The sequence below is a fragment of the Mustela erminea genome, chromosome 6, assembly GCF_009829155.1.
Source record: "Mustela erminea isolate mMusErm1 chromosome 6, mMusErm1.Pri, whole genome shotgun sequence".
NCBI lineage: Eukaryota > Metazoa > Chordata > Mammalia > Carnivora > Mustelidae > Mustela > Mustela erminea.
Window position 1 is genome coordinate 50,902,665 of NC_045619.1, and position 490,643 is coordinate 51,393,307.

At 39.0% G+C, this 490,643-nt stretch overlaps 3 protein-coding genes, 2 long non-coding RNA genes and 1 pseudogene across 18 annotated transcripts; 1 reads left to right on the plus strand and 5 right to left on the minus strand.

Moving 5' to 3' along the window:
- Window positions 1-180,339: 180,339 nt before the first annotated feature.
- MSRB3 (methionine sulfoxide reductase B3) lies at window positions 180,340-343,678 on the minus strand. 3 transcript variants are annotated; one of them, XM_032347146.1, is made up of 7 exons: window positions 343,501-343,607; window positions 312,298-312,424; window positions 293,542-293,650; window positions 291,832-291,909; window positions 261,933-261,961; window positions 191,132-191,229; window positions 180,340-182,888 (listed from the first exon to the last, which is right to left on the minus strand). In XM_032347146.1, exons 2-7 carry the CDS (start codon window positions 312,371-312,373, stop codon window positions 182,718-182,720), a joined length of 561 nt encoding a protein of 186 aa, XP_032203037.1. In that variant the 5' UTR covers window positions 312,374-312,424; window positions 343,501-343,607; the 3' UTR covers window positions 180,340-182,717. The 3 variants fall into 3 exon arrangements, with proteins under 3 accessions (XP_032203037.1, XP_032203036.1, XP_032203038.1); XM_032347145.1 differs by lacking the exon at window positions 312,298-312,424 and having other exon boundaries at window positions 343,501-343,678; XM_032347147.1 differs by lacking the exons at window positions 312,298-312,424; window positions 343,501-343,607 and adding an exon at window positions 295,737-295,825.
- LOC116593208 lies at window positions 251,774-252,219 on the minus strand. The gene is made up of 2 exons (XR_004286829.1): window positions 252,133-252,219; window positions 251,774-251,919 (listed from the first exon to the last, which is right to left on the minus strand). It is a non-coding gene; the product is annotated as an uncharacterized LOC116593208 (long non-coding RNA).
- A 24-nt stretch (window positions 343,679-343,702) lies between the features above and the next one.
- On the plus strand, window positions 343,703-375,855 carry LOC116593205 (myb-related transcription factor, partner of profilin-like). 12 transcript variants are annotated; one of them, XR_004286823.1, is made up of 4 exons: window positions 343,908-344,177; window positions 348,850-348,904; window positions 350,230-350,308; window positions 353,955-355,752. XR_004286823.1 is itself a non-coding variant. In XM_032347148.1 (2 exons), exon 1 carries the CDS (start codon window positions 343,726-343,728, stop codon window positions 344,098-344,100), a length of 375 nt encoding a protein of 124 aa, XP_032203039.1. In that variant the 5' UTR covers window positions 343,703-343,725; the 3' UTR covers window positions 344,101-344,129; window positions 372,183-372,284. The 12 variants fall into 12 exon arrangements, 1 of the variants encoding a protein (XP_032203039.1); XR_004286822.1 differs by lacking the exons at window positions 348,850-348,904; window positions 353,955-355,752 and adding an exon at window positions 359,379-360,627; XR_004286820.1 differs by having other exon boundaries at window positions 348,850-350,308.
- Window positions 355,844-371,374, minus strand: LOC116593207. The gene is made up of 3 exons (XR_004286828.1): window positions 370,776-371,374; window positions 358,434-358,580; window positions 355,844-356,095 (listed from the first exon to the last, which is right to left on the minus strand). It is a non-coding gene; the product is annotated as an uncharacterized LOC116593207 (long non-coding RNA).
- On the minus strand, window positions 373,216-434,854 carry LEMD3 (LEM domain containing 3). Its single transcript, XM_032347144.1, has 13 exons — window positions 433,269-434,854; window positions 406,417-406,454; window positions 402,825-402,891; window positions 400,345-400,412; window positions 385,123-385,202; window positions 384,891-385,036; window positions 383,858-383,959; window positions 383,648-383,750; window positions 382,800-382,978; window positions 376,725-376,806; window positions 374,733-374,838; window positions 374,554-374,632; window positions 373,216-374,326 (listed from the first exon to the last, which is right to left on the minus strand). The coding sequence occupies exons 1-13, from the start codon at window positions 434,806-434,808 to the stop codon at window positions 374,163-374,165; spliced, it is 2,754 nt and encodes a 917-aa protein (XP_032203035.1). The 5' UTR covers window positions 434,809-434,854; the 3' UTR covers window positions 373,216-374,162.
- On the minus strand, window positions 398,363-398,494 carry LOC116594529 (annotated as a pseudogene).
- Window positions 434,855-490,643: the final 55,789 nt, after the last annotated feature.

The window sequence follows — 490,643 nt, forward strand, 5'->3', positions numbered from 1 at the left end:
CCCCTGGCTAGCAGGTGTCAAGTCCCAGCCAACCTGCAGATTAGTCAAACAAGCCAATCATATCCTCCTGCAGGCACCCTCCCCTTTTGATACCACAAAGTGTGACTTTTACAGCCCCTTCTTGTTTACTCTGTTCCCAAATGCAAGCTCTGTGTGTCTCTGAATGGCACACAGTGAGTGTACATGACTAACAAAAGTGCCTTTGATTTTATCTGGCCAGTATTGGATGTCCATCTGCCCAGAACCCTAGGGCAGGGAATCTCTCCCTTAATGAATGAGGCAAACAGAAGGTTATTCAAACAGATTCATGTACAGCTTCCAATAGACCACTCACTATCTTTATGACTTCAGGAAAATACAAAGGATAGGAGAATCGTTTTAAAACTTAACAAACTATGAGTACTACCACATCATCTGAGTTTTTTTAAAAAAGCCTTCAAAGGACCTGTTTTGGACTTCAATGCCCTGGAAATCTGTTGGGGTAGCATTATCATGGAATGGTCAACACTTCAGGCTCTGAGTTTGAACTGTGGCTCTACCACCTACTAGCTGTGTGACCTTGGTCTGCTTTCTTAGTCTTCCTAAGTTTTGGTTTCCTCAAGCACTGGGGCATTGATAATAGAGACTCAAAGTGTTGTTGTATTAACAACATAAAATAGAAATGAGATGGCCCATGTAAAAGCATTTATACAGTTCCTAGCATGAGCACACAGTAAATATTAACTTTTATTAGTAGTCACATAATAGCCAGGACAATAGATAGAGTTGGCTCTGCTACTGAGATCACGTTGAGTCTCAAACCAGGAAGTTTTCAAAGGCTCCTAGAGCCCTTGATCCTTTGGTTTCATGCCTGACATTCTACATGTGTTGTCTTAATGGGAATAAAAGTAACTTTTCTAAGACTCCTATCATATAGACTACAGGCTTCAGGCTACCCAGTGTAGAGGAGCACCCTGTTTGTTGAGGCCTTACCTTTTATTCTTTTTGGTGATAGAGGAAAAGACTATCTCTAGGTTAATCCTGAAGATCCCTACATGAGCATTCTAGCCCCTTACTGAGGACGTCACCATGTTAGCATGGTGACATTACGGGGAAGAAGGGCAGCTTACATTCACATAGCGTATGTCTTTCTCCCGTGTGATTTTCTCCCATTTAGGGATCAGAAAGGAGACATATTTATATATTAGTTAGATTTCTTGTATATTGTATTTTGTCAAGTGTCAGCTACTTTAGATAAATGAGATTATATTCCATGTTACATCATTTCAAATTAAACAACTTCAATGCTGAGTTTCCAGAATGTGTCTCAGAATGCTGTCCAGTTATACATGTTCTTGTTTCTTTTTGGTCTCTGGGTGTAGTTGCATCAATCTTGATTTTCAGTTAGTCTTTCCACAGGATTCCATTACTGTTCCCAGAAGCACTGGGGTTTGCCACAGCCTCTGTCTTAACCTCGCCTTATAGCCTACAATAAATAAAACTCAGGAGACAAGTATAAAGATGGCTGGTATCTTCTGTTCATAATGGAGGAGATTAGACTGAGATTCTATTTCAGATCTTAGTGTGGCTAGTGATTTGTTCAGTGAAAGAAGAAGACACTTTGGGTTTTTTGAACTTTTTATTCTGACTTTATAAAGCCCTCCATGGCATTTCTGTCTTCCTCTCTTTCCCTGTCCTCCATAAAAAAATCGTAAAGACTCAGATAGGGGGTGACCCGGGTATTGTGTTGGTGGGTGTCAGCCATGTTGGGGGCAGGAGGGGGCAGAAAGGGAAGAACAGTGGTGTCAGGATGAAGGATGATATAATGGGGGCAATGGTCCCGCTCCTGTCTTTCTTCACTGTAATCTTAATCCCTGGCTAGGGATTAATATGGATCTGGTGAGTTGATGTTTATACTTCTTATAGTCTCTTTAACTGAGCTGTGGAGCATCATTAACAAGTGGAAAATGTGGATAATATACATACCTTCTTCTCGACAACTGACAATATAGTTCTCAGGCCTACTTCATTTGAAGACAGAAAGAGTGGGAGCAAAATTCCACACTCATAGCAACCTGACCCCTGGGCAAACAGGAACAAACAAAACAAAATATGCAGTAAGTCAGAGCTACAGAGCCGGCTGGCAGTGTTCACACCACAGAAGGCCTTACTGTCTGGCTCCGGGGCCTTTGTGAGAGAATTCTCACACGGGAATATTTGCATAACCCACCAGAAAGAGAGCTATCACCAAGTAATTTCAAGAAACACAGAATCCTAACCTGGGGACTGGGCTTGACATGAAGCCAATGTTTTGGCGTCAAGCACAGCTCCTCCCAGCTGTGCGTGATGATGTACTGAGGACATCTGGTGTTTTTGTCTGCCTAGAATCCAGCTTGCCTCCTTCTGCTAAAAGCACCTCCATTTCCATTTGGGTAATCACCCGGCCATCGTCACATGCAGGATTGGGTGGGACCCATCCTTGATGAGCTAAAGAGTGGGAACAAGACCTAAACTGGGACTCTCCTGTTTTTCCTCTTGGGAATGTGACCATCAAGTGGATTGACACAATGAAGGGGAAGGGTCAGAGTTCATTCATCCCAACTTTGGTGTTCTGACAGATGGTGTATTAATGCATGTTACCTAAGTACTAACCACTCTAATGCCTGTCCTTCCTAAAGCCTGGGAGAGTGGATGTCCCCTTAATTCCAGGAATAATTCCTTCATTCCTTAAATTAAACAGAGTCAGTTTTCTTAGCTTATAGCTGAAGGATCTGAGCTTGAAACTAGTGTCATCACAGGACCAAAGGAGGAGGAATGGACCAGGGGTCCAGAGACTGGATTCTGAACTCAGCTCTGTCCTAAAGTAGTCTATGAACTCAAAGACATCCCTTAGTGTTTCTGAGCCTCGGTGTCTTCATCAGTAGATTAAATAATTGGATTAGACTAAGAGCAAAAAAGCAAGTTAAGAGGGAACAGTTAGGACCATTGGACAGTGATTTGGGGATCTGGGGTCATGATTTCACAGTAGGTCTCATTGGCGGGAATCTTATCCATCAACATGGAGCACGGGTTCATGAGCAGAGATGTAGGGGAGCTGGGTTTGTCAGGTTGTTTTGTTGTTGTTGTTTTGCTCTGTTTTGCCTTATTTTAACCAGAAGAGTGTGATGGTGGAGAGAGAACAAAGGGAGTCGAGGGTGTTTGCAATGACACACAGTGGAACCTAAACTGAGTGAAAATGGGAGGTGAAGACATGAAGGGTCGTGACTAGAGCAACAACTGATGGATAAACAAGCAGTGAAAAGGAGGTGGGATCCTGGGAGTGGAGGACCGCAGTCGTGGGAGGCGTCAGAATAAGTGAGCTGGAAGGGTAGGAGGCCGGCTTTGGGGAATGGGCTTTTCAAAATCAAGAGTTTGGAGGAGCCATGTTGGGTCACTGGACTTGTGTTGGGGGTTGGACTGGAACACACAAGCAATAAAAAAGCATCGCAGAGAGACAGGGAGGCTGACCATTCCCTCTTTTACTCATTGCGCATCTAGTGCTAATTGATTCATAGATCCAGTGAGGTTTAGGCCTACTTTCTAAAACTAAAGAGGTCAGTTTAAATCTTATCTGATTACATTGAGGCAGGGTGTGTTCAGATAGGAACGGACTTTGCTGTCAGTAGTCAAAAATTCAACCTCCAGTGGCTGAAACAATGAGAAGATTATCTTGCTAATACAATTAGAAGTTTGGAGAGAAGTGGCTACTGGCTTTGGCTTAGTGCCTCTACAGTGTAAAGGTCAGGTTGGGATCTGTGGTTCTTTTGACATTTTCCTCCTGATTGCAAAGTGGCTGCTTTCTCTTCCCATATCATAACGCCAGGGTCTGTTCTCTGCTGAGACTAGGTAGAATCATTTCAGTAAGAGGATGGGGGAGTAGAGTCTAACTGGGTAATCACCAGGGTCTACAACTATTATTAATATCTGGAACTGTTGTATACGTACAAATGAGTATAAAACTAAAAATATTTTCAATCTGTCATCAATAACCCTCTCTCTCCCCAGAAGATCTGTATATAAGCATACACACTGGATTCAACAGAAACCTGTAATTTGGCTATCTTCAGGCAAAGAAACTGCTATGGGTTTATTATTAAGATTCTAGATATAAATGTAGAACTACAGACAGACAAAGAAATATGGGCTTCACCTACAGGGATTTTCCGGCCATTTCTGAAACCTCACTTTAGGCAATCCTCTCCCACCACCCATAAATCCTAAAGAATATCAAGTTTCTTATTGGAAGCAGATGGGATGTTTACAGGAGTTGCCACCTCTATGTCAATGACTTAAATCTTAAGTGCCTGGGCATCTGTGGAATTCTAAATGGATGAATGGGCTGGTGAACGGAAACTAAGTAAAATACCACATATATAAAATAGTTAACCACCCACTTCAGAAAGATTATTTAGCCATTTTCAATTTTTCTAATCTTGCTTATCTAAGTAAAAATCATACCTAGATATCCTTTCTCTATTTTAATATGTTTGATCATAGAGATTTACTATTTTAGACATATTTGACTTTATTAAATTATTTAGAAATATCTTGTCATGTTTCTTAATTCCTATTTGCTTTATGACTTCATTAAAGTCCATTGTAAGTATTTCTTATTGCTGAATTTAACACTCACATTAAGAAGGTGTATGCCTTCAGCTGAAAAGATGGCATCTATGTACCCACATGTCTTCTGTTAGTAATTACTACATAGAAAATCTGTTCTGTGCAGAATTAAAGTGCACACACACACACACACACACACACTCACACACAGGAGCCAGAAAATCATATCCTTGGGAAAGGTCAGGATAGCAAGGTTTATTTCAGTACTGGAGTTTGAACAACTATTAATTTCCAGTTTCACTAAAGTGAATTTCAGTGGCTGTATACTTTTGGGCCTGATGCTGTTTTGATCTGGCCATCTTGTTATTGTTACTCTAGGAAGTGCTATTAATGTCAGTTGCCTTCCTAACTTAACTATATCCCCACTTTCTATTCCAGGAAAAGAAGAAGAAGAAGAAGGAGAAGGAGAAGGAGAAGGAGAAGGAGAAGAAGAAGAAGAAGAAGAAGAAGAAGAAGAAGAAGAAGAAGAAGAAGAAGAAGAAAGAGGAGGAGGAGGAGGAGGGGGAGGGGGAGGGGGAGGAAGAAGAAGAAGAAGGGGGAGGGGGAGGGAAGGGGGAGGGGAGGGGGAGGGAGGGAGAAGAGGGAGGGGGAGAAAAAGACGGAGGGGGAGAAGAAGAAGAAGAAGAAGAAGAAGAAGAAGAAGAAGAAGAAGAAGGAGAAGAAGAAGAAGAAGGAGAAGAAAGAGGAGGAGGAGGAGGAGGAGGAGGGGGAGGGGGAGGGGGAGGAAGAAGAAGAAGAAGGAGAAGGAGAAGGAGAAGGAGAAGGAGAAGAAGAAGAAGAAGAAGAAGAAGAAGAAGAAGAAGAAGAAGAAAGAGGAGGAGGAGGAGGAGGGGGAGGGGGAGGGGGAGGAAGAAGAAGAAGAAGGGGGAGGGGGAGGGAAGGGGGAGGGGAGGGGGAGGGAGGGAGAAGAGGGAGGGGGAGAAAAAGACGGAGGGGGAGAAGAAGAAGAAGAAGAAGAAGAAGAAGAAGAAGAAGAAGAAGAAGAAGAAGAAGAAGAAGGAGAAGAAGAAGAAGAAGAAGAAGAAGAAGAAGAAGGAGAAGAAGAAGAAGAAAAAGAAGAAGAAGAAGAAGAAAAAGAAGAAGAAGAAAAAGGAGAAGGAGAAGAAGGAGGAGGAGAAGAAGGAGGAGGGGGAGGAGGAAGGAAAGAGAGCCATAAAAACAATGGACAAGTTAAATATACATTCAGTTTTGACCTTAATGTTGACCAATGAAGACTCTAATTATTTTCTTATACCTTAAGGGAAAGGGGAGGCTCCTCTGATTTACAATGTCCTTGACTGAGTAACACTGCTATCTGAAAGTACTATAGATCAGCACACCATCAGTATTGTCATTGTCATAAATAATGACAAAAATCTTCTGAAATTACTGAAATATATGTCTGTAATTTCACTTTGATCTCTTTTTCTTTAAGACATGAATGACAGCGTCTACTTTACGTACCATCATTCAAAAGGAAAATAAGACTTCCAGGAGCTTATAATGGAATGACCCACCATGTGGGCAGGATTTATAAGCTCACATGGAAATTCTCCATAAGGATCCAGAAAGATTCATGTTCCTATTCATTGGTGTGTGTCTGGTTTTATGATGTTGAAATAAATTTAAATTTCCCTTACATCCAAAGTTACAATGGACAATTTCACACTGTGGACATCTCCCTCTCTTGTCGTTATCTTTACTTCAGACTACGAGGACTGACTGCATGGCTCAGGACTTTGTTGAGAGATGGGAGATTGAGATTTGGGGCTAGAGCAAAGATGTGAATGGTGGTTCAGAAATCAAGAAAGTGGATATTGATATAGAGCTGAATAAAAGTTACCGAACACCTATTTTAAGCTAGGAACCATCTAAACACAGGTGATACCACACAAGACAAACTCTTCTTGAATTCTTAGAGCTCATCACCTCTTGGGGACTTTCTCCAGGCTGGGAGAAATAAAGGGGCAGCAAGGAAGAGAGGAGAGTAGTACCTAATGAAGGAAAAAAGAATTCTGATGTTGCTTCTCTTATCTTTTGACTAAAAGAATTCAAAGGTTACCACACTGTAGATCATCAACAATATGACACTTTTTAAGTACTAATGGGTCTATATAGGATGCAGGCGTCTTTTAACCAAGTCTTTCAACTGCTAGAAACAGTTATCACCCTAGAAGACTAACAGGTCCAGCTTTGTTGACAAACCGTTAGAACTATTACCAGGTGTTTAGTGCTGTCTTTGAGTAGAGCAGTTCAAAACCTAGCAGACTCAGGGAAGTGTTAATAGCTCTCTTCCCACGCTTGGTTAGCATGCCAGATTGGGAGGTGAAAGACTCCTAGCTTTTCCATTCATATTAGTTCAATTCAGTAATGTTCAATTCACTTAAAATGAATTTAGACACGACTTTGCTCTAGGTGTTTGGAAACTACTTCATAGCCAGTGTACCCACTAAATCTTGGTCTAGCTGACTTCCTACTGGGTTTTTCCACATCACAATGTCACAGGCACTCAACATGTTCTACGTTTGTTCCCAAACACATTCCTCTGTGTTTACTATTCTGTGTTCCCTATTTCAGAGAGTAGAGCGCTGTCATCTCAGATGGGCAGACCTGAGAAACAAGCATCTCCTTCTCCTTCAACCCTTCATCCAATCTATGCAATCTATCCATCCATCCATGCATCCAGCCTCTGGACTGCAGCAGTGTATCAGACAAAATTCCCATCCTCAAGGAGCTTGTATCCGAGTTGGGAGCTGACAATAAACACAATAACTAATGTAAGAAAGTGGTAAGAATGAGGGAGAAAATAAAGTATAGTAGGGTGGATTGACTTCAAAAAAAAAGTTTGCACATCTCGCCAAGTGGCTTTGAGAAAAGATTTGAAGGTAGGAAGGAATAAAACCACGTGAATGTCTGAGGAAGAGCATTCCACAGAGAGGCCCTGGTGGGGCTGAAGACCTGAGCATGTGGGAAATGTTGGAGGAATAGTCAAGAGACCAGACAGGATCTGTGAGCAGGACGAGATGAGACCAGAGAGGACCTGGAGACAGACGACGCCGGGCCCCGGAGACCACCGCAGGGACTTTGGCTCTCGCTGTGAGTGAAGTGGGGAGTCGCGGGGGACACTGAGTAGAGAAATGGAACGGGATCTGATACGCATTTCAAACATATCATTTTGTGGTAATTGATCGTAACACAAGAAATTAAAAAGAATCTGAAAGTCCGCTGTGAAAATCAGTAGAAAAAAGAGGAGGAGGAGAAGGGGGAGGCTACGGAGGACAAGGAGGAAGAAGAGAAAAAAGAGGAGAAGGCAGAAGGAGGGAGAAGTGCCAAAAGGTGGTGGCGGAGTGGGGGGGTGGAGAAAGAAGGAGGAAAGAAAAAATAGGGAAGCATTTTTTTACTAAACTACCTGCTAAAAAGGTAAAGAAATGGGAGTAATTTTATTTATTTATTTTTTATTTATTTATTTATTTATTTTTATTTATTTATTTGACAGAGAGAGATCACAAGTAGGCAAAGAGGCAGGCAGAGAGAGAGAGGAGGAAGCAGGCTCCCTGCCGAGCAGAGAGGATGCGGGGCTCGATCCCAGGACCCTGGGACCACGACCGAGCCAAAGGCAGAGGCTTTAACCCACTGAGCCATCCAGGTGCCCCAGAAATGGGAGTAATTTTAAAATCACCACGATGCAGGGGTTCCTGGGTGGCTCAGTGGGTTGAGTCTCTGCCTTCAGCTCAGGTCATGATCTCAGGGTCCTGGGATCGAGCCCTGCATCGGGCTCCCTGCTCAGCGTGGAGCCTGCTTCTCCCTCCCCCTCTGCCTGCCTCTCTGCCTAACTTGTGATCTCTCTCTCTCTCTGTCAAACAAAGAAATAAAATCTTAAAAAAAAAATCACCATTTTGCAACATCCCGTACATAATACAGGAAGGGTTATAAATAGAGGCTAAAACCATCGGGTAAAAAAGTGGTTGTGAATTAGGTATTTGGAGGGTACCGGAATATCACCCCATCATTTTTTATTAATTGCAAAGAGGGAAATTCATCTTCACAAAGGAGAACTCTGGTGGGTCACCACATTAACGGAGTGATGAAACAGCATCACTAATATTAGGACAACCTGACATTATGTGCCCCTTGATGTGATGCAATACATGACATCATCTGTGAGGAAACTGATAAATGCAGAATGTGTGGGACAATCTACATGAACAAGTGGATGTCATTTCTTTCAAAAGCTGGGGGATTACTCTCGATTGAGACAGACTAAAAAGATATACAAATGAATGCATCAACCTTGATTGGATCCTGGGTCAGAAAAATAAAAAGCTGTGAAAGACATTTTTTGTTGTACTACTCTTTCAGCTTTTGAAAAGTTTCAGAGAAAACATCGACAGTGTGGAGCTCACTCATCCTGGCTGCTATATAGAGAAGAGACTGCAGGGAGCATGGGAAAAAAGCAAGGAGGTAGGTTAGGAAGCTATTTTAAGAAACCAGGACTTAAATGATGATAGCTTAGAACAGTGTGGTGGCAATGGAGGTGCTGGGAGGTGGTCGGACTCTGCAAATTTTGAAGTTCGAGCCCCAGAGATGAGCTCATGCACTGAACGTGGACAGTCTAAATAAAAGAGGAGTCAACAATTCCATCAAAGTTTTGGACCCGAGCAACTGAAAGTGATATTGCTATTATCAAAAATAGAGAAGACTACAAGTAGAAGAGGTTTCGGGACTGGCCTTTTGTCGAGATTGGAGCATGGGAAGCTTAATATCCCTATTAGACATCCAAGTGGAGATGTTGCACAGGCCATTGAATTTTCAAGTCTAGAGTTCAGGGTGGCGTGAGCTGGAGGTACAAATTTGGGTAGCATCACAGATTGGTTGAGATTGCCAAGGGAGTGAGTATATCTAGAAAAAAAAAACTCAAGAATTGTGCTCTGGGGTTGGAATAGGGGGTTGGGCTCCAATATTAAGGGTCTGACCACCAGGACTCTGAACCAAAACCCAGAGTCAATAACCTGGTCGTATGACCTCTACTTCCTTCCCCTGTTGTCTGTTCCCACTGACCTTGCTTTCATTCAGACTCTATACCACTTTCCCCATGGATTATTATGATAGACTTCTAGCTGCTCTGCCCACCTACATCTAATCTTCCTTTAATACTTCTGCAAATTGTCTCATTGAACCCCCCTGCTAACAACTTCTGGGACTCTTTCAAGATCTTGGCAGAAAGCCATATGACTTTTGAGTTTCTAGCTGCTGACTTGCTTTTCTGGTCTGGCCCCTCACACTTTCCATAGTAATGTCCATAATCTGTGCTTCACCTCTACTGAAATGAGCTTTCATCAGCGGTCTTCTCTCCTGAATTCCTGGATTTAGACATGCCTTTTCTCGGTGATAGCACTTACCCATTTTGTGCACCTGGGAATACCTCTATCATGGTACTTGCCGCATTTAATTGTGTCTTTCCCCCACCATACTCTAAGCTGCTTGACTGCAGGGGACTTGCTTTAATTCATCTCTGCCTATCTCAAGTAGGGCACACTTAGTCATCCAATGAATATTTGTTGAATAAAGGAGTAAAAAAATATTTGCTTTCGGGAAGGCTGAAGTTGAGGTGGCATGTCCTTAATCTGGAAAAAACACAATTTTTTTAAAAAGATTTAATCTACTCATTTGAGAGAGAGGGAGAGCACAATAGGAGAGTGAGAGGGAGAAGCAGACTCCCCACCGAGCAGGGAGCTTCATGTGGACCCTATCCCAGGACCCTGAGATCATGACCTGAGCCAAAGGCAGACACCTAATTGACTGAGCCACCCAGGCACCCAAAACACAAATGTTTTTTTGTGTACCTACTACTACAGTCTGCATGTTTTGCCTCTCCAAATTCTTATGTTAAAATTTGAATGAGAATGTGATGGTATCTGGAGGTGAGACCTTTGGGAGGTGATTAGGTCATGAGAGAGGAGTCCTCATGAATGATATTAGTGCTTTTATTTTTTTAATTTTTATTTATTTATTTTTTTAAAGATTTTATTCATTTACTTGACAGGCAGGGATCACAAGTAGGCAGAGAGGCAGGCAGAGAGGCAGGGGAAGCAGGCTCCCTGCTGAGCAGATAGTCCGATGCGGGGCTCAGTCCCAGGATCCTGGGATCATGACCTGAGCCGAGGGCAGAGGCTTTAACCCACTGAGCCACCCAGGCGCCCCATGATATTAGTGCTTTTATAAGAGAGGTCCAAGAGAGCACCCTTACTCCTTCCACCGTGTGTGGACGCAGGAAGAGGTTGGCTGCCCATGAACAAGGAAGTCAGCCTTGGACTTGCCAGCCTCCAGAACTGTTAGAAAGAAAATTTTGGTAAGCCATCCAATCCGTGGTATTTTGTTCTAGCACTTCAGACTCAGACACCTACTTTACTTAGACTAAAAAGGGGGCATGGGAGGCCTTTTAAAATAAGAATCACAAACCAGTCTAGACCTGTTTGATTATAATCCTGCCAAATGCTGTGAAGAGGTGACCTCGGAAAGGTCCATTTCAAAGCAATGATCCCATGTTTCAAAGCAATGATCCCATGTTTCTGGTGTTTCCCCCTCCATATTAAAACTGAGAGCAGCAGGGTGCCACATTACTGAATTCTAAAAGCTATACTTTGGCTGTCCATAGCAAGAGTCTATGAGTCAGGTGATGATCCATTCATCAGTCATAGGAAACATGAGGCACTGAAAATTTAGTACAAAACCCCAAACCCACAAAAACTGGCCACAGTTTCCTATCACGGGGGATGTGACTCATATCTCAGCAGGGGTACACATACCTTATTATAGTCACAAAAGAAATTGTTTCTCAAACAAACTTTTTCCCCCCAACATCATTTACACAGAGCAGTAATTTGGTGAAAATCTTTTGAAACTTACAAAGTAATTTTTTTTTTTTTTTTTTTGTGGTTGGCCCACATTGCTACCCTTGGTTCTTACCACAATGACTCTTAATTTAGGGAACAAAATGATGGGCAATTAATCCTTTAACTATATTCAGCTGAATCCAGAGTCAAATTGAGGATGGATGGAAAGAAAAAGCCCTTGGCTGACCTAACGTCTGGACCTCCCAGAAATTGCTCCCACACTCTAGGGATGCCCCCACCTACACCCATGAGGAGCTCCTAAACTGGCCATTTCATTCCTGCGTGGATTCCTATAAACACACTACTTTTCTGGATTGTGGATAAGGTTAGTGGTGCAAAGGAGGATGGTGTTGTTGAGAGAGACAGAAATACCACAAAATACATGTTTAGGACTGATTTGAATACAGCTCTTACGGCAAAGCACTTTTTCTTAAATACATCTTTAAAGTTGCAGAGCAGATTTGATGATTTTGTTCATAAATAAAGAAGTAATTCCACTTATCGAGTGGGTAACATGGAGACCTCCCTTATACATCTACTCAGTAATTCGACATTCATTCATTACATGTCTCTTGTGTGCCAGGGCTTTAATAGCAAAAAGACTAAAACACACGCCATGCCCAACAAGAAGCCAGTAAGATAGCCATGCAGACAAGAAACTATAGAGTATATATATATATATATATATATATATATATATATGTATATGTATATATATAATATATCTGTATTCTATAGATAGAATATTCTTAAAAGGTCCCTCAGGAAATATAAAGGGTAAAAGTATCTAATTCTACCTGGAGGAAGGACCAGTCTGGAAATGAGCTTTGTAAGGTGAGCCTTGCAGGAAAAGTCTTGAGGTTCTCCTAGAGTATGAAAACAGAGTAGGAACTTCCAGACAGAGGGAACAAAATACACAGAAGCTGGGAGGTGAAGAGCTTCGCTCAACTTCTACATAACAAATTGAGGCATCACAGAATATGTCTGATTCTCATTGCTTTGACCCTGAGGAAGTTTTGAGGCTGAGATTATGAAAATAAGTCCTTTCAATGGAAATGGTAACAGCCCTAATGCATTTTTGTCAAAAAGGCATTTTCTGCGTAGTTTTCCTTAAATCTTGATTAATTCCCTGATCAGTTAAACCATTTACAGTTTTTTTTTTTTCCATTTTAAACTTTACTTAAATTTTCAAAGGATCAATTCTTTCTTCTCTGGGCAAATACTTACAAAATTTGATCCATCCATCAGCTTTTTTATCCTAATGATTCCGTAGTTTCCAGTTTTTGCTAGTATGCGAGAGAGAGGGAGCGAGAGTGGCAATTACTTTCATAAAAGCAGTATCTCTGGGACAAACTTTGTAAATCTAAATTTTCCTGAGTATCATCGTACTTGATTTGTGTTGATTATTCCTTTTAACAAAATTCATTAGAGGAATTCCTCGGTGGTTCAGTCTGGTAAGTGTCAGCCTTCAGCTCAGGTCCTCAGTACCAGCTCAGGTACTCAGGGTCCTGGTACCTAGCCCCGGGTGGAGGTCCTTTCTCAGCAGGGAGTCTGCTTCTCCCTCTTTCTTAGTCCCTCCTCCCTGAGCATGCTCTCTCTCACTCTCTATCAAATAAATAAAATCTTTTTAAAAAAACTTAAAAAAACAGTATTCATTAGAAATTGAATAAAAGAGTGATACCTGTTTCTTAGTCAACCAAAAAAATTTCACAGTTTCCTTTAAATAGTCTGGAATTGCTCTATTATATCGGTCTTCTGATTTTTTAATAAACCATGTGAACACAAGGAGTCTGTGCTACTTCAGATCTAACAACAAACAGTACATGTTGAAGATAAAATTTCTGCTTCAGATAGAGCCCATGGAGGACATGTCATCTCCCTGCTTCTTCTCCCTCCCAGATTAACATACAGGTCAGCTATGGAATGCCAGATGCCTTTTGGGAATATTGTAATCCTCTAGACCATAATCACTCAACTGAAGAGCATATGGCACCGGCAAAAGGGTTCTGTAAGACCATACCAATCACAAGTCAGTCTTAAATTACACATTCCATTCTTCCTTGGTTCTCTGAATTCTTCCTGGAAGCTCCAGGTGCCATTTAAATCAAGACTGTCTTGTGTGAAACCTACTTGGTTCAAGTCCAACAGTTCTTTATCATCTGCTTTGTTCAGGCTGTTTAAGTTCATTCATTCCTTGGGCTTCCACCTCTATAGCTATTGCTATCTTTTTTATAGAAGTGACACTCTTCAGAAGTTACATAGAACTTATGATTCTTAAAAACTGAGATAGCTATTTTTTTTACTTTCATCTTTTCAAAGATGATCACCTTCCTATATGATTTAATCTTCATAGATAGAATCTCCTAACATTGACTTTTATTAGTTATTCAATCATTAGGAAAGGCTTCGGTGAAGTGAAGTCCTTCCCTGAGGTGAATCAGGAGTTCCTAAAATGGTGGCTCGAGATGTCAGGGGTTCACAGATGTATTTGTAGTTGTTTTTACTAGAAAATCAGATCTAATGTCTGAAGCCCTATTAATTACATTGTTGCTTAGACTTCTTGACCTAAAGATACTCTCAGATGTCCATGTGGGTGCCATAGGAGGAGGAAAACACCATCAGAAGTCACTAGAATTTTTGTCCTTATTGCATGTAAATTGCAGCCACCTCTTATTCTCTCAGATATTGCTGCTTTCCTACACAACCCGCACAAAGTGCCAAATGTCTTAGGACTGGTGGTAGCTGTTGCAGAAAGAGCTTGGGGCTTACTGCTACCTAGTGGGACAAAAAATACCTCATATAATTTCCTTTTCCTAAAGTCTCCTTGTAAAAAACAACAGCAAAAAATTCAAACTTTCATCATCAAAGGGCTGCTAGACTCTATTTAAATGCACTCGAAATCCTTAGAAAGAAAAAGGGAGAAAAGAAATGAGTTGATAATTCTCCAAATAATACTGCATGGTTATATCTACTTTCTTTTCCAGGCATTTCTTAATGAAAAAGCTAGAGGATATCTTATATCTGTACATGAATTAGAAATCTAAATTTTGGGATCCTTCAACATATCCTATCTTCCAGTTTGAATGGACACCAGAATTTTCAATGCTGTGTGTTCCCCTTGTGGTGCAGGGGCCATTCTTGCTGATGGCTCTCCTGGGAGCACAGGTGGGAGAGCTTCTGCAATGGTGATCTATGAGTACGTGGTTCTGGAGAAATAGGAAAATCCTTCCGTCTAAAATCAGTTTAGTCAAGTTGAGTGCATGGACACAGGCTCCCCACATTTAACAGCAGAAACTTCTGAACAAGGATGTTTTTCGAAAGGGAAAAGGAGCCAGCTCTGTTTATCTGGCTCAAGCAAAGATCAACTAAAAAAAAAAAAAAAAGTTTAGGGGCATCTGGGTGCCTCAATCAGTGAAACATCTGATTCTTGATTTCAGCTCAGATTATGATCTCAGGGTCCTGGGGTCCAGCCCTTGTCAGGCTCAGCAGGGAGTCTGCTTGAGATTCTCTCTCCCTCTCCCTCTGCCTCTTGCCCTGCTCATGTGCTTTCTCTCTCTAAAATAAATAAATAAGTTGTTTAAAAAATGTTTAGCTTTAGAATAATTTTAGATTTATAGAAAAATTGTGAAGATGATAGATAGAGTTCATAAATACCTCACTCCCAATTTCCTGTTACATGTCTCTCTATTAATTAACTAATTCTTATGCACCACTATTGATTAAGGCCCACATTTTAGTCAACATTCCTTAGTTTTTATTAATGTCCCTCTTCTTTTTCAGGATCTCATCTAGTGTACTACATTATATTTAGTTATCATGTCTCCTTAGGCTTCTCTGTGCTATGAGAGTCTCTCAGACTTCCCTTACTTTTGATGACCTTAACAATTTTGAGGAATACTGGTCGTGTATTTTATAGAACATCCTCAGTTACATTTGGCAAATGTTGTTTTGTTTATGATTAGGCTGGAGATACAGGGTTTGGGGAGGGAAACCATAGAGACAGAGTGCCATTTTCATTATGCTCTATCAAAGGTACATACTATCAATTTGTATCTTATCACTGTTGATGTTAACCTTGACCACCCAGATAAGGTAGCATTTTTCAGTTTCTCCACTGCAAAGTTTCTCTCCCCCTCCCCCATGCCTCCTCCTGAACTCTACTCTTTGGAAGGAGTTAACCATGTGCCCACATTTCAGGGCTGGGGAGTATTGCTTCACAAAGGCCAGTTTTTACATGGCAGATTATAGAAGTTGACATTTCTCTCCAAAACTTGTTCTACATTAAGTGTATACCTTGTAAATTCTATAGGTTGGTATCCCATAGCTATTTACACTCCTTCTCTTGTTAACAGAACCCTAATTTGCTTCAGGTATTAGATGGCCAAGGACTAAGACTGCCACATGTTACCCTTTCCTCGTAGGCACAGGGCTAAACTACATTTCCCAGGTTTCCCTATTTCTGACCAGTAGAATGTGACCAAAAGAGATGTATGCCAGCAGAAACCTCCCAAGCAGCCCAGCTTCCCCTTAGGTTCTCCACCAGGAGAGCAAATGATGATACCATATTGCAATCATTCTAAGCTATACATATTTTTAAGAATTTCAGCTTCTCTGACATCAGTGGCACCTTAGATTTGTCAGAATGTAGTTGCTTAAGCCAAAGTGGAAATTCCATTTTCCCCACCAGTGATTGGTTCTGGCCAATGAGATGGCAAGGGAGGCTTTCGGGGGCCCTTGACAGATGTTCTCTCAGTCTTAAAAAGGAACATAATACTGGGATTTTTTTCCCCTCCTCTGACTTAAAAGCTTTTTGTGAAGTGCTATTACTATCTTGTGACATAACAGGAATCAAAGTTGACATGCTGAAAATGGCAGAGTGGAAATATGGAAGGAATCTGAGTTTTTATTGATGCTGTTGATCTCTTTTGCAGATAGTGGAATCAGACTTTGTCCAGACTTCTTGATATATGAACGATAAATCTCTCTCTTTTTTTAAAAAGAATTTATTTATTTATTTGACAGAGAGAGATCACAAGTAGGCAGAAAGGCAGGCAGAGAGAGGAGGAAGCAGGCTCCCCACTGAGCAGAGAGCCTGATGCGGGACTCGATCCCAGGACCCTGGGATCATGACCTGAGCCGAAAGCAGATGGTTAATGAGTGAGCCACCCAGGTGCCCCATTCATGGAAGTTCTTAACACTTGTAACACTTAGACATACATATCAATATTACAGGAGAGTAATCTTATAGGATATTATACTTCTTGTTATAAATAAAAATACTCTTTTCTTGTTCTTGGCAAAGAATAAAAAAGTAAATTAGGTGTCATCTTGGAACTGGAGTTTTCAGAGAGTCTTTCGACTTGTATTAATCAAGGCACATACCTGCCACTCTTTTAGTGTGCCAGGAGCCAACTGGAGATGTTCACTCTGGTGTCTGGGATGGAACCTGGGATTTTGTATTTCCAGCAAGTTGCTGGTATAGCAAAGCTAGTCCATATAAATTCTTGGGACACAAGAGGTTTTCTGCACCCCCAGTCCCAGCCTTTAAACATCTGATGTCTGTTGGTGGAGAGATGGCTTTTCCAGAGAGGCTGAGCTGATAGTTTAGAAGTGGCTGGTCCCTTTCTCACCCTGTGCTCCCCTAAAAGACCCACCTCAAGAGTCCCATTTCAGCCTTTCTTCTTGACAATTTAGTTCTAGATTCCTCAGCTTTCAGTTTGGGGTAGGCCTTGTTGTGATACTTGCATAATTTGGTTTGAAAATCTAAACTTCCAAACAGTTTATGATTAAAGGACAAAACACTCTGCTATAGAAACTAAATTCAAGTTCTCTGGTGACTGTTTGCCTTTTACACAGATCCAAATGATCTTAGTTTTTCACTGGCTTAGTTCAAGCATGTACATGAAGCCCTCTTTGCCCTCCCATGGCCATCTCCGCTCGTCATTCCTGTTCTTATCACCTCATCCTTGTAGTCCAAGGATGCTGCTGTTAATACTGTTTCCAGAGGATTAAGTAGCAGGATTTCTCAAGCAGCTATGTTTCTATAGTTTAAGACTGCCCTTGATTTTCTATCAAATTCTTACTTCCTCACTCAATGACTCGTTTGGCTCCCTAGTGCCACCACATCCCATCTTTACACCTCTGTCTGCATTTCAAAGCAATAATTTCTGGTGGCTTGACATCTAGCACATTATGGATTTTTATAAGTGTCTTTTCTAATAGAGACCATGACCCGCATTATCAAACTAGAGATAATGGAGCCAGTGGCCAACAGAGCTCAGTGTTTCTCTTGAGCTAAAAACTACATAATTTAAGAGAAGGAATCAATGGGCATTCTTGATCATAGAACCGTAGCTAGCTACATTTTCCTGAAATATCCTTGACTATTTTGTACTAATAAGCAACAGGCCAAATTCTTTCATCAGTTTCCTTGAGTGGAAATGTTCTACTTCAGTCTCACAAGGATGCATCTCTGAACTTGTAATAAATGAGTGGGAGTCACACAAAGGCAAATAAAACTCTGGTACATCCGATCTTGTGATTGGTAACATCTACGGATATTCAGGTCAGCACTGGATTCCACTTCATGCTGAATCACTTCAGGAAATCCAAAGCAGTCTCATTACACATGGGTGAGTGTGTTTCCTCTAGGAGGTACAGTACTTGGCATCTCCTGGATGAGTGTGAATCACCACTTCGTCTGGCTGCCATACAAGAACGTATTGTTTTCCTGAATAAGAGGGTAAAAAGTCACATAAAACGTGCATGCTGCACATGGCCAGGGAGTAATCTGACTTGCCTTGGTGCAATTTAATTTACACATTGGACTTCTGGAAAAAAATAAAAGCAACCATTCCAAAAATACAGTTTAGCCTGAGCACATGAACCCTGAATGGTTTTGATTATTATTTTTTTGTAGAATTCCCTTTGCCACTTTATTTGGATTATAACATTTTAAGATAAAACTACTTGAAGGCAAGGAAAAAATTAAATAGAATGAATTTAGGATCAGAGGCAAAACAGAAAAGGAAGGTGAAGAGCATAGATTTTTCTCAGATTTCCACAATGCTGCCCTTTATCCCCAACCCTATGGAATAAAATAGATTTCCTTCTTTGCAGGGCTGACATTCCGCCCTCCCAAACTTCTGATGTGTAACCATTTTTAATGTTTGACATATTGTCTTCAGAAAGAAAATATAATGGACTTGTTTCTCAAGCTCAGACCACATCCAGGGGACATCGCTTTAAATAGAAGGATCATGCTGATTTTACAAATCATGCTTGTTCTCTACAATGTCAACATCTCTGGGGTTTTGTATACATGAGGTTGTTTAGATAAACACCATACCCAGAGATCCTGGCTTAAGCATTTGTATTAGTAAAGGGAAAAATCAGACTATAACTTAGAATATTCTCTGGATGTTTCTGTACATGAACGTGACACGCATTTGTCCTGAAATACTCAGTTAAGTAATGTTAGAGTGTCTTCTGAGGGGACGATGTTGGAGTTATTTGAAACATTTACAATAGTGGATACAGTTATACATAGATCTAGTCTAAATTTGTTTCTATACAGGATCTGAATTAAGGAAAAGGACAGTCACAAAAATGTGTTCTGGATCTCTTCTTGACCGTCTACCCCTCTGAAGCTATAGAGTCTTGTCACACCGAGTTCCGCTATTGAGCAGAATTGTAGATAGGAACTTCACTCCTTGTCTTGATCTCTCATACACTTTAAACCTCGTTTTCAGTATTTCAATGCACTTTTTAACTTATATATATATCAACTAATTGTAACCTTTAGGTCATAATTTCTGTCCTTTCTGGAAGGTCATTTAATAGCAAACTGGGATTTTGCTGTAGTTTCATATAGTGTTATATTTTCTCTGGGTTGTAGATTATTCTACCTCATATTGTCCCATCAGGTTGGTTCTCCTGCACCATGCTGAGAGTAGAGCAATCTTGGGTGAGCACCAGGCCTTGGATCCAGCTCCCCCTGGGTCATCTCATGGCCATTTTCCTTCATCTCTAACCATGTCCTCAAGGAGATGCTAGGCGAGAAGGTAGATCCATTTTCCTTCCCTAACTATGAAAATATCTTCTCAGTCTGGCCAAAATCTCCCTTTCCTGAAACTCTCTCTCCTTGCATGTGCCTGACTTTTGGAAATAAATCTGGGGAGTCCTGTCTCAGGCATAAAGGCTGTCCCGGAGTCTTCTACCTGCTTGAATGCAGGAAGAGAAGATGAAGGCCACATGTGGTGAATTAAAATCAAATGAACCCGAGTTCCTGAATACTTCATTTCATGGCCCACCATACTGACCCAGAACCTCCATGCTCCTTCCTGATAACACGTTCCTTAAGAAACCATTCTCCAATCTCATGTTCCTTCCTCTGTATTCACAACCATGTTGAACGGTTAGCTAGTCTCAAGTTCATCATACAGTTCCTGGTTTCTGTGCCCGCAAATTTCTTCTTCTGAAGACCCCCTTTGAGAAGACTACTCATTCACAGCCAGGCAAATTTGGTAACTCTTTCCTTTTGCAATCATTATACATCTGCCCAACGTACTACTCCCTATCACTGTCCATGTTTTATTTACCTATTTGTTCCACATGATAGACAGTGAACTCCTTCAGGTCACGACTAGGTTTTTTTCATCGTTGTATCTCCAGTGCCAACATATAATTGGATCCCGAAGAATAATTATTGAATGAATGAACAGTTGAATAAAATTCTCTAAGCTTTCATTTCCTCATCTATCAAATGATAGTAAGAATTGCCATCCTATAGATTTTTTTTGAGAATTACAAGAGATGAGAAATGAGAAATTTCTTTGTTAACTACAATGCATTATCAAGAAAACGAAGATATTGTAGGTTTATAAAAAATTTCTATTACCTGGTCAAGTCACCTTGCACAAAAATACTTTCTGTAGAATCCAAGACTATTGAACTTCTTTTAAATCTATAGAATGTGGAAACAAAGGATGGATAGGAAAGAGGGCACACTTCTGAACTTAGCAATGGAAAATTAGCAATGGAACCGAAGGTTAAGGTCAATTTAATTTCAATTGCTAGCTAGTTAAATGTATTTGAGTTCAGCTTTCTTACAAACTTTTAGTTCCAGGTAAACTCTTCACTATGAGACAAACATAGTTCAGTGAAAAAACAGTTGTACTTCAATTAAAACAAAAATAATACATGTCGGATAACCTCGTCTTGCTGAGTTCATTTGTAGAACACAGAATAGGGAGTAAGAGCCAGGAGCTCAGGATGTTCACTGTTCCCTGTCAGCTGCTTTAAGACAAGATGGGACGGTCAGAGCTGGAGCCAGAGCAGAGGCAGAATACACTCTGGTTTCTACCATATGAACCTAAGCTGTTAGGGAACTCTGGAAAACCTTTGGAGAAAATGGACCCTATTGTCTGATCGGTCTGTTCAGCTTATACTCAATTCTTTCTTGAGACTTGTATTCTAAGCTCTGCATCATCATGAGGTCATTCCCCAAAGCTACTGTGTGATTCTGATTCTGCTACAGTTCTTCAACTATCTGCTGGCCCCAGATCCTTGTTTTGGTTCCCTAAGACTTTCCAGCACCTAGATCTCATGTCAGGGAGTCTGAAAGCCCGTTTTTACAGCAATTAGTTTGCTCCCATTACGTCCATGAAATCCAGGCTTGTTTTGCCTATATTTTCTTGTCTGGGGGGTGGGGAGAGTCAGGAGAGGTAGATTTAATGTCACCTCTTATATTATGAATCAATGACACAGGCTTTTAAGGCCAAAAGTATTTGTAAGATCTCCTTTTAAAAATATAGAAGATTTAACTACCTTCACTCTTGCATTTAAACTGATTTCAGGAGGAAATGTAGAGTTCAAAGTGAAGTTGGGGCTCTTCTCCTCTGTATATTTGCAAATGCACAAAGCTGGGTCTGTTATGTCCTGTCTGAAAGGCTATCTATTTGTACAGCTTTATGCATCTCTTCACAGAACACCCATGAAGTCACAGCTCATATTTCTGCTTTAAATATTCGATCTTTTGGCTTTAAACACCCATAAGGGTTATTTGTCAAAACGAATCTTAAACCTCTTCCCGCAGCTCTGCAGCAGATCTTTAAAGTAGTGCCGTAGGGGTGGGAAGGAAAGGGTTGGGGGGCGACGGGAGAAGTCAGCCGTTCAGCAAGCATTTATTGACTGCCAAGTACGTGCAGAGCATATGGGATCTAGTAATAGGTGCTGCGAGGGGCATAAAAAAGAAACGGAATACGTGTTCTTGCCTTGGAGATGAGGAAACAGAACACATGCACTGTCCGTTTGTTCGATCCTTGATCCAGACATTTTAACACTGTTTTCCAAAGATTGTTGAAGAGCAGAAGCCAGCAACCTGGGGCATGGGCGAACATTTTAGCAGCAGTCATGTATACATGCGTGTGTGCAGAGATGAGAGACAGTATAGGAGAGAGACAGAGAGGGAGGAGAAAAAATGTATGTAGGTATAGGGATGGAACTGGGGTGGACAAAGAGTCATGTCTTTTGTGGAAGGTCCTTCCTGGATATGCTTTCTCAATCATCTTCTGACCCAACACACTCTGGTGTAGTTTTCTGAGACCCCAACAGCAATCCCCCAAGCTCTCTCTCTCTCTCTTTTTTTAAGATTTTATTTATTTATTTGGCAGACAGAGATCACAAGTAAGCAGAGAGACAGGCAGAGAGAGAGGGAAGGCGGGCTCCCTGCTGAGCCCAGAACCCGATGCAGGGCTCGATCCCATGACCCTGAGATCATGTCCTGAGCAGAAGGCAGAGGTTTTAACCCACTGAGCCACCCAGGCATCACCACCCTCCCCAAGCTCTCTTTACAGCAGTGCGTTCGTTCCTACATGTTCCTGATCCTTGGGATTCAGGTTCTTTGGTTTTTGAGATTTGTGTTTGTTTCGGTCTTTTATGAAGATGAAGTTTTCTTGCTTCTCTTGATCATTAATTTCTAACCTGAGTCTCAGGTTCTATGGTTGCGGTCTTGGAAGGAACTCCTGTTGTGCAGGGGCTGCATGGACCCTGAGGGGCTGTCTCTGTGTGCTCAAGCAGCTGTGTCCCCTCTTAGTCTGCCCACAGGGGGCCTGACCACTCTGGCCCTTGAGCTCTGAGTAAAGACTTAGATCCACTGCAAGGGACTGGTGAGTCCCTAGGGAGGTGTGCAGGATAATGAAGAGGCAAGCAGGCTTTGGATTTGAATCCTATTTCCACTGTTAACTATCTTAGAAACAAATGAAACCATGCTGGGCCTCAGTTTCCCCATCTTTCCAATGGAAATTCTTCCACAGCATTACTGTGATGGTTACACAAATTAATACATGCCAAAGTTGCCAGCATGTAGTGGGCACTTGATAAAGTTTTAGCTAGTATTATAATATTAATATGGTTTTCATTAATATTCATGCATTTGCCTTGAGACTTTTCTTGGAGGACTAAAATACATTTGTTCTGTCCTACAAAGTATGGCTAAGAAAAACAGGAAATGTGACTTACTCCATTCATTAAGCAACTTTTTTAAAAGTGCTGACTGCCTTGCCAAGTACCATACTGGATCCCTCCCTCCTGCTGCCCTTCCTTCATCCTTCCACAGACATTTATTGTGTTTCTGTGAGGTGCCAGGCATTGCATTAGATTTTCAGGAAAAGAGCAATGAGACAGACATGTGTTTCCTTCCATCACAGAGATTATGATCCAGAGAGAAAGATATATATTGCACAAGTACACCCGGGTGGAGAACAAGAGATAAGTTCTAGGTGCTACAATAGCACTCATAGAATAAGGGGGAGGTTATCAGATCTGCCAGGTCAGCAAGACCATCGTGATATGCATTCCCATTGATGAAGCCAGTTCTCAAAAGGGTAAGTGACTTGACTTCCATTAGGTCAGTGGTGTTTTCATTATGTTTCCCTAGACAAGACTGGTGTTTTCTAACGGGATATAATGAAATCCATGAATTTCCAACAAATGATGTAATGGCTCTTCATTGGAAGACTTGAACGTAATCTTTATTGGAAAAGGGACATATAAAGTATCAAGATTGAAAATAATAAATTCATAGGTGTAGCCTGGTGTGTGTTTTACTAATACTCAATGTACTGTCTTTTTATTAATAGTTCTAATCTGAACATAGCCATTCAGGCCAGATTTTAAAATATTTCTTTGTCATCTTCCATTGATTAACACAAAAGCCAGATTGTGAATATGGTTCTAAACCTTCTGAAATCATATCTGTAGCTAACAGCTTCAAAGCCATTGTAAGGAGGGCAAAGGGATTGGGAATGTAGGTTTATTGATTACCAATTATGTGTGAGTGCTAAATGTTATCTCATTTAATTCTCACAAGAATCCTGAAAATAAGTCTTATTTCTACCTCCTTTTACATATTAGGAAACTAAGGTTCAGAGAAGTAAGGAAGTTTATCCAAATTTGCACACAGGGCCAGTATCCAAAGCCAAGACTACCTGATTCCAAAAGGTGCTCTCAATTCAGACATGAACGATCTAACCATTCATGGAAAGTCACCCAAAAGAAACTAATTCCACCCATATACAGTACATTTTAGTTGATATAACCATTGCAAGGCTGAACACACAATAATCACAGTTCAACTTACAAAAATTTTAGTTTGTGGTCCTTGTATCACAAATTGTATACGATTTATTCTTGGCTCTGGGACTCCCTTCGCTTTTTTGCTCTAAATCTCTACTTGTTTGAAATTCCTTTCATACATTATAGTTTAAATTAAGAGGACAATAAATGCCATTCAAGATGCTACAAACAGGAAAATGATAATGTGTGTATCACTCTCTTTAAGATTATAATGTCACTTTCCTACGCTCATTAAAATTGTCTTGGCAGGGGCACCTGGGTGGCTCAGTGGGCTAAAGCCTCTGCCTTCAGCTCAGGTCATGATCTCAGGGTCCTGGGATCGAGCCCCACATCGGGCTCTCTGCTCAGAAGGGAGCCTGCTTCCCCCTCTCTCTGTCTGCCTCTCTGCCTACTTGTGATCTCTCTCTCTCTCTGTCAAATAAATAAATAAAATCTTTAAAAAAAAATTGTCTTGGCAGCATAGCAAACTTACAGGATTTGCCCTTATTGTATGTGCCTAAAGTGAAACCAATAATCTTCCTTCAGGATTGGATTAATCTTCCCACTTTCCTATTGCTTCCACTGAGCGAATGTGTTTCTCCAGCTTCTGCAGTAAAATCCTCACAGCCATCTTGAGCTTCCCAAGCTTCTCACTCACCCACACCCACACCCACACAAGCATCATTTATAATGACAACAGCTCCTATACCAAGTGGCAAAAAAACACAAGCCCTTTCATTTGACCCAGTCTTTAGAGCAGCCCCCTACTGTAACTGTTATTGATTCTATGTAACCAATGAGGAAATGAGCTTGAGAGCAGTCAGCAGTTGATCATTAGTGAAGCAAAGATTTTAACCCAAGTCTCATGGACTACAAAATACCATCCATTCTTCATCATTGATCTTCTGCTCTTCGACCTCCTTTCATTTTCCATGAACTCACCTTGAGCCAGACCTGCATTTCTTCATGCTCAAATTCATGCTGAAGTACCCTAACTGTACTTTCCTCAATGTCAATCCAAATTCTGTGCCCCACACCAGATATATCTTAGCCCAAATTAATCTTTTGCCATTGTCATTATAATGCAGGAGTTCTGAATCTATCAAAGTTACTTAAAATCAAATAGTAATCCTGTTTTACCCACTTATGGAAAAAGAAAATGTTTGTTTCTTCAAATAAACATTCACAATTTTGTAATTAGATTCTCTCTCCCTTAAGTTTTCTTCTTGAACTTTTACCCTGATCATCAGTAATAGAGTATATATAGTTATTACCTATTGCTTACAAATGCTTTCTAGGGACTCTGTTCTATGTCCATTTGAGAATCACAGCCCTAGACAGTAAGTGCTAAAATGATGCTCAAGACCTTCTTAGCTCTGGCTCCAGGTCACATTTCTACCACTCTTCAATTCAAAACACTTCCTTGTCTGTGGCATGTTGAAGCTCCCAGCATCCAGGGACACTGCATTTAACTCATTTAGGCTTCCCAGTTCCTTACGAGGTAGGTATTAGCAAGATCTCATTGTGGGACTCAGTTTCTGAACTTGTAAAATAAAGACTAAAATAATACCTACCTAATAGGATTTTTGTGTGGCTTGGGTTAATACATGAAGTTCATAAGACATGGTAGGCACTTAGTAAATATTAGTCATTATTATTATGATGCCACTTTCTAATTGTGGAAATTTAAAATTCACATTGATTAACGACTCACTAATAGCCAGTACAGTCAAGATTTGGACTTGGCCATGTCTCTGAGGTCTGAACTCTCGAACATTGGGTTCTACTATCTTCCTTGCTCTTGTTTCCTACTTAAATATTCCACTCCCTCTGGAAAGCCTTGGTACTCATCTGTGTTCCTAATATCTCCTTTGAATATATCATGATATGTAGCACAGTGCTACACTCATATAAGACCTTAAATATATGAAATAACTTCTATCTTTGTTTCAGTTGTATTAACCATTAGAGACAGACCTACATTGAGGACAGAATTTTACCATTTTTTGCTTATGCTGGGGGTCTCCCAGACCTCTCCCAGTTTCACTGATTTGCAAGGATGACTCACAGGACTTGGCAAACAGTCATAGGCATGACTAAGATTTATTATAGCAAAAGGATACAAAACAAAATCAGCAAAGGGAAAAGATACATGGGGGCAAACTCTGGAAGAAAACAGGCATAAGCTTCCAGGAGTCCTCTCTCTGTGGACTCACACAGGATGTGCTTAATTCTGCCAGCAGTGAGTTTTGACAACACGTGTGAGGTACAGTCTACCAGGGAAGCTCATTAGATACATGGTGCCCGGGTTTGTTACTGGAGACCAATCGCATAGGCATGCTCTGCCTAGCACGTAGTAAAATTCCAGACTGGGAATTCCTTTCTTCATTCTTTCTGAGAATAATGAAAGCAGCTGTTCGGCATGAACCACATTGCTTGTGCAAATAGTTTAGGGATAGTGAGTCACTCTTATCAGTTTTGGCAACGGTGGGAACCTTCCTAGGATGCTTAACTTTATGTGTCAACTTGGAGGGTGTTTTTAAATGGGAATAACACTTAAATCAGCAAATTCTGAGTAAGCAAATTGCCTTCTATAATATGGGTGGGCCTCATCTAACCAGTTGAACACCTGAACAGAACAAAAACCTGGCATCCCCAGAAAGAAGGAATTCTCAAGCAGACTGCCTTTGGACTTCAGATCAGTCCTCCTGGGTCTCCAGGCTGCTGGCCTTCCAGCTGGAGCCACACCATTGGCTTTCCTGGGCCTCAAGCCCAACAGCCACATGACAGATTCTAGACTCGCCAGTCTCCCTAATCACTTGGGCAAATTGCTTATAAAGAATTTCTTTCTACATATACACACACACATCCTTTGGGTTCTGACACTCTGGAGAAACTTAATACACCTCCCCAAATCCAAGTTTCCCAGATGTCAGTCAAGGTCAACCTTGCAAGCAAGTCTTCCTAAGGATACTGGTAGGTCTCAGACCAGTTGTACTAACCTTTTCTGTACACCACTAACATTTACAGCAGCTGAAGCTACCAGGCAGTAATACCACGGAACAGAGCAGCCCATGAATAATAAGAAACTATGAGTGGAGAGAAAGTGAGCAGAGAGAAGTTGGTTGCCGGTAGCAGAGAAGTGGAAGCAGCAGACATGGAGTCCCAGAGGAGAGGCCTCACTGCCAAGTGGAACGTCAGGATAGGAAACAAAAGGTGTCTGAAACTGAGAGAACATAATGATCAGGTGACAAGATGCTCTTTTATCTGACAAGATCTGCCTACCTAACTGTGGTTTGTGGCAGATTCGAGATGGCCAAAAATTCTTCCGCCACTCTCTACATGGAGCTGTAGAATCGGTTTCCCCTCTCGTTGACCCTGGGCTGGCCTGTGATTTGCTTTCACCAAGAGAACACCGCAGAATGACATTGTGGCTCTTCTAGGCATAAACCTTGAGAAGGTCTGGCAGCTTCTGCTTTTGTGCTCTTGGGAGCCGTGAGTCACCCTGTCATGAAGTTTGGCTATTCTGCCGGAGAAACCACTTGAAGAGAAAAAGAGAGGGAGAAAACAGAGAGAGAGAGAAAGAGAGAGAAAGATCAGGCCACCCCCCAGCTGTTCCACCTATCCCAGCAGAGACCCATGACTCTTCTGGATGTTCCAGCCCCTTTGAGACTCCTGTGTGAATGACCCCAGGCAAGGCCAGTGAAAGGATAGCCCAGCTGAGCCCCACTCAAATTACAGAATAATGAATGAATAATAAAATGTTGTAAGCTTAAACCACTCACTTTGAGGATGGCTCCTTTGAAAGGCACAGATAACCAACACAGCCAAGCAGCGAACCGGTCTGAGGCAGTGCTTCGTTGAAACAGGGGGGCACCAGGGGACAAAGCACAAGCTGTCTGTGGCGGGGCCAGCGGGATGACTCTCTGGGAATTGACACAAGGTCCTCTTTTCCAGTTCCCGCTGTTTCACAACCCTGACATGTGTCACTTCACAAGGGAAACAGTCTGTACCCTTCCGAACAGAGCTGTACCCTAGAATCTTTTCCAGACCTTCCCAACCCTCAAACCGAAGTTTGTGAACAGTTGATTGTGATCCCAAGCACAGTGAGTCATGTTTGTCTTCTGAATGCCTGCTGCCTTAGTGGAGATCTTAGATCATCATGAGTCCCATGACTTGAAGCTCGTGTCTTCACTCGGGGAGCCAAAATACAACATAGCGCCTCGTCTTCAGCAAAGACTCTCAACATGTTAATGAGGGCATACGTGCAGGAAGCCAAATCTGGGAGTCCAAAAATAATCACAGTTACCCTCCAGACCAGTCTGACTGATGTTATTGACAGAATGGATGGGTCATTTAGTTGTAGCAGAAACTAGACCTATGACTGATAGTTGCAAATTTTCTCATCTCTCTTCTATGGATGAAGATACCAAGGTGAGAGAGAGAGAGAGAGAGAGAGAGAGATCGTAGAAATTACCAGAGCTGGTCAACAAGTCAAAATTGAACACAGGGACATAATCCAGGGCTCCCAAGCCTCCTTCCAGGCTTTCTCCGTTATTGGCAGCCTTAGTTTTCATTCATAGGTTTCTGTATTTCTCTGCTGGAGAGGGCATAGGGACAGCCCAGAGTTTTGTTATTAACATATGCAATACATACATCCTTTTGTGATATCACTGTTTTACCTTGCACACTTTATTAGTTTTTTTTTATGGGCAGTCTCAACTATCTCTTGGAAAAAAGAAAAAAAGAAAGAAAGGTCTAATAAGAAATAAATTCCCAAAGGACCATGTGTTGAGAAAGAATGCATCAGCCCAGCCAGCGGGGGAGAGTGTGGAGAGGCTCTCCCTGCTGATAATTTTGGGAGAAATAATTGCCTGACTTAGAAATATGACATTTTTCTAGGCCACCTCATCTCATCTGATAAAAAATGACCACTTCCCAATATGTTTGTATTAAAGAAAATGAATGAAAATATAGCTAGGAGGTACTGTAGAGCGGTAAATCAGAGTGAGTAACATCTCCATGTGCATAGGCAGTCAGTAGATGGTCTGTTTTATTTAGAGATTATGGAGAATTCATCTGTCCATCCATTTGTCCATCCATCCATCCACTCTAGAAAACTTGACTGAACACCTACCACGTACAAAGCCACACTAGATAGAGGCCATACTTCCTGCTCTCCCGAGACTGCATTTACAGTCTCATAAAGGAGATACGACAAGATGTGGACACAAAGAACTACGATCGAGGTAATAAGTGAGTAAATACCACAGGAGAGAAAAATAAGGTGAGATGAAGGTTCAGGAAAGGGAGACATCACTTCTGGCCAAAGGAAATAGAGAGTAGAATGATTTCTTAAAAGTATAATCTATCACCCTCCAAGTCCTGGTTTAAAGTCTCACACAGTTATTAGCTCTGTGACCTTGGGCAAATCATAAATTTCCTGTGTCTTACTTTTCTTATCTTTTAAAAGGAAGGGTTGGACTAAATGATCTTGAAGGTCTTTTCCGCTCGAAAGTACTGGGATACATAATTTTTCATGAGGAGCCCCAGCTAAATATGTGACAATCTATTCTTTATACAACTAGAGTAACTCTTTAAACCTAAATAGGATCATGTTACCCATGGCTTTAAACCCTTTCATGGCTGCATTTCAAAGAAAACCTATACTCCTTCTGATGGGTGTACCAGGTCCTGCAGCATCTGGAGGGCTCCCTGCAGCGTCTGGAGGGCTCGCTCCAGCCCCATCTCCCAGGCTCCTCTTCCCTCACCCACTCCCCACCAGTCACAGGGACCTCTTCTGCCACCCAATAGCACCAGTCAGCACCTTTACATATGCTGTTCCTTCTCTCTGGAATGCCTTTCCTCTTCTCTTAAAAAAAAAAAGAAGAAGAAGAATATGTATATGTATATGTATATGTATCATTTTTATGAAAAAAAGAAATTACACAATTTAAAAGAGTCAAATGATATTATGATATTATAATATCCCACATGATATTATGGGATTATAACCCAAACCCAGAGGGCCAGGAGGCTGGGAGAACTAGAAATGAGGTTCCAATATATAGACTTGTGTTTCTACCCTTGTTTCTATGCACCTCTTCCCCACTGCCTTTGGGCCTGGGATCCATGGAGCCCCTCAACTTTTCCATGTGATATCAAGCCCGTGGTGTCCTGGAGGACTGAGGAAAGGACAGTTGTCGAGACTGGTGGGAAGGAGGATAGAACTGGGGTATCTCAGTGACCTTTATACTTTCAAACTGTTTCAAACTGTTCTCTGAATTTCCTTCCCACACTTCCATTCCTGCCCGCCACAAGTCAGGTATCTTCGATTCCAGAAACTTTTCTGGAGAACTCAGTGCTGTGACATGGCATCCTGTTTGTAAGCATTTGGTATTCAGCATTCGTGATTTTATTAAGTCCTCCTTCTACTCTTTATTTTCTAAAAATGTTTTCAACTCTTGCAACCACAGTTATCACTCTCCTCACTCATGCTCTTTGTCTTCTGGGATTCTTTCTCATTCATTATTTTTATACTCAATGTTAGTAGGACAGGAGAAGAGGTAAGGATGAAAAATGTCTTCTATCTGCCATTTTAACTAGAATAGGTCTTCCCTTATCTCATTTTTAGACTTTTCATCCTTTAGATATCAGTTTCAGAATAAGAGGTGGACTTCCCTGAGCATAGGTCTAAATAGATCCTACCAGGATTATCTATTAGAATACCCTATTTGCTTCCACTGTAACATTTAATATTATTTCAAACTGTGTCCTTATTTATTAACCTATAAACTTTAAATACATCTATTGCTTCGTTTGAGGTTTTTTTGATCCTACTAGAAGTGAAATCAGGGAGGGCAGAGACACATCTATTTTCTTCAATCAATTTATACTGAGTTTTTAGCTCCGGGCCTCACATTAGCAGATGCTCAAGAATTCTTATTGATGAATGTTGTCAAACTTGAAGATCAAATGTCAGCTTCACTGAAAGAGCACCACCAGGCAGGAACAGGAGAGGGAAAAAAGACAAAGACAAAGACAAAGATGTAACAAATTCCAGAGGAGTCAAACTTCCTGTATTCGAATCCTGGAACAATCATTTTGCTCTGCAAGCTTGTCAATAATTTGCATTAAAATGCAGATAAAAGCAGCACTCCTACCTCATGAGACTTTTGTAAAGATTAAAATAAGTCAACATAGCTAGATGTCCTAGAACAATGTCTAGCACACAGTCAGCACTACATTGGTATTGGCTTAGGAAGGCCTTGCCTGGGTAAGGATTAAGGTTGTGTTCTGAAAACTTAAGGCTAAACTTCTGTAGAAGATAAACAAGTTGGCATTGCATGTCTGGAACATTCAGAAACCAATTTGAACTCTGAGTTTTACTTTTTAAGTTTTCATTGTGTCCCCACTTATGTCCAGTACTTTGTAAAGCAGGGCCCCTTAGGGTATCCCCAAACACAAGACTCCTTCTTTGGGACAAAGTGTGGTAGGAAGGATGGGATGAAGGGTTATAAGAAGGGAGTAACTTGACAGGCTTCAAAGAATGGAAGGTTCGAAAGGACTGGGGTGTGATGGTGGAAAGCTAGTGCTACCACGACAAGCTGTATGATCTTGAGCCATTTGCTATAATTCTTGGTGCCTTGGTTTCCTCAGTTATGGCAAATACAACAGAAGATGGTGTACGTAGAAAACTTAGGCTGGTACTGATGGAGAGGAAAATCTTTTTTGAACTTTAGTCATTATCATTTTTATTATTACTACTGATTTTATTTTATTTTTTTATTATTTTATTTTATTTATAGTATTTTATTTTATTTTATTTATAGTATTATTTTATTTTATTTATAGTATTTTATGATTACTCCTATTACTAGTCAGGAGACCTGGGTTCTAACCCTACTGACTGGTAATGTGGCCTTTGAGGATTTATTTCCTTTTCTATGTTCAAGAGATGCTCTACAAAATCAAGTCACACTTTATATTTCTTTGTAGCTAATGAGCCAGATTTCTGCCCATGGTTGCTGGAGACCCCCCACTCCCACCCCCTTTACACATGCATACACATTCCTGAGATCTTGGGCCTTCTCTGACTTTTTTCAGGACAGTATTTCCAAACTTTGCTTTGCCGCTGTACAAAATTAGCCTATATTACAAGGTGGATGGTCAGTGGAAGCCAGCTCCGGCAAAGGTCCTTGATCCCCTCTTCCTGGTATTCATACTCTTATGCAGTTGGCTCCTCTAGGAAATACAACTGACTGATAATCTATTTAATCTGACTGATAATCTATCTGAAAAATAGAATTTTTCAGAAATGTCAAAGGGTAGCTTATTTTTTTTTTTATTTTAATTTAAACTGAACACCTGGGTGGCTCAGTTGGTTAAGTGCCTGCCTTCAGCTTAGGTCATGATCCCCGGGTCCTGGGATTGAGCCCCATGGGGGGGGTTCTCTGCTCAGTGGGGAGTCTGCTTCTCCCTCTCCCTCTGCCTGTTGCTCTGCCTACTTGTACTCTCTATCTCTGTGTCAAATAAATAAAACCTTTAAAAAAATGTTTTTAAATTTCAGTGTAGATGACATACAGCATTATATTAGTTTTAGGTGTAAATACAGTGATTCAACACTTCCATCTATGACTCAGCTCTCATCAAGATGAGTGCCCTTTTAATCCTCTTCACCTACTTCCCCTATCCCTGTACTCACCTCCCCTCCGGTGACCATCAGTTTATTCTCTATAGTTGAGTCTGTTTTTCGGTCTGTCTTTCTCTTTTTTCTCCCCTTTGTTCACTTGTTTTGTTTCTTAAATTCCACACATGAGTGAAATCATATGGTATTCCTCTTTCTCTGACTGGCGTATTTCACTTAGCATTATACTCTCTAGATCCATCCATGTTGTTGCAAATGGCAAGATTTCATTCTTTTTAAGGATGATCAATATTCTTGTGTGTGTGTGTGTGTGTGTGTGTGTATTCCCCATCTTTATCCATTCACCTATCGATGGACACTTGAGCTGCTTGCACAGCTTGGCTATTGTAAATGATGTTGCAATAAACATAGGGCTGCATATATCCCTTCAAAATAAGTTTTTTTCATATTCTTTGGGTAAATACCAAAGTAATGTGATTATTAGATTGTAGGGTAGTTCTTTTTTTAACTTTCTGAAGAATCCCCATACGGTTTTCCACAGTGGCTGCACCAGTTTGCATTACTACCAGCGATGCACGAGGTTCCTTTCTCTCCACTTCCTCACCAGCACTTGGTGATTTTAGCCATTCTGACAGGTGTGAGGTGAGTCGTGGTTTTGATTTGCATTTCCCTGATGAGGAGCTTCTTTTCATGTGTCTGTTGACCATCTGTATGTCTTCCTTGGCAACATGTCTGCTCATCAGAGTGTAACTTCTGAGATCAGGTAATGAAAGACATTGAGGCTTTACCTTTACTTCTTGCATTTCTCGCTGGGGAGGAAACTAGCCATCACATCATAAAGGCACTCAAGCAGTCCTGTGGAAAGGACCTTGTGGTGAGGAACTCAGAACTCCTGCTAACAACCAGTCTTAACATGCCAGGCCTGCAAGTGGCAGGATTCTCCAGCCTCAACTGAACCTTCAGGTGATGAGTCCCAGCCAACATCATGACCACAACCTCACAGAAGACCCTGCACCAGAGCCATGTAACTAAGCATTACCAAATACCTAACCCTGGGAAACTGTGTGAGAATACAATGTCGTTTCAAGTCTCTGAGTTCTGGAGTACTTTGTTATGTAGCAATTGATAACTTATACAGGGTCCCTGGGGACATGTTACGTACACATGAATCAGTCACAAGTGCAGAGGCTGGAGCTAATCTGGGCACTGGCTAAAACCCTATGTACCTTTCCAAAATCTCACTTATTCCTCTTCCTCTTAAAGTAGCAGACTCTTTCCCAGATCTTAACATGCTGGATTATAGTTCTTTTTGTTTTCCTGAGTGGTTTTTGCACATTGGGGCACTACTCTGAGGTTTCTTGACTACTCCAGGCCTACTCCAGGGTCTGACAAGTTTCAAAGTCCTTCTGTTGCACAGTTATCCGTTAAGGTCCTAAGTTAAGCCCTAAGTGGGCTCCATGTAATGTGCCTACCTGGTCCTACAGCTAATAAAATCTGTGAAAGAACAAGAGTTGATTACAGTTGATTAATGCCACCATCTCTTTCTACATCAGCTTTCACTCTGTCCTACTTGTCCTCATGTTCAGTGGTGTTAGAGTGACCAGAGGTATCTTTGGCATCCAGCTAAGCAAACACTGAGTATAATTTGGATTTAGTAGGACATGTTTTTGTGGTTCACAGACAATTCTGTGTAGAGGTAAACAATTTCTTGTCTTCTCAGGCTTAGAAGCTTCCAAGCATTACTCCCAAAGGTACTGCTCTGCTGACCCAACAGGGCATGATGGTAAAAAGATACCCTACACCAGGCCATATGGGTGCCAAAAAGACCTGTGAGACTCTGGAGGAGGAATAAGGGGTGAAACACACAGAGCCAGATGCTAATCTGGGAACAGTTTTTCTGATCTTTAGATGGATAAGATTATAAGCCAAAGGTTGATTAGGTTGACATTCAGTCAAAACTATCCCACTAAATTAATTAAAATAATCATTCATGACAGAATAAAGACTAAATTATTTTCCTGTTCACTCTTTAGAGAATGAATGATACCACAAAGTAATTTTTATATAAAGAATGAATAACCAAAAAGAAAAATGCCACCAAAAAATAAAAATTAGGAAAACAAGCATGAAAGTGTTTATCAGTTACCAGTTTCTCTTTGTAAATAAAAACTCACTTTCCAACCTTATTTCATAATCACAGTTGTTTTGTTCTTCTTCAAGGGAGCCCTCAAAATTGTATTTGCTTCGGTCTCCACAAAACCAGGCTTTGTTTCTGTACCTTCCCACTCAGCTCCAGACCCCAGCAGAGAGAGTTGCTTCCTTACCGGGCCCCACCTCGGCTTTGATCTGCGCTCCTCTCCACTCTTCTCAATTGTTCTCAGTGGCTCTCAGATTTTTGGAGGAGAATCTGTCCTTTTCTGAGCTCATGATTGTGTAGGTACTAGTGAGTATGGACTTCTCTCGCCTGAAAGTCCAGTTTCTTGCTGAAGACCTCGTGTTCCTTTTCATTGACAGGAGCCCCCGACACCCTCAACTCCCTCCCCCTAACACCATCTCAAAGAATACTCTTCCAGGTCTCCGGTATTTCCATTTGTTTCTTGGCCTCTATTATTACCCTGTCAGCATCCTGGGGGCAGGAAAAATGGCTGAATCACTCATTCGTACTTAGGGCAAGTGAGGTCACAGTGAAGTTTGCTGAAGAAATAACAAACAAGGAATTATGTATCTATTGGTATAAAAGTGAATATTTATATGGCCAACCTTCCTTTACAGTTCAAAATCTCCTAGCTCCAACAAGGCAAAAATCCATGAACTTGGGGAAGGGGGGAAATAAAATGTTTTCATTGTAGGGATATTCTCTTTGCTTTTCCATTGTTGAGACTTCCTTCCTAAGTTTTCTTGTCCTTTTTTTCACCTTTTCCCTATCCTCTCACATTCACCTAACATACACATGTGTACGTACATGTGCGCACGCACGCACACACACACATTTTTACTTGTAGAAACACATTTATATTTGATAGGAAATTACCCAAGGCTTATGGTTAGAGTTATCTTATTTAATGCTGAAATTTGTTGTCCAAGTTGCCTTGAAATCTGGAGAAGGGGAAAGAGAGGAAACCTCGTGGTCAGGAAGCAGCAGTGCCCTGACGGAGGTAGGAGAGGCTCTGTTCCAGCTAACAGTTTGCAGAAGATGAGAGACACTGATCTTAAAATGGGCCTCAGGAGAGAAAAATGTATGTCTAGGAATACATCTCTGTTCATTTCTCGTAGGTCAACAGGAAAGATGCCTTATTTTCCAAGCAATAATATGTTTCCTTCATTGAGATAAGTGACCTCTAGTTTTATTTCCTTGCAAACTAGATTGTGACCCTCTAAAATGAAACACCTCACCCTCTGGTACTTTCATGGAATGGAGCGGACAGCTGTTATATTTGCCTGTCCCGGATCCATTCCCTGTTATTCTGATAACAGTCCACTGGGTTTCTGATGGCGGGGCTCACTCCATGCCTGCATGCAGGAGTAGGTTTTGGACTGAAGCTGTGTCAGACACTCTTACCCCAGGAAGTGAAACCTGAATAAAGTGCCAAAAAAAAAAAAAAAAAGAAAGAAAGAAAGAAAGAAAATTGTTGCAATCCTTTTATCTCAACCTCAGTGTACTGAAAAAAGGTCCATTTATTCCTGGTCTCAGATCCTCAAAGTTGTTCTTGCACAAAGACCTGGTTTTGTTATTTTCACTTCCAGCTTATGAGCTACTCTTTAACCTGTCAATTTTTTCCTTTCTTCCTTCCTTCTTCTCTCTCTCTCCCTCCCTTCCTTCCTTCCTGTGTTTTCCTGTCTTCCTTCCTTCCCTTGTCTTTCTTTTGGTTGCAGTGTAGGTTTTCCTAGATTGTAGTCAAAGAACCTAGCAATTACAGATAGAGGAAGGAGATCTGAGATGTCAAGAAGACCAAAGTCTAGGGCCAGACCCAGTTATAATCGCACAGCAGGAAAAACTTGTTTTCCTAACTTCCCATTTCTTTTCCATTTTCACCTTGCTGTGAAGCTACAAATCCCTATTCTCACACCACCACTTCCACAACACTCAGTGCTATGGTGCCTTTTCCAATTTCTTCCTAACAATACTCATCTCTGAAAAGGCATGAAATCAGTCATTGTTAATTTGGTCAATACTTTTCGAATACCTGCTATGTGTCAGACACTGCTCTGGGTGCTTGGGTTCTATCAGCAAAATCTCTGCGGTGGTGGGGGCTTTAATTCTTGTGGTGGAGAAGACAATCAAGTAAACAAATAAATCAACAATGTAATTGGACACAGTGATAAGTATTATGAAGGCTGACACGTTAGAGAATGACTGGGTAGTTTGGGAGGGCTTCCTTGAAGAGGAGACATTTGAGCTAGGATGAGGATCAGTTGTGGGAACCAGTCACATGAAAATTTGATGTGTGGGGAAGGAGGCAAAGCCATCTGGGCAACTAAAACAGCAGGTGCAAAGGCCCTGAGGTGGGGACCAGTATGGTGTGTTACAGTGATATATACAGAAGAAGGAGGTACAAAAGGTCACCGACACATGCAGGGACCAGATCCTGCTGGGGTTTGTAGATGATGGTAAAAGGTTTGTGTTTTATTTACATTATCATGGAAAGCATCAGAGGGTGATGGCACAATATGACTTACTGACTTTTAAAAGATAACCCAACTATAATATGGCTAATCAATTACAGAGCAGGGAAACCAGCTGGGAGGCCATAACTGTAGTCATTGCAAGATATAATGGGACTGAAACGACGGAAATGAAGGGAAGTAGGCAGGTATAAGACCTACTTGGGAGTAGAGCTGCAGTTGCCAGAAAGAGACAAGGGTTAGTGCATTTGCTGAGACCAAGACAGTGAAGAAGGCAGAGGAGTGGTGGGGACTGGGAAGCAGAGGAAGGTGAAGACTGGTCATGTTCAGTTTGAGACCTTCCATTAGAGCTACCCAGGTGGAACCGTCTGAAGTCTAGTGAAGGAACCAGAGTCAATATAAAGTTGAGACATTAGGATATGGATGGTATTTAAGGCCACAGGACTAGAGGAAAAATCCAAGAGGAAAAGAGTGAGAGATGAGAACAGAAGGAGTAGTTGACTATCACAAAATTGAACTGTCATTAATATTTATGATTAATCAACTTCTCACAGTTCTTATTCAAGATCTTCAACGAGATATTTGACTCTGATGAGTTTACAATCTAACACAGTGTTTTAAAACATCTGTGATTTTTTTTTTTTTGATGACAAGGTATTCCCCAAAAGGAATCTATCACTAAGTCTACATTTAGATTTGGAAGCGCTCTGGTTGTTCCTGGGGAGAGGTGGGGGCATATCCAAAGCCCTCCACTCATATGGTTGCCCCCAAGCATGACCCCCCCAACACTCACACTCAAACCCCTTACCTCCTTCAAGTCTCTGGGCATATGTCACCTTTGCTGTAAGACTTACCATTTACCACTCTACAGAAAAATTATAGACCGTCCCCCACACCTGGGGTCTTAATACCTTTACATATCAAATGCTAACATATTACAGGCTTTACTCATTATTTGTGTTTTATTTTAAATTGTTTGTCTCTCCCTGCTTGAACATAGGCTCCAAAAGTGCAAAAGGGCAGCATTTTGTTTTTTGTTTTTTGTTTGTTTGTTTGTTTTTCCTTCCTGTACACTGATGTATCCTACACACTTACAAAGAGTGCCCAGCACACAGTGGCACAAAATAAATACTCCTGGACCGAATAAATCCATGAATGAACTAAAGTGGACATGGAATTTTTTTAGTTCCTCAAAAATTCATTGACTAGCTAGATAATCAACCCTGTGCTCAATAATACAGGAAAAATAAAGGCATTTCAAAAATGACATTTTAAATGAGCTTTTGCCTTATTCTAGTCATCCCCGAGGACTCAGTAGTATAATTTCTGATTCTAGAGAAAAAGTGGTATTTCCTTTCTCTTTTGAATTATCACACTGCTGGATTGGAATGTTCACTTGGTTTTCCACCCCACCCTAGAATAGTTTTCTATGTCCGCACCTCTCACCATATTACTTGGCAATGCCTCTTAGAAGAGCAAGTGGGCTTGCATCCCTGACTTTGAGCTTTGCCATGTGACTTGCTTTGACCAGAGCAACACGAGCAACTGTGTTTTGAGCAGAGGTTTTTGTTGGGTTCACATGGCCAGGCTGTCCTGGGCTTTGACCATCTGCATGAGATGAGCAAGTCTCCACCAGCTTCCTGTCCCAGAATGAGAGAAACGTAGAGCAAACTTGAACCCAACCTGCAGCCTGAAATTGATCTCTTGCAGGCCGGGGAACAAAAAGTCCATGTGTGTTGCTATAAGCCACTGAGTTTTGGGGCTTGTTTGTTACCCAGAACTAGTTTATTACAAACCAGGGTAATAGAGTTACAAATAAACATAATGACTTTAAAAATAGTGGCTCTCCTCTCTGGAATTTAAAAATGGAAAGAAAATTTCCACCTTCCACTAAATCAGAATTGGAAGGCAATTTGTGGTTTTTCTGAAATTTCTTTGAAGGTGAGCACCCTGAAAAACCTAAAGGGAGGCATATTTCCTGGGGGAAACATGATTTAAGGCGTTGCTCTAACGAAGGCAAAAGGACCTTGCAGTAAAGAACACAAGGGTAGAAACAGAGAGGTGAGTCCTAGCCAGGGTATGTCCCCTCCTTCCCTGAGTGAGTTTTGGGCCATCTGTTAATCCTGGGAATTCCTGCCTCCAGAAAATGGGACAACGAAGTAAGGGGTTGCTAAAGTAGCTTGTCCTTCTAACATCAGATGAAACAATCCTAGGTAGAAGCAGGAAAAAGTTGTTATGTAGCAAGAGAAGTAAAATACTAATGGATGGAAACAATTAAGCATTTTTTAAAGAATAAAAGAAATACTCCATGCATTTGAATGACGCTGCCAACATTAATAGAATTTAAAAAGCAAATGGAAAGCAAAAGGGCAGTGTCAGACCACACCACTTTAAAAGGACAAAACTAAAGGCTTGTGGATATTCTTTTCTGGTAAGAAACTCAGCATAAGAGCAGGTATCATTTTTGTTTGTAAGCAAAAACTTTAAAAAAAAAAAAGTAACTAACAAGGAGCTAGAAAGGAAACCTATTGAAGTTTTTTCTTGTCTGACTTTGAGATAGCGAATGCACAGGTCAAGTGTCGGGTGCCTCTCAAGGAGGCTGCTCAATGTTCTTAGAACCACTTTGGTAGAATTGAACAACTAGCCTCGCCAAGCTTCCCCCCAATTTCTGTCCAACAGGCTGGGGGCAGAGGCAGAGCTCAGAGAAGTGGTTGCCCTTTGAAAGCCGAACTTTACAGGAGGAATTCCTTTTTAGCTGTCTTTTTTTCCCCCAACTCCTCTTCAAGAAGGATTATCTGTCTCAGTAAAATGTCTCGTCTTTTCCTGATCACTTTTTGCAGTCTGCCCTCACCCAGCAATCTGCTTTGTTCCGTCAGGGAGCCCTGTCATCTCTCAAGGCAGGGAGAATCATCAATGGCATCTCACTTCAACAAATTAGCCACAGTGTTTATACTGCAAGTCCTGGGAGCTGAGCTTTCTTGCAACTCAAGAAATTCCCAGGATTCTAATGTTTTTGCAAGTGGGAGGATTTCGATTCAATGCATTTAACTTATTTAGTTTAGCATACATTATTTTATATGATCCTACTGAATGCTTTGAGCTGAACTCTTGGAAATATTCACACACACACACACACACACACACACACACAGCCCTATAGATACATATAAAGAAGCCAGTCTGGTGCAGGGGGAAGAAACTGATCTGTAAGTTAGGACACCTACAGACTTACATTATGGGTCTGGTTTGGGTCAGCCAATCACTCAGTGTGACTTTAGCCAAATCACTTCTCCCCAAGATTCTCTTTCCTCCACTGTAAAAGGAAGAATGTAGGGAATGGGCTAGATTATTCCTAACAGTTCCTCCAGATCTAACACGCCAAAACTTTAGACTTCTAATTAGTAGCTAGGTAGGGATGAACTTTCTTAATGCAAGATGGTAGGAAAGCAGCATGAACTCTTTCAAGGGTCAGCTTTCTTCTTGCACAGGAAACATCACACGATGCAGGCAGGCTAAAAAGAGGCTGGAGAGAGCGACAAATAGCTACAGAAGCTTGTTATTAGAAGCCCTTTCCTATCGATGCCGCCATTGTATGTTATTGTATTGGTCCTCATGCAGAACCCGAAGGATGTGGTCTCAGCATTTGAAGAGCTCACATTGTGGGGCCAAGGGTAAGAGAACCACATAGAAAAACACCACAGTCAAGGGCAACCTCTGTAACTTCCTGAGGTTCCTTTTAGGCCTGTGAGTCGGTGCAAAAGAAGAACAAACTTATTAATCAAAAAAATGTGGACCTGCTCAATGTCTAATTATACCTGTCACTTCTGTAGCCCACACCCCAGCCTGACATGGTTTCTTTCTCTGAAGTCACAAAGCCATATTCGCAGACCGGTTCTTAGCTGATCTGTGTATTTTCTGTGTCACACGTCTCTTCCATATGACAGTTCAAAATTGTCCAGAGAAACACTGAAACCTCTCTGTAGAACAACCCGGCAACCCAGACCACACAAACCCTCTCTCTTCTCTTCTTTGTCTGAGCCTCTTGTTAAATTCCCAGCCATCTCTCAAGGCCAAGCTTAAATCCTTCCTCCTCCAAGAAGCCTTTCTTGATCCCCTCCCCATCAGACTTAATCCCCCCCATTTCTTAGACTCCCCAAGCACTTTGTACCTTTATTATTTTAGCACTTACTTACCTGAGTCTGTCTTATATTAGAGTTATTTTATGCATCTGTCTTTCTTATGACATTTTGAGCTTCTAGAGGGCAGAAATAAGTCCTATTTTTCTTTCTATTATCTACAGCATCCAAGAAAATGCTTTGCACATCATAGGCACTTAAAATTGTTCTATGAAGTGTGAAGGTAGAACATGAGTGTGAAGCAGGAAGCATGTCTTATCCATTCTTTTATTTTCAAACATGAAATGATTTTTATGGAGTGAATTCTTAAAATTGTTGGATCACTTGTAAATGCATAAAATAATGCAAAACCACTACGGTAGAAAACGAATTAGCCTTGTAATTTGTTCGTATTGCACATTAAAATAAATTCAGTCTATTTAATCAATGTCAAGAATGAAATTTGCCAGTAATATTCATTTAGAAGTAAATGCTCCTTTCATTCACCCAATGAATTTATTTATAACGAGTCCCTACACGCTTTAATTTGGAAGGAATGCATACTTTTAATGAAACACTCAGAGTATTTAATTAATCATTTACAACAAGCCATAAAAGACATGAAAAACCATCTTTCCACTTAAATGACTACTTCCTAGTATAACAAACTTTTCCACTCCTATTCAAGGCAACCTACGGTAATTTCTGTTACAGTACTTTATGTTTGTCAATTTCACCATCTCCTCATTCTTTTTCTACCTTATGTGTATATATGTGTTCAATCAATTAAACTAAATCAAAGGCTGGTAAAATGATCTTGGTCTATCTCAGCCTCCCTCTGCTCCTTCTCCCACTTTACCTAATGTCATAACATCCTTCACATACACTTTCTTAAACTTCTCCAAAGTAGTCTCTTAAGTTTGAGCTTGAGAGACTTGACGAAATTTTCAATATCTTGCTTAATTACCATGTTTCACGCCTCTTTTCTCTTTTGGGTTCTGTGCAGTTCACTAAAATCCAACTCTCTTTTAATGACGGGTGTTCTTTGAGCAAAGTTAAGCAAGAAAATGTACTCAGTGTCTACGACAATTACGTTTTGTCCCTCCGCATGACCGGGCTATTATAAAATATTAAATGTAGTTTGGTATAACTCAATGCTCAAACTACCACATATAGAACATTTCTGCTGGAGGAGGGTTCTGTTTTGTTTCCAACCAAAGACAGAAATACACTTCCCATTTCTGACAATGCCCATTAAATCAACAAATAGTTGTTCGCTCTTCATTGAGCATCTGTTCTGAGATATGTGCTATTATGAAGGAGCTTATAATCTTGTTGGGGAGAGAGACTATTATCAAATTTTTCAATACATTGCAGTCAACGCCAAAATAAAAGCACAAGCTAGAATTTCCCACAGGGAAACAGAGACAAAAGTTAAAATAATCTCTGGAATGTGAGCAAGAAACTGCGCAGGTTTTGCGGACAATCCATGCAAAGATAAATCAGATCTCAAAGAGTTGAGGGCACATGGGAGAGTGAGGGCCTGTGCTCGCAGAGCAATGATGTAGTAGAGAGCCGATTACGTATCAGAAGAAAGAGTCCTGCTAGAGAGACTGCTTTTAGATGGAGAGGTAAGAGCAGTCTTCAAGGACCTTGGAGCTTGCCTTGCAACGAGACTACAATCAGGTGCATCTGGATGGAGAAGGAAAGAGGAAATGGTAAGGTGAGGGTTGAGAGTAAGACCACACATGACCTTGTTCTGCTCTGTACCTTTCCAAGCAGACACAAGATACTGTAACATTGCCTTTTGCTCCTTAAAGTTGCTTTGCCACCAACTATACATGACCTAATCAGTCTCCGGTCTCTCCTCATTGACCTTCTCATCTGCTACAAATTGTGAGAAATTTTCAGTGGACATAGAGCTTTATTGTAATCGTCTTCATAAATGCAGAATGGCACCATGTGAGTGATTAGCTCATTTTCTTCCACAAACTCACATCTCACATTGTTTATCATAATCAGACAGCAAACGCACCAGGCAGGAACTCTGTTTTACAAAAGAATCCCACTATGTTCTTGGCCTTCTATTTAGAAGAAAGAGGGGAAGGAAGCTTAGCACAGTAGCCCAGAATATAGACTATAGCTGTTGGACCAATAATTGTAGCCACTAGGCAGATGTATGTGGCTACTACACTATTTTTTTTTTTTAGATTTATTTATTTATTTGGGGGTGGGGTGGGGAAGGGCAGAGGGAGAGAGACTCCCTGCTGGTCATGGAGCCCCATATGAGGCTCAATCCCAGGACCCTGATATTATGACCTGAGCCGAATCCAAGAGTCAGATGCTTAACGGACTGAGCCTCCCAGGAGCCCTCATATGTGGCTACTTATATTTAAGCTAATTAAAATTAAATAAATTAAAAATTAAAATAAAAAATTCAGTTCCTCAGACACATAAGCCACATTTCAAGCGCTCCATAGCTACATAGGACGAGTGACGATCCTGTTGGACAACGCAGAACACATCTGACATCAGAGAAAGTTCTGTTAGATGGTGTTGTTCTGGACCCTTATACTTGGTGACCTTGGACAAATGACTCTATGCCTCAGTTTCCTTATCTATAAATGGGATAATATTTAGTGCCTATTTCAAAGGATTCCTGTGAAGAATAAATGAGTTGACATTTGTAAAGAGCTTGGGAATATGCATCACATGTGGAAAGCCCTCTATAAGTACATATTAAACAAATAAAAGCACACATAATTTACATATCTGAACTATGGCAGTGGAGTGCAAGTAATATTCAACAGGAACAAAAGGGGATGGGGTGGAAAATCAGTTCCTATTGTTTCCCACCAGCTGAGGCTCTCGTCCCACCTCCTCTTCTGGCCTCTACTCCTGTTTATTTTGTTCATCTGGGAAGACCACCAAGCAGGAGCTGTTCTCTATTGCACAGTGAGTGCTTGATAAATATTTATACTAGAAATAATAATGATGTATATGGAAAAGAATCACTCCATCATCTTGGAATTGTAGTCACTGCCAAAATGTAGATGACTTCGAGCAACTCGGCTGTGCTCCATGGCAGATTAGGAGAGGAAGTGAAAAACTCAACTTGTTTGGGGATTTATGATGAGAAATAGTTCTGGTAACCAAAGACTCTTGGATCCAACCCAGACTGGTAATCCCCACTTGGATATATATTTGGGTGTTTTATCATAAATACAAAAAGAAAAAAAAAAAAGAGTCCCTTCGCCTGAGATACTCAAACTGTGTGTTGTTGAATGGAATTCTCCCTCACTCCCCAGCCCATGCAGATGATGGACAGACTATGAAGAGAGAAACTGACGTCATTGGAGTAAGTACCCAAACTACAGACATAAGTCTCTCCTTCCTAGGAAATGTCTTTGCCTGCGTAGAATAAAATATGTGCCCATGACAGGTCTAACCCACATTATTAGACAACAATTAGCCTTCTCTCATGTCATTCTCATACCAATTTGCCCTCTGTTCCACCTCTTACTACCCAAATTCTCTGCATTCTTCTAGGTCCTTGTAAAGTGTCCTTACCTCTAGGAGGCTTTTACTGACCATCCCAGCTGGGCAAACTCATGTCCTCTTTTGAAATCTTCCTATCATTAACACATTGCCACCATATATAATGTCAGTGTGCTTACATGTTTATTTTCCCTATTGATCTAATGTCCTTGTAGACTTTGTATCAAGCACTGCATTTTATCTCCATATCTAGCACTGTTGCTGTCTACTCTAATATTCTTTCTTCCCTTTTTATGTAGAAAGAGCACACTGATTTTTAGCCAAATTTCTCTTTTTAAGAATTTAATATAAATTGAATAGCTGGCAAGTTTGCCAGATTCCTTGATAGATGTGGCTATTTGTCTAAGAACCTGACTAATGAGATAGGAGCAGAAGTGTAAAATGGAACTTCCAGTATGTTTCTATGGAGGAAGCATGCCATTATTCTCCCTTTCTTCAATCTCTGACTCTTGGAACACAGATGTAATGGCCGGAGCTCTGGCAATCATATTAGACCACAGGAGAGTAGTTAACTGCTAAAGTGAGAGCCATCGGTCTACAGTCTCTGTGGTGTTACCATTCTAGCCCAGGACTACCAAATTGTATACCTATTTTACATGAGAGAAAAATATTATACCTTTCCTAAGTGACCATTTCATTATTTTTCTTGTTATGTAAGGCTAAACCTAATCCTAAAGCATTCATGAAATAATTATTTTATTAATTTATGTATGATTATGTGATTATACTTACTTTCTGTGTGGTAATGCTTTATTTTAAAATTTACTTATTTTTAATTACCAGGCTGTATTTTTAGAACAATTTTAAGTTCACAGCAGAATTGAGTGGGAAGTACAGAGTTTCCACATAACTCTTCTCCTTGCTCCTCCCCGCCTTGTATACATTCAGCCTGCCCCACCATCAACATCCCATACTCTGCTTTGCTATGATCAATGAAGTGACACTGGCACATCATTATCAACCAAAGTCCATAGTTATCATTATGGATCACTCTTTGGATGTCCATTGTTTACATTCTATGTATTTGGACAAATGTATAATGACATGTATCCATCCTTATAGAATCGTACATAATAGTTTCATTTCCTTAAAAATCCCCTGTGTTCCCCCCATTAATCTCTCCTTCCCTCCCCCAGGCCCCTAACAATCACTGATCTTTTTATTCTGTCCATAACATTGTTTATTTCAGAATATAATATAGTTGGTTCAAAAAAAAAAGATTTTTTAATAAAAGATATTGTTAAGATAAACTAGTTAAAAAATGTTAAAAGAGGAAAGAGAAAAAGTTAAAAAATTTTTAACATAAGAAAAATATAAAATTAAAAAAATTAATGAACTTTGCAAGACGAAAGAATCATGGGGAGAAAGCCATGAATTCCATGCTTTGCTTTCTCCTCCTCTGGAATTCGCTGTTCTCCTTGGTAAGTGACCTTGGTCTTGGCTGGGTTTCTTTCTGATCTTCTTGGGGAGGGGTCTGTTGTAGTGATTCTCAAGTGTCTTCGCCTGAGGTGGAATTGTACTGCCCTTACCAGGGGCCCAGCTATGTAATCTGCTAGGGTTCGCTTTCAGGAGCTTTTGTTCCTGAAGGCTTTCCGTGGAGTTCTGGAGGATGGGAATGAAAATGGCGGCCTCCCAATCTCTGGCCCAGAGGAACTGAGAGCTCAGGGCCCCACTCCTCAGTGCACCCTCTGAGAAAAGTGCTCAATCATTCCCGTCTCTCTGGCCTCCAGTCGCGCTCCAAGCTCACCCAGACTGTGCCCAAGCATCTCTGTCTCTGGCACACAGCCCCACCTCGAGTCTCCAAACCCAGCAGATCCCTGTGCTCTTCCAGGGGTGTCTCCCCAGGATCTTGTGGAGTCTTTGCTCACAGAGCAGTGGTCTGACTGTGCCACGGATCACAGTTTAAGGTAACCCCAAGTTGAGAGCTCACTCCTCAGCTCCGTCTCTGTAGCCGGCTTCCCTGCTCTAATACCTGTAAGCTCTGTGACACTCAGACACCCCTGATCCTTCTGTGACCGCACGGGACCGAGACCATGCTGTCCCCACATGAGCTTCACCCCGGTTTTGCCTCTGGAGTGATGTCCCTCAGTGGAGGAGACTTTTAAAAGTTCTGATTTTGTGCTCCGTTGCCCCTCCCCCCCGAGGTCTATCTTCCCATCACTTTGGATTCACTTCTCCGCAGGTCCAGCCTTTCAGAAAGTGGTCGATTTTTGGTTTCTAGAATTGCTGCTCTTCTTCTCTTCACTCTCCTGTTGGATTGTGGTGTTCAGAATGGTTTGATAAACTATCTAGCTGATCTCCTGCTACCTGATGTCATCTTAGCCTGCTACTTCTCCTCCTCCCAGAATGTAATATAGTTGGAATCATATAATATGTACCCTTTTCAGATTGGCTTCTTTCACTTACTGTTATGCCTTTAAGTTTCCTCCATGTCTTTTTAATGGCTTGATAGCTCATTTCTTTCTTTCTTTCTTTTTTTTAAAATTTTATTTATTTATATGACAGGCAGAGATCATAAGTCAGCAGAGAGGGAAGCAGAAAGAGAGAGGAGGAAACAGGCTTCCCGCTGAGCAGAGAGCCCGATGCGGGGCTCGATCCCAGGATTCCTGGGATCATGACCTGAGCCGAAGGCAGAGGCTTAACCCACTGAGTCACCCAGGCACCCCAGCTCATTTCTTTTTAATGTTGAATAATATTCCATTGTCTGGATAATAATACAGTTTGTTTATCCATTCACCCACTGAAGGACATCTTGGTTAGATCCAAGTTTTGGCAAGTACAAATAAAGCTACTATAAATATCCATGTGTGGGTTTTGTATAGACATAAGTTTTCAATTCCTTTGGGTAAATGACAAGGAGCATGAATGTTGGATGGTATAATAAGAATAGGTTTAGTTTTGTAAGAAACCATCAAACTGTCTTCCAAAATGGTTGTATCGTTCTGTATCCCCCCCAACAATGAATGAGAGGCTTCTGGCATCTTTTTATTTTTCATTGACATTGAGCATCTTTTTATTATTACTTTGAATAATCATTCCTTCCAGCAGCATTGTGAAGAAAACTTGCATTGTTATAACCTCTACTTGGCTACAGAGGAAACAGAAGCAGAAAACTTCCTGATTTGCACTCTTTCTCGGTAAGGTATGATAAATCATCATGAGACCTCTCACCCATCCAGCTAAATGGTGACTTCACTGCTGACCTTCCAAGGACTGCTCCTTTTGTTTGATGGGAACCAAGAGGCTTTCTCCACACCCTGAGAAATGGCTATGTTTGGCCATGCCTGTGTCATACAGAGGAAAGGTGACCTTTGGTAAAAACATCTCCAATGGAAGAGCAGTGCCTGCACGATTCACACTTGGTTGCTGGGCAGAGCCTGGCTTGTTTATTTTCAGGTAAAATTGTCTTTATTTTATCTGAAAAACAAAAGCACAAAAGCATTTAGACAAAACAAAACAAAAACAATCAACAGAGCTAAAACCACACAACACAAATCATACCAAGTCCCTTGCATGTGAAGCAGGCCTTCATAGCATTACAAACAGCATTTTCTGGTTGGCTTTTAATTCTTACACATTTCAGGTGCGACTGCTAAATTTTGGTCCTTCAGAAAACTGAATTTCCTGGGCATTACTTTTAGTACTGAACTTTAAATGCCTTGGTTGCTCATCAGTTCTGATTCTGTGCTGAGCTCAGGATGGTATTACTATTAATCAAAAATCTGACAGATGGAAGAGAAAAAAGTTGAAGGTCTTCAAATTACCTAAATTATAAAATACGGCACACATCATAATTCCTTGCTCACGTATAATGAAAATCAAACTCTTAACAGAAATGAGGACAAGAATTTCTGAAATAAACAAATTTTTAAAGTGGATATGTTCCCTAAAGCAGAATTTCTCCCAGACCTTTGAGTTGTATTATCTTCAATAATAATAGTTCTGGATTTTTAGTTTAGGATATGAAGAGTGGAAGATAGGCCAATCTGGGAAATCACTTAGTAGGACTAGAGGGTGTGAAATTTGGGCAATGATGGTATTGGGGAGAGGGGAATGTTGGATCCCTCTGAAGATTCACTAAATTTCTGCTTATTCAATAGAACATATCCTAACATTCCATACATACATTTTTGGCATCATTCTGAGTCAGTCAGCCAGCTTCTTTTTATTGCTTTACCAAAAGTAACATCAGAATTGACAAAATAAAAAGTAAAAGAAGTTCTCCGAAGTCAAAGTAAGAAACAAAGAAAAGCTAAAGAAACGTTGTGCAAAATGTGGAGTAGAATCTTCCTTTTCTTTCTCATATTGAATTGTAACATCCATGGTTGCTGATTTCTCAGCATTGATGAGGATGAGTGTTCCCCTGGCCTTGGGCTGGGCCAACATGAGTCAATGGATTCTCCCACCACAGTCAAGCAAGTCCTGGTTGTCTACTTTCTCCAGGAGGAATATGTTAATGTACATCTATGAATATCAGAGACTCAAGATGTCCAGAGGCCATGTGTTTCTTCAGGGTTCTACGCTCTATTGAAATTCATAGCCACCTTTTCACTGATGTCTTTAATTAGAAGGCTTTGGGCTATAATGGAATATCCACCTGAAAGTGGCTTCAACAAGAAACAAGGAGATGCATGGTCCCATGGTTTTAACAGTGGCTCAAGGACAACATCACAGCATCAAGATGTTTCTGCACTGTCACCTTGTCAGCCCTACAGTGGTGCCTTTAATCCTCAGGCTTATTATTTCATGGTCACAATTTTAAGCATCGTATTCTTTCAAGACTACATCAAAAAGAAGAAGTAGGGGTAGCAGGAGGAAAAAAATCCTTCTGCTCGTATCTCTCTCTTTTTATCAAAAAGAAAAATAATTCGTATGATCTCCCAAGCTAGAAATGGTCAGAACTGAGTCATGTATTCAATTGTAGGTGTAAGATAAACTTGGCAAATGGGATAACTATCTAAAATTTCAAGTTTTTATTATGGGAAGTGGGCTCTGCCAGGAAAGAAGAAGAAGGAGGGTGGAGTTTTCTGTCACTGCCATAGGTTCAGAAAGATTGCTGGGTATCAAGAGGAAAAATCCCTCCTGACACAAATGAAAATTTAGGGTTTTTATTGGGATGCAGGATTGTCACACATCCAAATCATTCAGACTTCAGGCAAAAGTCAACCAAGTTTCTGCAATGAAAAAAGCCCATCTTCCCCGACGTGACTGATTCTTTATCCTAGTCTTAATAGACAAAACCATAATGTCAACAAATGGACTCATATTAGCTAAAGGACTAAGCTTTTGTACCATGAGGCTGGCTTTGCTACTTCTTTTGTTGTATATCTCCCATAGTTCTGCCTCTTAATTTTTCTGGTCCCAGATAAGATTCACTCTATAAAACTTAGCTTTCATTAATTCCCTGGGGCCCAGATGTTTTTCACTGAACCACTGGAGTTGAATATTTTCACAAAATTTCCCAGAGAGAGATGGAGGGTGAGAACCCACCCAGCCCAATAAAATCTGCCATCTCCTCTTCCAGGGCCTTCAATCATCACCAAGCTCAGAATACCACAGCTCAAAAACACATTCATTTTTCTGCTTAAGATGAAAGAAGTGTTTTCAAATAGCCACCACTTCAAAATCGCACTCATCCTTGCTCAAGAGTCTCAGCTAATTAAGATGATCTTACCTTACCTTGCACAAACTCTCCAGTTCATTTTATTTGCTTGAACAATGTGTTGGTTGGGAATTTTAAATTCTTCCCATGCTAGGAATAAAAATATTCTTAGCTCTCATAAAATGATCTTCCCTTAATAAAAGAACAAAAAGATCACCCACTAAACAAAATACTTAGTCTGGGTTCAACTTGAAGAATTGAAAATATTTGTGTTATCTTGGTTTTCAATAGGAGTTGCCCTGTGGGATCAAATCGCTATTTGTCAGAGCTAATATCCCCACCTCCTGTTTAGCCAGAATCAGATGTACCAGAGAAAAGGAAAAGGAAAATAAAGAGGGAAAGTCAAGCCTATTGCACCTGGCACATTGTGTAATATCCCACGCTGGACTGCGGGGTGGGAATTCCTTCTTGCCCCTCCCTCTACATGTGATCAATTTACATCCTGGAACATGAGACTTCATTTCCTTGTATCTTTTTTGTTCTAGCTCACACAGCTTTAAATGTTAGTCACGCTCATAAAATTATCTAATCCTCCTCAAATCCTACTCTCCCCTGCCTCAGCAGCCCCCCACAGTAGTAAATGCCGCAGGTTGAGTATACCGGTTGTATTCAATAAGAGTTGGTTGATTTGCATCTCTTTTTCTCCTGCTTACTTATATTTTCTTTTTTTCCCAGTAACCATGATGTGCCCTGCTCTTATTTGGAATAAACTAATAATAATAATAATAATAATAATAATAAATGCCATTTTTAAAATCCCCCACAGGACCCCGTTGATCTTGGTTAAATGGGCTTATTTGAGAATTTTGCTGTCCCCAACACTAGCTGAGAAATACACTCTTAAAGGGAACAAACTAAAGTAGAAGTGGGGGGCAATGGAGAACTGAGAAAGTTATCTAGGACAATCTTTCTCAAAGTATATTTCAGCACCCACTATTCCTGATGACTTATGGTAAGAGAGTTCCATAGTCAAATGTAAGGGACAAGCTCATGCCACTCCCATCTGAGCTTCCCCCTCTTAAGTTAAAGGTTCTGAGAACTTGGCAGTAAGTAGAAAACTGCTGGTCACATTTGTTTAATCCAGTGTTCCCCGAACTCAGTTGTCCTTGGAACTCTATTTTTGGCAGTCGTATTTTAACTTCTTGTAGAAACATGCCTCAGAAATACCGTCGAAACAAGTTAGTCAAGACATTTTCTTTTGTATAAGTAATTCAGTCATTAGTCACTGCTCTGAACTTTGTAGTTCTAGAGGCAAAGAGTTGGCATGCAGTAGGGGAAGAGCACAGTATTTGGAGTCATAAAATCTTGGTTGGAGCTTAACTCAAAGGATGAAGTTCAGTTTCTTAAATCGTGACACAACAACGGATATATTACTACTCATCAAGATTTATAGCAGGTTGGGTAAAGCAAGGAAGCAAATGGTCTTGGAGAAAAGTAAAGTATTATTATATACTACTTTTTGTTTGACACTTAGAATATGTTATCTTGAATTCCTTACTATTTATATAATTTTATATTATTAGGGTAGAGTTACTGGAGGAATAAATAATCCTCAAATCTCAGTGCCTTTATGTAAGAGAAGACTTAACTTTAGAACACTGTTCATTTCAGAGGTTTCTGTTTAGGTAATTTTCTGGGGTGCTTCTTCTGAGAGACCCAGGCCCTTTCTATCTTGTGACTCTACCATGTTGTGGCTTCAAGGTCAAGCTGGCATCATATAGCCAGCAGGGAGACAGGAGATCATGGAGGAACATACACAATGACTCAGGGCCTGGAAGTGGCATATGCCACTTGTCCTTCCATTCTACTGGACAGAGCTAGTCATATGACCCTCCTCAATGCAAGGGGCCTTGAAAATGTGACATTTCTGTGCCCCTGGAGGAAATGAAAGTGCTGCATAAATACATAGCATTTTCTCAAGTACAAGGCCTGATTCCCAACTGGTAGGTAAGCCCCTTCATTTCTAACATTTGAGCCCTAGCTCCCAATAAATGTTAATGTTAATAATGAGCCAATTTAAGCAAGTTTTTTTTCCCTGAATTATTTACCACGACCTCATTCAGTTAAAATTTGGGACGAAGATCTTCCAAGTCACTATGCACAATTATAGAGAAAACACAGGGAAAACACTCTGGTGGAAATGTGGTCTGATGAGGGAGAGAGGACTCACGTAAATATATCTAAACACTGAGTACAGACTCTGTCAACTATTCAAAACCAACTACAGCTGTGCAGAGGAAATATAAATCTCTAAAGTAAGTCAAGACATTTTCTTTTGTATAAGTAAATGAGGTAGATAAGTTGGATGTCTGAATTAACCGGAGCCAGAAAGAGATCATCAGAGAAGACTAAACCATATATAGTACTTTTCAATAGCATATAATTTTCCTAACTATAAAAGGGATATGATTTAGAAATCATGAGTAAAGTACAAAATATTTTTTAAAATCATCTATAATCCCAATGCCAAGGCTCATTCCATACACATTATCTCTATGGAAATGCTTATAATTTACTTTTTGGTATAGGATTTTCTAATTTTTTTTCTTTTTCTAAGATTTATTTATTTATTTGAGAGAAAGAGAGCCACGTGTGTACAAGCTGGGGGAGGGGCAAGGGGAGAGAGACTCTCAAGCAGACTCCCCATTGAATTCAATGTGGGGCTCTATCCCATGATCCTGACATGATGACCTGAACCAAAATCAAGAGTCGGATGCTTAACCAACTGACGCAGCTGGGTGGCCCGTCCCATGTTTTCTTTCTAAGCAACATTTCTGCCTACTCCCCACTTCCCCCACCCCAGCCAATATCACACTCTACAGATTCTGTTGTTTATTTTTCAAATAGTCACCAGTATAGTCTGAACAGTTCCCAATGTTGGACTTATAACTGGTTGCAAAACTCAGCTATGGTTGGACATCCATTTCTTCTCATTTTTCATTCTTCCAGAGAATGGTGGGATGAACTTCACTTTGTACTCATCTCCGATTATTTTGTGCTCCAAAAATATTATAATAATGGGGACTAACAGTTATTCATGTTTATGACTGTTTACCCTGAATTAGTTCCTTACATGCAAGATCTCATTCGGTTCTCAGAACAGCTGTGAGGCTAGCACCATTAGTATAGTATTCATTTTGCTGGTGAGGAAACCGTGACATGGGTTCAATAGCTCAACATGGCACAGTAAGCACAGGGCAGAACTGGAATTTCAACGTGGACTGGCTGTCTGAGCCCAATCCACGGTGATACTACTCTGCCCCGGGAGCCCACTTAAATTCTCACTAGTAGATTAACCTCCATAGAAAGTTGACAGGGTAATGGATATGGCTTGAGAAGAGGCACATATAATCAGGAGGAATGGTTTATGTGATGGCTTAGAGAAGACAGAGGGTAAAGTTTTATGAGGGATAATAACTTTTGCCAGGTTGAAATAAAAAAATATGAGCTAGTATGTCCAGGGAGGAAAATTCGTTTCGAAGGAGGGTCTCCAAGCCAAAGTTCAGGAGTGTTTAAAAATTATTTGAAGAGACAATGGGAGTGCCTGTCCAGTCATACAAAGGGGAATAATGTCAAAACAATACTTGATAAAGATGTACTTTGTTTCATTCTTTGATTTAGGAAACTGGCTTTGGCTTATAGAATGAGACAAGATCCAAGTTTCAGAGGTCTTTTTGGAGACCTTTTGTCATAATTTTCTTCCAGCCTGACATGTTCTCTGTGGGAATGCAACTTTCTTCACAGTAGCTGTAGAATTTGAAGGAAGCCTGAAAGGCATGACCTTGGATGCCTCTTCCATTTCCAGTCTCCATTCACAGCCACTTCTCTGAAAGCATTCCAAATCCCAGATGGAATTGAGGCAGAAGAAATTGCTGACAAGAGACACGAGTGTTGACCAGAGAAATGTCAGCGCAGGGGATAGCATGATGGTTGTGAGCATGAGCTCTGCCCTCAGACTACCTGGGGTCAAATATTGACCCCCTTTCCATTTACTAGCCATATAATTTTGTGCCTAATTATTTATCTTCTCTATGCCTCAGTTTCCTCAACTGTGAAATGGAGTGATGATTCATTTCATGGAATAATTGTGAGGGTTAGACGAGTAAAAACAAGTAGTAAATGTTACCTATTATTATCTCCACAAAGTCAAGCATGATCACATGATATTTTCTGTAGTTGACCCTTTCTCCCCAGCTCTTAGAACACTAAGTCTTTAATAGATGTGTATGGATTCAAACTGGGAGTCCAACTCTTCCTAAATCAGGTAACTCTTGCCCCTGAGCAACAAACATCTCCTACTGAATATCCTAAGCATCAGTGCGTATGATCACAAAGGACTACCCCCTGATACTTTCCTTTTCCCTCTGTTATAAGGAGGCCCAAGGCCAGTCCTGGTTCTTTATGAACAACACATACCAATGTCCCTTCCCGTCCCTCCTTCCTCATCATTCAGGGCTTAGGGACTCTCTGTTCACATGCCCATGCCCAGGATTTAACCTCTCAGCTCCTTTCCTTCTCTTTCATTTCTTGTCCTGTTACCATGGTGGTGGCGGAAGTTGAAGTGGGACCCAAGACCTTTCTCTCTGCTTCCCCCTTTAATCGTAAGTGATCAGGTGGAATTAAACAACTAGAGAACTAGCATCATCTCTGTTTAGAGTCTTGAAAGTATCCCTCAAAAGCCTTCTACAGAAATTACTCAAAACTATCCATCTGCCATTGCGAAAACCTGGAATTGAAATTGGTCTTTCTAGAAGTTAGCATTTAAAATAACATACAAATTGATCAATTATATTGAAACCAATCAGGGAAGAATATTAAACTTCAAAGGATAATTTTAAAATGCACAGAAGTCTGCTACACTATGGGTTAAACAGAGCTTTAAGGGTAGTCTGGGAACTAAGTCCTATGGGTGACATTGTTTCTATGGGAAAATGCACTCTGAATTCCAGACAACCCATTTACCCACTAACTTTTGGGAAAGGACCCTTTAGTAAGTTGGAGACTGACTAAAAATACCAAATATTTTAATGTACTTTTATCAATGTATTAAAAACACATTTTTAGGGTTTATCTTAATAGGTTGAAGCAAATTCTAGACTCTTCCATGAGCTGCTTTCCTGACCTCTGAGGCACAATTAAAAGTAGGTTTGTGGATTTTCTGCAAAGAAAGGGCCTGGCTATTTTAATTAGCTTAATGTATGTAAAATCAATTATTTTGAGACAGTAGACAAACAAAATCATTCATATTGTTGGCAGGTTCGTACAAATGATTTCACAAGGATAAATCATTTTCAGGTTACATAGGACAGATGCAGGCAGTCCATGTAAGAATGTTTGGAAATATTTTGGACTCTTTTTTTTTTTTTCCCCAAAGGCACACATTATATCTGCAATCAACTGGGATCTGTTTCTTTACTACCCACAAAGTATTTTTTTCTTTATTTCTTTATTATCCACACAATAATGCTAGGTTCCTCTTCACGGGAGGGATGTGACATTATTATGCTATCGAGTTGTCTCTCTTTTGACCATTTTGTAAAGGATACAATATTTTCCCCTCACCATCAGAAGTTAGCTTCCCTGTGAGGTTTTACACAAGAGAATGAGTTGAGACAATGCCTTTATAAGTGCACGGTCTGTTTGAGACTCATTTTAGAATGTAGACATTTAGAAAATTTAGAAATTTAGAAACGTAGAATTTAGAATGTGGAAAAACTACAGCTCGTACATAGAAAGAAAAGGGCCCAGAACTGGTCAGAAGACCAGAGCTTTGGCCCTGACTCTTGAACTGAGTGGCTTTGAGCAAGTCACTTGTCTCAGAGCCTTTCTCTGTTCTGGCATCTGTGACTCAAAGTTCCTTTCCAGATGTTTTGTTTCTTGGGTAGGTAATAATTTAAGGATTTGGGAGCTGTAGTCTTACAAACCTTTGTCTTTCTACTCACATCACTTTGGTGGGGAGCAGAGAGAGGCTGTCAATAGCTTAGTAACTTTTTCTCAACTCAAACTAATTTTAAAATGTGTTTTAACAAATAAGCATGCTAGGTGTCTGTGAATAACAATCAATATTCTCCAAACTTTTGATTTCCTTTTTTCTCTTTCTTTCTGTCTTCCTTCCTTCCTTCCTTTCTTTCCTTCCTTCCTTCCTTTCTCTCTTTCTCTCTTTCTTTCAATTCCTCCCTTACTTCCTACCTTCCTTCCCCCCACCCCTCCTTCCTTCCTTCCTTTGCCTTTAAGAGGCAGACCAATGGCTTTGGCTTGGGATCAGCTCTGCAGGTCAGGATCTAACAAAGGGGAAACCCCTATGCGCTGGAAGCTTGCAGTTCTAGAGATGGGCCGTTTATGAAAGCTGAAGTACCGCTGGGTTGAGCCGAGAAGCCACTTGTGATTCCTGCCAGTTGTCCCCAGTCCAGACCATTCAGAGGGAAGGGCTCTCCCGCCTCCAGCTGTCCAAACCCAGGAGGTGCGGCACCTTCTGGGGAAAGCCATGATACCCGTGAAAATGGCTGCCGGGGAGGTCCCTCTTTCTCTTCTGCGTTATCAAAACTGCCCTTTTAAAAATTTTTACTATTCTTTCCCCAGACTTTGAAGATCTGACTATGGGGAAGGTTGCTTTCAGACATCTAGTCTCCCTCCTTTTCATGTCTGTTAAATTTTAAAACCCAGGATAAGGGGTGTTTAGGTGGCTTTGTTGCTTAAGCCTGTGCCTTCCGCTCAGGTCATGATCCCCTGGGACAGAGCACTGAGTCAGGCTCCTTGCTCAGCCGGGAGTCTGCTTCTCCCTCTCCCTCTGCCTTTCCCCCCTCATGTACTCTCTCTCAGTCTATCTCTCTCAAATAAAATCTTAAACACACACAGGATAAACGGGACAAGGTGGTGATGGGTGGGGAATGGGGCAGGGTGGGAGGATTGGGAGGGGAGCATGGAGGTGGGTGGTGGGGTAAGATGAAGCGTAGGCCATACTGGGAAGGGAAAGGGTGGCCATAGAGGATTGGACAGACAAATGACCAAATGTAAGAACTGCACGGAGCCCCAGTCAAATGAGCAAACAAGACAAAATATTTCGTGAGCGCCTACCCCCTGCTAGGTGTCTGTTGGGCACCAGGCATACGGCAGGGACCAACGCAGCCACATCTCAGCCCCCACAGAACAGACTATCCACAGAGGAAAGATATTAAACAAATAATTAAATCGGTTATTAGTTAGTAATCAAATGAAATGCTGTGACAGTTACAAGTGTGCTACGACTGCAGTGAAGAACTACAAGGCACAGCAACCTATTCCAAGAGGCGAGGAGGGTGGTGGTCAAGGAAAGTTGGGTATTTTCATACTATTTTCAACCAGAAATCTGAAAGTAAACTATATTGTAATATGATGTATGTTTTTTTCCAAATGAAACCCAAGCACACATCCTGTTCTGCCCCACCCTACACCCCCACACGGGAAGCTCCCACCCTCATCTCAGAATCAGCCTGGGTGTTCTGTGGTTTCACTACATTCTGAGAGCTCTTGCTGCCACACTCCTTCCCCCACCCCCATGAGTTCCTTGTGGGGCGCCACCTAGAGTTTGACGAACGCATTGCCCAAACGAGGATATTTTCTATTTTTTTTGAAAATCCAAAGAATAAATAAGTAATCCATTAAAAAAACAAATAAAAGAATGAGTGAGCCAAGTGGCAAGCAAATACACAAACAAGACAAAAACTTCCATTCACTGTCCTTGGCATCCAGAGTGAATTAAAAAGACTCCAAGTTTTCTAGGAAGAGAATGGCTTTCTCTTTGAGCTTTCCAAGATTTGTTTTGCAAGGCTGCCAAAGAGAATTATAGACAATGAATTGGAAGTAACAAGTCTCATGGTGACATCAAAGTGTTTTAAATCCAAACCTCAGAGCTAGACAGTTCCAAGAGGATGCCTACAGTTAAACCAGATTTGTCTTGTTTTTACTAATAACTGCCTGAGAATTTATTGAACAGTCTGTATTACAGAAATACCTGTGGCATTAAGACAGAACCAACGGTTGTGATTTATGGGGTGGGCTAATATCACAGCCCTTAAGGAAATGAAAAAAATGCACGAGATTTGTCATTTTTAAATCACCTTAAAGCAAGACATCTAGCTCTGCGTTACCACATTCCAAATAGCCTGATAAGAACAACCAAACACATTTCAAAAGTGTTATCACATAACATAAAGATAAAGATGGAACTTATCTTCCTTCCTTGTGCTAGATGTATCCTTTCTCTCTGGAAAATTGACCCAAAGGGAAAAAAAAAAAAATTCAGATAAGGAAAACTCACATTCATTCTCTCCATTTACTCATTTTATTTAAATATTTGTTGAGCACCTGCAGTGGTAATGTGGAGAGGAAGGAAGATTCTGCCCCAGGGTGCTTTTTGTCTGATTAGGTTGACAGGAGATGCCAAGAAAGCTGATAAGACAAGAGAGGGCTATTTCTAAATACTATCTGGAAATGAGAAGTGTAGGGTGTTGAGGACTGCTGAGGGGCTCCTGTTCACTTTGGAGAGGACAGAGAAGGCTTCTCCCATGTACCAACTTCTTGGAAGGTTAGGTTAAACTCAAACATATTTGCAAATCTGGAAAGATCAAAGTGTCACTCGCTGAGGACTTTCCCACCTGAGATGTAGAGACAAAAAAGAAAAGCATAATGGAAATGAATGTGACTAGGCTATAAATTCCAGAAATATAAAGACCATTTTGATCTTCATTCTGATCTCGTTCACTCCCATATAGCTCTGTTGCTTTTGTCATGTCGAGTATGTAATAAGCATTCACAAAGAATTTGTCAAAAGCAGGTGGGATGCAGAAAATCCTGTTACACATAGTAAGAAATCAGTAAGTATCTATTTCAGTGATTTATAGTTTAGTGCAAGTTGCTTTCTTAAAAGCCTTCATTGGCTTTACATTTTCTACTTCACCTACTTTCAATGCTCCTTCTTATTTTTCTTTTTGCCCCTATTTTTAAAAATAATTTGCCCACTTCAGTTAAATTTTTCCCTGTGTCTCCAAGTTATTTCCTCCTACTTTTCAGGACGCACTGCCTTTCCCATTCACACTGGTTTGTTTACAGCCCCACTAAGGTCTTGCGCATTCCCACTTGCAAACATTCACTGTTTTGGTTTCCCTCATCTGGATTCACTCTTTTCTCCTCTTTCCCTCCAATGCACTCCTTCCTCAGATCTGTGGAAATTCTTACCATTCCTCAAGAAGAACCATTTTAAATTTACCTTGCATTCCCTAACTGATCCATTTTCTTACTCTCTCTTTCTGTGTGTGTGTGTGTGTGTTGATTTTGAACTTGCATAAACCCTATGTCTATGTCACATTAATGAATCTTAATCATATAGCCCCTTACATCTTTCATTCTTGTGAGTATTAGTCTTACCTCCTCCGATAGACTCTAAACTCCTAACAGTTACTCTTTATGCCTTATTCTTCATCTATCTAAAATGGCCACATGACTGGCACCAAGATTCTAAATTAGGCAGTGGTGGAAGATAAGAATGCATTGAAAACTGGTCCAAATCATGGGAAATCTTCAATTCTAGGTTAAAAGACTGACTTTAATCTTTAAGAAGAAATAAGAGCATGTCTTCCATGTCAATCAAAGGAAAGGCAAACTTTTCTGAAAACAGCCCTTCTTCATTGATATTATGGAGATTAGATATCATAGATATCACCATTATTAGCCAACTAGTCACCCATCATTCTTTATGAAGAAAAGTCATGGGGAGGAAAAAATTTAGGTAATACCTTCTCTGGTTTTTAGCATCTTGATTTCCATGCTTCATCGAGTTTTCTGAAAATGATTATGTGTGTTAGGTGAGTGGTCAACCAAATATGCTGCCCTTAATTCCTCCTGTTTCTGTTATTGGAGAAGATTGAGTCTGGTGGTCTCTGTGAAGTTTCAAATAAGCTGTGTTCCAAACCAGGGTTTGGACAGTGCGGAAATGGCCGATGATAACTACTCTTGACTGAAACTGGGCAGAGCAGCTATCCAGAGGCATCTGGAAGAAATGATGAGAAGAATAAAAATGAAGATTGAGTATTCCACTTATAGAATATTCTGTGTAATTAACATTCTTTCAAGAGGCAGAAAGTTCATTAAGAACTTAATTTAAAAGAAATTTTAGAAACTTCAGAGGTAAGTGCTCTGATAAAACTCATCTTCTATGTGGAGCAATGCAGTAAACCACGAGTTGCATCTTTTGACCCACAGAACTTAAGCAAAAACTAAAGGAATGTATTTAGCAGTTATCTGGTTTTTGCGTTCAAACATGCTAATGAAATGGCAGTATTTAATTTTTCCTCTGAAATGTGGGATTTCTTTGCCTGAACTAGCTTAATAACTATGTCAGGAAGTAGTCGATCCACATTATTCATGGATTCTGTAATTACAAATTTGCCTACTCACTATAATTTATTTGTCACCCTAAAGTCAATACTCGTAGCTCTCTTGTAGTCGTTCACCAAGATGGACAAAATGGTGAAAAAATCTGAGATGTTGGGCATCTCAACACACCATTCCCAGCTAAGCCTAAACAAGATGAAACCCTGCCCTTTTGTTTCAGCTCCCATGCAGTAGAAAAATGTCTTTTTTGTGGTCTATTCAGTGCCATGTTTTTGCATTATTATGCTTTTTTTGGGCAATTTTGCTTTTCAAAATGCCCCTCCCCATATGGAGCACTGTCTAATGTTCCTAACTGCAAGAAGGCTGTGAAGTGCCTTACGAAGAAAATGCAGAGAAGTTTTATTCAGACGTAAGTTACGGTGCTTTTGGCCATGAGTTTGGTGTTCATGAACCAATAGCATATATTAAGTAAAAGATCTTTAAATAGAAATACATATAAGGCAAGATTATGTATTGATTGCTTGACAAAAAATTTTGTCATCAGAGACTTTCAGGAACCGAAGCATACATTTCTTCTAGGAGTAATCATTCAGTATTCGTTAATTCAGTGTTTATGGTGACTTTATACCTCACATTACTACTGCAAGTAACAAGAATTAACTGCACATGGATTAAAAAGCTCCATAACTCTTGATTCTCCATCATCAAGACTAAACATTTGACAAACTATTAGTCCACACAAACTGAGTGTTTGAAACTCAGCTTTGATGTCAGATGGGTTTGGGATTAAAATCTGATTGTCTGGGGTGCCTGGGTGGCTCAGTGGGTTAAGCCTCTGCCTTCAGCTCAGGTCATGATCTCAGGGTCCCGGGATCGAGTCCTGGTTTCGGGCTCTCTGCTCAGCAGGGGGCCTGCTCCCTGCCCCCCCGCCCCTGCCTGCCTCTCTGCCTACTTGCGGTCTTTGTCTGTCAGATAAATACATAAAATATTTTTTTTTAATCTGATTTTCTACTCATTAACTGAGTGATTTTACCCCATCACTTTGCCTTTCCAAGGCTACATTTCAAGGTTGTTGAATGAATTTAACAGAACAGTGTGCAGAGCCTAGCACAGTTTGCATATGATAAACCTTTGATATATTGTCCTTATCAGTCGTTCCACTTTATCTCCCAAGTAGCACAATCTCCATTTTAATGGCTTGTGAATGAATAAGGATGAAAATGACAATATGCTTCACTCAGCTCTGGGGCTCATGGAGTCCCATTTACATAGAATTGCTTGTGAAGAGGTGGACAGAAAGCTGGAAAACCAACTTACAAATGATCTGCTTTTAGTTTTAACCTGTTCTCAGGCAATTTTCTGTCAAAAATGTGGCCCTATAGTTATCACTTTTCACGTGCCAGGCACTGCTCTAAGCACTACAACTTGCCTCTGTGCTCTCTCCATAAGTGGGAAACATTAGTCTTGGGCTCCAAGGAAATCTACCCGGCATGCCCTTGAATATCAGGAGGCACTCCACCGAGACAATGTGTCTTTCAGATGGCCTCTGGCATCGCTACAGACAGTCGTGCATAGACGCGTCCAAGTCCATTTCTGGGTACAGGGCTGAAAATGGACTTCAGATTCTGCTGAAGAAGAGGCAGACATCCTTAAACGATGTTTTGGCCTGGAAATGAAGCATCTAAGACTTAATCATACCTTTTTCACTGAGAAAATTAGCCTCCAGTTAACATTTCTCCTTTACCTCCTCATTTGAAAAAAATGGATGACTTCTTCCTGGCCAAGAGTTCTATTTCCTAAGTGTCTCTTCTCTTACCTTACCTCTCTAGGAGTCATTGACAGGAACAGGAAGGAAAACTAATCCCACCTTACTTGCTTTTCTCAGAAAAAGTTGCCATATCTTCATTTTTAAAAACCTTGCATTCTTCTCTTTCACCTGCTACAATGAAGTCTCATCTCTTACTCGAAGGAAAAATAAAGAGATTAAGTAGACCCTGAAAATAAGGAGAAATAGCACTTACAATCTTAGAGTATTTACTGATTGAGCACTGCTGGGGATATTAATCATGAGGGCTTATTTTCCAAAGACCATCAGAGCACATCTGGAAATTAAATAAAAATAATAGGAGGGTTCAAATCAACTGACGTTTTCCAGAGAATTCCTCAATACAATTAACAAGATGCTGCCCATGGGGGCACAGAGAAACCTTGATTCTGTTCTGCCCAAACAAGCCTTTTTAAAAAAAAAAAAAAAGAGGTATCAAAAGTCACCTCACATAGTTTGGTTTTTATTAACTGCCCTCTCTTTAGTGGATCCACATATGAGACTGAAATCTGCTTTCTTTGTATTTGTTTCATTCGATTTGTTTTTGTCCAAACTGAGTGGAAGGGTACCTAGTTCTAAGTGGTCTTTTTGATACTACATAATTCAGACAGCCCAAGTGACTGGGAGCCCTAAGAATGGAGGTTCTTTGCTGTGGGAAATAAGGATGTGGACACCACATTACTCTTGAGAAATACTCTGATTAGGTGACTCTCGCCAAAGAGCCAAGTTCAAAATTAACTCTGGATTAGGCTCTCCCAGGACAAGAGGGAGGCATTGACTTGGAGAAGAGCTTTGTTAGCAAGATGGTTGTTAGACGGTACAAAGGAAGAGAAAGGAAGTGACTTCAACCTTTTCCTTATCTGTGAGAAGCAATGATTACTTCCTGTGGTTTGGTACAGCCAGCTTGTCAGGAATCATGGAATTGGGCCAAATGGAGACAAGAGTAGGGTAAGAGCCAAGTTTGGTCTTAGCAACCCCCTCCCCTCTCTTCCTCTTTCTTGCTGTCTTTTCTCCATCCTCCTACCCCTCCAACTACCTCTAACAAGTTGACAAAATGCCTTGGGTTCCCTAACTCTCTTTGAGTCATCTGACTGGAGTATGACAAGTTAAATTGTTAAAGTTCATAGGATGACATCCTAATCCCAAATACCTTGTAATGTGACTATCTTGGAGATGGGGACTTTATAGAGTTAATTAACTTAACGTGAGTTTTTTTTAGGGTAGTCCCTAGTACAAGATGCTAGTGTCCTTACAAAATAGGGAAATTTGAAGACAGACATGTGTACAGGCAGAATATCATGTGAATACAGAGATTACCATCAACAAGCCAAGGAGAGTGACCTAGAAAGATCTTTCCCTCACCACCTTCAGAGGGGATCAATCCTGCTGACACTCTGATTCAGACAGCCAGCCTCCAGAACTGTGAGACAACACATTTCTGTCATGTAAGCCACTCAGTCTGTGGTACTTTGCTATGGCCAGCCTAGCAAACTAATGAACTGGGCTACACAGGTCCACTTGCTGTATATTTGGTTCCCAAAGTCTGAACCTCCAATCTGAGGGAGCCTTGCATTTTTGGTCAGGATCTCGATTTATCTAGCCATTTGGGGGTTGATTTAAAGCCAAGTAAATATGCTTTGTGAAAAATACATATAGATTGCTCAGTGATTGTCCTTTGCATTTCTTTCTAGATTCGATGCCTATCACTTTCTACCTTTCCTCCTTTATTCTAGCTGCACCGATCTACTCATTTCCTAAAGGGAAATCTGTTTTCTCACCTCAGAACCTTTGTACATGTTGTTCTTCCATTGAAGAAACCATTGGAAACCATTGCTTGAATCAACTGCCCCTGATACTTCAGACTCAGCTGAGTTGCCCATCTTCAGGGAGATCTTCCCTGAGCTCTGCCAAAATTCAGTTAGCTGTCCTTCCTATGTGACCCCACAGCACCACACACTCACTTCTTTTCTCTCAGTAAACTGTCTTTGGTGATCATCTCTTCTCTTGGTTACCTCACTCACTACACTAGGGGAAGGGTCGTTTTATGTTCAATCTCCTATTCACAGCACCAGGCTCAGTGTATACCACAAAACCCATTTTTGCACATTACAATAATGCATCAAAACATTTTGTTTCTGTGAATTTTTTTAGTCAATAGATATGAAACTATTATATTAGAAATCCTCACTTTTTTTTTTTTAACATTGAAAAGTGGTCCTCAGTCTCATTAGTTTGGAAACCAGTGCTTGAATCCAGAGGTCCCCCAAAGGAGGCTCAAAGGCCTCAGCCAGCCAGTGGAGACCAGTTTGGCAAGCCCAGTGCTCCAGACATCTCCCAGATGTAGACAGCTTTCCCTGGCGGGTGTGTGCTTGTAGGCACCACAGGCTCCCCTTGCCCACCATGGGGGATTCATCTCTCTCCTCATTAGTGTCACCTATCTGGGCCCTGAGGCGTTGGTTCCTTGAAAACCTTCCTCCCCAATTTTCTTCATCAAACTTTACTTTCTTGATATTCTTCTCCTCAAATTATTAATTTAATTGAAAATAAAATTCAATAGGTTGCCTCTTTCAGAGAAAACTCGTATCTTATCCAGCACCAATGAGGAGAGTTATTTGGGGTCCACGAGCACAGAGGATTTTCCCCATAATCATAGAAAAGAAAACACTCAAAGGAAAGTTCATGGTTAGCCCTCCTAGAATTTCACCTTGTCTTATAGAAAGGATGCAAGACCTGAAACTAAATTAACTTTTTTCCTTTTTGGACACTGCCAGGGACACTAACAAGCAGAGGAACAGACAAATCAGAAGAAAAGTATGGAGGCGGACAGAATGGAAGCCTCCTCATGATCCTGTCAGAATGGTCAATCTCTAGGTGACACAATTTTGAATCACTAAAAGCAGGGGATAAAATGCTGTTTTATGGGGGCGCCTGGGTGGCTCAGTGGGTTAAGCCTCTGTCTTTGGCTCAAGTCATGATCTCAGAGTCCTGGGATCAAGCCCTGCATCAGGCTCTGCCTCTCTGCCTACTTGTGATCTCTGTCAGTCAAATAAATAAAATAAAAATCTTTTAAATAAATGCTGTTTTATGAACTCTCTTTCTTATCTCTTTAAACAACTTCAGAAAGGGAAAAAGCTAATTTCACCTTAGAGTATATCCACATTGCTCTGGGTTCATGCTATGCTAGGGCTTAAATCAAATAGAATTGCTTAGTGCATTTATTTTGAAGACTCTCAGGAAAAAAAAAAAAAAAGTGTTACCTCGCTGAGGTTGACCACCAGGATGTGATGGATAGTGCAGGGCCCTTCAGAGTGGCCAAGTCCCCACAAAAAGAACATCTGCTTTCAGTGCAATTCTCTCAGAGTTCTCCCATCCCCCAGTCCAACCCTCTTCCATATAAATGTCTCGGAGGGATACCTTCCGCGACCCCAGAAAGTGTCAGTTCATATGTCAGATGCAACTTCTCTTCTGATCCCACTTTCAAGGCTGACACATTTTTGTTCATAGTTACCCTTTCTTTCCTCCCGTTTTGCCAGTTTTTCGTCCAATATGCCAATTGTCCTACACTTCCATGACTTCAGTCCTCAAACATTTTAACCAACAGTAGAGAATTCTGTAGAGCCTTTTCTGAAAAACTCAGCCCATAATCTCCTCCCTTCCCCCAGCCAGTTCACTGGTGCAATGATTTCCTCAAAGAATTCCAACAAATTAGTTAGGCACGACTCCCCTTCCTGAAATGATGTTAGCTGTCTTTAATCAAGCTTGCTTTTCCAACTGTTCTCCATTTGATACCTTAAAGTAGTTACAGAATCCTTCTCCCTCAGTGAAACTAGACTGACTGGCTTATCTTCTTATTCCCGGCATCCCCACAAATACTGATAATGTTTCAGGGAGGGGTATGGGTGATGAAGAGGGAAAGGACTCATTAAATCTTGTAACTTATCCTAGTCTTTTCATAGACAGAGACTTTTTCTTTAAGCCCAAAGATAAACATTTAAAATCAGAATACCAGAGAGAGGCATCTCACAATCCGTCTTGGTGCTTTAAAGATGTTTGTACTTCCTCTACCCATTGAGAGAATGTTCAGAGTAAGACCATCTTAATTATTTGATGCCAATGGCCTGAATTTCCTCCACGAATCACGGCTGGTATTTACTTGGTATTGGCAGTGCCAAATCTTAACTTCTGAAGTCAAGAGGTTAAGTTATAAATACATGCTATTAGATAGTTGTAAAATATTTGCCTGAAGGCTTTGATAGTTTAAAGCTTTCCATTATTATATATACAGATATGTATATTCTTGTAGCTATGTATATTTTAAGATACATGTGTATCCCCACAACACCTCATGTGTGGTCATGATATCCATCACATAAACTTCTGCATTTTCCAAACCCTGGGATACAATTTCAAACCATATATAAACGGACTTTATACTGCACATATGCCCCACACTGGGCCCTACCACACGGATGGCATCATTATTTCCACACGGTCTGATTCATAGTCCAAAAGCCCAGGAGAGGGTCTCAGGGAAAAGACGTTTAGGACCAGGTTTCCAACTTGAAACTCTCCATGGGAATTTCTACAAAAACTCTGATACTTCAAGGAGAAAAAAGTGAAGGACTACAAACCAGGACCAAAACTAAACCAAAGGAGAAGCATTAAAAAGTTATGTGATGAAGTGGGATACTATAAAGGTTTTATTATGACTTGTTTGGAAAGAGCTTGTTTAACAAATGCAGTCATCCTCTATTCAAACGCAGAGCAATAAAAAATTTTACAGTTCACTATCACATGCCATAATGCATATGGAATGGTTAAGCCCAATCAGATTGTGGAAAAGAACATTTTGTTTGCTCTTTTAGGAAAGTCTGCCCTTTCATAGAGGAAAAAAAAAATGAAGAAGAAAGAAACTTCTACAAAATTTTGGGGATGGGGAATTTTCTGGAAATTATATCAACTAGGGAGTGGGTGAAGAAAGGGGAGCTATGTCTTTACCTGGAAAGAGAAAACTAGTGAGGGAAATGAGAATTGTCTCCACTTACTTTGAGGGCAGTCTTGTTAAGAGTTGCTCATTTTAGAATTCTGATGTGAAGTGACAAAGGACGGAACGAGATTGTGGTAGGGTGAAGGAAGGGAGGCAAATTTGACTCAAAATTTGACTCAAATGATAGCTTCTCCTAAAGGAACGTCTCCCTCAGGAATTTTTGAATCACCAGTTCTAGATCAAGCAGAGGCTCTGTTAGCATCAAATATGGGTGTCATACGTGTAAGGGGATTTCTGCAGCAGGTGGAGCCTGTACGAGTTGACTTGGAAGGTGCATTTCATATCTAAGTACTTGTGATTCTGAGATTTGCTTGAAATTCCAAATGCGTAATTGGAGACATATCACAACCTCTGCAAATCTGAGCACGCATCAGAATAGGGTTTTCGGGGGGCGCCTGGGTGGCTCAGTGGGTTAAGCCGCTGCCTTCGGCTCGGGTCATGATCTCGGGGTCCTGGGATCGAGTCCCGCGTCGGGTTCTCTGCTCAGCAGGGAGCCTGCTTCCCTCTCTCTCTCTCTCTGCCTGCCTCTCTGCCTCCTTGTGATCTCTGCCTGTCAAATAAATAAATAAAATCTTAAAAAAAAAAAAAAAGAATAGGGTTTTCAGGGCACCTTGGTGGCTCAGTGCGTTAAGCCTCTGCCTTTGGCCTCAGGTCATGATTTCAGAGTCCTGAGATGGAGCACCGCATTGGGCTCTCTGCTCAGCAGGGAACCTGCTTCCCTCTCTCTCTCTGCCTGCCTCTCTGCCTATTTGTGATCTTTCTCTCTCTCTCTGTCAAATAAATAAATAACATCTTAAAAAAAAAAAGAATGGGATTTTCACTACAAAAATTAAAAGGTATAAATTTGTTCTCATTGTTTAGTGTTCCCCAATGGTAAAAAAAAAAAAGGAGGGGGGCTTCTTTTTCTTTTTCTTTTTTTTTTAAGATTTATTTATTTATATGAGAGAGAAAGAGAGGATGAGCTGGGAGGAGGGACAGTCAGGGAGAAGCAGACTCCCTCCTAAGCAGGAGCCTAACCTGGGACTTGATCCAAGGACCCTGATCAGAACCTGAAGGCAGATGCTTAACCGCTTAACCGCTTAACTGACTGAGCCACCCAGAAGCTCCAAGGAGTTTCTTTTTTAAATTGAAAAGTGTCTGAATAAAGTCTTTTTTGATCTCCATTTGGAGCACAGAATTTTTCTATTGTTTATTCATCACCCTTTTGTCAACTGTTTTCAAGTTGGAAATCACAATATGTTGAAAGGCTGTGGGGAAACTCCAAAAGGTTTAAAGAAATCTGAGCCCGCAAATTCTGAACAGAAATTTGATGTCAAGTATATAAGTAGTTTCTTTTCCTTCTACATTATCACCCCCCAATCCCAGTTTCCCCAAATCATATATCCACCAAAGACACCCTTTGCTTTTGACAGTCCTTCCTTCATTGTTGCTTCCCGTGTCCTTCTACATTCTCCTCTGGCCTCCCACCGCATAGTTTCCGTCTGAGATGAAACAAAGGAAAGCTATTCCATAACTCTCTCCTTAATAGGAGAGACCAAACAAGCTCACTGAAGGGATAAAGGATAAGAAAGTTGGAGAATTGCTGAGCTAGTCTCATTATCTCCCTCCTTGTTTATCCTCAAACTTGCCAAAAATTGCCCAGGAACAGACTTCCTGCTCCATCATTTAAAATGCACTCTTTCTTCTACTTCATTGCCAAACTTATTTCATGATACAAGAGACTCTGAGACAGAAGAGGGCAAGGTAATAAGCCCAGGATGAATTTTATCCTTATTAAGTACCTTTCATTCCTCAGAATCCCCAAAGGCCTGACAATCTATATTTCATGCCCTTCCACCTCACCGCAGAACTCTGATGTCCATGCTATAAAGGCAACACATGATAAAAGCAGAAGTAAACTCTCTTCAGCTCTGACCATCACTTCCATTATGCATTAGCATTCCTATGACACACTATATTGGTCAATGTTATATGACTCAGTCTAGACAGGAGGGAAAGTGGGTCTTCCGGTAAATGGCATTTCCACACATTTTCCTCTCTTTACTCACCTTCCTTCTTGGGTTCCCTTTTTGGGTACTAAATTTTCCCTGTCACATAGAATTCGTATTTTAAGCCCATCAGAATCCATTTCAGGAAGAAGTTCTATGAGGACAGCACCTACTTCACAAAGCACAATATGAGAGGCACAAGCCCAAAGTTTTCCTTTTGAGTTTTTCATTAAGAAGAAACATGGTATGATGTAAAATGTGAAATGTAAATAGTGCACGACTCCCCACCTTAAAGGAAAAGATATCTCCTCCACCCAGCCAAGAGAAAAGAGACCTGTTAAATATGCCAGTCTACCACTATCCATGAAAACATTAAAATAGCTGGTGCATAAAGTATGAGCTTAGCAGGTATCACCTGTTTTACATTTAATATCTCATTTATTTCCCATAACAATGTTATGAGGCTGCATTATATTAGTTTCATCATGAAAGAGAAAAATGAAATTTAGTGAGATTAAGCAAGACATGTGTAAGGTCATGCCAATTCTGGAAGGAATATGAACCCACATTATTCTAGCTTCAGAGTCTACTCTCTGAACCACCATTTTCCATCCTAAATTGGGTATTTCTTCAAGGATAAACATGAGGACAGACACCCTTCCATTTTGAGTGGATCCTTCTTGTTGCTTCTGCCTCTCTTTGGGTTCGTGCAGTCTTTCTCCTACCTCTGCAGGGGGTCGATGCAGAGGCTGTGAGGGGTGAGCCCCCAAGCACTTGGGCTTCTGCATGACTGGCTAACTCCTGGCTGGTGGAGTCCTCATTGAGGTTTCATTCTTTTTCCACTGCTCTTTCCAGTTCATCCTTCTCTAAGGAGACCATGCTTGAACTTGGGCAGGGTGGGGGCCAGAGGGAGGCAGAGCGCAGTGCAGGCATTCCCTTCTCACTAAAAGGGCAGCTGTCCACTGAGTTCACACGGAAACTTGAGTAGGTGTGTTACTTAATACACCGCAAGAAAATGCCCACCCCGAGAGTCTAAAATTGTGGATTTCAGAGGCCTCCCTCTGCTGCTCGGCTGTCTTCCAGAGCCCTGCTGAATTGCTTCCTCTGCAAGCAGGACCTTCTGCCAGAGACTGGGGGAACTGTAGTTGTTGATCTGCGGCAAGAGGTGACAGGTGGCTGCTCTGCAACGGCGGGATGTTAAAATTGATATGAAAATATTTCTTTCCAAAGCGTGAATAGAGACTAGGTAAAGAAAGAAAGCCCTAATGTTCCTGCACCTCCAGAGAAGGTGTGCTGGCTCTCAACCAGCTTTCCACACTCAGAGACCTAAATCCTCTAAAGACCCATTCTGGGAAGATCTTGGCATGAGGATCCAGCGGCTATGCTCCAGCTGGGCCTTCGCAGAGGTTAGTTCCCCGGGACCCCTCACCCCACCATACCTCCTCACCAGCATCAAGGACACGTGGTTCTGTGAAGAGCGTGCTGACTGCTTCTGCAGAGGCCGCTGCCTTTCTTCTCTCTCCTCAAGATGAGCAAGGAAGTACTACAAATGGTCTACAACATGATAATTCAGGGTCAACAGGCCTTCACACTTTTGACCCAAGGCAGAGCAAACCTCACACTGGACTACGAGGAGCTCTTTACAACTCATCAAAGGAATTTGCCACCGGTGTGGCACAGTCAGAGGCAGCAAGTTCCTCAGGCCCTCAGAAGTGTTGCTTCATGACCCTAAGAGTCCAAACAGACTTCTGAGAGAAGTGGTCGCCTCCGAGAGACAGTAGAGGGGGCACTTTCAGAAACATTGTGTTTGGGAGGAGAGTGGGATGTTTTGATAGTCCAATTAAAACACAGATCATATGTTTTATATCAATGGCTAAGCTTTTGTTCCTTACTCAGGTTTCTGTTGTTTAAGCCTTCTTGGGAAAAGCTGCTCCTCAGGCCCAAACCGTGTCACTTTCTTCCTGTTGTGATATAATCAAGGTCTTCCGAGTAGCCTCTGCCAGTCTTCCCAAGGCCAGGAATTCATGGTGCAGACTTCCTTTCTCCAGGTTTCCACTGGAGGTGGCATCTGTTGGCACTACTCTGCCTCAGGAGACATTTGTCGTTCTTTTTCGTTGCCCACCTGAGCATTTTGGGTGGAAGGCCGTATGATTCACTAGCAGAGAATCTGAAGATGCTGCACATTCATTGCTTTCCCAGTTTCTTTACAGCTAGGAGCCAAGCCCATGAACCGGGCTCCCACAGTTGGATGCACCCGTTTCAAACTGAGAATCTGGGATTCCTGGTGCAGGGAGCGAGGATGGCAAGGGAGACGCTGGCTGTGGTGGCAGCTGGAGGCTAATCAAGACTAATCAAGGCTGACCAAGGCCTGGCGCCAGCAGAGGTGGCAACGCCAGAGGCAGCATCCAGGACACAGAGCTAGCAGCCTCAGGAGCACCAAGTCTAGAGGTTATAGGTAGCCTTGAGATCCTCACCAGAGCAGTCCTGCTGGTCATTCTGGGCATTATACCTGACTTGTAGAATTCAGCCAGTTCCCTGGCAATTCCAGGAGCTACTCAACAACATTTAATAAATTCTTCCCAGAGAATGGCTTTCTGTCTGGGGCTCACAACAAGAACTCCTGACTTAAAACAATAGAAATAAATTCAGAATCAGTAAGAGTTTCAATTTCTTAAAATAACAGAAATCATCTGGTCCAGCATGGTAGATAAGATGAGCTCTGCTGTTAGAATAACTGTGTTTGAATCCTGGCTCTGAGACTTCTCAGTTGGGTGACTAAACACATTGCTGGGACCCTCTGGCCTCACCAAGAAATTGTTGATGAGGCAGTTACCTCACAGAGCTTTCTGAGAATTAATGGATCCTATACATGTCAAGTACTCAAGATACTGCCTCTTACTTAATAAATGCTTACAGATATTAACAGGGTTTTGTTTTTTGTTTTTTTTTTGTTTATTTTATTTTATTTTTTTAATTTTAGCTAGGTAGAAGGAAGGAGTATGGATAAAAGCAGGTTTAGAGGTTTCATGGTGGGAAACTGAAGGAAACTCGGCATACCCCATGGAGGCTGCCTCTCATCACTTTCTCAGGGCTTCCACACAGTCTGGCAAATCCAGTTTGCCCCCTCACAGGATGAACAATCAGAGTCATTTTGCTAATGTTACTGTAAGAGCAGAAAGCTCAAAAGCCTAGTGCATCAAGTATCTCAGAGCCCTAACCTTGTCAGCAATCTCAAGAGAATTTAATGTGAATATGGAACACACCAGATATACAATTAGGAAATAGCCTTTGTGTTCTGGAAGATTCTGGCCCCTTTGCAGTAGTTTTTCGTTTCTTTCAGTCTTTAGATTTTATTGTATCGTTAGGGTGATCGCTCTGTTTCCTTAATGTGTGCAACTGCAGACATCCGCCCGTTGGGGCAGGCGAACTAACTTGTCAGTGGGTGATGGATGTTTTCCTATTGCTCTGCTGAAGAGCATTAAGTTAAACCTTCACTTCAGCTCCACAGATAGTTGAGACAACAGATGGCCTTTCTTGCAATTCTGGGGAATTGCTAGGATAGGAGTTTCAGAGAGTGGCTTCTATTTGTTGATGGCTTAAAATAGACGAGGCAAGTAAAGAACTATTATTGTTATGTATGGCAGGGAGTATAGTGGCTGGTGAAGGTGGAGTTGGAGGGAGGGAGGGGGGAAATCTTGGTCCAGTTGCCTTCTTGACCTTGCAGGATGCCGGAAATTTAAGCAACAGTGTAGACTAGGGAAGCCAGAGAAGTTCTGAAGAGGTCAAGTTCATTCTACGACATTGGAAGATGTTGACTATCCTTTGTGGGGACAAAATCACCATCTTAAACAAGCACAACGAGAAAACAGACAATGTCAATCCATTTTCAAGACTTACTGGTATGCAACTACAAATATTGGTTCCATCCATTAAAAAATACTTAAAATCAAACTCTGGAACTTGTGCATTTTTTTCAATGGCAGTTTGGAGACAGATGGACAAGCTTGATATCACTTATCCTGTTTTCTGAGATTTCTACGACAAAGGGAAGCCTTCAAACTCTCTTGAAGCAAACAAAATTATAGTACCTTCAATACACAGGTGCTTTGCTTCTGTCCATCTCCGGGATTCTAACATTCACCACAATAAGAAGTATTCTGTCACATAAGACTAGATAATTTGATGAATTCGGGCAGTTTTTAGCAGTGCCCTGACTAGCTGAAAATAGTCATTGTTTCAGAGCAATGAGGTCCACAAAAAAGAATCAACAGCCTGGTTGGAAGCTTGCTATTTATAATTCATGGCAAAAACCTTGTTGCCATCTTGACATTGCGATTTAGGGGCCTCACTGATGGCACGTCACAGAATGGCCTCAAGCAAAATACACCCTTTAAATTTGATGGGACTCGATATTTGTAATGTTCTCAGAAAAGACAATGTTGCTTACATGCATTAGAAATGAAAGAGGCAGCTTCTAACATAAATGTTCTCTACTACATGTGGGTAGAGCATTTTCTAATTCCAAGAGCAGAAAACGCAGACTCTATAATATCTGCATTTCATCCAGGCACACCACGCCTACTCAGGTGGCAGAGAATTATTCTACAATCTGCTTGCAGATCAAGGATGCAAAGTGTAAATGCTTTCAGCAGATGCTTTGAATCTTGAAGGCATATGTTGTTCATACTTCTTTAAAAGAAATCTCCAAAACTGCTGTAGTAGTTCAAATCATCTGACATTTGGGAAACTTGGTTACTTTTTTCTCATGAAAGCAAAACCAAGAGTTGGGTCATAAAAAGACAGTCCAGGACAAGGTGGTCAGCAGTTTATTCAACAGAACTTTAATTCGTTTAACATGAATGCTGGGGGTGGATAATGGTCTATGGATGCTAAGGAGGAATATCAGCTCCATTGGGCAGTATCTTAGCAGTTGGTGAAGTAACACTTAATGTTATTTTCCAACAAAGAATTTAGCCTTCACATTATAGCACCCCCACAGCAGCCTTGTTGCTAGAAGGTAATAGAAGATGTGTTCTTGGATTTTATACCTGGAATGTGGCAGGCATCCTGATAAACACTGGGGGATAAAAACAAACAAACAAACAAACAAAAAACAAAACTCATGGTGTCAAAGTCTCTCCCCCCAAAATTATTCCCATTATAATAGCCTGGATATAAGGAACTGCAATACACCCCCCCTTCTCCCAATCTCCAAAGAATTTAAGTTTCATAAGTGTAAACCATGGTCATTTCATTTAGATTCACCTGAAATCTTGAGATGCACCTTTTGCTCTAACAGAGGAAATGAAAAGGTTTGAATATCTAAATTAAACAAGGTATCCAGTTAAGGGTGGTTTTCGTTTGGTTGGTTGGTTGGTTACAATCAACAGGAAGACATTCCGGTTAACCTGAGCAGAGGAAGGAATTTAATGGAAAGATTTGGGGGAAGTTCAATGAATTGAAGAAAAATCTAAACCAAGACTCAGAAAGGACAAGTTCCAAGGAAGCTCCAGGGACCTCAATAGCAGAAATGAATGGAGCACAAGGGCAGGACACCTTCAGTAGAATTGATTTCATTGTTCAACAATCTAATATTTACTTGCAAAAAATGAAAGCCTATCCTTCAGGCTAATACTTCATTAATCATGGCTGGTATTCTGGTGCTGATGTGAATTGAGGGATGGGAGAGAACATTGTGTTCCGTTAACATTTGAATGGACCAAACATAAAAAACGGGGTTTTGGCCTTAATCTCTGTTGAAACATGAAATCAAGGCTAGAGCGTCTAAGAATGTCTACAATCAGAGCTATTTCTTTGCATCTGAGAGCTCCCTTGCCTCTGGGAAGTCTTCCTGTCTGGTTCATAACCTGCTTCCGTATAGGAGGACCCTTGGGAGCACTCCTTAGCTCTCCTTGGCCTCTGGAAGTCCAGGCCTATTGGGTCTTTGAGAGAATCCAATGGGTAATCTTCCCCACCAAGTCAAGGACCAGTTGAGAAATAAAAGTAGTCAGCAAATGAAGGCAAAAGCACTTCCTTGTTTAATGATAAAATTGATCTAAAAGACGGTGGCTTGAGTAAGAGGGCGGGGGTGAGCTCTTCTTAATACTGAACACCACAATCATAGACTTATCGGTCCCAGCTTCAGGCAGCATCTAATCTCATCAGGCTTCTCCATTATTTGGGGGAGGCAGACTGTCCCTGTGAAAATGACCTCAAGGAGGAACAGAGAGAATGCATGTCACCGAAAAGCAGCTTGTTCTAAAGAGAAAAGTAGGAGGGAGGGAGCTGTTTCTTCTTTCAACCATATCCATCAAAGAAGTCACTACACTTCTCAGAGGGAGAAGTTATGAAAAGGGTAGGGAATGACCTATTGTGGGCATGCCCAAGTAGGAACTAAATGTTGTCCCCTCCAACAAGACCCTAGAGCTCAGTCTAGAAAGAGAGAATCTTCTCCTGTCTGCCTGAAGCCTGACTTCAGCGTTCTAGTTTTCTTCTGGAGGACATACCTCTTGTGATGATAAATATGAGGAATGTTGACATTTTTCAAGACTATGGCTACTTGTAACAGTGTGCCTTTAATGTATAACTTTTGTTCTAGAGATGTTTAAACTAGACTAGAAATGGTGTCTTGCTTTGTTTTGTTGTTTTTGTATTTTTTCCTGTTGCAAGCGTATCTGGTAGACATATTTCCTACTTCACCCATTTTTCTCTTTTTACTCTGCTACCTTCATCCAGTTCCCAAGTTGACTGACACCATTACCTACCCATAAAGGATTCTTAAAAAAAAAAAAAAAGATTTTATTTATTTTTTTGAGAGAGAGAGAGAGAGAGAGCAAGCATGAGTGGGATGGGGCAGAGGGAAACAGAGACAAAGAATTTGAAGCAGACTCCATGCTGAACACAGAGCCCAATGCAGGGCTTGATCCCACCACCACAATATCATGACCTGAGCCAAAATCAAGAGTTGGATGCTGAACTGACTGAGCCATCCAAAAATTCTCCCCTCTCAAGGATTCTTTAAAATGTTTTATTTTATTGCCTTTTAAAAACAGCTTACTGAGATATAATTGACATAACAAACTGCACGTGTTTAAAGTGTACAATCAGATCAGTTCTGAAAAACCTATACACCTATGAAACCATCACCGCAATCATGATAGTGAGTATCAGTTGAAGGATACAAAACCAATATACCTTATGACACTTTGTAATTCCTCCCTCCTACCCTTCCTGCCCCCACTCTGGGCAATCATTGATCTGCTTTCTGTTGCTCTGGATATGTTGACATATTCTTTTGTTTAGCTTTTTTCCCTTAGCATAATTACTTTGAAATTTATCTGTGTTGTTGTGTGTACCAATAGTTCATCCTTTATGTTGCTGATTAGTATTCTTGGAATGAATAGACAGGTATCTCCTACTTTTCAAAAGTTCTCATTCTACCACTCACTTTTATGAAAGACATATATTTTGCCCATTTTTGCTAATGAAAAGAAATCTAATGAGAACTTCCGCTTTAATGAAAAAAAAAGAGAAAAGCAAAAATAGTATTTAGTATTTGTTTTGCAGCAAGCTTTTACAGAGGCAGCCCCACACCCTGGGCAGCCAGAAGGGCCCCACCAACATCCTTCCCCAGGACCTACACTCAGCATCTCAGCATCAAGCCACCACAGGTTGAACTGTGTCTGTGGGCATCCATGTTTTATTTTATTTTGCACATTCTTTAGCAAGATGTGTCCTAAGGTATCAGAAAAACTCAAAGGAAGTTACTTTGGGGTCTGGGAAAGCTCAAAAATATTTTCATACAAACGAATGGTAATTGCTTTTTCCCTTTACACCATTTTGACTTATGAACGGTTTCATGGGAATGCTGTACTTTTGGATAGCGGGAGAAACCGGGACCACAATTTATTTACCCATTTACCTGTTGAGAACGTTTTAGCTATCACAAATAAAGATGCTACAAACATTCAAAGGTTCTCATTCTACCACTCACTTCTATGAAAGACATATATTTTGCCCATTTTTGCTAATGAAAAGAAATCTAATCAGAACTTCCGCTTTAATGAAAAAAAGGAGAAAAGCAAAAATAGTATTTAGTATTTGTTTTGCAGCGAGATTTTACAGAGGCAGCCCCACACACATATGCTTTGTACACACATATGCTTTTCTTTCTCTTAAGTAAATGCCTAGGAATCGAATGTCTGGATCATATTGGTGGGTTTATCTTCAACTTTTTAAGAAACTGCCAAACTAGTTTCCTAAGTCGTTCTAACATTTTAAATTCTCATCAACAATGTATGAGAGTTCTAGTTCCTCCACATCTTTTTCAACACTTGATATATTCAGCTTTTTTAACTTTAGCCATTGTAATTTGTATATAAGGGTATCTCACGGTTTTGATTTGCATTTCCTAAGGAAAAGTGCCTATTTGCCATTCCTATGTCATCTGTTCACATCTTCTGTCCATTTTTTGGATTCTTAGTTAGGCTGTCTGTTCTTACTATTGTCTTGAGGGTTTTAAAAATATATTCTGGACACAAGCTCTTTATGAAATACAAATATTTCCTCTTGGTCTACAGTTTGTGATTTCATCTCCAAGCATTGTCTTTCAAAGAATAAAAGTTTTTAATGCTGAAATTTTAATGATTCATCACTCCCAAGTTTTCCTATTCTAGATACTGTATTAGGTGTTACATCTAAAATATCTTTGCCTATGGTTTATACTTTTATAGTTTCAGGTTTACATTGAAGTCTATAATCTATTTTGAGTTTATTTTTTATATGGTTCTAGATATAAATCTAAGTTGTTGCTGTTGGTGATTTTGTATGTGTCTTCCAGCATCATTCTTTGAAAAAATTATTCTTTCTACATTGAATTGCCTTTGTTGAATATTACTTATCCATATGTGCTCTGTCCAAATATCCATCAGTTGTTATATGTGTGATCTATTTTTGTACTTTCTATTCTGTTCCATTGCTCTATTTGTCTATATTTACATCAATGCCATGGTGTCCTGATTACTTTAGCATAAACTTATATAAAGACTTTACATTAAGTCTCTATAAAAAGGTGATGTAAACCCTCCAACACCATTCTTTTTCCAAAAACATTTTGGTTATTCTAGGTTATCTGCATTTCCATATGGACTTTAGAACTGATTTTCTAATTTCTATCCCTTCAAAAATGTGCTAGGACTTTAGTTGGCATTGCATTGAAATCTACACATTGCCATCTTAATACTATTGAACTTCAAGGCCCATGAAAAAGGTGTATCTCTCCATTCATTTAGGTCATACTTCATTTCCCTCGGGAATGTTTTGTAGTTTTCAGTGTAGGAGGCTTGCCAGTCTTTTGTCAGACTTAACCCAAGTATTTTATACTTAATGCTACTCCAAATATTTTTTATTTCAATTTCCAATTACTAGCTTATAGAAATACAATTGATTTTGTTATTGATTCTTTATCCTTCAAATTTGCTAAATGTGCTTATTCTAGGAGTTTTTTGTAGATGGCATCAGGTTTTCTGCATAACAATCATGCACTCTTCAAAAAATATTCTTGCTTCTTCTTTTCCAAGATAAATGCCATTTTTCTTGCCTTATTGCTCCGTCTAAATAGCCAGTACAAGGTTGAATAGGAGTAAGAAAAAACACATTTTTCTCTTCTGCGTGAACTTAAGTGGAAAACATTTGGTCTTTCATGTTAAGTACTGTGTTGGCTCCAGGTTTTTCTTAGATGCCCTTTATTACATTGAGCAGACATTATCTTCTATTCCTACTTTGCTGAGTTTCTATCAGGGATGGATGTTGGATTTTGTCAAATGCTATTTTTGCATATATTCAGATGAGAATATGGTTTTACTTTCTTTACTTTTATTTTTTTAATATGTTAGTGCAATCATTTACACTGATTGATTTGAGTGTCAAACTAAACCTGAATTCTTGGAATAAACCTCTCTTGGTCATAATGTATTATTCCTTTCATATATGCTTGGATTTGATTTTCTAAAATTTACTTTCAAAATGAAGTGATAAATCCTGTTCATGAGAAATACTGATCTGTGATTTTCTTATTTTGTAGTGTCTTTATTTGATTTTGGAATCAAGGTAATAGTGAGCTTACAGAATTAGATGGCAAGTATTTCGTTCCCTTGAATTTTCTGGAAGAGTTTGTGTAGAATTAGTATTATCTATTTCCTAAATATTCGGTGGAATTCATTTGTGATGTCACTGGTTTTTTTTTCTAAATTTTCTTTCTCTGTCTACAAGGTTTTTAACTATAAATTCAATTTTCAGTAGATACGTTGCAAAGTGGGTTCTATATTTCTTTTTTGGTGAGCTTCAGTAGTTTGCATCTTTAAAGGAATTTATCCATTTCATCTGTGTTGTTGAAATTCTTGGAATAGAGTTGTTGAAAAAGTTCCCATATTATCCAGATCTATAATACACTTTCATTTTTTGTCTTCCTAGCTTTTATGATATTGTTTTCATCCACTTTACCTATACATATGTCATAAAACCCATAATACATTGCTTTAATTTTCATTTAAATAGTGAAATTTTTTAAAAGAAATATAAATAATAACAAAACAAATCTTATGTATTTTTCCATAGTGTCTTCATTCTTTTGAGTAAATCCACATTTTCATCTGGTAACATTTTCCTTCTACTTGAAGGGTTTCCTTTAACATTTCTTACAAGGAGGTGCTGCTGATGATAAATTCTTTCAGCTTTTGTATGATTGAAAAAGTATTTCATTGAGTATAGATTTCTGGGTTGTTAGTCATTTTTCCTTCAGGATTTTAAGGATGTGGCCCCACTGTCTTCTTGTCTGCATAATTTCAGATGATGGATTCACTGTCTTATCTTTATTTTTCTGTATGTAACATGTGGCTTTTCTCTACCTGCTTGTAAGATTTTCTACTTATCACTGCTTTTGAGAAATTTGACTATTGCATGTCTTGGTATAGGTTTTGGTTTTTTTAAAGATTTATTTATTTATTTATTTGGAAGAGAGGCTGAGAGTAAGTAAGCAGGGGGAGGGGCAGAAAGAGACTCTCAAGAAGACTCCACACTGAGCGAGGAACTTGACTTGGGGTTCGATCCCAGGACCACAAGATCATGATCTGAGCCTACATCAAAAGTTGGACACTTAACTGACTGAGTCACCCATGCAACCCTGTCTTGGTATAGTTTTGTGTTTCTTGTGCTTGGAGTTCTTGGGGATTCTTGGGTGATTTTTGTGGGAAGATATTTTAAGACTGTGCCAATAACTGGTTCCTAATCAAACCTCTAAATACCAGCCTTGACATCCACAGATGGCTCATATCCCATAGAAGTTGGACTTAACACATAATGTGTTATGTTTTCCAAAGATATCCTGATGGAAGTTTAGTTGTTCTAGTGGTAACAGTCTTAATATCTAATGATGATCAATATCAGAAGAAAAACTGTATCTACTCATTTAACCATCCATCCAAACATCCATCCATACATACTCCATTCATCCAATAAATATTTATGGTACTTTTCTACATGATAGGCAACAGAGATACAAAAATCATAGGACAAAATGTTCACATCTAATAATGTCCTGGTTTTGGCAGGGGAAAACAATGTCAATAAATAATTGCAATTCAATGTGATTACAACAATCTATTATAATGCAGGTATGTATAAAATATATGGAGTACCAAAGGGACATAAAACTTACTATTGTATAAAAGGTTTCCTAGAGAGGTGATATTGGAGTTGGTTTCTTTAAGATGAGTAGAAGGTTGGGAGTTACATGATGAGAGTGAGAATAAGCAGAATGTTCCAGTTAGAAGCAGCAGCATGTGATAATGTAGGGTAAAAGGACACAGAAGTAGTTCATGGTCTACAGAGGGAGAGGGTAGGAAGCAGGGAAGGGAGACTGATGGTAGGGCAAGAAGAGGAAGAGACTGGAAAAACTGAGGTGAGACCAGGTTGGTGTGGAGGCAAATTGCTTGGATCATGCTAAAGAGTCTGGTTTTTTTTGTTCACCAGGGTTCCCTCTAAAAGTATACATTCCTGGGCCCTATCCCAAAGCTATTAAATTTGAAGAAGATCTGGGAATCTGTATTCTTAACAAACACCTGAAGTTTGGGAATCACGGCTCTAAGTCAAAGGTTACCACTTCATGCTTTAAAACAGAGTGAAGTAATCAGATTGGTGTCTCAGAGAGATCACAGCGCATGGGGGATGACTCCAAAGGCTGAGCAGGTGGACACAACCATGTGCCCCATCACAGCACTCACCAGGTATTTGGAATACACAGAGCGCCAAGCCCCAGCTTTCCTGGAGCTGATCCCAGCTGAGCTTCAGGAATTTGTGGAGAAGAGTGGATCCAAACCTCCAGCATTGTCTCTTGCCTCCGATTTCGTCAGGCTGAAAGGATGATCCAGACAAGAAGATGCTCCAGAGTGGACTGTTCAAAGGCACTGGCCAACAAGACTTGCCAAACTTTTCATTGTCAACTATGTGTATCACTCCATGTTTAATAGTAGGAGCTGGGGTCAATACTGGTGGATCGGCACCCAATGTCTCTTTACTTTCCTTCTGGTATTGTGACTTTTAAACATCTTTTCTAACTCAATCCACAGTAAGAAAACCATCTTACGAGCAATCCAGCATAAACAAATGTGTGTGTGTTGCACAAAACTGAGTTGATGCCCTCTGAAATGTCTTTTCTGTTCTATTTCACCTCTTCCAGTGCTTTCATGATTAGTGAATGATGGGTCCTGAGCCTCTGTGTAAAGACCATGGTCATAAAGAGGTTTCCTGTATCACAGAGGCTGTAAAGCAGAAAACATTTTCCTATTTACTGCAAGTAAAATTCCAGAAGTGTTTAGGTTCTACAAACCAAATGCTTCCCCATTGCTTTTGTTATTTCTGCTGGGCAAGCATGTCATGGGAAGTACCTGGTCCTTCTTGGCAATGCTGGCAGAGGTTTAGCCATAACCACAGTAACCTTTCATGGGTATCAGGAAGAAAAACAAGGAGGCCCATTTTTCTGGTGACATTTGTATCAGACACAGAATGGTTCTTGGGTCTGTAGCATTTATGCCTTCATAAACATGGTACTTTCTTAATCAAAACAGTTTCTAGGGGCGCCTGGGTGGCTCAGTGGGTTAAGCCGCTGCCTTCGGCTCAGGTCGTGATCTCAGGGTCCTGGGATCGAGTCCCACATCGGGCTCTCTGCTCAGCAGGGAGCCTGCTTCCTCCTCTCTCTCTCTCTCTGCCTGCCTCTCTGCCTACTTGTGATCTCTCTCTGTCAAAAAAAAAAAAAAAAAAAAAAAAAACCTGCAGTCAATCTCCACTTGTCTAAATTAGCTGCAGGGGATTCTAGTCTCTGCAATGTACCCTAGATGTGTAGTCATCAGTCCTACTGAAGTACTAAGTACTAGGACATGGGAGCCTAGGACTTGGCTAAATTTTCATCACCAAAACTTATCTGGGCCCAACCACACAATGAATGAAGGACAACTATATCTAACAACATGAGTCAATCTTAGAAACATAAGATTGAAAATAGCAAAACATGGCTCTGTTTATATAAACTTGAGAATACAGGCAAATCAAATCATATTGCTTACAGATCTATCTATACTTAGAGGATAGATAGTTAAAGAAAAGGTATTTACCATAAAAGTGGGGAGAGTGGACATGTGATTAGTAAGGATCACGAGAAGACTTCTGTTTTTTACCTAAATGGTGATTTTATAGGTGTTTGCTCTTTGTGCTTTCCTATATATGCATTATAGTTTACTTTCTCTCTCACACACATAGGGTGAAAAACTGAAACAATAAACAAAAATAAATAAATTCAGGATTTAGAAATAATTTATGATCATCCAGTCCATCTACTCTTCTGATGCTTGAAACCCTGTATGACCTTCTCTGTTCTCTGCTTGACCCTTTCTGAAAGGCTAGAGTTGAGTAGATGTCACTCATGACATGGTAACACAACCAGGCAAGGAGCAAGTGAGCCTCCTGACTTGATTATCACGTAACTGTTATTGCCTCCTTTTCCTTCAATTCCCAAGTGCCACCAGGTCATTGCAGATGGTCCTTAAAGAATGCAAAGTGATCAGCAAATCTAACACTGAATCTTGGCACTCTGGGGATGTAACTTCCCTCTCCCTCATCCTGAGGTAACATAACTTCTTTTATCTGGCAGGGGATATCCATTTGTTATTGTTGTTTTTGCTGACAAGAGACAAGTAAGACAGCAATTATCAATACCATTAAGGAAAAGGAGATACATAAAAAACGGGTTACCTGGAAGTATGAACTGCTTTCATTTTCAAATGTGCTGCTAAGTTTGAGAAGCGGTATGGAGAGAGCAGAAATGAGGACGAAGACAGAAAGAATACTCCACTCTGCCGGTAGTTCTCTTTTTTCTTGTAATATTTTATTTATTTATTTACAGACAGAGATCACAAGTAGGCAGAGAGGCAGGTGGGGGTGGGGGGGGGCAGGCTCCCCGCTGAGCAGAGAGCCCAGTGCCGGGCTCCATCCCAAGACCCTGAGATCATGACCTGAGCTGAAGGCAGAGGCTTCACCCACTGAGGCACCCAGGCGCCCCTGCCTGTAGTTCTCTTAATCTTCTGTTTTCAGATTCTACAGGATGACCTGGGAAATTGAGTAAGTAAAAGACAAGTGGCCTGGATCAAGAAGATCACCCAGTGGAGGAAAAGACACGAGAGGAAGGCTTCCACTTACCCAGTCTTCAAAGTGAGATGCAATTTATTTTGAGGGGACCAGTGTTGTCAGGATTAAATCTTAACGCCTGAAATCTTTTCAAGCAAAAGGTGCTATGTCAGCTTCAAATAATACACTTCTTTCACAAGTTCAACTTTTTCGTTTTTAAAGAAACAGAGCCTTTGCAGGAGAACTTTTCCAAAAGTTTGTCACCTTTTCCTCCTGCCTCATAGCACTCTAAAGATATTTCTGCTGATTACAGATTCCTGAAGAAATGGGCGTGATACAGAAGGATAATGTGTCTTTTGTTTGTCCAGTAAATATTTGCTAAATGAATCACAAGAACAAATGAAAAAATATTATAAAAGAATAAATAACCATTTGGAACTGGGTCGTTCTTTTTGACATATTCAAAAGTTACACATTTTCATGAGAGTGATTTCTGAGATTTACAGGTAATGATTCTATTACAACAAAAGACAATACTAAATCAGCAAGCTGCTTCTCTACTCTATGAAGACAAAAGAGAGTCAAAAAGTGAAGCAATTATCTGGATAATTCAGACAAAAAATCAACTATTGAGGGAAAGGAGGCCCTTTTTTCCTGGCCCAAATTAATTTGAGCCATCCAATAACATGACCCACCAGAGTGGAATTTGGCATTAAAGAGGCTTGTCTTGGCTCCTGTCCAGCAGGGTTTAGTTACTGAATTCCTTAAAGGACATTGTTCAAACATGGTCTCCCATGTAACTGGGTTCCAAAGCATGAGCTGCAAGAGCCTTGACATCACCAGGTGACTCTAGGGTATTACTCCACTGGATCGAATTATCCAGAAAACCACTCTCATTCCAGTTCACCTTTCTGGGTTAGACAAAAGCTAAGTGTATTGCCTAAGATTTCCTACACAATAATTACATGCAAAAGCTGTGCCTGCGAAGTGTGTTCATAAGTATGATCCCAATTCCTAGATCGCATAGATAGAAACCAATGGGCAGAAGGGGACAACTATTCACTATCCTCTCTCTCGCCACTTTGGTTTTCCACATTCTCTGTACCTCTAAATGCACATTTGATTCATGAATAATTGCATCAATTTAATGAATGATAGAAATCATAACTCTTGAACCACCCGCCATTCTAACTTGGCTTGCATGACTCTTAATTAGTTCCCTGAACACTTGTTCACCAACTGGAGGAAACACAGAGAGGTCTTGCAGAGAGTAACCAAGTTGCAGAAAGAGCAACTGTGGCCTCTTGCTTGCTTTCCTAGAGCTTCCACAGCTTTGCTGGCCACATCTGAGCAAGGTTTTTCTGTAAAATGACCTGGGGTTAGGCATTCTGCCCATGCACACACCTGGCAGATCGAATCCTCCCATCCTTGGGAACTCGGATCCATGCTGAGTTCCCATTTTCTTTGACTGCAGAACAGACAGGGGCCAGCTGGTTAGTGCTGACACGGCTCATGCTACTGGCGGGAATGCTTTTTCAGTGTTCTGGATTTGCTCATTATTTATCAATGGGGAGATATTTCTCCCGAGAAAAGCACGTCCTTTGTCTTCTGAGGGAAAGTCCATTCTTCCAATGGGAGATGACCTAGAAAGGAAAAAATTGATAATTCATTTCCCATGTGGAAGTTTTCATTTTAAAGGCTTGAATTCAAATAAAAGGAGTGAACTGTGGTAGAAATACCAGATACTGAACTTTTTTCTGTAACAATATGATTTTTAAGAGCTGAGCATGCCATCCCTCATAGAGCAGGTTGATTTTTATCACCAAGCACATATTGTTGTTAAAAGTACCATTAACTACTGGACTATAACTTCACACTGGACATAAGTTTTAATATCAGCAACCTCAAGCCATCACCTAAACACTGCTGTGTTTGGTGTGTTCGTGTAGACAAAGCACTTTCCCACATGACCCCATGGGCCTCACTTGAGCCCAGGGAATCTGGGGGATAGAACAGTGGAGAATCAAATGCTTAGTTAATAAAGTAGTAGAGAATCAGGGTTTTGATGCCTGTCCTGTCCTCCAAACTTCCACAGACTTTCCAACATTATGTGGGGTAACATTTTAAAAACGTAATAAAAAAGGACTTTCTAAGACTCTACCTGAAATTAAAAACTCCCAAGTTCTTATTCTTTCCTCTTCTTCTTTTTCTTCTCTCCCTTTCTTTCTTCTGTCTCCTTTTCTTCTTTTCTTTTCTTGTTCTTCTTAGTCTTGCTAGATCAAATATCAGGGTCCCTTTGCTCTTTGAATTATTCATGCTACTCTGATTAACATTGTATTCATATTCATCCAAAGAAGCTTCTTTGCACTTAAGTTTTCCAACCATGAAACTAATAGAGCATAATGGATATGTAACTGATACTTAGCTATTGTCCTGAAAATAGATCTCATTACAATTATATGTAAGAGATATTAAAAAAAAAAAAGCTTTAAAGCGGGAGGCATATTTATGCTCTTCTGAAGATGAAGAGACTTATTTATAGGTGGGGAGACATTCCATAAGATAAGCTAAAATTAATCATATTGCTGAAGTTTTCAAAGAGGTTAGAGTCCAAATTAAATATAGAAGGGCAAACCAGTTTCTTCCTCTTGTGTATTTTAATGAAGACTGGAGAGGCTGGAGAAATATTTATATTCTTTTATTCATATTTTCAGGATTGCCTCATGTCTCGATTCTTTTTCAAATCGCTCATTTAAGTGAGGGTACTTCAAAGTGAATATGGGTATTCTCAACTCCTCGTATCTTTAAAAAGGGGGGGGGGGGAGGGAAGAATTAATGGGGCTGGGAATTTAAAAACAACAGATGTACTAAAAATGTGATTACTGCCATGAGTAAAACATAACGGGGGAGTTCTACCACATTATGTAGCTTCGTTTGACGGCTGATTGTATCATAGAGAAACCGGAGCCCCAGAGCAGAGCTAAGACCATCTCGAGGAAACTGCTGATTTCCCTTGGAGTGCAACAGATAAGGAGCTGTTTCTTTCTAAACATAGTTATCTAACTGCTTTGTGGTTAACAAGAGACCCTGCGAGGAATTGTGGGTAATGCATTTACATCAAACCGTGCTGTGTGGTGAGGCAGGACCTTGCGCCCAAATACTTGCTATATCGCGCTGATGGAATTCGAGGGTCGAGGGGGACCGGGGCCCTCCTCTACGAGGCCTCCACTGAAGGGCCCACATGGAGAAGGGAGCTGCACTCCAGAACCCAAGGTCAGAAAGAGACACCCGGCAGCATCACTTGTGCCGAAGTGAGATCTCTTCCCTTCGGGCCCCAGATTTTTTTTTTTTTTTCCTCTCCGCAGAGCTACATAGTTCAGTCATGACGCCTTGAGCAAGAAAACAAGGTCTTCAGACAGTGGCTGAGATAAGAAAAACTAGGCGAAGCTGAGTCCCAGGCACAATGGTGTGCATGTTGATATCACTGAGTTATGAACTATTTCCTTTTAATCCAGTTTCAAAAGATGACTTCCTCCATATGCAATTAATTCCCCATATAACTACAAGGAACTGCATATTTTAGAACAGTTGTGTCATCAGGATGAATGTTTAAACAATCTCTGTGGTCTCTTTCCCACAAACTGATTTAACATGTATATAAAGAGGCTTTTGGAATGAGCACTTTACATTTGCTTCTCAAACTTCAGCGTCTGTTTTCAGTAAATATTGAAGATGAAACTTCCCTCATTCATGCCTGGAGGACTGGCCAATGGTAATTGAGGAATGCAGTTCTTGGGCTTCTCATGAATAAAATTCTTCAGTTGGGAAGAATGGACGTGGGAGAAACCACTCATGGCCATTGATTGAGCTAGCTGCAGGTTAATATCCTAATTAATACCAAAACAGTGAGAATCCCACAGACCTGGGGCTCAAGTCCTGACTTCATCACTTATAGATGAGGGGACCACAAATCCCTGTTGCTCATGGTGGTCCCAGTTCACTCTTACTGCTCTGATGTAATAAATAATGATGACCCTTTTGAAAGTATCCCAGTTTGGGCCAGAATATCTACCAATAGCAATACCCAGCTTAGATCTCTGCCTTCGCTTTTGATGGGTGCAGCTGTATGTGCTGGGGTTTTATTCCAAATACCTAATTCATAGGCCAAAATCATCAAAAAGGATCGTGAAAATAACCTATAGTGGACTAAAAGACAGCTATCTGTGTAACAATATAATTCATTGAACTATTAAGGTGTGGGTTTTCTCCCCGCGTATTTGCTTTCTCTTCTTTTACCATTTCCCTTTTCCCAAGTTAGGAACCAGTTCCTTTGTATTTCCTTCCTTTGCGGGGATTCTTGCAGGATGAAAGGTAGAACACCTGATGTCTTTGGCTTTTCCTGTTGTGCTTTTGTTTGTTAGGCTGTTTTTGTAAATAGCTACAGCCACTGAAAAAATAAGTGCCCCAAACTCTATGGAAGAGGGATGAATGGAGGCAGAGAGTCAGAGAGAAGCTCTTCTGGCCGGCGGAGTGGAGAAGGACTGCAGTCCCAGCTGAGAAAGTGAGCAGTGTGGGTAGTAATTAAGCAACAGGCAGGATCAGCTTTACCATTTGCAGGGCCCACTGTGAAATGAACCCATGGAGCCCCTTGCTCCAATTTCAAGATGACAACAGTAACGTTTAAAAAAAAAAAAAAAAAATCCAGGGTTCTCCTGAGCACAGGGCAATGTGAAACTATACAGGTCACATGACCATGCAGCTTGCCATGGCCAGAGAAGGTGGCTTCTTGGTGTGCCTAGTGGGAGGCACCCTCTGCACCCTAACTCTAAAGGGTGCCATCAAAATCCGGTGTACACCGTGGGCCTCATGGTGTTGATGTCGGTGGTACCTTGAAAGGCTGGAGATCCCTTCCTCAACTGTCCGCATTCTAAGGAAACCTTCAGGGTTCTGATGTGATTTGGGGAAAGAGAGGGAGGTGGTTCCCACAAGGATGAGGTTGATGTTCTTGCCATTTTAGAGGAAAGATGGAGGCTGAGAGTCAGAAAACTGAGCTGATTTAAAGAAATAAAGAAATTGATATGTTTTGCACAGTCTAGTTTGTGGACTAAAATTTATTCCACATATGCTTTTATAAATATTTAAGTATATAAAACCAAATGTTTAATATAAGATCCACATTGTAAATATTCCTTTGAGAGTATTTTTCTGCATGGACTGGAATGGCTGAGCTTCTTAAAATATAAGTTCATGAAGTGGAGGGGAAGATGCCTGCTTTCTTGGTAAACCTCCATGAAATACCCACAGGCTTTCTTCACTGCTGCAAGGGCTTTGATCTGTATTTAAAATTCAGATTGTTTGTCTCAAACATTTTCCTTATCCATTTCATGTGCAAAAAGCTCTGGGAGTCACCGAATGGTAGGTTCTGTGGGATAAGAAGTTCCTTGGTTTTGGTTAACTGTATATTTGAACATATTATTTATGACAGTAAATGTTTAAAAAAAAAAGAGTAAGAAAGAAAGGTGATTCTCGTGCAGTATTTCAGTAAGTTACTTAAACTGCTATAGGATTCTTATCTATGAAATAAGAATCATATCCACTTCTTGGGGTGTTGTCAGAGCTCAATAAGATGACGAAATACTAAAATGTTGTTAGGTCCTAGACATGACTCTACCATGTTAATCATACAAGAGTAACCAATTTCTAGTTCATATTTAGTTCATTTTAATTCAAAGGCTATTACCTCAAGCTTGCATGCTTGCTTTCTCTCTCTCTCTCTCTCTCTCTTTTTTAGTCATAAATGAGAGAGCCTCCAACCACCATAAAGTTCTGGGAATTTTTTGGTTTTTAACATGAAGATAATTGACTTTTCCCCAAAGGGACAAATTAGCACCAATTTCCTCAGATGCCCATGGACCACAGAACAGATTACTTCATGCTGCTGACAGCCACTCCAGACCTTGGACAGATATTGAGGATTAGAACAAAACAAACAGACAAAAAAATAGAGATCATGGTCTTTAGTGGAGATTTAGGGACTTCCAGAGAAGTCCCTACTGCACATGGTCCCAGACACCTCTTCTCTCTTTTGCCAGAGAAAACCCAACTGTATCTGTTTTATATATTGTCCATCAAAGTAAGATTTTGTTTAACCAAAGGGTGCAGCTAATAAATGAAATAAAAACATTTGAAAATCACTGATCTGGTCCAATCCCCACATATTAGAGTTGACAAAATTTCGAACTAGAAGATGAGGTGCCTAACCAACACCACATAGCTAGTTAGTAGCACAGGAAGGAGTAAATGGAGGTCAGCTCCAGCACCATGCAGTTTTCCTTCTAACAGGCTGCCTCTTCCAGAAAGATGAAGCTAAAGTCACAGATGTTCCAGGCTCAGGATTTATACCTTACAAATCAGATGTACAAAAACCGTAGCTTATCTGTTTTCTATCACTGATCTAATCTTGCTCTGAGACTCTCATTCCTACAGATGGCAGAAGTAAATGTGCTAAGTAACAGTCTCTTTCAGGGTGAAAAGAAAGGGGAGGGAGGATGCATTTTCTCATTCCGATGTTGAAATTCCCTATCAGAGCCAATTCTCCACCTTCTAAGGATCTCCCCTCCTCTCTTCTTCCCAAGATGGGGTCTGGATAATGGAGAGGTTTATGGATCCTCACGGAGCAGGAGGAGGGATGTGCAATTCGCAGATTGTCTTTCTCTGCAGGCTCCTGCTGCTCGACAGCTGAGGTATGCCTCCTCTCAGTCTTTGGGCACCGGCTTCTGTCCTCCCTACACGTGCTGTGTAAGTGTCTGCAGCTGGTGGACCATGCGGTCTACTCTCGCAGCATGGGCAGTCTATGGTGATAGCTCCCGGGGAGCAAGGCCATCTCTCCCTGGGAAAATTCTAACTAAGGTACCAGTGCCATAAGAAGGACATCTTCAGAGCAGAGCTGACTGCCATTCAGGAAAGCTCCTCTTTATCAGGCACTTAGCAAACTGAGAATTTTTAACGAAATTTTGTATACATTCTTCCCTTAACTTTCTCTTGAAGTACAAAATTAAAAGCAGACACACAATTATTTTTTAAAAGTACCTCTTCTTGTTAAAGGCAAGTGAGCAAAAAGTATTTATGCCATTCCTCTTCCTAAAACTCCAATGAAAACAACAAATGGAACAAAAATAGAAGGAAAAATCTCTCCATCATGAATGAAACAAGGAAACAGCTACAATCCCAAGCCACAAACTATGAAGAACACCTGCCAAATATTGTGGGCATGGATGGAAATGAGGGAGATGCTTAAGGCTGACAGATGCCTCCTTGGATCTCAAATGGGCTCTGTATTTCTCTACAGTTGAGTGAAATGGCCTTAAAAAGTCAAGCCACTGAGCCTTTGCTTAGAGAGGGGAGGTTGAAGTACATGAAGGAGACATGGGAGAAATAGGGACTTTCCTTAAAAGGTATCAAGTTTGGGATACTACAGATTTTTTACTTCTCTGCACTTTTCTGAGTTTGCTGAAATTTTTTATGAGTATTTTTGCCAAAACAATAGCCATTCTAAGTAAATAAGTAAAAGCTGAAAACAAGGGGGCACCTGGGTGGCTCAGTGGGTTAAAACCTCTGTCTTAGGCTCAGGTCATGGTCCCAGAGTCCTGGGATCGAGCCCCGAATCGGGCTCTCTGCTCAGCGGGGAGCCTGCTTCCCCCCCTTTCTCTCTGCCCGCCTCTCTGCCTGCTTGTGATTTCTGTCTGTTAAATAAATAAATTAAAAATCTTTAAAAAAAAAAAAAAAGGCTGAAAACAAAACTAAACAAAGAAAAAAACCCAAAGCAACTAATTTTCTGAACTGTATGTAACAGGACTAATGGACAATCAAAAACAACTTCAGAATTCTTCTTAGGGAGAAACAGTCTTTACTATATTACCGGCGTAGGTAACTGAGTATAAAAGACAAAGCAGATCCGGAGTCTGGAAGAAGAGGGAAGAATAGAGTGAAAGCCAAATTGTTCTGCATTCAAATTTGGCCGCAGTTAGTAGGGTTTGGCTGAAATTATGACTCCTGAAAGACAAGCAAGAAGAGAAGAGAAGGACCCAAGAGACAATGGGAAACAGTTGGTGGTGGTATTAGAACCTGTGTCAGTAGAGGTGGCCAAGAATCTTTCTAACCTTGAGAATGCTGAGATTTTTAAGTTATTTCATTACCATGACACAAAGACCTCCCCAGCTTCCTTCAATCTCCTGCTACACACGCAAAGCTCATGGTTTCGCTTGTTTATTTTGTTTATTTATTTATTTATTTCATGAGGTTGGGTAGAAATAAAGGGAACCAAAAGAATAAGATAGCACCTGTGGGTAGGAAAATGATCAGCAGAAGTATAAACCCTGATTCAGGGCTGATTTGGAAACGCCACAGTCTCCTCCCACTTCACCCCCAGCCCATTGATAGCCTACTCCAAACTACTTCTCCACAACTGCAAAGGGGTCTGAGCCACTTTCAGTGGTACCTCAGCTGACATCTAGACTGACCGTACCACAAGCTTTTGGTTGAGAAGGAGAAGGGTGGGGCCATTTTGATAAGAGTCCAGGTAGGAAGTCGTTATAAGGACATCTTATCGACACACCCACTTTAATTCTTTCTAGGCCACTTTTCCTCTCCCAGTTAATGAACCACATGTAAAAATAAGAAAAAAAAAATCCAACAGATGATTCTTCTTGGTATCTGGAAACTGTTCAAGATCTCTATCCTTGCTAAGATATCTGAAAAATATTTTATGTCCAGAACACATTCCTTCTCATTACAGTCTTTCTTCCTCTGAAGAATCTTCTATTTTGAATAGTAAGGGCTTCTAGTAATACTGATTTTTGAAACTATTGTTTACTGAAACCCCAAAGCTCTAAGACAAATCATCTCTCAACACATCCATTAGAAAATAGTGAAACAGGACAACCAAGATTTGTAAAACTTACAGGTTAAAAAACAGAAGTAGTCATTAAGGAATAGCAAATAACAAGTCCTGCTGAATAAGGATAACAATGACATCCAGCTCAGACATTTACTTGTTTGGTGATTCCAGAAGCTGCCCTCTGGCAGCTAATTATCCTATATGAATTCATCTGTTATGGGTAATAAACAACCTAGATTTCTTGGAGAATACACAACTTCCACACACTTCCTCGTGCTGGTGTAGATCTAGTGGCCTAGGATTTGTTTTAAGGATCAAATAATAAGCGGTTGCCAGGTAGGCTTTAGGTGTCTTTAACAATAGGTTTCCTTAAAAAACTTAGTTAGTTTCCCTTCTGTTTGCTTCCTGTCAACTGCATGTGCAGGCAGATAGGGCCAAAGAGTCTATGTGGACAGTCTATAAACGGGAAGATTCCCTCTCTTTACTTTGGCATTAGTGATCTGTCCTTTCCTAGTCCTTCAGTGCCCACTGCTTTGAGACAATTTGAAATAATAACTTCTCATGGTGAGACACCCCAGAACCTAGAATTTTCCAATGGGTCTGAACAAGGTATCTCACAGAGAACTCTTCTTTAAGAGTTTGGGGATAAAAGAGTTTGAGTTTTATGGGATAAAATCACAGGGCACTGCTAGCTAAGGCTACTACTTTGAAGTCACTGTTTCTAGGTGCTTCTTTGGGGAGTAAGAAGCAGTTGTCTTCATCAGCCTTTCGAAACTCCAGATCTTGGGGCTTTTCTCTACCTTAGGTTGTGGCCACAGAGAGTACCCACCTCCTCTAGGGAAGTAGTTTTGGCTAACATTAGTACTTGGTGCATAACAAAAGATACCTCACTTCTACTCAACTGCAAGCCTCGCCCCCAAATCCAATTCCACATTTCAGATTTACCCTACTTTCACTGACCAAATTTGTTTATTAGTTTTTTTCTTTTCTTTTTCCTTCCTTCTTTCTTTCTTTTTAAATTACAAACTATAAAATCCATTTATGCTGGTTTAAGCCGAATTTACGAGCTATTTATTAAGATTCATTGGGAGATCTGGATAAAAAGAAACTCAAGACTCAGCTCTGAGGAACTCAGCTCAGAACCTCACACAGAAGTGACCTGATGGGCCTGCGGCTGCCACCATCACTTACTGAATGCACAGTGTTCAGAACCCAATCTGTTCCCTCCTACTGCTGACTTCCAAGTCAGAGTTTCATATAGGTATGTTTAATTGATGGATCTTAGGTCACATGCCTACTCTCTGGCTGCAAGAGATGCTGGGAAATTCTTACCTGGGTAGTAAGACTCACAGTGTAGGAAACTAGAAACATGTCTACATTTGCAGGGACATAATGGAATGGCAGATATCTGTTAAAGAGAATTTTTTTTAATGAAAAATTTTTTCATAAGAGCCCCAGAAAGATTCAGGCCTTAGAATCACTGAGTACTGCAGAGAGAGAAGGTGAAGCATAAGGCTGAAACACATTTTTGTTGAAGATCTTTAGAAGGTAGACGTCCATGTTCCCTCATCCACCCCTATGCAGCCAGGCATTCATATTTCCACCCTTCCCATTCTCTCCCCTCTCCCCTGAGTAGACTAGATGTTTGCTCTTTGTTGAAGTTCTGGGCTCAGGGTTAACCAGGGCTGGAGGAAAGCAGGGCCAAGGTGCTCAACTGAAAACAAGGAGCTGAAGTTGAATTCTGCTTGGTAAGTGTGGAAACAATCTGCTGTCAAAACCTGAAATGATGCTTTCAGCTCCCTTTAGCTATACTCTTGCCACAGGCATTCTAGGAAACTCTGCTCCAATTCCAGGCATCTCTGTTGTGGGCTGGGGAAGGGGGATGGAGTAGGTTGTATTGATCATCAGCTTCCATTCTCAGAACACACAGGATGGTATTCTCATTCTCTTCTTCCAGGAGTTTATCCTGTTGTTCATCCCACAGGACCCGATGAGGCTCCCAAGACTGCCCCACACAAGTCCGTTTCCGGTTTAAGAAATGAGTGAAATGATGTCTGAGTTACATTTAGTTTGGTTTCCACCGCAGGTAAACTAGACATCTTAGAAAGACGGAGACAAATTAGCAAGCACAATATCTAATATCTGAAATAATCACGCTTTTATTCCTAACTAAAGTTCAGAATTTGTTGGTAGAGAAAAGATGGCTTTCCCAGGCTGTTTAGTGTCCACGAGCCTGACGCCGTCTGCCATCTGCTGGTCGGAAGCTGTATAGCTCCAGAGTAACTCCCACCGCGGGGAGGAAACAAAGGGAACCCTCACCTCTTTCAGGGGGGGAGGCTCCAATAGGTCCTCTGCTATAGGTTTTAGACATGAGCAAGTCCAGACCACTACCTTAAGAGGAATGAAGAAAATGAGGACTATCCCATTTTGGCACGTATCTCAAAATTGTCATCATTCACTTAAAGTTCATAACCACAACGACATTCCTACTTATTTTCTCAGGTGCTGTAAAGTTTTGACATGGGAATAAAATATCACTTCTAGAAACATAAATTAGACTTATTCGGAGTGCCCTGTTTTTTATACCAACACCTCTCGAAGCACATGGCATCTTCGTAAGGAATCATGTCTCAGATCCTACATCAGCCTAGGTGTTCCAAGACTGCGTCCTACCCAGTGCTCACCCTTGGATTCCAATCTTTGTACACTGCTATGGCTTTTTCAGTGGCTGACAGATATCAGAAGAGTGCAATATTCAAAAGGTGCAATCTACACCTTTTTAAATAGAACATATTACCAAACAGTCTTAATTAATGGATGCCAAGTCTACATTTTTCTCTGTTCCTTGTATGAAATCACCTTTGATCAAAGTTAGATACTTTGAACAAGGCAGTTCTGGCCAGTCTCAATGGTGTAAGGTCCCTGGAAAGACCTCATGTGGCAGCAACAGGTTTACTTTCAAGGTTTGCTGCCAACATTTTATAAACCCAAACACAAACAGAAGTTTTTCTCACAGGGTACACATTTATATTTGATCCAATAATCCAGTAAAATGAGTGGTGGAAAAATAACAGATATTCTTGTATATTAAAAAACATACTTACAGGGCACTTGGGTGGCTCAGTAGGTTGGGCATCTGACTCTTGATTTTGGTTCAGGTCCTGATCTCAGGGTCATGAGACTGAGTCTTACATAGGGTGCTACGCTCAGTGGGGCATCTGTTTCTCTCCCTCTCTCCCCTACTCTGCTGCCCACCCCCCACACACACACACAAAAACTCTGTGTGTCTCTCTCTCTAAAATAAATAGAATAAAAGTTTATCTACATACTTAAGTCTGATCATTGTTTATGAGTCATACCACCAAAATACACTATCAATGCCGAAAAGAAAAGAGAATGGTAAAAACAATGTTTTCATAGAGCCTATGGTCAACCTATGTATAAAAACTTAGAATTCCAGAAGCCAACACATCAGCCCAGAAGTGGAAAAACTTTTGGAGTCTTGCTCAATCAAGTCACACTCACTGGCTGGTATAAAACTAAAATTTCTAGTGGATTCTTTCCTTTACAATTTGTACGGTGAATACAATGAGCTGTGAATTGATAAAGCATCGGCTTGGCATCTACCCTGACCATTGCCCACAAGGACATACATGTCTGGAAAACATCACAAGAAGTTTCAATAGTTGGGGAAGAGGGGCAGTGGAGGGCAGGCGGTGGCACGTTTTCCAATCCTGCACAGACCACTGAACGAGTCTTCAATGGGCCAGCATCCTTGTTCCACTCTCAATATATGGCCACTGTAAAGGCCAGGATGCCGATTCCAAATTCTTGGGTCACTTTTGACATTGAAGTCTCCGGCTACAGAGAGAAATGGGTAGGCGGAGTTGAAGGGGTATTGAGATCTAGTCTGGATATTCTGAAAGCTGATCCCAGACCCAGTGTGTCCGTCAGCTAGCTGAGACCCCTTTCACAACAAGCTCATCTACCCTTCCAAGATTCAGTTTTCTCATCTTCCAATTCCTACTCTTACTCCCTCCTTACTTCCCTCTACCTGCTCCCTGCACGTTTTCGGGCTGGTGGAGAAGTGGAAGGTTCTGTGACTCCCTCCTCAAGGTGCTAGAGTAGTAGGCTCTAGTCCAACGGAGCAATTTTTTAGACACACATGCCTGGCCCTCCCCATCCCTGAATTCTGGCTGGCCCATTAACTGTCTCTTCCTCTTTGTAGCTGTTTTCCTTTCTCTCTTCCTTGTATTTTTTCCTGTCCTTCTCTGTCTACAACAATAGCCTCCTTTTCTGTTACCTAACTAATCCTTCCAATTCTTTTACACTTCATTGGCCTAAGATGCAAAGTTCCCATGGCTATGTGTTATGTCTTTTTAAAATTTAAAAATGCACTTGGGTAATTGAACTTACTGCAGAAATTTGAGACAATACAGAAAAGCACATAATAATGAGGATAATGATGATAGCCATGGTTTTATGGAACACTTGGCTCTTTGCCAGGCAGCATGGAAGGCATTTCACAGGTATTCATTCATTTAATACTGCGTGAGATAGGAGATAGGTACTGTTATCATCTTCATCTTGCAGGCAAGGAAACTGAGGCCAGAGAAGTTAAATAACATAAAAGAGAAAGTTAAAAATTCCCCACAAAATCATGCTGAGAATAACTATAACCAACACGAAATCCTTATTTCTGAATGAATGGGAGGCCCCGTGCTTGGTGCCCACATTTCTTCACTGAAAAACAATTTTGCCACAATTCGTAATGCGCTGGTGCCCACTGTGGATTTAAGGACCTTTCCTAATAATGCATTTGAGGTGTGGACTTTTGTCACGGAATGTAGCGGGGACGTCTGGCTGGTGGAAGGAATGAGTAGATTGAAATCCACTGCCATCCTCTATCCTTACTCCCACACCTGGTCATGCCAAAGACAAAAATCCAAATGAGAGCTCAAGGTCTTACCAGTTTTGGCAATGAGGGTATTAAAAATAACAATCAAAAAGTGTCCACTATGTCCACCCTGAAAGCAATCGCTTCAATGACAGACAGGTGTCCCAGAAAAGCAAGTGTCCTCTTACTTCCATTGATGGTAGCAACTCTAATAACACACTATGTGTGTTTGATGACATGGGGACGTGCTCCTGATATAATAGAGGAGAGAAGAGAGCCACTGAACAGAATGAGTGTGTGTACGTGTGTGTGTGCTCACACGTGCTGTGATGACAAACATTGTTAAATAAAGGGGGGAACACATATGCATTGAAAAAGTACTAGAAAAATTTTTTAAAAACAGAAAAATTAGTGATTTTGCCTTAAGAAAGGTGATAGGGGATTGTTCTTGCTTTTTTTTTCCTTTTCTCTTCTTTTCTTTCCACAAAGAACATGCATTACTTATATGCTCAAAAAAGGAATTAATAGTGTTATCTTAAAAAAAAAAACTATACAAGTTGATTAACAGTTGAGTTCAGTAGATTGTATTCAGGTGACATTCAGAGTTCCTATTTTGTAAAAGGGAAGAAAACTAATATTTATTGACTAAGCGTTTTCTCCTACTTACCTTATGCCAACTTTGTAAGGTTTTGTGAGGTCAGTATTCTGTTGCAGTGGGGACGTTAAGTAACAGTGACCAAGGTTAGTCACTGGAAAAGGACCGAATAGCCAGTTCCTGCTGACTCCCAAACTCAGATTCTGTTCTCCAAGCCAAGGGTGTTCCATTATTTTATCCTCTAACATGAGCATAATAGCCTCCTTTCCTCTATGGTTCTTTGAAGCAATGATAGAGAGAGAGTGAGGATGGGGAGTGGGGCAGGGGGGTACCTCTCAGAACTGGCCAAAGGCTCTCAGGTGATCAGGATCTGCTGACTCTCCTCCATCCCCCAAGGATGTGGTGGTCTCAGGGCACCCATCCAGGCAGGAATGTGATTTCCAAGACAGTGAGAGAGAGGGCTGTCAGTAAAATATTTCTCCAGAGATATCCTTTAGCTTAAGGTTCTTTGTGCCTTTGGCTAAAATGCACTGGCTGGTATAAAACCAAATTATCCAATGGATTTCTTTCTCTGAGCCTAAAAATGCCTTCAAACCCATCACTCTTAACAACAACAACAAAAAAAAAACAAAAAACAAAAAACGTTTGTCAACTTCTCTCCCAAGTGGACAAGAGGATGACTATGAACACTCCAAGGAAGACAGATACATGGAAGGCACGGAGGGCACTGAAAAGCCACTAGAATCTACATGCTCTTCTTCATAGTCCTGCCAATGGCTGGCCTTGATTATAATATTTAGGTTTCTGTGTTTATATCCTGTCAAGGGAAAGCAGAATATCACATTCTATCAAGTCACTTGAAAAGAACCACTGATTTACAACTCCCAGGCACTAACAGAGTGTTTGATTTAAAGGAGTGTATCTATGTAACTGAAATAAACACACCACACTCCAGAAAGCCTGCAGATAGCTTTTCTCTGAGTAAATGGCAAAGAAGAACTACGACTTGTTTATATTCCTTCCCTTCCCTAAGGGTTATCAGGGCCTTTTTCATCACCTTGGAGGGAAAACAAATGATCAAAAGATGGATGACCCCTCGTCTCTTCCATATCTCCTTCCCGGTATGTCAAAAGGCTTTCCAGCAAGGCAGGGCAAGCTAATTATTTTCTTCTAATCAATCAGCTATTTTAATGATGTGTGACACTCCTGATCTATCAGTGCCATTAAGATAATGTCTGCTCTGTTGGACTACAGCTAGTTTCCAGATAGTTCACTAGCCAGCCTGGACCCCCTAAAAATCCAAACTCATCTTCCTCCTCCAGAGGGAAAATCAGACCTGGAATCACTGTCTAGATGGAACTGACCTGAGGAAATATTGACATGGAAGTCCACCCCCCAAAGGCCCACCACAGAACCTGGAATTTCCACTTGTTCCTTTGAGGGTTTTTTAAAATTAACTAATTAATTGATTGATTGATTGATTGATTAATGGTATTCAAGAGAAGTCATTGTTAAAATATTGAAAAAAAAAAAAAGAAAATCCAAATATCTATTTCCACAGTACCTCAGAAATCATTGTCAGAGCAGCTGTCTTTAAAGGAGTGAAAAGACACAAAAAGAAAGATCTGGAATATAGTCTAGGTGTCCCAGCTCTGCTGTTGTGGGTGGGGGGAGGAGGAAATCAGTGGAAGTTGAGGACCCGTGAGGAAGGAGTAGAAGACATGTTAAGGGAAAGCGGGAAATCTTGGCAGGAACACAGACCTAAGCTACTGCACATAAGCTCAGCTTGGCTCCCCAGGTTCCCAGGAGCCTGCCCTTCGGCTCCCCTGTATGCTAAACCAAGAGTGACTCTTCATTTTCCCGGGCCTGCAGAAGCCTAATGGCGGCCACCAGGGAAGGAGAGTGGAGGGAGTGAGTGTGGCCATGCCACAGGCCTCGGCCTTCCTGACAGCCTTGCCCCAGTGCAGGTCACTCCTCCTTCTCCTCACTTTCTCTTCGGCTTTGATACCTCTAGCAGTCTCAGGAAATCAGATGGGAACTGGCTGGTCTCAGTCTCGCCAGCTGACAGTGGCCCCGACCAGATGTTTCGCCGGAAGCCTTCACACCCCTCTCCCATTAGGCAGTAATGGCACCCGGGCTGCAGGGGGAGGGGTGCTGGGCTGCTGGGCCACAGCTGGCAAGCAGCTTTTGTTCTGGATGACTTCAGCTTGAAAATCTGCCTTAAGAATGTACTCCTCTCAAAGGAAGGGAAAACCCTATCAAGGCATGGACACAGGCTGCTTTCACCTCAGAACAGGGCTGGTGTGGGGGGAGGGGTGCCAGCCTCCCTGCTCATAGACCGCTCTTTGTTACCGGGGAGGAAGGACTGGGGCACGACCACCAACCCTGCCACTTGGCCAAATTCACCAGGAGTGACCAGCTTTCCCTGCGTCCTGTCTTGCTCTGTGGTACGTGTCAAAATCTGTAGGCTCCCTCCGAGGGAGTCTCATGTAGAGGCCGAGTCTTAACTACACTGGAGCTGGAGAGGTAAAGAGGGGGTAAGTCAGCCTCCTGTCCTCAAGAGCGCTCCCCATGACGGGATGGGGGTACAGATATATGAACACGTGATTACAGGAGGTGTCATGGATGCTCATAGGGATCTAAACATTTAGTGTGGAACAAAAGGGAGATAAAAGAACGCTTCACAGAAGAAGGAAGTGTGGTGTGAGTCTCACAGCAGTAGAAGTAGAAGCTTGGAGATCAGGCAGGGGAACGGGCAGTCCAGAGAAGGAACTGCCTGTGCGAAGCCGTGGAGGCCAGGGGAAATGGTGGCCTATCCATCTGCTTTCTGTAAGAATTAAGGGGGAAGAAATTCAAACTTTTATTTGCTCCCTTGATAAATATTTCTTGGACACCATCTTATGTTTAAAGCACTAGGGTATGGTGAGTAAACCTAAATGAGTTTGGCCTTCCTAGAGCTTACAGTTTAGTTGTGGAGATGGACAATAAACAAATAAATAAGTACAGAGATTATAAACTCGGGCAGCTGCTTTGAAGGAGGTAGAGTAGCCCCCCCCATCCCCATCCACAGTTCACTTTCTGTGCTTGTAGTTATATGCTCAACTGTGGTCCAGACGCAGATGATCTTTTTTTTTTTTTTTTTTTTAAGATTTATTTATTTATTTGGGAGAGAGAGCACAAGTGGGGGGTAGGGGGGAGCAGACTCTCCCCTGAGCAGGAAGCTTAATGCAGGCTCCATCCCAGGCAGGGGCTCCATCCCAAGACCCTGGGTTCATAACCTGAGCTGAAGGCAGATGCTTCACTGACTGAGCCACCCAGGCGTCCCCAGACGATCTTCCTTTTGAAAGATTGTCAAGTCACTAATAGCTTAATGCTACATCACAATATCTGCATCATTCACCTCACTCCATCTCATCACATAGGCATTGAATCATCTCACATCACCCCAAGAAGGGTGAGTACAGAACAATAGGTATTTTTAGAGAAACTGCATTCACATAGCTTTTATTACAGTGTATTATTTTAATTGTTTTCTTTTTTTATTTGTTATTGTTGCTAGTCTCTTACCATGCCTAATTTATAAATTAAACTTTATCATACATATGTATGTATAGGAAAAATATAGCCCACCTAAGACTCCACAGTTTCAGGTATCCAGTGGAGAGTTTGCAACATATGCCCTGCAGATAAGGGAGGACTACTGTAATCAGAGTTCTGTAATAGAGAAAAAGAAAGCAGGGGAGGGTTTTGCTCTAGACAGGATACTAGGGAGGCCTCTTGGAGCTGAGGGGGATAATCAGCCAGGAAAGAGCCTTTCAGGTTGAGGAAACAGCCTATGCAAATGTCCTGAGGCAGAAAGAGGTTCGGAAAATTTGGGAAATCAGAAAAGTATGGATGGTGGCTAAGGAGAGAGGGAAAAGGTAGGAGATACCTTTGATTAATTCTTTAGGGCTCAATCATGCAGGGTCTTATAGTTCAAAGCAATGGGTTTGGGGCTTTTTTAAAACACAAGGAAAAAACACAGAATAATTCTAAACAAAAGAGAGACATAATTTGAATTTAGCTTGGGGATAAATGACTTTTGGGTGAAGAATATACTGAAGGAAGTCAAGAATAGAAATTGGAGCTTAAGGGGCACCTGAGTCGCTCAGGGGGTTAAAATAAATAAAATTAAAAAAAAAAAAAAGAAATTGGAGCTTAATAAAGAGGCCTGTGCTCATAGCCCAGTAGGAGCTGATGGTGGCAACAGTGGTAGCAGTGGATATGGGAGAAACACATGGATTTATGGTATTAATTTGTCATCCTGGTTCTCTTTCCTATCTCACAGTATTTTCTCTCTTTTGCATGTCATAATTTAAGCTCATCCAAGAATAATACACCATTTGTCTATATCCTTTCACTGTTACAAATACTTGAAATATGTCCTTGGTCTATAAGAAAAAAAAAAAAAGGAGGAGCCACAGAGAGCTGAGGTGTAGACTCCATCCCAATGACCTCTCATCAAAAGAGACTCTTGAAGCTTGTCTGGCCTTCTTTGGCCATTTGTCTCTCTGTCCAACTCTGTCTAGGTGCCCAGTTCAGGCTGACTTTAGAGAACTGGGCATGGAGAAGAGCAGCTGAAGCCAATTTCCAGTGTCCCAAACACAAAGTATTCATTAAAAGCCATTCCCTCTATAGTCTCTTCTTGCTTCCTGGGGCCTGGGTAGAAGACACTCACAAATATTTCTTCAGTGAGCACTCTTGGCACATTTCTGGGCTATGTTACATTGTCTTGTCTCCATCTTTGACCTTGAGGTCTGGCAGATTATCCATTTACTGCTCCTCCAGTTGTCCAAGGACATGTATACAGAAGAAGATCAGAAATCCTCAGATTAGTTTATAATTTATAACCTGCCTGCCTGTAAAGATTTTTGACAGAAGTCTCAGCCATTGTCAGGATCCTAATACAGTCTTCAGAAAGGCTCCACACAACTTTCTCTTTTGAGAAATATGAAGATTTATGTCATATTCTCTTTTACACCAAACTTCATCAATTCTTCAAGTATGCTTTGCAGTGACTAGAAGATGATTATACCAATGTGTGTGTGTGTAGTCTCCACTATATAACACATTAGAATTTATAAATCACTTCCCCATACATTTTCCTCTCTCACTACAACCCCATTTTACAGGTAAAAGAGAGTCTCAGAGAGGTAAGGTTATATAGTTAGAGGCATAAAATTTAAAAGTTCTAAGAAGCAGAGACTGCATCTGCATTTTTCTCCATTATATCTCTAAGGCCCGGCAGAGTGCCTAGCACATAGTAAATACTTGATAAATTTTTGATGAATTAATTAATAAATGAATTAATGATACCTTCACAGAGTTGGAATTAAAATCCTAAATTCTAATCTATCCACCATGTATTGATTCACTCCGATAAAAAGGTGGGATTATCTACAGAAATTAGAACAAATGAAACCACTTACTCAACTCAGCCTTGTAGCTTAGAAACGTTTTGGTATAACAGCATGTAGGTGGCTCAGTCAGTTAAGCATTTGACTCTTGATTTTGGCTCAGGTCGCGATCTGAGGGTTATGATATCAAACCCTGTGTTGGGCTCCACGCTGGGCATGGAGCCAGCTTAAGATATTCTCTGTCCTTCTGCCCCCACCCCTACCCTTATTCGCATGCGCTCTCTCTCTCTCTCTCTCTCTCTCAAAAAAAAAAAAAAAAATCTTCTGTGTAACAGATATCAAAGCTGTGCCATGTTTTAGCGACTACGCATTTGGTGTATTGCAGACTGAATGAGGCCATACAGAGATTCTCAGACCAAGGGCTTCTCACTGCATTGGCTCCATAGCCCTTTGTGCTGCTAAACACCACTCCCCACACCCCAGTTCCCAAAACATGCATGTGTTCACACATACAGTTTTCACACCGTTTTGTGGAGCACACAATCAAACTCCCTACCCAAGTTCAAGATTGTCTTTGGGGACCTTTTTGCCAAAATGGGCATTCAATGTACAGTAAATGCCTCTGATAAACTACATACCCCCGAAGTGTACCTGGCTCCTGCTGGGCTTCCAGGAGTAAAACAGGAAGGAGGGAGAGACTGAGCTGCTGACAAGTGGTGCTTTTTGTTGCATCTACAAGGGGACAGCAAGTCAGCTCACGAGGGTTTCCAAGTGACCTGGAAAGCTAAAGGATAGCAAAGGCTGGTGAAATGATTCTTTCAGACCCTCCTACTCAAGAAACCTCAGAGCAGCCTACTGTGTAGCTGACTAGTTTTTCATTTATTTCTGAGGAACGAGAGAAGGGTGATTGTACATGTAAATCCTTGCTGACCTTTGGTGAGGAGCTGAATAGTCCTGACACACTGCATCAAGTCTTGGTTATTTGTGTAAATACGATCTACTTAGTGACTGATTTATCCTCAGAGAGGTTTGAAACCCAGGCCATCTTTTTGCCCCTTTCCCTCCCTAATATTTTTGGTAAACACAAATAGAGTGGTTTTATAAACACTCTTTTAATAAACCCCAGAAATTGAGCCAAAACTAGCATCCACAATCCCACTTTCGGGAACAGGGCCCCTTCCCTCAGATCATTATTCCTTGTGAAAATACCACATTCAGTCAAACAGACTTGCTGGTGTGGTCAAATAAAATGGTAAAACGCAAAATAAAAAACCTTTTGTATGGAGGAATGAATGAAGTAAAATAATTCTCCTGCCAGCTCAAATACATCCAAACATTGCTGGAGTTCCATGACCTTCAAAATAAAGATGAATTTGTGAAGATTAGCAGTGACAGCCATGGGAAGTAGAGAAGGATAGCAGAGCCCAGCCGAGCTTTTAATGAGGAAAAAAGAATTCAACCATTGAGAAGTCAGGGGCCCCAAATCCTGTATATGGCAACTGAATATAATGTAAGCTTCCCCTATCCTGCTTGCTACCACTGTACCCTCACTTTAAAAAGGCCAAATTTTTCCAACAGAATGAAAATCTTATACTATCCATATATAGTATATATTTTTTAGAATAGCAAAGAAAATATACAAAGCAAACATATGCATAATGTGACAAAAAAGATATATTTGATAAAGTAATATATAATAAAAATGTTACTGTATAATGTGTTAACAAATATTAATATAATACTTAGGCAAGCTTGAAAGCAAGAAGTAATGATAGTATTTAATGCTTGCCATGTGCCAGGCATGGTTCTCAGTATTTCGCATGTATTTAGTCATTGTTTTTCACAACTCCATGAGTATACAATGATTATCCCCATTTCACAGTTGAGGAAGCTGAGGCACAGAGTGGTTAAGTAACTTGCCCAAGGTTATACAGCTAGTTAAGTGGCAGAGCTCTTTTAATTCCGAGTTGCTAGAATCTAGACTGTGCTTTCAGTCACTACTCTAAAAGAGAGCCTGAGGTCATGTTGAAGATGGAATTTCCTATGGGCCTGTTGGAGCTGGAATCCAGGGGCTGGGGTAGTATCATTTGTGTAGAACAGTTATTGAAACCACATACCCCATGTATAATGTAAAGCTGAACCCAAAATCCTACCTAAAGCCAGACCCTGGAACATTCTGTTTTGATGTAGCACCAGGAAAATTCTGTCCACAGGTTAGAGATGTGCACAGAAGAGGGGAAAGCCATTTGTGAACAACAGAAACCCAGAAGCCATTCTGTCCAGGAGTGGGTTCTGAATTCCCACTACCTGCATCACATGGGGATGAGAAATTAACAAGAAAACGGTTCCACAAGCACACTGTTGACCTTCCCCAAAGAGATGCCTCCCATGGAAAGCAAGTCTTTCTGAAGATGAGCTCAGAAGCACAAAAGAAACAAACTCCCAGGAAAGACAGTGAGCAAATACACAACAATAGGGACAACTATGCAGTCTGAAAGAGGTTTTTTTGTTTTTTTTTTAAAGATTTTATTTATTTATTTGACAGACAGAGATCACAAGTAGGCAGAGAGGCAGGCAGAGAGAGAGAGAGAGAGAGAGAGGAGGAAGCAGGCTCCCGCAGAGCAGAAAGCCCGATGTGGGGCTCGATCCCAGGACCCTGGGATCATGAACCGAGCCGAAGGCAGAGACTTTAACCCACTGAGCCTCCCAGGCGCCCCTGAAAGAGGTTTTAATTAGCATTTTTTAAATACTCAAGACAAAAAGAGAGAAATGGGAAAAAAGAAATTGGAGAAATAATGGGAGAATTTTAAAAAAGAGCACATATAAATTCTAGTTATGAAAAGTATCATCATTAAGAAATTTTGAAGCCTTAATATAAGAGTAAAACAGCAAAGTAGAACTGAGGAGAAAATTATTAAATTAGAGATGTGAGGAGATCAGTCAGAATGTAGTTCAAAGAGATAAAGAGCTGGGGTGCATAAGAGGGAAAGGGAAAGATGTGGAGGTAGAATGAGAAGTTTGACATGTGGAAGAGAGCTATTACCTGAGAAGACAAGGGTAAAAATGTTTTCAGACATAAAGAAAATTCTGAATTTTCCTCACATTGAAAGGAGGAAATCCTCACATTGAAAAAAGAACATGGAATCCAAATATCATAATTAAATAAAAATCCATACCGAAACACTTATTGCTAGAACTGCTTTACATAAAAAATAAAAAGGCCACCAGAGAGAAAAGACATATTACCTTAAAAAGAATGATAATCAAATTAAGAGCTGACTTCTTGTCATCTGTAATGGTTTCCAGAAGATAATGGAATAATATCTAAGTGCCAATGGGACACCATCATTAATTTAGGTTTTTATAACCTGCTAAGATACTACTTTTAAATGATAGCAAAATAAAGGTCTTTTCAGATTTCCAAAACCTGAAAGCCTTTACTAGTCAGACCACCATGGAAAGAATTACCAAAGGATATACATCAGCAGGAGCAAACTTTAATGCAGAGGAAAGAGTGAGATGTAAGAAGCAGCCTGAATAGAGAAGTAAGGAAAACAGGAAATTTACATAAACATTGACAGTGGAAATACAGCACTCTGACCGGTGATAATACAGAAGAGAAGGAGCCATTTTGGAATGAGGAGTTCTGAGGCACTTGCCTAATTCAGGAGAGGGAAAAAAGACACTGGTAAAGTGCACACTATGAAAAGTATGTCATAAATAAACAAAATAGAATATGCTAATCAAATGGGTGGCAGTTTCTATTTTCTAGGTCGTTAAACAATCATTTCCAAATTCCTTGAGATTTTTTTTTTTTTAACACATCTTTGCAGCCTTCTTGATGATTTTCTTTCAGTGTATCCAAAGGGAGCTTTCACTCCTGTGTTTTTATTTTTTAATTTTTTTTTAAGATTTTTTATTTTTATTTATTTGACAGACAGAGATCACAAGTAGGCAGAGAGACAGGCAGAGAGAGAGGAGGAAGCAGGCTCCCCGCCAAGCAGAGAGCCTGATGTGGGGCTCGATCCCAGGACCCTGGGATCATGACCTGAGCTGAAGACAGAGGCTTTAACCCGCTTAGCCACCCAGGCGCCCCACTCCTGTGTTTTTAATACACTCCTGTGTATTATACCCCCAGCTAATTTTCATGGGGGTATAATAGCTGTTACTAACTAGCCCAGTAGAACTTTTCCTCTAGGTTCTTTCTCCTTGGGTCTCCAAGATGGAGAGACAAAGAGGGAGCTGGAACCCTTTGAAAAACCCAGTGTGCCGTAAAAAAAATATTGGTGGGCTAGTGTCCTGAAATTTTAACGGGTCAAGTCTCTCTTTATTCTCTCTGATATGTAATGTTTTCCCAGGTGATTGGTTTGAGGAGATAATTTAGTAGATCCTGATGACTAGAAACAAATGGTTTGGAAATGATGATCAGACTGTGTATCAGTAAGAATTAAATATTCAGGCATGATGAGCATATGCATCAGAACATGGTTTTTGAGACGATGTAACAGTCGTCAGCATTCTGTACACAACCGCAGGGAGGTTACATGTTTGAAGTGATGAGCAGTACAGCTAATGAGAAAGTGCTCTTTAAAAATATGTAAACGTTATCAACTCCTTCTTTAGCCTGCGTGAAATGCATGAAAGCCCCGTGAAAATACAGTGGGGCGGCAACAAAAATAAGATGTCACTTACCAGATCCTTGAGTCCAGGTCCCACGGTCTAGTCCCAAAGAATATTTATCAGTGGGGCCCAGTTCCCCAAAGTCAGCAATAGATGCCCTGACCTGTGTATAAAAACCCAAAGTCTATGGAAATGCAAATTTACCTCTCCTTCTAACACCTGTTATACGGAATTTACAAGATGAAAAAAAAAAAAAGCCATGTGATGTATTGTGTTAAAGCCCTCCCCTTTTGTTTGAAAGCCCTAGGGTGGAGCACCTGGGTGGCTCAGTGGGTTAAGCCTCTGCCTTCGGCTCAGGTCATGATCTCTGGGTCCTGGGATGGAGCCCCTCAGCAGGGAGCCTGCTTCCTCCACCTCTCTGCCTGACTCTCTGCCTACTTGTGATCTCTCTATCAAAGAAATAAAATCTTTAAAAAATAAAATAAAATGAAAGCCTTGGAATATGGGAACAGTTAGAAGTTTGGAATCATGAGCTCTGCCTATAAAGTTGAACATATGCAGGGTTGAGTTAGAGGAGAATTATCCTGTGGTTCTTCCCATTAACAGCAACTTTTCTTTTCTTTTTTTTTTTTTTAAAGATTTTACTTACTTATTTGAGAGAGAGAGAGGGATGGAGGGGGCAAACACGAATGGGGGGGCAGGGCAGATGGAGAGGGAGAAGCAGACTCCCTGCTGAGCAGTGAGCCCAAAACAGACTTGATCCCAGGACCCTGGGGTCATGACCTGAGCTGAAGGCAGACACTTCACCAACCGAGCCCTGCAGGCGCCCCTCACAGCAACCCTTTTACAAGCGAGATCTGGTGGGCCCAGTCACAGCATATTGTCTTAGTCATCTGAGCCTGTTCTCTCTGTTAGACTATGAAAGCCTCAAGAGCGCAGGTTTGGTCTTATTCATCCGGGAATTTCCTGGTCTAGCCTTGCGCCTCGCACACAGTGAATACCCGGTATGTTTTTAGTTTTTGGTGAGTGAGAGAATGAATAAATAAAGTCTCCGAGGTCCATGTGCTTGCTCTCATCTCAGAAAAACATCTCCTCCCCTTTCCAATGACACTGCCCCATGTAACCTGGGCTAGTTCACCACTTGGTTCGTACTTTCCAATATGGTAGCAACATGTGGATATTTACATTTAAGTGAATTAAAATTGAAGAAAATTTCCATTCCTCAGTCCCACTAGCCACAATTTTAAGTGCTCTGTAGTTACATATGGCTAATGGCTATGATCTTAGCCCAGTTACAGAGTATTTCCAAGATTATAGAAAGTTCTATTGGACAGGGCTGGTATAGACGCAGGCTGGGACCCCTGGAGCTCTAGGCCCATCTCTGACTTTACCGGTTATTAATGCTGTGCGTGCTTTTCCTTCTGCCTAAAGAATGCCTCCTCGTGGAGTAGTCTAGTTAACTACTTCTTCCCTTCTGGGTCCCAGTTCACTGAATATCCCCAGCTGGGTCATAGCCTCTCATAGTACTTCATGCACTTCCTTGTCAAGGTGGACATTTTATATATTTTTATGTGGTTGCTTGATTCATACCTCTCTTAACAAGCTGGCAGCCTCAGGAGGACAGGGACATGTCTGGCTTTGTTCCATGCTCTACCCTCAGTGACCAACCAGCAAATGAGTGACATGTGGTGAACATGCAGAATTTGTTGAGCAAAACAATGAATGACCCATCAGTTTCAATGTCTGTGCCATTGCCATTGCAAGTGGTTGGTCCTCCATTAGACTGATACCCAGCTGAGACTCACGGGTAAGGCCATGTCTGCTGTTCATGGTTGCCATCCATCCCTTTGATTGCTAATGGTGTTTCCTCTGCTTCGTTGTTGCCCGTGCCAAATATTTTCAACATCGCCCCTGTGATTTGTCAGCACAATGAAGACTCTCAAGGTGGATAGACTGTTCGGCCCAATGAAGCATTCGCAAAGCAGGAGAAGAACACAGTATTTCATTTAGGCTTTGAGACAGGGACTATTAAGAGGCATCTCCTCAAACTCTCCATCGGCTCAGAAACCTGACACTGACACCCTGGACAGTTTTCTGAACTGTAATTGTCCCCTAGAAACTCCCCTCTCCAGAGTTCAGCATCCAGCCTAACTATTAGCATTATAGATGAGAAGTTAGAAAATATACATGTCAAGGCCTCCAAATTCTAGAGCCATTTCTCCCAAGGGCCTCAGAGGTTTGCAACTGTCGGACTCGCCTGAGCATCCTCATCCCAGGCCTCCTGTGACAGTGGAAACTTGACGAAGTGGGGGCAGTTCCAGCCCAGTGTCCCCAGAAGTGGTTTGGATCTGCACATCCCACAACCATTGAGGACAGGCAGACCAAAACAGCAACAAAAAAGGCCGCCCACTCGGGCTCCTGTGAGCCTTCATGTCTGAGTTCATGTGGCTCTCACTCAGAAACGGAAGTGGAAAACCAAATAAAGTCAACTCCATGGAGGTCCTGGGGACTTAACACTGAGCAGCCGCATGAATACCAGAGCCATGCCTCATGGTTCATGTTCTTACAATAAATGCCTAAGAAAGTAATAAGGATTTGGCACTTAGTATAAAGTCCTGGCAAGGCAGCTTGAAGTTTTCTGCCTGTTGTAAAGTAGCCTGGGACATTTTTTTCTCTCACTGAGCAATAGGCATCAGCAACGTTATCTATAGCAGCAAAGGAATTACTCAGAAAACTTTATTAAGTGATATCAAGACTTCCTTTTTAATGTCTGCTTCCGCTATGGGAGAGGCTTTCGAAAGGACGCTAAGTTGTTCTTCCCGATGTGTCTATACCAGTCGCGTATTTGAAGATGAAACACATACCTAGAGGATTAGCCCATCTCGAAATCACCTTTCCCAGAGTGATTCATTTTGGTAAAGAAGTGCTGAAAAGTTAAACAAGTACCCTCTTGATTTAATACTGTTCATATTTACGGAATAGATTCCGCAAAGGACAGAAACAAGTTAAGGCGAAGATCATTCGTATAGAGCAAACATTTAGAGAATAATGGAAAGGGGGAGGGAAAAAAGACCAAATGGTCCTTGAGGCCCTCACAAGTGTGCAGCTTCAAAGGAGAGGGACTTTTTCATTTAGAAGAATGAAATAAATGAACTTGTCTCTGTATGGTGGCTCAGCCCAGTATGTGGGCTGGCCTGCCAACACATCCGCCAGAGTCAACTTTAAGATGGACATGTCTTTTGCCGGCAAATCAATTGTATGATGAACTTTATTACAATAACAGTTTTCCAGATCAACATTCTCAAGCACCTTGAGTCAGCGGGGAGATCCAAGGGAAGTAGGACACATTTGCAGAGCAACATCTGACCACGACTGGAGAAGGCCTCCTGCCGTCTCTCCCCAGCCCCCAACTTCCTCGTGAGCTTTCTCACCTCTAGGCTTTGCACAGGTGGTTCCTTCTGCTTGGGGCCCTCTTCACCCCCAATTCCTCACTGACCATGCCTGGCTAACTCCCTCTTATTCTTGAAGCCATCCCTTCTGCCAAGAAGCCCTCCCCTAGACTTGGCAAGATTAGGTGTGGTGCTGCTTCTCTGGTTCTTTCCATTAGCGTGACCAACCAGCCCTGTTTGCCTGGGACCGAGGGGCTTCCTGGAATGTGGGACTTTTAGTGCTAAAATCAAAACTGTTCTAGATAAATCAGAGCAGTCCCCTGACCTCCCGTGCTCCCTGCACTCACTTTCCCCAGATGGAGTGTCTTCATTGGAACTGCCCACCGGAGACTTTCAGTTCCCTGAGGTCAGGGATGGAGTCATTCATTCATCTCCGTAGTCTCGCTGCACAGCTAGCACCCGTCTAGCAGGAGACAACCAAGCAAAAACCATCACTGGAATAGGTACTTCATGCTGAATGAATCACTATAAATTCAACATTCTTTTATAAATGGTTCTCTCATTTCTGTGTCCTGCAGCCTCCTTCGTTCATCCTTCCTGGAATCCAAGCATAGATCCTGAGATTTGCTAGGGTGGCTGCCCTCCCAGGACCCAGAGCAGCTTATGTCTGCCTAGCATGAGGATTAGCATACAGATTAGCGTACCCTTCTGTCCACTTCTGGCCACCAGGTCACCACGTACCATTAGTTCCTGCTGTGAAGAGACTGAGGACTAGGAAACATACTTTTGTGATTCTTGATTTTTTGGGCTATCATTAACCGAGAGTTTCCATGTCCAGCACTACGTGAGGCCCTTTCGTTCTCTTTCAGATTTAATGCTCAAAACACCCCTATGAGATATTTCTGCCACCATTTTCCCGACAAAGACCCTGAGGCTCAGCGAAGTTAAGTCACCAGCTGGAAGTCCACAGCTGGTTATAGGGGACCTGGGGCTAGAGTCCAGAGTGAAAGGTTTGCTCCAAAGCCCGTGCTTTAAGTCACTACACTGTACAGAGACTTTCCAGAAAGGGCTTTGCAGTCAAGTTCACAGCATGGCGAACTGAGGTGGGGGACACACTGGGCTGTTAGGTCCACACCCAATGTCCATCCTGAGCCTGGCCCCTTCTGACTGAAAGGAAGCCTGGTTCAGGTGAACCTAAATTTCAGGGAAGACTGACCTCAGGGTTCTGTGAGAGCTGAAAGGATAGCAGATAAAGCAGAAAGGCTCTCAAACTCTTTACATGATCAGTGAGAAGCCAGGATCAAGAGAGGGTTGTCCTCTTGCCCAAGGCAACACAGCCAGACTGTGGCAACACTAGCCTGAGACCCTAATCTCTCCACTTCCTGTCCACATTGGCTCCCCACTTCCTTCCCCCATTCTGTGTCTATTAAAAACACACAAGGCTCTCTTTACCACATTCCTTGGATTTTAAAGTGGCTGCTGCTGCTGTCCCCCCCCCCCCCCCGCCTCGCTCAAGCCTACTACATTTTTCTTTCCTTTTAACATCTGAGGAAGAAGGTGTTATGGTTAACAGCCTTCGAATTCCTCAATGTCACTGTAACATGTAATAAATAACTTTTTACTATTTAGGACCAGAATGCTTAGGGGCTGTAGAAGACGAAAGGCTCTTCTATTCTTCCTGATGCTGCTCTCACAGGTTTACTCTGGTTGTGGTCCTGGGCTGGTGAGGGGCGGGGGTGAGGAGGACTGCACCTCCCCTCCCCCCCACAATCCCCTCAGTGCCCCAGGCCAAGGCTTCGTGGTTATGCATTATGCCGGAGTTGTGTGCGACTGTAAGACTTGTGTTCAGCTCAGTCTTTGCAGTTCTGGAGAACGGCATGTTCTCAGAAACACCTATGCAGCTACCGAGGACCAGGTGAGTGGGAGAGTGGCTGGACGAGTCAGGAATAACCCCAGGATCCACACTAATAGGAGGATTCTGTCCCAGGATAAGGGCTGCAGAAAGCACTTTCGAAGCCCAGTTTGGCAAACTAACCCCGGGGAGACTTTTCGGACTTTTTTAAACCGTGGCTAAGAAGACCAGAAAGAGACTCTAAACCTTCCCCAGCCACCCCACCACGCTCCATACCCGCAACCCAGGAATTTTGCTTGCACTCAAAAGGCATCTTCCAGAAGGACCTATGAACCTAAAAACAAATGCTGTTTCATTTGCCGTTCATCAGGGGTGTATCTGGATTGATTTACTGCCCCCTTCCGACCCCTGGTCTTCGGAGCAGCATTCCTTCACGATTAAAAGGAAAGGATTCACGTGCGACTTTCAGGGATAAGCGTAGAAGGCACAAGACCTCAAATTGCTCCGTATCGGGTAACCCAAAGGAAACAATTCAGCATTGAAAGCGTCTGAGCCAGACAAGAGTTTGCAAGTGTTTTGACCCAGGCTTCCCAGAGAACTGTCCTAAGGGAGGAGGCCAGTGCAGACCACTATTATCCAGATTAGGGGCTTCTGAGTCCTTCCATGTTCAGGATATGCTGAGAATGCCTAGCCTAGCCGCATACAATTGATCACAGAAATCGCAATCCCTTTTGATCCCCAGGACATCAGCTCTTTCTGGTAACTCAGTTGGGGGGTTGTGCGCAGTGGGGAGAAAGAGAGTGAATGAGAGAAAGAAAGAGAAAACAAAGTAGGGCAAGGAGTGCACCAGAGAGAATCAATTTCTCCTGTCAGCTCAGCAGGCCCATGCATGTCAGAAAAGAAGAACACCCTCCACCCCATAAAGTGCTCAGAGCCAGGCAACAGCCATAGCCCCTTAGAAAGGAGATGGGCAGCCTCTCTGGTGAGTGGCACAAGTCTTGTGACAGCAATTATGAGAAAAGATAACAGTCCTTTTTTGCTCTTCATGGGTAAACAACAATTTGGGGACTTTAAGCCAAAGAGAATCGGTCCAGAGTTTAATTTTATCTACTCCTGCGGCTCCCCTGACTTTAACTGGCTTCCAGGAAAATTTCAAGGGCTGGGGCCTTTGTGGCCATGGGTTTAGTTATATACACTGATGCACCTGGAGCCCGGTGTGGGTTGGGGGGAGAAGCAGAGTGCTTTCCCCGGCTCCCAGCTCCCCAGAGCCCCCAGGCTACCTGTCCAGACTGGGAGGCCACAGGAGGAAAAGGGATTCAGGAGGAGGGTGCCCTGGGCTCTGGCTCTTCCTGTGAGTCCCTGCAAACCTAGTGCCCCCTGGAGCAGCCATCATTTGGTCTGACCTCCACTTCCTGTTCTCCTCTCCCCGTCTCTCTTCCTCCTACCCCAAAGTGGCCTGACTCGGGGAGATTTTCAAACCTCCTAATTTTGTGAAAACGTCCCGTGGAAGCCCGGTGGACAGAGAAGAAATACAGAGGAATCCGGGACAGTAGATCGACCTGCGAAGTGGTTCATGTTCTGGGGTTTGGGGGTTACTAGAAAGCCCTCCGATCTCGCCTTGTCACCCAGGGCTGACGTCCTACCGTCTGTGAGTGTCTAGCTTTCCTAAGGATTGCTGAGGGTTTATGAATGCGACTAAATAAGTGAATCCCTGGCTATTAACCATGGGAGCGCAGCAACCTGGAATTACGACTGTGAAAAGCAGCTTGATTGCAAATCAAGGCCTGACAATTCTCCAGAGGATGACTCTGTACCTCTCCCTGAAGGACTGGGTCTACCCTGGCTGTAAGTCAGATGATCCTAAACATAGCCTCTGAACACAGTGACAGTCCACCCAGCTATGTTCTCATGATGTAATAACAGGTCAACAGACAGAAACTTCCTTTTAGTGACAGGGATTCATTTCTTCGCTTTAAGAATTCTCTTAACTACTTTTTCAAACGCAAGTGGTTTTGCTCCCATATTCTGGTGTGCATGCGAAAGGAGGGGGTCTTTTCTCAAGATGAGGCTCCTAGGGGGAACATTCCTGGCTAGGAGCTGGGAGACCTGAGCCCTCCCACCAGTTCGGTGTCTGTTTGTCCGGAGGAACCAAGAAGCTGCTGCCCAGCGAGGCTGTCTCACTGTCTTATATACCTAGACCCAAGCTCTCCTGCCGCTCTGGTACACCTTTCATACTCAGTCTCTGCAGGAAGCACTCCCTCTCCCTCATGTCCTCACAAAACCTCCTCATTGGAGAGGGGCTAGAGCCACCCAGGAAAGCTCAGGGAGGCTGGCAGACAGCTTTCTGAATTGAGATGAAAGCTAAGTCAACACAGGCAGCTGGAAGGTTCCACAGGATGGGTGTTTGCACAAAACCACTTAACGAGAGCTACTGAAAGCCGGGGGCTGGGCCAGCAGCTCAGAAGAAGAAGAAATCAGAGGCCCAACAGTAACTATGAGTCACTTGTTATAAGCAAATTATGTTTATTTGGTGGCTTTTCCCTCCAGGCCATTCATGGACACCCTGGTGTCCCTGTTGCAGTCAGCGAATTCTGGCCTACCTACCAGCGATGGCCCAAGGTGGTGGTGGTTTGGGTAAGGGGAGCTGCAGGGTACGATTCTACATGTTCCTGACTGCCCCAGCCTAACCCCTCCCCATGATGCCTGCATTCCTTCCCCTCAAGGAAAGGTGTTACCCTCAAACTCAACTGCCATTCAAGCCCTCTTAGCTGATCATCTTTGCCTCATTTACTCTGCTTCATTCAAATGAGAAGTCTTCACATTTTTAGACACTCGGTGTCTCTTCTTCCAAGCGGCCCAGCACCCTGCCCTTGGAGAGGTCCTCAGCTTCACTCTGCCTTTGTAAATGGCGCTAATATACACCACAAGGGGGCCAGCAACCCTCACCGGGTTCTTGAGAGTTGACTAAATCTAATGCAATAGACATAACTACTGAAATAATGTGCGAAAAATGGTGAACACAAGTAAACCCTCCGTACATGGTAGCTATTAGAATCCACACAAACATGTACTCTACCCTGCCTTTTGTTTCCTCTGAAAGGAACCCCTTTGTGGGAAGATGCCAAAACCACGCCTGTTTCGAAAAACCATCCTTCTCCTTGAAAGTTACTGAGCAGGTCTGCCTCGATTTCTGTCAAGCACTACTGTCAGGAATCATAGCCAGAGACATTCCCTTGAGTTTCTAGCTGAGCAGTGGCATTCGCTTGGCACAAAGGGCAGCAAAGTAGACTCGGAGCAGCAGAAGGGAGCAGACTTCTGAAAGTTCTCCACCAAGTGGCAGGAAGAAAAAGAGGTGAAAATAATAGAAGAAAAGAAGCCAAAAATTGCAAACAAGTCTTAGAAATATGTGGGGAGCCAAAGGGATGTGGAGGGGACAGTGTATTTGGAGGGTAAGCACTCTTAGAAACCGTCTCCATAGCTGTTCTGTAAGATCGGCCCTGAGGGTCCCAGGTGAGAGTTCCGTGGCCAGGCGTGGAAGAGCCCATGGAAGGATTCTGTCTTGTAACCTGCTCTATAGGCTGGGGTGGAGCTGAGTTTGGTGACTCTGGAGCACATGATAAGCTTTTCATGCTAAATGAACCTGCACTTCATCGAGCAGAGGACTACTTAATACAGAGTGAAGGGACAAAGCTATTTAGTGTCAGGCTTTTGCCAGATCTTTTCATTTTGAAGAACAGATTTGAGCCAGGTCCAGAAAGAAAGAAGAGCTGTTGGGTGGGGATAGGTTTGGCGTGGGGAGAGCAGGAGCTTAGGTGTGATTCTTAGTCCTACTGATTCTCTGCAGGAAGGGGGCCTCTCCCAGTCTCGACGTCTGATAGCAAAGCTAGAGAGAAAAATTTTGAGCACTCGTTAAGTGCATGACCATCCCAAATGGTTTCGGACGATTTTTCTGGGAAAACAATGTATAATCAAAAATACCATGAGAGAATCATGGGAAAATGTATAAGTACACAAGACTGTCCACATCCCCAACACTGTATAATGTCATATCACATCATGGAGAAGAAAATAGAAAGAATAATGTGTCTCCAGAGGGTTTAACAACATCTCAAGCCTATGTGTCCCATGAATGCAAATGTTTACATTACTGAGCAGAAGGGCCATATTAGGAAACTGCTCTTCTGCGAGGTTTTCTCAACTGGGTTATGGACAAACAGATCCAAACTGAGAAGAAAAACAGTATTTCCGTGGTTCTCCAAAGCTTCCTTGTGACTGTCAGTCCCCAACCCCTTAATGCGCAAGCAGGATGGGGTGTCTGCATAATGCTTGCCCTTTATGGGAAAACGGCAGGAATGGCCACTGTGACTCTAGCAACATCGACGACAGGGTCTGGGCGTCACAGGTCCCGACCCCTCTGGAAGAAAGATCTGCTGGGAGGTACACCAGGGGGAAAGAGGCCTCTTGACACCGACCTAAATATGTTGTTTGGCAATGAACTGACAAATGTCCCGGGTCCCTGCTCATGGTAGCTCTACTCAGCATAGAGCCCTTTCCAGGGACCATCTCCATGACCAGCAATTAAAGAGAGAGTTCACTGGTCGGTGAAGGGACGGTCCCTGCAGCCCCTCCTTTGAATCTGACTCCGCCTCCCACAAGCAGCAGCTGCAGGATCTCTGGGGAGTTACTAGGCCTTGGATGAAGAGAGCGACACCTTGTAGAGTTGCTTTCAAGGTAAAGTGAGTTAATAAACATAAAGCACTGAAAGCTGTGGCTGACCCTTGTAACAGTGACTCACCCATCCACAATAAGCTCTCCATGAATGCTAATAGTGCTTATTACTGTTATCTTTACCCTGAAGATAAGTATTATTCTTACAAGAGCAGATGGGCTGGCTTTCCACAATATCCAAACATTTATGTTTAAAAACCTTAGTTGGGGTGAGTCCCATATGATTGTTAAGTAGGTGAAGGTGGTCTCTGGGTCCCCCTCCTTGTGGCCAAGTTCTATTTTCTGTTCACCAGCAGAAACCCTTGACCAGACTCCAGAATATCCGGAAACCTCTAAGGGCCCAGCATGCTCCCACCGCCCGCCCCCCGACAGCTTGCTCCCCCACCAACATCTACCCCGCACAAACGCCCCATGCTCACTGCCCGAGCCCGGGAGGCTGTGGGTTCCTTGCCACTCCTGGCCTGACTGACTTTGGGATACAAGGAACTAGAAAATGGGTCTGTACAAAACAGCCCACGCTACCGTGACCGGAGGCTTCTGCATGTACCAACATTTTCCACCTTTCTGACCTTAAGAAGACAGAGGGGAGAGACTGGCTCTTAGTCTCCCTCGCAGATCAGGCTCCTTGCTGGGTGTTCACGGTGGCTTTCCCTGCGGCCTGCTGTGTTCTCCTTTGCTCACAGAGAATGCTCGTGAGGGTTGGGGCCGAACCCCTCAGCATCACAAAATCCCCTGCAGTTAGACCCCTGCTAAATGGGTCCAGTTCATTCCCCAGCAGCCCTCCCCACAGACATGACTTGCTCTCAAGGCCTTGCACATGGTGCATCTCATTCCAGAAGGCTCTTCCTGGCAAACTCTATTTGAAAGCCGTATTCCCAGGTGACCCTTCCTAGACTTCCTTGGGTAGAATTAGATACTTGCTTTGCCCCCATAACACCTATGATTCGTCTGTGTGTCTGCCTTCCCAGCCAGACCCTTTCTTGCCACCCCACAGGTCCCACTAAGAACATAATAGGTGCTTGCCAAGGGTTAGTAACTTGTTACTGTTTTGTTTTGTTTTGAAATAGTTGTTCAGAATGTAGAATTCAGATCTTCATTTATTGACAGGATTATTATACATTTCCTAACCAGTCTTTCAGCTTCCAGTCCATTCTTGCCACCCAGACGTGTTACTTCTGTGTACAATAACTGTCAATGGGGGACGCCTGGGTGGCTCAGTTGGTTAAGCAGCTGCCTTCGGCTCAAGTCATGATTGCAACAGGGTTCTGGGATCGAGCCCCTCGTCGGGTTTCCTGCTTAGCAGGGAGCCTGCTTCCCCCTCCCTCTCTACCTGCCCCTCTGCCTACTTGTGATCTCTGCCTCTCGGTCAAATAAATAAATAAAATCTTTAAACAATACAAAAAAAATTTTTAAACTTTAAAAAAATGTCGACAGCCCCGCATTCTGCATAGATCAAGCCTGGACACTCCACAGCATGGTGTTCAGAGCTCCTCCTGTCTCGCTTCATCCTGTATCCCTCCCACACACCGCTCCCCAGTGGGCACCTTATGCGCATGCCATCTGTCATGCTCCAAAGTTTTTAACCCTGCTGACTATAATTCCTTCTTCCCCTTCTCTGCTGGATCACTTCCTATGCAGCTTTCAAAGCACCGAAGAAATGTCATCTCCTGGAGCCTTCTCGGAACTCTCTCAGCAGCAGCACCACCGGTTTCTTTCTCTGGGTTTCCATGACACTTGCCACACCCCTCGGTTGGGAAGCTCGTGATCTCCGTGAGCAGTGGCCACTGGAGCTGTGCAGTGCCCAGCCTGGGTGATCATCTGCAGAAACTCCTGGGAGGGGGAGGGGGGCTTCCTGGCACTTCCAAGTGCATCACACAGAAGGCATCTCTGCTTTCTGTAAGAGAGATCTCTGCTGTCAACACGCAGCTTGTACATAATGTCACTCTGACTTTTATTTTTTTTAAAGAATGGTTTGAGACAGACAACACGAGCAGGAGGAGCAGAGGAAGAGGGAGAGAGAATCTTAAGGCAACTCCATGCTAACCATGAAGCCCAGTGTGGGGTTCAGTCTTACAACCCTGAGATCACAATCTGAGCCGAAAACAAGAGTCGGCCTTTCAACCGACCATGCCACCCGGCTGCCCCGACACACTCTCACTTTCAAGGGAGATTACAGTTGAGTGACTATGGGCTAGAAATCGACTCAGCCAAATTAAGCTTCTCTTCTCCTGATAATTATTTCATTGAAAATTCTTCGACTTACCCCAAATGACTTTGTTCTCCGCAATTTCTACTTTTTGTGGGGAGAGGGAGAACTTTTCTTTTATAAAAGAATATGTACATTGATGATTCATTCACAAAGTGAGTTCAGTCAGATCTGGCAAATCTACTCCTACTTTAAGTTCATTCATTCATTTATTCGTTCAAAAAAGCCAATTTCCTCTGGGCAGGCACTGTGCTGGGGGCAGGAGCAAGACAGGCAGACATACCCTTGGCCTGAAGAAGCTCAATGCCTGTGGCTTTCCCTTGCCCGCCTTCAGTCCTTCCATCCCTTCAGGGCAGCTGGGCTGCCAGTTCCTGGACCTGGGAGGGAAACCCTTTCACACCAGCAGGAGACACCTCATTAGAAGGAGCACGGAGGAGTATGGCATTTTTACCTAAGACTGAGCCAGGGTCCTATTCGCAAGATCAGCACTGAGCTGAGGTCAAAAGCACCGTTTTTTCTTCTGGATAAGAGAATGCATGAGTTAGAGGACCAAAAATGGTAGGACAGTCTGGCTATGATTGAGCACAGCTTCTGGTCCGGGAGTCAACCTGGAAGGGCACAGCACTGACTCCTCTCAGAGAAACACTGACGGAGTTACTCCCGTGTGAAGCGCTCTGCTAGTATCGCCACCATGATTGCTGCTGAACAAATCACCCTGAAACTTAGTGGCTTAGAAACTGGTTTATTATTATCTCCCAAGGTCTGGCTCTGCTAGATGGTTCTCTTGGAGATACACTCATGTGGTTGCAGCTGCCAGGGCTGGTGGTCTCGAGGTTCGCTCAGTAACGTCTGAGACTGATGATGACTGTGGGTGACAGCTTGGTTGGGGTGTAGGTATCAGCTGAGCACCCATGCCTGGCCTTCCCAGGTGGTGTGGGCTTGTGCACAGAAGGGTAGAAGTTGTGTTACTTTTGATGACTTGGCCTCAGAAGTCACGAGACTCGCTGGTACCACATGCCAAGGTTTTTTCAGATTCAAGAGTGGGGCACGTAGACCAGCTTAATGGGAGCTCTCAAAGAATTTGTAGACCTCTTTAAACCACCACAGCGAAGCTGAGGAACTCGGTGGCTGTGACCAAATGAGGAATTACTGTATAATTGGTAAAATAAAACAAAAACACACACTTGGAACAAGAGTTTGGGGTTGTAATGGGTAATATCTGTTGGCATAAATCCTAGCAGGTGAAGGGGATGAGCCCTGGACTGGGAATCAGGGTTGTTCCAACTCTGCTATGTGCATTTCCTGTGAGCTGGACTCGGGCAGGTAATTTAAGAACTATTGTCTTTGATTTCTTCGTCTCTGTGAAAAGGATAATCACACTGTCTGTCTTTCACGGTTCACCGATATTTACAGGAAAGCAATGAAATAAAGAATGCAAAAGGACATGCAAAAGCTGTAATCACTAATTAATATAAGATATCATAGGAATTGTAGGATTGCAGGAATTTTATTGTTTTTCCCCTTCCCAAGCCTTGGATTTCTTATCTGTGGCAGTGAGGTGCTGGAATAGATTAGTTTCTCAAAGTTGGTGACCTAAGGACAAATTTTAAAGAGGAAAACAAATTCTTGTAGAAGCCTGAAAATATATTTGTGCCCCCCCCCCATCTCTATCGACCCCAGTTTGATGAACAGTGACTTAAGGGCCTAAAGCCTTGCTCCATGAATTCTCTTCTAATTATAGATTATTCGTGTGAACAAGAGGACTTTTTTTTTTCTTTTTAACCAGTAAAATGCATTTTAGATTATAATCAAAATGAAAACTAGAAAATACTGTGAGACCTCTGACGCTGAAGAATACATCCGGGAAGCTGGACCAGGTAGTCTGTAAGATGCTGTCCATCTCTCCTCTTGAGCCTGGGGTTTGTGGCCTGACTCACAGAGCCAGCTCCTGTGTTAAGTTGTATGCTCCAAGAGAAAAGGGGTGTGTCTGTGGCCCCTTTGGAACTTTCAGGACATATTGGGTGCAGGATGTACTCGGAACTTTTTGATCCGATGGCAGTATAGCTGGACACTGGTAGTGAACACAATAATAGGACAATAATTTACGTTTGAGTGCCATCTTTCTGCCAAACTCGTGCTTCATGATTGACCGCCTCACTCCACCCCATCAGTGGAGGATACCAGCAGCCTTGGCAGTGACAGGCCTTACTTCGAATTGTCTGTTTCAGGATCTAATTAGCTCAGTGCCTGATAGGTTCTTGCTTCTAGTCAAACTGACAATGATAGAAAGAGGTTTAAACAAAACCAATTGAAGAAGAATTGAAAACATAAAATCCTGCTCTGGGCCTTCAGAGCCTGCATTATCTGGGCTCTCCCTGTCTCTTGAGTCCCCTCTGAGCCACTTTTCCTCACCCTTAATGTTCCCTTTGTCTATAACACTGTTCCCTTCACTCTTTGCCCAGATTTCTCCTTTCTCTCCTGCAGGTCATGAGTGTCTCTTCCTGGGCGCCTGTCTGGGCCCTTCCCCCTAAGTCAAGCCTTCTGTTGAACTCCCTCCTAGCACCTGTGTCTTCCCTTTACAGCACCTATTTATACTAGTTTTCGAGTTTGTTCAGTTTCTGTCTGTTCCACTAGACTATAACCTTCAGGAGGGCAGGAACAACCTCTATTTTGTACACGATTGCTTCCCTGATACCCAGTATGATACCTGGCATCAAGCAGGCAACTTTATAAATAATAAATAAATAAATAAATAAAATGAACATTTGGCAAATACATCACGGAAACAAGCCAACGGATTTTTTTCTTAAGTATTTCATGTGCGTTCAGCCCTCTGTTAGCCTCAAGCCATTGGTAAGTTTCTCAGCCTGCTGAAGGAAAAAAGAAAAAAAAACAAAAAACACCTTTTCCTAAAACCAGGGTTTCTCTTTTAAAACCAGCAGCCCGGCCCCTGCAGCCTGTCAAACATGAGCCAGATTGACTCAAACCAGATCTAGTCCAGGAGCCTGTTTCACACCGTTTCCAATAGGATGTGAATCAGACAAGATACCATCAACCGAGCATTCGGTCAGGAAACAGGACCCTGGCAAAACTTCGAGGGTGACCTGTCTCACGCTGCCAGGACCCAGCCCTATGAACAGCATCTAGTATAATGTCGAGGAGCGGAACACACTTCAGCTCCACAAAATGTGCTTTGGAGCCAGGCGGTGGGTCCACCCTGGGAAGTGCATGAAGTGTGGAAATTCCCTTCCAGCTTTTCAAGCAGCTCAAAGCCATGAACGAAGGAGGGACTTCCAAATGCCAAAGAGAAATTCCACTTTCTTTTTCCTCTGCTCCGGTCTTTCCATTTCAAACATAGCCCTGCTGGCTGGAGCCACTTTATGAATGTGGGCTTGTTAGGGTCAGTCCAGAGACTCGGCATTATTTTTCTTAGGTTAAAAAACACAGGCACACACAATTTGACCTACACGTTCTCTTTCATTTGCCCTGAAGAAATCAATATCCCAGGCTGGGGTTACCAGCTGTGGTTCATCTACATCCTGAGGCAGAGTTGCTTTATTTTACAGCTGCTGATGTTCTTCTCTGGAGCCCCAAGCCCTCTCTCTGGTCCAAGCTCAAAGATGGACTTACCGTGTAGTCCGAGCTTCCATGAGGTCCTTCTTATCCCCAGTTGCAAGGATTTACCATAGGAACTGACCTCCTGCCTCCACTCACTTTTCTCTGTGTGCCCTGAAGCTATTTCTAAGAAGGCAGAATGCTGTTTGTTTTACAAACTTAAGGAAAGTCAATTTTAATGTGTTACTTGCTCTACCACTAGCTATGTGTTGAGGGGAAGTTCCTTTCCCTCAAAACCTTAATTTTCTCATCTGTAAAATGGAAACAATAATGGTATCTATTCATAGAGTTGCCATAGGAAAAAAAGATACTACAAGTACAACATTTAGCACACAGTCTACTCATAGCAGGGTCGCTTAAAGATGGCCACAATTTTTCTTGCTCTCCCTTCCACTGAGAGGTAGAGTCTGATTCCTCGCTCTCGGGATATGGGTTTTAGTGACTTGCTGGTTGAATAGAATGTTGTGGAATTGATTTTCTGAGAGTTCCAAGTTTAGGTCAGTAGAAATTCTGGTTTCTGTCTAGTCTCTTAGAAGGCTGATTCTGGGGGACACCAACTGCCATGTGGGAAGTCCAGTGATTCCAAGGCCACCGTGCTGTGAGGAAGCTCAAGCTAGTCACATGAAGCATCTATGTGGAGAAAGAAACATGCCAGGCCAGCCCCAACTTTTCCAGATAGTCCAGCCCCAACACCAGCATGTGAGGAAAGATGCTCATTTTAGGCCCAGAGGTATAACTTGGAGAAGAACCAAGGAACTCAGACAACTTCCAGAACCAAGTACCCAACAGACATTCCTAAGCAAGCCAACTAACTGTTCTCCAGCCACTGGAGCTGTCCATCTGATCCCTGCCACCCCAACCCTGCGTCAATGTGGAGCAGACACAACAGCCACGGAGCTTCCCAGCAACACCCTGCCCAAATCCCTGATTTGCAAAATTGTGCTCTTTCATACCACCAGGTTTTGGAGTGGTTTGTTTTACAACAACAGAAAATCAGAACACAGGATAAAATTCTAAAAGATGGTGATTGTTACTTGATAAAAACATTATTATCAGCATTTGGAGACCCATGTCACAATTGCTCCTTAAACTCTGAACCTTGCAATCTGCAGGACACATTCTTCTTGAGGGCATATGGCCCCAGAAGGATCGCAAAGCTACAGAAGAGAGGGTTCAGCATGGGGAGATAAAAACAGAAGACGGGGGCACCTGGGGGGCTCAGTGGGTTAAGCCACTGCTTTCGGCTCGGGTCATGATCTCAGGGTTCTGGGATCAAGTCCCACATCCGGCTCTCTGCTCAGCAGGGAGCCTGCTTCTCTTCCTCTCTCTCTGCCTGCCTCTCTGCCTACTTGTGATCTCTCTCTCTGTCAAATAAATAAATAAAATCTTTAAAAAAAGAACAACAACAAAAAAAAAACAAAAAACCAAGATGGGAATCCCCTTTCACCTTCCAGTGCCCTGCACAGTCCTTGGCACTCACAGGCATGCGACAAATGTTTCCTTCATGTATGAACAACAGACATCGTACATCTTTTTAGAATATCAGTTTTACTCCAAGATTATCTTTCCTATCTAACGGATTTTACAATGGGAATAGAATACAAAAGTCTTTGAAGTTTTAAAGATAAAAAATGAGACCTCCAAAAAATATTTACCTCGGGTTGGCCGTTCAGGTTCTGAAGCTACTCATCTGCTCTGAATGTCCCTTCTCTGCCACTAAGAGTAATTAAAAACCAATTTATTTGTTTAACAAATACATGAGTGGTTACTTTGTGTCAGGCACTGTTAAAGGCACTGGAGTTACAATAATGAACAAATGAAAGTTACCTCTGTCTCTTGCAGCTAATATTCTAGTTGGGGGAGACAGTGAACAAGAAGGTCAGGTGTGTGTTTTGAGTGTTATGGAGAAAAATAGAGCAAAGTGAGGGGGATAAGGAATGTTAAGAAGGGGTAAGAGTTGCTCTTGTTAAAAGGATAGAGAACAAAAACCTCACAGACAAAATGACATCGGAGCAGAGACCAGAGATAGTGCAGGAGTGAGTCACATGGGGACTTGAGGAAGAGGGTGCCAGGCAGAGGGTACAGCATGTGTACAGGCTTGTGTGAGGAAGTCAGTGAAGCAATGTGCCCAAAGTGAGGAGCATTTCAATGAGAATGCTAAGAGATGAGGTCAGAGAGGCGACTGGGAAGTGGGGGTGGTGGGGCAGACACTGAAACTCTTCATGGACCATTGCAAAGACTTGGGCTTTTATTCTGAGAGAAGTGGAGAACCACTAGAGAGTACTGAGCAAAGAAACAATGTGATTTGATTTTTCATTTTAAACGAAGTCCTCTGACTACTGGGTGGAGAATAAGTTGATGGAAATTGAGTAAGAACAGAAGCAAAGAGACCAGCTGGGATGGTGACTTGGTACAAAATTTGAGGAGCGGAGCTCTGGACATGAAGGACCCCAACTCTGACTCAGGGTTGGTGAAACCAAAGAGGGATTCCCCTTTGACCTTTCCACATGGCTTACACTTTTCATGGCCTAGTGTCTGGGTTTCTAAGAGAAGCATCCTAAGAGCAAGTAATCCAAGATGTAAGAAGTAGAAGCTACCACTCCTCTCAAGTCTGTGCTAGGCACAGAATTAGTACAATGTCACTTTTGCTATATTCTATTGGTCAACAAAATCACAAGTCAGCCCATATTTTAGCAGATGGAAAGCAGAGAAAGGGAAATGATAGCAGCCATCTTTGAAGACAAGCTATTATATGGAGTGTCTCTAGAAAAGTATCTTCTGGATTCGGGAGGAGCAACAGGACTCCCACTGAATGGACTAGAATTGATTGCCAGACAATTGAACAGTTATGAAGAAAAAAATAAATAGATAAGGTAATAGATTTAAATAAACCTATTCGTAAAAAAATACATCTTCACAGCCCCTCTGCCTACTCTCACCTTGCTCTCTACTCCCCACAGATACACCTGGAGGCTGGTTCAGAATTCTAGCAAACCAGCTGGTGAGGCTGAGCAGCAGAATAATGGGCTTATGTCATTGTCTTACCATTAAACTATTACCCAAGTTTGGTATGGTCTGGAAAATTACCTGTTACACCTAAGTAAAAATTCAGGCTCAAAGGACTAAGATTTGCCCATCATCAAGGCAATTCAAAAGAATATGCTGTAGGTTCGAAGACAATTTCCAGAGAGACATGCATTCTCAGGATATTTTCAGTAATGGCAAAATCATTAGAATAAGCGGTTGACCTCCTCCCTGGGGGACCATGCTCATTAAGATGTATGTGTTCACGACTGTTAAAATTCCAACTCATTACCTAATAGTTGCACCTTATGCACTTGGATACCTCTGAAAATGCTTCCAGCCTTTCCATTTCAGCCGTAACAGCCAACTGACAGTCTCCTATACCTTTGAGAGGCTTCAAGAGAATGTTGCTGGAGCAAACTTGAAAAGGAAAAAGAAAAAACTCAACAGAGAAGTACTATTGATATTCTCTCCATCCATTTTTCTTTGAATTAATCTAAAAGGTATGAGGAATGAATGCTTACCAGCTTTGGGGTCAGTGTCCAAACCTTCATTCATTCTTTCCTCTCATTAATTTCTACATCCCACCAGAGAAAAAGATAATCCAACTTAAGAACAATTCCATAGCCCAAGCCAACAGAATCTTGGAGGCAAAGTAAGAGAATCTTGGAGGTGATGTCAACCAACATTCACCGATTATTAACACTTGTCCTTCACTTCACTGTCCTTCAAGGAAGCATTCCTTCCACTGGAAGCTTCCTCTAATCCTTGCCCTGTGATCGTCATGTCATTCTCACCACCATGTTCCCCTCATTCCTCTATTAAAGCATTTGACTCATTTTTCCTCCTATAACCCTGTTTTTCCTCTTTCTCTCTTACTAAATTTAGAATAGCTTGATATAAAGGACAACACCACATTCATCTCCAGGTACCCAGTACCTAGCACAGTGCCTGACATTGTGGGAGGCACTCAGTCAATTTTTGTTGAATGAATAAATGTGATGGGTGGTTCTATGATCAGTTTGCCGATCAGATGCACTGAGAAACCAACAAGGTCAGTTTAACTATAACCACAATAAAAGAGGCCTCACCTTAAGGAGGTTGCCCTCAAGAACAAAAAAAGCACAATTTGTATGTAAACAATTGTCATCTTAGGCAGATTGGAATAAGGTATAGAGAAAGCATACTGGCTTGTGAAATTGGGTTCTAGAACAAACTCAGGGTCTAAGGAGCAATAGGACCTTTTCTTTGTCCATTTGACTATTTATTGACTGCTATGAACAATGTATATCCATCTTTCCTTCATTTGAGAACTTCAATTTGGTGCTAAAAACCCTGCCATGAAGTAAAAACTATTGAATGCAAAAACATTCCCATTAATATTAAGTTAAAGGGAAACATTATGACGTGATTCGCTTCTGAGATACCAAACCATTTTCACAGATATAAACACATAAAATTGAACAATAAAAAGAGGTATTGATGAATAATAAACTTTGAAAGGAAATAAATGCCATGTAATAGAAGAATGACATGATAGTTGGTGGTGGGAGGGACTCATTCTTTGAAGGCTACATTCTGCATCATTTTAGTCACCATTTTTTTAATTGGAGGGGGCTCATAGTTTCCTTCCACTCATACTATATTTATGGAGAAAGTTTTACACAGAAAAAGTATTTGGGGGACACAATTTAAAAATGCTTAAACATGAGAACCCTTCAAAGCTCATGGAACTGAGGCATGCCCACAACAACCTAAGGAGGTATAGATGGTACTCCATCTCTCTTGCTTGACTTACATTTAGAAAATAAAATGTCTGGGTTTATCCAAACATAGCATACAATTCAAATTTGTTCATATAATGTTCCCGAACTGGGGCTGTTGGGTTAAATGGGTTGTTGTGTTTCTCTTTATCCAAAATTGGAATGTTGAAAATCACTTCTTACGTTGTATTTACTGTAATCTTGGGCAAGAGAAAAAGGTATTATAACAATAGCAACCGTAAGAGAGCAATTGTAATGTATTATTTAAGGCCCCATAACAAATTATTTAATGCCCCATAACAAATTACCTTTGACAAATTAAAACTACATATAAACATTTTAAAATAAATAGCTACTATCTCACATACTTTCTGTGAGTCAGAAATTCAGAAGCAGTTTAGCAGAATAGTTCTAGCTTGGGGATCTCTCATGAGGCTGCAGTCAAGATGTTGGCTGGGGTTCCAGTCATCTGAAGGCTTGACTGGGGCTGGAGGGTCCATACTCACATGACTGCAGTCATACTTACATGACTGCAACTTAATGCTGACTGTTGACAGGGGGTGGTGGGGTCTCAGTTTCTTGCCACATGTCTTCATGTCTTCTTCATAGGGTTGCTGCTTGAGTGTCCTCACAGCATGGCAGCTGGCTTTCCCAAGAGTGAGTCACCCACAAAGACAAGACAGAAGTCATGACATCCTTTATGATCCAGAAGTTCATGCTTCGTCTTTCTTGAAATATCCTATTTGCCACATAAGTCATCTGTATTCATTGTGGGAATGGACTATGCATGAGTATGAATACCCATATGGAGAGAGAATCATTGTGGGTTATTTTGGAGGCTGAAACAACAGATGATATAATTTTTCCAGAGCCATTTTGGGCAAAGTTTGTTAGCTAAACAGGTGGAATTCCCACTTTTAAAGTTCTCGTATTCAAGAGGAGATGAGACAAAAAACAAAGAAACAAAAAAGTTAGGAATTTCATTCAGTATTTGATGTTGTGAAGAATATAAAGCAAAGTGAGATGAAGTGATGTAGAAAGGGTCCTATTTTCTAGAAGACAGTCAGGAAGGCCTCGCTGAGAAGACGACATGGGAACTGACATACAAATGAGGAGAGGGGGCTGTATCTGGTAAAGGGTGTCCCTGACAAGAAGAAGAAGAGTAAAGATCTTAAGACAGAAGCATGTATGATATATTCAAGGAATGGACAGAAAGAGCAAGGAAAGCAAGGAGGAAGGAAGTAGGAGATGAGGGCGGAGATGTAGTAGGGGTTAGAACACAGAGCTTTGTAGGACCAAGTCAAGAATTTGAATTTAATTCAAAGAGTGATGAAAAGCCATTGGAGAGTATTCAGCAGGTAAATGACACGATCTAATTCATATTTTCTATGAGCCACTTTATCAAGGAGCTTCTTTAAGAGTCATTTGCAATAATCCTGGCAAGATATTACTTACACTAAGATAATAACAGGGGTAATGGGAGGTTGGTACATCAGGATATGTTTTAGAAGGAAAAGCATTGCTGGATTGGATAAGGATGAGGGTGAAGAATCACTGATAAATCCATAGTTTTTAGTATGACACACAAAGAGAGTCATGCTACCATTTACAAAATGGGGAAGACTGGTGGATTAACAGGTTCTGAGGAGAAAAATCAAGAATTCTCCTTGGTTATGTTAATTTTAGGTGTGGATATGTTATGCAAGTGGGTAGGGAGGTCAATCACATAAGATGTTGGACAGATTTGTATGGAACACAGAGGACATAATATAAAGCTGGGATATATCTTCATGCACACAAGGTAAGATAAATTGTAGTTGTATGATTTCAGAAGAGGAAGAGTCTATATCTCACTGGGCATATTCTGGAGGATTCATGGAGGAAATGGTGGCATTTGGACTGCCCTTCCAAAGAAAATTTCACCAGTGGGGATAATGGAGGAAATTTTAAAGGACAGAGGAACACTCTGAAGGAAGACGGGAAGACCTGTTCAGGGACAGTTGCAGCGATGCGTCTGAGGGATAATGTGGAAGGGGCAGTGTCGGTGGTAGCTGGATGGGGAGGAAAGAGCATCTTCCACACACTTGGTGTAGGTAGTCAAAAATAACATGGGAATTAGCGGAGTAGGAGAAAGAGAGAGGAGTCAAAGGCAAGGGAATCTTTGACCCCACAAGTGAAGAATAGTGCTGTGTCAAGGAGCTGCTTTGGGGTTTTTGTCTGTTTATGGCAGGGAGAGGAGAAGAGACGGCTTTAGGAAAATCATGAGTCTAAAACATCGGCAAGATCAACCATTGCTATGCTCTAGAAAGAGGATTGGAAATATAAATTGGGGTTTCTACCACCTAATGATATCCTGAAGATAAGAGGAAAAGACCTGGTGAGGAAAAGGGAGAAACTAAGAAGAATGGGCTTTCCCCAGGTAGTTCCAGTGGGCAGGGACAGTCACTCAAATCCAGAGATGACAATTCACATTGAAAGGTTAATCCCTTTGGCTGTCCTTCCCTGAGCCTCATCCTCTTAGTTTCCAAAAACACATAATTCCTGAGTGGTGACTATCTCTTTAGGAGCTGCAGCTTGTCTCTGGGATTATCTCTTCTCAACTGTAGCTTCTACTGTTGCCCTTCTATAGATCTCAGGGGTGCCCTTTTCCTTCCTCTGAGGTAGAGCTCTATGTTCTAACCTCATCTCCTACTATCTGCTTTTCTCACTGCTGGTGTGGATTCTCTCTGAACCGCTTCCCTCAGCCTGGAATGGGCTTTATTTAAAATATTTCTTTGTTTAAAATATTTTATTTTATTTTATTATTTTTATTTTTAAATTTTTATTTATTTTTTATTATTTTATTTATTATTTATTTTATTTATTTATTTGAGAGCGAGAGAAAGAGAGCAAGCTAGCACATGAGTGGCAGGTCAGAAGAAGACAGAGTCTCAAGCAGACTCCACATTGAGCATAAAGCCCATCGATCTCATGACCCTGAGATCATGACCTGAGTCAAAATCAAGAGTGGGAAATTTAACCAACTGCCACCCAGGTGCCCCACTTATTGTGTAATTTAAACCCTAGTACTCTCCTCTCTTTCACTGTTTGCTTCTTGTTCTACCCTTACAAGCATGGAGCACTGGGGTCAGTGGGTGGGTGGAGCTCCACAAGTCAGGTTGAAAGAGACCTAAAGTCAAGTGAGGTACACTGGGCAACTTGGTCTCACCTCAGAGACATTAAAAAGAGGTGGATGCCTGTGTGGCTCAGTCAGTTAAGCATCAGACTCTTGATTTCTGCTCAGGTCATGATCTCTGGGTCCTGAGATCAAGCACCCCACAGGGCTGTGCTTTGACTGTGGAGCCTGCTTAAGATGCTCTCTCCTACTACCACCGCCCCCCTGCCCACCAATAGCACTTGTGTTCTCTCTCAAAAAAAAAAAAAAAGGCACATCCACTAAGAGTGTATGTTTGGGTGGGGAGAATTATCCTTAGTAACCCCACACATTTCTGTTGTTTACATAAAAATGAAAAAAAAAATGTTTTAGCAGGAAACTACACCTCACTATGTCAAAAAACACCAGGGTAGCTATGGCAATTTCATGAAATGTTTTACTTTAGGGAGATGATTTGGGCATTAAGATATTGCAGACCCTGCCTAGGGCACTGGTTAGCTCCCCAACGGACACAATTTGCTATAATGTAGTATCTGTCATAGTCTGACTTGATTTGCCCCCAGGAAAGTGACTGGATCGTCACATCACACCCTCACCCTCTAAGTTAAAACTCCTCACGTTTCTTGGTTCTGACCCAGGGCCAATGAAGCCTTCCTCTCCAGCAATGTCAGATGTGAGTTTGAGGTATCACCTGGCCTTTTCTCAGGAATTCCCATTTCGAGTTTCTCAGGGGCCAAAACAAAGGCTTCGTATGAGTTGGTATTTCAGTTCTAGTCCCCAGGCATGCCCCTCTTCTCTCCTCATTTTTCTTCCTTTTGGACCGCAGTGTGATCGATCTACCCTGACTCTTATCAGATGGCCCAGCTTTATTTTTGGTCCCATGAAATAATTTGTCTTGCTTTCCAATAGCATCAGTGCCTTCAAATCAAAGGGACAAAAGAGTATCTTTCCCATTTTCTGCCTTTGAGGCTTCTGGGACCAGTGTTCCTTGGTCAGTTCCTCCTCATTCTGCATGACCAAGTGCTCATTGTGGTAAGCCTGGCTTTCTGCTTTATCTCGGGCCTCACTTCCCCGGCTCTCCCTCCTGTGGTCAAAGGTTAATCCCCAGGTCTCTGGGATTCCCCAGTTACCACTCCATTAAGGCTGGGAACAGAATGGGGCCCAGAGTCTATCCCCAAGGAAGGGGAGAAAGAGGAGTCTTACAGTAGCCTGCCTGGGCTACTATACAAATCCCCTCAGTGTGTCTTCACTCTCCGCATGTCTCTCTACCCAAATTTCCTCTTTTCGTGATGACACAAGTCATGCTGAATCAGGGCCCACCTTAATGACTACTATAACTTGATTAACCCTCTTAAGACCCCAACTTCAAATATAGTCACATTCCGAGTTACTGGGGATTAGAACGTCAGCATATGAATTTTTGTAGGAGACACAATCCAGCCCACAACAGATCCCCATTTGCCTGTGGAAGCTGAATCTAGGGTCAGGTTGAGCCCCAAATGAGGTCCAGAAGCATCTCCATGCACATCTCATGTGCTTGCTGGGGCTCTAGGATGGCCTCTCAGACTAACTTACTTCTATGACAGTTGTCTTCCAACATGGACAAGTTCATGACATTTGTATTTCTTTCCATTTGGCAAGGTGGAGTATGTCTCAAATCTGTGGGATAATTGCTGGTCCTTACAGACATTGTAAGAGGCAGTGAAACAGAAGGGGGAAAATCCCTTCAGATGGTGTGATGTTACAGCTCTTCTGGGCTCCTGTTCTTCCTTTTAATTTATTGTTTGGGTCACATTGCAGATAGGAGGTGAGAGGGGGGAACGTGTATCTTTTTCCAGAATTCAATTATACTTCATTAATGAAGATTTCCTTGTCTAACTCCACTCCCCAACACTGGTAGAGTAAAACACTTCCTCTGGTGGATTCTTACATTCCTCCATTTGAATATTAACCATATTATTATGATTATTTGTGTGCCTCTTTATTTGTGTACCCCATCTTGCCAGCCCATCAATGAGAGTATCTAGTCCATTTAGGCTGCTATAACAAATTTCCTTATACTGGGTGGCTTATGAACAATAGAACTTTATTTCTCACAGTTCTTGGAGTTTGGGAAGTCCAAGATCATGGAGGTGGTTGGGAAGTCCAAGATCAAAGTGTTAGCAGATTCAGTGTCTGGTAAGGACCCACTTCCTGTTTCATAGGTGGCCGCCTTGTTACTGTGTCCTCAAATGGCAGAAGGAGCAAGGGAGCATCCTAAGGTCTCTTTTATAAGGGCATTAATTTCAGTCATGAGGGTTTCCACCCTCTCAATAGCATCACGTCGGGGATTAGGTTTCCGGAGAGAAATTTGGGAGGGTGAGTGGGGCACAAACATTCAATCCGTAAGGGAGAGGAAACATCTCTGTGTCTTCAGCATCAAATACTCATGGCATATCTAGTCAATGCTCTTATTCAAGGTTAAGTGACGAAGTAAAAGAGCCAACAAATGTCTGTGCATCAGAAAAGTTGTATTAGTACAACATAAAATGATGGAAAGCCTAATTATTACATGTGTTAGTTCAGGTCCCCTGAAGCAGGCACAAAAAGAGAGATGTAGACACACAGAGAAGGATTGTTGTTATTGAGGGGAGCATCTGTGTGAGAAAACAGGTTGGTGGGGGGGGGTAGGTGGGTGGTAAGCAGAAAAGCCAGGGGGAGAGCCCTCACGAGAGCCTCATGATTCTGACCCCTGTGAGGGATAGGAGATTCTTGGGCACCAGTTCCATTCCCAGAAACAGATCCACATTAAAATCCTTGAGCTAATGCTGACAGAGGAATCCCAGGTCTTCTCAAGAAGGAGCACATGTGGGCATCCCCGCCTGGATCTATCAGTGCCTTGCAGCCACCCTTGGGAAGTGTGGCCAAACATGATGCAAACATACGTTATCACAGCAGCTGGGGCCATGTACTGTGAACACACACACACACACACACACACACACACACACACACACACGGTTTGTTGGTTGATTGATTGATTGATTGGTCTACCCTCCTTCAGTTCCTCTTCCCCCCAGCTCCTGCCTCTGATAACCACAAATCCCATCTCTGCCTTTATTTCTTATTCTCTGTATATGATAATGTTTTGACATTTTGAAAAACCTTTTCTGGCCAGAGAGAGACTGCTCCTCTAGGGGCTAGCCAGTTCTGAGATAATGTGCCTGGGAGCCAGGAACATGTGTTTCTTTGAGATGCAAGCTAACCAATCCTGAGTGCAACTTTGTTTCTCTGGCCTGAGCTGCTCTGGAGGGAGGGAAGCAATAATCCTCTGCCTGAATGATCGAAGGACCAGGTACAGGCAACTAGGGGCCACTCTACAGCCCAGCATCCACCGAAATTATTCTTAAGAGCCAGTCTTAAACTGTCTTCTCTGCCCTGCCTTGCTTTACCCCGCAGAAATCCCAATAAATGTTATAGCCTAGACTTTCCCCTAGGATGGGCTTCTGTCACTTGCCTAGGACCTGACTCCTCCCCTGTGACTTTGTGTGGCACACAGTTCACCCACCTAGGTCCCTCGAGTACAATCAACTTCGTTTTCTTGTGCCATCCCCTGGGTCCCCTCTCGTGGCTGCACCTGACTGATGGTCGCTTTGCCAGAACACAGAGCAGTCCCTCAATTCATCACTGTTGCCACAGCAGGAGGTCTGAGTGGCACCGTGTGTCATGGCAGCCACAGTATAGAACAGTAATAACAATGAGCATGGGTCAGCCCTGCGGGACGCGTTTCCTGTGCTTCACTTCCGTACTGCTCACAGCAGTATGAGGTGGCCTCCGTCGACAGGAGGAAGCAGGCATTAGAATGTCTCCCTTCCCTGCAGCCTCTGTTCAGGGAGCTGGGCCAGAACCCACTTGGTGTCCATGAGTCACTTCCCTCTGGGACACCAGGAACAAAGAGGGTCCCTAAACACCTTGCCCCTGCCCCGCCAGCTGCATCGACCCTTCTGTGCCTGACACAAATTTGGGCTTCCTTGGGAATGTGCCTTTGGGGGTCCACCCGCAGGGAGGGGGAGTCGCTGCCTGAGCGAAGGCTCCTGAGCTTTCTGTGACAGGAAGACAGTCGGCCCCCGGGCCATGTGCTGCGGGCCCTGGAGTGTGGATGCTCTTTGTTAAGCTCCCAGGGTCTGGAAGGAAGCAGCTATGCTCTTGTTTAATTCCATATGAGCAGCTTTTTTATTTTTACAAATAGTCCTCTTGCTGTTAGGGAGTGAGTGAGCGACATAAATCATCATCATGTCTTTGGCAGCCGGGATTTTTCGGGCATGGTCCTCATTAAAGTCTTTAGTTGCAGGGTTCCTGGAGACCTTCCTTTGATACCTAAAAACATCAAACTGAAAAAGCCCTGGTTAGGAGGAGGAGGAGGAGGGGGAGGAGGAGGAGGTGGGGGGAGAAAGGGGGCGGAATCTCCTGAGGCCCCCAGAATCGCTGTTGGGACACAGCATGGCAAAACTAGGGATCCTAAGTCCCAACTTAAAAAAAAAAAAAAAAAAAAAAGGAAAGAAAAAAGAAAAGACAAAGCAGGAGCCAAGCAGCAGAAGCAGGAAGACTTCCCTGCTGAACAGAATCCAACAGGCCCCATACAAAGGAGACAGAAAGCGATGCAGGCGGGAAAGGAAACTTCTCAGAGGTGATTGAGGAGAAAGGCAAAGTCTCCAAGCCCTTTCCTCCCCAGACCTCAGCCCAGCAGGCTGTGGCAATCAATGAACTCACCTTTTCCTTGGGCCCTGTCTCCCTGCTGGGCGGGAATCCAATCCCCGGGCAAAGGTCACTGGGAATACCTTCGGCCCGCTGGCAGGGGCTGTTCATTCACAAAATGAGCTCCTTTGTGATAAAAGGAGGGAGAGCAGACCCAGGGCTTGTGCGCATTCCAAGCTGGTGGAGGGGAGCTGCCAACACGCTCGGTCAGTGGGAACCCAGCAGCACATGCATCTCAGTTTACACGATTGATGTGGCCTTGCAGAGCCCTGTACTTTGAATTCCTATAAATCAAGTCGCATTTTAAATGCTCTAGGGGAGCTGGCCATTTAAAGGCACCCCATGGTGAATCTTTTGGAAAAGTGAAAAATCACTGCTGAATTGATCTCTTTTGGCAGGAAGTAACAAATACTTATGAGCACTTATCATGGGCCAGGCAAAATGCTATAGGTGCCATGAGCATTTCTTTAAAATGAGGTGTTCCTGAGCTTGAGGAAAACACTTTGAGATGGTGGGATTTTTGTCTCTGGTTAAACCAGGATGAGCTGAGTACAGCAGCAGGAAGAGAGACTCCAGCTGGAGCCGTATCCTGTCGTTGCCACAGGACGTCCGCCAGTTGGACTCGCTCACAGGAACCAGGCAATAGTTCTCAATCATGGAGACAAGCGACGCTCAGTGCCTTTTACAGGCCTGAAGCAGGAGGTTACTCACAGGAGCTCGGGGAAACGACCAGCATCTTTTTATAACCTGAGTCAGCTTTCCAAATCAACACCCACCGTGGTGGTGATCATCTCTTTCTGTGGTTCTCTCCAGGTATCTCAAATGTCCAGCTCATTCATTCTAGGCTCTGGTATCTAGTGTGGTGTTAGGTAGGTTTGCATATCACTAGAGTCAGATCACATCACGAAGACATGTAGGTAAGCCCTAGGCTTCAACATTTGGGAAATATACTATGCCTGAAGACAGATCCTAGGGGATGGCTGGATGGTTCAGTCAGTAAGCATCTGCCTTCTGCTCAGGTCACGATCCCAGGGTCCCGGGGAGCCTGCTTCCTCCTCTCCCTTTGCCTTCCTCTCCCCCTGCTTGTGCGCACACGTGCTCTATCTCTCCCTGACAAATAAATAAATAAAATCTTATAAAAAAAGAAAGAAAGAAAGAAGAGAGAAAGAAAGAAAGGAAGAAAGAAAGAAAGGAAGGAAGGAAGGAAGGAAGGAAGAAAGGAAGAAAGAAAGAAAAGAGATCCTAAAACAGTTAAGGCTGTGGGGAAAACAAAACAAAACATACCACCATTTACGTGGATGCAGGTTTAGCCCGGCTCAGGGGTTAGCCAGTGCGTACCAATTGTCTACCACGTTGTTATGGGACCTTCGGCAAGCTATTTAACCTGCTTTCTGTCCTGGTTGCCTTACCTGTAAAATGGGGATAAGTAATAGAATGACCTCCTAAGCTATTTGTGAGGATTGACTCACGTGCTTTTACTTCTAAAGGCTGAGAATACCGGGGATAAAGTATGTACTCAGTACAATTAGTTATTATGAAACTGGAGTGCGTTTATAAAACAAAATCCTAGCTGTAGCTCGCAGGATTTAAGAAGTTCAGCTGTCTGTTGTTAGCTGATTGTCAGCTGGATGAAGCAGCATGAAGGGACAATGCATGCAGCAAAAAGTTGTACCACTGTTGGAAGCCTGTTCTGTGTCTCTAAGGGGAAAGGAAGTCTGGTAAGCCAGGTGTTATTACCTTTGCAGACACTATTCAGAGAAGCCGCTTTGGCATTTAGAATGGAAAAAAGATCTTGTAAAGGAATCCCTGGGTCCAACCTCTTACTTTGTAATGAGGGGGGAAAAAAAAACCTCAGATAAAGTTAGAGACTTAGCCAGGATATACGTCTTCTTGATTAAAAAAAAAAGAAGAAGAGAAAGACAAAAATTTGCATCTCTGATCTTCCAAACCAGGACACTATTTTTTTCCCAGTAAGAAAGGGATTTTTCTCAGCAGCTGGTGTGCTTCCTCAAACAGAGAAGATGGTTATCACCTTTCTTTTTGGTAAGGAGCTTGGCGGGGGGCGGGGGTGAATAATAATATATTGTCCAAATAGAAAAACAGGTAGCAGGTTTAGTGATCAGGTTCTTGTTTTGAGGGGTTAATGTTTGTTCCAAGGTTCTAAGGAAATCTTGAAGGTAACCCCACCCTCATGTGACAAGAACTTAGAGAACCAGGGGAAGCCTGGATATTGTGGACCCTGCAGCGGCATTTCTGGTGCCTGGAGGAAATTGATCCTCAGGCCAGCAGAGGTGATGCTCATGGCACCATCATGCCCAGCGGCTGACCACAGCATGGAGAAGACGTCCTCTGTGGAACCAACCTTCCACGGCCCAGCAGCCTCACTCCTGGGACCCAGCACAGAGGTGAGATCCTCACCACTCCACTTGAGCCTCGACCTACGAAGACAGAAGACTTAGTGGCAACAAAATCCTGTTGGCCAAGTGGTTGTGGATTTAGCCTAGGCAGAAAGAATTCTTTTTACCTACACCAGTTCCGTAGGCTGCACATGCTGCCCAGATGCTGTCTTCTTAAATGTTCTTTATTAAAATGGAATGTACTGAGATAACGTCTCTTGAAAACATCTCAGGCAGAGCGCCGATCCCAGGGAATTCCCAGAGACTTTCCCCTTGCATCTGGGGTAGAATCCATACTTCAGGGAGGGATCTCCCTTCCTCTCAAGTCTTCTCAAATCTGCCTTCTCCAGCTCTGAAGCAGAGACTTAAACTTGTTTGTAACCAGTGACAGGGTCATCTCTGTCCTGCGGCTCTTCTTCCAGAGCCTGGTCTGGGAGAACCACTGTAAAAGTACCCTGGCTTCCATTTAACCATGTTTGAAAGTCAAAGCCGCAGCATTCCAGATACCCACTGACGTGAACAATAAGTGAAAAGCTGTCTTGAGCCAAAATAGAAAAAAAATAAAATAAAATAAAATAAGACTTGTACATCCTGGCCCTGGAGTGAGATGAAATCAGAACACAGATGACCGCGTCAAGAACCGGACCACAAAATGACAGTGCAATTCAAACGTGTAAGTGATGAAGCCTCAAAGGCACTTGGAAATGCCATGGAAAGCAAAGGAGACAGCCGTGATCCTCTCCCCTGCTCATGGGGGCTGCTGGCGGCAGGGTGTGGGGGGCACCGGCATGAACAGCTGAGACAGAGAAACAGTCAGCTGCGTGGACCTCCCTCCATCTGCGAAATGATCCAGGTGCAGAAGCTGGGGAAGGGGTGACGGGTGGTGGGGTGCCACAGTGTCAGAGAAACTTCGGCAGTGATATGGGGCTGGGACGTTCTTCGGGTTGATGTTCAAAGAATGAAAACCATAGGCTAAGCGAGCTGTCCGTTCTGCCCTTGGTACTAATGGCAAGCAGGAAGGCAAAACCTGCTGAAGCACCCAGAGACGTTCACAGATGGAATTTAAAGCTCTACCCTCATGGAAAACCTGAGCAAGACTTGCACTGAAAGGCACACGGCAGTGCCCTCGGCTCTTGCCTGGTCTTCACCCTGCCTTCAGGAAAGGCAAGAAGGCCACCAACTGACCGGGTGATAAGGGACCCGGAGCCTCCTTGGAGAAGACAGTGACCCAGCTGAGAGAAACAAAGGACGGGGCTCTCAAGTCCTCAGAAGGAGCTTTGGCATCAGAGGGGATGGACTCAATGCAATGAAGAAAGAGAAATGAGGTCTTCTGGAAGCATCACGGGACTAGAAGCTTGTGAAAATTAGGGGTGATGTCATTCTCATTTTTTGTACGCCCCTGCGGGGCCTGGCTCAGAGTTGGTGCTTTGTGTGGGGCTGCTGAATCGAATGCAGTGGGAGGACACTGTGTGCGGGTCTTAGAGAGAGTTCAGGTAAGGTGCGGTCTCTCCTTGCAATGACCAGCCGATAGCCTTAGGCAAGCTTGTTTGGATCTCTGAGCCTCAACGGTCTCATCTCCAAACAACAACATCCACTGCCCAGAGCAGTGATGAGGTTGGCAGGTCAGGCCTCTAATCTATGGTCCTGGCACACAGCCTGGCACTTAGAAAACTCAGCCATCATCATCTTCATTTTCCTCATTGTCATCCTCTTCCAGTTCTCACTCAAGTCTGTCACTTCCAGGCAGTGCCTGGCATTTCCATGTCCCAAGGCGGCCTGGCAGTGTCTTCCTCCTATCCCCTAGGTAATAACTGCAGTAATCATTAAGTACTATCACTCTCGCCCCTGCTAAGCTCTAGAAGTAACTTCCTCTCCTCTTAGAAATATCCATCCCTTCTCCTGCCCTTGTTTTGCCCTCTCTTGGCCCCACACTGCACCTTGCCTGGGAGCTTCTGTGAGGAAAGTTCCCCTAAACAGCCTTGCATGCAGCCACTGGCCTTCATGTCTCTAGAACCCCACTACGATTCCTCAGGGAGCTTTTCTCCTTCCTTAGGGGGTCTAAGCAGAAAAGAGAAGTCAATAGGGTTAAAGAGGAAGGCTTCTTATAGCTTCTTTGTTTCATGTCTTTGGTAGAGGCACAAACTCTTACAAAACCAATTAAGGCTGGCTTCCATTTCTCCTCATTTCAGACTGGGGTGAGGTGATGTCGAGGATACCTACCTGTCTGAGGCAACAGGTAGGGGCAGTGTGAAGAGGAGCAGATGGTTCATTGCTTGTGACCCAGAGGAGAAAAAAGAGCAGAAGAAAAGCGCTGAGCTTGGCATCCGCTTCCACAGAATTCTCCTCATCCCTCCCCATCTACCACTGTCTTCACCACCATTGGAGTTCCCACCAGAAGCACTGAGATTCACCACTCATAGCTTCTGAGGCAACAGAGTCCCCATTCTCACTATCTAGTAAGATGTATCATGAGCAGGGAGGGAGGAGACTGATCCATCTCACTGACTGGGCCAAAGTTGGGAGGCCATGAGGGCAAAAAATATGTTCTTATTGTTTGGAATATATTTGTTATATTTGTTGACTTAAGAATATATCTGCCAAGGAAATATTGGGAATCATGGTAATTGGGCTCCATTACTGGGATCCCAAGATTCTGGAAAACCAAGCATGATAAAAATAGCATGTGCTCTGGAAAATTAAGAAAATCCAGGAATCCATGAGATGTCATATTTTCTATTCTCCTAATCACACGGAGAAGAGGACCAATCCACAGAGTTTTGGGAAAACAAAGACTGGAGGGGGGAATACTGCCTACAAAAGAATGTGGCAGGGCCACAGTCGTTACATTTAGGGATGTGTCCGAAGTAATGATCAGAAATGCACGAACACTGATATAACAGATCAAGAGAGCAAGCATTATTTTTAAGAGAGGAAACCTGGAAGCAACTTAAAATTTTATCAATGGGGGCATGATCAAATGAGTCTTGATATATCCAAACAGCAGGGTATTGTTGGGTCAGTCCTGTAGAAAAACTTTTGCTAGCTCAGAGAAATGTCCGGAAGGTGTTGATAAAGTATACAATGCTATATAATTAGTATGATTCCAATCAGGTAAATATATACACAGAAAGAAAGAGTGGAAAGAGAAAAAATGTTAACAGTGATTATCTTTAGGGCATGGGTTTGTACTAATTCTTTTTCACTTTTCTAATTCTTTTCCATTTTAAATGTCTCCTGTGACTAGCACATCTATTTTTCCCAACTGTGAATGCACTTTAATTTTTAATTAAATAAGTAATTGGAAAATAAAGATTGTTAAAAAGAAAAGCCCTCTCATCGATGACCAAACAGGGCTTGATTGCTTTCTTCCCTCAACTGCTAACCTGCCCAAAAAATAGGGGCAAATCATTTAACCCCTCTCTATAGAAATAAACAGCATTGTATGAATAGGGCTTTTTGTACCTTAATTATTTTTAAGGTCTGTATTTGAATTCTGCTACCACAAGAAAAATGCAAGATTTTCTCCAGAGAGGGAAGGCTATCACCCATGTCATTTCTAAACCTCCTTCATGGCATCAATTCCTTGATGGAAAACCCTAGTGCCAAGCCATTGTGCTAATCATGGTGGCACATCTGTTCTCTGTGTATTGCCTCCAGAGAAGACTGAAGAAAAGCTGACCCTCACCATTGGAGCTGTGGAGAGGTCCCAGGAGATGTCTACACGGGGTCTCCTGAGTTGCTCACACTTGAATTTTTAAAGATCCGGCTTCTGGATTTCACCCTTGTGAGTCTCAGAAACTCTCAGAAAGGATCCATCTTCACAGAGGGCAGGTGAAGATGGAGACAAGCAGGGGTAGGACAGGGGAGTTGAGGGGACAAGGCTTAGAAGGTTGTGGCCATTTTCAGATGACCTCTAATTATCCCTTCTCCCACCTTGACCTTCCTTCCGTCCCCATGCCTCCACCACGCTCCCCTTGAGCATGAGAAGATCCTGAGTCAATAACCAGCATGCCCATCAGAAAGCAAACAATTCCAGAACCCTGAGGGGCCACAGCGTTGAATAGCAAGAGCAGACACCTTCATCTATCTTTTTTCAATCTGAAAGAAAGAAAAAGAGAAAAATTTTTTTTAATTCCATTCCTCCTCTCTCTGCCCTGGACTTGCTTAGCCTTCCTTCCCCACCTCCCCCAGTGTAATGCTCATAAAGTATAGAAACCCAGTTAAATGTGAGTTTTAGATAAACAAAGAGTAATTTTTCATCTCAGCATACCCCAAATATTGCATGGGACATACTTACACTAAAAAATTATTCATTGTTCATCTGAAATATAAGTTTAGCTAGGCAGCCTATATTTTTATTTGCTACATCTGGAAACCCTAATCCCCCAGGTCATACCTATTTTGAGAATTCACAGAAATAAAAGATTTAATAAAAGATTTAAGATTAAAAAGCTTTAAGAATAAAAGATTTAAGCCAACCATTTGCCTAAGATGCAGAAAGAGAAGAAAAAATTTCCCTTTACTGGTCAGGAACCCCTGTGACTTGGGATTTTAAACTTTTGGCTTTGGGAAGAGGGAAACAGAAGTTCTAACATGGGCCCTTCCTGATCATGTTGAAGTTTGCATAATATCACTTTTAATTTAAGGGAAAAGATCTAGAATCATTGTTTGTAATAGCCTTAAAGTCGTGGTGTGGTTGAGTTGACACATTTTGGGCTGCTTTGAATTAATTCCTCTTTTTTTGGAGCAGAAGGCTGTAGGGCTGCTTCTCAGTCTGGAGTTTTGAAAATGCCAACTCTTGGGGCACCTGGGTGGCTCAGTGGGTTAAGCTTCCACTTCTTGGTTTCAGCTCAGGTCATGAAGCAGTGATCCTGGGATCGAGCCCAGCTTCCGGCTCAATGCTCAGCAAGGGGTCTGCTCCTCTGTGTCTCTCACCTTCTCTTTCTGTCCACTCCCCACCCCACCCCCTGCTCATGCATGCTCTCTCTCTCTCACTCAAATAACTAAATGTTAAAGAAGAAAAGAAAATACCAGTTTCTGCTCACCTGTGCTCCGGAGCTCTAATTACTAGTCATATGTATTCTGCCTCAGACCAACGTTAGCTGCCTCAGACCACTGATGGGTTCTCTTGGAAAACAGATAAAATTGTTTTGAAGAAATACTTTCATTGTTTTAATAAAGACACTTTATCCCTTCGCAAATGTAAAGTTGTAAGAAATAGTTCAGTTACTCGGTACCAAATACTCGGAGTTTTTAGTAAGACTTAGTTTTGGTCAAGGGACAGAACAATGTCACCTGGGCCTCCTGCTTCTGGATAGGACTGCATTTAGGTCATGCCTGCAGAGGTAGATTTTCTTTAAACCTTGTTTAAGTCGAAAAATTCAATTGTACTCCAGGTCACTGAAGCCACAGTAAAGTATTTCAGGGGAGCAAGGCAGGTGAATGGGGTCAGGTCCTGTCTTTGTCCAGCCCAGTTGTGACCTTGGGCAATTTAGTTACCCACTCTGTGCTTTGGTTTCCTCAGCAATAAAGTAAGAGTCTGGTGAAGATGAAATGAATTAATGTATGTAAAGTTCTTAGAACTGTGGTTGGCACAAAAGCAAACTCTACAAGGATTAGTGAAGATTCCTATTATTATTTCACACTAATGAGGGGGATGTCAATAAAAAATAATTTCCAGAAAATGACATGACAGTACTATCAAGAACTTTAGAGTTGTTCTTCCATTTGATACGATGATTCCTATTTCTAGAAATCCCGCCCTAGGAAAATAATTGGAGAGATAGGCACACACACAGATACCAAGAAATGTATTTTAGTATGAGTTATCCTAACCAGAGACCATTAGCAGCCAAACATCAGGTCCAACACCAGGGAACTTGTTAAATAAACAGAAGTATATCAATTTGATAGACTACATGTAAAGCTAGTAAATATCATGTTTTTAAAGAATACTTATTAAATGCCACAGGTAAGTATTATGTTTAACTAGAAAGAGGAAAAGCATAATAAAACATAGTTTTGTTTCATCACGTAATCTACAATGACAGACCCTAGTCATAGCTGAAAGGCAAGGGCTATTGTCTAACTCTTAGTGTTAAACTAACGGTCGGTAGGAGAGCCCTTCAAAATGACATATGTATGTATATTCAGTCCAATGGAGTAGACAGGAGAAGCGTAGATGACTACAAGCAAGGATCACACCAACATGCTCTTAAGTCCAAGAGATGGAACAAATAAAGGCTAGAGAGATATAAAGGCATGATGTCGGCAAAGTGACCGAGACTCTGGCCCAGCTCCTGGGAAAACATAGCGGGTCCATTAGTAAAGTCTGCCATGGATTCAGGAGGTTGTAGAGGCAGCGTGTGCCATATACATGTGTCATCCCTGACATGGGTGATGAGTGTGGTCAGGGAATCCAAGATCAGTGATTTTGTTCAAGAAAAATGTCAAGGAAGACTCTGAGTGAAATTGGCCTAGAACTTTTAACTCGTAAGCAGACAACATGTCATACCCAAACAGGGGCAGCCGGAAGTAAAGGATTGATTGGATAAGAAAGAAAAGCTGGGGAGCCAAGAGGTGGGACTGGAGATAGAAAGTGGAGATCACATGTTTCACTCCATTTGTTGGGAAGTTGTGAAAAACCAGGACCCAGGAGGGCATCTTTGGCTGGCACCAAGGAATCTAGTGGTACCCGGAGTCAAAACCAGGCTTGCCAAACACTTATCAAACATTGGGAACATTTCATCATGCCAACTCCCTTATATGGTCCCTATTGACCAATGAGGAAACGAAAACTCAAAGATTTTAGGGTCCCACAGCTAGAAATCTCAGAGCTCTCTCCAATCCCAGATTGTCAGATGCTAAGGACTAGTGGTGTACCAATGTCCCCAGCCCACTACCCTCTGACAGTGGGTGAGACCTGCTACCCCATGGATCGTGGGAGAATTTTGCCATAAGGTTCAGACCCAAGGAAGAAACCAGAGATTCCCAACTTGACTTATTTCCTGAATTTGCTCTCACACTGTATTCCTTACATTATCAGGGTTATCCGATTGGCCTGGATTAACGAATAATCAGTAATTTCAAATGGCCAAACACTGAGCTAGATAGTTCTCTCCCTGAATCTTTACACCCTTCCTAAGTAGTGGGTGATCTCATTCTGTCTATTTTGCAGAAGAGGAAAACGCTGCTTACAACAATCTTCTGTCAAATGCCTGGGGGTACAATGATGGTAAAGAACAACCCATGAGGGTTTTGTCCTTCAGGGCGGGGAGTGAAGTGTGTACTAAGCGTGTCAGAGAGAGAGAGCGCGCGCGCCCAGGATAGACCTGAGACCTGGCCCAGCTCCAACCTTTCCTCACCATGGACTCAGCAGCAGGGTCGACAAAGGCCAAATCCAATTCAGTAAACACAGACTTCTGGTAAGCAAGTGCCCGCACGTTTGCTCTGTGTCAGTCAGGGGTTGCGGAGGCCTCGAATACTAAAGAGTCCTGCCGAGAGGCCAAGTGCAGAAAGCGGGGCCTGCGCTTTTCTCCATTTACGAGAAGAATGACCATGTGGGGCACTCAGCCAAGGTCAACCTGGAACTGGAAGGCTGAACCCAAGCCCGGAGGAGCCAGAGCCAAGGTGGAAAGCTCCAGGCGCTAGGAGGGCAGGGACGGGGCGGCTGGAGTAAAAGGCCAAGTGTGGGAATGTTTATTGAAAAGAACGTGCCGGGGAGAACCCAGCCCTCACACCTCTGGGATCTGGAAGCTGGCTGTCTGCAGAACGCCAGCCCTGCCCGATGAGTGCAGCCATTTCCACTTTGTAAAGTTCTTGGTACACAAACGCAGGGCAAACCCAGGCGTGAATGTGATTTCTGAAAGGAGATTATTGAAAAGGTGGTTCTGCTTCTTTCCAATTTCTAGTCTGGTGGTCAGGAGGGGGGCAGTGGGAAGAAAAGCTCCTGGACGTTTGCAGATATCCCCGTGGCATTCCAGAAAACACTATGCCCTCACAGCGGGACAAGGGGGCGCCATATCTTCAAAGATTTCTCAAGAGGAGGCCGGAGCTGAAGGCGGGGCCAGAATGAACCCAGGAGTCTGGATCTGGTTGGCCGAAGAGAGTGGAAGGGTGGAGGGGAATAGAGGGGACAAATCGCGCGTCCGAGTCCTCATACAGTGACCCCAGAATAATATGACCCCAGATTGCCCTCTGACTGCTGGAACTTCAAGGCAAACAAGAGGCGGCTCGAGGAAGCGACACACTGATTACATATCTAATTTGCTGTCACTGTCCTCATGACATCACATATGTCACTGTGGTTTTCCGGATTACTGTCGACTCTGAACACATGAATCTGTTTTCCCTGATGAGTTGGTTTGAATTTTTCCTTGGCACCGGTTTTCTTTCCTTCCTTCCTGTCGGCGTCACTTCTTAGATCTTTGCCCGTGTTTCTGGTGTCTCCCGAACTCCCAAATGCACGGGAGCTTTTTCTAGACTGCTGACTCTTCTGGCCTTCCTCTCGCCTTATCACTCAAAATGATATCGAACCTCACGAAACTGTCTGGCCTCGCTCCTTTTGGAGAGATGCAGCCCAGCGTTTCCCCCTTGATGTTTTGCGCTGTGTTCTGGGCTGGGGTAAAGTGAAGTCATCACAACTGCTCTTTTAAGCTCAAGGAATTTGATAAATGAAGTTGTGTGGGGTCCTGGCAGGCAACGTGCTGGAGCCAAGTACAGTGACCATCTGTGGACCAGTCTCCTTACCCCTTTATTATAGGCCCATAGTCAAGTTCAAATTGCTTTGTTAAACTTTCTGTGTGTGTCTCTCTCTCTTTTTATATCTCAGCTTTATACAATTATTCCCAAATCTCCCAAACTGACAGTGGGGGAGAGGCATTTGAAAGGACTGCTCAGCTTAAGTCTTCTGAAGGTTTGCATCGGGACTACGTTTTTCTAATTTCCTAGCATCTACTATTCTCCTGGGCCTTTCAAAAACAATTATGAGTGCATGAATAAATATAATCACTCATTCCATCAATATTTGGGGGCCATCCTTTGGATGTCCTGTCTCCAGACATTTTAGACTTGAAATTCATTAGCATTAAGGGTGCCTGGATGGCTCATTTGGTTAAGCGTCGATTCTTGATTTCGGCTCAGCTGTTGATGGTGGGGTCGTGAGAAAGAGTCCTACATGGGGCTCCAAGCCAGGCATGGAACCTGTTTAGGATTCCCTCTTTCCCTCCCCCTCCCCCATGTTCTCTCGCTCTCCCAAATAAATAAATAAATCTTTTAAAAATAAAATAAACAAAATTCATTTAGCATCCATCAACATTTCCAGACCAAGGACATCTTGTACATGTTCAGGATCTCATGATCTCATTAAGGACAAGGAAGAAGTACCAATTTATACATTGTTTCTGAACACAGAGGGTAACATCTGGAGGAAAGAAGAAAGTGAGTACATTAATTATCCTTATGTTTCTATCAGAATTTATTTCCCCCACTATATCAGCTTGGGAAACAAAGCCATTCCTTTATAATTTTTCCCAATCAAATGTCCTATCTTCCTATCTAGAGAGCAACTTGTTTTGGGGGGTTTTGTTTGTTTGCCTTTTTCTCCTTCCTTGATATCCTTTCCCTTCTTGTAATAAATGCAAGATCTGCGGGCCAGTTCTGATCCTAAGAGCTCCAGTAAAATGTGGTTGAATCAGGGGACGGGCTTTGGGCTCCTGAACCACTGAAGGCATCCTCCAGCCTTCAGGCTTCACCGGCCACCTGCTGGGTTTGCTACAGGAGTGCCGAGGATGGGGTTATGATTTCTGGTACCAGCAGGGCTAGAGTGGGCTCCTTTGATGTGGCATCTCTGCCCTCACCCCCAAAAGATTTGGGGGTTCATGTGCTCCTTTTTTTTATAAGCCCAAACCTTTTCCCCTCTGCCAGGGAAAGCCAGAACTGCTCCTTGTTTTACTAGCATTCCACTGAACTGACAGGTGGATCTTCTCAATATTGAAGAACATGGGACTCTCCGTTTATTTGGGGTTTCTAGAATGGCCTTTAGTAAAACCCTCTCCTTTTCTTCATATAGGTCTTACCCTTTTATTGCTAGGCTTGTTCCTATGTCCTTTACAGTTTTTGTTGCTTCTATGAATAGGGTCTTTCTTCCCTTTAAATTTTCTAATTGAGCATTACAGTTCACCAGATCTCTCATATCTGACTACCTTGCTGGGCTGTTTTGTTAGTTCTAATGGTTATTTAACTTGAACTTCTTGGGTTGTCTATATAGATAGTGCTCTCTTTCTTTCCAGTCTTTACACTTTTTTTTCCCCTTTATTGCAATGGCCAGGGCCTTCCTCACTGAGACATACCAGCAGTGACAGCTGACATTGCTGTCTTATTTCTTCCTTTAGGGGTCTGCTTTAGTATTTCACCAGGAAACAGTGTTTGTTGTAGTTTTAGGGTAGATACTCTTTAGGCAGAGCAAAAAAAAAAAAAAAAAAGAGAGAGAGAGAAGGATTTTTCTGTCCCAAGTTAGCCAAGATTTCTCACCAGGAGAGAATTTCATCAAATACAAAAATCTCATGAAGCACAGGATTTCCATAACAATTATTGATAATTCAGAATAAGTTTATCTTATGACAACTTTTATGCTTTTGCAATCTTTCCAAAGTTATCAGTATCATAGTGAAATAACTATAAATGAATGCCCTTCTCAGGACAAGTGGGCCTTTTTAAAAAAACCACAGTGTGATCCCATTTTTAGAGCTGTTAGCAGAACATGATATATAGTGTAAATCATTGTTTTAAATAAGGTCCATGATTACAGAATACTGTTTTAAAAAATAATTCCAAACGTGAGCATTAAAAACCAAGTTATAGGTGTCATTTTCACACCGATGGAGAAGAAAACTTCAAATCCTACCTTTACAAATCAAATGCATTTTCTCACTCTGTATCTTTACATACCTCTGCCTTTCACAATATATCTTGTCCCCCTCAAACTCCTAATTTCCCAGTCCCAGTCTCAAAAAAGGCACAGCTAGAAAGAAAAATTTTATTTCTTCATACTTAGGCATCCTACTTCACTTAAAACAAACAACTGGTAAAAATCCAGACCCAGTGGGGATGAAACACTCAACAGCTTTGCCTTTCATGTGGAGGAGAGGGAAACAGGTTGTTCTAGAATGGGGACCAATATTAGCCCATGTCTGGAAAGGTCAAAACAATTAACATGAAATACTAAATTCGCATGAAATCCAGTGTCTGAATGGTGTAGCTCCCAGATGCCCCCCGTACCATGCAGCGCACCAGGATCGAGAAAACAGTCCCAAGTGTCAAACAATAGGACCCTCTTGCCTGCTGACCTTATGTGCTTCCCAAGGTCCTTGATTCTGCCACTTTCAGCATCCCTGTCTCTGTGGATTTATGACGTGTTGCCAATGTTATTACTTTCCCTGCTTCTACCCCTTCCAGCCCAAAGAGTTTCAGCATTGTAAGTAACACATTTTCACACAAGGGAGCCAAAAAGTCCAGAAGCAGAATTTCTCAGCAAGAGGAGCTGTAGGCAAAGGAGCTCCCCACCCCACCTTCGAAGCTGGCACCTAGGTGGCTCTGGACACGAGTCAGAAAGATGAAATGGGGGAGAATGAGGAGATCCCAAGGGAGGAAAAGGATGCTGAAGGGAGATTCATCCCATTTTCCCTCATGGTGAGTGCCAGGCCAGCTCTGGGAGCAGAGGGCTCCTCCAAATTTGTAGGGGCATCCTTGGTTCCCTTAGCAAGAACTGAAGGTCTCTTCCTTGGAACCTGTGGGATACTTGGTATGTGGAAAAGTTTTATTCCTAGATGTCATCACCGTAAGAACCTGTATATTGAGGAATCAGCCAGTGCTTATAGTCTACTATTGCTTCATGGCTTTTCATGACAAGTTTCTCCTGTCTCTTCTGGAACAGAACTGCTATTTATTGTCTTTGCTATGGTCTCTCTGATTATGTGACTGTGGGGCCCTTTTGTACCCTCTCTGTTTTAAATACATATGTGCTGACTGTTTCTCCCTTGTTGATGATACAAAGCAAAGGTAGGTCAAATAATGAGTGCTGAGGTCATACTCTCTCTTACCTGTTAGATAATTGCCGCTGGAAACCATTCCAATCCCTGCAACAAGTTCCAGTTCTTGGAGCGGATCCTAGGGTCTTAGGTCACCCCCCATCCTCCACACAACCATCCATTCCCTTCAGGACCAAGACTCCACCTCCCAGCTGCCAGGAGTTTTGGCTACCAGCTGAGTCTCTTCAGCACTTCCCTTCAGCTAAAGGAAGCTGCCTCACCCATGGTTAAATGCCTCTTTGAGGCCAACCCACATCCAATGGCTAGTCCATGGGTGGGCCCGAAGTTTGGCTCCCTCACATCCATGGGGACAAGTCGGAGGGCCACCCCAGCTTCAGGGCTTCCCATGGGATCCCCTGAGGTCTCTGGTGCAAGATACATTGCCATTCGACTTCTCCCTTTGCTCCATACCGATTCTGTTACTCTCTCACAGGCGCTGGTCCTCCAAACACTCCTGCCCATAAATATCCATCTCAGAATCTATGTCCCACAGAACTAAACATAAGCCTTCTTCCCCTGTTGGTTAGTTTCTAATTACTTCTTCATATAAGCAGATATCCCTATCTATATACCTCCGTGCCTATGTTAGGTGTGTCTGTCTTATATGGACATAGAGATCTTTTTGCATTTAGTCCATATCCAGTTCAATGACAGCTTATTTCCAAGGACAAAACTCAGATCTGAGATGGCATGAGTTCTACTGGCTCACAGAATGGAAAAGTCCAAGAGGAATCTGGCTCCAGGAACAGTTTGATTAGGGTTGAAATGACATCACCACGACCCTCATTTTTCTCTCATTCCATCTCTTAGCCCTGTCACTGCCATATAGGCTTCATGTTGAGAGAGGGCTGTATCTGTTAGCTCTTATCACAACGTGCTACTGACCCAGCAGCACAAAATATCAGAGGGTATTTCTTTCTCAACTATCTGCTGGTCAGCTGATGCCAACGGGACATATTCACCCCCTTTGGGGGGAGGGCGATCAAGTTAGATTCCAGGTGGCTCTGCTCCACATGGGGGGTCCAGTCAAACTTGGCCCCTCCACACAGGTGAGGGGCTCGTCCTGAGATTGGGCTGAGGGGGCACAACTAGCCTTGGGGAGTCTTCTTATGACTGCAGTAGAAGCCCCAAGCAGGGCCAAACGCACAAGCACACTTCATGTCCTGCTTGGATTACATCAGCTAACATCTCAGGGGCCAAAGCAAGTCACATGCTGGAGCCCAAACTTAAGGGCTGCACACTCCCAGGCAAGTCACATGGCCAAGCCTGCCACAGACACTGGGAAAAAGCATGTTCCTCTCAGAGAAGTGGCTTCAGGGAGGAGGGTCAATGAACGATAATCAAACCTAAACCAGAGGCCTTCCTCCATCTCTCAGTCCCAACAGAGATTCGATCTCTTTCGTATTTACTTCTTCCCGACTTCAAGGCAAAGGCGAAGGGTGCCAGCCTCAAGTCCCAGCAGCAGTTGCCTTGTCTTTCACCGGCCCTGGTGTTCCCTCACCCATCCCCTGTACCAGTTCCTGTGACAAATGGGACTACTTGTGCTCGCTAGAGCTAGCGGCAGGGCACCTTGCTCCAGGGGCATGGGGTAAATGCTACGCACAGAAACCAGGACACAGTTATAAGAATGAGAGTCGGGGCTTTTAGGTGGCTCAGTTAAGCGGCTGCCTTCTCTCAGGTCATGATCTCAGAGTCCCGGATGGAGCCCTCCCTCTCTCTTTCTCTGTCCCCTCCACTGCTCTCACACGCTCTCTCTCGCTCTCTCTCTAGCTCTCTCTCTCATAAATAAATAAAATCTTTTTTAAAAAAAGAGAGTCAAAGGATACTGAGCTGCAGAAAACCACCTATGTCCACTCTAGGGATCTCACACCTACCGCCCCCCCCCCCCATCCCCAACTCTCCTGCTCTTGCTCTTAGAGCTGGGGCTGTTTCTCCTGGGCTTGCATCCATTCCATGTCCTACTCTTCTCTCAGGTTCTGGACTCTGGAGCCCTGTGCCTCATCTCCTCCAGGCTCATCTGTCAGTGTGCGCTCTACAAATGCACTCGGAATTACCCCTCCCCGGAGGATCAGTCCCAAGACACCTACTTCTCTCTGGTTGCCCATCGTGGCTGCTGGCTCGGAGATCAGACATCTTGCTGGCATCACCCTTCTCTTCCCCTGGTTGCACTGCCACCCCCTCCCTCCTGCCCTACCCAGGGTCTGCAAACCAGCAGGCCACATATGGGCCACCCTGACGAACCACATTGCTGGAACTGATGGGGTCTCACACTGCTGGCCTGGGGCCTCTCTCAGGTCTCTTCTACAGGAGAGAGATTTATTTCCCTGAAGTTTTAGGGCAGGAAAAGACTCGCTTTCTGGAGGCATGCCAAGAAAGGAGGCAATCCACCCAGGAAACAAACAAGACCCTTTTCTCTATAGTCTTTCCTGTTTCCCCATGTCAGACCCTCCCGGCTCCCCCTGAGTGAAAGGAAAGCTGTCAGGATCAAAGCCCGGTATTTGTGAGGAATGGCTGCTGGCTCAACCGGCACAGGAAGGACTGTCAGCCTGTTAACTCCTTCTTACCCATGACGGGCTGGCTGCATTCACAAGGCTTCTGGAGGCACGTTTCAATAAACGCAACATCTTTTTACAACCAGAAGAGAGCCAAGCCAACTGGAAAGTTGGAAAGGATGACTAGGGACTGAAAAGACAACAAAATCTACCTTGGAGTCTTTTTTGATGGTTGCAGCAGCTTCATAATAGATGATCTGACCTATTTGCCCCAGGAGGGTGAGAAGACTAAAAACATGAGCCCTGGAGGGAAAGCACTTATATTACTCTCTTTTCCATCTCTCTCTAGCTAGGAGACCTTAAATAAGCTACTTAGCCTTTCTTCACCTCAGCATCCCCGTCTATAAAATGGAGAGAAGATTTACAGGAATCTCATGGTGTTGTTGGAGGGAATAAATAAGAGAATTCATATGGCGCATTTAACCTAGTGACTGGCATATAGTGCAAGGATCATTAACTTTCATGGTGCTCATCATTGTTATTATTTTTATTATTCCAGTGGAGGACAGGAGGCAGCACCCAGGCTTGCTGAAAGCCAAAGTCTTAAAATTACAAGACGCGCTCTGCATAATTGAAATTTACACAGCGTCAGAGTCTCTGGGCCTTCGGGTTCTGTTACATAAGCTTGCACAGATTCTTTGCCACACCTCCCAAGACGACAAAATGTGATCGTTTACAAACAAAAATGAGTTAGAGCCTAAGATTACTGAGCAGGACTGGGAGCAAGATTACATCACAGGCTAGCCCCAGACCTTTCATTTCCTAAACAGCTTCTACGGACCCTGGCTTCACGATACAACAGTGAGCAATAGTGGTTTGCAAACTGATGAGAGAAACAAAGGGATGCATTGCTACCTATCCATCTGTGGTGAGTGCGCAAAATAAAAAAGAAAAGAAAACACTGGAAGGATTTTGCAACTCTGCACGTCTTAACTCCACCCTTCCTTATGGAAGTCTTTATTGTGGAACTCATCTTAGATGACTTCTAACTCATGGCAAAGTTAAGACACTGAAAAAGCACCCAGTGCTTGTGAGCTTCTAGATTGTTCCACTGAATTATAAACAAGAACATGCTAGGACTTTGGTATTTGGCCCCAACAATTTCTAAGACACACTTCCTGTCAAATAAATTTTATGAATTTGCTGAAAGGGGCTTACAGCCATGAGACTTTCTATCGCCCACCTCTCTCCCCAAGCCTGGATCTGGAACCGTTGTAAACCATAACACCCCAAATGAGGACGATCACAATGCCTGAGGAAACCACAGTGAAAAAAATGTCGCTTGTGGTTTATTTTCATAGAGCCATAGTAAGGAAAAACAGGATGGTTTCAAGAAATAAACTATTAAATTTATAGATTCAAGAAAAATCTTAGTTATAATTATAGTCTAGACTGCCTCCCTTGGCAACCATCTCACGTAACACAGAGTAATTTGTGGAAATGTGGGGTCAGTAAGACAGCAAAAAATGAGGGGTAGCTTATCTGAGCATGATAGAGGAAACCCACTTCCTATCCACTTGCTGAACAAGCCAAGTAGATAGAAAATTAATGAAGGGTAAAATACTGAGATAAGACTCTTATCTAAAAATCCAGTAGACATAGCAATAGTGGTGTTTCCAGATTCTGTATTTATCCCTATGATATTTATGTGAGAGGAAGAACTTCTGTCATTACTGGACTTAAAATGCTGTTAACTGAAATAACATTCTTTGTTAATTATGAGGAAACCGCAGGGACAACTATATTTTAAAACCTTCCATTTCTCTTTTGTGCAAATGAATTTTAATGTGTTGGAGAATAAAAGGAGTTGATTTATTTAAAGAATTCTGGTAGAAAATCAGATTCAAAAATCTTTTTGACACCTTAGGTTTGGGCAAAGTAGTTATTGATGCAGAGGGAAGGTGGGGAGAGAAAAGTGAATGACACAATAATAGGGTACCAAGCGAAGGCTTTCCTTACTAAAATGGAGGTAGAGGAGCAGGAGGAGGAGTAAACGGAGAACAAGAAGAAAAAAGGAAGTTGGGGGGGGGGCCGAGGAGAAACAGAGAAAGGAAAACACATAGAGGGCTTCAGAGAGACTGGTAATAAAGTCACAAGGCCCCTTGTTTTAATCCATTTTATTCAGACTGCTGGTTTAAAAGAGGAAGGAGCTGATGAAAAGCATTGTGAAATCTTCCTCGTTAGAGAAGTCTCTAATGAATAAGAGACCTGTGATTTAGAGAGAGAGACAGATGAGCACTGACGTGTACAACACAAGGAAAACAACCATCTTTGATTTAATGCTGCCTGACAGCCAATCAGTGCCAACAGGCAAGAGAGGAGGCACCTGGGAAGAGCCAAAGCTCCTCACTGACTTTCGGGGCATAGAAGTGAGAGAAAACTGCTCAGAACTGCCTTTAACTTTTACTTTTACAGAGCCCAAAGCAAGAGTAGAAATAGTCTTATACCTATGTATAAATATTTTACACTTTTAAGTGAAGCTCACAGACTTCTAAATAATTTTTTTTCTATTTAAAAAATGTATTTCTTTTGATATTGTTTTATAACAACACAATTAAACAGGAGGTATAAATATAATAGAATTTATATGACTGAAAATCAGTAAAATAGCAAAAGACTAAATTTCTTTATTATTGCTCACGTTGGGTATTCTGTTGATGGCCAGTGATGTCCAAATGAATAATAATATAAAAATACACGTAATTTGGGGCACCTGGGTAGCTCAGTGGGTTAAGCCTCTGCTTTCCACTCAGGTCATGATCTCAGAGTCCTGGGATTAAGCCCGGCATCATCATCGGGCTCTCAGCTCAGCAAAGAGCCTGCTTCCCCCTCCCTCTGCCTGCCTCTCCCCCTGCTTGTGTTCTCCCATTCTCTCTGTCAAATAAAGAAACAAAACCTTTAATAAAATAAAATAAAATAAAACGATTTCCAGTTCTAGGTAATCCAGTGTGCATTAACTGTCATTGTAAAGAATTGGTACTTCATTTCGTGTATTTCAAGCCTAGAGGTGTGTGTGTGTACACAAATTCAACAGTGATGGGAGTTGTTCAATGTCACAAAATAGTCCTTGGCTATGTGCAATGCTTGTGAATACAAAGTAATTCATGAGTTCCTCTGGAACCACTTTTTAGAACACGAAATAAAGCAATTAAATGCACTTTCAGGATTTTTTTTTTTTTAAATGCACTATCTATTGCATTCATGCATAGAAAGGATTTGACGAGTTTGTAAAAAAAAAGTGTTCCTCTCTAACTGGGTGCTTCGGCCACTCCAATTCTTCCTGCACTCGGACATAGTGCCTGCCTCAATGTCAGCAGTAGAAAGAACCACAGACCTTCTCGGACTCTCACCCTTTGTCCCTACCTAAGGGCAAGAAAATATGGAGAATCGGTTCACTAGGTCGTCAGCATAGCAAGTCACGAGAAAGAGCTCAGTTTGGGGTAATAGGCTGTGCTGTGCAGGCACTCAGGGCCAGATTCCAAGAGGTCAAAGTGCACAGCTATTTGTGGCATGTGGGGACCTTCCAAAGACTCAAAGCAATACCCATTTCGCCTGGGTATAAGAAAGATGCTCCATCCTCAGGCAAAACAAAAGAATGTTAGGTTAGACTGTAAAATTGTAATTAATAATGCCAACGCACTATGTTGTTTTTTTCTTTCACAGTTCTTTCAACTTTGTTCTTACTTGTCTATTTTTCCCGACATATTTCTTACCGTGAATATTTAAGACATGAAATGATGGGCACCAGCATGGGACCTTGACCCAGTCATTTTCTCCCTGTTTTCTCGTCTATAAAGAGAAACAGATGGACTATATAATTTCTGCCTTAATACGCTGTAGTTCTCAAGTTCTCTTCTTGCTTAAGGAGAAGGAAGCATTAGTATAAGGAAAGAGCAAAGACTCTGGAGTCACTGAAACCTGGTTAGCTCTGTGATTTGGGTCAAGTTACTTAATCTCTCTGGGCCTCGGTTTCTTCATCTGTAACAATTACTAGTGTAGACAATTATGTCTACATATGTTTTATGTCTTCATATGGAGACAATTATGACTGCCCTATAGGATGGTATTTGGAATGAAAGGAATTAATGCATATTAAGTTCCCACTAGAGTACTTTACACACAGAAATGTACATTATGTGAGGTAAAACCCACATTTGGAAGAGAAAGCATAGGGAAACGTTTGTGTGTGCATACACACGCAAGCATATGTGTGTGCCTGCCTGTGCACATTTGTTGAAAAACTTTAGGATGGTAGCATGAGATCTGGGGTGGGTATGATGGGGAGTGGGTTGGAACTTGTGGACCCAGAAAAGAAACTGCTCATTTCTGAATTGCATTTGGTAGCTGGAGAAAATTAATTTCTCTAGATTTGAAAAACTAAGGGAAGAAGCCTCTACGTTTGAGAGTCGGCCTTTTCGTGTAACATACACGGAGAAAAGGTAATGATTCCTAAGCACCCAGCTCAAAGAACTTTCAGAGAGCACACACTCAGGGCTCCAGCATGTAATCAAGAAATAGAACGTTACAAGCACCCACACAAGCTCCCCTGTGATGCCTCCCACCCACTCACGAATCCCTGCCACACCCCCTTGCCAAGAGAAACTCTTGTCTGATTTCTAGCTCACGGATTCCTTGGCCTGTGTTTGAACTTTTTATATAAGTGGAATGTGTAATATGAACTCGTGGGTGTCTGGCTTGTTTCTCTGACTGTTATATTTGTGAGGTCCCACCGTGTTGCTGCATAAAGCTCTAGGGTGTTTGTCCTCAGTGCTGTCTAGTATTTCAGGGTATGACTCTGCCTCAGTGTATTTACTCATTGTGCTTTTGCTGCTAGGAAGGTTCTAGTGTATGTCTTTGGTGACTGCTTCTGCTGGGGGTGTAACTAAGAGGGCAACAGCTGGGTCACAGAGTATGCACATTTTCAGCTGCTGTAGATGTTACCAAGCAGGTTCCAGGAGAGGCTGTACCAACGGACACTCCCACCAGCATCTCAGTGTAAGACGAGGTCTCTACTGTGATTCACTAGGCCATGTAATGACCTGTTCACTCCAAACCTTCCCACACCCTCTCGCGCACTGCCTGTCACTGGGTGAATTGGACGGGGCCCTCTCCAACTTTCTTAAAATTGGAAGTCTTTTGGGTGACTGGTGCAAGCCAATGGTCCAAAGTGATGGTTATGGTCAAAACATAAATATGTGTACACAGAGTAGGAATGACCTTGTGCAACGCAAATCCTTAGGAGAGATTTGTTGAATAAGATATTTAAAGGACGGAGTCACACCAAGTACAATCTACTTCACCACAAGAGAGTGAATTTTTGGCCCCAAGTCTCCCCGTCTCCCCTTCCTCTGCCAGGGCATTGCCAGAACTGTCACCCCCCTTGAGCTCAGGTATGACCCCAAATCTGCTCCCTGTTGCTACGTGGGGAGAGTTGAAACAAGCTAGCCATCCCTCCCCCCTCAGAGCCATTCTAGAATGCTCCCGGAGAACGGGTGACGCCAAACCGTGAAGCTGACACTGTCTAATTGTCTCAGAGCAAGAAAGTCTGAATGACCCCATTTGAATCTCTCACTTTCATGTGGCAATGGGAAAAGCAGGCCGTTTGCACATGACGGATAGAGTGCAAGACTTGCTGTAAATGTTGTTTATATTGCCTGGGGCAGATCAAATGACTTGAAGGATTAACGTATCATAATAAAAAAAGACTCAGCTGCATGAGGAAAAGCCAGAAAACCCCACTCCCCTCAACACTGAGTCATTTTTTTGACAGATTCAACTTGGCAAAAAAAATTATGTTGGGCTGTAGTCCCTGCTCTGTTACAGGAGACTTTGTTTGGAAGCAAAATGTAAAAAGGCAACTGTTGCATGAAACCATTAGACCCTAGATCCAATTCTCTTTTTCTGTCCACTCTTTCAAGGATTTCCAAACCAGGGAGGCTTTGCAGACAGAGCCTGTGCCCAGTGCACAGCTATGGTATTTCCTTGGCCCTTTTTTTTTTTTTTACCTGACTTTCGCCAGGAGGTAGATACCCAGGGCTCGTACAAAGTCCAGCCAAGAATCAGCACATGTAGTGATGAGCCACTTACACATGCACAGACTACTGGGAGAAAGGGGGGATGGCCTGGCTGGGTCATTTCTGGAGAGCCATCCTTCATACACCATGCTTGTCTGCCATACCCCAGCAGTCAGTCCCAGGCCTGGTATTTATGTTCGCTTTCAAATCCCTGTGTCCTATTACAAGCAGCACTAAATTCCTGCTGCTGCCTTTTTGGGGTGGGGGTTAGAGTATTTTTCCAGCACTGTTTATTTTAAATTTCGAGTTATTATTGTTATTTCTTCTTGGTGGTTAAAAGTCCAGTTGGAAAGGTTTTCCACAAGACTGAAAATTCCCGAGAAACCCTGACAATATTCAGCATTCATGATTACCTAGACGGACATATTTTATGAAAATTGCATTGCCTTTGAATGACTTCCTATGAATGAGCTTGAATGTTAGGATTCTGTGAGATTGGATTTCAGAACATATTTAACATATTTCCATCTGGCAACCTTGGGATGTCTCTCAATGACAGTGATTATGAAAGGATTGTTATTTGGTATAAAAACATTGGCTCAGGATGGACAAGGCTTCCTGAAAAATGTTGTACATCTTTATGGTTGACGTTTTTGTTGTTTTGAATTAGGTGGGTTTGTTTTTTTTTTTAATTTTTAAATTTTAATTTATTTTTTATTTTATTTTATTTTTTTTTTTACCACCAGCTTGAAATATTTCACTATAAAACTCTCTCTATCCTACCTCCAACAAAGCTGGCAATTTTCCCTCAGAATTGTAAGAACTCAAATTAAATCACATCCATGAAAAAACTTTTATTAGTGGGGAGCCCGTTTCCCATATTTGTATAAATATAATGATGCTTATATAGTTTCTTATTTCTTAGGCTGGAAATCCAAAGAGCTGAAAACAGGAATACTCCTTAAAATTTAATTTTTTAATGATGGACTTCAAGTTTAAAGGTATTTAAGATTTCTTTTTTTTCAAGTCTTCAAAAGATTTCTTAAATAATTTGTGAGAGTTACAGCACTGAGAAATATCCAAATAAAATAACACTAAGGATCTAATCCCTTGTGCATAAGGGAGAGGCAGTGACACACAGAGGCAAAGTCAAGTACAAGGATGAGATAAGGATAAATGGCACACAATCCTGGAGAAAGAAATAGGAACTTATGGAAGGCATCAATATTTATAGGAAATATGAAAATATGACAGTCTGTATTCACAGCTCTCTCTAGAAATAAGAAAACAAAGTTCAGGAAGACAGTAATTATAGAATAACCCCATGGAAAAGAAAAAGACGTTTGTTTCCATTTCCCTCCTGATGGCTCTATGTCAGTGGGTCGCCTAGATGTGTCCAGTGTTGATCACCATTCTTAATGTTTAAAATCTCATCAATGAAATCCCAAACATGTCCTCTTACTTGACCAGCTATTCACCTCTCACTGGAAAGGACCTCAAAGTTAAAGAAATTACTCTTTGGGAATATGAATTACATGGAGGCTACTATAATTCTTTCAGCTATGTGAGCAATCAATTTTGGGGGACTTGTAAGTTAAAGCAGCAGTTTTTAAATGGCAGAGTAATGTGCTTTTCCTCTCTTTCTCCTCTCTAAAATTACCCTAAAAGAAAAAGAAGAATAAAAAACAGAAAAACAGATGCCACCTTTGATAAAACTAGAAGACATATGCAACCACAAACTGCATTATATGAAAACTGAAAGTAGATGCAGAAAGATTAAATGACATAGTAGAGTGAAAGAAAGCCAAACCTAAGGATTCTCAGAGGAGGTATTGACAAAAGTTGTCCTGAAAGAAAATACACAAGAATTGGAAGCTCTAGGTACTCCAGATGGTATTATTCTTACTCAGAGATGGGAATGAGGAAACAGGGGAATTGGTTCAAAGACCCGATAGGAAGAGACTTTTTGCTTCCAGCAGTGTGGCAGATTTGATATAATAAAAAGATACCTCCTGCTGAAATGCAATTAGAGCCTGGATAAACTATAACCAATATCTTAATGTATTTTGGGATTGCTATAAAGTAAGAGAAATCTTCAGTTTCCTTCCTTGCACCTCCTTCTGAGGAAGAAAAATATGAGGTAGCTGAAACTTGAGTATAGAACCACAATACTAAGTAAACTCCAGTAAGTAAATTCCTGAGATGGTTGCCCTGGGGTAGGTGAAGCAAAAGTGTCAACACCTCGGTTGAGGTTGACAGACTAATCATGGCCCCATGTGAAGGTGAGATGAAGATGAATGGATGGAGATAAATCCACAAATATAAGAAAAATAGTTATACTAAGCAGGATTTGCAAAAAAATCTAGTAGAATTGATGAATTCTAAGGAAAAAGACAATATTAAAAGCACTCATAGAGAGGAGAGATGCCTCCTATGAGACAATAAAAATTAAGACAGCTAAAAAAGAGAAAATAATATGTTCAGGTGCTAAGAGAAAATAACTATCATATTAAAATTATGTGTCAAGAGAAATCAGTTTTAAGAATGAGAGTAATAAAAGTTTTTTAGAAAAACAAGAAGAGATGGAATTTATTCTCAAAAGACATTAACCAAAGAAACTACTAAAGAATGAACTTTAGACATTAACCAAAGACACTACTAAAGAATGAACTTTAGAAATTAGAAGAAAGGTTGGGAAAGCAAAAGAGAACTGTGAGCAAAAAAATCAGTGAACATGGAGGCAAGCCATTGCTATCTCTATGTGTAGTCAGTATAAATAATAATACTTATTTTGTGAGCTGAACAAAGTGACAGAAGTATGTAACAAGAATATCTAAGTGGGGAAATGGGTGATCAACGTCAAGGTAGACTATGTTGTTGACTTATTCAGATGTTAAAAACTTAGATGTGGTAAGATTCAATATGCAGGTAAATCCAAGGGTAACATTTTTAAAAAAGAGGCTCTCATTAAGTAATAAAAAGATTCCCAAACTGATAAAAAAAAAAGTAAAAAATAAACAAAAATTAATTTAAACAGGAAAACAAAGAGCACAGCATAAGAAGGAAACACAGAAAATATAAATTAGGATGGCACAAACAAATCCAAATATGACAATAATTCATATATATGAATTATTATATTTAATACACACATACACACACACACACATATGCACTCACCAGTTAAAAGAGATTGTGAGACTCGATTTTAAAAAAGAAAAACTCCACTATATATTGTTTGAAAGAGTCCTACTAAAATATAAGGTAACAGGGCTCCTGGATGTCTCAGTCAGAAAAGCATGTGACTCTTGATTTTGGGGTCGTGAGTTTGAGCCCCATTTTGAGTGCAGAGATTATTTAAATAAATAAAACTTTAAAAAAATAAAATAAAGTTTAAGGTAACAGCAAAGTTGGATGTAAAAGTACATTCAAAAACATAGGTACTGAACAATAAATCCTGGAATTGTTATCTTTTTTACCAAACAAAATAGATACTAATCAAAACCATTTTTTGAGACAAAGAAGATCAGTATATACTGATAATGTTTCATTCACCTGGAAGAAATAATTATACTAAACATGTATCACCAAAAATTAGCCTCAAAATATACAGAGTTTAAAAAAAAATAGAACTACAGAGAGATACTGAAAATCTGTAATTACACTGGGAGATTTCAAACTATCTTTGTCAATTATTCCAGGTCAAGCAGACAAAGAAAAAAAAAACTTGTGAAAATAGAGAAGAATTGAATAATGCAGTTAATCACTATCACATAACAGAATTAGCAATTAGAATATACATTTTTTTTCAAGCACACAGGGAACATATAAAAATTAGCTATATTGTAAGCTATAAAATATACTCCAGCAAATTTTAAAGAATAAATGTCATACAAGCTTTGTCTTCTGGCCACAGTGAAATTAAAATAAAAATCAGAAATAAAAATATAAATGAGAAATCACACTCTTAAATAATTCATAAGCCAAAGAGACAATCACACTGGGATCTTTTTTTAAATTAGAAGTCAATGATAATGAACATATAAAAGCAAAAATTTATAGGATACAAAGATAATACTGTTTTAAGGGAGTTTGAGTATTAAATTCTTGTAGTAGAAAAGAAGAAAGAAATTAACAAGCATCCAGTTTAAGAAGTCAGAGAAAAGAACCCAAATAAAGTAGAATGAAAGGGAAAATACAAAATAAGAACAGGAACATACTAAGGAGAAAACAAAGATACAACAGAGAGGATTGCCAAAACCAAATCCTAGTTGTTTCAAAAACTAAAATATAATAGAAAAATCTTTGGTTATCTTAATCAAGAACAAATGAGTTGAAATTAAAATGTAATAAAAGTGAAAAGGGGCACTGAAATGTAGACATAGCAGATATTAAAAAGATTGAATATTATGAACAACTTGATGTCTTTAAATTTTAAAACAAAGACATGGTAAACAAATTCTTAGAAAAATTGAGCCTAATAAAAATGAAATCAAGAAGAAGTAGAAAGTCTGAAGAGTTTATAACCACTGGAGAAATAAAATCAGTAGTTAAAATAATCCCACAAAGAAAGCATTAGGCCCAAATGTTATTACAGGTGAACTCTACCAACTACCAAAGAACAAATCATTCTGATCTAATACAAACTCTTCTGGAGAATTGAAAAGAAGGCAAAATACCCCAACTAACAGTATAAAATCTGTATACTGTAATGGCAAGACCAGGTAAAGACAGAATGAATGAAAAGGAAAAACTATGTGAAACTCTTACTCATGAACCCAGATACCAAAATCTCACCCAAAAGACTGAGGAACCAACTGTACCAAGTGGTGTTTATCTTAGGGACAGAAGAATGGTTTAACATAGAAAACCCATACATGTAAATTGCCAAAATAACATATTAAGAACTTAAAATAATACTATAATTTAAGTAGATGCAGAAAAAACACTGAATAAAATTCAACACCAACTCATGATAAAAACTGTCACCAAACAAAGAGAGGGAAATATCCTTAAGTTGATCATCTCCCAAACCAAAACAATAACATTCTTAGAGGTGAAAAGTAAGAATCATTTTCCTTAAAATCAGGAACAAGACAAAGATCTTTGCTAACACTATAATGTCCAATTTTGTGTTGGGCATTCTTGCCAATATAATAAAATAAGGGAAAAAAGTGGTAACAATGGAAGAAAAAAATTGATAAATTTACCACATTGAAATTAAGAATAACTGTTGGCTGGAGACAAACTTTAACAGCCACCATAAAGAAAGTGGAAAGATAAGCAAAAAAACTAGGGAAAAGATTGCCCTCACATATAAAAGAAAGGATATTAATATCTCACATGCAAAAAGAATGCCTATAAGAAAGTTGTTTTTTAAAGATAGCCATAGAAAAATGGGGAGACAAACATCATGGATAAGCATTTTTCACAGAAGAATGAACACATAGGACAATCACCTAGGAAACAATGCTCTCCATCATTAGTATTGAGGGAACCTCTCATTAAGCCTGTGATGATGTACAGACACTGGATTGGCCAAAAGGAAGAAGTCCAATCAGATAAAGTATTGACAAGGATACAGAAATTTCTATACACTGCTAGTAGAAGTATAAATTGGTACAACCATTTTGAAAAACTGTTTTGTCATTTTCCTAAGTGCAACTGACATGTAAAAATACACATACACCAGGATGCAGCGACCTCATTCCTAGGGATCCACCTTAGAGAAATTCTTGCACATTGTGGTAGACAAAATAATGGTCCCACCCCAAAGATGATGGTGTCCTAATCCCCAGAACCTATGAATATACTCCCTTAAAAGGCAAAAGGGACTTTGCAGATGTGATTAAAGTTAAAGACCTGTGGATGAAGAAGTTATCCTGGATTATCTGGGTGAGCCCAGTATCATCACGGAGTACTTTAGAGCAGGGAACGTTTCCCAGAAGATGTGGTCAGAGAAATAGTAGTGTGAGAAAGTTCTGAGGCCGAGGTACTGTTTCTGAAATAAAGATGTACAGAGACAGAAAAGAGGGCTCTAGGAGTTGGAAAAGGCAAGAACATGGATTTTTCCCTAAAGCCTCCAGAAAGGAAAGCAGCCCTGCCAACATCTTGTTCTCGGCCCAATGAATCCCATGTTGGATTTCTGAACTACAGAACTAGAAGATAATAATTTCTGTTGTTTTAAGCCACTAGATTTATGGTAATTTGTTATGACAGCAAAGGAAAACTCTTCCACACGTGTATACCAGGAGATGTGCAAAAGAAAGTTTTACACAACATCGTGTCATAACAAGAAACTGAAAACAATCCAAATGTCCATTTACAGAAAAATCAATTTAAAATTTGTAATAATGAAAAAATGCTCCACATCACCTCCCAGTAGGGAAATACAAGTCAAAATCACAATGAGATACCACCTTACACCAGTCAGAATGGCTAAAAATAACAAGACAGGGAACCACAAATTTTGGTGAAGATATGGAGAAAGGAGAACCCTCTTATACTGTTAGTGGGAATGCAAGCTAGTACAGCCATACTGGAAAACAGTATGGAGGATCCTCGGGATGTTAAAAGTAGAGCTACCCAAGACTTAGCAATTGCTTTCCTTGGTATTTACCCCAAAGAAACAGATGTAGTGAAAAGAAGGGGCACATGGGCCCCAATGTTCATAGCAGCAATGTCCACAATAGCCAAACCATGGAAGGAGCCAACAAGATACCCTTCAGCTGATGAATGGATAAAGAAGATGTGGTTCATATATACAATGGAATATTACTCAGCCATCAGAAAGGAAGAATAGCTACCATTTACATCAACATGGATGGAACTGAAGGGGATTATGCTGTGAAATAAGTCGATCAGAGAAACACAATTATCGTATGGTTTCACTCGTATGTGGAACATAAGGAATAGTGCAGAGGACAATAGGAGAAGGGAGGGAAAACTGAATGAGAAGAAATCAGAGAGGGAGACAAACCATATGAGATTTTCGATTCACAAAACAAACTGAGGGTTGTGGAAAGGGGGGCGGATGGGATAACCAGGAGATGGGCATTAAAGAGGGTGCATGATATGATGAACACGGGGTGTTATACTCCACTAATGAATTATTGAACGTTACATCAAAAACTTATGATGTACTATACCTTGGCTAATTGAATTTAAATTAAAAATTTAAAAAGTAAATATAATAAAACTTGTATATCACACAAAGGAATAGTACACAGCACTACAATGAATGAAATATGGTTACAAACAAGAAGATAAAATGAATCAGTAGAAATACTGAGTGAAAAATGAAAAGTCACAGAGGATAACATACAGTTTGATACCATTTTTTAAGCATAAAATTTAGCAAAGCTAGACAATACATTGTTTATTGTTATTTATATATGTGATAACAACTGCTTTTTAAAATAAAATAAGATGAAAACAAGCACAAAATTTAGACCTGGAGTTACCACTTAAGCAAGAAAGGGTAAAGGTTAGGAGAAGAGCACATAGATAAAATGTAAAGGTATTAGTTTAGTTCTGACTCTATTTTTTCCTTTTTGTTCTGACTCTTAAATGGTGTGTGGGGTTAATAGGTATTCATCTTAATATTATAGTGCATATTACAAGCATATTACATTGTTTGTGTTAAGTAATACTTTATTAAATTATAATATATAGCTGTCTATCTAAGAAAAATTAGACTCCCCAGTTCTCCTCCCTCTACCTCCAGCTCTACCAATGTAGGCGAGAAGACAAGGAACATTCTAGAGCAACTGCACCAGACATTCCCTAGATTCAGAGACAACAAGCAATTGGGTGATCTTTCTCCAGAAAAATGACATCACCACAGACAGGGAAAAAATAAAACAGGTCTTCCTCAACTTATGACATAGTTGCATTCCAATAAACCATCATAAGTTGAAAATATGGTGTTGACAATGCATTTAATATATAGAATACCATAGCTTAGGTTAGTCCATCTTCAACGTGCTCAGAACACTTAGCCTACAGTTGGGCAAAATCACCTAACACAAAGCTCATTTTATAATATAGATATATTGAATATATCATGTAATTATTGAATACTGTACTGAAAGTATAAAAAAAAATGGTTGGATGGGCATCAGCTGTTTATCCTTGTGATCACTAGACAACTGGAAACCTCAGCTTTTGCTAGCCCAGGAAAAGATCAAAATTCAAAATGTAAAGCATGGTTTTACTGAATGCATATCACTTTTGCACCATTGTAAAGACAAAATCGCTGAGTCGAACCAGCGTAAGACACAGGTTGTCTGTACATCAGATTTTCCAAAGTTGTACCAATTTATACTCTGTCAAGTGAAAACAAGCAGACCTTTGAAGTCCCATAGGAAATAAAAAGAACAACCCTGTCCTTGGTGGTGGAGCAAATACCACTCAGGTGCAATTAGCAGTTCAGTGTCTCACTTGTAACTGGACCTGTTCAGCCAAGGATGAACCAGATCTTGAGACAAATCTCCTTGTAGAAGACAGAGGCCAAGACAAACAGAAGAGGAACTCAAAGAAACGCATGCAGAGGGTAGAAGTAAAGTATTTCGAAATTATTATTTACTTTTCTAGAGAAATAAGAAGATACTACTTTTTTTTTTTTTTACAAGAAAAGGATGCCTATAAAAACAGCAACCAGGGGATAAGAGCTCTTGGAAGTAGAGAAAATATATAGATAGGGGTGGTAGAAAAAAATTCACTAAAGTGGTTGTAAAGAAATATGAGAAAATGTCCTAGAAAAGAGAACAGAAGGATGCAGCCATAGAAAATAGAGGACAGATAAATTAATCAAATTGATCCAAGATGTGCAATATTTAAGTAATAAAAATTACACAGAGAAAGAACAAATAAAACAAAGTATGTAGGCAAATGATATTGAGGAAATTTCTCAAAATGGGAAGACACACATCTCTAGATTGAAAATACTTGCCAAGGGGTGCCCAGTTGGCTCAGGCAGTACGGTATGTGACTCTTGGTCTCCGGGTTGTGAGTTCAAGCCCCGAATTGGGTATAGAGCCCACTTAAACAATGACAAAAAAAGCCTCACCAAGTTCCCATCAAAACAAATGGCAGAAGACCTCCCTGTGGTATAAGATCATTTCCCAACTCTAGAGGCAGAGAAAGTTCACATCCAATGGATTGGAATCTCCACTGGATATCTCAACAGCAACTCTAGAAAAGAGAAGACAATAAAACAGTGCCTCCAGATTTGAAGGGAAAATAATTTTCACCTTGGAATTCTAGACTGCCAAAAGATTAATAACGTGTGAAAGCAGAATATTTTCAAGCATGCCACATCTCATACCTTGGGTATGCCCTTTCAACAGAAACTCAAAATCTGCCCTAATGAAATGAAGATGTAAATGAAGGGACCCAGTAACAATGGAACCAGCACAAGAAAAGGTAATGGGTAGCCTCAGGATGATGATGGAATTAAGGATCTAGGCATCAAGAGTGCAGAAGGTCTTGAGAGCAAGCCATCGCAACTGGAACAAGACGTTTTATTTTAGACTTGGTTGGGGGAGGGAGGTTGGCACAAGCACACTGGACTTCGTAATGGATACTACTAAGAATAAGATGTAGCTAATATATTATCTGATGCGTTTGAGAAAGTGGAAAATTGTTTTGAAAGTCATTTTACAAAGCTGATGGAAGATGTAGAAAGGCTTCATGAGAGAGTCAATGAAATAAATGAATGAATGAACAGGTGAAAACATGAGACGGTGATGAAATCCCAGGAAAATCAGAAGATGTACAGGAAAAAAATGTAATAATACTGTTCTAACTTGGCTGAACAGTAAATCATTAGAAGACCATAAATGTGGATATAACCTGAAATTGTAATATAGATTAATAGATGATATCTAAAATTAATGAATCTAGGGGCGCCTGGGTGGCTCAGCGGGTTAGGGCCTCTGCCTTCGGCTCAGGTTATGATCTCAGGGTCCTGGGATCGAGCCCCGCATCGGGATCTCTGTTCAGCAGGGAGCCTGCTTCCCTTCCTCTCTCTCTCTGCCTGCTTCTCTGCCTACTTGTGATCTCTGTCAAATAAATAAAATCTTTAAAAAATAATAATATTAAATAAATAAATAAATAAAATTAATGAATCAATAGATGGAAACATGTAATATTATTTCAAAATATGGATAAGATGTCAGCAGAGACAACAAGAAGGATAAAAAGTGACCATGCCTGGGGAATACAATAAAATGGGAAGGAGGGCTAAGATCTCTGTTTTAGTATGTCTTTTAGCACTATTGTACTTTTTAAATCAAATAATTGAGGTTCAGAGGTATTAAGGAACTTTCTTAAGATGGTGGCCAGGAAACAAGGATGGCCAGGACTTACAGTGCTCCCTATTGGACTTGACTGATTCCATTACTGGGTCTAATTATTCATATCTTTCTGTATCCATCCCTTCTAGCAGGGCTTGCCTACACTAGTTCCAGGTTTGGTCATGTAACCTGCTTAATGCCACAGGGACAGTAACAAATGAGACAAGCAGAGGTATGAAGAGTACTTGCGCACTCCGTCTCTCTCTCCTAATCACAGCATAAGGACGTGCACAGGCCAGCCAGGTGGAGGGGTGTGAGGGACATGGAGAGGAGAACCCAGTCGTCCCCACAGTGGCCATGTCAAAACAGCCCCCAGCTGTCCGTGGACAGTTGGCACAGGACTTTTGTCATCACCGTATAGAAAAAATGCTGAGTCTCAAACAATGAAAAGAAGGCAAGTGCTATTCAAACTACTTTTTTACAGAGAAACAAAACACTTTCATTCTCAATATTTATAGTGTTTTAAACTACACCACACTAAATAAGAGTTTTAGATTTTTTTTCTTCATTTCCCAATACATTTACAACAGGCTATAAGAGAGCTTTCAGTGGTTTAACCAAAATTTTTAAGAACACAGAACAACTGGAATTTTCCCAGTTGATTATAAAAGTCACTTTGAACGGTTTCAGCTTACATGGTAATTTTTATGTCTCACATGATCATGCAAAGTAAGGATTACTTGTGTCTAATCTACAGACTGACACTGGAACCCTTACTGGGTTCACGGGTCAGATGGTTACATGTCCCATGGGCAAAAGTGAGAGGTCCTCACCCCCAGTGTTGCCTAGAGACACCCGCATATGCGCCTGCTCAAGGTTCATGGGAAATGAATAGTTAAGGAGTTGAACCCTTAGAGTACCGAGAAGTGTCTAAAGATGATTTTCACAACTGAAGTGCAGACTGAGCTAATAAAAATGTAAGTCTAAATGAGTCACAAGTAAATGACACAGATGCCACTTCTAATTCAGGTGGCTTCTGATTAAAGTCACTTACGAGGTATAAGCAATGATCATTAAATCCATCCAAGAGTCGGTTAAAACTGTGAAGTCATTAGGCTGAGTACATGAAAACATCAGTGCACATCCACAGTTGTTAACAAAGCACCTACTCTAAGTGGACATTGTACCTTGAATTATTAGCAGGAGATCATGAGACTGTCATGGTGAGCTCCACATTTAGTTACCCAGTGCTCAGAATGTGAAAACAACCTTTCAATTTTTTAGCGATGTTTAGCATCCCATAACACCAATTTATCAACCTTCAATATACTTAGTGATTCACGTTTTGTAAACTATGAAAGACCACATGCCAATTGGTTTTCCTGCCATGATGCAAGTGTCTAAGGTAATACGAAAAGAAGACGGTAACAAACTAATGTATATTTACAGAAAGTCAATGCCACCAGGAGATGGAGAGAAAGCATGCTGGAGATGTGAAGAACCGAGGAATAGAACAAATTGCATCATGTAGAGATTTTCTCCTAAGTTGTATTAAAGCATAGATTTTTTTTTTTTAATCATGTCTTGGCTTATGGTATTTGCTAGATTTTCTTTCAACTATGAAGAACTACTTTTGTGTGTGTGAGCCCATAAAGGAAAGTTGAAAATAATTGATTCAATCAATGTGTTCTATGGCAAACCACACATGCCATGGCTGCTTTGGCAAAGGGTATTAGGGAAACGAATGGATTCCACAAGAAAGTTACAGAAGGACCTCCTGCAGGTGAAAGTCATCCCCTGGGGTGCCTGGGTGGCTCAGTGGGTTAAAGCCTCTGCCTTCAACTCAGGTCATGATCTCAGGTCATGTTCTCAGGGTCCTGGGATCAAGCCCAGCATCACATTAGGCTCTCTGTTCATCGGGGAGCCAGCTTCCCTGCTCCCCATCCCCTGCCTGCCTCTCTGTTTACTTGTGATTTCTGTCAAATAAATAAATAAGATTTTAAAAAAAAAAGAAAGAAAGAAAGAAAGAAAAAATTTCACCCCCTGCACTAATGTAGGCATGGACCAGCCCACTCACTAAGGGACTGAAGCCGGAAGTGCTCCAGGATGTCATTGGTGTGGTTAATTTTATAAAAATAAGACATGGAAATATGGTCAATCTTTAAAATACCTTGCAAGGAGATCAGTAATAGTTATGACAATATTTTATACTTGCTAGCTATTTCATTGAAGGATTATCAACCTTAAAGCTAAGGGTTTTTTTCTTAAGTTCCAACTTTTCCAACATTTTCTGTGATGACAAGCGTCTGTTAGAAGTACACTATCTAGCCACTGTCTTTAAAAAATATATTCAATCCCTTCCTTTCAGGCAAAAGTGACATTTCAACAAGGAATAACTAACTGCCTTTTAAAAGAAATTCAGGTTTGGGAGGGAGCATTTTGAAAATGGGTATTTGGAACTATTTCCATTTTTATGCAATATGTATTGACAAAAAGATGTCTTACCTTAAAGAATATCTTATATCGGATTGCTTTAAAATCTTGGGATCTGAATTTTAAAATCTGCTTTCAACACTGTTCAATGGACTTTTCACATTTGCTAAACAATTTTTAAAATATCTGAATAATTTGCAATAATACCTTCTTGACATCTGGGCATATGAAGATCTCCTAACCAAAATTCCATAACACCTTCCCAGTGGTTGGGATGTAAAAAATGAGTATCCTGATCCATCAGTGAGCCCATGTGGCTTTTCATAGGGTTGTCATTGTGGAATATAGTTTTCAGTGATGTCAACCACTGACGCAAGTATTTAAAATAAATTGAATTTAGATCCAGACCTTCAAACCCTGCTTCACCAAACTGTTAAACCTAAAATTTAAAAGATTAATGATGTATTCAAATCTCACCACTTTCACTAAAAATACTATACCTTTTAGTAAAAGCAAAAATATTTTTGGTACCGTGAATGTAACATTGAAACAATTTTTTATTTATGTTTTGAATTTTTTATCCCATTTTTAAAAATTTTCCATCTTTGTGTATATTTTAGAATGTGCATACTATATTACTATGGTGACAAATGTACATAATTTAAAAGTACATAATTTAAAAGTAAGTGCCCACACTAGATGTACCTGAATAAGAATTTCCTATTTTTGGAGATGCAGGACTGAAAAGTTTCCATTGAAATGCAAGGGCTTTGGAGTCAAATGGCCCTGTCTTTGCCCAATTTTTCCTAGATATGTTATCATGGTGAGGTTATTTAACCTATCTTATCTGTAAAATAAAAATAATACTATTGCCTGCCACAGGGGTCATCAACCAAACACCCATAGGACATACATAGTCATGTGTCCTCCAACCTTTATATGTTATTTTCCCATTTTGGTGGAGACAAGGACCCAATAATATTTGTCTAAGAAACAATAAAACAGCACCCATATGAAAATAAATGGTAGTCCATAGGAAACCATGAAGCTGGTAGCAAAGCCAGAATGTCATCACCTCATGTACTCAGCTGCTACGGCACCGTCGGCTAGCTACCCAGACTTGCCAGACCTCCCCTCTATCAAAAGAATCTGGAAATGGATTTTTATGTAGGCTCTCCTGATTTTTAAATACCGGTAAACAAATTTTTTTAAAAGGAGTAGGTAATGGGGCACCTGGATGGCTCAGTTGTTAAGCATCTGCCTTTGGCTTGGGTCATGATCCCAGGGTGCTGGGATTGAGCCCCATATCTGGCTCCCCGCTCAGCGGGAAGCCTGCTTCTTCCTCTCCCACTCCCCCTGCTTGTGCTCCCTCTCTTGTGGTCTCTCTGTCCAATAAATAAATAAAATCTTAAAAAAAAAAAAAAAAGAGTTGGATGCTAAAAGGAGTAGGCAAAAAGAAAACAAAACAAAAGCCCACCTTCAGCTTCCAGTCTGTGACTTCTCTCTTAACCCAGAAGATCAAATGAGATAATGAATTTTAAGAGTCTAGCCTCTACTAAACACTGGGGTAAGTAGGGGATAAGTCAGTCAGTCAGATTAAACTCCTAGAAGGATCATAAAGGGCAAAGAGGCTTGGGACATGGGCATTGCCCAGAAGACAGATCTAGGTGGGTGTTAGAAGAAGTGATGGGGCAGGACAGAGAAAATGAGAGAGGAGTGGAAATGAATTTCACCATTTGTTTTGTTTAGACTGATCTAGCTTTGTTCCATCTACTAAGATGAATTTTTTTCAAAGCATCTGTCCTCAAGAGGAACTCCCAATCTGGTGAAGGAAACAATTAATCAATGGGATGACCTCTAGAAGCAAGGCATAGACAAATGATAATGGAAGTCCATTTGTGCTAGGGGAGGAAAGGAAATTGGCAACGTACTTCACGCAAGCATCGGGTTTGAAGGATGACTCGAGTCCACCACTCGGAAGAGGCAGGAAGGACATTTCAGGCAGAAAGTATGTGCCCCTGGGAAATGTGGCAGAAGTCTGAATGGCTGGGGGTGGGGTAAGGAAGGGGAGGTGAGACAGGAGGCTGGGACAGGCGGGTGGCTGCCAGCCTGGGAAGGATCTCTGTAGTTCTACTGCAGAATTGTTTGGCCCGCATCCCAGAATGGAGGCAGCCAAGTGACCGTCCATTTCTCTAAACGATCTTATTTTCTCTTCCTCTTCGTAAAATGCCACAGACTCTTCAAAAAATACGTTCTGTCTCCTCTCTAAATGAAGCTTTCCCTGACTCTGCCTCCCTCTATATCCCCCTTTCCTGTGGCAAAGTGCATCCTTCTCCCAGCCGAGCTCTCATAATGCTCTGTCCGCACTCACGGGCGCCCTACGCCACACACTGGTACTCCGCGTAATCAGCTGCGTGTCTGTTTCCCAGGCTAACTGCAGGTACCCAGTCTTACTCCGTTTGTGGGGTCCCGTTCCTCGCCCAGGAAGGGCTCAAGAAATGTGCGTTGAATGGACGAACCCTGTCCAAGTGAGAGAAGCAGGAAACAGTCAAGTAGAAAATTTTTTTTTTGATGTTCTTACTTGGCAAGGTCAATTTTGTGATAGTACCTAGTGGGGAAAAGACTTGGCATTTGTGAAAGTTGACATGACCTGTAATACAGATCAGAATTGGGACTTGGTCCTGAGGAAAAAGCCAGTGATCTGAGGAGATCTTTAAGGTGTTTTTTTTTTTTTCCCTAAAGTCTCCTTGTCTTTTCCCTCAGGCCATAAATAGAAGCTTTGGGTGTAGAGAACCAGGGACCCCACTGGCCATGGTGGGGAAAAGGCCCCTCCTCTGTAATTGGATGTAAAAAAAAAAAAAAGAAAGAAAGAAAGAAAAAGAAAGAAATAAAGAAAAGAAAGAAAGAAAGAATTTCTTTTAGACAGGCACAGGATTTTGGCTGAAGTTCAGCCACATACCTATTCTAAGCTGAATTTGGGTATAACCCTAATAATTACAGTTACTCTTTAGAAAAAGAGCCCAAGAGGTTTACCTGGAGATTTTTTCCAGATGTAAGCAGGTATGTGAGAAGCACAGTAATGAAGATGTAAACCGGATGAGGCCATTTTGTGCCCCGTGGTCTTCCCTCCAACGCTCAAATGCTAGGAGATGTTCCCCAGCAATCATAAGGATGATGCAACACAGCCATCTAACAAACACCAGATGCCTGACTGGCCTTCCAAGCTGTAGTGTTAAAGGGAAGAGGGGGACGAAACACGGAGTTTGAATGCCTTTGCAGTTATCAATCTGTCATGAATCGTAATCAAGCAGAAACAAATCTCTTTATTCCGTCAGTTCCTGGGATAGGTCCATCATATGCCCTGCAGACCTGCTCTGGGTCTGGGTGTGGTGAGAGCCCTCAGGAATCTGTGCCCCCCTCGTTAGTCTCTGATTGCAGACTCTCCCGACTTAGCGACATCGGTAAGAACACCCCATTTCTACCCCCAGGGCTCTATGTCTTTCTAGATGAGAGGTTAACTGGATCTGCTGTGCCAGAAATGGGATGTTTTGATCAACGACATCTTTAGCATCACCTCTCTTCTTCTTTTTTTTCCATTTGGATCCAGAAGGTGGCTTAATGTGTGCGTGTGTGTGTGTGTGTGTGTGTGTGTGTGTGTGTGTGTGTCTATGTAGTAGTTAGAAACCATTAGGAATATTGTGAGCCCTTAGGAAGAAACTTAAGCTCTATCACTGAGGTATTAAGAAAAAAAAATCAAGGTGTGCGATGATTAAGCCCTGCCCGAAATAAAGCATTCATATTGCAGATTATATTTTGGAAGGGCAAATTGCAATTAATTTGAAATTAGAAATGATACAAACACATATTTCTGCCTCGGTAAAGCCTGCTGCTGAACAGTAGCCAATAGCCAGTCTTCTACCTGGGGGGCCACATAGTGCTAAGTAGGAAGTCTTTGAACAAACATGGATTTCAATCTGGCCATGTACCAGCTGTGTAACTTGGCTTAACAGGTCTGGCTTTAGCTCCACCATCCGTAAAATGGGGATAAGACTACCTACCTCTTATTAAAGAAAACAGACCAAGTGCCTGACTTACAGAGATGACTGAATACACAGTATTATCAAGGTCAAGAGAAATCCCATGGTGAGGCCGAGGGCCTGGGGAATAAAGCTTCAGGCAACCATAGCTTACCTCTCAACAACTATCTCCTGTGCTAATACAGACACTCTCCCTTCCTTTGCTTTCTAGCTGCCTCTATAGCTTTTGACACTCTTACCATGTCGGTACAATGCTGCAGTACGCACTTGGTCACTACGGGAGGACTTCCCTGCTGTTCACTGCTGAAAATCTGTCAGGTTCGTGCTGAGCCTGGATGGAAAACGTGGGAGTTCATTGGCAGGGAGTGGAGGTGGTGGATCCTGCAGGGAGGGAAAGTGCAAAGCCTGAAATAAGAACGAGGTTCCCAACATCGGTAATCCGACAAGTGAGTGTGCTTCCGCAGCCAGCCTGAAAATTGGGAAAGTCTCATGTGGGCCTGAGGATCTGATGTTGTTCCCGGATCTCAGGCCATTTGGGCCTTCACCGGTGACAGTTCTGTGAAAGCCTGCCACTCTCATGGCAGACTCTCAGGGGCTGCTTGGTCTGGAACCTCTGGTCATTATCTGGCCTTTCTCCAGGTTGGTCCAGGATGAGGCCAGCCTCTGGGAGCAAGTGGATAGGAAGTGGATTGCTAGAATATTCTGTGGCATGTGGTACTTTTTCAGATCCCCACTCAAAATGGTAACATTTCTGTCATTTCCATAGTGCACAAAAAACTATAATCAGAAGTCAGTACAGATACTTATAAACCTGTCCCCAAGGACAAGTTTTAATTCAACCTTTCTTGTATGCCAGCATCTCTTAGAATTCATTTCTTTGTTAAAATCTGGGTAATGAAAAAAAAAAAAAAAAGAAAGACAAAAAAAAAAAAAAGATCCGGGTAATGATAGCAGTTTTCTGACCAAATAATTCAACAATTCGGATACATGGCCGAAATCTCTTGACGGTTTAAAAAAAAACAAGCAAACCCATGTTGATAATGATGGAAGGTACAGGTACAAAGAAACAGAAGAGATGGGAAAGGTCATATGTCAATTTCTGCACTGAGACTATTCTCTAGTTCTTGGCTTTGCTGAGCTGAGGACCGCCATGGATATCCTACAGTTCTAGAGAGGCACAGGCGAGCACTACCGAGCAGCCCAGGTTCAACCCCGAAAGGCAAACCAGAGTGAAGGCCGTGTTGGTTGATGAGGACATGCTAGTGCTCCAGAACAAGTCAAATAAATGTGCAAGGAAGGATAAGAACCCCTGAGAGGCAGGAAGCCTGGGGACAACCATTTGTTTGTTCCCTCTCTGTCAAAAGACAACCATCGATGACAAAACAAGGCATTTTTGAGTCATTAAGAAATGCTTTTAAAATTCAGACTAATTGACCTTTCCTCACTAAAAGTTCCAAGGCGATGGTTCGCAAACTAGAACAAGCACCGTAATCCCACGGAGGGCTTGCTAAAACAAAACTAGCTCAGGCTCCATCCCAGAATTCCTATTGCAGTGAGTCTGGGAGGAGGCCTGAGAATGTGTATTGGTAGCAAGTTCCCAGGCACTACAGACCCTTCTGCCTGGGGACCACGCTTTGAGAAGCACTGTTCTTAGTACACCACGTGACATTGCTGGCTTGTGGATTCCAAGATCCCAGGATTATGACTTAAAGAATTGGCTGAAAAGCAAAGTCTTCACCACTCACTTTTCCTCCACACACACACAAAAATAAGTTAGTAGAACAAACCAAAACATTTAAATGAAAGATTTCAACAACCAATAATACCACGCTGAAACTCGTCCATACAGATGACTCTTAAAGGGGATTTCATCCGTGAGCGGCAGGGAATGCCTACCTTATTTCCCTGGAGACCAAACCTTGACAACCATAGAAGTTTCCCAGCACATTATTTAACAGAAGCCGAAGGACTCAGCATGGTATCATTCCTACATTTTTGTCCACAGAGCTATCATCACACTGGAGCTCCCCGAAGTCCGTATTTGAAGCCCCCAAACGTACAGAAGCTACTGAGGATTGTGCAGAGGGGAAAGCTGAGTAATGCCATTCCTCCAATCTTTCAGATCCTGGAGGCCTTTCCTGGGGCCTGGGCATTGGAGAATCCGACATGACCCTTTGATTACAGTCCCTCCATGCAAAGGCCACATCAGATAAAAAGCCCTTTATGCAAAATACACATATCAGCTGGGAGGAGCCCAACAGATCAGTCTATGGCAAACTCTGATGGATGGTCCATCTATCTGTGCTAAAAATAACCAGGAATCAGAGAAGAGAGCATTTTTATAAAGAAATTTTATTGCATAATTTCTGTATACAATAAACATAGGAAAAGGGTTCTTTCAATGAAAACCTCATACATTTTTCAAAAGTTTTGAATTGTTTGGAGAAAAATTAGTACAAAGCTATCTAAGACAAAAATATCTGACCTCAGAACAAGTGATAATCCCTTTCGTAACACTCCACATTTAAAACAAGGCATTTCAATTCGATTAACATGGAGAGGATTTTAGATTGCTATGTCATTTGCATTAAGTATTTAAATGCATCTAAGAAGTGAAGAGTTTAAACATATAGAAATGTTCTCTAATGTAATATATACTGCTGCTTTCTTCAGATCCATTCTGCATGATTATATGGATGTCCTTTTTACCCACCAGCAGAGACCTGCATCTCCTAATGGTATACAGTAAGGGCTGAGTGCAGAGAGGGAAAGTCCTGTGCATTTCCTATGTTAAATGGCACAACTCCCACAGATCACATACACCTTGCCATATTGACGCAGTTCATTGCGCTCCATATCCTGCAAAAATAAATCTAGTGCTCGACAGCTGACATTATTGCTCACCAACGTTTTAGTAATATATTTCTTTAACATAAGACAGAAATATACTGAAAGTTGATACCACTTAAACTCAAAAGCAATCTGGAATTAAACCACATGCATATACCCCACATTTTTTTGTTTTTTGGTTTTTCTTTTTTTTCAATGGATGTTGCATTTTCCCTAAAGTTGATGCTGGAAAACGCGGTAGGAGAAAAGCCGGTTTTCCTTGGAACAAAGATAAGGATTAGAAAAGGAGTTTTTAGAGGGTAATGTTAAGCCTGATAATAAAAACGAGAGAACAATGAGAGTCCAGAATCTCTGGGGAGGGGGAAGAAGCCCCCCATTTATCTTTCTTGTCTACCTCGATCGGGTGGCGCGTGTCCAGCAGAAACCTGGGGCAGGCTACTATATGTAGCTGGAGCAATGGGAGAAGTGCTATGTGGCCCAAGGGACAGATGTCCACTGTGGCAGGGAAGTCCAGGGAGACTCTCTTCTTTAGCCAATCCCACACGGGATCCTTGGGTCTCTGGGAAATGATGGGGCTCCTCTGTGAGGTTGGGACGGGCTGCTAGGATGGTCTGGCGGCTGTGGCTTCCACGGTCTTAAATCTTACATCTCAATTCAAGAAGGACGCCAGGACCTGAGGTGAAACAGCTGGGGGCTGAAGAAGGAAGAACATGACTCATCTGTCATGGTGAAGCTAGAGTATACGTGACAAGGAAGTCACCAGAGTATCAGGCAGGGCCTCGCCAGGGAGCATGTGTAGACACGTGGAAGAATGTGGCCATGACCACACTGCCACTTGGATTTGTCACTTTTCATTTTAACTTCTCATCGTTTCTCATTGTAAAACTGTCAAGTGTCCCTCTTTCTTATTTTTGCCTTGGTGCTTACAAGGTAGGATGTCAGTTTCCATAAGCTTTCAAAGATTTACAAAAGTAATATTCAAAAAAAAAACAAAAACTACATTGCAGGATTAGCGTCTGTGGCTACGAACACAGTATCTATCCATCATAAACTATACCCTCAAACCTGGCTATGGCAATATCATCTTAAATCATCACTGTTCATGCCTGTGGAAATCTTATCACGCACAACGACATCCATTCTGGTAAGCCTTACACAGCAACAGAGCAGAGCTTCTCAGAGTAAAACCAGCCATATTGCTACAAAGAAAAACTTCTGGCTCTTGGCCCGACTGTTTCCATACCAATCAGCTTGGCTAACCTCTCTCTGCTTCTTTCCATTTCAAATGCTTGGGCTTCAGCCTTTGAGGCAGTTAGAAACCAGATCAGTTTAATTTTACCACACCGATCTTAATGGTATAGCAATACAGTAAATTTGCCCTGAGAGTGTCAATTATTTTACAAATAATATTAAGTCCTGGTTTTTAAACAAAGAGTAGGCATGGAGAGGCTAAATGGCTTATCCCCTTGTCACACAGCAGGGTGGGACTTGAGCTCCTGGTTCTTTCCATTTTAACCCCCCCCCCCCCCCCCCCGCCCCACATTCTTCCAGAAGTCACCCAAGCTACTGTGCACAAGCTCCCCAGCTTTGGGCTCTGTTACTTGGAGTCTATTGTTGGCTTCTCCGCTCAGCCCTGGGTATTTCAATACCCAGGCCTTCTCTTTGGTCCTCTCCGCTCTCTCTCACTTCTGCTGCCTTGATGAGGTGTGTTGTCCCAGTATTTTATTTTACACAGTGGGATTTACCAAAATGCCCGCCCAGCTGCAGCTGGTGCTAGGTGTGGAGGGACGGACTTCAAAAAGGCCATGTTAGGTGCTCTCTGCGCGGCCTTGGGGCCAAAACGGGGCTCGGCCCTTTACCGTTGTCTTACATTCCAATGTTTTCAATGGAAAATAAAATAAAATAAAGGCCTCACCGTGAGGTAATGTTTACTTCTCCACCACAACACTCACTGTAACTCTCTGCCCCCGCCCCCCACCCTCAGATCTGGCAACAATTTAACATAAGGAAAGACTTTAGACCTTCACACCCTTTTAGTGAGAATAAACGACCTTAGCTCAAACTTTCCAGAGCTGAGCAGTCTCCTCAGGCATCCGTCTGCCCTGTCTCAGGTAGGCCTGCCCAAAGGCCGCGGGGCCACGTGTCTTGCAGGCCTGCGCCCCAAGCTGGGAGCTCTGCTCTCAGTGCCGCGGAGGGGATCTCTGGTGGAAACCCCGAGCACCCTCCGTCTCCTAAGCCAGGGGGGAGAAATCGCAAAAGCAGCTGTGTGCTCAAAGAAAACAATGCCAACTGGTACTCAGGGGGCCTGGGAAAGTGATCCACCACGCCCTCTCCACTCGCTGAAGGGATAAAGGGTTCCCGATCTAGTCAATAGCAAAATACATGGACGGCTGGGGCCTCTGTCTAAGCCAAAGAAGAAAAATATCGATAGCACAAAACTGCCCTTCTATTTCTTGAAAAAATAGATCTAAGATAGACAATTCGGAGTATTTGCTGTTTTTCACAAGCTGCGCGTTAAGTACACTTGTTTGCCTGGCTCTCCGGGACCCTACAGCTCGGCTCTGTCCCCCACGGGGAGTGGGGGGGTCGCTCCACTGTTGCCCTCGGTGCTGCTGCTGCCCTCGGCCGGCGTGAACGACAGGGAAGCCGAGTTTATGCAATATCTCTTGCCGGTGGGACGAGGTCCGTCGTCGAAAATGTGCCCGAGGTGAGCGCCGCACTGAAAGAGAAGAGCGAAAACATAAGGGCGGCGCGTACAAAGCCAGCTTTGAGACGGGCTCACGGTCAGCCGCCGAAATGGATGACCAGCCTATAGGGAAACGACGGAAACCATCATGGGTGATTTCTCGTCCGCCTGTCAATAGCTGCAGAGATGGTTTCTGGCAGGCTCCACACCACATGCTGAGAATACAAAAAAAAAGCTAGAACTGTGCATATCAGAAATCATTTAGAAGCCACTGTATTTTTTGATCTATGAAGTCTCTCAGCCAGCTGAAAAATGACCGCGGTAATTTTATGAATTGAGTTGACCCCTGATCTCCCCTTGTAAGAAACATGGCAGAAGAAAATCTCTCCCCCCTGGCATGACTTTTTGGCTGTGGATGGGTGGGTTTCAGATATGCACAAGTCCACCGTAAAAGATACTGTTTAACTGGCCATGACGGAGGTGCTGTTTGCGTTCATGGGCAGTAAAACTTAACATCAGACAAGCCCTGGATGTTCTCGGAGACCGGCAAAGCGATAGCAAGGCTCAACAGATGTGTGGCACGGTCACCAGGACTGCAGGTGGGACAAGAAGTGTCGCAAGCCCACAGCATCTTTTTATTCTGGCCTCCAGTAGGTGGAGCGCGGCTGGCTTCTCTATCCAAGTGAACTGCATTGCATGAGGGAAGGGATAAGCTTAAATCCACACTCCTCCAGATCCAAAACACTTGGGAAGGAGAAGAGGCCCCGAATCTGGGCAGAAGCAGAAGGAGGGATGGTTGGCTATGACGGTGTTCAAGAGAAATGCAGCCCAGAGATCGTTTCTCCAGGAAGGCTGGCTCAGGGCATAGAGCCCCATCCCGAGCCCTCCAAGGCTGGGTACGACTCCAGGAGACACCAGGGTATGTCACACTTAGCTATCTTGCCCCCTTTCTGAGCAGGGACAGGAGTTAGGGAGATGGAGACATTAGTGCATCGTATTCAAACAGGCTGCGAATCCACATCATTTGTCATGTCCCAGAGAAACCAAAGCCTGGAGCAAGGGACTTCCATTCATTCATTTACCAGGTATCTAAGGAGCACCTGCTACACACCAGGCTCTGTCTCGGGCTCTGGAGACGCAGGCAACAATCCTGGACTCATGGAGCTTACATTCTAGGGGGGAGAGGCAGATAACATGCAAAGACATCAACTGACTGTCCAGTATGGTAGATGGGAGAGGGGAAAAAAGAGGAAGAGATATGAAGTGTCAGGGTTTGGGGCTGATACTGCAGGTATGATGACGAGGGGCTCTTCTCCTGGGGTGACTGTGGAATAAGAAGCCAAAGGAAGTGAAGGAGTGGCTATCAGAGGAGCATTTCAAACAGACAGGAGAGTCAAGATTTAGGGAAGAACATGAGAGAAAATGCCTACAGATGGTTTATTAATTCTTCTCACTGTGCTTGCTTGGTGTCCCCTTAGAAATTATGGGTGAAGAGAGTAGGAACTGACATGGGAACTGGGCTAATGAACCAAATGGAGATGATCGTGCTTATTACAATGAAAAGAACTAGAATCTCAGTTTCTCTATCCTAAGTGCTACACTCAGTTCCCAGGGGTTCTCGTGTTATTAATAAACAGCACAAATAGCAACTCTGACTATATGGCACTTCCATGTTAAAAGTGCATTCTTATTTTACTGCCAACATACTGTGTCAGCTTATTAAAGAACTAAAAATGAACCCTGAACTGATTTGATCTATTGCCTGGAAAATATGAAACAGGCCTAAAAAACAAATCTTGCTCTATTTTACCACATTCTATGCAGGTTTAGGTAATATCAAGGCTGACAGCTCAGATTGCTTTTCCTTTCTATAAACAATTGAGGCCAAATTTCAGGCATCAGCAGCTAAGATGCACCAATAAAAAAACACATGCTTACTCAAAGGACACAGGAAAACACCTATTTCTTGCTGCCAAAACAGTCAGGGTGCAGGCCAACAGGAACCCAAGCTCTCGGTGACCGGTGTGTGTGCACAATTATCGATCTCACGTGCAGCTCTGGCGCTTCGCTCACTTGGCATCTGAGTGGTGGACTTTGCACATAAAAGCCTCAGATGGGTTTTCTGGTTTTGTGTTTTAATGAGAGAATACAGCTATCTGGACAAAATAAGTGACATTATCTTTCTTAATCATCTCCTGGGCATATCTAGAAAACAGTTCTGTGTCTACCTGACTCCAAAAATAAAATGCAATAAGGATACATTTGAAGCTACTTAGGAGTACTGATATGGTCTTCATTTCCCAGATCATCTTGAACAAATCCAACTTAGAGTTAATGTAAACTGTTGAACCGGGTTGCTTATTGGGCTGCAGTTTCATCTGTAAAATCTGGAACTGGTGTTTTGCTTACATGGAAAGAAAAACACAGATTCTAGATGTCCCTAATCTGAAAGGAAAAAGGAAGGGGGAGGAGGAAGAGGACACACAGAAAGACGCAACAGAAATCGTTGGCAGAACACCTTATGGGATGCGGATGAGGTAGAGAAATCCTCAGAAAAGGAGAGAGCCCCTACAAATGATAATGATAGCTTCATCGTGCTTGCCACAAGATGTTCTGGAAGATTCACCCCAGGCTCCGATAACTGAGGGAGGAGCAACATTGCAAAATGTAGCCAGGTGTGCGTTTCGGTCTGCACCACCACACACATGCTCACCCCGACGCCCGCAGAGCCGCAAAGCGGTTTGTCCACAGGAAGCCTAACCACGCAACGCCATTTCTGCTTCCCCGCCCGCACCCCTCCCCAGGTACACCCAGTCTCCCATAAACGACTATTATCCAGTTTCTTTGAAAAGTGCACAGGCTCTGAAGGTTCCTCCCGAGGGGAGCGCACATGGAGCCCATTCTTTCCAGCCTCTACCCCTGGCCGAAGGCTGGGATGATGAATGGAAGTTGTCAGTGATGCATTGTTTCTTTAGCCGCCTGCGAGCTCTGCCTCCCTGGCCCCGGCCAACTGGCAATGTGTTGGGCTCTCAGCACACCTGGTTGTAACTGAAACAAACTGGCTGCCCGATGAAGAAATCTCGGAGACCTGCTGTTAATGATTTATTTCAGGGTAAAATCTTTGGTGTGCCTTTTGAAAGTTGTTTGAAAATGGTTACGCATTTGTTGTATAGGAAGCTACAAGCGACAACTGGATATTCTAGCTCTCATTCCGAAAAAAGCATGAGATAATTGTTCAAAGGGACATTTTAGAGTTCCTAGAGGAATCCTTTATCATTGAAGCCTCCCACTCAGAAAATCTGGCAACTGGGGAACCTGCAGAGAACTACGAGAAAAGAGCCCCCCACCCCCGGGTTCCCAAAAAGTGACTGAACATCAAATTTAACATAATTCCTTAAAATCTGACTGCAGTTCTCAATCGTGTGCATAAGAAACACAAATAGTGCATTCAACGCAGTTACATATTTCTGCACTGATGTATTTCCAACTGTCCTAGACGGTTTTCTCCCAGCTATGTCTAGGATGTTTGGGGGCTTTATTATTGTCATTTTCTCTTAAGTGTTTGATCTACAAGATGAAGCAGTTTCAAAGCGAGGGCTTTTACACTTGGGCACATGGGGCAGGATGAGAAGGAGAAATGAGTTTAAGAAGAAAAGCAATTTACTTTGCCAGTAGTATCCTGTTTTCTCCCACCGTTATTGAAGACACTTGTGTGCAAGTAGGGCTCTTTTCCTCTGTGCTTGTGATATTAATCTTTTGCCAAGGAAATGATTGTGAAGTCACCAGTTTAGCATTATGATTTTACTGAAAGATCAAGAAAAAGAGAGATGGGCTGTGAGTCTGAACCCCTATTGTAACACATGGGTATCTTTAATCATCAGCAATATATCAGTTGTCATCTGCAAAAGATTAATAAGGTTTGAGGTTTTACCAAAATCTGCTTAACTTTTGAAAAATGCCGCGTATGGGTGGATATTTACCTTTCTGTTGATTTGGCTGCCATAGAACAAATTAATAATGATCTAAAACAACCTTAAGGGACTCTACTGTAGATTCCAGCTAGTAACAGCAACAGGCAAAAGTAGACTCCAACTTGCATAAACTCAGCAACTATCTGATGGTTTCCTTAAAGATGATTTCCAAAAGTTAAGTAATTTATTGGTCTCCCATTTGCTGCAGATGTAGAATTTTGATCTAAAGAAGGAAGAATTCCCCAAGTATTACCAGGAGGGACATAGTTCTCTGAACTACAGCTTAAACCATGCAACTCTTACCTCTTTACACTGAATTTAAACCCCTGACAAAGCACTGTTTAACAGGCTGGGCTTGGAGGATTAGGAAGAAGCTGTCAAACAACTATTCAGAGTAGTTCGTGAAACTGGGACAGACGCAACATTATTTTATCACTAGATGAAAAGCGTCAATAAAACTTAAAAAAAAAATCTTTGTAACTGCAAACTTAGAAAATTGCCACAGCTGGGGAGAAGATACTCAAGTGGACAGATTTAAGATAAAGACCCTCTTTTGAAGAGATAACTAGAATATAATTCCACAATTCAGCGCATAGAACAGGAAAAGCAAACAAATATGGTTGCAACAAAAATCAGAACGTAACAGGGCAGCCAATTCCCTCCACAAGTAGGAGTCCTAACAGAAGGCGTGGAAGCATCTCCACCACCCTTGCTGGTACTCTGTGCTGTTAACTTAAAGATCAGGCCGCGTGCTGGGATTCTCACCCAGCAATTCTTTTAGAAGGAGCTGACCGCACTCTTTCTCTGAAAAGTGATGACAATAGTGAATCAATCTTAACAATCTTAACTTTCTCAACAAAATCTTACTAAAGTATTATGACCTAAAGAAGTCACGGGACACATGGAAAAACTATAGGTTAGTATAAAGAGGTGGTAAGTTATAGCTCCCAATAAATTTTAATTCTCACCCAAATACGAGGTCTAATTAACCACATAATATGATCTGTATCACAATTAAAAAAGAAAAGAAGAAAGAAAGAAAAGGGGAAAAGGAAAGGAAAAGAAAGGAAAGGGCAGGAAAGGAAAGGAAAGAAAAAGAAGAATCCTAAATATCAGAGTAAAAATTCGGGTCCAACAGAAAAAAAAAAAAAAAAAGACCAGGCATGTAGGTTGAGCCTACTGGTTTTGTCCACAGAAGCTCAGCTCATTTGTAGAAGACGGCAGTAAGAGGGTCTTCATGTGTAGATGCGGCATCTTTACCACAAGGAAAGAAGTACTGCACATAAGGTGTCCAACTGACAATGTCTATGAGATATCTACAGCATCTAACAGATTCTTCATCAGACAAACCACATTGTTGCAATTCAGTCCAGAGAGAGGACAACCATCTGAATTCAAAATGGAAAAAAAAAAAAAAATTTAGAAAGATGAGAAGCGGATCAGAGTCAAGTTTCCTATACCACTTCCCCCCAAAATGATGGGAGAAGCTATGAATCAGAGGGAGACTACATAAACTGAAAGAATGGAAGGTTAAAATAAAAGACAAACTGATCATGAAAAGTAGCATTAAGAATGAGAAACTAGGAAACAAAATACAAGTGTTTACTCTGTATGGAAACCATTGAGTCAGTTATTTTTTTCCAGTTGATATAAAAAGGATGAGTGTGAAAATAGAAAAGAAAAAAAAAAACTCAAGAAAAATGTAGAACAAGAGGAAAATAAATGTGTGGATGAAACATGCAATAAAGAAAGAAAGGAAAGAAGGAAGGAAGGAAGGAAGGAAGGAAGGAAGGAAGGAAGGAAGGAAGGAACACCCAGCACACGTCAGTGAGTTATTACTGCTCTGGTGAGGCAGACATCCCCCACTCTGCCCACAGGGAAAAGAATCCAGGAAACACATCTTTCTTTAATGTTGGAATCTAACTCTTTTCTCCATGAAACTTACTTCACAGAGGATGTATTCTTACACATGCCTTAATAGAATAAATTTCCCTCCCTCTTCTCTTCAAATTTAAGACTTTTATTTAAGAGGGAGCCACACACTTTCCAAATCTGAGAAATGAAGGTGGTGGGGAAAGAAGCCAGAAGGGAGGGGTCAGTGTTGGTTCTTCCCCCAAAGGACATAAAGTTTAACAGTCACCTAGCCCTTTGACCAAAGGGCTGAGAGCTGTTCCTTGTTTAGCTTAATATCTTTTATTAATGTTGCCTGATTTGGGCAGCTTGTAGGTTTCGTTTCTCTTTGGCCACTGTAGAACAACTTCATCTTCATAATGGTCTTTTCTTGACCACTGCTAGTATTATCTCCGTGGCCGGCACAAGGGACCAAGTTTGTTCTGTGACTTTTAAGAAATAGTCACAGAGATGTCAGAGAATAGGGCATTAACGAAAGTTATTATCTTATACCCCACTTTTTCTGTGCCTTGTTTATTTGGTTCTCATGGGATTCAGTGTTTGAAAGTGGGTTCTGAAGAAAATGGAGAGTAGCAGTCATTAACAGCCTTTAAGGCAGCTTAAAACAAAACACAACTGTTAGTCTTAAAAGAGGTTTATTAAGTACTATGTGCCTAACTTATACATTGCTATGTACCATCCTACCAGGTTACTTTTTTGTTGAATATTTTAGATTCCTGGGGAGATAATCATAATTAGTTTTTGTGGCAGTTATAAGAATATCAATTAAAAGCAATTAAATTCAAATATGAATTGAATTAAACTAAGTCATAGGACTTTTTTGGTTTAATGTGACTCTTTATGGCTTGTCTGTCCATCTAAGCACCCTAGAGCTCTGGAGCTCAATGCCCAAGTTCGAGTCTCAGCTCGGCTGCTTGAATCAATGTAGCTTTATACAAATGTAATTGTCCTCTTTGTGTCTCCATTTTCTCAACTAAAAAATAAAAAAGAATGACAGTATATAGCTCACAAGTTTATTGTGAGCATTAACCAGGGCAGCTTTTAAAAACTGCTGGTGTTCAGGTCTTACACAGGCCAACTAAGTGAGAATCTCTGAGGGGGAGACCCAGGATTGGAAATTTCCAATGTCTCACTCAGAGACTCATATCTGAGAGACAAGAGTGGACCGAAAGTATGACCTAGCTAAAATATGAAGTCTGCGTTCCAAGGGAGAGAGTGGTACTCATGCTTAGAAGACAGTAAACTCACCTTTAGTGAAAGAAAGAGGAAAGGAAAGAAGGAAGGAAGGAAGGAAGGAAGGGAGGGAGGGAGGGAGGAAGGTAAGTTAGGAAAGGGAAAGAAAACACAAATTCATCAGATGGTTGGGTTCTAACCAATCTCCCTCCCTGCTTGGTAGTAAATATGCCACCTACTCCCTACAACTCTTGTGCCTGATGAAGGGGGTTAAAGGGCACGTAGAAGAATGTTGAGGGAGGCCCACGTGGCAATCACTTTGCTATTTCAGCTGCCTGATGTGTGCCCTTTACCTCTGATATGTACAACAGACATCCCCTGACAAACTACTCCATAGTATCAATGAATTTCAGTGCCCAATACTCAGACTTGACATTTCACTTTTGCAAAGCAGATCAGAACAGGACTACCTACTCTAGACTGGAGTGTGCGGTTGCTCTTATTCTGTGTACAGAAGGTTCTGGCTATGTCTTTGAGTTTAAATACAAAATACCCAACAGTTCAAGCCTCGACATCAGCATGACAGATTAACCATCTTTGCCTCCTCGACACATGCTCATTTTCTCCCTAGAGCCAGGCCTGATTCAGTTAGAGCAGAGTGACAGGAACTATTGGAACATCCGTGGAAACGAAACAGGTCCATATACTAGAAGGAGAGAAGGCATTACGTTACCGCATATTCACACTCCAAGCTCCTACAGCCTAATCTGAACCTCCTCTTCCCACTGCCCATTCTTCCTTCACACCCACATGGGGAAAGCCACCCCTGAGGACTTGACTAACCATGTTGGGATCATTACAGGTGAACAACACATGCACAGAGCCGCAGGAAGAGGGATATTCTCTAAAACATCAGATTATACACAGCCACAGAGTGAAATCTTCACATGCCCTAAGTCAACTGAAGATGATTTTCCTGACCATTCACTCTCTCTTTTTTTTAAATAGTTTTGAAGCCAATGACTGGCATTCAGTTGGACTTACTGAACATCTGAAGACTGAGATATCGTCTTCAGATACAGAGACTTCATTGTGCTCCTCCATCCCTTTTATGATCAGTCACTTGGCCTTAGTTGCTATATTTAGCACAACCAGGAGTCCAGAAAGTGTTTGCAATGCAAAGGGGGCATCCCAGTGGGTTTTCAGGTGGGGTTAACTGACCTGAGAGCAGCTCGTTTCCACCCGGTGCATCCCGTAGGAAAAGTCGTCCGTGAATGTGATCGCATCAGAACTGATCACATCGTGGAATGAAGGCCAACCTGGAGCAGAGCAGCACCAGAACAAAACAGACAGGAGAGACAGACAGCCTTGGGTTAGAATGTCATGTTAAAGAACTACTACGCAAAGAATGAAAATCTCTAGTATATGACTCGTGCTTAACTTCTCCAGCCTGAAAGGAAAAGGTACAAAGCTGAAGGATAATATATTTCCCAAGAATGCAACTCCTTTTTAAGAATAACTTCCTCCTCACTTCAGATCACAGTTGCATTGGGTGTTTATGTTTCCAGAAGCATTCTTAGACCACCCAGTAGTTTTCCAGAGCATCCCTGGATTTATAAAGCTCTCTCGCCACTTGGTCTTGCCTCTCTTCTTCAGAGTCACTGGGCACTCACTAGGAGTCTTAGAGGTGTGACATTTTGCAAAACACAATCCAATTGTTCTCTCTCTCTCTCTCTTTTTTTTTTTTTTTTTTAAGATTTGATTATTTATTTGAGAGAGAGAGCGTGCGGGCATGCACAGTTGGGGAGAGGGACAGACAGGGAAAGAGAAATCCTCACACAGACTCCTTGCTGAGCACGGACACTGACACAGGGATTGATCCCAGGACACCGAGATCATGACCTGAGCCAAAACCAAGAATCGACACTCAACCGACTGAGCTACTCAGGTGCCCCTCCCGTTTTTAAAGTTGTTTTTTTCTGCCTTTTTTTTTTTTTTTAAGGATTTATTTATTATAGTTGTTCTGGATGTTCACTTTTCAACTTTCCATGCTTCTTTAGGAAGAATGGTTTTTCAGCACTTAGTTTGTGTGGTTAAAATATTAAAAAAATGAGTATTCCATAGTTTCCATCATAATCTAATTTCTTGGGGCAGGGCAATCTGGAAAGCAGCTTCTATCTATTTTATGGGCAAGAGGCTTGCTCACTTCCTAGAAGAAAACCATAGAGCACTGTTCATCAGGCATCTCTAGGGAGCACCTTCTCTCAAACAGCATCTTGTTCCAATTTTCATTTATTCGAACGATTTTTTAAATATGCACACACAGCTTTAAGAAACTCAATGATAAGGACCATAAGATTGTACAAATGTTTATGAATGTACATAGTTTTAAGAAGCCAGGTTTTATGTTCAGTACTTCTAGGCATGTTTTTACATATTTCCAGAAATTTGGTCGTGAGTTCCTGAGCTGAAGCCCAAAATGACGGAAGAGGTGTGATGTTGCCGACCTGCTGGTACAATTTTTTTTTCCTCTTTCAGAAGCCAAATTTATTCCTGTAGAAAGGAGGAAGCCCTTTAAAAACATGGTGCTTTGTGTTAATACACCAACTGAAAGAAAACAGAATGCAGGCCTCAACAATATGATTTCCAGTTTCAAACAAAACATATTAGCTCAGGCCAAGTTTTTATAAGAAATTCTCCCAAGCTCCCCATCTCCCAGTATGCAACAGTATAGTTTTCACAGTTGGTGCTGGATTTAACACCCAGAGTTGAAACACTTTCCAATTCCCTGATTTGAGTTCAAGATTGCTGCAAATCACCAGGAAAACCTTAACTTCCTAGATATAATATTCCTCAAAAAACAATCACATCAAGACACACCAGCACTTTTAAGAAAACTTGTCTCTCCCTATTCTCTAAAATTTTAAAGAGAATCTAAATGTATTCTAGGCTAGAGTTTTTGGTTTATAATGACTACTTGGCACATTTAGGTATTCTTCTTTGTTCAACGGCAAAAGTGCCAGTGGCTAGAAAAGAGAGGTTTAAAGGTGATGTCTGAAGACATTGAAAACTAATTTAGTTATGAAAAGAAAGAGAACACTCTATATTTTTTAACATCCCATGTTTTGACTCATTTGATTGCTAATTATGGCAACCAATATTATGGAAGGACATATTTGATTCAGTAATAAACAGGTGAAGAGTTAGGAATATATTTTTTTTAATTTACCATAAAGCCACCCTCCAACACACACACATTTTCCTATTTATAGAATTAAAAATAGGTATGGAAAAATGTATATAAAATATATAGATAGATTATTCCCCTCCCATACTCCTTTTCCATGTTATATACACTTATCTTGTTCTACTTATCATACTGGATTTTCGACTTATTTGTTTTCAGGCTTTCCTCTCTGATTAGGTGGTGAGCACTTTGAAGGCAGAGTATGCATAAACAAGAAGACGGGGTGGACATTTATGACTCAGGGTCCCACAGGAGACAGAAAATACAATCATACTTCCTTTTTATAGACTAGATTAAGAAATTAGCAATGTTTTCACTAGAGTATCTAGCTTGGCTCAAACACCGTAATTAAGCTTCTCTTTATAGGTGGAGTTGGGTTATTATTTACTTAGGATGGTAAATCCATAAAGATCATCTAGGTCACTAACTTAACAGGATTTTTAGTGAGGAGGAGAGGGAGAGGGAGCACAAGGGTATGGTACTTGCCAGCATTACACAGGCAGTACGTGGCAGAGCCAAAGCTGGAATCTGTGTATTCCGACTTTAATCTAGTTGAATTTTTTCACATTCTACTTTCTTCCTCTGTACGAGGTCAAGACATCATTCATTTCAATACTGTAACCAGAAGGAGACTGTAGGTTTTAAGAAATATGTTTAGTGCCATGTCTGGATTGGTTGGTAGTTACATCATTGCATTTAGGAGCTTCCAGGTGGAAGTAGCTAATTCATGTAAACTCACCAATACTGATTCCCTCACTCTAACAACCAAACTTTCCAAAGAGACAGTCCAAGAGCAATCATATAAATGATATAATCTACTTCTGGGGCATGGATAATTTTTTATTCATTTATCTAAAATAACCACAAATACTTAGAAGCTTACCTTAGGTAATAATATTGAGAAAACTGACATTCTATTTGGGATTTCTTCATTCTAATTCTTTCCTAACAAATTCTAATTCTTTTAGAATTCCAAATTAGAATTACTAATTCTTTTAGAATTTCCTAATTAATTCTAATTCTTTCCTATTAAAATTTTTTTGGGGCGAGGGAAGGGAACTGCTTTCAAATGAGCTATTAAACTATACAGCTATACATTTTGTCTCCATGAATTAAATATTTATAGAATTTTCTAGAAGACTATATTCAAGAGTAGACAAAGATGAGGTGTAGTGACATGGAGTCAGGGCTCTTAAAAGACTTCTATGTTTCTGAGAAAACTGTTGACACTTGAATAATTTACTGGTTGTTTCCCATGGCATTGGTTAAATATCAGAAGAGACACTAAAAAACCAACCAACCAAACAAAAAAATTCTCCTTAAAACTCCCCAAAGTTCACAGTGTCTCTCTGCACAGAAGAAATGCAGTTTTCAAGATGGAATATTTGATACCTCATCCAAATCTTAATTAGTGGAGACTGACAAGGGCAACCGTGTTGAAGACCATAAGTAACCCTGTGTGATAAAACACATTTCAAAAGAGAATCATGGCCAACTTCAATAAGCTTGACACAGGAGAACGTTGAATTCTTTTTCTAGGTCTTCCAGAAAAAGCCGAAGGAGAATCCCTCAGAAAAGCAAGTCCTTATTGACAATTAAACTAAGAAGGATCTTCACCCAAGAATAAATTGTCTCATGGCGGAGAGGCCACAGAGATGACAGCACTTTGAAAGCGGAATTCCCTCATCATGTGAAAGTATTTAAAGGAGGAACTCTTCACTGCTGCAAAAATCCTCAAAGGAAACCCTGCCCCCACTCCTAATAATAAGGAAAGTGCTTCAAAGGGTGATAGGCAAGACTGAAGCAATCTGGGTCTTGTTGAGAAAATTATCTTGAGCAAAAGGGGGAAGGGGATGTGTTTATGTCAGTTTTGACATTAAAGAAAGATCATCCATCCTCCTTTCTCTAGGATTTCCCTTTTGGTCTTCTCATCTAACAAAACATTATTTGTTTTGGATGCATTCCATGCACTTTTTAAAAGAACAGTCATTCGAAAACCTGGATAAACAGAGTTGGCTCCCCCCACCCCCAAGACATCCCTTTGTTTCTATGTGATGAGCTCGGATCGGGGTGTATTATTGTTGTATTTCTAAAAATACAAGCTGTACTTTTTGGGTATTAGCCTGTTGCTATTGGGAATGTCTTGTATTCAATAAATAGATTCTTCTTTCTGCAGACAGCACAGAAATACAGGTAGCCAAGCGCAGCAGGCACGTTGGGCTGTTGGCAGTTCTGCTCCCTTATGAACCAACAACCACCAGGTTGTGACCTGTGCACCAGGTCACACTAATCTGGAGACGGCTCTTGCTGGTATTGGCATAATGGGCAGCAAACCCAGGATATGTTCATTTATGTCTCAGATATTAGAGGAAGTGGTTCAGTTTGTTAATGGTAGATCTTTGGCACTTGCTAACCATCTGCACTAGGGTGAATTTTTTTTTTCTTTTTTGAACTGCAGTAAAAAGAATTCTTCCTTTTCACTCAGAATGGGGTTTATTAAAGCTCCTCAGAGTCCCCTCGAACCCATCCCTGAACAGTGACACAGCTTTCCACAGGTGATGTTCTGCTAACAGACTTTAAATGTTTCACTCCAACTGCCTGCTGAGAAAAACTTGCTCATCCCTCTATCCTAACCTTTTCCTCCTTCCTTTTACGAATCTTTGAAACAAGTTGTTAAAACCAGCAACAGGTTATAAACAAGTTGAAGCCAATCCCATCTATACCATATGTAGAAAATGCGGCCCACTCTTACTTTAATAAGGATTTGCTCTACAGCTGCCATGTTCCCTGGATTGTCCCCCAACCCCAAACAGAAATTAGAAACCTCAGTAAGTTAGCTACATGACCCATCAGTAGTACACGGCAGAAACTACTCACGCCTTAGAGTTCATTAGGTTGAAGTGTAATTACAAATATTTTCATTTGCATTATATATATATATATATATATATATATATATATATGATATTATTGTCTTTGAATGCAAAATCAGTTTGAGCACAGTAAATCCCAGTTGGGCCTGGGGGATCATTTAATAATAATAAATATCTCAGCTTGGTTTCAGTGAGGCATGAGGGACATTTACACACCTGTGGTTTTCTGTATGTACCAATTCTCACCGCGCTATGATTCTAAGGCTGTATTTCAGAATTTGTAGCATTTAGTACCTCTGAAGCCAGGAACTGTTAACCTCACTGACCACTATTTACCTTATTAGCTACCTTAACCAAATAATACAACGCTTTATGAAGACCCCCACACTAACAAGAATTGTTTGAAGTGTGAGCTCTGATTCTTGCCCAGTTATTTGCTGCGATTGATACCCAAAAGTTTAAGTAGTAATCAACCAAACGTATGTATGTAATAGAAAGTCAAAGAGTGCAAGATGACCTATAGGGCAATGTTCTCTTTTCGTGCTTTCCATTCTGCAAACAACCACGTTTAACAGTTTTTAGGTTTAATTCTTAAAAATATGCTTATGCTGCTCCCTCTTGATTCCTTCATTTCAAATCTGCACTATCCAACACAGAAGCTACAAGCCACGTGCTGCCATTTAAATTTAAGTTAATTACAGTTAAATAGAATTTCAGTTCTTCAGTCATACCAGCCACACTTCAAGTTCTCAACAGTTACACATAGTGAATGGCTGCTATACTGAACAAGAGAGGCCCAGACGGAGGATATTTCTAACATCATTTCCGCAGATCTAGAAACTCCCACCATTGGACAGTGCTGGTTTTACACTGTGAATTGATTTCCTCCTGTCACGGATGAAGACTAAGCCTTCAGACTTCCACTAAATCTCCCTTCTCTTCCCTCTTGCAATTTTTGACAGTTAAATAATTTTTAATTCTTTTTGAAACTTCGTTTGGTACTATCTGCCTCTGGAACTAGAATGTAAGTCTAATAAGAGCAGAGAGTGTGTCAGTTTTGTCCACTGGAGTGTTGCCAATCACCCAAAGCAGAAATTGTCTGATGGATGAACATATGAATGCATGACTGATGACTATCTTATAGCTCAACATTTTTGGACCCTCAGTCTGCAAAATGGCCTCGGCACCCCATCCTCCTTCTACCTACCCTTTCCCCTGTTCCAATGCCCAACCTTAATGAAGTCTTCTATGCTTTTGTATAGGTTGATTCTAAGGCTTGAAAACTAGTCAACGGCATTATTATTATGGCTACATACATGTTGCAGGCAGCTAAAGTGTGTTGGGATTCTATCTCCTTCTCCAGCGGTCCAACTGGCATAACCTCAAGCTACCTGAAGTCAAACAGATCTTCCTTCTTTTACACTGCATCACTACAACAAGCAGGGCATGTCTTCTTTTATCTTTTGTTTGGACCATGACTTTCTTATACAATTGTACAAATTTGCTCTATAATTCAACATTTTAATTTTCAACAAATATTTCAACCATAAGTAAAAGTATGTAGAATACATAGGCATCCATGTTTTAACAAATACGAACGACCCAAGTTTAATAGACAATATTTGTTCCATATTTCCTTCAGATTTTTCTCTTATTCTAACAAAATAAAATGTTACAATTACAGCCAGATCTGCCTCCAGCCTTTTCCCCTACTCCTACACTTCCTGGTGCCCCAGAGACAATTGTTTATGTATCCTTCCCACACTTCTTTGGCTTCATTTCCTACATATGTCTATGTTCATAAGTAATATATGATGTTTTAAGTGTTAAAAATTCACATGAAAGACATTGCATCCTAGGTATCTTTTGGCCACCTCTTTTTTTTTTTTCACATTTTTCTTGATCTGTAAATTTTTTTGGCCTTTTTGACAGCGTCCTCTTCTTATTTTGTAAATGAAATACTTCAAATATCTCTGAGAATATGAACCAGGGAGTTGTTTGACTTTGGTTTTTCAATTATTCTCTAGAATAGCTCTGTTGCCTCTTGTGCAACTCTTCCTTTTTTCTTGCTTCTCGTCTTCCATGCTCTCCGTTTTCTTGCCTCAGCCATTTCTATTTAAGAGTAGAGGTCTGGGGTCCTTGTCCTGGGCAGGTGACAGGGGCTTCCTCTGCGATCAGCTACAGCGCGGGTTTGTGCCTCCCTAGGTCTCAACTCTCAACAGAGAAAGTGACCGGGAGCTCTGGGAAGGACCACTGTCATCGTTTGCTGCAGGACAAAGGTCTGTCCCAGCGTTCCCTGAAGTGCAACAGCTCGCTGGCAGCCCCAGTTCTCCCATACAGGCTGTTTAATATCTTTCGAGAGCAGTCTCCCAGGGTTGTTGGTTTTTTTTTTGCCCCATGGGTAATTGATGATCTGTCATTCTAAATATGAAAGTGAGGAACCTGCAAAACTGAACTAGCTGTTTTTTCAGTTAAACACCTTCTTGTCAACCCCCCATCTTGCTCTTGACAATTCTGCCCTCTGAGCCTCTTCATAATTGTGCTGGGCATCTTGGCAACAACTCCTGGACATAATTTGGGCTGATGCTTTCTTTAGTTGGTCATACCCAGTAATGCATTGCCAGCCATCTTTTCTTGGAAAAAATGCCCAACACCCCCCCACACACCAACACCCCCTCAGCAGCCCCTCTCCACTCCAATTCTCTTGGCAATGGGGTTCTTCTCCTTCTCTTCTGCCTCCTCCTCCTCCTCTTTCGTCTTCTTTTCCTTACTTTCACTTTAAAGGGTTCTCTTGGGAGAGAGGAAAACCAACATGTATGCTCAGTCTATCATGCTGAACAAGAAGCCGAGATTTCTTTTTAATAAACTGCAGATTTTAGTCTCTTCATCTAGTATTTTATGAAAAGAAGGAATGGATTTCAGGCATCATAATCTTTCTACTGACCACAATTATATTATTTTTTGCCTTACTGATAAGACCCAAATCAATGTAAGGTTTAGGAGTTTTAACTGGCTCAGATTTGACTCCATCTCAAAAGTGATTCTCTGCATGATAGTATGACATCTGCAAAGACCCCTGAGTTAGAACTGTGGCAGACCAGAGTAGCCTCCTCCCAGAACCGGCTCAGTGGGAAAAACTTCATAGATCTCTTTTCTTTTCTTTTTTTTCTTCTTTTCTTTCCTTTCTTTTCCTTTTCTTCTCCTCCCCTTTCTTTCTTTTCTCTCTTCTTTTCCTTTCTCTTTTACAAATTTTATTTATTTGTTTGAGAGAGTGAGATCACAAACAGGGGGAAAAGGTAGAGGGAGAAGAAGACTCCCCCCGGAGTAGGGAGCCCAGTGCAAGACTCGATCCCAGGAGCCTGGGACCATGACCTGATCCAAAGGTAGATGCTTAACCAACTGAGCCACCCAGGCACCCATAGACTACTTTTCTGTATTTGATCACTTGTTATCCAATCACTTCTGTGTTTGATATACCTTTTCTGTATTTGGTCACTTGTTATGGCATGAGGATGCACTATATTTCTGCCCTCTTGCCACCGCAAATGTAAGGACAAGTATCCCCCTCTGTGCTGATGATACGATTTCATTACTGCAAACAAGCAGCCAAGTCTCAAGAGGTAAACTATTCTAGCAAGAAAATGGTTTAACAGTAATGATGACACAAGGAAAACCATTGGTTTTGGCAGACATTCTCCCATGCTTTATTCAGCTTTCCTAAGCAGTACCTCAAATAAAAATCATATTTAAAATACTTATCTTGAAAATCAGGGAGTTTAAAAAAAAAGAAAGAAAAGCAGGGAGTTTAGAATACATAAAAAATAATCTAGACCCACAGACTCTAAAAATTCTTAAGAAAAAAAAATGCCGAAGGGCGATATATACTATTCAAGCATTGGTTTTATTTTGGTTACTAATTACCTTGTTGGGTTTGTTTGTTTGTTTTTGTCTTGTGAAGTAACCCCACAGTTTTAAGTGGCAGTGGCATTTTGAAGGCCAGGGACATGTTGAATGGCCTGATGACTAGGGGTGCCACAAGTAACATGATCAGATCAGTGCTTTGGGAAGATGGTTCTGGAAGCAGGCAAGAGGGTGGGGGATAAGAGGATGAAAACAGGCACATCCGATGAAGAATGGATGTGGAAAGAGAAGTGATGAAGCTCTACATGAAGGCATCTGCAATAGGGCTGGAGAGCAGGGGACCAATAAGAGAGAGACTGAGCACTCAGAATTCACTGATTGTGGTGGTACCTGTTGGGGAGTGAAGGAGAAGGGTAGGGTTGAATTACTACTAGGTTTCCAGCTTGTACCGACTAACTGGGTCATGCTAGTTAGACGTGTTTTTCAGGGAAAATATTAAAATCCATTTAGTGTGGAACTCTCTAGGAGCAGAGGGGTGTGGGGGTTCAGAAGTAAAACCCTGGCTAAAGATACAGATGTGAAAGTCATCAGAGCATAGAAAACAGTAAGGTTATGGAGGGGAATATATAGAAGGCAAATATAGGGGGAGTGGAGAACCAGACAGGTATTTAAAAGGTGAGCTGAGGAATAAGTCAGTGAAGGAAAATAAGAGCATTTCAATGTCAGATAATGGAAAAGTGTAAGGCTGGAGGACAGTCCGCAGTGACATAATCTACAGAAAGGACAAGTTAAATAAGAGAGGAGAGGAGACTGCTGAATTCAACAGCTGGGCAGCCTGGGGGAATTTAGGAGGAGCCCTTTCAGTGTTCTGCACAGAAGCTGAACTCTGTTGGGCTGAAAGGCATTTGTGGACTGGAGCAACTAAACCAGGACAGCTCCTTACCAAGCCTGGCAGGGAAGGAAGGTAGAGCAAGTTGAAGACTTGCAGGAGAGCACAATGGTATTTATGCAAACATACGGGGATCCTGGGGGTCCCTCCCACCAATTCCACCCTTCTCTGCTTTCCAAAGGGTTTAAAATTTTATGGTATTTCCTAACAGAACTTTCACAATCAAATGAGTAATATGAAAGTCTTTGGACATGCTAAAAATCTTGAGCATTGCTCAAATGCTCCTTAAGATAGTGAACAGAAGCTGTATTTGAAGAAAGACTAATACAGAACTCCATCCCTGGAATGTTTTCTTATCTTTAGTTTATTTTTAAGTTGTTCATTTTCCCTACTATTGTTCCTACTATCCCTTAATCTACCAAACTGAACTACGAGTGGTATATTTTTAAATAGCCATGGTAATCGGTTTTACCTTTTGGCACAAAGTAGGTGCTCAATAAATATTAAACAAAGGAGAATCCAGAGCTTTAACTCTAGGTCACAATCCCCTGTCAGACATGCTCACAGCACCCAATATTTTCTCTTCAGAGCATGTTTCACAGTTTGTATTATTTACATATACGGGTGTCACTTAGGCTAGATATGCCAATCACTAGGCCAATCAACGAAATTTTTAAAAGATAGGCAAAGTATCTCTACTACTTTGCTCTAGGCAATTTTTTACAAATATCAAATTTAATATTAGGTTTCTTTTCCTGCCTATCAAAAATAGTGCATTTCTTCAAGATGATTATTAGTAATTTCTTCTGTTCAAACCATGTCATCCCAAGACCCATAATCATTCCAGGCATTTGAATCTACCAAAGGACAATACGACCAGAGACCAAGAACACTGAGGTGTCCTCTGGGCAGTGTGAACATCTGGTATCTATTCTCCTTGGAGATTAATAATGGAGCTCCACTGCAACAGGCTTTACTAATTCCTTTGAGCCCTGCACAGCATTTTTAAGTGGTTCCAAACACACAAGATCTCTAATTGGCATGGATTTCATCCACAGTTTTCTTGGTGATCGCAAAATATCTCAGAAACTCTTAAGCAGGAATAGACAGGGGAAAGCTTCCCTGTTTCCCTTTGAGAAGGCAACTATTCATAATTTTTTTTCCAGTTCAATAAAATTACTGAACTCAAACCATCTCAACCAAAAAACTGAGGAAGGGGACTTTATTTTCCCTGGCCTGAACACTGTCTCTTGCTACTTTAAATCATAGTTAATGTTTTAGAAAGTATATCTTACACATAAGTCAGTTGTAGACTTTCAGCATCAAAGGATCTGAGCAACATCACATGTAACGACCTGACCTTTGGCTATAATTTCTAAGTGCCATTAAAAAATGTCTCTCAAACTGGTTTTAAATTTAGTGTTGACCTAGTAACCTTGATCCAAAAACATTCAACTTTAGATGATTATTTTATTTTGCTTCCAAAAGCTCTTCAGTCCAGTGAGGCATCCATTAGGAAGCTTCACAGAGAGTTGAGTTTGCTCAGAATTTATTAGCTACATCGAACAGGAAGATGGTGATTTGGGTTGCTTGCTGAGTGAAGATTATTTACTGTGCTTAACTGACCTTAGGAATACCAGGAGGGAAATTCAAAAAAATACAGATTCTATTCTCAGCGACATGCAGTCCAGACCAACAGTGAAATAATGTTCCATTCAACTGCAGTCCTGAATTAGGTCTATTCACCACATGGCATCACTGGGGACTGTAAAACTATTACTTATGTTCTTTAGTTGGGTGTGCCTATCAAAAATTTCAAATAATTTCTCTCTTAAATATAGATGCCTGATAAAAATGTAAGATTATTTCTTCTGAGGGAGTTGTTAAAGTTCTTTTACTCACCTAATTTTCCTCCTGATATTCTTCTCTAACTGAAATCTCTCCAAATTTCTGAGTAGACTTTAGGTTTTTATTCTGCTATATACTTTCAAATGCTACAATTCGAATAAAAACGTGTATTTTCATAAATGCATGATCATTCACTGGACTACATCACCTTTTTATGATGCATCAAAACTTAGTTCACCTACTACGATTTAAATTTCTGACAACCCATCTTGAAAAAATATTTTGAAACACATTACTCAGAAAAGCTTTTAAACACAAATATTTTAGAATAAAACAATAAAAGATGTTTTGCCCTTTTAGCAGACACATGGCAAAGTTGAAGCCACTTGTTAAACACTGTACATTCTGTAACATATTAAAATTTTTTAATAAATTACATCAAAACACATGAAGCAAACTACATCAAACCAAGGCATACTCTGATAACTATTTGCTCTTTACGAAGTCCTTTAGGAAAATCTTCTCTGACACTTAAACCCCATTACTCTGCTCTTCTTTTTCATATATTCAATCACATCCTAATACACTATAACTTACTGTTCCTAAATTTTCCTGTGTATTGTTTGTAGTCTCCCAACCAGAACTTAAGTTCCATCTGGGCAGAGATAATTCTTTTGTTCCTGATGCATTCAAAGCTCCCAGAAGGGTGCCTAGCATTTAATAAATTTTGGTTGAGTGAATATTCTATATACATTCTTGTTACTCTGGAAATCTAGGAATTCAAAATAATCCTTGTTTTTGTTTTAAAATATATAGTCACAGAAGTCTTTGTTATCGAATTATTTACAGGATCTCTAGGTCACTTACTAATATTTATTGAAGATTTTGGCACATGGCTGACAGTCTTCTCTCAACCCCCAATTCCTACCTACATTCTATGGACCTTCTACAGTAACCCACTTAATACCCCTCATATCAATAGCTCTTTGAGGTGAAACTAAGCAATTCTATAGAGCCAAGGTTCTGTATCAAGCAGGACCCATACAGGTACAAGTGGTCTTTGCAATACAGAAGTTTCGATGGCTTTGATTCTGACCACTGGCAAGTTTAATGCATTAAAAATTAGATGTCAGGGCATGAAGGAAGTTTAACTTCACATGGATGAAATTGGCTAAAGTAGAATGGTAGTGCACACATATTTTAATTTGGCCCTAAACAACCAGGACAAAAAACAAATCAGTAAAATACCATAAAAGTCAAAGCACATCCGCCGTATATACCATGGCGTATAGGCTATCATTCAGTTAGTTGTGCAGCAGTATTCAAGTCTTACCCCACCCACCCACCACCACTTGTAGAGAAAGCAAGCTGCAGGTACAAGACTTAGCTACTTAGTACTGAGTAGGCACTAAAAGTAAAAAATAAATAAATAAAAATGTTTGCTGAATAAGTGAACCACATTTGGGCTGAAGAGAGTATTAACAAAAATTCTGAAAATGATATCACAATAAATCAATGTCTCTGTTTCAGACATTTTTGACAAAGATCACCTCTCAAGTATTTATTACTCCTTCATCTCTACTGACCAGAGTACAGTATTCGATGGATTACTATCCCTTGGTAATATGTCATGGATACCTATGTGATGTCTTTGACGTTTTCTAATTTGAATAGAATAAAATTGTGGAAGGTGTGGTCAGCGTCCGTGAACATGAAGTACCCCAGCACTGTTGTAGCAGTGTAGAGTCTCCTTTTGTTCAGATATTTGTCCTCCTTTTAGTATAACCAAAAATTGTTAAGTCTCAATCATGTATTATTAAAATCATGGTCTTAAAAGCTAGGTGAAAATTCATTTTTAATTATATCTCCCATATTAGAAAACTCCCTTAGGAGTGATCACTTAGAGGGAATTTTGCCAAGGTCTCATGCTACATAAAAAATTTTTAAAATCCATGTACTTTGACTTAAGGTGTAAATCAAGAGCCAATATAACAGCTCTTTGATCTTTAACAGTATTTGTTTTTTATTTTTGTGTATTTTTATTTGTAATGTCTCTCCCACACAAATAATTTTTACCTCCCACTTGCTCTCAACTCCCATTTGTTCAGTTCCAGGTATTGCCCTGAGTTTCTGGCTTGCAAGACATCTTAATTACTCTTTTAATGCCTTGTTCCTTAACTACCATTGCTATTTAAAAATCTCACACACACATGTATTAACCATTGTAAATTCATAGACGTGAATGTACCATACATACCTTAAATGCAACTTTTCCCCTCCTTTCTTGGCCCTGTTCCTCACCTGTCAGAGAACCCTATGTTAACAACCTAATAAGGGTTCTGCCACGTCTTTGTCCATTTTCTTAGAGCCTTACAAAATCACGGGTATCCATACACACATAAATGTAAATGTTCTCCTAGCTGCGTAATATCCCACTGTGCAACCATCCCCCACTGACAAGAATGAGTTTGTTTCCAATTGTTCTCTTTATGAAACACACTGCTGTGACAACCTTGTACATATGCTCCTATCTCTGGTAGAACCTTTCTTCCCATGGGACAGATTCTTAGGAATCGGTTTACTAAGTCAAAGGATAAATGTATTTTTATGTTTAGTAAATATTTCTAATGGCTTTCCAAAACAAAGATGGTTGAATACCCTTTTCTCCAAACCTGTCAATAACAGGTATTGCAGCTTTTTAAAAACTTCCAGTAAACTACTGCCAGTAGCTGATTTCAGCAAAATTTGTATTTCATATTCATTGTATTTCATTACAAATACAAAATTTGTAAGATGGCCCACTTTTAATGTTTGTTGACTATTTGCTTTTCTGGGACTTGCAACTTCAGAATATGAAGTTCTTTGTTAATAAAGAATAAAGAATTCTTTGTTCTTTTTTCCATTGGATTATTTATTGTTGTTATTTTTCTTTGCAACTGGTAACAGTACTTTGTATATCACAGATGTTAATTAATGGCCTTTGCATTATAATTATCCTTTTATATCTGTTGTTTCTGTATTGGCTTTGTTTTTGATTTTTTAGCCCCTTCTTTTTGCACTTTCTGGGCTCCTGGCCTTGATTATTAAGAGCTCCCTGCCTCCAGCCTACACACATGGTATTCTGTATTTTGTTGAAGATTTTTGTCTTATTTTGCATGAGATCTCAATTCATCTGGAATTTCTTTCAGTATATGAAATAATATTTCAATTTTATTTCCTTCCAAATGGAAGAGCAGCTGGGCCATCAACAATATTTAAATTGTCCATTCTTGACTGAACTGAAATACTATGTTTAACTGATATTTATTTATATATTCTCCAGTCTGCTTCATTGATGTACTTATCTATTTCTGTATATCAACAATATTTAAATTGTCCATTCTTGACTGAACTGAAATACTATGTTTAACTGATATTTATTTATATATTCTCCAGTCTGCTTCATTGATGTACTTATCTATTTCTGTACAAAATCTTATTATTGTGGCTTCATAGCATGTTCTTATATCGGGAAAGGCAAACATTTACTTACTGGTTTTCTTTTTCATAAATATTTCTGCTTAGGCTTTTTTTTTTTTTTTCCTTAAGTGGGTTCATTGTAAGTTAATTTTTTTTGATCTTTCAAAGAATCATTTCTGAGTTCTCTGTTTCTTTCCACAATTATTTAATGTTTTCTATTTCATTAACTTGTGCTTTTATCTTTATTCCATCTCCCTAGTTTTTATTGTTCCTTTTATAAAGTTCCTTTATTTTTCATCTTTTTTATTCCTTTAATAATGAAGGTATTTAAGGCTATAAATTTTCTTCTTCTAAATATAATGTTCACTGTTTCCCATTGAGTTAGATATTTATTGCTAATTTCATTGGATTATTACAAAAATATGGCCTATAAAAATCTCTTATTTTATTTTCTTTATGGCCAAGTAAATGATCTACTTTCTAATGTTCCATGAAAATACAAAATTACATTTTTTATTTGAGGGGTTTTTTAGAAGATTTTATTTATTTATTTGAGAGAAAGAAGAGAGAGCTAGGGGGAGGGGGTAGAAGGAGAGGGAGAAGCAGACTCCCACTGAGCAGGGAGTCCAATGTGGGACTCAATTCCAGGAGCCTGGGATCCCGACTTGGCTTAACAAAATGAGCCACCCAGGAGCCCCTGTTCAAGGGATTATTTAAATTTGAAAGATACTTTATACATCTACTAAATCAAGTTTATTGATTGTATTATTTGGTTTTTCTATCTCCTTACTTAGTTTTGACTATTCCTATGTCTTAGTCTGAAAGAGATATAGTGAAATTACCCATGATAGCTCTGTATTTTGAAATTAAGTTTTCTTTCAAAGATTCTGATTCATACATTTCGTTGTTATGTTATTTTATACCTATAGGTTTATGACTGCTCTATACTCTTCATGAATCATGCCCTTTTATTATCACGTAATTTGCCTTTTTATCCTTTTGTGTTTTTAGCTTAAATTCTACTTCTTCTGGTGGTAATATGGCCATTTCTCCTTTCCTCTTTGTTTGCTTTGGCCTAATGTCTTTTTGACAATCCCTTTATTTCCAAGCTGCCTTTATATTTTGTTTTTGTAAGCAGCAAATAGCTAGATTTGAACTCAATTTCTGACTATTTTTGTCAGAAATTTTATTGGGAGAATATTTATTTTTAATGGGAGAATTAGTTCATTGATATTTAACAACACAATTATATGATTTCACTCATATGTAGAATTTAAGACACAGAACAGAGGATCATAGGGAAAGGGAGGGAAAAATAAAACAAGATGAAATCAGAGAGAGAGAGAGAGACAAACAATAAGAGGCTCTTAACTCTCGGGAACAAACTGAAGGTTGCTAGAGGGGAGGTGGGTGGAGGCATGAGGTAAGTGGGGGATGGGCATTAAGGAGGACATGGGATGTAATGAGCACTGGATGTTATATACAACTGAAGAATCACTGAACTCTACCTCTTAAAATAATAATATACTATGTTAATTAATTGAATTTAAATTAAATTAAAATTTTTTAAACATTCACATACCTATCTTCCTTTCATCTCACTTTGTATTTACTATTAATTTTTTGTGTGTTTTTTCCCTTTTTTCTACTGTTTGGACCAAATTCGTATGCGTTCCATTTCCTCCCCTCCTCCGTTATTATGTCATTTTGCCTTTTCTATGCTCACAAACACTGAATTATCTACAAAAGATTATATACAAGATACAATTTCCTCCATAAAGACCCATTGTTTTCCAGATCAAGATGCTATATCCCTCCTTTTCTGCTTCCCCTTCCTCCCACCCATGTGAGATCAAGCCTTTAGAAAACTCATTTTCCTTCACTCTGCCTTCTTCTCCCCATCTATACACATTCATCCTGCTATCTTCCAAATTCCACGGTGGCAATGAGAAATCTAATACTAACCTGACACTTCCACTGTGAATTTGGAAGCACATAGAATTTTCCCTTTATCCTTGAAGTGCAGGAAGATCATCAGGCTAGGTTCAGGTGCCTCTGCCTTCTTGTTAATCCTACGTAGAATGTGATGAACCTGTTCTAGCTGCAGGTACTGGGGTTCAGGACATGTCACCCCCAAATACAGCAGCTTGATATAAAGAATATTTTAACCTGAAGGAATTTGAGAAATGGCATGACCTTCCCCTGAAGCAGGTCATAAAACCTTCATGTGAGAGGTGCTATTCCTAAGCCCTGGAAAAAAGGAACATCCTTATCTCCAAGACTCAGAAAGGACTGAAAAGAAATTGGAACAAACAGGCCTTGCTATTTCCCCCAATTTACAATGCTTAGCTCATACCCTTTTTTATTCTATCACATTTTTTCATGAGTCTACATGCTTCATCAAACCTAGCAGGAAAACACTCAGATTCAACCACTTCTTTGGGTCTTTATCTCCTTATGAAGGCTTTTGTTTCATGTAAAACATATTAAACAAATTTGTTTGCTTTTCTCTTATTAATCTGTCTTTTGTTACAGGAGCTTTTCTTACAGTTGAGAGCTTAGAAGGGGAGAGGAAAATATATTTTTCTTCCCTTACACAGACTTGAGTCTTTCTTTAGATTAGGAAAAAAATATTTAACATCTATTATTTATATGTTAAGCCTCTCAGAGCAATTTTGCAAGTCTTTTCATTTTTCATTCATGATACAGACCTCTGTGTTTTACTATATGCTTTCAGATATTTCTTCCAATTGGGGTGTCAGCAGTGGCCTCCTTCAATTCACTTAGTCAATTGTTTAATTGCAAAATCATGATATTTTCAAGTCTGCACTTCTTGGAGAGGCTAGACATGAAGTCTTTTAATTGTATCAGACACTATATTCAACTGCAAGGAAGAGATGATGCAAATTAAAGTGGCTTAAAAATTAAGAAAATTATTAACTTACATAACAAGATGTCTACGTTTATGTGGTTCCCTGTTGGTCCAGTAAATGGCACAACTACCTCATAAAGGCCTATGTGTTCTCCTTTGTCTTCCTCACCATGTCAGTGATACCTCTCCTCATGGTCACAAAATGGATGCAGCAATTCCAGACACCACAGGCAGACAGGACAACATCCAGTGAAAATAGAAGCATTTCAACTAGTGTGTTTCTTTTTATTAGTGAGGGAACTTTTACCAGAAACCTCCAATTAGATGTTGCCTAGGATGCAATTGACCAGGGATGGGGCATCTGTCTAAGCTGAAACTAATCCCTGACAAGGGGAATAGAGCTTTATGATTAGCTTAGGTCAATTATTATTCACCTGAGGAGGGAGTTACTCTGCCCTGAACAAAAAAGGATGAATCTAATTCCATTAGGCAACCAGTGTCATCGCAGTTGGCTTTGTTTGGTTTAACTAGAAGTTCTATTTCATCAGATATGTGACTATTTGTTTTGATTGATCCTGTCTGAATGCTGGATTCCCTTAGATGTGTTGTTATTTTTCTTTGTTGGTTCATTTGGCTCAGGGCTCATTAACAATGTAATCCAAAAGCTGGTAGTCCTGCAGACATTAGAAATACAGACACTGAAGCTGCCAGATGTTGTCGAGGATGCGTGAAAGAGAAAGCTTCCTTGTATCCAAATTTCCTCTGAGGGCCAGATTCAGCCTAGATACTTAGTTTCTTCTTAGCCTCTTGGGAGCAAGAAGGCCAGGTACATTTATTAGTGGCTATGTTAATCTTTACTCCTAGAGTCCATAAATCCCAAACTCTTGCAATGATTTGCCACATTAAAACTCTCACCATCATGCTCTATGACACTGCTTTCTAGTCCCTCAGTACATAAGCCCAAAAGCTTTACCTAAGTTGTCTCTGCCAAGATTCCCATCGATATGTAGCTCATGAGATCCAGAGAGACTAGAATGGAGAGTATAAGGGTAGCGAGCCATATGCAAGTCCAGTGAACGTTATTATTATTTGTCAGATGCTGTGCTAACTGGTTTACAATTCTTTTCTTACATATACCTCACAGCAACCCTATTTATCCCCATTTTACAAGTGGAGAGACTAATAAGGTTTACAGATTATGTATCTTTCACAGGTCACTTCCTGTGGACAATTAAATGGTGAAGTTCACATGTAAAGAGGGCCAGTCTCCCAGTTTTTGTTCTTAGACACTACACCAAACCATCTCTGTGGCAGCCCAGAGAGCTGTCCGGTTGAGATAGTTTACAACAGAATGTAACTAATGATGAAAGAAATAAAATACAGTAAAGCTACAAACATTTCCTGAAAGCCAGAAAGTCCAAATTCTACCAGATGATTAATGATTTTTATAAATTCCCATTTCAGTAAGTAATATTATATATGTATGAATTCCTGAGCTGCATGTGCTATGTTCAACACACTAAAAAAATAAAAATAAAAACAAAACAAACAAACAAAAAAACCTTTGGAAATGATGAAATGATGACGACGTAATGCCCAAAGCAGGGGTTCTTAAATATTTTTTGTTCCATGGGCTTTCTGGAAATCTGGTGAAGCTTATGGACCCTGCAGGATGATGTTTTTAAATGAATGAGAGAAAATACATGGCATTACAAAGAAAAAACAATCATTAATGTTATCAAAATACTGGGGGGAAAAAATCTACAAATTTGTGACATAGTAATAAATGGACTTTTTTATTAACAAGTTTTAATGGTGGCTCTAATAATTGACATAATTTTAAAGTCGTTATGAGTATAAATGTTATTTTAAGATATCTATGACAACTGTAATATGATATGAAAATATCTATGATTTCTATTGGTGATAAAGTCACAAATACTACTGTGGTTGTTTTTTACATTTGGATTTCTTTTTCAACCAACTTCATGTATCCTCCAAATTCAATCCAAAGCCCCAGTTTAAGGATTCCTGATCTAAAGCCAACATATGCCTAAATAGTTCATGGACACTATTTTGAAACTTCTCAATCCTCCCTGGCTTTCCTATCATGAATTTTCCTAAAATACAACCATTTTTTACTACTCAGCTTTTCTAAGTAGTATGTATTAAGAGGAAAAGCATGGAATTTAAAGCTCAGTTTACACACACAGACACACAACTAGGTTCACATCTTAGCTCTGCAATTTGCTATCTATGAAATCTCTGACAAGTAATAACAACCTCACTGAACCTCAGTTTCTTCTTCTGTAATTTGAAATTTTAAAAAAGTATTTACTGGGATTACTGGAGATTATTGAAAAATGAATGAAATATCTGGAGCTCCTCTAGAAAAATATTAATCCAAAGACATATACCAAAACTCAGGAATTCACTGACCTTGGGTTACTAACTTGTCTGACTTATCTTTTACTGTGACTTTGATAAATTCCTTTCTGATTAGAAATGAATGTCCAGACCTTACCTTACATGGAAGGAGGAATGGTGCCTGGAAGTCCCTCAACACTTGCGAGAAACTTTCACAAAGTGTTATCAAAATCTTTCAAAGTGCTTCTTAGAAAACATGACAACCTGACCCTGGGTGATCACTGTAGTGTAATACTATTCTAGCATGAATAAACAGATGCACGGATTTTGAGAAACATGATGTGCCATTCTTTATTCAAAATCAATACTGCTCAAGCTGTAACTATGATGAAGTATTATGACCAAGTCTGAGTTAAACATCAAGAGAGATACGTGAAAACATGGAAGAGATTCAGAAGACAATCACAAATACAATAAAAGGGTTAAAAGAAAAGGCTTATACATGGGGCGCCTGGGTGGCTCGGTGGGTTAAAGCCTCTGCCTTTGGCTCAGGTCATGATCCCAGAGTCCTAGGATGGAGCCCTGCGTCGGGCTCCCTGCTTGGCAGGGAGCCTGCTTCCTCCTCTCTCTCTCTGCCTGCCTCTCTGCCTGCTTGTGATTTCTGTCTGTCAAATAAATAAATAAAATCTTTAAAAAAAAAAAAAAAGAAAGAAAAAAGAAAAGGCTTATACAAATGGTTAAATGAACTAGTTAAGTTAGATTATGTAGTCTGGCAGTAAGAAAGTTAACGAATAAACTCAAAATAATCTTGAAATTCCCAAAAAACGTTTTTAAATGTAGATTTGGTCTTGGCCAAAAGATGGAGAAACAATAACAAAATTTTAACAGGAAAGTGCAAAGAACCAGAAAGAGTTCTCCACCTTCTCTTATAAAACAAAAGTAGCTAGATTCAAAATCAGGGATTGACTTATGCATATTTTCCTTAATGATGGTATCAGCATTGTTTAGTTACCAATATTCAAAACTCGTCTGTTTTACTCCCATACCCACTTAGTCATTAACTACTATGATTACTACTACTTCTAATTTCCATCCCTTCTCCATTCCTTAGCTACCATCAAAATTTGGAGCCTCACTATTTTCCATCCAGACAGAAGATCCTCCCAGCCCAAATCACCTCCCCGTTCTACTATTTATTAGCTATGAACCTTCCAGCAGAATAATTAGGATTTGACTTCCTCATCTGTTACTTCATGAGGTTTTTATGAGGATCAAATGATACATAAGAGTACTTTTTAAATAGACAATCAACATACAAATGTAAGGAATTTATAGTGTGGTAGCTTTCAGATAGAAAAAAAACACAAAACCTTTTGGGGAAGAAAAAAACTTTAGTAGCCCCCTATTTCCTATCTTCTTTATGAAAAGAAGATGGGAGTATGCTAAGGAGTATCTTTATAGTTGCATCAATATACTCAAGTTCACTCCCATGTTCTTTCATGCTCTTTGATTTGACTGGAATTTTGCCTTCTCCAAATCTCAACCATTCATTAATAATACCTTGTAAAATCCCAAATGTTCCTGGAAGCTTTTCATAACTTTTCCCCACTACTTCTGATTGTCAATGACCCTACCGACTCTATTATACAACCTAGAACTTACTCAATGACACTTTAAATTACTATCTGTTCTTTTATTATATGTTAACCTTACATTCCCGACTAGATATTAAGCTATCTGCATACTGGGTGCTCTAAAGGATATACTAGAACAGAGTCAGAAAAGTGGATTGAAGCCAAATCCTAGAGGAGATACTAGAGTCAGGATAAAAAGATCGCAGTAGAAATCCCAACTGCAAAGAAGTAGGACCAAAGTGAGGTGATAGAGCCAAGAGCTTGAAGTCAGATGATGACATGGTTGTGTAGATCCAGCTCACAGGTCTAGGTACAAAGTAAACAATAAAAATCCACTTGCAAAAGAAACAAAGGGAGGAAGGAAGGAAGGTAGGAATGAAGGAAGGAAGGAAGGAAGGAAGGAAGGAAGGAAGGGTAGATACCACACAAGCTGTGAATAAGTAGCCTTTAAACCGAGGAAGATTCTACATAAGACAGTGACGAGGGTAATTTGAGCATACTTTGAAAAGTGAGTACCTCAAGAGCAAAGAGTCTCCATTACTAAAGCTTTTCAAAAGAATATGCCAGTCTTTGAAAAGAATCTGGGGACAAGATCAAGTTTCTCCCAGCATGTAGGGCAACTGGGAAGCCGAGAGGCTGCATCTAGCTAGGCAGCAGGACAGTTATAAGTCAAGTGGGTCATCTGTCATTGGGCTGCTTTGTATGTAGCAGAGAGTAACAGAGAGCAACAAAAGCAAAAACCAAGAAGCAGACTCTGCGAAGAGAAGTAGCCTAATTGCAAACCTGAAGATTTCAAATGAAATCAGTTTTTGAAAAAGCCAAGAATATTTTTTTTGGTCCTGAAACCTAGGAACATTATCAACATCAAACAACAACCTTTGAGAAGTGTTATCTGTGAAACAAAAATTCAGAAACAACCCAGGCAGCCCAGGGACGGTGCCCAGGTGTATGGGCCACTGTGGGAGAGTGGAAGCAGGCAGCCAGAGTCTCGTTCTGCACAGGACGGCTAAAGAAAACTCGGACTTCAGGACAATTACTGAAATTTGATATTAAACATTTCTGGTGAGGGGAAGTGGCAGTTGGAGGATGATTTGGAGGATGTTAATTGTCTTTGCTGACAAACAAGGGCAGGAGAGACCATGAATAAGAGGGAATCCCTCCACCCAAACATAAAAAACAATGGACCACTTTAAATATATCATTCCAGGCCTTTGGGGCCTCTGTATCAGAGCACCCAAAGGGTCCACTCTGAAGTGGGAGAACAGTTCAAACCTGGAAGGGTGTTCCCAGAGTCAGCAAGTGCTGAATATCAGGGCTTCTAGATGGAGAAGACCAAACAAACAGAGGACCCAGCACTGCTCCTCCTCCAATTCTCCTAAGCCACTAATGGGTTAATAGTCCATGTTCCTCGTGCCCCTGTGTGAAGGCAAACTACAGCCAAGCCCAGGAAAACGGGGAAGAGACTCAAGGAGAAGACACCTACCATCATTTTTGGACAAAAACTTTAGAACTGCCCTTCATAAATGAGTAAGCTAAAGAAGAAAGGAAAAAATTCTCCAATGAAAGAAGTCTAAGTACTCAAAACACAAACAATGTTCGGTTTGGGGGTTTTGTTTTCTGTTTTGTTTTGTTTTTCTTGGAAGTTTTATCCCAGAGAACAGAGAAAGAAATTAAACCACAAACAGTTAGTAACTCTCAAATAAATTTAAGAAAATATAAACTCCACGAGTTATTTTAAAAAGAGATAACTGGACAACAGATGGAAATGAAAAATCATTAGGAGAGTCAAGGAAAAAATTAAAAATCCCCATTATTCCAGAAATAGGAACTTCATTAGAAATATCAAAGAGCAGAACTGACAAGAAAATGGAATCTCTGACAAGAAGAAACAACTCAAGATAAGTGGATATGGAAGAAAATAGACAAATGAAAGCAACCATGTATGTATATTTGGAGAGCAAACAACAAAAGAAGGAAACCCTAAAACAGAAAGCAAAATGAATAAAAGACTAACATTTTCTCAGTTAAAACAGAGTGAATGTTTTCTAAAATGAAAAGCTAAATCTATTAGCTAATAGCATCCCTCTCTGGCCAGGCAGATCTATGCCAAAAACTATACATTATCCACCACCTGGAATCCAGAATCTTTTCTTTCTTCAGGTCCATGGTTCCAGCAGAGCCCAACTGAACACCAAGGATCCACTGCCCACCATCGCCTTCAGAGAGGAGGTTGAAGCTACTAAGAATCATGTTCTTGAGACCTTCTATCCCATATCTCCCACTACTGATCTTCAGCAATCCAATGTTTATGATGTAGAAGATAACATAGGATTCCAGAAGTTTTATCCTTACCCCTATCCCTACACCCTATATTTCCTGGAGATGGCCAATTTATGACTGCACCGCTTTCAACCAGATCAGCTGCAGGCCAGGACGATCCTGTTTGCCTTTGGCAACACTCTGGCTCAGGCCTCGTGCTTCTATAGGAACAACGCTAAGGCTTTGGAGCAGCCGGTGGCTGTGCAGAGTGTGGGCACCGAGGGACTAGTCTTCCAAGTTCCTAGTGTTGTCGCTAAATACCATAGGGATTCAAGATGTTTCAGCAAAAATTAATACAGGGGCCTGAGTGAGTCAGTTTAGCACCAGACTCTTGATTTCAACTCAGGTCATGATCTCAGAGTCATGAGACCAAGTCCCGTGTCAGGCTTTGCACTCAGCATGGAGTCTACTTGAGATTCTCTCTCCCTCTCTCCCTTTGCCCCTCCCCTACTTGTGCTCTCTCTCTCTCTCAAATAAATAAATTAAGTGAATGTTTAAAAAAAAAAATAAAAAGAGAAACTTGGATGGCTCAGTTGGTTAGGTATCTGCCTTTGGCTCAGGTCATGATCCTGGGTTCCTGGGATAGAGCTCCACATCAAGCTCTTTGCTCCGTGGGGAGCCTGCTTCTCCCTCTGTCTGCCCTGCCTGCAGCTCACCCTGCTTGTGCTCTCTCTCTCTGACAAATACAGAATTTTTAAAAAAAGATTTAAAAAAAAATTAATACAGGCCATCAAAACAGAATTATACTGGGGAAATTATTCAACATTCAATATATAAAGCCTCTAGGCAGAAAAATCAGTTGCCCACAAGAAAAAAACGTTGTGTAATTGTAGTTCTGCTTGCTTATTTCATTCAAAGGTCATTCAACTATGTCTAAAAAGTTGTTGGGATTTTTGCTTCCTTATGTTTTATTTCTGCTTTCCTATATTTTACTCAGATTATGATTTGTACAGTTGTTTGAACTGATTAGTCGTTTATACTCTAAGGCTTTCATATTTTCATAACTTTTCTTTCGATACTTGCAAATAAGTTGGTCATATCTTAATGTTATCCTAAGTTGATATATATCTACTTCAGCAACAATGTGAATTATGTAGCCAGAGCCCCATGTTTTATTTTTCCCAATTTGATCTATCAAGCATCAAGAGATGTTGACGCTACACTTGCATTTTAATTTCTTCTATCTCTAACTTTTTTAATGTATATTTTGAGGTTACATTATTGGCATATAAAGTTTCAAGATCATTACATATTCATCATGGATTGCAGCCTTAGCCAATTTTTTTTTAAACCTCTTTTAGGGGTGCCTGGGTGGCTCAGTGGGTTAAAGCCTCTGCCTTCGGCTCAGGTCATGATCTCTGGGTCCTGGTATCGAGTCCCACATCAGGCTCTCTGCTCAGCAGGGAGCTTGCTTCCTCCTCTCTCTCTGCCTGCTCTTTGCCTACTTGTGATCTTTCTCTATCAAATAAATAAATAAAATCTTTAAAAAAATAGAAAAATAAAACCTCTTTTAGAAATGTTTGGTGTTGCTTGCCTTTAATTTCATTTTAATAGTAAAATGTGACTCCTTTCATTTAGTTTGTTATATCTTTGTCATCTTTCTATTTTTAACATTTTAACTTTTTCTGTGTCATTTTGCTTTAAGCTTCCCTTTTAGATAGAGCACACTTTTTGGAAAGTTGGAGTCTTTAAACTAATCTTGAGGATTTTTGTCTCTTAAAAGGAAAGTTTATCCCCTTTACATTTATATAAAAACAAATATACTCTATCTCAAAATCTGTCATCCTTTTTTCTGATTTTATATGTCATATGATTTCCATTTTCTCTTTGACTTTTTCTCTAGTGGATCTGTAGACTTATGCAGTATTTATAGTTTTAGAATGCATTAAAACTTCCATTTTTCAAATATATTTTAAAATTCAGGTGTATTAATGACATACAAAGAAACTGCATCTGTTGAAAGCCTTCCCAGTATAGTTCAAAGTCTAACTTTTTCTTGTTTAATCTCTGTTTATGACGATTTGAAAAAATTCTTAGATAGGACTTTTAAAAACAACTACTATTCAATAAAAGCAAATGTAAATAACATTAGATAATATATATTTATATATGGTGATATTGTGATTTATAAGAAATAATTACATATTTTGTCTGCACTCCTGTTCTGACAAGATCTCTGATAGAAGCAATGCAAACAAAGGAATCCAAGTTTGAAGAAAAGGGGGGTAAACAGATAATTCCATTTGTAATAAGAAATACACATTTGGTCTTTGCCTCCTTCTTGGCACAGACTTCTAAAATCTTTGGAACTTCCTAAGTGATTGGCGGGACAAAGGTGTATTTTGTTATTCAAAACAAGCCCCTTTCAACCACACATGAGTTTATGTTAATGAGATGACTTTTGGAAAGCCCTTAGGTGACCTAAGGATGGGGGCTGGTTGCCCCAGGAATTAGCCATGTGATTAAAGTGTTGGAATTCCCCAACTTTCTTGGGGGAGTGCTCTGGGAGACTGAATTCAATCTCCATTAAAAACCCAAAAGGATGGGTTCACAGAGCTTCCTGGTTGATGAATATGTGGAAATGCTAGGAGAGTAGGGTTCCCATTGAGGGCATGGAAGCTCGGCACTAACTTTACATATAAATGCCCTATGCATCTCCTCCATCTGGCTCTCCCTGAGTTATATCCCTTTATAACAAAATGATCATCTCATAAGAAAACTTTTTCCTGAGTTCTGTGGGCCACTCTAGCAAATTAATTGAACCTGAAGAGGGGGTCATGAGAACCTTCAATTTATAGCCATAGGTCCATCAGCATCATAAGTAACCATAACTTGGCCTTGTATTTGACATCTGAAGGGGAGGTGGGGTGAGTCTTGGGGGTCTGAGCCTTTCACCAACATATGGGATGTGACATTATCTTCAGGCAGACAATGTTAGAATTGAGTCAAATTGTAAGACATCCAGATGGTGTCACAGAATTGCTTGATATATGGAAAGTCCACATATCTGAAGTGAAGTAGGATTGTAAGCAGAGTCTTGAGAATAGAGTAGACACACAGCCAAGCATAGTTTTTCCCATATAGTGGTAAAATAAACATAACATAAAATTCGCCATTTTAATCATTCTTAGGTATACAGTTCAGTGGCGCTAGGTACAGTCATACTGCTGGGCAACCATCACCACTCTCCATCTCCCAGAATTTTTTTATCTTCCCAAACTGAAACTTTGTATCCATTAGATAGTAACTCCCCACTCCACCCACTCCCAGTCCCTAGTAAGTAACTACCATTCTACTTCCATCCTTATGACTCAAAGTCTTTATGAATTTGACTACTCTAGGTACCTCATATAAATGGAATCATACAATGTTTGTTCTTTTGTGCCTAGCTTATTTCACATAGCATAATGTTTTCCAGATTCATCCATGTTGTGGCATATATCAGAATTTCATTCCTTTTTAAGGCTGAATAATATTCCATTTTAGGTCCCTGGCACATTTTGTTTATCCATTCATCCTTCAGTGGATGTTTGAATTGTCTCTACATTTTGGCTACCACGAATATCACTGCTGTGAACACTGGTATACAAATATCTGTTCATGTACCTATGTTCAATTCTTTTGAGCACACACCTAAAAGTGGACTTGCTATGTTTAATTTTTTGAAGAACTGCCATACAGTTTTCTATACCAGCTTTATACTATTTTACATTCTCACCAGTAATTTCTAATTTCTTCACATCCTCTCCAACACTCATTATTTTATTTTAAATAACAGCCATTCTAATGAGCTCGGAATATGTTTTTAATGAATCATTTTCATATGCACATATCTCCTTATCTCGAATTTATATAAGAAATGGTGTTTGGAGCAATATACGTATAGACTAACACCTTCTCATTGCATGAAAATACTCACACTAGCAATCAAACCTGGGGCCCTGGTATCACAAGAAATATTCTCACAACAGTTAAGCCAAAAGGCTCCAACCCCTGCATCACTGACGGATACAGATCTGCCCCTGTTAGGAAAAAGGACTGTTAAAGAAGGACTACATAAGGGGGTGAAGGAAGAGGCTGAGGAGAGGTTACATCGTCAGAAATCTTCGTTCCTGCCTTCACCTGCTCAGAAGGTAAGCCAGTTCATTTACCAGGATCAGAAGAGCTGGAGGAGAATACAGGTGAAGAAGGGAATTAACTGTTTTAAGTGTCAGCTGATGCTAACATATATATCTACAAACCCCATTTCAGCTCTCTTGTTTTACTGTGGAACCATCAAGCTTTAAGAGGATTTTTTAAATTTTGGAATCCATTCATCTTTCTTTACCACAAAACAGTCCCGTGCCAGAATCTGGTTCTTTTCTCATGGGTCTAACATTTCAGCTTGTTATAAACAGCATATGGATATAGATTATGCAATGATAATGTATGCTACATTCCAAGGACTTATATTTTCTGTATATATAAATAGCAAGTAATTATTGCATTGATTTTTCTCTACTCTAAAAATAAATGATATACTAATCAACCAAGTAAAACTCTAACCTGGGACATATATTCTTTTACTATTTATAAATAGAATCGCTTCCTTTACTTATTTCAAATTTTTAAAAATCCCTGTGCTGAAAAATGAGAAAGCAGCCATAAAAAAAGGATCATATAAGTACCTAGCTTTCAGATAAAATTCTAGATTTGTCCTTAAACACACCATACATACTGAAATCTAGTAGAAGGTTTTCTAGTAATCAACTTCTGAATAATTTGTTAGTGTTGATGTTCTACCAGACTTACATTTTTTGTGTGTCCCTTGTTAGATGAATCTTGCCAAATAGCATATCCAGACTCAGACGTCAGTTGTCTCTGTGCATGCTCAGCTGCCATTTATTATCAGAACACAGTTTGACATTATCTTTCCAAACACACAGAGACATGCACGTGCAGACGAAGCTTCTCACATAAGCAAAGTGTGGGTTAACAATAATCACCAAGAATTTCTGAAACTCACATATCAAAAAGTATCGTCTTCATTGTCCTGGATCTTTCAGATGAGAACACACAAGGCTCTGCCTTTCCACCATAACCTGACTTTCACCTTCTTCAAAAAGAGCTGAAGGGAGGAAGGAAGGAACAAAAGGAAGAAGGAAGGAAGGAAGGAGAGAACAAAAGGAAGAAGGAAAGGAAAGGGAAGGGAGGGGAGGGTGGAGAAGGGAGGGGAGGGGAGGAGGGGGAGGGAAGGGAAGGGAAAGGAAGAGGAGGGGAGGGGAGGGGAGAAGGGGAGGGGCGAGGGGAAGGGAGAGGGGAGGGGAGGGGAGGGGAGGGGAGGGGAGAGGGGAAGGGAAGGGAAGGGAAGGGAAAGGAAGAGGAGGGGAGGGGAGGAGGAGGGGAGGGGGGAGGGGAGGGGAGGGGAGGGGGGAAGGAAAGGAAAGGGAAAGGGAGAGGGGAAGGAAGGGGAGGGGGAGGGGAGGGGAGGGGAGGGGAGGAAAAGAAAGGAAAGGGAGGGGAAGGAGGAGAAGGGAGGGGAGGGGAGGAGGGGGAGGGAAGGGAAGGGAAAGAAAAGGGAAATGGAGGGGAGGGGAGGGGAGGGAAGGGGGGAGGGGGGAGGGGGGAGGGGAGGGAAGGAAAGGAAAGGAAGAAGAAAGAAGATATCCAACGGCATTTCTCATCAATTGCTAAATGACCCAATATATTTGTAACCCTATTTCTTTTTCCTTACACCAAGTGAGTGAAACCTAATGCGACAGGCAAGTAACCCACAAACATCGAGTCACTGGGGTGTTTTCACAGAAACAGACAAAAGCAAGCTTAAGGGGGCACAAAAAGATTAGCTTTGGGAACTGCAAAAGCAGCAAGTGAAAACATCTTCATCATGAAAGGAAGAGGTTAAAAATTTTAAGAAAATGTCTGAATACAGTTACTAAGACTAAGGCAATGAAAGCGATTAATTTTTCAATTTTGTGGAGAAGCAGGAGACAATCTGTGACCCGGCTCCCCAGGTATTACACACAGACCTCAAGAGCACAGTCATTTAGAGAGTAACTGCTTCAAGGAGTCCAGCTAAAACTACAAAGACAAGAAATTCCAGGCAGACACAGGAAATTCCCTGGGGAATAAAAGAATTTTATGACTCATAAGATTAAAATCTCCCCAATACTCACTAAAGTAATCTAATGAAGTATTGTCACCAGGAAAGGAGTTTGATAAATTTATGTATTGTTCAGGAAAATTTTAAGCAAAACAGGAAATTGGACTGACTTGAACCTCTATTCATTTGTAATTTTTCCCTTTCAGGGTAAAAGTAACTTCAAGGACACCAGAATTTTTTATATGGTGGGACATTCTGTAGGATGCCACATTTCTAACTACTGGGGTTTTAAGCAAAATTTCATATCCATATTAAAATTTTTAAAAAGATCAAGTCGACCCAGGATTCAAATGTCGGTCGTTTTGGAGGCTCTGAGGCTTCAAAGTTAATACAATTTGAAAGAAGTTATGAAAGTTAAAGGTAAAGGCATGGGCCAGATGCCAATGTAAAGAGAAGGAAAGAAGTCACACTATTCCTGGGGAGATCAACAACAACAAAAACTAGAGAGGGCATTGTTTTTCTTAACTTCAAACACTGTTTAAGCATCAAAGGAAATCAACATCAAGAAGGCCAGCCTTACTTTACAACATGTTCCTTTTTTTTTTTTTCTAATTTAATTCTAATTCAAAATTTTGCCTGTTCTGTATGAAATTCCCTTCTAGTAACAGGTTGTAAAAAATGAAGCAAACAAGGAAAGCCTCTGTTTCCTCTTTCTTGGGACAAACAGAGCCTGATGCTCAATACCTAACTATGACTTAGATTGCAAATTACTTCTGTTTAATTTGGTCCAGTGCTTAGTTTCACCTCTGAGGTATCAGCCTGCATCCTTCTATTTTGGTTTAATTCTATAGTCCACTTCAAACAGTAAATATTTACATTAAAAGGACAAGAGAATGTGCAATGCATTTTAACCGTCAAAAGTGTTGTGAACAGCAGCAGCCGGAAGAAGAATGTGTAGTCCACTCCACTGTTTTTCTGAAGCCTTTTAGATTCTTCAAATCAGAAGTTACATCCTTCAGGACTCATATATATGTATGTGTGTGTGTGTGTATATATATATATGTATATATATATATATGTGTATATACATATATATATATATTTTTTTAATCCAATTACCATCTTGGAAAAATGTAGTCACATTTCTAGAGTTCACTTGTGGTCTTTTCACTGGGTTCTGCCTTAACGTTCTGCTGGTGTAGGGAGTGAACTGGTCCCTGGACATGGAGCTTTTCTTTTCTTTTTTAGGTCACTGGTTCAGATGCAGACCAAAGCCAGGTGCAAAGGGAAGGAGTTCCATCCTGGGTGTTACCTAGAGATCTCCATGAAGTATACTTAGTGTAAGTTCCTCGGCAACCATCACTCACATCATCCTGAGTCCGTTACGACATGGCTCCTGTCAAACGCCTGCTTAGAACCAACTCTGAAAACAAGTTGATGCCCTTAATATTTCCAAATCTGGTGAAATTCTACCAATAAAACTAGGGAAATGTCTAACACTCCTGCTCTTATTGCCATGGGATCAGGTCCAGTGGGAACACAGCTGGGGAGAAGTGGAGCCCAAGGCTATGCAGCAGAATGAGGACAACCAATATGTGCATAATTAGATGACACATTTAATTCAACAAACAGTGAGTGCTGTGAAATGCGTAAGCCTGATGATTCACAGACCTGTACCCCTGGGGCAAATGATACATTATATGTTAATCAAAAAAAAAAAAATCCAAATCCTCCCTACCTATGGAAACACATCTCTAAACACTCTCCCCTTGTGCTCCACCCATGATTTATTTGTCAGAGAGCACAATATGCAGGCAGAGGGGGAAGCAGGCTCCCCACCGAGCAGGGAGCCCCTGTGGGGGCTCCATCCCAGGATTCTGGGATCATGACCTGAGCCAAAGGCAGATGCTTAACCGACTGAGCCACCCAGGCGTCCTCACACTAGTCTTCTTCCCATTCCTCTACCTGTCAGGTTCATTGCTATATTAGGGTCCACTGCATTTGCTTTCTCCTCTGCTTGCAACATTGCTCCAAACTCTTTGTTTAGATTCTCATACTGCAGACTTTAGCTCGAATACCATGTCCTTGGTGAGGCTTTTCCAGAAATCCCTATCTAAATTAGAGCTTCCTGCTACTGCCACCACCACCCTTCCCTATCACCTGATGCTTCCTATTTCCTCTACACCTCTTAGGAGATATCATCATGTTTGTTTACTTGCTTAGCGCCACACACTTCTACATATTAGAATGTAAACTCCTTACAAGGAGGAGCCCTGCCTGTCTGTTTAGCTCTGTTTCTACTGTTCTTAAAGCAGTAAATATTTAGTGAATGGGTGTGTATAATACTCTACTAGAGCTGAGGCTAAAACAGCACAGAAGGATACACACTCACCCCCAAAATGTTATAAAGAGAATGGAGACTGGCAAGGTAGCATAATATAATAATTGACTTGTAAGAGGCACGTAGGTCTAGTAGAAAGAGCTTCCATATATCTTAACAGGAAAGAAAAAAATGTCTATTTCAAGGGAGCTGACTGTGTGTGCAAAGGTGCAGAAATAGCCATAACAGCACAGTTCTGCTTTGCGGAATCAGTTTACGTTTTACACACTGTAAAATGCTAGGGGTGAGGTAGGGAGAGGAAGAACTAAACTGGAACAAAGAACAGGATCTAGGTCATGAGAGTCCTTCCTTGCCACTTACAAAGAGATAGGGATTTCATCTCATAGTCAATGGGAAGTCTCTGAAAAACTCTGCGCAGAGGAGTGATGGGATCAGACTTACATTTTAGAAAAATAATTGATAAAAGATTTAGGTAATTTAGAAAATCAATGACAGGTAGGTAGCAGAGGGACAGCCAACAATTTCACAATAAACAGGTATCACAGAGAGGAAAAAGGACTCAATACAGGAAAAGCTCAGAAAAATTTTGCTCAACATTCATCTTGTTTTCTTAGGCCATATGCTGTGGCATTCACCCCTGGTGCAGTCCTGACAGAGGGTCTAGATATAGGGCCTATTTTAAGAGGTATTATCTACAGGGGCTGAATTGGTCATTGGATAGGAAGCTTCCAAAGCCTAGGTATTTTATGGCCCTAGACATGCTCTGAATACAGATGGGATTTAAAAGAAGATTGCTGCCACTCAAAAGGGGATTCTGAGGGGAGGTGAACCATGAGAGACTATGGACATTGAAAAACAACCTGAGGGTTTTGAAGGGATGGGGGGTGGGAGGTTGGGGGAACCAGGGGATGGGTATTGGGGAGGGTACATATTGCATGGAGCACAAGGTGTGGTGCAAAAACAATGACTACTGTTACACTGAAAAGAAATTTTTTAAAAAGTGGGGGGGGGGGGATTCTGTTTCGTGGGTGTAGGGATATTTCTCCTCCCTCAGACCCAAATTCTCTAGGTTGTTGAGGCAACCTGAAAGACATCATTTTTGCAAGGCTGAGAAGTAGAGGTAAGAGGGTTGGAAGTCCTCCCAGGCCAAGCACAAGGAGACCACTGAAGGGCAGACAGAGCATGGCTATGGCTTCAGGCACTTGAGTTTGCAAAAACATAATGCTTATAGTCATTGGGCACCAGTCACAGAATTTCTGGGATTACAAGCACACTGCTGACAAAATGTGATAATGAGATCATCTCCAAGTTGGAGAAGAGCCCTGTGGATTCAGGACCTGTCATTGGTGATATCCACACGCACAGCCTTCCTCAACCAGAGTTCCCAGAGAAAACCAAGCTTGAAAGACCCGATGTAAGACCTAGCCTAAGACATCCCGTGTAGGTAACTAACTTTTCTTCTCAGCATCTAAAATTGCACTTGTTATGGATCATCCTTGGGAAAACTGAGAAAATAAATACTCAAATCATTTTCTGTGGCCTATGGGTCAGATGAGGAATCCAGGGTAAAAAAGCCAACAGGTGTTTTGCTACGTTCTCTTTTGCCTCAAGACCTGAACTTAGTTTCATTCCAGTGCTTGGGGCTATTCTCACCCAACCCACACTCTTGCCTGTACCCTTCTCTCCTACTCATCCTCCAGGTTTTAGCTGAAAGTCAGAGGTTTTCCTTGGCTGCTTATACAAGTATGCCTTGAACTTGGACAGGAAAGGTCCAGGTCATGAAACCCCCTCCATGCCATGCAAAAGGAGAGAAATTTCATCCTGTAGCCAATGCAAAGGCATCAGAAAATCTCTGGGCAGAGGGGTGACATGTTCAGATATGCTAGTTCCAAAAACCTCATACCTCCTCTGTGTAATTAAAAACTCATTCAAACTGTAAGATAAATAAGGTCTGAGGACCTAATGGATAACACGTTTGTATCAACGTATTTGATACTATTTATTTTATAATGGAAATTTGCTAAAACAATAGAACTTAATTATTCTCACTAAAAAAAAAGGTAAAAATATGTGAGGTGAGTGGCTATGTTAACTCAATGGGGGGATATTTCCACAATGTATACATATATCAATTCATGACGATGTACACTTTAAATATTTTAGTATTTTATTTGTCAATCATACTTCGATGATTGACACTTAAGTATGAAAAAAATCTGAAAAAAATCTGCCCAAAAAACTCTCAATTAAGGCAGGGCTTGAATCTATGGTGCATCATATATATTCAGTGTTCAACCCATCAGAACAAGTGTTGGTTGGTATTTAAAACAATGAAGAAGGAAGGAAGGGAGGAAAGAAGGAAGAAGGGGGGGAGGGGACCATCCAATATTTGAGCAAATGTGCCTTGATTGGAAGGTAAGAAAGACGGCATTTTAGCCTTTTAAAGAGGCACTGTTAGCATATGGGGAAATATCCAATGCTACTTAACCAGAACCAGCACTGAATACCTCCCAAGGAATGGGGAAAGACAGTTAGTATTATGCAGGGGTACATGATCAATGCAATTAAATAGAGCAAGCTGTACTTCTAACATGTTTAATGAAAAGGCACTGCCATTGAAACGTCATTTTCAGTGCCAACTATTAAGCCTATTCAGTTAATTATGATGATCTTGGGTTATTTGGAAACCTTTGAACATGGCACACGATTCCAAAGCCCACCATAGGCAGAGTGAAGGGCACAGGTAAAGGCAAAATAATCACTTATTCTTCTACTGGGACTCTGAGATAGGAATGCATATAGCATACTGCAGGTAAAAAAATAAAATTAAATAAAATAAAAAGGGTTTAAAATTGAGTGAAAATATTACTACAGTAATGGTATCAATAAACAACCCTGAATACTTGACTAGAATACTTCTCCCACATAAGGTCTTGGGCAATCCATGTGTTGTCACCTTTCTAAGCTTGTATCATTTGTAAACTAAGAACATTAGACCATATGAGCTTTAATGTTCATTTTTCTGTTCTTATAAAACTAAATCATGACAAATCACTTCCTGTTTTATATATGTATATATATCTAATGTATATTACATATATTTTTAGTATATACTAAATATAAATATGTAATCATATACTATAAATAATCTCATTTACAATGATTTCATCAATCGATTAGAGTAGCAAATCAACTATTTTTCTTTCTTCCCTCCATCAAGAAATTCAATAAGTTTTTCTTTGTCTTTCTAAAAGGCATGTATGATTGAATATCTGAAAACTAGAAGCAGTTTGTAAAAGGAATTTTGTGAGAATTTAAGCATTTTTCATTCTCATGGTAAAGAAGATTGGGTGATCATTACAAATTTTTCAAAGGTGAAAGAGTACAGACTTCATTCATTTGTACAGATGGGATTTTCAGAAGGAGATCTGAATATAATGGGTAGTGTATGCACAAAGGTTGCACCAGTGACCACAGAAAGGACATACTTTATTCAACCACAGAATATACAGATACGTAAAACTGATATAAAAAGAAAACTTATAAAAAGACTCCCCCATGGAAATCTCACATTCCTATTCCTCCTAGCATTTGAGAGAGGACAATGTCACAATAAAAAGAAATGAAGAAAGAAAGAAATGAAGAAAGAAAGAAAGAAAGAAAAAAAGAAAGGAAGAAAGAAAGTCTCCATAGCATATTCAGAGGTAGGAACACCTTTTTGTTCACTCAATACATCTTTTACCTGTACAACTGTCATTATGATGGAAGTAGGGAAAACAGACTTAATGAAGTATCCACTGTATCTGAAAACAGTACACTATTTGGGTGAGTTTTATTTATTTGAAAAATACACATAATGAAGTATCCACTGTACCTGAAAACAGTACACTATTTTGGTGAGCTTTATTTATTTGAAAACCTACATAATGAGTACCCAACAGATTCCCAAGTTGTTGAAACAAAATAAGAATGAGATTGCCTGTCAAACGTGCTACCTGATAAAAGGGAGGTTAAGTCCACTGGCAGCATTTCTGATGGTAGGACCCAAAGGCTACACTGTGAAAAGGTTTTCAGCAAGTTTCACCCGGGGAAAGGTTAATGGGAAGAAGCTGGACAGAGCAGCAAATGTAACTCATACACTCATTCATTCCACATCATTCTCTTTATCTCTGTTTAGCTCATCTGATAAAACGAACACAAATAGTAATAGCCAGAAATGATTGAATGTATACTAAATTATGACAGGTATTATGCTAAGCCTTTTAAGTCCTTTAATCTTCTCAACAATCCTCTGAAGTTAGCACTATTATTTTGTATCATTGTCAGAAGTTAACAGAGATTGGGGAATTTCCCAAGATTTTACACACTGAACAAATGGCTGAGCTGGGATTTGAATCCAGAGTCCAAGCTCTTAACTGTTTCACTAATGAAATCCCAATTAGTGTTCTGGTATCAACCAGAAAATAGCTTGAATAAACCTTGTGAAGTATCAACCAGATAAATTATTTGTAATATATGTGATGGATACCCTTAATATATAAAGAGAATTCACAAAGCAGTAAAATAAATAAATACCTCAATAGAAAAATAGGCAAATTACATAATCTGGTAATACAGAGAGAAAAAAAGTGTTTGATAATTATATTTAAAAATTTAAACTCATTAATAAAGAATGCAAATTAAAATGTTAATGAGGTATTAGGTTTCAAATATGACATGCATTATTAGGTACTAAATAGGATGAGAATATTCAGTAGAAGAAAGAGAGCATGGAGAAATGGACACACAAAATCCACATGGAAGTTACATCGGCACAACTTTTCTGGAAAGCAGTTTGGCAATAACCTTTAAAATTAGGGCTTTAGCAAAAGCCTTTAAAATGCCCATAACCAGACAAGGAAACTCTCAGAAAGTTTACCCTACCCGTCTTCTGGTTCTAAACATTTTGTTCTTTAAAAATTAGAAAACAGATGGGGCACCTGGGTGGCCCAGTCTTTAAACAACTGCCTTTGGTTCAGGTCATGACCCAGAGTTCTGGGATTGAACCCTGCATCGGGCTCCCTGTTAGGAAGAAAGCCAACTTCTCCCTCTCCCACTCCCTCTGCTTGTGTTCCCTCTCTCACTGTGTCTCTCTCTGTCAAATAAATAAACAAAATCTTAAAAAAAAAATTAGAGAATAGGGGCACCTGGGTGGCTCAGTCAGTTAAGTGTCTAAATCTTGGTTTTGGTTCAAGTCATGGTCTCAGTGTTGTGAGATTGAGCCCTTAGGCTCCGGATCAGAAGGGAGTCTGCTTGAGATTCTCTCTCCTCCCTCTCCCTCTGCCCCTCTTCCCACTCTAAAATAAATAGATGAATAAAATCTTTAAAAACAAAACAAAAATTAGAAATTAAAGCTCAAGAGGCGCCTGGGTGACTCAGTGGGTTAAAGCCTCTGCCTTCAGCTCAGGTCATGATCCCAGGGTCCTGGAATCGAGCCCCCCATTGGACTCTCTGCTCAGCAGGGAGCCTGCTTCCTACTCTCTCTCTGCCTACTTGTGATCTCTGTCTGTCAAAGAAATAAATAAAATCTTAAAAAAAAAAAAAAGAAAGAAAGAAAATAAAGCTCAAGTTAGGAGAAGACATACCATCTAAAAAAATAGTTGTGATAAAGAAAACTTGTAAGTTATTTTAATGTTAAATCTACATAATTGTTGATATGTTTTGAAGTATAATGCAACATATAAAAAGGATTTTATAAATGGATGAGACATTTTGTAAGAAAAAAATGACTAATAATCTGAAACACAGATTCCCAATTATTTCAATGAATCTATAAAGTTAGAAGTGAGAAAAAAAGCAAAAATTATATATATATATAGATAGATAGATAGATACATACATACATACATACATATATCTCCATTAGCAGGCACTTCCTATTTCCCCCCAATACCTTTGTCCTAAGCAACCACTATTTTATCTTCTGTCTATATAGATTTGTCTGTTCTGGACATTTGACATCAATGGAATTGTGTAATATATCCTCTTTTATTATTGACTTTTTTCACATAAGATAATGTTTCCAAGGTTCATCATATTGTAGCGTGCTTCAGGACTTCATTTGCTTTTCTGGCTGAGTAATATTCCATTAAATAAATATACCACATTTTATTTATCTACTTACTAGTTGATGGACATTTGGATTGTTTCCATCTTTGGGCTATCATGAACAATGCTACTATGAATATTTGTGTACAAGTTTTTATGTGGACATATGTTTTCAATTCTCTTGGTCTTATCCTAGGAGTGATATATGCCAGCAGGGTCATATGCTAACTCTATGTTTAATGTTTGAAGAACTGCCAAACTCTTTTCCAAAGAGGCTGTACCATTTTACATTCCCTCCAGCAATGCATGAGGGTTTCGATTTTTCTACATCCTTGCCAACATTTGTTACTGTCTGTCTTTTTTATTATAACCATCCTATTGGGTGGGAAGTGGTTTCTCATTGTGGTTTCACTTGCATTTTCCAAATGGCTAATGTTTTGTATTTCTTCAAAAGTGCATATTGCCCATTTGTATATCTTTTTTGAAGAAATATCTATTCAGATCCTTTGCCCATATTTTCTCTTCTGGTCAATAAATGAGGTTTATTTTTCTAAATTAATGAAAATCAGACTAAGTTTATACAATTTTTGAAGTTTTATTTAAATCTAAATTATTTATAAAAGCAGTATCTCAGGCAAGTGAAGAGCTAAGAGAAACTCTTTCTGAAATACACTTTCTGTATTATCCTTTTTAAAAAATCATAAGGATTTACTGAACCAGAACTAATAAGAAATTGGTACTAAAAAGAAATTCCTGAGCTATCAATATTAACACCAGTAGACACAAATCTGTTTTTTGACAAGTAAAATTGTATTTCTTTAAAGTGTACCTATGATAATTTGACACACACATACTTTGTGAAATGATTACCACAATCAGGTTATTTAACATATCCACCACCTTGCAGTTACCTTTTGTGTGTATGGGTTTGTGTGTGTGTGTGTGTGTGTGTGTGTGTGCAGTAAGAGCACTTAAGGCTCCCCTCTCTTAGTAAATTTCAAGTACAAACATAGCATTATTAACTATTGTCACCATATTGTACATTAGATCCCCAGAACTTACTCATTTTTAACTGAAGGCTTATGTGCTTTGACCAGCATCTCCCTGTCTTCCCCACCTCCCAGCCCTTGATACCACCATTCTACTTTCTCTCTTTTTTTTTTTTAATTTTATTTATTTATTTGACAGACAGAGATCACAAGCAGGCAGAGAGAGAGGAGGAAGCAGGCTCTCTGCTGAGCAGAGAGCCCAATGCGGGGCTCGATCCCAGGACCCTGGGACCATGACCTGAGCCGAAGGCAGAGGCTTTAACCCACTGAGCCACCCAGGCGCCCCCTACTTTCTCTTTCTATGAGTTCAACTTTTATTTTTAGACTTCATATATAAGTGAAATCATACAGTATTTGTTTTTCTCTGCCTAATTTCAGAGTTCTTTAGGTTCATCCATGTTGTTAGTAATGGCAGGATTTCCTTCTTCCTCATGGACAAAAAGTATTTATATACACCACAATCTTCTTTATCTATCAATAGGCATTTAGGTTGTTTCCATATCCTGGACTATTTTGAATAATGCTGCAATGAATATGGCAGTGCAGATATCTCATTTCCTTTGGATATATACCCAGAAGCAGGAGCGCTGGATCATACGGTAGTTCTATTTTTAATTCTTTTGAGGGACCACCATACTGTTTTCCATAGTGGCTGTACCAGTTTACATTCCCACCAATAGTGCACTAACATTCCATTTTCTCCACATCCTCATCAAAACTTTTGCCTCTCTTTTTTTAATCAAAGCCATTCTAACGGATGTGAGTTAATATGTCATTGTGGTTTTGATTTGCATTTCCCTGATGATTAGTGAGGCTGAGCATCTTTTCATATACCTGTTGGCCATGAGTATGTCTTTCTTAGAAAAACGTCTATCAAGTTCTTTGTCTGTTTTTTAATTTGATTTTTTGTTTTTGGCTATTGAGTTGCAGGAGTTCCTTATATGTTTTAGACATTAACCTCTGATCAGACATATGGTTTGCAAATATTTTCTCCCGTTCTGTAGGTTGCCTTTTCTTTTCCTCATTGTTTCTTTTGCTGTGAAGAAGGCTTTTAGTTTGATGTCATTCTATTTGTTATTTTTGCTTTCGTTGAATGCCCTTGTGGTGTCATATCCAAAATGGCCAACACCCATGTCAAGAAACTTTTCCCTTGGGACGCCTGGGTGGCTCAGTTGGTTGAGTGGCTGCCTTCGGCTCAGGTCATGATCCCCGTGTCCTGGGATCAAGTCCTGCATCGGGCTTCTTGCTTGGCAGGGAGCCTGCTTCTCCCTCTGCCTCTGCTGCCACTCTGCCTGCCTGTGCTCACTCACTTTCTCTCTCTGGCAAATAAATAAATAAAATCTTAAAAAAAAAAAAAAAAAAAGAAAGAAAGAAAGAAAGAAACTTTTCCCTTATGTTTTCTTCTAGTCATTTTATAGTGTCAGGTCTTACATTTTTATAGTATCAAGTCTTACAGTTAAGTCTTTAATCTAGTGCAAGTTAATTTTATGAGTGGTGTAAGATAAGGGCCCAATTTCATTATTTTGCATGTGAATATCTAGTTTTCCTAGCACTATTTTTTGAAGGGACTATCCTTTACCCACTGTGTATTCTTGGCGCACTTGTCAAGTATACACCCATATCAGAATAATTAACACAGAAAACAGCCCAAAGACTGGTAGAACAGACTTCCTGCAGTTAATCGTAGAGAGGAGGACACACTGGAAATGGTAGGAGGGCCAGAGATGTAGCCAAGAACTAAACTCCTGGCCAGACTAACCACAAATGGGAGGGACACTATAAGCAGAGAAGGGAAAGGAGCAGGCCTCACCCCAGAAATCCCAGGCACCGGGACCTGCACTGGGAAGACGAGTCTGTACAATATTTGGCTTTGAAAACCAGCTTTCAGTGAAGTTTTAAAAACTTCACAAATTTTTATAACCAGTGAGACTTAGCTCTGGATACTTTAAAAATCATGGGGCTTAGCTCTGGGAGAACCAGACCATCCCACCAAAATAAAGCACAGAAGCAGCAGTTTGAAAAGTGCTTGGGGCATATGTGAGGGTTTATTTGCTAATCTTGGAATATGTACTGGAGGGCCAGGACTCTTTAGGAGACTTCTCCGAGAACAAAAAAGCTGGCAGTCTCCATTTCTCTCTTACTCCCCAACTTGGATAGCCCCATCATGCTTGCCACACAGCTTGGTAAAACCACATGCCCCACATATATGTCCTTCTGCAGATCTGCCCCATCCAAACCACTTCAACCAGGAGGAGTTCCTCCAAAGCAGATCCTACAATGTTATATCCTACAAGCAGCCCCAGGAGGGACCAGTGCCTCTCCAAAGTGACTCCTGACCTGGGGAGAGGGGAAAATAACTACACACACAAGTACACTTGCAGCCCCAGCAGCCAAACCTTATAACTGGCAGTGCACAGAGTGCCCTGTCAATCAGTACATCTGAAGCCCCCAGCAGGCATCTGCCCTGACTGCTAGCCCTTTCCACCAACAGAAACTCTCAGGGGACAAGGCAGGGAGAGCATCCTGCAGGTTGGTGCTACTGCAACCCCAATGGACTAAATGAGGACAGATGTCTGGTTTGTCTGTAGGCTCCACCCACCAATTAAACCCTCTCAAGGAGATAAGATAGAGAGAGGACTCTGCAGACCAGTGCAGTAACAGTCCTGGAAAATGGGCTGAAGGCAGATGGCTGGTCTGACTGCTGACACAGCCCAACTATAAGCCCACAGCAGCCCTAAACTGGCCCCTTAACAGCACAGGGACCAAACCCTTCCCACAACAGGCAAATTCGGCCACTGCAGACAACTGGACTTAAGGCAAACGCACCTCAACCACAATAGTAGGGCACATACAAAACACATAGACGACATCCCTGAAATGCCCAGTTCCATGAACAAGGAGCATTGTGCTGCAGGGCACTACAGAATTCTTCTTCATAAGGTCACTGCTTTCAAGATCAAGTAACATAGCTGACTTTTCTAATACACAGAAACAAACACAGAGTTAGGCAAAATGAGGAGACAAAGGAATATGTCCTAAAAGGAAAAACAAGACAGAACCACTGAAAAAAAAGCTAAATATAAAATGAAAATAAGTAATATACCTGATAAATAATTCAAAGTAATTGTCATAAAGATACTTAATGGACTTGAGAAAAGAGTGGGGGATCTCAGTGAGACCTTCAACAAAGAAATAAAAAATATAAAAAAGAACCAATTACAGATGAAGAACTCAATAACTAAAATTCAAAATACACCAGAAATCAATAGTAGATTAAAGGAGGCAGAAAAATAAATCAGAGACCTGGAAGACAGGTAATGGAAAGCAAGCAAGCTGAACTGCAAAAAGCAAAAAGAATAATAAAAAGAGGAATATGTTAAGGGAACTCAGTGACATCATCAATTATAATAATATCCATGTTATAGGGATCCCAAAAGGAGAAGAGAGAGGAAAGGGGGCAGAAAATTGATTTGAAGGAATAATGGCTAAAAATCTCTCTAATCTGAAGAAGGAAACAAACATTCAGACCCAGGAGACACAGAGAAGCCCTAACAAAATCAACCCAAAAAGATCCACACCAAGACACAAAATAATTAGAGTGGTAAAAAGTAGTGATAAAGAGAATTTTATTTTATTTTATTTTATTTTATTTTATTTTATTTTATTTTTAAAGGGGGGGGGTGGAGTAAGGGCAGAAGGAGAAGGAGAAAGAGTCCTAAGCAGGTTCCATGCCCAGCATGGAGCCCAATGCAGGGCTCAATCTCAAGACCCTGAGATCCTGACCTGAGCCAAAACCAAGAGTTGGACACTTAACCAGGTGTGCCACCCAGGTGTCCCAGATTAGAGAATTTTAAAAGCAACAAGAGAAAATAGATACAAGTGAAACCCCATAAGGCTATCAACGGATTTTTCAGCAGAAACTTTGCAGGCCAGAATAGCATGGCATGATATACTCAAAGTATGGGAAGGAAAAAAACCTGAAACTAAGAGTATTCTACCTATCAAGGCTATCATTCAGAATAGAAGGAGAGGGAAAGAGTTTCCCAGAAAGCAAAGACTAAAGTTCATCATCACTAAACCTGCATTGTAAGAAATGTTACAGGGAATTCTTTGAGTGGAAGGAAAAGGCCATAATCAGAAGTAATAAAATTATGAAAGGAAAAAATTTCACAGGTAATTTATAAACATAATAAAAGTAGTAGGTTAATCACTTAAAAAACCAGTATAGAGGTTAAAGCACAAAAGCAGTAAAATCAATTATATCCATAAAAATCAGTAAAGAAATTCACAAAATAAACAGATGTAAAAAATGACATCATACACATAAAACATTGCAGGGGAGAAGGGGAGCAAAAGTGTGGTGCTTGTAGAATGGGTTCAAACTTAAGCAACCAGCAACTTACTATAGACTGCTATATGTATAAGTTGTTATGTATGAACCTACTGGCAACCACAAATCAAAAATTTGTAATAGATTGGGCGCCTGGGTGGCTCAGTGGGTTAAGCCGCTGCCTTCGGCTCAGGTCATGATCTCAGGGTCCTGGGATCGAGTCCCACATCGGGCTCTCTGCTCAGCAGGGAGCCTGCTTCCTCCTCTCTCTCTCTCTCTGCCTGCCTCTCTGCCTACTTGTGATGTCTCTCTGTCAAATAAATAAATAAAATCTTTAAAAAAAAAAATTTGTAATAGATATACAAAAAATAATAATAATTAAGAGAAAGGAATCCAAACATATCATTAAAGAGAGCCATTAAACCACAATGGAAGAGAGCAAGAGAAGAAAGGAACAAAGAAGATCTACAAAAACAACTATAAAACAAGTAACAAGGGGCACCTGGGTGGCTCAGTGGGTTAAAACCTCTGCCTTTGGCTCAGGTCATGATCCCAGAGTCCTGGGATGGAGCACGCATCGGGCTCTCCACTCAGCAGGGAGCCCGCTTCCCCGCCTGCCCCCCACCGCTGGCTGCTCTGTCAAATAAATAAATAAAATATTTTAAAAAAAGGTAACAAAATGGCAATAAGCACATATCTATCAGTAATTACTCTGAATAAATGGACTGAATGCTCCAATCAAAAGACACAGTTAACCAAATGGGTAAAAAACCAAGACTCATCTACACACTATGAGAGAACCACCTAAGATCTAAAGACCTATGAAAGTGAAGGGAAGGAAAAATATTTGCCATGCAAAGGAAAGTGGAAAAAAAAGCTGGGGTAACAATAGTTATGTTGGACAAAACATAGTTTAAAACAAAGACTGTAACAAGAGACAAGGAAGGAGTCCACATAATGATAAAGTGAACATGTTGGGTGAATAGATATTTACAATTTTAACAAGAGGTTATCTTGATACAAAATTGTGAATATATAGGTACCCAACATGGAAGAACCTAAATACATAGAGCAATTATTAACAGACATAAAGAAATTGACAGTAATACAGTATTAGTAGGGCATTTTAACACCCCCCTCACATCAATGAATAGATCTACTAGGCAGAAAGTCAACAAGAAACAATGGCTTTTACATGACACATTAAATCAGATGGACCTAACAGATATATTCAGAACATTCCATCCAAAAACAGTGGAATACACATTCTTTTCAAATGCACATGCAACATTCTTCAGAATAAAACACATTAGGCCACAAAACAAGTCTCAGTATATTCGAAAAGACTGAAATCATATCTTACACCTTTTCTGACCACAACGGTATGAAACTAGAAATTAAGGGAAAAAAACAAAACAAAACCTAGAAAGATAGACACATGAAGCTGAATAATATGCTACTAAATAATGAACAGATCGACCTCTTGGTCGACCAAAGAGGAAATCAGAAAATACATGGAGACATGAAAATAAAAACACAATGGTCTAAAATCTTTGGGTATAGCAAAATCTGTTCTAAGAGGAAAGATTATAGCAATACAGGCCTATCTCAAGAAGCAAGACAAATCTCAAATAAACAACCTAATCTTATACCTGAAGGAGCTAGACAAAGAACAATAACAAAGCTCAAAGCCAGTAGTATAACAAAGATCAGAGCAGACATAAATGAAATAGAGACTAAAAAGATAATAGAACAAGTTGATGAAGCCAGGAGGTGGTTCTTTAAAAAGAGCAATAAAAGTGATAAATATTTAGCTAGACTCATAAAATTTTAAAAATTAAAAAAAAATTTAAAAAGAAGGCTTAAATTAAAAAAATCAGAAATGAAGAAAGAGAAATAATAACTGACACCACAGAAATACAAAGGATTATAAGAGAATATTATGAAAAATTACACGCCAACAAATCTAGAAGAACTGGATAAATTCCTAGAATATATAAACTTCTCACACTGAATCAGGAACAGAGAATTTGAACAAACTGATTACTAGAAATGAAACTGAATTATTAATCCAAAACCTTCCAACAAACAAAAGTTCAGGACCAGATGGCTTCACTAGTGAGTTCTGCCAAACATTTAAAGAAACTATTCCAAAAAATAGAAGATGAAGGAAAGTTTCCAGATTCATTCTACAAGGCCAGCATTACCCTGAAACCAAAACTAGGTAGAGACACCACAAACCAAAAAAAAAAAAAAAAAAAAGGAAAAAGAAAACTATAGGTCAATATCTCTAATGAATATAGATGCAAAAATTCTCAATGTATTAACAATCCAAATCCAACAATACATTAAAAAAATATTTCGCTACAATCAAATGGGATTTATTCCAGGAATGCAAGATGATTCAATATTCACGAATTTGTCAACATGATACATCATATTAACAAATGAAAAGATAAAAACGACATGATCATTTCAATAGATACAGAAAAAGCATTTAACAAAGTACAACATTGATTCATGATAAAAGCTCTCAACAAAGTAGGTTTAGAGGCAATATACCTCAAGATACTAAAGGCCATACATGAAAAACCCACAGCTAACATCATCCTTAATGGGGAAAAACGGAGTTTTTCCCTACTAAGGTCAGGAATAAGACAAAGATGTCCACTCTCACCACTGCTATTCAACACAGTACTGAAAGGCCTAGCCACAGCAGTCTGACAACAAAATGAAATAAAAGGCATCCAAATTGGTAAAGAATAAGTAAAACTGTCACTATTTACAGATGACATGATACTATATACAAGAAATCCTAAAGACTCCAACAAAAAACTACTAGAACTGATAAATTAATTCAGTAAGGTCATTCTATAGACTAATAATCAAGTAGCAGAAAAAGAAATTAAGAAAGCACTCCATTTACAATTACACCAAAAAGAATAAAATACCTAGAAATAAATGTAACCAAGGAGATAAAAGACCTGTGCTCTGAAAGCTATCTAACACTGATGAAAAAAAAAGTGAAGATGACCCAAACAAATAAAAAGATATTCCATGCTCATGATTGGAAGAACCAATATTGGAGTGCCTGGCTGGCTTAGTTAGTAGAGCATGCAACTCTTGATCTCAGGGTTGTCAGTTCAAGCCTTACACTGGGTGTAGAGCTGACTTAAAAAAATAAATATATAAAAGATGAACCAATATTCTTAAAATGTCTATACTATCCAAAGTAATCTACAGATTTAATTCCTTATCAAAATATCAGCAGCATTTTTCACAAACTAGAGCAAAAAATCCTAAAATTCATATGGAACCACATAAGACCCTGAACTGCCAAAACAATCTGGTTAAAGATAAAAAAAGCTGGGCATTTCAAAATCTCAGATTTCAAGATATACCTCAAAGCCATAGTAATCAAAATAGTATGGTACCGGCACAAAAACAAGATACATAGATCAGTGGGATAGAATAGAGCCCAGAAATAATTTCACTTTTATGGTCAATAAATCTTCATCAAAGAAGACAAAAACATACAATGGAAAGACCTCCTCAATAAATTGTGTTGGGAAAACTGGACACTATGTGCAAAAGAATGAAACTGGATCACTTTTTTTATACCATATACAAAAATAAACTCAAAATCAATGAAAGACCTAAACGTGAGAAAGGAAATCATAAAATGCCTACAAGAAAACATAAGTAGTAATTTCTTTGACATTGGCCATAGATACAGTTTTCTAGATTTGTCTCCTCTGACAAAGGAAACAAAAGCAAAATTAAACTACTGGAACTACACTAAAATAAAAAGTTTCTACACAACAAAGGAAACCACCACAAAACAAAAAGGTAATTTAATGAATAGGAGAAGATGTTTGCAAATGATATATCTGGTAAGGAGCCTAATATCCAAATATATAAAGAATTTATATATCTCAACACAAAAACAAAACAAAAAATAATCCAATAAAAATCGGGCAGTGAACCTGAATAGACATTTTCCCGAAGAAGACATACAGATAGTTAGCAGACACATGAAAAGATACTCAACATCACTAATCATCAGTGAAATGCAAATTAAAACCACAATGAGCCATCACTTTACACCTGTCAGAATGAGTAAAATTGAAAACACAAGGAATAATACATGTTGGTGAGGATGTGGGGGAAAAAGGAACCCTTGTGCACTGTTGGTAGGAATGCAAACTGGTGTAGCCACTGTGGAAAACAGTATGGAGGTTTCTCAAAATATTAAAAACAGAACTACCATACAATGCAGTAATTCCACTACTGGGTATTTACCTAAAGAAAATGAAAACACTAATTTGAAAGCTACATGCACACCTAGGTTTATTGCAGCATTATTTACAATAGCCAAATTGTGGAAGCAACCCAAATGTCCATCAGTTGATGAATGGATAAAGAAGATAGAGTATAGATATATAATGGAATATTAATCAGTCATAAAAAAAAAAAAACCCCAAATCCCAGAATCTTCCCATTTGCAACAACGTGGATCAACCTAGGGGCCATAACATTAAGTGAAATAAGTAAGTCAGAGAAAGATAAACCCCATATGATTTCACTCACATGGAATTTAAGAAATAGCACAAAAGCAAAAAAGACAAACAGAAAAAAGAGTCTCTTAAATATAGAGAACAAACAGGTGGTTGCCAAGGGGAGGTGGGAGAAGGGATGGGTGAAATAAGAGTACAGTTATCTTCATGAGCACTGAGAAATGTGTAGAATTATTGAATCACTATATTGAGTACCTGAGACTAATATAATACTTCATGTTAACTATACTTGAATAAAAAAAATTAATTAAAAAAAATAAACATTCATTGTTTCTATCCCATGTAATTTACTTCTGACTCCACCCAGCAGTTCTCCACTCCAGATCCACATAGAATCAGCCAGAACAATTTTACAATACCAGCGCCTGGGCCCCAGCTGCGAGTTAATTGGTCTAGCATGGGCCCGGCACCTATATTTTTTAAAAAGTTCCTCAGATAACTCATTTGTGTGGCTAAACTGAGAAAAGCTGCTCTAAAGGGGATTATACCTGATAACCAGAGCTAGAGTTGAGCTTACAGTGAGTGTGAATAACCGCAGGTGTTGGTCACTAGACTACCGTGGTTAGAAAATCAGGCAGACTCTTTAGACCTTCATGGCTCAAGAAACTCCACTTTGGAAGTCTTCAATTATCCTCTTCTCTCCTCCATATCTAGATTCCTAGAATACTCTCCCGTTTTCTTCTAGCACCTGGCTCAAATTTTCTCTCTAATTCAACTTTTTAAGATCCTATATAATATCCAAAATCACACTGAGACTTCTTCCAGCACCCAGCTTCATGTTCTTCAATGTCCACAACCCCCCAAACATTCCTTTTCATTCCTCTGTTGTGGCTGATTAGCTTGGGCAAACCTTGTACCTAACCACCTGTAAAAACTGTTCAAAACTCCTATAGGAGCTTACAGCTAAGGAACATTTTTTTTTTTTTAAACTTACCATAAAATAAGGGAATAGGAAGTTTATTCTTGGCATCCCAACCTGAAATTTTGGATAAAATTTCTCACTGAAACTGTTATGTATCCTCAAGTACACTACAGACTAAGCATGTTTGATAAACCAGACTTGAAATCTAATTTTTCCATTATAATTCTTTCTTTAGTAAAAGCATTCTCTCTTCAAAACAACCAAACTGCAAACGAACTTTTAACAAACTATCTCTTCATCTCTTTGAAAATGATCTGCATATTTTATTCTGTTCAGTGTCTGATATGACAGTATCACTTGTATGAACAGGAATGAAGGACAGAGCCAGGGGAAACACACTTAATTTTAGTCTACATATGGAATGTCATGAATTAAAAGTCTCCAGCTAGAAGCATATATCCTGGACATTTCTATTTAAACAACAGCTGTTCCTAGCTTCAGAAGAGGAATATATTACTGTCACTAATCACTTTCACTCATTTTCTGGAGAAGGAGCCAACCCATCCTCATTTTCAACTAAATGATGTTTTAGTTGTCAGTCTTAATATTCAGTGAAATTACTAGGAGACAACCAACTCAACACGGACAAGCACCTACCACCTGTTAGCTTAAGATGACTTGGTTTCTCTGTTTCCAGTTGGTTCTCTTTCTTCTCCTTTAATGATTCCACACATCTTCTATTGATGAGTTCCTCTTCTCCCTTCTCCAACTTTCTGTACTAGTCAACATGTCCCTATCATTGTTCACCTGATGGGAAAGTCATGCTCCCCCTCCTTTCCATAATGTACTCCAACATTTCATGAAAGCAAACTAAGAAATAACTGGAACACACTGAAAGCTTATAGACATATTAACACCTTCCTACAAAAATCTTTATTCTTTGGCCAGAGGAAGAGATAGAGCAGGATGAGGGGTGTTAGGGGTTAATATATGTAATTTTTCTTAACCTTTTGTTTTCCCTGGTTACAAATTCAGTAGATGTTCTTATAAATTAAAGTAGGATTTTCAGGAAAGCATAAGGAAGATAATAAAATCACCTATAATCTTACCACTCTAAAGTAACTACCATTGCCATTTTGGTGTATTTACTTTTGGACTTTTCTCTATGTAGAAAGAGTATGGTGACCTCCTCTGTTACTGGACTTTAAGGCTGTGTCTCTTTCTCTCTCTCTCTCTCTCTCTCTCTCTTTTGCTACTACAAATATTGCTTCATGAATATTCTTTCACATTAATCCCTGAATATTTTCTTTATAACATTCCCTAAGGTGGAATTATTGGATTAAGCAATTACCAAATTATTTTTCAGGATGATTTCTGGATGATTGCATCATCTTATATTCCCATCAATACTATATTGCATATAGTAATATGCAAGAGCAAACCTCTCCCCCATAGTCTTGAAGCTCTATTATTTTTAGTAAACATTTTTGTAGTTGATATAACTTTTATTGATATAATTAATAATGAAGTTGAATTTTTGCAAATGCTTACTAGCCTTTAATAATTCTTCTCCTCATCTTTCTGTAGGGTGTTCCTCTGAACAGAAGAAAGTAGAAAGAGTAGTGTACTGAGAACCTTGATTCCAATGGAAAGATCCAACTGGTAAAAGAGTAAAGATTCCAATAGAAAGAGAAGAACAATGTTGAAGAAATTACACTTTGTTTGATGTGTGTGTGTGTGTGATGATTTGAGCTCATCTCCATGTTGAGGGGAAGAAATGAGCAGTATCAAAGACCTTTAATATTTAAAAATTAGGGTAAGTAAGTAATGGAATAACATTCTATAGGAGCAGAATTAATGGGATTACTAGAAGAAAGAGCCTATCTTCCTTCAATCCTGTAGGAAAGAAGGTAAGTGTGAGTAGAGATGCTTGCAGTTATACGAGGGAAAAGATGGAAAAACTCAAGCTTCATAGCCTCAGATTTCCCTGTGAAAGAAGAGGTAAGATTGTTGCTGAGACAGAAAAGGGTAGTAGAAAGGGGGTTTGAGAAAAGTGATAAGGACTCGGAAGGACTGCAGAACAGTGGCAAGAGGTGATCTGAAATTAAAGAGCATAAATCCCTAGGGGCGACTATCCCATAATTATATTCTTTCCTGTAGCAGAGCCATGCCACCCGGGTGAAAAAGCTACAACTGAAAACAGATGGTTGAGAATTTTCCGGGGAATGCAGCATAAAGAAAACAGACCCAGAACCCAGAGGGTACTGGTGAAAATGACAAAATGATTACCATAGAGTCCAAGATGGATGGGGAAAAAGTAAAACAATGAGAGGCATACTAGACTGGGAAGAAAAGGAAGGGGCTAGCACATGAAGCTGAAACTGGCTGTGGGCTGGACTCTCCACATGGTCTTTAAAATCACCCCTTGGGATGACAAGAATTAGAGTGGCAGACTAAAATCATCAGTAAATGAGTTACCAGGAGCTAACAGATCACGGCAGTGATGAAAGGCAAGAAGTGGCTGAGTAAGACAGCGGGCCTCAAAAGAGCAGGTCTTCCCTGAGCAAGGAAAGCTAAGATTTGGAAAAAGGCAATGAAAAGTTACCACTGACACTGGCCCTAGATACGAGGAAAAAGTGCAGTAGCAGGACAGACCTTGGGACAGAGACAAATCTCAAGGCCGGGAAACGAAGGAAGCATTCTGTCAAGAGACTGGAGGATAAAAAAAGGTGTTTACAATGGAATGAGAGCTCCAAGGAGCACAGTAAAAATGGCTGCAAGGCTAAGCAGAATCATGAATAAGAAGTTCTAGAGGAACACGGGGTAAGAGAGATGAGCATCTCAGGATGGCCAAGCACAGGTAGAAGGGGAGATTTCTGCAAAGCACGTTTTGCTGAAAACTCAACATCATACCTATCAATTTTCCCATAACAAGAAAAACATTCAAAAAGACATGGTCTCCGATGGGTCATTAACATCACTATTTACTAGGAGGAAGAAATCAACCCTTAAGAGCACATGAATTAAAACCCAGGGTAGACAAATGGAAGGCTGTGTGATCGGTGCCAGGGCACTCGGATTTTTTCTCTTCACAATATTCAAACAAAAAGGCTTTTCTTTTCTTTTATAAAAAGTACCTGTATAAAAGATTGCTCAATTCAGCAGAATTATGCAGGTGGATTTAGCTACATTAATCATTGATTTCTCAGAATTAATCTTATTTCAAAAGCCATTTTGTGATAACACTGAAACATGGGGCTACCTCATGACTCCATGTGATGTGAGCAATTCAAAAGGAAGCTGGTGGGATAGGCAAGTGGGAGCTAAACTCTAGTTCCCACTTCCCTCATTTCCAGGCCTTTGTGTTTGCTTTGACCCAGAAAAGTCATTGAGCTGCAGTGTGGGGGTAGGGGGGAAGGGAGGGGAGTTTCGCTAATTCTTTGGCTCAAGGACAGCCTCATTTTCTTTCTTTCTTTCTTTTTTTTTTCCAGCCTCATTTTCTAATGGACACAAAGGCACTGCATAAAATAGCAGAGGCCCTTCCTCAATATACAAATAATCCAGGAGAAGGTACTGCAGGAGACTTAAGGAATTTTTAAAAAAATAATAACCCATTAACTTATTAAATAATGTTTTCTAAATTAATTTGACAAGAGTCATATTAATATTTTCCCAAAGATATAAAAAATCATATTATTGGTATATTTCCTTAGTCTGAGTTACTAAAATTAGTAATTCTGTTTACAACTCAGTCACAATCAAAAATATTTCCATCATGTTTTTATAATATTGGGTGTGAAGAAAATTTTCTCAACATAATCCCAAAGTAAATATCATAAAACAGGCTGACATACGATCCTAACAAATTTTTTTAAATTTCTCTGAGAAAAAATATTTAAACATTAAGCAATAAATTAGGAAAAATATTCAACACATTATTATTTTTTAGCAGCAGCAGCATCACTGACCTGTACCAAGCACTTTGCTATGTGCTCCATTACATATCAATTTTTTTAGTCCTCACATTTGATCCTACCTCATATTGAGATAGGCATTATAAGTGTTCTTATTTTACAAATGAAGGCTCAGAGAGATTACTTGACTGCCCCAAAACACACAGGGCTTAAGAGATAAAGCCAGAATCCAAACGACAGTCTGTCTAAAGTAAGCTCTGTTCTTACTCCTAGCCTTAAAATATAGTAATAAGAGGGGCACCTGGCTGGCTCAGTTGGAAGAGCATGCAACTTTTGATCTTGGGGTTGTGAGTTCGAGTCCCACACTGGGTGTAGAGATAACTTAAAAATAAAATCTTCAAGAAGAATAATAATAAACTAAATAAATAAATAAGCAATTAACAAAAGAATTATATTCAGTAACACAAAGGGAAAATGTTCAATATTTCTAGTCATTAAAAACGCAAATTAAAACAATGAGAAACTACTTTTCACCTATCAGATCGGCAAAGAAAATAAGAGAATAGTAATACTCGGAGTAGGTTAGTGTGTCCACAGGAGGGAAAAATACTATATGTAGCTGAAGAGAGTATAAATTGGCACAATTTTTCTGGAAGGCTATTTCACAATAAAACTCCAAAGTCTTAAAATGTACAGACTCTTTACTCATTATTTTCATTTATTTTATTCGTATTTATTCAAATTGCCAAATTCTTCCTTTATTTCCCTTTGTTCACTGCCCTTCATTTTCAAACTGTATTCTTCGTTGCGTCAAACTAATCAACGCTGAATGCTTTTAAAATGAGATACTGATGTCCTACCGTAATCTTGTCATCCATTAGCTCTACAAGAGCCTTACCTAAATAAACCCAAAAGTTGAAATAATGAGATAAGACTGAGAAATATCAGAAAATATAATCTATATGAAAGGTACATATAGCTGCATAACAGACGATTCTATTCTTTCACTTACTACAAAACCGACATGAAAGATCTTTGCCACACTAATCTTTGTGAAGTAGAAAGACAAAGTGAAATCCTCTCATACCTTGAATTGCTCTAACATGTTGTTCATTTAGCTAAGTATCTGAACATGGATAATGACATGTAAAAGGTGGTACTACATGTACTCTAATTTTATCAAAGATAGTAATATATTTTTAAAATTTACCTTTTATATTTTGAATTTTAAAAGTCTTTAAAAAAACTCAAGAATTGTAAGATATAACATGAAAATGTAATCTATAATATTTTAAAAAAATATTTTAGTACAATTAACCAAAATTGTATTTATCATACTCCTCGATACTCGGTATTTGTTGCATAGAAAGAACACCTATTAAGTATTTGTTGAAATACATATTTTTAACTGAATGATACCTAAAAATTCATTTTTTTCCCTCCAAGAGGAAATTCTTAGCAAATGAATTATAAACTAAAATCATACTTGGAAAAAAAAGTTTAGCATTTAAAAGAGAAACAAAAAGTCTATCCAAAAAGTCTATCCAGACCCAAAGATCTTAGAACCATGTAAGTTCTATTTGCCAACTCCCATGCCTCAAGAATATATGTGCAATGGTGTGTTTTCTACCTTAAACACTTTTTGATATTAGAAGTGTGAATAAAGGGCGCCTGGGTGGCTCAGTGGGTTAAAGCCTCTGCCTTTGGCTCAGGTGAAGATCTTGGGGTTCTGGGATCGAGCCCCACATCAGGCTATCTGCTCTGCAGGCAGCCTGCTTCCTCCTCTCTCTCTCTCTCTCTCTGCCTACTTGTGATCTCTGTCTGTCAAATAAATAAATAAAATCTTAAAAAAAAAAAAGAAGTGTAAATAAATAATCCATATATAAAGCAACTCAAACAGTTTGCTATCTAGAAAGAATACCTAAAGAAGTACTGAAAGAATACCTAAAGAAGTACTACAGCAAAATGAAGAATAGATCTAAGAAAGGTCAGGATGCAAGAAATATTGATGAGTAAATATGTAAAATTCAATAGTTAAATCTAGATAGTAGTTCACGATGTAGCTTTAACACAATAGATTCTTGAGAAATGATTTTTAAGAAAGTAGAGGCAAGATGGGATTGGGAGGGAGACAAACCATAAGTGACTCTTAATCTCACAGAACAAACTGAGGGTTGCTGGGGGGAGGGGGGTTGGGAGAAGGCGGGGTGGGGTTATGGACTTTGAGGAGGGTATGTGCTTTGGTGAGTGCTGTGAAGTGTGTAAACCTGGCGATTCACAGACCTGTACCCCTGGGGATAAAAATACATGTTTATAAAAAATTTAAAAATTTAAAAAAAAAAAAGAAAGAAAGTAGAGGCATGATGAGAAGTGTCCCCAAAATTCCATACTGGAGTCAGGCTATGGGCATAGGGATGAGAAACAAATTAGAAATGCTAAAGTTCTTATATTGGGAGAAGGAGAAAGAAGTTATACATTTGAATTAATTCCCAACATGAACAGAGAAATACAAAGTCAAACATTTTCCTTAAAATTAAATTGAAGAGATAATAAAAATAGTATATTAATTATGACAAGAAGTTTTTTTTAAATGGTAAAAATGTAATCAATCCAACCAGAAGAAAAGAAAAAAGGAAAGAAAGGTGAACAAGGACCAGCACAATACAGAGAAAACAAGATGGGAAGAACAATACCAAAGTTGTTAGTTTTCATAATAAATGTTAAGTAAGCAAATGTAAGCAGTAAAAGGTTAATTCCTTTGGCATGAGCTTAATAAACATTTTTTCAGTCATCACTTGTGACCTAGTTGGGCTTAGTGCTGGGGATAAATACAGTAGAGGAATTAAAAGAGGGCTCTATCTCTAAAGAGTTCACAGTATAAAAGGTTAAATGAAGCTATTTTATTCCATTTCATGGGGCTTCAAAATTGAAAATAATTAAAATAAGGCAACATATTCCTTTTCTTAATGGAATTATAAATTCCTATACATGGCTTTCTAGAAAATTGTGTTCTAAGATATCTAAGAATTAGCTTCAGGATTCTGTCAGAAATCAATGCAAGTCTTCATAAAAATGGTATGCCGGTGATGGTGGAAACTAAGAAGCAATGAAACTGGGGGGGGAGCGGGGCGGGGAGTTCCAGCAGGGGTGTGAGTCCCTGAAGTAGACAGACACATATCAAAAATTTATCCAATTTTTAAAGAGGCTTAATACCGGTTGATATAATTTGTAACATATTTTTGCTTTAGTCTTACCCATCTTCCTCCCTCTCCCACCAAACAAAACTCGTATCACTATGCTTTCAAAGACAGATTGTGTTTGTTTAAGATGAATGGTATCTTTAGACAAAACAGACTTTCTTCCATTTGCCATTTCATGTAGTATTTACACATAACCTCAGTGAAGGAGAAATATGAGGGATTAAAAAGACTTCCTCTAGGTAAATATGACAGAGACTGAATATACATCATTATCTCTGGGTAAAAAAAGAACAACTAGAATCAGCGGGCAGAACTCCAACATTAATAGTTTTACTTGTCACCACTTATACACATAGAAAACAATTTTAGTTAAATTTACCAAAATGGCCTATTTCCAAATGATGAAGATCTGCCTAGTTGTAAAGATAAATTTTAAAAATTATATACTGACCGAACTGCTATTCTGCCTAATTGAAAACAATAATCTTAGCGCTTTTATGCTGAACCTAATAAATATTAACACTTCAATGAATGTATTTAAGAATAAATAGCACACAAGTTATATTTCAGTTAAAATTTGTTTTTAATTTATGCTGTTTTGGCTAAAAAGCAGGCTCAATTTGATAAAGTAAAACAGAACTTCAAGTGGCTTATAAATGATATATTTTTCCTGTAATATTTTACTAGTTATAAATTTTAGAGTAGAAACTTAAGATAACGGTCATTAAAAACAGAATGTGAAAATATTTTAATCTTCTTCAGTCATTAATCATGTCATTTTTACCAGATTGCTCAGCTAACTTATTTGAAACAGATTAAAACATTTTATAAACCATAGCTTTCCTGTTTCTGGTCGTCCTATGTAAAATCAACCTATTGACTCTCAGTGAGAAATGCAGATAACAGAGAAACGTTCTTTTTTCTATTACATAGACCCATGACTTGTGTGGTGATATAGTGTATCTATCAAAACTCATATGAATTGGGGAAAAAACCTTTTTGAAAATTCATGCCAAAATAGAAAGATTACTAAATCTAGCAATAAGAAGAAGAAAGTAGACAAGTAAGTTCCTATCAATCATCTTATAAAAGACATGGTGTCTTTTAGATTTCTAATGGACAAATTTGGTCTATTTGGAATGAAAGTAAGAAATTACTTTCTGGTTACAAGATAGAGATAAAAATTAACCTAATTACTTTTTAAACTGGGGAATTTCTAAAATACAATTTAAAAAATAATTACTAAAACATGATACACTTCAGATTTCTACAAAGCAAGTTCGAGTAAAATCATAAACCATAAAAGATCTTATCTTAAAAACTGGTTACAAAAAAGAGATTAGAATTAACCGTACATAAGAATATAATTGTCTTTAAACATTTCCCCTCAAATCTAGAGTCATGTTTATTAAGTAATAAAGTTGGTTAAAATTGAGCTGTATCTCTTTACATTTAAAATAATCTTAATAACAATGCATCTTAGTTCATTTATATAATGTTCTATTTTAGGAAAAAATAGAATTTATCATTACTTTATTGTCACCCATACTACCAAGAAGTTCACAAATACTAAAATATTGTGAGCCCTAACTAGCTGTTGAATCAACAATTAAATCAACTGCATAATTAAATTGACACTGAGATCTGTGATTATTTTCCCCTAGGTATGTGTAGGCACATAGCACAAAATAATCAAAAGCTTCCCCTGGCCTTGAGAACTTACAAACTAAAACAACAGAGAAGCGACTGTCTTTCATGCTAGTTGCCTCAATCATATGTGAATACCCTAACAACAGTACATTTCTATGCTGAGAGTTATATCTGTTTGATACTAAATTATTCTAAAATAGTTTACAGATAGCTTACTCCAGGTAAAGCTTTACCTTAGTGCACAATCAACAAATATTTGAACTGAACATGGTGATATTAAATTTCCAAACTGATGAAATGGTATTGACTTTGACATTAAAATTTCCTTTTATTCATTGTTCATTCATAAAATGTTATATCATTTTAACAAAACATCATAATGTTTTGTTCATATCTGTCTGATATGACTATATTTGCCAATTTATAAAATTACTAGGTTACCAAAAATGCATACTAGTTCTACACAAAAAAAAAACCTTGAGGAAAAAATTATATTTTATCATAAATGAATTTAATATGAATTTAAATCTAAACTTTGGGGGGAAATTTTTTATTTTTTATACATACTGGGAACTATAGGAAATTTTAAGTTCTAGTTATGTAGTATTTTTCAACAATCCTGAAATAAAAAGGTAAGATCATATAGCTACAAAAATAAATATACTGGTACCTTGCTTAGAATTTTAAAAAAACCAATGAATTTCCTAATAAATAAGTTGGCAAAAGCCACATATGTAGGCAACATTTTAAGGAATACTGGTAATTAAAAATCAGGTCATGATAAAAACTGTAAGTATAACTTAAAAGGCAAATATGGAAGAAATTAATATAAAGGAAGCCACAAAATGCAATAAATTTGAATAAAATCCAACTAGGAAAACCCTAAGGTATTACATTTGAATGAGTTTCAATGCCATTTTCATTCATACTCTAAAAGTACGGTTTATTGACTATTAGTATATAACAACATAAGGGAAATACTGAATTAATTTTAATACAGCATAGAAACAAATTTAAATCTAAAATGTTGAGAATAACATCCCAAACTCTATTTTTGATTGGCCAGGAAACCTGAGGTTTACCATTTTTGATAGGAAAAATACTATATTACTTCAATCTTCACATTACTGTTTTGTGTTGCTATGTTCTCCCATAAAATATTTTCATTGTTATAAAATTTTCTTGTCCTTTACATCTCTTGCCTTCTATATAATGGCCCTCAATCCACAATGTAAATGATTTGGATGTAAGGTAATGTATAAACACATTTTTTGAAGGAAAAGAAAACAATGTGGCAAATATTCTATATTATTTTGGAAATGGAAAAATACATTTCTTCTTAAAACTAACATCATTCCTATCAAAAAAAAAAAACCAACATCATTCCATTTTTATTCACTCCTCACTTAACACAATGAACACTACCACATGCTACTGTGTGAAAATATAATGTTGACTAAATATGTCTTTAATATGTATCAATTAAATGTCTTTAATTTCAACAAAAACAAAAAAAAGAACAACTAGAATAGAAGATTACTAATTTCACCACTTGAATATCATGTAAGGCACCTGTTTCTTAAGTATTTGAATCTCCAGAACATATTAAAAATCACTAAAAGATCTGTGGTCACCAGGCAAAAACTAAATTTTCTTCATCTTTGATTCCTATCCAGGGAACTGATGAAAAATCAAAGCAATCTCTTATAAAATGTTCTTTCCTATAGCATAGTTCTATAATACAAAAGATATAACCAAAAAATTATTGAGGCATAAAAAGAACTAAAATGTCATTGGCATTTTAAACTATTTTTAATAGAACATTTTGATTTAATAAGCAAATAATTGAGTTTGCTTACTGCATTTGTACTTGTTTCCTGAATAAAATATTTTCATACTGAAGCAGAATGTTAAAAATCTTAAGCCTGCAACAAAGTCATGTACTTAAAACAAAATTTTCTACCCTTTGTAGTTAAATGTATCTTATTTCTGCCCAGGAATGAGCAAGGTATGTCAATTTACATGAATGGACAAATAATCCATGTACTGTCCCCCAAGAAGGTTAACAATCACACCCATTCATTCCACTTGATGAAGATCTACCAATATGAGGTAAGCATTTTCACTTCCCACAGAAACTACAGTGAACTGTATTAACTGAATTCTATTAATTTTCAACTGTATTAAAAATAAGGTGTTGTCCAAAACAAAATGATTATCAATTCCCTAGAGACTGTTAATTCTTCATCAATTATATCTTTACAACAAATACCACATGAATATCTTTTTCAGCAGGCGATTTAATGCTGTGGGGATAATTTGCATTTAGAAATCAAAACTCTACCTCACCTCCAAAACCATTTCTCAAGAGACTACTGGATCTACTTTGTGGGGGGAGAAAATTTATATGAAGTTCAAGAACAGACTAATCAATGGTGATTAAAGTCAGAATAACAGTTGCCTCTGAGAACTGGGAATTAACTGAAGGAAAATATGAGAGAATATTTTAAGTAATGGAAATGTTCTATATCTAGATCTATATATTGACCTTCTTTTTTTTTTTTTAAGATTTTATTTATTTATTTGACAGAGAGAGATCACAAGTAGGCATAGAGGCAGGCAGAGAGAGAGAGAGGAGGAAGCAGGCTCCCTGCTGAGCAGAGAGCCCGATGCGGGACTCGATCCCAGGACCCTGAGATCATGACCTGAGCCGAAGGCAGCGGCTTAACCCACTGAGCCACCCAGGCGCCCATATATTGACCTTCTATATCTTAATTTTAGTATGCTGAAGTGGTATGTTAAATAATTAAAATTTTAATACGTGCTTCAATAGCTAAGAAATAATTAAACTGTAAATTTTAAGATCTCCAGTTTCCACACATGGTTTCCTGCTCCAAGAACTTGGAAACATGGGATGCCTGGGTGGCTCAGTGGGTTAAGCCCCTGCCTTCGGCTCAGGTCATGATCTCAGGGTCCTCGGATTGAGCCCCACATCGGGCTATCTGCTCAGCAGGGAGCCTGCTTCCCCCTCTCTATCTGTCTGCCTCTGCTTACTTGTGATCTCTGTCAAATAAATAAATAAAATCTTAAAAAAAAAAAAAAAAGAACTTGGAAACAGAGTCTTAGGTAATGGACTTGTATTATGTTTTCCAAGCCCAATTGCAAAGGAGTCTTGCATAAAGATGGTTGGATGTATTGGATAGATGAAGGCAAAGCCAATGGATGTTAAGTTATATAAAGTTTCACTGGCCAGGGCCATTCCTATTTTGAGATAGATAATTCATGTTAACATAAACTCATAAAGCTAAATATTTGATTTGTCTATTTCCCTTTTTTTCTTATTTTGTGCTTAACAGAGCAACTTTCTAGTTATGATCTGACTCCCCATGTAGGTCTGCCTTTAGGGTGCTAATATGCACCCTAAGGAAACTTCAGCCCCAATATGGATGATTTATTATGGCTAATTGATAAACTGAGTTCTTATTGTGATTTTGGGGTCACACAGCTTGACTATTTAAGAGAAAGAGGACACTGACCACACAATATAAGTGTATTCTGAACCATGTGAGAATTGTATTTCTCATCATAAACAAATACACTGGCATTCTAGCTTAGCCCATTAGTCTTGTGGGTTTATTACTATGAGTCAATCCCTGAAAGATACTAAAACATCCATGTTCCTGAGGTTGGAAGTTTAAGATCAGATACTGGAACACAGAAAATTCCCTGAGGCAATTAATGCTATCTTTTGAGGCTTCTTGGGAAACTGTCAGCAACATTTCAATGGCCTACTAAAAGCCATATTGAAGTCATACACTTTATATTTTCAAGACATGTTTATAATCATATAATTATTCTTGATTTGAGAAAAAATAAATTTTCTAATTTATAGTGTATAAGTTACTAAATATAGGAATTATAGAAAAATTAAAAGCTAATAATAACTTTTTTTTTAAATCACTCACGAAAAGAACTATCCCATAATCTAATTAAATGGGAAGAGTCATTGCAAGTTAGAGATCTGCCATGTAATCCCACCTTGGCCATTCACTGTTATATGACCTTAAATAAGTCACTTAACCTTTTTGCATCTCAGCTACTTCCCTGGTAAAAAATAGTCCTGCGTATCTTGCTGAGGTTTGTGACTCTCAAACTTGGTAAGATTTATTAAAAGTACTATTTAAGTGGTAAAGCATTATACAAATATTTTCATCTTACTATATCCATTACTATTATATCCAAAGTTAGGTTACAATAATGTGATTATAAAGAAGGAATTGGATCCACTTTAGAAATATAATATTTCTAATTCTATAAATACTTTTACCAAATAATTGATCTAAGTACATGATATTCTAATATAGTAGATTTCATTATTGGCTCTATTCTTCTCCCCTTCCTATCTCTACACCCTTTATCATGTGATTCAACAGTTCTTCCCACTAGAGGGAAGACAGAATACTTAACACACCTGCATGATCAGTGAGTAGAAAGGACAGAGTTCTTTCCCCTTCCTTAGCTTTCAGCTTGGGCATGTGACTTACTTGGCAATGGGAGGCTAACAGACCTGATGAAAACATAGGTTTGAAATGTGTTTGCATAGTGAGGTTTGCCCTCTTCTCTGTTATCACCAGTGACAAGACCCATGGAGCAGACTTGGACCGAACCTGTGACCAACCTATGTCAGCCAACTCCCAACCAATCCATAGACACTTGACCACAAATACGTTATTGTTTCAAGTCACTGCTTTTTTAAGGTGTCCTGTTACTAGGTATTATTGTGCCAATTGATAAGTGATGGGCTTGGTGACTATACAAAACACAGTATATTATATTTCTATTGTCCTTCATTTATAGGATCATCTTTGCGTTTGATATTATAGTCCCTAGCCATAAATTTTATCATTATCCAACAGTTATCAGTAAGTACCATCTATTTGCAGGAAGTATTCTAGGCACCAGGCTAATCAGGGTATATGACTCTAGCCTCCATAATAAACATGGCAAAATCTCAGTAGCTTATTACATGGAAAGTTTATTCCCCTCTACATAAAGGCCAATAAAGATGCTCTGGACTGAAGGGCTCTCCTGCGTGGATCTCTTCCAAGTAAGACTCAGAGATCCAGATTCCTTCATGTTCAACATGTACCTCTGACATAATTTCAGAAGAGAAAGGTGGAATACACTGGATATTTAATCCCTTTAACCCAGAAATGACACATACTCCATGGAAAGAATCGGTTGTATGTCCCCACACGAGTGGAGAGAGGTGGGAAATTGTCATCTCTGGCTGAGTAGCCACTTCCCAGCAACAGCTCTACAGTATGAACGGGGAGAGTAAATCTTTGGTAATTAGTTAAGCGCTTTGGTCAAAATTGCAAGAACAGAGCAGACAAAGATTCCCAACTTCATGGAACTTTTGCTTATTGACTATTTCATACCAGATACCAAGGTTATAAGGGAGTAAGACATGGTTCCTATCTTCAAAACACTCACAGACTGGGAGAGAAATAAAAGATTCACACAAATAATTATAGCAGATCATAAATGCTATAACAAATCCATTTAAAGACTCAGTGTTTGCACAGAGGAAGGAATGATTAACAGCTGGGAAGGTGTTAGGCTGAACCTTTAAAGATAATGTCTCAGAGCCTCTTTCATAACAAAGCTATGGGATGATGTTGGGCACAAAAAGGAAGGGGAAAGCACCGATATTTACAGGTGGTAAGACAACTTCTTGTTTCATGTACAAATTTGGGATAATGTAAGTTTCCTATCTAGAGGAGCCTTCATTTCCTCGGGCATTGCTTTGAAATAATGTCCTCTACGGGAGGACAAGTGCAACGCATGGCCCAAGCAAGACGGTTGGTGCCAGAAAACATAGAGGACAGAAGCTGACAATACAGGAGTGGCGAGATCTAAAGACACAGAATTCAATTAAAAAAAAAAAAAAAGTATCTCTCCTCTCAAAGTCCTCATCAGATAAAATAGAAACTAAATAAATAATGATATAAATCATGACTCAGACTGATCTAATAACTATGTACCAAACCTTTTCATTTCAGAGAATATAGTTTTTGAATCGCTCACAGAAGAGTTACAAAAATTAAACATATCTGGGGCGCCTGGGTGACTCAGTGGGTTAAAGCCTCTGCCTTCGGCTCAGGTCATGATCTCAGGGTCCTGGGATAGAGCCCCCACATTGGGCTCTCTGCTCAGCAGGGAGCCTGCTTCCCACTCTCTCTCTGCCTACTTGTGATCTCTCTGTCAAATAAATAAATAAAATCTTAAAAAGAAAATTAAACATATCTTAGGCCAAAAAATACAACTTTATTAAATACTGCATAACAGACTTACTGAAAAATAGTAAGGCTACATTCTTTGACCACCAAGCAATGAAACTAAAAATTACAAACAAAAGTGGAAAGTAGAACATATGGAAATGTAAAACACTTTCCCACGTAATCATTGTGTCCAAAAGAAAGCAAAAACTGCAGCTATTTAAAATACAATATTAGGGCGCCTGGGTGGCTCAGTGGGTTAAGCCTCTGCCTTCGGCTCAGGTCATGATCTCAGGGTCCTGGGATTAAGCCCACATCCGGCTCTCTGTTTGGTAGGGAGCCTGCTTCCCCCTCTCTCTCTGCCTGCCTCTCTGCCTACTTGTGATCTCTCTCTGTCAAATAAATAAATAAAATCTTTTAAAAAAATAAATAAAATACAATACAATATTTAAAAAGCTGAAGCTTTTTGAAGGAAGTTCACAGCTTTAAATGCTCTAATTCTAAATAAGAAGAAAAGAAAAACAAAATTTAAGTATGTAACATAATGATATTCATGAAATCTAAGAAAACCAACTGCACATTATTAGAAATAAACAGAGTCTACATTTAGATCTATCTGAACCCAAACCTCTGTACTTAGCTTCTATGCCTTGCTGCTTCCTAGTGTTACGTTTATAAAAGGAGATGAAAGGCTCTGTCCTTTCCACTTGCTTCCTCTACACAATTCAGTAAGATTGTTATAAAGAAGGCTGCCTGATTTTTCAGGCCAACCCTGATTAGGATCCAGTAAAAGAATAAATTAAAAATTAAAAAAAAGTGAAGAAGAGAACAATATTCGTTACCATTTGCCATTGTTCTCTTGCAAGTTAATCTCTTTTAATGATAATCAAATGTGAAATGTCAGTCCTTATTAAAAGCTAGAGAAAAACTACACACTAACCAGTAGCATTATTAGGCTGGTCTCTTAAAAGTCAAAGGGGAAACCAAAGTGATACGGTTTGAATAAAGTCAAGAAAGGTAAATTTGTCAAAACCTAAAATATATTAGCTTATGTTTAAACATCACGAGTTCTTCAATTCTGGATCTAAATTTAACCTTATTAGCCTTTCTCAGCCAAATATGCAAAGAAATCCATGTGAATTTGTATAATGGTCCAACTAGTTGTAAGATTCTAGGGGAGAATGAATGATATCCACCCTGTTTACAGCTATAAACGCAGCGTCTAGGTTTGGCACACAGTACGCCTGATAAACATAGGTTGAATGAATGATCAGATGAACAGACAATATCTTTCTCATTTCTACTAATGACTGATGCCCAGAGACAGATTTCAATACTCGTCTAGAGATTTATATTATATTTCCTTGCTCTTTGTTGTTACAAGCCCTTCAAAAATAAGAAATTAAAAATGAGAAAATCGATCTGAAGCAGCTGAGAAGTATTGTCAACACAACCTCCACATTGGTAAGATCTGAAAATGTTTCCCTTATTAATTTCTTGAGAAAGATTTACTATGTTAGGCAGACTGTCTCATTTGCTCACAAACTTTCAAAACTCTAGTTCTACTATATTCAAATTCCTCATTTCCCTTCAACTTAGTGACCACCATTAACAGTCCACCGTATTTTTCACTGCCCTTATGTTTTTGCCTCGAGCTTTAACTGATTATATTCTTTGATTTCCTTATCCTGGTGTAGAGCCCTTTTTATACAGATCTTAAAAGCGACACTAGCTGCTTTTTGTTCCTCGGGTTTTTTGTTGTTTTGGTTTTTTTTTTTCCCTTCAAGATAATTATATTCTGTTGTGCCTTTTATTATCGTGTCTTTTAGGATCTCCTAACCTTGTACACTCTTGGGCTTTATTTAAGAGTGAGCTCCCTCCTCAACTCTCCACACTAAAACATGCTCATTAGGTTTCTTAATCCTCCATAATTTGCTTTCATGAAATCTTATACCTTTGAGTTGCTGTGTTCTATGAGCCCATTTCCTTAGTAGAGCTACTCCAAGCAGCCCAGAATCAACAAGCACTAAACATAAGCTTATTCACTTTCTCAGCCAACATGACTCTACAGAAGAAAGAAAGAAAGAAAAAAAAAATTTATTTTGAATGTTTATGGACCATGAAACTATACCATTTTAACTTGATATTTCATTTTCTCATCCAAACATCGCCTGAGAAGGTTAAGAGCACAGAATTAGACTCCGGGAAGTCCTTAACATACAGTTATTAACTTCTAGGCTTCAGGTTCTTCTTGGTCAGAAAACTATTCTATGTTAATAGAACAGAAATAACAACATCCTGATGTTACGTAGTGACTGGTAAATCCCAACTACAGCTTTGCCTTATACCCAGTATTGAGGAGAAAAGGAAAACATCTTTTTTCAGTTATTCTGCAAGAGCTCTGCTTTTCCAAATGGGTTGTTTTTAAAAGACATGTGCGTGTTCCTGAAACATGACTGCCCCGTCAACTCTGCTCTTCTCAGCAGCTCATCCCCTGCGGTCTCTTCCATTCTTTCTACTCACCACGAGCACCTTTGTTAATGGACATGTACAAAAGGGCAAAGAGAGCATATATTTTATTTTTGATTGCTACTTCTTTTGGTTAAATTTAAAAACAAAACAAAACAAAAAAACCCCAAAAACAACAACAAAAAAAACTTGGTGCTGAATTGAAAGAGTTAATGACGTTTCCAGAGGTGCCTATAAGTTATTCAAGCGAAGTTTACACTTCAGCCCTGTCCAAGTTAACTTGTGATCCTCCCCATCCAGATGATAGAAAGCAAAGCCAGTAATTTCTTTATTTAATTGGTTTGCATCCACACACTGACCTCCAGGGCTCTGTTTACATAGCCTATCACGCAGTATGCTCCACAGTTCCCTGTCTCTTTCAAAAGCATGCTTCTCCTGAGATTTGATATATAGCTTTCATGTTTAATCACTACATTAAACTCAATGCTCTGCTTCCCCCAGCATCAACTAACTTCCCTTCTTGGGAGGTGGGGAGAAGAGCACAGATTCTTGCTACTTCTGAACATAAAAGGAAGTCTGTTTTACTCTATTAGTAAAGTCACCAACTACACACGATTGCAGGCAAGCAACATTAGTGCATCAGTGAGGAAACAATATTAAAATGGAAACCTTAAAACTCCTTGAGAAAGAAGGTAGGTTGATTGCTCTCAGTCAGCAAAGCCGAAAACTTGAGGTGATTGAGTTACAAATCAAAAGAAACAGAGTTTAATCGGTATATACCTGAGGACACAGAGGACACAGCTACAGTGTTAATCAAATTAACTTTGAGGACAGAACATTCTTGGGGTTCTTGGATCAGAATTAATTCAGTGCCACTACCTTCTGGTTGAAGGTTTTGTTAACCTCCACCACAAATAGAACTTTTGATGTCCCTTTAACTAAATGTGGACATAGTAATGCCATGATCCTTTCCATAAGAATCTGTATGTGACTCGAATTTCTGAGACAAATGAAAACCTCAAAAAAATAGTTGATTTCTTTCATTAAGTCAAGGTAATCTATAATCTTCAGGCTTTTAAAGTGACATGAAATGTATGTATTTTACTTTAAAATAGTTCAAGCAAAAAAAGAAAAGTGAAATCAGTATGGCAAATTATTAACAACTGTAAAATCTAGATGATGGATATGTGGATATTCATTACACCACACTCTATTTTTATATATAGTTGAAATATTTCATTATAAGATTTTTTGAAGCTTAAAAAAAAAACACACAAGCTGTTTGTGGGTTTGCTTTTATAGAAAAAAGTTGATACAGTTTTGAGAAAAAACTGAAATCACTCTCTAGGTTGATTGCTTGGGTATGTATTCAACAACTGACATTTTTCACCATGTGCTGACCATGAAAATTTTCCTTCCTTCCTCCTGAAGCTCACTCCACAGTCAGAAACTCATTTACACAAATTGTAAATGTGCAGTAAGTTCTGCATAAGCTGGGTTCCTTATTTGGGAGGGGAGATATATATATATAAAATGTTACTTTGAAATCTTTTCCTTTATGGCCAGTCATTAACCATACTATTTATTTTTTGAGTGTTTTTTTTCTTTTGCAAGATTGACATCTTCCTTCATTTAAAAATCTTACTTTGTCAGGAACACTGTTATAGCTGTATACAACATTAAGCAGAGCTAGTTTACTTTCTGTGTTTGATGAACAATAGAAAATCTGAACGTATTAAAGTCATACATTTAATTGTTCCAATATGCCATCTTATTTCTAACCAAATTTGCATGATATAGCATGCCAAAGAACACAGTTCTAGCTTCCTTTGTCATGATTCTCTCATTTGATACTAAGCTAAAAGAGCTTATAAGAAAACATAATTACCTGTTTCTTAATTTGAAACCATCTGAATTATTTCCACAATATTTAAATTTGAAATTAAAAGAATAAATAAACTTTTAATCAGTATTCCCCATAAGATTTTTCAGAGTACAGAACTTCATAGTTTCCAAAGACATGCAGATGTTGTCCATCATAAACTTTTTTTTTTTTTTTTTAAATTAGGACTTGGAGAAAATAAGAATCATGAACAAAAAAATGTTTGGTCACCAGAGTGAAAGACGTGTGTCTGTACAGATGTTATAACTATCACTACAGGAATTTAGCAGCATGCTTTCATTTGGATTTGCAAATTCAACATAAATTTTCTGACTTTGACAATCACTGCCTAATATTTCAATTCTGTACACTATTTCCAGGTTTTACTTTCAAAATGAACTTGTTGGACTTTTTCATTTTTAAGAGCTATGTACCAGATCCTTTACCCTAAAACCAGTTTCTGACCTCATGTTTAGGGAATTAAATCAGATCATAATGAAGTAGGATCTTAATAAATATTTAGTAATACTGGTAAAGATATAAAAAGATCCAACTTTTATGTAAAAAATTCATATGCCATCAATTTTCTCCATTTATTTTTTATTATACTTAGAGATTTTAATGTTTATGAAATGACAAAGACTTCTCACCCTATTTTGAGTCGCCTCTTATGAATCAATAAAAGGTCAAATCATTGATACAATGTCACCATACCTTTAGTCTCCATTTAGTCTCTACTGTAAACCAGAAATGTTTATCTTATGCTCTTACTGTCAGATGTGATTCAGAAGCCCAAACACACAGAATGGACAGATTTCTGGAACCGTGGTTCTCAAATGAGGTGAAATTGTTAACTCAAATGTACAGACCTCATATTTAAAGAGTCTCACCAAGGTGGAGACATTCATAAAGGTGTACAAAAAAAGAAAGATGAAGCTTTTAAAGGAGAAAAGCATGTTAGCACCTTAACGTCATGACCAAAAAGAATGTATATGGTCCCCAGGTCCTTTGCGAACATAATGAACAAAAACTTTTATTTAAACTTAAAACAGAATGGAACTCAAACCAGAGTAAGAATATTACTTTCAAATTCAGTAAATTATGTTTCTTTGCAAATTATTTTCTCCTGGAACTGAAAATCAATGTTTATTTATCTATGAACAATTCACTAAATGGTATGATTTCTTTGTATGAATATGAGACAATTTTTGTGTTTTAATTATAAACACCATTTGACACCCTGAAGCACATACATCTCAGCAAATGACATAAAGACACAGTCCAACCTAAGGATTATATGGCTACATTCAGGCTTAATGAAAAGAACATCTAAGGAGGTTGATATGCCATTGTTTCTGAAAATATAAATTTTTTCTTGATAGATGCAAAATAATGGCTTCAGGTGACCTTAGTTTTCCATCCCCCCCACAACAAAACAATTCTTTAAAAAAAACTAACAAATCGTAGACAAATTTCTATTTCTATTGGCTTAAACTCTTTTTAGTTTTCTAGATTAGTGCTTGCTTCAGCAGCACATAAACTATAGTTTGCTGGATTAAATGTATTTATTACCCACATTTGATGACAAGTTACTTGCACATAATCTTCAAATCATTCAGGATGCCTTATCTACTTAGAGAATAATATTCTATTTTGAGCAATAAGTATGTACAACTCTTACTTCTGCTTTTAAAATGAAACTTGGCAGATATAGGGCATTGAAGCCTTATTGTAGAACTATCAAGAATCCCAAAGTGAACATCTCCAGTTAGGATTCCAAGCAGCTGATAGCCTTGGGTGGGGTTCATGTTTTGAGAAGAGGCTGCCCAGTCTGTTTAAAATCAAAAAGGCTCTTGGTCTGATGAGTTACTCCTCAGAGAATAATGTAAATAAAATACACTCAGAATAACATTACTAATGTAAACATACCTGAACCGGAGTCGAACTTGCTTTCTGACCTGTAGAGAGAAAGAAATTTTTTACAATAAAAAAATTGCTTATTAAAGAGCAACTGTTACTTTGCGAGAGGGGAACCAATAGTTAGAGATTTCAGTACATTGGCCAACAAGGAAAATCGCTTTTAAAATGTAAATACCTCATCTATTTTAACTATTTTAGATGTATACATTATCCTAAGTCCCCTAAACATGCACATTACCTGTAGAGGCAGCACAGTATGAAAAAGATAGTTAACTTTTTAACTTGTTTTGAGAGGAGGATAAATTATAGATCCAAAAAAAAGGCAGATTAACTTGTTTCCATAATATAATAAAGCAATAAAAAACTCAAATTTAAATTTATCCTCTTTCTTATTATTAAAGATTTTCAATTATTCAACACCAAGTTAATTTTTCACTAAGTTCTTCGCCCAGTAAATGAACCTAGTCACTCCATACATTTAATAAGAAGGAGGAAAAAAAAAAAATCGGAGCTCTTGTGGGAACATTATGTTTCAGATATAGGTTAATACTGGTTGTAAATTCAGAAGCCTTTGAAGCTCTCAGTTCGGCTGTGGGAAAACTTCTGTTGGGTAATTATTCCCAAGATGCTGCTGATGTGCTGTCAAGCAGAATTAACCCTATGACTAGGCCTATCTACACAGGCTACTATAAGACAGCATTGTCTATATCTAGCTCTCAAACCAATTAGTGGCCATGCTCCAGTCGGATTTATATCACACATTAACAATCAATAGTATATATGTTCACAGCTGCCACAGCAAGATACAAGAACCCACCAGCAGGAGTCCTGTTAAGGGATGTTACATTGACAGAGAAGATTTTTTTTTTCCTGGGGAAATGTAGTTAACTAAGTGGGAAAGGAGAATTCTTTGAAATTATGCCAGGGTACCAAAGCACTTTTGGAAGCAGTGGCTTTCTTTACCTAAATGAGTTTCAAGAGAAGTCATCAAAGGGGAGAATGAGAAAGGAGAAGCGAGAAGCAGCTTCCTTTGTCATAAAAAGCCATTTTTCCTCAAGTATTCTCAAGTAAAGCTTCACCTGATACTTAAACTAAGTCAATAACTATTAAAAAAAAAAAAAAAGGTATTATGACCGCCGTGGTTATCAATAACCAGCGAGGTAAGCCAGGTGCACATTTCCCCCACGCCCTGGCTAGTCACAGTCCTCCTCTCAATCCTTCTCTGACCCATCCCTGACCACCATTTCAGCTGTAGACCATTTTTGGGTTTTGTTTTCTCTCCTGCTGTGCAAAGCCCTGCCCTGGGTCCTCTTCCTTGTTTCCAGCATCCCTGAGCCCAGTCTAAAGGACACTTGCCCCACGTCCTCCTGGTTTCCTTGCCTGGCTTCCCCCGTGGTCACAGCATGTACACAGTGGCCTGGTGCTCGAACAAAGCAACTGTCTGCTGAGGGGCACGTCTGCCTCCACACACAGCCTTCTCACCTGCATTGCAGGGGGTTCTTCCTTCTGTCTAAGCATCCCTCCACTTCTGTGCTAAAAGGCACTCTCATCCAGCCTGTGTGAGTGACTCCTCTTCTCTGCTGTCTCTTCGATCTCGGGTTTCTATAGGTTTCCCCTCCCTTCTTCAGAGAAGTGCTTGGGAATGAAATAAAGGTCCTCTTTCAAGTCGGTGCCCTACTTTCCTGCGCTTGCAATAAGTGTATGGAAGGGAGATGGAAGGGAGAAACTACATCCTCTGCCGTAAGTCTTCCTTTCTGTCGGGGACTGCCTCCGGCCGGGGACTGCCTCCGGCCGGGGAAGTCCCCGCCATTACAAGAAGGTGCTTGGCTCACTGCTAGCAAAGTATGCTGCAAGTATACAATGAACTTTCTGGTGAAGCCTGCCTAAAGGAGGACATAGTTATTGGCTGTATCAAATTTAATCAGCATAGTAACAGGACTCTCATTGGCTCTCCCCATTGCTTGACCCCTTATTGGTCACCCTGCTGTATATAAGCTAAGGAAGTTGATTAAATAAACGGAAATGAAGCATTAACACCATACCAGGCTCATTGCCGTCCTTGCAGGCCGAGGGCGACACCTTTCCTGACCTCCCAATAGATTCACTCTTTGAGCCACTACCATGTGTCCTTGCTAAAGTTGATCAGTGGCTTCCTATCGCTAAACCCAAAGGCCCTGTTACAGTCCTGACCTTACTAAACCTCTCTCCAACTAACAAGTGACATTACCTGAAGGTTGTCCTGGGACCTCAAAGGGTGTAGGTACTGAGCTCAATTCAATTTCTTTTCCCTCAAATATAATTCCCTGCAATATAGCACTGAAACTGGATATCATGACATTGATCCAGTTATCTTCTGCACCCCCCAAACCATACTGGTCACCAAGACCTGTTGATCCTACTACCTTTCCCTCTTCTCTGTTCTCAACTTTACCATCTTTGGGCCTATCATTGGCTCCGAATCTCGTAACTAGGATCATGCCCTCTCTTCCAGTCTATTATCCCATCAGCTGCCAGAAGTTTCCAAAACACTCATCTGATCACATTACTACCACCCCCCAAAACGAGTGCAGAGCTTTCCAAACATGGGTCACAAATGGACCCATTGGTGTATTATAAAATTCATTTAGTGGATTACAAGTAGTATTTTTTTTAAAAAACTGAATTAGAATAGAAAAGAAGACAAATGCACTTCACATAATAAGAGTATTAAGAGTATGTGCAATTCTGTGCAACTTGAGGGACATGTATGTGCATTTGTGAATGTGCATGATCGCACATGGGTGGTCTATGCAGGACCATCCTGACAAGTCAGCAAAAAGCCTCTGCTCAGGCCTTCCTCTGACTGTGTGCTCCCGTCCACCAGGCAAGGAGTCCCTTCTTGAAGCTCCCTTCCCTGAAGCTCCAAGTACCAGGGACCCCAGCATTGTCCAACCAAATGGCCCTTAGCTGGCTTCCTCAGCCTGGGTAGGCCCTTCCAGGCAGGTTGTGTTTCCAGTGTGTGTGTGCCTCCAGCTCGAGGGGTGGCCAGAAGCTGGAAGGAGGGAACCTGGACCTGAGGGCAGAGGGAAGGGTGAACAAAGAGGACAGGGGAGAATGCTTTCTCTCCTTTCCAAATTTCTGGTCAGAGAATTCTTAATTCAAACTCTTCCATGAGAGTGGGAAGCTGGAGCACCAAGGGGCCAGAGACTGTCCCTCAGACCAGACTGGCACGGTCTACATGGCCTTGGAACTCAGGTGCCCGGCTGCTAGGGATAGGGAAGGGGCAGGGACAGGACAGATGGGAGAGCTGCTCTGTCCCACAAAGGACAAAACAAAGGAGGTGTTCTCTGACAGATCCACAGCCACTGGAAGAGAATGCTGAGGGAACTTCTCTCCTCCACTTGGCCTGGTTGCCGTCACGCCTGCATTTCCCCAGGCTGAACGACAGTCTTTTAGTGGAAGTCTAAATTAACTTTAAATTTGTACTATTCTCAGTTATTTGGTATTTCACTGTTTTTGTTATAAGGTACATCTGTCAAAGTAGGTTGGTATATCCATTTGTAATAGCTTATTGCCTTGATTTATAACCTCTTAAATAATTAGCTATCTTGGATCCTCATTTGTCTTCTGGCCCAGGCCATGCAAGTGGCATATAGGACCAGGCTTGGTAATAAATCATTATGTAAAAAGGTACGTCTTCCTATGGGTCACAGACAAAAAAAGTTTCAAAGCCACTGACTGAGGGATACCAAGTTCACACTCCTCTGCAGTGTGTCTGAGGGGCCCTGATCCCAGGTCTCCCTCCCCAGCTGTAACCCACATTGTGTCCTCCACTCTCACCAAATGCAGCTGCTGCCATATTATCAGCCCGCATCCAGTGCCCTCGGCCGCCGGTGCCCTCCCCCCAGCTCCTTAGTGACAAGCTCTTAGGCAACTGTGAAGACCCACCTCAATCCCATCAGTACCCTACCTGGCCCCTTGCCTCCCAGAGCTCCGTGCTTGCCCCTCAGTTACTGCATGGTGTGGGGTCTGGCACAGAGACCCCTACACTGTGTTTCAGAGAGATGAAGGCTGGTCTAGTCCTGCTTCATATTCCCAGCACTCACTGCGGCATGTGGCACTGAAGAGTTATTAAAACATGTGTAGTAGGAATTAACACACGGACAAATGGATCTATGCGCTAACGGAAGGCTATAAATAGGTACGGTGGCCAAACATTCAATAAAATGCCTGCTTTGAGATGTGAAATATTGTGTCAAAAAACTCTTATTCCTCGGACCATCTTATCGTCTCTAGAGGTAGCCGGTCAATATGTAAAATGTATGTATAAAGTGCAGAGAAAACATCTTCACAAATGAGTTAATGATGTCCCGTATCAGTTGAAAAACAAGAATGTTTTTAGAATTCTCAGACACAGTACTGAACCTTCAAAAAACACACAACTACTCTATTATTAATTAAGACTTAATAGTAGAGTTAATACTATCTCTTTGGGGATTAAGGAAAGTCGGTCCTGTGGTAGAAGTTAATTCAGATTTCTCAGATTTTACACACACAAGACAAAAAGTAGGTCTCTACTGTGTTATGGACTATGATCATCTCTACTTCTAAATCCTCTTTTAATAAGTAAAGTATAGACAGGATCAAACAAATGGCAAGAGTGAAAAACAATTCACACATAATACAGATTATACTAGAAAGGCAAAAAGGGATGGTCCTTCATTTATTCCACACCATGTGTGATGTGCTTATTTTCAGTAGTATATTAAGCTAGATAGCAGGAATATAAAAATGCATGAACTAAGGTTATGTGGAGTATAAGATACATAAATAGAATTATGTCCACACAGACACCCATTTAACCCCTTGATTCCATACTCACATCTAAGCTTAACGCTACACAACTAGCTGCTTTGGCAATCGCCAAAAGTTGGAGAATATAGCACACACTGCTACGGTCTTCCATGTCCTTTCTCCACTTCTTTATTTTAGAAATAGATGCTCTGAGTTTTCGATGGGCACATAAGCTGCCTAAGTAAGACAACCTTTCCACAATATCTCCTAACTCCTTGTAGCTAGTTGTAATCATGTGACTAAGTTCTTGCCGAAAGGATGCAGGCAGAAGTGATGTGTATGGCATCTGAGTCGTGCCCTTCCACAGAGCTGCATCCCTTTCTTCTTCCCAAGGGCTGGAATGTAGATGTGATTTCAGGAGCTGAAGCAGCCTTACATCATGAGAGAGAAGCTAGTATCAGAGTATCAGCCTGTTACCAGCCCTTGTACTGAAGGTACATACACACTGGTAGCACCACACCAATCCTGTTACCATGTTTAAGCCACTATTATTTTGGGGCACTTGTAGCAATATTACCACACTAAAAAAGGCTTAAACCTAAACTCCAAATTTTTCAACCAGAATAGTTTTTATGAATTTGTAGTTGCTAGGAAAATTTAAATATCATTACTACTTTTTTCAATAATTTAAATATATAATGAATGCATTCTTTAGATAACGAAACTGTATTTTTTAAAAAAGGTGGCTTTAGTCTTTTTTATTTTTAAAAGAGGGTGGCTTTAGTCTTTCAGTAGAGTTCTACAGTTCTGCACAAATTTATAAAACTACTGTCCTCTATTTATAGGAAATAACCCAGAGTCCAGGAAAGTTCTGTGTATTGAAGTCAAAAGTTTTTATTTATTTTATCGTTTTTTAAAATTGTATTGTCTCTTATGAGGAACCCACAAAGTGTCAGAGAAACGGCTTTTGCTTAATGTCCAAATGAATTAAAAAATTTTTAATGAGAACCACGTTAAGTATGAGCTACATGAAGCTGAGGAACTCATTGTGCCAAAAGGTTTTAGGTAATGTGTGGAAAGGTGAGGGTGCTGTTCTTAGTGTTTTAAATTGATGTCAATCTAAGATTCTAGTTGCAGAAGTTATTAAAAGGAAGAAGAAGGAGTAACAGATGGATTTCTGCCTATAAGGTCATCATTATATATGACAACTCCTCTATACCCAGGATTTTCTAGAACAGTCCAGGTCAAATAACCTGTTCTGTTGTCCCCTTAAAAGATAGAAAAATTTCAGAAATTCCATTATTTCAGGAGCCTACTTATAAGCTTTAGAATTTCTTTTAATAATAGCGATGAGTATCTATGCCCCTTCTTCTGGCTACATAAATAGAATATGCTTCCTCTGCTTGGAACACTCCCTCCTCCGACCTCATTCTAGTATCCTAACCCTTTGTCTAACTTCTAAACTCTCCGCACAGATTAGTTTTCATCATTGCTTCTTTGAAAAGGAGTGGCCAGACGATGTTAAATCCCTTGAGTTTATACCCAAATAGCACCAGTTGTTCCTTCTTTGTGCTCATCAGATTTGAAATCCTACACCGGTTCATGTTATTTGACCATACTAAAAGTGTTCAACAACTGTGGCAGACACTGGTTGTTGCCTATCTAACCACCAGTCTTCTTCCCTGAAGACAGAATCCCAGTTTTGGAAGGGTGCTCAAGATGTGTTCCCCTTCAGTCCCCCAACAGGAATGGCTGGTTCCCAGATAGGCAGGTAACCCCATTCCAACAAGCAAGAGGTACCGGGAGGTCTGCTGGGACACTTCTTGGAAAGGTTTTTCTCCATGAAAAGGACAGAGGTGATTTAGGGAGAAGGCCCTTTTCCTACTTTCTCCCTCTCCCTGTTTCCTGCCTTTGAGGTTATTATTTAAGGCTGTGACACTTAGAACCGCTACGGCAATCTTGTAACATTGAAGGGAAGGCCAGGAGAATCACAGAAATGCCAACACAGAACTCTGATAGTGTTCCAGTTCCAGAAGAGTCTTTCTTTAGAGTTTCTGTGGAGGTAGTCAAGTCTGTCCCTGTTAAACCACTTTTACTAAGGTATTTCTGTTACTTTCAACACAGAATATTCTAATATTGTAACCAAAGTAGAACTAGGTTATGAGATACCTACTTATTGCATTTAAAACTTAGGCCTCTATGTTTTATTTTGATGATAAAGATGCTACAAAGGCAAAAGACAGGAAAATACACAAGAAAAAATAAATTTAAATGTTGAAAGACACATTAGTTACCACAACAAAAACTGAGAAAAAATGTACAAATAAAAAGTGTCCATTAATGGCATGCTCAATTTTTTTTTTAAACTGACAAAAATGAATCAAACAACCCATAAATTTAGAAATCAAAACAGTCAGCCAAAGAGGAGCAAACTTGAGGCGCCCTACTTGAAGAGGCCCCACAGGAGCCTGTTAATGAGAAACTGAGGTTCAGGGACTGCGAGGCACCCCAAGCACCTCTTCCTTTGACAGACTCTTCCCCTGGACACCGGATAGCACCCAAGTACCATGCCGTGTAAGCTCCCGCTCCCCACGGGCACACTCTACTTCTGCTGGTATTATGTGGTTTTTTTGTGTTTTCCTCGTAACCAGGCCATGGTCCTGTCACTGGGATCACTGCCACCCTGAGATGTTGGTCCAAGACTTTATGCAGCAGAAATGTAGAGTCTATGCGGCACTTAATATTGAGGCAGTAGGGGTGCCTGGGTGGCTCAGTGGGTTAAGCCTCTGCCTTTGGCTCAGGTCATGGTCCCAGGGTCCTGGGATCGAGCCCTACATCGGGCTCCCTGCTCGGCTGGGAGCTTGCTTCCCCCTCTCTCTCTGCCTGCCTCTCTGCCTACTTATGATCTCTCTCTCTGTCAAATAAATAAATAAAATCTTAAAAAAAAAATATTAAGGTGGTAATCATGGAAAAGCCAGCTGACTGAGACAGACAGACCAGAGCCCGGCTCAGGTCTACCCCATGCTACCCTAGGTGACTTTGGAGAAGATAATTACTGCTCTAAGTCTCAGCGGCGCTCTTTATAGAATGGAAGGAATTTATTTGCCTTTTACAGTTTATGTGTGTCCTACTATGAACTTCCCAGGTCAGGCTCTGGCATGTATTGTAAGTTGAGTAAAGATAGGTTTCTATCTAAGCAAAGATACTAACTAAAATTGACCTATAGCTACAAGTACATCTAGCAATATTTTGGCCACATATACATACATACATATAAACAGAATGTATTACTCTGCTTGTGATCTTAGTTGGGATACAATTTTAATAGGAGTGCCAAAATGATGTAGCAAAACACAAGAGAGAATAGCAGTAAAAATAACCAAAGAAACTGGAAATATTTAAGAGAGAAGGCCAATGCAAAATAATATAAATGATCTGTTTATACAACATAGAGAAGAAATCTTATTTGTCCTTAAAACACAAATGAAACATTCTCTAAAATAGCTGTATAATTCGGGGTGCCTGGCTGGCTCAGTTGGTGAAGTACCTGCCTTCGGCTCAGGTCATGATCCCAGGGTCCTGGGATGGAGCGCTCCCATCTTGCTCCCCCCACCCAGATCAGGCTCCCTGCTCATCAGGGAGCCTGCTTCTCCCTCCCCCTCTGTCCTAACCTACCCCCCCAAAATAAATAAGTAACCAAAAACCAAAATATAAAATAGTTGCACAATGCAGTCAACAGCATATAGCATTAAGAATCAAGAGACCTGGAATCAAGTTCAGAAACCAGGACAAGTCATTTAACTTGTGAAGCATTTGAAATAAATCAGTGCTTCTCCACACAAACTATTCCATGGAGAGGTAAGCTGTCTAAATTTTTCTGTAGTTCCCCAGAATAAAGAAAAGGAGAACAGGAAAGGAAAGAACAGAGAAAAAGTGAGTGTGAGGGGATAAAAATTTGCATCTGAACAACTCAAACCTACAGACGAGTAAGACTGAAAAAACAGCCAATTCTTTTTTTTTTTTTTTTTTTTTTTTTTTTAAGATTCTATCCATTCACTTGACAGAGATCACAGGTAGGCTGAGAGGCAGGCAGAGAGAGAGAGAGGAGGAAGCAGGCTCCCTGCTGAGCAGAGAGCCCGATGCGGGGCTCGATCCCAGGACTCTAGGACCATGACCCGAGCCGAAGGCAGAGGCTTCAACCACTGAGCCACCCAAGCGCCCCAAAACAGCCAATTCTTAAGGCCATTTTTGGCTCCCAAGTTCCACAGCTGTTCCCTAGGCCATATTGATAACTACCGTCTTTAAGTTCCAGTATCATGTCCTATCTGTATAATCTACAGCACTTAATAATGTGTTTCCTTTAAAATAATTTGCTTCTTGTGTATATTTATATCTCGAGGGAGAACAAAACCTCTAAAGATACTTTAGCCATTGAAAATAAACCCAAAGCACTAAAGAAACAGTGTTAAAGGGGATAGAGGACACCGTCCTGTTAAGAGCTGAAATGCGTCCTCCCCAAATTCTTATGTTGAAGTTCTAACCCCTAGTACTGTGACTGGGTTTGAAAATAGGGTGTTTTTTTTTTTTTTTTAAAGATTTTATTTATTTATTTGACAGAGAGAGATTACAAGTAGGCAGAGAGGCAGGCAGAGAGAGAGAGAGGAGGAAGCAGGCTCCCTGCTGAGCAGAGAGCCCGATGCGGGACTCGATCCCAGGACCCTGAGATCATGACCTGAGCCAAAGGCAGCGGCTTAACCCACTGAGCCACCCAGGCGTCCCGAAAATAGGGTTTTTAAAGAGGTAATTATGTTAACATGAAGTCATTCAAGTGGACCCTAATCCAACGTGACTGGTGTCCTTATGAGAAAAGGAAATCAGGACACAGACGGACCGGGAAGGAAGACCCTCTGAGGGTACAGGGAGAAGACAGTCACCCACAAGCTAAGAAGAGAGAGCTCAGAAGGGAGCAACCCTACTGACATCTTGGTCTGGGGCTTCTAGGCTCCAGAGCTGAGACACAGTAAAGCTCTGGTGTTCAAGCCTCCTGGTCCGTGGCCTTTTGTTATGGAAGCCCTCGTGTTTAAACCACTGCACTTTGTTTCTTCTTCAGCCAGATTTTTAGCAAACTCAAACCTCCAATAAAAGCCAAAAACCCAGAAATTAGCTGGAAATAAAAATGTCTACAGCTCTTATATACTTGCACCCATTTTCGGTACAATATAATTTGGATTTCTCTATTCTCCCTCACTATTTTTAACCAGATTTGGCCAAAGTGCTTTACCTGCATTTTGACCACAGGACAGCTGCTCCTGCAAATTACCAGAGACCACCAGTAGGCACACATGAGACTTGGATCAATGGGCTCTTTGTCTCGTCATACTGCTGTGGGAGAATGTTTCCAATGGTTTTGCCTGGTCCTTTAACACCGGTGTTGTGTACATACTTGGCATGTGCTCTCTGGGGGATGAGGCAGACTTGGGAGGTGGTAAAATTTATTGCCCTACATCAGTTTTACACATAATATTTGTTTTCTTATTTTCCCTGGAAATTTTCTTTTCTATTCTAGGTTGTAATCAGAAGGAGAACAATAGAAGTTGTGGCTAGCAGGTTAATGCTAGACACAATAAATAGAAGATCCTAAAATTTTAGAGAGACAACAAAAGAAATTCAAACAAGGGAAATCCAGAGTTGGTGACTGTAGAGGCAAAGATTCTACACACTTCAAAATCCTCTGAGGATGTCAATGGGAGATAGAAAGATAAGAGAATATCATCCTCCATACTTTACAGAACCCTAACTACCTCATTAAGGCATCACTGCCCAATTGTTTTATAACACAATTTAATAACTGTTAAATATTTAATATTAATAATGATAGCTAGAAGTCATGAAATCAATCATTTAATTATGCTATATAGTAAGACACAGAAGTATATTATTTAGACAGGATTTTATTTTTTAAATCATTAGTTAATAATTTTAGGGTTAAGAATCACGTTTTAGGGATGCCTGGGTGGCTCAGTTGGTTAAGCAGCTGCCTTCGGCTCAGGTCATGATCCCAGCGTCCTGGGATCGAGTCCCACATCGGACTCCTTGCTCGGCAGGGAGCCTGCTTCTCCCTCTGCCTCTGCCTGCCTCTCTGTCTGCCTGTGCTCGCTCTCTCTCCCTCTCTCTCTCTCTGATAAATAAACAAAAATCTTAAAAAAAAAAAAAAAGATACAGGTTTTAGTTGTCTAGAGAATATGTTTATCCAAAGCCCTTCATTTCCTAAATATCACTATACACAAACAGAAGAAGCAACACAAAATTAAGAAGAGAAAAGCATAAATTAAGAATAAAGAGACCACGGAGAAAAAAATCTAATTGTCAGTGTTAAGTGTGTGTACTCCTGTTTCTTCAAAGCACTAAAACAGTCATTTAGATCTTAAAAAATCAGTTGTGTTTTTCATTTGCAAAGATGATACATCTGCTACTCTATACAGTTTTTTTCCCCCAAGATTTATTCATTTGAGAGTGGAGGGGAGGGACAGAAGGAGAGAGAGAATTTCAGGCAGACTCCCCGATGAGCCAGAGCCCCCACACACACTCAATCTCACATCCCTGAGATCATAACCTGAGCTGAAACCAAGTGTCGGACTCTTAATTGACTGAGCTACCCAGGCGCCCCCAGATCTCAACTTTAAAAGCCATTATAAGGAGTTGTGATTTTTAAAGATACATCATCAGTTTTTCAAATTATAATCTGATTTAAGTCATTTAAAATTTCACTCTCTTATGTGAAAAATGAACTACAAAGAACAACAACAAAAAAAGAGAGTCTACCTGGTACCCACATCTTGGTTTTCTTGGTTTGTTAAGATTTTGTTTATTTATTTCTTTGAGGCAGGGGTGGGGGGCTGGGGAGGGTGGGATGGATGGTTAGGAGCAGAGGTTGAGGGACAAGCAGACTCTGTGCTGAGCAGGGAGCTAAATGCAGAGCTTAATCCCAGGACCCTGAGATCATGACCTGAGCCAAACTCAAAAGTCGGATGCTTAACCAACTGAGCCACCTAGGTGCCCCCGGATCTTGGTTTTTAATACCATTCTCTAATAAAAGGATCCAGGGCTTCTTGGAGAAATGGCTGATTCTAGAACTGGGGCAGGAAATACACAAGATAAAACTAAATTATCAAGTGGTGCTAGAAAACAAAGAAGGGCTCAAAAACAAAAACCCCACATTGAAGGGGGTATCTTAAAGGGATACAGGAGCCAACTGAAAAAGTTCCCAACAGCTAAAGCTGGAACATATGAACAACAAAATAAATAGCGTAGTATTAGATTATAACCCAAGGTATAAACTAAATATACATGAGTCCATATCTATATAGGTAAATGATTCATTAAATAAATGAGAGAAAAGGCATGCATTTCCCTTTGCAGAATTCCAAATAATTTATATAGCTACTCTGCCCCCAAGATAAAGAATATATCTCACCAGTCCTTAAGCGCGGGCCATTCATCGTGACTTCCTTCCAAAGAGCACAGTATGGAAAGGGGAAAACAGAGTAACTTTGCAGTGGAGACACCAAGTAAATACTACCTCAGCCAGGTGACCAAGGTCAATATTAAGAGTGATGTCACATGTTGATAGTATGTATCCTTGATGTGATGTGATTAAAATGGCACTTTATCTCTGTGATCTTCTATCCCAAAACCCATAACTTCTGTCTAACCGTAAGAAAAACCTCAGACAAATCTCAATAGAGGGGCATCATACAAAATACCTAACCAATATTCCTCAAAACTTTCAGGTCATCAAAAATAAGGAAAGTCTTAAGAAACTGTCAGAGTCAAGAGAAACTGAGGAAACATGATGACTAAGTGTAATGCAGTACCCTGGATAAGATCCTGGAACAGACAAAGGACATTAGGTAAAAACTCAGGAACTCTGGGGACACCTGGGCAGCTCCGTCAGTTAAGCATCTGACTCTTGATTTCAGCTCAGGTCATGATCTCAGGGTCATGAAATTAGCCCCATGGGGGACTACGTGCTCAGTGGGCAGTCTGCTTGAGATGATCTCTGCTTCCCACCCACCCTCACTCACTTGCGTCTGCTTTCTCCCTCTCACACATAAATCAATAAATCTTTGAAAAAAAAAAACGAAACCCTGAGGAAATCTGAATAAAGTATGGACTTTACGTAATAAAAATATATCAATATTATTTCATAAACTGTAACAAATATACTATAGAAATATAAGATATTAATAATAGGAGAAACAGGGTAAGGGAGTATATGAGATCTGTCTGCACAATCTCCAATTTTTCTGCAAATCTAAAACTTTTCAAAAAATTAAATCTATTAAGAGAAAAAAAAAAGCCAAAGCAGAAAGATCATCATAGTAGTTCAGGTGAAAGATGATGAAGATGATGGTGAAGCAGGGAATATAATGAGAACTCGGATTCAGAATGTATTTTGAAAGTGCCCAGTGCAAAATGAATTGGTAGGTTAGATATGAAGTGTGAGGGAAAGAGAATAATCAAGGAATTTTGCTCTAGTAACTAGGTAGATAATGATTATTAGTATTTGAGGGAAACAAGAGAAGACTAGGTTGTTTCTGAATCAGTTGCGACCTCTATTTGTTAAAAAAAATAAAGAATAAATTCCTGATTTATTCTTGTGACTTGGTAGGATCAATAAAGCTTCAAGCTGATGGTTCCTCACAGGATCTCAGATTACTGTAACTTTTTTAATCATAAAGATACTGAAAGCCTACTTTCTTTCTTTCTTACTTTTTTTTTTTTTTAAAGATTTTATTTATTTGACAGAGAGAGATCACAAGTAGAGAGAGGGAGAGGAGGAAGCAGGCTCCCTGCCTAGCAGAGAGCCCGATGTGGGACTTGATCCCCGGACCCTGAGATCATGACCTGAGCTGAAGGCAGAGGCTAACCCACTGAGCCACCCAGGCAGTCCCTGAAAGCCTACTTTCTAATAGAAAAGTATATAACTGCCTTGGAAGAGATGGTATAAAATGTTTCTTAACCTAACTGTGCAATAAAAATAAGTACTAAATCATTGGTTGCCTGGACCCAAATCAATGATTCTGGAAGACGTATGATTATCTGAACTACACTAAGCTTTCAAAAAGCACAGATTAAAGAGTTTGGAAATCTCTACTTCTAAGTTCTCCATCTGATCCAGATGATCCTACAAACCACTGACCCGGATGGCATTCCTTTAAAGCAAAGAAAACTTCAATCTAAAATAACAAAGCATCTCACATTCCTAATTATTTCAATTTGTTTATAACAGTAGTTCCCAAAGTAACTCTTTGCCCCAACAAGGAAGTTAAAGTTATTTCCCATTGCTTCATATAAACTTCCACATTCACAAGTTGTCACACATCACATTAAAAAGTTGTCTTTGTGGGAAGCACTGAACTAAGCACCAACCAAGTAAAAAATCTGTCAGAAAAGACCCAGTCCCCAGACAAAAAAATCATACACCTGCCCCTTTCTTGGTGAATTTACTAAAAATATTGATTTCAGGGGACATCTGGGTGCCTCAGTGGGTTAAGCCTCCTTGCCTTCAGCTCAGGTGATAATCCTGGGGTGCTGGGATCGATTCCCGCATCGGGCTCTCTGCTCAGCAGGGAGCCTGCTTCCTCCTCTCTCTCTGCCTTCCTCTCTCTCTGCTTTCCTCTCGGCCTACTTGTGATCTCTCTCTCTCTGTCAAATAAATAAATAAATAAATATTTTTTTAAAATATTGATTTTATAGCTATTTAGCTATTGTCTCTGCTCACATGAATCAAAGAATAAAACCTTAGATTCCATGAATTACTCAGACTGTGCCAGCAAATCACCTCAGAAGATTAATCACGAAACTGAGGTGTCTTATGTAAGTAAGTTTACACTCCACTGCACCCCCAAATAAAAATAATATGAAAGACCAACATCCAATACCAAAAAGCCTTCCCTCCCAGCTGGAGGTCATGAAAAGAAGTTGACTAGAAGATGTGAGCTTTCATTAAGTCATAGTCCGAAGCATTAATGGAGTGCTCACTATGTGCAAAGCACTTGATTTGAAAGGAAGGAGTCTTGTTTAAAGTAGCCGTAATTCAGCCCATAAAGCCCTTTATAGTTTAAGATCAACAGCGTGAACCTCCATCAGAAACAAACGGGTAGCTGGTTCACACTGGAGAGGCAGGTGTAATTTGGTCAGTGCTGCTCAGTTTCTGAAGTTGAGTGGGCCTGTGCAGTTTGTGTAAATTCCACTTCTGGGTGGTCTTCCAGAGCAATCTCCGCAAGGACCACAGAGCTACTGCAGTTAATTTATGCTTATGCAGACTGTGAGTCATGCAGCCGCCATTAACACTATAGACGTAACTCCTATAACACAGGAGTGAAATGTGCAAATCTTCAGCAGCATAAAGCCAACCTTCCTCAGAGCAGAAAAACTGCAACTAGAATGACCACTGAAAAAAATCAAGGCACAAACGAACAAGTGTAGCTTGTTCCAAGCACAGTGCAAGATAACAGGGGTCATAAATAAATAGCAGAAGGATTCATGGCTTATATCCAGCCATTCAGGATTATTAAATGATATCACGAATACAGTTATCTGCGTTGAGCTGAACGGATGCTCCTTTCTTTTGTCTACTTATTGGTGGTGTGACACAGTAAGACGTCCAGATGTAGGAGCACTAGTGATGGTGACAAGAGGGGTCACGAGCTGAACTCCTACTCTACCGCAAGCATACTTTAACACTTAGACATAAGTAAGACAACCTAGGTAACCCAAAACAAATGAAGATTAAAACTTCATCTCCCATGGGTGCCTGGGTGGCTCAGTGGGTTAAGCCTCTGCCTTCAGCACAGGTCATGATCTCAGGGCGCTGGAATCGAGCCCCACGTCAGGCTCTCTGCTCAGCGGGGAGCCTGCTTCCTTCTCTCTCTCTACCTGCCTCTCTGCCTACTTGTGAGCTCTCTCCCTGTCAAATAAGTAAATAAAATCTTTAAAAAAAAAAAAAAAAAAAAAACTTCATCTCCCAGATGGACAGTTACTAATCTAAAAAAATAATTCTCTTACCTATCCCAAAAGGAGAAAAATTAATCTTTTTTTTTCTTTTTAGAGGGAGAGAGTGAGTGTACCTGGGCCAGGCAGGGGGACTTTTGGCACAGAGGGAAAGGAAGAGAATCTTAAGCAGGCTTTAGGCCCAGCTTGGAGCCCCACATGGGGCCTCTGCCTCACACTCTGAGATCATGACCTGAGCTGAAATCAAGAGTCAGATGCTTAACTGACTGAGCCAGGGTGCCTGGTGTCTCATTGGGTTAAGTGTCTGCCTTTAGCTCAGGCTGTCATCCTGGGTCCTGGGATCAAGCCCTGTATCAGGCTCCTTGCTTAATAGGGGTCTGCTTCTCCCTCCCCCACTGCCTCTCTACATGCCCTTACCCCACTTGAGAACACTCTCTCTCTCTCAAAGAAGTAATCTTTAAAAAAATAAAAAACCGACTGAGCCACCAAGGTACCCCTATCTTCTGTCGTCAAGTTTACTCTACCTAGTCTTTAAATCTCTTTCCCTTATCTCTAATACCTTAAATATATCCCTCTTTATATCTGTCTTCAACTGATCAAAAACATAAAATAAAATTTTCCCTTGAGTTTGCTTTCCCTCCAGTAATAAGGGGTTAGCCTCACCATTCCTACCTTAACTAAATGATGTAACTACGATGACTATGTTTTCTGGAAGTATTCCAATCTCAAATATTTTACTTTATCTGCAATTCAGCTTGCAGTATGAAAACATGAGAGGATATCCTAAAATCTGCACACTCTTACTTTCACTACTACTTCTATCAAAATTGTTTTCTCGCCATTGCCAACCCCTGTGGCTGGTTCTTATTCTTCTGAGTCTCTGCAGCACTTCCTAGCCTTGCTCATCCCTTCCGTGATTTCTAGACTTTGCTCTGCTTGACAGAGTGGCATTTCTTAATGTGTGTCATCAGTAACATCAGTTGCACAGAATATTCCTAAAGTAAGATTCTGAGCTCAGACATTTCTGAAGATGCTACACAGAACATTCTACTTCCAGAGCTCTGCAATGAACATTAGTGAATTGCGTACTCCTTGATTTTTACAATGAAGCAACCATTCGATTTAACTCCATGTTTCTCAGAAAGCAAGTGATGCTTGTATTGATAGTCCACAGAACCCTCTTTTTTTCATGGAACACATATTAGCATGTCATGGAACTGGTCTTTCGCGGGAGTATTCTTCTTCTTCTTCTTTTTTTTTTTTGCAGGAGTAGTATTTTGATCAAACAAATATTCACTGGAACACACTGTGGGGAATATCAATGCACCTGAAATTTTAGGTTAAAACCTGAAATCTATCAGACTCCCAAAGTTGATTTAATTATTTTTTTCCCAAGCCATATTTAAAACAGCAAATTAATCTTTAGTAATGGTTTTTTTCACCAATCTCACACTCAGACGGTTGAGAAATTTTACCTCTGTTTAGTGTTTATTATCTGTAGTGTTTTATCCCTCCCTTACATGGCTATGGACATCACCCTAAGGCAAATCTTTCTTAAGGCCCACCTAAACTCATGGTAATCAAGCATTAGAACTAGGGGAAATCTTTAAGGAAAAAAAAAAAAAAAGATTCTGGGCTCCACCCTAATCTTGCTAAATCAGGATTTGGAGCAGGGGAGAGGCTTGGAATTTGTGATTCTCACGGACAGCCAGATTTACAAACTGCTAATGTAGACCACCAAGGCCCCATGCTCCACGCCTTTTCTCTTTCCCCTGAAGTGAGCTTTTCAGTTCCCTTCCATCATCTGTTCAAGTGACATGGTTTTGAGATGCCTAACCCTCAGGTGCTCTTTCCTGAATGGGGTCCACTTTGTCTACAAGCCTTTTGAAATGGGGCTCTTATACTGAACCACAGAGCACTCCAGATATAGGCTGGCCGACCTGTGAGATAGTAGGACTAGCAATCATCCAATCCCTCCCGCGTTTATGCTGAACAAGCAAAATCAGTCTCCTCCCTATCCCTCCTCCCACAGCAAACCACTACTCACTGGCATCAACACCAGTCTGTGACACCCACTAGACAGTGATCCCCCAGCAAGCAAAGACACTGAGGAGAAGTTTAAGCATTACTTACTAACTCATCATCTGGTCTCTTCTCCAAGGAAGTGGCAGACCCTCCCACTCTCTAATGAACTTGGGTTCTGGAAGCTGCAGTCTTTGCCGAATCTGAAACTGCTTTAGCATCGGTGCTTCACGTTTACAGTGTCTTTGCCACTGACAAAACATTTCAATACTATTTACTTAACCCTCTCCAAAGTTCTCCTGACACAGGTATTGTTCTCATCTTGCAAACAAGGAAATTAAGGCTCACAGAGGTTAAGTAGCTTATTTAAAGTCGTACACAGTAAGGAGAGAGAGAGAGAGAGAGAGAGAGAGAGACTTGAACCTCCCAAGTCTCACACCTTAATCAAAGCTTGTTCTACTTTAAAACCCAAGTACAGTCACTTGGCCATCAGCAGAAAATTAGCACCAATTAACACCAGAGTGCGATGGCTACCAGATGGTGAATTACTCAGCAAAAAGAATGATCAGCCAGAATACAAGGCGGTATTATAATGCAGTGCAGGAGCTGAGGAGTGGTGCCTCTGGGGACAGCCAGACCTGAACTTCTGTCCTAGCTCCATCCTTAGGGCCGGTGTTATTTTGAGTCAATTACACACCCTTTGTGAGCTTTGGTTTTCTATTTAAGTTAGGAAGAATAAAGGAGATAATTTTCTTTAAAGTGCTTAGCGTAATGCCTAGTACGAGGTAAGCCCTCAATCAATGGTTGTTTGTTTGTTCTTTTTTAAATCTCTCATTCAAACATGACAAACAGTTTAAGAAAGCAAGTCTGTTTAAAATAAATACAAATCTTCAACAGTTTAAGAAAGCAAGTCTGTTTAAAATAAATACAAATCTTCTCAAATTGGTGTCTCATCCTTCATCAGTTACCTCCAGGTGTTGGGAGTTAGACCATAGGAAGATAGATGGAAGGTAGCCGCCAGCGGGGAGAAAACCTGAAATGAAGTTTGAAGCTGTAGGCCAAGAGAAGGTTAGTATCTAGAAGGTCTGAGCAACATTTAAGACCCAGGGGCCACCTGTCCTGGGTTAGCATCATTATCACTTAGGGATAAGAGAGAAGGAAAAGAGAAGCAGCAGCAGCCACTTAGAAGAGAAGGGCAGTAGGTAATGTATCCACGTGGGATGTGAGTAAATTATTACACGGACAGGATGGATTTGGACTCTCAAAAATAAATTGGGAATTACATTCTAGTTCATTCTTTCAAATTATCACTGGGAAAAAAAATAAGATAAATTTGGGGGTAGAAAGATGATGTTTTTATTTTTTAAAGACTTTATTTATTTATTTGACAGACAGAGATCACAAGTAGGTAGAGAAGCCGGCAGAGGGAGAGGAGGAAGCAGGCTCCCTGCTGAGCAGAGAACCCGACTTGGGGCTGGATCCCAGGACCCTGGGATCATGACCTGAGCTGAAGGCAGAGGCTTTAACCCAATGAGCCACCCAGGCGCCCCAAGATGATGTTTTTAAAATAAATTGTTCCAGGGCACCTGGCTGGTGAAGTCAGAGGAATGTGGGACTCTTGCTCTCAGAGTCATGAGTTCAAGCCCCACATTGGGTGTGGTGCCCACTTAAAAAAGAAAATTTAATTAAAAAAACCTTTTTTAAATAAATAAATTGTTCAATGTTTGTAGCACATTGACTAAAGATAAATATTAGATATTTTCTTTTTTTTCTTATTACCCAAGAAAATGCATGTCCATCTTTAAAACAAATAAAAAGGATAGACAAGAAAATAAATTACCTATAATCCAACCACCTGGAGATAACTGCTGTTAACATTTGGTGCATAACCTTCTAAACTGCTTTATATTCACATATTGATAGAGATATGTATTTTACAAATATAGTCATATGTAATTATTGTTCTGTAAAATTTAAAATTTGTTTTAAATTTCTTTCCAGACCAGTAAATATTCTTTTGAAATATTATTTGAAATGTCACATATATATTTTCACTAGGTAGTTCACTTAGCTGAATATTCAAAGTAATTTTTGCTATCATAAAGAAGACTGATTAAAGACATTATAGCTTTATCTTAATACATTAACGTGATTTTTAAATAAACTAACAGTGTATTTGCTAGATTAATGGCATGCAGAATTCTAAGACTTTTAACATAACTTATTCAGTTACTGTGCAGAAAGTTACTACCAACTCACACTCCACCCAGCAGGATTTTAAAGTGCTGATTTTCCAGACCCCGACCAACACCTTCTAGGGTTACTTGTCAGTTTGGGTATTACAACTCTCCTATACTCAAATTTGATTCTTAGAAAATTAAACTTAGATTAATTTATTAGAACATAATTACATACAGTATCCTCTTACATTAATTTTTTTCATATCTTTGGTTTTATCCCATCCTCATTTCTAGTGATGGAACCTATTTTCTTTTCTTTCTCCCTTTCCTTCTTGGTTAGACCAACAGAAATGGTCAACTTTATTGGTCTTTTCAAAGATCAACCCCTTGGTTTTACTTAACAGTTCTACTTGTTTTTATCTTTCAAGTTAATTTATCTGAGTGCTTTTAAGATCTCCTCCTTACCTTCGATTTTCATCAGATTTGCTGTGATGTACCCATACACAGTTTCCTTCATATTCAATCTTTCAGATTTATAGCACTTTTTGAATCTGTGACTTTTTTTTTTTTTCCCCCTCAGTTTGGAAACATTCTTGGCTCTTCTCTCTTCAAATACTGCTTCTCTACCATTACTTTTTCCTTCCCTTTCTATGGCTATAATATGTTCTTCCTGAAACTGTAATTCTTGCATTATCTTCTTACTAATTTTCATTTTTTTTAAGACCCTAGCTTCAGTCTGAATATTTTCTACTGTCCTGTTTTTCTGCTCACTAATCTTGCTTCTTTAATGTTCAATATGCTGTTAAATTCATCTCTTGTGTTTATGTCAGTTATGGCATTTTCAGCCCTCAAACTATTTTATTCTTTACAACAGATCCAGTTCTCTGGTGAAATGCCCCATCTTGTCATCTATTTTCTTGAATATATTTATCAGAGTTATTTAAAAGTCTGTGTCTGATGATTTAAATATCCTGATATCTGGGCCACCTGTAGACTTGTATCTTTTGTCAGTTTATTTCCCTTGGTCCTTTACTTTGGTATAGCTAGTAATTTTTGATGAAAGCCAGACAATGTGTACAAAATATCGACGCTGAATGACGTAACCTTCCTTTACAGATGCTCCATCCCATCTTTTTTTTTTTTTTTTTAAGATTTATTTATTTATTTGACAAACAGAGATCACAAGTAGACAGAGACACAGGCAGAGAGCGAGAGAGGAGGAAGCAGGCTCCCCGCTGAGCAGAGAGCCCAATGTGGGGCTCGATCCCTGGACCCTGGGACCATGACCTGAGCCAAAGGCAGAGGCTTTAACCCACTGAGCCACCCAGGCACCCCTCAAGTGGCTAGGTTTTAATCTTAACTGCCAATAACTTGCAGGCTTTGGTTACTCACTCTCTTTCTCTCTCAAATAAAATCTTAAAAAAAAAAATGTTTGGCTATGAACTTCTCTTTTGATATAGCTTTGGGTAGCTGACCCTATTTTTTGTCACTTTTTGCTCTTTTTAATGTTTCCTTATAAATTATAGTCCCAACAGTCCCATTTCCATGTGTCCCTTAGTTGGGACAGGTATGCCTTTGCAGTTGTAAGCAATGCTATTGTTGAAATAAGCATCCAGAGAAACTACCATTGAGTGGTTTACAGAAAACATTTGAGAGAGTGTGACAGAAGATAATAATTAGGGGAGTCTATAACCAAGTGCTTATTTCTACCTCCCCCATTCTAGCATCAACGTGAATCATTTAACTCTACTGTTAACCTTGCTTTATTGGAATTAAACCATTTATCTAACAAACAGTTGAGTTCCAAGGATGTGCAGAGTCCTATGGCCCTGCACCAGGTAGAGATGGGGGTTACAAAAATCCCGAGGCATGATCTATTCTCTCAAGAAGTTTATTGACTTGTTAAGGGGAGATTTGCAATTAACTAATATATTTAAACTCTCAGTTACTCATCTAAGTCACATTATTTGGGGAATTTAGAATCTAGACTAAATTTGTTTTTAATTATTCAGCAGAAACTGAAACTATTTTGGATACAGATCACTAGGTCAAACTATATTATAAAACATGTGGTAGGGTTAGAATCAAAAGCAGACTATGCTGACTTAATTTTGAGAATTTCAGATTTGCATGCTGTTTATACTTCACCATGTAAATTTATTTAAAGCTGCGCAGTTTTTACAAACCTTACTTTATATGTGTATCTTTATATCTTTTATGGCATGTTTATATAATTATTTCATTTGCTACAGTAGTGCTATGAGAGAGGAAGAGTTGATGTGATTCTCACCATTTTACAGATGAGAAAAATGAGATGGATCATCTAAGGGACTTGCTTCTGGCTACCCAGCAAGTCCACACTGGAGCTTTACAGCACTTTCCCTTGGGATCCTGGAGGGCTTCTGTGCTTTTCTTTGATAATGTGATGCGATGGGTTACTTGTCCATGTATAAGACACACTGAAATACTCTTCTTTCAATGTAACTGTGGTCTTGCCCTGAGCTTCCAGATGAGATGCAGATAGAAAAGTAATTCCCTCTGTGACAGATACTTTTCCTGTAAATCACTGTATGTAGGGACAAGGCAGGAAGGGCCAATCGGATGAGGGAAGTCAATTTTATATCCTCTTCAAAACAATGTATGAGTTATTCAGCTAGAACACCAGATTAAGCCACTACTCAGAAATCTACTTCCTTTCAGAGTAGTTTCATTGTACTCGAAAGTTTACTTTGTTTAAGGATTTAGAATGAGGGAAAGGGCAATTCAAATCTTCTAAATTCAAGTTAAATGCACTTTGTTAGAGGTTAAGAAACATTTGCTGGAATCGTGAGCAATTTCCAGCTAGAGTTCCATAAAAAGAAAGCTTGATGTGAAGTTTGTATTACTCTTCCTGGTAGAATTCCATAGTGACTAAAATGATTTATGAATAAATATTATATGGATAGTGTTTTAAAGGGTTGAGAAAATGGGGTTTGAATAAAGAGTCAGAATGGAAAACTCCCTCCCCCACTTTCACATTTCCTCCACTCACAACAACAGCAACCACAACCACAACAACACAGACACACACACACATAGTTGCGTGTAGGGCACACTCAGAACATACCAACAGAAGGGGAAAAGTTGATGCTGAAAGTCTCCTTTAATGGTAAGTGGGATAGCATACATGGAATAGCATCATTGAGTAAATTGTGTGTGGCACTGAACTGGAATTTCTTCAGTGAAAGGGCTTATGTTCTTAAAGAGTTGAAAAACGGCTTAAATTTTCAAGTAGCCTAGAATAAAATTGCACAGGAGGCTCATGTGAAATGTGGCATGTGTGAACAGTTTCACAGCAGAGTTCCATTTGAAACGTAGCAATACAGCTGGAGCAGTGACTCATCGCACCAATATCTCCTGTTAACAGACACACTCTTATAAAGCCTGCACTTTCTCCCAATGTGAGGAGTTGCTTAGGCTGTTGTGATAGTAGGATATGCTCCCAAAACTTAGTCAGGCCACTTGAATTTAACATTTGTTGAATATCAGCCACATACTAGGTCTTTTCCTGCATTTAGTTTTTACACCTGTTTGGTTTTATTTTGCCCTTTTTCACAGGTGATAAGTCTGAGGTCACATATCTGGGTTCAGTTTGATGATACTGAAGCTAAAAAGAAATTTCAAGATAGAAGGAAAAGATATTTAAGATAGCTCATGTCATTTGGCCTCAGTCCTTTGCAGAAATAGAGAGAATTCAGAAAAAGTGGTGAAAATTTGGAATACAGTTACTGAAGAAAATGTAATGGGAGGGGTCAATAAGTGAAAATAAAATGACCTTCCAGTTTCAATAACTAGAATCGTGCCCATGAATCCAGCCGCTGCCCTACCTCGCAGATGCTGAACGGCCTGATGGCTTCCTCGATGCTGCTACGACTTCCTGTCAAGACTCCAAGGGACTTCCATAAGGACAACCCCTCTGAAGCCGACTCCTTACTGATGACCTGCTATGATGGAGCTATTTACCTTTGATTCAGCATTTCCTAGATTGGGATGGTCTTTCATTTTTAACTTAACTCCTGCAACAAAGAACAGTTTTTTCAAGGAATTGTGTGTGTGTGTGTGTGTGTGTGTGTGTGTGTGTTTCAGTTATGCTGAGGAAAATAATCAGACCAGAGTGACCTAAATAAAATATTAAATAAATTAATCTAAATTAATTAAAATTTTATCTTCCTATAATTCCTTACCTTTCTTCTTGTCTAAAAGTCCAAGTGCTACTGTTCTATATCTATTTGTATACTGATGTGTGACCTTCTCAAAGTACTCAGCCTCTCTCAATTTCTTTCATCTATAAAATGTGTTGTTGTTGTGGAGATTAAAAAATTTAATTTATATAAAGTACTCATAACCATGCCTGACATATGGTAAGTGCTATGTAAATGTTAACTCTTGTTTTACTATTGTTATTATCATCATCATCATTATTCATGACCCTGTGTAAAATGAGCTATTAATTCAGTGAGAGGCCTGATAAATTAGTGCATACAGAACAAAAACTATCCTATGTGGTTCTTCCAACTCTTAAACAAAATTATTAGGAGTTGATTACACATGGATGATGTTGAGACTTATCAGATAACAAGGGGGGAAAAATCCCACTGAAGCTGTCACCCTTAGTCCCTTCTCTTTTTACCTCCAGAAATCTATCTTGTGGAGCTCCTGGGTGGCTCAGTCCATTGAGCCTCTGTCTTCAGGTCAGGTTATGATCCCAGGAACCTGGGATGGAGCCTCATGTCGGGCTCCCTGCTCAGCAGGGAGTCTGTTTCTCCCTCTCCCTCTCCTTCTCCCTCTCCCTCTACCACTACCCCTGCTTGTACACTCGCTCTCTCTCGTCTTTCTAACAAATAAATAAAATCTTTTTAAAAAGAAAGAAAGAAAGAAAGAAAGAAATCTATCTTGTGCACTGCTGTGGCTTACTTCTCATTTTCATCAAGCTACTGCCTTACTCAAAATTTCTCCATAATTTATCTCACGAAGTTCAGAAATGAATCAGATCAACAAACAAATACTTAGCAATTATTTTTTCGGTTTTGGGGGTTTTTTTGAGAGAGAGAGAGAGAGAGAGCGAGCACGCGCACAAGGCCAGGGGGGAGGGGTAGATGAGAGAGAGAGAGAATATTAAGTAGGCTCCATGCTCAGCACGGATGTCACGACCCTAAGGTCATGACCTGAGCAGAAATCAAGAGTAGGATGCTTAGTCGACTGAGCCACCCAGGTGCCCCACCACATGAAAGCCTTTCTAAAAGGCACATCCAGATAGACCCTAGCATTATTTTTCTATATTTTATAAGTGTTTATTCTGTTTTCTTATCACATGATGCAACAAAAGTGCTTTAAGGGAAAAAATAGTTCATAAATTTATTTTATTTGCTCCACAACACCTGGCAAAGTGTCAGCCAAAGCAAAATATATGTGGTCAAAAATACATTCTGAATCCCTTATTTCACCAAAGCCTTCTCTCGTTTATCTGATGTGCAATAAATTCATTTTATGAAATTTCATAAGTTCAAATAACCAGAGGAGAGAACATTCTTGACTCAGTTAATTTACTAACTGAAACTCAGTAGTACCGAATGAGAAATAAACTAGGTTGGTAGAATTTGTGAATGTGAAGAAAATGTGAACCATGGAATAAATTACACATTTGGTTTATAAGCAGTCTGTGAATAAGGTTCTTGTACTTGGTAAGCAGTAAGAAAGCAGTATATTGTTGAAAGGAAATGTATTCAGGGTAAAGTACAAGTTTGAAAATGAAATGAGAATAATTGAATGGCCCTTTTTGTAAGGAAATATTATGTATAACGCTATCAGTCAAGTGAAAGTAGAGGATTACACACATAGTGAATGCACACACACACACACACACACGCACTGTGAGTATTGGTAACAGAGCAGTCAGGAAAACCACCTTTTCATCCTGCTCATGATTAGGTATTTTCCAATTCAGCACTTGTTTCTTCATTTTCTTTCTTATCTGTTCCCCTCCCACTGCTCTCATATTGTTACTCTATTTAGTCTTTTCCGCCAAATTTTCTTACCTTATTCCCTGCTTTTGAACAAAAACCCCTCATACTTTCTCACTCACGCTCACCCACACACCTCAATGGTTCCCTGCACTTTGTGTTCCAAGTGTGAAACCAACCATCTCAAGAAGGAAGCTCATTGTGGTGCCATTCACTCCTCCAGCGAATGGCTTTCAAACTTCTGTTCATAAAACCTACAAGAATTGGGGGGGGGGGGAGAATTTGGGGGGAAATATATATGTATATACACACATATACATACATATGCACACATACTCTGGGTTTTTTATCAATTTATTGTCTCTTTCTTCTCTAGCCTTGTCTACTGTTAAAACGGAGCTGGGACCTTTAAAAAAAAATTTTTTTTTCTTTGTCAGTTAGCATGATATTAAACCTTGTCAGCAGAGGGCACAGGAGGAAAACTGCCAGAGAGAACGGTGCTCCGCCCCCCTGTTTCAGTCTGCGGACTCAAGGGGCCCCCGCCGAGCGTGTACCTTCTCCAGCCAAGGGCTCCCGCAGCGCCTGTACGTCTGCCCTTCCAGGCGCTCGCTCTGCGGGCAGCATCTCCCGCACCAGGCTGCGGCAGTATGAACGCATCGGCAGCCCCGGCCTCCGCAGCGCACACCCCCCTCCCCGGTGACAGGCTCCGACAGCACAGCAGCCTCGCCCGGGCCAGGTGCTGCCTTCAGTGCCAGGAAGCAGCCAGCACCTGGCAGGAAGCAGCTCCACCGGCCACCCCAGGCCGCCACCCCCGCCACTCGGGTGCTTTCGTGGCGGAATGCCTGCAGTGAGACACCCCCCTCTAAATGGCTTTCCCCAGCACCGCAGAGGATAGATCTCCAGCAAATTTCAGAAGGTCGATTGCCAGGAATATGAACAGTCATGACACCGCAGTATAGCGGGGTACAGCCCCGCCCTCTCCAGTAAGACCCAGATTTCAGCCCCTGGGAGGGGAAGGTGCGGGGAGGGGCACTCGGGGGTAGCTTTTCCCTGGACTCTACCGCAGCCCTAGGGGTCATGATTGCTTCTCATATTTGCTTTTTCTGTATTCTTCAGAATTTCTATTTACTCCCTCCTAGCCAATCCCCTCATTACCACAATCGTCTGTTAAGGGTCGTAATTCTTTAAATTATACTTACTTTCCTGTTCAAATTACTGGGTGGTTTCTGTATCCAGATTGTGTGCTGACCGATACATACTCTCCTACATATTTTGAAGTAATGGCTAAAATTTCTTATCAAAATTAAAATAATTGAAAAAAATGAATTTATATATATATATATATATATATATATATATATATGTCAAAATCAGAGTTATCTATTTAGGTCATTTAATGAATGGAGAAGTCCACCATACAACCTCATTTGCAAAAGTAGTCCTCTCTGTCTTATCAACCAAGTGAAACCAAATCAAAAAGAAAAAGACTAAAAAAAAAAAAAAAAAAAAAAAAAAAAAAGACTTTCATTTTTCAAATTTAAATAAATATGTGGATACATCTCCTCATGACAACAGTCTCACTTGAGGAGACCAGTAGAAAATGGATAGACAGACAACAGATGGAAAGATGGATAAGCAGAAAGCAGGCAGGCAGACAGAGTCTTACCAGGATGAAATACTATTTCATATTTTTTTACCAGTTCAGTATTTTTCAAGATAGATATAGATATAGATATAGATCCTTGCTTTCCTGGGTTTCCCCTTCAGAAGTAATGCATTCTTGAACTGTCACTTTGCTTGAAGCCTTAGAGACTTTATCCCAGGACAATAAATCATAGTAAGATTTGGGATGAGTGAAAGGTATGACATCTGTAAAGTATGAGAGGGGATTATGACAGAAGATAGGAAGAAAGAAGTGGCTGACCACAGATTCTCTCAGATACATCAGTGTCAGAGAAGCATACACATAGAAGCTGAGGACTAGGAAATTGGTTCCCTCAAAACTGTCCATGCTCTGTGGCCCCTGGAAAGTCTCGGTGGACACCCAAGGTACAATTTCTCCAGTCTTAAAGACAGCAGCCCTACACCAATGAACTTATGCAATCTACAGTAAAGGCTAAAACAATTCCCCCACTAAAACTAACAAGAAACCAAGGAAGGAGAAGCATACAATTTTAAAAAGAGGGGGGCTGGGGCGCCTGGGTGGCTCAGGTGGTCAAGCAACTAACTGCCTTGGGATCAGGTCATGATCTGGAGTTCCAGGATCAAGTCCCACATCCGGCGCCCTGCTTGCCGGGGAGTCTGCTTCTGCTTCTGACCTCTCCCCTCTCACGCTGTCTTTCTCTCTCTCTCTCTCAAATAAATAAAATACAATAAATCTTTTTTTAAAATAAAAATAATAAAAAATAAAAAATATGGGGAAAAGAGAATAAAAACTTAAACCATATTCCTTAGAAACTTAGAAAATAAAAGCTTTCCGTATAAGAATGCTAAAGGAAGTTGACATAATATCACCTCAAATGTGAAACTCCCTGAATCTCACCAGTACCTGTGTTGAAACAACGATCTTGCTTTTCAGTATTTGTGACTCAAGATCTCACATGGGTTCAATCCTTCATTTACAGTGGTTCTGTTTCTTATTTAAAACAATAAGTTTTCCTTAGATCCACTACTTTACTGAATCACATGATGGGGAAAGAGATGGAGATTCTTAAACAAAAGGCAAAGGGGATGTGGCCAATTTTTACCATTTGGGATATTAACAGGTTTAACATGGCTCAGCAACTATCTTAAGTGTTATATCAACTATTATGACACAAGCTAAAGGTGTTGAAATATAAGGATGTGTGTTTTCTGAGAAGAAATGGGTGACAATTTGAAGGGCTGGGGTTTTTTTTAACATGAAGAATAAATACATAAGAATTCAGAACAGATTCTCAACCAACACTAATGTGCAATAAGGTTTATGCAGGTTAAGAAAGGTTTTAAACTTCTAAAAAAATTTCAAGGAAACTACTGTTTCCTGTTATTTCTGGAAAAAATCTGTAAATGCTAGTGTTTTAAAAGGGAAACATTTATGGAGAGATATTAAGTATGTTTTACATGCTACACATATAGGATTCTTGTTTGTTCCTTTCCCCTTAGAAATTTGTAATTCTGCTTTAAATAACTGACATTTACTCTCATTTAAGCTTTCTGTCTTTTCATTCCCCTAAATAAGCATCTCCATGGGAAGTACAGGGCATCTAGGATTTTTCTACACCTAGATAATTAAATTTTGGTAAAGATTTTCCTTTCTTGAATAAGATCCATAACCTACACTGTCTGAATTGACTGTTTTGGCAAAAAAATCTCTATACTGCTTGTTTTACAGTAAAGTATTGGCATCTTTAAAATAAAGATAATTTGCTTACATATATGTACACCTATCGGTTATAATACCCACATTACTTTCAGTACAGGTATTGCACTTTGTTACAGAAATATGAATAATCAACCTGGTGGATATTATTCAATCGAAGGATGCATGAGAAGAACTTTTACTGTGGCCCAATAAATGAACTTAGGGCTATCACTTGGTAGAAGGAAAATCAATAAATATATAAACAATTCTATGCCCACCAAAATCTCTTTCATTGCTCTTCCAAGCACCATGGTTAATTGCTATGAGCAAGTTAACGGAGATTTTAAAGATCCAAATAGTGCAAAGGCAGCCAGTCTACCAACTGGTAATTTATCATGAAAGTCAACAATTACTTCTGTTTTGTAGAGAGAAAATAGAAATAATAGAAATAAGAATATTTAGTAGCATAAAGATCATTTATTTTAGTAGCATAAAGATTCTAATGTGAATGAGCAATAACTAGTTTGTTGTCATCTATGATATTTCCCATATCCATAGGTTTTTCACACACTTACTTGAACAATGGAGTTCCACAAACAACACATTTATATATTCCAGGATCTTTGTGATGTGTATATTCTCCTTCAAAGGCACTGATAAACAATAAACAGAGCATTAAAAAATTTAAACAAAGTTAGTATTATTTCTTACAGAATGTATTTACTTAAAATATATTTCTCTAATAAATCTTTCAAGGCCTTTTTGTCTTAAAATGAGAACAGACCAAACATATGGAAATCTGAACATTACTAATATATTTCAAATCTATATAATAAAATGTGCATATAACTACCCTAAACTAGAGCAGGTTAAAAAAAAAAAAAAAAAGATCAAGCCATCTAGTTATGTAATGCTTAGAAAAAAATTTTTGTTATTAAAAAAAAACCTTATAATTCAGATTCACAGGAAAAAAAAATTACTACATAAGATTTCTACCTATTCTACAGTGTCCAAGAGTGTATACCCAAAAATGCAGAAGAGTCCAAGACTTCAAGTGGAAGGAGTCTTATTTTTTGGTTCGAAAAGGAATATTGCAGCTTTAAGGGAATATTTTTCTAAGTTAACAATCTTAAAGGCTAGGAGGTCATTCAGCTAATACAAATCAGCTGTGCTAGCCCAACAAAAAGTCTATGTGCTCTGCAGCTTGTTTTTATTATCCTTTCACCCTCTTTATGAGGTCCAATTTTTTTATAAACAGAATTTTTAAGAATGACCTAATCTCTAGTTGTTTGTGTGCATTAAATCATTTGGCTAGTCATGTACACAGCGGGACAGGCAGAGGTCCTCCTGGGCTGAGGCTGAAGCCCACCACTGGCTCACTATGTGGGTGAGAGTAGACTCTGTCAGAGCTTCGACATTGGGTAAATTCCGTAAACAGTATATACTATGACAGGAAGAGAATGTTGCCTATTAACAAGGCCCCCGTGTGTGGCAGAGGGCTCTTTCAGTTCATGAATGAAAACAAGAAGTTACATCATTAATAAATTTGGATCAGAGGTAAGTCACAGCCCTATGCCAGCCTCCATGGTATAAATTAAACAACAAAATGGTTGGACCTTGGCAGGTTACCTTTGAGCTGGAATCAGCTGAGAGAGACTTTATTCACTAAAAACGTCTTGGAAGTGAACAAACTCTTTTTTCAGGACTCAGGGCGAACTTCCAAGGACCAAAGCCATGTGAGGGCAGTTATTGAAAATTTTTGACATTCCAACCACAAATGAGCCAATAAATACTTTCTCCACATGTGCTTCAAAAAGAAATTGGAGTGGGGTAGAAAGGAACTAAATTATGCTACCTTCTTTTTGCAGCCAAAACGTCTATACTTACAATGGCCACCTTCAAAATTTCAGCATCCTGGCACAATGCCATGTCCCTCATGGTTTTGCTTACTGTGATGTCTTCCCAAAAAATGTACCTAAATCGCTATTACTTCCACACATTTTGTAGTAAACTAAAAACAGGCCCTTAATAAAAGCCTTGTGACTTTACATAAGATAGAGTGTTCATTAAAAGGGGGAAAGAATAAATAAAACTTAGTCTTAACCTAAACAATACCATTTTCAACCTTTTCAAGGATACTAATTTGTAGATTTTTAGCAAATAAGTGTAGAATTCTCTAAATTAAATGGCAAGGAAAAGGATTCAGAGCCGTGGAGGTGGGGGGGGGGGTGGGGGGTGGTGAAGAAAACTAGTTCTTAATGACTTTTTCTTACAGCTCATCTTACCTTTCGGTCCCTTTCTCCTGAGTGACATGGTACTGCAGGGGTGTTAGCCGCTTCCTCAGTTCCTGCTGGGAAAAGACCACCTTACAGTTCTTTTTATCCCTACATGACCCTGGAAAGAGAGAGGATATGGGAGAAGGAGTCTTTTTAGTTCGAATCCTAAATACTTGCTTTGGCTGGGCGCCACCGCCCAGCTTCTGCAGTCACTTGTCAACCATTAGACTGGTCCCTAACGCACCAGACAAAATTATCTGAACTGCAGCTGACTATTTCTCTCCGGTGGAAGAGAATCTTTCTCACGATTCAGGGGCTCCCACTGGAGCACTGACAAGGTGCCCTAACCAAAGATGCCAACATGGGATGGTAACAACTCACTGAATGTTCCCAAAGGTGGTAGTATGTCCTTTGTCTCCTAATACCAGGAAATCCTTTTTTTTTTTTTCAAAGAAATTCAAAAAGCATCACCCTGCTTATGAGCATTTACATCTTATATATAAGATGATGGGCATATGATACTGAAGAGTAACTCCCCACTCAACAATTCTGCAACTTAGTGGGATAGCTTGAAACCATCATTCAATTTCCATTCTAAGCCATTTAAATGGCATCCTATTTTTTTTTAAACCCTAAAGATGCATTTTTCCATAACTTAGGAATTTGTTGTTCTCTGTGATTCTATCAGACATTTCACTAGGTTCTGTGAGTTCTTAAAAACAAATGTCTTTAAAGACTGTATCTTCCAATGTTAGAGAGGTAGCAAGAAAGCTTTAATAGACTCCAGAAGAAGGCTTTAACACTAATGTAGATTCAATAAGTTCCGAAGAAAAGGTGAGAAAAATAGGGAGGGGGGAGACAAAGAGAAGAAATAAAGTGAATGTGATTTTACTTAGAGACCCACAGTCTTCTTTTTGCAAAGTACATCTAGGAAGACTTCACTGATTAAGTGTATTTGAATGGGGAAATAATTGTAATGTGACTGTAATAACAATGGCAGCTTTTATTTCAGCCTACACAGACTGCAGTAAAATGTTCAGACAACACCTGTTTATATGTAGTATTTTATTTTACCTACACAAATGATTGAAAAGAAATATAACTCCGCGACAGCGCAACCCTTACTCAATGCAATAAAATTGCCCTTTTTTTTTTTTAAGGCCATCCATCATAGTGGGAAAGAGGCTTGCAGTGGGTCCTATGTGCAAAATCTCTTACCATGTTTTGAACTTTCTAAAAGAAAGCTTGCTTCATTACCTGAATACTGAACTTCCTCTGAAATGGAAAGAACTCTGATTAAAATAGAAAAGCTCCCTACATCTTTTACTGGTAAGTCACCTGATGTCATAGTATGTGAGGTCACTGAAATGAAACCAGGAGAAAACTGACTAACCGGTTCCCCTGATTGTGGGATTGAAGAAGCATATCAGCTTCCAGAATCAGGGCCACCAAGACAGAGCGGCTGATCCTCGATGAGAAAATACAGAGGCGGGAAGATAGCTAACCAGAGCCAAACAAAGTCGCACCTTGACCTAGGCCTGTGGGTTGTCAAACAGCGCCTCTCCTGACCTTCCACGGAGCAGGCTGGCCTTGCTCTGGCCTGGGAGGATCAACAGGGACAGCTGGCATATGGCTGATGGCGTGCCGGTCTCTCATCTCGGTGGAACCCATATTACACTAGGCTTTACCCAAACACCTACTTACTTACACTTTCAATCTTTTCTGAGGGGCAGATGAGAAATGTTTGTCCTTTCCGAGCCCACCTTTCCAGAGCCTGAACACGGAACTGCTTTGTTACCTTTCAGTTGACTGTCATAACCGAGTTTCTGTTCCGTTCACTCTAGACTCTCAGAAGTGATCTTTTTGTTTTTATTTCTCTATTAGTTGGAAGGGTTGTATCTCTGTTGATTTTGTCCAAAAAGATTCATTAATTGCAAACTTAATGTGACAAAATCTCTGGGTTAAAAGTATTCTTTCCCATGGCACAGAATTAAAATCTGTACAATTAGAATTAAACGATTCTGCCCAAAATATTTTTGTTAATATATGTTCATTCATACAAAAAGACCAATTGTGTTCCCAAAATTGAGAGAACTAAGCTACCCATCTGTATGTCATTTAGCACAAGAGAAGCAACTGCAGGTTTAAATTACACGGTATTGGGTTGCAATTTCCTAACATTGGATGCTTTTCTGCTTTTTTACCTTGAGTCATTTACTAAGGAGTGTTCATAAAAAGTAGCTTAAAGCACAGATGCTTGCAAATCGTTTAGGCAAAGATGTCTCTCTCTTTTTCATTCTTCCTCTCTCAAAAATCTCTTCTGAAGAAAGAGAATAAAATTGCTGGTCAGTTTTGACGAACCACGTAAAGTATTTGTACAGAGAGAAAAGGTAAAATTGAAAACATCTGATTGAAGTAAATACGACAAACATAAAAGCTTTCCTAGTGAATGAAGGGTATTGAGGACACTTTATTTCATAGATTAGAAATTACTTTTGATCTAAACATTCTTAAAAACAGATTGTTTTTCCACCATGAACCATCTCATTAACTATGCCACAGAGACCTCGTTTTCATGGCAAGCTTTGAAAGACGGCTGTGCTCTTTTGTCAGACTCCATCTTATCTGGGAGGGGGATAAAGATTTCAGTCTAGCTTTCTTTGTTTGTCTTTCAAGAACCACTAAAGCAGTATTCACACAAATTTTGTAGGAATGTGCCCTATGTCACAGCCTACAAATTATTTGGTTTTGGTGCACTTAAAGGTCATCTTCCAAATTAGCAAAATTTTCCTATATCCTGGCTTTTCAACCTTAAATATAAATATTGTTTCCTAACTGTAAGTGAGGTTTTTTTTTGTTTTTTTTTGTTTTTTTCCTTTAAGAAACACTAGTGCTTATTTGAAGTTGTAGAACTTTGTACGTTTTTATTCTTTGGTCATACCATGTTCTCAAAATAATTAGGCTTTCAAAGTGTATCTAATAGCAAAAGGAAGTATATGCAGACTAGAAACAGTTATTGTGATTTTATATCAAACAACCCAATGAGCAGTTAGGCAGATTTTAATAAATTTCTTGCCACATAGTTTAATAATATACTTCCTGGACAATTGAAAGCTATACTATTACATTAGTTCTTCTAGCGTCATAACCCAAAACTGACATATATAAACACAGAAAGGCTTCCCTTTTGTCTCTGATTTCCTTTCTCCCTCTCAGGCTCACTTTTCTAAAGTTATATGGTGCCACTGTTAATTTCGAAGAAATCATTTCATTTTGAAATCCTAGAATAATTCATTGGATGGTTTCCCTTCACTATCTTCACTTAGGAACTGTAATTTTCTTATTACACAGGGTAATTTAACATTAGTATTATATGACATCTGCTCAATGACCTCTAAATTGGCTTAGAAGTATGTTAGGGAAAGACTTTTCCCTGTATTTAAATGTTTACTAGAATGCTTCAGAGGCACAAGTGAGTGTGTGTGTGCACACATGCAACACAAAATATGTTTGGGGGAGTGATACTGCCACCTCGGTATCTCACCATAACACCAGTCCCTATAGAGTAACTTCGGTATAGATAAGCTCCATCTTGAACCCCATCCAAGAGTATTTATTGACTGAAATATGCCTGAAGTCTCTTTTTATATTGGTGCTTGTTCCATTGAGGCTTGCTGCCTCAAAGCCAGTATTATCTTGAAGCTCCAATGGCAAGCTCTTGCTCTAAGTAGAAACAGACTTACAGCAAAAGTTCATGTTCTAGTTCTGCCTGCTACCCAGTCATGTGACCTCAGGCAAGTCAGTCTCCCTGACCATGTGCTGACACCTTCACAGGTCTGCTCTAAGGACCACAGCAATGATCTAAGTGATCTCAGCAAACACTGTCTGAATAAATGCAGTACCACATTATCATGCTGAAGCCACTAAATTCTGAAGTTAAAAATGTATTTTCAAAGGTAGCCAGGTTAACTATTTCAGTGTGCTGCAGTATTTTATTGGTAACCATTTTTCTATAATAATTCCCTTAGGACAGTATTTTTCTCACAAATTTTCTTTTTAAATGATTAAAATAAGAATTAAAAGAAAACTAAAATTTGAGTATTTACTATGTGCCAGGCACATTTCTAGGCATTTTTACATAACCATGTTTAATCCTCTCAATAATTCTAGGAGGTAGACATCATGCCCATTCTACAGATTCAGAAACTGAGGCTCAGAGAGGTTGTAAAATAACTAAGGACAAACAGTAAATAGATATATCAACCCAAACCCAGGGCTATCTGACCCTAAAGCCCATAGTCATTATATAGTCTGTGAGGACAAATTATGCTACTGTTTTCTTCTTTCTTCTTAAATCATGCAGTAACTTTTAGCTCAAGAACTATTGCTAACAACTTAAGATAATAAAGGAAAAGAGTAATAATCACCATAGTACACTCAGAAAAATAAATACATTTGTCTGCTGGCCAATGTCTGTTTTCCTGTGTTCATTCCCTCAGCAGAAGGTCAATGACAAGGTTCAAATGGGATTCTCACAAAGTCTATAAAACGTTGAAAGGCTTTTTAACTTCCTGTTAAGAAGTAAATCAGATCTGTTACCTAAGTCTTAGAACACTTTTAAGTCATAAATCTTACATTTCATTGTGAAAAATCAAAACAAAACAAGACCTAAAGACCCCATAACTTTAGTTTTGGTTCTAGGATCAGAAAAAAATGAAACTATTAAATATTTTCCCAAGATAATAAATAAATAAAAGATGACAAGACCATCTTGTTTTGCTTTGAGTTTAGTGGGTTTAAACAGTAAAATTCATGTTGAAATAGCTTGCTACTATATTTCAAAGTGGTATGCTTGAATTTTCATTACCACTTTGAATTTTCAGTTGGTTATTAGTCCATCACAGTGGAAAGCTGAACACTATCCAGATATGACAATGTTAGAAATTTCTAAATAAGCGGGCATTTATAAAAGCCAAATCTAGTCCATTTTTAGAATAGCATGTGAAATGTATTCCATGAACCATTTTTTTCATATATGTTTGTTTGTTTTGCGTTCCAGTAATTCAATAAAGACTTGGAAAAAAAAATGCCAAGCATGAGGAAGAAAAGCTTTCATGCCTATAGAAGCATACCCAATTCTGATTTTTCTCTCAAATAGATCTACATAGGAAAAACATTCCCGAGGTTAACATGCAATCTAAGATGTCATGACACTTTTGCCTCAATACTGTGGCTTCCATGAAACTAGAGTTGCGGGGCTTACTTATAGGACCATTGATCCAACACTTTTTTCTTACTTTTTCTAAAGGCAACAAAAGTGTTGAATGCTTACAGAGTGCCAGGTACTGTGCTAAATAAAATATATTCATTCATTCCTCCAGTAATCATTGAGCACCTATTACATGTTGGCATTATTCTATGTACTTAGGCTATACCAGTGAACAAAATAAAGATTCTGTTTTCATGGAGCTCCTGCAAAAGCAGCAGGGGTGGGGGAAGACAGAAAAAACACAATGAAAATAAGTAAGCAAATTAGATAGCCTCTTTGTAGGTGACAAGTACACAGGAAGGAAAGGGCAAAACTGAGCACAGCAAAGAAGATTAGAAATGGAAGAAGTTACAGGCTGTAGCCTTAAATATGGTCAAGGTAGGGCTTACACTAATTCATGCTCCAGTGGTAGAGACAGAGACAGGGAACTGCAAGACATGTGCCAAAACCTGAATGTGAATTAGGCAGAAAGCAACAATTTAAACATGCAAAGAGTAAGTTTTTAAACCAGGAAATTTACAATTACATATCTTCATACAGACATTGTCTGGCATTACTTTTTAATCCCAAGAGAAATGTTAGTGAATATCCTTTTAGCAAAGAGTTATCCTCGAAATATTTCTCCAAGAGCATCTGACTGGCTGAACTTTGAACCCAGAACTAGAGTGCAGTCTCTGCTAACTTGCTCTGTGTAATTAATGTCATCCCTTTCAGACTACAGATTATCATTCCCAACCTGGAGTCATGTGTGAGAGGACACTCAATAGATGTTTTTCAGTGATAAATTTTTGATAGACCCAGAGAGCAAAATCCTTTAGCCAAAGGATGCTTTTACCCTTCTGGAACAATCCAGTCCCTCCTCCCTGCCGAATGCTTGTGCAGGTGATGTCAGGGAATATTCATAATTAAAGAAAGCTTAAAATTTGTACCTAACCTGGTTTCCATATTTAAAAACATTCCTAATTGTTACATTTAGGTTCAGTTTCATTTCATTCATCCTCCAAGTCTTAAATATAACACAAAGAAAATAAAACTTCAGGTCTTAAGAGTCAGAATGCAAAAATCTTCCAAAAGATTTTTTTTTCTATATGTGAGAAAAATCATATCCTTGTCATAGTAATTATCACATTTCATGCCTTCTCATTGTTTTTCTATTCACATTAGACAGTTCTACAGATCGGTTTCAGTTATATTCTGTTGATGCATGCACAGAGTTCTAATTAACATCAATGGACATTAGAAGCATGCCAAAGCAACATACCATTTTAAATGTTTTGAATTAAACAAGACCATATGTTTTAGTGGAGCCTAGTTGAATGATAAAATTGGTCTCTGGTTTCCATACTGAAGGTCTGAATAGATAAATGAGAGAATACTTTTAAGGAAATTTTCCTTCCAGGTCTACATACTTATTTATTCAGATAAATTCCAAATAAATTCATATTTATTCGGATAAATTCATCCCTACTCTGATAACGCCTTTCTTCTGTATACCTTTAGTACTAGTGCATTTACTCTACCAGGTACTAGTTAATGGGCTAAAATAGCTTTTTTTTTTTAAAGATTTTATTTATTTATTTGACAGACAGAGATCACAAGTAGGCAGAGAGGCAGGCAGAGAGAGAGAGAGAGAGAGAGAGGGAAGCAGGCTTCCTGCGGAGCAGAGAGCCCGATGCGGGGCTCCATCCCAGGACCCTGAGATCATGACCCGAGCCGAAGGCAGCAGCCCAACCACTGAGCCACACAGGCGCCCCTAAAATAGCATTTTTCAACTACTCTCAAATGTCTTCAGTTGTTTCCACTTTATTTTCCCAGATTATAAATTCTTTGACAATACAAACTGTTGAGCCTCATATTAATTCATACATTCTACAACTACTTATTAAACATCTACAGTGAATCAAGAACTATGATTAGCTCTGGAAAGTTAAAAACAAATAAGTCAAGGTTCTGATCTTAGGAGAGCACACATTCTAGCAGGAAAGATATAAGAAGAGCCATCAATATAATGTGCAGTCACATGGTAAAAGTATACACAAAATTTTGTGTATAGAACGTTAACAAAGAAGACATTAATATTCTCAAACTTTGCCCATCTAGATTGACAAGGTCCAATTGTAACTGAGATATGGGAAACTCATATATTGTAGAAACAGCATCTATAGGTTCAGAGGGCTAGGGAAGATTCAAATAGGGCAGAGAACTCCATCTAGACAAGCTGAGATGTAGTGTGATCAAATGTGTTCAATGTCAAGGTGTTAAGTATCCAGGTCTGATGAATGGAATCCAAAGCGTCTTTCACACAAGAGGTATCAGCTAACTTACCAAAGTAAAAACAGACAGGATAAAGTGTGGATTTAGATTTGGAAGAGGAGAAATTGTGTAGCTGAGAAATAAGGCAGTTTTGGGGTGCCTGGGTGGCTCAGTGGATTGAGCCTCTGCCTTTGGCTTAGGACCTCTCCCAGGGTCCTGGGATCTAGCCCCACATCAGGTTCTCTGCTCAGCAGGGAGCCTGCTCCCCCCCCCCCCCACCGCCTGGCCTGCTCCCCCCACACCACCCCCACCTGCCTCTCTGCCTACTTGTGATCTCTCTCTGTCAAATAAATAAATAAAATATATTTTTTTAAATAAATAAGACAGTTTTAATATTAAGGGGAATGTGTGCAAGCTTTTTCTCACTGGAAGTCAATGGGAGTACATTTATTTCCCACAACATCCAAAGCCTATTAATATGGTTTAAAATTCTAGCTTTTAATAGTAAGTTCCCATAATTAGGGAGGCATGAGTTTCTTGATAGGAGACATGGAGATGCTTGCCACTATGTGTATCCTGGTGAAACAGTCACCTGAATGACTGTGTAAGACAGAAACCACATTTTATATTTCTATCTATTACTTGTGTGTCACAAGTAAATTTTTAATTGTTGAAGTCATATGTAGCAATAATTTTATCAACGTTCTTTAAGTATCTAAAAGAACTAGAGTACTTTATCAACTCTTCAGAATGTAATGCAAATACCAAGAGCAATGATTTTTACATTAATGTGGACCACAAAGCCTAAGTTTTGGGAAATATTTAAAACATCTCTTGATGCAAAAAGCATTTTCTTGCTTGCAAAGCATATGAGTAAAAAGAGAATTTTTAAAGGCACCGCCATCATCAAATGACAATGGTGGAAGAGAAAGTCACTTAACTTCAAGTCTATCTGATTGCATGTGAAATGTCTGACAAAGTTGGAGTTCCCTGTTTTTAATTTTTTTTTCTAGTATGGGTCTTCACTATAACATCATGGCCCATACAGGGAAAGAAAAAAAAAAATTAAAAACAGACAGGCTCATTTCCATTCTACATTTCACATGCAATCAAAAAGACTTGCAAAAAAATAGCTTGCTCTCCCATCCTGCCTTGCCCCTTTGAGAGCAGACTGAAGGGAAGATGAGGGGTAACTATCCACAAAAAGGAAGGACAGGATCTACCACTTAGGGATGCAGAATTCTATTTAAATGTAACATTAAGAATACTTCATTAGAAAGAAAATAAAATTTAGACTGTCTGAGAGCTTAGCTTTGTAAATTTCCAAAATTATATTATCTCCCAAATCAAATGTAAAATTTAAATTAATTCTAAATTAATGAGCAGAAAACAAGTCTGCAATTGTCACTCAATGAATAGCTAAATTTGAGTCTGTATGTTCCAGAAAAATCTGAACGAGTCTAGAGTGAAAAAAAGTAAAAAATTTTTATATTTTTCTTTATCACCGAGACAACTAAAGAAAAGGCATAAGATTTCTCCTGAATTATTCAGTACCTCCTTGAAAGACAGAGTACATACATATCTTGGTTACCTTTGCAGTCCCAGCACCTAGCAATGTGCCTGGGCAAGAGTACGTACTAAGTAAGTATATGCTGCATTTAAATATTTATTCAACCCCCCATTTTAATTATTTGTATTTAAATTTTCTTCCAAAAAGATGTTTTCTAAATGATGACTTTGGCTATGTTTCTTGGAATTTAATTTAAAAACTGCAACAACAGGGGTGCCTGGCAAGCTCAGTCAGTGGAGCATGTGTCTCTTGATCTTGGAGTTGTAAGTTCAAGCCCCACATTGGGTGTAGAGATTACTTAAAAAATAAAATCTTGGGGCACCTGGATGGCTCAGTGGGTTAAAGCCTCTGACTTCGGCTCGGGTCATGGTCCCAGAGTCCTGGGATCGAGCACTGCATCAGGCTTTCTGCTTAGCAGGGAGCCTGCTTCCTCCTCTCTTTCTGCCTGCCTCTCTGCCTGCTTGTGATCTCTGTCTGTCAAATAAATAAATAAAATCTTTTAAAAAATAAATAAATAAAATAAAATAAAATCTTTTAAAAAATTGCAACATTAATATTTTAAATCAGTGCAATTAAGAAAAGAATAATTGATGATAGATTAATTTTTTTCTTTTATTACCATTCTGAATCCTCTCTTGAGTTCCACATTCAAATCTTCTGTTACAGGCTAATAATCCATTAAATATTTGGATTTAAGACCAAGAGATTACCTAATCCAGCACTTTCCAAAATGTAATCTGTAACACACTGGCTCCAAAAAAAAAAAAAAAAAAAGTTAATAGGTTGTTCTTACAAGGAGGTTGGGGTGGGTGGGTGGGTAGAGGGTTGGTGAGAATAAATTTCCACAGTCAAACTATATTGGAAAAATCAAGGTTACATGGGCTTTTTAATGAAGATCTTCTCAGAGATTTTTCTTAATACTGATGTGCATTATTAAACATGTGGTATTTCAGCACACCATTACTTTACACGCTACTACAAAAGTAAAAAAGAGTTGTCAATGACATAATATTTTCTCACATGGTTGGTTAAACTGCATCCTCATTATCAAGATGATAAACTGTAAAAACAGAAGTTATAAAATATGATAGCATGCAGTTTCTCAGTGTGACAACAGGATCACTTTTACAGGGTATTCATTAGTGTACCTCAAGTTATAACTTGGGAAGTGAGGACCTTCTAGTCCAAACCTCTCATGAGGAAACCAGGCCCTAACAAAGTTACTTGACGTGGTCACACACCTGGTTAATGAGAGCCAGGCTCTCTTGTCTGCAGTGTTCCTACTTTAATTTATTCATTCATTACATTTCTTTCTTGAACTCCTGCTTTGTTGTGCTTTAACATGCCCATCTTTTACTAACCCATGTGCTCACAGTCCATTCCCACCCCCATGTCGCCATCCCCACCCCTACGACTTCCTGCTAATTACATCTACACATTCCTTCAATATCTGTCATTGCTTCAGATCCTATTCCAAGAAGCCAGTCAGCCATTCTGTTCAGAAAGAAGCAGAGTGCTTCTCACTTCTCTTACTCCCTCCATAGGAGGGAAAGCAAAGGAGGAAGTGTTTATGTAGAATCATAAAACCATTAAGTATATAACTTCCTTCACCCTATAGATAACAAAACCTGGACCCAAAGTGGCCATCTTTCTTACCAGGATATACATTTCTCAAAAACAGAGGTCAGATTATTTACAATGTGACATTATTTTGATACATAAGAGGATGCTACTTCATTCATTCCACAAATATTTATCAAACACCTATTAAATGACAAGATACAATTCTAGTTGCAGAGTTATAGTAGTGAACTAAAGAGGCAAAAAAATTTCTGCCTTTCCGGAGCTTCCTCTGAAGGAACCAAGGATTTTCCTACATTAGAAATAGATTTTGGCCAATCAAACCCATCACCTTTCCTGGACATATTTAATGTCCCACCCCTCCTTTTTTAATTTTTCCAGCTTATTTTCCTGTAGAGCCAGAGATTAAAGTGGCACATAATACATGGGAAATGTAAGATAATGTTAATACCTGAAGGTCATATCTAATCGTGAAAGATTTGAAAAGATTGTTAAGTCATTCCCGGTTTACAGATGAAAAGCAGGAATAAAAGGCATAAAGCAGATTAATGGGGCCAGAAAGCAAGTTGGTAGTAGAAACAAGCTAATAAATACAGACTAAGCTTCCAATCTGTTTCTTCATCAATACCAGTAATAGGACAGCAAGATCTGAAACTTACAATGTTATCTAAAATTTGAACAAGAACTATTAAAATATTAATCAAAATGGAATATAGTATGAACAGCTGTCTCATTCTGTGAGCCAAAATGCACTTCTACAACAAAACAAAATCTTAAAAACTATAGCTATAGAATTTTGGATTTTCTTTGCTTACTTAAAATTAAAATAATCTAATGATTTAAATTAGCCCTCCATTCTTTGCTTGCAATTATATGGCTGGATATAATAAATATATCTAGTGTTGAAGGAAATGGTTATCATAGTAGTTGGATAAATTTACATTCTCTAAATGTATAGCTCTTACAAATCACCTAAATAACATCTTTGTCCTTCCTTGGTATATTTTTTATAACATACATTTTTAAGTGGCTAATACAAATACAAGTATACTAAATGTAAAAAAAGAAAAAAAATAGGGAATTGAAATAAATGAATGGAAATTTTAAATTTTTAAATAAATGGTTGATTTTAAATGCAAATGCACAGAAATTAGAAATAATTTGCCACTGCATCTCAATAAAAACTTTTAAAAAGTATTTTAAATTAAAATGTATCTAGCAAAAGCAGTAATGAGAAATTTAACCTCTAAACAAAATATTTCAGATGAATCTACAAATTGGAAAAGACTGACAATGACAGTTCATCGAGTATCTAGCCTCAATATTAGTGAGTCTTTGTGAACTGCCAAAAAGGCCTCATTTCTTCACTAAACATGTTTGTTGTTGAGAGCGAAACGTAGTTCCGGCTTGTTTGCATAAACCCTTCTATACAATCTGACAGGTAACATTCTTGTGAGCATGTTTAGTTAGATAAACATCTAATAAGATCTTATCTAATAAGATCATTATCTAATCTAATCTAATATCATTAGATCATTATCTAATCTTATCTAATAAGATCATTATATATAAGATATGTATAATCTTATATATAAGATTCCCAAGAGTCCATATTGTCTAGATAATCTAACCCTGCAGAATTATCATTTGTTTTCAGAACTCATCAACACGGTTTATATTCTTTACAGTCACTGTTAATTAGTCAACCAGTGAGTTTCTCAAACTAAAATTTTTTTTATCTTTTGTTCATGCCCATTTTTATCTCCCTTGCTATTAGATATTGCTACATATTTTATAACCATTAATGTATATATGAAGAATTTATTCCATATTTAATAAAAAATTAACAAAATCCACATTTAACAAACCATATGCCCAACATCTTATCCATACAGATGTATTGTGCTACAGTAATTTAGCTTTGTGCACAAATAGTTTTTAAAATTCATATTGTAATTAGATGTCATACAGCAAATTTTCAACATTAACATTAAAACTTTATTATATCATAGAGCTACTAAAACAATTAGTTTTAGAAAAAATATAGCTGCATCAGAGTACTCATTAATCAACATTTTAAATATAATTTTTCTTAGTTTCCAAAAATATTTTAATTCATGCTTAACAATCAACATGTTAAACCAATAACATTTTCAAGATTCTATAAAAAGTCAAAACATAGCAAAACAAAATGTGAAATTTTCTTTCATTCTTGGGTGGTCTGCTGAAGAAAATTTAGTTGCATATAATGCTATAAATTACTGTTAAATCAGCTATTTGGATTTAAGATAAGTTAATTTATGAAAACTTGTTTTAGTTTATAGAAAGTCTATACATGAAAGACAATTTCGATGAGATGTCCAAGCCTAAGGGACTTGGAATCCTATTGAAAATGGAAAAAGGTTTTGCACTCTACAAATATTGTTTGAACAAAATATAAGCAGAAAAACTTGTGGCTGGTAAATCCATATGTTCTTAACTGGATATTCTTTACGTACTTTTGTTTACGTTTTCACCATGCACCTATGTGCTTGTGATAGCAGTACACTTGCATGCTGCAAAAGAATGTAAATCTAGTGCCATCTACCGGAAAAAGTCGGTACAATTCAATTAGTCGTAGATCATTTTGTGAATTATGTGAGTTGAAATTTGTAGGTCTATTTTTTAAATATTATCTGTTTCTTTTTAAAAAAATCTCCCCAAAGTATTTTTAATATATTCAAAGAAGTTAGGTAAGATGAGCATGTAAGACAATGGTGTAACTGAACAATGGCGGGCATTAATCTAAACATGCAGGAGAGAATTCTATTGGTGGTATCAATAAAGAAATCAGATATACTATATTCTAATGAGTTTTTAATGTTAGTATAATGTGTATTGTTTAGAACACATGTTCTGAACCTGTGGTCAAAGAGCCCTCCCTTAAGGGTTTCAGAATATAATTTAACAGAAAAAAATGAAATTATATGAAAAATTGTGTGTATGTTCACAAATGTACTTTCTGGGGGAGGAGAATCATAACATTTATCAAAGAATCATGGAGATGATTCATCTTTTCATAACCCTGAAAGGTTAAAAAATAAAACTGGCATAGAAAGCCAATCTATGTAGTAGATGAACAGCAAGCACACTGATGACCTCAATCCTTTTTTTTTTTTTAAGTATAAAAACATACCATCAGATGCCATAAATGAACTGTTCCCAGCTTCAACTTGGATAGTAGTTATTCTTACTTATGCATGTTGCTTTGGTGCATGTCTGCTGTAGCTCCTCTTTACAAATGGAAAATTTAAAGCATAGCAAATGACATTAACTTGCTCCAGAGAAAAGTGATCAAAAGAGCTGGAATTCTTAATTCTCAAAATAAGCATAATATGTTCCTATTCCCTTCCTCAAACAGTTTATCTACCACTAAAATTCAGACTGTGAGAAAAGTAAAAGCAAGTCTGGATAATACACAATGAATCCATGTTACCACTTTTTTGCTCTTTGTTTAGCTACAATGTGTTTTATACCTACCATATCAACTATATCGTATTAAATGCAACAAAGTGAGAAAAGAGAAATCGTTTTTCATAATATATTCAAAAGGCAGCAAAACTACGAACTTTGTTTTTAATCTTCCCATGTAAAAGAATCTCAAATAAATGTGTACTATCTGTTACAGCTATCACTTCACCTACTTGTAAACTTTCCAAAGGTTTATTCATTCATTTAACAAATATTTATCAAGTACCAGGCATTGTGCTAAGCTCTGGAGAGTTCTAGTTATACAGATGATATTCTATGACTTGCAAACACCATTTGCAAAATATCTCTCTTTAAAACTTCTCATTTCTACATTAGGATATTATGATATCTTTACAAACTACATCACAGCCATGTGCCTGTTAAAAACGCCAATGAAGTAAAGTAACAACCACGTGTTACATGTACAATGTTAGAGAAAAGTATAATTTATCACTGCAATTAGTACTATTTAGACAAACACTCTCACTTGGCTGAAAGCTACCAGGCTATCTAGCCTAAGCTACAATTAGACTTAATTTTTATCAGGCACTGAAACTATGTAGAAAATTGTGCTTCCTAATCCCTCCTCAGATAATGCTTCAGTCTTGATATAGTGGTAAGTAATTCTAATGTTCAAATGTGGAAAAGATTTCTGTCCTCCCACCATAACCTAGGAGATTTTTTAAAAATAAATTCCCAGCCATTAATTAGCACTGAGCCTCTAGATTTGATTAAGCCAGGGCCAAAAGTAAAAACAACAGTTAATAAAATCACAGAACTGAATAGATGATTTAATTTGAATTCTTTGTTTTAAAGATAAAGATACTGAGATCAGAAGAGGTTTACATGTTCATGGTATACAAGGTAGTGATAGGGCTGTGGTTAGGAGTTCTCTGACTCCTATCCCAGTGCTCTTTTATGCAAAATGAAACTGTTATAGGAAATTAAGAAAAAAATCTGAGAAAGAAATTACGTTTAATTACAAACATGAGTGAACCATAACTCAGATACACTTAATAAGCTCTAAATTAAACTTATGCTTTATTAAAAAATAAGAAGCAAAGGAAGTCAAAGCTGAAAAATGATAGGTCACCCTTTTAGGATATGGCCTCCATTCAGATTAATCCAGTTATAATCAATTTTAAGAGTCTGTCCCAATTATTTTTTGGTTGTGGAATTATTTCATATTGAGTAATATCGGAAATTAGCAGGGTATTGGCTAAGGGAGCAGAAATCTTTTTGATTTAAAGAGATTTTTGTTGTAATGGGTTTTGACCAGGGAACAATAAATTAAAGCAAGACTCCAGACTTTCACCTTAATTTCCTATATCTTCAATTTTGACCTCTTCCCTCCCTACTTATACAAAGTAATAGGAACTAACATTCCCACTTTAATTCACTTTTATTTTTCAAAATATAGTTTGCTTCATTCCTGTTGAACTTAATTTCTTCAACATTCCTGTATTTCTAAGAATACAATTCTGTTAGAGAAATGGATGGTACCGATTTTACTAATATTTAAATCATCAAGTACATAAATGCTAGAAAGACTGACTTTTAAAATGCTTTAAAAAGTGGTGCTTGAATGACTAAGGCATTATGGAATACTATTCTAGCCAATTCATCTATCAAACTAAAATGGATCTGCAAGCCAGAAAGATACTTTGGCTTCCATCAGTACTGGATAGTAAGAATAAAAGAAACATATATATTTATAGGACTTGAATTCTGGTTAGGCAAGATGTATAAGTAAAAGAAAGAGATAAAAACAACAGATTGAGAGGATTATTTCTCAATCAGAAAGTGCATTTATGGTTCTTATTAAAGTGAAAATAGTTAAATGAAAGGACATATTTATATGTTCTCAAAAGTCTATTGTACTACAAAATACAAAGATGATAGATAGAAGAAAAGAAAGAAAGAAAGAAAGAAAGAAAGAAAGAAAGAAAGAAAGAAAGAAAGAAAAGAAAGAAATCTATAGTGAACTCAGTGATAGTTACATATGGTGACTTGCTAAATCCTTGCCATGGTTCTATGCACTTTTCACATCCTAATCTATTTCACCCCCACAGCTAACTTTCAGGTGAGTGCTATTATGAACTCCCATCTTACAAACAAGGAAGCCAAGGTACACAGCTAGTTAAGTAGCAAAACCAGACTTCAAATTCTGTCAAATCCCAGAATTTGTGTGCTTAAGCACCATGTGGTAATGGTTATTGCTTAGGAATTATCAGGTTTGTTGAATGTATCTTTGAATCATTTTGATATCAAAATTTAAAGATACTTATAGCTCAATTAAACAATTTCATTATGAAATCCTTCAATTTCATGATTCTAATATCTCGAGGAATATACCATTAATTAGTTTATTTATTAATAAGTTGTCACCACAAATATTTAGGCTCCTCTGTGTATAGAACACTCATGTTACAGAACACTACTGGTGTTCTTACACTTTGGGGATTTTTTCAGTGGAAAACATGGTAATTATGTATAAACTAAATAACTTTCATACTCCCACTGTCATATATAGTATATACTTAGGAAAAAGTTCCACATGACACAGGGACTACATTGATTGATGTTCTCCCTCAAGCTCATATACAATTCAGCAGGTAAACCTTATCAGTTCTACAACCTAAAAATCTCTCAAATCATCTCCCCTCTTTTTGTTTGGTTTGGTTTGGGTTTTTTGTTTTGTTTTGTTTTTGTTTTTTATTTTTTGAGAGAGAGAGAGAGAGAGCAGGGGAGAGGCACAGGGAGAGGGAAAGAGAGAATCCCAAGTGGACTCCACACCCAGCATGGAGCCCAACAAGGGGCTCATTCTCAAGACCCTGAGATCATGCCCTGATCTAAAATCGAGAGTTGGGTGCTTAACTCACTGAGCAACCCAGGTGCCCCCATCTCCCTTCTTTCCAAACCAACTGTTATGGCCACTGCTTAGACTCAGCATTTCATGAGTCCCTCCCACCTCAAATTCCTTCGGTGTTCTCTGCTGGGGCACTGCAAGGGCATGGCTAGCTCAGGGAGGCAAAAGAACTGCAAGAGTCATGAATTAAGCTTCATGAGCTTCTCAAGTCATCATAAATAGCCATAAAATCTATTTTTAAACAAACAGACATTTACTACCCAAATACAGCTTCAAGAAAAAGGCCTTAGCTACCCTTCAAATCAAGTTGCCATCCTAGTCATCCCATAGAAACATCTGGAACCAACATTGACCTTCCACCATACTAAATCAAGAATCCCTATAAAATGCAAATCAAGTCATGTTATTTCCCCTTCATCCCTTCCCCAAGACTTAAATTTCTTAAAGCATCGTATGAGGCGTTTCATGACTTGGCTACCTTCCTTCCTCACCTGTTGCACGTGCCGTCATCCACCCAAGCTATCCGTATGAAATAACCTGCATCTCACAGAACATACTTTGCTCTTTCAGACCTTTACATCTTACCCATGCTACTCCATATCCTAGAATTGTCCTTTCCATTTTTTGGCTAACTGATGTTCATAGACTGAGATTCCGCTTAAAAACTACATCCTCTGTGAAGTCCTCCTCTAAACCTCAGAGACCTTCCCTCCTTTACAAAAATTTTGCCCCTAACCCAAGAGCTTCTGTGAGTTCTTTCTCTGAGTTCCCCTAACATCCCAGGCACAAATATCTTTTATTTAGTGCTATCACCATAAGGTTCAAAGGTCCTCCTCACACAATGTCATTTCCACCTTGAGCTAGTGAAAGACATCGGCTTGATCTTGTTTATCACTGTATCCTCACTGCTTCCCACAATGCCTGGCACACACGGTTAATATTCAATGAGTGTTTAATGAGTTGGAATTAAATTCTCTATACAAGACAGTAATAGAGATATGTACATTAATAGAAAATATAAATAATATTGAAAATTTTTTCACCAAAAATATCTGGTCATTGTGATTTTCATAATAAAATTAAAATATTAAATTTATGCTATAGGCACACTGAAATTTTGGACTTTCATGCTCCACTTGTGTACATGCTTAGAAAACTATAGTGGTTCTAAATTAAGAACCAGTTGACACAAGCTGATTTTGTTGTTATTTCATCATTGTTAAGGAGAACATCATTTCTTTTTAACTAAAACAAATAAGTAACTTTATTATACTAAAGTTGTTCATTTTCATTTTTCCTTTCCCAAAGTAATGGCCACATGTGGAATGAAAAGAATTTTCATTCTCCTTGAACAAGACGAATATCCTGTTTGTGTGATTTGGGGCAGTTTCTTATGAAGACTGCCAGCCTCTTATGAATGTTATGATTTTCAGATGTGTAGTGTGCATTAAAGAACAAGAAGATATCATGAAATATTAGTGACAATTATAGACTGAGCAAAGAAACTGGACAATGTTTCCAAGGGTTATAAGGATCATGGAAATGAATGTTACTCAAAGTAGAGTGGTGATTTATAACCAATTTCCGTCTTCAAATTAGGGCCCAAGTGAAAGAAAACGGAATTTAGCAAAGCATTCTGGTGTATCATTTCCTGCAGCAGAAACACCCACCCAGACTAGTGCCCTCACTAGGTACAGGACAAGAAGCAGCAACCTGAGGGAAGCCCACAGGCTCGCAGGGCTACTGGCTGGCTCTTTGTCACCAAATGCAGCAGGTTGAATGCAGACATCACTGTGATATCTTCACCAACAGAACGAGAGGCAAAGAACAGGGGCAAGAGCTGAGTAGGAGAAAAAAGAAAACAAAAACCAATTAAAACATCACAAATGTTAAACACATTCATTGCACAATTGATGGTTATGGTTTTATCTGGAACTGAACCCATACACACAGTGGTAATAAATTTCAAATGCCTATTTTTCAGATGGTGAGCTTACTTTCAACCCAGACTTATTTATATCTTATGAATAAAATACACACAATATAAAAGTGTAATCTGTGAACACATTTTGCAAGAGGTCAGAAAAGAGACGAAGTTTGAAACATTTGAAAAGAATTAGCATTTATGGAGTGAGCTTGTACCATGTGACAGGAACTGTCTGGGGCCCAATATACACATTGTATCATTTAATTCTTACAATAAACCTAGGAGGTACGTTTTATCCCCCAATAATATGTGAGGAAATCGAGGCTCAAAGGTCCAAGGGCACAGAGCAAATAACCAGTGGAAAAAGGATTAGAAAACCCTGTTATATCTCACTGCAAAGCTCTGTTCTTTCCTTACACCATGCTGCCTCCTTCCAGCAATTATTTGTAAATCTTCCTCCCTGGAGAAGATTGTAAAATACTGAAAGATTAAGAGATGCCTTTGTTATAGTTTCTTTTTCTTTTCTTTCTTTTTTAAATAGAGAACCAAATAACCTACAGACAACTAGGAGACTTCACTTTAGAAAGTGTTAAGTTTGAGCAAAGCATAGCAAATATGAATTTTCATTTGATTTTATCATTTATAATTTCAAGGTCAATTCTGTGAATAATATTTACAACCTAACCTTAAAAAGGGTAAAAAGATTTGTAAAGGTTTTGGAAATGAATCTATGTGGAAAAATCTCAAAATTGTATGAGTGTTAAACTTCAGAGAAAAGCTCAGTCAGGATTTTCTTAAAGTTTTGTACAACCTTTCAATTGCTAAAGATTAACTTCAAATGAAGATGGAAAAAACTAGACTAGTACTAACTCTTAATAACTTATTTTAAATTGGCATTATAAGTGACTGTAACTACTGCATGTCCAAAAATGGATGTAAAATGAATGTCTTATCCATTTCCTGGCCCTCATCCCCCCAGAATAAAAGTCTGTTCCTGGTCTCTTCTGACATCCTTGAAGAACAACACATAATAAACAGTAATATATTTTACCAAATCATTCTGGAGTGTATCTGACAGAAATCTGCTTGTATTAACATACCTGAACTCTGACTTCTCCAAACTAAACTCACTACAAAATTAAAACATTTTTGTGTTACTAACTGGAGACAAAAGGGAGGAAGAGGGAAGGTAAGTATCACAATGCACAGCTGAAAAGAACCATTAAACATAAATAAACATGTCATTTTCACGAGTGACTGCAGAGCAGGGAAAAGAGCATTCCTTTGGAGCAGACTACTGACTAATAAAAGATCAAAGGTCTATACCTCACAACACTATAAATAAAAATGTATTTTTTTTTCCTTGTGACCTTCTCTGAGAGGAATAAAGTGTGCACGATAAATGTAATTACTTAGCAAAGCTGCAGCCTCATTGTGCTCCACAGCTGACCATAAAACGTCTTCCTATTCTGTTTCATCAACTGCTGTACCAGGCAGCCTGCGCGCCTACCGATGGCCTCGGCCATCTGGCTTGTGTCAAAGCCAGCGCACAGGAAGAAAGGGAGTGATGTCACGCTGCAGGTCAGGCAAAGAACAAAGATGTATTCTACAATTAAAAGCTGAGGGCCTCGAATACCAGGGGCCCTCAGCCCTCCAGCGTGATGTGACTGCGTGATTTAACGTCCCGGCTCTTGCTTTTATTGCTACCCAAATAGCCAGGGCTCCATCTAGTGGTGAATCAGTTTTGCCCAATTTTCTTTAAAAGAGAACCCATAATGTGTTACCTTAGTTGGCGCCAAGAAAGTGCAGCAACTAAAATGATTGGTAACTTTTAGAGCAGTCTAGTCTTTTTACACTGAAGAATGCAAAAATCATGATTCATTACAATGTTCTCCAATTTAAAACCCTACAAAGCACACATTTCACAGGGTAGGGTACCATATTTTTTTTTAATGCCTTAATCCTCATGATAGCAGAAAACAACAGCTAATTTTGCAAAATGCCTGTAAAGTGACATTACTTACACACTATTCTGAAAATATGTCATCATTAAAATGTAAAGTGAAAAACCATTCTAAAAAATGGACACATGCATCTGGACACCTTGATGAAATCCAACTCATAATCTTATACATCAATGGAACAAAAGAATCATAGTTATTAATATGGTTCTAACATGTGATGCCAAGAGCAACCCTCTCTAGAACAGAAAAAGAAACATCTTTATGCTGAAATGATTTAACACAATTAATTTTTAATGTTTTCCATATACGTTTGCAGTAAATGAAATTAAACATTTTGACAAAGTGATCTAAAATACAGAACACATTTGGACGAAAGACGGGCCATCGCAGTGGATATGTGTGAGCAGTGGATGTGTGTGAGCTCTGGATGTGCGTGAGTCCTGGGTGGGAATGCTGGCCCTCCCCTAACTAGTTGTATTACCTTGGACAAACTGCTTACCCCCTCAGTGCCTCAGATCCCTCAACTTCAAAATAAACGAATTGGTAAAAAGCACTTGGAACAATTCCTTGCACATAGTATACACTCAGCAAATGTTAGCTATTATTAGCTATTGACATGTACAAATATTTGCTATATTTTAAAATTATATGAATTAGATATTTCTAACAGTCGGTTTACACCCAATCCTATTTAGAGTCTCCAAAGACTCTTTTTGAAGCCACAAAGCTTGCTACTCTTTGATGCATTTCCACAGTAAATTATCATCCTAACGAAAATGGTAAGATAAAGATTTCCTAAGGATAATCGCTGATGAAACCCTTAGCATGTGGCAGGCACTATTCTAAGCACTTCAGTTTATTAGCTCTTTTAAGCCCTGCGGTCTTATGTGAGGCATACATCATTTTCCATTTTTAGATGCAGAGACTGAGGCATAGGAAGGTCAAGTAACTTGACTAAAATCCTAGAGCCACTGAGGCCCAGGGCCCTTACTTAACTGGACTAAATGTTTTAGCAGGTTTGAACACAAGCCACGGAGCTCCAGGACCAGTGCTCTTGACCATGACACAACTGGAAAGGAAAAGCTGAGGCTGGACCAGCTCACTCTAAATCCTCTGACTCTATGGGTCCCTACTAGATACTGTGACTGACAATAAACATTTCATAAGGATTCGGTCAATTCCAGAAGAATATCTGAAGATTGTCTCTCTGAACACTGAGTGAAACAAGTAAGGCATTAGGAAAGAACAGTCTGAGACACTCTCCGACTTCTGCATTCGCTCTCTCTGTTCCACCAGACGCAACTTCCCCTTTTTTCTTTCACTTTCAAAATTTTTCTCTCAACTTCTTGGACACACCTTTAGGACATCTCCAAAACATGCCTAGAATTGACTTCCCTTGACTATACCAAAGCTTCAGTATGTTGATAGTATAGTACTTTTGAGGCCAAAAAAGCCGATAGCTACATACACCCATCATGCCAACCCCCCTACAAAAAAACCTGAAGTTTTAGTTTGGCAGTTTTCTTCTTCTGACACTCCCTGAGCCACAGGGTAAGGTCCCCAGCCAGAAACAATCTAGTCCAAAAAGAGGCAAGAGAAGCACATGCATCTGAGGGCTGTTATCTTTGAGGAAAGAATTAGCATTAAACACCCTGTGGAAATTAGCACTGAGTGAGGACCACTCAGAAAACCTCTAATTCTCTGAGTTTGTCCCCAACTTCCTCACTTTTGTATTGTCTTTGGTATTCCACATGGCAGAATAACATTTATAAATAATCAACATGTTATGTTTTTAATGCCAGACACATGTCCTATGCATCTTTCTAATTTCCCAGAATATCCAATACATCATTTTGGAAATAATTTGGTGTTTTAAAACTCTGGCTAAACAAGACCTAATGAGCAGTAACACACTATGTATTAAGAACAGAATTATACCTCGGTGGTCAGTAGGTTAGGCATCTGCCTTCGGCTCGGGTCATGATCCAGGATCCTGGGATGGAGTCCCAAATCGGGCTCCCTGCTCTGTGGGGAGCCTACTGCTCCCTCTCCCACTCTCCCTACTCTCTCTGTGTCAAATAAATAAATAAAATATTTTTTTTAAAAAAGAATTAGAATACATAATTGTCTAATTTTCTGATTAAAACTTTTCGATGATTCTCCAATGCACATTTCAGGGTTTCCCAACCCCTGTTCTGGGAAACAGGAGATACACTTTCAAACAAGTCTGTAGTCAACTAGTTGTGGAAATGTTACCCAATAAAAAGAATCCAAGAGGCTTTCTAGTAAATACTTGCTTCACTTGTCTCAACTGGTGCCTCTCAAATGATTTTGACCATAGAAAAACCTCCACATCTCTCTTCATTCCATATACTTAACTCTCCTTGTTGCCACTCCTAACCTCTCCCATTCTGGTCCCCACTGAGGGACCAAGCTTGTGATCACATCCCTTACAACAATTTTCAGGGCACTGATTGCTTATGTCTCTGTTTTCCTCTTCTAGATTATACAGTTCCTAAGCAGAGGGATGGTCTCTTTCTCCTCTTTGTATCCCAGTACCTGGCACCCAAAAGCCATGATGTACTGAGTGAGAGAATGACCACATCCATGACAGATTCCATGGGTCACCATTTCCCACCTTGACTTCTCTGCCATCTCAACTGCTAATGGTGCTTAAAGATGATAATTTGAATTAAAACTGGGTGGTTCTTTCACAGGAATTAGCAGTTCCTATAAAGAGGTAGGAAGTAGAAAATGCAATCTGACTTGAGATCCAAAGATAATTCAAATGCTCTATTTTGGTTAAAAAAAAAAAAAATATTTCTCATCTTTTTCCCTCCCAAACTGCCCTCCAAAAAGTTAGCTAAAATTAGTTTGCTGGTTTTTTGGTTTGAGTTTATTTTTATTTCCTTTTACTTTTTTCCTTGCAGTTAAACAATAAACTGCCAAAGAAAGATAGTATAAACAGGGAATCCAGAGAACTCACAAAGTTGTTCATCAGCTCCAGAAGAAACGAGCTGATTGTCCTAGTGCATTTAAAGTGTCAAACCTAAAGGTCAAACGTCTCTTTCCAATAAATGCCAAAGGAATGTCTACATCAGTTGTTTTCCACAGGCTAGTAAAATATCCCCTGCTAAACACTGGGGTCAACAGAGAGCTGACAAATTTGAATTTTGTCGAAGAAGGACAAAATAAAAACAAAGTTCCAAACCCTAATCTCACCACAGTATCAGAAAAGAAAGACTGTTAACACCAAGAACGAGGAAAACAATCTTCTGAATAGAATATATTTAGTTTCGTGTGGAAATTATTTTTCATTATTGTTGTCTTTCTCATTTCATTATGAAAAGAAGAAACTTCATCATGGGCCAGCACTTGGGAATTACTAATCTAAATGTCTACTATAAAGTTCTATAAAAATATTGTTCTTATCAACACAGTGCCTAGTACAGTTTACGTTCAGCTAATGTTGGTGGAATGAATTGTTCAATCAGTCATTTACTTCTTCCAACCAACAGGCCATTAGCTAGAACTGGGCATCCCTTTTGTTAAGCAAAGATCTGTTTGTATTTGTTGTAAGAAACAGCCAGAATTCTGGTTACTCAGAATTCTAAATCAATCTTCCAAACCATTTAGAGATCACACTTTTAAGATAAGGAATTTATAAAAGTTACTCAGTTCATGTGCAGAAGCTCCTATGGAAAACAATGTGTTAAGAGGAAATGAATATGCAGAGATGTAGATACAGTCTGCACTCTCAAAAAATGTACTAGCCTAGATGGAAACATAACACATGCCTTAAATACCTTAACAGGGGTAGAAATAAAATACATGGAATTTCAGGGAAAGAAATATATATATATTTTTAAATATCTTATTTATTTATTTGACAGACAGAGATCACAAGTAGGCAGAGAGGCAGGCAGAGAGAGAGGTGGAAGCAGGCTCCCTGATGAGCAGAGAGCCTGATGTGCAGCTCGATCCCAGGATCCTGGGATCATGACCTGAGCCAAAGGCAAAGGCTTTAATCCACTGAGCCACCCAGGTGCCCCCAGGGAAAAAAATATTGCTTCCAACTTTGGGGGAGGGCGTTGGTGGTATAGTGGTGAGCATACCTGTCTTCCAACTTTGGGGGAGGGAGTGACAGGGATATGGGGGTGTTGGGAACTAAAACAAGCTGCTTAAAGAAATTTAAAAAAAAAATCTATATATCTATATAGCTATATATCTGGGGTTAGCCATTTTTTAACTTTTGATCTCAAGATCTCTTCATACTCCTAAAAACTATCAAGAACTCAAGAGGTCTTTTGTTTATATGGCTATACCTATCAATATTTACTATATTGAAAATTAAAACTGAGTAATTTAAAAAAAATATTTGCTGGGGCACCTAGGTGGCTCAGTGGGTTAAAGCCTCTGCCTTCGGCTCAGGTCATGATCTCAGGGTCCTGGGATCAAGCCCCGCATTGGGCTCTCTGCTCCGTGGGCAGCCTGATTTCTCCTCTCTCTCTCTCTGCCTGCCTCTCTGCCTACTTGTGATCTCTGTCTGTCAAATAAATAAATAAATAAATAAATAAATCTTTTTAAAAAATAATAAAAAATTTAAAAAATATTTGCTTATTCCATTAAAAAAAACAATTAAAAAATATATTTTAAGTGACATTTTTAGTGAAAAATAACTGCATTATCCAAACCATGAATTTTTATTTTTGCAAATCTCTTTTATAGTTGGCTTAACAAAAAACAACTGAATTCTCATGTCTACTTCTGCATTCAATCTGTTGTGATATGTTTTTTTGGTTTAACTATATATACGAATAAAATCTTGCCTCAGGTATGTTGTTAGAAAAGAGAGGAATATTTTAGTAAGTTTTTTAGAGAACTGTAGATATTTTTCTTTGATACTACATCAAAACTCGACAAATGATAGTCTGAAACTATTATCAATAAAGGTTTTATACAATTACATTAAAACTTAATGCTCTATCTTGCATTTTTTGTTTTTGTTTTTAATTTTTTGTTAACATATATTATTAGCCCCAGGGGTACAGGTCTGTGAATTGCCAGGTTTACACATTTCACAGCACTTACCATAACACATACCTTCCCCAATGTCCATAACCCAACCACCCTCTCTCTCCCCTCCCTCCCCGACAACCCTCAGTTTGTTTTGTGAAATTAAGAGTCTCTTATGGTTTGTCTCCCTCCCAAACCCACCTTGTTTCATTTTTTCCTTCCCTAACTCCCAAACCCCCCACTTTGCTTCTCAACTTCCTCATATCAGGGAGATCATATGATACTTGTCTTTCTCTGACTGACTTATTTCACTCAGCGTAATACCCTCTAGTTCCATCCACCTGGTCGCAAATGCCAAGATTTCATTTCTTTTTGTATCTTGCATTTTGAAAGGATCCTCTGACCGCATGATTTTGTAACATCATGCAATGTTCACTTTAAAAATATTGGTTTACTGGGTGACGCGGATCTTTCATAAGTTGACACATTTCATTATCAATATAAAAAGTCATACTCATTAATATCACCATTGATTTCACCAGAAGAGTCTTTAAGTACTGAGAAGCTGTCAAACAAGCTCACAGAGGTAAACATAAGTTTTCCAAAATTTTATTTTTTACCTTGCAAGCTCGAATTTACCATTGCCAACTAATACTGACAACTGTTTTCCTTAAAGTGAAAGAATCACTTCATTCATTAAGAAAATGCATGCCAGGGGCGCCTGGGTGGCTCAGTGGTTTGGGCTGCTGCCTTCGGCTCGGGTCATGATCTCAGGGTCCTGGGATCGAGCCCCGCATCGGGCTCTCTGCTCCGCAGGAAGCCTGCTTCCCTCTTTCTCTCTCTCTCTCTCTACCTGCCTCTCTGCCTACTTGTGATCTCTGTCTGTCAAATAAATAAATAAAATCTTTAAAAAAAAAAAAAAAAGAAAATGCATGCCAAATATCCAAGTCTAAACAACCACAGTTCGTCTGTTGGTCATTCCATCAAGTAAAATTGTGTTTCAAACAACTGCACAAGCGCTTTGCCTGGAGACAACCACTGTTCTTTGGTATGTAGAAGCCCTTTATAAAAGTGTATTTCCCTTACTTCACACACAATGTTACAAAGATATGTACTCAAGGTCAAGATTTAATTAAATTAATATAAATGTTACTACTTCATCAAGGACATTCTTCTGTGAAAATGGCTTTTCCCTCCATGTGTATGTTAGTAAAGAATAGAATGACTACTAATAAAGTTTGTTGTCACCACCTTGATTCATAGTAAGACACCAGCAGTGTTACCCACTTTTGCTTTTCCAACATCACTGCAAATGTCAACACAATGAAAAAACATCTTAGTATGAAAACAGTTTTCACTTTGTGATTCCCTTAAATGGGTCTCAGAGACTCCAAGAGTCATCAGTCTACACTTTAAGAACTGCCAGTCTGGCACATTGCTGGGCAACAGCACAGTAAATAGTCAATAAATATTTGTGGAATATATGAACATGAACAGAGAAATACATGTATAATTCATCCCATAATGTTTAAGAAACAACAAATGGTTAGAAAACAGTATCAGTAGTCTCTTTAGATTTCTTACTACTTCTCGAGCTAATTAGTACATTTTCTATTTCTTCTAGTCTGTGGACAAATGCAAAATTTTAAACTATTTTATCAAAGGGAAGAGGATAGTCATGACAGATTTCTGAAAGTAATGATTAAGTGCTACAACCCAATTTTCTCAGCACCAATCTTTGAAATACACAAAAGTCTATGTCCTACTAAGGGAAAAGAAAACAAATTTTGAATTACTGCTATCTAGAAAAGGAAAATTAACTTGTTGATAAATTCAACATTTTTCAACCTATATCATATACATGGCATTATTAATTCATGTGATTTCTACTAATAAAAGCCTTCCAAAGAATTAGACCTTTTGAAAATGCTTGAGGGTAACAGAATTGTATCATTAAATAGATTTAGAACTGGAAAAAAAATCTTTGGAGAACACCTAATACATCAATTTTTGAATATGAAGTCATCACCCACCACAAGTAAAATATTATTTATGAGGTGTTTCACACGTAATTTATTAAAAATTAAAACTTTAGATATCAAAGTATGAAAATAAGGTTTTTTAAGAAAGCAACTAGGATGTATTTAGAGTTATCTCTTTAACAATGTCACCCTCATTTTGTTTTCTGACATGAATTCTTGAGTGGGAGAGAGAAGAGTGGAGTTAGAACTCACACCAGGAAAGTGCAGCCTAGACCATCTGTTCCTCAAGTCTATAATCACAGTCTGCCGTATGACTGTGAGTATGTTGTTCATGAAATATCACCCATCATGTGTATCTCAGTGGAAAAAAAAAGTGGGAGAAACAATGAACTGATCCAAACCTCTTATTTTGTAAACAGCAAAACAGAGATAAAGAGACTTACCAAAGGTCATACAGCCAACTGGAGAAAATAGTAGGCTAAAATCCCTCTTGTCTACAAACTGCAGCATCTATATTTTCTCTATTATTCAATTCACATAAAAAGTAAGAAAAGGATATAAAGAATTGCACCTATTACTGACAATGCAAAGGTTTACACTGTATCAATTAGGGTATACCAACAGTATAGTTAAAATAGAATTATGGACAAAAGTCCACCTTCTGATGCTAATTGTGACTTTACTAAATGCTATGTTTTTTCAGAATTCCTGTTTTGAAAAGCACCTAGTTAAATACAGGGATTTGGGGCACCTGGGTGGCTCAATTGTTAAGTGTCTGCCTTTGGCTCAGGTCATGATCCTAGGGTCCTGTGATGGAGCCCTGCCTCTGGCTTCCTGCTTGGTGGGAAGCCTGCTTCTCCCTCTCCAACTCCCCATGCTTGTGTTCTCTGTGTGTGTGTCTCTCTCTGTCAAATAAATAAATAAAATCTTTAAATAAATAAATAAATACAAGGATTTGTTCATTCTCACAGTAATATTTTATGACCTCTATCTCCAATATAAAACACTAATCTTTTTCTTCTAAAATGTACATTGATTTCACAGCTCATAGCCTCTACATTATATATGTGTTTCATCTAAACAGTCTTTCTTAATATTTAAAAAGTGCCAACAACAAGAAAGCAAAACCCACATAAATCATTTTTGATTACCACAAAAAATGCCTTCAGAATTTTTCAGTATGACTGTTTCATTTTGTTGTGTTTACACAGTACAGTTTTGTTTTGCTTTTCTAGTACGTGAGTTCAAATCCAAACTTTCTCACTGACTAGTTAGGTTTCATGTGAAGTTTTGCTCTGAGCTTTGAAAATCTCAGCTGTAAACATGGAACAGCTTCCTTGCAAGCCTGCTACTACAGGAGAACGTGGCACACAGTCACCTCTAAATTAATACTATTATTCCTTTCTTAAGTAACATTCTCTACTGGTTATTTGTTAATACCCACCCATGGAATTTGCAGAACTGAACGTCATTATTGCCCCATGACATTTTATATAGTTGACCTTCTTTATTGAAAACATTCTCGGGGCGCCTGGGTGGCTCAGTGGGTTAAGCCTCTGCCTTCAGCTCAGGTCATGATCCCAGGGTTCTGGGGTCGAGCCCCCCACACTGGGCTCTCTGCTCAGCAGGTAGCCTGCCTCCCCTCTCTCTCTGCCTGCCTCTCTGCCTACTTGTGATCTCTGTCAAATAATTTTTTTTTAATTATAAAAAAAAAAAAGAAAACATTCTCCATTTGACTATTTCTATGATACTACACAGCATCATTTTCTTCCTCCATTCTGGAAATTACTTCTCTATCTCACATTGTATTTGCTTCTGATTTTCAAACAGATTTTGCTCCTGACGTATCTCTTCAGTGCCCTCTACATTCCTCATGGTTGAATCTCTTTCTTACAGATCTCACCTACTCTTACAACTTCAACCATGTAAAGCTCTAGCTCCAACCCTGAATCCAACCCTGAAGATGCGTCTAATGCTGCATCTTCTAACATCTACTGCATAACATCAACTTGCATTTGCACAGTGTTCTAATTTACAGGCACTTTCATAAACATCGTAATAATAGTAGCTTACAAGAAAGAATCTTTAGTGGCACTTTAAAATATTATTCAACTATTTTGCATGCATACATCTTACTTGACATTACTATTAATGATAATCATTTCTGAGCCCCTGTACGAGATGATTTTGCATGTGGGTATATATCCATCCTCTTATCGACCCTGAGGGAAGCATTCCTACATGTCACAGATTAGTCCTATTTGCCCAACATTTCTGGCTCTCTGTTTTTCAGGCAAGTTAGCAATGCACTTCCTGGCCCCTGTGATTGAGTGAGACCACATGTCATTGGATCTGGGCAATAAGTTGTGAACATAAATGATAATGTGTGTCACTTCTAAGCCACTGTACTTAATTGTTACTGTGAGACTCTCCAGAACTTTCCTTCTCTCTCCAACAGTGACCAGCAATGTTCTATAATTAGATGTTGGCTGCTCTATTAACAATGATCCTGGAGTAAGAAGACATGGGGCAGAGTCCCCCATCTGACAATGAACATGCAATACAAGCAAGAAATAAACCTTCAGTGTTTTAAGCCATTGGGATTTGGGGATTATGTGTTCCAGCAGAATCTCGGATTCAGAGAACAATTTGTTTGAGGTCATAAGGTCAGTAAATGATGGAGTCAGGATTTGAACTGAAGTCTGTGTTAAATCTCTTCTACCACAGGAAAAATTTCCCAAGGGCAGGAACTTTTACGTTCCAGACTGCTGGAACATTCTCATCCTTCCAGACCTTGTTTGGGAAAATAACAGGGTCTGGAAGGATGAGAAATCCAATGTCAAAGACAATGAGACCATCTTGAAAAGCCCAGAATCTCTCTCATCCCTAAATACCCCAAAGATATTCTCACCTTGGTCTGAAAACATGGCTCTCCTCTCATATTCAGTTATTAAAGGCTAGGAAAGATCTGCTTCACCCTGGATCACCTGGAGATAACAAACGGGCCCCAACTCTCAAGAATAAAGCTTTCACTCAGCTATAAAACTGAGTAGTTCCTGGTCACAATAAAATGAATACAAAGATCTCATTTCCTGAAATGACTGAAAGCTCCCTGTTCAGTGCTGCTTCTCTTACTGAATAAACAGGTCTGTGCCCAGATGCAGACCTTAGATGTCGGAGGCAGGCCCCTGGCCAGGGCAGCCTCCGCCATTAAATGATGGTGCCTGTCTAGTTGCCAGGTTAGGATTGCCTCCTGAGACTAAGCGGAACGCCCAAAGAGGAAGTAAACAGCATTGGTTGCTAGCGAAGTTGTTCGTTAAGGTGCACAGCCTGATTCGCTCCCTCCTGTACCCTGCTCGCTGATTGGTCATGTAAGCATATATAAGTGTGTAGACTTGCGGAAATAAAGAGAGAGAAGATGCATCCGAACTGGGGCTTCTTGTCGTCCTTGCGCGTCGAGGGCGATACTTAGAAATATAGCCCCCTGACTTTAATCAATCTATGAAAAAATAAGAAGAAAAAAAAACAATCCATTTGCCACGATGCTAGAAAAATATATATCCTTTCCCACGGAACAGAGATCACTGGATCTAAGGAGAAGGAACTACAGCAATAGATCACTTTTTTTATCTGAAAGTAAATAATAAGTGAACAACAGGTATGGAATTAACAATATACACTTTTAAAGACCACCTATATACAGAGATTCGGATGTGGTTTCAGAAGAGAAGGTAAACAGTAGTAACATCACATTTTAAAAGAAAAAGAAAAGTTATGTAGCTAACGAAATGTACAGAAGGCCAGAAAAAAAGGTAGAGGAAGGGGTGCGAGAACCAGGACCCTCATCTCATAAAGTAGTCAGGAGATACACTAGACTAGAAAATGCTAATTGACCCTTGGAATCCATTCTTCCTTCTTTGTGTTAGTAAGAGAACCCTCTGAAATTTCAGCTGAATACACAGCTACATTTCTCAGTCTCCCTTGCTGAGACCAGGATACTCAGTTTGAGCCAATGGAATATAAGCCGAGAAAGATCGAATCTCCTCCTTTAGAGACAAAGTCACTACTTCAGCCATGCCCTTGCTCTGGGGAATGGCAACAACTGTAGCAGCATGCCTGGACCCTGAGATGGAAGTTACTTGAGGGGGAAGACAGACTCAACAGGTCATGAAGCAAAGCTATTCACCAATCCATCCAACTGTGGTCTATCACCTACAGTGGGCTACTGTGGGAGAAAAATAAACTGCTGTTTATTTAAGTCACTCTCCTTGGAATCTGTGTTACAACTGCTTGGCAGGTCGCCTATCAAAAGCTGATGAGCAAATATATTATTTATTGTTACAAAAGTGAACAATAGGAAAATTTTAAAGTCAATATAGAACAGTAAACAGTGGTAGAGAGACTAGAGAAGAAAGAGCCGAGATACATCCTTACTTTTCATGACTGATATCGTATAAAATAGATGAATCAAGAAGCAGTGCTAAAACTATATTGACTAAAATTAGGGAACTAGCAGCATGATTTAAAAACATTACTCCAGAAGAGTAAGACAGAGATGGGAAGGGGTGGAGCCGAAGGCGGCTGCTTTTCTTCTTAAGTTCTCATGTACCAAGAACTATGTACAGGTTTTTTATGAAAATAAAGCTTATATGTGCAAAAAAGATGGAATGCTTCAATAGACCATTTCATCTAAAGAAAAACGTGCTAATGTAGGCTGACTGAATCCTACGCCTGGGACTATAAACTGCAGTATCTATATCTATCACTACAAGACTATTTTTAATGAGTTGAATATAATGCCTAAAAATATGTGTCCTTAAACCATGTTTCAAATGTTCTAAGTTAGAACTTTGCCACCATTCCAGGAAAACAGAAAGTGTTAGCACTGGAAACTGCAAATAAATATTTGCTCTTGTACTAAAATTTCAGCATTCCTCCCTCCAAGTTTACTTTCTATTGCAGGAAGTACAAAAATTATGAAATAAATTCTCATGATGGAATGAGTTATGGTTTGAATCTTATGGAGTAGATAAAGGAAAATTTTAATAAAATGAAGTCCTATTACACTGAAAGATAAATCTTTAATGGCCTCCATCAACTATCCTTTGGGAGAGAAGCGAAGCCATGAATGTGATCATCTAGTGAAAGAAAGAAAATAATTTGCAAAATGTTCTACTTTGTCCCTTAGTGGGTTTTTAAAAATTAATTTTAGGTAATTAAATCATCTTTTTAAAAAAAGTCTAGGGGGGTGTGTGGCTGGCTCAGCTGGTTAAGAGTTGGACTCTTGACCTCAGCTCAGGTCTCAATCTCACAGAAATGAGTCCAAGCCCTGCTTAAAATAAATAAATAAAAGGGAAAGGAAGAAGAATTTGGGTATCCCACATGCATCTCAAACTATTAATTTGTTTGTCTCTTTACCAATTTATAACTGGCAAACTCAATTTGTTTCTTTCTTTACTAATTTGTTATTCTTTCTGTATTCCTGATCCTGTTAAAAACTACTCCCAGCCACTAAACTTCAAATCTGGGAGTCATCCTCAATGATGTTCTACTTTAAGCATTCATATCCAATTGACACTAAGTGCTGCCAAATTTATTTCCAAGATACTGCTCAAATATATCCTTTTCTTTTTATCTTTCATCTAATATACAGTATTGGCCTCTTACTGGTCTTCCTGCCTTTAACCTGACTCCCCTCACATCACCCTCCCTACTGCTGCAAAAGTTTGACTATGTCAATACCCTGCTTCATGTGCTTCCATGCTCACTGGCATCTACAGGGGAAAATTCAGCCAATCTCTCCTGGCATTCAAGATGAACCAGGCTTGCTTCTTTTCCTACTTGCATAACACTTCAGTCATCAGCACTCCCTGGTATGCTATATGCTCCATGAATTCTCTTGTTCTTTATTTTGTTTCTAGTATCTCACACAGCAACTAACCCCCAGCAGGCATTCAATAAGTATATTTTGAATATTTTGAATAAATAAATAAATGTTGTGATGATAGCCAACTCTTGATCGTTTCCCACATACTCATCATATAAGGGATGAACTCTTCATTTTTAACCTCCAAGACCCAGTTTAGATATCACCTCCTCAGGGAAACTTTTCTTTACACACACACTTTTTTTTTTTCTTTACACACTTTTCTTTTTGTCCCCACACCCTTCTCCTCATCCCTTCCATTAGAAAATGAATCATTTGTTCTCCTATACTACTACCTACGTTAGTGCCTCTATTATTATACCACTACTGTGTGTTAGAGTCTCAGGTTTATGTCTGCCTCTCCTATAAACTCCTTGAGAGTAGTCAGTGGTACACAACCATTGTAAAATTAAGGCTCAATAAATGTTTTCATCAAACAGAACTCAAATGTCACTTCCTCTGTTTTCCCCCATCTCTGTGCATAATGTCCTACCTCCCATAGCCCTAGAGTCCTATGTTGTATCTAGGCAGTGTAGAATATAGGAAAGAGTCAGAACTGGATTCAAATTCTGACTCCATCACTTAGCTCAGCTGATAAATCTTGAGCAAATTAATTACTCTCTCTGATCCTGTTTCCTTACCTAAATACTCTATCAAAACACTAATTGCATTAAGTTTTGGAAGGGTTAAATGAAATAATGTTTTTGAAAGTAATTAGCAGACTGCTCAGTGAATTTTACTCCCATGTCCAAGGAGGAAAAGCAAGAAATAGCATGTAGAGATAGAGACAACAGGTGAAAGACAGCATGTGCATGTATGTGTGCACGTGTGTGCATATGTGGCAAGGTTTAATTAGCTTAGTTTTGCACAGGGTTAGAATGATGCAGTTTTCTAGCAGACAACTCAGCTATGATTAACTTGAGATTAATTTTTCTATTACAGCAATTATGTTTTAGTGATTGCCAAAAAAAATCATTATCTTTGACAAACAAAAATTTCAAGTTTTGCAATAAAGTGTTTCAGTCAAGCATATAGAGTGATCTAGCTTTATGCATGCATAAGGCAAATGTATTAATATAACAGGAATCTGACAAAGTAGACTTTTGGTCAATTCTAATTTGAACATCTTGATAAGAGAAAATATTATTGAAATTCAACTAAAACTGTCGATATCACTCACATTCAAAGAATAAAACATTCTCAGATTTATAACTAATTTTGCATCATGACTGAGAATTATCTACAACATCAGAGTACTGAAATCCCAGTACTAGCCTTGTGACTGATATTAATTTGTCATTTGAATGCCAATAAATTCTGTTGCTCCTAGGTTCTTCTTCTAAACAGAATACTAGCAACTTTTTTACTTCATAATTACACTTTATTTGCATTTCAGTCATTCTACAAGCATTTTGAAGCTTCCTAACTCTGCTTTATTGGATTCTTTTTATTAAATGTTGTTTTGCAAAAAAGGGCTAAATGTTATATAACATTCTATAATTCCTTCAGATAACAGGAGAGCTCCAGAAATATGCATGCATATATTCTGCATGCAGGGGGAAAAAAAGACCTAGGGATGGACTCTAGCCAAATGATATATGAACCAAAATATCCTTAAGAATTGTAAAGCTGAGGTATAAAAGATATGGTGGTAATCACGAAATGCAGATATTATATAATTAAATGAAAAAGATAAAAATAATTCTTTAAAGGGAGAACATATAAAAATAACAATTCTACAATAAGCATGTGGATCTACAGCCCAACTTTAGTTAACAAAGGCACAGCAGAAAAAAAAAAAAAAAAGAATCCAAAGCTCTTCTTGCAGAGAAGAGTCAAATGCTATTGTATACTTTAAAAAAAAAAAAAATTCAATAATTAGATTAGTTTAGGCTTAATGATGGCTTTGAACACTTTTTCAAGGTCACAGAACCTAAAATATGTCAACCTGTCAAATCCTTATGAAATATAAAAGCAAATTCAACACAGAAATCGTATGGCAAAAGACTGAAAACTAAGGGGAAAAGATCATAAAAAGAGGATAAAACAAGAGGACAAGGAATGTCATCAACTATGTCCATGATAACACAAAAGATATAGGATTTAAATACATCTACTAAAAAATGACTCCATATAGAGTTACAAAACAAAGAAATGGCATAGAGGGAATTTTTAAAAAGCGGAGATAGAGACTGCACATGTGCATACACCACACACACACACACACACACACCACTACCACCACCACACAAACAAAGGTGGCAATATAAATAAATACCTTTTAAAAGAGAACATAGAGGAAAACGAACGTGCATCCACACTGGAAACTGAAACAGGATCAACGCACTCTGAAATACTTCAGCTAGACTAAGTGCAGAAAGAAGGTATTGAGGAAAAGGCCAAGCCCAACTCCTCTCACGTGCAAACATTGTTCCCGCGAGCTAGTGGAAGAGAATCCAGCAGATTCCTGCCAAGATTCTGAACCAGCGCCAAGGCAGAGACCAGGTAAGTCACAGGTAGAAGAAGGCACTTACTGGCACAGTGTATCTGGAGCCAAGAGTTAACTCTGGCAAGCACTTCTGGCACTGGAAGCCATCCTATGCATGGATTCTGAGGCAAAGCTCATGCCTAGCATACCAACGACGGGGGAAGCACTGCCATGGCTGGCTTTTGGAAAAACAGAGGCAAACATGGAAAATTAGGGGCACTGCCCTGGAGATTCTGAGTGCTATTTCACTCAGAGGAAAGAACTCAATCCTAGGGTGCCACTTCTTGCTCCAGCCCCCTCCAGTTCTGATGCTTCTTCCCCTCTCTACCTGTGGTCACTGGGGTCAGAAAATTAAACTATAGTAAACCTAAACTTTTCTCTTCTTCCCCTTTATCACCCTAAAATATTAACAAGACACACATCAAACTCAGCTACAAGGCCTCTCACTTCCCAAACTGGGCAAGTCACGTTGCACTCACCCTTTACTCTCTCTGAGAAACGATGCTGGGGACAAAGTGGGGAACCACAGGCCATGGATCCGCCTCTGTGAAGCTTCTGTATTAGTGAGGACACTATCTGCAAGTGCAATAAGGACCCAGGAGAAACAAAGGGGGCATAAAATCCTATAGAACAGAGGGAAGAAGTCTAGTTTGGGTGGGGAAGCCTAAGAAAGCCTTCTTGGAGGTAGTAACATTTAAATTAAGAATAAGAGATAAGACTCTGTGGCCCACATCAAGAATGAAGAAACAAGTATCCCAGACAAAGAAAGCGATAAGCCATGGCCCTGAGATAAGAATGAACACAGCCAGGGCACCTGGGTGGCTCAGTGGGTTAAGCCTCTGCCTTCGGCTCAGGTCATGGTCTCAGGGTCATGGGATTGAGCCCCTCATTGGGCTCCCTGCTCCGCGGGGAGCCTGTTTCCCCCTCTCTCTGCCTGCCTCTCTGCCTACTTGTGATCTCTCTCTATCATATAAATAAATAAAATCTTAAAAAAAAAAAGAGATTTCTTCTAGATTAAAAAAAAAAAAAAAAGAAAAGAATGAACACAACCTCAGGGGTGAGGAAAGCAGAGCGGGGCTGGAAGGTATAGGTAAGGAGAACAGGAGGGAGATGAGGAGGCTGACAAAGCTAGCAGAAGCAAATCTTGGAAGGCGTTTTAAGAATACGGAACACCATCCTAAAAAGAAAGAGGAATAACTGTAAAATGGATGGTGGTGGCATAAGACCGGGAGCAGTGAGACTAACGAGGAAGCTATTACATAATTCTAGGCCAAAGCTTGACACAGCACAAGAGAATAAGAAAAAAATTTAGGAGGACTTCAGTTATGGCTCAAGCAACTGTGCAAATGGTAATACCATTTAGTAGATTAGGAAACAAGAGGGGAGGCTTAAGTTTGGGCAAAGAAAAAAAAACCCTTTAGTTTTCGACATGTTCAAGGTGCCTAAGACACTGCCATCCAAATGGATATAATACAGAAGCAAGTGATACAGAGGACTGTGGCTTAGGAAACAGATCTGGCTTATGGAGAGATGTATGGGGAGTTAATTTTATACAAATGGAACTGAAGCCGTGGAGTAACTCTGATTGCCTCAGAAAATGTGTAAAACGAGAAAAGAAAATGTCAGAGCTCTGCAGAAACTCAACATTTACTGGTGAGATGGAGGAGAAAGAATTAGCAGAGGAGGCCAACGAGGAACACTGGCCAAAGGGAGAGGTCAAGGAAGGTGTTATCCAGAATACTAATGGTGATGATAATTAGGACAATGATAAGGCTGTTGCTAGCTAACATTTACTATGAATGAACTCTGGAAGGCCCTGAACTAAGTAGTCTACATATACTGTCTCATTTAACAATTACAACAACCTACGTGGTAGGAACTATAGTATTGCCATTCTACAAGTGAAGAAACTAAGGCACAGATAATTTAATTGATTTGTTTAGGATCATATACATAACAATAACAGTATTACAAATCGGTAGAAAAGACCATTTCTAGAAGTGAATGGTCAATGTATCAAATGCCCTGAAGATAGAGATCAAACTGAGTTCATTGGGCTTAATTTAACGTTAACACCATTAACGGCTCCAATCAAAGCAGTTTCAGTGGAAGAGCATGGATAGTTCTTTTCATTCTCTTGGACCCTACATCCAGTCCATCAGTTCTGCCATTAGCACTCTGGTCCAAACCATTATCAACTAAACTAGCCCTTAGTGGTTTACCAGCTTCCATTTGGCCCCTACAAGCCATTTTCTGCACAGCAGTCAGACTGATTATTTTAAAATGCAAATCAGATCTTGTCACTGACTGCTTAAAACCCACTAATGGCTTCCATCATGCAGAATCATACCTAAGCTCCTCATTGTGATCTAAAAGCCCCATATGATCTCACCACCTTCTTTGCCCCCAACTCTAACCATTCTCCCTCCTTCTCCTACCACAAAATGGTCTTCGCACTCCTTCTACAATAGGCCATGCCTGTTGCAAACTGAGAATGGAAGTCCCTAGTCTCTCTAGCTCATACTGCATCCCCAGAGATTAGATGAGTTAGTGCTTGACATAGAGCATGGGTGTACACATATTTTTGGATGGACAGCAAATAAAGACAGCAAGCACATAAACAACGTATAAAACAACTTGGTCAGAGAGGATGATGGCAAGTGGAGTAGGTTTTGTTTATTTTACAGGATAAGAGAAATTTCAGCTTGTTTAAATAAAGGATAGTAAGAGACTATCCAAGACCTCGGAAAAACTTGAAAACATCATAAACTCACAATGTAAGAGAAAAATAAAATTAGGAAGTTAACCCATCTAGGGAAAAAAGTTATACAAGAAACTAAGGCACAGATAATTACAGTCAAAAGGGATTTTACTCTCTATACTGAAGTTTTTTGTTCTGCAATTTGAGGGGTTGGGGAAAATCAGTAGTTTCCAACCACTCTCAAGAACTTCCCTTTATTTAATTATTTTTCTTCACAATTATCCTTGGTTACTTTACACTGAAAGGAGACTCCGATTAACAATTACATATGTCTGGTTAATGAAATAATTATACCAAACAAATGCAACTTAGTTGGGAAATCCAAGGCTCAGGAAGATTAAGTGGTTCATTTAAAGTCACAGAAATAGGGGCGCCTGGGTGGCTCAGTGGGTTAAGCCGCTGCCTTCGGCTCAGGTCATGATTCCAGGGTCCTGGGATCGAGTCCCACATCGGGCTCTCTGCTCAGCAGGGGGCCTGCTTCCCTTCCTCTCTCTCTGCCTGCCTCTCTGCCTACTTGTGATTTCTCTCTGTCAAATAAATAAATAAAATCTTTAAAAAAAAAATTGTGATTGACTCTGCCACTTGTAAACTGTGTGAAGTTAGGCAGGTAAATTGTGCCTTTACTCTGGCACATTACGCCAGCTGTAATATGGGGTAATGATACAATCTGGTTTGTGAGATTGTTGGGAAGTGCTTATTATTATCATTTAAAAAAAAAATTTAAAAAAAAAATAAAGTCACAGAAATAATTTTTTTAAAAAGGAGGCCATTGTCTAAAAAATGAAGAAACTGGCCCAAATTAGCACAAGAAATCAATGAAATCAATTCCAAACCACATACCAAAGTAAAAAACTGAAAGATTTTAGAAAATTAATTTTAAAAAGATACTCTTTTTCTTTTTAATAGAGGGGGAAACAATAATAAATCCCAGATAATTTTAAACAACCTGCATGAAAAAGTCATGGTCTAACCATGAAGTAAATTAAACTATAACATGACTTTAAACAATTGGTGTTGCGCAGGAGAACCAACTTAAGAATCACACTACGGTCATTCTTTTTTGAAAGTCACAAAAACACTTTAATACCTTAAAAGTTAAATGGGAAAAATATAATTAAAAGAAAAGACTACACAGGAGTCACTATACTGCAATAATCAGAAGCATAAACTCTGTAGCCAGAAGGCCAAGATTTAAATCATAGTCATTCAAATTACTGAATGCCTTGCACCTCAGGCCCTAATCTCCATATATGAGTTCTTATGATAATACGCTACTTCCTTGATTAAGTTGCCATGATCATTAAATAATTTATTAGGGACGCCTGGGTGGCTCAGTTGGTTAAGCAGCTGCCTTCGGCTCAGGTCATGATCCCAGCGTCCTGGGATCGAGTCCCACATCGGGCTCCTTGCTCGGCGGGGAGCCTGCTTCTCCCTCTGCCTCTGCCTGCCTCTCTGTCTGCCTGTGCTTGCTCTCTCCCCTTCTCTCTCTCTGATAAATAAATAAAAATCTTTAATAAATAAATAAATAAATAAATACATAATTTATTATATGTAAACAGTAAATACTTAAACTAGCGGCTGGCACAAATGGTAAAAAAACAAGTAACATCCGTATGTGAGTATTTGCTATTATTTTTATTATCACTACCATTATTATTATTAATATTCACTATATGGATGGTGAAGCCTAGAAGCAATGGGGAAAAAACAGATTTGATTCCATCGAAAAATATAAGCACCCTAACCGATAAATGTGAAAGGCACAGAAATAAATAAAAAGTAGAAAAAAAATACAGATAATAAAGGAAATGTTAATCTTTTAAAAATGAGTTACATACATCAATATGGATAACACAAATATAATGAGATGGGGGAAGAAAGCAAGTCACAGAAGCTACACAGCAGATGACAGCATTAAGATGGAGCTCCAAGGAATGCAAAAGTAAATAGTAAATTTTGTAGAGATAGATACATCTATGGTAAAACTATAAAAAAATAAAATAAGAGAGAGGGGAATAAAGCAAGAGTGTATTAGTTATCACTTGTGTTAAGTGATTACCACAAAATGCAAGACTGGGAACTCTGAGCAGAGGGCAGGTGTAAAGGGAGGTCACACAGGCAACTTGAACATTTCCACTTCCGAAGCTGAGCAGGAATACCTAGATTTTTAAAAATCATTCTTTATGTCTTATATATAGGTGTTATGTATTCTTTTTGTGCATGTGAAATATTTATTAAAAAGGGGGAAAACTTAGAAATAATGTTATAAAGGCAAGCGCCTGGGTGGCTCAGGGGGTTAAGCTTCTGCCTTTGGCTCAGATCATGATCTCAGGGTCCTGGGATTGAGGCCTACATTGGGCAGGGAGCCCACTTCTGCCTCTCTCTCTGCCTGCCTCTCTGCCTACTTGTGATCTCTCTCTCTCTCTGTCAAATAAATAAATAAAATCTTTTAAAAAAATACATTATAAAGGCAAGAGAAGATTTTTTTCCCCTGGCAAATCAGTAAAGTGTTGTTTTCTTTTTTCCTTTAAAAGCTCAATGGAGATTTTCTTCTTTAATGATAAGAGCAAATTAACCAGTTTTAAGAATTAAAATTATTTCTAGGATGGTCAAAAGCAAATTCTACTAGCAGTGTACCCTGACTAAAAGAGGACTATTCCCATCTGAGATACATCATGAAGCCAAATAAGGAATTCTTAACTATACATTTAGATCAGCCAACATAGTTTCTAGTGCTTAAGGCCATTACTTTGAATGGGCTCGTAAATATGATGCTTCTAATACACAGCAATCTATGCTCTAAATAAAAATTAGAAGGGTTATGTAACTTTGCTATGGATCAAATTACTGAGCACATTAGGCTACAAAGTTCAAACATCAGATCTTAGTCACAGAATAACATTTATACTTCCACAAAATAAACAACTTGAACCAAACATAACAAGGGAAGACAACTTAGTATAATTTATTTATCATGTCATTTCCATTAAAAATTGTGAAAGCTACTTAGAGACTTTTAGACAACCCATAGACTACAGCATCTTAAAGTAAAAACAACATCAGGTATCACTCAGTCCACTTGGTTCAATTTGCTGACGTGAAAACTGAGGCACAGAGAGTGTAAATGCTTCACGGAAGAATAGAACCAGGAAAACCCAGTCTTCTGATCTGCTCTCCAATATTTTCATTGCACTACACTGACTCCTTTGCAACATGAACATATACACAAGGATGCAAATATACTAATGAGTCTGCAGTTTTTCAACTGGCTCTGCAGATCCCTTACCTTCAACCATGCTCTTCCTGGCTCCCTACAGTGATCTAACTAGATGGATATCAGGAAGGACTTCAGTGTATGCACCTTTTCATTCTCAATTACTGTGTGACCAGGGCTCCCAGACAACCTGTGGTTCTTCAACTGTCATCCTACATAATGGACTGTGAACGGGGAGATATGGCCCTACCTTTCCTTAAACACTACTAATCTAAGATAAAATATCCACCTCTAACAGTCACCTTAGATGTCTCCCAACCCCAACCATGCCCAGATTCTCTGACAACCAAATACAACATAAATGGGAGAAATGAAAAGACAAACATAAAATTCAGGACTATCTGATTTATACAAAAACTGTCCTGATATTTTCTAAAGAGTCTAAATGTAATACAGGCTTATCTTCAGTGTTCCCTTAAACTTAACATATATGCTGAGGGACTGGTTGGTTTTGTTTTGTTTGCAGGGTTTTTTTTCCTTTAAAGAAAATAAACTGACCTGAGAAACCATAAAGATTTATTGTGTAATTTATTGTAATAGAAGACAGGCCATAACAGAGATTGCTGTAGGTATATACTTGCATGAAAATCACCTACTAAATTTTATCCTAAAAGACAGGACTATGGCCCTAAGAATGATGCTTATATATCTGAAAATATAATCTTTAAAAATATTCATATACTAATCCCTGAGACTGCTTAACAGCCCAGTCTTAGCATATAGTACATTGCCCAGCATAAAACGGGCAACTGGTGTTCCTAGAGGATGTTGAGCAGGAACTTTCTTGTCCTTCCAAAATTTCAACCATGGCTCAGGTTTTCAAACAAAATTCCCCTCCATATTCTAAAGTGACAATGAGCCACTGAACCCTGAGACCGGAACCTCCCTGAGAGTATTCACAAAGCAAGAAGTCAAGCTGTCTATGGACTCTATAAGCCATAATTTCCACATATGTATACTTTCTGAATGTGAGAATGCTTTTATATTAAAAAAAACTCATTTAAAAATTTTATAGTAGGTTTTTGCTATTATGTATTTTCTCAGTCAACAGCTACTAAAAACACAACCACTAGCATATGGGAGGGTTCCTTTTTTTAATCAAGTCAGAAATTATTCTTCATACTCCATACTGAACATAAATATGCCATTTCAGACAAACCTTATGAAGTGAATACTATTCTCAGAAACAACCATGATACCCCTTTGATCAGGAAGCTAAGCCCTGCAAGCACATTTCCTATACCGACATCTGGCATCATTTCTCTATATCACCTGCAGTCACCTCCATATTTTACATACCTCTGCAGTTTATGCAAATAAAGCCCTTCAATGAAGTAAATTCCCTCTGATTTCCTTCAGAAAGACAAGTATCAAAAAATTAGCTTGCGGTATCCTGATAAACAGCACTCAGCTAGGTTAACACAGTCACAAAATGCCAGGTAACAACGCTGCTCCAGGCTACCATGGCCCAGAGTCACAGAGCAAGGTATGGTGGCCCAGGTGACTGACTCAGGTGTTGGAGAACCATGTAGGCAACACTTGAAGAGATAAGGAAAAAAAGGCATTCTGTAAGAAAGAGGTAGGAGGGGCACCTGGGTGGCTCAGTGGGTTAGGGCCTCTGCCTTCAGCTCAGGTAATGACCCCAGGGTCCTGGGATCGAGCCCCACATCAGGCTCTCTGCTAGGCAGGGAGCCTGTTTCCCTTCCTCTCTCTGCCTGCCTCCCTGCCTACTGTGATCTCTCTGTCAAATAAATAAATAAAATCATTAAGGAAAAAAAAAACAAAAAAGAAAGAGGTAGGAATGTGATTTATTATAAAGTTTTTATTATAGATTAGGAAATTGTGAACAATTGTCTCATGGATAAGAACTTGACCATGGCAATAAAAAGTACCCACAGAGCACCAGGGGAAAAATAAAAAGGCCAAAGAGTACTACATCTGACGGAATTATATTGGCTTCACATTCTTGGGGAAGGTAAAGGGAGGAATGAGAAGGAGACAGTCAAATGTGTGTTTGAAGCTAAATGAACCACTTGTAAGAAGCCCAGAGGCACAGTGATGACGAAGACACTGAAAGGGTTAGTCCTTTATCTTAAGAAAGATAAGCCACTGAAGAGGTTAAGATGGGAAGTAGCAGCAACAATTTCTCTGTTTGGAAAGGTCTCTCTGGCTGCAGGATCCTTCGTTCAAGGCTTCCCACGTACTGTTCATGGAGTGAGTACATGGTGTCCCACAAACAAGGAAAGCTCATGGACAGAATGCCATATACTGACGGGCCATCGTTCAAAGCTAGAAAAAGCTGCATCTTCCTGATGATGATGCTTTTCCTGCGCTTTTCCTCTTCACCAGTCAACAAATACTTTCTTTTCCCTTTTATTTTTAGTCTTCCTTACTCATACATGTTTTATCTCCAGCCCCAATCTCTCCAAGTCACAACCTCACATTTCTGACTTGACTACCCAGCTATCTCAACATGAATGTTCTACCAGCACCTCAAATGCAAAAGATCTAAAATAAAATTCATTTTTTACCCCCACCCACAAACTTGCTGAGTGCACATTCTTGCAATCGCCCAAGCTTAACATCTTCCCATCATTTTTAGTCATCCCTCTCTTTCCCCATCTCCAGTTGTCTAAGGTCTACCTTAGCAACATCTCTCCAATCCCAGCACCACCACCTTAGCTCAGGTCTTCACTCCCTAAGAAAATCTCCTATAACCTCTCTTTATTAATCCAATGGTTTCTTTCCTGATTCAGTTCATCCTCTGAATTATTAAATAACGTATTTCATAATCCAACTCTGATTTTGAGGATTTAGCTTGCTAACCCAGTCCAAATTTTCTAGCCTAGTATTAAAAGTATTAATATAAAATTCTAGTATTAATATAAAAATATAAATATTAAAAAGTATTAATATAAAAATCTAGGCCAAACCTAATTTTCAATTTTTATACTTTATCTTCCCACTATTCCCCTTCATATATGCTCCCATGTTTTCCTGTACCTGCCCTCTCTATCTAATCTGGTATATATTGGGTTCTTAACACAAGTCGATTTCCTTCCATATCAGTTGCCTTCCCCACCCATCTCGGTTTGTAGGGAAAGATCCTATTGTTCTATATAACTGATCATCACTCAGGAAATTGGAATATTCACGGAAAAGCCTGTAACATTTAAAAAACAGACAAGGACTGAGAAAGAAGAGCGATATGATTGAGCTCCACCATCTGAAGAAGGCAGTGACAAGCAGGATGCCGTACAAGCTTCAGAACGTTTGAAAAAGCTAGAGTCATTATGCTTGGGATGATGGGTTGCTAACAGCTTATCTGAATTCTTCTAGGTGATTCATTGGTCTAATAGAACCTACAGTCTAGTGAAGAAGATGAGTACATATGGACTTGATAATGCAAGATGGTAAAATTATGCTTCAATCAAGGTACAAAATGTCTTGGAAACACAAGGGAATGACAAATTCTAAGAGGTGAAAAAAGCTTCGCAAAGAACCATGAGATCAAGGCCTGAGAGACAGGTTAGGAGAGAAAAACAAGCGAAGCAGTGGAAGCAGTCTAAAGGAAAGGCAGAGATGGAAAATGCTACACATGGGTGAGGAACAGGAAAATAACTAAGGAACTCCCTAAACTATTACTATTTTGAATGTCCCTAATTATCAATTAAATAGTTTTAATGAATTTACCCTTAAGAGCTATTTGAGCCCAGCATTTTAATTAAGTGAATTCCTGAAAATATGCAGACAATTATCTGCAGGGTCGATCAGTTCTTATTAAACAGGATTTTCACAAGTCAGGTGAATCCCAAACTGCTTTGTGACTCTTAAATGCGGGGCTACCCTCCATTCACTCCCCAAAGCTTCCTCTTGGGCATTTCAGCATTCCTGCTTCAGTGTGAATGAACTGCTCTAATATCCTAGGATCCCACTGAAGGTGGCAAGCTCTTTCCGATACATTCGGCAATCAAGAGAAAATTATATCCTTTAAGGACAAATAACCCCACGATACTAAATGTAAAAATGCAAAATCAAATCACATAAATGTCTACAGTACCTACTACAAAGAACTCCAGCATTAGAAGAGACCTTAGGGAAAATCTGTATCAAGACCCAAACTGTGTCTATCAGATTCTTTCTCTCAGGAATTCAGAATCAAGCCTCAATGACTTAGTCTTTCCCTGCAAACTGAAGGACATGTAAATACTCAGGAGAGGAGTCAAATTCAACCATGAACACAGGAAAGCAGGGGAAAAAAGTGGTCAGCAAAGAAAGAACAATGAAGCAAAGAAAGGTAAAGAGTAGAGACAGGGAAAGTTCCACATTTTCCAGTCCCTGGTCCCTAATATGGTCTGTCTGCATTTAGCGTCCATCGAATTCCTTTCTTTCGTTTTCCTAAAACTAGTTCAAGTTCATTTGTATTACTTGCAACAGAAGCTTAAATGAGACAATAACCAAATCCTCCATAAAGTCAATTGGTTGATTTATTACTGGCCTCCTTTTTCTATAATTTCTTTTCTCTTTCTTCGAATTTCCTTAAAAGCCATAAAAGATGGCTTTGGTATGCTATAGAGAAAATATGTGAACAAGTATCCAGGACCCTGCTGAGCCTTTTAAAAGAAAAACCAATTGTGCCCAGAAAGGAGGAAATATAGGAATATTCAAAGTAAAGCCTTGAGATATCTGTATAGCAATCACAGATGCTAACAACTAGAAAATTAAATAGCAATCTGATTACCCTCCTATCCAAATTCGATTTAATTCTGAATAAACAAGATGGGTAAGTCCAAGTACGATCAATAGGGCATTTTGTAGGAATGTAGGGCATTTCATCTGGAATGCTCCTAACCACAGAAAGGTTTGGGTGCTCTACAGTGGTATTGCTAACCCAGACACAAATTCCAAAACTGAATACCAAACCATCTTAGGGCCTGGGCTTAACTGCCACAAAGAGCAGTTAGACATTTACCCTATGACATAACAAGCTATGTTACTTCTATTAGATGAGGGGAAGAGAAAGTAGCAGAAGCTTAATATCATGGAACTCTGTCAACATATGTGCATCTGTGTGCATGTGCCAGATATCAAGATGTTCCACAAGGTAGACAGATCCACACCAATCAGATCTGACCACAAGTAGACCAGTTTAACACGTATAGCAAGTCAGAGGTGATAATCAGAAGTTTGAATCAATTTAGTGTAGGCAGCTCTGCAGGATTATATAAACAAAAACAATGTTACAGTATCCTGGAGTTTGAAGGGACATGGAGACTATGTCCAACTTCATCACTTTACAGAGAAGGAAGCAAATGTCTGAACCAAATCCCCAACCATAATAAAGTGAGATGACAATGAGCCACTGAACGCTGGCGACAGCTGGTAACACAGGCAAGGTAAAATCAAAGAGCTGTGACCAGATAATAGACCAAAAAAGCATTATTTCCTAAAGTTCCTCTTTAATGGTTGAAATTTTATTTTTAATTTTAAAAGGATAAATGTATTAGAAAAATGTAGGAAAAAATCTATGCAACTACTCTTGGGATCTTTTCTGGATATTCTTGTTACTTGAGTTTAGCAAAATAGTAGTAAAGATTTCTGACCTAATTTGTTAACATTTTAGTTAGGATAACTAGAACAAGCACCTTAAAAAACAAAAAACTAAAAAAACCTAAAAAACTAAAAAAAGTTGATGCAAAATGTAAATGATGCTATATGTTTGCAACCTTGGCAATTTAGGCACTGTGACAAAATTCTATATGGCAGAGAACTTATTTTAATATTAAAAAAATTCCAGATGTTCACATAGGGCCCTAATAAAAGTCGTCAGAAATTAGACTTATATGTCAGCTGGGACCAAAATTAAAAGAATGAATGTTTAAAGGATCCAAATATAAACTTGGTGTTCAAAAATACTGGCAAGGGGCCACAGTACAATGGATTTTGGTCTTCAAGGGCTGCTTTACCACAGGTATTAGGTAAGTCAACACATCACTGAGGGGGAAAAAAAAACAACAACAAAAACATATATTCCCCGGCAGTACAATCCACTCTTTATTGTGCAGCACAGTATTTTCTAGAAGACCACTAATAAAATGTGTAGTTAGAACTTCCTGTATTGCCCAAGAAGTATTATTAAAGATACTCCTAAAATATGAATCCATAAAAAGTAGGCTTTCTGAAAAACAGTTCTAGTCAAAAGCAAACATGAAATTGGTATCATTACTTAAATTAATAAGCTGCACATTTAATAAAGTCAAACATTTAAAAAATCTCCCGTTAATCTAAATTGACAATATTATAAGTTACATGAATCCTGAAGATTTTTTTATAGACCGACTATCTTGTAAAATCTGTTTTGCCACCAGTGCTGCAAACAGAATATGAAGTGACAGAAAGTTCTGAGTATAATCTATGCTTAACAGAGTCAGTTTCCAACTAATCCATAAGTCCTAATTGCGAGCCATATCTTATGTTGACAGTTTAGTCTACTAGTAGCAAAAAACAAAAACAAACTAAAATTCCCTAATCTCAACTGAGGAATTAACGATTTTTCTTCTCCCATTCCAGCAAAAACTAAGAACTGAGAAGCTCTGATGATTAGTAAGTGAGACGCTCATCACAAATATCTAAGTTCATGCAATTTCACATGCACCTTAAACTCTACGTTTGTAATTTCAAATAATTACCTTTTACAACCTTAGGAGAAAAAATTCTCACTGATATTGTCCACATGATTTAAAGAAAATGATCTTTAAAAATCATCCTCTTAAGACTTCAGAATTACCCTAATTATAGTCCTAAACCAAGGAAGGCAGGAATGGCACCTTTCGTTCACAGAGTTTGACTTTAAATAGTCCAGTGTAAAACTTAAAAAACACACTCGGATGCTTTTTTCCGCTCAAAAACAAAACAAAACTGGTACCTGGCAAACTCGGGGTTTTGTTCAGTTTGGGCCTATTAAATACCAGCGGGGCCCGTGGGGAGCAGGAGCCCGAGCCCCCGGCGCGGGCGACGCGGCGGACGGGGGACCGTGCGCCTCTGGGCGCCCCCCGCTCGCCGCCCCCAGCTCCGCCCGGCGCCCCACGCCCCTCCGGACGCGCAGCCGGAGCGCGGGCCTGACCTGCGCATTCCCACGCACCCCGGCCCGTTATCCGAGCGGGCACTTCGGTGGGAGCCCCCGCGGCTCGTCCCGTGCCTTCCCGAAGCCCGCGCGGCCCCCCTCCCGTGCCTCCTGCGGGCTGCCCCGCCAAGCCCCTCCCCGAGGGCCCGCGTCCGGCGAGAGCGTCTCTCCGGCTCAGGTTCGCTCCGGGGACGGGATAAGGTGTCAGCGAGGCGGCCAGACGCCTCCCGTAGGCGGGGGCGCAACCAGCCTGACCTCCTTCCATCCGCCCCCACCCCCGCACGCGCGGGGCGCTCCCCTTCGGCGCCCCTCCCCGGCCCAAGACAAGGGGCGTCCCCGCCGGAGGCTGAAGGGGGCGCAGGCGGCGCTCGGAGGGGATCGGGGGTCTGGGTCACACTTCTACTCGGGTTGGGGTGGGAGAGGAGAGGCGAGGGGGAGAGGGAGCCCAAACTTACCTGACTGCGCGGCTCCCCGCGCCACGGCCGTGGCCAGCCAGAGGCAGAGGCAGAGCGAGAGGGGGCGCGGGAGGGTCCGCCGCGGGCTCATGGAAGAGCCAGGGAGCCGCCGCCGCCGCCGCCGTCCGAGCCTCCCTCACTCCCTCCCTCCCAGGCTCCGGGCGACGGACGGGGCGGCGGGAGGCATGACGGGAAATTCCTGGGCACGGGCAGCCGAGTCCAAATATGAGCATGGGAGACGAGCGAGGGAGGACCGCGGAGCGCGCCCGCCGCGGACGGGGCCGGCTGCCCGGCCTCGGCGGCCGCCAACTCCCTCCTCCTCCAAATCCTCCTCCTCCACAGCCGCCGCGGTGCTGCCGGCCGCGAGCGCGAGCAAAAGGTGGACTCTCTCCGCCAGGGCGCATCCCTCTCCGGGGTGGAGGCCCAAGGGCAGAGCCTAGCATCCCACCCAGGTCCCACCTGAGACCCCTGAGCAGGGTGGAGAAGAGAGAAACGACCACGGGGAGACCAGACAGCGAGCGGAGGACGCGAGGGAAGACGCCTAAGGAGCTTGAGGAGACGCCCGCTGTGCCCCGGATCACTGGAGAGCTTTGGTCATGAGAGCATAAAAAGATCTGGCAAGTACTTCTGTAAGTGGGAGGGTGAGGCTGCAGCGGCACTGCCAGTTCTGCATTCAGGTGAGCCGTCTGATAAACAACAAATAGGCATTATAAGACACGAACGCACCCTCCTGCATTCCAAGGGAGCCTTTCTATGGAGAGGAGGCAGGCTTCGTGACAACAGTTTTCATAATAGTTAAATGTTGAGACGGGTTGTCCTTTCCACCAGCAACCTCTCTTCTTCCCCTTACACTAGTTTTTGTATTTGTTGTAGCTTGTCTAAAAGGCAGTATTGAAATTTATTCAGAAGGTGCTACCTCCGATGGCCAAATTGTCAGTCCCAGATGTTTAATTACAGGCCCAAGCCACTAGTCCCCTGCCTTTTCTTTGGCACTGATAACTGCTCCGGTAATCAAGTCCAAATGACCCTTAGCTTTTCAAGACAACGTAATTATATCTTAATTACTATAATTTATTATTTTTGTTCACACTGGCACGACAGGCCCTGCAGATGCAAGATGTTATATAGAATTACTTAGGAACATTTTAAGATGCTACAAAAATGATTTATTGATGCAAAATTCTTAAGGGGTAAATGCCAAACAGATTTAGAATGTGGATTATTCTAGTGTGAACTAAAGTGCGGTAATTTATACATCACACTGCTTGTCTGAAAATGCTGATTTGAAAAGCAGAAACTTCAAAACAAATTTAATTCTAGCAAATTATTAAGGCCCATATGCCAAAAACCACTCCAATTGCAAGTAGCTCCCCTTAAATCATCTGGTACTGAGAAACACCACATCCCGTGAATTACTCCTGGCAAATGGGCAGATTTTATCCTTAATTTACTAGCAGTGATAATGAGGCTAAGGGCAGATGACCTAAGTAAGCTAAGGGTAAATAAACTGTAATATGGTGGGGCGCCTCAGTGGCTCAGTGGGTTAAGCCTCTGTCTTTGGCTCAGGTCATGATCTCAGGGTGTTGGGATCGAGCCCCGCATCGGGCTTTCTGCTCAGTGGGGAGTCTGCTTCCCTCTCTCTTTCTGCCTACTTGTGCTCTCTCTCTGTCAAATAAATAAAATTTTTTTAAAAAATGGTAATACAGTAAATAAGGGATTTAAAAGACACATGGTATTATTCAGTTTAGGTACCTAGAAGCTGGGCAGTAAGAGGGGAATACTCAGGAAAACAATTTAATATTCACTCCCTTTTCTCTTTTTTGTATATTTAACTGGGTATTACATAAGCATCTGTTTGTCTTTTTTTTTTTAAGATTTATTTTTATTTGAAAGAAAGAGCGCACTCAAGTCAGGGGGAGGGACAGAGGGAGAGAAAGAGAGAGAACCTCAAGCAGACTCGCTGCTGAGCATGGAGCCCGATGCAGGGCTCTATCCCAGGACCCTGAGATCATGACCTGAGGTGAAACCAAGAGCTGGACGCTCAACTGACTGAGCCACCCAGGGACCCAAGCATCTGTTTTCCTTAATTCCCTTACAACTAATGTTGTTCTTTGCCCACAGTCAACAGTTTAACAGGTTGTTTAAAAACAAAAGGAGGGCTGCCTGGGTGGCTCAGTGGGTTGGGCCTCTGCCTTCAGCTCAGGTCATGATGTCGGGGTCCTGGGATCGAGCCCCACATCGGGCTCTGTGCTCGGCGGGTATCCTGCTTCCCCCCCTCTCTCTGCCTGTCTCCCTACCTACTTGTGATCTCTTTCTCTGTCAAATAAATATATAAAATCTTTAAAAAAAAAGGAAATGAACACAGTAATTTGTGGACTGCTATACAGCTGCTCTGAGCTAAGTGCAGAGAAAAGCTTGTTTCAAAGGATTGTAATAATTATAGTAATATTTAAAATTCTTATAAGTTGCATATAAGTTGACCTTATATGCAAAAACATAAAATTTTAAACAAGGCATTATCTTACAACCTAATTCATATTAATATAAGTGGAGAGTTAAGTGATTATACCAATTCTACTGACTTGACAGCAAAACTAGCAGCTGGTTTTGCTTTTATTTTTGATTTTTAAGATTCTATCTATTTATTTGAGAGGGGCAGGCGGGAGAGGAGCAGAGGGAGAGGAACAAGTGGACTCTGCACTGAGCATGGAGCCCAGGGGCATTCCCCATCGATCCCATGAGCCTGAGATCACAACCACAGCTGAAACCAAGAGTGGGCCCTTCAACCGACCTAGCCACCCAGGTGCCCCATTCCCTCAACTGTCTTCAAGGCTCCAGTAAGTATGTTAAAGAGAGGAGCAAAGAGTTGAAGGTACTTGAGTGTGTAACAAGTGCCAGACACTGAGCTAGATGTTTTACCCAGGGTACTTCATTTAATCCTTACAAATATCTCTGAGCTTATTATCCTTTATCCGTATTTTACAACTAAGGAGAATGTGGCATAGATAAATTATGTTACCAGGAAGGGGTGAAGGAGTATTTGAATTCAAAGCTCATTCCAAAATTCTATATACTCTTTTTGCTGTATGAATTTGTCCCATTTTCCAAATGCCCAGTATTCACTGGGCTCTTGTGGTTTTAAGTAACTGGTGTGCACTCAAGTTACCTCAGGTAATAAGGGGTAAAGAATACGTGTGGAAATAAGACCAGAGACTTAACCGGCTTGTCGGGTCATCCTTTGTGAGCCTGGGAGGTGGAGGCTTTGCCTTTGATAAGCACCAGGAACAGGAAAGGTACTACCCTCTGACCACATTCCTGTGAGCTTTGTAATTTAACCACTGATATTTAAATCATATATTTCACAACATTTTCTCTAACATCTTTTTTAATATAATCTTAAAACCAATCATGTTAACATATTACCTTAAACATTGTTTGTTTTTAAGACAAAGGACCCAGAAGAGGTAACTGCTTGCCTGCTCCCCAGATACCATCCCTTCCCTTAGCCAGTGGTGTGCTGGTAAATTTTTAACAACCAGATCAGGAGGAGGGAGACCTCAATTATAACAAAAACCAGTTGATGTGGTGTCAGTACTCCTGCCAGCCTGAGGCAGAGTGGGGCAGAGATGTATGGAACCAGCTGTTGGGCCTGAGAAAGCCAGCCCCAGCATACCACTGCCCCAACTCTTCGTAAAACGTCTTCAGAACACAGCCATAATTCAAGTTGCACAACTATAACTCTTTCCTCTTGCTGCCAGTTCTGTGTCTATAGTTCATAATCAAATGCCCCAGAGGGGAGAGTCTGATTCTATCACCATTGTCGTTTTTGGGGAAAGTTCTTACTTGAAGCAATCTCAGAAGCCACTGGGCAGCCGACCGATTGGCTACCTCTGAGTCAGGTGTCCTCTCCTACTCCAACTGTGACTCAGATGGAAGGCTAACATGCTGCGCCACACAGCACCACTGCTGAAGAAACAGCCTGCATTGCTACTTCTTAGGGGGTTGTGGTTGGGGCAACCTCTTTTTTTGAAAGGAGTCTGTAAGCAGGACAGGCTTTCAAGCAGTAATCTCTCCAACATACTGTGCTCACTCTTCAATAAGATCAGCCACTACACAAAGCTTTGAGCCAGTTTCCATTCCACATACCCCAAGGAACATCTTGGGTGGACGCCAACAACAGCAAACAGGGGAGTGGACAGGTTAGGAGAAGACAGTACTCCAGTCAGAGTGAGAAACCCTAAGTTAGTACTTAAATTCAATAAGTATTTATCAGGCGCCATTGTTTTAAACCAATAATGACTGATCAGAGAGTAAGGGAATTACCTCATAGGAGGATGTAATAGACTCTCCAGGAAAAAGCTTTTCAAACTATACTCAATCCAGACTCCCCAGATTTCGCTTTTCTCTCCCAGGAAATAGAATGGTGTGACCCACCCGTGCTGAGAACACTTTTATACTGGTGGAAGCATGCCACTTGCCTTGGTGTGCTGGGGTGGGAGTAAGGTTGAGGAGAACTATTCTCAACAACATGAGGGACACAGAGTCAATGCTGACTAAGGGAGACACCTGAAATTTTCTCCCGGACTCTGAAAAAGAATTTCCACTTTCATGACACCCTTCCAGTCCCCAGTCATCAGACGTACTGAAAGGACAAGGACTCTATACCAGGTCATGAAATGGGACCCCTAAACAAAGATGAAGACTGAATTAAAATGAGCATTTTCCATCTTTTCATGGTAAAATAATTTTGCTTCATCTCAAACGGCATTATTTTACATAGTTGAAGCCATCCCTTTTGTTGATTAGTTCTAGAGAGAGATCTGATGTATTTCCATGATTGATGTGCTGCCTGATTCTACCAGCTTTGGATATATAGATATGCTACAACAAGCAACAGATATTTAATAAGATTTTCAGTATTTTAGAGAATTAAATAATCCTCCCCAGACCAGCAAAGCTGCTTGACTCTTAGCAAGATTGTGTCACATAAAGCAGCACATGCAACATCAACTATATACACAAAATGAAAGAGAAGGGGAAGGGGTAAGATGGAACGTTTTGAGGCACCTGGGTGGTTCAGACAGTTAAGCATCTGACTCTTGGTTTCAGCTCAGGTCATGATCTCATGGGTCATGGGATGGAGCCCCATGTCCCCATCCCTGCTCAGCATGGGGGTCTGCTTGAAGATTCTCTCCCTCTCTTCCTCTTCCTGCCCCCATGCATGCACACATTCCCCCTAACATAAATAAATCTAAAAAAAAAAAAAAAGAAAAAAGAAAAAGAACATTTTAAGTTGTAAGGAAAATTCTGATAGTGAATTTGATTCTACTCTTTCACTCCATCTGTCAGTGCTTCTTATATGGAGAACATTTAGTCCCACAGTGTGTGCATGCAGTATTTAAAGGTATGTATTTTTCACATAATTTGTCCCTAACCACAAACTACATCCTTTATGTGTTGTTCAGCCAAAGCAGCTTCAATGTGATCCAGAGGTACAGGAAACCCTGGCTGTGTTGGGCCTTCTGGGAAATACCATGTTACTCTCCAAAATTGTGCCTCCCTAGAGGATTTTCTGTAGTAGTTTTACTTCCGCCTAAATTTCACCCTGTGAACTGCCGTTAATCTCCAAATCAAACAGTTCCACTCACTGGTCAGGGACCTGGGCTTTGGCCTCAGACAGATCTAAATTCAAGGATGGCTTCCATCATTAAAGCTAATGGGACAATAGGCAAGTTACTTAACTACTCCAAGCTTTGATATTCTTTCCTCTTTGTAGAATGAAAAAATAAAGATATCTACCACTCATGATGCTTAGCCCTTAGTCACACGATAGCTAATGGTATAAGTCCTTAATAAATATTAATATAATACTAATATTATTAACTTTTATCATCACTTACCAACTTTCAATCACCAGAGTCACTCTTTGCCTTTAAGCTTTACCTAATATGACTTCCTGTCTGAAATGACTCATGGTTTCTCTTCACAGCTCAGAGTCCTACATTTGTATTCATAATTACCTCTTAAGGAAGTCTGTTGAGATTTAGTTAATTCTTCCAACACATGTTTTCTTCAAAAACTTTTTTATATTTATACCCAGGCTTAGTAATAGTAAATGTTTTCAAATATGTTTTTAAGTCTTCACTTCCTCAAAGGAATCACATTAGCAGGCTACACTTATCATTAGTCAAACTACTTTGTGAAAACCACTTTTAGATTTGCCATCAAAATATGTGATGAAATTTTTAAAATATCTTCAACACAGGAAAATCATCTTTGCATTCATTCATTTTACAAATATTTACTTAATGCTTACTATAAGCTGGAGAGACAATAAGGTAAACTGGCAAGATACTTAGTATATTAAAGTGTAACTGCTAACAAGAGAAATAAGGCAGGGAAGGGTGCTAAAAGCGTTGGGAAAGTAACATTAAAGACATACAAAAAAGAAGGAAGCCATGCTGGTGTCTGAGAGAAGAGGAAGAGCAAGCAAAGAGGAAACACCCAAAGCAGAGGTAGAACTGCCCTGCAGGAGGACCATCCAGGAGGCTGCCATGGGGAGAAGAGGGAGAAGGGGCTGTGGAGGGAGCATGAAAGGTTGTGGCCCAAGAGGCAATCATGTAGGGTCTTATGGGTCATTTATAAGGGTTTTGGCTTTCTTTGTAGTGAGATGGGAGGCTATAATAGGCTTTACACAGAAGCAACATGATCTGATTTATATCTTCACAGAGAACTTTCTTTGGCTCTTCTTTTAAGGAGTGCAGAGACAGAAGGGGAGACCAATCAGGAGGTTCATGAAGTAATCCAGGTGAGAGGTAACTGTGACTTGGGGTAGAGAAGCAGTGGAGATGGCGAAAAGGGATCAAACTGAAGATATATTTGGAAAGAAGGGCCCCCAAGATTTGCTGACATACCAGTTGTAGGGTTTGAAAGAAAGTTAAGAACATCTCTATACTTTTTTTCCTTTTCCTTTTCCCTCCTCCCTGAGCATTACAGAATGGCCATTTCATGAGAAAGATAGGGATGACTTGGAAGTGGGTGGTGGGATAGTTTATTAGCAGCTCAGTTTTCTACATTAAGTTTGAAATGGCTTTTAGACACATAAGATAATGTTCATCTAGACAACTAAATATGAAAGTCACACATATAGAGGGAACGACTGGGTTACAGATAGCATAGAAATGTATATAAATCACAAGACATCCATAGGTTGATTTAAAAAAAAAAAAATGGTCAGCAAGGGCACGGTTGGTGGGAATGCAAACTGGTGCAACCACTGTGTAAAACAGTATGCAGTTCCCTCAAAAAATTAAAAACAGAACTATCCTATAACCCAGGAACCACGCTACTGAGTATTTACCCCCAAAATACAAAAACATTAATTTGAAGGGATACATGCACCCGCTTATTGCAGCATTATTTACAATAGCCAAACTATAGAAGCAGCCCGGGTATCCATCGATGCACAAAGATGATGGTACGTGTATAGAATAGAGTATTATATGGCTGTCTTGCTGTTTGCAATGACACGGATGGGGCTAGAGTGTATTATGCCAAGTGAAATATGCCAGAGAAAAGCAAATATGATAAGATTTCACTCATATGTAGAATTTAAGACACACAAAAAAATGAGCAAAGGAAAAAAAGACGAAGAAACATTTAAATAACAGAGAACAAACTGATGGTTAACAGAGGGAGGGTGAGATAGGGGACATAAGGGATGGGGATTAAAGAATGCACTTATCATGGGGCGCCTGGGTGGCTCAGTGGGTTAAGCCGCTGCCTTCGGCTCAGGTCATGATCTCAGGGTCCTGGGATCGAGTCCCGCATCGGGCTCTCTGCTCAGCAGGGAGCCTGCTTCCTCCTCTCTCTCTCTCTGCCTGCCTCTATGCCTACTTGTGATCTCTCTGTCAAATAAATAAATAAAATCTTTAAAAAAAAAAAAAAAGAATGCACTTATCATGATGAAAAAAATAAGATAAAATGATTTTTAAAAAGGAAAAAAAAAAAGACAGTGAGACTAAAGAGGTTGGAGGAAAAATATGGAAGCCCGAGAGGCAAATGAAGCTCTATTTTTTAGAACACACTTGATTTGTGGAAAAAGACAAAATTTAGAACCAAACAGAATAGATGAATAGCCACACTATTATTCCTTTTATGCTTTCAAATGAGTAAGCATAAAATATTAATGATTTTTATTACTATAAGGATTTATACACTGACAGTGAAACACCTTAATAGTCTCTAAATATTTGAGAATAGCAGCAATGGAATATGGGTGTATTCCGGCACGTGACCACATTGAAAAGCCATCCCTATAGGTCAAATGGCCAAACATCCAAGAGTTGTGGTTTGTAACTGACAGGTAAGTGACAAGGTCCACCAGATGGAAGGGCATAAGAACAATCTCTTCAGAGATACAAACCTTTCTGAGGTTCAAATATATACAGTTTTGAAGCTGTAGCTTAAAGTATTGTGCCAAAATTGATTTTATTAAGTTGGTGGTCTATATAAGTAGAGAGAGAAATAAACTTGCACTTGACAGATTTCTATTCAACTCTGCCTGTGCCAAGTAATAGTTGTGTATGACTTTCTAATTCACATGTCTGGGATTTAGTGACCCTACCTTTGAAATGTAAGCAGTAATTTTTAAGAAACAATCTGCCCTGCCTATTCTGTAAGATGTTGGTGGGAGTCAAATGATATGAGGGGCTTTCAAACTACTGATGTCTAAAGAAAAAGTCAGGATTGAGGCAAGGTGCATTTTTCTAAATTCACCCACTTTTGTTTCTTTGTATAAGCCACAGTTCTTTACATAGCTTGAAGATGCCTCTTTGAGATTCTGATAAAAGAAAAAGGTCCCCAAGGAAAATGTATAACAGACATACACACAAATTTAATATACAGTTGCACACCGAAAATCCCTTTGGAGCATAATTTCTTGTGTGGAAGAGAAACTTAATGAAATTCTTTTAAAAAAAACTTAGTGTGTGGTAGGCAGTGGGGGTAAATCAGAAGAGTAGCGTTGGGAAGGCCACCCAGGCAGGTGCAGATAACCAAATTCGAGGTAGAGTCCCTACTCTAAGTAGTGGCAGTAAGATAGGAGTTGCCAGATAAAACTCAGGATATGCAGATAAATCTGAACACCAAATAATTTTTAGTATGTTCTAAATATTTCATGGAGCATTATTCATAATTTATCTGCAACTCAGTGTAACTGGACATTCTATACTTTTATGTGCTAAATCTGGCAATCCTAGAGAAAAACTGGTGAACTTATTCCTCCCTTCAACCTCTTATTTCTCTGAGGCAGATTCTGAAACAAATGTGTGCAACGTGACCACTGTGAATGGGAGAAAAAGTCATTTAGATCTAGTCCAGTTCTTTGGTGGCTCCTGAAGAGACCCATAAAGACTTCAAATAGTTCTTTACAGACCTATTTATTTTCCCACCAGGGCATAAACCTTACTAATATTGTGGCTATATCCTATTCTCAATATATGGGTTTTATATGGTCCCGTCTGATCTACATGAAAGCCTGTGTAGCTGGGATTGAGTCCCACGTCAGGCTCCCTGCTCAGGAGGATCCTGCTTCTCCCTCTGCCTGCCCCTCCCTCCTGCTCACGCTTGTGCTCTCTCGCTCTCTCTCTCCTCTCAAAAAATAAAATCTTAAAAAATAAGAAAACAAAACATGAGTTGGAGGACCCATAGTCAGCTTGTCCATCACCCCCTTCTACATATGTGCACACACATACACAGACACATGTGAAACTAGGCAGGTAGTTTCTTCTCTACACAGCCCAAATCCGTGGCCTTCCTTGGCTGCACAGTGTATGGTATCAGCAGGAAGGAAGATGGGCTCAGACAAGAACGTCCCTTTCAGTGAAGGATTAGAGGCACTTGAGAGATTCAAAGAAGGAAATCTTTCTGAGGTGGTAATACAAACCGGAAAGCAGAACAGGCAGGAGCATTCAGGAAGGTGCTTTCTCGGTCTAAAAGCTTCCAGCCCTTAAGGTCTTATCCCCTGGGTGATGCAACTAAAAACCCAAAGTAGTGTTGGAAAGCTTTAACCCGTATCTTTCCTCCTTTTGTGATTCTGTCTGAAATTATCTTCTCCAGGTGCTGGTGTCTTATTTGTGGAGGCTAAAAGGTCAAGATAGCAAAGAGAAAGTAGTATGGTTTCAACCCATTCCTCTTATAAACAGAGGGACAGACTAGGATTCAGAACTGATGATCAACAGTATTTCAAGAACAGACCTTGGGGCGCCTGGGTGGCTCAGTTGGTTAAGCGTCTGCCTTTAACTCAGGTCGTGGTCCCCGGCTCCTGGGATCCAGACCCACATTGTTTCTCCCTCTCCCTGCCTGCCGCTCTCCCCCTGCCACTCCCCGTTGTGCTCTCACTCTCTATATATCAAATAAGTAAATAAAATCTTTAAAAAACATTTTTAAAACAGCCCACAGTAAAACCAGAAGGCCTGCAGTACACGTGGCTGAGGAGCATTTTGGAGAAGACAGGTGGATGAAAAACTAAGGCCGGTCTTCATGATTGACCTGTGGCTTAGTGAAAGCTGCCACTGGGCAAAAGTGGATATTGAGCTATGGAGCGAGACCTGGATACAGACTGAATTCTCAGCAGTAACAGAATACAGGAAAGGAGAGTAGAGTCTTCTTTTGCAACTTCCTATAGTGTAATGAGTGCTTAATAATCACTGTTGACTGACCCTTCAGATGGGGGTGGGAGGATGGAAGGCGTATTGTTGAAGGGGTAGGGAGGGAGGTGGTGAATCTGTGCATGTTTCAACTCTCATAGGAAAAACAAATGGACCAAATAAAACTATCATCCATTTATCTTCCCACAGTGGCACAAAATGACAAAAAAGAAAATATTCCCTCTAAAGAAAAGTTTCTTCTATATTCTGCTCCCAGTAGTAACAATTACAACTAGAACTACAAGTAAAATTGGCTTACATTAATGAAAATACATATTATATCACAACCAAAGCTCTGAAAACTCAAAATATTCAGGGGAAAGAAACCCCAAAGAGACATTTGTTATAGTGCTTGGGGTAAAAGCAAAACATTAAAATAATAAAAACATCTTCCAAATCAATCAAATGGTGCTCAGCTTTAGGTAACTTTAGGTTACTTCATATCAATAAAGAAAAACACATCAGGAAATCTAAACCTTAAGTAAGCAATGATGTTATAAATATGAATGAAACAGCTCTGAACTATTTCCAGCTTTGCCTCAAAATTCCTTTGGTCTGACGGCAGAACATATTATTTCCTGTTCTCATGCTCTGTGGGAAGTAACACACCCATTTCAATCTTTGTCACTTTTTTCCTGTATCAACATCCACAGGAGGAATGATTTTGGTGCTGCCTACCCGAGGTTGAGAGCTCCGATCCATAAGCCATCTGGCAACGAGTCTCAAACTTTTGTCAGAGTTACCTGGAGAGCCTGTTACTATCCTGGGATCTTCTCCAGATACAGTGATTCAGCAGGCTTGGTGAAGGAGTCAGGAATCTGCATTTCTAACAAGTACCCCAGATGATTCTAGAAGAGGTGGTCCACATGTCCTTCTTTGAGAAATTCAGGTCTAGAGTGACCAGAGTAATTTTTCATGTCTGCTTTCTAATCAAGGAGAGTAAGTTTCAAACTCTCTTTTCTGTAATGCCCATGACAGGGGTAAACAGGATTATAGGAAAATACATGCAAGCATATATAACAAAGCTTTCATGACCTTTACAAAATATGTATGTTTACACATAATTCAATAGGAAATTCAAATAACTAGAATTTTCACTTTACCCTACATTAGATGAGGTTCATTATGAAATGAGGCACTGCAAGATTCTGACTTTCCTCCTGAGTCATCAGTGATTAAATTAAGCTCCCCAGAGTTTTAGCACTATGAATATTTTATTGTATTCTTTGAAAACTGGTTATTTTAAAATCAGATTATAAATCTTAGGTAATTGAAGTAACTAAATTCATTAAGACCTAGCTTTAAAAATTACTCCAGCCAAACAGGAATTTTTGTACTAATCTAATACTAGAATATGAACTACTGTATTATAAGTACTTATTTTTTTTTCTGAACATAATGAAAATAGCATACTTCTCTAAACCTATCAGTTACATGGGCAATATTTATCCCACCAATCTCCAATTATGATAAGGCTCTGTTTTATAATGAAATAGCATTTTAGGTATATTCAGCTGCCCTTAAGGAAAACCAAGAAAAGCGATTTTGACTTTTTTCATGTTATCAAAGCATAATGGAAAATGAAAATGGTACTTTTGTATATAATTAGACTATTATTGAGATATGACACATTGTAATTTTGAAAATGTGGCTTTATTTAAATGTGGAACTGTGTATTATTTACAATGATGAATAACAGAATGAGTGTACATACAAGGCTCGTGGCTAGTTCTTCGAATGTAAGGAGAGGAATCAACCCACAGGACTGCTCACAGAAGCAGTCTCTCCTGCTCAGTCACTGTCTGCTCTTCACTCATCTTGGTTGCTCCTGGGATCTTCCAATCTGTTACCATATGTATACTGCATAAAATTAACTTCTAAGACTCCTATAATTAAAAGATTATATCAGCCTTATACCAGTTTAGTGTCACAGCAAGGAACATTTTAATAATACAGGACTGACTGTAGACAATCATTGGTGAAATACAACTGATCCATTCCAGTCAGGAGCTGACACAACTCTAGTGACCAACACTACCATAGTTCTGATGATGATAATTCTAGAACAGTCATAGCTGAGATCTGAATCTCAATGTTTTCACACTGAGAAAAACACATTTACATTTAGATTTTCTGCCTTTTTAAAGCAGAAGCACTGAGCATACAAAGGAAGAATTCTGGGACACAATAGTTGGGGAAAACTAACAATAAAATGAATAATTTAGGAGACACGAAAGACTATATCGTTTCAAAGTAAGATAAAATGGGAGAATACATTAGTTTTAAAAGAACAAAAATTGTTAATAGTGAAGAACGAAAAAGCTTTTTCTTTCATTTCTGTTTCAGAAATAAAAGAAGTCAAAACTTAGGTTTCAAAACTGTACCCGACAGGGACATACCAGAGAATTTACTATTAATATGTTTATTTTAGGTTTTTGGTAAATATTTTTTTATGAGATTTAAGAAGTTCCCTTCTAGTTTGCTAAGAATTACTTTTTTTTATGAAAAGGAATATGGATGTTGAATTTTGTTAAATGGCTTACTGCATCTAAATGAGGTGATCATATTTATTTCATTTATTCTGTTAATGGGACAAATTATATTGATTTTCTAATGTTAAACCAGTCCTGCATTTCTTGGAATACATCCAATATGGTCATGGTGTATAATTCTTAGTTGTGTGTTGCAGGATTTGGTTTGCTGGACACTTTAGTTTGTTTGGGACTTTTGCATCTTTGTTCAATGAGACTGGCCTATAAATTTTCCTTTTCTGTTTTCTGCATCAAAGTTATGCTAATCAGGAGTGCACCTCATTTTTCTACTTGCTGGGATAGGGAATATATCATTTAAAAAGGAAAGCACGGAAGAGATTATACATTTTCAAAGGTGTGTCTTATGCATGATCATTGTTAAGAGTGACTACAATGAAGAAAAGCAAAGGGATGTTAAAAAAAAATAAATCTCATTTTCAAGCAGTTAGTTTCACAGACCTTGATTTAGAAATGGTAACCAGGATATTATATGATGGGAATTTTACATTATTTCATTCCATTCTCTCAACCATACAATTACCATTGTTTTAAAAATGAGGAAACTGAGTCTTAGACTACTTAAATAACTTGCCTAAGGTCATACAACTAGTATGTGTCAACGCTGAAATTTGAGCATGGCTCTCACTCCAGGGACTGTGCTCTTAAACACGCTTCCTTTTTTCCTCTCTCAGTGCAGGGATCCAGTGTTTTGGAAGACTTTTCATACACCTGCTAACAGTAAAAACCCACAAATCTGTAGCTAAAATAAATACAGCTCTTTTCCAAAATGTTGAAATTATAAAAACTCTAAAATGCCTGAGCTTCACTGCCAAAGGTTGGTAATGATTCAAAATATACTAACGGAGGAGATCAAATTAGGAAAATAGACTAGAAATAATTATGGGAATCCTAATTAAGGTAAACATTTAAATATATGTAATAGGGGCACCTGGGTGGCTCAGTGGGTTAAGCCTCTGCCTCGGCTGAGGTCATGATCTCAGAGTCCTGGGACTGAGCCCCACATCAGGCTCTCTGCTCAGCAGGCAGCCTGCTTAATAAAAAATATATATATGTAATAAATGTTAATGGAAGTTTTGTATAATACATACATAATTCAACAGATTAGACTTCACTGCTAAATTGCAGAATAGTTCCCACCAACTGCATGTATATAGTATATTCCTTTCACTCCAGACAAAATTTTTCATTTCTAACAACTCTAATATCAAAATTCATTTTAGCATCAATGGGATCTTTAAAAAAAAAAAAAAATCACTGACCAAGTTCCAAAGAAAAACAATTGTGTCTATCTGCATGAAGTCCAATTTCTGCCAGGGGACTTATGTTTGCTTCTACCTGAGCAACTACCAACTGTGAACACTATGTTTTCTCTTTGCTTGAAGCTTTCTGGGCCCATGGTGGTTGATTGTAGGAATTGGAACCACACTCTGAAAGAAGACCAACTGGCTTCTTTGCTGTCTCTTTCCAGAGACAAGTCTAGTTCTCATTGATCCTGACTCTGCCTAGTTTTACGCCAGGATCTTCTGTCTGAATTCAGATCTTTGTTGTTGTTTTCTTCCTTAGTGCCAGAGAAAATGAGCCCTCTTCCAATTAAGAGTATCTTAGATGGCATATAGTATATTTAAATAATGTACATCCAATTTAAGCAGCACACAGACAATATTTTCCATACCTTATTCTCCAAAGACATTAATCCAAAATCCATTACTCTCACTTTTGTAGAATTCAATTGCTTCTCATTTGTATCACAGTATAGAGCTGTAATGAATATCATTTTCATATCTCTTCGTATCACTTCTGATTTCTTCAGAATAAACTCCTAAATTAAAATGTAAGATCAAAAGGTATGAAGGTTAAAACATTTTTTAAATGTATTACCAAACTGACCTATAAAAATGCTCATCACTTTACACAAATACCAGCATTTATATAAGTGTCCTGTTTCCCCTAAACTAAAATAAAATCTGTCAAATTTCTTATGTAACTTTCTCAGTTGTTAATCTGCATTTATATCTGCAGCTGAATGTTTCATCTATTTATCGGTCATTTGCAGCTCTTCATTTGTCAATCATCTCCTGATGTCATTTGGCTATTTTCTATTGAGATGTTTGTCTTCTAGGTTAAAATGATTTTTATTTGTAGAATGTTATTGAAAATCATATATACTGTTACTACTAATATCTTCCCATTTGCTTGTTTTTAAATTTGTTCTTAGATTTTTTAGATATACTCATTTTTAGATATACTCATTTTTGTTTAAATACAAGTACAGGGAGCATTATTTTCTGATTTCTTTCTGTCCGTTCTAACCCCTGTATCAAATGTTTTCCTCTGACTTTCCTCTTCCTTTTTATGACTACTTCTCAACTCTTTATTCCTCCTGGTATTTTTTTGGGCATGTGTAAAGGACTAGGAACAGGTTAAAACTGCAAAAGGCTGATACTAATGTAAACTAGTGATACAGTCTAATGTGAAAATAGAACTGGAGTGAATTCAGAAATTCAGGGAAAAGTCTAACCTGCCCCCTCATCCATTCTCTGCTACAATCTGCAATTTTCTTCCCTATACCAAAGGACTCTTTGCATAATGATATTATTCATGTTCCCATTGTTTGCAGCTAATTGTTGAGGACGGTGGTCCCCAACTTGTATTCATGGCACAGAAAGAAAAGGAAAATCATTATATGGTGCACAGTTAAAAAGGAGAGACTATGTAACAATTGCCAGAGTCAAGGAGGCCCTGAGCTCCACCTCTGGAAGGGCACATTAGCACATCTGGAACCAATTTGTGGCATACCACTTGAGAAGGTCTGTTTCAGAACAGCTCTGCTACTTATGTTCCTCTGATAAAATGCCCTTCTCCACTGACAACGTTGCTAGGGTTCTAGAAAACAGATGCTGGTAATGATGTTAGAGAAGCCCAACTACGACTAAACAAAATAAGCATCAGGAAACCATCCTCCTGCCCTTTTGTCCTGGACCTTGGCAAGATAAGGAGTGGATACTAAACTTCAAGAAAACAACCCAACACTTGTTGTGTTATTGGAACATATGAAATTTTTGTGAAAGACATCCTCTCTCAGCCAAGTTAGTCTAAGGAAACTGAGTGACTCTCATGATGTGGAAGTATCTGGTCATTAAGATCTTCTTAATGTGCCTTCTTCTGTGCCTCTTCAAAGGAGACAAAGAGTTGCAGGAGCCAAAGGCCCTGGCATTAGTTACATTATGGCTCTAAATTTTTCTCTTAATTTTTTTTTAACTTTTAGAGAATGATCCACTTTCCCTGCTCATATTTAAAGTCACCTTAAAAGTTAAAAAAAAAAAAAAAAGCCACCTTTATCCTACACTGAATTCTTATATACCAAAGTGCCCTCATAATTCAAGTATTTATTGGCCATGTAATCTGTTTTTGGTGTTGAATCATAACATAATAAAATACTCTTAGAAAAAGTCTGGGCCTCCTCTAATATCTTTCTCTGCTTCACAGTATCATCTATGTTCACGCCTGTGTTTCCCAATGTCTTGTAGGCCCTGCAATGAAAATCCATTACAAAGTGAACTAGCAAATCTCACAAAATACGTAGGGCTTTCATGAGGTTGATAAATGTGATGGAAAACTATTTAAATCGTGAACATAGCTATAGAACATGTCAGTCCAGTTAGCTAGCTATTAAAGGGCAGAAGCTAAGGCCAAAAGGGCAATGACACAAGAAGTTTTATTAAAGAATGATCTAATTAGACAGAAACCCTTACAAAAATGAAGTCTAGGATATTTTTGTAAAATGAATCAATTGAAATCAAATATGAAATGAAAATTATCATTTCATGATTCTAATAAATTTATCAGGAAAAAAGACCAAAAAATTATTTCTAAGAGTTAAAATATTTAAGTTAACTTTGTTATACAGAAAATAAGTTTATTTTTATAATTTTAGTAAAAAATTTCAAGTCAAAGTTTTAGTAAAACTATTTATGAAAATTCGGTCTCTGATTTAAGTGGATTTAATTTAAGTGACCTTCCGGTATTGGTTACACTCAATAACTTTTTTAATATCTGATAGGGCCAGTCTCTCCTTTTCAATCATATTTTAAAAATTTACTTTCTTCCATCCAGCTGATATCACAGAAATTCATTTAAAATCCCTAGAAATTAATTTAAATCTATTGAAATCTTTATTGGAATTCATTAAACCTCTTTACCAATTTAGGAAGAATTAGGTAGTCCATTAGAAATATTCACCTGTTGATGCCTGGTGACCTAGTTTTTAGCAGCAGAATATATATTCTTCTCAAATTCACATGGAACATTCTTCAGGATAGACCAAATACTGGGCCATAAAATAAGCTTCAAGAAGTTTAAGGCAGGGGGTGGCACCTGGATGTCTCAGTTGGTTAAGCATCCAATTCTTGATTTTGGCTCAGGTCATGATCTCAGGGTCCTGGGATTGAGGCCCACATTGGGCTTTATACCCAATGGGGAACCTGCTTGAGGATTCTCTCCCTCTGCTCCTCCCCCTACTCACACTCACATAGTCTCTATAAAATACATAAATCTTTAAAAAAAAAATTCAAGAGGATTGAAATCAAGTGAAATATGTTATCCAATCACATGGAATGGAATTAGAAATCAGTAACAGAAAGAAATAAGGGACATTCACAAATACATGGAAGTAAAACAATGAATTTGTAAATAACCAAGCATCAGAAAAGAAACCAAAAGGAAATTAAAATACTTTGAGATGAATGAAAATAAAGACCCAACATACCAAAACTTATGGGATGCAACTAAAGCAGTGCTTAGGAGAAAATTTATGCCTGTAAATGCCCATACTAAAAAACAAAACATACAACAACAACAAAACTCTCAAATCAATAACCTGAACTTCCACCTAAACTACACTGGAAAAAGAAAAACAAAATAAACCCAAAACAAGTAGAAGGAAGGAAATAATAGACCAAGGTAGAAATTAATGACATGAAGAATAGGAAAATTAAATAGACATCAACAAAAAAGTTGATTCTTTGAAAGTATCAACAAAACTGGCAAACTTGTAGCTAGACTGACCAAGAAAAAAGGAGAGAAGACTCAAATGATTAAAATCAGTAAAGAACAGGTGTTGCGACTAACATTACAGAAATAAAGATGATTATAAGGGAATGCTATAAACTACATATACACTAAGAAATTAAGTAATAAATGAAAGGTGAAAATTCCTGGAAGGACACAAACTACCAAAACTGACCTCAGAAGAAAAGGAAAATTTGAACAGACCTATAACAAGTGAAAACATTGATTTAGTGATCAAAAAATGACCTATGAGGCCCAGGCCTGATGACATAAATGGTGAATTCTACCAAACGTTTAAAATATAATGAAATCTTTCTATTTGCAATGACATGGATGGAGCCAGAGAATATAATGCTAAGTGAAAGAAGTCAGTCAGAGAAAGGCAAATTCTGTATGATTTCACCCCACTGTGGAATTAAGAAACAAAACAAACAAAGCGGGGGGGAAAGGAGAGGGGTGCTAAAAAACAGACTCTTAACTATAGAGAACAAACTGATGATTACCAGAGGGGAGGTGGATGGGGGGATGGGTTAAATAGATGATGGAGATTAAGGAGGGCTCTTGTTGTGATGAATACCAGGAGATGCGTGGAACTGTTGAATCATTATATGTACACCTGAAACTAATATTATAACTGTATGTTAACTAACTGGCATCTAAATGAAAACTTAAAAAATAAAAAATAAAGTATAATTAATTACTGGTTTTCCACTAATGCTTCCAAAAAAATAGGAAGGACTACTTCCCAACTCATTCTGAAATCAGAAAACTGTGATGCCAAACCAGACAAAGACTTCACAAAAAAAGAAAACTGGAGACCAAATATCTCTTAAGGATACAGACACAACTTATTTGTGGAGCATAACAAATAGCATGGAGGACAAGGGGAGATGGAGAGGAGAAAGGAGTTGAGGGAAATTGGAGGGGGAGGTGAACCATGAGAGACTATGGACTCTGAAAAACAATCTGAGGGTTTTGAAGGGGTGGGGGGTGGGAGCTTGGGGGAACCAACAGATTGCATGGAGCACTGGGTGTGGTGCAAAAACAATGAATACTGTTACACTGAAAAGAAAAAAATACAGACACAAAAATTCTCAAAAAGATACTAGCAAACCAAGCCAGCAACCTATAAAAAGGATTATATACCATGATCATGATCTAAGACTTGAGTGCAAGGTTGGTTTAGCATTTAGAAGTCAGTTCCCATTATCGACAGAATAAAGGACAAAAATCAACATGATTATTGCAATAGACACAGAAAAAGCACTTGGCAAAATCCAACAGCCCTTCATGATAAAAACAAACAACAAACAAGAAATAGAAGAAAACTTCTCTCAATATGATAAAGAAAATTTTTAAGAAGATTTTATTTATTTATTTGACAGAGAGTGTGTGAGAGAGCACAAACAAGCAGGGGGAGAGGCAAAAGGAGAGGAGAAGCAGGCTCCCCCCTGAGCAGGGAGCCCAATGCGGAGCTCCATCCCATCATCCTAGCCCTGGGATCATGACCTGAGCCAAAGACAGATGCTTAACTGACTGAGCCACCCAGACACCCCAAGAAAATATTTTGAGATTAATGTAAATGAAAATACAACATACCCACAGCTAACATCACACTTAATGGTGAAAGACTAAATTCTCTTCCGTTAAGATCAGGAACAAGACATCTGCCCTTGTCATTTCTATTCAACACTGTATTAGAGATTCTAGTCAGGGCAACTAGAGAAAAGGGGGGCATCTAAGGACATCTAAGATTTTAAAATGGGGGGCACTAGGAATAAATAAAACTATATATGCAAATGACATGATCTTATAAATAGGAAATTTTACAGAATTCACTAAAATCTATTAGAACTAACAAAAAAGTTCAATAAGGTGTCAGGACCCAAGAACAATATACAAAAAACAATTGTATTTTATGCACTTGCAATGGACAATCTAAAAGTGAAAAATTTTTAAAGTTCCACAGATAACAGCATTCATAAGAAAAAATGCCTAGCAGCAAATTTAAAAGAACTATAAAAATTTAGACAAATAAATGGAAAGACATCCCATTTTCATGTATTGGAACACTTAATATTGTTAAGATGGCAGTACTCCCAGTAATGTACATTAATGTACAGATTCAACGTAATCCCCATCAAAATTTCAGCCAGCTTCTTTGCAATAACTGAAGCTGATCCTAAATAATCCAGAGGAAGGAAATTCAAGGGATCCAGAATAGCTACTAGTCTTTCTTTTTTTTTTTAAGATTTCTTTTTTAATTTATTCATTTGACACACAGAGATCACAAGTAGGCAGAGACGCAGGCAGAGAGAGAGAGAGAGAGAGAGGAAAGCAGGCTCCCTGCTGAGCAGAGAGCCCGATGTGGGGCTTGATTCCAGGACCCTGAGATCATGACCTGAGCCGAAGGCAGAGGCTTAACCCACTGAGCCACCCAGGTGTCCCCAGAATAGCTACCAGTCTTGAAAAAGGAAAAAAAAAAAAATTTTTTTTTATTTCAAAACTTGCTACAAAGCTATAGTAATCAAGACAGTGTGGTACTGGCATAAGGATAGACAAATAAATAAATGGAATAGAGCTTAGCGTCCAGAAATAAGCCCTCACTTTTACTGTCAACTGATTTTCAGCAAGAGTGACAAGATAATTCAATGAGTAAAAGAATAGTCTTTTCAATACATGGTGTTGGGACATCACAAATGGATATCCACGTGTAATACAATAAAGCTGGACCCCTTTCTCTCATAATATATAGAATTTAACTCAAAAGAGACCACAGTCTAAATATAAGAGCAGGGTTCCTGGGTTGCTCAGTTGGTTAACTGCCTGCTTCGGCTCCTGCCATGATCCCAGGGTCCTAGGATAGAGTCCTGCATCAGGCTCCCTGCTTCTCCCCTCTGTCTCTCATGAATAAATAAATAAAATCTTTTTAAAAAATAAAAATAAATAAAAAAATAAATCTAACAGCAAAAAAAATATACTTCTTAGAATAAAACACACAAGGAAGTCAACTTGGATTAGGCAATCCTTTTAGACACCAAAACATGAGCAACAGAATAAAAAATAAGTTGGATAGCATCACATGGGAAGACCTAAATCCAGGGAAACAGCATTCTAGTAAGAACAGTATGAAGGCCCTAGGTGGAAAGTGGATAGGGAATAGAAAGTACACCAGAGTAGAAGAAGCATGATAGGAGAAATATTTGGAGAAAAGAGCATAGAACAGTTCATATAGAGCCTTGAAGGATATTACAAGAAATTTGGACATTCCTCTAAATGCAGTGGGAATCACTGGAGGATTATATTTTAGGGACGGATATGTCCTGTCTGATACATGGTTTTTTTTGTTGTTTTGTTTTGTTTTAAGATTTTATTTATTTATTTGACAGACAGAGATCACAAATAGGCAGAGAGTCAGGCAGAGAGAGAGGGGGAAGCAGGCTCCCCGCTGAGCAGAGAGCCTGATGTGGGGCTCGATCCCAGGACCCTGGGATCATGACCTGAGCCGAAGGCAGAGGCTTTAACCCACTGAGCCACCCAGGCGCCCCTGATACATGTTTTTGAAGACAACTTTGATTCCTGTAGGAAAAATGAATTACAGCTGGGCACGGAACAAGGAGACCAGCTTAGGCTTTTGCAGCAATTAAGGCAAGACATGATGGTGTCAAGACAATGGATAGATTGGATATCAGATAGACAGACAGATAAATAGACAGATAGGGATGTGGAAGAGCTGAAAGGACTTATTAACTAATTGAACATAGGAATTGAAAAGAGAGTAAGAATAACTTCTAGGGGCACCTGGGTGGCTCAGTGGGTTAAGCCGCTGCCTTCGGCTTGGGTCATGATCTCAGGGTCTTGGGATCGAGTCCCCTATCGGGCTCTCTGCTCAGCAGGGAGCCTGCTTCTCTCTCTCTCTCTCTCTCTGCCTGCTTGTGATTTCTCTCTGTCAAATAAATAAATAAAATCTTTAAAAAAAAAAAAAAAGAGTAACTTCTAGATTTTTGGCTTCAGCAATTAATATTTGTTGTATAATTTACTCAGAAAAGACTAGAAAAAGAATGGGTTTGGAGGCAAAGCAGCACAAAAATCAGAGCTTTGTTTTGGTATACAAAATTTGAAAATCTTTTAGTCATCCAAATGGAGATCTCAAATAGCAAGGTGAACATACACATCTGGACCTAGGGTAGGAGTCAAGCTTGAGACAGAAATTTGAGCGTCATTCATCAGGCCTGGGTAAGATCACCCAGAGAAAACATCTAGACAGAGGATAGCAGAGGAGCTCAGACTAAGGCCCAGGGAACTCCAATATTAAGAGTGAGCAAAGGAGGAAGACCTGGCAGAAGACACTGAAAAGGAGTAACAAATCATTCAGAATGAAAGATGGGACTGTGGTGTGTTAAAGAATAACTCAGATATTTAGTTACTTACATGGAAATTTAGTCACATGAGGTAGACAATGAAAAAACTATCAAAGAAAAAAGACCAAAAAAGAAAAAAAAGCAGGGGCGCCTGGTTGGCTCAGTCAGTTGAGTGTTTGCCTTCAGCTCAGGTTTTGATCTCAGGGTCCTGGGATCGAGTCCCACATCAGGCTCTCTGCTCAGCAGGGAGTCTGCTTCTCCCTCTGCCTGCCAATCCCGCTGCTTGTGCTTTCTCTTGTCAAATAAATAAGTAAAATCTTAAAAGAAAGGCGGGGGTGGGGGGGACCCACCATCACCATAGGAAAGAGGTGAGAAAACTGAGAAAACAAAGTACAATCTAGCAACAGTTATGTCTTGTTTATATAGCTTTTTGGTAAATTGATTAGATGGCAGCCAGCAAAAAGGCTGAGTAGAATGTCCTTAAGCAGGCTAACTGATCATCAAAGAAAATAGTTTCAGGTTAAGGATTTGCCAAAGCCTTGAGAGTTTAGCCATCAAATATACGCAACAGGCTTTCTTTGTGTATTTTTTAGAGTCTACAATGTTAGGCCAGATGCAAACCATTCCTTATCAGAATTTCTCAAGTATCACAGAAAATAAAAGAGAAAGAAAATATCTCAAGAATACGGAAGCCAAAAATTGTAATCAGGAGATCCAAATTAATCTTACACAGGGTACCTTTATACCAATGGTTCTCAAATTTGAATGTGTATTAGGATCACCTGGAGAATTTGTGAAAACAGATTAGTAGGCCCCCAACTCCAAAGTCCCTGATAGAGTAAGTCTGGGTGGTGTCCAATAATTTGTTTGGAGTAACGAGTTACCATTTGATACTGATGCTGCTGACTAGAGAACCACATGTTTTGAGTATCACTGACCTAGAGAAACTTGAATGTGTACAGCAGGAAACATGTTCAAGAATGAATGAATATTCATAGCTACCTTATTTATAACAGTAAAAAACTTAAGAATGATCTCAATGTTCATAGATACTTGAATAGATAAATTGTGGTATATTTTATGAAGAATACTATACAGCCATGACAATGAATGGAAGCGACCTGCATCTCTACAGATGAATCTCAATAACAATGCTGAATAAAAAAGGTCACTAAAGTATACATTTGATTCTACTCACTCAGAGAGGTCAAAAGCAATAACAATATAATATTTAGAGACACATACATATGTGGTAAAACTGTAATGCAAAATAAAGAACTATTAACACACAATTCAGAATAATGGTTATCTGGGAGTAGGGAATGAGAGAGAAACCATCAGGTAAAGGCAGAGAAGTGCTCCAAAGTCAATATTCTGTACCTTAAGATGATGGTACACTTCAAACTATAAGTAAGATATTTCAACATATTCTTTTATGTGTGAGTTATTTCATGACAACAAAAAAAAAACTAAGTAAAAAAAGATGCAATAATCAGCAATGTCTGAGAGTGCTAAGAGCTTGAGAAAGATGAAGCTACAGGAATGACTCTTGAATTTGGCTAAAGGAAGTTTTGTGGTGCTGCAGAGGAATAATTTCAGAGGAATGATGAGTACAGAAACCAAACTAGAGCAGACTGAAAACACTGTAATACAAGACATAAACTAGAAAAACAGTAAGAGAAGTGCAAATCAAATATTTCAGAAATGCACATGGAAGAAATTACTTTCAGCCAGAAATAATCAACAACACTTCCTGGAGGTGACACAGGAGTAACATTTTAGAAGACGGGCAAGACTTGGGTATACAGAAACAGGAAATGGAAGATGTTTCAAGGAACAATATGAATAGTGCCATTAAAAGCATAATGAAGCAAGAATTAGGTATGTCCGTGAAAGTCAAGCAGTGCAGTTCAGCTGGAGCACAGAGGCAAAAAAAGTGGGATTCAGCTGGAAAGGTACTGGTCTAGACCTGCACTGTCACCGCGGCTGACACTGGCTACACTTGGATTCTGAGCATTTAAAATATGGCTGCTATAACTGAAGAATTAAAGTTTTAAAGTGAATTAATGTCAACTTAAAAATTGATACCTGATTCAGCTATAGGAAAACTTCTATGTATGTTTGGAAGAACGTGGATATGTGAATCTAATTTTTCCAACAGTAGAGGTTACAAAATCGAAACATAGATCAAGTATTTTCAGTGCATGTAGCATCTGAATTGAGACGGCCTGTTAATAAGGTGACCAACTATGTAACTTTTAGCACTGTAAGTCACACAAGCTGTAAGTGTAATATATATTTAGTTTTTTTTTTTTTAAAGATTTTATTTATTTATCAGAGAGAGAGAGGGAGAGAGCGAGCACAGGCAGACAGAATGGCAGGCAGAGGCAGAGGGAGAAGCAGGCTCCCCGCTGAGCAAGGAGCCCGATGTGGGACTTGATCCCAGGACGCTGGGATCATGACCTGAGCCGAAGGCAGCTGCTTAACCAACTGAGCCACCCAGGCATCCCTATATATTTAGATTTTAAAGCATATAAAATAACTCATTAATAAAATTTTTAATTACATGCTGAGATAATATCCTGAATATATAAGGTTAAATAAAATGTATTAAAGTTAACTTCACCTGTTTTTTACTTTTTAATGTGACCATCATAAAATTTTAATGACACATGGCATTATATTTGTACTGGACAAGCACTGGTCTAAATAAAAGCAGCCCCTGAATACCAACTCAAACTTGGCTATTATTCAGTAGGAAATTAAAAGCCACTAAAATCTTCACAGTAGTAGGGGGATTTTGGGGGTTGTTTTTGGTTTTTTGTTTTCAGTAAAAGGAAGTATTGCAACTTTTTGGAAATACAAAAGTAACACTGCCCATTAGGAGTTAAATTTTTAAATTAATACAACAGATCAAAGCAGAAATGAAGTCACCTAGAAATGGTTCCAGGCCTGGAAGACCTGACTAGTTTATGAAGGCTGTATAATACATAGCTTCAAGCAAGCTTCTAGTCTTGGGTATATAGCAAACCACTTATGAACAGTTATGTTTAAAACCAACTTTTGTATTTGTTCTTTCTTTTGACAATCATAGGTTTGTAGATCTACTCAACATCTCATTTTCCTACAAACCAGGAAAATTTCTAATCAATATCAGAGAATCATAGGTAATGCTGGAATATTATGTAAGTTAACAGTTCTGGTTTTTGGAAAGGAGAATTCTTAAACAGCTCCATCTTGCCCTTCCTCCAAAAATGTTCTCCATTAGAAAAGTCGGAGGATTATTTTTAATTAACTGCTACAATTCCGAGAAATCTTACCTAGCACCCTGATTGACCTCTTCATCCCCACTCCAGTAAGCCGTAATTTAGGAAACATCACCACCATCTAACCAGTTGCCCAAGTCATACAACTTCCACTTCAACTTCACACCAAGGAACTTTTCAAATTCCACCTTCTAATTTGTTTCAAATTTTCCTGAATACTTCATGCCATCCCCAACCATACAGTTAAGTATGGCAGAATTGGTAGTGAACTAAATTTCTGCCTCTGTATGGATTCTCTCGTTCGTTTTCTGAGTCATCCAATTTACTTTCCTGGTTTTAACACCCAAATTGTATCTAGCTCAGATCTTTCTCCACAGAATTAGAAATCCAATCATTTGCTAGGAACATCCACCTGAATATTTCCATAAGCATCCCAACCTCAAAATGTCCAAAAATTCAATTATCTTATCTTTTCCATCTAAATGTTGCAATTAGAATTCTCACACTAGAAAACTGGACATCAACTTATCTCCCAATATCCAATTAAGTCCCTCCCATTTTATTTTGTCAAATCCTTTCTCCATTTTTCATCAAAACAAATCCTCACTTGAACTCCCTTTAACAACCAACATCCAGGGACACCTGGGTGGCTCAGTTGGTTAAGCGGTGCCTTCAGCTCAGGTCATGATCCCAGCGTCCTGGGATAGAGTCCCACATCAGGCTCCTTGCTCGGCGGGGAGCCTGCTTCTCCCTATGCCTCTGCCTGCCACTCTGTCTGCCCGTGCTCACTCACTCTCTCTCCCTCTCTCTCTGACAAATAAATAAATAAAATCTTTAAAAACAAAAAACAACCAACATCCAAACTTCATAATGGGACCTACAAAGCCATCTGATCACTGCCCACTTTTATATTCAGTAATTGAACTGTAAGACACTGCTGGTACTCTGTACATGCAGTAGGTTGTATCTCATCAATCTTTTTTTATTTGCTCTCTATGCCTAGATAACCTTTTCAATTTCAGGAGCATGTGCCAGCCTCCAATGTCCACCCATGGAAGAAAAAGGAAATCTAAGGACACAGGTTCTACGAGTTTTAAAATCTAAGAATCAACAAAATGACTCTATCCTGTTGCCCCTAGCAGAGGTTCTCAGGTGTTAAAATCCACCATTAGGAGATATTTCTGGTCATAAAGATTTTCCTATGAGGCTTAGAGGCAGTAGCTACTCATGCTTACTGAACCAAGAGAATGAGCATCCTGGACATTCAGTTTCTTTAAACCACAAACTTTTGGTTTCTAATTATTTTCAGTTCTTAAGTACCTGTTCCTCAGCATCCTTTCCAAAAGAGCAGCTGCCCAAATTCTGCTTGATTTAGCATCCTCTGTTGAGTCATCTGGAAGAAGTGACTTGCCGAGATAAGTCTAGGAAAAAAGGGCGAAGAAGCCATGTAGATGACCTATAGTAATGTGATAATACTAGGAGCAGTGAGAACTGCCAGGTCAATATTATTAAAGGAAATATTCTGGGTATATGATACAATAAATCATTTTTCACTCAGAGCTCACAGCTTGTCATCCAAACAGTCAAGACTGTACAAGGAAAATGTAATGAAGTCGAGTATCAGGCTTCAGCATTCACAAGGTATTCAACAGACCAATGAATATGAAAATGGATTTTATAAAAACTCGGGTTCCACACATCAATTTTTATGAGCTCCCCTAAGAGCTCAAAGGAGAGGAAACTTACTATTATACCTATACTAATTAAGACACGTTTAATACATGTGAAACTGAACTAAAATATGGCTCAACTATTATCGCATCTGCCTAATGTCTTCTCCCTCTATTAAGATGAATAAGGTGGGAGGCCTGGATGGCTCAGTTTGTTAAGTGTCTGCCTTTGGCTCAGGTCATGATCCCAGGGTCCTGGGTTCAAGTCTCACATCAGGCTCCTTACGCTCAGCAAGGAGCCTCCCTCTGCCTAACAAATAAATAAAATCTTTAAAAAAAAAAAAAAAAAAGTAAAAGGTGCCTCTCCGTACTCCTAGAATTTCTTCTGCTTTTTTCTCTCACTATATTTTCCACGCTATCTTTTAACTTATCTGTTTTATGTTCTTCCTCTAGATGGGACCATCCTGAGGTTTTGGCCTTGTCCGTTTCATCCTTGCATCTCTAACATGTAACAGTGCCTAACCTTCGTTAGCGATTTTAAATAAGAGTCTACCAACTGACTGACTAATCAAGTCTTCTTTTTACTTGATTAAACCATCAAAAATTCTAAAGCAATGCTATTCAAAGAGGCTAGCCCATAAACTGTTGGTTTATAATGAGATAAGGAGTTTTAAACAGAATGTATAAAAGAATGGCTTCCTTTTTTGAGAAAGTCTTGCTATGAAAAAATGTCTAAACTAAACAGTGCTGCTTTAGTGATAACAGCTGATTTATAGTCTTGCCTCACTTTGATCCATACACTTGAGAGTTAGAAAAAGACATTTTCATAAAGAAAAGTAAGATGCTGGTTAAAATTAACTTTAGGGTCTTCATCCATCTTTATGAGCATATATATATTTATACATCCCCAAGAAGATTTAAAATAAAGGCATCTATTCACTGGTTAAAAAAATAAAGACACAGGGCACTTAAAAAGTTTTTTTTTAAAAGCCAAGACACATTAAAAAAAAAAAAAACCTAATAATTTTTAATTAGAATTTTTCCTTTTTTTCAACAGGACAAGTAACAGATTACATCAAACTTCAGAACTTCTCAAATATCTAGTTATTATACACATTCCCATCTGTCTTGCAGGGAGGGATCTTGGTCGGCTTAACAGATTCAGGTAAAATAAGCTGCATAATAGTATATATTACAATAATAAATGTACAATGTTTACATAAAATGTTTTAGAAGCAAAGAAAAAAAAAGATGCATCTGCATCAAAAGGCGACCTTTTAAAATGCCACAACTATTTTTTACATTCACTCTTGCAACAGGTCACAAGATGGGGGTCACTAAGCTCAGATAAATCACTATGATGCACATAAAATACAGAAAGATTGGTTATATTATATATTATATATATATTTATATTTTCACACTTTAGCATCTGAAACATAAACTGAGAATTTAAAATTTATTCTCTTCAGATAACAAATCATTTTTTATTCTTCATAAACATGGTGCCCACAAAAGCACACAGGTAAGGCACAATAGGGTTTTCTGTTACAGAACAGTGTGCATCATGTTTACTTAACCAGAAAACGTGCATTATCTGTGCAAGTTCATGCTGCAAACCCAACACATATACAATTAAACAAAGAGGAAACTGAGCTTTAAACAAAATCAAAATTGGTACAATTCCAGCTGCTTCACATATTCATTTGGACTGACAAGGATATATCAACAGGTTATTTAAAAAAAAAAAAAAGCCAATTGTTACATTACAAGTAAACTCTGCTCAGCATCTATTTTAATCTGAAATCATAAACAGTAATAAAGCAACTTTACTGAAACAAGGTAAATACCGAGGCACAAAGCGACGGTCACTCGTGCATTTACTATATTGCAAGCTGTCATGACCCAAAATTTCAAATATAATTTTTCAAATACACATTTTGCTGCAGCAATATGCCCTGCTTTAAACTTGACATACAACAGGGGAGCTGACATTTCATTAAATTATAAATAGATTGGGAAAGTGAGTTAATCCCAATAGTACTATGTCATAGTCCTAGTATTTATAATAAATACAGCTTTTCACAAAATACTTTTCCAATATCTGCCAATTGCATCTTTATTGCTCACATAAATTTGAATCCATTACAACTGAGATCGGAACTTTCACACAAAATCATACTCAGACATTTTTATATAAAACTTATAAAAGATATTTTAAACTTGTATCTAATACTTCCAGGTGTTTGGCTGTTTGATCTATGTGATAGTACAGCCATAGGTATATATGTGTGTGTATATATACACATATACACATACATATATATACACATACACACATATATACACATACATATATACACATTAGATTATGAATAAAATAGGAAGCTTATTTTACTGCTTTAATGCAGACATCCTCACAAAACAAGACTACTTTCGCCACCATCAGCATTTATACATATATACAAAAGCCAGGTTAAGTACATGTACACCCACCTATGCTTATATGTAACCGCTAAACCCAAATTAGTTTTCCTGTATTCCTGCTGTAACAAATGAATCTCTTACAAGCAATAGAAACCTAAGGTTAAACTGGGAAATTAACAGTTTTACCACATTAGCCTGGTAAGGAACTATGCAGGTGACTGTATACAAAAATTCACAACATTAGTTCACAGGAGATTATGGAAATACAAGAAGCCTCTTCACCATGCTTTTGTGTGGTTATCCAAACACTGTGTGGTGCAAAAACACAATCACCACATCTGAAAATGCTTAATAAAGTCAATGTTCCTCATGCAAAACTTAAGCATTGGCTTAACTGAGCTCCAAAAACTGAATGAAACAATTGTTCTGACCACTGAGCACTGCTGCCTCACTGCTAAGTCCCTTTGGAACCTTAAGATTTCTGGAACATTCAAACAGAGCTGTATTCAATAAAAATATTACATACAAAAAGCATTTAAAAGGAAGACAGGAAGCCAAACAGGAATTTTCCTATTGTAAATACCAGTCCTAGGAGTGGAAGAAAGTCTTTTCAGGAACCTCCTTGAGAATTGGCTAGGCCAGTCCGAAGACGAAGATGAGACATAGAGTTCATATGTTTATTTGATGGCTTCAAGGGAGTATTGCAAGTAAGAGCTTGGGGAAAGCGATGGTGATATCTATCTAGTCGTAAATATTTTACTGTAACCAATTTCCCTGTTGTAAGATAAAAATAATATTTTAGATCTGTAAAAATGTGCTTAATATTTATAGAAAACAAACTGTGGTAAAAAGACGTATGAACACAATATGCAAATAAAGTAATCTTAAATAATTACTCTAAAAATGCTGACCTAATTTTCTTTTAATTTAAAATCTGGTATAGTTTAACAGTAAGCCATAATCTATCTTTTCAAAATGTTCGTAATACTCAAACTTCTTACCATCAAACCAAGAGCCATGCAATGCCTTAAAAGCTTTTCCAGCATATTCTGGAGACAGACATTTAACATATACACAACCCTGTGATATTAAAAAAAAAAAAAAAAAGAAAGAAAAGAGAAAGTTTTAGTTTAATAGCAACAAATCCAAAATGTAGAATTCAACAGTAAAAGTACTTTACCTCACGTGAATTTTTGTCTACTGCAATATGAACAATGCCATCATTATCACTGCATTTTTCTAAAATTGCTTCTTGAATTGCCAAATGCCACTGATCCCCTATTTCCCTAAAAAATTAATGAAAACAAAAATCAACAACCATACTCCTAACTCAATAAAATCTTGTCTCATAACATATATATCCTACCAGAATGGGAATAGTTTCGAAATCACATATTGTTAAAACTAGTAAGTAGTTAAGTAAATGCTTGTTATTAACAGTAGATAGATTTAAAAAAAAAAAAATTAGTATTCACAGTCCCAGACCTTCCCTCACTTTCCAATGTAAGAAAGCACAGAACTGAGGCAGTGAAGGATTGGCCCATCGTAGCAGAATAACTGTGCTGTCATTTTTATGTCTGAAATCTTATGTACCTATTATCATTTCTTTTCTTCTTAGCAAGTGTTAATACTTTAATGAGTTGTAGTAAACTCATGAAAGTTGAGTATTGCTGGGGCACCTGGGTGGCTCAGTCAGTTAAGCAGCTGCCTTCAGCTCAGGTCATGATTTCAGTGTCCTGGGATCCAGCCCCCACATCAGGATCCTTGCTCAGAGGGGACCCTGCTTCTCCCTCTCCCTCACCCCCTGCATGTGTACGCATGGGCCCCTCCCCTACTCTTTCTCCCAAATAAAGCCTTTTCTATTTATTTGTTTGTTTGTTTGTTTGTTTATTTATTTATTTTGAGAAAAAGAGTGAGAGCACGCATGAGCAGAAGGAGAAGGAGACTCCCCACTGAGCAGGGAGTCCGATTTGGGGCTCGATCCCAGGACTCTGGCATCATGAGCTGAGCCCAAAACAGACACTTAACCGACTGAGCCACCCAGCCGCCCCACATATTACTTCTTTTTTTTTAAATATTTTCAAATTCCTAAACTTTAGGAAAATTCCTAGTAATTCTGAGCTTCTCTTCTTCAAAATAATGGAAGAATAATACAGGACAAACATTCTGCACCAAGAGTCACTTACTATTATGACAGCCTTAAGATTTCCTACTACAATTGTACGTATTTGTCTTTTCATGAGATACAGATGGTGGGACGAAGGAAAAGCGGCTACACTTGAAATCATAAATCTTCATCTCAGGTAACAAAATACTAACCCGGCACTAATTTCCTAATCCCCGAAGTATGAGAGGGCTGTTACTACAGTGCCTCCCCACATTTCCAATTTTGTTGTCACTCATTTGGAATCTCATATCAATTATTTCTTGAAATAAATGAGTTATCAGTTGAGATTTATGGATATTTTATATGTAATACATATAAATCAGGTGTTTTGTTTTGTTTTTTTTACAAAACAGAATCTGACCTGTCATATCATTGGACAAATAAGCACTCATCTCTAGGAAGCAAATTCTAAAAATTATTACAGCTTATATATGAAATATTAAAGATTCTAAGGCAATAACTTTTGCCAGTGCTAATCTCTGGGTGCATGTGCTGCTATAATTATATTGAAAGAAAAGTTTCTCAAATATTGAATGAACAGAAAAGTCTCTCAAATACTGCATGGACAAGTAGGACTTAGAGAAGGAAAGTGTGTATGTACATCTTTGCAGAGAATTTTTTATAATTAGAGATTGGAAGTTTAAAGATAGCAGGTATGTTTATGTATATTGTCTGAGGCAAAGAATGTTGGCAGAAGAGACTTAAAACACTTAATAAAGGGTACTGTTTATCACCACATGTATCATTAATTTGACTCCAGCATTTATCTGCTGTGGAGATTCATAGTACCTACAAAGATTTGTATAAGTTTAACAAATTATTCTACATCTGGGTCTTTTGGCCAAATCTTTGCCTGAAATTTAACAAAGATGAAGAAAAGGAAAACACAACATTTCTGTAGAGATTCAAAAGTAAAAGAGACTGTTCAATTACAGACATAGCATTATAAGAATATTCCAAATATTCCAGATAAAAATTACATATACCTCTGATCATAATACTTACATAACTGGGTCAAACATATTTCGAATCTTTAGACATGGTGTCAAGCTATTTGGCGGTGAATTTCTTCTATCTAAATGAAATGCTACAAAAGACAAATTAGTTTTACTATTTGTCACTGTTCCATTTTGTTGAAAGGTATTCATTCATTCATTCTTTTCAAAAAATATTCATTGCATGCTTTTACTGGGAGCCAGACCCCTGGAAGTTAAGGTACATCAGAGATACAATCATCGCTCTCACAGAGGCTGCAGTTTAGTGGGTGAGAGAGTTGAGAAACCGTGTCAGAAACAAAACAAAACAAAAAAACCAACCCTGTAATTATGGTAAATCTTAAGAAAGAATAATACAAGAAGCTGTGAAAGTAACTTAAGGTAGTCTGGAAATATCAGATAACACTTCAGTGAGGAAGTGAAATTTATGCTGGGACCTAAAGAATAAAGAATAAATAAAAGTAGGCAGAGTAAAAAGACCTATAAAGGACATTTCAAGCAAATATGTTAACTTACATACAGCCCCTGAGACAAGAAAGAGCTCACTGTAATCAAGTGTGGTCAACTAAAGTCAACTAAGATAGCCACTGTGGCTAAAGTGAGAACAGAAAGATAAACCTTAAGAGAGAGAAGTCAGATTACTGAGGACCATGCAGATTGCATTAAAGTGTTTAGACATTACCCTAAGAGCAACAGAAAGCCACTCCAAGCTTTCTTAAGGAGAGTAATAATTTGATGAGATCTGTCTTTTAAATTATATATATTTTTTAAAAGACTGTTAAATAAAGAACTGATTAAACAGAGACAAAAGTGAATGCAAGGAGACCAGCTAGAAGGTTATTATAGTTGTCTAAGAGAGAGATGATACTAATGTGGATAACATAGGCCAGAAATGCTAATGGAAGGAAGTGGATACAATTGAGGACATATGGAGATCTGTTATGACTTGTTTAAACATGTCATGTCATGTATGTTTAAACATGGCAGGTAAGGAAAAAATTAAGGATAACTCCCAGGTTTATAGTGGAACTAACTGAGAAAGGGTATCATTAATTAAACAAGAATGGTGGGGGAGGTCTGTTTGGTGAGAGAGGATACTAAATTCATGCACATGCTGAATTTGTGGTGCCCATATCTCAGCAGACAATTGTACAGGTGGGTATAAAAATCTGAAAACCAGAAGAATTAATTCAAGATAGCACTTTGGGAGTTATCAACATATCTGTGGTAAATGAAGTCACAGCATGAGATCATCTATAAGTAGAAGGAAGACAGATAGAATGAGAAAAGAGGGTGGCCTTGAGAAACTCCCAACACTTAGAGGTCCAGGAAAAGAAGACAGTCCAGAAAAGAAGATTGGAGAAATGGTCAAGGTAGCAGGAAAACAAGAAGAAAGTGGCATCCCCAAAGCCACAAGAAGCAAATTTTAAAGCAGGTGCAACTGTTAACACTGCTACGTAAAATGAGGACAGAAAGGGAACATGTCCACTTGGCTTAGCAATATGGATGTCTGAGAGCTATTTCCTCCGAATTGGGGTGGGGGGGGGGCGGTGCAAAATAGATTGGAGTCAGCTGAAGAATAAAATGGGAGCTAAAAGTAAAAACAATGAGTAAACGTTTAATGCTATCTGGCTATAAATAGGTAGAGAGAGACAGAGTGATAGCTAAATAACAATGTATACTCCAACAATGTGTCTTTTTTTTTTTTTAAGGTTTTATTTATTTGAGAGAGAGCACAAGCAGCAGGGGTAGCGGGAGAGGAAGAAGCAGACTCCCCATGGAGCAGGGAGCCTAACACGTGGCTCCATCCCAGGACCCTAGGACCATGACCTGAGCCGAAGGTGGACACTTAACTGACTGAGCCACCCAGGTGCCCCTCTAACAATGTGTGTTCTTAAAGATGAGAAAGACTATATGCCATGTTTAGGTGCTAATGAAAAGATCCAATAGAGGCAGGGATTTATACAGTAAGAGAAGAATTTATACAGTAAGTATACAGGAAGAGAAGAGACTTGAGAAGAAGAGCCGATGGGATCCAAAGGACTTCAATACCATTCCCTATGGAGAATAGGGCTCAGGTCTTTGTTAAGTGAGAAAAACCCTCAAATGCAACAGGAGGTGAGGGTGAGTACGGATTCTAGCCATGGATTTACTTGGTGATGGAAATCTGAGGCAGGTAAATCTGATTGCTTCTATTCAGGTCATCAACTGAGAATTTAGGAGACAGAAGGGCAAAGGTCTGAAAGGATGGAAAGAAATCTAAAATTATTACTGAGTAGGAAAGTGAAATGACTGGTAAAATATGATAAGAACATGAAAGTCAGGTAGTATTGAGGGCCTAACTGAGGTTGATTACTTATGACGTACCAGTCTGCAGACTATATGATTTTCTACTGCTATGCTCAGCTCCTTGCACATAGACAAAATCCTTTCATCCTTGGTTGGAATTTGCCAGGCTAAGATGAAGGGCAGTTAATGACTTAAGGGTAGCAGCAAGGAAAGGACTGGAGAGAGGAATGGGTCATGAAACTAAAATGGACAGGAAAAGAAATAAAGATAGGAGGAAGACTGAAAAACTGGAAAAAGTAGGTACATCAAAAAATTGGAGAGTCTGGGAATTCCTAATTAAATATATATATATATATATATATACACACACACACACACACATATATACATATACGTATGTGTACACACACACACACACACACAAAGCAGGAAAGTCTGAAAGAGGAGTTTATGGCTCAGAGTATACTAATGGGTTAAACAGGTGACAGGGATTAAGGCGGGCGCTTGTGATGAGCACCAGGTATTGTATGAAAGTGATGAATCACTACTATACCTAAAAGTAATATTACACCATATGTTAACTGGAATTTAAATAAAGACTTGAAAGAGGAAGAAAAGAAAAAGACTTGAATGTATCAATTAAAGATTTCAGAAGTATCTAGTGAAAAAAAATGTCTGGGGTGTGAGTGTCCTAACAGTGCCTGATATGGGGTGGGGCAATGGCCTCTAGACATGAAAAATCTTTGCCAAACCCTAGATCAAGAAGTCTATGAACTTTATGGGGGGCGCCTGGGTGGCTCAGTGGATTAAAGCCTCTGCCTTTGGATCAGGTCATAATCTCAGGGTGCTGGGATGGAGCCCCACATCAGGCACTCTGCTCAGCAGGGAGCCTGCTTCCCCCCCACCACCACCACCTGCCTCTCTGCAAACTTGTGATCTCTGTCTCTGTCAAATAAATAAGTCTTTTTAAAAATTTTTTAATAATAAATAAAAAGAAGTCTGTGAGCCTCTAGCACCACCCAGACGTCCCTGGCAGTGTACAGCTCGTGTTCCTGGATAACCTTTTAGTTGTAGACAATCTGAGTTCCTTAAAATTCCAATATTGCCCAGGGCCAGCAGAAAATGAACCAGTGAAAATGGAACCACTAATACCATGTTATCCCAGCCCAGACACAAGGACCTAGGAGAAGTTATTCCTGGCCAGTTCTAATCACAACGTAGTTGTGAAGATCAAACCAATTTTTGTCTCCCCAACTAAACTGCAATCACCTCCTGGTACAAGCAAAGAGACAGTGATTTCAAATACCTCAGGAAGTATGTTTAGATCTTTCAAATGAATGCTGTTTATTCTGAAGACTACACGTGTCAGAAACATAAATAATTCTCCCCAGCAGGTATGGTTTGATTTTTAACTGGTGCTTTAAAATGCCATTAGAGATACTAAAGCTATGCAAGAATGCAATTTAGACTTAACTACCCTTTAGAAAATGAACTTAAAATTCACTCAGGTTATTTAATAATTATTTGGAAAAAATACTATTAAATGACAACAGCTTGTAGTGGGAGTGAATTCAAAAGACTACTATAATTACCAATCCTCAAGCCATGTATCTTTTAATTAAAGCACTATTTATAAGAGGATAAACTTTAAGCCTCTTAATAAGTTAAACTATCTTTTTACATAAACAACCGCCCTACCCCCCCACTACAGTCCTATTTTCAGCACAATATTTGTGTCCAGATACATTTAAATGAAAGAAAAACTAATTTATGTATTAATATTTTTTACAAGAAAGCCAATTAATTATATTTAGGTAGACTATACATTTAATGGCATAAAATATAAGTAATAGATTAGAGCTATGTATTCTTACATGAAGCAATTTAGACAATTATCATCAAGAAAAATTCCACCAACTTCTCTTTATTCAGCTCCTGTAACAAATTCTTTTATGATCAAATTCTTAGGAGAACTCAAATCCCTTTTGCTAGGAGTCTACAGACTTTTACCATTCTAACGCTCTAAAAACTTGAATTGGTATCCTTCAAGCAAATGGCTACTAGGTTCTAACTCTGGATTTTCGGCTTTCAGGATAACATAATCTCAGCCACTATATTTTTTTTCAATTTACTAAAAACAGGCATCTTCTTTTACCCTCAATTCCCTTCTAGATTCAGTAACTAATTCACTGCAACATTTTTAAAACCAAAGACTGTCAAGAAAAGGGAGATTGATTTTAAAATTCTTCACATTGTGCATTTAGAAGTATTCAAATTAAGATAGCTCAGTACTTAGCATATAGTTTGTAAACATTTACTATACTGGAACTTTGATGAAACAAAGTAGCAGGACATTTCAGAGCTATCAATTTATGTTGAGTTTTAGAACTATTATAACTGACCTAAAATTGCCTTTGTATCATACTTACACAGTCTTTTTCCATCTAGAGAGAATGATAAAATGAATATAATCTGAGGTTTTAAATTCTAGATACAGAACATTCAATTTCACACACTGAAGAGTCTGTCATCCCCTCTACTAATTTACACTTGATCTTACTTAGCCAAAAGGCCGAGAAGCGATCCCCCCCCCTACTAATTTATAAGAACTTGGATTACCTAGGTCAAGAAGTTGTCTTTACATTCATCTTGAAAACCTCACACTTTAAAAATAAGACAACTACAATGATTAAAAAAAAATTTATATGAACAAAATAATGACCTTTTCTAGAACTTCACAGGCATATATGAGCACTAACTCTTAGCTATATGAAGAAATTAGGCTGAGAATATACAACCATTACAATCAGGCAACTAAGTAATCAGATCTCATTGGCTTTGCATTCTTTTTTCATTTCAAAGGACCCTTCTGCAGACACCTTTTAAAACAAGAAGTTTAATGTTTAGTGTCACCCTTGGCATCATCAAAGCATCACTTTTATGCCATGATTACTGAAGACTATTATTATTCAAGCTCTTTGAAAGTAAAAATCAGAGAAGAAAGGGAGTGGATTTTACTTTTTTGCAATTTCAAAACAATTTACTTAATTTTCTCATAAATACTGTGCTTAGCAAACATTGAGAAATATACTTTTGTCCAATAAGATTTAAAGAAACTCAACCGACTACTAGTTCTGAAATGCACATTAAACTAACTCCAAGATTTAATTTTGCAACTAACCGTCCAAGAGATTCAAGTGAGGTAACAGTTACTACTAGTAGAGGTTTGGGAACCTAAAGCAACCAATCACCAAGCCCTCCTATATACTTACATATACCAGTTTTAACAACCATCCAAGCACTGAGAAAAATATGGACAGACAGTCATTTAAGCTACTTGGAACAAGGAATACGAAGGTGGTCGGTCTTAATGAAAAAGAGGCAGGCAAGCAAAAATTGGAAAAAAGAGCAGTTAAAAAGTTATGTTCCACTTTTATATGTTTCATATATATGTAAAACATAAATTACGTGTTATCTGCCTAAAAATTAGGGGGATAGAATGCAGCTAGATCTACAATACTAAGTTGCTTTAAGTGAAAAAGAAAAAAAGTAATGTGTATACAGTGTTCTGTTATGGTAAAGACAAACCATTATGTTCATATTTGCAAGGAGAAAAGTGGAAGGATATGTAAGAAACTAACATTAATTCCTTCTATGGAATGGAAATGCAAAGGGAGCTTTGTCTTCATATGTTTCAACAGCACTATTTTACATTAAACATGTAAGACTTTCACAGTTGAAAAAAATTAGAAAAACACCATGTTTATTTTTGTTGTTATTGTTTAAAAATACATACCTTGACCTTGCCATACTTTAGAAGGTATTACTAATATTTTGTCACAGGAGGCAGAAGGCTGGATCCACCGCCAAACTAGAAAATCTGTACCACCTATTCTTCGTGTCTCTGTGCGAACTCTAGATTCATTAGCAGCAAGGAAGTCAACAGCTCTATCCCAGACTTTCTTCATTTTTTTCCTAGCATGTGACAAAATGACAAATTTACTATCATCTTGGCTTGTCATCTTTTTCAAGTATTAGTAAGTGAAGGCAATGACTATTATTAATTCTGGTTCTCCTTGTCACTGCATATGAGGTTTTTTTCAAAGAAGATTTAGATGCCTAAAGCTCACTTCAGATTTCATTCTCTAGAGGTGGGGCACAAGCATCAGTAATCTTCCCCCCCAAACTTCACCACTGATTCTGGGGTGTTGCTATGGTGAAGAATGCTGTGGTAGGATATGGAATCATCTTACATTTTCAAGAAGTTATTATTTAGTCCTTTTAATTAAAAATCTTCATTAACAACAAAATATTTAAGGCATTATTTGTAAAACATCACTGGCTATTGTCTGTCTCTGTTTCTTTATTAAGATGAAATTAAAGGAAATAAGGTGAACATTGGTAAGAATAAAAAATATATAAAAGTGATCATGATTTAGGAATCCAGTTGTTTATTATGCCACTCAAAATCAGGAGGAGAACAGAAGGGAATTTAGAAAGAAAGGAGAGTTTAAAGTACAAAAAGTAAAGCCTGTACAATAAAACAGGTCTACTTGAGAAGGGTCACAACTCTCAATATAATCTTTATAACTTCAGAAGATGCCAAATTCTGATCTACTTCAACTCACGATACTCTGAACGTACTTGTCATGAGGTTGTATTAAGGAATCTTGTACATGTGGAATAGGCATGTAAGGTTGTAAGTCTTTATTTTCCTGGCAAGCTTCATTGTGACTTCGTAAAACATCTGAAAAATAACACATTTACAAATGAATCAATCACTGGACATCATACTGTAATTTATCACATAACTACAATTCAAGAAATGGTTTGGATTTTTACAAATACTTATACCTATAATCTTCACCACCATATCATACATCTGCCTTGTTTCCTCCTCTTCTTTTGTCCAGCGGTATTTCATATAACGCAGAACGACACAAACCATCACTACACCTGCAATATTTATATATTTTGTGTTTTAAAAATTGTGCTCAGTGACATTCATTAATATTCATTGCAATCTAAAGTTATCATTATACTTGTTAAATCTGATATTAACAAAACAAAGCAAAAAAGGAGAAGTTATGACAGTTTGCACAGTGATTATTTTAACTGCCATAAGGGATAATGGAGTAAGACTTCAAAACAGTGGGCTGAATTACCTACATAATCACAACTACATTTAGTATTTAATGGCTTTAGTATTAAACATTAAGTATTTTAAATTTAGTATTAAATATTTAGTATTAAACATTTTCCAGAGTTTCACTTAATCGCTTTAAAAAAACCATTGCATGATGTGGACACTGAACATTTAAATTCGATTATTTTTTTAAAAACAATATAACTGTTTCACAAACATTTTGCTTTGTCACATTAAACCATAAGAAAAGTAAGTTTCCTAAGACTGTAAACATATTACACTTTAGGAAAATTATTTTTAAAGGACTGGACAAAGAAAAAAAATGATAATCTCCTATATTCCTATAGTCAAAAGTCACATAAAATCCAGGAATCAAAATGAAAATTTTAATGCAGGTAAATGGTATTTTTTAAATTAGAAATAATTTTAATGAACTTAATTTATATTTTATTATTAAAACAATAAGCTTGATTTTTCTATTTCCCTGCTCTATTTCCAAAGGCATCAGTATGACAAAGTTTTATTCCATTTCCCTTTATACTACTGTTTTCTATTAATAATGACATTATTAAAAAAAAAAAAAAGACAACTTCAATATTATTCTACCTTAGGGAAGATTTCTGGATGTGATTTATAATGGCAGCTATCACAGAAGTAAATTCTCAACCCTGGTATTTGGTAAAAAACAGATACGAAAATTCCAGACTATCATGTGTCTTCTTTCTCATTTCAACAACTTACCCAAGCATAACAACAATAACCTGTGGGTGACAGTAATAAAAGCACGTCGAAAACGACACCAGAAAGACATCTGTGGTCTTGTGGACTGTAAAAACTGCACATGGGTTATATTTGTCAGTTGTTCCTCAGGGCCATAACCAACACACCTAGTTAAAAAATAATTAAGGAGACTTTAGAGTCAAAATCACTTCTTATATTATAAAATGGTCAAAGTGGAAATTAAATCCTTTACCTTATTCCAACATCTTTTCCATTTTCTAAAATCCACTTCAAGGAAATATTAAATATATCTTCATATTCAGGGCCTAAATCCTAATAAGAAAAATGGAGAAAAGAACTAACTATTCTTAATTCACATTCATTTGACTCTATCTGTAAGTTATACTATAAATACTATACTTTTATCTTTATATAACTCTTGAAACTATTACATAACAAAAACATATTAATCATTATAGAAAAACAAAAGGAGGGAAAAAGTCACAATTTCCCCATCTTTCTAAGATAAGCACAGTTACTACTTTGTTATGTTTTCTTTTTGGTTCCTTTACTTTTACAGATTTGGAGGATTTTTTTAAATATAATTTGTCTTTCAAGCATCACTGTGGTAAAAGTGAATTAGCTCTTTTTTAAAATTTTTTATGGAACCCTATTTTTAAATGAACAAATGGCAAACTATTCAGACTTGGCTGTTTCACTGACATTTTCTCAACAAGTGAATTGAAGCAAACATGTCACCTCAAGAAAAATAACTGACTTTGTTACCAATCATAACATGCAAGCTTTCAAGTGAAAAGTAAAATTTGGAAAAAGCTGCATCCATTACTATGACTTGACAACTTCACAATACTTGAAAACCTTTGCAATAAGACAGGTGTGATATTAAAGAATTAAAGACATCAATCTTGAAATATGTCAATATTGGGAAGATCTGCATAAATAGCAAACCAGTATTTTCCAAATGAACATGCATGAGTTGTTAAAATCTTGCCTAGGTAAAAAACCTATTCTACATGTAAAACAAACAAAGGACTTCAGAGACAGAATGTACAAAAATCACTGATACGGTTTCCAATTGTACACTGCGACCAATCTTGAAGAAACTACCTCTCGGGGTTCTGGTACAGTATCGATGAAGAATACCTACAATTATCTGAAGGTTATTAAAATACTTTCTGTTTTGATGACATATCTGTATAAGGCTAGATTTTCTTGATGTACTTCAACCAAAACATCACAAAAGATTGAATACAGAAGTAGATATGAAAATCCAGTTGTTTTTTATTAGCCTACATATTAAAGATTTAAAAAGATATGCACAAATGCAAAACAATGCCATTTCTCACTAAATGTTTTTATTTTGGAAAAGTTATTTTTCAAAAAATACATTGTTTATGTTAACATGTAATAAGTTCATTATTCTTACTTTAAACAAATAAGTAAATTTAAAATTTTATTAAATTTCTAGTAAGATAAATATATATCTAAATTTATCTATCTATCTCCCACAAACAAAGGCCATTCACAGTCCTTGGGACTGCTAAAGGGTCTTGAAACCATTAAGTTTAAGAACTACTATACATAGGTAGATGATGTATTTTTTAATCAAAAATACTAAAAATAAAAGTGGAATCCCATTTTATATATGTTGTTTATTCCACTTGTTTCTATCACAAAATGAAGTACTGTGTCAATGTCAATAAACATGGAACAACCTACTTTTTTCCAGGAAACTGCGTTTCTAGTTTATGGCTGGTTATTTTATACTTTAATCAACCCCTTACTAATGAATGCTTAGAGTATTACCAATTATTTCAATATATCAAATAATACTGTAATAAATACCCTTAAAAATCTTTCCATTCAACAAATACTTATTGAGGGTCCAATATGTGCCAGGTACTGTTCTAGGACCCAGAGATGTAGCACTAACCAAAACAGTCAAAATTCCATGTGTTCACAGAGCTTATCTTCTATTCAGTATTATATCCTTATGCACTTTAAGCGCAAAGAATGAATTTCTAAAAGTAGCAGTTAAGACATCATTTTTAAAAACTCCTTTAAGGGGAGTCTGAGTGGCTCAGTCAATTAAGCGGCCAAATCTTGATTTCAGCTAAGGTCATGATCTCAGGGTTGTTGAGATCAAGCCCCATTTTGGGCTCTGCACTGGGAGTGGAGCCTGATTAAGATTCTCTCTCCCTCTCCCCCACCCACCCTAAAAAACAAAAACAAAAAAGCCCCACTCCTTAAAAAAAAAAAAAAAAGAATTTTGTACTAGCTATTGTATTTTATCAACAGATTAAAGGTTTTCATTTGATCAGTATGATTTACTTCCTAATATGGAACTGGCAAGTTGGTTTTTACTACATCAAATTCGAAAATGTAGAAAGTTTTATGAAGCAAAACTACTATTGCTAGGCATCATTACTTATGTGTAACTACCAACCAGGATGTTTAGATGGTAAAGAGAACTACAGGTGACCTGTTATCTTAAAAAGAGAAAAAAAAAAAATGTGGTCTTTCATCATTATTTATAAAAATCAAAAAAACTCATCACCAATAATAAGCATTTAATAATTGACAAACGGTTTATACATGAGATTACTTCAAGGAAATACTATGCATTTAGAAATGATCATGAGAGGGATGCCTACTTTTGGTTCAGGTCATGATCCCAGGGGCCTGGGATCCAGTCCCCCATCAGTTCCTTATTGAGCAAGGAGCCTGCTTCTTCCTCTGCCTGCCCCACCTTGCACTCACTCTCTCTCTCTCTGATAAATAAATAAAATCTTTAACTGAAAAAGAAAGAAAGAAAGAAAGAAAGAAAGAAAGAAAGAAAGAAAGAAAGAAAAAAGGAGGATGAGAGCTAAACAGCTATATGCTTAGAAAAGTAAAACAGGGCGCCTGGGTGGCTCAGTTGGTTAAGGGACTGCCTTCAGCTCAGGTCATGATCCTGGAGTCCTGGAATTGAGACCTGCATCAGGCTCCCTGCTCAGCAGGGAGTATGCTTCTCCCTCTGACCCTTCCCCCTTCTCATGCTCTCTCTTTCTCTCATTCTCTCTCAAATAAATAAAATCTTTTTAAAAGGTAAAGCAATATGCCATTTATATGTAACTATAAAAATCTGTACTTATGAATAGTAACTAAAATTTTTTTTTTATGATTTTACTTATTTGAGAGAGAGAGAGAGTAAGCAAGAGAAAGAGCATAGAGGGAGAGGGAGAAGAACCCCCTCCACTGAGCAGGGAACCCAACACAGGGCACTCCATGACTAAAAAAAATTGATTTTTTATTTAAGCTTTAACACTGCTTTAAAATGTTATGCAATAAAATTATACAAAAATAATTTCAGGCAATTATGGTTTTGTTATAAAAATGCTACCAGAATTCACTTTGTGCATAACAAAAACAGAACACATATTCATCTGCTCTAAAATTCATTTGCTTCCAAAGTCAAGAGAACTTACTTCTGGTTACATTGCAAGGATTAGGATTAGATAAAGCACAAGCGATAGAGGGCTTTGAAAATCCACAAAGCAAGATTAATATGAGTTATCCATGGAGCTGGAAACATTGCACTCTTCTTCGTCATGTATGGGTTTTTTTTTTTAAGTTTTTATTTTAATTCCAGTTAGTTAGCATACAGTGTAATACTAATTTCAGGTGTATAGTATAGTGATTCAACTATTCCCTACATCACCCAGTGCTCATCACAAGTGATCTCCATCACCTATTTCACCCATCCCCCCACCTACATGCCCTCTGGTAACCTCCAGTTTGTTCTCTGTAGTTAAGAATCAACATTTTTTTGGTTTGCCTCTTTTTCCCCCTGTTTACTTGTTCTGTTTCTTAATTCCACATGAATGAACTCGTGCGGTATTTGTCTTATCTTGTTTAGCACTATACTCTATAGATCCATTGGGTCCTTGCAAGTAGCAAGATTTCATTCTTTTTTAATGCTGAGTAATATTCCATTGTATGCTATTATATATATGCCCTATCTTCTTTATCCATTCATCAACTGATGGACACTTGGGCTGCTTCCGAATCCTGGTTATTACAAATAATGTTGCTCTAAACATAGGGGTGTTTGTACCCCTATGAATTAGTGTGTCTATATTCTCCGGGTAAATACGCAGTAGTGAGATAGCTGGATTATAGAGTAGTTCTATTTTTAACTTTTCTGAGAAAACTCCACACTATTCTCCCCACTGTCTGTACCAGTTTGCATTCCACCTACAGTGCACAAGGGTTCCTTTTTCTCCACATCCTCACCAACATTTGTTGTTTCTTATGTTTTTTTATTTTAGCCATTCTGACAGGTGTGAGGTGATATCTCATTGTAGTTTTGTATTTCCCTGATCATGAGTGATGTTAAACATTATTTCATGTGTCTGTTGGCCATCTGGATGTCTTCTTTGGAGAAAAGTCTGTTCATGTCTTCTGCCCATTTTTTTTTTTTTAAACATACAAAATTTCCTTTTTTAATGGGATGTAGTTAACCACTATTCTTTTCACAGAGCTGAATTATATTATTATTCTTTTCATGTCTTTTTTTTTTTAATTTTTTATTTTTTATAAACATATATTTTTATCCCCAGGGGTACAGGTCTGTGGATTCTGCCCATTTTTTAATTGGATTATTTGGTTTTGGAGTTTTGAGTCTCATAAGTTCTTTATATACTTTGGATACTAACCCTGTATCAGTTATGTCGTTTGCGAATATCTTCTCCCATTCTGTAGGCTGCCTTTAGTTTCATTGATTGTTTCCTTCACTGTGCAGAAGCTTTTTTTTTTTTTTTTAATGTAGTCCCAATAGTTTATGCTATGCTCACTACAAGTGCAGCTACCATCTGTCACCATACAATACCACTGCAATACCACCGACTTTATTCCCTAGGCTGTACTCCTCATCCTTATGACTTATTCATTTCACAACTGTTCTCTATATTTATGGGTCTGTTTCTGCATGTTTGTTCACTGGTTTTTTAGATCCCACATATAAGTGAAATCACTAAGACATGGATATTTTTAAAAAACCAATGAAACATACATGCTGTATCTACCTGTGTTTACATATATGCTCTTCAGCTTCTATTACAACAATATGCAAAATATAATGACATTTTTGTGTTATTACACAGAACTCTGAAGGCTAGACTATACCTTTAAGTTTCAAATAATGTAAAAACAAATTTCCAAATTTATTAGTTGTGTATTTTAAATACAAAAATTTTAGAAGGCTGAAGGTATTATAAGGAGTCTTACTGTCTTCATTAATTATCCTTAAAAATGTACATAATGGTTCATACTAAAAAGGACACCTACTCTAATAAGATAAGTATGTGGAGGAACATTGAGCTTAAAACTTTTAGTTATAAAATAATAAGGGTAAGAAAAGAGTGTCTGTTGTTATTTTCTCATTTTGTTTTCCTTCCCCACGTTAATACCAGCTAATATCCACTTACTATCTGGAATACAACAGAACCATGGAACATCAATATACAAAATACAAAAAACAACTGGTAATTTATTTAAAACCTCATTAAAAAAATTTATAGAGTACTAAGGTCTGAGACAGACCATTACTTCCACAAATGTTCTACATGGTATACAGAGTTCTACAGTATTATAAAACAGAATTTTTGAAGAAGTAAAAGCAGAATTTTTTTTTTCTGGCTATGCTAATTAAATAACTCATGCTAACATTACAGCATGCATAGCAGCTTCCTAATTTTAAGAGTGGGAAAGTATTTTATTATTCATTTTTTTGTAGCTACCTCAAAAGCTGTAAGGTAGGGGTAGGCCAACCTTTTCTGTAAAGAATCAAAGAGTAAAATACTTTAGGCTTTGTACCCATATACATTTCAGGTCTCTGCCACGTATATTCTAAGCTACCTTTAAAAGTGTTGTGAAACCACAGCTAGAAGGCCATGCAAAAACAGGCCCAAGGGCTGTAGTTTGCCAACCTCTGAGTAAGGCATACTTGCATCATACAATGCTCATTTTCTAATCACTGATGATGATGACACTAATTTTTAAAGCAAGTCGATTACAATTATTACTACTTACTTATGTTACTACTTACAATATGTTGACTGGCAATAGCCCAGTCAACATATTGCTGACTGCTTCATTTAAATCTTTCTAAATTCAAAGCATATTTCCCCAAATCTTTCACAAATCTATTTTAACATACTATGCATGAACACACACACACACACACACACACACACACACACTGAAGATTCCCAGTTCCAAATTTACCTTATTTGTAAAATAATTGGCAAAACATTTATTTTTATTAAAACTCACATGAGGTACTTTGAACTTAAGATTACAGTTTCACAGCATAAAAACAATAACTGTTTCATGTAAAAGAGTCAGCTCATTAAATAACGCTACAAACCCTTAGTAAAAAGGGAAAGAAATGCTGATACAGGGAGAAGTCAAGTAAGAATTAAAAACCTATTGGACAGCTAGCTCACAGAATGGGTAATATACATGGTAATAATAACTCTGTGGCTTTCCAGTACGGGAATATTCTGTTTAACTGTGACATGACATATGCTATACATGTTACCTTTGAAATTAATTAAAATAAGATACATGAAAATCAATACAATAATAAATATGATTTAATTCTTGATGATTCAGTGATAACATGCTCCTTAAATAAGCAGGCCTGGGATCAGATCATGACTGCACTACTGCCTAGCTATTATGTATAACCTCAAGTGGAGCGAAAAAGTATGTCATCTATACAGATATTATCTACTTTGATCACTTCTTCAGATCTTAACCTTTATTCAGGGTCAGTCTCTTGCTCACTCAAAAGACAGAGCTGGTGGTTATGAACCCAGTCCTTCCATTTAAGAGGCAGAACAGTATAGTGAGAAGAAAAAGCACTTTAATTCTATTCCCGGCCTCACCACTTTCTAGCTGGATAATGTGATCATTAAATCCCTCTGAGCTTAAGTTTCTTTTTAACTTGAGTTTGATACCACCTACCTTCCTGGGTCATTGTGACATCAGAGACACTAAGAAAATCCTAAGATAAATTATACTTGATAAATTATTATTATTTTCTTAAAGATTTAATTTATTTGAGAAAGAGAGAGTGGAGGGAGAGGAGCAGAGGTGGAGGGAGAGGACAAGCTGACTCTGCACTGAGCACAGAGCTGTACTCCAAGCTTGATCTCACAATCCTGCCATCAAGACCTGAGTTGAAACCAAGAATCGGCTATTCAACAGACTAAGCTACCCAGGGACCCCAATAAATAATAATTATTAATAAACTTATCCATCATTCCATTTCTCAGAACATTTATTTTCCCACAAAGACACAATTTTATTAACAGTGATTAGCATGCCAACTTGGGCCATAAAAGTCTATCCAGCCCCCATAATTTGGCACATTTGCAGCTATCTTCTTTCCTACTGTTTTCTTCACAAATCGTAAACGTACTCATTGTGTTGAAGTTTAAAAAGGTTTGAAAATGAACCATGATTCATTACATCATTTAGTTGGAAAGTTACCATACAAAGCTTCCACTGTTTTAACTTAAAAACAAGTCTATGTCTTTTCATGAAAATTTAATGCTATGTATTTCTTAAATATTCCACCAGAGGGACCTCTTAACTTTTCACAAATCAAAACAAGCTTTCATTCTCAAAAATTCTGAGTGAAAAAAATGAAAAAAGTTCAAGAAAAACACTGGGAGTTCAGAAAAAGAGTGTTTAAATTATTTAAATTAATTGTTATGTTTATTTAAATTTCCTTTGAAAGAGAAAGTAGGAGAAATAAAATAAGAATGGAATGTAAAGTATCAAATTCAAGAAAATAAAGAAAAATTTTATTGAGGTTTACTTATTCATTCATTTTACTCCACCAAACATTTACTCATATTGTGCTTAAAATGCACTTGAAGTTGGGGAACAATTAGCTTACACTCCTATGAGTTCTGTGCTCCCTTTGGCCGATTTACTCCTGAATCCAAGAACTTAATAGTGCTGCTGGAGAAACCACAATACAAATATATGAAATGTGTGACAGATCTCTCTCCAGAAGTGGAGAGCATACAATATATGTATTATGACCATAGTTTTTGACATCAGCTTTGCAGTGAGGTCCTTCCATATTTATGCTAGAACTCGGATAAAATAAAATAAAAACACCAATTTTGTCTAGACTGTGCTAACATGGTCATTCCAAATCAGAAAGTAGGTCGGCAACACATATCCAAAGAATTTACAAAAGCTCATGCTCCTTAACAAGTAGTTTTCTTTCTAGAACTACTTTCCTAAGTAAACAATCAGAAAATCAGAAATACAGGGGTGCCTGAGTGGCTCAGTGGGTTAAAGCCTCTGCTTTTGGCTCAACACGGAGCCTGCTTCCCTTCCTCTCTCTCTCTCTCTCTGCCTGCCTCTCTGCCTACTTGTGATCTCTGTCAAATAAATAAATAAAATCTTTAAAAAAAAAAGAAAAAATCAGATACAATATGCAAAGATTAGAGTGCTTTCATAATACTGACAAACCACAAACCAATATAATGCAATACAATCATGTAAAGAAATATTACCCAATGATAAAAAGAAGTTCAAAAACCTGAACAATGACATTACAAAATGCTTGTGATAATTTTAAGGAAATAATATATAACGTTTGTAGTAAGAAATATTTAGAATTAATAGTGATACTAATTGCAGGGATGAAAACATAAGAAAAGACTAGAGAAAAATTAACCAAAAATGAGTGGTTAACTTCAGGTGGTGAATTTGAAATGCTTTTCTCCTTTTTTTCCCATTAGTTAAATCATGAGCATGAGTTAATGTTACATTGAGAAAAATAAACACTATTAAAAATAGTATTTAAAAGTTTTATCTAGACCTTAAAATTTTATTTATGGGGTAAAATTGCTGTTTAATGCTCTTTTTTTGAAGTGGCAGCCCAAAATACATCATTGGTTGTAACAAGCCATACCAGGTTTCACAGCATTTGAAAATACAAAGTAAATTCACTTACCTAATTAAGACTGAAACTAATCCAAAATCCTTTGTAAAAACTTACATTAGAAATTCTATTGAATTTAAGAAAAAAAAAAAAGTAAAACCCCATCTAAAACATAAAATAATTCCAAGGAAAAAATATGAAAACCTTTTAAGACTAGAGTTCATTAATCTCAATTTTTTTAACTCAATACAGTTTCGTACTCATCTCATGCATGGCTACGTCCAGTAACTCCTCTGCTGGCAATTTTCAGCAGGAATAAAATCTCTCATACCCTTCTGCTGCCTGACACAGATTCTGACTCATCCCAACCCTGCCTCTGTGTCCCTTCTTTTTACCTTATCTTATTGCTGACCCACAGCTTCAACCAAATGGGGGAGGGGGTGGTGGTGCTTAATCATCCTTCCACGGGAAACCTTGCCTCTTCCTCAGCTCTAGCCCAGCTACGAATCAATCCCTATCCCACTCTAAGCTCTATCCCTTGCCTTTAGTGCTTTAAATAAAGTATTCAGCAGCTCTTAAGAGTCTCAGGTTCTTCCGAAATGTAAATTAATACTGTTCCAGGAACTTATGACCAACCGTTAACACATATCTGTGCAATTACCTCTCTAAGATATTTAACTGATTAAAAAAAGAAAGAGAAGAGAAAGCAAGAAGGAAGTACTGCTTAGGATCGGTTTTTCCTACTGCTAGAAGTACAAACACTTTTAACTACTGGTAAGGACTACTTACTTGCTTTGGATTCCCACATGTTACGTCCTCCTTATGGAATATTTTATTCTACGTCCTCTATATACTACTTAATCCAATCCATTCTTTGCTCCCACCCCCACAATCCACTTGGCAATTCTTCCATCCCTAAAACAAAGCCCCATAATCAGAACTCTCTCTACCTAATTTAAGATCTTTTTGGATTCTGATTCTTTAGCTATCTAATCTATCAGCTATTACACTCTGCACAAATTTGTCTGTTATCAGTGTTCTCATCTAGGTCAAAACTGAAAATGAAGAAGAGAACAAGATAGGTTGAGAAGACAAATCCTGTAGCATGTTATTAGAAACCTCTTTCCAGAATGACCCAGATTTAATTAATTAAGGAGCACAGAAAAAGAACCAAAATTTATGGGGAACTTACTATAACAATCAGACACTGAGCAGTTCAGTTTCCCGACCACTCCAACAAGAATTAATAACAGTCCCACTTTCATGCTAAGAAACAGGTACGGAAAGTGAAAGAACTTTACCAAGACACAAAGCTTTTAAGCATCAGTGCCAGAATGTGAATCCACATCTAATCTCAGTTATACTGTTTTAACTTAGTCTTTTGGATATCTACATTAAGTAGATTAAGCTAATCTGAATTAAGTTAAAAACAGTCCACATTTCTCTTTTTTAACAAGCACTTCATGGGAAACTCATCACAACTTTGCTGAAAGCCTTAGAACTATACCAGATTCTAGATTTTTAAAAAAAGAAAGAAAGAGGGAGGCAGTGAAATCAGCAAGACAGAACAGATAGCCCCAGACCATCCTTTCCCCATGGAGACAAAAACTCAGCAACACACAGACCAATTTGCTTTGTAAGAAATCCAGAAACCAGTTAAAAGGCTCCTGCAACCCAAGCAAGTGTGAAAATAGCAGCATGGAAGCCAGAAGGAAAATTGGTAGCCTTCGTTCACCGGAGCCCCATCCAGAGGCACAATGTGGTGCGCCGGAAGAAAATTCCCAACTCCTAGCTTATCCTTGAAGAGGGGAAGAAAAGACTGAAACAGAAGTCTAATGTTCAGATTTTCTGAGGGGCTACCAGAAGGACTGGTTTCTGTCTTGCCTGAATCTAAGAACTGACAGGTAAGTGAACCAGCCTGGGGGTAGAGAACAAAGGCAGTGGTTTGAACTAGTACCCACTCATTCACCATTGCCCTTCTCCACAGCTCTATGAAGAATGAGTACAAGAAAACCCCAAACTCTGGCTTCTCCCTGAGGAAAGATAGTGTTGAAGTATGTGTCCAATGTCCCAAGTTCTCAGGGAGCCACCAAAGGGACTGGTTTCTGTATCACCTGTTTCAGAGCACTGAGAAGACCTGACACAGTCTAAAGGCCTGGGGTTTGCTGAGAATAGAAAAGAGCAGAACAGCTTGCTGCTGCTCCAGAGGACCCACAGTACAATAGACAGACACCAGAGGGAGCAAGAGATTACAAGCTCCTGAAAAAAGAAACCTGCAAAACTTTTTTAGTTGGGAATTTGCACCCACGAAACTAGAGAAGATGGATGCATGCAGAGAAAAGGTTTGAGAGGACCTCAGAATCTCTATCTGAACTCATCGGTGAAGGTCTTCCCCTGCACAAAGGCAGTCTCTAAAGGCTGGAGATATGGCTGTGTCTTCCAATGCGCAGGTCCTGACAAAGTAATAAGGCACATGAATGAAACAATACCACTGGGCCCAACTAAAGGAACAAAATAAATCTCCAAAAACTGACCCTAAAGGTACTAAGATATATGAACTACCTGACAAAAATTTCAAAAATGTCATAAAGATGTTCAATAAGCCCAGGAAAACAACACATGAATGAAATAAGAATATCAAAAAAGAGAGAAAAACTAAAAACAACTAAACAAATTCTAGAGCTGAAGAATAACTGAACTGAAAAATTCACTAGGTGGGTTCATGGCAGACTTAATCAAGCAGTAGAAAGAATCAAGGTACTCAAAGAGAAGTCATTTGAAACTATCCAGTCAGAGGAACAAAAAGAAAAAACAATGAAGAAGAGTATAGGAAGCTTAAGGGTCTTATGGGACATCACCACTCAGACCAATCTATGCATTATGAAAGTCCCAAAAGGAAGAGAGAGAGAGAGGAGCAGAAAAAGGCAGAAAACTTTCCAAATCTGGGGAAAGAAATGGACATTCAGATTAAAGAAGCCCAAGACTTTTTTTTTTTTTTTTTTTAAGATTTATTTAACACAGAGAGAGAGATCACAAGTAGGCAGAGAGGCAGGGAGAGAGAGAGGGGGAAGCAGGCTCCCCGCTGAACAGAGAGCCAGATGCAAGGCTCGATCCCAGGACCCTGGGATCGTGACCTGAGACAAAAGCAGAGGCTTAACCCACTGAGTCACCCAAGTGCCCCAAAAAGCCCAAGAATTTTTTTATGGGATATAACAAAAGTAGTATTAAGAGAGAAGTTCACAGTGATAAACAGCTACATTAAGGAAAAAAAAGATCTCAAACAACCTCAAAGAACTAGAAAAAGAATAAACAAAGTCCAAAGTTAACAGAAGGAAATATTAGAGTAAAAATAAATAAAAGAGAGAATAGAAAAAAATAACAGTGGGTTTTTTGAGATCAGCAAAACTGAAAAGCCTGGAAAGAAAAAAAGAAAATTCAAAATCAGAAAGAAAAGAGAAGATATTGAGTCTATGTCACAGAAATACAAAGGATCATAAGAGACTACTACGAACAACCAATTGCCAACAAAATGAATAACCTAGAGAAAAAATTAGATAAATTCCTGGAAACATATAACCTACCAAGACTGAATCACAAAGAAACAAACTCTCAACAGACCTATAACTGGTTAGGAGATTCAATCAGTAATCAAAACCTTTCCAACAAGAACCCAGGACTCAATGGCTTCACTGAAGAATTCTACCAAACATCACTAATCCTTCTCAACTTCTTCCAAAAAATTAAGAGAAGGGAACATTTTCACACTCACTTTATGAGGTCAATATTATTCTGATGCCAAAGCCAAACAAAAACACTGTAAGAAATGAAATCCAAATCAATGTCCTTAATGAATCAGGTGCTAAAAATCCTCAACAAAATGCTAGCAAACTGAATTCAAAAGCACATTAAGAGGATCATATACCATGACTAAGTGGGATTTACTCCTGGAATTCAAGGATGGTCCAACATACAAAAAACCAGTAGAAGACCACGCATTAACTGAATGAGGATAAAAATCACATGCTCATCTCAAAAGATGCAGAAAAAGCATCTGACAAAATCAATACCTCTTCATGATTAAAAACACTAAACAAAGTAGGAATAGAAGCAAATTACCTCAATATAATAAAGACCAGATATGAAAAGCTCACAGCTAATATCATTTCAACAGTGAAAAACTGGAAGTTTTTCCTTGAAGAATAGGAACAAGGCCAGGATAAGGAAATCCACTGTTGTCATTTCTATTTAATACATAATACTGGAAATCCCAGCTAGAGCAATTAGGTAAGGTAAGGAAATAAAAGGTAACCAAATTGGAAAGAAAACAGAAAAATTATCTGTTTAGAGATTACATCTTATATACTACAGATTACACATACACACAGAGACACATACTCTTGCTCACTCTCTCTCTCTCACACACACAAAACTGTTAGAATAAGCAAACTGAGCAAAGTTTCCTGGATAAATAAATAAGCATACAAAAAGAGTTGCGCATTTATACACTAAAAATGAACAATCAGGAACAGAAATTAAGAAAATCCCATTTATAACAGCATCAAAAGAATATTTATTGGGAAAAGTTTTCAATTAGCAATAATCGCGCCTCGGATAAACCTCATTGGCTACGATACTGCCACTGCGCAAAGCTATCAAAAGAATATTTATAAATGAATTTACTAAGGAGGTAAAGACTTGTACACAGAAAACCACAACACACTGCTAAAAGAAATTCAAGACACAAATAAATGGAAAGACCTCCCATGCTTATGGATTTAAAGACTTAATATTGTTAAAAAGTCCATGCTACCCAAAGTGCTCTACAGATTCAATGCAATCCTCATCAAAATTCCAACTGCATTTTCTCAGAAATAGAAAAATCAATCCTAAAATTTATATAGAGTCACACAGGATTAGCCAAATAGCCAAAACAATTTCGGGCAAAAACAAAGATGGAGGCCTCACATTTCCTGACTTCAAAGCATATTACAAAGCTACGGTAATCAGAACAGTATGGTACTGCCATTGACAGACATACAGACCAATGATAGAAAATAAAGAAATTAACTCACACATAGTGTAGTTGATTGATCTTCAGCAAGGGTGCTAAGAACACAAATGGGAAAAGGACTATCTCTTTGAAAAATGGTGCTGAGACAACTGGATTTCCTAATGCAAATGAATGAAACGGGACCCTTATCTTACACTACAAAAATCAACTCCACAAATTAAAGACTTAAACTGAAGACATTAAAAGATAAAACTCCTAGAAGAAAAGCTTTATAACATTGGTCTTGGCAATGATTTTTGGGTTACAACACAAAGCATAGGCAACACCACCAACAACAGACAAGAAAAATGACATCAAACTAAACAGCTTCTACAAACAAAGAATCAACAGAGTGAAACGGCAACCTAGGGAATGAAAGAAAATATTTGCAAGCCACATCCAAAATAAAGAAGGGACTTCTACAACTCAATAACAAAATCAAATAACCTGATTAAAAAATAGGTAAAGTATCTGAATAAACATTTCCCCAAAGACAAACAAATGTCTGATAGGCATTAGAAAAAATGCTCAACATCACTAATCACCAGGGAAGTGCAAACGAAACTGCAGTGACATATTCCTTATACTGGTGAGGATGGCCATCATTAAAAAACAAAACAAAAAAACAGGTGTTTTTGAGGACGTGGAGAAAAAGGGACCTTTGGAAACTGTCAGTGGGAATGTAAAACAGTATAACCACTACGAAAACCAGCATGGAAGTTCCTCAAAAAATTAAAATGAAACTATCATGTGCAATTCCACTTCTAGGTATTTACCCAAAAGAACTGAAAACATGATCTAAGGGACACCTGCACTCCATGTTCACTGCAGCATTATTCATGATCATCAAGAAGTGGAAACAACAAAAACCTCTTTCTATAGATCAATGGGTAAAGAAAATGTGGGGGTGTGGGGAGGGGTGTATGTGCACGCGCACGCTCACGCGCGTGTAATATTACTCAGCCATAAAAAAAAATTCCTGCGCATCTTAACACTTAACACTCGTCCACCTTAAAACTATGTACCCTTCCTTTTATATAGTAATTCCTAAAAGATTACATACAGTAGTTTAGAAAATTCATCTGCAAATTCTCTTAGTACCCTGAGATGACATTAATCTGGAGCAGAAGATTTAAAATAAATGACAATGGTTAGATGCTTACTTTCTTTCTTACATGCTACTTACCAATCTCAATTTCAAACAAACAGCTGTTTGTATGTACCTGTTTGTACCATTTCCAAATTAATTTTATGAGAGAATGTTCTAAAACAAACTAAAACAAAACACGTTCAGTAATTCTGCTTTCTCTTTCTGTTCACATTACACCAAACAACACGCCCAAGTTTGTAACAGTACAATTAAAGAAATCAAATGGTACTTTTGTACAAGTTGTAATAATTTATATAAACTTAAAGAATATAGCTATTAAAATTCCAATTGTACTGCTTACTTTTAAATATGCAGCTGCCTCTTGGACAGAAAGTGTTCTCTGACTAGAACTGCCACATTCATGATCTCCTGGAAAGATTAGCATATTATTAATTTTGAATCAGTACCATGTGAAAGAGAAAAAAACAAACATGATTAATCAAAATATTTTCAAATTACAAAATTAAAGGTCATATTTTATCATCAATAAAGAAAGAAGATAAATACTATTTAATTTCCTATAAAAAAATCCAGTAGGTAATACAAACAAACAATTATCTTTACATAAACCACAATCTTTAAATGCACTTCTAACCAGTCCAGGTAGGAACACGTCTTCTTCTATTTTCAACTAAATCATTGGCCAGAATAGGAATCATGTCACACTGATGCCTTTCCACAGATCTTGGCACACAGAAGGTTCCCCAGAGATTTACTGTTTTTCAAGAGAGGAAATTCATCTTGGTAACTTATACATCTATTACGAAAGCTAATAGTTCAAGGATTCAAATACGTTTGAATTAAAATGTACATTCTGTGTATAAAGATAGCACTATGCCTATCTTTAGCAAGGTATGTGCATGCCTTAAAAATTATTATAACACAGATCAACAGGGAAATAAGATAGAAACTTCTTCCAATGATCTGGTTTCTACAAAGAAATGCAGTACATACAAAACCACATTTTCCCCTTCTCACAACTATTTATAAAAGACTCCAAAGCCTTTTCTTTCAGGTTGATCTGTGGTTATTAGAAATCAATTTCCTTATACCGAACTTCAATTATAAGTTCCTTCTGCCCTGTTTCTCTTCAAATGGTTTTTTTTTTTTAATTTTTTTAACATGAAAGTATGATAGTTCAAGTAAAGTCCTTGATAAATTTTCCTACTATAAAAGTAGCCATATTCCTATTATCAGCCTTGTGCAAACAGACAGATTTTAATGGTCATAGTCATAAAAAAGGAAGAAATACCTATTAAATAAACAAGTAAAAGTCTTCAAACTTTACGATGCATCCTCCAAGATTCAGTTTCCACAGATCTACCACAGGGGTTGGCAAACCACGGCCTATAGCCAAATCTGCCCTACCGCTGTTTTTTTTTATAAATGGGGTTTTATTGGAACACAGCCATACTCATTCATTTACCTATTATCTATGGCTGCTTTCATGCTATCATGGCAGAATTCAGTAACTCTTACAGAAACAACTCTGAACAGAAAGCCCAAAAAACTTAATATCTGGCCCCTTCACAGAAAAAAGTTTGCTGACCCCTCCCCTAGAGGAAGAAATGTGTACCTTTAAAAGTACCCCAGAGTATGCCAATCGAGTACACTACATAAAACAATGCCATAGAGGCGCCTGGGTGGCTCAGTGGGTTAAGGCTCTGCCTTTGGCTCAGGTCATGATCCCAGGGTCCTGGGAGCCTGCTTCCTCCTCTCTCTCTCTCTGCCTGCCTCTCTGCCTACTTCTGGTCTCTGTCAAATAAATAAATAAAATCTTAAAAAACAAACAAACAAACAAAACGCCATAGAGACAGCTGTGATAGCCAACATCTGGTATTCCCAGCCAGAGCATATACTTAACCTATTTCTGCATACCACAGCACAACAAATAAATGTCATGAGCTTGCAGTAAATGAATACGATAATAAGTCAGTTAATGTAAAGAAGGCTTTTAGTGATATACAAAGAATTATGAGCATAAAAAAACTGACCAGAGTTAAGGATCCATGCCCGCCTCAAAAAAAAAAAAAAAACAACAACACAAAGGCTGATATGAGGATGGGGAACTAAAAGGATCTCAAATGCCTCCATTCGACTAAAAAACTTCCAAATCTATCTTCTACCAGTGATCTTATTTCTACAAAAGGATCTGCTACATACGGAAGTTTAGAAAACCATACTTTTTTTTCTGTAGCTTCTTTAACAAAAAGATAATACAAATATCTTCTTTTAGATTATATGTGAAATAAGAATAACTAAAAAAAGCTAAGGTAATAAGCAGGTAAGCTGCTACTACAGCTTATAGATGTTAAAAGACTTACTAAGAGCAGAATATGAAGAAAATGCAAAGAATCTTTAGAAAAAAATTCTAGAATATATTTATTTTATCCCAGGAAATGATACCTAATCAATCAGCAAAGGAAAATCTGCACTTTTACATTAATCTAGGGTTTCAGTTAATTTACTGCTTATCCAATTTAACTGATATGTAAGCTTTCAAAATTTGTTATTACTATTAATGCAATAAAGAAATTTGATTGACTTTAGAATTATATAATATATATTTCATCTAATACATATGGGCAGGCAGGAAAAAGGCCTTAATTAAATATATCGATAAAATAAAAACTACTCCGTATAAGTAACAAAAACATCTAAAGAGAAAATCCACAAAGATAACACAAGACTTGGGAAAACTATTTCTACTGATATAGCATGCTATATATATAAATTAATTTTCAAAATACTTTTAGACATTATAAATGTTAAAACAATTACCTGCAAGCTGTGCCAATCGATCATGAAGCTTGTATAAAGTGTTCATCAGAAGATTTTTCTTACTTTCCTAAAAGTAAAAGGAATTATAAAATACATAATTCAAAAACATGTACCAAATTATTTTATTTTAAAAAAACAGTAAATAATTTATAATCATAGAAGCTACATAATCCAAAGACAAATTCACATTTAAAGAATGGCTGCCATATTTAAAAAAAAAAAACAAAAAACAGGGCGCCTGGGTGGCTCAGTGGGTTAAAGCCTCTGCTTTTGGCTCAGGGCATGATCCCAGGGTCCTGGGATCAAGCCCCTCATTGGCTTTCTGCTCAGCAGGGAACCTGTTTCCTCCTCTCTCTCTGCCTGCCTCTCTGCCTACTTGTGATCTCTGTCTGTCAAATAAATAAATAAAATCTTAAAAAAAAAAAAGGGTATTAAAAAAATAAAAAACATTGGAATCTAAATCATCACTCTAAACATTTTATTTTCTTGAGGACCATCAGAGAAATTGGCATAAGGTTAGTGCTAAAAAAGGTCTTATGTACAACAAACTCCCCCAAACACCAAAGCAAAGCTCCCAATCCTCCTTTACATGATACAAACTTATATATATTGTTCTTATGAGATTTCAAGGCTGCCCTTCATGTTTTGTCTTAATCTGATTCAGCCACACAGTAAGGGAATCCATATTGACACTTTGATCATCAACCTCTCCTAGCTCCCCAAAAGTGGTCCTGTATAAATTTACGAACCACTAAAGCAAAGTAAACATTTAATGAGTATCTAGTAATAGGAGTTAAGAACTCTTCTCAGCAAAGCAAGAGGCCCAGTAAAAAGATGGTTCCTGCTCTCAAGGGCAAAAAACATACTTAAGTGCTAAAGCTGCAAACAAAGCATAATATAAATACAGAAGAGAGAGGGAAGGAAAGATCCATTTATGGAAGAGAGAATATTTGAGTTGGGCTTCACAGAGAGAACAGAACTGACTAGCATTCTAGGCAGAAGAAACAGTATGATGAGCAAAGGCATAAAGGGACTGGTTATGTTTCTTACATAACCAGCCGCCTATTTTGATTCAGCATGCTACTGGAAAATAGTTTGGGATCAACTGCTACAAACAAGACAAAGAGTTTGACTTCATTCTAAAAACTCTGGAGGAGGAAAATAAAACAAACTTGTGCATCAGGAATAGTACTCTGAACATATGAAAGAAAACCAGAGAGGAGACCATTGCAATGTCTAAGCGCCCGCCAAGTAGCAGAAGGCAATGAGACGCTCAGCGTTTTTTCTCCCTCAACTCTTTCAAGCAGATTCTGAATTAAGCCAAACCTTATCTTCTTCTAAGTTTAAAAATCCCAACTGTTAAGCATCAGACATCAAAAAGTAACTGCTTGGGCTGAAAGTCAGGATTCTGAAAGCTATGCATTTGTGATATATGAAACCACAAATCATTTTTAATAAAGATGTTCAATATAATATGATGAGAAAGAGTTCTAATGATAGTACAGCTTGTGGACTCGATATATAAAACCAAGATAAATCTGATTAAGCTTTGGAATTAAAGTAGCCAAGAGTTTTGAAGTTTATTTCCTCCCTTATCTGGAAAAGGGGCCAATTTCCTTTTCTTTCATATGTCCTGATCACACACATTCTCACTCCTCCCCTTTCAAAAACAAAACTAAATCCAAAAATTTTGACACCTGTGCTCTGTAATTACATCTCTAATGAACACCAGAGGCCTGGAAATAAACTTCATCTTTTGATTCACAGATATTAACACTGGACTAGATAAGTAGAAAAAAATAACAAAATCTAATCAAATGTAATTGAATCCCATAAGACAATAAACATATTGTTAAATTCTCACATAGAGAATTTAAGCACCCAAAAAGCTAAACTATAATTTTTCAAAAATTATTTTTCCAACGGCAAGTGATTCAAAATGACCATCTTTATATTACAAGGGTCCCAAGTGCATGATCAACTAAATTATGATCTAAATAGTTTTTATGTAGTATGTTATTAATGTGATCAATTTTGAGGAAGAAAAAGAAAAGCTTTGGTTCAGTTACCTTTAGCACCAATATGTTAAACTAGAAATAAATCTGAAAAACATGTAAGTTAAATTTAAAAGTTACATCCTTATAGAAAACTTATACTGGCTTATAGTTTCATTACAGTCATTTTCTATTCTGACTGCTTTTCCAATTGTGTCCTAAAATTCCCCTTAAAAGGTATCTCATGCTGGCCTTCATAATCACCCTGAAAACCAGTTTAAAGATCTACAAATAAATCCATACTTAAAGTAAGCTTTCAAGTAACGCTTTATTAAACAAAAATGATTTTATACTGTAATTTGAAATAGCTACCTTTCAACTATCTATTTTGGTAAGGTCCAGATCTTCTTTTTAATAAGCCATACCATTCTCTGAAGCAAAGTTCTCATTCTTGGGTGGATAAAAATCAAACTATAGGGCAATTTTCCCAAATTCTCTCATATGTTGTCACCTTTAAATAGTTCCTCCTATTCTCAGCCAATTTTCTCAAGGAAATTTTCAACTGTTTGTATTAAGTCTCTCATTAAATGATAATAATGGATTTTCAACACTTAGCATGGTGCCTGGCACAGAACAAGCACTTAATATAAGTGAAGCATCGTTATCTACATTACAATTATTAGTATTATTTAGAGGTTCAGACCTTCAGTTTCTCCCATGGGAAAAATTATATAAAAGAAAATAAGGTCTTGTATTTCCAATATACAATGAGTATAATGTATGAATTTAAATGATGATGCCAACTATAACTTTATATTTAATATCGAACTGATAAAATCAACCTTTTTTAAAACAGGTATCGTCACAATAGAGTATTACTAAACATAAACATAGTCAATACAAAATTCCACTCTAACAATCTAAAGTAATATTCTATGGATTTGATTACACATTATTACATATCCTTTAAGCACAACAAATAATGTTTTATATACAGGTCTATACTACTGTCAATTCCTACAGTAAATTAATAACTAATTGTGCACTATATATAAGCTCAAATACCCTAACCTTTGAAGTGCCTTTAATGATGGTAAGTGAAAAATATTTTCAGGTGAGTAAAACTTAGGTTAAAATTAGTATTACAGATCCTTTAAATTAAAAGAAAAGGAATCATAAAGAGGTAGCCTAAGAATCATGTTTCTTTCTAAATCCTCTGCCTTCCTGATGGTTGAATAGGCATGCCTATGAACAAAAGATCCAGAGAGACAAGGTGGGGCAAAGAGAACAAAAATTGTCAAGAATATCCAGCAACTTAAACAGGCATACCTCTAAAGGTTAAGAACTGATCCCCAGATAACATACCAATACCATTTCACTTGGCAGTTGACTTTTACCTTAAGGTGATAAATAATTCAGCTCTTAGGAGAAAATCTATTTCAGATTTAATTATATTATCATTGAAGAATACTCAAAATAAGAAAATTGTTTGAGTTTAAGAGAACTCTTAAATTAGCATTTTTTAGTTGACAGTCATCCTAATACTTTTATCATATAAAACATGAGATAAAATATCAGTATTATGATCTTCTACTTACTTGTATTTTTCCAAATGTTCCATCAAATGGGTTTTTTACTATCAAGGAAAGAAAAAAGAGAACTATTAGCATCATTTGAGAAAGAGAATGAGAATCCCCCTAAACAAGCCCTCTGAAATGCCAGCACGTACTCTGCTAAAACTGAATTTAACACACAAACAAAATGTAAACAAACTGATGATAATAAAAGTCAGGGAAGTAATTTTTGAGACTTACTGTATTCACCCATTCTTACTTTGAACATGTGATTTTCTCTATAATAACTGAGAGCAGTGCTCTGGTGTGTATGAATATCTGGGTTCAAGTCCCAGGTCCATCACTCACTAGTAAGCAACATGACCATGAACTTAACATCTACTACTAAGCTACCCTAAGTTGTAGTTCCTTCTCCTATAAAGAAAGGACGTAACAATGATACCTACCTCATAGAGCTGTTGTAACGATTAAATGAGATAAACCATATAAAATACTTGCCTTAGTGTCAAGCACTTAATACATGTTACCTATTACCGTTACTGACCACACTGCTTCTACCAAACTCGTTTTCTCAAAATACAGACTGAAAGCAGTTACTACTTAAGGAAATCTACAAGATGCTTCCTAAAACTAAATTCTTTCAAAATACTTCTAATGATTTAAAAAAAACTTCCTACTCACTGCTAACATCTGGAAAATTGGCAAGAAATAAGAAATAAATATAGATCAAAGTAGCTAAGAACTGTCTCGGGATTAAATAATTTTGTATTGCCACTATATATTATAAAAAGGATTTAACACGTTCCATCTAACTCCCCTGTACCCAACTCCTCTAAAAAAGATACAAACAAGGGACGCCTGGGGGGCTGAGGTTAAAGTCTCTGCCTTCTGCTCAGGTCATGATCCCAGGGTCCTGGGATCAAGCCCCACATCGGGCTCTCTGCTCTACCGAGAGCCTGCTTCCTTCTCTCTCTCTGCCTGCCTCCCTGCCTAGTTGTGATCTCTCTCTCTGTCAAATAAATAAATATTAAAAAAAAAAAAAGATACAAACAAGTTTACAGCTAAACGTGTAGTATCTCTCATGGTTATTATTTAGAATCTCCTCCTTATCAGCTATTTGAAAATTAATGCAAAAATATTCAGACCTTTCAGATACCTGGATATCTACAATCCAGGTCACAACTAAGACTAACTGAGCCTACAAAGTAGTTCACGTTGACCAGGTTTCTTTTCTGAGGTTCTTTTCTATTTTTATTGAGAAAACAGGAAGTCCCATAGGAACCAGGAACTGCCTGATTCTAAGAAAGTTTCATTTGAGAAACCAGTTTAACAAGGTACAAAAAAGAGCAAGGAAAAATGTATCCTGAGATCATCTAAAGGGATTTTGCTAATGGATTTTTAGGCATTTTTCTAGAGTAACAGGGTTTTAATGCTGGAAAAGAAAAATTTTTGAATGATAGAAGATCAAAAGTACTCAGTAGGGGACTAGGAAGAAGAAAAAATATAGCTTAAAGATTAAATAAAATGTTATGAATCATAATAGGCTTATACTAAAAAGATACTTTTTAATAACATTAATTTTTATTAATGTAAAATTGAACAATTTAAAATAAAGCTATATTAAGTACAATATATTACAGAAAATGGCTTGATAATCTATTTAAAATAAACTGGTCATACAATACCAGAACAACAAGGATTTTATTTGCCTTTTATAAGAGTAACTCCAAAAAATATTAAAACATGCAATTCTAAAAAACAGGTTTTAATGTTTATGAAGAAAGGCCACAATAGCCTTGTTTTTTTGACCGTATACAAAATCATTTTTTGTCAAGAATATTAAATGGAAAACTAACTCTTCAAGTATCTCTATGAAAGTATTACCATCGATTGTGGATGTTCTCCCACTAGAATGTCCCACTGTGAATTTCTCACTACAGGGACCACGTGTCATGCATATTTGTGTGCTGGAAGCCAAGCACAGCACTATACATACAATTAGTGCTCAAAAAGTTCTTCTGGCTGTGCTATCTAGGTTAAATCCCACTGCTTTATTCTACCTTGCGTATTAATACTGCAGAAGGCTGCGAAAGGTAAGCTCCAAGCAACTTGCGGTGGGGGGGTGAAGGGGACAGGATAACAAAGAAAGCTATAGAGAAGAACAAATATTCTGCTAAAAGAATTGCTCTGCCCTTTATATCCTGCTAGATGTCTGCCTCTTGTCTAACGGGATGAGATACCTGATAGTGTATCTTAAAAACCAGTACACACCTTATGTCAAAAAAATTTTTCCCCAATTTCCTATGACAACCACCAGTATTTCATAGCATAACCAGCTATAAAAATCACAAAAAATAAAAGGGCACTCATTAAAAAGGACATAATGAAACATGTATGATGAATAGCAAAATTAAAAGGACTTTATCACGAATTACAAAATATTTGAATACATCAAAATGCACAGTGTAGATTCATGGCAATACTGGGAAAATAACTAATTTCATTGTGGGGAATGTACCTAAGCACTTGTCTTCAAAGTCTTTTGTTCATAGTATTACAGTTTTTTCCTTGATTAGTTTCCTCATTGAGCACTGCACTTTTTCTTTTTACACTAAAATATCTTCCGTAAGAGAGATAACAGTTCATAAATACTAGGATGTATATTTGTAAATAAGCTTCATATTATGTTGTGACAGACTTTTATGGTGTTGTTTGTTCTTGGCATACTGTGACATATCTGCTGATAGACATTCCAAAGTTTATGGGAAATATGGGTTCAAAACTCTGCACCACTGTATAGACCATGATGAGGGATAACTAAGATTTAGAAAACATAAAAATGGGACTACTGGTTCAATGGAGAAATCAAACTAAACTGTCAAACCAAACTGTCAACCAGTTATTTATCTTTTATGGCAAAATTACCGTGTAATCAAAATGCTTGCTGTAAAGATGCTTATAGCAAAACTACCTAGAACCACAACTGTCACCTATTAAATTAACAGACCTACTAAGTTAACAAGTAGCCTTGAGATTAAGTTTTATAAAGGAAACTCCATCTAAAAATAGCAAGTCTAAAAAAAACAAAAGCCCTCATTTATAAAACCAGCATCTTTTTCCTAAGATTTTTTCTTATTTTTAAGTAATCTCTGCACCCAGCAAGGGGCTTTAAACTCACGATCCTGAGATCAAGAGTCTTGTGCTCAACCAACTGAGCCAGCCATGCATCCTTAATAACAGCATCTTTATACATCTAACTTTTCTTCCCCCAAATCACTTCAGTATTTCTAACACCACATGTTAGTAACTTTTATTTTGTCCAAATTGCCTATAATATTTAATGAAAACCACCCCTAGTGAAAATATACCCCCCCAATCCACCCCCACCACCAAGTTGGCATTTATAGAGAAGAAACCATATTCCAAAAGCATCCCGCAGCAAAAAAAGTGCCACCTCATTTACAAGCTTCTTTTCTAGGCATGGACCTAAGAGTAAATTACAGTTCTTATCCCTTACCCTAAAGCAATGATAACACCACACTGATACTACAAACTTTCCTCTTCTGTCCCCAATCAGCACAACCTTGAAGCCACTGCAGCCTTAGTGCTGTCCCTCCTTCATATCCTACACCGCCAACAGCTTCTCTTAACTGTTTCTTTTTTTTCCTCAAATCCTTCTGGTTTCACCATTTCTCCTTCAATTTTTTTGTTCAGATTATTTCAAACCGCAAATACGCCAAACTTTTCTTTGTAAATGTCCTTAATATTTTGACTTCTCCTCCCTTTAAACAACCCTAATGACTATAAAAATCAAGTTCCTAAAAATGTTTCCTTAATTATACTACTACATCCCTCAAAATCATCAAATGATTTCCCATCAGATTTTGTTTCAAGGAAGTAATTCTAACTTTGTGATACTCTCCTATGTACTCAGACACACTGCTGACATTCCTTCTCCAAACCTCTCTTTCACATCAATTCCAAAAATGTTATAGTTTTACTGATTCTTTGTTAACTTTTTTCATTTTCTTACACTGAGATCCAATTCATTAACCATTACAAATGCCCAGATAAAAAGGAAAAAATTAAGTGTATCAACCTATAAACGTATTCACAAATATATGTCTAATGTTGATCAAATAAATTGCTATTTTCCTGAGAAAGGCTCCATTTTGGTCACTCAATGGCAGTAAAAAGAAAAGCCTGTGTGTGCCCAAAGTTCACAATTCAAAAAGAAAAACGTTTTCATTTAATAATTACTTATTGAGTACTTTGTCCTAGGCATTGGAAATGTGACAATAAATTTTAAAAATCCCTACCCTCAAGGAGCTTATGTTAGAAGAGACAATGTACAAATACATTTTAAAAATATATGGAAGGCAAATGGTTCTCAGCACTTTGGAGGCAAAACAGCAGGAAAGGAGCTTGGTGCGAGGGAGGAAAGCAGTATTAAATAAGATGGTCAAAGAAGGCCATGCTAAGAAGACTGCACTTGAACAGAAACCTGAAGGAACACCGGTGACAAGCCTTGTGGATAACCTGAAAGGTGTTTACAGACCGAAAGAACAAGTATACAGGCTTTGAAGTGATAGCACGCTTACCATATTATTCCCCGAAATGTAACAGAGTGGAGAGGGCAAACAGCAAGAAATGCAGTCAAACCAGTAAGATTATTTACAGGAGTCAGTAGGTACAGATAATGTAAGGGACCTTGGTGACTCATTTATATTACTCTGAGCAGGAAACCTCACAGAATTCATTTTATTCAGCTTACGCTAAAAAAAAAAAAAAAAAAAAAAAAAAAAAAAAAAGCCCATGTAATAAGGATTGGGACTAGTCTCTACAGTTAAGTTTAAGAATCCTAAGCATTTAGACAATAAATGATCTGCTGTTCAAGACTCAGGAAAACTGAGGAAACAGAACACACAGGGTGTTTTCCTTTCTCCAGAAAACTGACTCCCAACTTCAGTCAGCCTCAACATTCTTCTGTTCTGAATATTTCAAACTATCATCAATTATCAATCAGTACACAAAATACTCTGCTGGGAGGAACTAAACATTTTTCTAAAGACATACAAATAACCAACAAGTACATGATGCTCAATATCACTAATCATCAGGGAAATGCAAACTGAAATCACGTGAGGTATCACCTCACACCTGTTAGAATGGCCACCTTCAAAAAGATGAGGTAACAAGTATCTGTGACGATGTGGAGAAAAGGGAATTTTGTGCACTGCTGGTGAGATGTAAATTGATGCAGCCACTTTGGAAAACAGTACGAAGGTTCCCCCCAAAATTAAAAATAGAACCAACATATAATCCAGCTAATCCCACTACCAGATATATATAACCAAAGGAAATGAAAACAGGATCTTGAGGAGATCTCTGCCCACCCATGTCCACTATAGCACTCTTCCCAACAGCCAAGATATGGAAACAACCTAACTGTCCATCAACAGATGAATAGATGAAGATGCAGTACATGTGTGTGTGTGTGTGCACGTGTTTGTGTGTGTGTGTTTGTGTGTGCGTGTGTGTACTCTCGCAAAATGGAATATTCCTTGGTCACCACAAAGAAGGAAATCCTTCCATTTGTAACATGGATGGATCTTCATGGCACTACGCTAAGTGAAATCAAGTCTGACAGAGAAAGACAAATACTGTAAGATATCATTTATACGTGGGATCCAAAAAAGTCAAACCCAGAAAAGAGTAGAGTGGTGGTTAGCAGCAGCTGGGTAGTTTGACAAACAGGGACTACTGAGGATATACATTGCAGGTATGAGATCAACAAGTTCTGGGGATCTAATGCATAGCCTGGTGACTATAGCTAATAATACAGCAAGTTGCTAAGAGAATAGATCTTAAATGTTCTCAACACACACACAAAAGTGGTAACTATGTGACAGGATGGAGGTGTTAGCTAATGCTATGGTAGCAATCATTTTTGCAATACATAAATATCAAATCAACACACTGTATACCTTAAACATACACACTGTTATGTGCCAATTATATTTCAGTAGAGCCGAAAAAATGTTCTGCCAAAAAGACACCAAGCCTTCAATCCTTCTGGTCTTCTTGAAGCCTGTTTTTCCTTCTCCTTCATTCGTCAAGGTCCTGCGTGCAGCTCTGCTAGAGCTGTGAAGGATGCCTAACTACTGCAGCTCACTGTGACCTTCCCCTTCTCAGAACCCCAATGCATTTACTGTCAGTATCTCTGCTAACTTTTATTATAATTTAACTATTTGCTGTTTGTTTCCTCCCACAACAAGACTACGAAATCTCTACCTATCTCAATGCCTCACAGACATCTGATGCTAAATATATTCTGAATGAACAGCAGCTTGAAGGCACACTGCAGTCTCCTAGAATAACAGCTGCACTGTGCCAGAGGGGTACCATAATCCTGATTATTCAACAACCTTTTCCTTTGAATAAGAAGGAAATTATATTTATTAATCTTTTGGTAGATTCCAGGAATACTGATGCCATGTACTCAGGAGGTAACTTCTACCACTATTTTAAAGCAGGTATTACTTCCACTTTTATGGACAGAAAAATAGATGCATGATAAGGTTAGGTTGCTTCCTGGCAGGAAACACAGCTGGTTTTTTTTGTTTGTTTTTTTGTTTTGTTTTTGTTTTGTTTTTAAAGATTTTATTTATTTATTTGACAGACAGAGATCACAAGTAGGCAGAGAGGCACGCAGAGAGAAAAAGAGGAGGAAGCGGGTTCCCTGCTGAGCAGAGAGCCTGATGTGGGGCTCGATCCCAGAACCCTGAGATCATGACCTGAGCTTAATCCACTGAGCCACCCAGGTGCCCCAGGAAACACAGTTTTAAAAGCTGGGATCCAAACCTACATCCAAAGCCTACTTTCTTTTCATTATATAAAAAACAACTACACAAAAGAAAATATTTGTTCTATTTAGTTTAAGGAAGGCATTCTCCTCTAGAACTTTCTCTAGATATGGAATTATTAAACTTCAATCTCCTTATGATGTAATACATGAAAAAATGTCCAAAATGAGGATGAGGAGAAGACACTGCTGTTGGAGAATACACTGTTATCTCTTAGATACACAAAATTCTTCAAAACCAAGCTCTCTAACTGTAGTCTAGGCAAAGATTTTCCATGATCTATCAAAGTATAAAGTGACCCACGGCCAGCAGGGGCAGCATTAGTCACTCTCCCCTGTGCTGCCACGGCACTTGGTTCATAAGACTACTATAAAACTTATCAGAAGGCATCAGTTAAAAAAAAAAAAAAAAGTCATAATTTTCTGACTTAGAACTACATCTAAACAACAATTTGGCTTCATCTTTCACCAAGATATTCATAGACATACATCAAGTGCCTATTATGTGCCAGACAGAGATTAGTTAGTTTCAGGTGATTAAAAATAAAAATATGTAAGCCCTGTCCTCTGGGCTGGAGAGCAGTAGCTGTAGACATGCACTTTCAAAGTCAGTCTCTCATAATTTTTAAACTCTATGACCTTAAGGCTGGTTTTAGTCTTTGGAAACTTCAAGTCATCTAGACACAGTGAAATTCAACTACCTAAATGACCAATTATCTCTGAGTTGCACCCTTTTGTAAACAGACACTGAAGTTCTCAAATCCCATATTCTAGCTTTAGTGGCTTAAACAGAGCATAATTATATGCGAAGAAATGGGGAGTAGGGGACAAATGTTTCCAACAGCTGCAGAACACTGCACCTGTGTGTGCAGCAAACTCTTCTGCATTTCACCATCAGCCAGACTGATCTAAAAATGGACGGGGTGAACAAGGCAGCACATTCTTTTGCAACATAGCCCATTGCCCATTTGTTCTCTGAAAATTCTCCAATTGTTTCATAGCTCTATTAAATAAACAGTCATTCTAAAATACAGGAACAGTTTATGTCAAGTATACTTAATAAATTACTCTAAATATTCATATTATATCAGTAAGCAAAACAAGTTTTGACAAAAACTGGCTACTATGAAACTTGCCTAAGGTAAACTCTTGTACCACCACTCTTGCTCTCCTCACAATAACCTTTCCATTTTTACCCACCTATCTTTCTGGATTTACAGACCTAGATGGAGATAACAAGTGAAGGAAGGAAGGAGAGCAAAACCTCAAAAGCTTCTCCACTTCTCAGATCCTACAGGAATCTCAACTTTTCACTTGCCCTGTTTTAAGAAAGGCAACAATGTGTGCTGCTTCCAAAAAAGCTATTGTTAACGAATAACAGAACATACATCATGATTTTATAAAATCAAAGGGGCTTTAAATGTGGATTTGATAGTACTAAGAATAAAATAAAAACTGAAATAATGTGTCCAAGAAAATAAAAGACCAAAACCTATAATTAAGTCGACAATAGCCTTATTATTTGTTTGGTTCTTATTCTACATTTCTGTATTATAAAGAACAATTATGGTCTCTTTCAACCTTGTCATCACTTGAAAATCTCACATTTGCTCACCATGAAAATGAAGACTCCATGGGGAGGCTAACAGACTGTAATTGAGATTTCTGTCTTTATCCAAGCACCAATTTCATATTATAATTGTATCCCAAGTTTGGGATTTCTATAACAAAAGCCATATGAAAGACTTCTAACCATAGACTGTTCAACAAGTATTTATAGAGCATATTCTATAGACTATGTTATGAGAACACAGTGCTTAAGGACTAGTGGAAATAAACGAGTAGCTATGATATATAACATAATCAATACCACCTTAGAGTTTAGTATCAAGCACTTCAGGAATTCAGAAAGGGGTAAGTAACTTCTGCTTAAAATACTTTCAAGCCTTAAAAACAGATCAAGAGTAATAAAATGGAATGAACTACTGGAAAATGCAACAATGATGAACCACAAAAAATATGCTGAGTGAAAAAAGCCTCACAAAAGAGTATTCTACAAATCACTTACATGAAGTTTTAGAACCAAAACTAATCTACGGCGAAAAAATCAGAACAGTGATAAGAGTATTGATATGGGATGAGGAAACTTTTGGAGGTGAAGGTTACATCCGTAGGGATTTAAGCTGCACAGCTGGATGCATCTGTCAAAACTCATTGGACAGTAAAGATTGGTACATCTGACTGCAAATAAATTTTACAAAGAAAAAAAAAAACTCTCACTCTAGTTAACAATATGCATGACATATGTAAAGGTTAAGTATCCTAATGTTTTCAATTTAATCTGAAGTACATTTTTTAAAAAGACAGAATAAAGAATGGACAGAGTGATAGATAAGATACATAATAAAGCAAATACAAAAAAAATTAACTGTAGAGTTTAGGTGTGGGTTTATGAGTGCTCATAGCATAATTCTCTCAATTTCTTATTTCAAACTTTTCTTTATAAAATGCTGGGGGAGGGAAAGTATTTAAACAATATTTGCTGATGCTGCAAACATCCTAACGGAGAACTGGTAAAAGATCACTTCAGTACCTAGAATACATTCAGTAAAAACCCTAACTTTAAATAATGTACTAGAAAAAACATTTTCTTCCTTCCAATTCAATCTAAATTCTTAACAAATCAAAAACTTGAAAATTTCCTCTTCCTTTGCAAAAAACTAAAAAAGTTACTGTAACATAAAGGGTTTTTTTGTTTTGTTTTGTTTTGTTTCAAAGAGACCTGGCTAATACAGTCTTATTTTTCAAAATTCATATAATTCACATTTACAAATAAGATTTTAAGTTATCTTTTTTACTAAAATTATGTCAGAAACTTGGCACACAGAAAAATAGCCATAGGAGCTGATGTCTAGTAAAAATAAATGCTTCATAAATATTCAAAATTATTTTCTAATATGCTTCACTATTCGGTTGGAGGTAATTCACTGACAAGTGATTTTAAGACTGACACATTATTTACCTAAAAAAAAATTTATTACCAAATTTGAAAGCTAGATGACTAGCAAATCAAGAAAATATCAAAATACTTCACATTTAAGAGACTTCAATGTTAGTCTGTCCCTTCACAAAATGAACTCTGATATCTTAATGGAGAATCTGTAACTCAAGATTTCAAAGAATTACCAATTACTGAATCTAATAATAATAACTAAAATTAAAATTCCCATTAAAAAAAAAGATTAGAGATGCCTGGGTGGCTCAGTTGGTTAAGCGGCTGCCTTCGGCTCAGGTCATGATCCCAGCGTCCTGGGATCGAGTCCCACGTCGGGCTCCTTGCTCTGCGGGGAGCCTGCTTCTCCCTCTGACTCTGCCTGCCACTCTGTCTGCCTGTGCTTGCTGTCTCTCTCTCTGACAAATAAATAAATAAAATCTTTAAAAAAAAAAAAAAGTTTAATCCAAGAGATGACTTTTACAGTTCAAGAAAATTCCAAAACTTACTCTAGGACAAAAGAGAAAGTTAATAATCTTTCCCCACCCAAACACACACACACACCCCTAAGTCTTAATGGCTCAAAACTTCAGAGGGAAAGCAATTAGGCTGCTGTCTCCATCTAACTTTGTCTACTAAAGACACTCCTGTAGTTTACCAATGTTGGGAGGAAAGTACCATAACACATTCAAATGACACAAAGCAATGTATCTACTTAAATTACAGGAGCTTCATCCTACTACACTGCACAAGGTCCAAAAGTCTGAGTGATCTGCTTTTTCAGTACTTTCACAGATCTCGTCTTTAAAACCATTTTGCACATATGCCAATTAAAGAATTATGCTGCTGCATGGTGACAAGTGAATAGAAAAATAAAAGCATGTCAACCCACAAAGGTTAGATACAAACCTATAAATAATACCAAGCATCTGTGTAACAGATAACTTGGCACCCAAACGAATTTATGCTAATGCAATACTGTAATTTATTAAACATGGTGACAGCTCACTGTATTAAGAGATTTTAAACATTAACTGTTACACACTAGAGACTGTCTCTGACACTTCCTCAAGGTTTACACTGCCAAGAATAAAGTGGAATTGTATTATAACAAGGTCTGTTCTGAAAGAATATTGCTAAATGAGAATCTGGAGAATCTGGAGATCTGTGATACCCTGTACAACCTACCTCCAGTGCAATGCAATAAAGCAAGAGGCATTTCTCATACAATTAAACACAAGTCTTCTCTTCTACAGAGTAACACTCTCAATCACAATGCACTGTGTTTAACATTGTAAATGATTAGAGATAGTTAATTTTGTACCACACAAGGGAAATATGCAGATTAAAAAAAAAACTGGGAAAAGCTACACTGCAATGATAAGGTGAATAATACTAAAATATATATACATGAGTTCTCAGTCCATTCTAAGGGGGGACAAGAATTATAGCTCTGTTAAAAGGGAAAAGGGCATTATATGTATAAACAAAGCAAAAAGACTTAAGTATGATAAAAACAAACATATAAACTGAATTTGGAGCTTAAAAGGAAATCCTCATCATTGGCTTTATAATCAATGTGCTTAAAAATCTCATCTTGACTTCTAGCTTTGGAAAAAAACAACAGAAATGAAAAGTCACTGGAGAAATAGAGTATTTAAGTATGTCATCATTAGGTCAAAACCAAAACCCCCGCATGAAAGAAAATGTAAGCTGTTACGACAAAATGTGGTAAACTAGGCTAAATATGACTTTTTGTGTTGTTGGTTATAATATAAAGAACATTAAAAATAAAACTCGTGCTTTCACATGAACACAGTGGACAGAAAGTACAACATACACTGGATCATACCAAATTTTCACCTAACATTTAACTTCTTAAATGAATAAAAAGTATCTCTTCACACTGCAAGGCAGTGGGGTCAAATGAGGGGGAAAAAAAAAAAAAATCACTGCAGCAAGGAACATTTAGCTAGTCCCAACATTTATGACTTGTGATCTTGGGCATTCTAGTAACCTAATATAAAACGGGATGTTTTGTGAATAAGCATACAGATACTGAGGGAGTGGGAGGGAGATTAATACATCTTAGCTTTTTCTTCTTTTTTCAATCCTAACATAAAATAAAAAATAAACAGTATTCAGTTTACAAAATATCACAGTATGCCACTGCTCTGTTCCTCATTTGTTTCTGCCCTGGAACTAGTGGGAAAAAAAGGACAGAATTCTTATAAAATCTGTGAGTTACAAAGAGACGAAATGGAAGACCCCTGAAGGCAAAGCTCCCTGCCAAAAATTTTTATAATGCCTGAATTTTTTTTACTAATTGCCAAAATTTGCACTTATCAGGGATAGAATCTGAGTTAATGAAATCTTATATTGAAAGCATCATCACCTTGAGAAGAAGACTTTTTACCAGTTAAGTTAGCCAGTCAGTCCGTCATTTGAACATTACAACTGATCCCCTGACATTTATTATGAATGACTTAAAAACAAATTCTAAAATATAACCAGTGTATTTACCTGACAGCATGCTTTAAAAGCAATGCTTTTCCATCTCTGAAGAAAAAGGACTTCTTCATTTTTATCGACATTCAGATTCTCACAATACTATTTTTAATATTCACTTATGAAGAAAAAAATGACAAAATGCTACCATGAATAATTTTTTGTATTCTAACCACAGCAACATTGATATACAGCTGCAAACAATACACAATATGAGAAAACCAATCATCTGTCAGGTCCTCAAACACTCTGTAAGAGGTACAGCTCCCAAATGTTCTCAGCCCATAAGTTAAGAACTACTGACATAAATTCTAAATGAGAAATGTAGGCAACCTAACTACTATACATATAAAGATGAAGGATGACTTAGAGAGGTGGAGCCAAGCTCTGATTTCATACTGCCTCAATCCTCACTAAAGATAATCACATTTATCAAATTTTATCAAAAAATCGTATGATTTTTATTATAAGAATTCTACAACATTGCAAATTTAATCAGATAGCTTTCCCTAACATTTGGCTAAAGTAGCTGAATTAAGGGAATAAAAGAAGTTGAAATTTGATAAAGGAGAGGGTATACAAAAGGGGAATGCAGTAGAGTACAATGGTTAGAGGATGAGCTTTCAAAACATACTGGTAGGGTTCAACCAACAACTCCTCTCTCTTACCTATATAACCTTGGACAAAGTGATTAACCTAATCCTCCATTAGAGTCCTCACTCATAAAACATTAAAAATGCTTAAGAATAAATGTTTACATTTGCCAAGCACCCAGTAAATGGACCTACTCTTTTATGCAGAGTGAAGTAAGTCACAAAAGACAAACACTGTATGATCTCACTTATATGTGGAACTAAAAAAAACAAACTCATAGGTATAGAGAACATACTGATGGTTGCCAGAGACAGGGATGGGGTGGAGTGTGCCTGAGTGACTCAACTGGTTAACCATCCCACTCTTGATTTCAGCTCAGGTCATGATCTCAGCTCAAGGTTGTGAGATCAGAGCGCTGGGTGTGGAGCCAGCTTGCTTAAGATTCTTTCCCCCTCTTCCTCTGTCCCTCCCCCTCCCTCTCTTATAAAGAAAAAATAGGTAAAGGTAGTCAAAAGGTACAAACTTCCAGTTATAAGAAGCATAAGTCCTGGGGATAAAATGTACAGCATGGTGACTATGGTTAATTTCACTGTACTGTATATTTGAAAACTGTCAAAATAGTAGATCCTAAAGCTTCTCATCACAAGAAGAAAAACTACGTGAGGTGATGGATGTTAACTAAATTTACTGTGGTAACCATTTTGTGATAAATACATATAAAATCATTATGTTATACAACTAAAACTAATACATAATGTTGTATTTATATGTCGATTATCTCTCAATTAAAAAAAAAAAGATTTGAAGTATTGAGCACTTGGATGTTTGGCCAAGACTATAGCAAAACAAGAGGAAGCTAGGCCAGTATAAGAAGAATTAAAAGATGAAAAAGTATGAGAAATGGTGCAGAGGATGCAGCGAAAGGGGAACCCTCCTACACTGTTGGTGGGAATGCAAGCTGGTGCAGACACTCGGGAAAACAGTATGGACTTTCCTCAAGAAGGTAAAAAGAGAGTTACCCTACAATCCAGCAATTGCACTACTAATTATTTATCCTAAAAATACATATGTAGTGATCTAAAGGGGTACCTGCACCCCAATGTTTATAGCAGCAACGTCCACAATAGCCAAACTAGGGAAAGAGCCCAGATGTCCATCGACAGATGAATGGATAAAGATGTGGTATATATATACAATGGAATATTATGCAGTCATCAAAACCCCCCAAATCTTGCCATTTGCAACAACGTGGAGAGAACTAGAGGCTATTATGCTAAGGGAAATAAGTCAACCAGAGAAAGACAACTGTATGATTTCACTCATATATGGAATTTAAGAAACAAAACAGAATCATGGGGGAAGGGAGGGAAAAATAAAACAAGACAAAATCAGAGAGGGAGACAAACCATAGGAGACTCTTAATCATAGGAAACAAATTAAGGGGGTTGCAAATTAAGGGTTGCAGGAGAGGGGGGAGGGGAGGTGGGATAACTGGGTGATGGACTTTCAGGAGGGTACATGATGTAATGTCTTATGTATTACATAAGACTAATGAATCACTGAACTCTCCCTCTGAAACTAATAATATGGTACATGTTAACTGAATTCAAATTTTTTTAAAAAATGAAAAAGTGTAAGGAAACATAAAAAGTCAAAAAATAAATTTGCTTCCTCACCCAACTCCCACAGAAGATGAGCCACAGCGCTGAGGACCCAAAAGTTAAACCAATACTGTATCAGTACTAAAAAAAGACATAAATTTTAAATAGGCTTCTATGCGCTAGCTTAAAAAGCAGTATGTAAACATTTCCAAGTTCAAACAACTATTTTACACATGATCTGGAAGACAACCCATTCAAAAATTAAGGACTGCCCATTTTTTCCCTTTGGAAGTAAACAGCTTGACTTTGTGAGCAAACATTCTCTAGTAATCAGAACGCAGTTCAAAGAATTTATTCAGATTCATTAAGGAGATATTGTTAAGTGCAAATCTACCATAAAATAGCACCTTGTGAAAGAACTGAGATAGTTTTTACAATTGAAAGAGCATGATGAATAAGAGCGTCCCAAAATCTTTCTCAAAAGGCAAGATACTGAAATCCTTAAAATTTTTCATATTGGCCAACAAAAGCTTTATTAATCATTCTGTTTTCATTTTTCTAAATCGGAGCTAACTTTCCCCTTATCTCTTGGGACAGTCATGCGACAGAACCAAAAGGCCCTCCCTCTCTCCTACATGTCTACTCTGAAGAGCTATACAAAGCAGTTTACAACAGGAAATGGTCAGAAGAATATAAAGGAATATTCCCAATAAGAAATGAGTGAGAATTTAGGGGACATCACTTCTGCTTTAAACTAAGAAGTCCTTTATGCCACTTTATACCCTTATACCATCAAACATGGCCACTTATCCAGGGCAGGTAGGTGAGAGATTTAGTTCTGCCACTGTTCTGTTATTTCTAATTCACTGTAGTGACTTACGATTTAAATACTCCATATTTGTACTGTATTGCTATTAGACAGCTCTGGTCTAAACAAATCACATCTTTGATATAGTTTCAAATAGGAAACAGGAGGAAAATTTCATTATGTACTTCATATCAACAATATAGGAGACTGAGATCCTAATGCACTTTAAATTCCTTATAACTTAAGTAGCTTGATTTTAACATCCTACTTATCAAGTCCATTTTATTATTTTATGCCCCCCAATCTCTCGATTACCACCATTCAGTCTATTGCCTATTCACAGGGACAAACCTTATCTTCCTACTTCTGCAGTAATAGTGTTCATGGCATCTGACAAACTCGCTGAAAAACAACATGTGAAAGGCCAGCCTTCTCTACCAGCTGCAAACATTGTCTGTTCTTCAGATAATGTTAACAGAAGCTGACTCTAAAGACCTATCCACATTCCCAAGAAATTTCTTCGATCTCAAATTCACTACTATATTTTGGATTAAAGCAACGTATTTCATCTCTGACTCTCCTATCAGCAAATCAACTTTCTAATGGTCAACAAGAGTAAAATCTAATTTCAAATTGTGCTTCATTGCCTATTAAATTAACATAACTGCAAAAATAAGAATATTCCTTTTCAGCACCCAGAAATAAAGCAGTAATTAGGTAATATAAAAAGAGGACTCCTTTTACCTCCTTGGACAGCTTGAGAGTAAGCTTGAAAGATACTGACAATTATTATAAATTTAATGGACTCTTCTATTACTTATTAACATCATTGACAGGACATGTCATACACAGTGCTGACCACGTGTTGTTTAAGTAGACTACTGTAGCTGGGAAATTGTAAATTAATGTATTAAAAATACAGCTATGTATCACTTCAAATTTCTCCAAAGCACTTTCATAGACATTATCACCTTAGTTTCCTACAAAGGTCATTGATTAGAAGTTGATTTTATTATCCCCTAATTTGACAGATGCAAAAGCCAAGGCCCAGAGGTTTCAAGTGACTTACCTGCCCAAGTAAAGTCAGTAGGTGAAAAAAGATGCATAAAAAAAATCTACTGCCGCCTAGTGGTTAAGATTGTGGACCCTGAAGTCAGATCATGGGTTCAAATGGCTGGCTCCAAAACTTAGTAGCTGTGGGATACTGACAAGTCACCTGTAACCATATTCCACCTACATTTCAGTTTTCTCAGATAATATTAGTAGCTCCCCTCATAAAAACTAAGATAAAATGCCCATACATAGAAAGTTCTCAATAAATGCTTTTATCATTTAAGGCTTTAGAATTTGAAAGATGGAACATTTGGAGACGACATGTTTTAAAAACAAGACTTTTTGTCATAAGCATAAGAATACTTCTAGAACATCTTGTACTATAATCATAAACACTTCATACTGATAACATTTTCATTTTTGGAAAATTCATTCTTCATGTCTCGTCCTTTTTTACTTTTTAAAATATTTCTAAAAATCTGCAAAAAATGGAACTATTTCGTTTGTATAGCGTACACACTGTGGTAAACACATTGTGTTTATACATTGTGGTAAACCTTATTATAGGGCATACTCAAATATGCAGAAATTAATTTTTCACATTATGTTTTCTAAGTCACAATATTGTAACCAAATCTCAATTCTGGGGGCTATTTAATACATAGGTATTTTGGAGAAAGAAGAGAATGCCACCATGATGTGGGAGAAAGGGAGGCAGTTTATGTATCTTGGCAAAGCGTCTCACTCCTATAGTTCTAGAAAGTATATACTCAACTTCTGATATTATGTGGCACACAGTAGGTGCTCAATAAGTAATTTATAAGTGGGTGAATGGATGAATGAAGAGGATAAACTTAATTGTGCTTCAAGTAACTAAATCAAACAAGAAAGTGTCTGTGATATCATGGGGGAGGTACCCTTATAAACCTACAAAGTCATTAATTAGGTTGACCAAGGGTCTAAACCATAGCCCAGGGACTAGAAGAAACCATTATTCTAAGATTCGCCGTTCCCCTAATTAATTTCCATGACGCTCTCCATATGGAGGTTTAAAAAAGTGTATCTAGGTGAATTCCTATAGAGCTTCCCTTGTAAGTGTAAAGTGCTTTCAGGAATTACAGACAATCAGCAAATTCCTTTTGTACATATACATATAAAAGGAGTCCCTAACTGCAAAACATTATTAATGCTCTGCTATGTGTTAAAATGCTCAATGCTCCTAAAGCATTTTTTTCCTATTCATGTCACATTCAAGGCAGGAACTAATTGTTGGTGCATAGTCATCACTCAGTTCAGGACAGCTGAACTAAACTCTCAAATAATTTTGCACCCAAGACTTGTTTCTAAATGTTAGTTTGCCACTTGATATCATTTTAAGCAAAAAACTCTGGCCACTAAGCAATAAATCTGCTACCCATATTAAAAAAAAAAAAAAAAAAAACACCACAGTGTAATTTTAAATCTATACCTTTAGAACTAAAGAAAAAATTAAGACATCATAAAAGTAATACATTATGGCTTCCACATGATGGATCTGTTATCTTATTTTCAGACATTAGTATCTGTTATTATAAATTTTTATAATCCCTTTAAAAAGTTAATTTCTTTAGAAATAAATTTTCTGAGGAATGATGTCAAACATGTAAAATTTAACTACATCAAACAAGTATTAAAACCTAAACACTTTCTTCCTGGTCAACTCACTTAATAATTTTGACAGTGTTGTTAATAAAAGATTATTAACTAAATCAAGATTTTTTTTAAAATGAGGCTCAGGTTAAAGTATACATTATTAAAACATCAAAGTCAAGGTTATTGTTTAACCGCGCTACTGGTTCAACTTAAAATCTTTCAAAAATAAATTCTGAATATGGAAGTCAAAATCTAAAGTTATCAAACAATAATCGTCATGAACAATTTCCACAACTAGTATGAGGCTGCATTCCCAAATTAAATGGTAGCTATTTTTAGTGCAAAGTAAATGTAAGATTAAAATAAAGATTATTATAATTTTCATAAAGAAATCACTATTACTTGTTTACCACACTTATAGAAGGAGATTTCCAATACTTGAAGGTATACTTCATTTTTAAACTACTTAAAAACTAGATTAAATCTCTCTCTGCACTGATGTTACAAATCTCTTTGCAGTAAGGTTCCTTTTACTTATGTAAAATATTTTTCAGAGGTAAAGTTAACATAAAATAATTAATGAGCAGTAAGAGGCTAGTTTTAAAACTTTACAACTCTACTGAGGAATCATGAAAATATCTGATTTTTTAAAAGTACCCCCGAAATTACAGAACGGATCATTTCCACTGAAAGAAATATAAGCATAGAAAAAAACACGTATGAATGTTTTTTTTTAAGAAGCAAAAAATGGGAGAACAAACATACAAAAGATCTTTACATCTTAAAAATGGAACAATGGAAAAACATAAGTTTTAAAGTGGTATTGTAAAATCAGAAAACTACCAGTTTTAGACAGCAAATCTTTCCTTTTTGGGGGGGGGTCTTTCTCAGACTTTTTAAAATTTATTTTTTATTATTATTAACATATAATATATTGTTTCAGGGATACCGGTCTGTGATTCATCAGTCTCACATAATTCACATGCTCACAACACATACCCTCCCCAATGTCCATCACCCAGCCCTACCCATTCCTTCCCACCCCCTCCACTTCAGCAACCCTCAGTTTGTTTCATGAGAGTAAGAATCTCTTACGGCTTCTCTTCCAAAAATTAGAAAGAGTGTCACGCTTTATAGTTTTACATATTATTTATTATAATTTGCATTATATTAGAGCAGACTGGCCCACTCATGTATCAGTGAATTAATGAATTAATTTAAAACCTTATGTAAGGATAGTCTCACAGGATTCCTAACTGTTGCCTGAGTATAAATTTGTACCTCGTTGTCCTAAAGTTGTTAGATTTCATAGATTATTCCTGGCATTTCTAGGATTTCATGCATTAATCTGCTTCACCCACCCATTTATCTTTCATAATTTTCTGGATAACAATTATGGTAGAGAACATATACACAGTCCTCATGTACAAAATGCCTCAAGAAGGCTGAGTAACAATTAAAATTGTCCAACGCAGTGCCTGGCACATAATGCTATCTAGGGTTAGCTGCTGTTACTCTTATTACTTTGTGTCATGCATTGAGCCAAGTACTTTACATGTATCATTCCATTTAATTCTCACTTAGTTCTATTTTACAGATGAGGATAGTGAAGTTCACAGTGGTTCAGCAACTTGACTTAAATAGAAAAACAAGGGCCAATATTCAAACCCAGGTCTGCCTCCTCAATCCAAGCCCCAATATCTATGCCAATTTTCCTCAAACTAGGCTCCCTGGATATATCATGGGGAATTCACATGTTTTCGCTCTGATGACTTTTATTTTAAATTATACTAGAGATAATTTCCAAATGAAAGACATTTCCACAGAGTGTATTTTATTTAAACCATCAAACTGGGATATACAAACTTCTGGTGTTCCCAGGAATATTCTTCAAGTCCTAGAGTATTTTTTTCCTTACAGAATAGTCAACTTCGAAAAACTTTAAATATAACATTCAGCTTTCATTCCTCAAGAATGAGGGAAACAACTATTTTTCGAAATCCTTACGCCTACTTCATTATACACACCAAGTTTTGGACTAGCCACTTGTTCTAGTCTAATTACTTGGAAAAGAATATATTTTTTTAAAAAGCAACTATAGGGACACCTGGGTGGTTCATTTGGTTAAGCATCTGCCTTCAGCTCAGGTCATGATCCCAGAGTTCTGGGATCAAGCCCCACATCAGGCTCCCTGCTCAGTGGGAAGTCTGCCTCTCCCCCAGCTCATGCTCTCTCTCACTCTGTTCCTCTCTCTCAAATAAATAAAGTCTTTTAAAAAAAAAATCAACTTGATTATGCTAGTCCTCTGCTTAAAAACCTCCATGGATTCCCACTGTTCAACCTACGGAATTAAGTCCCAATTTGGAAACAGAGCTTCTGATCACTTGAGGCTGATCCAGTACACACTGAACTCACCCTTTTTTACAAAAGGGTGGCACTTATCACCTATTACCTGATATACTTCTTAACCATTTTTGTGACTATTATTAGTGGAGTGGAGGCTCCTGCAAGAATGAGATTTCTTTTGCATCCTTCCCAGTACTAAGTATTGTTAGGTACTGAGCAGGTAATCAATTAGTGAGTTGATGATGAGTTAATCAGTGCATGTAAAGTGAGTATCTGATATGCGATCATTTTCAACAAATATTTATGAAGGAATGAACTTGTACCAGGGATACTAATGTGACTTGGGTCTACTGAGCAACTCCCCTACGCCAGGCTAACACAAAAAACTTTACATACATGACCTCACATAATACTGAAAGCCACCCTGAGGCAGGTACTACCGTCCTCGTTTTTTTAATATCAGGGAACTGAGTATCTTCTAGTAAAGTCATGGACCGGGTGTAAGAGAGAAATGAGATTCAAACTCAGAGATGAATGTAAAGCCTGGGCCACTTACCAGTGTATTCAATTCCTCTGGAACTATTTCTTCAAGGAACTGTAATCGAACTGGCACCATGGACGGACCCCATTATAATACTTTATAATAAATGCTGTGAAGGATGTATAAGATCCTGAGCAGAGTTTGAATATACCCAAACTCCTGGTAAAGAGTATGTGGAGTCAGAGAAAATATCCAGAGGTGGATACACTTTTAAGAATGAACAGCAGTTCAGACAGGCAACCTTCCCAAAGAAGGGAATAATGTGCAAAGGCATAAAGGCATGAAATTTTATGATATATTCAGTGAACACCAAGCAGTAACCAGAAAACTCCAATTTATCCAGAGAGTAAGTGGTAAGACGAACTGTTAGGAAATGAAGCTAGAAAAAGCAGGCATAGTCAGAACATAAACAGTTTAGCCAAAGAATTTAGATTTTATCCAATGAGTAAGAGAAAGAGAGTGTATTACTGCATTTATGTTTTAGAAATATTGCTCTGGCACTGAAAATGGATTGAAGAGCTACAGCCCAGGAGGGACACCTGATAGAAGATTGCTAAGGCAGATCAGGCAAAAGACTAACTCGGAGCAATACTGATGGAGAGAAAAAGATTCAAAAGACCTAAGGAGATAGAACTACAGGACTTAGTAACCAACTGGATTGAGGTTTTAAATTTGGTAGGAGCATGAAGGGATGGAAGGGCTCTAGGTAAATTCAAAGTTCCTAGCTTGAGTCCTGGGTAGATGGAAGTGCTATTAACTAAAACAGGGAACAGAGCTGGGGAAACAAGGCGAAAGGAAAGCCAATGAGTACAGAGGATGGGTACTTCTGGAACACCCAGAAGAAACTGTCCAATAAACAAATAGCTAAGTCTAGAACTCAGAAGAGAACATTTAAGGCAAAAATATAAAATCAGGAGGTATTAGCCAGAAACTATACAAAAGGATAGAACCAAAGACAAGAAGAGTCCTAGAGACCACCAATATTTAAAACACAGACAGACATGAGTAAAACAAAACTGGGAGAGAGCAGTGATACAGAAGTCTGGAGAGTTCCAGGAAGAAGAGAGTTAATCACTGAATTGAATGGATCAAAGAGGCGCAGCTAAGAACTTCAATGCCTCTCTTACATTTGGCAATTGAGTAACTTGTGTCTTGAAGAAGAGGTTACAGAGGAATGGGTGGTAAAGCTAAACTAAATGGGTTGAGTGAATGGCAGAGGCAGAAAGAGATACCAGTCTTGGCTGAGAGTACAGTAACAGCTGGAGGAGAACATAGGGTTGAAGAACATTTTCAGGGTGGCAGAGATTTTAACATTTTTATAGAATGTTCTCATTCTTTCTAGGGACCGGGGAGAGTAAGATTTTTAACTTATGCCTTGTACTTAAACTTGGTGTATAGAAAATTACTCAACATACAAGGTAAAGTGAAAAAATTAGTCGCAGGATAGATATACTATAACATCACTTTGAAATAAAATTCTGACTCCTTTCTGTGGCTCTCAAGGCCTATAGGTCCTTTACGAACTGGCCCCCTGCCTACTTCTAACTTCATATACCGTTCTCCCTCATTCACTATATCCCAGCCACATTGGCCACTCTGTTCTGATGCTCCAACTTGCCAAGCCGGTTCTTGCCTAGAGAGTTTTGCACTGGCTGTTACTTCTGCCTGGAGTGCTTTTCTCCCTGTCAATGGCTAGTTCCTTCAAGACATTCAGGTTTCAGTCCAAACTTCACCTCCTTGGAGAGGCCTGCTCATCTGCAATATTCCATATTCTTTTTTTTTTTTTAATTTCTTTTCAGTGTAACAGTATTCATTGTTTTTGTACCACACCCAGTGCTCCATGCAATTCATGCCCTCTCTAATACCCACCACCTAGCTCCCCCAACCTCCCACCTCCCCCGCCCCTTCAAAACCCTCAGGTTGTTTTTCAGAGTCCAAAGTCTCTCATGGTTCACCTTTCCTTCCAATTTCCCTCAACTCCCTTCTCTCCATCTCCCCTTGTCCTCCATGCTATTTGTTATACTCCACAAATAAGTGAAACCATATGATAATTGACTCTCCCTGCTTGACTTATTTCACTCAGCATAATCTCTTCCAGTCCCGTCCATGTTGCTACAAAAGTTGGGTATTCATCCTTTCTGATGGAGGCGTAATACTCCATAGTGTATATGGACCACATCTTCCTTATCCATTTGTCTGCTGAAGGGCATCTTGGTTCTTTCCATAGTTTGGCGACCGTGCCCATTGCTGCTATAAACATTGGGGTACAGATGGCCCTTCTTTTCACTACATCTGTATCTTTGGGGTAAATACCCAGGAGTGCAATTGCAGGGTCATAGGGAAGTTCTATTTTTAATTTCTTGAGGAATCTCCACACTGTTTTCCAAAGTGGCTGCACCAACTTGCATTCCCACTAACAGTGGAAGAGGGTTCCCCTTTCTCCACATCCCCTCCAACACATGTTGTTTCCTGTCTTGCTAATTTTGGCCATTCTAACTGGTGTAAGGTGGTATCTCAATGTGGGTTTTAATTTGAATCTCCCTGATGGCTAGTGATGATAAACATTTTTTCATGTGTCTGATAGCCATTTGTATGTCTTCATTGGAGAAGTATCTTGTTCATATTTTCTTCTATCCCAGGCAAAGTTACTATCATTAATTGTGTTAGCAACTATCGCTCTCTCAAATCCTTATTTGTTTACTTGTCAATCTCCCCTTCCCTCTCCCCACCCCCCGAAATTTAAAATGGTGCTTGGCACAGAGTAGGTACTCTATTGTATGTATTTACATGAAAAGCATTAAGAAAGTTTTCAGAGGTATTATCTGAACTTATTTATACCAGGGGTGAATGGGAGACTAGAAGGTAGAGGTAGACAATACTTATTCATTTTTTGCTTCATAGATCTCTACCCAAAATTTCTACAAAAAGCATACCTTTCCTAATTGGAAAACAATTTTTATTTAATGACCACATAAACCCAAGACAGCCAATCTATTCTGCATCTCCATTTTCTCTTGTTGGGTTGTCATGACCTAATCTCACTGCAGGCTGATCCTTTAGTTGTTTTGGTAGGACAGTACAAAGTCAGACTCTTAAACCTTGGAGCTAGAGAGAACTTAGGGATCATCTACTCCAACCCCCTAGTTATACAGATTAGGAAGTAGAGACTCATAGAAATTTAACTAATAAAAGCAATTTAATTAATAAAACTAGGATATTGATAAAAAATTTTCAAAGACCAAATGATTAAGAACTATTTAAAAGGCAAATCTATTATACATTACACATAACTTAAATGACAACTAATAAAAGCTTACTAAAGCTTACTCTCATAAATAACCTACAATCTTCTGGTAAAATTATTACTCAAAGCAAAACTATTTCTTTAAGCACAGTATTTGACCAATGAACCCTATGGTTAAGCTCTGGTTAACCATTATACTATGACAAAGGATTCAGAATACATAAATATAGGGAGTGAAAGTTATTCACCGTTAGGTGTGCAGACTAACTGAATTAGCAGGCACGTCTTTCCACCAGAGTATTCAGTAAATCAAATATACAATACAGTTAAGGATTCATTACACTTGGATTCAAATTTCTGTATCAATGTCTACATTGTATTTTTAATGGAATTTAATAAAAATTAAATGCTGAATAAGAAATCCACTACTAAATATTTACAGAAATGACTTAAATATTTCTCTTAACATAGATACCATAGTTTACCAGGAATACAACGAATTTTATCTAAACTTTAAATAATACCACTTTATGGTTATTTAATAAGCTACCTCAAGTGATCCTTACAACAGCCCCATAGACAGCAGAAGTTATTACTCCTATTTAACATAGAAGAATGAGGTTTCAGAGGTTAAGGAACTAAGTCATTTGGACAAGTCCTAGGACCCAGATCCTCTACCTCTTAGCCACTGTTGTTTCCATCACCCAAACTACTTTACTTTTACCATGTATTAAAAAATACAAAAAACACAATTTCTTTCCTTCCACATTGGTAAAGGGGCTAGTAAAACCCTAGCAGTCCTATCCCTTTCTATTCCAACCAAAATTTTCGTACTTAAGAAAACAAAACTCACTCCTCTTAACAGTGAATTGAAAGATGTGACAGTCACCTTAATCGAGAATTGTACCCATCAGTAATAATAATGTCATTAATTTATGTGAAGTTTACTAGTTTAACTTCTAGTGTGACCTTATTTCTTGTTCTCCCAAATTATCTGAGACAGAACACAATGTATCACTCTTGCTCCCAGGGAGCAAGTTAAAGTGAGTGCTGGGTTTCAGGGCTTTTCTTACTCCTCTAATTAAGCAACAGAGTAATAAACTATTCTTTGATGATCTTAGAAATGGCTATACCCATTCTAATTCCTACTCTTTATGTAAATCTGCTAACTGCACATTCACTATTTTGGAACAAAACAAACAAAAGTAAGGCTGATTTTATAAACACAAATCATAATAAAATGACTTCATGCTGGGTGAAAGGGTAGGACGTTTCAGGGGGAGTGGAGAGAGGGCCCTAACACTAAGAAATTATATCTTCAGCAATCCATCACACACTACATCTACTTTCTCTCTTTCAATCTGTGTAGGCATCATTCTAATCGATATCAGCATCATTTCACTGATAAGGAAAGGCAGGCTCAAATTCTTGCTCACTCCCCCTTGCTCAAGATACTCTAACCACTCTAACCTATAGGAACGCTCCTGCTCGACTCAAGACCTTTCTTGCAATTTCTGCCCAGAGTGCTCTCCTGTCTCCCTACAATGCTGTCTCCTCCTGCTTCAGATCTTACCTCAAAGAGTAGCTACTCTCACTATCTCTCAAGCAGCATATACCAACTATTCCATCCTTATTTCCTTCACAGAACACAAAATGATCTGTACCTACCCTTGTGTTGTAGAACAGAAATACTCTTGATTTATCATCACTGCTGTACCCTACTTCTATCCTACAGCACAGATGATGATGCCAGCTTAATGAATGAATGAACACACCTCACCTGCCCACAGTGTTTTAGAGCAAGTAAATCCCAGGGCCTAAAAACTGGTATCAGGTAAATGGTAAACCCCTGCTCTGCCCTGCGCTGACCTACCACTACTTTTTCAGGGGTATGAGGCAAGATGCTTTGGCCTGGGCAGTATTTTTTTTTTTTTAATATTTTATTTATTCACTTGAGAAAGAGAAAGACCGAGCACAAGGAGAGGGAGACAGAGAAGAAGGGAGAGGCATAACCCCTGCTGAGCTAGGAACCCAACGAGTCCAGGGTTTGAGCCCAGAACCCTGAGATCAGGACCCATCAAGGACCCGAGCTAAAGGCAGACACTGAACCATGTGAGCCACCCAGGCGCCCCCTGGGCAATCAATTTTGAGCTGTGTCTTCCTACGTTCTATATTTGTTTAAAGAAAATATAGAAACTATAGAAAATACAGAACTACACAACTTAATATTCCAAAATATTTAACTGCAATTTCAAGAGCTCTTACATTGCCTTTTAGAATCACAACTCAATTAGAAAAAACATCTATGATGTCCCATAACAATCAAAATACTCCAATACTGTTAAGTAACCGCCATCTGCACACAGTTATTTAAGGCTAAAAGGAAAATTTAAGTCACACACATAAATGCATTTTACTAATAGACTTGTAATATTTTGCTCTTTTATATGATGTTTTGAATTCCTCAATGGATCATACAGAAAAATTTTAAAACCAGGCATGGGATTATCGCTCTAATAATGGTACTAATGTTCTTTCTTAAAGACGACACAAGTGCACCCGATCTGCTGCCATGTCGCTATTAAAACATGTTCTTGCAGACAGTCACCTGGTGTAAAATGCCCAGTGTGGTTACAACAAACCCCTAGCAATACCCCCTTTGTTTCCTTACCCCACAGGGTTCAATACTTACTGCTGAGCCCTCCATCCTCGGATACTCCTGTCCCTCTCATTCCTAGGTAAGTCAGTCCCAATATTAGGAAAAATAAGCAGGCAGCAGTTAAGAGAAACATCGACAAGTAGTGGGCACTGAAACCCCCTGCAGGGGACACCTCCTCCCGTTTAAATTGCTGGAGAAGTTCCTCCTCGGGTTCGGAAAGCTTCGGTTTGTTGTATGTGTTTTTCAGATAGGTGTGATTGGCGCCCGTATGATTGGAGTGATTGATCCTGAGTGAACTAGAGGCAGCCACCGACGCACCGGGAGGGAGACTGTTGGAAAAAATCCTGGGGGAGTCCGCACCGAAGGCCCCACTGCCGATATGATTATTGGTTTTAAGAAGGGAGCCTGTGGACGAATCCAAGGTTGAGTCCATGTCAGTCAGTGGCGGGGGCAGGAGAGGGGCCAGTTTCTTAGCGTTGACACGGTACCTAGGAATGGGGCTGGAGTCCAGGGGATCACACCCTCCTCCCTGCTCCGCCGCCGCCGCCGCCGCCGCCGCCGCCGACTCTTCGAGGTTTCGGCTCCTGTCTAGACTCCCCGCAGCCGCCGCCCTGTCATTCATCTGGATTCCTCCCCCTCCCTGAACTGAGGTCTCCAGCCGGCCGCCGGCAGATTTAGCAGTCAGCGAAGAGAGAGGCTTACTGTGGCTCCGCCTGGGCCGATGCCGGGAAAGGGAGTCGTCCTTTAATACCTGTCTGCTGGAGGCCACGTCGTCGTCCTCCTCTTCCTCCGAGTCCGAATAGTTCTCCCGGCAGCTGTAGGAGAGAAGCCGGCTGCCGTTCACGGTCCGGCTCGCCCACAGCGGCTCCTCGGCCTCTGGGTCCCTGTCCTCTCCGTCTTCCCCCTCCTCCTCCTCGTCCTCCACGGCTCCATCTCTCGCCGACGGGGTCTGCAGCTCCGCAGCCGCCGGCCGCCTGGCCCCCCACCACGAGTGGGGCTTCCTGCGTTCGGCCGAGTTGCTGTTAGTCACCTCGCTGGCGGCCAGGGGCGCCGACAGCGGTTTGAGCCCGCGGTACTGGAGCGAAGCCCGATCTTTCCTCCCACCGCCGCCGCCGGCCTGGTCCCGGGGACTGGCCTCCACGTCCGACTCGTCCGAGCTGAAGCCCAGCAGCACTTTGCTGCCAGCCGTGGGGGCGGCCGAGGTGCCCCCGGGCCCTCCCAGGGAGCTCTCCGGACCCGAGGCCGAGATTCGGCCCAGGCCCCCAGGAGTCCGCAAGTAGGAGAGATCGCCCGAGACTGGCCGGACCCCCAGCCCTGGGGCGGCCGCCGCCGGTCCCGCCGCCGCAACCGCGGCGGCTGCGGTGTTATTGTTATTACTGTTCCGCGTCTTGTTGCCGCGGCCCCCAGACCGGTGCTGCTGCTGCTCTTCCTCTCGAAGCTTCTTCAGCTTCTTGAGGTAGACCGGCCGGGTGCTCTCCGTCACTGGGCCAGGAGACAGGCCGTAACGGCGGAGCTGAGAGAAAAGCTCCTCATCCGAGAGCTGCTGAGGAGCCGAAGCCGCTGCCGCCGCCATTTTCTCTCCAGGGTGTTTTACAAGCTCCGCGCTACCGGAAGTGACGCGCCGCCCTAGACCCTGAACTAGACCGGGCTGCGTCGCCCTCCCAGCGCCACGGGCGCCTCGGCCAATGGGAGGCGCGGGAGGAGCTCACCTGAGCGGGAAAAGGCCACCTGAGCGGCGCGCGGCTCCCCAGGCTGAGAGTTTTTTTACTCTCTCACCTTAGGAGCGTCAGCGCACTCTCTACCTCCTTTCGGTTGCCTTCTCCCGCTTTCTCTGTCCTGCCCTTCCAAGTGCCTTTCCCTCGAGCTGCCTCTTCCTAAACCACACCTTGACCTCTTCTCTGGTTCCTGCCACCAGACAGTAATAATTGAAAGGAAATCTGCCTTGAAGTTCAAGGCATTAGATTTCTTGCCATCCAGTTCCCGAACCTAGAAAGATTAAAAGAAATCCTCCTGGCCAGACTAGGTTAGCAATTTCCTTGAGTTCTGATTTCTTTTCACTTCGTCTTTTCCGCTTGACTTACAAAAGAAAAAAAAATTAAAAAGTGAGTTTCTCTCGTTGCTCTTTTTGAGGAGCCTCTCCTCTATTAGAAAGAAAGGAGAGAGTAAACCAGTCCCAGTACAATTTTCTTCCAGAGTAATGGTTATTCGTTCTTTAGTTGGTTGTATCATTTTTTCCCCTTTTAAAATCTCATAACCTTGATAGATGGTCATTTTTGTAACTGAATGCATTTATCATTTGCGTCACTGTGTGACTGAAAAAAAGACAATACTCCATCTCATTTCCCTCTTAGTACCTTTCCAACCTGTAGTTATTAATTGTTAATAATTTTTTATTTTTATTATTTAATTATTTCTTACTTATTTAAACTGTAAGCTCCATGAGCAGAGAAACCTTGCTTCTAATATTAGCAACTTTATTCCTGTGGTACTTCATACTGGAAGTTCGATAAACATTTGTTGAACTAGTTAATGAATTGCAAAGCTAGGATAGTGTGAGATGGTTGTTCTGACATGGGAATAGTGCCAAATGAGGAGAAGAAATCTGAACAGAAAATCAAAAACCAGAAACATTAAGATCTGGGTACACCACCTCATTTAACCAGTAGGTAATGAATACCAGCGAGGTGAAGTTTGCCCAATTTGATAATGATCACTTCTCTTTTCCTCAAAAGCTGGCAAAGCTGACATTTCTAGAGTACTTAATCCCTAGCACTTAACCTGGTAGCACCTAGCACACTACAGTAATTTTTCATCGAATGAGTTATTTTACCTTATTGCATTGTACACATCTGAACGGAAAGATATGTTAGTCAAAAGCACAGATACAGGGGCACCTGGGTGGCTCAGTGGGTTAAAGCCTCTGCTTTCGGCTCAGGTCATGATCCCATGGTCCTGGGATCGAGCTCCACATCGGGCTCTCTGCTCAGCAGGGAGCCTGCTTCCTCCTCTCTCTCTGCCTCTCTGCCTACTTGTGATCTCTATCTGTCAAGTAAATAAATAAAATCTTAAAAAAAAAAAAGCACAGATACAAACTTTTCAACATTTTGATTCCAACAGCAGAGTAACCCTCAGTAACCTGAATTTTTTACCTCTCTTAGCAAAATCTGACTATCTCCTCAAAAAAACACATTTATATGGAGGGACACTTCCTTGTCCTTCATAAGGAGACTTTAAAATTTAGAAACATAAATGATTATTAAGCACTTTTAAGAGTGTTAGCCACAGTAAATTTTATTCACTATGATAATAATGACCCAGAATTTATTGCCATAATTGTCTGGGTGAGAAGTCAAAGGATTACAAATGTTCCAGACCTGGGTCTCAGTATAGCAGAGCAGTTAATCGGTGAGCTTTGGAGGTAAACAAAGCTGAATATGGACCCAGCCCTGTCTCTTGCTTTGATACCTAGTTCAATATTTGTTCCATACTCTACTGGCTCTTCAGATAGGAATCATAGGAGCCTGTTGGTTTGGCCTCTGATTTTCATAAACCTTTAAATATCCTCCTATTAGGATTTTCAGAATATTTGTATTTCTACCTGTGACTTTGGGCAAGTTATTTACGTTTTCTGAGCCTTAATAGCTGTATAAACAAAAGAGGGATGATAGACATTCTTCAGAAGGCTGTTTTAAGGATTCAATGAGAATATGTCTGCATAATGCTTAACACCACACCTAAGCATACCATGTGTACTGAGTAAATGTTAGCCAAGCATTGTGCACGTTTGGTAGTGTGGCTCCTGAGAACACCATGTAACTAATTAAAGAAAATGCCACCGCACAGACAAACAGAAATGGCAAAACTTTGCCCAAGACATCTAATAATCACATTTAATAGTTAGTGAAGATGAAGGGCTTTGGTAACTATAGTTTTTGGTCATTTCAACCCCTGGAGGCAGCAACGAGGCTTGGAAGAACTAGGAACCAAACTTTGTAAGTCTAAGTTTTATGACTTAGGGCAAATCTTAGGCTCTCAGAACCTCAGTTTACTCTTTTCTAAAATGTTGCTAGTATTGTCTGCCCTCATTGGTCCACAATTAACATTCAACAAGTATTGGTTGAGAATGATGAATTAATACTCTGTGTGAAGTTGTTTACACGTTAGCTATTACAAGCCAGATAGTCATAGCAATGAAAACTACGTCTCGTATCAACTCCACATATACATGGTTTCATGTAGTCTACCAGAAACCTGTTCTCCCTGGAGATACCGAGGACACGATTTTTTTGCATGAAGCTATTTGAGGTAATGATTACCCTTTGTTTGGGTATCTGAGTAGATTCATACTTTCTCAAGACAACTTTTACTACCTCAGCGTTGTCACTACTCACTTCCAATTCTCCTCCTCTACAAGGGGATCTTCCTCCTGCTTCCAGGTTGATTAACTTTGGAAGCACAAAACTATAAATTGGCAAACTGCATGCACATACTTTACAGGGAATGCAACCTCAAACTAACTCTTGATCCATAACTTCTAAAAATCTAACTAAGGGAAATATTTATGATGGATTGCAGAAGGATAGCAGGTCCATTTCTTCTTCTAGATGTTTTTTATTTTATCTCTGACTTATGCCATCTTAATTTTATCTCTGCCACTCATCAGAGACAATTGTAGCGAGAGCTGGATTACTAACACTTATACTCCCCCTGCTTCCAGTAAAAATGCCCTTACCATGTTCCCTTTCATAATCATGACATCAACTGATCTTGAAGACCCTCTAAAGAAAGTGAAACCTGACCCTATATTCAAATAAAGATATTGCTGAGGGTTTGTTTCCTTAAAGAATGTCCTTTGTGGCCTTATTATTAGAAATAGTTACACTTTTTTCATTTATTCTTGCTCTGGCAACTCATTTATTTTTGCTTTGATTTTGTTTTATTTTTTATTGAGGTAAAATTCACATAAAATTAACCATTTAAAGGTATATAATTAGGGATACCTGACTGGCTCAGTCTGTAGAGCATACAGCTCTTAATCTCAGAGTTGTAAATTCTAGTCCCATGTTGGGTGCAGAGGTTACTTAAAAATAAAATCTATGGGTCACCTGAGTGGTTCAGTGGGTTAAAGCCTCTGCCTTTGGCTCAGGTCATGATCCCAGGGTCCTGGGATTGAGCCCCACATTGGGCTCTCTGCTCTGCAGGGAGCCTGCTTCCTCTTCTCTCTCTCTGCCTGCCTCTCTGCCCACTTGTGATCTCTGTCAAATAAACAAATAAAATCTCAATAAATAAATAAATAAATAAAATCTTTAAAAAAATAAATAGGGGCGCTTTGGTGGCTCAGTTGGTTAAGCATCTGCCTTTGGCTCAGGTCTAGGATCAAGCCCCTCATCAGGCTCCCTGCTCAGTGTGGAGTCTGCTTCTCCCCTCCCTCTGCTCCTCACCCCTGCTCGCTCTCTCTCACTCTTTCTCTCTCTCTCTCAAATAAGTAAATAAAAAATCTTTTTAAAAAAACTTTTAAAAAATAAACTAAAAGTACATAATTAGTGGTGCTTAGTACATTTACAATGTGTTACAAATGTCTAAAACTTTTCCATCACTCCCAAAGAAAATCTTATACCCATCAAGCAGGCATTTCCTGTTTCTCCCTCTCTCCAGGCCTGGCAACCACTAATCTACTTTCTGTCTCTATGGATTTAACTATTCTGGATGTTTCATATAAACAGAATCATAGGACATGTGACCTTTTGTGTCTGATCCCTTGCACTTAGCATAATGTTTTCATTCCAGGATATACCATGGATCAGTACCTCATTTCTTTTTATGGCTGAATAATATTTCATTGCATGGATATATCACATTTTATTTATCTATCCATCTGTTGATAGACATTTTGGTTGTTTCCACCTTTTGGTTTTTGTGAACAATTCTGCTGTGAGCACTGGTATACAGGTATCTGTTTGAATACTTGTTTTCTTTTTTTTTTTTTTTGGATACATACCTAGGAATTTCAGATCAGATGGTAATTCAATGTTTAATTTTCTGAGGAGCCACAAAACTACTAATCTGCGTTTCACCTCGTGGATGAACACTCTTGTTTGGTGACTAGCCATGTTTTTCTCTTTGGGAAAAAAAAGAAAGGAAAATTCAGACTCAGGTCTGTGGATCAGTCATAGCAATTGTTTGGGGCTCCATTGCTTCTATTTTACAAATTAATTCTGTTGCTGACTGCATTTACATTTCCTAACTTTATATTTATGTGCCTCATTTTTTAAATGATTTTAATTTTATTTTCTCTTCCTAATGTGATCTTCATTGTTAACTGCCTTTTAATTATTTGGGGGATACCATAAACTCCTCTGACAGTCCGGGGGTAGGTTTTATTGGTTTTTATCTTCTACAGATAAAGAAATTCAGGTTAAAAAAGTTACTTGATTCCAGTCCCAAAGAGTCAGATGGAAAATTGAAACTGGTAACTTCAGAATCCAAACTCCATGTTCTTTCCACTACAACAAGCCACCTCTTGAAGACCTTTTTTAAATCATACAGTAGTATATATATAAATAAACTTCATTGCCTCTTTTCTTACTCACTCTAAAGAGGAAGTCTGTAATGGGGTGAGGAAGAGGACAAAAGCTTTTATAATTAACCTATTTTTTAGCTTTGTTGCCACATGCAGCAACTAGAAAGAAAACTCAGAAATAAAAAACTGATTATATCACTTAGCTTTTTAGCAGATCAAAGAAGTAACACAATATTATAGTGATGTTATCACTTAACTTCTCTTAAAGTGCCTCAAGGATGTGTTCACAAGTTTTGATCTACAAAGTTCCTGATGTTTATTTTTCTTTTTAATTGCTTAACTTTTATTCAACACTGACACTGCTTCTAAGAAGGACGCCAGAATAAACAGGCTGAAAATACAACATGGTATTGAGAAATGTTGGACAAAGTCCTTATCCTATGTTACTGTGAGAATTAGCCAAGAAAATTATGTAGCAAGAGCATCTATTTTATTTTTCTGTATATAACTCAAACAGATGAAGAATGGGCATATGATCTGAGTCAACAACATATGTGTGATTGGTAATTACATTCTACCCTAAGCAAGAAGATGAATTTCTAAGTCCTGTCCTAGAAGTCATGGAGAGCATTTCACATTAACACATGATGGACAAGCATCTCACAGTTAGGAGATTTGAGTTTTATTCCCAGTTCTGCAATTCATCAACTGTAGTAAGAGTTTACATTTTTATATTGCCTCATAGTCCACAGAAATTTTTCATTATCTCATTTGATCTTTACACCAGCCTTAATAAGCAAGCATTATTATCTTTGTTCTGTGAATGAGAAAATTAAGGCTCAAGAAAGTCTGATCATTTTTTTCTTCCTGAAAGCTAATAAGGACTGAAATCCAAAATCACTCCTAGGTTGTCCGGCCCTAAGTTCACTGTTCTTCCTAGCCCACCATGGTGCCTCACTAATAGAAGATTCTACTGCACAGAATGAGTCATTTAACCTTTTCTCTTCTAGTGTCTTCCTCTCTAAAATGAGGAAATAAGAATGCTTGACCATTAAGATCTCTTACAAACCCGAAACTTCTTAAAAGCATTTTCTTATAGGATATATTTTTGTACCTTTTATAGAGTTATTTATATACTTGCCTTATTTTCCCCTCTATGTTCTTGGAGATAAGGATCTGTGTCTGATTGAAATGTATACCCTCCCAACTCCTAGCTTGATCCTGAATGTGTCAAATGATAGTCAAGTAATGCCACATGTCACAAGATGGCATTAGGAAGATTTCAGGGTAATACACAAAGAAGAAGTACATTAGGGATAAAACTCCTGTAGGATTACTTAGAATAAGAGAGAAACAGTATGAAGTTTAAGCAATATACCTGCAAAGAGGCTCGTGGGCCAGCCTTCTAGATTTGGTTTCCTTAAGCAGCAAAAGTCACTTTAACACCAATTTTTTTCCTGTCCCACATCATAGGAGTAATGGATCTGAACACAGAGAACCAAGAGATCTGAACATATCCAGTTTATGGTTACCCATTCTTTTCAAAAACAACTCTTTCTTCAATGTTGTTTTATTTGTTAAAAGATAACTTTGTATGAAACAGGAATAGAGAATCATCAGGTTTGTTCAACAGACTTTGGTTCATGTGTCCTTTGATGTTTCTTATCTGTTCTTTCCAGAAGGTTAAGCATGGACAGAGGGGAGAGAAGGGGGAGAGTGCTACTATAGTGTTTGTTGCTGGGATAGAAAGCTTCCTCTTCCATCACTCATGGCCAAGACTCGCTCCTGACCTCTGCTGCTTGCCTCTAATTGAGAACGTTTTCTGTCTATCCACACAAGAGGAACGTTTCTGAGTGGTGTGTGTTCTTTCATTGTTCTTCTGGCCCCTGAAGCATAGGTATCCAACGAGCAGCAATGTCATTGGGTTCCCTCCCTGCTACAAAGTCTAAAACTTCTCTCCAAGCAAAGCTGGGGCCATCTTAGGCTTACCTCATTTGTTCCCCTTTTCTCAGTGATCTCTGTCCTTCATTGCCCGATGTCTGGTGGCTTGGAACTGTTGTTTCTATTTTCAGTTGTTTCATGCTAGAGGATAAATCTAATCCCTGTTGCTCCATTTTGAGGAAAAGAATAAATCCCGTACATGAGGATGTAATATACTAAACTCTCTACATTTTCCCCATCTTTGAAACTTCCAAAATAAAAAGTCTTTTTCTTTTTTTTTAAAAAAGTGAAGAACTGATGTTTGGTAGCACAGAAGGTTTTTGAAGGATAGCAGTATTGTGTAACGGGAGTTTTATTCAGTTGAATTATCCATAAGATGCAAAGAGTCTCTCTTTTGGGACCCTAAACATTTTTCTCTAAAATCTACATTACTGATTTTTTTACTTCAGCATACAAAAAGTTAGAGTAATATGAATTTCTCTGCCCACACTACCCCTTTGGGTATCTGCCATTTTACCCTCTAAATTTGGTATTTCTCATTCTTGGACATCATCTCTTTCCTTTCTCTCTCTCTTTGCCTCTCCCCACTCCCACATATATATATGTGTGTGTGTGTATGTACATATATATATATATATATATACATATTGTATTTGTGTGTATGTGTATATGTATACATGTATATGTGTTCATATATATATACATACACATATATGTGTGTGTATATATATACATACACATATATGTGTATTTGTATCTCACACAATTTATATAAAATGTGTATATCTGAGCATTTTATTTTTGATGCCATTTATATATGTGTGTGTCTATGTATATATATATATATATATATATTCTTCTGCAATTTAAATCTTTGCCCACTTTATTTGTAAGATTCAGACACATGTAACTAGTTCAATCATTTTCACAGTATCAAATCAGTTAATGGTGTGTTTACTTTTTACCTGCTCATGTATCTTTTGTCAGTCTCTGATTAAAACTACAGGGCTTATTTATTCATTTGTTCAACAAATATTTATTGGGTGCTTATTGTGGGCTAAACATTGTTCTAGGTGATGGAGATACTACAATTAACAAAAGTGACATCATAGACCTTACTTTAAAAGACTGACATTAAACAAATAACATGTGATATGTCAGGTGGTGATAGGTGCGAAGAAGAAAAACAAAGCAAGGTAAAATGGGATACAGAGTAAAGATGACAGGTGGGTGGTACTATTTTATAGGGGTGGTTAGGAAGACCTTTCTGAGAAAGTGATTCAAGGAGGCATCTGAAAAGAATGGCAAGGGCAAAAACCTGGAGTGGGAATGTGCAAGGTTGGATCATGTTTGGAAAAGAAAGGAGGCCAGAATTAGCTGGTGTAAGGTGGGCGGATGAGGTGTGAGCAGTAGGACATGAAATCAGATCCGTGGAGAGGAGGAGTGCAGATCTTGTAGGGCCTTTTAGGCCATGGTAAGGCTTTTGGATTTCACTCTGAGTGAGATGAGAGGTCACTGTAGGGTTCTGGGAAAGGAACAACATGATCTAATTTACTTTTTAAAAAATTCTTTATTTAAATTCAGTGTAGTTTACATATGCTATATTACTAGTTTCAGGGGTAGAACTTAGTGATTCATCAGTCGCTTACAACACCCAGTGCTTGTTACATCAAGTGCCCTCTGATCTAATTTACTTTTAAGACCACTTACACAGAATGGCTTTTAGAAGGAGAGTGGGGAAAGGGAAGAGACAAATTAGGAGGCTATTGCAAAATCCAGGTGAAAAAGATTACAGTTTGCAACTGGGTGGTAGTGGGAAGAAGTGTGAAGCACTTGGATTCTGAATATATTTAAAAGATAGCACTAATGGGGTGCCTGGGTAGCTCAGTCAGTTGAGCCTCCGACTCTTTATTTCAACTCAGGTCATGATGTCAGGGTCATGAGACAAGCCCTGTGTCAGGTTCCTCACTGAGTGTGGAGCCTACTTGGGATTCTCTCTCACACTCTCTCTGTCACTCTCACCTTCTGTCCCCCCCCCACCCCCCGCTCACACATGGCCTCTCTCTCTGTAAAATTAATGGATGTTGGGTATGAGAGAAAGAAGTCAGGAATGACTCCAAGATTTGGGATTTGACTATCCAGAAGAAAGAAGTTGGTATTTACTGAGTGGTAGAAGTCTGGAAATACAGTAAGTTTTGGGATACATTCAAGAGATTCATTTGGTTTTGTTATGTTTGGGACTTCCAAGTAAATGAGTCTTGTAAGCAGATGTACACACAAGTCTGGAGTTCAAGGGGGAAAGAAAGCTCTGAGCTAAATTTATAAACGTGAATGTCAGCAGCAGATAGGCGAAATTTAAAGCCACGGCAATTAGCAGGATAGAAAAGAGAAAAAATATAAGAACTGAGCCCCGAAGTACTCAAATTTAGGGAAAGAGAAGATAACGAGGAACCGGCAAAGATAACTGAAAACAAGCTGGTGGTGGAAAACTGGAGAACAGAAAGAGTGGTGTCTTGGAAGCTACCAAGCCAAATTTCAGAAGATTCTCCTCATAGATTCTCCCTACAGATTAAGTACTCTTCCCATGAAGGCCTAAGGCCGATTATTCCCATGAATTTAGGGAATTGAAATATATGTCTATAACTTAAAAATAGTAATCTTTAAAGTTCAATTACAGTAGCAGGATCATGGATAATATAATATTAGTGTTATTGAATTATTTTAAATTTTTCATCATGTTTTCAATAAAATAAGCTTCACGAAAAGAATTGGAAGTAATGTCTCCACTTGTCACTCTCTTGTATGTTCATATTAACTTAGCTTCTCTTCTCAGCAGTTTGATATTTTTGCCCAGGAGTGGTGCATGTTTTCTAAATAACTGATTGCTAATGTCTGCGTCTTTTAAACTTCATACGAAAAGATTAACTGTTTTTTATTTAAACAAGATGCATTATTGTTATTAAAGTCCTCAGCACCCACGGGTTTTGGGTGGGGTCTCTGTTATGAAACTCACATTCAGTAGAGGGAAAATTCTTTCTAGTTTTGCTCAAGTGGTTCTTTAATTACTTGAAATAAACCTCGCTGGTTTCAGCTTGGTGTTCCAGGACTCCTTTGAAAGCCTTTAGCTCTTACAGGCACTACATCTCTGCGTCTATTTGAAATGCAGCATATGTATCTTAGTTGTTATAGAAACCACTAGACATGTACCTTGACGAAGACAAATGTACAAATAAGACTTGTGTTATTCTTCAGGGTGGGCCAACACGATAGGTTTTTAAAAATTCAAAAAGCTGAGAGAGATCTTAGAAAGTACGTGGGCAAATCCTATTGCTTTTCATGGGGTTGGTTGGTTTGTTTGTTTTGGTTAGGAAAATAAAACCTATCAGGTTCTATTATTTTTCTGAGATACCCAAACTAGTTAGTGTGGAAATTTGGGTGAGAACCAATGTATCTTAACTTCGGACCAGCTCTCCATATTATAGAGCTATATTTTAAAGGGAAAAAAGTAGCAAAAGAAGAGAAGATTATTTGATTCTAACTTGATTTAGGGTCTCTAGGCATTTTTCTTGTTTTATATCAGTACTCCCTTCACACTCCCATGATCCCACTGACCTTTGAAATAATCCTATTAAGTAGCAGATGCTATTAGCATCATTCTCATTTTACATAGGTGATAAAATTAAGTTTCATTCACACCTCTAAGATCACAGAGGTAGCAGACAAGACAGTACCCAGATCTTCCAAAGTCTGTGTAACTCTTCTTTCTACAATTAGTCATGTCAGGAGAAATATTTAAATGATCTAGCAAAATAATCTTAGAAAAGGAAAAAAAAAACCCACTTTTGTGTTGTACACCAGTTGGAAGACAAGGGGGACAAGCTGATGATGGGAAATGTAATGGCTGAAAAAAATAGTAACATCTAACAGTGTTGCCATAGTAGCAAAACTGAGCAATTAGAGGCTTTGATGTAAATTTCTTTGAACAAAAAAGAATCAAATTCTATGAAAGAAGATAATTTTGGGCAGTCCTTACATAGCTTCAAAATACCAACTGCACAAGTGCAAGGATGAGTAGATTTGAATTAACATCAGTTTCTGGGTGAAGACGTGGGAATTTTCATTCACTGCAAACAGAATGTGATCCAATGTTACAACATGGCTGCCAAAAAAGTTAATGCAATTCTAAGCCACAGGGATAGAAGGATGTATGGAGTAAACTTCGCTGGTTAAGCAAACTGGAATCACTATGTTCGCATCTTGGTGCCACGTTTTAAGAAGGACAACAAAACCTAAAGTTCATGTAGGAGGATGATGACTAGAATGGAAGTCTGGAAGCCATTTTCTCAGAGAAGCGTCTGAGGAACTAGGGTATTAATTTGAAAGTAAGAAGAACTAAAAAAAAAAAAAAAGTAAGAAGAACTAAATTTCTTTAAATTTACTCACTCACTTAGCAAAAAGTTATCAAGTGCTTATTATATGACAGAATGTGTACAGCCTTTTAGGTGACTGTGAAGACTTTGACCAGTGGCTGAGTGAGCCATGGAGGAGTGACTGTGTCTCACATACTTTTGAGGCAATGTCCTACAAGTTATACTGAGACTAGGGTATTGGGTGTGGAGCAAGGGTGGAAGCATGGAGACAAATCAGGTTCTTGTAATAATTCAGCAAGAGTTGACATTATTTAGACCAGGATGGGAACAGTGGAGGGAAAGAGAAGTGATTGGATTTGGAAAATGTTTTGATTTTGGAGTATATTTCACAAAAAGGAAAAAAGAAATTTACTTGGTCAAACTTAACTTAAATCTCAGTGTCTCTGGGGTTTAGCACCAACACCCATGGATGGTATTGGGAAGGGAATAGTGAAGGGGGAGGGAATTTCCCTTTGGTAAAGAGAGGAGGAAGATGGGGGTTAGGCAGAAATGGAACAGGCCTCTCTCCCTACAATGTCATAACATTTTGGCTCATAGCATAGTATCACGGGGGTTTAGTATCACGGAGTTATATAACTGTCAGAAATATAGCAGAATTTCCAGAAGTTCACGAAATCAGCAACATAAAGTATAAAGCATATAACTGCCATTATATTTGTTCTACAATAGTGTAAAAACACATATTTTTATAAAAATATGAAAGGAGAACAGAGAAAAACTATGATCTACCACTTTCTTGAGGCCTCAGAGTTACTCCTTGCATATTATCTCTATGACCATGACCGCCTTACATTCTGATTCACCAGCAATCCTTTTTTGCACTCGATAAGTATGAAACAGAAAGTAACTAATAGGAAAATGAACAGCATGGCTAAATATGGGCAAATATTTCTATCTCACAGTAATTGAAATTGGACTCATAGGACATGAAAACCATACCTAATTCTTTAGAGAAGAAGAATTAGGGTGTGGGCTGAAAGTAAGTCTAACATAAAAGCAAAGGAGAATTCTAGCTATTAAAAGTATCACACTAATGGGATGATTTTTTGAAAGAGTGTTTTTTAGTAATTGATAGAAATAATTTGGTATTGTAATGTAATCATGAGTTTATGATGCAGCCAGTAATTGTAAGTTAAACCTCATCACTGTTGTTATATATTTGTATATAATCAGTATTATGTTTTGATGTAAGAGTTTACTGAGTCTTTATTACTTTATTACTTTATTACTGAGTCTTCCGGGTGCCAGGCAATGTATCATGGATACAATCCTGAACAAGACAGACACTGTTCCCTGTCCTCAAGTAATGGATAGTCTGGCTTAGTGATTCTCAAACATTAATGTATTTGAGAATCACCTAGAGAATTTGTGGGAAATGTGAACGGACAGCTTTTCCACTCCTGCCCCTGCCCAAATGCCGATTCAGTAGATGTAGAGTGAATCTCAGGACTCTGTCTCCATTTTAAGCTTTCAGGAGATTCTAATGCAGGTGGTCCATGGACATCACTTGGAGAAAGCCTGGAATGTCACAGAGAGCCACTGAAGAGAGGTAATGGGTCTCTATCAGCCTCTCAGGGGCAACAACTAGTGACTACAGTTAGAATAACAACTTACAAACAAACAGGTGTTCTTTGGTGAGAAGGATTATTCTTAGTGAGTAGGAAATCTTGGATGATTCTTTTTTTATTTAAAAAAAAAGATTAATTTGTTTACTTATTTGAGAGAGAGAAAAAGTGTGCACAATTTGAGTGGGGACAGCCCCAAGGGGTGAGAGAGAATCCCCAAACAGACCCCATACTGAGCATGGAGCCCAGTGTGGGGTTCAGTTCCAGGACCCTGAGATCATGACCTGAGCCAAAATCAAGAGTTATCTGCTTAACTGACTGAGTCACCCAGGTGTCCCAGAAATCTTGGGTGAGTCTTAGAAGAAAATAACTTACGAGGCACCTGGGTGCCTCAGAGGATTGAGCCTCTGCCTTCAGCTCAGTTCATGATCTCAGGGTCCTGAGATTAAGCCCCGCATTGGGCTCTCTGTTCAGCAGGGAGCCTGCTTCCCCCCTCTCTCTCTGCCTGCCTCTCTGCCTACTTGTGACTCTGTGTCAAATAAATAAATAAAATCTTTAAAAAGAAGAAGAAGAAGAAAATAACTTCCAATTCCCAGGTTACAATTTTTCAAAATGTCTGGACTTATGAGGATCATTCACCCATCAAGAGCATTCCAGACCAATCAGTCATTTTGCCAGATACTCCCAACTACACCTTCTACCTTGACCTACTGCACCCAGAAGGATATACAATTAACCTGCCCCAACTTGTCCCCAACTGATTTGAATAAGGATGAATACCTACTCCCAAACCAGCCAATCTACTGGCAGGTTGGGGAACAAATATTTCTCTTTTGACAATTAGAAATAAGAGACATAGAGTTGTAGTTACTTGATTGTAGGTTAAGCTAAAAAAAAAAAAAAAAAAAAAAAAGGTCATGATTGGTTGATATGAGATGGTTACACAGGAACCCAGCAAGAATAGAGACCAAAACATACGTCCAGAAAACAGCAGCGAACCCACTACTATAAAGGAGAACACTTGGCTGCTGAGATTGAAAGAGTAATTGTTCTTTCAATTATTATTCACAGCTCTTGATTTCCCCATTTCCTAGCTCCATTTCTGCAGATCCAGTTCTAATTGCTATCCTTAGGACCTTGAGCCTTCTTTATGTTCTTTCAATGAAACTCTCAGTTTTTGAGTCGACTGAAGTGGGTCCTGTCCTTGCAAACAAATTGCTCCTAAGTAACATAAGCAAACACTAGACACTTGAGGGGAAAAGCTCACTCATTCATATATAGGATTTTGTTTGGAGATTTGAATTGCAAAATCAGAAAGAAACTTTAAGATAACTAAACCAGTAGAAGGCTACTGAGGCACCTAGACTTGAAATTAGAGGACCAGATTCTGAAATGAACAATAACAAAGGTAAAACAAATAGATTTGCAAGCAGAAAGTATAGCCACTGTCTCAGGACTTCATTGTGCAAACGACACACTACCTCTGTGCTTTATGACCTTTACCCACTCCTTTTATTTATGCCCCATTTCCTCAAGACTAAATAACTGAAGGGGCACCTGGGTGGCCTCTGTCTTCAGCTCAGGTCATGATCTCAGGGTCCTGGGATGGAGCCCTGCATTGGGCTCTCGTCTCAGCAGGGAGCCTACTTCCTCCTCTCTCTCTGCCTGCCTCTCTGCCTACTTGTGATCTCTGTCTGTGTCAAATAAATAAATAAATAAATCTTAAAAAAAAAAAAACTAAATAACTGAAGAGAAGGTGTACACCTGGCCTAACCTAGGACATATACCTATGTCTGTGCTTATGAAGGCAAGGAAAGGAGGGATTTTCCCTTTGTTTCCAGAGTGGGAGGCAGGCACACAGATCTTCTTTGAAAACCATATACCATGGATGAAATATAATTTCCTGAAAGAAAATCGGGGCCTTTCCTGAGTGGGAGTGGATACCAGAGATACTTTAAAAATGAGATAAGTAGCAAGAGACCATATGCTTACACTCAGACAGAAAAAATTACAGAGATGACTTGGTATTCAACAACAAAAATAACATTCTGATGGTTAGAGAAATTGAATAGCCAGGTTTGTGAAATAATGAACTCTGTCACTGGAACTGTTCAAGCAAGAGTTGGATAACCATTAATGAGTAACATTGAGGGAATTCCTAAATTGGTTGCCAAATGCTGACTTGACAACTTGCCTGAGTACTCACAGATCTTAATAGTCAACGAAGAGACACATTTAAAATGATGCTTCTATTTTCTATCTCAAGGCTATGAGCACCACGTATCTACTAAATGCTTTATGAAGTAGCTCTGCCTTTTATTCACCTTGAAATTGTTCGTTTGTGCTTTAAACTGTTCTGCTCATTCCCCTGTCCCTTCCTCTCTATAGCTGTCATTGCTGACACAGCTTCATCTTGGGCTGAAAGTACAATCTCGCCCTGCACATTGGGATCAAGTGTCTTGATCTGTAGGCATAAGGAACAAGAGGAGTCTGAGAGGCCCAGGATAGAGTTTACCAGCTCAATACATGCCCTGTTGGAGCACAGCCTGTCCTGATATTGGTTTCCTGGTTCCCTGAAAATCAAGCTAGCACATTATTTGCTTGGAATGGAGAAGGTGTCTGACATGCCTGTCTCCCCAAGGACTCGATTTCTTGTCCCTGAACTGCCTGTTTACTTCCATTTCCGATTAATAGTTGCTCAAGCCTTTGTTGAATGTGTGTCCAGACCATGTGTACCAGGCGGGGTTCTGTGCTGGAAAGAGATGCCACATGAAGTATTTTAAGCAGAAAGTGATATAATAAAGAGAAATAGATTGTTACAAAATCATTGGAAGGGCTGAAAGACTGGGTTATAAGCTGAGATCCTGGAATGACTCCCTGAACTCCATGAAACTGACCTCCCAGGAGAAGTTGCCTCTTGTGCGATAAGCGGGAAGGTGAGGAATCTGGAGTTTGCCACTAGAACTGTTAAGGTTAAAACCCAAGCCAATTAAACAAAGACAAAACATTGTAGCCACAATCAAGAGGTCGGGAAGCTGATAGAACTGCCATAAAAGTGGAGCCTGAATATTACAGAAAACCCCACAGTTCCATGACTGTGTTTGCCATCAGGAAACAGACAAAAGCAGCCCTAAGAGGACTTCCACTTCATGACTTCAACAGATACGAAGATTTCTGAGATAGGACAGTGCATAGTTTTTAAAACTCAAAGGGTTTTAGAGTCAAGTATCTTCTAGTTCTGCCACTGATAATATTTAAGCCTTTAGCCTAATTATTTTATAACTCTCATCCACGTTTCCTCTCCAGTGAGGCTTTTGTAAGGAAGAAACAAAAATTTTTAAATGAAGTATTTAGCACCCTGCATATTGCACAGTATATACCCACGAAATGATACCCATTGCTACAAACAAAAGTGGCTGTCACATTTGTGAGAGTTTGTAAAATTTGCCTAGATTCTAGCCCAAGTCTGCAACATTCAAGCATCCCAGGTAGGTAATAGATAGTGAACCGATGGTGAGGCTTGCATTTTCTTTTCTTTTCTTTTTTGTGTTAAGATGTATTTGTTTATTTGAGAGAGAGAGAAAAGCAAGAGTGAGTGGGGGAAGGAGCAGTGGAAGAGAACCCTTGAACAGCCTCTCTGCTGAGCATGGGGCCCCACGTGGGGCTCTGTCTCATGACCCCTAAGATCATGACCTGAGCCAAAACCAACGGTCAGAAGCTTAACCAAATGAGCCACCCAGGTCCCCAAAGCATACATTGTCTTAAGCTGAGCTCCTAAAGTTCTGATCGTTAAAAAAAAAAAAAAAAAATTGATATATTAGATGTTATTGAAACTAAAAACTTACACTCTTTGAAAATCACCTTTAACAAAAATGAAAAGGCAACCCACAGGCTAGGAGAAATTATTCATAATACATATATCTGATAAAGAACTTGAATCTCACTCATAATTCAATAAGAAAACAAACCACCAAATTTTCAAATGTGCAAAGTATTTGAACAGATACTTCTCAAATGACTCTTCAAATGACTAATAAAAAAATAGTATGTTCAACTCACTAGTTATTAGAGCAATGTAGATTAAAATACAATGAAATACCACTGTGCACTTACTAGAAGGACTAAAATTGGAAAGGGTTCCCGTAACCAAGTGTTGGCAAGGATGTTGAGCAGCAGTATGTTCATACATTGCTTGTGGGAATGTAGAATGGTACACCTATCTTGGAAAACAATTTGCCAGTTTCTTAAAATCTTAGGCATACCCTTACCATATAACCAAGCAATTCCACTCCTAGGTACTTGCCCAAGGGAAATGAAACATATCCACATGGAGACTTAAATATGAATGTTAATCTCTTTATTCCTAACAGGCAAAAACTGGAAACAGAATCTATCAATGGGTAACTAGCTAAACAAGTTTTAGTGGAACTACTAAAATTGGAATCATACTGGAACTACTTAATAATAAGAAGAAATGAATGACTAGTATACACATCAATCTGGAGACATTTTAAAACCCTTTTTTATGTGAAAATCTAATTGATTTTATTAAGCAATTCACAAATAGAGCAGCTTCTCACCTGGTGAGTAGAGGAGAGCTTCCCCTGGCTTTTTAGTTAAAATGTTAGACACAAAAAGTGCACACTGTATGTTTCCATTTATTTGAAATGTTAAAAATGTGAAAAATTAATACCTACTGGCAGAAAGCAGAATAATGCGTATCTTTGGTAGGGTATAAACAGAGGATGATAGTAAAGGGACATGAGTGAATTTGGGGAAATGATGAAAAATTATTTTTATTTTGATTGGGGTAGTAGTTATACAGGCACACTTTTGTCAAAACTCACCTAATAATACACTTAAAAGGGACTATTTTATTATATGTAAATTATATATCAATAAATTCGATTTAAAGTCTAAAAAGCCAGGGTGTCTGGATGGCTCAATAGTTAAGCGTCTGTCTTTGGCTCAGGTCATGATTCCAGGGTCCTGGGATTGAGCCGCACATCGAGTTCCCTACTTGAGGGGGGAAGCCTGCTTCTCCCTCTCACACTCCCCCTGCTGTGTTCCCTCTCTCACTGTATCTCTCTCTGTCAAATAAATAAATAAAATCTTAAAAAAAAATCTTAGAAAAAAATGTCTAAAAAGCCTGAGCACCTGGGTGGTGCAATCAGTTGCACCATCGACTTCAATTTTGACTCAAGACCTGATCTCAGGGTAGTGGGATCCAATCCTGTGTATGGCTCTGCACTCAGCTGGGAATCTGCTTCAGATTCTCTCCCATTCTCTGTCTGTCCCTCCTGCTTGTAGTCACTCTCTCCCTCTAAAATAAATAAACCTTTAAAAAATAAAAAGAAAAAAAAAGTAAAAAGCCAAACTCTATAGTATAGGGACCTCTGATCATAAAAATAATTCCCAATTTATACTCCTCTCTAGGAGCATATAACCATATCTTTTTTTTTCTACACTGATAAAAACACTGGCTATGATAAATCCTATTAAATTTTGTTCCGTTTGTTGCATGAAAATAGGTAGCTAATTGACCTGCACTGCTCAGATTTTAGTGACTTGTCTATAATACTAGCTTTTAAAGGGACAAATAAGAGACTGGGAAGGAAAAATGGGAGAAGTAAAACAAAAACACATTTTCACAGGAGGAAAAAGAGTAACCTTTCTAGGTCCTCTAGGCTCTCTCCCTCCCGCACCAAACCCCAGTCTCCATCCTGTGATGGTCTCTTTCCTTTTCCTGATTCAAAACTTTAGGACCTATTTTTGGTTTGTCCTTATCCTGACCATCATAATCATTCACAGTTCAGTTGTTAATTCCTTTATAATATCTCCCAACATCAGCATCATTTCCCTCCCCTCTATCACTTCTGCCACTTTGCTTCCTTTGACCGCTTCCTAATCTATTCTAAGTACACCAGCTAAGTCTGTAGTTCTAGGTTCTCCTTCCCAGTCAAGCCCCTCTCTGCTGCTCTGCTGTGTGATTAATTTTCCTGAAGCATATCTCTATGATGCTGCTCCAAGATTAAAAAGGAACAACAGGAAACAAGAACAATTAAAACCAGTCAATGAGCTGCTTACTCCATACACCCCAATATCAGCCTTCAAAGTCCTCCAGAATTAGGCTGCAATCTGCATTCCCAGACTTAGAACCCCTTATTTTCTTGCATCTACTCAGGCTCTACAGTGTAGTGGTAGAAAGCTGTCGTTACTATCTCTGTGAACAAAAGCAACATAGAAAGCCAACTCTTTCTAAAGTTGTGTCGATCATAAACTATGTTTAAAGGCAACCTCTGGCACTTGATCAAATATTCAGAAAGATCTCTATTCATATGTCACAGCTGTTTCTGTGCCAGGTTTTCTTACAAAGTACATGTTTCCTTCAGGTTTTCCCTCATAACAATGCCATGTGCCTTCTCTTGTGCCATTCAGAGACATGTTTAGCTAGTTCATTCTCCAAGTAAAGCTTTATATATAGAAAATAGCATTTTTGTGTTTGAACAAAGTTTTATGTGACATAGGATGTTTAGAAATCTTGATCATGGAGCCTGGGTGGCTCAGTCAGTTGAGCTGCTGACTCTTGATTTGGCTCAGGTCATGATATCAGGGTCCTGGGATAGAGCCCCACCTCAGGCTTCCTGATCAGCTCGGAGTATGTTTGAGGATTTGCCCTCTGCCCCTCCCCCACCACATAGGCGCACCTTCTCTCTCAAATAAAAAAAAAATAAATCCAAGGAAGGAACGAAACCTTAGTCATCCTTTCAGAATGATTTTTTTCTTTGTCTTAAGTGATACAATCTTTAAATTCAACAAATACTTATTGAGTACTGACTTTGTGAAATATGCTGTACTACTAAGGGCCTTCAGAAAATTAAAAGCTGAGTAGGGCAAAAGCAGTTTAAACATCTTACAATCTGGTAAAATGGAAAGATAATAAATTCTGAAAATCTTTAATTTAAAGTAAAAAATTTTCATCACTAATAGAAGCTACAGAATGCTATGGTGGCTTATAAATAGGACAAGTCCTATCTGGTACATGAACCAAGGCTTTATGACTAGGGTGGTTTTGAATAGGTAGGATTTTGACAGAGATAGTTCAAGAAAGCTTCTAGGCAGAGGGACTATCAAAGATAAAATCAAAACTAAGTTCAGAGAATGTTTGGGGTTTTCAGGGAGGAACCCATGTGCCATATTCACTGACCCTCAGTGTCCATAAAGGGAGTAGGTGCTGTTGTAGGTAAGATCTGTTTCAGTCACAGACTGGGGACTTTAGACTTATAGTCAAAACAAGGAGCTTGTTAGGTAGTATATAAGAAATATATGATTGACACAATCTTTGAGGGGATTGGATAGTAAGGATAGCAGAAGGGAGGAGAAATCAGAAAATAAGGAAGGAAACTAGGCATCTAACTCAATGCTGGATGGGAAGTAAAACATTGGGAGGAGAGGGTCATTAAGAGGAGGGTAAATAGAATTTTTTAAAGTGCTTACAGTACTTTGCAAGATATTGAAGTTAAAGGAGGGAGAGGAAGAAAACTACCATTGACCATGCAACTACATGATACAGGCACTGAGCTCAACTATCCTGCTGGGGCATGTGGGCAATCAAAGAGGAACAGCAAAGATGTCTCCAAGATTCCCAAATCAGAGACCAGGGAGAATGCCTGTTCCATTATCAGAAATTGGGAAATTAAAAGAAAGTTTGACTTGGATGTATTGAGATGGGTGTCTTGGTGGAATATTTAGGTAGTGATCTGTAATAAAAATTGAAAATAAAATAAGCCAGGGATGGTGGCGAGGTAGGTAGCATAGGTTAGGAAATCATCCAGGTAGTAGTGATAATGAAAGCTGAGCATAAGATCATCAAAAGGGAACTTGCAGAAAATGGTAATACTCTTGATAATCCTCATCGTCATTGCAAACACTAATGAATGATTAACATATGCCAAGTGTCCTGTCAAATACTTTCCATGCATTACCTCATTTAATTATCACAATAAAGGAATCTGTGAAATTTACTCTTATGATGAATGATGCACAGTACAAAAAATTAATTTTCAGGGCTCCTGGGTGGCTCAGTGGGTTAAAACCTCTGCCTTCAGCTCAGGTCATGGTCCCGGGGTCCTGGGATCGAGCCCTGCATTGGGCTCTCTGCTCAGCAGGGAGCCTGTTTCCTCCTCTCTCTCTCTGCCTGCCTCTCTGCCTACTTGTGATCTCTCTCTGTTAAATAAATAAAGAAAATCTTTTAAAAAATTAATTTTCTAGAAATAGAATTCCAGCTGATTTCAAGATGTCAAGTAGTGAAAGGGGGGCCATGGAAAGGATTTTTTAAAAAGAGCACCAAAGTTCAATGTCTTCTTCAGAGAATGCTGATTAACTCTAGTTGTTGATTAGTAAAACAGAAATTTAACGTGTATTGAAAAGTTTTGAAGGAGCATATATACAGTGGAATATTACTCAGCCATAAGGAAAATGAAATCTTGCCATTTGCCACAATGAGGATGGACCTAGAGGTTATATAGTGCTATGTGAAATAAGTTAGAAAAAGACAAATACCATATGCATTCACTCCTATGTGATATTTAAGAAACAAAACAAATGAACGAACAACAACAAATGAGATCAACAACAACAAACCAGAGCTAAATATAAAGAACAAAGAGGTGGCCGCCAGAGCAGAGGTGGTGGGGGAGGAATGGGTAAAATAGATAAAGGGGATGAAGAGGTATGAACTTCCAGTTACAAAATAAATAGAAGTACAGCGTAGGGAATATAGTCACTAGGACTATAAAAACATAGGTGACAGATAGTGACCACACTTACTGTGGTGAGCACTGAGTAATGTATAAAACTGTTGAATCAGGGCGCCTGGGTGGCTCAGTGGGTTAAGCCGCTGCCTTCGGCTCAGGTCATGATCCCAGGGTCCTGGAATCGAGCCCCGCATCGGGCTCTCTGCTCAGCAGGGAGCCTGCTTCCTCCTCTCTCTCTGCCTGCCTCTCTGCCTACTTGTGTTCTCTGTCAAATAAATAAATAAATAAATCTTAAAAAAAAAAACAAAAAACTGTTGAATCATCATGTCGTACACCTGAAACTAACATAATACTATGTTAATTATACTTCAGTAGAAAAAAAAAGTTTCGAAGGGCTATAGTATGCTCTTTAGTCACTGGAAGGAAAAAAATGGAATGTAAAGGACAGTGACTATGCAAGTATAACAGTTATGAATCTTTATAATCTAACAACATAACTTCAAAGTATAGGAATTTAAAGTTTAGGAATAGATACAATTCCACAATCATGGTGAAAGCTATTACAAAACCTCCTACGTATTTTTTAAAGATTTTATTTATTTATTTGAAAGAGAGAGAGAATGAGCCAGGGGAAGAGCAGAGGAAGAAGGAGAAGCAAAATCTTCGCTCTACAGAGAACCCCACATGGGGCCCGATCCCAGGACTCTGGGATCATGACTGGAGCCAAAGGCAGATGCTTAACTGACTAAGCCACCAAGATGCCCCAGCAAACCCTCTTACAAACAGACATATCACTAAACAAAAATAAACAAGGATTTAAATATCATGATTTGAAAGCATCTACCTACCTACATACTGAATTTATGGTGAGTGTTCTTTTCAAATGACAAGGGGGTATTATCAAATAAATGGTTTTGAGATCAGAGAAACAAGGTGATTTCAATGAAATCCAAACAAAAGAACTCACGAAGTCACACTTTCTAATCATGTTGTAACAAAAATAGAGTTACAACGTAAAAGATAGGCAAACATTTTTAAAAATAATTCTTGATTAAAGAAGAAATTAAAACTGAAATTACGGGTAAAAATTCACAAATTGGTCTACCAATTCATCTCAATCACTATCAAAATCCCAGAGAGCTTTTTTTTGGGGGGGGGATTGATAAATGGCCATTAAAATTCCCATGGAAAATCAAGGGACCTGGAATAGCCAAAACAATATTTAAAAAGCATTAACAAAGCTGAGGACTCACATTTCCCAATATCAAAACTCACTACAAAGCGACAGTAATCAAGACCGCAAGGATACATGTAAAGCGAATGAAATAGAATTCAGAGTCTAGAAATAAACCTTAAACATCAATGGCCAAATGATTTCAGCAAGAGTGTCAAAACCATTTAATAGGAAAAGAATAATCTTCAGCAAACAGTGCTGACACAACTAAATATCCACGGGCAGGAGAGTGAGGCTGGATCTCAATTTCATAACATACCCAAACATTTAACTTGAAATGGACCAAAGACTTAAAGTGCTAAAACTAAAAGCCTCTTTTTAAAATCAAAGGTGTAAACTGTCATCACCTTGGATTAAGAAACGAGTTCCTTGAGAAGAAGACATCCAAAGCACAGACAACAGAGAAAAATCTAAAGATTGGACTTAATCAAACTTAAACCCTTTGTGCTTTAAAGGATACTGTCAAGAAAGTAAAAAGACACCCCAAGGAATGGTAGAAAATATCTGCAAATTTTCTATCTGATAAGGGTGAGTACCATATATATACATATACATTGCTGGTGGGAATGTAAAATGGTAAGCCGCTTTGGAAAACATTTTGGTAATTCTTCGAAAAGTTGAACATAGGATACCAGCGCAATCAATCAAAATCCTAACATTTCTCTATAGAACCAAGGTAATTTTAAATATCCCTTTAATTACTGATAAAGGCTGGTTTGGGGGAAGAAGCTGATGTGCATGGCAGCCTGAGACACAGAATTCGGCATCCTTACCACCCATCAGAGGCACATCTGAATAACCAACTCTGTCCTCAAAATGGATCTAATGCTATGAAACTCCTGTGGCATGATGGAGCGAACCTCAATGTGTGTTTCCTGTAAAGAGATGGCCCCAAGAGGAAAAAAAGGACAACTGAACTATGGATACCTATTTCCTACCTTAAACACACTGAGCAGAGAATTCATTCTCTTTTCTCTGAGGAAGCTGGTGAAAAGAGCTTTGCAGAGGGGGAGATTTAGGAAAAATATTTCTCATGAAAATCACACGAGTGTCGAAGAGACATTTCCCAATTAACAACTGGATCAAAGAATATAAAGATTTTGTAGTCGACTCACTGCCAAATTACTTTCCAATGGGATTTCACCAAATAATTTGTAGTTACTACCAAAGAGGTATGAGAGTGGCCTGGTTTATATTACCTTTGACTGGTGGGCCAGTCACCACAAGTTGCCTATGCTATTCCCATTAACCCCCGTTTTTGTAATAGAATTATGATTTGGGGTGGCTATGGGCCCCACTTATAAATCCTCAGCCTCTCTTGCAATAGTGATGGCCTTGATACATTACCTACCAGTACAGCTTGAAACAGAAGTCTGCCAGTGATTCCTAAGGAGTTTTGCTTTCTTAATTTAATGCCATACATTCTCTCCCTTCTTCTTTCTGCCTGGAATGCAGAACTGATGACTGAAGCTTAAGCATCCATCCTGCAACCAAAATGCCAGGAATGATGAAACAGAAATATAAAAGTTCCTCGAAGACGTTCTTGAGCTGCTACATCCACTCTACTCTGTCTTTCCTATAGCTTGTGCTATTAATCCACTCAAAAGAATGACAGTGGTTCATAATTTCAGCTTTGAATTGTATTTGTCTTAAATATATGTCTGGGTTAGTATTTGCAAATTGTTTAGTTCCACCCTTTTATTTCAGAAAGCGTTCTTTAAAATGACCGTATCCCATTTTCCATTCCAATCCGAGTATTTTTATTTGACTTTTTACTAAGAGAAACAAGCTCATTTACCTTTATAATCAAACTTTTTGTGTTTGTGCATTGGGTTGCATGATGAAGAAATTCATCTTCCATTAGCTTAGGCAAAATAGAAATCCATTGGCTCCTGCTACCAAAAAGGAAAAGAAAGCAGCTAAACAGAGACCCAGTGAGCCAGAACTTTGATACTACTAAGAGTCTCTAGCTCTGCCTCACCTCCTTGCTTCTCTCTACTTTTGTCCACACCTGCCCCTCCACACATCTTCCCAGCTTTATCTCCTAAGAGAAAAGAAACCCTTTCCTGCAGTTCCTGTTGAATAAACCCTGGAGGAGGAGTACGATGTTCATAGTATGTGCCAGCCCACATGCTGAGTCAGCGTACAGGGCTGGGTGGTCCAGGACTGACCCGGCTTCGGTCAGGTGTTCACTTCCAGCTAATCCAGTTCAGGTCAGTAAGATCATGCAAAAAGCTGTTATCTCCATGTGGAGTCTATGGTTAGAGTAGGGCTGGGGATGTGGGATGTTTTTCTCAGAAAAATGCAGGGGGTGCTGGGCTGAAAAAGAGGCAAAATTTTTACAAAAATAAAATGACTTATTTTATACTTCTTGGATTTTAATCCCTTTCCTCTTTTTAGATATGGACTAATAGCTTTTGCTTATTCTCTGCAATAATTAAGAAGAAAATCATCCTGCTTCAGTTAAACCATGTTTAGATTTTTACCATCTCATTATTAAGATCGAGAGCAGCATAAGGACATTACTTCCCTTTCTGAAGGATGTAAAACACAGGGCTTTGTTTTCCTTTAGTAAACCTTCTCCTTTCTTGTGTATGTGTTTTTCCCTTTTTCATTTAGACTATAGTCATAGGCTGTATCATTGTCTTTGTGTTGAATAGTATAAATAATCTGTTTCAAGTAACTTTATTTCAAATATATACACTATTTGTATAAATTCAATTTCATTCTGTATATTTAAGTTATCTTAACTGATTTCTCCAATCCAGTTGTCAGCACCACTCATCTTTTATTGAATCAAAATCCTGATTAAGGGATGCCTGGGTGGCTCAGTCGGTTAAGCATCTGCCTTCAGTTCAAGTCCTGATCTCAGGGTCTTGGAATCAAGCCCCACATCAGGCTCCCTGTTCAGCGGGGAGCATGCTTCTCCCTCTGCCTACCACTCCCATGCTTGTACTCTCTCCCTCTCTCAAATATATAAGTAAATAAATAAATAAAATCTTTTTTTTTAAATGTTGATTAATATGTTAGAGTTCTGAAGCAGGCCTTTAGGAACACTTATTTAGGAAGACAATCTGGTTTCTGAGTTCTAGGATACCTAAGGATGGCATTCTGTGGCTTCCCTACCTGATAATAAATTGCCTGTGAAGCTCAGATGAGTGGAACCTCAATGCCTTTAGTTAGTAAGTCCTGGTCTTGTGGCAACAAATAATGAGCAAGAACAAGGCTCTTGTATTTCAATCTTCCTTCACAAATAGGTGGGTAGGATTAGTCTATTTCTTAACAGAATCTGACTCTATCTTTCATTTTATGGTACGTTCATTGAAGATTTTTCTTGTTTAACATATTTTTATGGTTAATTAGGAAGGAATTTGAAAGCAATTTTTCATAATGTCTTTTATGCCTATTTTAGACAGACGTTGAGATTAGTTCCGTGATTCTGCAGCTGGATTTGGCAGCTTCCAAGTCAGAGCAGAGAAAACAGACCTTACGGATTTTCTAAGCTCAAAGTCTGGCAGGCAGGCTATGGCACAATTTCATATGCTGATGAAAGAGTCCAGTCCAGCGTCCAGACAAGAGCACTACTGGCAAGGCCGGTGGAGTCGAATTGGGTAGGACGGTAAATGAAGTTGCAGCCGGTGGATATTCTGAAAGAAAAACAAAAGGCAAAAATGGAATTTATTATTTGGACAAACAGTAGGTCCTGTAGGATCAAAGGAACGAGATCATTAGACCTTCAGGGTGCTGTGATAAGAGAGGGGAACCTCAGAATGGGAAATTTCATTGTATCTTAGCTGCTCATTGCTCAATTCAACGTCTCAGTTTTATCCTACATTCAGATTTTACTTGAAGGTCTCCGTCATGATCACTTTGGTGTCATTAGTCCATTATTGGGTTGTCTTTCCTTCTGTTGCATATTTTGAAAAATCATTTTATCTCTGGCTCCTATAAATATTCTACTCTGTACTTTTTATAAGCTTCCTAAGCAACCCTCTCAGTCCTCATTTTGGAAACCTACCTTGTTTAAGAATCTGGAATACCATGCTCACTTGAATCACTAAGAATGATGCCACCTCTTTTTTAACCATCAGCTCTGATTTTTGAAGTTTCATTCTCAATGTAACCAATATGCTCAAACTTCTTTAATTTCTTAGCTGTAGTAAGAAGAATGTAGATGTGTATGTCCTTTCTTAAGTGGAGAAGAGTTCAAAGGACAGACTAACTCCAGGTTGGTAAACACACACTTGCTATGCATGCCACAGAGTATTCAGACTCTAATAGAAAATCTTTTCATGATTCCCTGATTCCAAAATTGAGCTTTATTATTTACGTTCTACTACATACCCTGCAAAAGATTTCATGGACTGTTAAATTGCACTTGTGACAAAGCCCAAACTCTGGTGTCTTAATTCCAAGTTGTGTTCTTTCTACCACAAAACATTGCCTCTTTTTTTGTGTCCTAAGTACTCTCCTAGACTGTAACTTCCTTGAGGGCAGACACTCAGTAAAGATTTGTGGATTAAATTTGTCTGAGTCCATATGTTAAAGGGCTCGTATAAAAAGAAGTTGTCACATGGAGAATTCATTCCATTTCTGGAATATAATTCCTATTTCTATTTAAGCACATTTTATTTAATTAATTAAATATAATAGAATCTAAATTAATTATATATAATATAAATGTTTATATGTATTTTATATTAAATGTGATATTAATGCTAAGGCCAACTGAAAATAAAGGACGAAACTTTAAATTGGAATTATACCTTTGTTTAAAACTGCCACTCATATGAATATACAGGCAAATCAAATTCTCCTCTAATAAACTATGTTATGTAGTCATTGTCACATAAACTACTCTTTTTTTCCCCCAGTTTCATCCCAATTTGAGTCTTAAACAAGAACATCTATATATATTTACAAAATTGGGAACATCCTCCATATATGGTTTTATATCTTGTTTTCACTTAATCATTGTGCCATAAACATTCCCGGTTAGTCAATATAATTAGCCATTCACAACCAATTAACATTCCATCTCTCCCCTGTTGTTGAGCATGCATCTTGTTTCTAATGTTGTTGCTATTGTAAATTATGCTGCAAAGAACATTCTTGCACCTGAGTCTGTGTCTGCATCTTTGATAATTTCCCTAGGGATAAATCCTTACATCAGTCAGTATTATAGTAGGAAACTGATGGTATATTCAAAATGTTCATGCAAGACAGTTTAATGATAGTTGGAGGCAAGATGGCAGTGGAGTAGCAGACTGAGATGATACCAGGTTGCAGGAGTTCAGCTAGATAGTTAGTAAAACATTCCAAACACCTACAAACTCAACAGGAGATCAAAGAGAAGAGCAGTAATTCTAGGAACAGTAAATTGACCACTTTCTGGAAGTTCGGATGTGTGGAGAAGTGAATTGGAAGCAACGGGAAGACAGACTTCGGAGGAAGGGTCCAGCTTCCAGCAAGTGGTGGAGCTGCGAAGCACAAAATCCGAACTTGTAAAAGTCTGCCCCACAGAGGGACATTGCTTCAGAGGCTAAGTGGGGGTGGAGCCATCATGGGGACAGTGTGATCTCAGGTCCCGTGGGGTCACAGAATGATCAGGGCGTCTGAGTGTAGCAGAGCTCGCCAGTATCAGAGCAGGGAAGCCGGCTATAGAGACAGAGCTGAGAAGTGAGCTCTCAGCTTGGGGTTACCTTAAACCTTGATCCACGGCACAGTCAGGCAAGTGGCAGATCGGAAAAACTTACCTTACTCTTCTGGAGGACATGCTTCAGGAATCTGCTGAATTTGGAGACTCCAAATGGGGCCATGCCCAGAGACAGAAACACTCAGTCATAGGCTAGGTGAGCACGGAGCGTGGCTAGAGACAGGGAGATGGGAGGGATTGGCCGCTTTTCTCCAAGGGTGCTCTGGGGGCGGGTGGAGCCCTGAGCTCTCTGCTCCTCAGGGCCAGAGATTCAGTGTCTGTCATTTTCATTCCCATCCTCCAGAACTCTACGGAAAGCCTTCTGGGAAAAAAAAAGCTCCTGAGAACAAACTAGAGCAGATTACTTAGCCCAGAACCCGGCAAGGGCAGTGCAATTCTGCCTCAGGCAAGGGCATTTGAAAATCACTACAACAGGCCCCTCGCCCAGAAGATCAGCAAGACTAAGCTCAGTGAACAAGGAGAAGAGTGGAATTCCAGAGGAGGGGAAAGCAAAGCATGGTATTATGGATTTTCTCCCCATGATTTCTTAGTCTTGCAAAGTTAATTACATTTTTTAATTTTATTTTTTTCTTATTCTAATTTCTTTAACTTTTCCTCTTTCCTCTGTAATGTTGTTTAACTAGTTTATCTTAACAATAACTTTCTTTAAAAAGTCTTTTTATATTATAGTCATATTTTATCCTTCCTTGTATTTAACTTTATTTTTTGTATACATATAGCGTTTTATGTTCTAAAAAATTTTTGGATACAATTTCTTCCAGTAGATCAAAATATACCCTAAGTCTAGCACAGGATTTTGTTCTAATCTCCAGCCCAAGCACATTCTTTCCAAAAAATTTTTTTTCTTTCCTTTTCCAACCAACTTATATTATCAATTCCTTTCTTATAAATTTTTTAAAATTTTTATCTTTACAGTCATATTCCATCCCTTCATCATGTTTACCCTTATTTTTGTGTATATATATTAGTTTTTTGTCCTTTAAAATTTTGGGAGGTAGTATCTTCTAAGAGATCAAAATACACCCAAAATCAAGTGGGTGGCTCTGTTCTATTCACAGTCCAATATATATATATATATTTCTTTTTGCTCCCTTTCTTCTGTTCCCAACTTGGGGTCTCTTCTGACTTGGTTAGTGTGCATTTTTCTGGGATCTTTGCCACCCTTTTAATATTTTATTCTCTTGTTCATATATTCTTATCTGGATAAAATGACAAGGTGGAAAAACTCACCACAAAAAAAAAAAAAAAAAGAGGGAGAGAAAAAGAAGCAGTACCAAAAGCTAGGGAGCTAATCAACACGGACATTGGTAATATGTCAGAGGTGCTAGCTGGGCTCAAAAAAGGGATGGAAGATATTAGAGAAACCCTGTCTGGAGAAATAAAATCCCTTTCTGGAGAAATAAAAGAACTAAAATCTAACCAAGTTGAAATTTAAAAAGCTATGAATCAGGTGCAATCAAAAATGGAAGCTATTACTGCTAGGATAAATGAGGCAGAAGAGAGAATTAGTGATATAGAAGACCAAATGATGTAGAATAAAGAAGCTGAGTCAAAGAGAGACAAACAACTACTGGACCATGAGGGGGAATTTGAAAGATAAGTGATACCATAAGATGAAACAATATTAGAATAATTGGGATTCCAGAAGAAGAAGAAAGAGAGAGGGGGGAAGAAAGTATATTGGAGCAAATTATAGTAGAGAATTTCCCTAATATAGCAAGCATCAAAATCCAGGAGACACAGAGAACCCCACTTAAAATCAATAAGAATAGGTCCACACCCTGTCATCTAATAGTAAAACTTATTAAGTCTTAGTGACAAAGAGAAAATCCTGAAAGCACCTCAAGACAAGAAGTCTGAAACATACAATGGTATAAATATTAGATTGGCAGCAGACTTATCCACAGAGACCTGGCAAGTCCGAAAGGACTGGAGTGATATATTCAGAGCACTAAATGAGAAAAATATGCAGCCAAGAATACTATATCCAGCTAGGCTATCATTGAAAATAGAAAGAGAGATAAAAATCTTCCAGGACAAAGAAAAACTACAAGAATTTGTAAACACCAAGCCAGCACTACAGGAAATATTGAAAGGGGTCCTCTAAGCAAAGAGAGAGCCTAAAAGTAGTAGACCAGAAAGGAACAGAGACAATATACAGTAACAGTCACCTTACAAGCAACACAATGGCACTAAATTCATATCTTTCAATAGTTACCTTAAATGTAAATGGGTTAAGTGCCCCAATCAAAAGACACAGGTGATCAGAATGGATAAAAAAGCAAAATCCATCAAAATGCTGTCTACAAGGAGCTCATTTTAGACCCAAAGACACCTCCAGATTTAAAGCGAGGGGGTAGAAAACAATTTACCATGCTAATGGACATCAAAATAGAGCTGGGTGGCAAAGCTTCTGTCAAATAAATTAGATTTTAAGCCAAAGACCATAATAGGAGATGAGGAAGGATAATATATCATACTTAAAGGGTATGTCCAACAAGAAGATCTAACAATTTTAAATATCTCTGCCCCTAACATGGGAGCAGCCAACTATATAAACCAATTAATAACAAAATCAAAGAAACACATCAACAATAATACAATAATAGTAGGGGACTTTAACACCCCCCTCACTGAAATGGACAGATCATCAAGCAAAAGATCAATGAGGAAATAAAGGCTTTAAATGACACACTGGACAGGATGGACATCACAGATATATTCAGAACATTCCATCCCAAAGCAACAGAATACACATTCTTCTCTAGTGCACATGGAACATTCTCCAGAATAGATCACATCCTGGGTCACAAACCAGGACTCAACCAATACCAAAAAATCAGGATCATCCCCAGTATATTTTCAGACCACAATGCTCTGAAGCTAAAACTAAATCCCAAGAGGAAAGTTGGAAAGAACTCAAATACATGAAGGCTAAAGTGCATCCTACTAAAGACTGAATGGGTCAACCAAATTAAAGATGAATTGAAAAAATTCATGGCAACAAATGAAAATGAAAACACAACTGTTCAAAATATGTGGGACACAGCAAAGGCGGTCCTGAGAAGAAAGTATATGTGATGCAAGGCTTTCTCAAGAAACAAGAAAGTTGAGGCGCCTGGGTGGTTCAGTGGGTTAAAGCCTCTGCCTTTGGCTCAGGTCATGATCCCAGGGTCCTGGGATTGAGCCCCGCATTGGGCTCTCTGCTCAGCAGGGAGCCTGCTTCCTCCTCTGTCTCTCTCTGCCTGCTTCTCTGCCTGGTTGTGATCTCTGTCTGTCAAATAAATAAATAAAATCTTTAAAAAAAAAAAAAAAAAAAAAAAAAAAAAGAACAGCAAAGAAAGCCTAAACACAGCAGGAGAAGAGAAATAATAAAGATCAGAGCAGAAATCAATGAAATAGAAACCAAAAGAACAGTAGAACAAATCAATGAAACTAGGAGCTGGTTCTTTGAAAGAATTAATAAGATTGATAAACCCCTGGCCAGACTGATCAAAAAGAAAAGAAAAAGGACCCAGATAAATAAAATCATGAATGAAAGAGGAGAAATCACAACCAACACCAAAGAAATAAAAACAATTATAAGAAAATCTATGAGCAACTATACACCAGCAAATTTGACAATCTGGAAGAAATGGATGCATTCCTAGAGACATATAAACTACTAAAACTGAATCAGAAAGAAATAGAAAACCTGAACAAGACCCATAACCAGTAAGGAGATCTAAGCAGTCATCAAAAATCTCCCAAAAAACAAGAACCCAAGGCCAGACAGCTTCCCAGGAAAATTATACCAAACATTTAAAGAAGAATTAATACCTACTCTCCCGAAACTGTTCCAAAAAATAGAAATGGAAGGAAAACCAAACTCACTTTATGAGGCCAGCATTACCTTGATCCCAAAACCAGATAAAGTTCCCATCAAAAAAGAGAATTAACAGCCCAATATCCTTGATGAACACAGATGGGAAAATTCTCACCAAAATACTGGACAATAGAATCCAACAGTACATTAAAAGGATCATTCACCACAACCAAGTGGGATTTATTCCTGGGCTGCAAGTTTGGTTCAACATCCACAAATCAATCAATGTGATACAATACATTAATAAAAGAAAGAACAAGAATGATATGACACTCTCCATAGATGCTGAAAAAGCATCTGAAAAAGTACAGCATCCTTTCTTGATCAAAACCCTTTATAGTGTAGGGATAGAGGGAACATACCTCAATTACATGAAAGCCATCTATGAAAAACCCACAGCGAATATCATTCTCAATGGGGAAAAACTGAGAGCTTTTCCACTAAGGTCAGGAACACGTCAGGGATGTCCATTATCACCACTGCTATTCAACATAGTACTAGAAGTCCTAGCCTTAGCAATCAGACAACAAAAAGAAATTAAAGGCATCTGAATCAGCAAAGAAGTCAACTCTCACTCTTTGCAGATGATATGATACTTCATGTGGAAAACCCAAAAGAATCAACTCCAAAACTGCTAGAACTCACGGGAATTCAGTACAGTGTCAGGATATAAAATCAATGTACAGAAATCAGTTGCATTTCTATACACCAACAACAAGACAGAAGAAAGAGAAATTAAGGAGTCAATCCCATTTACAATTGCACCCAAAACCATAATATACCTAGAAATAAACCTAACCAAAGAGGCAAAGAATCTGTACTCAGAAAACCATGAAGTACTCATGAAGTACTCATGAAAGAAATTGAGGAAGACACAAAGAAATGGAAAAACTTTCCATGCTCATAGATTGGATGAACAAATATGTGAAAATGTCTATGCTACCTAAGGCAATCTACACGTTTCATGCAATACCTATCAAAATACCATCCATTTTTTCAAAGAAATGGAACAAAAAATCCTAAAATTTATATGGAACCAGAAGAGACCCCAAATAGCCAGAGGAATATTGAAAAAGAAAGCCAAAGCTAGTGGCCTCACAATTCTAGAATTCAAGTTCTATTACAAAGCTGTCATCATCAGGACAGTATGGTACTGGCACAAAAACAGACACATAGATCAATGTAACAGAATAGAGAGCCCAGAAATAGATCCTCAACTCTATGGTCAACTAATCTTCGACAAAGCAAGAAAGAATGTCCAACAGAAAAAAGTCTCTTCAACAAATGTTGTTGGGAAAACTGGACAGTCACATGAAAAATGAAACTGGACCATTTCCCTTACATCACACACAAAAATAGAGGGAAAACTGGACAGTCACATGAAAAATGAAACTGGACCATTTCCCTTACACCACACACAAAAATAGACTCCAAATGGATGAAGGACTTCAGTATGAGAAAGGAATCCATCAACACCCTTGAGGAGATCACAGGCAGCAACCTCTTCCACCTCAGCCGCAGCAACTTCTTCCTAGGAGCATCGCCAAAGGCAACAGAAGCAAGGGCAAAAATGAACTATTGGAACTTCATCAAGATCAAAAGCTTTCGCACAGCAAAGAAAACAGTCAACAAAACCAAAAGACAACTGACAGAATGGGAGAAGATATTCACAAATGACCTATCAGATAAAGAGCTAGTATCCAAAATCTATAAAGAACTTATCAAGCTCAACACCCAAAGAACACATAATCCAATCAAGAAATGGGCAGAGGACATGAACAGTCATTTCTGCAAATGGCATCCAAATGGCCAATAGACACATAAAAAAGTGCTCCACATCATTCAGCATCAGGGAAATACAAATCAAAATCACAATGAGATACCACACCACACCAATCAGAATGGCTAAAATTAACGAGTCAGGAAATGACAGATGTTGATGAGGATGCAGAGAAAGGGAACCATCCCACACTATTGGTGGGAATGTAAGCTGGTGCAGCCACCCTGGAAAACAGCATGGAGGTTCCTTAAAAAGTTGAAAATAGAACTACCCTGCAACCCAGCAATTGCACTACTGGGTGTTTACCCTAAAGATACAAATGTAGTGATCTGAAGGGGAATATGCACCTGAACGTTTATATCAGCAATGTCCACAATAGCCAAACTATGGAAAGAACCTAAATGTCCATCATCAGATGAATGGATAAAGAAGATGTGGTATATATATATATATATATATATATATATATATATATATATATATATATGATGGAATACTACACAGCCATAAAAAGAAATGAAATCTTGCCATTTGCAAAGATGTGGCTGGAACTAGAGGCTATTACGCTGGCGAAATAAGTCACTCAGAGAAAGACAAATATCATATGATCTCCCTGATATGAGGAAATTCAGGAGCAGAGTGGGGGATTTGGGGGTAGGGAAGGAAAAAAATAATACAAGATGTGATTGGGAGGGAGACAACCCATAAGAGACTCTTAATCTCACAAAACAAACTGAGGGTTGCTGGGGGGAGGGAGGTTATGGAGAGGGTGGTTGATTTATGGACATTGGGGAGGGTATGTGTTATGGTGAGTGCTATGAGGTGTGTAAGCCTGACGATTCACAGACCTGTACCCCTGGGGCAAATAATACATTATATGTTAATAAAATTATTAATAAAAAAAAGACACTTTAATGAAGGGACTGTTTACAAGAGGTATGGGCAAGGTCAAGGAAACCACAAGGAATGGTTAAGTGCTTGGGATTGGCAAACAAGCCCTTACCGTGCCTAGATTTGAGGAGGAGAGCTTGGCCCCAGTGTCACCAGAAAAGAGAAACCTCTGCTGGGGAATCAGGTCTGTCCCACACGGGGTTATGGCCTTAAAGCAGTGCCCTTTCAAAGTGTGGTCCTTGGACCAGCAGGATCCACAACACCTGGAAATCTATGAGAAATTAAACTTCTCAGACCCTACCCTATCCTACTGAATCAGACATGAACAAGGCCCCCAGGTAATTCTGATGCACTTAAATTTGAGTACCACCAGTTTGGAGGCACAAAGCCACTCATAAAACCATAGCTGAAGGGAGAGAGTGTGGGGTGGAGAGTAACTGTTTCCAAATCTCCCTTCTGCCCTCTCTTCTTCAGTGCCTTTCTTGACTAAACCCAACCAAAAGCAAGAGAACCAGGAAGCCAGGGACGTAATCCATAGAGGGCATAGTGTAGGAGAGAGAGTTCTAGTAAGGATTTGGAGAAGTAGAAGAATAACCACCCCAAGCCCTAAATGTAGAACAACTAGATAAAAAATGTAAACATTTTCATACCTATCATGTATATGAGTAAATTTGTTTTTTTATAAAGAACCTGTGGATAAATACTGTTACCAGCAGACCGACAATCTGGTGGGATTCTTATTCACTTTAAATATGAGTTTTTTAAAAAAAATTCTGTCTGAGTTTTATAAATTAAAAATAGCATCTCAGCTTTGTTTTAATTTGAATTTCCTCATTTAAAATGAGATGGGTTTTTTTTTAATGTATGTTTATTGTCATTTGCATTCTTCCTTGGGTATTATCTATTTATGTCCTTTTTTCACTTTTCCATCAGGTTGCTACTTTTTTTTCCCCCCTAACTTGAAAGAACTCTTTTTCAATGCTAAAATGACTTCCTCTCTCTCTTTCTCTGTCATATTTGTCACAGGTATTTTCCTCAGTTTGTTCTCCATCTTTTATTTTGAATATGTGGACATTTTATAACATTAAATTTATTAATCTTATTCTTTATGATATATTCTTTTGCTTCATCGGTTTTGTCCTCTTTAAAAAACCATTTCTTTGGACTGTGAGGATGATTGGTAACTTGGCTTCTGTATCAGTTTCCTATCACTGCTATAACAAATTGATCATACTGGGCCCACCTGGATAATCTGGGGTAATCTCACCATCTCAAGGTCCTTAACTTAATCATATCTACAAAGTCCCTTTCTGCCATATAAGGCAATATATCCATAGATTCTGAGGAGTAGAACATGGACATCTTTGGGGGTCATTACTCTGTCAACCACAGTGCCTACCACACTATCCTAGCCTCCTGTTCAGTACCGTCTAATGTAGAAATCCACCAGGTACATTGTCCTTACTCTCCTTCAAGAGAGTAAGTATTTTCCAGGCATCCTTTGAGGTTGACAATACCTTTTGTTCAAGGACCACTTAATCATTCTCTTTCTTTTATGTTTAAAGGTTTTATTTTTTTATTAATTTATTGAGAGAGCCTGAGTGGGGGGGGGGGTCAGGAGGGAGGTGGGTGGTGTGAGGGCAGAGGGAAAGAATCTCAATGAAAAATAAAATCAGGGAGAAGCAAGATGGCAGAGAAGTAGGAGACCTAAATTTTGTCTAGTCCCATGATTTCAGCTAGATAATTATCAAACTATTCTGAACACCTACAAACTCAACATGACATCAAAGAGAAGAATAACAGCAATTTTAGGAACAGAAAAGTGACCACTTACTGGAAGGTAGGACATGCAGAGAAGTGAATCCGAGGCAATATACGGGAAGATAGACAGAGGGGAGAGGGAGCCTCCATCAGGCCTCTCTGGGCAAGTGATAGAGCAGTGAAGCACAAAATCAGAACTTTTAAAAGTCTGCTACACTGAGGGCCCTGGTTCCAGTGGCTAAGTGGGAGATGGGGTGTGGGAGTTGAGGGGTGGAATCCTCATGGGGACAGCATGGTCTCAGGTTCCTTGGGGTAACAGAAAGATTGGGGGTGTTTGAGTGTGGCGAAGATGCCAGATATTGGAACAGAAAAGCTAGCTACAGAGACAGAGCCAAGCAGAGGGCTCTCAGCTCAGGGTTACCTTAAAACATAATTTCCGGCACAGTTGGGGCACTGCTCTTTGAACAAGGATCCGGAGAACTTGTTCTTCTTCCTCTGGGAGGAACGGAGAAGGAGTGCATGGCAGGAATCAGCTGGGACTGGAATCAAACAGGACTATGCGCCAGAGATACAAATGCTCAGTCACTAGTCAGTGGGCTTGGAGTATGGCCAGAGACCAGGGAGACAGGAGGGATTGACTGCTTTTCTCTGAGGACACATTGAGGAGTGGGGCCCTTAGCTCTCAGCTCCTATGGGGCCAGAGATTAGGAAGTTGCCACTTTCATTCCCAGACTCCAAAGCTGTATGGAAGGCCTGCAGGAACTAAAGCTCCTGAGAGCAAACCTGAGAACATTACTTAGCCTGGCCCCTCGCAAGTCTGGTGCAATTCCTCCTCAGGCAAATACATTTGGAATCACTGCAATGAGATCAGTAAGAACATCCAGCCAAGACCTAGTTCACCAAGCAATGAGAACTGTGGAACTCCAGAGCTAGGGGATTGCAGCACATAGAATTCATGACATTTTCCCCCTTGATTGTTTAGTCTTTCAAAGTTAAATTTTTAATTTTTCTTTCTTTTTTTTTCTTTTTCCTCTTTTTTTTAAAAAAAATTTCCTCTTTCCTAGTTTAACCAACATCTTATGAATACATTTTTTAAAAATCTTTTTTAATTTTCATTTTTATAGTCATATTCTATCCCTTCATTGTATTTAACCCAATTTTTTGTATATATATAAGTTATTCTTTCTTTAAAACTTTGGGATATAGTTTTTTCTTCTAACAGACCAATATATACCCTAAATCTAGTCTCCCACTTGATCACATTCTCTCCCTTTTAAAAAATTTTTTTTCTTTCTTTTTCCAACCAACTGCTTATCAATTCCTTTTTAAAAGTCTTTTTTAAATTTTCATCTTTATAGTCATATTCCATCCCTTAATTGTATTTACCCTTATTTTTGTATATATTAATGTTTTTCTTTCTTTAAAATTTTGGGAGGCAGTTTCTTCTAACAGACCAAAATACACCCAAAATCCAGTGTGTGGCTCTGTTCTATTAAGCAGCCTGATCATATTCTTTTTTTTTTTCCCCTTCTTTCCCTCCCCACCCCCTGTTGTGGATCTCTTCCAATTCATTTAGTGTATATTTTTCTGGGGTTGTTGTTATCCATTTAGCATTTTGTTTTCTCATTCATCTATTCTTCTCTGGAAAAAATGACAAAGCAGAAAAACTCACCTCAAAAAAAAAAAAAAAAAAAGAACAAGAGGCAGTACCGCAGTACCAATTGCAGAGACCTAATTCATACGGACAATAGTAAGATGTCAGAACTAGAGTTCAGAATGATGATTATAAAGATACTAGCTGGGCTTGAGAAAACATAGAAGATAATAGAGAATCCCTTTCTGAAGAAATAAAAGAACTAAAATCTAACCAAGTTGAAATAAAAAAGGCTATTAATGAGGTACAATAAATAATGGAGGTTCTTACTGCTAGGATAAATGAGGCAGAAGAGAGAATTAATGATATAGAAGACAAAAGGATGGAGAATTAAAAAAGAAGCTGAGAAAAAGAAAGATAAACAACTACTGGATCATGAGGGGAGAATTTGAGAGTAAGTGATACCATAAGATGAAACAGTATTAAATAACTGAGATCCCAGAAGAAGAAGGAAGAGAGAGGAGAGCAGAAGGTATATTAGAGGAAATTATAACAAAGAACTATCCTAATTTGGGGAAGGAAACAGGTATCAAAATATAGGAGGTACAGAGAGCCCTACCGCCCAAATCAACAAAAATATGTTAACACCTTGTCATCTAATAATAAAACTTTCAAGGGTCAGAGACAAAGCGTAAATCCTGAAAGCTTGGGGGCAAGAGTTCAGCAACCTACAATAGTAGAAATATTAGACTGGCAGCAGACTTATCCAAAGAGACGTGGCAGGCAGGAAAGGACTGGCATGATATCTTCAGAGAACTAAGGAAGAAAAATATGCAGCCAAGAATACTATATCCAGCCAGGCTGTCACTGAAAATAGAAGAAGAGATAAAAAGCTTCCAGGACAAACAGAAACTAAAGAATATGCAAACACCAAACCAGCCCTACAGGAAATATTGAAAGGGGTCCTCTAAGCAAAGAAAGAACCTAAAAGTAGTAGACTAGAAAGGAACAGAGACAATATACAGTAACAGTAACCTTACAGGCAACACAATGGCACTAAATTCATATCTTTCAATAGTTACCCTGAATGTAAATGGCTAAATGCCCCCAATCAAAACACACAGGGCATCAGAATGGATTTAAAAAAAAAAAAAAGACCCATTAATATGGTGCTTGCAAGAGACTCATTTTAGACCCAAAGACACCTCCAGATTTAAAGTGAAGGGGTGGAAGACCATGCTAATGGACATCAAAAGAAAGCTGGGGTGGCAATCCTTATATCAGACAAATTAGATTTTTAACCAAAGACTATAATAAGAGATGAGGAAGGACACTATATCATACTAAAAGGGTCTGTCCAACAAGAAGATCTAACAATTTTAAATATCTATGCCCCTAACGTGGGAGCAGCCAAGTATATAAACCATACATAAAATATATGTATAATATATATATATAAAGTATATATATTATATATATATAAACCATATATAAAACCATATATAAAATTAATGACAAAATCAAAGAAACACATTGACAACAATACAATAATAGTAGGGGATTTTAACACCTCCCTCAATGAACTGGACAGATCATCTAAGCAAAATATAAACAAGGAAAGAAAGGACCAGATGGACATCATAAATTTCAGAACATTCTATCCCAAAGCAATAGAATACACATTCTTCTCTAGTGCACATGGAACATTCTCCAGAATAGATCACAACCTGGGTCACGAATCAGGTCTCAACTGGTACCAAAAGATTGGGATCATTCTCTGCATATTTTCAGACCACAGTGCTTTGAAGCTTGAACTCAATCACAAGGGGGAAGTCAGAAAACACTCAAATACATGGAGGTTAAAGAGCATCCTACTAAAGAATGAATGGGTCAACGAGGAAATTAAAGAAGAATTGAAAAAATTCATGGAAACAAATGAAAATAAAAACACAACTATTCAAAATCTTTGGGATGCAGCAAAGGTGGTCCTAAAAGGGAAGTATATAGCAACACAAGCCTTTCTCAAGAAATAAAAAAGGTCTCAAATACACAACCTTGCCCCACACCTAAAAGAGCTGGAGAAAGAACAGCAAATAAAGCCTAAACTGAGCAGGAGAAGAGATAATAAAGATCAGAGCAGAAATCAATGAAATAGAGACCAAAAGAACAGTAGAACAGATCAGCAAAACTAGTAGCTGGTTCTTTGAAAGAATTAATACGATTGATAAACCCCTGACCAGTCTTATGAAAAAGAAAAGGACCCAAATTAATAAAATCATGAATGAAAGAGGAGAGAATACAACCAACATGAAGGAAATACATTTATAAGAACATACTATGAGCAACTATATGCCAACAAATTTGACAATCTGGAAGAAATGGATGCATTCCTAGAAACATAAACTTTCAAAACTGACCAGAAAGAAATAGAAAACCTCACGGACCAATAACCAGTAAGGAAATTGAAGCAGTAATCAAAAATCTCCGAACAAACAAGAGCCCAGGGCCAGATGGCTTCCCAGGGGAATTCAACCAAACATTTAAAGAAGAATTAATACCTATTCTCCTGAAACTGTTCCAAAAAATAGAAATGGAAGGAAAACCAGACTCATTTTATGAGGCCAGCATTACCTTGATCCCAAAACCAAACAAAGACCCCATCAAAAAAGAGAATTACAAACCCATATCCCTGATGAACATGGATGCAAAAATTCTCACCAAGATACTAGCCAATAGGATCCAATGGTGTATTAAAAGGATTATTCGCCATGACCAAGTAGGATTTATTCCCAAGATGCAAGGTTGGTTCAACATCTACAAATAAAACAATCAATGTGATACAATACATTAATAAAAGAAAGAACAAGAATGATATGACACTCTCAATAGATGCAGAAAAAGGATTTGACAAAGTGCAGCATCCTTTCTTGATCAAATCTTTCTACAGTGTAGGGACAGAGGGTACATACCTCAGTATCATAAAAACTATCTATGAAAAACCAACAGCAAATATCATTCTCAATGGGGAAAAACTGAGAGCTTTCCCCCTAAGGTCAAGAACACAGCAGGGCTGTCCATTATCACCACTGGTATTCAACGTAATACTAGAAGTCCTAGTCTCAGCAATCAGAAAACAAAAAGAAATAAAAGGCATCTGAATCAGCAAAGAAGAAGTCAACTCTCACTCTCTGCAGATGATACAGTACTTTATGTGGAAAACACAAAAGACTCCACCCCAAAATAGCTAGAACTCATACAGAAATTCAATGAAGTGTCAGGGTATCAAATCAATGCACAGAAATCAGTTGCATTTCTATACACCAACAACAAGACAGAAGAAAGAGAAATTAAGGAGTCAATCCCATTTACAATTGCACCCAAAACCATAAGATACCTAGGAATAAACCTAACCAAAAAGGCAAAGAATCTGTACTCAGAAAACCACGAAGCACTCATGAAAGAAATAGAGGAAGACACAAAGAAATGGAAAAACTTTCCATGCTCATGGATTGGATGAACAAATATTGTGCAAATGTCTATGCTACCTAAGGCAATCTACACGTTTCATGCAATCCCTATCAAAACACCATCAACTCTCTTCAAAGAAATGGAACAAATAATCTTAAAATTTATATGGAACCAGAAGAGACCCCAAATAGCCAGAGAAATGTTGAAAAAGAGCAACAAAGCTGGTGGCCTCACAATTCTGGACTTCAAGCTCTGTTACAAAGCTGGAAGCATCAAGACACTATGGTACTGGCACAAAACAAGCACATAGATCAATGGAAGAGAATAGAGAGCCCAGAAATGGACTTTCAACTCTATGGTCCACTAATCTTCAACCAAACAGGAAAGAATGTCCAATGGAAAAAAGTCTCTTCAAAAAATGCTGTTGGAAAAATTGGAGAGCCTGACACAGAAGAATGAACACAGCTTGAGGAGAACACAGCTACCTCTTCAACCTCAACTGCAACAACTTCTTCCTAGGAACATCACCAAAGGCAAGGGAAGCAAGGGCGAAAATGAACTATTGGGACTTCATCAAGATAAAAAGCTTTTGCACAGCAAAAAAAATAGTCAACAAAACCAAAAGACACTGACAGAATGGGAGAAAATATTCACAAATGACATATCAGATATAGGGCTAGTATCCAAAATCTATAAAGAACTTATCAAACTCAACACCCAGAGAACAAATGAAATGAGAAATGGGCAGAAGACATGAACAAATAGTTCTGCAAAGAAGACATCCAAATGACCAACAGACATGTGCAAAAGTCCTCAACATCACTCAGCATCAGGGAGATACAAGTCAAAACCACAGTGAGATACCACCTCACAGCAGTCAGAATGGATAAAATTAATAATTCAGGAAATGAAAGGTGTTGGTGAGGATGTGGAGAAAGGAGAACCCTCCTACACTGTTGGTGCAATGTGAGCTGATGCAGCTACTCCAGAAAACAGTATGGAGTGTCCTCAAAAAGCTAAAAATAGAGCTACCCTATGACCCAGCAATTGCACCACTGGGTATTGACCCCAAAGATACAAATGTAGTGATCCGAAGGGGCACATGCAACACCAATGTTTATAACAGCAATGTCCACAATAGCCAACCTATGGAAAGAGCCTAGATGTCCATCAACAGATGAATGGATAAATAAGAAGTCATATATATATATATGACATATATATATCATATATATATATGATATATATATAATGGAATCCTATGCAGCCATCAAAAAACCCTGAAATCTTGCCATTTACAATGACATGGATGGAACTAGAAGGTATTATGCTAAGTGAAATAAGTCAATCAGAGAAAGACAAGTATCATATGATCTCATTGATATGAGGAATTTGAGAAGCAAGACAGAGGATCATAGGGGAAGGGATGGAAAAATGAAATAAGATGAAACCAGAGAGGAAGACAAACCAAGAGACTCTTAATCTTAGGAAAAAAACTGCCAGGTTGCTGGAGGGGGTTCAGAGGGATGGGGTGCCTGGGTGATGAACACTGGGGAGGGTATGTGCTATGGTGAGTGCTGTGACTTGTGTAAGACTTTGAATCACAGACCTGTACCCCTGAAATAAATACTACATTATATGTTAATACATATTACATATCATATTAACATATAATAATACATTATACATTAATTAATTAATTAAAATCAGAAGTTCATGTGTTTGTCCTTTTTCTTACCATATAAGCTAACTGTATTGTATATGTATTTATATATGTACAATACATTCTAAAAAAGAATATGGTATAGTGAGTGAGACATGGGTTCAAGTCTTGGCTCGACCACTTATTTGTTCCATGACCTTATATGAGTAATCTAATTTTTATGAGCTTAGGTTTCTATATCTGCAAAACATGAATGAGAGTACACATCTCACCAGGACATTGTAAGGTTTAAATGGGACAACATATGTAAAGCACTTAGAATAGCTTGACATACAGTCAATCCTAAAATGTGTGGGCAAAGTCAGAATGTAGAGTAGGGATGGTTTCCTTATATTGTAAAGTGATTAAAAGTAAGTACTTTGGAGCCAGGCTACTTGGTTTGCAATTACTAGCTGTGTGACCTTGACTATAAAGGGGAGATAATAATAATAATTATTATTATTGGGGTCATCACAAAGATTATATGAGTTATGGGCTCTAACATATATAAAATGCATAGAAGAGCGCCTGTCCCTTGTAAATGCCATAGAGTTGTTGGCTGTAATTATAGATCTCCCTAAACTTACAGTTCCTCAAAATAGAATATTGGTTAGATTAGTTATATTAAGTAATTATATACACTAAACTTAACAAGTTTCTCAATATAAGGTATTTAATTTCTATAACAGAAAGACCGGAGTCCTGGACAGATCTGCACACATAAGCAAGGGTGAACAAGGCACCACTCCTGTGAGCTCGTGAAGTGTCTTCCTCTGTGAAATGTCAACACCAATCTCGGCCTAACTGAGGATTCTTATATCATCAACACATTAAGAAACACAGGTATTTCAGATGATCTATGCTTGAATTCTAATGACTAGATATTTTGTCTGGGGCAAATCACTGAACCTCTTTCTTTCACTTCATTGTAAAAAAAAAATTTTTTTTTTTTAATAGAGAATCCTGATTTCTATAGCTGGCACCATGGTTGTTCCTACAGTGGGATGAGCTGATTTTGTCTAGGAAATTATCTTAATGAGTTGGAAGTGCAAATAGGAACTAAGAGCACTTATTGAAAGGGGAAATTTTAGCAAAGCTGTGCTTGGAGAAATAAATAAAAACTAGGGATAAGAAAGAATATGGGAAAGAGAAGAGAGGAAAAATGAATAAGAGAACATGGCAGGAGCCTGGGGCCTATGGAGAAAACTAGCCAGGGGGAAATATAGGGAGAACAAACAAAGAGCTTTTAGGGAAAGGGGTATCCAATATTTATATCTACCTTTGCATTTCTGTGATGTAAATCTCCTTTCCTTCCCCAAGACTTCTCTGAAGTCTGATATGTCTGTACTCATGAGTAATTGTATAAGTGGGGAACAAAGACCCAGCAATGGAAAAATTGGAGAGCCTGACACAGAAGAATGAACACAGCTTGAGGAGAACACAGCTACCTCTTCAACCTCAACTGCAACAACTTCTTCCTAGGAACATCACCAAAGGCAAGGGAAGCAAGGGCAAAAATGAACTATTGGGACTTCATCAAGATAAAAAGCTTTTGCACAGCAAAAAAAATAGTCAACAAAACCAAAAGACACTGACAGAATGGGAGAAAATATTCACAAATGACATATCAGATATAGGGCTAAAATAAAATCTCTCTTGGCATCATCACAAATTTATAGTCATAAATTTTACTTATAAAATAAAACAAACAAAACTATCTTAGTGTTCATGAAGATAGCTGGCTTTTATAATAGTTGCCAAATAAACATTCGTGTCTTACCACGTGTAAGGTTTTGTGTGGTTTCATAAAAATATAGGATATTAAGATTATAACCAAAAAAATGCTATATGTTTAAGGTGGTATAGCTGGTAAAATTCTGTTTAATATTATCTTTCAGTGTCCAATGGAAATTTATTGAATGTTATCTAGTGAATTAGAGAAGAATATGCATAGACATGTTTTTCTGACTTCTAAAGATGAGAATAGTGATGAGATAATATGAATTATCTACAAAACCTTGTATGGATAGGAAATAAAACCTATCTGTGATAAACTGTATGAAAGTCTTAAATGGGTGGTAAATAACAGAGAAGATGGAAGTTAAATGACATCATATTTTCTATACTGGGATCATGCCATTTGTAGTCATTCTTTTGTGAAATGTTTTGTTATCATGTAAAATACATGACATTTCAATCCAACAGTTTTCAGATTGCTTCCCTTTTTGAAAAAAAAAAAAAGAAGAAAGAAAAGAGAAGAAAAATATCCTGTTCATAATGAAAACATTCTTTTTTGTTCTGGAGTATTTGGAAAAACTAGCTATAAATTTGAAGGGCAGTACAATGTTTCAAATATACAGTAACTCTGGGAACCCTATAAAACTGAAATCCACTCACAGCTTTCCAGAACCTAATATCCACTTTCATCAGGGGAATTATTAACCTTTCATAATACTGCTAGGTATCATTATTCCAAAAATGTAGTATTATAATCATTATAAGAGAAATTAGAATAATAGAAAAAGAAAAGAGAAGATCTGTTTAGCATGAGGCAAATAATGCAAATTCACAGCAAAAGCTATTTTTGTTTCAAAAGGGTAACTGAAATAAATGATGGGTATATTTAATCTACATGGAAAAAATGTTTGTTTTAACATATTTCTCCTTTTTCAACTTTTAATGTTTTGTTATTAAAAATGTCAAGCACATACATAAGTAGAGATAATAGTATAATGGACTGTCATATATCTACCACCCAGTTTCAACAGTTATCTCTCCTAATATTTTTTGTCCTAAAGTCAATTTTCTCTGATATTAATAAAGCCTCTCCATCTTTCTTATGAACAGTGTTTCCTTGGTATGTATTTTTATCCATCTTTTTACTTTTAACCTCCCTGAGTCTTCATATTTAAACTTTTTTTGGGGGGGGGGTTGGTGGCTTTTCTGAGTCTTCCTTCTTTAAATTCAATCTTACAATCTCTATTTTTTTTTTTAAGATTTTGTTTATTTATTTGACAGAGAGACAGCAAGAGAGGGAACACAAGCAGGGGGAGTGGGAAGGGAGACACAGGCTTCCCAGTGAGCATAGAGCCAGATGTGGGGCTTGATCCCAGGACTTGGGGGGATCATGACCTGAGCCAAAGGCAGATGCTCAATGACTAAACCACCCAGGCACCCCCAATCTCTGCTATTTAAATAAAATATTTAGACACTATTAATTCCAGAATCTTTTTCTTCTCTTTTAGATTACTTTTTAGTATTCTACTTTATCCCAATTATTAGTTTAATAAGTATACCTCTTTATTTTATGTTTTAGTGTTTTTTTCTAGGTTTTACAACATTCTTCTTCAACTTACCACAGTCTACTTTCAAATAGCATTTTACCAATTTACATATAATGAAGAACCTTTCATACATACTTCTGTTTCCTCCCTCTTATTCTTTATGCTATTTCTGTGATATGTTTTACTTTTACATATTATAAACTTCACCATGCATTGTTATTTTGGCTTTAAAGAGTGAATTGTTTTTAAGGAGAATTTAAAAAGAGATAAGATTATTTTATATTTATCCATATATTTAGTGCTTCTGATTTTCATCTGGTATAATCTTCCTCTCATATTTTTTATTATTTATTTATTTATTTATTTTTAAAGATTTTATTTATTTATTTAACAGACAGAGATCACAAGTAGGCAGAGAGGCAGGCAGAGAGAGAGAGGGAAAGCAGGCTACCCCCTGAGCAGAGAGCCTGATGCGGGACTCAATCCCAGGACCCTGAGATCATGACCTGAGCTGAAGGCAGAGGCTTTTACCACTGAGCCACCCAGGCGCCCCTCTCATATTTTTTTATAATGCACATCTTCTAGTGACAAATTATTCAGATTTTGTTTAAAAAGTTTTCATTTCATTTTAAGTTATTGAAAGATGTTTTCAATCAATATAGAATTCTATATTGTAATTTTTTTTCTTTTGACACTGTAAAATCCATTTTTTCTAGCTTGAATTGCTCCTAAAGAAAAGTCTTAAGCTTATTCCTATGTAAATAATGTATTCTTTACTCTCTGCCTGCTTTAAAGATTTTTCTCTTTATCACCTGTTTTCAGCAATTTGATTGAGATGGTGCTTTGGTGTAGTTTTCTTTGTGTTTATCTTGCCTGGGGCTTGTTGAGGCTCTTGGATCTATGAGTTTATAGTTTTCATCTAGTTTGGAAATATTTCAAACATTCTTTTTTCAAATATTGTTTTCTCCTCCTCTTCCTCCCTCTGTTTGGAACTCCAGTTACATATATGTAAGTCTGCTTAATACTGTTTCACAAATCAATGAGGCTATATTTTTTCAGATTTTTTTTTTCTTCTCAATGTTTCAGTTTCTAATTCTGTCTTCAAGTTTACTCATCTTTTCTTCTATAATAAACTATCTGCTCATAAGTCCATTTAGTTAATTTTTTATTTCAGATTCTTTATGTGTGCAAGTATGCAAGTTTCAATTGTATCCTTTTTATAACTCCCATCTATCTCTTCATTATATTCATGTTTTTCTTTGAATGTTTGAGCATATTTAAAATAGGTGCATGAAAGTTTTTATCCATGATTTCCATCAATTCTGTCATTTCTTGGTCTTTTTCTTTTGACTCATTTGCCTTATAGTTTGTGTATTACCTTTTCTTCCTTCTTCACACGCCTAGTAAATTTTTATTAGATGCTGGGCATTATAAATTCTAGGTTTTGAATGCCAGATTTTTATATTTTTCTTTGAAGAGTGTAAGATAGTGTTTTGAAGGGAGTTGACTTACTTATAGATTAGCTTTAGCCTTTTGAATCCTGTTTTTTAGCTTTGTTAGGGTGAATCTAATGTACTCTTTAGAGCTAGTTTAACCCAATCATTAAAGGAATATCCTTCTCTACCAAGTGCTTCAGGTTTTCAGTGAGGTCTCTTCATTTTTGTGGTTGGAATTCAAATATCTTCTTACTCTGGGTGAGCTCTGGAAATATTTCAGCTTATAGCTGAACTCCCTTATAATCAGCCTTATAAAATAATTGTCCCCCATGAAATTTCAGTTTCGTATTCACAACAGATTCCGGGGACTCCTATGAAGATACACATATATCTGAACATTGCAACTGAGTGTGAATTCAAATGATTTTAAAAATTTTTTAAAAATGTATTTTATTGGCTGTAAGCTGAACCATGGAGATGAACGCAAGATGAATGTATTGATGCCCACACTGCACATCCTAACATCTGTGGCCATGGTTAACCTTCAGGTAGTACTTCTAATATATATATATATATACCTACATATATATACACACACATATATTCTCTCTTCTAAGCCCTTTGCTTCACAAATCCCATCGGCTTCAGTGACCCCAATATCTGCTTTTTTAGAACTTTCTAGCTTTACTTAGATTTCCTTTCCCTGCTCCATAGTCATGAAAGTGCCTTCATAAAAAACCCAGATTGATCACTGAGCTTCAGTTAAATTTAACTTCAACTTTAAATTTAAACTTAGCCTTAATTTGTTTCCTTTTTTAAGGGTTTTTGTACTTGCACTTCCTGTTGTTCAATATCTTAAAACAGATATTTCTTGATTTTGTCCAGTTTTCTACTTATATGCACTGGGAGGATCAATCCAGTATGAGTTACACCATTGTAGCTTGCAGAGGAAGTTTCTGTTTCAATTCCTATCTACTCAAAGCCACTTTTATTTCATCTATTCTTCTACCTCCATTTCCATCCCTCCTAGATATGTTCTAAAAACTACCAACTTTAAACTGATGGTGGAGGACAATAGCCAAACTATGAAAAGAGCCTAGACATCCAACAACAGATGAATGGATAAAGAAGATGTGATATATATACAGATATCTATATATATATCTCAGCCATCAAAAAAACAAACCAAACCCTGAAATCTTGCCATTTGCAATGCTGTGGATAGAACTAGAGGCTATTATGCTAAGCAAAATAAGTCAATCAGAGAAAGACAATTACATGATCTCACTGATATGAGGAATTTGAGAAACAAGAAGAGGATCATAGGGGAAGGGAGGGAAAAATGAAACAACACAAAACCAGAGAGGGAGACAAACCATAAGAGACTCTCAACCTCAGGAAACTGAGGGTTGCTAGAGTGGAGGGAGGTTGGAGGGATGGGGTGGTTGGGTGATGGGCATTGGGGAGGGTACGTGCTATGATGAGTGCTGTGAATTCTGTAAGACTGATGAATCACAGACCTGTACCCTGAAACAAATAATACAGCATATGTTAATAAATAAATAAACTGATGGTGGGGGGGATAATTGCAAATCTAATCATGAGTGAATGAAATGGTAGTATCACTTGAAGGTTGATTATGTGTCACAGATGGTAGCACGTACAGTGTGGACACCAATAACTTTGTCTTGCCTTTAAATCCGTGGTTCAGTTTACAGTCGATAAAGTACATTTTTAAAATTTTTGAATCATCTGAATTCACAGTCAATTCCAGTGTTATCATGAAGTAAATTTATTAAGTGACAATTATTTGGTTCTTCTTCTTTAAAGCAATCATACTGAATTTGAATGACAGAGTCTTAGAAAAGGCATCAATTAATGATTAAATGTTATTATATTCTTGTTACTGATTCATGTAGCTTAATTGGTTGAATAGATGGTAGGCAAGAAACTTTTTGACGAGCTAATAATCCATCATTTTGACACTATTATTTGGATATAATCCAAATTAAGACATTTATTAGGTAATGTTCCTCCCTTGACCATTTTAATCATATACAATAAGTGAGCTAAACATTTCTACATGTTAAAATTTCCCCAAGCAGTTTCAGAAGGCTGCAGAATAAATACTATAAACGGCAAAAAAACCTTTAACACCCTAGCCAAAACACTGACCTATTGTAAACACCTTATAAAAAACACAAGAGACTTGTATTTTCTGTCAACAGGAGTGACATTACAGTACACTTTTCTTCTAGGAATGTAAGTGGTGATGTTATTAAGAAAATAATTTATTTTATTTTTGCTTTCTTAGTAAAGTCAGGTGGTAGTATAATGTAAATACTGATATTTTATTTTACTTTAGAGGTATAATTCTGGCTATGAATGGAAAAGCTTAAGCATTCACAGTATTCTTCCTTTTTAACTTTATGCTACTGAGGCGATGTGGTGTAGTAAATGGTCACCAGAATAAAGTGGCTAAGTTTTTGTTTTGTTTTGTTTTTTAAAGATTTTATTTATTTAGTTGACAGACAGAGATCACAAGTAGGCAGAGAAGTAGGCAGAGAGAGAGGGAGGAAGCAGGCTTCCTGCTGATCAGAGAGCCTGATATGGGGCTCGATTGCAGGACCCTGAGATCATGACCTGAGCCGAAGGCAGAGGCTTTAACCCACTGAGCCACCCAGGTACCACTAAAGTGTTTAGGTTTTAATCTTAACTGCCAATAACTTGCAGGCTTTGGTTGAGATGCAATTTGTGCATTGCCATGAATACTATAAAAAAGAATTTTTTTCTCTCCACATATCTGAGAATGAGAATGTGAAGGAACAGCTCACTCACAAGAGGTAGGAACTGTACTTTGAAGGCATGAATGTCATCAGGGATTTCTGTGGCTTATTTCAATCATTGTCAACACTGGAAATCAATGTTACCATTTTGATTGTTTTATTTTCTGTGTTTTATTTGTGTTTTCTTCTCCCCCCTCCCCATTTTTAAACATTTTACAATTTACATATAGCAAAACTCACTTCTGGGGGCATACATTTCTATAAATTTGACAAACACAAACAGCCATGTAATCATTACCACAGTCAAGATTCAGGATAGTTGGGAGGTCTGGTGGCTCAGTCAGTTAAGCATCTGACTCTTAATTTCAGCTCTGGTCATGATCTCAGCATCCTGAGGTTGAGCCCTGCCTTGGGCTCCACATTGGACATGAATCCTGCTTGAAATTCTCTCTCTCCATCTCCCTCTGCACCTACCCTGCACCAAGGGCTCTAGGAATGTGAGTGGTTCTCTCTCTCTCTTGCTCTCTCTCTCTCAAAAGAAAAAAAAAAAAAAGATTCTGAATAGTTACCATTGCCCCTCAAAATAAATTCCTTCATGTATCCCCTTTGTCTTTGTCTTTAAGCCTTCCTGGGAACCCCTAGAGTCTGGCAACCATTGACGTGTTTGCTGTTTATAGTGATCTTCTAGAATGTCACATAAACGAGATCACACAGTAGATAGTCTTTATAAACTGACACAGAGCTGCCTTTTTATAATAGATATTCTGTTACTTCCCCCTTATTATCCTCAAATAGAATACAAGATAATATTATCTACTCTGACACATATAATTCCAAATAATAAATATAATGTTCTAACATATATGAACAAAGCAAAAAAATTAATTCTAACATAACATGAATTTAAAATGGAAATAGTTGAGCACAACTATTCTAGACCTAGTAAAGTAATCAGATGCTTGCATCTACTTTATGAAAGAGTTTGGTTTTATGGGAGGTAAGAAAATCAGAAGCTATTATGTATACAAAGTACAGGAGAATGAAAAAAGCAGAGATGTGATGTGATTTTTCCAAAATGTGAATAATTCTTGATAAAGATCCAAACAAAACAAAGCACAATCTTACTTTTCACAGAATGTCACTGTTCCTAATGGTTGCATTTTTGGAAAATTCATTGTGTATTTAAAACTGTGTCTTTATATGTAGGGGTGCCTGTGGGGCTCAGTTGGTTAAGTGTCTGACTCTTCATATCAACTCAGGTCTCAATGTCAAGGTTGTGAGGTCAAGTCCTGTGTGGAGCCTTCTTAAAAACAAAACAAAACAAAACTGTATGTTTATATGTAAAGTAGAACTAGATTCCTAGCTTCAGATAATTATAAAGGTTTTCATGATATTATATTCATACTTAGAAGGTTTTCGTCTACATGAATCTCCAGTGGGGTAATTCAAAGATGTGTAGACTGTGGCACAATTCATATGTGCCCCTGTCTCATGCATAACAGAAAATGCACTGTCCCTGGCCTAAACCCACTAGGAGCCCAAGGTACCCAACAGTCATTGTAACAACCAGAAATACCCCCACAAATTTCTAAAATACCTCCTACTGGGTAACAGTTGAGATTCACTGCCCAAGATAAAGTATCTCTCATACCATCCAGTACTTTCAACATTGACATCAACATTCACCAACCTATTGATTGCCAGTAGAGTTTTTCAGGTAGATTCATGCTAGGAAAGGGACATCTTAAACCATTAACTTTTGTATTCTAGACTCCAGAAATATATCCCACATACTAGAGGGTAATAAATTACCATTTTGATTAATCCCAGTTCTGAGTGTGTTTAGTTTTGAATAGGCTCTGAGATCCTGGTCAACTCGAAAGTGACAAAATTGAGAATTGTCTACCCAAAAATAACTTTTAGTTTTGTGATAACTATGCCCAGTTTTTATTCCCTCAACAGGGTTTACATTTACAATTAGCTAATCTCCTTTGAAATTTTAGACGTGTCTTTTTAAAAATCCACAAGTGGGCATTTAGACGGCTGCCTTCGTAGACGGCTGCATTAAGTGTCTGCCTTTGGTTCCTGTCATGATCCCAGGGTTCTGGGATCGAGCTCCGCATTGGGCTCCCTGCTCGGCAGGGGAGTCCGCTTTTCCCTCTCCCTCTACCCCTCCTTTTTGCCCTTCCCCCTACTAATGCTTTTTTCTCTTGCTTACTTTCTCTCCTAAATAAATAAAATCTTAAAAAAAAATAAAAATTCACAAGTGAGTATTTTTCAAGGTTAGTACAAATGCTATTTGGTATTTTACCTGAAGGAAGCCAGTCACACAATCTGGCATTGTTTGATTTTGATTATTCCCATGAGTGGAAAGAAAATGTACCATGTTCGGTTGTCCAGGGGAAAGAAAACTCAGGAACCTTGACATAACTATTTAAAATACTTAAAAAAAATACTTTTTAAAATCAAATTTGTATATCTTTTCTTTTATACTTTTCAAGTATCTTGCTTATAAAAAGGTCTTCCCCATTCTAAGCTTATAAACACATTTATCTATGTGTTCTACTAGATCTTTTGTGATATTGTTTTTTATATAGTATAACAATTTTTAATTAATAGCTTATAAAACATAACATACATTAAAAAGTGCACAATCGTTAAGTGTGCAACTTAATGAGTTTTCACCAAATAAACATTCCCATGTATCTAACATCTGGATCAAGAAACAAAAATATAATCAGCATCTCAAAGCCCCTTTTATATCCCCTTCCCATCATTACCACCTTCCAAAGGTAATTTTTTCACTATCTTGACTTTTAATATCATGCATTAGTTTTTCCTATTTTTGAATTTTTAGTAGATGGCATCATCCGGTATGTACCCTTTTGGATTATTTAGCACAAGATGATGTCTGCAAGATTCATCCATGCTGTGTGTAATTGTATTTGTATATTCTCACTGCTGTGTAGTATTTCATGTACAAATAATAATTTATTAACTCATTCCACTGCCAATTGGTATTTGAGTTATTTCCATTTGGGGACCAAGATAAATAGTGCTGTTACAGTCTTTGGACACATATATGCCCCATATATACCCCCTCCTTTATTTTTTTTATTTTTTCTTTTTGGCTAGGCTTATCTCTAGGAGTGGTATTGCTAAGTTGAGCTTTTGTAGTATTTTCAAATGGTTTTCCAAAATGATTGTATCATTCCAGCGGCCAGAGATCAATCCCCGCATCGGCTCCCTGCTCAGTGGAAAGCCTGCTTCCACTTTTCCCACTCCCCCCGCTTGTATTTCCTCTCACTGTGTCTCTGTCAAATAAATAAAAATCCTAAAAAAAAAAAAAAATAAAGTGTTCAAAATGATTGTATCAATTTATACTTTTCCCAGCAATGTGTTTATATCCTCATCAACTTTACATAGTCTTTCTCTTTTCATTTTAAGCATTCTGAGGGGTGTGAATTGGTTTCCCACTGTGGTTTTAATTCACATTTCTCTGATGGCTAGTGATGTTGGGCTGTTTTTCATATGTTAATTGGGCATGTAAGTATGTGCTTTTGTGAAGTACCTGTTCCCTCTTTTGCCCATTTTCTACTGGATTGTTTTTTCTTTTTCTTATGGATTTGCAGACATTCTGTATGTATTCTGGATAAGAATCCTATACATCCAAGTATCTTCTCTACTCTGTGGCTTGTCTTTTCACTCTCCATGCTATCTTTTGATAAAAGAAATTCTTAATTTTAATATGGTTCAATTTATCAATTTTTTCTCTTATTGTTGGTGCCTTCTGTATCCTGGTGAAACACCAATTATTTTTATTTATTTAAAAATTTTTAAGCAGATTTAATGAAATTTAGTTAACATAATAAACGGCACATATTTAAAGTATATGATGTGGTTAAACTTTTAGAGTGATGGATAATGTACATTATCTTGATTGTGATGGCAGTTTCGTGATTGAATATCTATGTCACAACATCAATTTTAATGCTTCAATAATATTTCATGCTATGAAAGTGTTCTAATTTGTTTCTCATTCCTCTAATATTGGGCAATAAAATAGTTTTCCTCTTTTCCCTGATCACAAACAAAATAATAGCTGTTAAATGTCACAGAGATGAAAGAGCCTATATGAACAGGAAATAATGGATATGGTTTGTGGAAGACAAGATATGCTGGGTTGCTTAGCAATGCTTTTATGTGAGGGAAGAAGAGCAAGAGTGTTGCATGGAACTCTGAGGAATGCTCAGGCTGTGCTGTGCCTCAGTAATGAGCTGTCATGTGTTGTGATGAACAGTTCTGAAGTGATAAAGTATGCGAGCAGCATAGCAAGAAGTGTTGGCCCAGGGTGGTGACAGCTGCCTACTTTAGGAGAAACTGACTGAAGCTAGGAAGAAAAGACCTTTCTCCCTGCTTAAAAATGCTTTTAATCACAAGAGCATTTGCTCATTTTTTTTGAAATCGGAAAATGTGTGCATCAAGTGAAAAATCATGCCCCAGACCCATTTCCAATCCCTATCAATAACCCCTGGGAATAGTTTAGTATGTAACCTTTTAGACATTTTCTGTGCATCATATTAAAGACATAAAAAGATATAAATATATACATATAAACTTTTTTTTTAAACAGAACTGCTAATAAAAATAATGCTTGGCCACTTGTTCTATTCACTTAC

Excerpts from the sequence above, each read along its gene's own strand:
- MSRB3 (XM_032347145.1), bottom strand. The coding sequence starts at position 343,591 with ATGAGCCCGCGGCGGACCCTCCCGCGCCCCCTCTCGCTCTGCCTCTGC. Across the intron at positions 261,962-291,831 it reads TGTGGAACTCCATTGTTCAA|GTCAGAAAGCAAGTTCGACT; the intron begins GTAAGTGTGTGA and ends TTCTCTCTACAG. Across the intron at positions 182,889-191,131 it reads TGGAAACGAGCTGCTCTCAG|TGCGGCGCTCACCTCGGGCA; the intron begins GTCAGTTAACCC and ends CTTCTCTTTCAG.
- LOC116593205 (XM_032347148.1), top strand. The coding sequence starts at position 343,726 with ATGAGCATGGGAGACGAGCGAGGGAGGACCGCGGAGCGCGCCCGCCGC.
- LEMD3 (XM_032347144.1), bottom strand. The coding sequence starts at position 434,808 with ATGGCGGCGGCAGCGGCTTCGGCTCCTCAGCAGCTCTCGGATGAGGAG. Across the intron at positions 376,807-382,799 it reads TAAAGTATGGCAAGGTCAAG|CATTTCATTTAGATAGAAGA; the intron begins GTATGTATTTTT and ends TGTCTTTTGTAG. Across the intron at positions 374,327-374,553 it reads GCATGGCTCTTGGTTTGATG|GGAAATTGGTTACAGTAAAA; the intron begins GTAAGAAGTTTG and ends ATCTTACAACAG.